The sequence below is a fragment of the Delphinus delphis genome, chromosome 13 (genome assembly GCF_949987515.2).
Source record: "Delphinus delphis chromosome 13, mDelDel1.2, whole genome shotgun sequence".
NCBI classification, from domain to species: Eukaryota; Metazoa; Chordata; class Mammalia; order Artiodactyla; family Delphinidae; genus Delphinus; species Delphinus delphis.
In genome coordinates this window covers 42,611,629-43,188,344 of record NC_082695.1, presented here as the reverse complement: position 1 = coordinate 43,188,344, position 576,716 = coordinate 42,611,629, and the positions used below count along the sequence as shown (strand labels likewise).

At 39.8% G+C, this 576,716-nt stretch overlaps 2 protein-coding genes across 7 annotated transcripts; both read left to right on the top strand.

Moving 5' to 3' along the window:
* Positions 1-200,722: 200,722 nt before the first annotated feature.
* Positions 200,723-436,006, top strand: CHST9 (carbohydrate sulfotransferase 9). The gene is made up of 5 exons (XM_060028831.1): positions 200,723-200,907; positions 236,334-236,541; positions 309,175-309,213; positions 416,126-416,163; positions 433,296-436,006. Exons 2-5 carry the CDS (start codon positions 236,421-236,423, stop codon positions 434,382-434,384), a joined length of 1,287 nt encoding a protein of 428 aa, XP_059884814.1. The 5' UTR covers positions 200,723-200,907; positions 236,334-236,420; the 3' UTR covers positions 434,385-436,006.
* On the top strand, positions 416,121-484,605 carry AQP4 (aquaporin 4). 6 transcript variants are annotated; one of them, XM_060028835.1, is made up of 7 exons: positions 471,087-471,124; positions 471,578-471,663; positions 472,075-472,136; positions 474,374-474,788; positions 475,685-475,849; positions 476,131-476,211; positions 480,160-484,605. In XM_060028835.1, exons 4-7 carry the CDS (start codon positions 474,408-474,410, stop codon positions 480,436-480,438), a joined length of 906 nt encoding a protein of 301 aa, XP_059884818.1. In that variant the 5' UTR covers positions 471,087-471,124; positions 471,578-471,663; positions 472,075-472,136; positions 474,374-474,407; the 3' UTR covers positions 480,439-484,605. The 6 variants fall into 6 exon arrangements, with proteins under 6 accessions (XP_059884817.1, XP_059884820.1, XP_059884815.1 ...); XM_060028834.2 differs by lacking the exons at positions 471,087-471,124; positions 471,578-471,663; positions 472,075-472,136 and adding an exon at positions 416,121-416,163; XM_060028837.1 differs by lacking the exons at positions 471,087-471,124; positions 471,578-471,663; positions 472,075-472,136 and adding an exon at positions 421,355-421,404.
* The last annotated feature ends 92,111 nt before the right edge of the window (positions 484,606-576,716 follow it).

Sequence of the window (576,716 nt, the reverse complement as noted above, 5' to 3'; positions counted from 1 at the left end):
GGAACATTTTTTTAAATTAATTTTTATTGGAGTATGGTTGCTTTACAATGTTGTGTTAGCCTGCACTGCACAACAAAATGAGTCAGCCATACACATACAGATATCCCCTCCCTTTTGGACTTCCCTCCCATTTAGGTTACCACAGTGCACTACATAGAGTTCCCTGTGCTATACAGTATGTTCCCATCAGTTGTCTATTTTATACATAGTATCAATAATGTGTGTGTGTCAATCCCAGTCTCCCACCCCACCCCTTTCCCCCTTGGTATCCATATATTTGTTCTCTACGTCTGTGTACCTATTTCTGCTTTGCAAATAAGATCATCTATACCACTTTTCTAGATTCCACGTATAATTCAAAAAAACACCTGCACCCCAATGTTCAGAGCAGCACTATTTACAATAGCTAGGACATGGAAGCAACCTAAATGTCCATCAACGGAGGAATGGAGAAAAGCAAATATTGCACATGGAGCATTTTTAACGGGACCCTAAATTTTCCTGACAGTCGGCCTTCTCCAAAGTCAGGATTCACTCACTCCGCAGGGGTTTGCATGGCTTTTGGCCATGGGTCCAGCTCCTAGGTGCATTTCCAATAGGATTCATGGTGTTTAGTTATGCACCTGTCATAACTGGGTGAGCCCCGTCTCTAGGGGCACATACAACACCTGTCAGCGTCAGTGGGGTTGAAGCTTGTGTTTCAGGGAGGTCTAAACTTGCCAACAGTGAGAGGACATTTTAGTTCTCCATGCTTTTGATTGGAATCACAAATCCTGTGGTGATTTTGATTCCTCTAACAGAATTCCTTTCTTTCCATTTGTTATTATGTTTACAGAAAATTAACTGTCTGAAGAACATAAGGCAAGCTGGAGTTTCTCTGTCTCTCCCGTGTCTTTCTTTCTCTGTCTCTGTTTCTCCCTGTCAGATCACTGCACTTTTATTTGAGATATTTTCCTTGTTTCCTTCTCATTGCTCTTTGCGTCAGTATTGCCACCTTTTCCTAGTTCTGTTACTCATTCCAGACTCTTACTCCTAGAGGAAATATCTCTAGGATCTTCATTTAATTCTTGCCAATTTATTTTGAAATGACTCTATTCTGTCTTTTGGTATAACACAGAATTCTTACCTACTTAGGGAGGTGATATATTTTATTATTTATTTTTTAAAATTAAAGTATAGTTGATGTACAATATTATATAAGTTTCAGGAGTACCACATAGTGATTCACAATTTTTAAAGGTTATACTCCTTTGTAGTTGGTATAAAATATTGGCTGTATTCCCCATGTTGTACAATATATTCTTATAGCTTATTTTATACCTAATAGTTTGTGCCTTTTAATAGGTACGCCTATATCTCCCTCCCCTTCTTCCCTCTCCCCACTGGTAACCACTAGTTTGTTCTCTATATCTGTGAGTCTACTTCTTTTTTGTTATATTCACTAGTTTGTTGTATTTTTAGATTTCACATATAAGTGATATCATACAGAATATTTCTTTCTCTGTCTGACTTATTTCACTTAGCATAATACCCTCCAAGTTCATCCATGTTGTTGCAAATGGCAAAATTTCATTCTTTTTTATGGCTGAGTAGTATTTTGTTGTATATATAGACATCTTTTCTTCATCTGTTGGACACTGAAGTTGTAGGGAGGCAATATAGTTTCATTATTTTGTTTACGTAAGTCTCAAAACTATTAGTTAAATGTTCAGAGAAAGTTTATCTCAATATTATAAAAAATAAACAAAAAATTTTTCCCTGAACTCAGAAGTTAAGTTCTATAATTTTGACATCATTACATTCTCATACTTGGGGACCTTCAAGATGGCAGAGGAGTAAGGTATGGAGATCACCTTCCTCCCCACAAATACATCAAAAATACATCTACATGTGGAACAACTCCTACAGAACACATACTGACGCTGGCAGAAGACCTCAGACTTCCCAAAAGGCAAGAAACTCCCCACACACCTGGGTAGGGCAAAAGAAAAAAGAAAAAACACAGACAAAAGTATAGGGATGGGACCTGCACCTCTGGGAGGGAGCTGTGAAGGAGGAAAAGTCTCCACACACTAGGAAGCCCCTTCACTGGGGAGACGGGGGTTGGGGTGGGGGGGTAGCTTTAGAGCCGCGGAGGAGAGCGCAGCTACAGGGGTGCAGAGGGCAAAGCAGAGAGGTTTCCGCACAGAGGATCACTGCCGACCAACACTCATCAGCCCGAGAGGCTTGTCTGCTCACCCTCCGGGGCAGGCAGGGGCTGGGAGCTGAGGCTTGGGCTTCGGAGGTCAGACCCCAGGGAAATCTGATGTTTGGCTGCGTGAACACAGCCTGAAGGGGGCCGGTGCGCCACAGCTAGCCGGCAGGGAGTATGGGAAAAAGTCTGTAACTGACTTAAAGGCAAGATACTATTGTTTCGGGGTGCGCGAAGAGAGGGGATTCAGAGCACCGCCTAAATGAGCTTCAGAGACGCGGTTATCAGCGGGGACACCAGAGACGGGTATGAAATGCTAACACTGCTGCTGCGGCCACCAAGAAGCCTCTGTGCAAGCACAGGTCACTATCCACACCTCCCCTCCTGGGAGCCTGTGCAGCCCGCCCCTGCCAGGGTCCCATGATCCAGGGACAACTTTCCCGGGAGAACACACGGCGCGCCTCAGGTTGGTGCAACGTCATGCTGGCTTCTGCCGCCGCAGGCTCGCCCCGCATCCGTACCCCTCCCTCCCTCCCCCGGGCCTGAGTGAGTGAGAGCCCCCAAATCAGCTGCTCCTTTAACCCCGTCCTGTCTGAGCAAAGAACAGATGCCCTCAGGTGACCTACATGCAGAGGCGGGGCCAAATCCAAAACTGAACCCCAGGAGCTGTGTGAACAAAGAAGAGAAAGGGAAATCTCTCCCAGCAGCCTCAGGAGCAGCGGATTAAATCTCCACAATCAACTTGATGTACCCTGCATCTGTGGAATACCTGAATAGACAACGAATCATCCCAAAATTGAGGCAGTGGATTTTGGGAGCAGCTGTAGACTTGGGGTTTGCTGTATGCAACTGACTTATTTCTGATTTTTATCTTTATCTTAGTATAGTTTTTAGTGCTTGATATGATTGGTAGATTTCTTTATTAGTTTGGCTGCTCTCTTCTATTTTATTACTCTTTTAAAAAATTTTTTTATTTTAATAATTTTTAAATTTTAATTATTTTATTTTATTTTATTTTATTTATTTATTTTTCTTTTTAACTCCCTCTTCTTCAGAGCCATGTGGCTGACAGGGTCTTGGTGTTCCAGCCTGGTGTCAGGCCTGAGACTCTGAGATGGGAGAGCTGAGTTCAGGACATTAGACCACCAGAGACCTCCTGCCACACATAATATCAATTGGCGAGACCTCTCCCAGAGATCTCCATCTCAACGCTAAGACCCAGCTCCACTCAATGGCCAGCAAGCGACAGTGCTGGACACCCCATGCCAAACAACTAGCAAGACAGGGACACAGCCTCACCCATTAGCAGAGAGGCTGCCTAAAATCATACTAAGTTCACAGACACCCCAAAACACACCACCGGATGTGGCCCTGCCCACCAGAAAGATGAGATCCAGCCCCAACCACCAGAACACAGGCACCAGTCTGCAATATCAGGAAGCCTACACAACCCACTGAACCAGCCTTACACACTGGGGGCAGACACAAAAAACAATGGCAATTAGGAACCTGCAGCCTGTGAAAAGGAGACCCCAAACACAGTAAGTTAAGCAAAACGAGAAGACAGAGAAATACGCAGCAGATGAAGGAGCAAGGTAAAAACCCACCAGACCAAACAAATGAAGAGGAAATAGGCAGTCTACCTGAAAAAGAATTCAGAATAATGATAGTAAAGATGATCCAAAATCTTGGAAATAGAATGGAGAAAATACAAGAAACGTTTAACAAGGACATAGAAGTACTAAAGAGCAAACAAACAATAATGACCAACACAATAAATAAATTAAAAATTCTCTAGAAGGAATCAGTAGCAGAATAACTGAGGCAGAAGAACAGGTAACTGACCTGGAAAATAAAATAGTGGAAATAACTACCACAGAGCAGAATAAAGAAAAAAGAATGAAAAGATTGAGGACAGTCTCAGAGAACTCTGGGACAATATTAAACACACCAACATTCGAATAATAGGGGGTGCAGAGGAAGAAGAGAAAAAGAAAGGGACTGAGAAAATATTTGAAGAGATTATAGCTGAAAACTTCCTTAACATGGGAAAGGAAATAGTCAATCAAGTCCAGGAAGTGTAGAGAGTCCCATACAGGATAAACCCAAGGCACATATTAATCAAATTATCAAAAATTAAATACAAAGAAAAAATATTAAAAGCAGCAAGGGAAAAGCAACAAAAAACATACAAGGGAATCCCCATAAGGTTAACAGCTGATCTTTCAGCAGAAACTCTGCAAGCCAGAAGGGAGTGGCAGGACATATTTAAAGTGATGAAAGGGGAAAACCTACAACCAAGATTACTCTACCCAGCAAGGATCTCATTCAGATTCGACAGAGAAATTAAAATCATGACAGACAAGCAAAAGCTAAGAGAATTCAGCACCACCAAACCAGCTTTACAACAAATGCAAAAGGAACTTCTGTAGGCAGGAAACACAACAGAATGAAAGAGCTACAAAAACAAACCCGTAACAATTAACAAAATGGTAATAGGAACATACATATTGATAATTACCTTAAAAGTAAATGGATTAAATGCTCCAACCAAAAGACAGAGACTGGCTGAATGAATACAAAAACAAGACCCATATATATGCTGTCTCTAAGAGACCCACTTCAGACCTAGGGACACATATAAACTGAAAGTGAGGGGATGGAAAAAAGATATTCCATGCAAATGGAAATCAAAAGAAAGCTGGAGTAGCAATTCTCATATCAGACAAAATAGACTTTAAAATAAAGACTATCACAAGAGACAAAGAAGGACACTACTTAATGAGCAAGGGATCAATCCAAGAAGAAGATATAACAATTGTAAATGTTTATGCACCCAACATATGAGCACCTCAATACATAAGGCAAATGCTAACAGCCATGAAAGGGGAAAATGACAGTAACACAGTCATAGTAGGGGACTTTAACACCCCACTTTCATCAATGGACAGATCATCTAAAATGAAAATAAATAAGGAAACACAAGCTTTAAATGACACATTAAACAAGATGGTCTTAATTCATAGTTGTAGGACATTCCATCCAAAAACAGCAGAATACAGTTTCTTCTCAAGTGCTCATGGAACATTCTCCAGGATAGATCATATCTTGCATAACAAATAAAGCCTTGATAAATTTAAGAAAATTGAAATTATATCAAGTATCCTTTCCTACCACAACATAATGAGACTAGATATCAATTACAGGAAAAAAACTGTAAAAAATACAAACACATGAGGCTAAACAATACTTTATTAAATAACCAAGCGATCACTGAAGAAATCAAAGAGGAAATCAAAAAATACCTCGAAACAAATGACCATGAAAACACGACAGCCCAAAACCTATGGGATGCAGCAAAAACAGTTCTAAGAGGGAGGTTTATAACTATACAATCCTACCACAAGAAACAAGCAAAATCTCAAATAAACAACCTAACCTTACACCTAAAGCAATTAGAGACAGAACAACAACAAAGAAGAAAGAAAAAACAAAGTTAGCATAAGGAAAGAAATCATATATATCAGATCAGAAATAAATGAAAAAGAAATGAAGGGAACAGTATCAAAGGTCAATAAAACTAAAAGCTGGTTCTTTGAGAAGATAAACAAAATTGATAAACCATTAGCCAGACTCATCAAGAAAAAAAGGGAGAAGACTCAGATCAACAGAATTAAAAATGAGAAAGGAGAAGTAACAACTAACACTGAGGAAATACAAAGGATTATGAGAGATTACTACAAGCATGGACAACCTAGAAAATCTGGACAAATTCTTAGAAAAACACAACCTTCTGAGAATGAACCAGGATGAAATAGAAAATATAAACAGATCAATCACAAGCACTGAAATTGAAACTGTGGTTAAAAATCTTACAACAAACAAAAGCCCAGGACCACAGGGCTTCACAGGCAAATTCTATCAAACATTTAGAGAAGAGATAGCACCTATCTTTCTCAAACCCTTCCAAAATATAGCAGAGGGAGGAACACTCCCAAGCTCAGTCTATGATGCCACCAGCACCCTGATACCAAAACCAGACAAAGATGTCACAAAAAAAGAAAACTACAGGCCAATATCACTGATGAACATAGATGGGAAAATCCTCAACAAAATACTAAAAACAGAATCCAGCACCACATTAAAACGATCATACACCATGATCAAGTTGGGTTTATCCCAGGAATGCAAGGATTCTTCAATATACACAAATCAATCAATGTGATACACCATATTAACAAATTGAAGGAGAAAAACCATATGATCATCTCAATAGATGCAGAAAAAGCTTTCGACAAAATTCAACACCCATTTATGATAAAAACCCTCCAGAAAGTAGGCATAGAGGAACTTACCTCAACATAATAAAGGCCATATATGACAAACCCACAGCCAACATCGTCCTCAATGGTGAAAAACTGAAACCATGTCCACTAAGGTTAGGAACAAGACAAGGTTTCCCACTCTCTCCAGTATTATTCAGCATACTTTTGGAAGTTTTAGCCACAGCAGTCAGAGACGAAAAAGAAATAAAAGGAATCCAAATTGGAAAAGAAGTAAAACTGTCACTGTTTGCAGATGACTTGATACTATGCATAGAGAATCCTAAAGATGCTACCAGAACTACTAGAGCTAATTAATGAATTTGGAAAAGTAGCAGGATACAAAATTAATGCACAGAAATCTCTTGTATTCCTATAAACTAACAATGAAGAATCTGTAAGAGGAATTAAGGAAACACTCCCATTTACCATTGCAACAAAAATAATAAAATACCTAGGAACAAACCTACCTAAGGAGGCAAAAGACCTGTATTCAGAAAACTATAAGACACTCATGAAATAAATTAAAGATGATACAAACAGATGGAGAGATATACCATGTTCTTTGATTGGAAGAATCAACATTTTGAAAATGACCATACTACCCAAAGCAATCTACAGATTCAATGCAATCCCTATCAAACTACCAATGGCATTTTTCACAGAACTAGAATAAAAAATTTCACAGCTTGGGGCTTCCCTGGTGGCGCAGTGGTTGAGAGTCCGCCTGCCAAGGCAGGGGACACGTGTTCGTGCCCCAGTCCGGAAAGATCCCACATGCCGCAGAGAGGCTAGGCCCGTGAGCCATGGCCGCTGAACCTGCACATCCGGAGCCTGTGCTCTGCAATGGGAGAGGCCATAACAGAGAGGCCTGTGTACTGAAAAAAAAAAAAAAAAATTCACAACTTGTATGGAATCATAAAAGACCCTGAATAGCCAAAGCAATTCTGAGAAAGAAAAACAGAGCTGGAGGAATCAGGCTCCCTGACTTCAGACTATACTGCAAAGCTACTGTCATCAAGACAGTATGGATTCTGGCACAAAAACAGAAATACAGATCAATGGAACAGGATAGAAAGCCCAGAGATAAACCCACGCACGTATGGTCACCTTATTTTTAATAAAGGAGGCAAGAATATACAATGGAGAAAAGATAAGTGGTGCTGGGAAAACTGGACAGCTACATGTAAAAGAATGAAATTAGAACACTCCCTAACACCATACATAAAAATAAACTCAGAATGGATTAAAGACATAAATGTAAGGCCAGACACTTTAAACTCTTAAGAGGAAAACATAGGCAGAACATTCTATGACATAAATCACAGCAAGATCGTTTTTGACCCACCTCCTAGAGAAATGGAAATAAAAACAAAAATAAACAAATGGGACCTAATGAAACTTAAACGTTTTTGCAAAGCAAAGGAAACTACAAACAAGACAAAAAGACAACCCTCAGAATGGGAGAAGATATTTGCAAACGAATCAACGGACAAAGGATTAATCTCCAAAATATACAAGCAGCTCATGCAGCTGAATATCCAAAAAACAACCCAATCCAAAAATGGGCAGAAGACCTAAATAGACATTTCTCCAGAGAAGATATACAGATTGCCAACAAACACATGAAAGGATGCTCAACGTCACTAATCATTAGAGAAAGGCAAATCAAAACTACAATGAAGTATCACCTCATACCAGTCACAATGGCCATCATCAAAAATCTACAAACAACAAATGCTGGAGAGGGTGTGGAGAAATGGGAACCCTCTTTCACTGTTTGTGGGAATGTAAATTGATACAGCCACTATGGAGAGCAGTATGGAGGTCTGCTAAAAAACTAAAAATAGACCCAGCAGTCCCACTACTGGGCATATACCCTGAGAAAACCATAATTCAAAAAGAGTCATGTACCACAATGTTCATTGCAGCACTATTTACAGTAGCCAGCACATGGAAGCAACCTAAGTGTCCATCGAGAGATAAATGGATAAAGAATTTGTAGCACAAATATGCAATTGAATATTACTCAGCCATAAAAAGAAACAAAATTGAGTTATTTATAGTGAGGTGGATGGAACTAGAGTTTGTCATACACAGTGAAGTAAGTCAGAAAGAGAAAAACAATTACCATATGCTAACAGATAGATATGGAATCTAAAAAAAAAAAAAAAGGTTCTGAAGAACCTGGGGGCAGAACAGGAATAAAGACACAGATGTAGAGAATGGACTTGAGTACAAGGGGAGGGAGAAGGGTAAGCTTGGAAGAAGTGAGAGAGTGGCAAGGACATACATACACTACCAAATGTAAAATAGATAGCTAGTGGGAAGCAGCCGCATAGCGCAGGGAGGTCAGCTCGGTGCTTTGTGTCCACCTAGAGGGGTGGGACAGGGAGGGTGGGAGGGAGACCCAAGAGGGAGGGGATATGGGGATATATGTATACATATAGCTGATTCACTTTGTTATGCAGCAGCAACTAACACAACAATGTTAAGCAATTCTACTCCAATATAGATGTTTAAAAAAAATAAAAATTCTCATATCTTAGGAAGTCACAACTTTTAATTTAAAACATAGCCCAAAATATAAATTCTTCCCTCTCTCAGGTCCATTAGCTTTTTACTTAAAACATAAAAGTAACTAGACCAAGCCTTCTTAACCTAAATTCTGTGGAATCTATATGCATTCATAGATGCCTTTCAGAGGACTTACAGAATCCTATGAAATTGTTTACTAATTTTTATATATGTATGTTTTTCTAGGGAGAGGGTTCAAATCTTTCTAAAGGATTTATTACTTAAAAAAATTATTAACCATCCATTAGAAATTCATTCCAAGTTTCTTATGGGTGTAGCCTTAATTCCTATTTTCCGGAAAAACGGGTAACATGTAACGAGTTTGATGAGTCTTTAAAAGTTCTCTCCCTCCCACATCATGCTTTTGCCTCTTAATAAACTACTTCTGCTCTCCTTAGCAAAGATCCACCAATTACTACTCCCCCACCTACTATTTCCTTATTAATAAGACTCATCCTAGAGCTACCTCATTTCAAGTTGTCAAGGCTATCACCCCTTGTTCTTCTCTGCTAGATGACTGGAGAGTCAGGTAAACTCAGGGCGGCATGGCCCTAAGTCCATCCCTGCCTAGTAACCACGTGGTCACTGGGTCCATCCAATTCACTTCGCCCTGAGATGTCTGATTAATATTCCAATATTATGCATTTTGGCAAAATGAGATTATCTGAATATAACTCACACTGTGAGTGAACATAAGCACACACAGACAGTCCCTGACTTACCATGGTTTGACTTACGATTTTTCGAACTTACGATGGTGCAAAAGCAATACACATTCAGTAGAAACTATATTTTGGATTTTGAATTTTGATTTTTTCCTGGGCTAGCCTTATGTTGCTCTCCCACGATGCTGGGCAGCGGCAGGTCTGTCAGCCACGCAATCACGAGGGTGAACAACTGATAAACTTACCGCCATTCTGTACCCAGACAACCATTCTGTTTTTCACTTTCAATACAGTATTCAACAAACTACATGAAATATTCAGTACTTTATCATAACATAGACTTTGTGTTAGATGATTTTACCCAACTCTAGGCTAATGTAAGTGTTCTGAGCACGTTTAAGTTAGGCTAGGCTAAGTTATGATCTTCAGTAATTTAGGTGTATTAAATGCATTTTGACTTACATTTTTAACTTACGATGGGTAGGTTGGGACATAGCACCATTGTAAGTGAGGAAAACCTGTATAGTTAAATTCATTATTACTAACCATAGCTTTATTTATTTTCCAAAAACGTACTGAAGCCATACTCTCTTTCAGCTACAGTTTGGTCATCAGTGAAATTTGGGTGTCCTAACTGAGGGTCAGTAATAGCTCATTAGACAGGGTTGACTAGTTTAGTATCTCCATACTGATTTTCTAAGTTTTGACTTGTTACTTTCATTTGCTCTATTATTTGTTGCAAAAAATTTTGCAAACTCTACTGTTTACTCAATTAATCCCTTATGAACTCAGTTTTTCTTATACGTTCTCTCTTCCACATACTTTTGTATGCTTTATCTTTCATGCCCCTCCCACACTCTGGTCATCGATTCCTCTAATCTCTGCTCTCTGCTTCTGGGCTCCAAGTCTTCAGAAAGATCCTCTGTTGTTGGCTGCCACTGTCTGTGTTCTTCTCATCTTCATATTCTTGAAGCTGTTATCATTCATACTAGGTGTTGCTCGCTTGAGTTCACTATTTTCCATTTTATTTAACTGTTGATTGGTTCTCTCTGACAGGAGAGGCTATTTCTCTCACCTAATGAAAGCTCCTACTATTGCAGGAAAAGTCTAGCTTCTGATCAGTGACATCACGAATAATCTCTTCAGAAAGGAAAAAATCTAAAGGATTGCCTGCTTCCTTTCTTTTGAGCACTCTGAGAGCAGCACAGCTATTATGTAATTCAAAGATATCTACTATCTCTCCTGATTCCTGTTTGTGTGTGTGTGTGTGTGTGTGTGTGTGTGTGTGTGTATATGTGTATTCTTTTATTCAACAGACACAAATGTGTCAGGCAACATACAAGCTCCTGGAGACCAAAAGTTGTATGTGTTATGGTCTCTGCCCTCAAAGGGCTTACAGTCTAAAATGAGAATAATTTTTACCTTTAACTTTGTTCACTGCACTTAGATTACATTTGGATCTTCCAGCACTAGTCAATCACCTTATTGTTGTTTGTCTGTTTCAGTTTGTGACACTGTTTATATTTAGTATGCCAAGAATTACCATCTATAAGAAGATGCTCTGGAAGAACTTTCTTTTTCTTCATTGTTACATTTTTATAGCTACAACCTTTGACACCCATTCCTACTTTCTCCCCAGAACCTTTTTCTTCCAAGCTGTCTTATTTTATGAGAGTACCGAAAGGCATTCCTCAGTCCTTTTCACCTTTTTACCTTTTCACCTTCTCTTCAGTCAGAGACACCAGCTTGCATTTGTAGCATGCAAAATTGATGTGCCTCGAAAGGCAAGCAGAAAGCCCAGACTGCGTGTACCTCCATCACCCTGTTCCCTTGTGCTATCTTCTGGGAAGAAAGGAGAGCTACAGTTTTTTGTAACTCCATCAGAAATTTTTTCCTATAAATGCCCATTGCAGACTGACTTTGGTGATGCCTGTTTATCTCTGGGCTCCTGGGACCACTCTCTCGAAAACAGCCTGGATACTAGTCTCCATTTCTTTTCGTTGAGACTTTATTATTCTGTTAAAGTGGTAGCCTGAATTACTAATTTATATTCTAGGTGTCTGTCTTCTTCAGATACCAAATAGACAAAAACCCTTTTCTCAAATATTCCAGAAACATTCATTCACCTACCTTTTCTGGTAATTTTTAAACTGGGAAAAGTCACCAAATACATTCAAACATGAAGCATGACATATGGTTATATCATGGTTATGTAACAGCCATGTGGCTGGTCATGTGTCAGACACCAGAATGTGAAGATGTGGAAGTCATGACCTTTGCCTTTCAAAGCCACTCAAGAAAAATGGGAAGACAAGTACATGAAGAGGAAGTTACAGTAAAATCATTAAATGTCACCCAGGACATAATCCTACAGGAAAATAAGAGAAGTCACTTTCCCTATCTTTCCCCTTACTACTACCCAACTATGGGAAGAAATATGATAAAATGAAGAGTTTTGATGTAATGGTAAGTGGTGAAGTACTTAGTCCCAGGTCTGTGGTTGTAACCAGGCTGTGCTGTTTACTCTCCATAGACCTTAGTAAGTCATACCGTCTCTTAGCTAATTTCTTGTCTGTAAAATGGGGATAATGACAAGAATTTCTCCTACCTGTCATAAGGGTTAAATGAGCTATAGGATAGAATGCAAAGCACTTTGCTTAATATACAGCAGATGCTCAATTAGATATTAGTGAAGTGAAGAGATGAATGTGTGTCATTGACAACATTCTCTGGTGAGCTTGTAGCTATTACATATGACATTGTGTTTTAGTGTCACAATAATTTCCTAGCTTTGTGATCATGGGTAAACAATTTTTCTGATCCTTAAGATTTCCAATGTAAACAAAACCTCATCTTTAAATATTTTTTAAGTGGAATTTACTTTTTATTTATATTCTTTATGCTTTTTACTTTATTTTCTTTCCTTATTTTACTGACTAGAACATATGCTATAATGTTGAATAAAAGTGGTGGGAATGAACTTCCTTCTCTTGTTTTTTTGGGAGAAAGAAAGTGTTAAATATTTCACCATTTAGTTTGGTGTTAGCTATATATATTTCATAGGTGGTCTTTATCAGATTGACAGATTCACCTCCACTCTTAGCTTGCTGTCTTTTCAGGAATAATCTTGAATTTTGTCAAATGCTTTTCCTTTATCTACTGAGGTAATTACAAGGTCTTTCTCCTTTTCCTGTTAGTATGAATAGTGAAAATGTAATGAATGTTTTTTTTAAAGAACAGACCAGTTTTACATTCCTGTGACAAGCCTCAGTTAGACATAATGAATTATCCTGTTTTCAGATACTTTAGTGTTCAATTTAAGAATATTTTGTTAATAATTTTTGCTTCTGTGCTTATGAGTAATATTGGCCTGTAGTTATGATGACCTCATAAAATAAGTTGGGATGTACTCCCATCACCTCTAATTTCTGAAAGATTTTTTGCAACCTGAGTATTATTTCTGCCTTAAATGCCTGAAAGAATTCACCAGTGAACCCATCAAGGAATAGAGTTTTCTTCTCAACAGGTTTTTTTTCTTTATTATTATAAATTAAATTTCTTTAAGATATAAAGAACTATTTTGCTTTCAATTTCTGTGTCAGATCTGAGAAGTTGTGTTTTTAAATAAATTTTTCCATTTCACCTAAATTCTGAATGTTTTGGCATAAATCTCACTTATTATTTTTAATGTCTATAGGATCTGTATTGATGTTTACATTGTTAATAAGTATCTCCCCTTTTTTGCTTATTAGTCTAGTAAAAGTTTTATCAATTTTATTAAGCTGCTCAAAGAATCAAATTTTGACTTAATTTTTTACTTCTACTCTTTATTTTTAACTTCCTTCAACTTACGTAGGATTTAGTTTGCTCTTCTTTTTTTCTAGATTCTCCATGTATAAACTTAGATTTTTGACTTCATAAATTTGTGTTATATGTTCATTATCATTCAGTGCAAAATATTTTCTAGTTTTTTACATTTTTTCTTTTGTTCATGAATTATTTAGAAGTTTCTTGTTTCATTTTCAAAAAATGTAGGGATTTTCTAGATAATTTATTATCTTTGTTAGCTAATGTTATTCTGCTTTTGTCAGATAAAATATTCTGTAGTATTTCATTCATTTGAACTTATTGATACTTATTTTATGGCCCATTGTAAGTTCTATCTTGAAAACTATAAGTGTGAACTCAGCAATTATTGGGTATACCTCTATAAATACCCAGTAGGTCAAGGTAGATTATTGTGTTTGCAAATGTTCTATGTTCTTACATTTTGGGGGGGTTCTGAATTTTCTATTAATTACTATAAAAAGGTTACAAAATTTCCAACAATAATTATGGATTTGTCTATTTCTCTTTTTAGTTCTGTCAGTATTATGTATTTTAGAGTGCTGTTAGTAGGTAATGCCCATTCGGATTGCAGTGTCTTTCTAACGAATTGACCATTTTATCAATAAAACATGACATTCTTTATCACTAGTAATACTCTTTATGTTGAAATCTGCTTTATCTGACATTAAACCAAGCACCAACTTTCTTGTGCTCACTATTTGTATTTACTAGTCACATTCTATACCTTTTCCTACCCTTTTATTTTCAACCTATCAGTATCATTAAAGTATATCTCTTGTAGCAAGCATAAAGTTAGGTAATGCTGTTTAAATTGGAGCTCTTATTCCATTTACATTAAATGTAATTGTTGCTGTGCTTCGATTAATTTTACCAAAGTTTTATTCACTTTCTATCAATATTTGTCCTATCTCTTTTCAGATCTTTTGTTCCCCTGCCCCTGCTTTCTTTTGTCTCAATATATATATTTTTAGTATTATACTTTGTTTCCTCCATTGTGTTTTTAGTTCGATTTCTTTATATACTTTTTAATGCTACTTAGGGATTATAAAGTGCATCCTGAACTTCTCATCGTCCACTTAATATTGTACTAGTTTATGCAAAATGTAAGAACCCCGTAACCACCAAATTTCATCTATCCCTTATCCTTTGTGCTTTCGTTGTCAATATTTTATTTCTGTATACACATAACAAATGCCATTATTCTTACTTGATATAATCTTTTAACTTTAAGAAATAAAGTAGTCCTTTTTATTTGCCCACATATTGACCATCTCTCTTAGTTTCTTACTTAATTATAACAATTAATTTAATTCTTCACAGTGATACGTTTCTATCTGATAATATCTGCCTTCAGCCTGAAAAATTTCCTTCAGCCTTTCCTATAGTGCAGGTTGGCTGGCAGCCAATTTTCTGAGAAATTATTTAACTGAATATCTTTTGATGACACCCTCATTATTGAAGGAGAGATTTCTGGCCTTACTTTTTTTTTTCCCCCAGCACTTTACATATGCTGTTTCACAGGCTTCTGGCTGCCATAACGTCGAATGGAAGTTAGCCATCACTTGTATCATTGTTCATCTGGAGATGGTGTGTGTTTTTTCTCTGACTACCTTTAAGATTTTCTGTTCAGCTCTGTTTTCAGCAGTTTGACTATGATGTACTTAGATGTGGTTTTCTTTGGATGCTGGGCATTCAGGTAAGCCCCAGAAAGGCCATGAGAGTAAGGGGCCTATGCTTTAGAGTAAGAACCATAATTTAGGACAGAGAAAAGAAAACACTGTAGACCTAGCTTAACCGATGATAAAACCAAACCTGACAAGTTCAGTGGGATACACGAGCAATCTAACCAGCGGCCAGAGCACAGTTCACCCCTTTCCCAGCCAGGCCAGCCCACTAACTTCTCTTGGCAGTGCCTGGCCTCCATGTTTCTGGGCAGCTCTTGCCCTGCAGCACCTGCTGTCTGCTGGGCCTGCCAGGCTCCCCCTGCACAGGCAGAGAGCAGCTTTCAGCTGGGGTCTGACAGGGAAACCCTGTGCCATCTTTTGGGACCACCACCTTCACAATCCCCTCCTCTCCTGTATCCTGCTCCACAAACCCCAGTTGCTTCAGCAGGTCCCAAACTGCCCTGTGCATCACCTCTTCTCATCTCAGAGAGAGAAAGATCTCTCTGCTTGGACTCTACTTCCCTGTTCTGAGACTGGGAAAGGAGTGCCAGGCAAAAACTAGAGTAAAATCGATCATGTCTCTTGTATTTTCATACTCTCAAATATATCACAATCCTCTGACTCTGTCCAATACATAAAAATGGTTCTTTCATATACTCTGTCCAGTTTTATACTTATTCACAACAGTAGAATAAATTCCATACCAATTATTCCATCATGGCCAGAAATGGAAGTCCTCTTTTGTTTTTGTTTTTTTGGAAAACTCCTCAGGTGATTTTTAATGTGTAGCCTAGAAAGAGAAGCAGCATGTTACAGCTCCTGGACTTTGGAGAAGCCGCCTATCCCTTCATCAGCCCGTCATCGCCAGGTACTGGGGACCAGGGCAGGAGGAAAGGTTACTGGAGTGGGGATTCCGAGGGAAGAGGATCCAGTCTGACTTTCCTGGCAGTCCCTTTTCAAGAGATGCATTTCTGAGAGAGAAAGAGATAGTGGATACTGTTTGCAGATAGTGGATACTGTTCGCAGAACTAAAATCCAAGAAGCTTGGATTTTAGTTCTGGCTCAGCCAACAGCTACTAGATGCCCATCGTTTACCTTGCCTTTCCTCATCTGCAGAGTCAGAGAATTGGATTTAGAATACTTATATTTTCCTCTATCATCTAGAGTCTGAGAACCACAAAATATTAGGCTATCTAAGTATTTCTATAACCAAATGACACATGGGAAGGCATAAAAAAATCAGGCTCCTATTACAAAAAAACAAAAACAAAACCCTTCATGGAATGTACCCATGTACCTCTAAGAAAATGACAAGATATAAGTTAAAACTGACTGTAAGAGGCTACAGGGGTTTCAATGTACTGTCAAGAACTCTTTGCTGAATTTCAGGGTTTTCCAAAGCAGGACACCAACTGAATCCCAAGTAATTAAGATGGTAGATACTTTAAAGCCTTGTTTTCTACTCCAAACATGCTCTGTTGTTAAGAGGGCAAGTGAATCCATTATTACCTGACGGTAGCCAAATGCAACCATGGCCAATGAAGAAAAGGGGCATGTTCAGAACTATTTTTAAACCTTAAACAAATTAATTATAATACTGTATAAAAGCACAACACAGGAGAAGACTTAACCACTTAGTCTGAGCTCATCACACTCACATGATTTTGTACCAAACATTATGTTGAAATAATACACTTTTTTTTTTTCCTCTTCAGATTCGTATTTCTCACATTACTGAAGGACCGATAAGTGAACCCCTTCTGTAGGCATTAGAACTGGTTCTTGGGCTCAGTGTTCTGAGACTTGTAACCTACTACTGAGGATAAAATTGTCTGGAAATCTACAGCTGGGTAAAAGTTTTGGCATATGCTGAGTTGGAAAAACAAGGCATATTTGTCTTTTCAGGCATATTTTTGATGACAAGACTAAGATTCTAACAAAGTTTAAACGTGGGGTTCTGTGCATCCTTGCCCCTTAAAAGTCTTGAGTTCCAGGCTTTCTTCTAACATACTTACATACTTCCCATATTATTCCAACCTTCTGAAACTCTAATTTTGCCTTTGCTCACATTATATTTCCTGTATCAGTAAGAAACTCATTCGGTGGTCCAAACAAATTCAGCTGGGCTTTCATGTCTTTCAAGAATTAAAGCAAGACAACACAGAGGGAAATATTTATCGAAATTTGTCTTGAGGCGCATCTTAGTCTGTCTTTAGAGAGTACTTTGTGTATAAGTTAGGTTTAATGTGGCATAAACTCAGTAAAGTCATACACTTTTTAAGAAAGGCGTAGGTGTTAGGGTTAATGACAATTCTAAACTGATATCTGGCGGCATGCTATTTACAATAATAATATATCATGAGAACTTGTAGTTTCATTATAAGAAGTGAAAATTGATGTCAGTAGCATATAGAAACAAATTATGCTCTAATGATTTCCTAATAAAGTAATTGGCTCATAGGTCACAAGGGATACAAGCCAAAAAATCTCCTTGGCCACTGAAGCCAAAGTAATTATTTTTCAGCCTTTAAATATTAAGCAGGTTGCCTAAGGCTTCTCATGGCATGCTACCTGATGATTCCCTGTCCCATCAAGTTCTTGGGGAGTTTGAAGAGGTCAAAGACAGAACTTCAGAGATAATTGAATGCACTTAAAATGAAAATGTTTATAAAAAGAGCAGGTTAGGTTTGTTTTTTCCCTGTGGCTAAGCCTTCTACCTTTGGTCCATGTGACAGATTGGGAGACGTGTGTAGATTCCTGTAATCCCATTGCTTAGCCAAAGGGCAAGGATCACTTGGCAGAATCTGTAGAACCTTTACCAAATATAATCCACTCACCACATCCTCAGCTACAACCTCATTTAATCCCAGGGTGGGTAAATATGAGGATTAAATCAAATGATACATATGAAAGTGCATTGAGAGGTACAAAGTAGTATATAAATTAAAGTTATTAAGACACATTTGACTGGAAAAGACAAACTGTTTTTGAAACCTTACTACATTTCCCTCTGGATTTCTAAAAGTAAGCCATCTTGCAATTGCGTATTAAGAAATAGTGACTAATTGTGTTTGCATCCAGTCAGTACCATAGAAATTATGTCCCTATTTAGTAGACTTTCAATCACGCAAACTGACCAATTAAAAACACTAGGAATGGACATTTGTAGCAGTAAAGCCTTTTGCACATGTTTTTCTTCATTATTATTTTTGCCTTACCTTGAGCTGCCTCTAGAGTTTATTTTAAAAGATAAAAAGAAAAAAATTTAGAAAGGAAGGGAAACGTACAAGACAGATGGTTTGTCAAATCAGAAACAGGAAGCCTTTCCAAAAACAGGATAAAGAACATGGTGAATTATGAGATCGAAATGTTTATTGTAGGTCTACTGCAATTCCTTTGGATGTAAAAATAGGATGTTGCTGTAGTTCAGCCTTTAATTGTTCTTCCTTTCCTAGAGGGCAAGTATGTTCACTGTACATCTTCTATACCCATAAGGAGTGCTGGGCTTTTGTTCATAGTATGTCTCCCATTTTTCCGGAAGATTCCTTGGCAGGTAGAACACAGCTCATGTGCTAACTCAGAGCGATGTCAAGGGCCTAAGACATGCCCCTGTATGAGCACTTCTCTGTAGAGCACTGCTGCAGGACAGTGGAAAGAGCATGAACTTGGAAGTCAGGTGGATCTGGGTTTGAAAACCACCAGTTCTGACACTAGGTTGGTATATTTGTGGGAAAATGAATTCACCTCTTTCAGTCTTGGTTTTCTAATCAATAAAAGATAATGACAATAACACGACCTTGCAAAGTTTTATTTGGAGTTTAAGATTATCAAGATATGTTAAATTGACACAATTTAATAGCTGTCTCTATGGAGCTTCCCCTTCCATGAAGTGTTTTGTATGTATTTCTCATTTAGTGCCCACAACAACCTTATCCCATAGGAAATACTGTCTCATTTTTTTTCACAAAATGGAAACACTGAGGCTCTGCTAAGTTTATGCTGAATCCATGTGGCTAGTAAGTAGACGTGCCAGTGGGAGGAGCTTGTGTGGTCCAGAGCTTGCCCTGATAACACCCACAGTAGGAGGTTAGTTCAGGACCACAGAAATGTTGCTGGAGAAGAGAAACCTTCTTTTTATAACTTCGGTGACTCTACCCACTTTATCTTTTGAATCAATGGACTCCCTTTTGGGGAGAGGGGGAGAGGGAAGTGAGCAAACTGTATAGGACTTTTCCTGCACTGAAGTGAAAAGGTGGTCTCCATGGTCTTTTTTATTTTTATTTATTTGTTTGTTTGTTTGTTTGTTTATTTATTTATTTAAGACTGTGTTGGGTCTTCATTGCTGCGTGTGGGCTTTCTCTCATTGCGGTGAGCAGGGGCTACTCTTCGTTGAGGTGCACGGGCTTCTCATTGTGGTGGCTTCTCCTGTTGCAGAGCACGGGCTCTAGGCATGGGGGCTTCAGTAGTTGTGGCACGTGGGTTCAGTAGTTGTGGCATGCAGGCTCCAGAGCACAGGCTCAGTAGTTGTGGTGCACAGGCTTAGCTGCTCTGCAGCATGTGGGATCTTCCCGGACCAGGGCTCGAACCCGTGTCCACTGCCTTGGCAGGTGGATTGCTAACCATTGAGCCAACAGGGAAGCCCTCCATTGTCTTTTGCAATACTAAAAATTTTGACAACTATAAAAGAAAAAATAATTCCCTTTAGCAGAAGTAAAGGAAAGGAAAAAAGATTAAATGAAAGAACTTCTTGGCTATGAAATATGAGAGTTTAGTGAAAGAAGTAGTGGCTTTAACGGATAGACATGTTCTACAGGTAAACAACCATTTCTCTCAAATCATCTGAATCAATCCTATCTAAGGCAAGGATATCACCTGCACTTAAATAATGTTAGTATGTATTATACTATGAGGGACAGTATCCCTTAATTTATCAGTCCTGCATTTTTAACAGGACCAGTATTCATATAAGTGGATATCCAAATCATGAAGTTTACCGGATGTTTGTAAGAACCGCCCTCCCCCAAAAGCTATAAGTTTTGCCCTTTTGAAATCTTAAATTGCAAGCACTGGTGCTTCTAGAGCAACTTTTTGATTCAGGATGAGAAGGCTGAACCACATGGAGAATGACTAGAGATAAAGGTTTGATGGTAGCTGGGGTATCCATTCTCTTCAGTTCCTCTCCCCCACCCCACCTCCTTGCTCACAGACCCTGGAAAAGCAGGAAGCTGGAAGCATGGCCAAGCGTGGGGGCACAGTGGGAGTCAGATTTTCGTTCCATCACATCCACCATCTGGTGCTTCTCTTCCTCACTGTCTGCCTACATCTCCTTTTGGGGGCCTCTGGCTTTCAGCTTTTTCCTTTCTCCTTTTTTTGATATTCTGTTTCCCTACCAGCCCTTTTCATTTTATCTTCTCTTTTCTATTTCCATTTATCTGCGATCCCTTAGTTTGTTCTTTCTCTGTAGAAATCATTTAAAACGTCACCTGTATCTCAAGAAACTTTTTCAAGAATAAAATATATCTAACTCTGTATTTGTGAGTCTTGGTCCTTTGAGGATCAGATATCAAAAACAAGGTATCAAGAATTAAATATGAAAAGAATGTATTAGGAAAAATGCCAGTGAGAGAAAGTGGAGAGGGAGCCAGGGGAGGCTAGGAAAGACCATGATGGAGACTGGATCCAGAGAATAGAGAGGGACTTAAGGAAAGTAGGTCAGGTGCAAGCGTCTAGTCAGTGCAGTTCTAAGGAAAGTTCAGCAGGGGGAGCTCATGAGTCAGTGTCACTCCCCAGAGGAGTCCTCTGTTTATCAGGAAAGGGCCTTAGCATCCCTGCTGTGCTCAGTCACTGGCTGGGAGCAGCCCCTGGGAAGCAGGGCCTCAGTCAGAGTGCGGAGATGGATTGCAGAGTACAGAAGCTTGAGGCCATCAGCAAATGACATTCTCTGCCTGTGGAGATTTGGGAGGTGCGTTCTCCTGGTCACCATACTACTGTTCTTAGAGCTATGGCCCTTGAGTGTGTGTGTCTGTGTGTGTGTACAGTAAATATCTATATTTATTAAACGTAGACCTTACTTTTTGACAAAAGGATTTGGAATATGTAACTAAAATAGCCCCGTGGGCTCTTTGCCAAACTGGAGACCTGCTCCAAGTAATTACCTTTAGATCTACATTGGCTAAGCTGGTGACAATGAGACATAGTTTTCAGCAGGAAAGTAAAGTTATTCAACAAGATAATGGTAAGAAGTATTGTGCATATTCCAAGAAATGTCAGCAGCCATCGTCACTGCTCCTGTCTTTTCATCTAAAGAGACATTTGTCTGATTATTAAATTTCTGTGACAGTGTGCCTCAGTACAATCGCCAGAAAACATAACAGCTGGTAAAAGTTGCCTTTTATGTGAACAATAGTTGTTGTAAAGCTGTATAAAAAATCACATAAGAGGTAAAAGTAAATACTGAGGATTGTGTTGAGTCTTGTGGATTTTGAACTAGACCAGTTAGAATTAAGTGTAAAATTGAATAGCTATTGCTGAATATAATACTTAACCAAATAAGGGTATTCTGTATTTCATAACTTCTAAAAACATTAGACCATGATAATTAGGAAGCCAGAATTCTATGTTCTGATCCTCAGCCACTGCTAAATTATTCTATATCTTGTCATATGTTCAGTAGAGGCAGCGTATCTAGCAAGAGAAAAATGAAGAATATACAACACGATACAGAAGTAATCAAGGAAAGATGAGAAGGAGACTAGTTTAAAGAAACTATTACAATATTTATTTCTAAACACATTTTTATGACATCCCAGATTTTGACTCTTCTCAGACCCCACTCACATGATAGTCTCAGCATATTAGCTTCATGATTTTATCTAAGCACACCTATTATTTCAGTTGAAAACCAAACATAAGGGGCTTCCCTGGTGGCACAGTGGTTGAGAGTCCGCCTGCCGTTGCAGGGGACACGGGTTCGTGCCCCGGTCCAGGAAGATGCCGCAGAGCGGCTGGGCCTGTGAGCCATGGCCGCTGAGCCTGTGCGTCCGGAGCCTGTGCTCCGCAACGGGAGAGGCCACAACAGTGAGAGGCCCGCATACCGCAAAAAAAAAAAAAAAAAAAAAAAAAAAAACATAAGTAGAAATGAGAAGAAAAAATAAACTTTGAGTAGGGTATAGTAAGGATTGAGAGTTGACAAGCTATCTGAGTCAGAGTTCTCCAGAAAAACAGAACACAATAGAATGTGTACATAGAGAGAAAGAAATTTATTATATGGAATTGGCTCCCATAATTATGGAGACTGGAAAGTCCAAAATCTGCCAGGTAGACCAGCAGGCTGGAGACCCAGGGGAGGTGATGTTCCAGTTGGAGGATGTCTGCTGTAGAACCAGATCAGACTTACTTTGCAGGTGAAGTCCGAAGACAGTCTGCCGTCAGATTTTCTCTTGCTCACAGGAGGCCTTTCTGTTCTATTCTGTCCTTCAACTGATTGTATGAGGCCCACCCACACTGTAAAGAGCAATCTGCTTTACTCACAGTCCCTTGATTTAAATGTTAATTCCATCCCCAAACATCTTCACAGATAACACAACATAACATTTGACCAAATATCTGGGCACCTCATGACCCAGCCAAGCTGACATCTAAAATGAACCATCGCAGGGCAGAAATTGAGACACAGATGTAGAGAACAAACCTATGGACACTGAGGGGGGAAAGTGGTGGTGGTGTGATGAATTGGGAGATTGGGATTGACATATATACACTAATATGTATAAAATGGATAACTAATAAGAATATGCTGTATAAAAAGATAAAATAAAATTCAAAAATAAAATAAAGTGAACCATCATACAAACCTTCCAGATTCCTTACCTCTGGTAGCAGGAATAGTAAACTAAGTGATGTCCAGCCCACTCTGATTCTATGTTAACAGTGAGAATAGTCTCTAGGAGTTGGGTCAGGTACCCCATTAAAAAATTTTTCAGAAATGTATGCCCTCTTCTTAGACTTAACTTCCTAAGTTGTTGAAATTCAGAGTGCAGTGTATTATTGGTCTTTCCTTTATGCAACATTTTACTGAGGTATAGCATATATTCAGTAAATTGCCCAAATCTGAGGTGACAATGAAATATCTGTATCTGTCTCTATATCTCCATGTAACCACCATCCAAAACAATATGTAGATCATTTTCAACATTCCAGAAGAGGCTCTCATTTTCCTTTTCAATTAATGGACCCCAGAGGAAAACACAGCTCTGACTTCTATCACTGAAGATTCTACTTTGCCTTTTCCTGAATGTCATATAAGTGACATCACAGAAAATTTCCTCTATTAATATCTGGCTTCCTTCATGTTAAGTCTGAAACTGTAAAAGGACTGTGATTACACCACTTGTGAGATAACGAATTAGCTTGCCATAGTTTTATATATATATATATATATATATATATATATATATATATGGTGTATATATATATTATATATATATATATATATATATACTTTTTTTATTTTTTTTTTTGCTGTACGTGGGCCTCTCACTGTTGTGGCCTCTCCCGTTGCGGAGCACAGGCTCCGGACGCGCAGGCTCAGCGGCCATGGCTCACGGGCCCAGCCGCTCCGTGGCATGTGGGATCTTCCCGGACTGGGGCAGGAACCCGTGTCCCCTGCATCGGCAGGCGGACTCCCAACCACTGCGCCACCAGGGAAGCCCTATATGATATATTTTTTAAACAAGACCTTGGGTCAGACACACAGATGGTTTATTACTCACAGCAAAAAGCAGCCAGAGCAGTATCTCAGCACACATTCTCCATGTCCCAGTCTTCACAGGGTGACAGAATGAGAGCCACATGTTTATCTGACCTGCATCAGGTTTACATCACAAGAGCAGAACCCTTAAAGGATGAGACTTGGAACTTCTTTGGGGTGGTTGGCATTATCTCCAGCACATGGCTGCCATTCTCCTGCCAAGAGAAAAAGGCTTTTACTCTACAATGTAAATCACCTTCTCCTGGGAAAGTGGGGGAGGGATATGATGACCATCCTGGAATGTAAGCCAGTGCCTCTGGAAGAGGGGAAGGAAACCTTACTAACTTGGAAGTGTCTGGAGATTTCTGTCTTTAGGGAGGTACTACCTCTAGCTTCTAAGGCATGTTCCCAAGGCCATCCCTGTACTCGGAATGCCCAGGCCATGCAGAAAGACTGAAAAATCCAGGGAAAATTATCTCCCAACGTCATCAACTTTTCCTTGAGATTAATTCACGTTTGCATAAAGCAGTAGTTTATTCTTCCCTTGCTGGTATACACAGTTCCTGCAGTTGATGTATTTAGAAATTGGCTGTTGAGCACGTACCATGTGCCCAGGTCTACCATAATAAAAGGACTGGCATGCCTACAACTATCTACCATAATAAAAGGACTGGCATGCCTACGACTATGAATTGTGGAGACAAGGGAGAGAGTTTAACGCGAGTTCTGTAGATCTGTTAGTAGTACATATTTGGTGTTCAGGTAGCTCATGATCCTTTCAAAATTCTACTTAAAACTTTGAGTCATGTTATATGCATATTTCTGGGGAGAAAAACCATTGCTTTTATCAGATATAGTAATATGTCTGTAATTCAAAAGATTAAGAGTTCCTAGCATGGTAATTCCATCTCTGCAAGATTCAAACAGACTCTCTGTGGTTTTGTTTCCTCCTGACAGATCTGGACCCTGAGCCTCTAGTTTCCTTAAACTGCTCCCATTGCCTTACCTTCTCACCAAAACAGTGGAAATTCCAAGACAAATATGGAAAGAATGATTGAAAAAGGTAGTAGGTGTAAGTGAAGTAAGACAGAGAAAGGCAAATATCATGTGATATCACTTACACGTGGAATCTAAAAGATGATACAAATGAACTTATTTACAAAACAGAGACAGACATAGAAAACAAAATTATGGTTACCAAAGGGGAAAGTGGGGGGAGGAATAAATTAGGACTTTGGCATTAACAGATACACACTAATATATATAAAATAGATAAACAGCAAGGACCTACTGTATAGCACAGGGAACTATATTCAACATCTTGTAATAACCTATAATGAAAAAGAATCTGAAAAAGAATATATATATATATATATATATACATGTATATATATGAATCACTTTGCTGTATACCTGAAACTAACACAACACTGTAAATCAACTATACTTCAATTTAAAAAAAGAAAGAGATGGTAGGTAATAGTGCTCAAATTAAGGACAAAACCACCTCAGGGGCTTCCCTGGTGGCGCAGTGGTTAAGAATCTGCCTGCCAATGCAGGGGACACGGGTTCGAGCCCTGGTCCAGGAAGATCCCACATGCCGCGGAGCAACTAAGCCCGTGCGCCACAACTACTGAGCCTGCGCGTCTGGAGCCTGTGCTCTGCAACAGGAGAGGCCGCAGCAGTGAGAGGCCCGTGCACCGCGATGAGGAAGTGGCCCCCGCTCGCTGCAACTGGAGAAAGCCCTCGCACAGAAACGAAGACCCAACACAGCCAAATAAATAAACAGATTAATTAATTTTTAAAAAACAATTCCTAAAAAAACAAAACAAACAAAAAATTTAAAAAAACCTCAGACAAGTCAGTTTACAATTTTTCTGGCTTCTTTTTGTTTTAGTATCTTTGTTAAGAACGCACCAGTAAAGCACTCAAGACCAAGATCTGAGACCCACCAGAGTGCTATACTCTCCCCAGGACTTAATCTGAAAAAAAAAACCCGTGCTATCCCCAAAGGCCCTAGCCTTCCCCCACTAGTATGACACGTTTATAGCAAATTTTTCTAAATTTGATACTCACCTGCATGTGTTCAATCTCTTCTCACCCAGCACTGAAAATAAATTTAACAAATGTTCTCTTTTCATCATTTGAATTTTTGCCTTTTTGGAATATTTGCATTTTAACAGGAGTATGCCTGAAAAATAAGTCTTTGCTCGAGGGAATGTATTACTAATGTGAAAATGTTAGGCATCTGTTACAGTCTAGTTGAAGAGGGATTTAAGATAAATAAGCTTTCCTGTCACACTGTCACACAGCAGTGCTCACATCACGTCGTCATCTCCTTAGATAAGCTTCATAAAATTCTCTACTTTTCTGATTGAAAAAGTTGCTCTTCAGAACAACATGACGGCACACACAATTGCCACATGGTGTGGTGACAAGGACACTTAGCCCGACCTTCCAAGACCAGAGTCCAAATCATGGGTCTGCATTCAGTCCGGCATGACCTTGGGCACACTGATTAATCTCCCAGAGATTCAGTTTGCTTATGGGTAATGCTGAGATCATGATGCTTGTGTTAACACGTTATCAAGTGAAAGATGTTTTACGAACTTAGGTAATATTATGTCACAATCACATCACAACCACCCCATGTGACCTCATCTGGACCTCATCTGCGGGTTACAAAAAAATTCCTTAAACATTCAAAATGACAGTGCTATCGAGATGACAGTTTTGAAACATAGTCCTGTTGGACTTCGGGTAACAGCTGCAGGATGGAGGGAAAGGGGGAGAGAAGGAGTTAAGGAAAAGAGATTCTGCTATTTTAAAAAAACTTTTATTGGAGTAGAGTTGATTCACAATGTGGCGTTAATTTCTGCTGTCCAGCAAAGTGAATCAGTTATACATATAGCCACTCTTTTTTAGATTCTTTTCCCATATAGGTCATTACAGAGTACTGAGTAAAGTTCCCTGTGCTATACAGTAAGTCCTTCTTAGTTATTTTATATATAGCAGCGTGTATATGTCAATCCCAATCTCCCAATGTATCCCGCCTTCTCCCCTGGTGACCATAAGTTTGGTTTCTACATCTGTGACTCTATTTCTGAGATTCTACTATCTTGTGAATGTGCGAGATTTGCTCTCCTTGGAGGAAGAGTGACAGTTAGCCGGTGACTTTGCAGCGTGGAACCCATAGCATAAAGGTTTAGGGCTCTGTTATTAACCAACAATGTGTTGCCAACCAGTGTTAGCGAGCATTTCAAGTGTCTCTTCATTAGTCAGGAGTGGGGAGAGATCAACAATTCAGTCGCAGAGATATAGGAAGCCTGTATCTTAATACTGTTAGGCTTGTAGGCAGGTTAGCGATAGCAGCTCTGTGGGCTCACAAGTGTGATTCAGGTAATCTATATCCTCATAAATTTGGGAGTGTTAGAAGCAAGCAACCACACTCACTGCTTATGGAAAACAGAACAAGTATCTCACAGCGAGCATTAAGATCGAACGATGCCTGAGCTGTTGGAGCCCTGTTGATTCCAAATTTATAATGTCTGTGGAAAGGTGGAGAACAATAAGGGAACATAATGACTTACTTTCCTTGGCTTAGACAATGCGAGGTAGGTCAATTGTTGTAGTCATATCTTCGTCCAGAGAAACTGCCATTTTAACTCCCTACTTCATAGCTTCTCATCTGAAGAGTTTTCTCAGTGGAGAAGACTTCCTGTGTTTCTGGATGAGGATGAGAATAGTAGCATAATGTCAGTTACTTTTTAGAAAGATAGAACAAATAAAGAGTCCAAAAGTGGGGGTGAGGGAGGGGTTGGGAAAGAGAGCATACTGGCATTTGGTCAGAAAGAAATTAAACTTAGGGATAAGGGGAGAACTTAACTCACTCATTATTTTCTTTACCCTCCCATTCCTACCAAATCTTGTGCAATTTTTTTTTTAATGTGAAAAAGAGATGTGCCATTTTTGATAGTTAATACTCCATCATAAATGAGCAGCAATTAGAGAATATAATGGATGTCTTTTGGTACTTGAGAAACACAAATGGAAGTAGAGAGTTTAGAGTTTTCAAATAGAATGAACTCTATAACTTCCAGTTTCTTTCTTTGTCTTACCATGGTCACATTATTATTATTATTATTTTTGTCCCTACAGGTGATCTAATTTATTTTCTCCAAAAGCTTACATCCTTACAGTAGGCTTGAAATTCTGACATATTGACATCATGAGGAAAGATCGGGAACCTTAGTGTCAAATCATGAAGTCTTTATTAGAAAGTACAAAGTCAACAGAAGACTGTTACTTGGAGATTTACTACTCTTAAAGGAAGTAATATATCAGTTTGCTCTTAAGACATGGCCCAAGAGATGCCTGCTTGGGAAGTTTGGAAAGCTCCAGCTGGGGGGGCTTTCTATCCTTCTCTTCATGCCTGCAACTCCAGAAGTTAATACACAGAGTTTTAAGTAATGATGATACACATCATTTTTCCTTGGCTTCTCAGAGTGAATTGTTCTAAGAGAAGAAAAGTACTATGCTTCATATAATGCTTTACTATAATTCCCTAAGAATGTAATGGTACTATTCTATTCTCTAGATGTTTGTGGGGGAATTGGAAAAAACTTAACCTGGTATTCAAATTGAGCTTAATCTTCTAGTCTCTATTGCTGTACCTAGAACTTGGAGAGTCAGAGAACATATCTACCAGCCCAGTGAATGTTTGTACCTTAGTGATTTTTGAGTCACTTTGTAGAACAAGTCAGGTTTCTGAGTGTTCTTGGTTGGGGGGAGTCTAATATGTAAAGTTTGTAAAACTTAAAGAACAAATCTTTATTTCCTGCCTTAATGGGTTAAGAAGTTTCCTTTCGGCCCATAATTTTATGGGGTGTTATTTCAAAAAATAATAATATTTAATGTAGGTTTTTTTTTTTTTTTTTTACTATTTTGGTCTTAAGAATCATTGAGGTAAAGAGCTTCTAGAGCATTTATTCTTAATCTCTGGATCCTCTCTTCAATAAATCATGTATATAGAAATGTGGAAATTTCACAGACCCTCTGAAACGTATTCATACACCAATAGATCCATGGGTGCCAAGTTTAAAACCACTGTTGTAGAGGAATTGGAATTGTATCCGCTTAAACAGATTAATATCACACCCTAGATAGTGCCAGGGACTCAGTAAGCACTTCATAAAACCTTTTGGAGAAAATAGCAGATGGAATATTTTTTCATTCTCTGCTCTGAAATTACATTTCCTAGGCCTCTCAGAGACCCTATAAGGTCATCAGTTGTCATTTCCAAGATCCCTGCTTTTCATTGCTCAACTGCAAGGGATGAGAGGCAGGAGAATAACGTCCATATTTCAGCATTTCATGAATCTGATTGTTACGTGATCTCAGAAGGTTACAGTTAGGCTCTTCTCCCTTGTCTTTCATTTGTGTGACACTGGATTTGTTAATGAAGGAACCTAAATGAGTTTTAAATGGTTTTGTAAAGGAGAGACAAATATTTGGTTTGTTTTCTTTTAAAATGTTTTTCAATTGCCCGCCTCTCTTTCTCTCTCCCTCTCTCTCTTTCTCTCTCTAGGCACACAAGAAGTTGTTGGGTATTGCTCAAATTCTATAATATGGTAATGAAATACTTTGATCATGAGAAGCAAATGAATGTTTAGTAATTCAACCAAAACAGATAGAATCATCTGAGTTTTATAATACAGTTTTAGCTTTAGATACCACTTCAAAATCCACCTGCTTACTTAAATTAAACTCAACCATCATAATTTTACATCCCTTGTTACTTTGTCATTGAACTATTCTGGTTTTAAGAAAATGAAAAGTAATTTTTTAAAGTGAGAACAATAAAGGAAGTTTGTGCAATTCATTTTTCTCTGATTAAAGAATACATACACAAATTTACCTCTGTAGTTGAAAAGCTGTACAAATAATAAATTTCATCCTTGATTGACCCTAATATTTTTGTCATTAATATGGGAAATGGTCAGTCAAGACAAGAGGAAAGGACATTTTATATTCATGGTGAAACTTCTGCAGAATATTACAGGGTTCTTGGACTATATTTGTAAGCTAAAAGTTTGACCTTTTAATAAATAATTTACAAACTGAGTCTTTTAAAAATTTGTGTTGAGGAAAATTTCAAATACATGCAAAAGTAGAGAAAATAGTATGACTTTGTGACCAATCTTTAAATTGATTTTGAAGTCACTGGTTGAATTATGGTATTCTAGAAAAAGTGTTAACAGTTATTGCCTTATTTCGGTCCCTTTCTTACTTCCTGTCACACCTTATTAGAATTGAAGCTAGGTAAATGCGTTTTTTGTTTTTTGGTTTTTTTTTAAAGAGAAAGAACAAGTTCTCTGCTGTTTCTCTCTATTTTTTAATTAATTAATTAATTTTTATTTTTGGCTGTGTTGGGTCTTCATTTCTGTGCGAGGGCTTTCTCTAGTTGCAGCGAGTGGGGGCCACTCTTCATCGCGGTGCGCGGGCCTCTCACTGTCGTGGCCTCTCTTGTTGCGGAGCACAGGCTCCAGACGCGCAGGCTCAGTAGTTGTGGCTCACGGGCCTAGTTGCTCCGCGGCATGTGGGATCCTCCCAGACCAGGGCTCGAACCCGTGTCCCCTGCATTGGCAGGCAGATTCTCAACCACTGCGCCACCAGGGAAGCCCCTGGTAAATGCCTTTTTATGTAAAATTAATAGATGCTCATTAAGAAAAATTCAAGCCATTAGGAAAAGTACAAAGAAAACATTTAAAACCATATCAATTTCCACCACCTCCAAATTACTCTAGTTACTATTTTGTGAACAGCATTTTATGCATCTTCTTATAAAGAGATAAATAGGTAATAGAGTAAAAAGTATTATCATGCTATATTCAGTATTTAAAATGAAAATTATGGGATTTAAAGAAAAAGAAACTGAAGCAAAACTAAAATAATTGTTTCTTCAAGAGATACTCAATTCTTAAAACGTCTTTACATTTTAATATAAAGAGTTTATTAAAAAGTACATAGTTCTACTTTAAATAGTATCTATTTGCATTTTGACTTGAAACCATAACTCCCATAATTCTGTATTTAAATGGATTCGCTATTTACCACCAGTTTTTTTTATCATGTTTTATCCGTATCCAAGTTTTTTATTATGCTTCATCTTTCGCCTGCCTGGCATTCATTCTGCTCAAGAATGTTTTGGTCCCTAAGCTGTTAACAGATTTGCTAACTTCAAGGAAATGTCTTTATCTGAAGACACTTTGGACAGTATGAACTATTGGGCCACTCTCGGAACGTTGTAGCTATCATTCACTATCTTCAGGAGTTGAACGTTGCCTTAGAGACATCCGCAGCTAACCCTATTTTTACCCTTTGTATACCATTTACTTTTCTTTTCACATGCTCAATTTTTTTTTGAATTGTTCTAGTACAGCCACTTTTACAAAACATGTCGAATGAATCTGTCTGAATTTTTTGAAAATGTAATGTTCCCTTTCAATTTGCAGATTTCAAGTTTTTTCTCAGTTCTGTGGTATTTTCACCTGTGATATATTACTTTATAATTTTAACTGCTCCATTTTTTCCATACTCTTCTTCAGCAATTATGGATATACTGGATCTCCTTTTCTTCCATATCTATCAACTTACAAACAGTAATTGTCTTTCCATTTATTATTATTATTATCCTAATGTGACTTTCATCTTTATCATGGTTTAGCTTTCTCTTGTATTTCCTCTATGAATTGTACTGGCTCAATTTTTTTCTCCATCCATTATCTTATAATTTCTTCTTTGAATCCTTACATCTACCCTATGAGATCTTTTCAGGAGTTATTATGCAATTTGCAATTTTTTTGAGACCTAACAGGTTGAATATTTTTGTAATATAAGCATAGCTGTTTCAGTATTTTGTAGGTGTTTCTTATAGTTTGGGGTTGTAAACTTCCTTGTTTCATTGGAGATGAAGAACTCTTCTATTTCTTCTATTTTTTCTTCATTGCTCACAAAGGGATTTAGGAAGGGAGAGGGGAATTCTAGAAAAGTCTTTGCTCAACCATCTTTGACATAAGGCTTACATAGAAGTTTAAGTCCAAAGTTTTACACTGCTTCAGTGCTATGAAGACTTCATAGATAGCCACCCAACTATCTGGGTGGAGTGTCTTCCTTTCCCTAGAAATGAGCAAGTTCTTAGAATGAACTGATTGCAAGAGCTAAGAACACAGGATTAGTTTTCCAATTCCTCCAACCACCTTCTCCCCAGAAACTTGGAGGATCACTTGCCTGATACCTGTGGTGTGGACACAGGGTGAGACACTGTAGGTAGGGTTGGAAAAAGCTTTCTTTTTTTTTGACCACATAGAAGAGAAATATAGAGTGTTAGAATCAGCAGCTTGACTGTGTATCCAAAAGACTGGGCTGATTTTGGCCATTTTGTACCTTGAATAAGTTTTTACTATACAGAAGGTTGAGATATGAATATTACACTTCGGAGGTTCCTTTCCTGTTCAAAGGCAAAAAAGTAACCAAAAGCTTTGCTGGGAGTTTTTATCAGCAATAGGAATAAAGTCTAGCTGGAAATACTAACTAGATTATAAGTTTCTCAAGCGACCATATTTTATTTATCTTTGCATTTTCAGTACCTTGCACAGTGTTTGGAAAATAATAGTTGCATAATATTAACATAATAACTGATAGCCAGATGCATATTGGTGATGGGCACTATGCCAATCACATTCAATTCTCACACAAAAAGAACAACTCATTACTCTTCTTGATTAGGGAAGTGAGGCTCAGAAAAGTAAATGCCCAAGATTACACTGCTATTAAATAGACGGAGTCAAGATTTGAACCCAGGCTAACTGACTACAGAGTACATCAGCTTAACTAAGTGTACGAACTTAACCACCAAGAAAGGGATGAGGGAGCCAGGGAAGGAAAGAAAGAAGAACAGGAGGCACAATGAGAAGAATGATTGACATAAGCAAGAATTTTAAGGTATTGAAGCATTGTTATACAAAAAGGAGAAGAGATGACCTTTGAGCAGCCAGTGGGAAGCATGATTTTGCTGTGGAGACTCAATACTAGAGGCCCAGGAAAAAAGCAATACACCTGAATGCACACACAAAAAGTCTGTTACAAACCAAAGCTGGCCTCCTGGTGGTGAGAAGACAATTGTGGACATGGGGAATGTAGAAACCAATATGGAGAGATCGTGGTTGCCTTTGCAAGGTTCCATGCTGTTCTTAATTTCTGCCTTCCTGACCACTATCATTTTCTTGAATATCTTGGGAAAGTGTAAACAACATGGGAACAACACTCTTCTACCCGATATGGACCATGTAACTCTTGAGAACACACTCATCTTGACTAGCCAAGAATAGCTAACTGTAGTGGGCCCCAACTCTATTAAGCAATAGTTGGTGGGTTGCAGGTTTGATGGGAGAGAATATCAAAGGACCTCTTAGGCCTTTCCTCAGTTGGTTTTCTTTATACCTTTGAGTTCGGTTACGTATGTGCAAATGTGTGTCTGTGTATGAATCTATAAGCTGTCAAAAATTCAGTCTAGACTAGGAAGACTTAAACCAACAATACTCAGTAATCTCCATCTAACCTGGGTGCTGATATTACTTGGAGGAAGGAGGTGTTCTGTGGGTCTAGACAGTGTGATCCCAGCTAAGGGAAAAGCAGTTTAGTGAGTCAAAGGTGTGTATTCTGGGCCTGGCTTTCCCTCTCTGTAGCTGAGTGACATGATCATGCTTGGCTTCAACTCCCCATAATTTGAGGACAATTCTCCTTGCCCAACCTACATTTGCTTCACTGGTTCCAAAACCTATATAAAAATAGACAAATTGCAGATACTCTTCATAAGCCAGAGGAGCTAGAGTATGCACTAAGCAGTTTAAGAGTCCTCTGAGTACCAGATGTCTTCTGTCTCCGGATGTGAGCCGGGCCCTGCTCAAACCTTACTCACTATGACTTCCCGCTACATTTTGTTTTTAACATCTTTATTGGAGTATAATTGCGTTACAATGGTGTGTTAGTTTCTGCTGTATAACAAAGTGAATCAGCTATACGTATACATATGTCCCATATCCTCACCCTCTTGCGTCTCCCTCCCACCCTCCCTATCCCACCCCTCTAGGTGTACACAAAGCACCGAGCTGATCTCCCTGTGCTGTGCAGTTGCTTCCCACTAGGATCTATTTTACATTTGGTAGTGTATGTATGTCCATGCCACTCTCTCACTTCGTCCCATCTTACCCTTCCCCCTCCCTGTGTCCTCAAGTCCATTCTCTACGTCTCTGTCCTTATTCCTGTCCTGCCCCTAGGTTCCTCAGAGCTATGTGTTTTTTTTAGATTCCATATACATGTGTTAGCATATGGTATTTGTTTTTCTCTTTCTGACTTACTTCACTCTGTACGACAAACTCTAGGTCCATCCACCTCACTACAAATAACTCAATTTCATTTCTTCTTATGGCTGAGTAATATTCCATTGTATATATGTGCCACATCTTCTTTATCCATTCATCTGTCGATGGACACTTAGGTTGTTGCTTCCATGTCCTGGCTACTGTAAATAGTGCTGCAGTGAACACTGTGGTACATGACTCTTTTTGAATTATGGTTTTCTCAGGGTATATGCCCAGTAGTGGGATTGCTGGATCATATGGTAATTCTATTTTTAATTTTTTAAGGAACCTCCATACTGTTCTCCATAGTAGCTGTATCAGTTTACATTCCCACAAACAGTGCAAGAGGGTTTCCTTTCTCCACACCCTCTCCAGAATTCATTGTTTGTTTGTTGTTGGTTTTTTGTGGTACACGGGCCTCTCACTGTTGTGGCCTCTCCCGTTGCGGAGCACAGGCTCCGGACGTGCAGGCTCAGCGGCCATGGCTCACAGGCCTAGCTGCTCCACGGCGTGCGGGATCTTCCCGGACCAGGGCACGAACCCGTATCCCCTGCATCGGCAGGCGGACTCTCAACCACTTAGCCACCACGGAAGCCCCAGAATTCATTGTTTGTAGATTTTTTGATGATGGCCATTCTGACCACTGTGAGGTGATATCCCATTGTAGCTTTGATTTGCATTTCTCTAATGATTAGTGATGCTGAGCATTCCTTCATGTGTTTCTTGGCAATCTGTATATCTTCTTTGGAGAAATGTCTGTTTAGGTCTTCTGCCCATTTTTGGATTGGGTTGTTTGTTTTTTTGATATTGAGCTTCATGAGCTGCTTGTATACTTTGGAGATTAATCCTTTGTCAGTTGCTTCATTTGCAAATATTTTCTCCCATTCTGAGGGTTGTCTTTTTGTCTTGTTTATGGTTTCCTTTGCTTTGCAAAAGCTTTTAAGTTTCATTAGGTCCCATTTGTTTATTTTTGTTTTTATTTCCATTTCTCTAGGAGGTGGGTCAAAAAGGATCTTGCTGTGATTTATATCATAGAGAGTTCTGCCTAGGTTTTCCTGTAACAGTTTGAGAGTGTCTGGCCTTACATTTAGGTCTTTAATCCATTTTGAGTTTATTTTGGTGTTAGGGAGTGTTCTAATTTCATTCTTTGACATGTAGCTCTTCAAATTTCCCAGCACCACTTATTGAAGAGGCAGTCTTTTCTCCATTGTATATTCTTGCCTCCTTTATCAAAGATAAGGTGACCATATGTGCATGGGTTTATCTCTGGGCTTTCTATCCTGTTCCATTGATCTATATTTCTATTCTTGTGCCAGTACCATACTGTCTTGATTACTGTAGTTTTATAGTATAGTCTGAAGTCAGGGAGCTGGATTCCTCCAGCTCCATTTTTCTTTCTCAAGATTGCTTTGGCTATTCAGGGTCTTTTTTGTTTCACAAGTTGTGAAATTTTTTGTTCTAGTTCTTTTTTTGTAACATCTTTGTCTGGTTTTGGTATCAGGGTGATGGTGGCCTTGTAGAAAGAGTTTGGGCGTGTTCCTCCCTCTGCTATGTTTTGGAAGAGTTTGAGAAGGATAGGTATTAGCTCTTCTTCAAATGTTTGATAGAATTCACCTGTGAAGCCATCTGGTCCTGGGCTTTTGTTTGTTGGAAGATTTTAAATCACAGTTTCAGTTTCAGTTTCAGTGCTTGTGGTTGGTCTGTTCATACTTTCTGTTTCTTCCTGGTTCAGCCTCGGAAGGTTGTGCTTTTCTAAAATTTGTCCATGTCTTCCAGGTTGTCCATTTTATTGGCATATAGTTGCTTGTAGTAATCTCTCATGATCCTTTGTATTTCTGCAGTGTCAGTTGTTACTTCTCCTTTTTCATTTCTAATTCCATTGATTTGAGTCTTCTCCCTTTTTTTCTTGATGAGTCTGGCTAATGGTTTATCAATTTAGTTTATCTTCTCAAAGAACCAGCTTTTAGTTTTATTGATCTTTGCTATCGTTTCCTTCATTTCTTTTTCATTTATTTCCGATCTGATCTTTATGATTTCTTTCCTTCTGCTAACTTTGGGGTATTTTGGTTCTTCTTTCTCTAATTGCCCTAGGTGTAAGTTTAGGTTGTTTATTTGAGATTTTGCTTGTTTCTTGAGGTAGGATTATACTGCTATAAACTTCCCTCTTAGAACTGCTTTTGCCATATCCCATTGTGTTTGGGCCATTGTGTTTTTTGTGTGTGTGTGTGGTACGTGGGCCTCTCACTGTTGTGGCCTCTCCCGCTGTGGAGCACAGGCTCCGGACGCGCAGGCTCAGCGGCCATGGCTCACAGGCCCAGCCGCTCCGCGGCATGTGGGATCCTCCCGGACCGGGGCACGAACCCCCGTCCCCTGCATCGGCAGGCGGACTCTCAACCACTGCGCCACCATGGAAGCCCAGAAATTGTCTCTTGACCAAAATATCAACACCAGGAACCTTCCCCCTACCTCATCTGCAAGCATCTGTATGTGTATTGAACTGACGTCTGATAGATTATGTTTGACAGTCAAAGCACAAGAGGCATATTCATCAAGTGATTTTTCAGTGTAAGGTATACAACCACTACTAATTATTCCTAAGTCTTAGAGATAGTGCTAACACTATCTGAGTTCTAGGTTTATGGTTAAAATTCTCTGCTCTCTTCACCGTATCTCATTTCCTCTCTCATAGACTATCAACAACTGTACATAACTCTTCATTGATTCCCAAATGCAGCCAGCCTGAGATGAAAGAATAAAAGACATGGTAGTCCCCTAAATAAATAAGCACTTTAGCCGTAAAGAGAAAAACATAGTATAGCTTATTGAAAGTACAAGGCAATCGAGGAAGTTTTGAAAATAAGTTATTCCAAAAGGTATTAGAGTAAAAATCCACAAAACCTTTGATCTATCAAGTCTGTCTTTAGACATAAACATTATAGAAATACTTGTACAAATAAGTACAGATAAGTAAGAGAATTAATTCCAGCTCTTTCTTAGTGACAATTGGAGGTAATAAATATCTATCCCTGTGGGAATAATTTTTAATACCAGGATATGCCTAAAGAAAAGTCTTAGCCCCTGAATAGTATGGAATAGATCTCCATGTAGGACAGTGAAAGAAGTCTATGAGGCAGAGCTGAAGTTTTTTAAAAAGCAAGTTGCAAACATTAAGTGGGAACATAATCGTAGTTTTTACAATTCATGCTTCGTGCCCAGGAAGGTGCCTATGGTTTTCAGTTATTCAAGAAGAGTGAAGATGTTTTATAAATGTAAGATTCTTAAAATTCATTGTAGGTTTAATGATTTGAGGATTTCTTCAGCTGTCTATGTACAGGCACAGATTCTGAAGATTACTCTTGAAAATACTAACGGTGGTTGTTCTAGGGAAGTGGGAGATTGGAAAAGGAAGGTGAGGAGACATCACTTTAGTCTGAAAACTCTAGCCATCAAATGCATATAATTAATAAACTATACGAAAAGCAATTATCTCCGAAAAGAGCTGCACTATCTCCTCCATCCATGACCCAGGCATAGTATTTTCCTTTATCTCTTCCCACCTCACAGACTCTTTTTCCTTCCCTGCCTTATGAGAACAATACATTATAAGACAAGTACAGAGAATGATTTAGGATAGATGTTACTGGACTGCAGTTTGACTTCTACAATTGGACTTATGCATTTGACAGATTATAGGCGGAATAATGATTCTGAGTTCTTTGCAGCTGCCTTCCATATAGCAGATGGAGATGTGCAGGACATGTGAGATAGCCATATTTATGGCAGCAATGACTTAGACGCAAGCTTTGATCCCAGAAGAGGTGATGTTATCCATATCAGTTAGAGTCTATCAACATGGTTTAACAACCCTGTGTTAAACCATTTCCATAAAGAGCAGCTGTTTCTTCCAATCTGTCTCTTGCTTGTTGTCCCTAAACACGTGTTCATACTCACATTTGTCCTTGTGCTTTGATAACATTTAAGATGGACAAAGGTGTTTTATAAATATAAAAGATGATTTTCAAAGGTGGTTTTAAGGCTTAATACTTCAAACATGATTTAAACTGTCGAGGCTTAGTGTTTTCAGTGGCTTAATGAAATAAAACCCACCTGTTATTTTTGGCTGCTTTATTTAGACCATCTGCATCACAAAGAACGAAAAGCTCAACGGTGGACAGAGAATTGTCTACTCTTCATGTGTCAGTAATTTATTTATTCTCTCTATCCAAGCCTTCAGGTCATTGCAAAAGGGGTTATGTATTCATTTTCCAGTGCAAGGGAAACCAATATTTGGTGTTTGGCTTTATTAAAAAGAATCACAGGGTGTTGTATTTTTTGTTACTTAATGGTTTTCTATTTCCCCTATGTTAAAATAGCTTGCTGGGTGCATGTATTTTAAGGAACCAGATTCTCTTTTCCTTCTATGGCAGGTGGAGTAGCTGCTGAAGAGGTGTTTTTGGTGATGATGAACAAATCACGTGGCATTCACAGTTCAGGTAGCAATGTGAGCATCACATTTTCTGTTCCTAAATTATGGAGTCCCAGCTAGAGATGAGAATTACAAAGGTCAGGCACTTTGGTCACCAACTATGTGCACTCGAATGGAAAGGTTTTGCAGCCCTTGTTCTCATCTTTTTGCAACATAGGATACTAGAGATCACCTTACTTTAACTTTTCTACTTTACTTGATGACTGCGAGTTTGTTCTCTCTTGGGTTCACTATCACATCTTTGACCAATCACATCTTTGACCACCTCTAATCATAATCATAGCAACAACAATAATAATAACAGCTTGTATTTATCGAATACTTACTAAGTTCTAAGTACTATGCTAAACACACCACACATCTCTCATGTTTATCCAGCTCCTCCTTTTTCTCATCTTAGGCTTTCCCACAAACTTGCTCATGGGTCTTTTCTTCTACTTACTTACTCATTTCTTGAATGAGAACATTTCACATATGGTTCAGAATACCACCTCTTACGTGGATGGGGTCTAACTGCATTTTCAACCTGTCTTAGTCCCTTCAAGCACCTATAACAAAATGTCATAAACCAGGTGGCTTATAAACAACCGAAATTGATTTCTCACAGTTCTGGATTCTGGAAAGGCCGAGGTCATGATTCAGACAGATTCAGTGCCTGGTGAGAGCCAGCTCCCTCGCTGACGGCCATCTTCTCATTGTACCCTCATATGGCAAAAGGGATGAGGGAGGTCTCTTTCATGCCTCTTATAAGGGCATGAATTCCACTCATGAGGACTTTGTTCTCATTACCTAATCAACTCTCAAAGACCTCACCTCAAAGTACCATCACATTGGAGATTAGGATTTCAACATACGAATTGTGGCAGGAATGGGGGTGTGGGGAACACACAGACATTCAGATCGTAACACAGCCATTGAACTTGAACCTGACTTCCAGTTTCTAGCTGCCTATGGGATGTTTTAGGATTATCTAAGCAGAATGAGAATCTACTATTTATTGAGTGCCTGCCAAGTGCTAGGCACTTGTTAGATATTTTATATATTATCTTAAATCTTCACATAAACAAAGTACATCTCGCTTTAGATTTGGGAAAATTTGGGTACGAATAATTTAATAATTTTCCTGAGACCACACTGTTGCTAAGAAGCAAGCTGGGATGTTCAAATGTAATTCTAAAACCCATGACTTTTAAAACATTTCATATGATAAATCTCAGATGTAACACTTTCTCCATATCACTGACTAAGCATCTGAGACTATCACCCATGTACTGCCAGAGCTCCCTTTCTATGTTTCTGTTAATCTCCCAGCCAGCCACCTGCTAGGACTTTCATCCAAGCCTTGGTAACCTCAGCCTTAGATCACCCCAGTTATCTCCCTCCCTACTCTTCATTTCTAACCCATCCTGTATGAAAACTATCCAGTTTATTTTCCTGTGGCACTGTTCTCCTACTGTCATTTCTGGGCTAAAGAACCTGTAACATCGCCCATGATCTATCCATCAAGGTCAAATTATAGATTCAGAGTTTTTCTTCAACTCCTCTAATCTACTTGTCTAAAATGATCATTATTTTATTAATTCATTTCACTCACAACAATCATTTTACTGGGTTCTTCACTTACTCTGTTCTTTGCCATTCCTTTTCCATTTCCCTGAATCTCTTTCCTCCTCTTCTTGGCCAGTGCAATCTTACCCTGATTCAAAGTTCCAAACCAAGTTCTTTTCTCCCAAGAAAGCCACCTTGCTTGTCTACAGCCCACTAACATCTTTCTTCTCTGAATTCCTGCAGTATTTGCAGTGTGCTCCATTCCCTTATCTACTGCCTTTTATTTGCCTTTCATCGTTTGGGTCTCCAGGCATTAGGCAGTAAACTTTTGAGGACAGAGGTCCTTTGTAGTACTTCTTGGACCTGGCATATGAACTTGGCACAGACTGTGTGATCAGTAACCACTTTTAGATTAGTTGACTGGCATAAATTGTGTACTTAGAAGTGACAATCATTCTGCCACACAGACTCCAGAGCCTCCCTGAAAACCTTTATCATAGCCTGTTTGTCCTACAAGTGTTTGGAATTCCCCATCTTTGACATCATATATGCCTAATAGGAAACAACAAACAATATTTATTTAGCTCCTTAAGTATGTTTCATATCCAACACAGTCTGTCATGCAAAAAGATAATTGTACTTATATGCTGCCATCCTTCAGACACTACCTGTGGTAACTTTGAAAATGTGAAGTCTATCATTGAAAGAGAGAGGGTAAGATAAGATACACCATAGTATGTTCATAGATTTCTTATCTACAGTCATGATTCTCTCTTCTTTCCCAAGGACGTGCTTACAAAGTATTAAATGAAGAATTTTGAAAGTCCCCTCCATCCCTGAAATGTAATCTCTTATGAAACAGGCTGGAAAGATTCTAAAGAGCAAAAACGTATGATGTACTTTAAGCTCTCTTGGGGTCAAAACTAACACTTGAACTAATTCCAAGATAGTGACCTCTGCAGAAATATTTATTGAGCTTTGTTGCAGATGGACAGTGTGACAACAGATAGGCTAAGTGGTTAGGAATTCAGAGCTCGGGTATTCTGATGGCTCTTGAGATGCAGGCGGATAACTCACTGTATAATACGAGAACAAAGGACAGGGCTTCTAATGAGATTTAGCTTCTCAGCAAGAGCATGCGTTGTGTATAGGAAGCACCGTTTTGACTTTCCAATATCTTAAAATGCATTGGCATCATTAGTGTAGGGCCATTTCAAGGTCGATTGAATTCCAATAGAGAAATCAATGACCAGTATAGGATAACACTACGGTCACATAAAAAAAGGGCATGAAATGGGCAGCTAATTCCCAGAGATTTGCCATGTGATTCCCAATGCGGCATCTAATAGAAGAATGATTCACTAGAATTTAAAACTACCAGCAATACCTCTGCTTTGCTTGTACATTAAACATGAATCTATATTTTTCGTATGCCAAAGACATTATCTAAATTGCATGATGATGTAGGAAAATAGTGATATAAATTACCTCCCAAAACAAATAGAACATATTACCGCTTTAGGTATTTTATCTTGTTTCATCCAATTCTGACCAATTCTGTGGTATGGGTATTTGTATCCTAAAGTTACAGATGAGTATATTAAACCTTGGAAAGGTTAAATAACTCTCTCAAGGTCAAAGTTAGTAAGAGGCAGAGTTAGGATTCAAATAAGTCTGAAAGCTAATTCACTTCCCTCACTCCTCTGTTTGGGGTTTTGAGAAATCCTGGAGTAAAGAAATCCACTCCACATTGTTTAGGACCAGATCTGCCACACTCATTTGACCGGTAAACCTGTTTTCCACAGAATACTTTCTACAACCTAAGATGGTAACATTCTGTAGCACATGCTTTGGGGAATGCTGCTTTGGGAAGATGAGTAGTTTGCCAGGGATAGCAGATCTCACTCAACTCAAAAGAACTACCAAGGGAGTTGATGGTAATCCAGTGTGTAGCCAGAGTGCATACCTTGATGCTCTAGGTTTGGAAGAGAGGCAGATCTCTCTGAGCTTCTAAAACAAGAAGTGCACAGAGCCATCACAGAGTCACCCTGAATTGATTGTCAATCAAGTCAACAAATCAGTTGCTGGTCTCACTCCGGATTCTGCTCAGATCAAGCAAGAGGAATCGTGGGTGATGCCTTGGCTTCTCCAAGGTGACTCCAGATTTCAAGTAGATTCTCCCATGAACCTTTCAACACTAAGTGCTCGCAAAAGGAGGCAGTGGTACTGCACCTCCACAGCTCTGAAGAATCTTTCCTGGATGATCCAGATGACCTAGCTGGGAGCTGCTGATTTCTGTTAAAACCTGTGAATCTTAGGAGACCAAGAGGTTTCCATTTGTTGCAGCCATTTAGATGTATTCAAAATGAAACAGCTATTTTTACATGAGCTTAAAAATCAGCTATTACATTTTAAGCTTTTGAAGTTGAAAATGAGAGTTTCTCCTCCCATCTTTGGCCCCATCCCGTTTCTGATTCATGAGTATGGAGGAGTGAGGAGTGGGGGGAGGGTCAGAGATTAGGTAAGGTTTTATGATGAATATTATTGCTGCTTTAAAATACTCACTTTGTATTTTGACATAACTACATGACAAGTAATATCCTTCAAGTCAAACTTTCCTTGTTAACAAAAGGTGAGTCAAATTAGCCAAGATAACTTGTTCTCTCTCGAAGCAATGACTATGTCTTACTTATTTTATGTTCCAAGGACCTAGTACAGTGTTTTACACTAAATAAGAGCAGCAAGAAAAACCACTGCCACATCTAGTAAAATCAAGCCCTAGCCTGGGAAGTTGACCCTGGATAAAGAGGGGAACTAGAACCTTGTCTTCCCAACTCTAACCCTCCAACTACACTTTGCCCTTGGGGACGTTTCACTTTTTCTGCTATCAACACTCCCCTGGCCTCTAGGACACTATTTCTTCCAGCATATCTTTTTCTGTAGCGAAACTGAAAAGAGGCTAGATATTTTAAAAAGACTTTTATTTAAAGTCTTATTGATAAGGAAATGGTAAAAGACCCAGAGATAAATGTATAAGTCAATATAAAATATGGCTTACTCATTTTTGTCTTGGGAAACCTTCAGAGAAACTTTCTGCCTAAGCTCCTGACCTGCGTCCATAATACAGATGCCATCTTCTCTAACCATGATACTAAAAACCTCAATGCCAAATTCCTTATGACCCAAGACAAAGAGATTGAAGTTCTCTTTCTCAACTAGAGCTGCTTTACCATGCTTTTGACAGCTGTGGGAAATATTCTTTCATTTCCCAAAGACCCTAGAAGAGCATACTGCACACGGCAAGCACTCACTTCAGGGGGGCTGGCTGACTCCCACATATTCTTGGGTTAAACCATGAAAACCTGAAGGCAGCAACTTAGCTGAAGACAGTGAATTCTACCTGGAGTTCAGTCTCTCAGGAAGCTGGGCTCCTGGCCTGCCTGCAGTGAGTGTGCCATCCTGACTCTTTCCAGCCCACTGCAATGTTCTCTAACACTCTCCTAGGAAGCTCAAGACCGCGGATTGGCAGAGGATTGGAGGATGCTTCAACAACATGCAAGATTCTTGGGGGGTTGTTTGTAAAGTTGACTTGGCAGGAAGTGTCAGTAAACAATTTACGGGAAGTTTTCTCTGTCTGCTTTACCAGATCATTTGGAGGAAATACTTTGCTTCAGGTTATAGTTTCCATAGATCTAGCCTACAGAGTATTGTGTTTTTACAAAAGGCCGTGTAATAAACAATAGCAGAGAGTATCTTAATTAACTCTTTCATACTGTTCATTCTTTCCTCGATTAAAAAGAATGTTTTAAAATAATTCTTATCCTTTGACCTAAGACTTTTCATTTCTTAATAAGAATTAATCTTCTGAAATGTACCTACATTTGGGGATTTTTTTTCTATGACGAGAGAGCATATTTTGCATGTATATAATTTATAGGAAGAACTTAAATTTATTCCATACCATCACTTCCTTTTTGGAATATTAATATGCTTGCTGTGTTTGATTAAAAATAGCTCTTTGAGGTTCAAAAATATCTTTTTGCTAGCTTCTGAGAAGGATTTGAGGGAACAAAGGGATCCAGTTTCCTCGGTGAAGAAGGGAGGTTTCTTCAAGGAGGAGGCTTATTGAACAAGGGTAGAGGACCGTTAAATAGTTCTGCCAAGGTCAGTGACAACTCCAGTTACTGGCTACATATTTTACGGTAAACACTGCTCACGTTAAAGTTGCCCATGATGGTTAAATGGAGGCACTAAATTATGTCCTCTCTGGATTCATTGGGTAGAGATAACAAGAGCGGAGGCTGTGTGAGCAATCTGGCTCGTTCCTCTTCCATCTGTCTCATGCCCTTTATTCCCTCTTTTAGCCTCATACTTGAAAACAAGAGTCCACCGAAATCATATTTGTGAGCAGTTGTAATGAAGCCCTAAACTGCACCTTTCTGCTCCCACCTCATTCATTCAGGCTTTGGGGTAGAGAAGTTCCTTCCCGGGCTACACCCTTGGGGCTATTCTCTCGTCCTTTACCATTCATTTATTGATTGAGCCTACATATAACACAAACCGTTTCAAGGTGAGGACATGTTCTCAGGCTACTAAAGGCCCACTCTCTGGCCCTGGGCAGGACTTGGGAAGCTTTGCCTGGCCAGTTCCCTTTCCAGGATCTGGTTCCCTGAGGCTAGACTAGCTAGGACGCCTCCCTGTTTATCTCGGTGTCCCACACCAAAGCGTTATAAGCCAGGTGTTCCTTCTGAAGTTACTTTTGGTTCCCTAGCAAAGTCTAGGATCACAGTGTTCCTGGTGGGTCAGGGGAGAGGGAGGCTGGCCACTGAATAGGAGGCTGATTGATGTGATAGGACAGTTAAGTGCCGGAGAAGGGAAATGGATATTGGCTACATTTCTCTCCCCTTTGGTAATTCCTAAAAAAATACGTGTTACCCAAGCAGCTTAGTATCCGGCCAGGTCTTATTTCAGGAATAACTGATGCATAATGGTCAGCCTACTTTGTGGACTTCTGTATTCGCAACCACTGGCTTAATATGCAACTCTTTTATTGCTGTGTTTCTCTAGTTTTCTAATCTCTCCTCTGAGTCAGGTAGCTGGGCTTATTTTTGCAGAGACTACAGGTCCCTGAAGTGACAGCCCTGCCCTTCACACTCACCTCCTTTCTTGTTTGCTCCCTTTGTCAAGTTAAGAAATCTTCATTGCCCTCTATGGATTTCCGGTTTCCAGGACATCGTTCTCAACGGTGTTATAAGGTAAAAAAGAGGTACTTTGACCACCATCCCAGTGGTTCTAGGGTTCTTTAGGTGACCACTAGTGATTCTGTTTGCAGACTGATCCCTACCAGTAAGGACCATCATGCCACAGTCTTACTAGAGTTAACTAACACTCTACCCTGACTGATGACAGGTGTTTTCTCAGCTTGAAAGTGTCACGGTGGCCACTGGAGTGATGATTGATAGAACTGTGGTCCCATAATTATAGATATGAGTTCAGGCCAAGTGCCTGAATATAGAATATAGGATCTTTGACTTTTCTAAGAGCAACATGGTCCAGGAAAGCAATGTCATGCATCCGTCTTAAGGCTGTATTGTCATTGTACTTCTTAATCTTGCATCACTCATCAAATGTTACTTTGTCTACGTGGATCACAGAAAGGATCGAAGTCTTATGAAAAGATTAACAGAAGGGAAAAATACAAATTCTTTGTATGTATGGATCACAGAAAGATCGATATTTTGTTTGAGGAATGCCATAGGAAACATACAGGAGGAGCTTTTCATCACACATGTGTAGAAAAATAGAGTGTGATCAATAAGGCTATGTAGTTATTGACCTGTGAACACTTGGCTAAAGAGAATGCTTCTCTGACAAATGGAGAAAAAGAGCCAAACACCACAAGTGACAGGTCTAACAAATAACCCCACTGAGCTCTGCGCGCGCGCGTGTGTGAGTGCCTCAGTGGGGAGCAGGGAGCGGGGGTGCAGGGGTGTATTGACTGCCTGTCCTCCCTCTGATGTCTGCCTGCCTGCTCATGCTTTCACTCAGTCAGTCTTCTGAGAGAATCAGTCCTCTGCTCCAAGAACCTGCCCTATTTTACAAAGAGCTGAGAAGTTGTGCTACTATCAGAAGTAGTGAAAACTGAGCTCTTAGGGAATCCAAAGTATTGGCCACGACCTGAACCCATTTATAGCTAGGAGCTCGCCCGCCCACCCCCTGAGCTCTCTTTCTCTCTCAGAGTGGACGACAAAGGCTTTTTTGCCCTGGTAACCAGAGACTTTCTCCTCCCCCACTTCCCCACAGAAACCTGTTCTGACCATCCAGGTCAGAATTGGCTTGAACTTGATGGAGGTCATGAGACATGTCTCAAATGTTTTCTCTTTAGGTTCTACAGTGGACTGTCCGTATAATTGAAGGGATATTTTTACGCAGAATGAAATTTCAGTCTGTTAAGTTGCCATGTTTATCTTAGCATTTGTCCCTTGGAGTTATTTGTGGTCGAATCCTCTGTGTATTTGCATTTGTCTGGTAGGAGAGGAGTTGGTCTTACAGATTGTTGACGAACTTGTGCTCTTAGTTGATGCTAACTAACAGGTGTGACTTAGGAAAGCACATAATGGCTAAGTTCTGAGGGGGCCCCTGAGTAGAACAAAAAACGCGATCCAAAAATCAATCCTTGAAGGTTTCCTAGAAGCAGTGAGTTCTGAATCAGATTTTAGGAAAAGATAATGTATTCTTTTGCTTCAAGGTATAGCCTGCTAGAATATGCAGGAGATCAATTCAAACACCATGAAGTAGAAATTGAATAGAAATAGATAAACAAGCCTTTTCAATTTGCTCTTCAAATATTTTTAAATCATTCTATTAGCATACAACTGAATGAGCTATTAGTAGGAGTGTGTAAGCTGCAAATTTAAAAACAAGAAAGATCTGAAATTGTCAATGGCTTCTTTTTTGATCAAATACCTGCTTTATGTTTTTGGAAGAGGAAGAATAAAGCAATATTTGATTTAGTGCAAACAATTTATTTGAAATGTAGCTAACATTTGATATGGAAGACACATTTGCAATGAGAAAGAAGATAACATAATGTGCGAATTCAGAACAAGTAAAAGTAGATTTTTATCAAATTATCTTGTAATTTAACGTAACAAAGCCATACAAAGTCTTTAACATAGGAGAAAAATGGAAAGGTCTTGGAACGCTATAAAATTCTTGTTTCAGATAATAATATACTGTGTAAATTTTAAAAATCGGACCCAGTCTACCAGAAACACCCTAAGAATGCAAACGAGGCATCGTTGAATAACTGATATGTGATGCAGTTTGTTTTAAATCAAGTCCCAAGGCTGGACTTACGCTACAATGCAAGGCCCTCACTGCACCTTTAAATCTCCCTATATAAGCGTGATCTAGGATTTGTTAGGAAAAATGTTCCAGTGACCATTCACTGCATTCAGAATAAAAATCCAAAGGCCTTATCCTGCCTTTCAAAAGTCTTTGAAAAGTATGCCTTGTATCAATGTTCAGCTTAATCTCCCATCAAAACCAGTAAGGCCCAATGCTCCAGTTAGAGAAGCTGGCTTCACATTCTAGAAGCTGAATTGTGTGCCCACATCCAGGTCTTGGTTTGGTTGGTTTGGGATGCTTGGCCAGCTTTGTCCTTGCTTTTCAATGTCTGCCTCTCAAAAGGTTCCCCTTTATTCTTGGCCAAATTCAAACTCCCTTTGATCTAAAAAGCCTTCGCAGAGCTTCTTAGAAGAAATGTCTCCTTTTCTTTTATTCCTCTAGCAAATTGTTAGCTACTCTGTTTGACAACTGATACATACAATCAAACTCCAAGTGCTGTGGACTTTACCTCCCAAAGCAGAAAAACACATAGTAGGCATTCACTTAATATTTGTTGCGTGGCTGCCTCAATATTTCTCAAGTGATGCTCTCTTCCCCAGAACTGCCGTCACCAACCCGGTCAGGTCCCAAACTCTGACCTAGTCACAAAACTAGTCCTCGAACATGTCACTCTGCCTCTGGTTCAGCCCTTTTCCACACTGCTGTCATAAAGATCTCTCAAAAACAGGAACTTAAAAATTGCTGTTTTGAAAACTGCAATCCCCTCTGTCTCTCACTCAGGTTGAATTCCACAGGCTTTGTATGACACACACAGCCCTGTGATTTGTCCCCGCTCCTTTCCAGTTACTTGTCTGAAACTCCCATTCATGTGCTTTATGCTCCAGCAACACTGGGTTGTTGCATCTTATGCAAGTGATAAATTCCTGAAGACCCGTGTAATTTACAACTTGCATTATTTAACACAGATGTTCTCATGTGAATGAATGTCAACTCTCATGTGAATGAATGTCAACCTGCTCAACTTGGAGCAGGTATATTCTAACCATTATAGGGTATGTTTCCTTTCATATTCTTCTGCCTGGCAATGCCTCTATTATTATTTCACAAAATGCTGTCTCTTAAATTTACAGAAGAACACATGGTAGTGGATTTTTGGAGTTCTTTGTGACTTTTTATTGCTTTTAAATCCTGTTTCAAAGTTATGGATTTTCAGGCATTATTTCAGGTCTGAATTTTAGCCTTAGCCCTAGCAGTACTATTTAATGAAGATTTTCATTATATTATTATAGGGTATAAGGAGATAATTTAAATTACAAGCAGTGAATGCTAAAATTACGGGATGAAAGTCACCAGAAGCATTCACAGAAGTTTGAATGTTGGTAAACAGCAGTGATCAGACATAGGACAGAAGTCATTTCTGTTCACTAGCAAAAGTGGCTACATGGTAGGAAAGGAAACTGGTCTCTTCGTATGTTGGCCATTTCTTCCTATTTTCCCTGGCTATCATTCAAAGCTGCATCCTAAAGTGTGCTCAAGGAATATTCCAAAACTGTATGGAATCCAGTTATAAGGGCACATCCCAGACACTGCCATTCTTTACAAGATTGATTATACCACTTTCTTTCTTGAACTGTGAGCACCTGCCTCTGAATCACTGATTTCATTTTCCTCTCCTAGAATCAAGTGTCAGTCTATGAACTTGCTCTTTGCTCTTTATCTGTTCTCTTCCTTTAAAGAAGTTCATATAAGTCTTTTCAATTATACACCATCATATCTCATTCAGTCCCATCCTATACACTGTCTTTATATTCCTTATAGCTGTCACCTATGAACCTCTTGTTGTGTTTTATAAAATCTAAGACACTGTCTCTCAAACTTAAGGATACATGAGAATCATCAGGGGGAATTTGCTAAAATGTACAGACCAGCAATATTTGGACTCAGTAGGTTTAGAGTAGGGTCCGGAAATTTTCATCTTCACAAGCATGGTGGGAGATTCTGATGCTGGTCTCTGTGGCGTGCAGACCTCATGCACTGCTTTGCAGTGCTTTTGTTGTTGAACCCAAGTTCGTGTGCCCAACGCACAGTGAGGCCAAACAAACTGGAATGTTGCAGTTTGGAGCAGAGAGATGTTTATTGCAAGGGCCAAGCAAGGAGAATTGGCTGGCTGGTGCTCAAAAAGCCCTAACTGCCTTATGGTTTTGGGGGAAGAGTTTTTATAGGCAAAATCTGGGGGGAATGCTGCAGGGTGTGTGCCCTTCCTCTGATTGGTTGGTGGGGAGGTAATAGGGTGGTGTTCCAGGAATCTCAATCATCAGCCTTCTGGTTCCAACAAGTCTGGGGTCCACGTGCTTGTGCTCAGCCTGAAGTAACTATCCACCTGGGTGGGGCCTTAGTTCCTGTAGAAGAACTCAAGAGATGTGTATCAGATTGTTATGTGTATCCCTTGAGGAGGAACCAGGACCCTGCCCCATCTTGCACTATTGTTTCTTTTCTTTTTTTTTTTTTGTTAGTTGCACTATTGTTTCTTGATTGCCTTTCCTTTATTTGTACATTTCCTCACTCTATTTAATACCCATTTGAATCTGCTCTTTGGGACTCAGGGAAGGTCTAGGAGACTGAAAACGTCTTCCTACAAACAAGAAATGGGGGCCGTGGAAAGGCTTTGTTACCTGAGAGGGCTCCACAGGGTCCTGCTTAGTTTCACTTTTGAACAGCTTCACCTGGTTCTCCTTTACTCTCGGAATACTCTACATAAAACTTCCTCCCTGTTTTGTGATGTTCATTATTTATCTTCAGATTTTTTCACATTTACTCTCAGTCCTGTCTGAAGTTGGAAATGTCTTTCAAAATATTCATTTTGTTCCTTTGCCTGAGGACTATCTCCATATTATTATTTGATGACCAACCACTGATATTTTGAAGGTGACTTGCTTAATATTTTTATTATATTTTGCATGTCACCCCATTCTGTAAAGAAATTGGTCATATCCCAGTCCAGGTTCCCTGCTTTCAAAAAATGAATTTGAGATAACTTCATGGTCAGAAAAGATGCTAACTTTCAAATTACATGTCACAGATTTCAGGTTTTCTTGTATGGAAATCTCCTGGTTTTGCAAGGTCCATTTCTCTTCATTAAATGTGTATTCAGAACTATTATCCTGTACTTACAAATCGGTGTCCTTCAATACTGATAATTCTGCATGCTGGTTATAAATATTTGTCCTCAGAGAGTGCATTGTCCCTGCCTATGCCTCTGTCATTCGAAATCCTGTGTCTACTGAGCACCTTTGTTGTTATACTAAGAAAAGTGATCAGATTCTTAAAGTGTCCTTCTTAGTTTATTGGCGGGAGTGGGGCAGAGAATAGGCAGGATATGAGATTGGGTTCTGAATCAATATCCCTGATCATACATCATCCAACACAGATCTCAATCTTGCTTTCCTTTTCTTCTACAGAAACTACTGGAATCTCAGCGTATTTGGGGACAGTTGTCATGATTTCCATAATATCTCTTCCTTCCAGTGTTTCTTCTATCCCAAGTTTTGTGACATTCTCCGAATTTTTTTTTGCACTTTTTCGTTCCAATGGTTGTGCATAATTCCAAGTGTACAGGAAGCATTTTTACACCCTTACTCTCTGAATTATAAACCCCACTTCTGAATTCATTTTGTTATTACCTGACACACCTTCATGTCTCTGACTACAACTGGAGAGGAGAACTTTGAGAGACAGACACATCCAGAAGTGTACGAGGCCCATTCTAGAGTTATCATTCAGTTTTTACATACAGATGCTCCATGTGCCTAGGAACTATGTTATTTAAATCAGAGATATTTAAGCCACCACTTATGGTGCTCCAAGTGATATCCACACTTTGAAAGGAATCCATCAAGTCTCAAAAAAATGTTTCACTGTCTTCATAGAGAACAGACTTGCAGTTGCCAAGGGGGAGGGCAGGTGGGGAGGGAAGTATTGGGAGTCTGGGATTAGCAGAGGCAAACTGTTACATAAAGGATGGATAAACAACAAGATCCTACTGTATAGCACAGGGAACAATACTCAATATCCTGTGATAAACCATAATGGAAAAGAATATGAAAAAGAGTATATATATATGTATAACGGAGTCATTTTGCTGTAAAGCAGAAATTAACACATTGAAAATCAACTATACTTCCATAAAAATTAAAAAAAATTACACTGTCTTAGAGGAAATGTTTATGTCTATGCTTTTGTATCCTTTTTTACAGTTGCAAATCCACTTGACCCTCACATCAGCCTTGCTTGTATACCTGAATAAGACTGCTAGCCAGAATTTCTTTAAATGTAAAAACTCTTGGATTAAGTATTATGCAGTAGGTTTCAAGATAAAAATAAAAAGCTACAGAGCTGGGCTTCCCTGGTGGCGCAGTGGTTGAGAGTCCGCCTGCCGATGCAGGGGACACGGGTTCGTGCCCCGGTTCGGGAAGATCCCACATGCCGCGGAGCGGCTGGGCCCGTGAGCCATGGCCGCCGAGCCTGCGCGTCCGGAGCCTGTGCTCCGCAGTGGGAGAGGCCACAACAGTGAGAGGCTCGCATACAGCAAAAAAAAAAAAAAAAAAGCTACAGAGCTTTTTTATTAAAGTTGACAAGTATCAAGTAATCCTAATCCAAGTTCAGGGAAGCATCTTTGTCATCATAATAATTAAAGTGGGAATCTAAAGTGTGACAGTTTGCATAAATACGTGAGTGGTATATGCATGTTCAGATTCTGTAACTTCAAAGTTCCTAGACGTATCTAGCCCTCAATTTCCTCTTCTATAAAAGAAGAGAATTAGACTGATTAGTGGTTCTCAAGGTTGTCTGCCACCAAATCACTTAAATGATTCCCACTCCAGTTCCTTTGTTATGAGTTGAATTGTGTCCCTCCCAAAAGGTATGTTAAAGTATTAAACCCTAGGACCTGAAAATGTGAACTTAGTTAGAAATAGGGTCATTGCAGGGGTAACTAGGTAAGACGAGGTCATCCTGAAGTAGGGTGGGCCCTAACCCAATATAACTGGTGTCACTATAAGACAAGAAGAAGAGGCCCAGAAGCACACACATAGAGGGGAAAAGGCCGTGTGATGATTGAGGCAGAAATTGGAGTGATGCTTCTGCAAGCCAAAGAAAGCCAGCAGACCACCAGAAGCTAGGAGGAGGCATGGAAGTGTTTCCCCTGCCGGTTTCAGAGGGAGCATGGCCCTGCCGACACCTTGATTTCAGATTTCTGGCCTCCACAACTGTGAGATAATAATTTTCTACTGTTTTAAACCACCCCATTTGTGGTACTTTGCTATGCCAGCCCAAAGAAACTAAGAAACTTTAGGAGTGAGACAAAGGAATCTGTATTTTGAAAGCTCCACCCTCCCTGGTGGTGATTCTGCTATGAGCAAGGTTTGGGACCACTAGACAGATGATCTCCAAGTTTCTGTCCAGGTCTCAGAGTCTATGATTCAAGGATATATAGGTATTGTTAACAGAAGGAAAAAAAAGAAGGATCTACTGCATATTCACTGATGAAATAATGTTGAGAACTACTGGCACTTGGAGACAATACCAAAAGTTTCTCTCCTACTTATGACAATGCAGCCCTAAATGATGCTATTCTATAGTTGCTACCCTAGAAGTGCAAGTCACTTGAAGGTCAATTTAATTTCATCTTGACAAACACATCTGTTTGAACTTACTTGCTCTTCGAGATACGATGCTTATTCAGGTTTCAGTCAGTAAGTGTTGGGGTACTGTTTGCGATAGACGCACCTCCTATGGGTAATACATCTTCTATGTATGAACGTCCAGTTCTTTTGCAGTTGTCTGTGATGTTGATATTAAGCTATCATTTCTTGGTCTGTGGCATCAAGTGCAAACTTATCTTTCATATTGCCAGCTCCAGACACTTCCCTCTCCTACCTGGGTTGGCCCTTGAGACACAATAAAGTGTGACACATGGCACTGCAGCAGCATCAGGAATCTGCAAAGTGCCTGGAGCTGCAGAGTGCCCTGAGTGATGGCTGCAGCCTTCCAGAACACACCAGTGGGGCCTCCATCCATAGCTATACCAGACTACAATGACCCCTCACTCCACAATACATCTTGTTCATCACTCATGGAAGCTGTTCTTCTACATTTTCCTCTTTATTTCGTGTCTTCACCAGGGACCACCAGTGGGAAACCTGTAGGATATGCAGTTCTTCAAGGGAAAAAATGCCGAGGAAGAGAAGAAACACTCGTTAGCATTTTTCTCTCCTATAGTGTATTCTTGAACAGAACAGGATTGGAAATTTAGTCAAAAATAATCAGGCACTTGGGAAACAGAAAGGGAAGCTGTCTTTCGAAGCCGTGTCTACTAAAGTGTTTTCAACACGTGGACGGGGGCTCCTGATGTCTGTCTGCATCATGTATATACATACTTGTGTTTGGGCTTTTTATCCCTAATCTTGCACGATCTCTGTCCACTCTAATAGGAATGTTAAGGTAAGAGAAAACCATCATGGTTTATAATAACTGTTCTTCTCCATCCTTTGCCTCACAAATGAAGAAGATTGTTTATTTTTAGATCACTGTAGCAAATACATTACCTTCTATCTCTTTTATTGGTACTGACAAGATTAGTGCATGGGAGGTATTATATAGTAGTAATATGGCCAATTTATGAGTAGATAACCTCTAGAATATTGAAGGTCTCTAAAATTAGGACCTATATTTGTACTCCTGATCCCTCGCCTTTGTACCTGGCACATACTAAGAACTCAATCTATTTTTTTAACCTGAATTGCTTCCTTATAGACATAGCTATCCTGACTTCTAACAACCAAGTGAGGGAGGAGCACACAAAATCCTGGACCATGAAGGTGCTCACTCCAAAATAGTTGAGAATCAAGTGTCAGGTTGGGATCAAGACATCAAATAATTTCTTGGGCTGGTTTATATGACTGGTAGATTATAGGTGTACTACAAACGTTCTGAAGAGCTGAGGCTAAGAATGGAGAAGGTCTAAAATTCACGTATGTACTTGAACTGAAGCAGTGATTTTGGAGTATGCTGATATTTCTGCTTTAAGAAAAATTAATGGACACAATTTAAAACAAATGTTAGTTGATAGTATACCTGTTCATATACATCAAAGCTCTTCATACTCAAAGGGTCAGTTAATGCAATCAACGAACGGGTTTGATATCAATGTGAAAAATCACCAATGTGGTGCCTTAAACATAAAAAACTCAGTCCTTACTGAGTGACAGCAGTCTCAGGATATGGGAATTAGCCCTGTGGCATATTTTAAGACACACAAAAATCAGATGGATTCAGCATTCATTTGACTAAGTACTTGCAAATGTTATGTAGAATAATTACTTAATCACAGAATATCTGATTACAAAAGCAAAAATGCTGTTAGAAGCAACATTAAGATGAATAATTATGATTTTTACTAGTGTTTTATGGGAGTATAATTTTTATACAATAAAATGTCAGATCCCAAGTGATCAGCTTAATGACTTTGTTCACATGTATACTTCCATGGAATCATCACTTATTTAAAAGTAAAGAACATTTCACCACCTCAAAAATAATTTTTGATTTTAAAATGGTGCTAAACTGTGAATATTGGGAAGAAGAGGTGGGATTACATGCCCCAAAATTTAAAAGAAATTAGTGGGAAAGCAGAATTCAGTTGATAAATATTTGTTTCACACATAAGGTTCAGGTATGTTTCTAGTATATATCACGATGGTCTCCCATGTATCTCAAAGTTACTCAACTACTATGTTCACTATAATCCATTAAAATATTTTTAAAACATTTGTATGGTTTTAAACAAATAAATATTATTTGCTGAAGGAAGAGTTTCCCATTGTTTCTCGGAATGCCTATATTTCTTTATGAGTCTCCCTCAAAGTTGATTCCTCTGAAGATATAGATAATTGCAGTTAAGAGGATACTAGTGACACCTAGTGCTTATACACTAAAAATGTCTGCATTGAAGAGAACATTTATTTTCTAATGGTTAGCTACTGTTAATCAAGTTCTTGCTTATGTGCAGAAAAGTGACAATGATAATCTCAGTGCTATTTCATGCTGTGAAAGACTAAATGGATAACCTTCCAACATAACCTCTTAACATAATTAAAGCAAACAGATTTGACATTAACACTACACATTAAGAGCCCGTGCGGAGGATGAGAGGATCACAGAATGAGGAAGCATGTGCTCGAATTGGAATTTTATTATTCATAAGCAGATAGGGATACTTAAAAGTTGTGGCTGATTAACTTGGTCCACTCATTAGCAACAAGTAAGTGACACGGCGGGGGACAGAGGTGGGACCTCTGACCACAATGAAAAAAGACATAAAAAAGTCTTCTTCCTTGTTATTAATGGGTTGGTTCTGAGATTTTTCCGTATCTTAGGTCAGATTCTGAAATACTATGAACCCAGTAGGCAAACATAGCAAGGCTTGGAGTGTGGGGCTGGTCACTGAAATCAGACGGATGAGTCACAGCATCCTCTCCCTCCCTCCAGTCTAGGAAGGAAATCTCAGCTCTCAGTCCCAATGTGTACAGACCATTAAAACTAAAATATTTTCCCATCTGCCTATCATTCCTGTTATGCCACTGTCAGACTCCATCCTCTTGATCTAGCAAAATCTTGGTTTAGTTTTATAAGCTAAACCAAATTGGGGGTGATTTCGCAGTTAATCTTTGGTTGATAGTGATGAAGCAAACGTGATCCTAGAGAAGGAAGGACCATACTGAAGGTGGAGAGAGAGACTGCTAAATTTTATAAAAATTGTACAATTTTTACTAAAGATAAGTCATCAAACAATGAAACAGTGTAGCTACTTTCACTCTTCTTAGAATTGCCATCATCAGCAAACATTATTATTAAGCCTCAAGGATATCTAAGGCACTGTGCTGGGCACTGAAATATTTTACATATAAATAATATATATATATAATGTTGACATATAATGTATGTGTATATATGTATATTTATATATCATATTCTAGGTTCTAAATTCTGGAGATAAAGTTATAAACAATATAGATAAGATGTCTTTCTCATGAAGCTTACATGCTCATACAATTCATAGATAATAACTGTAACAATAATAATAACAGATAATTTTGGATAGTGATAACTAGTGAGAAGGAGAAAAAGATGAGATACTGTGATAGAGAGTGATGATATAGGAATAAGGAAACAAATTTTTGCTAGGTATCCAGGAAACCTCTGAGGGGGTGATGCGTGAACAGAAAGCTGAAAGAGAAGGCATGTGAACACATGGGGAAAAATAAGATCCCAGCAAGTACAAAGGCCCAGACACAGGAATAATCATGGCTTATTTAGAGAACAGAAAGAAGCCAAATGTGGGAGGAGCTGTATGTGACAGGAGAGGAGGAGAAGATCAGGTCTGAGATAAAGACTAGAATGAAACTTTGCAGGTTGTTATGGGCTCAATGTTTGTGTTCCTCCAAAATTCATATGTTTAGGCCCTAGCCCCCAATTTGATGGTGTTTGGAAGTGGGGCCTTTGGGAGGTAATTAAGTTTAGATTAGGTATGAGGGTGGGACCCTCATGATGGGATTAGTGCCCTTATAAGAAGAGGAAGAGAGAGAAAGTCTCTCTGTCTCCACTAGCACACACCAAGGAAAGAGCATGTGAGGACACAGCAAGAAGTCGGCCATCTACAAAGCAGGAAGCAGGTTCTCACTAGACACTGAATCTGTCAGCAGCTTGATCTTGAACTTCCTAACCTGCAGAACTGTGAGAAATAAGTATCTATTGTTTAAGCTACCACTCTATGATAGGTTGTTATAGCAGTCCAAGCAGACTAAGCCCCAAGTGATGACATGGCATTTGGAATCTAAGGACAGTGGGAAAACCATCGGAAAATTTAAATTTTATGAATATATATATTCATTTCATTTAAGGACACTATGACTACCATGTACATAATAGATAAACAGGGTAAATATTGGGAGCAAGATGACCTCATGTAATTTACAATCTATTTAGGAAGGTAGGACACATACATAACAGAAGCTTAAATTCATAAAGAATACAGCCTACATTATGAACATACACTACTTCACACCTTTGATACTAATAAACATTTCTCCCTGTGGGAACATGTATTGCATGTGCAGAATGCCTTTAAGAAGTGAGCCCTGATAATTTAGTGGACTTGGAAAAGCTGTGTCCTGCCATTCTCCTGTCTTTTGGGACTTTACACTATTACACTCCCTCCAGTCTCATACATCAAGTCACTTGAGGTGTCACCTTACATGATTTAAGGCAGCAAAAGATAAACACACTCTGTCTCTGGACTCCGCATATTGGGTGTTTGAAGGGCAAGCCAATGATTGTTTATTTCCCTGAAAACTTCCACAGCTGGAGACATAATGAGAAATTCCTCCAGCAACTTTGCTGAAAAGCTAACAAAAACTCCCATGCAACATCAAAACTGTTTTGAATTTTTATGTTTTTTCTTGTACACCTCAAATTGAACTTTATTTAAGGACACAAAGTTTTTGTTTGGCTCTTGCTTTTGCATAATATATCATTTTGCAGTGTTTTGGAACACAACCATACCTTCCCCTCATTCTATTCTGTTTAAATTTAGCACTTCAATAATTGCTGCTGCTTTCTAAACACACACGCACACACATGCACACACAGACACAGTGACCCTTATGTAAGTTCCAATAGCACCTCATCATCCTGTCATTTATTAGCTGATTTTTCTTATTCTGCTGTCTAATTAAATGTGATCCCACTCTGTTATCAATGTTAGACTGTACACTCCTATTTGGAATTCTAGATGGCAAGAATGCTTTCTGACGAACGCTCTTGTTTATTGGTTTACTCAACATTGAGTGTTCAACAAGATATTTCAACTTGCATGGATGGCAGAACCTAATAGGACATGGTCCCTGTCCTCACGGATGGCACATTCTCATGGAGAAGCTTACCAGAGCTGAGACAAAGCTCAGCTACCCACTTCCCTCCACATAAACGGTGGAAGAGGGTGTTGTAGTGGTGGTGGGTGGTGATAGTGGACGGTGGTGATGGTTGTTGGTGGTGACGGATGGTAGTGATGGTTAGCAGTGGTGGAGTGTTTGATATTAAGTAGGAGTTGTTTGGGGTTTGGTCACATAATTTATTGCGTATTCCAGCCATTCTCATTTGTTCTTCTGACTCTTTATTCATATGTCCATTCACTTCAAGACTGTTCTAGACAAAAAATATACAGAATGGTAAGCATCATGGAGCTTACAGTCATGCTGCTTCCTGTGGCAGAATGCCTCCCAATCTCTTTAGCACCCACATCAAATGTCATTTCTTCTGCGAAGCATTTCTTGACCAACTCAAGAAGCCTCTGTGAGACTCTCTTCTATGCTTTCATAAAGCTCTTTGTACCTCCATTACAGCACTTTCCATAGCCTAACTTAGTAGGGTTTGTCATTGACTTTTCTCTGTATATTTCTGTCCCTTTATGAGATTTTAAAACCAGGAATATTGCTTTCCTCCCACCCCCACACCTCAAAACCAAAGAGTGTTTATAGTACATACTCAATCCACATAGTGTTTATAAAGTGAGATGTAAGTCTTCTCATAGGAATCAGTATCCAAGCAGATATTTGGATGGTGCCTCTCAATTATCTGATGTTTAATAGAAGATATCAAAATTATTTGCCCAAACAGTGACTTGATGTTTTTTTTCTTGAATTATTTGACAAATCTGTATAGCAAGCTTACCGTGTGCTACACACTGTTCCACAAGCTTTAGAATGTAAGATTATTTAAGGTTCACAACAACCCAATGGTACTGGACAGTCATCACTGTTACTGAACCAAAGTTGAGTCCAGTCAAGTTTACTGCATGCAGTAAGGCCAATCTACGGACATCGGGTTGTGGTGAAGGACAGTGCAGTGTTTATTGTAAGGCTCTAGACAAGGAGTTCAGGGCAGCTAATGCTCGAAAAACCAGAACTCCCCTATGTGTTTCAGGGAAACATTTTCAAGGTGAGGGTGGGGAGTCGCAGGGTGTGTGATCAGGTCACGCACAATTCTCTGACTGATTGATGCTGAGGTCACAGGGTGGTGTCTCAGGGGTTCACATTATCAATCCTCAAGCTCCAGCTGGTCTGGGGGCTACATGCTCATGGTCATCATGTAGTTAATTTCTTCCATTTTGTGGGAGCTTTGGTATCTGTAAAACAACTCAGAAATGTGCGTCAAATACTGTTATCTAGGTACTTCAGGGCGGAACTAAAGATTCTGTGACTGCCATATGGCTGATTTACCATTTAAATTGTTACCAGTTCTCCTGGCCCAACTTCTACTTTTGTCACTGCATGTTCACATCCTTTCAAACATTAATTCTTGAGCCAGGCTTTTGTGACTCAGGGGTGACCTGAGAAACTACAGCTTTGCCACAAACAAAAGGCAGGCAGAACATTGGGGGAGGCTCTGTCTGGGGAAGGCCCCATAGGGTCCTGCTCATTTAGATCACCTCCATCATGAAAATGAGGATCCTGGACAAAGAGATGCTTAGGTACTTTGTCCAAGGTCACAGAGCTGATCGGAGGCAGATCCCAGTTTTGATTCTCAGCAGCCTGGTTCCAGAGTCTACACTCTTGACCACTACACTCTGCTGTCCCTCCCCCCATGCTGGTCTGTTTCATAGTGTTGACCCTTGAGTCCACACGCTCATTCACTTATTCAGCAAGCATATTCCTTTCCACGGCCACCACTTCATCAAGCCCTCTCTTTCAAGTGCTCATGTTTATGGAGTAGCTTTTTTTCCCTTCCTCTTAGGCTTTAATTGTAGGAATCACCCCAGGCTGGTTTCTTGGCCCTCTGCCGTTATCTCTTCACATTCTCTTCTTTGGAGCTCCTCCTGCCTTTCTAATGCATATCACTTTCATGATACTATTTTGTGGTTCAGTTCCTCCCATTCAAAGTGCTCCATCTTCTGGATCCAAATTACCTTTGCCACCTTATATTTCCACTTTCCTTTTCAAATATTCTGCCTCAAATACAACTTGCAAACACAGCATAGAATTTGCTAGCCTGGACTCCGTGTTCTTGCTTCTGCTTTGCCCCGTCTCCACCAGCCTCACCTCTCACCTATGAAAATGCTAACTATGTCTCTAGGGAGATGAAACAATCTCCAAGAAGCCTTTGCTGTGCCTCCCAGCTCGCTGTGATCCTTCCACCTCTCCCTTCTGTGTTTCTGTAGTTGCCTGTTCCCTACGCCTCTTATCTAGGTAGGACTTTGTAGTGGTTGGGAACACAGGCTTTGCAATCAGGCTGCAAGACTCATAGCCCAGCTCTGCAACTTACTTGTTTGGGTAAATTCTTTTGTCTCATCAACAAAAATGGGTATAGTGTTAGCAAATTCATGCATTGGACACCAGGATGATAAAATTAACTCATACCGTAATAGCTTAAGATTAAAATTAAGATCAACAATTGCCTGGCACGTTGCCTTTAACACATGTTAGCAACTATCACTATAATTACATAGAGAACCTTGTAGCATCTCTAATAATGATATTCAACTCCTCAGGTATTCCCTATGTATTATTAGTCCCCATCTCACCTTCCATACCTTTGTCTCCTACAATCTGCTGTCTCCTTGTTCTTAGCCTTTCCCATTGTACTGTACTTTCTGACCCTAATGCCTGAATCAGATTTCAAATTGGACGCAACAGATTGGACTTTCTGTCGTTTCTGAGGCTTTAATTTGTCCTGTATTCAAACCAAGTTCTCACCTAGTTCTATTCCTCTGTACTTTCCCATTGATACAACTGATTTCTTCTCCCTCCATATCCTCCAATGTCTTGACCCACTGCCAGTCCCTCTTTATAGTCTCCTGGAGTCTATCCAAATAGATTTTAGGAACATTAAAAAGGAGAACTATAAATTTTCCTTCTTTGTATTCTCCACAGTGCTGAGTACATACTAGATGCTCCAAATATATTTATTAAATAAATTGATGACACAAAAATAAAGATGTTCATGGCTTATTATTATAAGAGAAGACAATTTATATCAGTGAAATTTGACACACATCTGTGATAGTCATATTTTAAGTAGGTTCAAAGAGATAATCAGAACATTTCATTTGGTTTGACAAATAACCGAGAATTTTCCCTCCTACCAGCAATAACACTTAAAAGAGACTTTATTTCATTAATGAGGAGAGGTTTATTTGCTTATGGCTCCTGGAAGACAGGAATTTGATATTTATTCTAAGGCAACTGGAAAATTGATTTGACCCATTTAGTAGTTTAACAATGGATTTATAATAACTCTTCTCAAAAAGTACAAAAGAACAAGTACATCAATTGATCAGTAGTACATTTAAGAAGAAAAAGAACTCAAGATCAAGGGAATTTAAAGAGGTGGCCAAAGAACACTATTCAGAGAATTAAATCATAAGGTATTACAGAGAGTATAAAATGAATACATTAGGAAATGTTTCCTTAACTTTGGGACACCAGTTTCAGGGAGGAGTCTCAAAACTCCTTCCTGTTAATGTAAAATCAAAATGATAATCCCACTCAAAATTTCTGGGTCATTGGAAACTTATCTAATTTAACCCTGTGGTCAGCCTCTGATGTCTTTTTACAGCAATTCTGGGTTCCCACCAGGTATATGCTCTCAGCTTTCTCTTGGGGCCAGCTAGGTTCACAGAATGGGAGAATAAATCCCAGGAAGACCCTGATGAAAAGGCTTGTGGGTGGAAAGGCTGAGTGGCTGTTACACAGTAAGTGCCACCCAGGGAAAAAGAAGAAGTTTGCCTCCTTTCTTGTTTCCTCCAGAAGAAACGCTAGCAATCTGGGAGGAATTCTTTCCCATCAGGCATTATCAGGCCTTAGCTCTGATCAGTGCCCAGGAAATTCCAGTTCTAACAGGTCCTTAGTTTGTCCAGCTACATCCCCTTTTTCTCTGGGTTCGATGGGAAACTTTAGTTTTCCAGTAGGGTAGTTTCCCTGAATAAGGCCTTAGGTAATTAATGGATAATTTTTAAAAATAAGTGAACAGGTTAGTTTCCTCTGGCACAGAAGAGTTGGGATAAAAGGAGAGAAAAGAAAAAAAACAAAATGTTAAATTTTCAAATCTATGTAGAGACTAAATTACCTGTCTAATGCTCACTTGGCAACAGAAACATAGGGTAAATACACAATTAAAGAGAGCTCTTTGAAAACACACATAAATTCTTTACTAGAGTTGTAGGTGCCTACTCCCTAAGAATTTAAGTTATATGTATAGAAGCTGAAATAGCTATTTTAGAAGCTTATGCAAATGAAATGATAATTACCAAACTGTAGAAATACAATATAGAAAAAAATACCTCCTCTCTTTTATTTTTTCCCTCCTCTCTTTTAAAATAAATTATTTAGATGTGAATCCAGTAAAGCTACACTTTATTAGAAACTAATTTTAAAAGATTTCTTTTCCCAAAGTTAATAAGATTATAATCGCTAACCCAGAAATAAGGATAATAGGATTATTAACTACAAAGTTCACTAAGTAAAAAAAAAAAATTCTAAATATAACTCCCTTGGAAAATTATTTCAACCTTCACATACTATCTTTCACCCTCTATTGTCGTTCATTCATTTACTCCCCAGTATTTGTTCCAGTCTCTTCCAGAGAAATGGGGCAGAGACTAATTAAGCCTTAACTTTTTTTTTTTTTTTTTTTTTTTTTTGCGGTAAGCGGGCCTCTCACTGTTGTGGCCTCTCCCGTTGCAGAGCACAGGCTCCGGACGCGCAGGCTCAGTGGCCATGGCTCACGGGCCCAGCCGTTCCGCGGCACGTGGGATCCTCGCGGACCGGGGCACGAACCCGCGCCTCCTGCATCGGCAGGTAGACTCCCGACCACTGCGCCACGAGGGAAGCCCGCCTTAACTTTTTAATCGGCTTTATTTTTTAGAATAGTTTTAGGTTTACAGCAACACCAAGCAGAATGCATAGAGGGTTCCCATATCTCCCTTCTTCCACAAATGCACAACCTCCCCCCACTGTAGACACCCCACACCACAGTGGCACTTCCGTTACAATCGATGGACCTCCACTGAAATAACATTATCACCTAAATTGTGTCTTTATTTCCATCTCTCCTTGTCCCAGAGTCATACATTTTTGGGGTATAAATTAGCTACCAGCTATAAAGATCGTATGTTTCGGCCTTTCTTGCAGCTCTGTGTGGCCAGGTGACGCAGCTAGCTCTGACCAACAAAATAAAAGCGAATGTGACTTGTAGTGGCTTCCAGGATCCTTCCTGAAGAGACAGAATGAGTGTACCCTTAGCCCTTTTATTCTTCAGCCCATCTTTCTTCTTGCTCAGCAGTGCAGAAACCATCTTGGTTCCCAAGGTCAAAGCCATGCATGGAAGAGCAACAACAGAGAAAGAACCTTTCTAGGTAGAGCAGAGCTACATCTCCAGCCCTAAATTCATTTAGACAAAACAAAGGTAAATGTTTTCTTGTTTAAACCACTATCATTGGAGGAATTCTAATACCCACAGCCATATCTAATACAAACTAATACAATAAGACAAAGTACTAGATCCCTTAGGTAATAAAATACATGTAAGATCCAGCCCTCTCAGGATACCTCCAATCTGCTAAGGGAAATAAGATACATAAGTGAATGAATGAGCTATAAAAGTCGTACAAACTGAGCCTTATAGAGTACAGAAGAGGAAAAAAAATTCTTGGGGGAAAAAGGAGAACTTGATGGACAAGATAGTGTGAAATTTGTGTCAATATGTGGCATTAGAAAGGGAAAGAATTTAACATTTCGGAACAGATTGAACTAACGTAAATCCTAAGAAGGGCCTCTCAGAGAACCAAAGGTGATCTAGTTGGCTAGAGAGACACAGGAGACAAAAGAAACCGATACAGGTACTCAATAGATTGGGGCTGTTTATGGAAAGTAATGTCAGGCAAACTATTGTGTTTTTAGAGAATAGGATTCATGTAAATCTAATGTTAGGGAAACTGACTTGGCTGTAGTATCAGAGGATGTCAGGGCAGGAAGCAGTGAAAAAAGTCAGGAATATAAGGGTTCCTCTCCCTGCAGTTAGTGTGATGGCATTAAAAGGGAAAAAGAGGGGGTGGGAGGGCAAAGTGTGGAAAAGGAGCGATCTTTCAGACTTGGCAACTAAATATGAAATGCGAAGAGGTGCAGAAGTATATTAAAAAGCCCAGACTTTAAGCCAAGTGACAGGTCAAGGTGTAGTCCATTGCCTATAGAAGGGCGGTTGGAAGTAGGAAGCTGTTTAATGGATTGGATGTATAAGTATTTTTGAAAGCATTGTGTGTTTGAGGTGCTGGAAGGAGGGCATGTCTATCAAACCATTGGAAATAGGGACCTTAAGACCAGAAAAAGTTCACCCTAAGGATAATGATTCCACACTCATTCCAAAAGAGGTAAGAGTCAACATATATTAAATAGAGTGAGATAAAATAAGAGAGAAAAGAAAAGAGACCACAGACGGAAATTTGGAGCATACCTCATAAATAGGTAGAAAGAGAAAAAAGAGGCTAGCAAGGGGGCCATCTCAGACGGGATTCCAGGAAGTGTGAAGGGAGAAGAAACTTGAATCAAAAGTGGTGGTGGTGACCTATGTAAAATGCTCCTGAGAGGTAAAGATGTGGGAGTGCTTAGAAAAGCTACTCAACTTGATGTTGAGAAGCTCATTAGTAAGTGGTCAGAGCATTTTTCATTGGTTATGAGAACAAAAGCAATATTTCTGGGGGTAGGTATCAAATGGTACAGAGGTACCACTAAGCTGTTATAGGCAACAAGGTTGTCATGCAAAGCACAGTGAAAAAGATTGATGACAGTGGGTCCCAGCTGGAGGTGACTTGGGCAGGCCTCAGTGTCTTGGGGACACTGCCACACCACTCTCTCCTCCATCACTGGTGAACAGCTGTAGTAGGTCAGCGCGCAGCCCTGACGCAGAGCCGAGAGAGAGAGAGAGAGAGAGAGAGAGAGAGAGAGAGAGGGAGAGAGAGAGAGAGAGAGAATGAATTTATAGCCACTGTGCTGATGGAGAGGTATCAAGAAGGACACCAATAATTGTTTACTTCAGTCAACTTTCTTGTTTCTATGGAATGAGAAAGCTATTCAAAAAGACCCACTCCTAAGGCAGTGATAAAAACAGGTGACAGCAAATAAGGAAGGAATGGAGAACTTATCTATTATCTACTGCAAAATCCTAGAACTGAGATTAGTTAGTTTAGATTGAAGTTAACAAAACACTGACAGTCTGTTCAGGCCACCCTTGAAGGTAGGATTGAACCTGTCTTTGTTTTTTGCTGAGCCATTTCTGCGACATCTTTTTGGCCTGAGAACTAGAGTCAACTTAGAAAGGAAAAGAGCAGTGGTTTTTGTGCCATCCCAGTGGTTCAGAAGGAGAGACGTGTGTGTGTGTGTGTGTGTGTGTGTGTGTGTGCGCGCGCGCGCGCGCGCGTGTGTGTGTGCGTGCACGCATATGTGGGCTAGCTATGAGTTTGAAATTGTCCTTGCTGTCTAATCTAATTCCTCCTCTTGAACCTACCCCCACCCAAGATTAGAATTGAACAGTAGCTCCCACCCACCCTAATGGAACTAAACTATCTTGAACTTATGTACAGTAGTTTCTCCCCCTTCTAGCCTCCTCTCTGAGGTCAAAATTTTTTTTTATTCTTCAGAATTCACTCCTAGGCCCTCTCTTTTCTTAGAAAATCACATCTGCACCCCACGGCTTCAGTTATCATTCAAGTACCAATAGCCTCAATTTTCTTTATCCAGTCCTGATCACTCATCTGTGCTTGAAGAGGTGGGATATAAATGACTACTCAGCATTCCACTTTGATTTCTCAAAGACCCATAAACGCAGCATGTCTAAACAATTCAACTCATGGATTCTTTGCTAAACCTACCATTTCTCCACTTCTCCCCAGTTTAATAAGTAACCCCAGACTAGGAGTGATTATTGATTACTCCTTCTCCTTGACTCCCCAAATCCTATGGGTTCTATCTCCTAAATCTCTCTCAAATCCATCAATTCTCTCCTCCCTCCAGCAGCCTATGGTTTCAGCCACCATCCTCTCCCATCAAGAAAACTCAAAAAGCTTCTTCAGGATAGAAAGCCCAGAGATAAACCTACGCACCTATGGTCACCTAATCTGTGACAAAGGAGGCGAGGATATACAATGGAGAAAAGACAGTCTCTTTAATAAGTGGTGCTGGGAAAACTGGACAGCTACATGTAAAAGAATGAAATTAGAACACTCCCTAACACCATACACAAAAATAAACTCAAAATGGATTAAAGACCTAAATGTAAGGCCAGACACTATGAAACTCTGAGAGGAAAACTTAGGCAGAACATTCTTTGACATAAATCGCAGCAAGATCTTTTTTGACCCACCTCCTAGAGCAATGAAAATAAAAACAAAAATAAGCAAATGGGACCTAATGAAACTTAAAAGCTTTAGCACATCAAGGGAAACTATAAACAAAACAAAAAGGTAACCCTCAGAATGGGAGAAAATATTTGCAAATGAAGCAACTGACAAGGAATTAATCTCCAAAATATACAAACACCTCATGCAGCTCAATATTAAAAAAAAAAATAACCCAATGAAAAACTGGGCAGAAGACCTAAATAGACATTTCTCCAAAGAAGACATACAGATTGCCAACCAACACATGAAAAGTTGCTCAACATCATTAATTATTAGAGAAATGCAAATCAAAACTACAATGAGGTATCACCTCACACTGGTCAGAATGGCCATCACCAAAAAATCTAGAAACAATAAATGCTGGAGAGGGTGTGGAGAAAAGGGAACCCTCTGGCACCTGGTGGGAATGTAAATTGATACAGCCACTATGGAGAACAGTATGGAGGTTCCTTAAAAAACTAATAATAGAACTACCACATGACCCAGCAATCCCACTCCTGGGCATATATCCAGAGAAAACCATAATTGAAAAAGATACATGCACCCCAATGTTTGCAGCACTATTTACAATAACCAGGACATGGAAGCAACCTAAATGTCCATCAACAGAGAAATGGATAAAGAAGATGTACACATATACAATGGAATATTACTCAGCCATAAAAAGGAATGAAATCGGGTCATTTGCAGAGACGTGGATAGACCTAGAGACTGTCATACAGAATGAAGTAAGTCAGAAAGACAAAAACAGATATTGTGTAGTATCACTTATATGTGGAATCTAGAAAAATGGTGCGGGTGAACTTAAATAGAAATAGAGATACAGATGTAGAGAACAAACTTATGGATACTAAGCGGGGGAAGGGGAAGGTGGGATGGATTGGGAGATTGGGATTGACATATATACACTACTATGTATAAAATAGATAACTAGTGAGAACCTACTGTATAGCACGGGGAACTCTCCTCAATGGTCTATGGTGACCCAAATGGGGAGGAAATCTAAAAAAGGGGGGATATATGTATACATATAGCTGATTCACTTTGCTGTACAGGAGAAACTAACACATTGTAAAGCAACTATACTCCAAAAAAAATTAAGAAATAAAAGAAAAATCAATAAGTTTCTTAAATGGTTTACTGCCTCCATTGTCACTGTCTTCCAGTTCATTCTCCATAATGTAGCCCAAGTATTCATTTTAGAAACAAGATCTTGTCCCTCTTCCCTGCTGAACACTTTTCAGTGGTTTCCTATTCCTCTTAGGAGAGAAAAGACATGGTCCGTGACCCTTCACATGTCCCTTGAGATTCTGCAGGATCAGGCTGCCTCCTGTCTTTGCCTGCTCTTCTCTACACACTCACATTATTGGTCTTAAAAAAAAAAATTTCTCTGATGGGCCATTCTCTTTCTTGCCCCAGGACCGATATATATGCTGTCATATAATTTCTGTCTCTCCCACTTAGTCTGCCTTTACTTCTCTAGTGCCTCCTTTATGGTCAACACAAATTTCATTTCCTTAGGGAAGTATTTTTGGACTCTCCAGTACAATTTCCTCTCATCGGCTTCCACGGAACATTTCTCGTACATAGAACTCAATAGAAGTGTTTGATGACTCTCTTCCCGACCAGGCTGCAATCTGTCTTGTTCAGTGCTGTGTATCTAGCAACCGGCGCATTTTCTGGAAAGGAAAGTGAATGAATGAATAAATGGTTTTAGAGACACTGTCGTAGGCTTGACTTACCATTCCAAATCCATTTGTTTTTCTTCTGGCAGAATAGAAATACCATCAAATAATAGCTCAGCTCAAATTTGGTTATCGGATCAGCAGAAAACAAGGCATTGGAGAAAAGTAACAGCAGATATGTGCGGTTTTCTGTGGCAGAGCTGAAGATAAATGTTAGAAATATAAGACTGTGCTGAAAGGGGGCCAGTGGATGGTAAATGCCGGAATAAGAAGGTGAAGCAAAAGAGAACATTTAAGGTGGGAGGAAGAGACACAGAAATCAACTTCATAACATCTTTGCAATATCTGGGGCTTTGAGTCGGAAAGACCTGGAGCTGAATCCCAGCTCTGCCATTCACAAGCCAATTAATTAAGCTGAGTCTCTGTTTCTTACTGTGACTTATTTCACACCCATAAAAAGGGTGTGAAGACTACTTTTTAATGGCAGGAAAATTCTTGGAGCATAGCAGGTGTCTGAATTGTCAGTTTCCTTCTTCTCTAACTCGAGGAGTTTCCACTTACATTTGTTTATTTTACATTCAGTTTATCAAGCAGTAAACTTCGTGGCATATAAACTTAATGCCAGTTGTGTTTCCCACAATACACAATTTTGTGTGAGTCACAGGAGAATACATAAACCATGCCATGTAATTCAAGAGACTATTCTGTGTATCATTGGACAGTATTGAGAGAAATATAAACAGAGAATGTCAGATGGCCAAAAGATTAGCAAAAACAGGAAGCAGCTAGAGCCCTTTAGGCTGGAGAATCAAAGAGAGAGAGTGGTCCTTTGAAATGTAGCTGCTGGGGAAGAAGAATGGGAGCTGCCATGGAGGATGAGACTGCCAGAGAGGCACCTCTCACCCAAGATGCCACTTAAAGCAGAGAGGAAGTGAGACATATTCTGACTTCCCTCCTTCCAACCTCCTGCCAGTATCTCCCACTGGCCAAACCTAACTAAAGCCATTGGACAGTGACTCCTGGGAAGTATCATTTGCAGAGTCAGATCTCTGAGATGGAAAGCAGAGAGGGGAAAACAGGGAATGGGTCCGAGTGAAAACAGGCAAATGGCTGGCATAAACAGCAAGGAAGGGCAATCAAAAGTGATTTAATAGAACTCAGTTACCAAAAAAGAACCCTTCTGTGATGGTGGAAGCCCATCAGACCGACACAGGAAAGATTACAGATAATAGTCATTTCGCTCTTTGTGCTTTACAAAGCATTTTCAAAGGCTAATATGGTGTAATGGAAAGAAAACGAGCTTGGAAGGGGATAGCTTTGGAATATAAACAACTCAAACATGAAGTAGATGTAAACAGAACAAGTCTTTCACACTCTTCTTCTACTCCTCTCTCCAAATAAATAACCACTGTTACTAAATTAGCATCTGCTTTAAAATATATCTTTGTCATCTTTCCGTATCACATATATAATGTTGTCTTACTATTTTTAGTAGCATCATATCCTACTCTATGCTCAGATCATAATTCATTCAATCAATTCCATACTGGGAGTCATTTGTAGTGTTTTGAATTGTTTTCTACTAAAAATCAGCTTGGGAATAATATATTTGTACAAATACCTGCAGGATACAATTCTAAAAGTGGAATTGCTATGTCAAAGGGTAAGATGTTATACATTTTAATATATACTACTACAAGGCGTTCCAAAATTTGTTTGAATTTACATTCTCTTTTGAGTTTTATAGCACTGTTTTCCAGTCAGCTCTTGATACTGCCTCAGACAAAAGCCCTGTCTGCATACAAACAAAAAGACAATTATTTATTGCGCGCAAATCTGTCCAACCAAACTTTATGCATCATATAACTCTAAGAAACAGGATATTTGAATACAAAGGAAAAAAGTTGTTTTCCAAAAGTATCATGTCTGAATATGCAATAGTACTTTCATAGCTTTTCATCTGCTATTCTGGGAAAGTTACCTGTGACATGAAAGAAAATTTAACAATGAAAGCTGATCATGTAGAAAAACTAATGTATAAATTAAAATGGAAATACCCAGCATATAGGCTAGATGAAAGTTTAAGCATTTCAAATATCCTAGGAACTTCAGTTGCTCTAACAAAATAGAAATGCTCCCAGACATACGTATTTAGAGAGATTATTGCAAGGTTTATACACATGTGAAGTGTTTTACTTTTAAAGGCAAGGATAGGAGCCTAAATCAGGTGAGACTAATAGCAAGTTCATCGTAAAGACACTAAAGATTTTTCACAATAATTTTAGAAGGAGGTCAGCCCTGTGGCTCACTGCTGAAAAGAGGCACAGCTGTCTAAGTATTTTGGGAGGTAGGGCGATATATGATACAAACCATTGAAAACAAGAGCCACGGCCAAGGTGCTATTATGGTTCTCAGGCTGTCTTTGGAGACAAGAGCACATCTCCATAATGGTTCATTGCCCTGGAAGACCACCCTGCTTGGTAGATTTTACAACTACTAGCTAGATACTTTTAAAAATTCAAAACGTTATTGAATTTACAGTATCCAATACACGGAAGCAACCTAAATGTCCATCGACGAATGGATAAAGAAGGTGTGGTATATACATATACAATGGAATATTACCCAGCCATAGAAAAGAATGAAATAATGCCATTTGCAGCAACAGGGATGGACCTAGAGATTATCATACTGAGAGAAGTAAGTCAGACAGAGAAAGACAAATAGTGTATGATATCACTTATATGTGGAAGCTTAAAAAATGATACAAATGAATTTATTTACAAAACAGAAACAGACTCACAGACATAGAAAATAAAGTTATGGTTACCAAATGGGAGGTATAAGTTAGGAGTTTGGGATTAACATACACATTACTGTATATAAAGTAGTTAAAAAACAAGACCTACTGTATAGCACAGGGAACTCTACTCAATATCTTGTAATAACCTATAATGGAGAAGAATCTGAAAAACAATGTATATATTCAGTTATACATATATATATGTATATACATTTGTATAACTGAGTCACTTTGCTGTACACCTGAAACTAACACAACATTGTAAATTAACTATACTTCATTTATAAAAAATGGTTTAAAAAATTCAAAACATTATCGGAAGTAGTTTTTTTTTTTTTTTTTTTGCGATATGCAGGCCTCTCACTGTTGTGGCCTCTCCCGTTGCAGAGCACAGGCTCCAGACGCGCAGGCTCAGCGGTATGGCTCACGGGCCCAGCCGCCCCTCGGTATGTGGGATCTTCCCGGACCGGGGCACGAACCCGTGTCCCCTGCATTGGCAGGCGGACTCTTAACCACTGCGCCACCAGGGAAGCCCTATCGGAAGTAGATTTTAAACAATAAACAGCTTGAGGCACTTTAGTCAAGGAATGTGTTAATATATTTTAAAAATACATTTCTTTGGCCAATCATCAGGCTGAGTTTGCCAAGGGGCAGGAATATCTGTAAGACGGGGTGAAGTGAGGTGTTTCAACATTTACCTGGTCCAGGGAGATCTTGAACTGGTTCCAGTCTGTGGACACAGTTACCCCAGCACTTTCCCTTCTATATCATTACTACCCCTCTAAGAAACCAGGGGCCTCTGGCTCTGGGGGATCGTTAGTGTCCTTAGCTGCTGAAAAGAGGGTGGTTTCCATAAGTCAAGTTTGAGGACAAAGTCTCTGGGCACAAATGGGACCCGCTCTTATTGGATGGCAAGCTGTCAAAGACTGGTGGGAGGTAGGTCCTTCTTTGATGCCAGTGGGAGCTATGCTTAACTTACCAGCTTGATACAAGCAAAGCACCAAGCTTCCTGGAATGGAAATATGATGATTTGTGGGTGATTTCTCGGCTTTCCACGTGGCTCTCAAAAATTGTTGACAAATATGATTATTCAGCTGGAGATGAGTTAGGTCCTGGATGCTGATGCCCCTCCTGTCATTGTATCACTCAGGTCTGGGTCACTAGTCTTGGTCCCACTGACTTCTGCTCAGAGCATTGTCTTCTGTCTTCTTCCGTCCTCCTCCAGACTCTTCATCTAGATGACTGTCAAGATAGCCAGGATCTTCAGCTGTTCTTCATGATCTAATCTTTGTGTCCTGACTTCAGTACTGGATCCAAAAGATGAGAATGTGATTGTTTGATTTTTTTATTTCTCCCATGTTCTTTTCCTTAAGGCAGTAGTTAGAGGACATGGAATTTATGGGTTGGAATGGGGGCAGGAACATCACAAGAAATAGAAAAATATAAGGACTGAAAAACACAGTGGCTAATATATAAAAATATCATCCTGCCCATTTTCAGAATTTGATAGTATTTTTGCAATTAAAATTTACAGAAAACAGTAAGCTATAGACCCTCCCAGTTTAGCTTTGAGCTTCTAACAGATTCTACTTCAGAAGTAGCATGTACTAATAGTCTTGCTTCAAATCTATAAGCATCCTCCTGTGGACATTATGTCAGAGAGAACTGGATGGAATGAGTTCTGTCACATGGTTCTTGTTACAATAAAGCTGTAAGAGAAGAGAGAGTTCTGTACTCTGGATGCATTGTGCTTTAGAAATGAAAAAGGAAGTTTCCCCATAACAGGCATTTCCACCTGAGAGCAATCACAATGCCCGTTGGTTCTCATGCTTTTGATAGTTCTTAACTGTGTCTAACTCTCCTGATGAGTTCCTGTCTCGGGCTCACAGATTCATATTAACTCAGGCCACAACAGTCAGATTCCTCTTGTTGAGAGGGAGTTATTTTGATCTGTACACTTTATCATTATAACATTTTCTAAAAGCCTATCTTGCAGCATTTTCCAAATCATGTTCCATGGAATCCTGGTATCCAGTGAGATGTAAAAAGGTTTGGCACAGATAAAAGGAATCTGTAGTCAAGCTACTAGCTGATATTCTGCAAACTTTACCTCTTATCATAAAGATACAGAATTAAATTAACATATAAAAGGCTCAGAGAAAAACTACATGAAAGAAACCTGCCTCACTTTGATAAACCCAGTATTTCCCAAACTTTGCAAATACAATCTTGGTTTTATTCATCTAGTTTCGATGAGTATTACATGATCCACTTTTTGAAAAAGGCTGCTCTATACAAATGACATAATTTACTCAGGTATTTGATTCCACACATCCCTTAATAAAGAGAGATTTTATTTCCATTTAGGACAAAAACCGTACAATATTCAGAAGCATGAAAATCTTTTTTAATAGGAGAAACTTTTTTACATACTAAACTCAAAGCTTCAAGTGCTCCTTGCACAAACTGGAGAACTAAAATTTGAAGACTGTGACACAGCTAAAATGTCCATTGTGTAGACATCACTGTCATTACATAAGCCTACATTACATCAACCTTCTTTAAGGTAAGAGACCCAGATATTAGATTCAGGTAAGTCAGGAGCAGAAGAGCCACATAGAATTGGGTTTCATGGTACTCTATGCTCAGAGCAAGACCGTGAGGGTGTGACCCACAAAGCCCAGGGGCAAGGCAAGCCAATGGACAAATCAATCAAGCAGTCAGGAGCCAGGGAAATTCAGTGGCTAGAAAGCAAGTTAAAGCATTAGAACAAATTCCAGAATACTGGAAGAGTACAAGTACTAGAAGTTTAGACACAGTGAGGGGGAAAGACATACAGAAGCAAAGGTACAGGAACTAGACAGACAAACTGGAGAGGAGGCATGACGGACTAACAAAAAAGACCTTGCAGCAACGTCTGCTGTAATAAATAACTTACAAAAGAAAACATTCCTCCTGGGACAGATGACCGGAAGGGGCTATTCTAAAGTCAAAGGGCGATAGCTGGTTAGTGGTTCATCTGAGCATAGAAGGAAAAAGAAACGAAGACAAGGACAACAATGATATGGTGAGGAAGGAATCATCCGAATGTTCAAATGAGTTTGCAGGAAGAAGGATTTGACCAACTTTTATGATTGAACCATCAATTTCATAGAAGTAGTCTCAGATCGTTTATGATAATAATTCCAATTTGACCTTTTTTTCATTTACAAGATACTAATGAGTTATATGGTAGAAATACCATATCAATGCCCAAACATACCTATCATATATGTCCTTTATAAGAGATGACAAGTTAAGTATTAACACATTAATAAATGCCAAATGCCAATCAATAGATGAATATTCCAATAAATATGAAGAGCCAAAATTTGAGTTAACATTATTGTGCACAAGAATTAAATATAAAATATAAAGAATTTATCATTTATTTATAAATGTAGTATAATTGATTTCAGTGGATTGAATAATGTTTTATCTTTTTTAAAAATTATTTTTATTTTAGTAAAGTTTATTTTTACTTTAATAAAGCCTTTGATTCTAACCCATGGGTCACTGTTAACACAAATTAAGAAAGTGTGGTACTCACCATGTTACTCTTTCCAGGGATTTGAAAGCTGCCCATGGCAGGTCATTGCAATGGCTTTGCATTAGCCAGAGCAAATATATTGAGTGGTATTTGGCAGAACTGATCCTAGGGTTCTCTTAATCAATAATTTTATTGATGACCTGATCAAAAAGTTTATAGTATGTTAACCATATTACCGAAGAGCTTGCGTTAGGTGGGTTTCTAAGATTTTGGAATTAAGTCCAATATGATTTTTACTAAAAGAATGTATCACATTTGCAAAAACACAGTGAAATTCGACAAAAACATATGCGGGTTAATTTAGGTAAGAAAAAGAACCTGAAAAGCAATATAGGGTGTGGAAATAGTAATTGATCATATATATAGAAAAATGATCCATGTCAGCATAATACAGATATATTAATATGATTAACTTATAAAAATAATTTCAGAGTATCTCATAAGAGGACTCTGAGAATTTGTTATGAGCAGACTTTGAAGAGAGAGTGGTCCTACATATGGATCTGTATAAAAGTGACAACCTTAAAGGGGTGGAGAGCGTCCTGATTGGCACATAGCATGTCCTCTATTGGTGTCTATTGACACTGCATCTGTCAGGATTTGGTCAGGAAGACAGAGGCCACGTCATGCATCCCAGGCATAAAGGATCTTAGTATAGGAAGCATGGGCTTAAATAACTATTGGAGCAGCAGGGAAAGTAAGGTCAGGGAAGCAACACTGCTGACCTCAGCACTGAGATGATCCTTCATACCAACGAAGCAGATGCAGTGAACGTCTCGTCTGCCCACCGCTTTGCTTGCAGCTGCCTTCAGAGGTTAATAGCCATTCCTTTTCTTCTACCTTTCACATCTTATAAGAGAACTTCTCACTGTTACACTTGGCCCCAGAGCCATGTGAGGAATGGGATTCTGGGGAAGATAATTCTTGCTCTAGAAAAAGGTGATAGTGTGATAATGTGATACAGCAATCCAGCACAACTATATAAATGAAGATCCTATGAAGAAAGGATAAAATAATTTGTATGTTTAGCCTGAGGAAGACGGACTATGACAGGTTTTCACAAAATTTTTGACATGTTGTGAAACCAGGTTAAAATTCTTAGCTGATTCTGTTTGTAAATGATTGAGTCAACTATAGCCACAATAGTAACTAACAACCTCAACATTTCAGCGGCTACAGTAACAAGCATTATGTCTGACCCGTATGCCTACGGGTCAGACAGGCAACTACTGATCTCACCTGGGCTGGAGAATTAATTCCAGGTCAAGGTTTAGATTCTGGTCTGCTCTACGTGGCCTTGTTTTTAAGAGCTACCTAGGAGAGGCAGATTAATGGTCCCCCAAAGATGTTCACATCTTACTCCCCGGAAACTGTGAATATGTTTTTTTCCACGGCCCAGGGCAATGAAGATTGCAGATGGAATTAAAGTTGTTAATCAGATGACCTAGAGAGGGAGATAATATCTTGAATTATCCTGGATTATCTGGGTGGACCCGTTGTAATCACAGGGTGCTTAGAAGTAGAAGGTGGAGGTAGGAGAGACAGAGAAGCAGAGGGAGAAGCAGAGAGAGGGCAGCACGAGGAGAACTTGGCTCAAAGACACTGGCTTTAAAGAGAGAAAAAGGAGCCATGAACCAAGGAAGGTGGGCACCTTCTAGAAATAAGAAAGAGCAAGGAAACAGGTTGTCCCCAGAGCCTCTGGAGGAATACAGCCTTACTGACACCTTGACTGTAGCTCAGTGTTATCCATTTTGATTGAGAAAATCAGATAGAAAGGAAAAAAACAGACTTTTAGAAAGAGATGATTACTCTGACTGATGACGACGATAGTAATTCATAAACTGAAAGGTGTTGGGTAAGTCTGCACACTTCATCCTCAGGAAGCAAGGAAGAGAGTGAGAGAGGAAAGAAGAGAGAGAAACTAAGGAAGCATAGAGGCTCCTGGGAGAGTAAAGGTGTTTGGTGGCAATCAGAGAAGAGCTTCATAAAGCAGCTGAATTTCTCTATCAGTCCTTTTTCCATTAAGTTTTGTAGTGGGGGAAGGAATAAAAGCTTTCTAGCCTCTCCTAATAGCCAACTAATTGTGTATGTCATGTATATTATATATATCCACTTTATACATATACATTGTATGGAATGATATGGTATATAGATTAAAATATAATGTATACTATAAATTATGCTATATATTATAATGTTATAGTATACATTATAAATACATATACATCTATATTTTGTATACACATATATGAGCGAGTCTTCTCAGTGAAATTTCTCTGTAGCTATATCATTTCCCTCTTAAACTGTTCTTCGTGAGCAAGGTTTCTGAGAGCTCTCTGACCTCAAGGGTTAATTTTTAAAGCTACATTTCAAGGTTTCCCTTTTAAAAATGTATCTTCCTTATGAATAAATATTGTAGAAAGAGGCAGATGAGGTGATCGGTTGCCTTGGGTATGTCCTCAGTCATAGGAACTTCTCTCTGAAGGATGGAAATTGCTTCCATCTTTCAAAGTGAAACAATGGAGAGAAGGCTGGATTAACTCACTGAGATGTTGGGGAAAATTCCAAACTTTCAATGAGAGGGATGGTTTAAGCCGTTTCCCAGGCGGCAGTGATTGTGATGGAAACCACCGTGTGGCCAGGAGGAAGTGGTCCTCGTGCTGCTGCCTGCCATGCTGAGTGCTCTGCTGTCCCCTTGGCACCTGCCTCTACATCATTAGTACTCACTGCAGCGTCTCTACTACATTAGTACTCATTTCTTCTGTTACTCTAGCTTCACATACATTTTTGTTCTTGCCAGAGACAGAGGATTTCTTGAGATTGAGGACTATGCTGTACCCACAGTGATTTCATGATCATCACATGAATTAATAATGAATGAACGGGCTTCCCTGGTGGCGCAGTGGTTGAGAGTCCGCCTGCCAATGCAGGGGACATGGGTTCGTGCCCCGGTCCGGGAAGATCCCACGTGCCACAGAGTGGCTGGGCCCATGAGCCATGGCCACTGAGCTTGCGCGTCCGGAGCCTGTGCTCCGCAACGGGAGAGGCCACAACAGTGAGAGGCCCGCGTACCGCAAAAAAAAAAAAAAAAAAAAAAAAAAAGTGAACAAATGGTTTTCCATTCCATTCGTTTCTATCTGTCTTTGTCCGTGTGTACACACACACACACACACGCATCATCATCATCATCATCACAATCACCATCCATATATTTCCACCTAGACTCCTATGCAGTCAGTTCCCTCGCTACCATCCACTCTTCATTTCTGCTGGGGTCGCCCTCTACCTCCCTGATTCTTGCATAGCTGCATCTCCTGTGGGTCTCAACCAGGTTCTCTCTTCAGCTTGCCCAAGAGCACAGTTTAGGAGCTGTAGTGTTTAGGTACATTACAGAGAAGGATAGGGTCTAATAGGAAACAGTAACAGAGGTTCTTCTCTCATAGAATCCCCTGCCTGGATGATCAGCCCCGTTTGGCATTTAGGCCCAAGCCCACATTTCAGGGCAAGGCATTGCATGAGTTAGGCTGGCTTCCTGCCCTGACCTCACCTCCCAGTCTTTCCAACTGTGCTCTCCTGTGCCCAGTCTGTTCAGCAGCTTTCTTGGAAAACACAAGTTCATTTCCATGGAGGTGCAGAGGACTCCTTCTGAGTACATTTCATTGTAAAAGAAAAGGGGAAATGCTTAAAAGAGGTAACTGTGCTGATGGTAGAATTCCAGGCTTTAGTGGAGAAGGTGTTTTAAACTATCAAGAGTGTTCCCCCTCATGAGAAAACAGACAGTACACATGTACCACCTCTATTTCAACCCATGTCAAATGTGAAGCAGGATTAGCTCTTTGCTGTAGTCTGTGCAGGATGCTGTATCAGAATGCCATAGACTGGGGGTCTTATAAACAACAGAAATTTGTTTCTCACAGTTCTGGTGGCTGGAGATCCAAGATCAAGGCACTGGCAGATTTGGTGTCTGGTGAGGGTACACTTCCTGCTTCATAAATGGCTGTCTTTTCACTGTCCTCACATGGTGGAAGGGGCAAGGAAACCTTCTAGGGTCTCTTTTATAAGGACACTAATCCTATTCATGAGCACTCCATCCTCATGACCTAATCACCTCCCAAAGACCCCCACCTCCAAATACCATCACATTGAAGGTTAGTTTTTAACATATGAATTTTGGCAGGATACAAATATTCCGTCTATAGTACACTTCTTCTTCAAATTCACTGTAAATAATCCACTCACCAAGGTCCCTAAACAATATGCAGGAAATGGAGAAAGGGTTTTACACTACCCAGTGGGCAGCATTTACATCAAAAACTCACATTCAGCATTCTCATCCTCAGTCCCCACAAATACACCTCTGTCTCTTCTCCACATCTCCAGACTTGCCCACCTGTACCCCTCTGTCCTGACAATAAGACTTTCCAAATACCCAGGATCCACTCTGCTCAGAATACGAGGAGCATTTTCTGTTACACATAAAATAGTTCAGACTCTGAGGTAAGAACTGGAAACCCGAGCTTTCTTCTTCATGTGTGTAAAATTCTTGGTCATATGTGCATTTATGTATGTATGTTACATCAAGGGAGGCTCTTCTTGGATATTTACTAGTTCAAATGGTTTCCCCAGATTGTTTTCCAGAATGAAAAAACTAACAATTGGAATTAAAAATTCAAATTCAAATTAAAAACGGTTATTGTTTTAAAGCCTGTGTGAAAGAGCTCTAGGTTACTGGGATTCTTTCATCATGACAACCTTAAAATATGCAATCTATTACAGCAATAGGGTTCTTATCAGTTAAAAGGTTAAATTGTAAGCGGCTGAAGAGGCTGACTCTTCCAGCTTAGCACAGAGTGAAGAATTTATTACGTCATCATGATCTCATTTAGTATGTGGGATAAATAGCCTCATTAAGAACATAATGTTAAGGAGATTCGTGAGGTTTCCAGCAGGGCAGAGAAGTCAACGGAGGGGGAGGGGAAGGCCAGCCGATGGAAATAGGCCTTGGATGAGACTGTGTTCTTGTTCTGTCTGCTGCCTGTAAACTGTCATTTTAAGAAGAATGCTGTCCATCAGAGAAGGAGAAAAGGCCCTATTAGAAGATTGAGGCCCCCAACCCCCCCCCAGAGTTTTTTTCCAGAGGTCATGTGGCTGCAATCCAGTAATAGACAGCCAGTTGAGGAAGTCTGAAAGCCAAGACTGAGAAAGTGTAGGAAAGGTAACAATCTCTTCAATTAGCAGCAGCATGTCTTTAACCCAGAGCTGGCCCCTTAGCACAGCTGGAAAGCAAGGGAAGGTCATTTTCATTGTCACCACTCTTCTTTATCTTGTATGAAATCTTTTCCTTAACTCCCAGCACAAATGACTTCTACTCTGAATGCCCCCAATCCAAACTTTGAGCGCAAGAATCTTTATTCAACTCCTCTGATGGTCTAGGGCCCCATGTGGCATGATCTTGACCTTTCCATCCTTCTGAAGGTCACATGCTGCCTCTAGAGCCCTCATGGCTTACCCTCTCTGGCTCACCCTCCAACTCATCCTGTTGAGATTTACCTGCCCTCCTCTCCTCATAGCTTTGCAGGATTAGCTTGACAAGGTGACATGAAAGAGAGACTAATGTCTGCAGATGGGCTAAATGGAGAAGTCCAAGGGGCCACAGCTCACAGGGCCATCAGTGATCCCTCCCCTCCAGGGCAGAAATGCATCCTAGCGGTGGGTTTTTGGAGGAAGCTCTTCCTCTGGGGCTTTCTCTCACAAAAGATTTTCATGAATATTTCTGAGCAGGTGGGTTCTATTTGGTAGGAGAGGAGAAAGACAATACTTTTGGGAAATAAGTAAAAAGAATAGATGGAGCAACAGTCCTTCTAGGCTAGGAACTATCTTTCTAAGGCATGAAGAAGACCCAGTTTTAAAGGTTCCATGGTATTAGTAAATATCAATGATAGTAATGCCTTCCCCCATGCTTATCATTGAGAAAATGGTCAAATTTCCCTGAGAAAGGGGTTTCTGATGATTTTTTAGGAGGTAAATCTCTAATGTTCCAATATTGTGAAATGATAGTATTAACTTTACTGGACAGTCATATAATATTGGCATTTAAGGATGGTGGGGAAACTTTCAGAAACTAGTTATTTTTGCTCAACTGTATCTGTGACTCTGGTTGTCACAACTCTGGGTGCTAATTTTAAAAAGAGATGTAAAAATGATCTCACATTTACATACCATTAACCACTGTAATAGGGTAGGAATGAACTTAGGTAGCTCATAGATTGCAGAGTTATTGCCTTGTGGATAGATAGGGAACCATAAAAATGTCACGGCCAAGTAAAAATGAGTGAAACTTTAGTGCTAACTCCTCTGTGGAGGCTTGTCATTGTACTTTCAGTGTCCTGATTTTTAAAAGAAAGTAAACTACAGCAGCTTAAGATCTAATTCATTGTGCTACTTTTGGGCTTCTAGTTATTTTATTCTATGACTTTTGGATCATACATTCCTGGCTTAGGATAAGAAAAATGGGTAAAATACACAGAAATAAACTGAGGCAAGTGTGGCTGGATTGAGGGGGAAAAAAAAATGAAAAACAATTAGGGAAGAATACAATAATATTATGAAGAGATAGAAAAGCTATTTCCCGAATCTGGAACTACACATCATAATTCCAACTATGAAGAGCCTAGTCAGTGGCTAATGTATCTTTTTTCTGCCACAGCAAATTTAACAGTCTTAAAGAAGATAGAAAGACAGAACCTCTACCCCACTATCTTCCTCCACCAACTGCCTACCCCTTCCCTCTTCAGAATTTGGACTAGAAATACAAGGATAGAAAACTTGGCAGTTTATAGTGTCCTGTTACAAATGCTGTATTTTAAAATCTGTTTAATTGAATTATAATTGATGTACAATATTATATAAGTTATAGGTGTACAACATAGTGATTCACAATTTTTGAATGTTATATTCCATTTATAGTTATTGTAAAATATTGTCTATATTCTCTGTGTTGTACAGTGTGTCCTTGTAGTTTTACACATAGCATTTTGTGCTTTGAAGTAGCCCAAACACTGCCCAATCCTATCACTTTCACCTCTCCGATGCCATACACAGCATTACTTCATTCTGTATCCACTCAGGCATCAAAATGCACAGAAACTTTAAGTTAGGAAGTAGAACAAAACAGGAAGTCACACATTAATTCCTGAGAGGTGCAGTTTGAACATGGAAAATGCCACAGTTAATTCTAAAATGTATAAAACTTCGAGTAGCAGTGAATGTTAGAGATTATAACAGTTTGTGTGTTTCATTATTTCAGATGACCAGAAAGATAATCCACAGATTTAGAAAAACCCTCCTCAATTTAGCTGAGCTGTATTATATGAAAACCGTTTAGACACTCATGCAAATCACTCCTGAACTGCCTCTTCCATGACCTCATTCATCTCCATTTCTGACACAAAGTCCCTAAGCATTTTCACATCATTTCCTCCTGTTCAATTAGAGTTAACATTCCAGGCAGGAACAAAAGCCTTAGGATCACTAGATTTATTATAACCAGTGGAATATTCATGCTCCTCTTTTAAGACATATTGCTAAACTCTCATCGTTTCCAAAATCCTGAATATATCATTATACTATGTTCCACCTGATCCTTGCAACAGGGAGGAAAACAAAGAGCTGATTATACACTGTGTTGACATGGGGAAAATGCAAACCTCTCTAAGTTCTGTGTTGTGTAAATGTGGATAATAATAATACTTTTACACAGCCATATGATAAGAATTAAGTGAGATAAAGCAATTAGTACACCACTTGATATAGAGTAAGATCTTAATGAAGTAACAGTTATTCTTATTAAAATAAAATAAGCTATGAAATAATAATTTGAGACTATATATATAGTCAAAGCAACAGTCAAAGGACAATACATAACTTTAAACATTTTAGCAATACAAAATGGGAATAAGTAAACTAAGCATTAAATAAAGTTAGAAAAAGAAAAATATGTTTAGCATAAAAAGTATAAAACTGGACAGAGAAAGGAGCTTCAAGATGGTGGAAGAGTAAGACGTGGAGATCACCTTCCTCCCCACAAATACATCAGAAACACATCTACATGTGGAACAACTCCTACGGAACACCTACTGAATGCTGGCAGAAGACCTCAGACTTCCCAAAAGGCAAGAAGCTCCCCCATGTACCTGGGTAGGGCAAAAGAAAAAAGAATAAACAGAGACAAAAGAATAGGGACGGGACCTGCACCAGTGGGAGGGAGCTGTGAAGGAGGAAAAGTTTCCACACACTAGGAGCCCCTTCACGAGCGGAGACTGCGGGTCGCGGATGGGGGGAGCTTCGGAGCCACGGAGGAGAGCACAGCCACAGGGGTGCGGAGGGCAAAGCGGAGAGATTCCCGCACACAGGAGCAGTGACGACCAGCACTCACCAGCCTGAGAGGCTTGTCTGCTCACCCAGCAGGGCGGGCGGGGGCTGGGAGCTGAGGCTCGGGCTCCGGAGGTCAGATCCCAGGGAGAGGACTGGTGTTGGCTGCGTAACACAGCCTGAAGGGGGCTAGTGCGCCACGGCTAGCCTGGAGGCAGTCCGGGAAAAAGTCTAGAGCTGCCAAAGAGGCAAGAGAGCCTCTTTGTTTCCTGGTGCTCAAGGAGAGGGGATTAAGAGTGTCACTTAAATGAGCTCCAGAGATGGGCCCGAGCCGCGGCTATCAGCGCGGACCCCAGAGACAGGCATGAGATGCTAAGGCTGCTGCTGCCGCCACCAAGAAACCTGTCTGCAAGCACAGGCCACTACCCACACCTCCCCTCCCGGGAGCCTGCACAACCTTCTGAGACTGAAGCAGGAAGAAGTAGAAAATATGAACAGACCAATCACAAGCACTGAAATTGAAACTGATTAAAAGTTTTCCAACAAACAAAAGCCCAGGACCAGATGGCTTCACAGGCGAATTCTATCAAACATTTAGAGAAGAGCTAACACCTATCCTTCTCAAACTCTTCCAAAATATTGCAGAGGGAGGAACACTCCCAAACTCATTCTACGGGGCCACCATCACCGTGATACCAAAACCAAAGATGTCACAAAGAAAACTACAGGCCAATATCACTGATGAACATAAATGCAAAAACTCTCAACAAAATACTAGCAAACAGAATCCAACAACACATTAAAAGTATCATAGACCATGATCAAGTGGGGTTTATCCCAGGAATGCAAGGATTCTTCAATATACACAAATCAATCAATGTGATACACCATATTAACAAATTGAAGGAGAAAAAACATATGATCATCTCAATAGATGCAGAGAAAGCTTTTGACAAAATTCAACACCCATTTATGATAAAAAACACTCCAGAAAGTAGGCATAGAGGAAACTTACCTCAACATAATAAAGGCCACATATGACAAACCCATAGCCAACATCGTCCTCAATGGTGAAAAACTGAAACCATTTCCACTAAGATCAGGAACAAGACAAGGTTGCCCAGTCTCACCACTATTATTTCAACATAGTTTTGGAAGTTTTAGCCAGAGCAATCAGAGAAGAAAAAAAATAAAATAAAAGGAATCCAAATCAGGAAAGAAGTAAAGCTGTCACTGTTTGCAGATGACATGATACTATACATAGAGAATCTTAAAGAAGCTACCAGAAAACTACTAGAGCTAATCAATGGATTGGTAAAGTAGCAGGATACAAAATTCATGCACAGAAATCTCTGGCATTCTTATACACTAATGATGAAAAATCTGAGATTGAAATTAAGAAAACACTCCCATTTACCATTGCAACAAAAAGAATAAAATACCTAGGAATAAACCTACCTAAGGAGACAAAAGACCTGTATGCAGAAAATTATAAGACACTGATGAAAGAAATTAAAGATGATACAAACAGATGGAGAGATATACCATGTTCTTGGATTGGAAGAATCAATATTGTGAAAATGACTATACTACCCAAAGCAATCTACAGATTCAATGCAATCCCTATCAAACTACCAATGGCATTTTTCATAGAACTAGAACAAAAAATTTCACAATTTGTATGGAAACACAAAAGACCCCAAATAGCCAAAGCAATCTTGAGAAAGATAAACAGAGCTGGAGGAATCAGGCTCCCTGACTTCAGACTATACTATAAAGCTATAGTAATCAAGACAGTATGGTACTGGCACAAAAACAGAAATATAGATCAATGGAACAGGATAGAAAGTCCAGAGATAAACCCACGCACATACGGTCACCTTATCTTTGATAAAGGAGGCAAGAATATACAATGGAGAAAAGACAACCTCTTCAATAAGTGGTGCTGGGAAAACTGGACAGCTACATTTAAAAGAATGAAATTAGAGCATTCCCTAACACCATACACAAAAATAAACTCGAAATGGATTAAAGACCTAAATGTATGGCCAGACACTCTCAAACTCTTAGAGGAAAACATAAGCAGAACACTCTATTACATAAATCACAGCAAGATCCTTTTTGACCCACCTCCTAGAGAAATGGAAATGAAAATACATAAATGGGACCTAATGAAACTTAAAAGCTTTTGCATAACAAAGGTAACCATAAACGAGACGAAAAGACAACCCTCAGAATGGGAGAAAGTATTTGCAAATGAAGCAACTGACAAAGGATTAATCTCCATAACTTACAAGCAACTCATGCAGCTCAATATCAAAAAAGCAAAAACCCAATCCAAAAATGGGCAGAAGACCTAAATAGACATTTCTCCAAAGAAGATATTACAGATTGCCAACAAACACATGAAAGAATGCTTAACATCATTAATCATTACAGAAACGCAAATCAAAACTACAATGAGATATCATCTCACACCGGTCAGAATGGCCATCATCAAAAAATCTACAAACAATAAATGCTGGAGAGGTGTGGAGAAAAGAGAACACTCTTGCAGTGTAGGTGGGAATGTAACTTGATACAGCCACTATGGAGAACAGTATGCAGGTTCCTTAAACGACTGAAAATAGAACTACCATACGGCCCAGCAATCCCACTACTGGGCATATACCCTGAGAAGACCATAATTCAAAAAGAGTCATGTACCAAAATGTTCATTGCAGCTCTATTTACAATAGCCAGGTCATGGAAGCAACTTAAGTGTCCATCAACAGATGAATGGATAAAGAAGATGTAGCACATATATACAATGGAATACTACTCAGCCATAAAAAGAAACGAAATTGAGTTATTTGTAGTGAGGTGGATGGACCTAGAGTCTGTCATACAGAGTGAAGTAAGTCAGAAAGAGAATAACAAATACCGTAGGCTAACACATAGATATGGAATCTTAAAAAAAAAAAAAACGACATGAAGAACCTAGGGGGCAAGACGGGAATAAAGACTCAGACATACTAGAGAATAGACTTGAGGACATGGAGAGGGGGAAGGGTTAGCTGGGACAAAGTGAGAGAGTGGCATGGACATATATACACTACCAAATGTAAAATAGATAGCTAGTGGGAAGCAGCCGCATAGCACAGGGAGATCAGCTCAGTGCTTTGTGACCACCTAGAGGGGTGGGATAGGGAGGGTGAGAGGGAGGGAGACACAATAGGGAAGAGATATGGAGATATATGTATATGTATAACTGATTTACTTTGTTAAAAAGCAGAAATTAGCATACCATTGTAAAGCAATTTTACTCCCAATAAGGATTTAAAACAAACAAACAAAAACTAGACAGAAATCACTGCATGAGAAAACAGAAAAGCTGGAACATTAATGTAGTTTCTATACTAATATTGTGAAGCATCTCATTAAGTGGAGAAAATATCTTCAAGTCCCATCAGCCAAACCCAGAAAACGCAAATGTACATTAGCATATAAAAGGTCATTCAAGCAGGTACTAGGGAAATTATAGCAATTATAAGAAAATAGAATAACATTTAACATTAAATTACAACATATCATTGATACAGATAATATTCTAGATAAACACTCACAACATCATAACTCTTATAAGAAGCCAAAACTTGACTCATCCAATAACCATCCCAAGTCCACCTGGTCTGTCAGTTTCCACCATTACCTGCCTAGTCCAGGGATTGGAAGAGTTTTCTGTAAAGGACCAAATAATCAACATTTCAGGCTATGCAAGCCATAAAGTCTTTACAGCAACTGCTCAATTTTGTTATTGCAACAGGAAAGCAGCCACAGATATTGTAAATTAATGTGCTTGGCTTGTTTCTACAAAACTTTATTGATAAAAACAAGTGTGGATCCAGATTTGGGCCAGTTTGTAGACTCTTGATCTAGTCCAAGTTACTAGCGTCACTGCCCAGATTGTATCAGTAGTTTCCCACAAATTAACTTGCACTTATTCTGCATACCAGCATCACCACACTGTTCTTCACACTGCAGAAAGGCAAATCTAATTAGGTAACAAACTTCTGATTTGCCCTTAGCATTTTTAATACATTTGCTCTTAGGATAAAGGCAGAAATTAGTAAGGAAGTCCACAATGCCCTGAATTGTCTGGCCCCCATCTGCTCCTCACGCAGGTTTCCTTTCAGTCCCTTCCATCACCCTGCTTCCTCTTATTACCACAGGACCCTTGAATATGCTTGTTTTCTTGACCTAGATGCTCCTACTCTTACTCTTCCCTAATCAACATCTGGTAACTTACACTCCAGCTCATGTTTCACCTCCTCAGCTAATCATTCTCTGATCTACCTGCCTATTACAAAACTCCTGGCTTTTCCTAGCACTATATTGTTTGAGCTGCAATTTTATATATATTCGTTGCAGTTGGATCTCTCTGTGTCTCCCCACTAGATTATATACCCCAAGAGGGCAGGAGATATTTCTGGTCTGTTGACCATTTTGTCCTTAGTACCTAGCATCATATTTGGTACATGACAGGAGCTCAATAATTATTTGTTGAATGAGCAAACAGACTAAAGAATACATAAACAAATAAATGAATTGTGGAGCAAATTTAAACACATCAAATAAATAAAGATGTTAAAGATTAACATCTTTAAAGATTCCAAGGCTAGTTATAAAATGATTTGTTTCAACTTTATTAGTTCCCAGGCTTATTAAAAAGTTCCAGAGCATAGGAAAAGTTCCACAACAAGGAAAAGAAAAGTTGGGGATCCTATTTTTGCAATATACTTTCTTGACAGATTTGACCCAATCATCAGTATGGTTTCAGCTTTCCAGTTGATTTCAATGTGCACCCAAGGATGAGATCCATACATCCAGGTAGCCTCACCTGGAGGAGGATGGTAGGAAGTGAGTGGCTCTTGTAAGAGCCTTGGGTCACTGATATCAGATTTAGATATTTCCAATGAAGTAAACCTCTAGTCATGTGTATTTTTATGATTAAACACCACATTTATAAGTGACACTGAGATGACAAGATTAGGATGCATTTTTATCTCTCCAATTACTTTGAGAACCAGGACATGTCAATCCAAGAATAGCTAGACAAAACAATAGAACAAAGAGCCTTGAACTCTATGCTGGCCTATATAAGAATTTATTTTAAGATAAAAGTGATTTAACATATCAGTAGCAAAATAAATGATTATTTCAATAAATGATCCTAGAAAATTGCTTAACTATTCAGAAGAAAGTAAAGATCTCTAGCTCATACAATAATCCAAGTAAATTCTAGTTAAATGTACAAGATGAAAGTATAAAACAACCTGAAGTTTAAAAAATGGTGAATATTTATTTCAAATCATGTAAGGACTTCCTAAAGCATAAAAGTACTGACAGAAATAGCAAATAAAAAATCAATGACCTGCCTATATAAAATATACATTCTTACATATAACATATATATATATATAATAGATTAAAAGACAAAAGTGAGACAATTTTTTTTTTTTCGGTATGCGGGCCTTTCACTGTTGTGGCCTCTCCCGTTGTGGAGCACAGGCTCCGGACGCGCAGGCTCAGCGGCCATGGCTCACGGGCCCAGCCGCTCTGCGGCATGTGGGATCTTCCTGGACTGGGGCACGAACCCGTGTCCCCTGCATCGGCAGGCGGACTCTCAACCACTGCGTCACCAGGGAAGCCCCGAGACAATTTTTAATAAATGTGGAAGAGTTAAATCTTAAAATTTGTTTTAAAAATTATTAAAACTTAGGGAGAAAATAGGCAAAGAGCATTATATGAATGAAAAAAGAAATTAAAAATTTGCTGACACATTAAAAACACATGTCCGATTTCACTAATGTTATAAAAATTGCCCATTTAAGCTATTATGAGAGATCATTTTTCAGGTATACAGTTGGTCTGTTTTTTCTTTCCTTAATGATAATTTTCAGTGTTAAAGAGGGCAAAGTGCAATGTTTACTTTCATGTATGGTTGGTGCCAGTGTAAATTGATAAACTTTGAAGAAAGCAAATTAGGAACCAAAAGCCCTTAGAAATTATAACTTTGGCCCAGTAATACCTCTTCTAGGAATTTATTATGTGCAATGATATTTATGGCAGTGTTATTTGCAGTAGGAAAACACTGAAACACTCTAAATAATAATAATATGAGAATGGTCAAAATAAAATAATATGTTCCTTATGACTTAATATTATGCATTCGTTTAAATTCATGCTACTGAAATCTCTGTCAGGGTCACTGGGAAATGCCCATGATTGAATCAGAGTATAACAAAGCATGAACTAATCAGGATATTAAAACTCTGTGGTGGTGGTGGTGGTGGTGGTGGTGGTGTGTGTGTGTGAGATTAACATGCCAACAGCAGATCTCTCTGGATCAAAAACTAAAATTAATTTTTATTTTATTCTCTACCATTGTCTTTATTTCCCAAATTTCATCAAGTAGTCATTTTTTCAATCAGAAAAAAAAATGTATTCTAAATTAAAGAAGAATATAAACTTATAATTCTCAGATACCACTTGCCTTTCCTCTTTTTATTCCCTTCTCTACTGGTATGAATTAGTCCCAAAAAGAGAGGAATTAACAACTGGTAAATTCAGATAACAGTCTGTTTTTGATGTTTGTATTATAGTCCTTTCTCTTTTTTTTTTAACATTAAGTTTAAGCTTTGCAGTCATGTTTGGAAAAGAGACTCCAGCATGAATCATGTGTGTGGGATACTGATCTTTATCAGAGAATAATATTTAATCATTATCTTTCCAGATCTAATTGACAGAATGTCACAGCTCCACAAAATACACATTTTGCTTAAGATGATAGAAAACCAAGCTAAAGCTATCAGGAAGAAGCAGCATATTGGGCGAGTAAATATACCGGTGACACTTATCTTATGAGGTTGTGTCATTTAACTGAATTCTCTCTATATTGGAAATTTTCTAACATACGCTGTCTTTGCAGCGTAGTATTAGACCTCAGCCTTGCCACTGCCTTTCAAGTTATATTTCTATTTGTTAACCATTAGCAGATTTGATTTTGGATTAAATGTCAAAAGAGAAATAGGACCTCTTCCCAGCTCCTGTGCCCACAGTTTTCAGCCTTCTCAGAAGATACATTTAACAAAAAATGCCTTATATACATGTGGCGATGCTGTTATCTTGCTTAGCACAGTGGTATTCATTCCTTGACATCTATAGCCCTTCAGAGAATAATTTAAATTTCTGGGTAGATCTGTGCAAAGGGGAAGAGAACCCTCTGCTTTGGAACCATCCATTCAATCCAGACCAGATAGGGACACAGCCTAAGAGAACTGCATTTTGGCTAAAGGATGTGACTTTAGCCACTCATTTAATCCTTTACAACAGCACTGAGGATTTAATGTTATCCCTATTTCATAGGTGAGGAAACTGAGGTATAGACTCAGAGACAGCAGTGAAAATTAATTGTATTTCTATATAGTAGGAAAAACAATTGAAAATAAAATAATACCATTTAAAATGGTATCATAAAAATATTAGGAATATTTTGACAAAAATGTGCAAGATCTCTATAGTGAAAGATATAAAATATAGCTGAGAAAAATTTAAAACCTGAATAAAGAGGGAAAGACACCCCATGTTCATGGATTGAAACACTCCATATTTTCAGATGTCAATTTAAAAGATTGATCTGTGAGTTAAAATTTATCATAATTCCAGCAGGCTATTTTGTAGCAATTAAAACAATGATTCTAAAATTTATGTCAAAATACAGAAGACCTAGGATAGCCAAATCTATAAGACCTGAGTTGGAAAACTAACACTCTCTGATTTCAAGGTTTAGTACAAACCCACAGTAATCATAACAATGTTGTATTAGCATAGGGATAGTAAAACAAAAATCAATGAAACAAAATAGAGATTTCAGATAGAAACCCACACATACACAGTCGATTAATTTTCTACAAGGTACCAAGGCAATTCAATGAACAAAGATAGAATCTGAGAGTAGGGTCTGGTCTTGTGATTGCAACTGTGACTAAAACAGGACTCACTACATCAGCATTTGAAGGGGAGAAGCACCAGTTAACTCCCTGGGCATAAGGCAGATTTAGCCCTGATTAGAACCCAGGTCTTCCTGATGCCATAGCTCATGCTTTTTCCACTGTGCTCTACTGCATCCGAAGATGGCCTTGCAATTTGGGGTTGTTACTGAATTATAATACTGCTCGCTGGAAACAAATAACTTTGTCATAGATTTCACTTACTAAAAATATTTAATAACTGCTCTCATTCCTTGTCACAAAACAAAGCCACAATATAGGCGTGAAAAAAATAGCAAAACACTATCTAGGATATGACACTGCCCAATATCCTCTCCATGTGATAAAAAATATGTGTGCCTGTGCTTTCTTTGGTATTTAATTCCATCCTATATATTCATACTGTAGATGGGGTCTCAAATGTAAGATTTTACAATGGGAGACATGCACAAACCAGAATTTTCCTATTTGTTCTTTTGGGGGGAGGGGTTCCATTTGTTTTGTTTATTGTAAAACAATGCAGTCAAAACCTGCATAATCAATGACATGTTTATAAGAACTAAAATGGGTACACAGACATCAACTTTATTCTTTGTCTGTATAAAACAAATTTCCCTGTCAGCACTAGGTAACTAACTGGTGATCTGGAACATGCTTTTGGTATGTGACGTATTTGAATATGAAGGTTGTTTGGTATCACTTTTTGTGTATGTTTGTTTTAAATTAAACTTTTTATTTTGAGATACTTGTAGATTTGTGTGCATTTGTAAGAAATAATACAAAGAGATCCTGTATACTCTTTACCCAGTTTCCTCCAATAATATCATCTCGCAAAATTGTACTACAAAATTATAGCACAACTAGGATAATGATATAGTCAAGATACAAAGTATTTTCTTCACCACAAGGATACCTCATAGTACCCTTTATAGACACACCCACTTATCCACTTCCCTCCCACCTCCATCCTCTCCAAAATCCCAGGCAAACACTAAGTTGTTCTCCATTTCCGTAACTTTGTCATTTCAAGAATGTTATATAAATGGAATCACAACATTGTATAGCCTTTCAAGATTGCCTTTTTTTTTTTTTTCCCACTAAGCAAAATTCTCTGGAGACTTATCCAAGTTGTTGGGTATATCAATATTTCGTCCTTTTTATTGATCAATAGTGTTCCATGGTACAGATGTTCCATGGTTTGTTTAACCATTCACCCATCAAAGGACATCTGGTTGTTCCTAGTTTTGGGTTATTGTGAATAATGTTGCTATGAACATTAGTGTACAGGTTTTGTGAGAACATAAATTATTTCTCTGTGCTAAATGCCCAAAAGTGTAGTTGCCGGGTTATATGGTAAGCACATTTTTTTGTGTGAGAAACTGTTGCATTCTTTTCCACAGTGGCTGTTTCACATTCCCATCAGTATTATCTGAGTGATCCAGGTTCCCCTCATCCTCACCAGTTTTTGGTGTAATCACAGTCATTCTGATAGGTGAGTAACGATACCTCATTGCGTCTACCCAAAGACTTGTACACAGAGGAGCCTGCATTTCCCTAATGGTTAATAGTGTTGAACTTTTTTTTAACATCTTTATTGGAGTATAATTGCTTTACAATGGTGTGTTAGTTTCTGCCTTATAACAAAGTGAATCAGTTACACATATATCCCCATATCTTTTCCATCTTGCGTCTCCTCCCTCCACATGCTCATTTGCCATCTGTATATCCTCAATGTCTCTTCATGTCTTTTGCCCATTTTCTAATTGGATTTTTGGTTTTTTACTGTTTAATTTTTTGAGTTCTTTATATATTTTAAATCCTAGTCCTTTGTTGGATATATGGTATGCAAATATTTTCCTCTCAATCTGTAGCTTGTGTTTTCATCCACTTAACAGAGTCTTTTGCACAGCAATTTTTTTTTGATAGGTTCAATTTATCATTTTCCCTTTTTTTTTTTTTTTTTTTGGCGGTATGCGGACCTCTCACTGTTGTGGCCTCTCCCGTTGCGGAGCACAGGCTCCAGACGCGCAGGCTCAGCGGCCATGGCTCACAGGCCCAGCCGCTCCACAGCATGTGGGATCCTCCCGGACTGGGGCACAAATCCGTGTCCCGTGTCCCCTGCATTGGCAGGTGGACTCTCAACCACTGCGCCTCCAGGGAAGTCCTATTGGAAGATTTTTAATCAGAGTTTCAATTTCATTACTTGTGATTGGTCTGTTCATATTTTCTATTTCTTCCTGGCTCAGTCTTGGAAGGTTATACCGTTCTAAGACTTTGTCCATTTCTTCCAGGTGGTCCATTTTATTGGCATATAGTTGTTTGTAGTAGTCTCTTACGATGCTTTGTATTTCTGCAGTGTCCATTGTAACTTCTTCTTTTTCATTTCTAACTTTATTGATTTAAGTCCTCTCCCTCTTTTTCTTGATGAGTCTGATGAAAGGTTTATCAGTTTTATTTATCTTCTCAAAGAACCAACTTTTAGTTTTATTGATGTTTGCTATTGTTTTCTTTGTTTCTATTTCATTTATTTCTGCTCTGATCTTTATGATTTCTTTCCTTCTACTAACTTTGGGTTTTGTTGCCTCTTCTTTCTCTAGTTCCTTTAAGTGTAAGGTTAGATTGTTTATTTGAGATTTTTCTTGTTTCTTGAGGTGGGATTGTATTGCTATAAACTTCCCTCTTAGAACTGCTTTAGCTGTGTCCCATAGGTTTTGGGTCATCGTGTTTTTGTTGTCTTTTGTTTCTGTGTATTTTTTTATTTCCTCTTTGATTTCTTCAGTGATCTCTTGGTTATTTAGTATCACACTGTTTAGGTTCCATGTGTGTGTGTTTTTTATGTGTTTTTCTCTGTAATTCTAACCTCATAGCATTGTGGTCGGAAAAGGTGCTTGATATAATTTCAATTTTCTTTAATTTACTGAGGCTTGATTTGTGACCCAAGATGTGATCTATCCTGGAGAATGTTCCCTGTGCACTTGAGAAGGAAGTGTAATCTGCAGTTTTCTGATGGAATGTCCTATAAATATCAATTAAATCTATCTGTTCTATTGTGTCATTTAAAGCTTGTGTTTCCTTATTTATTTTCTGTCTGGATGATCTGTCCATTGGTGTAAGTGAGGTATTAAAGTCCCCCACTATTATTGTGTTACTGTCAGTTTCTCCTTTCATGGTTGTTAGCATTTGCCTTATGCATTGAGGTGCTCCTATGTTTGGTGCATAAACATTTATAATTGTTATATCTTCTTCTTGGATTGATCCCTTGATCATTAGGTAGTGTCCTTCCTTGTCTCTTGTAACGTTCTTTATTTTAAAGCCTGTTTTATCTGATATGAATATTGCTACTCCAGCTTTCTTTTGATTTCCATTTGCATGGAATATCTTTTTCCATCCCCTCACTTTCAGTCTGAATGTGTCCCTAGGTCTAAAGTGGGTCTCTTGTAGACAGCATATATATGGGTCTTTTTTGGTATCCATTCAGGGAGACTGTGTCGTTTGGTTGGAACGTTTAATCCATTCACACTTAAGGTAATTATCAATTTGTATCTTCCTATTACCATTTTCTTAATTGTTTGGGGTTTATTTTTGTAGGTCCTTTTCTTCTCTTGTGTTTCCCAGTTAGAGAAGTTCCTTTAGCATTTGTTGTAGGGATGGTTTGGTGGTGCTGGATTGTCTTAGCTTTTGCTTGTCTGTAAAGCTTTTGATTTCTCCATTGAATCTGAATGAGATCCCTGCCGGGTAGAGTCATCCTGGTTGTAGGTTCTTCCCTTTCATCACTTTAAGTATATCATGCCACTCCCTTCTGGCTTGTAGAGTTTCTGCTGAGAAATCAGCTGTTAACCTTATGGGAGCTCCCTTGTATATTATTTGTCATTTTTCCCTTTTTGCTTTTAATGATTTTTCTTTGTGTTTAATTTTTGTCAGTTTGATTACTATATGTCTCAGCGTGTTTCTCCTTGGGTTTATCCTGCCTGGGACTCTCTGCACTTCCTGGACTTGGGTGGCTCTTTCCTTTCCCATTTAAGGAAGTTTTTGACTATAGTCTCTTCAAATAATTTCTCGGGTCCTTTCCCTCTCTCTTCTCTTTCTGGGACCCCTATAATGTCAATGTTGGTGGGTTTAATGTTTTCTCTTATGCTGTCTTCATTTCTTTCATTCTTCTTTCTTTATTCTGTTCCACAGCAGAGAATTCCACCATTCTGTCCTCCAGGTCACTTATCCATTTTTCTGCCTCAGTTATTCTGCTTTTGATTCCTTCTAGTGTATTTTTCATTTCAGTTATTGTATTGTTCATCTCTGTTTGTTTGTTCTTTAATTCTTCTAGGTCTTCATTAAACATTCCTTGCATCTTCTCGATCTTTGCCTCCATTCTCTTTCCACGGTCCTGGATCATCTTCACTATCATTATTCTGAATTCTTTTTCTGGAAGGTTGCCTATCTCTATTTCATTTACTTGTTTTTCTGGGGTTTTATTTTGTTCCTTCATCTGGTACATAATCCTCTGCCTTTTCTTTTTGTCTAATATTCTGTGAATGTTTTTCGTTCCATAGGCTGCAGGATTGTAATTCTTGCTTCTGCTGTCTGCCCTCTGCTGGATGAGGCTATCTAAGAGGCTTGTGCAAGCATCCTGATGGAAGGGACTGGTGGTGGGTAGAGCTGAGTGTTGCTCTGGTGTGCAGAGCTCAGTAAAACTTTAATCCACTTGTCTACTGATGGGTGGGGCTGAGTTCTCTCCTTGTTGGTTGTTTGGCCTGAGACAACCCAGCACTGGAGCCTACAGGCCCTTTGGTGGGGCTAATGGCAGACTCTGGGAGGGCTCACGCCAAGGAGTACTTCCCAGAACTTCTGCTGCCAGTGTACTTGTCCCCACATTGAGACACAGCTGCCCCCTGCCTCTGCAGGAGACCCTCCAACACTAGCAGGTAGGTCTGGTTCAGTCTCCTATGGGGTCACTGCTCCTTCCCCTGGGTCCCAGTGCGCACACTACTTTGTGTGTGCTCTCCAAGAGTGGAGTCTCTGTTTCCCCCAGTCCTGTCAAAGTCCTGCAGTCAAATCCCACTAGCCTTCAAAGTCTGATTCTCTAGGAATTCCTCCTCCCATTGCGGGACCCCCAGTTTGGGAAGCCTGACGTGGGGCTCAGAACCTTCACTCCAGTGGGTGGACTTTTGTGGTATAAGTGTTCTCCAGTTTGTGAGTCACCCACCCAGTGGTTATGGGATTTGATTTTATTGTCATTGTGCCCCTCGTACCATCTCATTGTGGCTTCTTTGTCTTTGAATGTGGGGTATCTTTTTTGGTGAGTTCCAGTGTCCTCCTGTCGATGATTGTTCAGCCGTTAGTTGTGATTCTGGTGTTCTCACAAGAGGGAGTGAGAGCACGTCCTTCTTCTCCACCATCTTGAACCAAACTCTGGAATTCAATTTTGACAATAACCAACTAATTTGAGAAAACCTCACAGTTGGCACTTAGTTTTGGATTTTGGGAAACTCACCCCATGAAATCTGTCTGTATCTAGGTGTAGTCCTTGTTCTCATCTCAGAAGCCCTATATGTTGAATCTGAGTTTGGGCACACTGCAATTTTTCTTTGGTGATCTTAAGTCCCTTTAAGATGAGAAACTTTAGCAAGTGTCTTCTTGTGCAGAGGCTTGAGAAGAAAAGCAAGAAGCAAATCCTCTACATATTGCAGTAAGTTAGAACCTCTAGGGAACTTTGTATCCTCCAGATCAGCCTTTAGAATTTGTGAGAAGTAAGGGCTCTTCAGTAAAACCCTGAGGCATTACTGTCCAGGTGAATTATTTTTCTTTGCAAGTAAAGGTGAAAAGGTGTTGGCTAGCTTCATCAGTAGGAATACTAAAGAAGACATGGCATAAATCAATTACAGTAAAGAATTTACTTTAGGTAGAAATGGATGTAAGTAGCATATGAGTTAGGAATAAACAACAGAGTGTCAAGGGATAACAGTGTTACTTATTGCTCCGTGGTCCTGAACAAATCTCTACCTTTACCCTTAGGTTTTCTCCCTGGTAAAGTGGGAATGTTACAGGGGTACTATCGGAATGACTAAACCTTTAAAAAGATCTTGAATAAAGCCTGGAGGGCTTCAAATGCAAAGATGATGCGAGCTTGGATCCAGGAGAAAGATGTACCTTCAAACCCTGGGGTTGGTGAGAAAGCAGTGAGCAACAGTGGGCTCAATTGTGGGTACCACACCTTTTTGCTCACCAGCCCCAAAGCTGTGGGGGGTCTTCTCTGGTTCCCATATAGGCCACCAAAATGTTGACCTGAAATAAATAGACTGCCAGATATTTCTCCTACAAAGATGGATTTATTCAGGGTCAGCAGAGAATTACAACTTGAAGTCTGCAGCCACTGTGAGCCACATGAAAGTTCCTGCACAAGGAAAGGAAAACACTTCTACAGGGAGGAAAAGGAAGTCCAGAGGGTATAGTCAAAAAAGAGTCTGTGGCTTTTCATTGGCTGAATCCTTGCCAGGAAAGAAGAGGACTGTTTCTTCTTCCTGTTGGGCTCTGCTGTGATCACAGGTCATGAGAGTGCCCCCTTCTGGTCTCTCAACTTTTGTTTAACTGAGGTTTCTGTTTATTAATTTTTATAATAGCATTTCCTTATTATTCTTTTGATGTCTGAAAAATGTCTAGTGAGATCTCCTGTTTCATTCTTGATATTATTAATCTGTGTCTTCTCTTATTTTTCTTTGTCAGTCTTGCTAGAGGTTTGTCAATTTTAGAGTCTTTTCAAAGAACCAGCTCTTTGCTTCATTGTTTTTATTTTTTTGCTGTTGTTTTCAATTTCATTGATCTCTAGTGTTGCCTTTATTATCTCCACCCCTTTGCTTGTTTTGAGTTTATTTTGCACTTTTTTTTTAGGTTCTTGAAGTAGAAGCTCAGATTATTTATTTGAGAACTTTCCTCTTGTCTTTCTAGTGTATATACTTGTGCTATAAATTTTCTTCTCAGCACTGCTTTTGCTGTGTCCCACAAATTTTGATATGTTGTATTTTCATTTTTATTCTCTCTAATGTATTTTTTACCTTCCCCTGAGACTTCCTCTTTGACCCATGGATTATTTACGTGTGCTCTCTTGTTTCCAAGTGTTGGAGATATTCCTGTTATCTTTTTGTTATTGATTTCTAGTTTGATTCCATTGTGATTACAGAACACGCTGTATGATTTCCATTTTTTTAAGTTTGTTCACGTTTGTTTATGGCTTAGGGTGCAGTCTGTGTTGGTACATGTTCTGTGGACAATTGAAAGAACGTGTAGTCTGCCGTTCTTGTGTGGAATATTCTATAAACGCCAGTCAGGTGCTGCAGGTTGATGGTGTTGTTGAGTTCATTTTTATTTTGCTGATTTTGTCTAGGTTTTTCCATCAAAACTCAAAGAGAGAAATTGAGGTCTCTAACTATAATTGTGGATTCGTCTGTCGCTCTTTTCAGTTCTATCAGTTTTTGCAGCACATATTTTGTGGCTCTGTTATTTGGTGCATACACGTTTAGGATTGCATGTTCTCTTGCAAACCTATAAACTATAGGTTTATATAATAAGGAAACTACAAGTTATCTTGTAGTACAAGTAACTACACTACTGTTAATGTGGAGACATATGTGTCCTTGTTCAGGCAGGTGCTCAGAGGTCAGTAATAAGACCTGGAAGATGACAGGGAAGTCTGACTTTCATTTCATGCTGCCAAAAGGAACACAAAGTGGAATTCAGTAGGATTTTTGTCAAACTCTACTCAGACTGTTCAGTTGGTGCTCCTCATGCACTTGACAAAGTGATTATCTCTGCAAGCACTGACGTTGAAGCACGGCGTCCTTTAACTGCTGTCTTTGTAAGGGCCATGGGGGAAAATCACATCCCCACGGCTAGAGCCTCCCATTTTCCTGAATGGACTTAATAATAGCACTTTCAGACACTCTGGAAAGACACTAAAAGTGGGGCCTTGAACTGGAGGGAGGGAGAATCCCCAGGAGCTGGACCTGAAATTTGAGCCAAAGGCAAACACAGAAGTTGCCCATTTGCAGAGGTGGCCCAGCCTCAGCCCTAGAAGTATGCCAGGAGGTGGGCACCGAGGGACACTATAGAGGAGCCTAAACATGGGGCAAGTATCTGACAGTAGCCACATCTAATAACAGAGGCAAGTTCTACTCATTTTCTCTATTACTACCAGTGTATGCATTGGGAAATTTCAACTACAGCTTTGATTGTACACTGTTGTAGAAAATCAGCATATATGTCTGACTGAAATTTGGGCAGAATGAAAAAGGGTATGAATCCCAGTCACCCAAGGTCAGAACGTCCCTTCACTTTTAGGGTTGATCTGGGACAACGTAAACCTAAAGGAAATGATCTAAGCGTAAATTGGATATTGTATATTTCTGACTACAGTAAGGAGGGAGGCAGTTATTGCAAAGGTAACATGGAAGGTGTTCTTGGGAAGCAATGCAAATAAGGAAAAAACTGGGTTAGCAGAAGTAGAAGGCATACTGCTCTCTTTGGGTGACACAACTTTTGTAAAAAAAAAAATCATCAAGTATCTTTCAAAGTTCATATAATGGTGGGAAATCATTTTCTCTCCTCTTTAAGATGAAAGCCATTTTATTGATTTACTTATCTGATACCTTAAATAGATCCCTAGACTCTGCAGAAAAATTTAAGAGTCACAAGAGTTTCAAAAGTAAAAGATTAACTAGCCATGGGAAGAAACCGAAGTGGAAATACCTCAAAATCTATAGCAAAAAAGCAGTGGCAAGTGTTAAACTCCAAATGATGAGCATTCTACCCTTTTAGAAGAATAAATAATTCTTCTAACCAGCATTTTTCGTGACTGTCCTTCATTGTAGAGAATGGCACATAATTTGGTATCAAATTTTGCTTTTGATAATGTACAATAGAACTGATTATTTTATGCCTAATTCCAAAAAGTAAAGCAGAGAGGCTCTTTCAGAATTTGACAGTTGAGCTAGCTTTGTCTGGACTAAATATCTCCTGTGTGGGGAGAGGAGTGAAGACTTTTATGAATGCAAATGAATGACAGTATTGTTAGAGTGTAAGAGTATCAACCATGTGTAGAGGGGATAAAAATAGAATGTAGAAGCCCCTGGCAGCAATCTCAGGATGAGGAAAATACAAAGAAAAATGTGCAAATATGGGTGCTTTATACTAATAAAATGTAGATTTGGTTAAAATTTTATAATGCATGTACTGCATAACGTCACCACTGCACCATTTATATAGTGTGTAGAACTTATAATTCTTCAAGACATAGACAGGATTCTGTTTTTGCATATGCTGTGCCTTATGCATAGAATATTCTTTCCCTGCACCTTCAGTTGTTTGAGAAGTATTCATATGTCCAGAGTATTTCCAGTGTCTTCTTCCAAGGATACCATCTGAGAGATTGAATATACACACGGACAGTGGCCAGACCATACATAACAATAGAACTCTAACTCACAACGTCTTCAGTAACCAGCCCAGGAAGCCAAACAATAATTTCTTAGCAATGGGTCCAAAACGATCAGGACATAGGCAGTGATTGCCAGCTTCCCTGGTTTTTTGCCCTGCTTCCAACTCAGGACCAACAAGAGAAAGCCAAACATGCTCCCCAAACCAATCACACAGGATGTTCAGTTTCTAGTTAGCCAACCTCTAGCTTTCCCATGACAACAGCCTCTAGTCAGAATGCACCTGAAACCTTCCCTTTTTTCACACCACTTCTCTCTCTGCCTTTGAGTCTCTGCCAAACGCAAATGATTGTGGTTGACGCCTTTGCTTTAACAAGCTCAGAATAAATAGCTTTTTTTGTCCTCATTCAATGATTTATTTATTTCCATATGTCCCTGCTTTTATCTTCCTAGCATCAGTGTCAAAGGATTTAATTTCGAGTTATCGATACTTTCACAAATATGTCTGGCTTATGTCATAGGACTATAACGTCTCTCAATTTAATAAAGATTCAGTAAAAATTCAACAGATTGTGGAGCTGGTCTGTATCATCATCAGAGATATTTTAGTTTTCAGCATAATATGCTGTACATATTTTGTTAGATACATAGGTAAGCATTTCAACTTTTGGTGCTATTGCATATAGTCCTGCCTGTTAAATTTACAATAACATTGTTCATTACTGGTATATAGAAATATAATTGATGTTTGTAATTTACTGATGTCCTGTGACCTTTCTAAACTCACTAAGTATTAACTCAAGAGGAGTGAAAACATATTCACACAAAAACCTGCATGTGATGCTTTGTTCGTAATTGCCCAAAACTGGAAACAACCCAATTTCGCTTCAGCTGGTAAATGGACAAAAACAACTATGATACATCCATACAATGGAATACTACTAAGCAATAAAGTAACAGACATTCAATAATGTGGATGAATCTCCCGTGTATTATGCTAAGTGAAAAAAACAGAATCAAAAGGCTTCAAATACATGATTTCATTTATGTGATACTCTAGAAAAGGCAAAACTATAGGTAGGGGGAACAGATCAATGGTTGCCATGGGTTACTGGCTGGGAAGAGATTGACTGCAAAGAAGCAGCCAGAGGACATGTTTTGGAATTGATGAAACCATTCTGTACCTTGATCATGATGTGATTATGGGACTGTATGCATTTGTCAATGCTCATAGAATTTTATAACAAAAACGTGAATTTTAGTGTATTAAATTTAAAAATCAATTAACTGTGTATTTTTTTCTTAATCTACTCATAGGAATGTAGGACAAAGAACGAGGGAGATATTTCACTATATTGGGTTCCACTCTTGGTCAGCTTAAATCATTTAGTCTAGATGCCATGTGTAAGAGCCATAGGCAGAATAAGAAGTTTCTGGTTAGCGTCTCCAGGATGTTGAAAATGGTCCCCATTTTGTGCTTCTTATGGAACATTTTCTAATAATCAACTTTGGGCAAAAGGAAGGATCTGTCCTGAGAGGTAGAGTTCTCTATCACTGACAATGATCAAATAGCTCAACCTGAACAACCACTCTGTGGGAATTCTGGAAAGAGGGGAATTGAAGACCTCCAAACCCGGAGATTCCAATATTCTATCAAAATAAGATAAGTGGGTTGTAAAGATAGATGTGAATCGCTGATACAGGTAAAGGAAATATTGGAAAAAAAGAGAGTGGTAGGCTTGCCTGAACCATTGAAAAATTGCATTTATTGAAGGTTTTTTTCGCATTTTGTTCTATTTTATTTATTTATTTTAACATCTTTATTGGAGTATAATTGCTTTACATCGTTGTGTTAGTTGCTGCTGTATAACAAAGTGAATCAGCTATACATATACATATATCCCCATATTCCTTCCCTCTTGCATCTCCCTCCCACCATCCCTATCCCACCCCTCTAGGTGGTCACAAAGCACCGAGCTGATCTCCCTGTGCTATGCGGCTGCTTCCCACTAGCTATCCATTTTCCATTTGGTAGTGTATATATGTCAGTGCTACTCTCTCACTTCTTCCCAGCTTACCCTTCCTCCTCCCCATGTCCTCAAATCTATTCTCTTCGTCTGTGTCTTTATTCCTGTCCTGCCCCTAGGTTCATGAGAACCGTTTGTTTTTAGATTCCGTGTATATGTGTTAGCATACGGTATTTGTTTTTCTGTTTCTGACTTACTTCACTCTGTATGACAGACTCTCGGTCCATCCACCTCAATACAAATAACTCAGTTTCATTTCTTTTTATGGCTGAGTATATATGTGCCACATCTTCTTTATCCATTCATCTGTCGATGGACACTTAGGTTGATTCCATGTCCTGGCTCTTGTAAATAGTGCTGCAATGAACATTGTGGTACATGACTCTTTTTGAATTATGGTTTTATAACTTTTATATATAAAACTTTTTGAAGTTTTTCTGATGTTTTTAAGCTCGCATATGTCTGCTTCATGTATTGTTATATCCGTAATCCTATTTAGTGTTATCATTCCATTAGCTATTCAGTGTGTGTGTGTGTGTGTGTGTGTGTGTGTGTGTGTGTGTGTGTGTATTATCATTTTTTGGGGGGCTGCACTGTGCGGCATGTGGAACTTCCCTGACCAGGGATTTGGTCTTAACCACTGGACCACCAGGGGAGTCCTGGATATTATTGAATTTAGTTTTAATTTATTCAAAATACATTCAAATAGTTTTATATTTCTGTATAGGAAAAAAACATTCCATTTTAAAGATGAAACTTAAGTCTTAGTGGCTAACTTAACTATTAAACTCAAGATAGCCAGTTGCCCACCTACACTGGATTAATATATCTGTCTCTCATGATATATACAGATGAATAGGTAAATAAAACCTGTATTTCCCATTATTCTTTACTTCCTTAAAAATTTTTATACAATTTTTAAAGTTATTTTCCATTTACAGTTATTACAAAATATTGGCTCTATTCCCCGTGATGTACAGTACACCCTTGAGCCCATCTTACACCCAAGAGTTTGTACCTCCCACTCCCTCATCCCTATATTTCTCCCCCTTCCCACTGGTAGCCACTAGTTTGTTCTCTTTATCTGTGAGTCTGCTTCTTTTTTGTTACATTCAGTAGTTTGTTGTATTTTTTAGATTCCACATATAAGTGATATCATACAGCATTTGTCTTTCTGTCTGATTTGTCACTTAGCATAATGTGCTCCAAGTCCATCCACATTGCTATAAATGGCAAAATTTCATTCTTTTTTATGGTTGAGTAATATTCTACTGTATATAAATACATATACCACATCTTCTTTATCCATTCATCTGTCAGTGGACACTTAGGTTGTTTCCATATCTTGGCAATTCTAAATAATGCTGCTATGAACATTGGGGTGCATGTAACTTTTCAAACTAGTGTTCTTTACTTCTTATTACGGGTAAATGGACCTATAAAGATCTATAAGGACAAAATAAATGGGCAGTCATCAATGTTTTAGGGACATGGAAATAAATTAACTTGTGGATGGAAGGTGTTTTAACAGAGATAGGCAGAAGTACCCATAATTCTGAAGAACTTCTTCCCACTGTCTTTTATATATGTAGGCACTTTGCTAGCTGGGATTGGGCTTGGCAGAGGTAAATTAAGAGAAGTTATCCAGAACATTCTTTAAGTAAAATTAAGATTTAGATTAGATTCAAGATTCATCATTGTTCTCTACATATGTCTCTCTGTTAGTGAACATGTGTACGTGCACTCTTAGATGCACTTATTTCCCCTTATGTTTCTCTGTGAACATCATACATGTAGACATTATATGAATAATTATGATGTAATGTACACTTTTCTCCAGATTCCCACAACTTTGAATATGTCAACCATCAACTGTAAATATTTCAGTAAAGGATTTCTTAATTATAGACTTACTGAATTCTACAACATAGCTTTGTGAGTTGTGTTACTTTCGCAAGTTAGATATTCCTTGAAGTTCCTATCAATAAAATATCCCTCCAAAATAAAAGTACATTCTGTGATCTAACATCTAATATTTTTCAGATCGTTACCCTTAAGAAAAAGTTAGAAACTTCTTCTTACAGGAAGTGGATTTAGTGCCTGACTCCTAAACCATTTGGGTTGCTTGTAGAAAGTATATGCAAAGTTTTGAAATGCCTTAGCTTTGCTGAAATGGATCAGAAAGGTCATGGGCAGTAAGACGATCCACCAGGGTAGCAGCACAGATAATAGCTCATGTGTGCAAAGCAGTCCTTTGCTGTGCAAGATGATAGTGTGCGACCACATACACTTCAGTTGAGTTTTTAACAACAACAAAAATCTCAAAGCAGTCTAGGCTATAGATTCAATAGCCAGTTGGAGTTATGCGAGCTTGAAGAAGAAGAAAATGGGTTTCCTCTCTCTCTAATTATTGTACTGGTTAGCTCAGAGAGCCATATGATTCATGAAAAACTGAAATACCATTGTGGTAGGTTGAATAGTGTCCCCCAAATAGTCATGTCTACCTAGGACTTCAGAATATGACCTTGGTTGGAAATAGGGTCTTTGCAGATGTGATTAAATTATGGATAGAGATGAGCTCTTGTTAAATTATGGTGGGCCCCTAACCCAATGAGATTTTCTTTACGAGAGGCAGGAAGGAACACACAGAAAAGAAGATCATTTGAAGCCAGGGGTAGGCAGACATTGGAGTAGCATACAAGCCAAGGAATGCCTGGGGCCACCAGAAGCTGGAAGAGGTAAAGAACAGACTTTTCCCTAGAGCCCTCAGAGGGAGCACAGCCCTACGGATGCCTTGATCTCAGATTTTCGCCTCCAGAATTGTGAGAGAATAAATCTCCATTGTTTTAAGACATCACATTTGCGATAATTTGTTATGGAAACACTAATAAACTAATGTAAGAAAAATTGGAAATCTGTTTGGGCTCATTTTCATCATTGTGCATATATCTTTAATTTTTTGAACATTTTCATTATTCTGTATGTATCTTTTTTATGTTGAATATCCAGATGCCAAACTTTATAAACAGTTTTCACGTTATTTCCATCCCTATTTTACTGAAAGGCTATTTTAGATTAACTTGAGTTTCCTTCAACAAATGCTTTTATTTTTAATTGGCCAGAATGACCCAGCCTACTTCTAAGGTAGAATAATCAAGATAAGTGGATGAATCAATATTTCAGAATGAGAAAAATGCTCCCTACAGGAAAGTTTCTTTTTTCCATACTTTTTATTCCTAGACTGGGTTGACAGATTTCATTTATTTAACATAAAACATGTGAACATAAACACGTTGTTATTCTCTAAATGTCTTACCCTTCACATTTAGGTTTTTTTTTTTAACTTGCTGATGGATGCTATCTGTTTAATTCAGTTAAATTAGCATGTTATACTTGATTGATTAATTAAATCTTGATTCAGCAATTTTGTTACCTTTTTTTCAAGGATACTTTTACTGTCACTCTTAAGAACAGAAAAGCTCTCAATGTGAGAAAACTCTCCAAGTACTTAAGCCCCACAAAAACCTTTGTTGACAATTGTAACCAACTCATGTTTTATGTGGAGAAACTGACACCCATCAAGATTGGCCTTTATTGTTCTAAACTCTCTCAGAAGAAAAATGCACAAAAACTTTTAAATCTACTCATGTGGGTCCACAGACACCTTGAAACTCTAGGTATAGTTCTTAAAAAAATATAAAGGATCTAGAGAAACGGATCCTTTCATTTCTGTGACTTTATGAGTAAAAATTTGAAACGGAATTGCCCAGAATAATTTCTCCCGAACCAAAGTTGAGAGTCAGTCAGGATACCAACAAAGAGATTAAATCACTCTGGTATTTTCTGGTAATAAATAGTTGAAAGACAGCTGGTTATAAAAAGACTTGTAAAGCAGAAACTTGAAGAATGATCATTTCAAACAAAGTTTCTTTTTGTCTGGGTGACGTGGAGTGGTCATGGCTTATGGGTCCACTGTGGTCAGTCATTTAGAATGAATTCTTCCTACTTAATTGCTCCTCTGATTGCTTGATTGTTCTTATTGTTTGCACTGCAGTTTCTTTACTCCAGCAAGTAAGATGTCATTTCCTTCTTCATTCGTGTTGGCATGGATCTTCTGGAGTGGAATGTCATCCTGGCTCGCAGTCGCTGCTGCCTAACAGAGATATGTGGCATTTATAAAGCCTTTCTAATACACAGGGTTACATATCCAAATTGTGCACCATCTGGGTTAATACAAATAAAGTTGTAATAAATCATTCATCACAATGTGAAATGTTATAGAAATTCACATGAATTCTTTTTTTTTTTTAACTTACCACATGGATGTTCCCCAGCAGATCTATGGCTCTATAAATCCAAGGAAGTTTATTTGCTAATAATCCCATGATTATAGCTTTGTTTGTTAGTCGCTTTATGCCTCACATAAAATTGTCATTTTTTTAGTGTTGGCAAGAGAGCCTTGATTCAGAACCGTTTAATATGGTGCCTTTTGTGCAGATGGGTTTCGTCCATCCACTGTGCTCCGTCATGTCTAAATTCCAGGCAATAGCATTTTGACAATATGCCTAATGATAAAAAAAACTATAATATATTTCAGGTGCATTTCACCTTTACACAAGTGTGATATATACATATTCCTGCTTCCTTCCCCCTAAAGTAAAAGACGTTTAAAAAACTTGAAAGCAAAGGATTTATTTTTGACTTTCCCAAATATCATCCAAGAAAAAGCCAATGGCAATACTTCATATACAAAGGAAGTAAACAAGAAAAGACACTGGAGGCTTGGAAAAAGGGGGCAACAAGTCCCTTCCAACTCTGCTGAATTGGGAGGGAATTAACAGGAGCCTTCTGTTTCGATGCCTTTCTCTTCCAACCAGCTGAGTTCACAGAGAGCCTCTCCTACGCCATTCAGGATCCCTGCTGAATACTGAGCTTGAATGGATCTGGAAGTAAAAGATGCTGAAAGACAAATGAACAAAGGCACCTTAACACAGGGTTCTTGGGTGGTTCCCCTACTCTTATACTTTGGAGAAATTACTTGTTTTATAGTCTTCCCCACTAGACTATAAACTTTAGTCTTTGGAACAGAGTATGTTGAGCACATGAAACAAAAACAACAAAAGCTATTTATCTAAAGTTGAAGAGAGTGAATTTGTTATTAAAGGAAACGGGAATCTCAGGTAACACAATTGCAAGGTGTTCCTTATGAGAATCTCAAAGTTGTCATTCGTGTACACACTCTTCTCTTACGGCCCATAAGATGTCTCATCCTTGTTTCATATTTCTGTGTCTGCTTCCTTCTCTCAACCATCAAGAGAAGTAGGGCAAATATTTCCACATCCATTTATAGATGTCAAAGGTCAGAAGATAGCTGCTGAAATTAGAACCTAAATTTTTTTAATTTCAGCTCTGTGCTCCTGCTTTGACCTTGTAGCGTCAAATTCTGCTGTGTACTCTTCAGCCGGTCAAGGGGTGAGTGATCTTAACCCAGTGATCCTCAAACATTTTGGCGCCAGGGACTGGTTTCCATTGAAAACACTGTCTCCAAGGAGGGAGGGGAGATGGTTCAGGCGGTAATGCAAGCAATGGCGAGCGGCAGATGAAGCTTCAATCCTCGCCTGCCGCTCACCTCCTGCGTGCGGCCCGTTCCTAACAGGCCACGGACAGGGGGTTGGGGACCCCTGTGTTAACCCCAACAAGCTGCACTTTTCTCTCTGTGAAATTATGGTAAATAATACCTGCCTTTTACATCTATAATGTTAGCATTATCAAAAATATATAGAGAGTATATATATATATAGATCTATATAGAGAGTATATATATATATATAGATATAGATAGATCTATATATAGAGTATATATATATATATAGATCTATAGATATTCTAAATCAAAATGTCTAGACAAATTCTTTGCTATTACATTTTTCAACAGATTTTTGAATTCCTTGCACCTTTCTCTATCCACCCTCCCACCTTTCCATCTCAAATCTGGAGAAAGTAAAGTTTTTCCACATCTGATTTCTATCTGATATATCGTTACTTAGCAGCAGACCTTAACTATGATATTCATTAAGAACAGATGATAAGATGTAAACTGTGTTTAAGTGAATTCCTTCCATTTAAAGTAGATGGAAGATTTACGCTATTTTCACAAGTCTGCAGTCTTTATAATGAATCCTTAAAATAGTGATTTGTACCTTGAAAGTCAACAGATATAGTTATAATGGCATGTTGATTATCTCCAGAATTTCAAAATGCCTACCTAAAATCATGCATGTATCCATGTATGTATAGCAAATCTATATAGGCTAAGTGTCAAGTTTCCTTGTTTATAGGACTTATATTAAATGATCTCTAATTAATTTCATGAGAAATTGAATTAATTAATAATTACAATTTCTTTGATAAACAAAATATTTTTTAAAACAGGGAGCCCATGAGGAAACAAAATGAAAGCATCTCTTGATAGTACAAAGTTGGAGAAATTCTGCATTCCAGCTTCCAAAATAAATTGGTTCTTAGCTGAAGTGGGTGTGTCCTGGGAGGAGGAAACTGACATTCAGCACCACGTCACTGGCAGGGTCCACACTGTGGAGCCACTTCAGAGTGAAATGCTACCCACGAACTGCTTCATGGGTAAAATGTATCAATACATTGTGTAGGGTGAAAAACTGGGAAGCTAAATGTGAATGTGCCCCCAGACAGGAGGGGAATATGTTCTGGTTGGATAGTGACCCCCCAAAATCCCTGTGTACCTAAAACCTCAGAATGTGATCTTATTTGGAAATAGGATCTTTGCAAATGTAATTAGTTAAGATGAGGTCATACTGGCGTAGGGTGGGCCCTAAATCCAGTGATTGGTGTTTTCATAAGAGATTTGGAGACACACAGACACACAAGGAAGAAGGCCCTGTGAAGATGGAAACAGATTTTGGAGTGATGTGTCCATAAGCCAAGGAATGCCTGGGTTGTTGGCAACGACTAGAAGCTAGAAAATGGCAATGAAGGATTTTTCCTTACAGTTTACAGAGAGAGCGTGACCCCACCAACACCTTGATTTCATACTTCTAGCCTTCAGAACTGTGAGAATAAGTTTCTGTTGTTTTAAGCTACCCAGTTTTTGTGGTATTTATTATGGAAGCCCTAGGAAATTGATGCAGAAGGTTGAAGGATTTTTGAAAATGATTGTGCTTACTGATTAACAAGCCCTACTCCTCTACTTGGACCCACGTGGCAAGGCAGGTGTTTTTCCCCGGATGTTTTTTTTTGCTTCCTGTCAGGCTTAAATTATCCAGAGTCAAGCAGTGAATCCTAATTCTGCACACAAATTAAAGTTAGTTGCCCAAACATTATAGTACAATTTTCCAAAGTAATTAATTTACTTAGCTCCTTGATTTGTTTACACTCAGAGCATCTGAGTCATTTTCTTATGTAAGTAAAATGACGTATTTATGTACGACTCTGTGTGTGTGTGCGTATATTTATGCATGTTGTACACAGGAACATGATTTACTTTTTTCCAGATTTGAACACTTCTTAATGTGTTAGAGTTTCCAATAAGACAACTGCCATCAGTTAAACAGCCATTATATTGAGAAAGACGAACTTTAGCAAAAATTTATTGATGTTCATTATCGAAGAACGATAAATGCCATAAATGTTCCATACATGCCACAATGCAGTTCACGATTTCTTTTTGTTATTGATGTGTTTCTTTTTATTCCAGCTTTATTGAGATATAATTGACATGTAATATTGTGTAGGTTTAAGGTGTACAATGAAATGATTTGTAATACGTATATATGCAAATGATTACCACAATAAAGTTAGTTAACACATCTATCACCTCACGTAGTTACAATTTTTTGTGGGTGGTGAGAACTTTTAGGGTGTGCTCTCTTAGCAACTTTGAAATATACAATACAGTATTCTTAACTATATCACTGTGCTATACATTACATTTTAAAGCTGGAACTTTGTAACCTTTGACTACCTTCATCCATTTCTCCTCCCACCCCTGGTAAATACCAATCGACTCTCTGTTTCTATGAGTTCAGTTATTTTAGATTCCACATATAAGTGATATCATGTAGTATTTGTCCTTCTCTGACTTATCTCACTTAGCTAATATCCTCAAGGTTCATCCACATTTTCGTACATGACAAGATTTCCTTCTTTTTTATGACAATAATATTGCACTGTATATAAATACATATAACAATTTCTATATCCATCCATCTGTCAGTGGACGCTTATGTTGTATCCATACCTTGGCTATTGTGAATAATGCTGAAATGAACGTGGGACTGCATATATCTCTTTAAGATACTGATTTTATTTCTTTGGGATATATAATCAGAAGTGGAACTGCTGGAATATGTGGTAGTTACAATTTTAAATTTTTGGATGAACTTCCATAATGTTTTCTATAAAGGCTAAACCAATTTATATTCCACCAACAGTGCACAAGAGTTCCCTTTTCTCTACACCCTCACCAATGCTTATTAATGCTTATCTTTTTGATTACAGCCATTCTAAAAAGAGTGAGGTGATTGTGGTTTTTCTGTGCATTTTCCTGATGACTAGTGATGTTGAGCACCTTTTTATGTACCTGTTGGCCATTTGGATGTCTTCTTTCCATGCTATGGCAGAAAGAATACAAGATGAGCTGGGAACATCTTGTTCTGACACAAATTAAGTGGTCAAGGAATTATGAAGATACATCAAAAGGACACAGTAGCCAAACTGAAGGGGCTCCCATTGATCAAATCTTCGAGAAGTTGAGCATCAAATTAAATAATAATAGTAAAGATTGTAACCCACTGACTGAAGTAAGAATGCATGAGTCCATACTAGTATAAATAAATTATAAATAAATAAATAAATGGTTTGGCGAAGGAGGGATATTTACCTATTCTCAAATTATTTACTCACAGAATAATTTCACAAAGGAGAAACCTGATAGGCATTACCATTATAAAGTGATCAAAGTTAGCATCACCAGAAATAGGACATAGAAAAGTCACATTCCATCTGACAGAACACACTGAGAGGAAGAAGCATCACTTGTACATTTTCAATATGCAAAACTGAATCACATCGTGAGGAAGACCCCATAAGGGACATCCCACAAAATAATTAGGCCTACAGCCTTCTAGAAAGTCAAGGTCATGAAAGTCAAGGGAAAATTAAAGAACTGATCTAGAATCATGGAGACTAAAAAGCCATGATAATGTAATGCTAAGCATGATTCTGGACTGGATCCTTTTTTGCTGTAACTGACATTATTGAGATAAAAGGATAAATGTGAATTTGGTCTGAGCATTCTATGGTGGTAATGTTACTTTCCTGATTATGATCATTTGATTGTTAATTGTGTTATATAAGAGAATGATCTAGAGTATTGGTGGTTAAACGCATCATGTTGACAATTTACCCTCAAAAGATTCAGAAAAAAACCTTCTTTGGACTGAACTTGAAACTTTTCTGTAGGTTTGTGATTATTTAAAACAAGCAAACACTACTGCATTATTTCTGAGAATAAAAATGATAAAGTAGAGATTTTGCTTAGATGCCAAAAATACCTTGGTCTAGGATATGGTCCTGAGTTCTATAGACCAAAAATGTCCATATGTAAATGTATTCAGAAGTGATCTTTGTATTGGAGGGGCAAACTCATATTAACCAAATTCACAAGAGGAGACAGTATAAATCACAATGCAAAATCTTTTTTTTTCCACATAAATGGCCAAGAATTCTTTTTTAATTTTTTTTATTTTGTATTATATTTTTAAATTTTTATTTTGTATTGGAGTATAGTTGATTTACAATGTTGTGTTAGTTTCAGGTGTACAGCAAAGTGATTTAGTTATACATATACATGTATCTATTCTTTTTTGGATTCTTTTCCCATATGGGTTACTACAGAGTATTGAATAAAGTTCCCAGTGCTATATAGTAGATCCTTGTTGATTATTTTACATATAGTAGTATGTATATGTTAATCCCAACCTCTTAATTTATCCCTTCCCTCCCCCACATTTCCCTTTGATAATCATAAGTTTGTTTTCTAAGTCTGTGAGTCTGTTTCTGTTTTGTAAATAAGTTCATTTGTATCACTTTTTAGATTCCACATATAAGTGGTATCATATGATATTTGTCTTTATCTGACTTAATTCACTTAGTATTATAATATCTAGTTCCATCCACGTTGCTGCAAATGGCATTATTTCATTATATTTTTATGGCTGAGTAATATTCCATTGTATATATGTACCACATCTTTATCCATTCATCTGTCAATAGACATTTAGGTTGATTCCATGTCTTGTCTATTGTAAATAGTGCTGCAATGAAAGTTGGGGTGCATGTATCTTTTTGAAGTATGGTTTTCCACAGATATATGCCCGAGAGTGGGATTGCTGGATCGTATGGTAGCTCTATTTTTAGTATTTTTAAGGAACCTCCATACTATTCTCCATAGTGGTTGTACCAATTTACATTCCCACCAACAGTGTTTCTCCACACCGTCTCCAGCATTTATTGTTTGTAGACTTTTTGATGATGGACATTCTGACTGGTGTGAGGTGATACCTCATTGTAGTTTTGACTTGCATTTTTCTAATAATTAACAACATTGAGCCTCTTTTCATGTGCTTTTTGACCATCCATATGACTTCTTTGGAGAAATGTCTATTTAGATCTTCTGTCCATTTTTTGATTGGGTGGCTTTTGTTTTGTTTTGTGTGTGTGTGTGTGTGTGAGAGAGAGAGAGAGTTTTTGTTTTGATATTGAGCTGCATGAGCTGTTTGTATATTTTGGAGATTAATCCCTTGTTGGTTGCTTCATTTGCAAATATTTTCTTCCATTCTGTGAGTTGTCTTTTCATTTTGTTTATGGTTTCTTTGCTGTGCAAAAGCTTTTAGGTTTCATTAGATCTCATTGTTTATTTTTGTTTTCATTACTCTAAAAGGTGGATCCAAAAAGATATTGCTACGATTTATGTCATAGAGTGTTCTGCCTATGTTTTCCTCTAAGAGTTTTATAGTGTCTGGCCTTACATTTAGGTCTTTACTCTTTTGAGTTTATTTTTGTGTATGGTGTTAGAGAATGTTCTAATTTCATTCTTTTACATGTAGCTCTCCAGTTTTCCCAGAACCACTTATTGAAGAGAATGTCTTTTCTCCATTGTATATTCTTGCCTCTGCTGTTGTAGATTAATTGACCAGGTGTGTTGGTTTATTTCTGGGCTTTCTATCCTGTCCCACTGGTCTATAAGTCTGCCTTTGTGCCAGTACCATACTGTTTTGATTACTGTAGCTTTATAGTGTAGTCTGAAGTCAGAGAGCCTGATTGCTCCAGCTCTGTTTTTCTTTCTCAAGATTGCTTTGGGGCTTCCCTGGTGGCGCAGTGGTTGAGAGTCCGCCTGCCGATGCAGGGGACACGGGTTCGTGCCCCGGTCCGGGAAGATTCCACATGCCGCAGAGCGGCTGGGCCCATGAGCCATGGCCGCTGAGCCTGTGCGTCCAGAGCCTGTGCTCCACAATGGGAGAGGCCACAATAGTGAGAGGCCCGTGTACCACAAAAAAAAAAAAAAAAAAAGATTGCTCTGGCTATTCAGGGTCTTTCAGTTTCCACACAAATTTTAAGATTTTTTTGTTCTAGATCTGCAAAAAATGCCATTGGTGATTTGATAGGGATTGCATTTAATCTGTAGATTACCTTGGGTAGTGTAATCATTTTGACAATATTGATTCTCCCAATCCAAGGATATGGTATATCTTTCCATCTGTTTGTGTCATCTTCAATTTCTTTCATCATCATCTTATAGTTTTCAGAGTACAGTTCTTTTGCCTCCTTAGGTAGGTTTGTTCTGCTGCAAAATCATTTGATCGCAATTTTTTAAATATATAATGTCCAAGGGGAATCAACCACTCAAAATCATTGGTGGACTATCATCTTCCTGCAAGGAAAATATTTAATGGAATTTCTAAGTAAATCAGAAGAAAATGTTGGGGAAACACGGAGCAAGAGTTAAAGGATGGTTAATGGCTAATATCATCAAACTATTATAAACACCTAGATATTTTTCCATTATGTATAGAAGTCCTGGGCTTTGAAGTCAAAAAGACTTGAATTGAAATTCTAGTTTCAGACTTTATTTGTGTGTTCTTGAGCAAATTAATTAACCTTTAGAAGTCTCAGTTTCCTCACTCAAAAAGTAAAGACTGTAACTTTGCAAGACTAATTTGAGGATTGAATAAACTAATGCACATAAAGCATTTAGCACACAGTTTATACTAAACAAGTGTTAACTTTTGGTTACTATTCTTATTTTGCCAGCTAAGTGTGCTGAATAACTGCATTGAAAGGCAGAGGCCCTTGTTCTTCTAAGAACCTTGGAAATATACTGGTAAATTCTTATTCATGTCTTACTATTTCCAACCAACCTGATAACTTTCCACCCTGGGTTAACTCAGCATTTCTGCAGACTGGGTGAAATGCTATTGATAAGCTAAAACTTTAGAAAAAAATACAGCCATTCTTTTATAAGATGCCTAATGAAATGCCTGGAACATGTTAGAGGCTTAATGAATATTTGATGAATGAATAACTCCATGAATAAAAGATAGCCATGAATAGAATCTGGATGTCTTCAAAAGTCCTCAGTACTCACATACAGATTGTCAATTAGGATAGATTATGTTTATAGTTGTCTAACCTTAGTCATTACACAGAGTGTTTTTCTTAATTTCATTCTCAAATTGTAATCTTAAAGTTTTAGGGTTACCTTGAAAGTGTGAGATAATTTTTGGAAATACAGTTGTAAAACTTAGCCAAAAGATTCTATTCTGGGCAACTCATTCTCTGGTAATTCCAATGCATGAGATGTTTCCCTACTAAAATGCAGGCCCAAGGTATACAACAGCATTGTTGATGCCTAATAATTTAATGCCGTTTCCAGTAATGCCCAAATTATTTCATATGTTGTTCATCGAATATACTCTATAGTATAACTTCCATTTGGGGTAAAGTATCATGTTTAATTGACATTTATAGTTTCTGTTGTGATTAACATTTGTCCATAATAACAAAAGAGAAAGAAAGCATTATGATTAAGAAATGCTCATATACAAATTTCTAGGTGTTAAGAAGAGTTAAAGGATTTCACTTTTAAATGCTTTAAAATATAACTGATATCTATAGTAAATATGGTTTTAAACTATAGTATTTTCCCCCCCAAAATAACCCCATTTTCCTTTTGAGAAATTGGTGTCAGATCCCTGAGCTTCTCTTCCTTTGTCTCAATCCTATTCTACTTTCTAAGCTAAAAGGAAAGAGGGCAGGAGAGGTAATGTCAGAGAGTCCGATGATGATAAGTCTTTATGAGTGATGGGACACAGCTAATTTGTACATCATTGTTCTTGGGGCCACACCTGAACAATGCAGTCTTTTAGAGCTCCCACTGAAATCTCCTCTTCAGCAAGATGAGCGGTTTAACTAGCTCTAAAGAGCTACACCTGGTAGCCTTAGTTCAGCCTCCCATCAAACCACCTTTCATTTCCTCAGAAATCCCCATAAGGCTCCTGGGCTTGAAAGTCATCCATCTTTTGCTTTTGGAAGGACTAAAGCTCTCAGGGTCTCTTACAAACAGGTTTTAAGAGGCAAGGAAAGAAATCCATTTTTTTCCTCCTACAAAGGGGAACATCTGGGAATAGACGCTGTGCATCTGACAAGAGAAATGACATCACAGAAGTGTTATTCTTTTGACTCATTTTTAGTCACTTGGCATAGCATAAGTAACAGTTGTTTATCATCTCATGGACACTCTTCAAAAGACGCTAATTTTGTGATGCTAATTAATATCACTACCAGTAACCCTAAGCTCTGTGCCTTGCAGCTGGTATTGGCTAGGGGCAGAAAAGCAACATCTGCATGCAAATATTTATTTATTCAATAGATTTTCTAGAACCCATCACCAGCACCCCTTCCCACAAAAGTGAAAACCTCCAATAGCATAAATCATTTGCAGGTTGTGACATTAAACTGAACAATTGCTCTGACTCCTAAAATAACAATTGCCTAAAATAACAATTGGAAGCAGCTTAAAGTAAAAAAGCAGAATGTGACTCCCACTTTCCCCCCTGCAGAGGCCTACCTCTTGCCAGAATGCACCAGAACCATGGAAGTCCGTATTGTTTCAAATCAGGCATCAAATAGAGTCTAAGTGTTCTGCTAACTAGCACACCCACCATTTGTCATTGGCGCAAAAGGAAAAGGTTCTTTTTTCAATTAATTATATAAATAAAGAAGGGAATTGCCATAAGCCGAATGATACCTTTTTCTTCAATTTTTAGATATATTCTCCCCTCCTGCAATCTCCTTTAATAATTTCCCACTATGAATATTGCATGCCCTTCAGTTAATTATTTATGTTGATGAAAGATGGCACGTACTGTGCCTTCTAGGATTCCAGTTGAACCTGATTCTGTGCTAGCTAGGCACAGAGAGGAATTAGAGCTCGCAGAGGACTTTGGTTTGTAGAAAATCTTGTAGCTATTTTTTCAAATTCAACATTCACAATCCATTTTTTTGTCTTACAAGATCATTCCATCTGTCACCACCATTGCCATCCTCTGAATGTCACTTCATATATTTCAAAAATCACTTGCAACTCTCATAATAGAGACCACCAGTCAAATTTCAAAAGTCCAGCCTCCTGTAGACCTCCTTACCAACTTACATTGATTCAAGACTACAGAGACTCAAAGTTTAAGAATCTTTTTTGTTTTTAGCATAAAACTCTTTTTCAGAAAGAATCTCTGGTTATCAGAAATACTTCGTTCCTTCTAGAAGGAGTCTTCCCCAAATCATGAACCAATTTTAGAAAAAAAGGAATCCTGGTTCTTTACTTATTGAGAGGGAAAATTTGGAGGGAACCTATTTGGAACACTATTGTCTCCACGACTTCTTTTCATAATGTATCTATTAACAAAAAGCTAGATTGATTTCTGGGGAGTTTGAAGTCTAGTTTTCTCATAAAATGCAATAAAGAATGAAATGGCTAAAGATAACCTTCATAAAAAAAGAGAAAATAAGATAGAAGCTATTTCACTCCTTGTAAACTGAATTTCTAGATACTGTAAGAATTATTGACAGGGATGGATGGGTTGGGTGCCCCTTTTAAGAAAACAAATACAAAGGCAGAAGAAACCTGGGTGTGTGTGTGTCTTTATATGCTTAAAAGAATATGAAGGGCAATAGTTTTTTTTTTTAATTAAAGTATAGTTGACGTACAATATTATATAAGTTATAGGCGTACAATATAGTGATTCACAATTTTTTTTTTTTTTTTTTTTTTTTTTTGCGGTACGCGGGCCTCTCACTGTTGCGGCCTCTCTCGTTACGGAGCACAGGCTCCGGACGCGCAGGCTCAGCGGCCATGGCTCACGGGCCCAGCCGCTCCGCGGCATGTGGGATCTTCCCGGACCAGGGCATGAACCCGTGTCCCCTGCATCGGCAGGCGGACTCTCAACCACTGCACCACCAGGGAAGCCCGATTCACAATTTTTAAAGGTTATACTCCCTTTATAGTTATAAAATTCCCTCTGTTATACAATATATCCTTGTAGCTTATCTTATACGTAAGAGTTTACCACTTAATCCCCTCCCCCTGTATTGCCTCTCCCCCTTCCCTCTCTCCACTGGTAACGACTAGTCTGTTCTCTATATCTGTGAGTGAAAAACAGTAGTTTTAAGGAGCTTTATAAAAATATAAGGAAAAATGAATATTGAGAAAGCATGCAATAAAAGGGGAAATTGCTCTCAACCTGCTGAAGCAATAGAGATAGTCTTAATTTTTAAAATTTTGCTTTTCATTGTTCAGATTTTTTTCTAAATTAAATGTTAACATTTATTTTTTTAAAAGGAAAAGGAATACAAAATTACATACAAAGCGAATAATATTTAGAGTGAGACAAAATCACAACAAAATATAAATTTTTAAAAGTTAAGAAATAATACCAAAATAACACATTTTATTAATTAATGACCTGATACACCCTATAGTATTTTTATTTCTTACATTTTGGGGGCTACATGCTCTTTGATTACCTCTTTATACAACAGTGCTTTTTTAATAGGTAACTTAGTTTTTCCTCTAGCATGAGTAATGGACATTTATTTATAATGATAATTTTAAAACATTTCTTTCAGTTCCAAACTTGTTTGGTAATGTCAATGTACGTTTTTATGATTGTCTCAAATTTGAAATTTGAGACAATCCCTGATAAATATCATATTTGTGAGCTGTACAATTTGGAAGAATTTGCCATGGACAAACTTCTGCTTCTGCTTCTTCTCCTCTATTATCCAAACGTTTCTGCTGCAGAGTATCAGCATATTGGAGGATAAGAATATTACTACACCAGCACAATTAATATTAGCTTAACTACAAACAAAAAAGACTGTGAACCAACTAAGTATATCCCACTAAAGCCAATGGAAATGTATCCTCAACTCTACTTTTATTTAGTAAGACTCTCTAAATGTCTATGGCCTTTCAATGACACTCCATAAGAGTGAGAGGTCCTGAAACGTGATGTCATGAGCTTAGTAGTAAATGATAAATCTCTGATTATTGCCTTGGGAAGAAAGGAAAAATGGATATTAATGTTAACAAAATACAAACATTTTATGAGTATGGCCTTCTGGTGGACAAATATGGGAGATGCTATGATACTCAGTATTTGAAACCCAGCCAATGCTGCATTAATAATGGAAGATAAAGATTTTTAACATATTGTGTTAAACAATAATTAAGAAACTGATGCCACATTTACTTTTTCGATATTTTCAGGTGACCTGAACAAATCTTCTAATGCATCTAGGGTACTGGCTGAATTATCAAAATGCTATATATGATTGGATTGATGAATTTGAGAAACAGAACAAGTTTGCAAGCAATTTCTAAAAATTGCTTAAGAAAGCAAACAATTCTGAGAATTCTAATTGATTCTAATACAATTAACAAAAGCAATTTCTGAGTTTACGAGCAATGGAAATAGTGTTTTATCTTTGTCCCATCTATTTCTCATAGGAAGCGTATTTCTGAAAAAGTCTTTCTAAAGGATCCCTTCCAGTTTTTTAAGCTTGGTTCCTTTGTACTCTAGATGGAGCACTTAGCCTTCTGCTTTCACTTTTGGTTTCATCAAGGCTGAATTACAGTCATGGAGGAGTCGGGAAAGGCTTTCTTTAGAAAGCTTTATCGATAGTCTTCAAAAATAAGGAAGGGATTTCAACTCTTCCATACAAAATGGCTCCTTCTATCCAAACAGCCATGTTTGTGTGTTTTAATGATTACATTTCCAAAGCTGATTGGTCTCCTGGTTTTCTGGTTCATAAGTAAAGAATGAGGATGTTGCTTAGTTCCTCATTATTTGAAGTAGTTCAAGGACATTTCTTAAAAAGGGTTAAAAAACAATCAAGAGTGAAGTTGGCAAGCCTCATCATCATCAGCCTATGCAGTTGTTTGTTGTGCTTGTGCCCATGGAAATGTCCTATCAGTCCTAAATTTAATGCCATGACTGAATGTGCCAGGAGCAATGATTTTCAGGGGTTTTGCAATGTTTCCATTCTTTCTTTCTTTCATTTAAATTGGATTTGTTACTGACTCACTGATACATTAAGTACCCTGTAAATTCCCAGTGATAAGATAATATGATTTCTTGTTTCTGGGGACATTGAATAAAAGAAAAATCAGAGCACAGGTGTCTAAACATTTTGCATTAGCAAGCAAACCCAACATGATAAAAACACACAGCTTTCTAAATTCAAAACTGTAAAGATTCTATATAACCAGTGACCCATTTTACTAGGTAAAAATAAAAGATCTGGAAAAAATAAAAGATTCCTATGGCCATACTATAAAATAATATAGGATTTAAAATAATTATTAATGCGTACTCAGAATTTTACGGCTTTGTACATGTTTTGTGCCAAAAGAATGATTTATTCCTGAAATATAAAAGTGGGATGAAAACTTTCCCTAGTGAAATTATTTTGTGATCGAGAGGACAAGTCAGCTTCACATGCAGTAAATGACAGTGGTAAGTACTGGGATTTATTCAACTCAGCTATATAAAATACACCAACACCTTTTTGGAAAACAGGACTGAGAGGCAGCAAATAGCCATAAACAGTGTGTTTCTGCTCCCAAAAGTAAAATAGCCATGAGATTAAAAAAGAAGTTTCTCTCTTCCAGCTTTGAACGAAGCCAGGTTTGCCCTAAGTGTTTTCTCTAAGGCTATGAATTCATTTATCTAAGGTAATTTCTGGCTAAGGTCAACTAAAAAACAATTCCTTTAAAATAAACTGATCATTATTAGGAAAACTGAATGCCTTCCCTGACCTTCAAGGCATTGAAACTCATCCTCTGTGCCCATTTTTATCACCCCAAGCATGGCCGTCTCATAGTACTTAACACTCAGGATTGTAATTGCCTGTCTATCTGTCTCTCCTGTCAGAGAAGGAGAGATCATTAAAGGCAGATGATGTGCGTTGTTTATCTTTATTTCACCAGCGCAGGGCCCGTGGAAGGCACTTGTCAAATATTTATTGGATGGATGGATGGATGGATAGATAAAAGACAGATGATAAATAAAAGTAAAATCATCCACAGATATTCTAGGTTTTGAAACCAAGTAATATTCATCTTTTTATAAACATAGCTGTACCTATATATAAACAGTGATAAATAATTCCCAAAGAGCTTACAAGACTACATCTAAAACAAATAAGAAATTTCTGAAGCTTCTACTGTCAAAAAAAATCACTTTTAGGAAAGGTGATATAAAACAATGGTTCTAAATTCTACGACTAATAGCAATAATAATCTATGGGCTTCCCTGGTGGCGCAGTGGTTGAGAGTCCGCCTGCCAATGCAGGGGACACGGGTTCGTGCCCCGGTCCGGGAAGATCCCACGTGCCGCGGAACGGCTGGGCCCGTGAGGCATGGCCGCTGAGCCTGTGCGTCCGGAGCCTGTGCTCCGCAGCGGGAGAGGCCACAACAGTGAGAGGCCCGCGTACCGCAAAAAAAAAAAAAAATAATAATAATAATAATAATCCTCAACTGTGTGGGCCTCCCATCCACTGACAGAGTAGTAATTGCTTCTCATGCATTTATTTCTCACAACTTTTATATACCTATTTGCTAATGGGTAAATCAAGGCAATAAAGAGGGTCTGTTACCTTCCTAAGGTCACAGAATAAGTGGAAGAATTACGGCTTGGATTCAGACACTCTGAATACAGACTTTCTGTGCTTAATCACCAAGCCACATTCTTCTCCTTAGGTAGTGAGACTGAAAGGGAAATACTGTCAAATATTATCAAATCTGACCCACAACATATTTTCTGGGTGTGAGCCTAAATTACTGACAATGAAAAGAGAATTATTTCCAGAAAATACAAAAGTGCAAAGTTCAGTTATTTCCATTAATTGAATAATGAACTTGTTGAAATACCATGATATCACTTGATCCTACTTTATAGCACAGAGAATAGATTTGTCTAAGAGTCTTTGTAGACTACAGTCCCTGTACAAGGATCAAGAATGTTTTAGACCAGGGAGGGCAAATGGGTTCCAACTTTTGTGCCAAAGTGTTCACTTCCTGGACATGAATGCTGAGGCTAGCCTGGAGAAGCTCCCACAGTCATTAGTACCACCTGCCCTGAGTACACAGGAGCCCTGCCACTGGACACGTGCCATTCATGTGCTGTCCTTCTCCTAGGAACACTGTTGGGATACGTGTCTAGCACAGTGGCTCTTCAATCAGGTTGTACATCAGAATCACCTGTGGAGCTTTTGCAACATACACATACCAAGGAAAGACACTCCTTGCCTTCCATAAACATACAGTTCTGGGAGGAAAAGTCATATAAGCAGGTTGTAAGGTACAACTGAAAACACAAAGTCTCTTCCCATGTCTTCGTGAATTAGGTAACCACCTCAGAATAAAGACTTGAAAACACTTCTAGTTGAATACAGACCTGCCTATGCATTTAAATATTTTAGCCGTTTCAGGTAGCAATGCAATATGTAATTTGATAGAAATATTGGGAGCACATATATGTATAGTCTTCATAAGAATTTAATTTTTAAAAGGTGTTGTTTTAAATATATAAATTATTAGCAAATAAAAAAATAAAATCAAGAAAGGAAAAAAGCAAAAATGGGTCCAAAATGGTGGTTGTGACTAACTAGTGATGTCTTCAAAATCTTTCTGGAATCTAGTTTGTTGGCTGCAAATAAAGAGATAAAAACAATGCAACTGAAGGAGTCAACTCTTTATACTGTATTTCCATTTCAAATGGCAAAAACTCAACCTTTTCCCTAGTGAAATATTTTAAATGAAAGTTCTTTCGGTAACTGCAGAAGCACTAAAAGAATTGTAGTTACATGAAAGATGTGTTTGAGAATAAGGAAAGGGAAAAATACTGAAGAATCTTGAAAGTTACTCTTCTTTTTTACCACCATGCCAAAATAATAGAGTTCTGAAATATTAACATGTGAAGGGTAATCTCTGAGACCTTTTGCCACTTCCTAAAATGAAGAAAGGTTGCATACATTTTTGTCTTGCTGCTATGAATAATAAGAAGCCATGGGATTCCTTGTAGCAGTCCTGGAATAATTATGAAACAGCTGATTAAGTTCAAAGTTAGCATGGAAATCTGTTCTTTTAAAAGTCTTTCATAATCTATCTCTAGAGGGAGATAATTCTATCAAATTTGAATTAATCCATAGATAATGGCAAGACTATTGTCCACTATTATGTGTCTATATGTGAGATATGAATATTGCATGGACTCTAAGATTTCACAGTAAAATAACTCAGGGCCAGATTATAGAAGGGATTAATTGTAAATAGTACAAGTTATGACAGTCACCCCCAGAAAGGGATTAATCAACTTCAAACACAAAACTTGACCTAACAATAACAGCCTAACCACAGATAATTCTTTGGAGAGTGGATTTTTAAAATGCAGGTCACACAATGATCCCTTTATAGATCCAATAAAACATTTTTAAAATTACCCTATCTGGTATCATTATAAAGTATAATCAGGTCCCAGTATTATCATTACTACTGAAGCCTATAGTAGAATTAATTGTTCTTCATTTCAAGTCAAAAATAGGCTTTTTATCAAGAAACCTAAATTAAAGCCTTCAAAAAGTTTCCATTTTGAATAGTTAAGCACATTATTAGTAATTGGGATGTAAGCACTCATTCATTTTATCTTTTGTTCATGCCTGGTTTCTATTCTTTCAGTTTTGAATCCATATTTGTTCTACACATACAGCCAAAGTACAGAAAATAATGGGGATTTCTGCATATGGGGTTACATTGTTCCTAAGGTGTGTGGACAAATGATAATAAAGTAAGTTTGTACTTTATATAAAAATAAAGGTTTAAAATTGTTTAAATTTTAGCAGCACTTACATACGTGTATATATGTATCTACACATATATATAATAAAAGTTACCAACTTAACAGTTTTTAGGTGTGCAATTCAATACTGTTAACTGTAGTCATTGTTGTGCAGCCGATAGCCAGAACTCTTTTCATCTTGCAAAACTAAAACTCTATGTCCATTAAATAACAACTTCCCCTTCTCCCCTCCCTCTAGCCTCAGGCAACAACAATTCTATTTTCTGTCTATGAATTTGAGTTCTCTAGCTGTCTCATGTAAGTGGAATATTACAGTATTTGTCTTTTTGTGACCAGCTTTTTTCACTTACCATAGTGCCCGAGTTTCATCCAGGCTGTAGCATGTGTCAGAATTTCCTTCCGTTTTAAGGCTGAATAATATTCCATTGTATATGTATACTACATTTGGTTTATCCATTCAGTCACTGATGGACACCTGGGTTGCTTCCTCCTTTGGGTTATTGTGAATACTGCTGTTATGAATATGGGTGTACAAATATTTCTTTGAGACCCTGCTTTCAATTCTTTTGGGTACATGCCCAGTAGTGGGCTTGCGGGATCACACGGTAATTCTAACTTTTAAGTTTTTTGAGGAACCGCCAAACTGTTTTCCATAGTGGCTACACCATTTACATCCCTACCAATAGTGCACAGGGTTCCAGTTCTTCTACATCCTCACCAATACTTGTTATTTTCTGGTTTTTTAAAAATATGAATTAGGCTTTACCTAGCAGCCTTAAGTGTATTTCAAATGATCTATCTGTTATACCTGCTGGGGATGAAAATCTGAGCTTTTTACTTTCTATAGGAAAAGATTGTTAAAGTTGAAGATGCAGAAAATGAAACTTTTCTAACAACTATGGATCAATGTTAAGCCCTGATCCCTCCCCCTCAAAATATCTGACATATTCTTTGTACAAAGTGTGCACTCAGGAAATAATTTTTTAAATAAATGAGATAAAATGTTTTAATTTCCCACAGAGTTTTAAAATCCAAGGTGAATTTCAAAATTCCTCAGGGTGAAGGACACATACTTTTAGGTTATTACTCTACCCTTATCTGTCTAATGGACATTGCCTCACTTGGTAAACTATTTCTTTTGGTTGTTATGAGGATTAAATGAATAATCCAAAGCACCCAGAACAGCCCATTATAAATTTAATAAATGTTAGCTGTGATCATTTTTATAATTATTTAAATACTGTAAAAAGTAGCAACAAATTAGCAATTAAATACAATTACATGTTTTTAGCAGTATATTAGGCACAGTGTTGAACATTGTCGAAGTACAAATAATAATTCATGCCTGAATAATATGGAAATGTAGTTTAATTTGAAAGAAAAAAGAAAAACACAAAACAATGTAAAGTCTAATGCAAGGCAGGATTAAATCACTTCCATTTGAAACTCCCTTTCTTTAGCATCATGACTTTGTATAATTCTTCTTCTCATAGTACATCTTCCTCATTTCTTTCCCCCCACCCATGTATGATTTTTACCTCAGTCTTCTAGTCTTCTCTTTTTACCTGTTTTCTCCCTTGATGATTTTATCTGCTCTCATTTCACCACCATGGAGATGATCACAGCCTGAATATCTCTCCTTCAATGGTGCTGATTCATCTACCTGATGAACAATGACATCCCAGTGCCATTTTGAAAGCAGATCTAAAACTCAAGTGCCTGTTTCAATTATTATTGTTACTGCTGCTCCTTGACGTAGTTCTGTCAAAATCCTGTAATTCTACTCCCTTATCTGCAGAACAAAATCTAGAAATCTTAGTCTGTGATTAAAAACCATTCACAATATGGCTTAAAATTAGTTTTTCTACTTTAACTTCCCAATAAATACTCTAAACTAAGCTACATATACTTGTCCTTGTAGAACTTACAGTTTTCTTTTTTATGCCTTGTGAATTGAGTTATCTTGTTGCTGAGTTGCCCTTTTCTTCATCTCCACCTTTTGAAATCCTATTCAGACACCAAGAGCCAGCTCAAACCCTGATTCCTGCACCCCAACCAAAAGGACAGTCTCTCCCCTCTGAAATTCACAGTTCACTGTACATAATGTACATCTATTCTGAGGTACCTGGTTTCTAGGTATATGTCAATATGCACTAGATTTCCAGTCCCTGACAATGACTTTATTGCCTAAGAGTCTCCCAAATGAATGAATGAATGAATGAATAGATAAATAAATAAGTGGCTGAGTGAATGAATGAATAAATGAATAAAAGTAAATGTAGATTTTTAAAGGAAAATTAACTTTGTAATTGTATAAAACATAGGAGAGTCCAGATTCAGGGAATCACCCTAAAGATGGTTGTATTGTTACAAATATAAAATCCAAGCTGGAACTACCTCAGCAAACTGGATAAGTAAGTGATTTAAACTACTAAAAAGATACTAATTTTTTAATTGTAGAATGTATGTCTCATGTGGTACACTTATTATACTCAGCTGTCTTTGCGTATTTCATTTCGGAAATTATCTATTGTCTTAGACTAAGACCAGTGTCTTAGTCTGCTCAGGCTGCCATAACAAAATACCATAGACTGGGTGGCTTAAACAAAAGAATTTTTTTCTCATGGTTCTGGAGGCTGGAAATCCAAGATCAAGGTCCTGCAGAGGTTGGTTCCTGGTGAGACTTTCTCCCTGGCTTGTAGATGCCACCTTCTCAGTACATCCTCACCTGGTGGAGAGCAAGCTCTCTGCCCTCTTCTTCTAAGGGCCTTAATCCCATCATAAGCACCTCACCCTCATCATCTCATCAGATCCTTATTACCTCCCAAAGGCCTTGTCTCCAAATACCATCACCTTGGAGGTTAGGGCTTCAACATACGAATTTGAGGGGATGCAATTCAGTCCACAGCAGCGGGGGGAGGTGAGAAGATGTTCTACCTTTTAAACACATCTTTTCAACATTGTATTAGTCATAGAGAAATTTGGCAAATTACCAGAAAAACCTCTGAGAATTCAAGAACAATTCACATTATTTTCCTCTTCAAACTTCCATGACTTCACCCACACATCAACAGGGAAAAAAAAAAAAAAAACATATGCATAGATATATACATATCCCATGACTTCCTTACTGATATAATTTGAGGTTCATAATATTTTGACCAAGGTATGAAATTCCCACTCTATCAGTCAATACTCTAGCTACTACATCTTAAAACTTCCTGTTAAAATTTACTTACCCAAATTCAGAAGCACTGTGACCATGAAGCTAACGGCACTAGCTAAGTGGCCTCTCACTTGCATGGGTTACTTGGAGGGACACTGGCAATGTGTTAATGTGGTCTTATGTTTCAGTGAATTTTATAAAAATGATACTTTAAAAATTCTTTTACTTAAAGATAACCCTAAAAGTCTATAAGCTTCAAGCCTCACAACACTTAGATAAGCCTCTGCATTAAGAGGTGTAAAATAACTACAGAAGATTGCATCAGATTAACTAGACATCAAAAAGCATTCTGAGATGGCAAGCTAGTTTGTGAGGAAAGCACAGCTGTAAGGGATCGTTACTATAACCAAAAGTGGGGTCTGGCTACTCCCGGCTCAAAAGCCAATAAAGAGGCAAGGTTGGTGGTAAGGAAAGTTTGCTTTATTCTGGATGCTGGCAACAGGGGTGGGGGGAGAGAGGGGAGGGTGGACCCCTGTCCAAAGGCCGACTCTCCCCCTCCTCACTGACAACCAGTGGGCAAGAGCTTTTATAGACGGAGGGAGGGGGCTACATGCAGAAACAGCAAGGTCAGGTCTGACAGTCACCTTGAAATTGGTCATCAGTGGTCTGATCAGTGTCATCTTGATTGTTCTAAGTACACTTAAGTCTTCAGTTCCAGGGTCAGTTTGTTCCCATTTCCTTGGGGCCAATTCTCAGAATTGTGGCACCTTATGTCATGGCTAGAGTCTGGCCATCATGTAGTTAACTTCTTCCACCTGATGGGGGGTTTCAGTACCTACAAGACAGATCAAAAGATATGGCTCAACACATTATCTATTGCCCTTGAGAAGGAACTAAAAGTCCTTGACTTTGTTTACTGAGTAAACTATTGTTTTGTCCTGTTCGTTTTCCTTTGCTTTTGTATTTTTTCACTTCTCTGATTAAACTTATTCTTTGCCTAAAGTTTTTTCACAGACAAAAGGCAGGCGGAGGATGTGGTAGGGGGGGATGGACCATAAGGTTCTGCTCCATTTCATTACCACATAGGCCCCACAGTGCTCCCACTTGTTTCATCTGACCCCAAACACTATGAATGACTCACTATAATACTTCATTTAGTCTTTCAAGATATTTTTTTCTTACTGACACTCACTTGGATCTGGTTTCCTAATCAGTGTCCTGCTTTGAGACCCCAATACTTGTATTTCTTGCTTGTAAAATGAGGGTGAAGAGAAAACCTATTTTCTAGTGTTATTGTAAACATAAAATGATATGATATACATAGAAATGCTTTGTAAGCTATTCTTTCTATATGAATTTGAGGCCTTCCATGACCTGGTCCCATATGAGTTTTCCAGCCCTGTATTCCACTAGAGCCCCTTGTTCTGGCCAAGTTAGATTACTCATACATCTCTGAACTAAGTTTGCAATTTTTGTTAGATCGATAACCCTATCAGAGATTGAAAAACAGCTGAGAATTATCTTAAACAAACAAGACCTCAGGGTCAGATCATTTTACCTATGAATTCTTTTCAATTCTTAAGTAACAAAAAATCTCATGCTATATGAACAGTTGACATCATAAAGAAAACCTTTTAAAAGACTCCAATTTATTTAATGAAGCTAGCAAAACCAGAGAACAAAAATACGTCAAAATCTTCTTAAAATAAAAACAAACACATAAATTGGGTTAATTTCACTTTTTACATTACTGCAACAATAACAAAAATACTAATAAATAAAACTCAATATTCATTTAAACCATGTTTCTCAAAAGTTGGTTTGTGCATCACGTGTTAGAATCATGGCGTGGAGGGGTTACTTCTAAAAATTCAAATTCTCAGCCTCACCCTACTGATTATGACCTACTGAATCAGGATCTCCAGGGGTGTCCATAGAATCTGCATTTTAGCATTTGTCCCAGGAGATTTTTATGCAAACTAAAGTAAAAAATACTACATTGACATAATCTGTCACAACCATGTAACATTTCTATCAATCAGAAAGGCGAGAACTGATTAACATCGACACTTAGTGATGTGAAGATTTATTTCAATAACCTCAAAAGAAAAAATCCACAGAATAGATGCTAAAAAGTTAGTCAGTAAAATTCATTACCTATTCCTGTTTAAAAAAGAAAGCGTAAAACCAAGAACAGAAGAATGGATATCCTCAAGATGATAGAGAATAACCACTTTAAAGCAGCGTTTTTAAACAGAAAAAAGAAACCAACATAAAAACATTAGTGGGCTTTTTTAAACAAAAAACGTTAGCAGCGTTATTATTAATGAACTAAATAAGGGTACCAGAAATCTCCTGTATCACTTCACATAGTTCTAAAGTTCTGGTGTAGACATTAAGACATCAGAGATAAAAAGAAGCTTCATTGTTGGAAAGAGGGAAACCCAATTATAATTATTTTCAGAAACCATTATTCCATCCACTGAAAATCCAAGAATACATACTGAAAAATATAAAGTGAGAATGTAGTGTAGCTTTGGACCACCAAAAATAAAAGAAGTCTATGTACCAAAAATAACCAGTTAGAATATTCATTGATTTATTTAATGAACAGTAACAGAATACCAAGAAAATCACCGAACAATTGAAGAGTCATTGAAGAATATATTGAATATAAAATTTATAGAAACAATAAAGGAAACAACAAGCTTTAAAAGAGAATGAAATAGATAAATCCCAGGGAAATCTATAGAAGGAGAAATAAAAATGATGACCAAGAGCCTGTGCTGAGGAGCACAGAGACGTCAGCTCACATCTTGCCTGGTGACCTTGAAATGATACTTAACCTTCCTCAATCAAAGGTCCCCCTGGCTCAGCAAATTCCCACCTACACAGCAAATGCTCTTATATTGTTTCAACCTGTCCTCTATCTGAGAACATTTGGGTTGTTTATGATGTTTTTGACAAATAAAGCTTTTAAATTTTTAATTAGTTGGATCTCAAATCTTTTTTATGTGTTTGCCTCTTGGCATTACTTTCCTTCACCCTCCTTGGAATCTTCTTTTTTTGGTTCCCTTCCTAGGTTATTTTGTCTGGGATGAGAAATCTTTATTTGTCTGTTCACTTTTCTCAAGAGAGGCTTTTCACCATCTCCTCTTCTAGTAAAGATATGTTTGCATTTTGTCAAATTAAAAGTCATATTTTTTTTAATTGTGATAACCTATGGAGGGAGGGTTTAGGCTGAATCAGAAACTAAATGACAAATAACTCCTGTTTTTAAAGTATTTATCAAACTCAAAGTATCTCTCTCTCTTTCTCACACACACACACACACACACACACATATTTACCCATAGGTTTATTTTCCTGAGCTTTTTTTTTCTCATCTATTTATGCTGCATAGACTATGAATTTTATAAGATAACTCAAATCATTTTCAGAACAAGACAAAATAAAAATAAATAACAATAGCAGAATATTCTGCCTGGAGAGAAGTGAGAAGCAGCTCTAGCTGTTATTATCAAGGGAATAACCTTGTAAAGTTTCATTACCACATAACTGTTTATCAAGAGATACAGATGAGCTCACTGGGAAGGTACTTCATCCAAATCGTGATGGGGCTGGTACTGCTGATGCTGCCTGCCCTGGTCCTTTCCATGCCTTTTTCCCGACCCTGCTATTATCTTTCAATCTTCTGAAGATTGACACGGGTCTGCATCAAGTTGCTTGCATGGAAGTCCTTTTTGAGACTAACTTTTATAGTCTTTTTAATATTCATTTTCTTCCCTTTTCTTATGCAAAGCTCTCCTTTATTCACAATTATCTAATTCTGCATCCTACTTGTTGACTTTTTGATAGAAGAGTATTAATTCCTGTCTGATGCTATGATCACTGGTATCATCCTTAGCTACTCCTTCTGTGGTCCTTGTTGTAGTCGGACATCACATGGGGGAAAGCTGGATCACCAGCTGCCCCATTGGGGCAGTTATACAGACATGTAAGCAAATTGGAAATAGACATTGGAAGTGGGTCTTGTTAGTTTCAGCGTGCATCTTGTTACCGGAAAGGTCTTGTTATACAGCCCCTGAGCCTGACGTACTGGGAAGGCGTATGTGACAGCATTTGGAAGGAAGGAACATTCAGAGCTTTTGGCCTGCTCACACCTGCTCAGACTGGCCGTGACAGCCACTGTGTCTCCATGGAGCTGAGGGAGGCGAGGAGAACTCTGAAAAGAACCGTGGTCTGTTCTCTCAAACTAAGCTGAATATGACTCTGAGATCTAAGTAAACTGCAAGTGTATGGTGCTTGGACGCTTGCATGCAATACAGTGAACCAGAGAATAGTTTGTGACACTGGCCAGTTCCTTTTTCTGTCCCCACAGCACAAGATTCTCCCAATGTCCCACTTGTCTGTCTAGGTGGGAAGCAGTCCGCTCCGGTTTCAAGTTCTAGCCCTGACACTTACTAGCTCTGTGGCCTTAGGCAAGTCACTTAACCTCTCTGGGCTGGTTTCCTCCCTCCTGGGATTTTGTGAGACTTAGAACTGAGAGCACAGGTACAGAGCCTAGTACAGGGTCTGGCACATGAGCACGTAACACCTACGGGCTAACGTATTCATCACCAGCAGCAGCATCTCTCCCTATAATCTGCCCCTCCCGACTCAGATAGCGAGATGCCTCTGGTGAAAGTTCTTCCCTCAGTGCCTCCCAGGAGCCCGTCCATCTCCTCTGAGACTCTCCATGGTCACTGAGCCCTTATGTTTCACGTCTCTTTCACATCCCTCTCTCCCTGACCCTCCCTTTCAGGCTTATAAACTTGTACTAGATTTTTCATCCTCAAACTAATATACAAAACAACAAAAATACTTCCTTGGCGCTTTCTCTGGTCACTGTCACCTTTCTCCCACCCTCCACAGCCAAGCCACTAAAAACAGGCAAATAGGCTTCACAGACTCCATGTTCTTAACTTTTATGTCCCTTCGATTGAGTCCGGCTTCCACTGCCACCGCGCCACCGAAATTGTCCTTTGCAAGGTCACTACTAACTGACAACTTACCAAATTCATATTTTTCAGTCCTTGTTTGACCCAACTTCTCTGTAGCCCTTGCACCACCCTTCTCCAAAACCATCTCTTCCTCTACTGTCTCTTCGGTCTGGTTTTCCTCCTCTCTCTCTGATGCTTTTGTTTTGACAGTTATTAGGTAACTCCTTTTCTCCACAGCCCTTAAATGTTAGGCTGCTCTAGCCCTTAGCTCTCATCTTTCCTGACTTTTCACACCCTCCGGGCAATGTCACCTACATCATCAAACCATGCCCCACCCCTGCCCTCTCTGAACTGGAAATGGCCTCAGATTTCATCCAGGTGTCTTTTCTCAACAGCAAAGCAATGTTTGCCGCTGTCCAATAAACATTTGCATGTGGATACCGCTGCTACCTCAACATCCCCTTGTCATCCTTCTTGAATGTGCTTCTCTTCAGGTCTCTCTTGCTGAACGATACACTGTCACTTACCACGAGCTCCACTCGAATTTAAACCCTTACTGTGGAGTCCTCAGATCTCAGCTCCAACATTGTTTCCTCAATGAAGCTTTCTCTGAACTCTAGCTTAGCTCATCGTCCTTACAGTCTCACTTTTTTTTAAAAAAAAAAGGGGGGGGGGAATAGTTTTCCTTCTTTTCAATAGCAGTTTACATTGAAAAGCGTGATTATTTAACTAACAAAAATCTTTCCAAACAGAGTTATAAAACTGAGGGCAAAATCCTGTCTTTTTTCACTAAACATTATAGTCTAATCCCTTAATATGGTGTCTGGAATAAAGTATCTGCTCAGATATATAAAGGAGAAATGATTCAACCAGCGTCTAAGAATCTTCCCGGACTCATGTGTTACACTGACTCTTGATATCCGCTTAGCTACCCAGTCCTACTGATTTTATTCCCTAAATATTACTCAAAGTCTGTCTTATCTTTCCTAGTTCCTTTTCAAATGCTTTTACTTAATGTTTAAATTACTTTTCATCAACTTGGCAGCAGCCTCTTTATTATATAAGTGTTGTATTTAATTAAACAGATTCTGCATCCAGGCTGCCTGGGTTTATATCCTGGTTCTGCTATTTTCAAGCTATGTGACCTGCAAGTTACTTCACTTTTCAGTGCCTTCATTTCCTCATCTATGAAACGGAATCAATAATAAAATTACCTCACATGGTTCTTGTGAGCATTAAATATTATATTATAAGTGATTCAAAGAGTCCCTAACCCATGGTAAACAATAAATTCCAGCTCTTATTTTTATTACTATTTCTTCTCTTGGTGCTGGCATTTCCACAGTAACCTCAACAAGTTACTAGAAACTCTAAAATGCAAATTCCAGAACATGTCAATACCTGACCATCCTTTAAAGGCTCCTCAGTAACTGAGGATGAGTTTATGTGTAGAAAGCTACATGAAATCTAATACCTAGATGATTTTGCTCAAAATATTACCTCTATCTGGCATTATTATCTCATTTCAGTCCATCTGGTGAAGTCCTACTTAAGTTTTAAAATTAGTTCAGGCATCTCCTCCTCCAAGAAGCCTGCTTCTTCTGTCCTACAAAACATTTGGTATCTTTCTCCCCACTCAAATGGCGCCATGGTCCTTCTTCCATACGACACTAAACACGATTGTTCTGTAATGATCTGCTGACTTGGATACACCTTTTACTATCTGTGAATTTCCTTGAGGTCAGGAATTGTGTATATTCAGATGTGTGCGTACAGATTTTGAATATGCCTGTCACAGAAACAGGGCTCAATAAATATCTGCTAATTGAATGAATAACTATTCACCATCAAAAAAAAAAAAAAACAAAGCACCACTTCTCTCCCTCTCACCGTATATTTCTATTTTGAATTTTCATTTACTCTGTCACTCCTTCCTGGTTCCTTAGTAAGTTCTTCCTATCTGCCCCACCCATCTCTTAGAAACAATGCAGCCTCCAGCCTTCCATTCTTCCACAGGGGCCTCCCTGAATCTGTTCACCTCCTTGGTCAAGAGACTAGTTGTGGATAACAAGAATGTGTCTTTTGATTATCTCCAGGTGAGTGCTCAGTATTGGAGTCTGAGAAGACAAGAAGCAACTTGAAAGCTCTGATCCCTCATATCAAATATCTTCATAAAACTTGATCCAGCTACATAGGCACGTGTGTCCCTCACATAGCATATTCAATTCTCATAAAATTTCCTCCAATTAAAATCAGAGTGGGGTGTGCTATTGCTTGTCTTTTGAGTAATTATGACTTTTTACATTTATAACAAATTTATAACATTTAATTACATTTTATAACAAATTTACAACATTTTGAAATGTCTTAACTGTGTCAACATCCTCTCTGTAAGAGCATTGTCATCAAATCAGATAAATAGCACAAAAGCTAAGGTGAGAAAACTTTAACTCTCTGCTTTACAACTCCCATCAGTTTTTTTTACCAGCACTATTTTAAAGGTTAGTCTGTACCAAGGGGTGTAGTTTCCAAGTTTGACAGTCTTGCGCATTGCATTGTTGCTAAAAATTTACAATGGAAAATACTGTTCTTGCAACAATAACAATATAAATATACCCAGAGTTGAGAAGACATTAAGCGTATGATAAGAGAAACAAATGGGTGGAAGAATAGGTAGTCGGTCACATAGGATGCTTGTTCTGATTCAAAAAGATCATCACAAGTTTCTCCTTGGCCGCTCCAAGGAGAATAATCTTCATGCTTAGTAAGAGATATTAGTGAAAACGAGGGAGATATTAAATTATACTATATTTATATTTTTATTTCTTTTATTTGGGGCTACTTATTTCACTGATGTTTACCCATCTAAATAGAGGCCTGCTATAAAAAATAATTTAATAGAAAGCAATATTCTGATTTAACCAGTAGGCTAAAACACAAACCTTCCATTTTATCATGTTGACAATAGCCAATATAACAAAAACACCATCTTCCCTGTCTAGTTGAGAGCTAACCCCAGTAAATACAAAGTAATAACAAGGAAATAAGAGGCCCCTTGAGTGCAAACTTAGAAACCTAACCTATAAAGTGATAACACTCAACATCATTTATGTCCCTGACTTTCATCAATTTCCCTGCTTTTTCTCTTTCTTGCCTGTTTTTCCAACAGTGCTTTGCAGATTGAAGCCGAACATTAATGATTTCATTTGTCAGCCCCTCTGGTTGCCAATCCTTTTGATCCATTTTCTTCTCTTCTGAGTTCTCTGTGTATTATTTTCATCTTTTTGTACTTTTGTATTTTATTGATGTGCTGCTTTAGAATTTCCACTAAGTGTTGCTTTTTATTTTATTCACTTAGTGTCTTTCTCCAGGAATTGGAGCTTCTACATTTTAGGGTATTTATAAAGTTTTTAGGGTTCTCACTTGCATACAATCCACAAACAGGATCCCCTTTAAAGAAATCTGGTGAAATAATAAATATGTGGTCTAGGGACTGAGGGAGACAGGGATTTGAATCCTTCCTCCATCTTTTACCGTCATGAGGGCAATAGGTACGTAACCACCCCAAGCTTCAATTCCCTTATCATTCAAATATAGGTAATACCTACTTTGTGGTTTTCTTTTGAGGATTAAAATTCCAGAACGTCTACTAGCCAGCACAGAACAAATGGCAACTACTGTTATTCTTATCCTTATGTCTACTATTTTATTGCAGTTGTGATGACAAGATTCTATGTGGATTTAAATGTCAGAGGTAAAACTTTAGGGCTTCTAGAGGAAAACAAAGAAGAAGAATTTTAGGACTGGGAGGAGGAAAAGACACAGAAGAGCTAACTTAAAGGAAGACACTGATGTCTTAGGCTTTATTAAAATGAAAACCTTCCATTCATAAAAAGTTAGGAAACTGAAAAAGTAGGGCTCACACCCATAGCATATTAGAAACTTTTAACACCATTTCAGAAAAAGACAAGCTAATAGCAAAACTGACAAAAGACTTCACAAAAGAGGGTATCCAAATAATCGGTAAGCATATAACAAAGTGGCCAACCTCATTAGTCACTAGAGAAATGCAAATTAAAGACACAATGGGATGCCACTACACAACCAGCAGAATGACTCAAACTGAAAGATTGACAGAAACAAATGTGAAGGATGAGGATAATGAACACTGCTGATAGGACTGTAAATGAGTCCAATCACTTTGGGAAACTGGCATATCTATCAAAATGGAACACACATCTCCAGTGATCCAGCAGTTACTCTCCTACATGGGCACTTGGGTAAAACCAAGTGTGGTATATTCATGCAGTGGAATGCTGTTCAGAAATAAAATTAATGGATCACTGCTACACACCACGACATGAGCTTGGATATAGGAATGAATATTTTATTAAGAAAAAGAAGCCAGGGGTGGGATAGGGAGGGTGGGAGGGAGGGAGATGCAAGAGGGAAGAGATATGGGAGCATATGTATATGTATAACTGATTCACTTTGTTATAAAGCAGAAACTAACACACCATTGTAAAGCAATTATACTCCAATAAAGATGTTAAAAAAAAAAAGAAAAAGGAGCCAGATGTAAAAGAATACAAACTGTATGATTCCTTTTATTAAAAGCTCAAAAATAGGCAAAGCTAAGCTATGCTATTTATTTATTTTTATTTTTTGGCTGTGCTGCCTGGCTTGCAGGATCTTATTTCCCTGACTAGGGATCGAACTTGGGCCCACGGCAGTGAAAGCACCGAGTCCTAAGTACTTGCCCACAAGGGAATTCCCTAAGCTATGGTATTTAAAGTCAAGGTGGTGATTGTCTTTGGGTAGGAGGGAATGGTGACTTGAGAGGCCAATGAGGGGGGCTTTTGGGAGACTGAGAATGTTCTATTGCTTGCTTGGGTCATGGTTACATAGTTATGTTTACTTTGTGATAGTTCTAATGAATATTCAGGAGGTGTGCATTTTTCTTTAACTTTGCTTTATTTCAATAAATAAGTTTAACACACACACACACACACAAAGTTCATTGCCTTATTTAAGAAAAACTTTGTTTCTTCAGTGATTTTTTTTTTGTCCAGTGGGTTGATTCATCAAGATTTCTTCCCAGAGATACATTGTGTTTTGAGAGGAATAAAAGCAAATGCAGTTTTGGAGCTGAAAATTGAAGTAATCTCAATCACTTTATTTTAAAAATCAACACTTCATTTGTTGGTTTTATGAAATTCCTCAAGTCTTTGAAGAAAGGAATAGACACCTAGATGGCAAAGCCACAGCCATGGGCAAGATGTGAAATTTTATCAAGTAATCATCTTTACGAGCAGCATCTTATTTTTTAAAAACATCAGTAAACACTTTGATACATTTTGTGGACATTGAATCAGCAGCACTGAGTCTCTTAATGATGTTTTTAACTGACTTGTGTTTTAGTGTTATAAAGTCTGGTTAATTAAGGGATTGTATAAGGAACACATAAGAAAAACCATTTTAAAACCTCTACTTAGTGTGCTGCAGTCTGTTGTTGAAAATATCGCTCATTAATTTGCTCAAGACACTTCTGTGATGGAAATTTATTTTAAAGTTTAGTGCCAGGAAGTAATTTGTTCCCCTTAAAAAGCTAATCTCTTTTTTTCAATGGAAATCAGGTGAATTACTAAATTTCCCTTTCCTTTGATCTTCAGATAAGTAGAACCAGAGGGACTTACCTCCTTTGCATTCTGCTTTCTCTGGACTGTTTACTACTTTTTATTCTGATTTGTATTTTTCTGTTCCTGATTTTATTTTTATTTTATTGTTTATATTTTGTGTAAGTTGCATCATAGATGGAAACGAGAGGACAAAAAACATTTTTCTTACGAATATATAAACAGTCCCGTTATTCACTTTTGGTGCAAAAGAGGAAAAAAAATGTTTTTAATAGAAAACTCTCTGTAAAGAATACCCACATACAAGACAATAATACAGTAAATATCAAATAAATGAAACAGACTATAAAAGCTGTCAGTTCAGAAAATGAAATCCTCACAAGCACACTGAATTTGGTAAAGAAGAGGAGAAATTTGACCTGGGATCTCAAGGGCTTCTACGAAACAGATAAACAAGAAAGATTTAATACGACTGAATTGATTGATAACATTTGCAAGAGACACTTGTACTTTAAACTTTGTCACTAATTATTGAATGAAAGATATGACATATTTTTCCATGTTAGCAAAACGTATGATGAACAATAAACATTTAGGAAACAGCTTAGCAATAGTAAAATTTAAATAAATGTTAGCTACTAATAAAACTGTGAAAATCATAACTATTAGTATTAATCAGTAATCCAACGGGAGAAATATTTTTCGTTAGGATAATGAAAGCAACTAAAATCTCTCTGAATGGACAATTGCCTGTTTCACCGATGGGTAAACACAGGCTGAAAATATGTTTTGTCTCTGTCTTTCCAAACTGCAGTAAATCAGAGTATGTAGCTGGAATATTGGTCAAGACAATGGAGCTAATGGAGAAAGAAAAACAATAGAACTGCCTTGAATCAAATCTGTGCCTCTTATAATCTAGTGATCTTGAATAAGGAAATCATCTAAAAGGAAACCATCAATTTCTATCTATAGGGTTTGTAGGGTAATTACATATGATCATATGGATGAAAGGTTTTTTGCATATATTAAAGGTGCCAGTGAGAGGATGTGAATGTATCATAGAAGCCAAACAGAGTTTTATAAATGACAAGACCAGAGAAATATAACTGCTGCACATGCGGGGAGGCTACTAAACTGTCCCAGGTGAGGCAAAACCTTTTCTGCCGAGTTTAATGATCCAAAACTTGAGGGCAATGTTCATGCTGCTTGAACTTTGATAATTTCTTACTTGATTTTCAGTCTTTTTTGACCCATTAATGGCCTTTGTCACCCACCTTCAGTTTTGCCTCTCAGATTATGGACTTTACCTGCCAACTGCTTATGGAAAGCTAACATAAGCCCTTTGGGTTTTATTCATTCAACAAATACTTCCCGAGTACCTAGTATATGTCCTGCAGTTTTCTGGGTATATAGCCAAGGACAAAACAAAATCCTTTGCATATAGAGTGCACATGCCAAGGAGCAGAATTTAATAATAAAAATATTTCACACAACACCAAGGCTGATTGCAATTATGAAGCAATTTAAGAGATGTGAAAAAATAGCACAATAATATCTAAGCACAATTAGATTTGAAACAGTGGATTCATTACAGTTGGATGTGGAGGAATGATTAAAGCCTATTTCAGTAGATGTGAAAATAAAATGCCATCATAATAAAGCCAGGTAGACTGTGTATTCCAAAGGTGACTGCGTCAATTTATATTTTATCCCTAATATACTTCTATTCGTGACATTGATTCTTAAATCTCAATGGACCTGTGTAACTGTCTTAATCAACAGAATGGGATGGAAAGGTTGCTGTGAGACTTCTGATAATAATAGGGGACAAAAGATGGGTCACAAAGCAACCCCTGTCCCCAGTGGAGAGTCATTCCATGGCCCATTCTCCCCACATACAAACAAATGAGTTGAAGAACCATGATTCAGTCACTCCAGTTCAGGATTTGTTGTTAAATTTGATTTGCCCTTGGCAAATGGATTCTTACAGTGAAAGGAGGGTCAAAATTCGTTTGCATTCACGTGGGATAAACAACAGCACACATTCATGGTCATGCCTCACAGATCTTTGTCTCTATTGCTGTTTGTCACAGTATAATTATGGCCTGGATTATCTGACACTTTCCAAGCAATATCACATTTGTCCACTATACTGATGACATCAAGTATAGCAAGTCCAATGAGAAAGAGGTGGCAAGTACTCTGGATTCATTAAAGAGATGCATGTGCTTCACAGTTTGGGGAAAAAAACCCTACAAAGATCAAGGTGCTTCTTGCATCAATAGAATTGTTGGGGATCTAGTTGTCTGAGGCACTCTTAGGACATGCCCTAGAACTACAAGTTATTGCACCTTACACCTCTTATCGCTAGGAAAGAAGCACAATGTTTAGAGGCTTCTTTGTTTTGGAGCAAAGATATCCCATATTGGCAACTACTGGTTCAACACTTGTGTCAGGTGACACTGAAGGTTGTTGTATATGAGTGGAGCTAGAGAAAGAAAGGGCTTGGTAACAGGACCAGTCTGTAATAGGTTCAACTCTGCCAGCTGGGCCATTTAACCCAGTAGATCTGAGGATACTTGAGGTATCTGTGGTAGAGGAAGATGACATATAGAGCTTCAGGCAAGCTCCAGTAGCAGAATTATAGCACAGACCCTACGGAATCACATCAGAGAAACTGTGAACCATTAAAAAGAGTTCCTAGAGGAAGAACTTCCATAATAATGGTTTCAGAAAATCTGCTCATCCATAAAGCCACAAGATCACTAGCAAAATTTTTTCAAAATCGGCTTTTGCAGAGCTTGGAAATTAACCAGAAGCTTGCAAAACTCCAGGAGTATTTATTCAAGAAAAATGACAGAATCTTGGTAACAGCAACAACAAATATCAGCTATGTGATATTTTAACTGGCCTATTCCCCATTCCAGTATCCCCAACACCACAGTAGCCTGGAAAATCAACAGCTTCAGAAGCACAATACTGTGAAAACCAGGCGCTCAGCAGCCGTTAGAGGGGACAAAATAGATTTGCAATCCCCCCCCCCCCCCAAAATACTCTATTTTCCGAAAATTGTCACTATTTGATCTGTCTGGAAGATTCCTAGAAAAGCCGTATTCTCAGAGCTTGGCTTTATTTGACTTGATTCAGAGCTCAGGAGCAGCCCTATACCTGAGGCATTTGTCAAAAACAATCAGTGGCAATTGTTTAACATCATATCTGCCTGAGGCAGTAATACCAGTTGGGACTAACAAGAGACTGCCTAAATAATTCGAAAGGAAAAGCTGATGACTGAGGTGCCTTTAGAGGGCTTTGAAAAGCTCTAGCATATTCCTGGGGATCTAAAAGACCATACACAGGTTCAAGGCTCTGCACCTGGCCAGGAAGTACTTAAGAAGACCATATTCTCTCACCTCTGGCAGACTTTGAGGCTCTTCACAAGCAGGTAATAAAGGCTAAGGCTTAATTGTAAACTGTCTGCTGTAGCATTGAAGCCATACCACCAAATTCAAAAGCCTTCAGCAAAGACTGGGGAACTTACTGGTTCAAGGCATTTAAGAAAATTTCTATCCAATCATTAGCTGACTACTCAGTTTACTAAGCTAACTAGATTGAGACTTCAGTGGCCACACATAATAAAGAATGCACACTTGTCAGTTTATCCAAGGAAAGTAACTAAAGAAATAAAAGTAACAACAAACCATGGGGAGATGAGTAATCTGGCTTCCAGAGCCATCACATTTTTTTTTCTTGGCTGCATTGTGCAGCATACGGAACTTCCCTGACCAGGGATCAAACCCATGCCCCCTGCAGTGGAAGCACAGAGTCTAAACCACTGGACCACCAGGGAAATCCTGTCACATTATATTATTTAAAATGTAGTTTTCAATAAAAAAGTATGAATCATGTAAAGAAATGAGAAATTTGGTCCCTATACAGGGAAAAAAGCAATTAATAGACACTGGCATGGAGGAAGTACAGATGTTGGCCTTAGTAGACAAAGACTTTAAACAGCTGTTATAAATATCCTTAAAGAACTAAATGAAACCATGACTGAACATTAAAGGGGAAGTACAAGAACATTATTGGACCAAATACAGAATATCAATGAAGATATAATAATTATTTTTTTAAAAAACAGAAATTTTGTAGTCGAAAAATAAAATAACTGAAATTATTTGACCTGAGGGGTTAAATAGCAGATTTGAACTGGCAGAAGTGAATCAGTGAACTTAAAGATAGGTCAATTGAGATTAGCCAATCTGAGGAACAGAAAGTAAAAGAACAGAGCCTCAGTAGTGTGTGAGATATCACCACGTAAGTCAATGTACAAATAAATCGAAGACTGCAATAATCTGAATGTGTCCTCTCAAAATTCTGTTGAAATCCTAATACCCAATGTGATGTTATTATGAAATGGGGCTTTTGGAAAGTGCTTATGTCATAAAGGTGGAGCCCTCATGAACGGAATTAGTGTTATTATAAAAGAGACCCTACATAGATCCCTTGCCCCTTCCACCCTTGAGGACACAGTGAAAAAGTGCCATCTATGAACCAGGAGCCATGCACTGTGGCTGGTGCCATGATCTTGGACTCCCCAGCCTCCAGAACTGTGAGAAATAAAATGCTCTTATTTATAAGGAACCCAATCTAGATATTTTGTTAGAGAAGCCCAACAGACTAAGACAAAGACCCAGAAAGAGAATAGAGAAAGGAAGGAGCAAGAAGAATATTTGAATAAATAATGACCAAAAACTTCTCAAATTTGATGAAAAATATTAATCTAAACATGAAGTTCAAGCAAATCCAAGTAAAATAGGCTCAAAAAGATTCATATCTGGAAGTATTATCAAACTGTTAAAAGACAAAGACAGAGATCTTGAAAGCAGCAAAAGAAAAGTGACTCATCACAGAGAGCTACAATAAGATCAACAGGTGACTTTTTATCAAAAACTATGGATGCCAGAAGGCAATGGGATGTCATATTTAAAGTGCTGAAAGAGATGGACGACCAAAAATTCTATGTCAAGCAAAACTGTTCTTCAAGAATGTAGAAGAAATGAAGACACAGCCAGAGAAAAACTGAGAATTTGTTGATAGCAGATCTACACCACAAGAAATGCTAGAGTCCTTCAGACTGAAATGAAAAGGCATTAAATAGTTACTCACATCCATTTGAAGAAATAAAGAACACCGAAAAAGGTTATTGACATAGGTAACTATAAAAGATGGTATGAGTGTTTTTGTTCATAATGCCTTCCTCTTCCTATCTGACTTAAAAGACAACTCCATAAAGCAAAAATTATAAACCTGTTGATGAACTTAAAACATTAAAAGATGTAATTTTTACGACAATAATAGATGAAGGAGGGAAAAGGAACAGAGAGACATTGGCTAAAAGTTTTTGTATGCTATTGAAATTAAGTTGGTATTAATTCAAAATACATTATTTTAAGATGTTAATATTAATTGTAATCTTCAGGGCCACAAGAAAATAACTCAAAAATATATTAAAAGAAAACATAAGGGAATTAAAATGGTACAGAAATGGAGAAATAGAGTAACATAGTGACATGAGACATAGAAAACAAATAGCAAAATAACAGATGTAAATCCCACTTTATCAGGTATTACATTAAACATAAGTAGACAAACACTTCAATCAAAAGGCAGAAATTGGCAGAATGGATTTTAAAAAATGATCCAACTGTATACTGTCTACAAGACATACTTCAGATTCAAAGACATAAATAGATTGAAGGTAAAGGGTGCAAAAGGTATACCATGCAAGCAGAAACCAAAAGAAAACTGTAGTGGCTATATTAACATAAGAAAAAATAGACTTGAAGATAAAAATTGTTACTAGAAACAAAGAAGAATGTTTTATAATGATAAAAGTGTCAATCATTCAAGCAGGCATAACAATTAAAAACATATATGCACCAAACAAGAAAAGTTCTAAAATACATAAAGCAAAAACAGAAGTGAAGGAAGAAAAAAACAAATCAATATTAACAGTTAAGAGACTTCAATACCCTACTTTCAATAACAGAAAAATCAACTAGGCAGAAGATAAATAAATACAAGACTTAACACTATAAACCAATTATACTTAACAGACATCTATAGAACACTCCACCCAACAACAGCAGAGTACACATTGTATATCATACAATAAAATATTGTTTGTACATAAAAAGGAATGAAGTACTAATACACACTACAGAATGGATAAACCTTGAAAAGTTTACACTTAGTGAAAGAAGGCAGACACATAGGCCACATATTATGTGGTTCCATTTATATGAAATTTCTAGAATAAGCAAATCCATGGAGACAAGAAAGAAAATTAGTGATTGTCTAGACCTAGGGGAATTGGAGGGAATGAGAGGTGACTGCTGATGGGTATAAGGTTCTATTTGGTGATGTTGAAAATATTCTAAAATCAGATAGTTGTGACGGTTGTCCAACTCTGTGAATGAACTAAAAAAACACTGAATTATACACTTCAAAAGGGTGGTTAGAGTTTGTGAGTTATAAAAACCAGCTCCTAAAATGCTACTAGGCCATGATAAAAACTAAGCTTCTGACCACCGGATAGCAGAGGACCATGTGGCTGGAAGTTACCATTATGACCCATCGAGTAAAAGGTCAGGTGAGCCCAGCAGCAATCCATTGGACTCTGTATGGGCCCTCCAGCATATGCTTCCTCTCACTCAGACAATTCTAGCTACTGCCACAGTTGAATAGCTGACTTGTCAGCAGTACAGAATAAGGCTGAACCCCAGAATCGTACCATCCCTCAAGGAGACCACTGAGCCTCTTGGTGGCAAGTTGAGGAATGTTTTGAACTCAAGTGTTTCACGGGAACGTCTCCTGGTACTTCCATATATGTTTTTAACCAAACGGGCTTATGCAGAAATCATAATCTGATAGAGCACGCTAAACAGAGCCTATACCCCTCAGGAATGAAAGTCTGTGTCAACCCACCAGACAAGCTACCTGGACCAGCACATGTGCACATTGAAGAGAGGAGAATCTAGACTGGATAGAGAAGCAATGAAATGATGCATGTCACTGACAGCAGGGTTTCTCAACCTCCGTACTGTTAACACTTTGTGATGGATAATTCTCTGCTATGGGGCTGTCCCGTGCATTGTAGGTTTATGCCAGTAGCAACCTCCAGCTATAGCAACCAAAAATGTCTCCAGACATTGCCAAATATCCCTGAGTCGGGGTGGGGGGGAGGGGGGGATCTTGTCATTGAGAACCAATGACTTACAGCCTAAGGAACAATGGCAGCTGCAGGGGTTCTATTTTGTCCTGCAAACCCTCCCCTTTTATAAGTTTCACCAGAAAATATGACCCACCAGAACCCTAGAGAAGCTGTGCCTGGATAGATGAACTTGGGGCGAGAAGCAAGCCGATCTAAGCAATGTCAGGGGTAAGCTGTAGTGGGTGCTGTGGGTGTACCAACCAGATCCCCTTTACCAACAGGTGCACCTCTCTTCCATTGCTGCTAGTGCTGTGATAACTCAAAGGTGCACCCTTCTCTGCAGAATCTCCCCCTGCCAAATGGGAGTTTGGGTGCCGCAGAGGCTTCACCTCTACACCCCTCTGAGTGGGACTGACATGCATTTTGAGCTTCAGAGCTTCCCGGGGATATCAGACTGAAGTCAGTCCCCAGCTGAGATCTCTTTCCCCTCCTGATTTTCTCACTCTTCTGCTGAGAGCATTCAACCAATAAACCTCTTGACCAAGAATTTCCAACTCAGGCTCTGCTTCTTAGGACAAAAAAAATCATTTATTTAATGCCTGTCATGTGCCAGCATTTAACTTAGATTTTTTTCATTCTTAACGTCATTTAATCTTCAAGATAAGAGCTAAACATCATTAATCCTATTATACAAATGAGGAAAGCTCCAGGGAGTATGAGTTGTTCAAAGTTACACCCTAAGAATGACAGAGCCACCATCTGAATCCATTCGAATTCATGACTTCTAAGACTATGTTCTTAACCAATAACTAGTCTATCTTTGAGGTTAAAAGGTACTGAAGATATTTATGGTCTTCTCCTAGGTGGACTGCTCCTTTCCTTGCTGGAGGGATTCCAAGGTGTGTAAAAGACTATGAGCTTCCATTTTATGACTCACTTCACGCAAGGTTCGTGTTGGAGATATTCATTAAATGTTGAACACCCCATTCCTCAGTATTGGATGATCTGTCGTCAGGCAAGAGGGTGTTTCTGAATTCCTATAAGAGAGTTCATATACTCTCTGGTTCTCTACGGAGGAAAGGGACTTGGACATTCAGAATTAGCTTCTACAACCCCATAGCACAGGGAGATCAGCTCGGTGCTTTGTGACCACCTAGAGGGGTGGGATAGGCAGGGTGGGAGGGAGGGAGACCAAGAGGGAAGAGATGTGGGAACATATGTATATGTATAACTGATTCACTTTGTTATAAAGCAGAAACCAACACACCATTGTAAAGCAATCATACTCCAATAAAGATGTTAAAAAAAAAAAAAGAATTAGCTTCTATTTTGAGGAGTAGGGGGAGGATAATACGAGAAATTGCTTTCAAAGGCCACTTGCAATGGAAAATAAAAGTAAAAAAGCAACAGTAAATTGTGTCAATATATAACTTTATAATCTATTTTCTTTAATTATTTTAATAAGAACTTGAAAGTAAGACACATTGTACATAAATCCCCTGGCAGTTGAGTGAGAGCCAAAGGAATTATAAGCTTTAAAAAATAAGTTCTCTGGGAATTAGCTCTAGGCTATATAAGTGTTTTGGTGTTGGAGAATGTATTCCTTTCATCTAAAGAGAATTGTAATACACTTTTGCTTTAGTGAGAATTTGTGTTTAATCTATGCATTTAAAACAAAGAGAGACCACTAAACATTACCATGCTACCTTGGGTAGCTTTTGTTTTAATTGAAATCCCACCAAGAGATATAAAGTCTTTAGCTAGCAGGGTATTTTGTTGTGTTGGTGGTGGTGTTCTGTTTTGTTTTGTTTACCCTTTATGATTTGTTGAATATTTTTAGCATTATATGTAATAGAATTGGTAAGGTATTGTGGAAGAGAAAATAACAATCAAGGTCAACACAGAGATTCCCCATTTCTAAGGCCAATTTATTTTGAGGAAAGTATTTTTCAGCAGTAGTGATTTTACAGATTTTTCTAGATTTTTCCGGATTTTCTTACTAGAAAACTGATACTTTTTCTATGGACCACATCATGGACCTATGAAAGCAAACACTGATGCAGTACATATAATCACAGTGGTGGGGGGAAGAACTTTAGTTTACAAGGCGAATCTCTCCATGACTGCAGATTTCCCAACTTTCTTCCTCTTTCCCTCCCTCCTTCCTTCAGTCTTACTACATATACTCCTCAGGGTCACTGCTGTTGGATGCCACAGCTCCTGCTATTAATGTCTTCCATTCTCCACTGGTTACAAGACTTTCCAAACTCCCATCAATGAAAAATTTTTTTAAAAAATCAACAGAAAATGAGACATGAAGATATCAAAGTGTGACCTTTTTTCTATTCAAAAGTCCTGATAATTTGAATGGAAAGGCAGAGAATCAAGTCAGAACTGTAAATAATTTGGAACTTTCAGATGAACGCATTGCAATGCATAATTGCATATAGAAGATGGAGGAGAATAAAATGGGAAACGAAATATACAAAACTAGTTTAACTAGGAGAAGTTGTTCCAGGAAGAATAGATACCTAAACAAAGCCACCTGCCCCAACTTATTTCTCCTCATAATTCTTGAATTTTTTTTTTTTAACCAGCACCTCCTTCCTTCTCCCAATGCCTGAATCTGAAACAACATTAGTTAACTGACACCAACAAGTATCTAAAAAATGGTACAGATGAACCGGTTTACAAGGCAGAAATAGAGACAGAGATGTAGAGAACAAATGTATGGATACCAAGGGGGGAAAGCGGGGTCAGTGGGGAGTGGTGGGATGAATTGGGAGATTGGGATTGACATATATACACTAATATGTATAAAATAGATAACTAATAAGACCCTCCTGTATAAAAATAAAATAAAATTCAAAAAAAATGGTTTTTTTTTTTTTTTTTGTCTTTCTTGGTGTCTTGAATCATGGCTCTATAATTTGCTGGCTATGCTCTTGGAACAAGTTCTTTAAACAATCTAACTCCAGCATCCTCTGTAATAAATTTTATAAAGATGGGAGTGAAATAATAGAGCTAAAAGCCTAGCACAGTTCTAGACAAACTGTGGCGTTTTAGTAACCTTTCTCTGTCTACCTGAAGTGCATATTTGCTTTCAGTCATTCACACTTTATTGTGAATTAGTTTAATCAGAATGATTTCTTCTCTGATGTTTACTCTTATTGAAGAAATATGAGTTGTGGTAGAAGCACCTGAGGGAAAGCTTAATGTCCCTGCGAACAGCTAGAAGGTGCTGGATACTTGGAGGAGACAGACAGGGACTCTTGGAGGTGGGGAGTAAGGCAGAAAGGAGTTACAGAATGGAAAGGGGCAATTTCATCTACTTTTGACTTTTTTGAGGCTAGAAATGGAGAGGAATTGCATCCCTTCTAATCCTTCCCTGCTAAAAGCCCTCCTACACTCAGAATCTAATATTTGGGCATTTCATTAATATCACTCTTTAGTTACACTTGCATTTTATAAGTTTCTCTGAGCAACCTGATAAGGAGTCATCATCTTGGTGGAAAGAAACATTCCTCTTTACAAATACCTGTTTTCCTAATAAAGTTCAGATGCATAACCTGTTCATAATTGGAAGCTGACTGTCATTAACATAGCATGTGATTAAAATCCATAACTCCAGCGCTGACACCATTAAATGATAACTTCTTCATTTCACAGGTTTGTTTAGATTAATTGTATCGAGATTAGTTTTAATTTGGATTCTGTATGACTCATTCATGAACCATGGATATATTTGGTTACACTGAACAGCTCCCCTCCTGTTTTTGAAATTATTAACTCTACCTTCAGAATCTAAGTGAAAAAGCATCTCACGTGTCTTTCAAATGTAACCACCAAATAGTATAGAAAATTGAAACAAATTATTCTACCACTCCTCACCATTCTAAGGCCAAAACTGAATTAAAAATAGTAAGCAGGCCCCATGTCCTCATAACTACTCTAATTCTGAGGGTAACATTTCCTCCTGACATCGTGCCCCAAGATGCTGAGAATAGAGTTCAGTGTTTCTGCCCCACTGCCCATCTTCTCCATCACAATCCCGTGGGAAGCAGGCAGATTCTCATATGGTAGGACATTATATAAAATAATCAGTAGTTGACAACCCATTTTCAATCTTTAAATGTCTTCTTCAGAATTCCTACCCTTTATAAGGTTTTTACTTTGTTCCTTCTCTGTTGCTGTCAAGAATCTAATTTTATGAAGAATCCTTGACAGTATTCATGTAATGTTGCAAATTCATTCAGTGATGGTACAAATTTCATGGAACAGGTGCTAGCAAAACAAGCAAAGTGCCATTATTTATTGTCATTACATTTATAATATACACGGAGCGTAAGGAGGAAAAAATCATTGCACCAAGTCCGGCAGAAGATTGAGACTCGTTGAGGTTCTGCAGAGTAAGAGTGCAACATCGGGTCACGGTCACAATCAATTGAAACGTTCTCTCCCTTTGGGAACAACTGCACATGACATAAATTGAGCACTCTATTTCTTTTTTCAGCTATTAAATGAACTTGAAGAAACCTGGATTATTTAATTGTTTTGTTCCAGCACCAAGGACTATGGAAAATAAGAACACTGGAGGATGGGATAGCAATTCAGATTTTTTTTTAAGGTTTTAAAAATATGACTCCGTGGAATATACCAAACAGAAAATGATCTTGGTGGCGTGGATTTATTTTTTGTTGGCAACAAGATTTTATTTTAAACAGGGTACCTAGTGGCTTGGCATGCTGCCAATATTTGACGAAGTGGCCAACCAAATGGCATTGATGGGAGGAAACCTCCCTCAGACTAGGGAAAATAGATGTCAAAAAAAATAAGGCCTTTGAGTACAAAAGGGGAACATGAGCAGAAAACTAGAGGGTCCACAGGGGGGAAAAGGTACTGAAAAATATAGGTGTAAATCTTGCCTGAGCCCAAGGTAAACAGAATGCCCCAAAATCAGTTCAAAACTTTACAGCAGCATCAATAGGAAACAGTCTGAAGTGAAGGAGAATATGAACACTCAGATTCTTTTTTGTTACATCTTAGTTCTGCTTTGGCTACCAACAAAACAGCTCTATTTATTCATTCATTGTCAGTCTGTCAGTCAGTCAGTCATTGTCGATTTACATGTCGAACTTTGTGCTAGGCATCAAGAATGCAGTAGTAAACAAGAAAAAATACAACAGTGAAAGAAACAGAGACAGGAAGATGCAAGACTGGTTGTCAATGACACGCTGAGAATAGAGGATGCTGTGAGGTAGAAGAAAGCATGCAAACACTAAGTCTGGGGTGTCTGGAAAGTTTTCTCAAAGGCAAGTTAGTGAAGAATGGTCCAAGCGTCTAGAGACACGTGTGTAAAGGTACAAGAGATAGAAGGAAAGAGAAAGAGAGAGATGAAAGAGTGTGTTATGGCCAGAGCTTTGAGTTTGGTGAGAAAAAGAGGCAGAAGAAAAAGCAAGAGATAGAGCAGTACCAGAGTAGCTTGGAATTCTTTAATTGTAAGTCTCAAAAGCCAAATTCGAAAAAAATTTTAGCAAGAAAAAAGAGGGGTTTCCCTGGTGGCGCAGTGGTTGAGAGTCCGCCTGCCGATGCAGGGGACGCGGGTTCGTGCCCGGGTCCTGGAAGATCCCACATGCGCGGAGCGGCTGGGCCTGTGAGCCATGGCCGCTGAGCCTGCGCGTCCGGAGCCTGTGCTCCGCAACGGGAGAGGCCGCAACAGAGAGGCCCGCGTACCGCAAAAAAAAAAAAAAAAAGGAATCCATTAAAATTACGTTGGCATATCTCATGCATAAGTTGAAGAGTCATACTAGAGAAAGGGAAGGAATACATCTGGGTCTCAAACAACTAGTAGGAGAGTTGAATACCAGTGAAACTGTCTTTAGCTCTTGTCTCTGCTTTTTCTATTGGCTTCTTATTCTCACTGACTTGTCCAAATAGCTTTTGAGTTTTATGTCTAGGATTCAACCTTTAGAGATTGAAATTGATTCTCTGTCTTAGCTTCAGCTTCAAAAATTGGGGGGAAATCCATTGATACATCCATTCTTTCCTTCTTTTAGTTCACTCTTCTATGTGTCTACCAAGTTCCAGGCACTGTTTGATGTGCTGGGTTCATGTGATGAGCCCGACAGATAAATCCACGCTCTTATGGAGCTCACATTCTAGTGGGAGAAAAGAGCAAACTAATACGTGAGCAATGCAACTTCAAGTAGTGCTGAGTGTCTGTAAAAAAATAAAACAGAAAGGTGATGAAGTGATGGTGTGAATGAGGGAGGGGGAGATGGGTGAGTATCACCAAGGAGGGGATGTTTGAATAGAGCCGAGTTGAACAAGTCAGCTTGTAACAACAAGAGGCAGAGATTTTACACAGAGGAAACAGTGAGGTCCAAAAGAGGAGACATTTGGCACATTCAAGGAGCAAAACGAAGGCCTGTGAAACCAGGGTAGTGAATGAAGAGAAGGATGGTAGGTGATTGGTCACAGACAAAATCAGGGGCCAGAAAATGTACGAGCTTATGAGGCTTTGCAAAATCAATTTTATTCTGAGTGAACTAGAAAAGCATCATAGGCAGCAGGATGGGGAGAAAAAGCAAAAGCAGGAATACCAACTATAAAGCTCTTGCAGTAATTCAAGTGAAAGGCGTTGGTGGCTTAAACTATGGTAATATTAGTAGAAATGGAGAGAAGTGGAGAGATTTGGAAAACATTTTGGAAATAGAGCCAAAAAGGCTTGATGATGTATTGGATGTAAAAGGGTAAGGGAGAGCGAAAACACCTAGGTCTGGAGTTTAAGTGAGCAATGGGATGGGTGGTGATACCCATTGAAACCAAGGGCAGTGATCAGTTAGCTTCCTTAAACTATAACTTGCTTAATAAATAATATCCTGTAACCCGCCTTCACTGACCAAGCTCGCTTTAATTATTCTTGCAAATTGCATACCCTCCAAGCTTCACGCAATTTAGACAATCTATCACCAGACTTTTTAACTGTCCCCTATAGATAACACCTCTGATGTATGGGTTGTTATAGTAACGGTTGCCTAATTGGTTTTTAAGGATCATGGAGCTACTCTTGCCCAAATCAGACTGGTCGAGACCACCCCCCATTCGACTGAAACTGCACAAGTGTCCAATGGATGACCTTTTGACATCAGAGGGCCAAAAACCCCACCCTCGTATCATGCTAACGTTGCCATTTGCTGAACGTGTCACATGAAGAAGCACATAACTCAGATATGCTGGTGCAGAGCAGCCATGGCCTCACCTTTTTCCTACCTCCAGTCATCTCCCCCTGCACCTCCAACCACCCTATAGTCTTTGCCCATCAATATTCTAAGCCCCTCACCTCCGGGGAGGCAGACCTGAGATTTGTTCTCCTATCTTCTCGCCTGACTGCCTTGTGAATAAACCTTTCTCTGCTGCAGACCTCAGTTTCTTAGTGTTTGGCTTGCTGTGCATTGGGCAACAAACCTGGTTCAGTAATACTATTTACTAAGATGGAAAATTCCAGAAGGTGAACAGGGTAGTTTTTAGGGGGTGGGCTGATAGATCTACCCCAGGAACCTAACAGCTGTGAGTGGATGTTCACATTTTCCTGTGAGTGCTAAATCTATATTGATAGTAAGTACATCAGTTGGGGTAAGGAGGGGCAACAATTTACAAAAGAAGGGTAAGGAGCTGGCAAGTACATATGCCAAATACAAATACACACACACTGTACATATGTATGCATGTATATATACACATATATTTGTTTATATACTCCATAGATACACACTTATATTATGGCTATCTACCTATCTATAAAGATGTATATGCACATGAATTCAGTTTGGACTATGGCAGGAGCATGGGTCATGTTAGAAGCAAAAGCAAAGGAGGTACAGACTCCTTTGAGTCCAGTGATGGAGCAATCCTACCCTCCCCCTCTGGCAGCTGTTAGAGTTGGCAATTCACCCTTAACTCAGAAATTGTTGGCAGTGAAGGGGGAAGGGGTGTTAGATGGAATAAATATATACTGAACACCTACTATGTGCTAAATTGTGTGCTTACCCTTTCCTACCTGATTACAGGTGACTGAACAGAAAAGTTCTGTCCTTCACAGTTTTTAAAACATCTCCTGTCATCTGAAAACAAAAACAAAAAAAGAACAACCTAGCCAAAAAGATGGTTACCATTTCAAATCCTGAGGACTTGTCAGGAATGTCCTCCACAGTCAAATCTTTCTGTCTCATTCACCAAGGACATTTATAATTCTGACAAGACGTCTCTGTCTTTCAGAACATTCCTGCAGGAGGTTTTCAACTTTAAAAAGTGGTGGCCTAAATAGAAGGGGGGAAAGTAGTTCATGTTCTTGTTTTCATAAACTAAAGTTCATGGAGAAACTCTGGACTCCTCCCCAAACACCACTGACAGACAGCTGGTGTGATATGTACTTCACACAGGCGCCTTTTATTCTCAGGAACATTTCTCTTCCTTAGAAATCGCTTTAACGAATACTCTCTGGATTGATAATTCTCTCTCCTTGCAATCCTTTTTGCATTGGTGTAATTCAATTAGATGACATAAGGATTTCTATTCCTGCTTAATACATAATAGATGTTCAACTGACGATAGCAAATTGTTAAACTTGTGTGGTTAGTGCCACCTACTAAGATTTAAATATTTTTAATTTTATAAAAGCTGATTCCCCAGTTTCATATTTTATGCTCTGTGCTATGTCATAAACACTGGAGATTTATAATTTCTGCCTATTTTGAGTCTATAGATGTTAATCATCATTGTTCTTTCGGAAACTTCCCTGAAGCAGCCCGTGGTGGTAACCGAAGTGCATCTGTTTTGCAGGCACTGATCTCCAGTGCTAGGTCAATGCCATCCCAGAGAGAGCGCTAAAATTATTTCTTTACCTGGAAGGAGCCAGGTAAGGATTAGTTCTTTCCTTAAATAATTTTGTAAACAGTTTTTTTCTTTCCTTATGACAAAAATATGATTCTGGTCATATTTTGGAATAGAATCCTGTCATTTCCAATGAAAGGAGCTTTTCTCAATATAAAAATAATAGATTATCACCATAAGAAACATGAAAAACATTAAATATGAAAATCTGTGAGTACAATTTGCACCTTGTCTCTTCTTTTTGAGGATTTAGCACAAGTCTTTCTGGCCCCTATACTTAGGCGCAAACACAGTGGAATACCACGGGATATATCACACCTGTCTTTTGACAGACGTACGACTGAGTGACTTGTACCTTTAAGTGTATTTACATTACAAAGCCATAACTCCTGTTTTGACAGCCAGGTTTTGTAGCAGTCCACTTCAGTTGTCATATTAGGAGTTCATTTGTGACCTGACAGTCGTGTCAGTGTTTAGTTTTTGTCAAGTTTGGATTGGCAAAGGGAAAGTATATCAAAACTCTATTAATAAAAGTGACAGCTGTTGACTAAGAATGATTCTAATTTGTGATACATTTTGCTTATATAAAAATGTATAAATTAAAACATCTTTTTTTAAAAAAGTAAGATCATAGTAAGACTATATACTTAGTAGTAAACCTATAGTTAGTAACACTGATTCGTGTATTTGAAAGTTGCTTAGAGTAGCTCTTTTTTTGTAAATTTATTTTATTTTATTTATTTTTGGCTGTGTTGAGTCTTCGTTGCTGTGCACGGGCTTTCTCTAGTTGCAGTGAGCGGGGGCTACTCTTCATTGTGGTGCGTGGGCTTCTCATTGCAGTGGCTTGTTGCGGGGCACGGGCTCTAGGCGCGTGTGCTTCAGTAGTTGTGGTTCATGGGCTCAGTAGTTGTGGCTCGCAGGCTCTAGAGCACAGGCTCAGTAGTTGTGGCGCACGGGGTTAGGAGATGTGGGATCTTCCCGGACCAGGGCTCAAACCTGTGTCCCCTGCATTGGCAGGCACCTTCTTAACCACTGCTCCACCAGGGAAGCCCAAGAGTAGATCTTAAAAGTTCTCATCACAAGAAAAAAATTTTGTAACTAGGTATAGTGAATCATGTTAACTAGACTTATTATGTTGATCATTTCACAATAGATACAAAAATGGAATCATTAGGTTTTACACCAGAAACTAATATAATGTTACATGTCAATTATATGTTAAAAAATAGTAAAACAATAATAAATAAAATGAGATCTTTTTTTCAGACATGGAAAGGGGTAACAGAATGCGTGATATACATAGTCCCAAAATAGCAATTCCTTGCAAATATTAAATGGCTAAATGATTTAAGCATATTTTAAAGCATTTTTCTGTTGGGATTTGTGCATATTTATAATAATAAACATGTAATTTGTGTGAATTGTATGCATCTAGACTTGTGGCAATTCTACATCAAGAGTTTTCATTCCACCATTTAAAAACAAACAACTGGGGAATCTATAACCATAGTTATAGAATCGTTGTAGCAAGGAAGCAGTAATAATACATTTAACTTTTTACTTTAATATACATGTTACTACTTAGTGACCCATCCGTGAATTTGCCAGCCTTGAAACTACAGGGCAAGTTTTGTTCTGCAGCATTTGAATTAGCCTCTTCTGCTGTAATTGGCTTCTCCTACAGGGGGTGAAAATGAACTGTGCTCTGGAATGATAACCCCTCTCATGGATAACAGTGGCAACAACAAAAATGCTTTCAGGATTAGGTCACTGGGTAGGACGGTGCTTGGGGATTAAGACTGATATCTCATTGAAGGTGAAGGCAGGGGCTGGGGGTGGAGGGCTCCTTCTCCAGCAGAATGCATTTGAATGAATATTTATCAAATACGTGAATGCTATGTAGATGTTGTTTTCCTTGTTTTTGTTTCCTCTAGGTAGTTTGTATTTTTAGGAGCAGCATAGATAACAGTCATCTCTTAAATTTTCTTTGACTGATCATTGCTGATCTTCACCAGGGACACGAAGTGGGAACAAAAGAATAGTCATTATATTTGGTCATTCAGAATTTATGCACTAAAAACAGACTACCAACATGCCCAAAGCAGGAACAGAATCACAAATTATCAGAGTGAAGCAGTTTGAAATTGGCATAACTGTAAGATAAGCTAATTATCAGCAGAAGCACCAAATACAAACACTGCAGAAGGAAACTTTTCCTGTAGCCTGACACATTCATGCATGGGTCACCGAGCAGTAACAATGCACTAAAGTACAGTAGAAACTAACACAACATTGTAAAACAGCTATACCCCAATAATTATAAAAAAGTTAACATATTATTACTGGTTCTGTAAAAAAACAGTGTTATAACTGTAGCTCTATGTAGTTCTATAGCTTGGCCATAAAAAAGAAAGAGAGCGTACTTTATGTGTTTCAGGAGGTAAGATTGGTAAAATAATTAAAAGTAAAAGAAGATGAGGAATAATGTGGAAGGATAATATCATTGTAGAATTCTATTCAGTTACATTACTTAGAATTATATTCTATTGTATGTAATACATATATTCTATTGTACATATCCTCTGAGAATCCCATTTTATAGAATTGGGTTTCAAAGCACATCTTAAGTTTTTCTCTTGTGTCATAGAACCAATCCATCTATTTTCCCCCTGTCTGGGATATAACTACTCCAACACACAGCCTCTAGGCACTGCATAAAACAGTGTTGTCACTGGATGTGCTAGCTTTGAAATGACACAGTTTGGGTCCAAATCCTGATTCTGCCACTTACTATGTATAACTTTGAACAATTTCCTTAAAATTCTACTCAAGTCTCCTCATCTGTAAAAATGGGAATATGTAATAATACCCATAATTATTATTACATATAATATGTGATTTGTATTACATATAAAATTATATGTGATTAATATTACATATAAAATGACATGTGATTAGTATTACATATAAAATTACATGTGATTAGTATTACATATAAAATTGCATGTAATTAGTGTTACAGATAAGTAATATATCTAATAATAACTATACCTCACAGCATTGTTGGGGAGATTAAATAATTAACATATCAAAAGGTTTAGAACCACTTAAACATATATTAAAAGCTCAGTGATTGTCCTTATTTTACAGAAATAATTGGGTGTTATTTTCATAGAATAAAAGAATGATTAAATTTTAAATTTATATATAATGCCTAGAAACACTGTTTATATTACAATACTTTTGGTAATACTTGGCCAACATTTTACGGTAGTTTTATACTGTAACTCCCTAATTTGACATTGTAGAATGCAGTATTTGACTTGTTACTTCTGTCTATAAAGCAATGTTCGATGCTAATTGCCATTGGTAAAATAAGGATCAAAACCCACTCTCCAAAAGTTAATTACACTTAATGTAAGAGGTAACAGATTTGCAAAATGATAGGTCACATGGTGGTTTCTATTGAATGAATAATTAAAAAAAAACAAAACAAAACCAAAGTCTAATAAGATGAAAGAGTAAAGCTTTTTCCTACCAGTTAGTCCTCTTGAGTGTTCTCCTCTTTTTGAATGATTTCTGTTTATTTATATATTTAACCTGCTTAATCCACCACAGACTCTTCCGAGTACCTTTTTTTGTTTGTTTGTTTTTCCAGAACAACTCGTTTTTTCTTTTAATTTTTTTTATTGGAGTAAAATTGCTTTACAATGTTGTGTTTGTTTCTGCTGTACAATGAAGTGAATCAGCTTTAGGTATACCTGTATCCCCTCCCTCTTGGACCTCCCTCCCACTGTCCCCCATCCCACCCATCTAGGTCCTCACAGAGCACCGAGGTGAGTTCCCTGTGCTACCTTTTGGAACATCTGAATCAATTTGCGTTCCCACGTACAAACAAGCCTGGAGTTACTTGTAGAGAAATGCCAAAGAGGGAAGCATGGTTCGTGGGCTCCTGGCTAAATATTTCACGGTATCACAATATGATGGTGCTACTGTCTTACACATTTTCACAAGGGTTATTTAAAATTAAGTCTTACAGCATTTACAAACTCATTACAATGGGGAAAAAAGTCTTCTGTGGTTTTTAGAATTCTAAGATTAAAAGGGTCCTGCAGAAATTCATCCACTGTTTAATAGAGGTATTAGTAAAAAGAAAAAAGTCCCCGTGTCAGAACACAGTTAATAATCCTTTAAGAGACACATGAATCATACTGGTCACAAAATAATTTTAGTGTCAGATGCAGAGATCAGATCTAACCCCTTAATTTTATAAAGGAGGAAACAGAATCAGAGAGATTCAATAACTTACCCAGAGTCACTCAGCTGGTTACTGAGAGACCAGCCGTGTGTCAGTTTATTAAGAACATTTTATCACCAACCGGGTGACCTCCAGCAAATTATTCAACTTTCCTGAGCCCCCTTGTCCTCACTGGTATATTGAGTAAAACTTATAAATATGATAATTGGAAAGATTAGAATAATAGATTGCATGGGTAATATACACAGGCAAGCTTTAGTGTAGCCTCGTGACCTCCCCAGTCGGGGGCGGGGCGGGGGGGGGGGGGCGTCGCGTGGGGCGGAAGGGGAACATCCCTTGTCAAATAGAGAAATAAATGAGTGAAGGTGATCATCATCACTGCAGAAAAGGAACGCTGCACTCTGTCAGCAGAAAACGGCAGGGGGTAACTGGGATGGGGGGGGCGTGGGGGAGGTGTATGGAGTGATTCTAAAGCTTTGTGTCCCCAGGAAACTAGACCCATTCACATTCTTTCAACAGACACTGATTGATCACTTACTACTAGATGCTGGCAATAGAGCAGTGAGCAAAACAAAAATCCTTCCCTAGAGAATTTGCATTTTGGTGAGCGGAGAGATAGACCAGAAGCAAATAACTAAGAAAATTAGATAACATGTTAAATTATGATAAGTGCTCTGGGGAAAACAAGGCAGAGAAAGGTAATAAGGACTTACTGTGTCTGGGGAGGAGGCTGAGATGGATTTTAAACCAGATGGTCAAGGATCAGAAGGTTCCTTGAGCAAAACACTTTAGAAGTCATTGTTTTATATCGTATATTAACGCATATATGTGGAATCTAGAAAAATGGTACAGATGAACCGCTTTGCAAGGCAGAAATAGAGACACAGATGTAGGGAACAAACGTATGGACACCAAGGGGGGAAAGTGGCAGGGTGGTGGTGGTGGTGTGATGAGTTGGGAGATTGGGATTGACAGGTATACACTAATATGTATAAAATAGATAACTAATAAGAACCTGCTGTATAAAAAAATAAATAAAATTCTAAAATTAAAAAAACAAACAGAAGTCATTGTTTTAGAAGGGAGTGAAAATCTCTCTCCGAAAGATGTAAAAATTCCTGACTTGCAATGTATTTAGAGTTTTATCTACAAAGATGTTTATCACAGCCTTATTTATAATAGCAAGAAAATAGAAATAACATAAAGTGCCAACTGAAGAGTTTGTTGCATAAAATACAGATGGAAAAAAAATGACACAATATTTTAAAATTGTGTTTTGGAAGAAAATTTAAAGGCATGGGTATGTGCTCTATAGTGGCAAAAACATATATGCCTTATGCTTCCTGATTTCTTCAGTATATTTTTCTCCAATTAGAAAAGAGGGCAATGGTATTCCATAAAATATTCATGATATCACTATCCCAGAGATGTGATAGAGATTTTCAATTTTTTAAAACTTTTCTTATCTTTTTACATTTTGTACTAGAAACAAGTATTACTGCTATAAAAAAATTAAAATAAACTGAAAAGCTCTAGAAACTAGAATGCTTACAAATGTCTTCATAAAACATAGAAAGGATGCTTATCCAATTGAAAGTGACCATCTGAAGAGTTGAAATGGTGTAAGAAGAATCAAAATCACAAATTATTTTGACAGACCGAAACAAGGGCCAAAGACATCAAGATGAACTTTATGAAAAATCATTTGAAATCTCCATTTGGGCTTTTAAAAACTCAGTTTAAGAGTTACAGAGCTGGGGGATCCATTTGACAGCAGCTCACGCAAAGAAGGACCTGAGGGTGTTAATGACCACAAGCTCTACAGGAGCTCATAGCGTGACATAGCTGCTTAGAAGCTAATGAATTTTTCCATTAATTAATATGCTTCTGGAGTCAGCACAGGAGGCATAATTGTCCCTCTTTAGTCTACACTGGTCAGACAAAATTGGGCCCCCAGACGGAGGGAAACATTCCCACTGCATCTTGTTTTTCTCCTTTAGAACCCTAGTCACACTTACGACTCACTAATTTAAGCAATGCTCACTTAATAATCTGTTGTCTCTGCTGTCCTGAAAGCTACCTGAGGACAGGGACTGTACTTTTATTATTTACTGCTTTATCTCCAACGTCTAATGTAGGCGCTCACAAAAAAAAAAAAAAAAAAAAAAATTGCCTGCTGTTTTGAGTATTGTTAGTTCCGGTAACTTCATTTATTTATTCTATTTAACAACACTTAATATCATGTCTACTTGTGCCAGGCATGAGTCTAAGACCTTTAGAGACAGATATTATTTCATTAATCTTCACTGCACCCAAGTGAAGCAGGTAGACAAGAACAATGAGTTACAGAGAGGTTAAGAAACATGCCCAGGCAGGTAAGGGGAAGAGCTGAAATCTGAACCCAGGCACCCTACACTCTGCTGACTTTCAAAAACAAAACTTTGAAAAAACTATGCCCTATCTGTATGAGGTCGACCAGGAAAAGGAGTCTAAAAAATATATCATCTTGAAAGGTTTGAAAGAGATGGACCAATTCAGGCTAAAAACAAACAAATAAAAAAGAGTTGATATGATCACTTGACTTTGAATTTAGAGCACTTCTATGCTTCTGTGCAAAACAGGAAGTAATGATGAAAATTAATGAACTCCCCTATGTTGAGTATGAACCTGCAGGTTCATGCTAGGGCAATCCCAGTTGATCCCTATGGTAGCAACACAATTATCGACAGCACCCTCTTTCACTCTCAAAAATGTTCCAATTTGGACAATCAGTTATTACACGGTCACCATGTTTATGGCTTAAAAGAAGGTTTCACATCATTTGCACATTTAATTTTTGCAAAAGTCCTGGGTAGTTGCTGTTAATATTCGTTTACTAGTCCTCATTCTTCAGCCTGAAAAACACAGACTTGTTCCAAAATACTTCACCAGTGAGCGGCAGAGATGTGACTTGAACCAGATTGTCTGATTCAAACTCTACATGTTCTTCTCCATCTACTCTGCTGAGTAATTCAACTTGCTCTGTATTGCTACGGAGCTCAGGACTAGGACAAATAGGTAGAGATCCCTAAGAAAAGATTTATCCCCAAATGAAGCACCACATGTATGTAACGTGCTTATATATTAGAAGAAAAAAACTGACTTAATGAATGAGCTGCCTGGTCAGTTGGAAATCTGACCACTAGAAACTGCCCAAACCCAGGACTGAATGGGCAAGGGGCAAGGTTTTTACCAAGGGGACCTCCTGCACCAATAGGGCCTTGAACCATTACACATGAGCATCTCAGAATGTGAGACATAGATTTTTGGAGGTAAATGAATCATCAGCGGGTCATGAAATGAATTTTGGCACTGCATGGACACAGCATTTCAAATCACCGACGTACCTAGTGAGACCTTCCGATTCCCTTTTTAAAAAATAATTAATTAATTAATTTAACATCTTTATTGGAGTATAATTGCCTTACAATGGTGTGTTAGTTTCTGCTCCCTTTTTAATTATAGTTTCAATCGTTCCACTGCTGCCAAGGGGAAAGCCTGAGATTGGTGCTAATACACTTTTAATGCTACTCAAACATGCTAACCCACCTTTCAACCAAGAGTGCAGTATATTTTGAGCCTTCAGGAGGCAGTAATATCCATTTAACTAGATCTGATACCATTGTTCTACCTTCACTGAACTTATTCTGATTTTGGATTTCCTTTTATGGTAATGATATACATTTTTCTTTAAAAAATAAATCTAAGTGAATATGTGAGTCAACCTAAATAAAAACATTAACTAATTTATATTAAAAGCTGTGGTAGGCAGGAGAACGGCCCCCTAAAGATGTCTATATCCTATTCACTAGAACCAATGGGTAGGTTACCTTACAGGGCAAAAGGGATCTTATTGATGGGATTAAGGTTAAGAACCTTGAGATGGGAATGTTACTCTGGAATATCTGAGTGGGTCCAATCTAATTCACGTGAGTCCTCAAAAGTAGACCACTTTTCTCAGCTGTGGATGGAAAGACACACGAGGACAGAAGTAGAGTCAAAGAGATGGAATATTGCTATTCAGAAAGTGGAGGAATAAATGGTGCAGATGAACCAGTTTGCAAAGCAGAAAGAGACACGCAGATGTAGAGAACAAACGTATGGACACCAAGGCGGGGAAGTGGCTGTGTGGGGAGGTGGTGGTGGGATGATTTGGGAGATTGGGATTGACACGTATACACTGATACGTATAAAATAGATAACTAATAAGAACCTGCTGTCTAAAAAATAAATAAAATCTGAAAAAGAAAAAGAAAGTGGAGGAAGGCAGGCCATGAGCTAAGGAATGCAGTGGTCTCTAGAAGTTGGAAAATGCGAGGAAATGGATTATCCCCTAGGGTCTCCAGAAAGTAATGCAGCCCTGCTAAGCCTTGATTTTAGCCATGAGGCCCAGGTCCACCTTTTGACTTACAGAATTAAGACAACAAACTGGCCCTTCCAGTTCTGAGAGCCTCTGATAATATTCCATCACCTGTCCGATTTCTGTCCTTCCCAATAGCTAATTGGCTGTTTCCTGACTTTTCATAGACATTCCAGGAAGACATTTAAAAACAGAATTATTGAAGAGAAACAGAATCTTGTTTAGGAAAAGTAGTTTGTTTTTCAGGGATGCAGTGCTGGAGATGTAGGTATGACATTCTTACTTACGATCACATCATTTTTAGGTGGATTCCCTTGATGTTGAGAGTAGTCTGCTTGTCCCAGATTCGTGAGTTTTACTATTCACACATTACAATATTTTTCTTAAAAAATATTGGATACACTCAACATATAGGTTAATTGAAGGAACTTTCTACACCAGTTGCTGTGAAAAGCAATCAAACAACGCGTCCCAATAAAACAGAAGTTGAATTTGATGGCATGTGGTTAGTCCATGTTATACTGAAGAAGAAAACAGTTACGATTAACCAAGTCTATTTGCTCCAAGTGTTTTATTTTGCCATTTTGAAAACTCACAGCCTACAGACTCCTGTTTGATTACAGTAACACCTAACCACTCCCCATTCATCATATTCTCCTTTGACTTGATTACACATGTTGAGATATATGAAAATGTCTTCAGGAGAAAAATAAGAGTTAATCAAAGACAGAGGGAAATGTGAGCACTCCACATCGCATGATTGATTATACATTACACATGTAATCTGTAGACTAATAAAGCAGGACATGAATATAGCCAGTGAATACATAATCAGAGTCATTAAAAGAGAGCTTGTCATCGCATAATGTTAGTCAAATGCTATTTGACCAACTTGCTTCCAGCAAGTAATGGGGCAAATTGATATCAGCTAATCTTAAATCTAAAGAACAGCATATTCTAGAACTAGAGGGTTTTTTTAAAAAAACTTCATCTTTCTTAGGTTGAACTCATTTATCTTGAAGAAATGTATTTTCATGCTAATGCCAAGGAAATAATACCCAAGAGCGGATTTGAAAATGGCAAGCTGTAATTTATCGTGGCAATGGAGGAGTGGAATGGCCACAAGATCTCCAAAAATGCCTGTTATCAAATGGTCAGAAAAGTGTTGCGTAGACACCCCTCTGATTCATCATCTTCAGGCTACTAAAGTACCATACTTCACTGACGTGCCACAAATTGAAATAAGAATGGAAAATTGGTCTTCTTCCCCTGAAAAAAAAAATCTTAATTTAATCGATTTCCAGCTTAGTTTTAAGAAGAAAATATCATACTCTTATCCAAGAGTGATTTGGTCATGTATTAGCCCTGACCCATGTTACAGGAAATATCTTTTTGGGTTCTCTAACGAGTGATGACTGTTCACGTGATACAAAGCTGATTTTGAATTACTGTGCTTTCACCACTGAGGAATGTAAAATACCCTTTTTCTTTTTTTAAAATACATTTTATTCCTGACATAGGTAGGAATTCCTTTGAAGCCATTTGGTATTTGTTTTAAAGCAAAACTAATATTACCAGAATCCTGGGTTCTAGCAAATTGTTAATTAGTTGGTAATTAATACGGATTAATTTTAGCAATTCTACAAATTAATTACTTCTGGACTCTTTTTAATAAATTGAACTTGGTAAAAGATATATTTTGTATCCATTGCTTCTTTCTAACATATCCCCAATTTCAAGTAGAACTGAAAGAAACCTGATAAAATCACATAGCACTGTCCCATCTTCACCCAGTTTAAGTTGTATTACAACATTAGACTTTTTGTTCCCTGGAAACAGGAGCTTAACGTCTAGAGTTAGAAGACAGGGACCACATTCCTTGTTTTACTGAAGCATCCTCAGTGAATAGTGTGCAAGAAACTGCTGCATACCGTCATATATACTGTATATGACTTTAATAACGCCAGAGAAAAGTGTTTATTTTATATTTAAAGAGAAGAATTGAGTTGACTCTCAAGTGAGCATGTAAACATCTTCTCAAGCCGTATAATAAAGTAGCTGATTTCGGCTCAAAGACTGAAACTCAGCTTCCCTAGATGGCCACTTCTGTCATCCCACTTCTGTCAAATATATTTAGTTCCAGGAACGAAGCAATACTAGCTGGCATGGGGAAAATCTGATCCAAGCATATTTTTCTCTATAAACATGAAATTGGGAAATATCTTAAATGTTGAGGTACTAATTAGAGTCAAGGGATCCTTTACACTAATTTCTAACTCTGATATCATAAGCCTGTCTCAATAACCAAGTTTTTTGAGCAGACAACACACAAATACTCAGACACACATTATTTGATGTTTCTATTGATATTAACCCATTTTGAAGCTCAATACTCAAAGCCTTTTCCAGAAAAAAAATCTCAAAGTACTAATATCTTTGATATGACCATAAAAACTCTTATAATAAGCCTTAGAGATAGGTACTTATGCACTTTTTTTAGTAGAAATCAATAATTCTGTTTTCAGTGAGGTTAATAGATATATGGTACATTTGTAAACTATTAGCACTGTTCTAAAAAGGAAATAAATAAACTCACAGTTTGTTCCAAGACAGTATATTATTAGATCTTAATATTTAACTTTGCTCACCAAAATCGATTTGCTGTTGCTGTTGTTATGACTGCTTCCAGGTGGTTGTCTGCCTTAAAGAAATACACAAATTAGTTCAGGAATGTTCTACACCTAAATTATATTTGCTGCTTTTATTTTTATTTTGAAGTGCATCGTTTCATGAGAGCTCTGAAAACAATTGCATGGCTTCTCCTTGCCATGTGTCTCATTTCTGAAAATATCAGTCAACAGGGAAAGGAGCGAGATGATTGGACCTTCTCGGTGGAGATGGCTCCTGCACCGATGTTCTCCCCACACACAGACTACTGAGCTGAAAGCTGGCTGCTTTTTTATTGAAAACAATATATTTCTTACCTTCTCCAGGGAGTCCTCCCCAGTTTTCATATTGAGAATTCCTCCTTTTGCCAGAAATGGTGTCCTGTGGCGCAAAAGAGCCGTGTTTTATCATCGGAGCAATTTAACATTATGCTTCTTACACTGATTTTTGACAGCTCTTTATTCAGACTTGAAGTGAACATTCCAAAACGCAGTATTTCCTCCAATATTTCTAAGGCTCATTCTATAATCCTTTACACTGGATACTTCTTAAATTCGGAATCTCTAAAACCAGATCGACTGAGAATCCTTGAATGATTTCCATTTAGTTCTGCTTTCTGCTTCCATGTGTAAAGCTGGGTGTCCTTTGGTAAAACACATTTCCAAGCTTCAGTGTGCCCTGTGGCTCTTCCTCCCTAGAAGGAAAAAATCTTACCACAATGAGCTAACATTACAACAGCTCAGTGATTGTGTGCACTGTGGCTTCTAAAAATTTTTAATTTGATTTGTTTTCCAGGTTTTGCTCAAAAACCACATGTTGGATTTACCACATACACCATCTTTACCAGCACCGGCCTGGTTCATAGTCTGAACAAGCAATAGCCTAAAAGGTGTGGCTTCAGGGACCCCAACATGACTGCCCTTCCATCATCCAAATATCCTTCTTTCTAGCACCTCACTGCCCAATTTCTTTATGACTGCCTGAAATACTTTTTCAGGAGAAGAGCTTGCCCTTAAAGATGAATAAGGTATATATTATAAAACTAGAGTAAAACAGCATGTGTGGTATTGGCAGAGCAACAGATAAATAAACCAATGGAAGCACATAGAGTCCATGTATGCAAGGAAACTTGAAATATGATGTAGATGGCATAAAAATTATTAGGGAAAAGGATGAACTCTTCAGTAAACATTGTTGGCACAATGAAAATAATAATGAAAAATAAAGTTAGATTTCTACCTCATATCATATGGAAAATGTATTTTTTTTAATTTATTAAAGCCCTAAATACGAAAAGCAAACTTTAAGCCTTCAACATTTAAAACAATAATAAAGGAGAATTTTTATCACTTCAGGCTAAGAAAGACTTCCTTAAAAATCAGAAAAAAATATCACAACCATAAAGGAAAAGATTGATAAATTTGACTAAATTAGAGGAAAACAAGACTATTCCAAAAGGTACCATAAATTAAGTGAAAACAAAACAGAAGGAAACAAACAAGTCATATACCTGAAGAAGATATTTGCAAAACATATAACCACCAAAGGATTTGTATCCAACATATATTAACCAAGCAAAACAGAACTCCTACACACTGCAAAATAATAATCAGTATTGAGGCTACTAAGTACAAAGAGCTTTATTTGGGTTCATAAGAATTGCAGTTTGGGAGACACAGATTCGGGTAAAACCAAAAGAGTGTTCTGGGGAAGAAAAAGAGTCAGGGGCTTCTAAGGGTGAGAGCCACAGGCTACTCAAGAATTACGATTGAACCTGATGCAACAAAGGAAATACTTGTCCTCAAGGGATAGGCTGTCACAAGTTATTTCAGGGTAAGGGTCTGATAAATATCTTGAGTTTCTGGAACATTAGACAGATGTTCTGGATGGGTAGGTTAAAACAAGAAGTGGTCAAGGACTTCCCTGGTGGTGCAGTGGTGAAGAATCCGCCTGCCAATGCAGGGGACATGGTTCCGAGCCGTGGTCCGGAAAGATCCCACATGCCCTGGAGCAACTAAGCCCATGCACCACAACTACTGAGCCTGCGCTCTAGAGCCCGTGTGCCACAACTACTGAAGCCCCTGTGCCTAGAGCCTGTGCTCCGCAACAAGAGAAGCCACTGCAATGAGAAGCCTGCACACCGCAGCAAAGAGTAGCCCCCTTCACCACAACTAGAGAAAGGACGCACACAGCAACGAAGACCCCACGCAGCCAAAAATAAATAAATAAAATAAATAAATTAAAAAAAAATAAGTGATCAAAGTTCAGATTCCATCTAGCCTGAGACATGCGTTAAGTCCTACTTCCTCGATGGCCTCCTGGCTCCATTTTAAGGAGCTCTCTTAGCAACACGGACTCCATTTTGATTTTCCTTTCATAACACCAATGAAAAAAAGTCCAACAACCTAGTAGAAAAGTGAGCATAGAATATGAACAGAAAACTTACAGACATGAAAATCTGAGTACCCAATGAATTTCTGAAAAGACGGTCAACCTAATTAGAAACTAGAAATCGGCAACTCAAAACAAGAGATTGTGTCATACCAATCACACTGGGAAAATTTTCAAAGTCTGATAGTACCAAGTGTTGGCGAGGCTTAACACAATGGAAATTCTTACACTGCTGGTAGGCACTTAAGTTGGAACCACTGCTTTGGAGAACAATTTGACAATATCCAATTAAAGAGAGAAAAGATTTATTTCCTTTGAATTGGACATTCAACTTCTAGAGTCCGGAGAAACTCAGGAACCAGTATACAAGGAGATTTATACAACAATGTTCAGAGTCCTTGTAAGAGCAAAAGAATTGGAAACTATCTAAACACCCCATCAACTAGAGAATAAATAGTGGTCTACTCACACAATGAAGTAGTTACTAGAGAAATTAATAAAGCATGTCTAAATCTTAATAATGTGTGGCGGGGGGAAGGTCACATAACAATATGTAAAGTGTATCACTAATATAAAGTTTGGAAAGTACAAAAACTGTAAATACCATTTATGAATGCTTGTTTTCATGAGCTTAGTAGTAACAACATAAAAGCATGCTTGGAAATGAAAAACGCATATTCAGAGCAACAGTTCTCATGGGGAGGTATGGAGCTGGGTAGGGGTACTCAGGTAGCTTCCACTGTATCTCAGATTTTTATCATTTTCAATCTTAAGAAAATTGTAATAACAAACATGTATTGAATAGCTATCATATGCCAGGTACTTCCCTAAGCTCTTGACATGTATTATTATAGTTAAAACTCATAAAAACTATATGAGATATTATTATACTAATTTTATATTTGAGAAACTGAAGCACAGAGATGTTAAGAAACTTACCCAAAGTTATACAGCAAGGAATTTATTTAGGTAATAGACCAGGGATGGCATCCAGTGAGTATTAGTTTGGCATCTGGACCCTTAATCACCATACTATACAGCCCTGCTGGCCTGCAAATATGGGAAAACACTGATATTTGATAAAGCTAGAGTATGTGTGGTTTTTAAAAATAATATTACACTGCAATAATTTTATGACTTAGTAAACATTTTAGTTTGAAAAAAGTATATAAGTACTTTAAAAGAATTGTATTTATAAGAATAAGGGATACCTGTCATTCAATCCAATTACAACCTTTTAAATATAATAATAATGTGACAATAAATGATTTTGAATTTTCACTTACTTTATAAGCGTTCTTTTTTTTAATTTATTTTATTTTAAATTTTTTTATTTTTGGTCTCCAAAATATTCCTAAGCAGAATTTCTTAAAAATAGGACTCAATAGGGCTTCCCTGGTGGCACAGTGGTTGAGAGTCCGCCTGCCGATGCAGAGGACATGGGTTCGTGCCCCGGTCTGGGAGGATCCCGCATGCCGCGGAGCGGCTGGGCCTGTGAGCCATGGCCGCAAAAAAAAAAAAAAAAAAAAATACATATATATATATATATATATATATATATATATATATATATGGGACTCAATAGTACCATTATGTGGAAACCAAACTTGGCTATTAATTCTTCTCGAAGGGAAGCCATTATGCTATTTATGTGTTTGTATTCTTCTTAATCACTACCGTGACATTCAGAATTCTCTGCAGGAATGTACAAGAGCAGCTGTGAGGGGACTTTTGTGCTTAGGGAATTATAAATACATTCAATAATAGAGAAAGAAAAACAAGGAAATTGCCCATATACCTTAGTTCGTAATACGTTGCTTTCCCAATACCAGAAGCTAATTCACAGTATTCATGGGCTCTTAAAAACAACTAAGAAATAAATTCTGTCCTGTTTACGTGAGATCTTTGTGAAGATAAACAGATAATCCTGATTTTGTTGGTGGGAGTCTGAGTCTTAAAGGGTGGAAATGACCTGGCCCAGATAGACATTTTAGATGACCAGCAGATCCTTACAGGCAAAAGGAAAGAGTCTGGGGTGAAAATCAGACAACTGCTGGAACTTACAAAAACTTGTGACTAAATCAAGCTTGCTTCCAGGTCTGCCATGGCTCGTCTCGCTGGAAGCCATTCTATTCTTAAATAACCTTTTTCTAGATTAGCCATCAGTGGATCTGCATCTGAGGAACATGGTTTTACTCTTGATCCAAAAACACAAAGTCCATAATCCTAAATTCTAGCCGCAAAACCCAAAGAATAAAGCAGCAGACAGTGACAAGAGAAGTGATCGTGCCAAGGTGGGGGTGGGGGAAGGAGGGGAGTTGGTGGGGCTCCAACCCTCCCACAGCCTATTTGTGGTCCCCTCCCTGCGATTGTGCCCACCGGTGTGATTTTGACCATGAATTCTGTCCTGTATGATTGGATAAAGACTTAATGGGGGAGATGAGTAATGATAGCAAAGCAAGTGATGTGCTTCTTTATCTGTAACTCCAGAGGAGGCAAGTATCCGAAGGTTAAATGTACTGTGCTTTGCTTCCTACCCAGCAGAAGAAAAGCACTTCCCTAACTTTTCAGTTCCTGAGCCTTATCTGTTTGTTTTGAGAGTAAATGTGATATGTTTTTGATTTATGTCGTTGAACTAATGCCAAATTGAACGTCATTATTGTGACAACTTACAGGTGGATGCTATTTCATGCTGTCATTATTATTTTTGGATATTAAAAAAATACTTGTTTCTCATTCCTAGGCAAAGTGTGAGTAAAGGCAACTCTAGAAGACATTATTATTTTATTGATATATTAAATATGATCCATCCGAAAATATGGGGACTGTTATGTATATGCCAATTAAAGGTAAAACCGGAAAGCCCTCTTCTCACCAGATTGCAATCCTTTATTCATCCCAGTGGCCTACGAAACATATCTGACACCCAAAGCGGGTCCTATTTTAATACCCTTTCCTCTGTACAACAAAGTGATTTTCAGTAACGATCATGAAATGATTGATTTCAAATACATTTGTCATATGGACCAAAAGTTTTACTTACTCAACTAAAATAATACATTTCACAGTTTACATTTATTCTTTCACTGTTTTACATTTTAAACATGAATGCTTTTGAGGAGGGGGAAGTTTCCTCCTCTATGCCTCTTGAGTTCTTGTGGCTGAACTAATACTAAAACTGACACAAGACAGATTAACAGGAGAAAAACACATTTTAATTTATGAGCACGGAAGTCTCATAGAAACAGGACCCAAGAAGTGGTCGAAGCAGGCAGCTCTTATACTTCTTAGACAAAGGAACAATACATTTGTGAGGAATTGACAGGACAAAGCAGTTTAGGCTTTGGGTGCTCAATGAGTGAAGAGTCTAAATAGAGTCTGGGCTTGGGGTGGTAAATTAAAGAAGTAACAAGGTTTGTTGATGGGCTTTTCGCCTCAAATTCCCGATCTCTGGTGAAAAGAGTCTCCTTCTACCTCCAAATGCAGGGAGTGTACTTTTCACACGAGAGATTTATATCCTGCTTTCAGGGAGAGGAGGGTCAGAGTATCCCTCTTGCATTGGCCATTTCTTGAGTAACTTTAATTCAAAAGAATCAGTGTACCATTGGGGCACATTTTGGGGAGGCCCACCCTGAGCCCCAACACTGGTCACACAGAATGACAGAACTGAAATAACTCTAGTTCCATTTCTTCTTTCTAATCTTCCCTGGGCTAGCATGTTTATTTCAGATCTACTGTTTAAATGCAGGAATATATAAAGAAATATGTAAAGTACCACGAGGATGGAGCCAGGATGCTAAACTGAATGCAGGAAGCTGAATCCCCACATGTGGCGGATGGGAGCAACGGCTCAACAAATCAACCTCCATGCAGAATGCAGTGTTCACTAAAGGATCAGTAATAAAAACACCGAGAGCACCACAGTAATTATGGAGTAGCCCAACAAAAGATTTTTTCAGAGAGGAGTTCTTAGCACTAGCATGATGTAGAATTGTTGCCATGTGATAATAAGAAAGAAAAAAGGGAGGACAACTTTTGATCCGTTTCATTAGTGCTTTTAAATTTCCTACAGCCAATTCACCTCGTTCTTGCCACCTCCACTGGGCCACCCTATGTTGACATTCTGGAGCCTGGACCACTCTTCTGAAAGCCAGAGCACTGGATGGCCATCACTGACCATAATTTGTCACGAGAGGCCACATTGTCGCTCTGGCTTTCATACCTGATCTCTTTATTCACACCCACCTTTCTAAGAGAAATGCATGAAAATGGAATTGCCTGGCTTGGGGGAAGTAACCTCCCAAAAGGATCCTTTACAGGTGAAGGGAGAGAAATGGTATTCATGGCACGGAGTCAGGTGACGAGGGCAACCTAGAATGAGGATGGAAGTGTCCTGTGCATGAATTGCTGCTCTAGAAACAAAATGGCTGGGACTGAGGTCTAATGGAGGAATACACTGTTCTTCTCTCCAGTAATGACTAGATAAAGTTGTTGTTTGAAAGTCTGACAATTTAATGCAGATAGAAATAATGCTGTGTGGGAAAGGGACTAACATTTCTTGAGCACCTACTGTGTGTATCAGTACTCTCCTCACTTATCTTCTTTAATCCTCCTAGACATTATTTCTATTCTATAGTATAAATATTTTGCAGGTTAGAAGAGGGAATTTACACACATCAGAAGTTATCACTTCACTGTCCAACTTCTAGTACCAGTTGTCTTAATTTGGACTCCTCCAGAAGCAAACCTTGAAATGAGGATGAGAGTGCATTTTAGAGTTTACTTAGGAAGTGATCTCAGGAAACTGGGAAAGGAGTGAAAGAGAAAAACGAAGGCAGAAAATGAAGGATGCTTTATCGAGGATGTCACCAACTTCAGCAATATAGCTGAATTCCAGCCTAGAATTCATGCCTTGGTGTTCTATCCGAGGGGCTAGGGAGCTGGGATATTGACTCTTAACCCTCTTCAGTGGTTGGCACAGGGCTGGTCCAGACACAGGGGAGGCATTTGTTCTCTAGCACTTCCAACCTGCCCCTTGATGAAACAGAGCAGTGATGCAGACAGATGCTGGTAGCTGGAAGTTGGTGGCTCTCACCGAAGCAGTGAAGCCTAAGGAGCTAGGAGTGGGCAGCAACAGCATCTTCCAAAGGTACCAGAATTTTCAAGGACCTGACTTAACCCAGCAAATCCTGGTCCCCTCGGAGGCTGCTGTGTATATATTTTTTTACTTTTTATTTTTGAAGTTACTTATTTACTTTTTAAATATTAAACCTATCTACATGGTTCAAATATAAACTTAAAAAATTTAAATGGGGACACAGAGAAATGATTCCTCCCATTTCTCTCTTCAGATACCTATTTTCTAGCTCACTCCTTACAGGGTACCACTATTACTCGTTTCACAGTTTCAAATATATTCTTTCAGAGATTATATTAAATATAAATATATATTCTACCTCCCTCCTATTTGTACAAAAATGATAAAAATATGTATTTATATGTATTATATTTTTAAATTATTATTGTTTATAAATATATATTTAGATAATGTTATTAAATATATATATAAATATATTATTCTCTATCAGGTTTTTTCTACCTAACAATATGGTGATTATCTTTCTGTATCAGTATATCAGCATATCAGCTGCATAGTAATCCAACAGCTAGTTGAAAAATAATGCATTTAAGTAGTTTACTAAGAATAAACAGTTAGTTTTCCATCATTTGTTATAACAAAGATTATTCTGGGAATAACTTTAAAGACAAGTCTTTTCACATAGATGAAAGTGTATCTACATGGGTAAGTGTATCTATAAAATGAATTTCTAGAGGTAGAATTGCTGTGTCAAAGACAGTAGGTATTTTCAATTTTGGTAACTATTGCCAAATTGTGCTTCTAAGAGTTTTAAGGAATTCAAGCTCTCTGAATATGTGAAGGAACTTTCTATTATCCCTCCTTTCAGTAAGGAAATCTTAACTTCTTTAAATTGGTGGGACAGGTGAGTTAACACTTCTAGAAAATATCCTTAGTCTGTAAAATACTCAATGACATTTTAAAGTCATCAGTGGCATTCTTTATGCTAAAGAACCATCCAAGGCAAAATTAAAATAATTTAGTTGCTACTGTGCATAAATATTTGACATGACCCTTGGGGAAATAAAAACATTCAATTTTTAGAGGATGAATATGGAAAAATTTGACAGCTTTTTGTTAAAAACAAAAGTCCATTTTGGCATGTCTGTTCTGACAGATCGTGTGTTAGTTTGGTGGGATAAAATCATCTGTGTGAATCCTCATGTTTTGAACGGCACCCATAATAAATACTGCAATTGGTAACAATTCTGAACAGACCCATTTCTTCATCAGGATTTGAGTTTAACAGCAACAATAACAAATCAGTTGCTATTTTGTTGCTGCCAAAGAATTATTTTCCATAAACTTAAGCATTCCAGAGACTTTTCTTTATGATACTGTTGACATCATTGTCAAAATCTATCAAAAGCAGGTGACAAAAGGAAACTTTTAATGCATTTTCTTTGATTTAGATGAGTCACCCTCACTAACCACTTCTTTCGGAAAAAGGAAATTAATTTTTTACACTCTCCTCAGGCTGAAAAGATAGTCTATAGCATGCACACCAAAATCTTTCTCTTTCCACCTGCAAGATTGATTAATCTACAGCATAAAAAATGTAAATCTCTGGGGATCTTGTCACTTTTATGGTCTGTAGAAGATGAATTCAAGCAGGATTTCAATATTGCTTGGGCCTCTGGCCCCAAAATAATATAGCCGTGTCACCAGGGGAAAGTCTGAGGGAACAGGCTGTGCTATAATAGTTTACAGATTCATAAAAAGTATTGATCAAGCTTTGTCTCCTGTAGTTCTAAATAGAGTATTAAAGGATTTTATCTTCTAGACTAGAGCAGCCCAATAATGCTAAGCATGGCATTGAACAAAAGCATGAAAATCAAATACAACCAACAAACACAAAAGCATCTGGCTTTATGTTTAACTCAACTACCATCAAGTTAATGGTTCAGTCATGTAAAGCTTTTCCTTTTAATTAAATAATTAGCCCTTTTCTCATGGGCAGCTTTATGCTTGGCCACACTGGCTCTTTGTAAAAGTAGAGCTGACAGCCACGCCACGGCAGAGTAATTTGTACAGCTTCAACAAGATTCCAAAAAGCCATCCACCCACTTCCTTTCTGGTTAGAATCTCCTGTCCATTTCCCTAAATTTCTACTGGTGGTTTGGGTAGTGAAGTACTTACTGACAACATCAACACGGCAATGGTGTTGACATTTCAACCCGGTTCCAATTCTCAAATTCAAAGATAAGACAATTCCGGACTCATATCTTCTGAAACAGTCTTTCAACAAAGCACAGTAACGTTTAATTTTTATTTAATTTTCTGGAATTGGAACTCTGGATTTTTTCCCCACAGGTAATGAATGCAATGTAACTTTTGCCATTGACCCAGAAGTTCACTGCTTTGCTAAGATTTTATTTCTCTTTGGTCCACTCTCCTTTTAGTCTTAGAGGTTTCTGTAGATATTTTCTTTGGGTGGGAAGAGATTCAGATCAGAATGCTAAAGATCTCTCACCATTCTGTGACAAGAAAATTTCAGATATACGAGGGAGATATTTCAGATCAAATCATATTTGTACTATTATAAATGGATATAAATTCTGTAAATAAATTTATAGTGTTAGTTATTGCAAAAACCCAGAAGTCTCTGATCCTCTTGATGTGGAAGAAAATAGAAAGACATCAGTCTACTTGCAAATATAACACCTAACACCTAATTTACAAAGATGCGTTTCCTCACATGAAGATAGTCTTGCAGAAGAGGGATGATAGTTTCTTCCTTCAGGAGGGATTGGTGAGTAGGGGAGGTCTGAGGTACTGGGAATTCTCTAGGAAAGGCACATCTTCTTATCGTTTTTGCAACACTTACTATTCAATAGTAGTTAATGGGTATTTAAATGTTTCTCTGATTAAATTGGGAAAACAATCTTCATTATAAATGAATTTCTGAAAGAGGCTTTCAACAGAGCATAGGGGCAGGTAGTGACAGCTTGTTTACCTCCAGAGGTGACAGAGATGTCATTTTTTTCAATAGTCATTTTATGGTAGATTCAGGTTATAGTTTTTATTTTATTGTTGATGAAACCAGGCTTCTTCCTGGGTCCACATGAAAGAATAATTTCTAACTACATTGAGCTCAGAGATTATCTTTTATCCTGAAGAAATAAATTTGCCATCAAATAATGTTTTTTTGTTTTGTTTTGTTTTTTTTGCCGTTCGCGGGCCTCTCACTGTTGTGGCCTCTCCCGTTGCGGAGCGCAGGCTCCGGACGCACAGGCTCATAGGCCATGGCTCATGGGCCCAGCCACTCCATGGCATGTGGGATCTTCCCGGACCGGGGCACGAACCTGTGTCCCCTGCATCGGCAGGCGGACTCTCAACCACTGCACCACCACGGAAGCCCAATGCATATATTTTTAATGGAAAAATCAATATCATTTCAAGAAATAAATCCTTCATTCTTAAAGACATATTCTGAACTTCAGGTGAACAGTGAATTAACAACATCCATAACTTTGCTAACATAAAAAATTACCATAAAGATGCTTAAACAGTGCAATAATGTGGTATACAGATTCCGTAGAAAAATTTTGCTGCTTTCAATAAAGTTTTTAATCATTTCTATGAAAGTAGCTACAGAAATGAATATTCTTGAAAAGATAGCTTTTGAGTTGTAGATTGTACACACACTATATAAGAAGACATATAACCTGGCTTAAGTTTCCTTTGCTGTAAAATGAGAAAGTTAAGCTAGAGCTTTTCCAGGATTCATCTAATTCTATGACTAGTCTCATCACAAGAACATTCGCTATTACACTTTATGGTCCAGGGACTTGTCTTGGATATCTCAGAGGAGAAGGCGTAGCTGTGTTCCTACTTGCCTCTTGGCCTTCGGAGGCAAAATTAATCAGGTCAATGTCAGGCCACTAGCTCCATAGGGGAATCCATGGTTCCACTGGAAATCTGCCTTGAGGAGGTTCTGTATTTTCTCATATTTCAGGAAGACATCTGTCCAACGCACAGACGTGTAGAAATCCAGAGCCCTGGGCACACATTCTCAAACCAGGCTTCTGACTTTCAATATCCCTCCCTTTACTGGCAGTGAACATTCCTGGAGGGGAAGGTAGGGAATTATGCACATAGTTTGTTGGCTGTCCATGGCTTCTTTTGAAATGTAATCACTAGCAGTGCACAGGGGGGAAAATTGCCCATCGATGGACATCAAGGGCTCCTAGAACATGTCCAAAACTAAAAGAAATGTGATCTCCTGCTTCCAGGAAATGCCATGAAGTGACAGCAGAAACTGCTAAAGGACTAGTAGTTCCAACAACTTCTTTCCATCTGCTGAGCATTTTGATATTTTAATTTATTCTACGTGCTTGGCTAAAATTTCTCTGGCTTAATAATTAGGAGTTGTTTAATTCCGTGGTTAGTTACTAATTCTATTACTCAAGTTCTGGAGAGCATAGACCCTTTAGCCTGAGTTAGAAGTCACAGTCTTTTCAACGGATTTGGATTTCTCTGAAGGTTGCTTATGGATGGAGAGTTCCTTTTGTTTCATCCAACATCCTGACTACTTATGCTAAGCCACTTATGGGAAATACATATCATTCTGTGTGATTGCCCTCTCAGTAGCTAAAGTGAAGGCAAAAAGGGAACTATTTGATATGGTATTCATGTGTCCTTTTTGGTAATTATTATGATTTAATAGTAATTTTGACAAAAAGATTAATTTACTACTTGTTTTTTCTGGAATACTTTCTTTTTATAATAGACTATCTCCGCACTGCTACAGATAACCTCTACCTGACCTGTAGCTTCTCCTTTTTACATATCCAAGTGAATCACTCTTCTACTGTTTAGACTGGAAAATGGAGGAAACACAAAGATTTTTACTTTTAATTTGTTTCTTTTGCATCAGAAAATTCGTATTTGGTAGATACAGCAAATAAATAACAACAAAACAAAAACAATACATATATGTGAATATTAAACCTTAACAATCTAAAGTTACAGAAAATTAGAATATAAAACCAAAACAATAATTTTAACAGAAGTTTGCAATTGTTTATTCTATTTAATAATTATAAAATATAACAATGCAAGACAAATAAATTTATTTAGAATGCAGAATATACCACAGTGAAAATAAGGTCTTTTTCTTTTAGCACATAAAATATTCCCTTCCAAAAGTGCAAACGTATTCTAACTTAGAAGAGTTGCATAGGGTAAATTGGAAGCTAAATAGTTTAAAATATTTCTGCTTATATGATCAGTAGGGAAAAGATCTATGGCTGAAGAATGATCAATACCATTCAATGGATTATCAAAATCCTGAGGCATTTGTTCTGATACTTTATATACATGCCAGCCTTTGTCAGTCAGCAAACTTTTGTCAATAAATAGATTGCAGGGAAAAACAGAAAGAGAGAATAACAAACCTTGGTTTACTTTATTCATTCTACTTTCTGGCTTTACTCAAACTTCACTTTCATTGTTTCATAAAGGAAAATCCTTCCTTATCTTTCACCTGCCCTCACCTGTTCCGTCTTTACATGACACATGGCACTCCTATGACTTGTCTTAAAATCCTGCAGTCCTGCTTTGAAGTTAAAGAGAGACAGAAAGAGTCAGGGAGAGAGATTGATTTTCTAAAAGACACTATATGGGGACTATATAGAGGAGTTTTAAGGATTTGATATAGGGATAAATTGTTTGAAGCAGTACGTAAAGTATTGAAATAGGTGTTTTGTGTTTTGTTTTTATCCCTCTATCTTCTTACCTTTGAAAAGTTTTTCTTTCTCTCTCCAAAACTAAAAGCTTAATTGCATTGAAGAAGCTTATGAGAAAAATAATAGGAGAAATAAGTTTTTCCTTGGAAATGGCCTCATGATTCCCATTTATTATGAATAGCATAAAAGAATTTAGCTCCTCAAGGGAACAAGCCCTGCACGCCTATGTTTTTAGGATGGGTGTGGGATTTTTTTATGCACCATTCAGAGAAACATATGTCACTTTTGTTAAGATGTAAAGGTGTTTTATGGTGTATGCCTGAGCTCTAATACTATCCAAAGAATTCAAGACAAGTAGAATGTCAAGACGATAGGTAACTAATTAATTACTTTAGGTATTTCTTAGATGTCTACTCTGTGCTATATTAATTTCTATCACAGCTCTCTCTGAGATAGTTAGCAAAGTTCTAATTTTCAGAGTAGAAAGATAAACTTTATCTAATTTCACTCTTTCCACGAAACCATGCTGCTTTCCTAAATAAGCAAAACCTCAGCCTATGCAGAGGGATAGGGCAAAGTATAGCCTGACCAGACCCAGACAGGGAAAAGGCCTCCTTCATATGGCATTTTGCCGTGAGGGCACTTCAATATCTGTCCTCCCTGAGGTGCTATGTCTCTAGTGTAAATGATGGTTAGGCTCCCTGAGGTCACATAGCATTACCTTGCAAGAGATACTTGCCGGAAATTTTATAAACGCATTAAAAGAAATCGCTGTTAGAAATTCAGTTCTCGCTATGGACCATATAATTTACTCTCCAACTAAACTATACGTAATATCAGAGCCAGATCTCAGAAGGCAATAGTAAGATGCCCCTGAAACATGGGAATAGGTTGTTAATATGTAGCTGAGGAGACAACTGATCCAGTATCCATAAGTGCATCTATCATTCATGACCAAGATTAATTGGTAAAAGAGGTTGCTGGAGCTTAATCAATGATATTAATCCATTTTAAAAAAGAGGATGAGTCAGTAGAAGAAGGTTGTGTGCCTAGAATTCAGGAGGAAATTATAGTGGTGATAGATGAGGGAAGGGGAAACGAGAAAGTCTGAGAATTTGTATCCCAGTCTTCAATAATGACCCAGGAAAGAGGGCATCGTGATAAACCTGAGTCCATGATTCAAGCTATTTGTCAGGTGGATGTCTTTTTGATAAATCAACTCTCACAGCATGGTCCTCCACTAGTCACAGGGAGAGTGGCTAAATAAACCGCTTGGCTTCTTTCCATAGTTACCAAACAACAGCCTGAAAATAATCTGAATCACTTTGTATGTTTTCCTAGCTTTCAGTCTTATTCTGTCTGGGCAGCTATATTTCTTGTTGAAAATAAATACAGTTACATTTGCGTTTTTACAGGCACACTCTCTTATCAACTGTGGATGCTTTAAAGAAAATAAAATTTCTGGGTGTAAGCTCAGGACTAGTATAACTATGATGGTCATTTCAAATAATGCCATTCTGAAAGGTGCAGTCTGACTTTATATGTCTCACCTATAGCTTATGTGTCTTTGAAGTTCAGCCATCAGTCTACACCACATACCATCAGTCTATACCTCCCTCTATCCCTTCTCGTCGTTGCCTCCTACCGATCTTCCAGAAATTTGGTGTTCAGCTGATAGCCTTCCTTTCAACCATACATTCTGCCGCAGCCTGACAAAGTGCTCTTTGGATAAGAACGAGGCAAAACTAATGATCCAGGCTCAGTTTAAGGTACAGAAGAACTTTGCTTAAAAGAAAAATGTAACCAAGCAGTACAACAATTGTAGGTCAGAGATATAGATGAGATGCTTTGGCTACCTGATGGAGAGGCAGGAACCTGCCTTAGGTTGGCTGGTTTGGGGGCTGCAAGGCTGGAGCAAAGAAGACACCAGCACTCACTCTACATCCATGGAAGACGTGGGGACTGTGTGTTCTTGTTCCCAATGTGTCAGCAGGACGGCCGTGGCGTGGCTTGCCACTTCATCCATCCAACAACCACTTCATTTCTAAATTGTGAGAAACAAAAGTACAGTCTGCGATTCCCCTATGGTTCCTGGTTTAGTCTTAGCCAGAGAGCATCCATTCAGGTGAGTGTAGGCTGAGCTCTTCTTACTGCAGTTGCAGCCTGAGTTGGGAAGAATGTAGCTCTATTGGCACCTCCAGGGTTGAACTGATGTAACACCAATGTGTCCCAATTTTCCCTTTTTCCAAAAGTTAATACAATACATAAGGACATTGATGTACCAACTAAACACCCTTAATATTGAGAATTAAATAGAAATTTACTCATCCAAAGCTGGAAAACGGCACATATTACCCACAATGCGATGGCCAATCATGCTGCCTGAAGAATGGGATCGCATAAGTAGTAAAAACAAACAAACAAACCTTCTCTGATTCACCTTATTAGAATGCCAGTTTTGATGGCCATTCAACTATTTCATATCTGGCCATTTGCTGTGCAAATTTTCAGTCCATCTGCTGTTTGTGGTAAGCAGAATTCTAAAACAGCTCACAAGATTCCTAGCCCCTGATACACACACACCATGTCCCAGTTATTTTTGAAACACTAATTGAGGTAATGCTGAGAAAGGGATTTTGCAGATATAATTAGTTCCAAAATGAGTTGACAATCAGATAAAAAGATTATCTAGGTGGGCCTGACCTAATTTCATGAGCTCTTTAAATGTGACTCCAGAGGTCAGATAGAGAGAAAGAGCAGTCACAGGGATTTGAAATGCAATAAGAAATCAACATGGAAGAGATTCTCTGTTGCTGGCTTTAGAGATTAAGGGGACCACATGTAAGAAATGTGTGTATCCTTTAGGAACCAACAGTGGCTCCCAGTTGAGAGCCAGCAAGGAAACAGGGATCTCATCCCACAGGGAACTGAATTCTGCCAATGGAAGTGGACCCTGAGCCCCAGATGAGAATGAAGCCAGGCCAACACCTTGATATCAGCCTAGGGGACACTGAGCCCGAGAACCCAATGAGCCAGGCTCAGACTTCTGACCTACAGAACTGTCAGCTAATAAATGGGGATAGTACCAAGCTGGTAAATTTGTGGTAATTTGTTACACAGCCATAGAATATGGTTGAACTATTTGTTGCCTACCAATTTATCATGCAGATTCTATAGTTTGCCTTTCAGTTTACTTTTTAAAGCTATTGCCAGGAATTGAGCTCAAAACTGAATTCTACACGTGGAAGACGGTGGTAGAGTGAGAATGTAAGTAGAGTAGCTTGAGTCCACAGTATTTCCATATAAGACCTTATAGGTCTTGTAATGATTCCTGAGGACTTCATTTTTAAAGGCAAGAGAAATCATGACCTAGTCTTTTCTACAAAAATAAAATACAAACCAAGTTTTTAATTTATTAAATATACAAAAACTTTCTCTGAAACTTTGGTAAAATGATTAGTTCATCATATAACTAGTCCATTGGTTCTAAATATTTGGGCTATTTATATTTAACAATTTTTTAAGCTGTGTATTTCCTTTTCTAAAATATATAATATATTAACTATAATTCTGTATTATATGTATATGTGGGGTTAAACTTAACCATGTAAGAAGTGGTCAGTGGAATGTTAATTTAGCACATAATATTATTTATTGTTGAAACTGTTCAATTCAGTGGGGAATATATATACATACTTTCTTTTTGGCCATGCTGCACAGCTTGCTTGATCTTAATTCCCCGACCAGGGATTGAACCTGGGCTCCCTTTGATGCAAGCATGGAGTCCTAACCACTGGACTACCAGGGAATTCTTTCTGGGGAATATTTTAGATACTAATGTAGATGAAGGCATATATGAGGAAAAACTGATATTACCAAGAATTAAGACAGTAATGAGCTAGTACTCCCAGGATATAACCATTGATGGCATAAATGTTCATGGATTAAAAAAAATGAAAAAAATAAAGTCAAGAAAAATAAATGGTTTCTTCTACTAGTATATGGAAAAAATAAATGTTAGTCACCAGTGTATTATGATAGTAAAAAATAGAAGGATAATGTCATCAAGGACACACACGTTATGCACTGATTAAACCCCTTTAGGGACAAATAAACACACAAAAATGACCAGAATAGACTCTGAGAGAGAAAAAAATGTGGATGAAAACATAGTAACTACCTGCAAACATTTGAACATTAAACCGGAAATGGAGCTGTTTATCACTCCATGCCAGCTACAGCTGAAAGATTATAGGAATTTACAAAGGAGCATTTTAATTTAATCTTATGTAAGTCCTCAGTAGATCAACTATTCTCTTTGGGATTTGAGGAACTTAATGATATAGATTTGCTTAGGCTGAATACCTTTATAATCCTAGTCAAATTCAGTGGTTTTTAGAAGTCTTTACTGCTGTCATATCTTAAACATCTCTAAAAATGTTATTTCCCTAAACACATTCTTTCCATTAAAAAATATTTTTGAGGCTCTTTTGTGTTTCTAATAACTCTTTTGGATATTTCTGGAACTAGGGCAATTTTTTTCAAGTCACCAAGGTGATAATCACTGCAAAAACTTAGAAATTTAGTAAATAATATCCTAAAAAAAAAACATAATATATTTCTTTGTACCAAGCACTGCTATCACTATGATTATCTAAAGAGAATGTAGTATCTTACTCATAGTTCAATGCATACTGCACTGCCTGAAAAATAGAAAAAGGAAAACATATTTATGTGCTAAGGATCATAAAGATAACATTTGCAAGAATGTTTCACTTGTATTACAAGTGTGAAGAACTGCTCAGTTCATTACTGGAGTACCATACCAACTATAAGGGGTTGTTGTGAATTATTAATTTTTTTACGTTGTTATATGATTTTAGTCTTGCTTAAGACTAGCATGATAAAGCAAAGTTGCAAACATATAACGGAAATCTATTATCACTAAAGGTAAATTATTTTTAAAAAGCAGATGATTAATTCACCCAGCAGATGTTTATTTGGGGCCAACTAATTGACAGGCCCCATTCAAATCACTATAAAAACTATGTGAATCTTCCATGAACTTTCTAACAATGGCGGTTTCAGCAATAACCAAAAGCTTGACTGAAATTCCTGAAAGGTTATGACAAATTTAAAGTTCAACTTTTGTTGACAAGCTGAGCTATGTATATTCTGAAGTTCAGTCTGATGTAGCACTACCTGCATCGCACTGGCAAGTTTCCTGTAGGTTACATGTCTCCCTTTTCCTACTTTCCCCCATTCCCACTGCTGAGGCATTTGTTCAGGCCACTCCTATCTCTTGCCTAGATTACTGCAATCGTCCCCTCCAGCCTTGAGCATTTTGCACCCTCTACCAGCGTGCGCTTTCTGAGGTGTTATTCCCTTGCTTATTACCTCATTCTCCCCATTGCTTTTGGAATAAAGTTCAGATTCTTTAAAACAACACACAAGACCCCTGCTAACATTTGCCACCTCATATTCCTCACTCCACTGAGCTGCTTTCTGTTCTGCAAACACACCATACTCTTTCTCAGCCCTGGACATCCTCCGATACATTTTCTTGTGACAAAAAAGGTCCCCCTTTTCTCATTCCCCCTCTTTGTTCCCAATCCCACTCTCCAAATATGAATTTAGTCACCACTTCTGGAACTTTCCTTGATGCTCCCTGACCACTCTCCCAAGGTTAGGTGACCCTCCAGTCTTCTTCTCTAGCATTTCTTACTAACACGGCTGCTTCCCTTTGCTCTCCCCCAGAAGACATTCAGTTCCTTGAGACCCTGTGCTGTCACATCCCCTACACCAAACATGGTGCCAGGACCACAGTAGACACCCAATAAAGATGTTTAATGTGAGAAATAAATGACTTAATCAAATCATCAGGGTGGACTCTGCTTTCTTATCTGCTAAATAATGCGGTCGAACTGGGAATAGATTTATCCTTTGGGAGGTAAGTCTGTCTAGGTACAGAGGAATCCAGGTAGGATGGCATACTAATGGGGAACATTGAGGAAAGTTTAATAAGCGATGATTTACAAAGGTGTGGACAGCTTTTAAGAAAATCATCCAGGAAAACAGTAGAACCCCAGGGCTAGTGAAGAGGATTGAAGAGGTATGGAAGTATCACCTTTAGGCCTAGAAAGGAGAAGGGACGAAATGGTCCTAGGATCCAAAGGGTAGAGGGTTGGGTTGTGACTTTTGGAAGAATATTATTAGTGCCCCCTTGACAACCTGGGAGGGGGGGATCTGAGGGTATAAGGCTCTTCTCTTCTCTTGCCTCTTCCTCTCTGACCTGCACCAGCATCTCACTGGCAGATCCCAGCCGGAAGCCAGAGGACAAGGAGATCTGAAGATGTGGTCCATACATGCCTGCCCTCTGACACTGGGCAGGATGGGGAGGTGACATTTGGATGTGGAGGGGCAAACAGAAAATACCCACCACAGTGATCTAATATTTCAAGAGTTGGCAAATAATAACAATGTTTAAACCGTGAATCGAGACAGTGAACTATTAGGTGGGAAAAATTCTGCCAGATGGGAATAATTAGTAAATTACTGTAATTAGAAAATTTCAAAGTAGTGATTAAATAAATAATAAAAATTATTTAATAATCTGACCTTATAATGTAAGGGTTAAAGTGACTTTGCTCCATATACTCCTTTTCCACGATGCGTGTTTCAAACCTTTTCATTCCTGGTCCAAACACCACATGGTAAGTTAATTCCATCACTCTCTTGAAGTCTTCCTTGAAACCATTGCTATGCCCTCGCATTATAGAAAAACAGGGGTCTCTGGGTATCGCAGAATTTATTTAAATTGGTACAAGAAACTAGGGATGTTGAATAGGGCAGTTCAAAGGGGCAGACTATGGGAATCTGCAAGTTTATATTGCATGAAAGTTGTGAGGTTCAAAGTTGAGTGGGGCTTAGTGAGGTTCAATCTGCATAAATAAAATTTTTATTATCTTTTCTTTTAATTTTCAGATTTCTTACCCTCCGTTACGGTCTGAATTATATCCTCCCCAAAACCTATAGGTTGAAGTCCTACCCTCAGGACTTAAGAATGTGACTATATTTGCAGGTAGGGTCTTTTTTTTTTTTTTTTTATAGATCAATTTGTAGAGAATTGATATCTTTTTATTTATTTATTTATTTTGGGCCGTGTTGGGTCTTCGTTTCTGTGCGAGGGCTTTCTCTAGTTGCGGCAAGCGGGGGCCACTCTTCATCGCGGTGCGCGGCCTTCTCTTGTTGTGGAGCATAGGCTCCAGACGCGCAGGCTCAGTAGCTGTGGCGCACGGGCTTAGTTGCTCCGTGGCATGTGGGATCTTCCCAGACCAGGGCTCGAACCCGTGTCCCCTGCACTGGCAGGCAGATTCTCAACCATTGGCAGGCAGATTCTCAGCCCTACAGGTAGGGTCTTTAAAGAGATAATTAAGTTAAAATGAGGTCATTAGGGTGAGCCTTAATCCAATAAGACTGGTGGTTCTTTTAAGAGACTCTCAGGACAGAGGTACGGAGGGAAGATGTTGGGAAGACTTATGCAGAAGACGGCCACCTACGAGCCAAGGAGAGAGGCCTTAGGAGCAACCAACCTTGCCAAACCTTGATCTTGGACTCCTAGCCTCCAGAATTGTGAGACACTACAGATCGGTTTAAGCCACCAGACTGTGGCACTTTGTTAAGGCAGCTCTAACAGCGCCCCCTCACCCCCTAGGCCACCATCACATCTCTTGCAACTTTAAGCTGACAAATTTCCTGCATAACTCTAGGATTCATTTTCTCCCATGAATTATGTCACCTCAGGGTCTTGGACAGCCCACAATTTTATAACATGATTAAAGCAACAGCAAAATGGTGAAAAAAGATCTCAAATACCAGGAACACAGCCAACGTTCTTCAGGCCATGAGCTAGGGCCTGCTGTTTCCTGTCATCAGAGGGTCTGTGGGATCCAGTTCGTGGGTGTGCAGCTCCAGCTGGGTACTTTTCTTTAACAAATAGTAAAACCAAGCAAGTCTCAGAGTTGCTCTTTTTCAAGGTGTAAAAGCCCAAAGAGGTCCACAATTTCAGTGGGAATGCCAATGATAACGGTTGAAAGAGACCTGGAGAAATCTTCCCTTTTCAGATCACTTTAGCCAAAGCAAAGATCCATTCATAATCATATGCAAAACCTCACCAGAATTAATTATAGGATTGATCCTAAATTTAACCATACACTTATATGGTGGTTTACGATTTTTGTTAAAGATGTAAGCTAGACACAAAAATAATTGACTTGCTGTATTGTGTGTGTGTGTATGTGTGTGTGTCTCTGACATAAGGGGTTCTCATCTTATGATTAATAAACTATTTCCACACACCTAAAGCTAGGCCCACATAGAGAACATTCTTCAAGGAGAAATTATTCTATTTTAAAAGATGTTTCAGTCCTTGAAACAATAATACAACCTCTGTGTTCATTCGAACTATTGTTTACTTACATCCACTATTAAGAAATACTAATCTGACTATTCTTAAAACCATTTGGCAGCTTCCCACCACACATAAAGAAAGTGTGAATGCCTTATCATGTCCACGAGCTCTCCATGAACTGAGCCCTTTGATTTTTAGCCCTCGCTTATGAGGACTCATCCTGCCACCCACAGCCCATTTGGCTTTCTTTCTGTTCCCTAAATACACCAAACTCTTTCCCCTCTCAGAGCTTTTGCACATTCTGATCCTTCTGCCCAGAAAACTGTTCCCAAGGGTTTTGACTTAATTTACTCCTTCTCATCTTTGAGGACTCAGCTCACACATCACCTTCTTTCTTGAACTTCTACCTCAGTGCCCTTTTCCCCCATTAACTATCATATAACCCTTGTTATTTCCTTCATAGAAACTTTCAGTCTTACATATCATGTTTATTTATTTTGTGTACTTACTTAGTATCCTCTTCTCACTAGAGTGTAACTGGCGTAAAGGCAGAGATCTTATTTTTCTTGTTTACATGCCTATCCAAAGAGGCAGCTGTGGACACAGGAGTTGCTCAATAAATATCTGATAAATAAACAGACAAAAGATATGGTTTCCAAATATACATGTGTGTAATATTATATGATCCTTGATGCTGTCAATCTCAGCCCATTTTCTTTAAAACATTTTTCAGTGTTTAAAATTTTGAAGACAGCTTAAATGGTGCTAGATTACTTGGTCTTTTCCATAAAGCTTATTTTAAGTTTAACTTGATTCTGTCAATAAATAAATCATACTTGCCTATAGTATGCCAGGCACTATACTTGGCACTTAATATGACGATGTAGTTTTCCTTCCAATTCTCTTTCCATTTTTCAGAATTCTCAGAGATTATGAAGCTATCAGAGATTATGAATTATCAGAACAACTTATAAGAATCTTCCCCAAATTTGCTGACCCTCAATACTTTTGCCTATAAATTGGAGATAGTCAATACCAAGCCTCCACACCTCTAATTCTGTTGGTATTGTAGTTCTGTTTTCATTAACTTATGCTCCTAGCACCTCTTTATATTTATACAGTGGATAAAAGTCATCAATGATGATGCCACATCCTATTTAGTTCTCTATTTTATTTTCCTGCAGACGAGAAATATACAGCAGGAAAGAGATGGTTTGAGGAAAAGCATTTTTTCTCATGCAGGTACAATTTACATTTTAAAACGAATGTTTAAAAGAGGCCAGTTTAATCTGCTGAAGAGACAGGCTACCTAAGGTAGGTAATGGTACCTATAAATATTTACTAGTTCTTTCCATCAATAGACATGTTTTCTAAATATTCAAGACAAGTAGGAAGGAATAACAAACACTGGGCTTCTCCTTTCCTCCCTAATGATGCTTTTTTCATTGCGTATAAGGTCATTTCTTGGCTGCTCTCTGCTCATCCCACAGGCTCTAGCTATTCTGTGTTCACCATCTATGATAAGTCATTTCAATTAAAAGTAATACCATTTTATTGCATTTAATCCAAAGGGTGATTTAAAACTTTATTCATAGCAAGGGAGTGCCTGTCAAACATTATTTTTACACATCAATTCCTGGTCTTTACCACATTTACAATAAAGTCGTCAAATTGAGCCATATTTCTTTCTATATCTTCCTGTAAAGTCTTTGCCCTCCTTCCTGCTTTTTTGTCACCTTGAAACACATTTCACTTTTCTCTCCCATGAAAGACTTCGGTCAGCTTGAAAAACAGATATGGGCGAATGCCTACATTGGGGAAGAAGATATTGGCACATCTAACCCAGAGGTAGAGACAGTGTTCCAAAGATAGTATACTGGTATTTTACTCCTTTGCTGTTAGTGGTGGTTGAAAAACAAATAATAGGAGAGTTTTATAGTTTCTGGACATGTGTATCATGTATAAGTGATTTAGTACTTCCAGAAGTGCAGTCAAATATGTCTGAAAAATGCAGATTGAACGTCTCTGTGCAGATTTGTTAAATAGTCCTTCCTATCAAAATGAAAAATAAACCATAAAGATGTATCAGATATGATGTTGTGAAAGCTTCTAAAAGGTGTCACTCGACACTGAAAAATTACACGGAATCAATAAGTATACTACAGACTCACTCTGTGCGTGGAGAATTTTTCAAAATATTATCGGTGTTTTGAAATTAAGAATTAAAGTGCTCAGCACAGTGACTAGCACATAGAATGTGGGCCAGGAGGAGAGAGAAAAGATGATGCAGGTAAGAGATTCTGAGGTAAGAGTGATATCATATCGCTCAGGTATTTTTAATATTCTAACAATTAACTCATCAGTGCTTAAATCTGTAATTCCCCATGAACTTAAATTTGATAACTTTTTGAGGGAGTTGCAAAAAGTCACATTCTTTCTTTGAAAGTTTATTCTTGGATGTTCCCATGTGTTAAGAAATATGTTGAAAGACGAATTTAAGCAAGAGACCATATCCAGAACTTGTTTACTTTTACCTTAGTACTAAGGTTCAAGTTACTTTCAAAATTATAAGCCAGAAATAGTGTCCTTTTTTCCACTAGAAAAGGCAGTCTTTCAAGTTTTAAATCCCACTGTCATTAGCTCTCTCAAAGACAAAAGCAAGCAAATAAATATCTAATCAATATTAACTTCTTTCTTCTCCTCTTTTCTAAGTACTATGAGAAAAAATTTAATTCCTTTTTTAACACAAGCAAAAATAAAGACTTTTAAATATACCAAATATCCAAATAGTGTTAACAATAATTATGTGCTGACATAAGGTGAGATGTAAATAACTAACTAAATCACATGAGTTTAATGATACTAAGCTGAGCTGCTTCTGTTTTCAGCTATTTTGAGTATCAACCTCAGAAAATAATATTTGCAATACATATGCTATATTTTATGAGGCTACCAGATATAAGATTTCTTGAATTTTACACTAATTTTTCATTATATATGTTAGTTTTCAAAAATCACTATTTATCTTCATTTTTACAAAAATCCTCTTGTTCACAGTATTCATTTTGAATGAACAGTCAACAAGAAGTACTCAAAAAAAGCTAGGACAGTCACCACAGCCTGTGTCCCTCAGGGATGAAATGATATTAGATTTGGTGAGGCGAACCGTATATCACAAATACTCCCAGCACTGGACAAGGAAATATTTCATTGCATGGGAGGGGTGGATTTAGAATTACTCTCTGCCCTCAAATGCCATATTTTATCTTAGGATACATCATTGACATACTCTCTTGATTTCATCAAATCTCTTAAGAGCTTGCTTTCTTCAAATACAAACTCATACACACATACGCATACACATCATTGAATAGATATCATTCAAAGCTATTTCAATTTTCCCTTTTTTTAAACTCTCAGCGAATTGTTCTTTTATTTTTTCCTATAGGCTTAGCATTTCTAAATTTAATGATACGTGATTTGAATTCATTAGTTATCACCTTATTAAAAGGGATCGTATCTCATTAATTTTTGTATCCAAAGCACCAACACAGAGTACCCACACTGAATAGACAGCCATGCTTGGTGAATTAGTTAGCAAAATGTTTGTCAAAGAAGGCTCCATCACTAACCCGCTTCTAGCCACTGTTGAAACTTACAGTTCAGAAGGCCCCTCATCAATTCAGGCCACTGCAAATGATGTTTTATTTTGACTTAGGGTCTTGAAGTCATCTTCAAGATCACTTCATATCTTAACCAACCATATAAAAAACTGAACCCATTTCAGGAAATAAAAATGTATGTGTCCAAATATTGGTTTAGAGGAAAGTATTGCATTTTTCCAGTAAGTTGTTCACATAACATTTTCCCTATTCCAACCACCTATCCAAAACCATCAAAGTGGAGAAACACGCCAACACACATACTAATCAAACTGTCAAAAATTAAATACAAAGAAAACATATTAAAAGCAGCAAGGGAAAAACAACAAATAACACACAAAGGAATCCCCATAAGGTTAACAGCTGATCTTTCAGCAGAAACTCTGCAAGCCAGAAGGGACTGGCAGGACATATTTAAAGTGATGAAGGAGAAAAACCTACAACCAAGATTACCCAGCAAGGATCTCATTCAGATTTGATGGAGAAATTAAAACTTTTACAGACAAGCAAAAGCTGAGAGAGTTCAGCACCACCAAACCAGCTTTACAACAAATGCTAAAGGACCTTCTCTAGGCAAGAAACACAAGAGAAGGAAAAGACCTACAATAACAAACCCAAAACAATTAAGAAAATGGGAATAGGAACATACATATCGATAATTACCTTAAATGTAAATGGATTAAATGCTCCTACCAAAAGACACAGACTGGCTGAATGGATACAAAAACAAGACCCATATATATGCTGTCTACAAGAGACCCACTTCAGACCTAGAGACACATACAGACTGAAAGTAAGGGGATGGAAAAAGATATTCCATGCAAATGGAAACCAAAAGAAAGCTGGAGTAGCAATTCTCATATCAGACAAAATGGACTTTAAAATAAAGACTATTAGAAGAGACAAAGAAGGACACTACATAATGATCAAGGGATCGATTCAAGAAGAAGATATAACAATTGTAAATATTTATGCACCCAACATAGGAACACCTCAATACATAAGGCAAATACTAGCAGCCATAAAAGGGGAAATCGACAGTAACACATTCATAGTAGGGGACTTTAATACCCCACTTTCACCAATGGACAGATCATCCAAAATGAAAATAAATAAGGAAACACAAGCTTTAAATGATACATTAAACAAGATGGACTTAATTGATATTTATAGGACATTCCATCCAAAATCAACAGAATACACATTTTTCTCAAGTGCTTATGGAACATTCTCCAGGATAGACCATACCTTGGGTCACAAATCAAGCCTTGGTAAATTTAAGAAAATTGAAATTGTATCAAGTATCTTTTCCGACAACAATGCTATGAGATTAGATATCAATTACAGGAAAAGATCTATAAAAAATACAAACACATGGAGGCTAAACAATACACTACTTAATAGCGAAGTGATCACTGAAGAAATCAAAGAGGAAATCAAAAAGTACCTAGAAACAAATGACAATGGAGACACGACGACCCAAAACCTATGGGATGCAGCAAAAGCAATTCTAGAGGGAAGTTTATAGCAATACAATCCTACCTTAAGAAACAGGAAACATCTCGAATAAACAACCTAACCTTGCACCTAAAGCAATTAGAGAAAGAAGAACAAAAAAAACCCCAAAGTTAGTAGAAGGAAAGAAATCAAAAAGATCAGATCAGAAATAAATGAAAAAGAAATGAAGGAAACGATAGCAAAGATCAATAAAACTAAAAGCTGGTTCTTTGAGAAGATAAACAAAATTGATAAACCATTAGCCAGACTCATCAAGAAAAAAAGGGAGAAGACTCAAATCAATAGAATTAGATATGAAAAAGGAGAAGTAACAACTGACACTGCAGAAATACAAAAGATCATGAGAGATTACTACAAGCAACTCTATGCCAATAAAATGGACAACCTGGAAGAAATGGACAAATTCTTAGAAATACACAACCAGCCAAGACTGAATCAGGAAGAAATAGAAAATATGAAGAGACCAATCACAAGCACTGAAATTGAAACTGTGATTAAAAATCTTCCAACAAACAAAAGCCCAGGACCAGATGGCTTCACAGGCGAATTCTATCAAACATTCAGAGAAGAGCTAACACCTATCCTTCTCAAACTCTTCCAAAATATACCAGAGGGAGGAACACTCCCAAACTCATTCTACGAGGCCACCATCACCCTGATACCAAAACCAGACAAGGATGTCACAAAGAAAGAAAACTACAGGCCAATATCACTGATGAACATAGGTGCAAAAATCCTCAACAAAATACTAGCAAACAGAATCCAACAGCACATTAAGAGGATCATACACCATGACCAAGGGGGGTTTATTCCAGGAATGCAAGGATTCTTCAATATATGCAAATCAATCAATGTGATACACCATATTAACAAACTGAAGGATAAAAGCCATATGGTCATCTCAATAGAGGCACAGAAAGCTTTCGACAAAATTCAACACCCATTTATGATAAAAACCCTCCATTAAGTAGACACAGAGGGAACTTACCTCAACATAATAAAGGCCATATATGACAAACCCACAGCCAACATCGTCCTCAATGGTGAAATACTGAAAGCATATCCACTAAGATCAGGAACAGACAAGGTGGTCCACTCTTACCACTGTTACTCAACATAGTTTTTGAAGTTTTAGCCACAGCAATCAGAGAAGAAAAGGAAATAAAAGGAATCCAAATCGGAAAAGAAGAAGTAAAGCTGTCACTGTTTGCAGATGACATGATAATATACATAGAGAATCCTAAAGATGCTACCAGAAAACTACTAGAGCTAATCAATGAATTTGGTAAAGTAGCAAGATACAAAATTAATGTACAGAAATCTCTGGCATTCCTATACACTAATGATAAAAAATCTGAAAGTGAAATCAAGAAAACACTCCCATTTACCATTGCAACAGAAAGAATAAAATATCTAGGAATAAACCTACCTAAGGAGACAAAAGACCTGTATGCAGAAAATTATAAGACACTGATGAAAGAAATTAAAGATGATACAAACAGATGGAGAGATATACCATGTTCTTGGATTGGAAGAATCAACATTGTGAAACTGACTGTACTACCCAAAGCAATCTACAGATTCAATGCAATCTCTATCAAACTACCAATGGCTTTTTTCACAGAACTAGAACAAAAAATTTCACAATTTGTGTGGAAACACAAAAGACCCTGAATAGCCAAACCAATCTTGAGAACGAAAAACGGAGCTGGAGGAATCAGGATCCCTGACTTCAGACTATACTACAAACCTACAGTAATCAAGACAGTATGGTACTGGCACAAAAATAGAAATATAGATCAATGGAACAGGATAGAAAGCCCAGAGATAAACCCACGCACATATGGTCACCTTATCTTTGATAAAGGAGGCAGGAATGTACAGTGGAGAAAGGACAGCCTCTTCAATAAGTGGTGCTGGGAAAACTGGACAGGTACATTTAAAAGTATGAGGTTAGAACACTCCCTAACACCATACACAAAAATAAGCTCAAAATGGATTAAAGACCTAAATGTAAGGCCAGAAACTATCGAACTCTTAGAGGAAAACATAGGCAGAACACTCTATGTCATAAACCACAGCAAGATCCTTTTTGTCCCACCTCCTAGAGAAATGGAAATAAAAACAAAAATAAACAAATGGGACCTAATGGAACTTCAAAGCTTTTGCACAGCAAAGGAAACCGTAAACAAGACGAAAAGACAGCCCTCAGAATGGGAGAAAATATTTGCAAATGAAGCAACTGAGAAAGGATTAACCTCCAAAATTTACAAGCAGCTCATGCAGCTCAATAACAAAAAAACAAACAACCCAATCCAAAAATGGGCAGAAGACCTAAAGAGACATTTCTCCAAAGAAGATATACAGAGTGCCAACAAACACATGAGAGAATGCTCAACATCATTAATCATTAGAGAAATGCAAATCAAAACTACAATGAGATATCATCTCACACTGGTCAGAATGGCCATCATTAAAAAGTCTAGAAACAATAAATGCTGGAGAGGGTGTGGAGAAAAGGGAACACTCTTGCACTGCTGGTGGGAATGTGAATTGGTTCAGCCACTATGGAGAACAGGATGGAGGTTCCTTAAAAAACTACAAATAGAGCTACCATATGACCCAGCGATCCCACTACTGGCATATACCCTGAGAAAACCATAATTCAAAAAGAGTCATGTACCAAAATGTTCATTGCAGCTCTATTTACTATAGCCAGGACATGGAAACAACCTAAGTGTCCATCATCGGATGAATGGATAAAGAAGATGTGGCATGTATATACAATGGAATATTACTCAGCCATAGAAAGAAATTGAGTTATTTGTAGTGAGGTGGGGGGACCTAGAGTCTGTCATACAGAGTGAAGTAAGTCAGAAAGAGAAAGACAAATACCGTATGCTAACACATATATATGGAATCTAAGAAAAAAAAATGTCATGAAGAACCTAGGGGTAAGACAGGAATAAAGACACAGACCTACTAGAGAATGGACTTGAGGATATGGGGAGGGGGAAGGGTAAGCTGTGACAAAGTGAGAGAGTTGCATGGACATATATACACTACCAAATGTAAAATAGATAGCTAGTGGGAAGCAGCCGCATAGCACAGGGAGATCAACTCGGTGCTTTGTGACCACCTAGAGGGGTGGGATAGGCAAGGTGGGAGGGAGGGAGATGCAAGAGGGAAGAGATATGGGGACATATGTATATGTATAACTGATTCACTTTGTTATAAAGCAGAAACTAACCCACCATTGTAAAGCAATTATACTCCAATAAAGATGTGAAAAAAAAGAAAATAAAAACCATCAAAGGTGTAAGATAGAATTTCTTTATACAGAGGCTCATTTATAGTTCTACATGTTGTATGTTTCCAATTTAGATTTTTCTCCATATAAACACTGTCTTATAAAATTTTTATAAAATTTCATTGCTTAAGACTTAAAAGTGACTATTTGGAAAGGTTTTGTTTTTGTTATTTTTTAAATGAAATTCATACTGTCTTAGTTTAAAAAATTATATACATAACTTCCCTAGTGACTTTGATTTTCCTAAAATAACTGTGAGCTGTTCTTATTCAACCAATCAATATATATTTATTGTCTTATTCTATTTACCAAGACTATTAGGTTCTGACTATTCTAATTTATTTGACCTTGAATCATTGCTTTACTTGGGCAGCAGAAAAATAATAATAATGGTAACACATCTTGTTTCATTTTTGTTTATAATTATATTTTAGTTTTTCTGTTTGACCAATACTATCTTGTTCTCTATTTTAAAGTTTTTAATTCTTTAGGGATTGTAGTCCTTCCTCATTTGCCATTAGTCCTGTGTTTTGTCCCATCATGCACTTTTTCCTTTTTCTTTTTCAATATTCTTCTGGACACTTAATTTGTGCTTTAGTTATATATATCTGGTCCTTGATAATTTTTCTTAATTTTTGAAGAAAATAATTTCTTCCCTAAAAAGTGTTAAAAGCAGAGCTCACAGAGCCAAATCTTTGTTATTTCCCCACCTCTCAATAATTTTGAGCAACCTCAAAGAGCAAACTTTGCTTTACAGTGCTGGGTATAGCGGGAAGTAAATAAATCATTATGCTTCCAGACCCCTCCTAGTCTGTAAAGTTTTAATGGTTTGTCTTTGTCCTGTTTATCCCTAATATTAAAATGATAAGATGTTTTCTTCTGAAATTTCAGAGAGTAAGTGCTACTTTGTACCATACCACATCCTGCATCCTGTAGATCAACGTTGGATAACCAGTACCACAGTCCTCTAGTGTGCTCTCATTTTTGTTTTGAATTTCTTCTACTGAAGAAAAGCCAACCCCAGGCTTTTATTTTCTGATTAGAGTTCACTTTGGATGTCACTGTGCAGATCCATTGATCTGTGAAGTTGAATAATCATCGGAATAGCTTGATCAAAATAAGTGATCTTGATCAGATATCAGGGAAGTTTTGAATTTGGAAGGATCATCAGGGACCATCCATTCCCATGACCTCATGCACTACAGGTGATAAAACTGAGCCCAGAGAGAACAGACTTGCCCAACTTCGTGGAAGCAAATCCAGTTGTCCAGTACTCTTTCCATTTCATCTCACTAGACTAAGCTTTTTAAAACTGTTTTCAACCTCTTTTTCCTTAAGAATTATTTTTATTCGCCTCCCCCAACCTGAAAAGTCTGGATAAAGTGGTTTCTCTCATCTATTACAAGAGTCCTGCCATTCTGTCCTCTGGTTCAGTGGGGTAGCTTGTGTTCTCTTGATCTTGAATCAACATAAATGATGTTCTTTGATTATTTTTCTTGTTTTACTCCTGCTCTGCAGAATAAGAGCAAGAAAAGTTAAAGGGAAATTACAATAGCTTCTGGCCTATCCTCTGTTGACTCATGTAAAAATACTTCTTTCCAGGTAAATATATCTCTGCTTTCTCTCAACAAAACAGCTGGAGCTATAAATAAGATGATTTAGAGGTATTTGTAACCCCCATATGGCCTTGTACATTGTGTTTAATACATTTCAGGTGAATTATTATTTTGGCTATTTATTAAGGCAAATCATCATTTGAAACTGCATGGCTAAAGAAAAGCACAAACTCAAAAATAGCAAGAACTATCCCATAGTAGTGTTGTACTTGTACCTTAAAGTAGCCTTTTTATGTGCATAGAGACACTGGAAAAATATCCTTCCCTACTCTTTTCCTACACCTCTACCCCATCCTCCTCACACACAGCTTTCATAAACTATGAGCCCCTCACTTGGCTCATTCTTTTTTTTTTTTTTTTTTTTTTTTGCGGTACGCGGGCCTCTCACTGTTGTGGCCTCTCCCGTTGCGGAGCACAGACTCCGGACGCGCAGGCTCAGCAGCCGTGGCTCACGGGCCCAGCCGCTCCGCGGCATGTGGGATCTTCCCGGACCAGGGCACGAACCCGTGTCCCCTGCATCAGCAGGCGGACTCTCAACCACTGCGCCACCAGGGAAGCCCTACTTGGCTCATTCTTTATATTACAAGTTACACTATTTTCAAAGCGAGGTTTGCATTTCTTATACTTAATCCAATGATATCTGCATTGTGTGTGTTTCACAAATAAACTTATGAATGATGAAGTCCTCTTTCTACAAAGGCACTCTTGTCAACGAACGTACCTTGGGATTTGATGCAGAAACTTCTTCTATGACTATAATTGTTACCAACCTACACATTAAAGGATCAGTGATCTGTACGCTTCATACTTGCCCAGAAACAATCAATAGTTCAGCACTTTAAGAAATTCAAAAAACTAAACAAAATTAATACACTGGAGAGTTTAGAAACATGCTGTGAACCAATGTTTTAGAAATAATGCACTATGTAAAAATTAAACTAGTTTAACTACAAAATTTAAGAAGGTGCTATTTTCACTTATCCGTGTAACTCTCATACCATGCCATAACCATGTCATCAAATGCCATGGGAATATACATCTTATACCGATGCTTTGTATGCTTTTTAAGGTGATTCTTTGATCCTTTATTCATCAGTGTTGAAAATTCACAAAATTCAATTTCCTTAGTCATTAAAATATTTTTAATGGGTTTGGACAAAGATTTAGGAATGGAAGACAGTTCACAGTTCAAAGTGTTTGATTTGCTATCATAGACAAATGAAATAGATTCTAAAGACTGGAAAATTCCACAATGGATGGAAATGTCTAGAAGCACATCAGTCAGGCAAATTCCATGAGAACTGACCTGACTGTGCCCAGTTTCCCCCATGAGCTACAAAAACTTTAAGGATTTAGAAACAACAGAGTTATAATGATATTCTTGCTTGACTCCTTTATTTTACAAATGAGAAGGTAGAGGCCACAAAAATTGTATGACTTGAAGTAGCCAAGAAGTAGAGTCCAGGTCTCCTGACCCCGGCTGGGATTTATTCACTGCTCAAGTGTAATAGATGGTTACAACCCCGAGAGCTCATAGACCGTGGAATGACACCCGTGGGACCAAAGCAAAAATGACTAAGTTAAATTGGTTAATTCATTCAATAAGCACTCATCAATTTCCAGTTAAATATAGTTCAGGGCCACTACCTTGTTTCTTTAAAACTCCAACAGCAGAAAAAGAGGTTCATTCTAGTGGTGAATAAGGCCTTCAGTGCAGTATCCGAGTTAAACGTTAATAACAAACCAGCAGACATACAAAATTAAGGTAAAACTTGTAACAAAAATCAGACTGTTTAAAAGAAACCAGAATCACGCAAACAAGTCCTATAATAGTATTTCTTCACAAACCAAAGTGTACTACAACCAGATGTGTTCTTCCTAACCCACTTGTAAGAATAAGACCTACTGGGGCTTCCCTGGTGGCGCAGTGGTTGAGAGTCTGCCTACCGATGCAAGGGACACGGGTTCGTGCCCCGGTCCGGGAGGATCCCACATGCCGCGGAGCGGCTGGGCCCGTGAGCCATGGCCGCTGAGCCTGCGCGTCCGGAGCCTGTGCTCCACAGCGGGAGAGGCCGCAACAGTGAGAGCCCCGCGTACCGCAAAAACAACAACAACAACAAAAGACCTACTGAAAACGTAGAAGGTTGATAACATCTCCGTTTGAAAAAATATGTACTCTAATATAGCAATGAGGTAGGTTTAGACACTACTTTTTAAAAAATTAGTTTTTCTCTGTTAACACATAGAAACTACCTGAATGCAAAGTAAGTAATCAAAGGTTATGCTAATTTTGTTTGCCCTAGTTTGGCCAAATCGTTGCTAGCATAATATTTGGAACTAATGTTTAGATTTCAACGAAGTTTCCTTTAACGATAAGGAAAAAAAATTCCGTCCTGACCTTGGTCTGCCAACTTCAGCTTGCTGGATTTTGAAATGTGTGGCCTGAGAGAGCTACAAGGTCTTGGATTATTGTACAGGGCTTTCTTAGGAAGTCTTTGCCTTACACAAACCTGCTGCCAAACTCGCCTGTGGCGTATATATCCTTACTGGAATTTACTGACCTATTATTTCATATACAGATAGAGATATAGGTATAGATATAGATCTATCTATATAATAATATATATAAATAATAGATAAATCTGTCTGTAAAGCAAAAGAAATTCTAAGACTTTGGAGTCAGTGCTTGCTTGTCACAACCTACTAACCTATAGATTTCTCCTTCAGGTGTTTCTAGAACACTTGGGGAAGAATCTGAGACAGGGCAGAGGTGAAGAAGAGAAGGTGACTTAGGAGACAAATGCCGGAGATCACCACTCCCTGGACCAGGAGTGGGTGGCACCAGAGCCCAAGGGCTGGGAGGGAGGGCGAGTGGCCAGCAGAGGTAAGGCCAGAGAGTGACAGCCAGAGAGCGACAAAGGCGGAGACGGGGAGGCCGGCAGGCGGGCGCGCGGCTGGGGGGAGTGAGGGGTTGGTGGGGGAACCGGGGGGCGGAGCCGCGGGGCGGGGCGGCGGCGGGAGCGGGAGCGGCCGGGAGCCCAGGCGGCGACGCAGCCCCAGTCGGACGGGCGAGGGCGAGGGCGAGCGCCGGGCTCAGCGCCGCTCCAGCTCCGGCACCGCGCTCCTGCCCACCGCGCGGCCCAAGGCGGGCGGAGTCCGCGAGAGTTTGTCCCGGAGCTCGGGGAAGTTTCCCGCCGAAGCTCCGCTCCCGTGAAAGCAGTCCCTGCCGGCACCCTCAGCTCCCCTAGCCGCTCGCCAGGTAACCGCCGGGGGTCGGGGCGTGGGGGAGGGGGTCCGGGATTGGAGGGGCCGAGATTGCGGGGGCGCAGCTTGCACCCACGGTAGGAGAGGGGTCTGGGTGGGCGGGGAAGCGCACCCTCACCTTTCCAGGTACTCCATCTCTGATGACTGCAGAAGGCATCTTCTCTTTCTACCCTAATCCCCTCCCCCCCCATTTGAACCCACGCCCGTTCACTTTATTGATTGTGCTGAGGGGAAAGGGGGTCCGGGAGATGGAGGGGGTGCGAAGACTTGGAGAGGGGAGGCGGAGGAGGACGGGTGCCTGAACTCGGGAGCTACCTGTGCTGGATTCCTGAGCCCCGGCGGGGCGGGTCACCCTGCACCCCAGGATTCTGGTGCCAGCCCCCACTCGGGGCAAGCCAGCCGAGGTTGGAAAGAAGACATCAGGAGGAACGGTCTTGAGTTTCTGATGGCGGTTTATCCGGTCCTCCAGCGTGTTTGGCAGAAAGATGAGCATCTCTGCTGTGATGCCCCTTTTTGCATCGGTCCCAAACTCCGAGACCTCGCAGAGGCTCTTGCTGAGGCTGCGGGCCACGTGGGAGGGAAGTGCGGAGACTCGGAGCCCAGGTTCCATCCGGGCCGGGCAAAGGGGTTGGGGGTGCCCTGGGGAGGGGCCCGAGGTGGGTGGGAGAGAGTAGGAACTGCGTGGTTGCTTTGTTGCCGCAGCTGTTACTTTCACACGGTTACCTGCTCCCGCTTCTGCCCCGTTTCAACATCCTGCCTATCAGCGTGTTTCTGTTAGGAGGCTAAAAGGTGTTATGTTTGATGTCTGTCAGCAGTTATTTCCAACTAAGTTCACAGGAGCGATGCTGGAGCGGCCGCTGGTTCTCCCTCCTCTTCCTGCAGGTCCACCCCCAACTCCCTCGCATCAGCAAACCTGTCCTGAACAGTTCCCAGGGTTTTCAAAGGGATAGGAAGTAAATCATACAGAGTGTGTGCTTGTGTGACTTTTCCCCCATTATGTTATCACGAGCAAATCAAAACACTGTGGATGTTTAATAGGACTCTCCTTTAGCAGTTTTTGTAGTAATTAAGAGTATTATTTACCAGTATTTATTTTTCTTTAGTTTAAGCCCAAACATTGCGTTAACCTCTCTGTATACAGTTTTATCTGTGTTTGTCACTATTCCATTGGGTTTAAAGGACGTGGGCTTATTTTAGACTGACATATGTATACACACCAAAATACAGTGTGACTGTAGTTAATATTTATCTGTCTTCCTAGTTCGGTGGCCTGGCACCTGCCAGTTCCAGTACATAATTATAGTACAATATGCCTGTCTACCAAATTGAGAATAAGGAGATTGTCATTGCCTTTCATGGGCGAGAGTACCCTGGACTACCAGATTTTATGATTGCTCAGAGGGTTTTTAAGGCTTCAATCAGCATGAATCTGATACACAGAACAAAATTACAGTTCTTCCCCATGTATCCAAAAAAGGATACAATACCCGGGCACTGGTAGTTGACTCATTATTGAGGAAAAATTTAAGTCCTCTCATCACACAGAAAACATTTTGATTGAATATAGTCAATAAGAAATAGCACACATTGAATGACTTGAGAAAACAAGAGGAATTTTCCTTTGGCCTCATTTGGGTTTTATCTCTTTTATTACAGTAGCATCCTCCAGAAAATGAGCCTTGCAGGTAGTTGTTGGTCTGTAGTGACTACAACACCATATTTTTTAATACAGAGGCTTGCTGACAGTCCAAAAACATAAATGTTTTAAACCGTTACCAACCATCTGTTCTCTCCCACTCAAAGCATAATGTTTTATTTTCACAGGTATCAAGACATACATCCTCACTTTAGACATTTCCATGAACATCCCAAAAGCTGTAATGGTATCTGATCTTGACCCAAGTTCAGCAACTGTTGTGTTTGGTTTATTACACTGTAAGCTCCTCTCCTTTTATTTTCAATGAAAGAAGAAATCAAAAAAGTTTTAAAGCCTTTGGCCAAGGCTGGTGTATACTCCATTGAAATCTGATTGCTCTTTTTTTCCCCCACCTTTTTGTTACCAGAGAGAAGCTGAGAGTTAGTGCAGCTGCAGGCTCCTCCTGATGGCATTCTTTCCCTTTCTTCCTGGTCACAAGGGTAGCATTTGGTGCTCTGATGCAGTGCATGAAACAGCCCCATGACTCCAGAAAATTAGTGTGGTTTGCAGAAGAATGTAACATCTTCCCAGGAAGAATTGACAAAATGGGAGACTAACAATATTCTAACCCCCAAATTAAGTAGACCTAAGACATACACATTCTTTCCCGCACAAATATTCTGTATGCGTAATATAGGGTATTATATAAGATACGAGTAAAATGTCTATCTACATAGTATCTTTATATTTGTGTTTGGGAATCTAGATGAATTTGTATATAATCGGCAGATAGACACACACCCTTCATTTTGTTCATGTTGTCATTAAAGCAAGATTTGAGGTTTTGAGTCCTCCCCCCATCCAGAATGCTTTCCCATTTGGGAATGTCTGCTTTATCTGGAACTGCAATGTTAGGATATTTTTATCACTTAAAATTAAGTCACCTAATAAAAATATTGTTCCTTCAGTGTGGCCAGAACGTTGGGAAATTCTTTTTACTCAAATCTGGGTGTCCCAAAGCACTTCCGTATTTTTAAGGAAAAAGATATTGGCAATCTTGCTCACACTTTGCAAATAATGGATATGTACTTGAAGATTATCACGAACCAAAGAAAGGTGGGGCTTCTGTCTTCTTACCTGTTACACTGCTCTATACTGCCCTTGCCTTGAAGGCACAAGGGTCTCCTTACTTGCTGCCAGGATAGCATTGAAAAGAATGAACCCAAGCTATAGATAATTTTGAAAGTAAAGTTGCATTTTAAAATATGGTCTAATTTAAACCTTTGGAAAAACATAAGGATGCGATTTTTCTGTGTACTAAAAACGAATTATTGAGGGGAGACAGTTTCATCAAGTATAGGAAGCACTCTGAATTATTCATGTTAATGAGAGGAATAGAGGCAAAGATAATCCAAAATCATGGTTATTTACGAAGTCATTTGTGTTTGTCTTTGGAATGTATTACACGTTTGATTTGAAAACGATTTTCATTGTTATTGTGGGCAAGTTGCCTTTCTAATTATTTTGTTTTGTTTAGGTTAATTTTTAAATGAGCTTGCATATCTCAAACACCAAAACTGATTTATGGGGAGATGGGGCATGTGGGCAGCCTGCCCAGAAACGAGCTGGGTGACAGAAATGAGCAAACCTGGTATGAAAACTTTGAAGTAAATTATATATAACTCCCAGAGAGGTAATCAAGACTGGATTCTATACCTACTTAATGAATTTGTGTTAAGGATTAGATGTGTTCCTGGAAAAATAAAAGTCCTTCGATCAAAATTGGAGAAATTCAGTCCCACTTTGCATATAACAGAGGTGATTAATATGTTTTTGAAAAGATGATAGTGCGGGGTGCTTCTGAAAACCAAATAGGAATATTCTAACTTTTAAGTCTTTTTTTGTTTGTTTGTTTTTGTCTTATTAAATGGAAGTTTTTAAGCATGAGGTTTTCCTAAAGCATACACGTGTGTATGTGTTAAGGTGATACTCCTAAGCCTTATTTCTATATGTATGTTTCTAAAACAAAAACAGCAAGTTGCCATCAGAATAAGGGGTTTGGTCCATTTGCTCTCCGCACCTAGGCTCCAAATCAAGTTTTATCAAAAAGAAGCTCTCAAGTATCTATTGTTACCAAGGACCTGGTTAGATAAAATAGCTGAAGTTCAGCAAGACTGCCAACTTAACAGATTTCTATTGTGTTTTTCAAAAGCTCCAGGGCAAAATTCGTTGTCGATGAAATAGTTACTTGGACAAGAAGTTGATTCACAGCATAGCACTTGTTCTTGAACACCTTGTCTGCGGTCAGTGTTCAGTTGTGTATGGATTTTGTTGAATTGTTATTTCTGTGGACTATTAGAATTTAGAAGACCTCTGTGGAGAAGGTTAGAGCTACCAAAAATATATGATTGGAAAGGCAGAGAGATAAAATCATTTTTATTTCAAGAATTCAAAGCAAAAAAGAAAACTGTGACTTTTACGACAGGGAGCAGAATGGTGCTAGAAAAGTAGATGTCCCCTTCAGATTGGTGACTGTTCTCATAATGAATGTGCTCACTCCATAGAGTGTAGGGGGACTTCTTTTTTGAGGAAACATTTTTGTAGTTTTATAAGACATGGCATTTTTAAAGACTGGACTAGACTGAGTACTTAAAAAATATATTGTGGTTGGAAATATAATTGCTACCCACAGGATATATTTTATATACATTTATTAAAGGAATCAGTTTCTTCTGATCAGCGCCTAAGTCTTAGAATCAAAATTATGCATTTTGTGATAGAGCTGGAAAGGACCTTAAAAGTAATTTATTCCAATGCCCTTATTTTACAGTTAAGGAAATGGGGGCCCACAGTGATCCCAGTGAGCTGCTAAAGGTCACACCGGTGGTTAGTGGCAGAGTAGATACTAGAAACCTGATCTGTGCGACTCCTTATGCAGCTCCCTTGACTTAAGTTGGGTAGCTGGATGGGGGAGTTAACTCCTTCTAGCCATGATGGAATCAGCTGTACACGATAGTCATGAAATGAAGTGGTACAGAGGTACACGCAGGAGGCTTGTGGTTTTCCTGTCTTCTGTCATTCGCTGTGGACCAAACTGTGGTTCTCAACCCTCTTAGACTCTGTCCTCTTCTTAATAACAAATATTTTGTGTCACCCCCTTAGTATCTTGAAATGTAATTAATCAATAATATTATCACTGAATATATCTGTCATGAAAAGGAACAATAGAATAAAATTAATTTTTAGTACAATGTGCATTTCACTATGCTAATGTTTGGGGGTGACTTCACTGGAACACATAGTAAAGAAGTCAGGGGCTTCCCTGGTGGCGCGGTGGTTGCGAGTCCGCCTGTCGATGCGGGGGACGCGGGTTCGTGCCCCGGTCCGGGAGGATCCCACATGCCGCGGAGTCGCTGGGCCCATGAGCCATGGCCGCTGAGCCTGCGCGTCCGGAGCCTGTGCTCCACAGCGGGAGGGGCCGTGACAGTGGGAGGCCCGCGTACCGCAAAAAAAAAAAAAAAAAAAAAGAAGTCAGAAGCTTGCTTGTGTGTACATACTCTATAACAAATAAAATTGGATTTAAGACAGGAATGTCAGAAGACATTCCATATAGGAAGTACAGGAAAATGAAAGGAGAATAGACTAAAAGTAGTATTAGGATAATTACAAACCAGACATTTGTATTTGGAAAGAAGGAAATGATGGTAATCATTGTAGGGAAGATATGCCAAAGTCAAGTTATAGAAAGGCGGAGTGGAGAGAACGTGGAAATATGATATTTTGCAAATGAGAGAGTAAATACTATTAATATAGTCTCACCAAAATCCCCAAACTGCTTTATGCAGCATTTTCCTGTTGTTACCAGTGTGAACTCTACTTCAAGGGACTCTGCAGGCTACCCACCATATCATCAATAATAACAAATAAAATATTTCCATGGTGGAACTTATTGACAGTGCTGATGCTGCCTTTTTCAGTTTATTTTCTATTAATGGTGTAGTCTATTAATTCTAGATTTAAGAGAAAGACTATACAAAATCGTTGACTTATTCGCCACAGCAACCTTGTTGTAAACCACTGGACTTTGTGGTGGAAATTCTTAGAAAATGCTTATATACCAGATTCTACAGGTTGATATTCATTATAGGTTTAGTTCAGGGGACACTGCACGTTGTTTGGGATATTTGGGAAAATTCTTCACCAAAAAAGCCACTAAAAACCAATAGAACTCCCCTCCCTTAATGATTGTGACAAAACTGAGCCTCCCCAATCCTTTGCAAAATATTCTCTAGGGGCTGTCTGGCCCTGGTGAGAGTCAGGGCTAGATAAACAAGATTTTTAAAAAAATTCTTATTTATTTATTTTTTATTAAAATATAGTCGATTTACTATGTTGTGGTAGTAATAACCTATAAGGGAAAAGAATCTGAAAAAGAATAGATATCGATAGATAAGATTTTTATGATGACGTGGGTTGTTTTTCATGCCCCTATGCAATCCTTACTTCTTTTAAGCGGGACCATCCCACTTGTCCGCTGGTCTCTGCATTCAGTGGACCAGTATTACAAATTTCACTGCCCATCAAACTCAAGCTCATGTTCTGATCTTTTTCTCTTTCTCACCTTTATAAAAATTTACTACTTCTTCCTTATTTCTCCTAGGAATCTATCTTTCATGGATGACTATGAGTGCTGACAAACGAATGTGCAAGCTGGATAATATTTCAGTTCTTGCAGGCCTTACTTAACCTTGTGCGTATCTCCAGAAAGCAATGAAGGCTTTTGTGTACAGAGACAGTGTATACATGCACACATATGTATGTATATGCATGTATATGTATAGATGTACATGTTTTCTGTGTCTACGTCCATATATACATACATAATCTCAGGCACCGAAAAAACAGGAAAAGGAGGCATCAATTGAGATTATATCATCAATGCCCTTGAAATAGGCTTATGCAAAGAACTGCACGGGTCCAATACTGAAAGTTGCACCATGAAACGTAATGCTGTGAAGTATGTTCTTAGCAGAGGCCAAATCTGTTACGCATGCCAATAAACTGTTGTATTAGAATGTTTTTGTGTTACTTGAATTAAGTGTGTCCTGTGCTGGCATATGGGAGTTGGAGGGGGAGAGGTATAGACAACTCTGTTGTCTGTCTCAGATGTATATAGTCTGTGCGCTGTTGCCACACTAAAAACACACCAACATGTCTTCTCTTTGCATAATATATAGTATTTGCAGAGGGATTAGAGGGTTTTGAAGATTGCCCATATACACAACCTATATATGGGCAAGAGAGTATATAGAGTATAGGATCCCAGAAGCAAGGAGGAAATTGAGAGCGAAACTCAAATTTTCTTACTTATAATGGTTTGTTTACTAGACCATAATGTGAGACCTGCTCTTGGGAACTGAGTTATTATAAAATGTCCGTTCAGTATTAGCTGCAGTAAGCATCTTGAATTTACTAAATTGTAAGGAAGATTTTTTTTCTTAGATTACTTTCCACAGTGGGTCCACCTAAGATGTCTTTTATAACATCATGTGACTTACTCTTTTTTCTTATTCTTTTTAAAGAAAGAAGCTTTTTAATGTAAAATCTTTTTAAAATTTTATTTATTTATTTATTTAATCTTTGACTGCGTTGGGTCTTCGTTGCTGCGCGTGGGCTCTCTCTAGTTGCAGCGAGCGGGGGCTGCCCTTCCTTGCGGTGCGTGGGCTTCTTATTGTGGCGGCTTCTCTTGTTGTGGAGCATAGGCTCTAGGCTCATGGGCTTCAGTAGTTGTGGTTTGCAATTAAGATTGAAGTCACAGTATGTCTGTGTGTGTGTGTGTGTGTGTGTGCGTGCGCGTGTATGGGAATAACCAATTGCTTTGACATAATCATAAGATTCTCTACATAGAAGAACATGTTTTACCCAATCAGGAGAGGCAGGTTTTCATACAAAAAGGATGCAGCAATTGTACAGAACACAATTTGATCTATGATTGTTTTGTTGTATATTGTTCATTCTTACTGGAAGCTTCTTGGTCAATTGAATGGCCCAGCATTCAACCTCAGGCTGACCCCAAACTTGATTTGGTCCACTTTTGTTACAATTTCTAATAAGAGTCTAGTGGAGCCATGGGAATTGAGGGAAGATAATATTGAGGGTGTTGGATTGTGGAGGTGATAAGGAAAATAAGGAGCTTCTTTCATTTGAGCAGCACAAAGATCTATATAGGCAGTGAAATTTTATTGGAATATCTGCCTTTTCTTGTTACGCTTTTTACTCTTGCATGGAATAGAGGCAAAGATTGTGAAAGTAAAGCCCTTCTTCCTCTTTGTACCGTTAACAATGCCACACAAGAGAAAACCTTCTTTGTCAGAATAAACAGATATGAGCCATTCCAGTCATAGTGCCTCCTTTTTCCATAGGACCTCAATACTCCCCTAAACTGAAATCAGAAACACTAAAGAATGTAGGTATGAAAGGGAAAAATACACCCAGTTAGTGTAGTAATGTAGTAAAAGAAATGTCAGAAGCTTCTATTGGATACACATGAAAATGGAGAACGGAATAAGACAACTTTGTCAGTTCAAATGAAGAACGTAAGTCTTACTACTGCATTAGTTTCAGGAGCGAGAAGCTCAAAGCTCACTTAGCTTTGTGATCATTTCTGTTGTCTTTTTTGTCACCAAGGGGGTTAGAGCTGTGATCCAAAGTTACAGGTTACTTTAAGCAAATACCGTCTGTGAAGACTTAGGTAAAATGATGACGTTGATCGTATACTTTCAAAAAGAAGTTTCAAAATTAAAATGTGGACACAAATTTTTAGAAACATATCTCTAAATAAATTTGATTTTTCCACAGCACCCTTGGACAGTAGATTAGAATGAGGGTAGTTTCCTCCCTCCCCCCCAAAATCAATTTTCTCAACGTATTAAAATATGCTCAGGTGTTAGTGACATTATTGGACTAAAAGTAGTAACTACCAACACTCTTTTACCTTCTAATATTTGCACTTTATTTTCAATTAGGAATTTTTACCATCAGAGGATGAGATTCTATCCCTGTGACAGGGTTGGCATTCAGCTGGGTGCACTGATGTGGTCTTACTGGTTATTTGTGGCTGGAGCCCAAGTTGTACAGATTATTAAATATTCTAAATATTAATTCTGTACTTACATGATCACTTTTGTGACTTCAATATGGATAGGTACATAGCTCTCACTTGCTAAATGTGTGTGTGTGTGTATATATATATATATATATATATATATATATATATGTATGTATATCTCACTTGCTAAAATGTCTAGCAAGACCATATTTTCAGATTTTGCAGATCAGGAAATTATAACAGCATTTAGAATAGAAATGGATTTGCAAATTACTGAACTCTCAATTAGCAGAGGTTGTTCTTCTAGTACCTTAGAACTTTGGTTCACTTTGACTTTTCCCAACATACGTACACCACATACTGTCCAATAAGATTCCTTGAAATTACTGGTGTATGTTTTATTCAGAGCACTCTACAAAACATGATTATGGCTCAGAAAGTCTCTCTAAATTCTCCACTTGTAGATCCAGCTCTGTGCTTGGTATTTGTTCTTGTCAGTCTTAAACATCAAATGAAACATGTCAAAATCAAACTTGTGATCTCTGCCCATCTCACCTCAACCTCCAGGATTCCCCAGCTCCCAATCCGGATTTTATCTTTGACATTCCCTCTCCATCCACCGCATATCAAAGCCCTCAGCCCGTCACTGATGTTACCCATCTACCTTAGGGCATCACCCGAGTCTCAACTTTCACCATCCATTGTATGAGGGCTACTACAGGGCTTTTATAACTCGTCCTCTGGCATCTGATTGTTGCTCCCCCTCCAAATCCATCCTCCAATAAGGTGAGAGGAGCCTTTTCAAAATGCAAATATGACAACTATCACCCCTTCAGCTACACATGCCACTTAAATGGATTACCGCTGCTTTAAGATAAAGACCAAAGCTGTGCACCTGATTTTTTGAAACCCAGCAAGGCTCCTCCAGTCCCATCTCTTTTGGTAGCTCCAGTCCTTCCTTCTACTTCAGCTGCCTGGCTTTCTTCCAGTTGCTCTGACTCTCCCGGCTCTCTCCCATCCTCACACCTGTAAATACAGGTACCCAAACATTGCCTAGTGAACTCTTAGTTAAACCTCAGATATCAACCCAAATGTCACTTCCTCAAATGAGCCATGTTGTCCCCCTAGACTGAGCCAAATTCCCTTATAATACACACACACACACATCTTTGTATGCATACATGTATCTGTACTTGTGTATCCATATCCCTCATCACAGCTAGTTGCAGATTCACATTTATTTGTGTAACTGTTTAATTAATCCTAAGGGATTAATTAAAACTACTATTAATTAAAACTACTGTGTAGTTTTCTTGGTCCTTATATTCCTGGAAGATACCATAGTGCCCACTCAGAGTGGGGGTGTAATAAGTATTTGTTGAATAAATGTTGATTTGGGCATCCTGTCTTTAACCCCGAATGTGCACATGCATACACATATACTACACACAAACACACACATCCACCCACACATTCTAAGATAAATAAATAAATAAATAAATGACTTGGAAGTTACAAGGCTCCATTTTTTACTTTCTCTGTGACCTCTCCAAATATCACACTCCTGTTTCTTCAGTTTCTCTTCCCTATCAGTGATTCATTCAGAGGTGACTTCAGCAGTGCTACATTTGCTTAGAGAGTGAGGTTGGTCTATTGAAATTTTTACCAAAAAAAAAAAAAAGTCCAGGCATTTCTTTACATTGTTTCCTCTGACATGTGAAATCACTTGATAAATTCAGGAATCTTAAAAGGCTTTACTATATCAGGGATTTATGCTCTGCTGTTTGTGCATATTTTGGCATTAGTCAGTGATCTAAGATTATACCACGTTGGAGAAAAAAAAAAGAAAATCCTTTAGAAGTTTTCTATTTGTATGATTTCCGTATAGAGATAAAAGAAATGAAGGAGAACAAATTAAAGTAAGAATAAATAGATGAATTTGAAAGAGTAACATAAAAATCTATGTTATAAATTAAAAGTCTATAGTTTTAAGAATTGCAGAAAGGCTTCAAACTATGGCTAAAAAAGTTAAGGAAGCAACCTATCATACTGACTGGCACTTACTATGTTCTAGGCACTATTCTAATTATTTGTTCCTAAATTCAAATTACTGCATTAAAATTGAGTTAGTCTCCTTTTTATTTAAAGCCTTCGTGGTTGAACTAGTGTAGGGGAGAATCCGCTAAGCCTGGCACATTTTGTGCCAGAAAACAAGGAATTGTTCAAAAGGTGGTGGAGACCCATCAGAAGGACCTAAGAGCCAGATTTCAGGAATACCCACTGACTCAACTTGGGATCATTTGAACATAAACAGTAAATGTATGTTATGGATTACAGCACATTAATAAGAAGAGCATCCATGAGCCCACAGTGTGTGTAGTATGCAAACGGGGGCAGGTAGAAGGAAAAGCTCTGTTTCACTGAAGAGTACAAGCCAATGAATAAAAGAAAGGATAGAATTATAAAGTTACTTTTTGTGACTACTATTACAAAGGATAATCCACCACTGGGTGAATGGTTGATGGGGACAGGATAGTCACACTAACTCTACCTGTCAGCCCACAGATTGCCTACTAGTTACAAAGAGGGGAAGTCCCTTTACAGGACAATATCTGGCACCAGCATGACCAAGTGACCACACTTGCCGTCACCAATAGTGGACAAACTGACATTGTGTACCTCTTGATACACACGTGAAGTAGGACAATCCCCTCTGAAGTTATTTTGCCAGAAATGATTCTCCTGAATCTAATCTTGAGGAAACAATCAGACAGATCCATATTGGTAGATATTCTTCAATATAACTCACCTGGACACTTCAAAAATGTCAGTGTCACTAAAAAAAATCCTGGAAAACTGTTCAGTATTAAAAGATTAGAAGGAATGGCAACTAACTGAAAGATATACTTCCTGATTAGATTCTGGATGAGAAAAAAAAAACTATAAGGGATAATATTGGGACAATTGGAAGGACTCTGGGCTATAGCATTACACCCACGTTAAATTTTCTAATCATATTGGAGTCATGTAGGAGAATGTGTTTTGGGAGAGACGATATACTTAAAAGTATTTAGAGATGAAGTCTCAGAATCTCTGCCATTTTCTTTCACGTGGTTTGGCAAAAAAAAATTTTTGTTAATATGGGAAAGAGAAAAAAGAAAATGTGGCAAAATGTTAACACTTGTTTAATCTAGATAAAGATTGTATAATATTACTGCTAATTTTCTGTAGATGTTTTCCAAAATAAAAATTGGGTAAAATATTCTGTGATTTCAAACTAACTATCCAACAGTTGCAATCATTGTCACATTGTATTGAAGTGAGCTTGTGCGCTTGAAAGTGGTTTCATTGGTCAATTAGTAAAGTGTCCTCTCCAGAGTATCTAAATATCTTCAGCCAGCATTCCATAATACTCACTAATTTATATTTAAACACTTAAGAAAAAGCCATCCTTAAAAATTATGTTGTAGGCAGTAGAGGAGACAATACCTAATAGGGTACTGTCAGTAAATATTAGATGAAGTAATATTTTCCCCATTGTTCAGTTATATATGAGAACTTCTCAACATGTGAAATTTTATAGGGAAATTAGGCAACTTGGCAATATGTTTTTTCTTCTTCCATGTCTTTGCTTAACATTTGGTGCTTGCCTATAAAACAAAGTGTAAGATTACTGATGATTTTCACGGAAAGATCCACAACATAGCAGAATGCAGTGTGCAGTGTAGAATAGATCTGGCCAAGGCTCCAATGAGATTTAGGATCCAGTGTGATTCTCAACTGTACATCATCTAGAAGGCAGGCAAGCAGTATCAGTACTTGTATATTAGAAACACGTACTTAAAAGCCTAATACCGTAGATTTACAAATATCAGAAAACAGAGCTCTCTGTTAGGTCAAAAGTGAGAGTCGATTCCATATGAAGCACAAAGTGAAAGAGATTAAATTTTTAAAAAGTTACAAAATTTGTAATAAAAAATTATCTCTTTGGAAAAATTTCAACTTCAAAATAAGTATTTAAAATATTCCTTCTACCATTTAAGTGTATGATGTAGTATTTGCAGTCAGGTCCCTGTAAGAATACTTTGCATGAATACTTTTCTGATAACATTTAGGGCTGCTTCGATATGTACCTTTCACTTATCCAGAACAAGGGGAGCAGTGCTTCTCGATATATGCTCGATATATGATAAAAAAAGAACTTCTAGATCTTCTTGTATCTTAAGATACAATAAACCAAAGGTAAGATTATTAATAGAACTCTTTCCCCTTATTTTCATATGTTAGTTCATAAATTGTTATAAATTATAATAAGAGAAGAGGTTTGAGTTTTTGAGAAATCTGAAGGAACCAGTTTCTTGATACTGCCAGGTTATACTGTCTTGAGGCTAAATTTCGCTATGTTCGGAAGTTAAACTTCATCTTCAGCTTATATTAAGACAGACAAGTAGTTTAAACTTGGAATTGTTTTTAATAAGGGAAAAATAGTAAATTATTATGGGGAGAGAGTTGGTTCTTTAAAAAGTTTTGATTATCTTCAGATAAAGGTAATAATAGCTTTAGTTCTTATACCCATTGTCCCACCACACACACCTCCACCCCAAGCTACTCATATACATGTCAGTACTTATACAATGGATACCCATACTACTGTAAGGGGGACAGAATTTTAAGACGTGAGAACTGGGTAAAATTGAATTTTGTGATCTCATTAATATATTTTAATATATTGTTAATATATTTTTATTTCATATTTTTAAAAAAATTTCTAAGACCATTAACAACGTAAGTTAAAAGTTTGAATATATAGCAATAGGAGAAGTGAACTTTCATATAGAATTTGGGTTTAAAAGTGAATAGCTATGTGAACAATTTGTGTAGGTAATTATTAGCTGGAAGCTGTTTGTACTCTAAGTTTATTGAATATACACATATGATAATAAGACTTTGCTCAAATAGAACCTTTTGATAATAAATACATGTGAAAGGTTGTGCCGTGGGGAATAATTCTCGATATTATAAGTATATTGAATTCCCTGCACACAGAATGCAGAACCCTCGACCAAGTATGTAACTATTTTTCATTCATGAAAAATAGGTCATTTTACCTAAACTCTCAGAAAGGATCAGTGTAACAAACAATGGAAAATGGTGTTGTTCTATTTATACATATATTCCAAACAGCAATCACAGAAGAAATAGCAAAGTGGAGCCCTATATCCTGTCACCAGTAGTGAGCTAAACTACGCTGAAAATCAGTTATCAGAAACAAATAAACACCTAATCATTACCTGAGAAGTCTTCCCTGTCATTGTGTATTGGAATCCCAGATTGTTTGCTTTTGTGGGATCTACTCACCTGCTTAGAAAAAGTACTTTAGCAGTAAAATAAAATATAGAAGAGCTGAGTTCTTTTTATGGACCTCGTACATTTATAACACTTCATGGAACTGTACACTCCCCCATCAGTTTTACTGTATGCTAACAAAAATAAAATGAAGTATCCTTCCAGTTCCCTTCCCTCATTAAGATTTTTTGTTACATTTTTATTATTATGCCCTATTACCTATTTCCATATTTAAATGAAATCAGTGCTCAGAATCAGTCCTTTCATGCCTGTTTCCTTTTCTGCGCTACCCTGACTTACTTCGTGGATTGCCAGATTTCACTATCAAGGAGTTTATTCTAGGAGGGCTCGTGTGCACTATACTTCCTGAATTTTTTCTTTCCTGATCCTCATTCCCCACCCCCTTTTCCCTTGCCCAGCACGGATGTCTTTCGTCCATAATCCATTTTCTGATTTGCTTTTCATTTTTCAAGGGGGCTGGCAATGTGGAATGGCAGGAGCTGGTGTAGTGGGCAGTCTGCAGCTCTAGTATGGGTCTTGTCTAGAATACCATCTCTCACCATGCTTGTTCTACTTACCCTCGAGTTTAAACAGTCAAGCCCCTAACTCAGTGTTGTGATTTAGCAATCATGGCTTTCCTCCCATTGTCTTCAGTGGTACACTCAGCTGGGAGACCAGTCCATAGCTAGTAAAATTAGAAGGTGGGTGTGTTATTTTCTCCAGCCTACCATCCCCAGTCATTCTGACTTTGAGTAGGGAAGTTTCACATTCCCTAGAACCTACTTGTACCCTCAATGTCACTGTGCCAATCTAAGGTTGGGGACAGCCTGTTGGGACTATGACATTATTTTTAGGAAAGTTTATAACCACCTCAAGGTTTGAGAGCATATGTGAATTCTCATCATCCTCTCGTTTCTCTCTAGATTTACAGAATTTAGCAGATATGCCGTGCAGTTAGTGGTTTGAAGTTGTGGTTCTTTCCTTGTTTAATTGAAGATGGAGTACTTTTTCACTAGTTTTTAATAGAGTTTATTTTTTAGAGCAGTTTTAGGTTCACAGAAATATTGAGTAGAAGATACAGAGATTTCTCATATACCCTCTGCCCTCCCACCCCCCAGCCTTCCTTGTTATCAACTTCCTCCACCAGAGTGGTACACTTGTTACAACTGATGAACCTACTTTGACACATCAACATCACCTAAAGTCCATAGTTTACATTATGGTTTACTCTTGTCCTGTGTATTCTGTGGGACAGATTTTAAATGACATGTATCCACCATTATAGTATCATACGGAGTGATTTCACTGCACTGGTGAAGGACATACCTCCCTCTCCTCCAACCCCTATCAACCATAGATCTTTTTACTTGTCTCGATACTTTTATCTTTCAACAATGTCACAAAATTGAAATATTACAGAATGTAGCTTTTTCACATTAGCTTCTTCCACTTAGTAACATGCATGTAAGTTTCCTCCATGTCTTTTCATGGCTTGATAGTTCATGTCTTTTCAGCCCTGAATAATGTTCCAGTGTCTGGGTGTACTACAGTTTATCCATTCACCTGCTGAAGAACATCTTGGTTGCTTCCAAATTTTGGCAGCTATGAATAAACCTGCTTTAAACATCCATGGGAACGTTTTTATGTAGACGTTAAGTTTTCAGTTCCTTTGGGTAAATGCCAAGGAGCATGATTGCTAGGTTGTATGTAAGGGTATATTTAGTTTTGTAAGAAACTATCAAACTGCCTTCTGAAGTGATGGTATCATTTTGCATTCCTGCCAGCAGTGAATGAGAATACCTGTTGCTCCACATTCTCACCAGCCTTTGGTGTTGTCAATGTTCTGCACTTTAGCCATTCTGATAGGTGTATAGTGGTACCTCATTTTTTTAATCTGCATTTCCCTGATGACATATGATGTGGAGCATCTTTTGGCCCTTTTTTATTTTTTTTTTTGGTACGCGGGCCTCTCACTGTTGTGGCCTCTCCCATTGCGGAGCACAGGCTCTGGACGCGCAGGCTCAGCGGCCATGGCTCACGGGCCCAGCCGCTCCGCGTCTTTGGCCCATTTTTTAATTGAGCTGTTTGCTCTCTTATTGTTGAGTTTTAAGAATTCTTTGTATATTTTAGATAATAGTCTTTTATCAGATATATATTTTTTGAAAATATTTTATCCCAGTCTGTGACTTGTCTTTTCAGTCTCATGACAGTGTCATTTGCAGAGGAAAATTTTGTAATTTTAATGAAATCCAGCTTATCGATTCTTTCTTTCATGAATCATACCTTTTGTGTTGGATCTAAAAGCCATCACCAAACTGAAGGTCACCTAGATTTTCTCAAGTTGTCTTCTAGGAGTTTTATAGTTTTACATTTTACATTTAAGTCTGTGGTCCATTTTGAGTTAACTTTTGTGAGGGGAGTAATTTCTGTGTCTAGATTAATTTTTTTGCATGTCGATGTTCAGTTTATTCCAGCACCATTTGTTGAAGAGACTGTCTTTGCTTCATTGTATTTCCTCTGCTTCTTTGTCAAAGAACAGTTGACTGTATTAATGGGGATCTACTTCTGGGCTTTCTATTTTATTCCATTCACCAATTAAAAAAATTTTTTTTCACCAATACCACAATGTCTTGATTACTGTATCTTTATATTATATTATGTCTTGAAGTTGGGTAATGTCACAGTTCTCCAACTTTGTTCTTCAATATTGTGTTAACTATTCTGGGTCTTTTGCCTCTCCATATAAACTTTAGAATGAGCTTGTTGATATCCGCAACAAAATAACTCGCTGGGATTTTAATTGGAATTGCATTAATCCATAGGCAAGTTGAGAAGAACTGACATCTTGGCAGTGTTGAGTCTTCCTATCCATGGACATGGACTAGCTCTCCATTTATTTAGTTCTTTATATTCTTTCATCAGAATTTTGCAGTTTTCTTCATATGCATCTTGCACATGTTTTGTTACCTAAGTATTTAATTGGGGGGTGCTAATGTAAATTGTATTCTGTTTTTAATTTCAAAGTCTACTTTTTCATTGCTGATATATAGTACAGCAATTGACTTTAGTATATTAACCTTGTATCCAACGACCTTACTATAATCACTTATTAATTCCAGGAGAGTTTTTTTGGCAGTTCTTTCAGATTTTCTACATACATAATCATGTCATCTGTGAATAATGATGATTTTACTTCTTCCTTCCTAATCTGTATACCTTTTATTTCCTTTCCTTGTCTTACTGCATTAACCAGGACTTCCAGTATGATGTTGAAAAGCAGTGGTGAAAGGAGACATCCTTGCCTTGTTCCTGATCTTACTGGGAAAGCTTCAAGTTTCTAACTTATGTTAGCCATAGGTCTTGTGTATATTTCTTTATCAAGTTGAGGAAGTTCTTTATTCCTAGTTTACTGAGAATTTTTCATCATGAATGAGTGTTGGAGTTTGCCAAATGCTTTTTCTGCATCTGTTGGTATGCTCTTGTGGTATTTCTTTTTCTGTCTGTTTATATGATAGGTTGCATTAATTGATTTTTGAATGTTGAATCAGCCTTACATACATGGGATGCATCCACTTGTCATGGAATATAATTCTTTTTATACATTGTTGGATATGATTTGCTAATATTTTTTGAATATTTTCACATCTATGTTCATGAGAGATATTGATCTGTAATTTTTTTGTAATGTCTTTGTTTAGTTTTGGTATTAGGTTAGTACTGACCTCAAAGACTGAGTAAGAGATTATTTCCTCTGCTTCTATCTTCTGAAAGATAATGTAGAGAACTGGTATAATTTTTTCCTTTAATGTTTCGTAGAATTCACCAGTGACCCCATCTGAACCTGGTACTTTCTGTTTTGTAAGGTTATTAATTATTAATGCAATTTCTTTCCTGGATATAGACCTATTCATATGTCTATTTCTTCTTGTGTGAATTTTGACAGATTCTGTCTTTCAAAGAATTGGTCCATTTCCTCTAAGTTATCAAATTTGTAGGCATATAGCTGTTCATAAGATTCCTTTATTATCCTTTGAATTTCCGTGGAATAGGTACTGTTGTCCCCTCTTTTATTTCCAGTAATAGCAATATGTGTCCTCTCTTTTTTTCTTGATTAGTCTGGCTAGGGACTTATTGCTTTTATTAGTTTTTTCAAAGAACCAGCTGTGGTTTTGTTGATTTTCTATCTTGATTTCTTGTTTTCAATTTCAATTCTAATTTTTATTATCTCTCTTCTGCTTACCCTGGAATTTATTTGTTCTTCTTTTTCTAGTTTCTTAAGGTAGGAGCTTAGACAATTGATTTTAGATAAAATATGCATTCAATGCTATAAATTCCCCTCATCTCACAAATATTGATATTATGATTTCATTTTCATTTAGTTCAAAATATTTTAAAATTACTTGAGATTTCTTCTTTGACACATGTGTTATTTACAGGTGTGTTGTTCAGTTTCCAAGTATTTCAGGATTTTCCAGATATCTTTCTGTTGTTGATTTCTGATTTGATTTCATTGTGATCGGAGAGCAGACATTTTATGATTTCTAGTCTTTTAAACTTTTTAATGCCTGTTTTATGGCATGGAATATTTTCTATCTTGGTAAATGTTTGTGTGAGTTTGAGAAGAGTGTGTATTTTTGCTGTTGTTGGATAAAGTAGTATAGAGGTCCATTATATCCAGTTGATGGATGGTATTGTTGAGTTCAACTATGTCTTACTAATTTTCTGCCTGCTGGATTTGTCCATTTCTGGTAGAGGGGTGTTGAGATCTCCAACTATAATAGCAGATTCATCTGTTTTTGTTACAGTTCTATCAATTTTTGCCTCCCATAGTTTGACACTCTCTTGTTAGACACGTACACATTAAGATTTATGTCTTCTTAGAGAACTAACCCCTTTATCATTATGTAATGTTCCTGTCTATCTCTGATAACTTTCCTTGCTGTAAAGTCAAAAACAACCTAATTGAATCCTCTGCTTAAGGTTCCACAAGGCTGCAATTAAGCAGTTGGCTGGGCCCCATTTTTCATCTGAAGCCCAGGGTCTTCTTTCAGGCCCGTTGAGTTTATGGGCAGAATTCTGTTCCTTTCAGCAATAGGTCTGAGAGCCTCAGCTCTTAGACACCATCCCTCTCCAAAGGAAGTTCACAGCTAGCTTTTTGCCTCTTCAAGGCCAGTAGGAGAGCATCTCTAACGTCAGGGAAGTCCTGGACCCTCTTTTAAGTCAGGCCCACCCAGGATGCTTTTATTTTACTTTATTTTATTTTGGTTATCTTTTTCTTTGTGTACAACATGATTTGATGTACATATACATTGTGAGATGATTACCACAATCACATTAATTAGCATATCCATGATCTCACATAGTTACCTGATGTGTGTGGTGAGAATACTAAGACATACTCTTTGCAAATTTCAAGTAAATAATACAATATTATTAATTATAGTCACCATGCTCTATGTTAGGTCTCTAGAACTTATTTATCTTATAATTGAAGGCTTTTACCCTTTGGCCAGCAACTCCTCATTTCCTCAACTCCCTAGCCCTTTGTAACCACCGTTCTATTCTCATTCTCTCTTAAATTCCACATATAAGTGAGATCATACAGTATTTGACTTTCTCTGTCTGGCTTATTTCACTTAGCATGGTATCCTCCAAGTTCATCTATACTATAGCAAATGGCAGGATTTCCTTCTTTCTCATGGCTAAAGTAATCTCTTGTTTAATTAACTCAAACACAATTGATTAAGGGCATTAATTAATTCTGAAGGGTTTTTTTTTTTTACCTTTTTCATATACTATTCATTAAAATCAAATTACAGGTCTTGTCCACACTCAAGAGGAGGGGATCATGTGGGGCCAGGCCTATTAGGGTTCATCTTAGAATTCTATCTGCCACAGAGATCTTGCATATTGACTTGCATATTTAATTTCTTCTCTGGTGCCTTGACTTGGTGTTGTCATAAATACCTAAAATTTAGTATGATCAAAACTGAGCTCTTGATCTTCTTCTTTGAAGACTTCCCCTATCTTGAGTATCATTTCAAAAGTTAAGTTCAAGTTTTTTCACTTCTTTCCATCTCTACAGCTGTTACTCTGATCCAAGTCATCATCATTATCCATATTTGTAGACTACAACAGCCCCCTTCCTGGTTGATTTCTTTATTTCTCAGATCATGACTCACATGGCAGCAAAAGTGATCTTAAGACGTAGATCTAATCCTTTCTCTCCTCTGATTATAAACACTCTATAGTTATCTGTTGCTTTTTAGAATTGCCCTTATGGACCTGATAGGACCTTGCCTATCTTTCCAAGCTCACCTTAGGCCACTTTCTTTTATTCATTGAGTTCCAACCATACTGTCTTCTTTCAGTTTCTAGAACATGTTAAGTTCTTTTCTCTTTCAGAGTATTTTCACATGTGATTCACTCTATGGGGAACTCTCTCCCTTTACCAGCACAATTTGGCATGAGACTAGATCCTTCCTGTCATTCAGATCTGCTTAAACATCACCTCCTCAAGGATGCATTCTCTGACCAACACGTCTAAAGAAGTTCTGCTGGTCCTTATACCAATATTCAATATGTTGACCCTTGCTTTTAGTATTTGTCACACTTCTTAATCATGTTTGTTTTTCTTGCTTTTTCTTGGCTCACTTTTGTGTCCTAGTATCTAAACAGTGCCTATCAAATAACAGATCATCAAAACATATTACATGAATGACTGAAGTGTTGCTATTATCAAAAAAACAGGCTAGAGTAATTCAAAGAAGGCTTTATGGGAGAAGCTGGCCTTTTTTTTTTAAATGAATATTCAAACCCAAACACTTACATGGATATATAACTTTTAAAAAATTTTTTATTTATTATTTTTGGCTTCGTTACTCCACGTGGGCTTTCTCTAGTTGCAGCGAGCGGGGGCTACTCTTTGTTGCCATCTGCAGGCTTCTCATTGCTGTGGCTTATCTTGTTGCAGATCATGGGCTCTAGGCACTCTGGCTGGACTCCAGGCGCTCTGGCTTCAGTAGTTGTGGCTCGCAGGCTCTAGAGCGCAGGCTCAGCAGTTGTGCAAGGGCTTAGTTGCTCCATGGTATGTAGGATCTTCCCGGCCAGGGATCGAACCCTTGTCCCCTGCATTGGCAGATGGATTCTTAACCACTGCGCCACCAAGGAAGTAGGATGGAGAGTCAGAAAGGAAGAAAGTCCCAGACAGATGGAGTAAAGAGCAAAAACAAATTGATGGATGTAGAGATTAGCATGGAATGCTCAGGAATCAGTAGACAGAGAGGAGGCTTCACATTGGGGAACAGCAGGAAATTAGGTTGCAAAGGTATAGTTACCACCTTATGAAGAGCCTAGTGGACAGACCTTCCAGTATAGGTTATTACATGATATTGAATATAGTTTCCTGTGCTATATAGTAGGTCCTTGTTGGTCATCTATTTTATATATACTAATGTGTATATTTTAAGGAAAGGAAAAACATTGAATAAGCAATATTTAAGGAAGATTAGTGAGGCAGCATTATTTGTATTGAATTGAAGAGATTATCTGGAGATAAGTTGTTTATCCATAAGTCTTTTTGTTCATTTACGCAGTACATATTGATATCCCATTCACTATGTCTAAGGCGGTGTGTTTGGCATGAGGGTACCATGGGTATCACTTCAAAGTTGAGTCTTAAAAAACAAAGACCAACTTGAGGTTGGTGGAGGGTCTGAAAAAAAGAAGAAAATATTCATGTGCCCAGGGACAAAAGAGAATGCAGTTAGTTCTTAGGAATTTATATAGTTCAGCCTGCCTTGGGAGTAGAGTTTGAGTAGAGGTATGAGTGATAAAACTAAAAAAGTGGTCTAGAGCTAGATAAGGATGGGCCTTTTTAGTCATTGCACTTGACCCTTGAACAATAGGAGGGTTAGGGGTGCCAACCCCCGCACAGTCAAAAATCTGCATACTGCTATCTCTGACTCAAAAGTAAAGGAATTGATGAATGATTCACCCAATGGCAGGAAGCTGAAACCATTTGGATAAAATCAGGACTGAAACTCTACTTCTTTTGATTCCACATATTGGCATCTCTAATCAAACAAACTTTCCCACACACTTTGTTAATTAAGATCTGTAAAATGAAAATACACGTACTACATTTATTGACAAAAATCTGCTTGTAAATGGACCTGTGCAGTTCAAACCTTTGTTGTTCAAGGGTCAATTGTATAAGAAACTTGGGCCTGTTAAAAAGTGTGAGGAGTCTTAGAATATGCAGTCAGCATTTAGAAAAAAGGGACCAGAACAGGTGAATTATTAGAACTGGAAGCATGGATTAAGCTTTCATCTTTGCAGAAATTAGATCATTTCATGGGGGATGGAGCAGAGAAAAGAGAGTAGAACTCCAAGGAAAGAAAAAGAGAAGTCGGTGAGATCATTAAAGCTTGAAAAAAGATCACAGTAGGGGCCAAAGATGTGAGACGTTTCACAATGGTCAACAGATCATGGCATGAAGAGGTCAGGAACTCAGAGGATATATTTTACAGTGGCAAGAAGGCAATAACTTATAACCCTAAAAAAGGCATTTTCTCTGTGATTGCTTGAATGCCCAGTTAACAGTTAATCAGAATATTTCAGTGTCGATGTACACTTTTGTGAGTTCCTAAGATATGTGTGTAAATAATGTAAAAGTATTTGTCAGTGCTGGAAAATGGAATGTTTTCATAAGACAAGTAGTCCCTTATAGCTTCCTTAGGTTTTCAGTTTATTTAGTCAGCTCTGAGTTTTGGTAACTAACTAATAAAAAAGTAAATTAGCTTATTTTGAGCAAATTTTAATAAATTTCATAATTTTGGTATCACTCTATTTAAGTTTTATTTGAAGTGTACACTTAAGTTTAGTGGAAATCATGCAATTTAAAGACAGCTAAACCTGAGTTTGGATAATGACTCTACCTGTTATGAGTCACGTGAACTTTCATATTTTGGTGTTTACTTCCCTAAATTGTCTCTAGACAGTATCCACATTTTAGAGCTTGATATTTTAGTGTTAGGCTTTACCTATCGACTTTCCGCCATGATAGAAGAGAATTTAGTCCTTTTTCCTTCATCTTACCACACGTATTCATACTTGTCCTTCCCAATCCTTCTGTCCTCCCAATAGGGATAGTATTTTGTTTAGACACATATTCAGTGTCTTTGTCGTCAGGACTATGTAAATGTTAGCCACAGCTTAGCCATGCAGTTTAATGTGTTTTTTTTTTTCCTTTCCTACATTTTCTGTTTTTCTGAAGTGAATAGTATCTTGCTCTTTCATTTGTCTAATGTTCTAAATTTTTGTCACTGATTCAGGCAAACTCTTCATCATTGTCTAAATATTCTGTCAGGATGTTCAGACAGATCAGCTAGACTACAAGTTTTAGCTTTCTGAAAAGTTTCTCCCATGCCTCTGTCCTGCTCCAGTTTGAACTGCTCACCCTCTAAACCTGTATACAGCTTTCATCTTTTCATTACTGACCAGAAATTTCTCTTATGTCATCCCTTTCCTTTTCTGGGCCTACTGTTTCCTGTATCCTATTTCTTCCTCTTATTTTATACCCTTGGTTTGTGCTTTTTGGGAGGTGAATTTTTTGAAAATTTATCTGAAAAGTTTTTTTTTACCCACACCTTTGATTGACACTTTGATAGAATTTGGTAGAATTTAATAATATTTTAAGTGAAAATAATTTTCCTTGAGAATTTTGAAGTCATTCTAGCTCCATTGCCTTATTCTAGATTCCACTGTTGCTACTGACAAGTCTGATGTTATTCTGATTCTTGATACTCTGGATGTATCTGGTTGTGATCCATTTGTTTCTCTCTGGCAACACATGGAATCTTTTATTTATTCCTAGTGTTCTGAAATGTCTATGCAATGTCCCTTGGTGTGTTTATTTCATACCCATTGTGCTAAATACTCAGTAATCCCTTTATATCTGGAAACTCATGTCCTTCAGTTCCCTGAGATTTTCTTGAATTATATCACCAATGATCTCCTTCCTTTTCTCTTCTCAGTTCTTGCTGCCTGGAATTCCTCTATTATTCAGATTTTGAATCTCTTAGATTAATCCTATTTCCTGGATTTTTTTTCTTGTCCAGTTTTCCATCTTTTTGTTCTTTTGCTTTACCTTCTGAGAAGTCATCTTAATGTATCTTCTGACCTGTATGTTGAGTTTTCAGTTTGGTTATGTTTTTCATTTGCAAGAGCTTTCTTTTTTTTTTTTTTTGCTCTCTGATTTCCTTTTTTTAAATTAAATATAGGGTCCTGTGCCATTTGATGGAATCAATTTTTCTGTCTCTCTAAAGATGTAAATTATAGTTCTTTTGAATTTTTTTTGTTTGTTTAGTTTAGTTAGTTATTTTCCTATTCTTTGCCCTGCTTCTTTTCAGGTTATCTATTGCTTTCTCTCTTGCCTTCCCTCTTCTGGGAAACCTAGTGTACCTTTCCTGGGTTTTATAACACAGAGCATCTTGCTTCTTATTAGTATCTATGGAAACTCTTTGATTTCAGCATTCATGATCTTTTAAGTTGGTTACCACTCCTATGCCTGCATTTATCTTCTAAAACTTCATTATTCTTTCTTTCTCTCTCTCTAGTAATCATCTCTTCCCTTATATCTTTGCAAGTTTTTTTTCCTGTAGTGTCCTTCCTCTAGATGAGGAAGGAATACAGTAAGTCCCCTACATATGAACAAGTTCCATTCCAAGAACGTGCTCATAAGTCCAATTTGTTCATAAGTCCAACAAAGTACCTAGGTACCCAACTTACACAATTGGCTATATAGTACTGTACTGTAATAGGTTTATAATACTTTTCACACAAATAATACATAAAAAACAAACAAAAAATAAAGAAAACATTTTTAATCTTACAGTCCAGTACCTTGAAAAGTACAGTAATACAGCACAACAGCTGGCATACAGAGGCTGCCATCGAGTGAACAGGCAAGAAGAGTTACTAAGTGGAAGAGGGAGAGGAGGTGGGAGATGGTACAGCTGAAGGATTGTTAGCAATAGGAGATGGAGGGCAAGCTGCAACTTCACTCACGCCTGACGCTGATGGCACAGGTTCTGGTTCCTTGCTGGATTCAATTCTATCTACATGCTTGAAAAAGCGATCCAGTGATGTCTGGGTAGTAGCACTTTTTTTCTCATCATAGATGACATGGTAGCGCTGGATTGCATTCTGAGTGGCTGCTGCAACCTTCGTATATCATTCTACATTTGGGTCCTGTCCTCAAAAACTAACAGTGCCTGCTCAAAGAAAATCCCATTGCCATTTCCTGCGTTGTGAATCTCTTTGGGTTTTCAGTTACTTCTTCCTCCTTCCTCTCGTCTCTCTCTGTCCTTTCTCTGGGCCTCCAATTCCATCAGATCTTCATTGGTAAGCTCCTCATGTTGCACAGCAACAGTACTGTACGATAAAGCACACAAAAGCACAACCACTTGTAGAGGATGGACGCACATGACAATGTACACCAGACACGTGAACTAACTTACACAATTGGACATGCAAATGCATGTTTGCATCTTTCAAAGTTCGCACCTTGAGGGCTTGTATGTAGGGGACTTACATAAGTTCATGAGTTCAGTCTGTCCCTTTACTAGATTTAACTAGACATACTCTTCATTGATTAGTTAACTAAATTAATTTAGATTAACCAGTACAATAATAGCATTAAAAGCATCACTAGGGCTTCCCTGGTGGCGCAGTGGTTGAGAGTCCGCCTGCCGATGCAGGGGACGCGGGTTTGTGCCCCGGTCCGGGAAGATCCCACAGGCCGCGGAGCAGCTGGGCCCATGAGCCATGGCCGCTGAGCCTGCACGTCCAGAGCCTGTGCTCCGCAACGGGAGAGGCCACAAGGGTGAGAGACCTGCGTACCGCAAATAAAAAAAAAAACCATCACTAATTATTCATAATTTTGTAGTATCCTTCAGGCTCACTATTCTTTTTTTATATATTTTGTTGTATTTTCTGCCTTTTTTATGGGATGTTAATCTTCAGAGTTATATATTATTCCTACTTTGCTTTGTTGGCGTCATTTCAGGCTTCTCAATATAACTATACTTATTTCAATGACTACCTTCTGGCAGTTACTTTGATGTTTTAATATGAGCACTGTTTTGCGGTATGTTCTTTGAAAATGCCTTAAGAGCTTACTCTGTGATTTTTGTCAGTAGATATTTTTGCAAGTTTAATTTATTTTTCGTTTTTAAACCAAGATTTGTAGATTAGCACCTTTTCTGTTTTACTTCATGTTGTTTCTCTATTAAATGGTTGCAGGCGAAGCACAGATGGACTAGAATGTGAAACAAGAGCAAAGAGATGGGGCATGTAGTAAAATTTAATAAATATTTGCATGAGATCGCTTGAAGCCAGCTTTGAGTGCTGCTCACAAACTTTGCTATCCCTAAGAAACAAATCATATTTATCTTAGAATATACACATACTTCTAGTGTTTTATAGAGGTTTAGGTTAGCCTTAGAATTTTGCTATTTTATGGAAAGTAGTGTTATCCTTTCTACAAGAGACATTATACAATGGCAGCATACCAGATGTCTAGATAATATATAATGATGGGGAAAAATCAATCTTCCAAATAGTTATTGACTGTCTAGCTAATCATTAATAGAAATAACTAACCAACATATCTGGCATAAGAAAGCAAGATACTCTATAAGTATTACACCCTTACAAGGGTTTTATTGTTACTGTGATGAGCAGAAAAGGGAATATAGAAGTAATGTAATATATAGGTGACAACATAGAAAAGATATTTTATCCAGGTAACAGCAAGTAACATAGTAATAATAAAACAGTCTATGTTTTATTGTCTCATCATAAAAATACTAATTTGAAAATATATCAGGACAGTTTGTTGAATATAAAGCAATGCCAAACTTTTTGTCTAAGTTATTTGTCACAGGAGTTTGTCATTCTAGAAGTTGTCTTAACTATTGGACATTAATTAAGTACAGATACTGCTATTTTATTGTAAAAAGTAACATTGCAAAACCACTTTGATCCATTCTGTTTTATGTTGTAGCTAACATTCTAATTTGAACTACTGCTTACTCAGAAGAAGTGCAAAGATCAAAATGACTTCCTAACATTCTGTTGCCTCTTTTTTTTTTGAGGGTGTGGGGGGCGGCTGCTCCGTGCGGCTTGTAGGATCTTAGTTCCTTGACCAGGGATCGAACCCAGGCCCCAGGCAGTGAGAGCGTGGAGTCCTAACCACTGGACCGCCAGGGAGGTCCCCGCCTGTTGCCTCTGCAGTGCTGCCAGCTTGTTCTTGTTCGTTTGTTGTTGGTTTGTTTTGGATTTTTTACTAGTGACACAACCTCCACCAATCATAAGGAGGGACAGAACACAATTCTACCCGTGACTGGGGGGGCGGTGAACTGCAATGTTTAGCAAACTGCATGTTCCAGCAGTTTTATAGCCTGCCCTTTTCACTTAAGAAGGTATTGTGAACATTTTTCTGTGATCTTAATGATTCATCTTCAATGTCAATGTTATATCTACATAATAGTTCATTACATGCTGGATTTTGTTTATTTTTTGAGGTCTTTTGGAAGTAAATATATTGCTATGAAGCTTTTAAAATTCTCTGGCTTTCTCTCTGTCTCTCTTACTCACTCACTCCTACATTATCCTATTTTTGAATCATGTCACTTTTTTCAGCTATAATGCCCCACCAAACTCACTAGATTTTGTAATTCCTTTATATATTGGTCTACCTCCCTGAAAAGCAACTTCTTCCTTTAGTTGATATGAAAAACTCATATCCTGCTATCACTGAAACCGAAAACAAAAATTTAAATAAGCATATATTACTTGCTTACATAGTACTCAAAGTACTACATTATTATTTAAGATTCAAGAGTGTGTGAATGACATTTGTATATGTTAGAACTATTTTGACCTACTGTGCACTACAGTAAAACACATATCCTTTTTCTCTTCTGACACTTCAAACTCATGGTTAGAATAAAAAAATTTTCATCTTCCGGTTCCTCTCCCCAAAATCCTTTAGTCCTTTTTGATCTTCTCTCAATAATTTCACTTTGGTGTAGTCATCTTTTCTGGTCTCTTCTTTTTCCACTTTTGGGGGGGACCATATTTCATAGTTAACCTTCATGCCTGCTGTTTCTTAAGTCCTTGCCCTATGTTTACTTATTAAACAAACTGTTCATTTACAGTCTCCCATGTAATAAGATCCTGTCTTAGTTTCTTAATTGCATGTTCTTTATGACAAGTTTCCTACTTCATAATCCTTTCTTTCAAAGTTTTATAAAGAAGATATTTCTACTACCCTGCTGTTCGAACTGAAGGAAATCCCTCAGGCTCTAACCTGTAACCTGTTTTATTCTCCCACTTTATCTGTGAATTCCCTCACATTTAGCTATTATTTTTATGGTGCTGATGCTTAGAACATTACCCGTCCGTTCAATAACACTCTACTTCTGAGCCCTGCATTTAAAGCAAAGCATTAACAAACACAAATATATCTAGAGGAGGATGGTTCAATTGACTGAAGACTCCTAAACCATGTTCCGTCAGGAATGGCTGAAGGAATTGTGCATATTTATTGTTTATCTGGGAGTCAAAAGATTAAGGATAGACAGGATAATTGTTTTCAATAATTGGAAAGTCTGTCATGTAAAGGGGAGAACAGATTTGTTATGAGTTGTTCTAGAAGACTCTACTAAAACCAACTTGTGCAAATTGTGAAGAGCTAGGTTCAGCTGTTCTCTGATGAAGATCAAAGATTAAACCTTACTCCCTTTGGCTTTGCTTACAGGGTCTGGCACTGAGCCTTAGTCATATTCCAGCCTAATGGATGTTTATTGATTGGGTTGAATTGGCTTGAATTGAAAGAATAAACCTTTCTAACAGGAAAAACAGACTGCCTTTTGAAGTAAAAATACCCTATCTTTCAACAAATATTTATTGATTAATTACAGTGTAGCTGCCCCCGTGCTGGACATCTGGAATGTAAAGATATTAACATTTTAATATTATAGACAACCTCTATAGGCCAGGTATTCTTCTAAATATCTTTTATGTATCAACATTTCACAACGCTGACCTCACATGGTAAACACTTTTATTCTCCCCAATTTAGATGTGAGGAAACCGAGGCACATAGCAGTTACATAATAAGCCGTGTGACTAAAGTAGTAAGTCATCAAGCTGTGACTTGAACCTGGCAGTCGGGCTCCAGAATCTTCATACTTAACCACTATGATAAACTGCGTCCAGTAATGAAAGACAAGAGGATGTGCGTGAATGGAAGGACAGAAGGATTTTTGGATTGGGATAGAATCCAGTCCAATCCCTGCCCTGGGCATTCCTGGCCAGCAGCTGTCCTCTTCCCAATCGCCTGTGGTCTCCTTTACCTTCCGTCCCGTCTCCACATTGCCTCTGAGTGATCCTCCCACAATGCAAACCTGATCCTTCCACTCCCTTCAAACCTGCCGTCGGTCCCCTGGTGTCCACAGGACAAATGTAGTCACCCTATGTTGATGCTTGAGGCCCTCTGTGGTCTGTGTCCACCTCCACCTCTCGCCTCACCTCCCAATGAACCCTGCATCAGACCGTGTGGTTATGTGAGCCAGTCCTGCAGATTTCTTGACTGGGGAGATAGAGTTATTGTGAGAATTAAATTAAAGAATCAATATAAAATGCTCAGAACAGAGCCTACAATGTATAACTGCTCAATAAATGTTAGCACTGTTCTTTTCATTTATTTCTGATTATCTTGCTGAAATTGCTTCACCCAAAATATAGCTTATTCCTAAGTTCGCTCACTGTACTTACAATTGCTTTGTAATACACTGAAAAATAAAGGAACTTTATTAGGAACTCCTAATTTACAAATTCAGAGGCAGAGTGAGTACCTTCAGGGCCTAGTCAGAGCTGTTCCTCTGTTTCTCTGCAGGTTTCTCAGCTTTGCTTTCCTCTGTGCTGCCTTGTTTTTTAGGCTGGCTTCCATCAGGGCTGCCAGAAGACTTCCAGCAACAGCGGGAACTATGTGCTTCCTTATTCACAGTCACTGAGAAAGAAAATATCACATCTCATGACCATCCATCCAGAGCGCTAAGCTTGGTTCTGATTAAGTGGCCTCCAAAACAGTCACCGTGGCCAGACAAAGCCTGGTTCAGTGGGTTGAATGGTGACCCCATTAGTTTGTGCCCCCCACCCTCACCCCTGTATTGCCCCTCCCCCCTCCCCACTGGTAACCACTAGTTTGTTCTCTGTATCTGTGAGCCTGCTTCTTTTTTTTTATAGTCACTAGTTTGCTGTATTTTTTAGACTCCGCATATAAGTGATATTATATAGTATTTGTCTTTCTCTGTCTGACTTATTTCACTTAACATAATACCCTCCAAGTCCATCCATGTTGCTGCAAAAATATTTCATTTTTTTAATGGCTGAGTAGTATTCCATTGTGTGTATGTACACACACACACACACACACACACACACACACACACACACCCCGCATCTTCTTTATCTATCTGTTGATGGACTCTTAGGTTGTGGAAGCCATCTTTTATTTAACACTTCTTGGGTTATATTATTAACTAGTATGGTAACTAAAACTCAGTCATTTCATTTGACTTGCTGACCGCCCTCCCCCTTATCCAATCTGTAGTTATCACTTATCTCATTTGACATAATCCCTCACATAACTCCTTCAAGTCATCTTAGAAATGATCACTCAGATTGCCATTTCCTTGTTTCAGGACTCCAGAAAACTTTTTAAGGACTCCCTCTATCTTCACAGGACCCTTTAATGAAATAGAATTTGATGCTGAATTTACCTCATGTTTTCCTGAATGTGATCCTGGTGATTCCTGACTGACATATAAATACATGCTACAAATTCTAGTGACTGTGCTTAAACAAATGTAAAAATAACACTATTTCTGTCTCATCCATATTTAACACTTGGACATCTTTAGAGTGGGGAACAAGTAAAAATGAGAAATGAGATGAACAATCCATTCAACAATAATCTGTATGGGTATTTTTATTTTTCCCCTCTTTAATACAAACAAATATTTGCAAGGGCCTTTGGTTTTAGTCATGTGCAGTCTTTAAAGACAGACTGTTGTTGCAAAAACCAAACTAAAACAAAAAACTCTACACTGAACCGTAGAATGTAAAATATGAGTTTAAAACTTTTTCTTCTAAAACAGAGAATGAAAGGGCAAAGCTTTGTCTTGTTAAAAACCTTAATTATAATTAAAGTTTAATTACAACAGCTAAAAGTAGAAGGTACCTGTTAAACAAATTACACAGGAAATCAAAGCAACAAGATTCATAAGGAAGCACCTACAAATTAGTGTCTAGTGAAGGAATATGTTTCTATGTTCTGCATGACAAAACACGTTGAACAATGGAGCTATTACAGGAATAGACCATGAAACACTAGGCCTGAGAAACCATGTGAAAACTATTTGAAAAGATCAGTATTATTATACCCATTCACAGTAATTTCGTAAACTGTCTTCCTTTAAAATTACTTTGTAATAGTAATGTACTATATTAGTTTTCTTTGCTGCTATAACAAATCATAGCAAATTTAGTAGCTTAAATAGCACAAATGCATTGTCTTACAGTTCTGTGGGTGGGAAGTCTGACACAGGCTAATTAATACTGAACACAGAAATTGATAAAATACCAATAAGTTTAATTAATTATTTAACAATTAATAATAAATATATTTTTTAAATGATTGAAATTAAATAGAAAATCTCAAACATGACCAGGGTGAGGAAACCCTGTTCCATGAGTATTTAAAGCATGCTAAAGTTCTTGTGAAAACTGTAAACTTTACTAGAAAAATGTATTGTTAAGAAGGTAATTATTTTTATATTTTCGTATTTATTAGGGACAAGTCCATAGGATATGCAAAGAAAATAAATATGTACTTTTAAAAAAAGTCATATAGACCCTTTCAGTATTTTAATAGTCTATATTTCTCCATTCAAAATTTAGGACTAAGGATTTACAAATACAACTAGAAAATTAATTACCTGTATTTTGTTATTGGAGCTCCAAATTCAATTCAGTGCAACCCATTGTTGGGTACCTGTTAGGTACAAGGTACTGCGCGTATGAGCGGGCAGAGGAAGGATTGAACAAAATACAGGAAGCCTTTGACCGTGGAAATGTTGTATAATGCTGGTACCTAAAATAGCATTATTCCAAGTAATTTCCATCTCCAGTAGTCTGCACTTTTTCCGCAGGCATGGAGGTAGATGTATGATCTCCAAATAGGTGTGTTTCCCCATCACAGCTGACCTTCACGTTTGCTTAAAGCAATACTGCCGCTCCTAGTACCTCACCTCTGTTTAATGAGAGCCATTTCGGAATGCCAACGTTGGGTTAATGGACTGAGATGGGAGAAAATCAAACGTATCTCTCCGTTTTACACGAGATTGCCTTTCTGCCTTGTGGCTTTAATCGTTCAGTTCTACTCACATCTGCCATAATAACAATTACGAGTTTTCTACCAACTTCTTACCCAGGAGGGTATGTCAGAGTATAGCAGCATCTCCTGAAGAAAGAAAGGGCAAATTCTTAATCTTTTTCCAGCGTCGTAGGTAATAATTTTCCTCTGCAAACCCCCAAGGAGTACTTCTTTTGCCTTTCACACCCACCATTCCCACAGGTCTTTGGCTCTGTTCTGATTTACGAGTTTTCTTCTATCCTCTTTCATCTGGGTTAAGTTTTAATTATGTAGACAGATTGTAAAAGTCTCTTTTTTCTTGTAAACAACTATTTCTTTGTTAGTAGTAGATTTTGTTTAACTGGTTTTCTCCTATCTGAATCTTCTTGTGGACTCAGGAATTGTGTCTGTTCATTGTTTAACTGCAGCATCAACAAAAGAGAAAGCTGGCTTCCCTTCGGAGTTTTCCTTGAGGGATTCAATCTTGGAACACCTCAAATTGCAAATCTCCCTCGGGAACTGTTCTTTGTTGCATATGTTTGGAAAGCCCATAATATTTCAGTTTTGAAGCAACATAAGAGCAGAGTATCACCCACCTAGTAAGCAGTATGATAATACTCTCAGTTCTTCTACTTATTTAAAAACTTCCTCTACTACCCAAATCAAGAAAGTGCTTGAAATCCTCAAAAGCACTTGTGAAAACATTAACCGTTTTCTCTTCATCAGGGGACTCAGAGAAGTGGATTCGAGAAAGCTCCTCAGGCAGTGCTGACAATCACTGCTCTTACTCTGGGACCTTCCGTGTATAATTAAAATATGAAGGAAAAAATGTATTTATAATAGGTCTTTTCATTGTTGTTTTGCATAAACACTTTTACCCATTTGGTGGATTTCTTTTTTCTAATCACGAGATCATTCTGCCACATCCACATCTAATTCTGACCTCACAGGTTACCTTTGAAGCCCGACATCTGCGTGAACATTGATTTTGCCAAGTATAGCTAAATATTATCCTCTCACCAGCCTAGCAATCTCCCACAGCATTTTTAAACTTTTACCTGGCACCTCACCAAACGCCTCTTAAAAAGGCTAAATCCGTATTCTTTCAGAAGTTTTTGAGGCATTTTTGAAGAGAAAGGAGAGAGAATTTTTAGACACAGCAGTGTATGTAATGTCCTCGCAGTGAGAAACCATTTATTCAGCTCATCCCAAGAGCGGGGGCGGTGTGGTCCGTGGCCAAGGAACAGAGCTAAGGTCTTTGACCAGCCTTAGACACAAAGCCATGACCTTGGCCTCATTAGCTGGGCTGCTAACTATGTGAGCTCACCATGCAAGCTACTGCATATTTGCACGGCTGTTCATAGGGAGCAGGGTTTCTTAACTTGGGTTGCAGTAAGGGTCTGTAAGCATACTGATTTTTTTTTTTTTTTTTTGCGGTACGCGGGCCTCTCACTGCTGTGGCCTCTCCCGTTGCGGAGCACAGGCTCCGAACGCGCAGGCTCAGCGTCTATGGCTCACGGGCCGAGCCGCTCCGCGGCATGTGGGATCTTCCCGGACCTGGGCACGAACCCGCGTCCCCTGCATCGGCAGGCGGACTCTCAACCACTGCACCACCAGGGAAGCCCAACATACTGATCTTTGACGCTAGATTTTGTGTGTGTTTATATTTTTCTAAGGAGAGGGTTTATATTTTCATCAAATTCTCAAAAGTGGATGGAACTTAAAAAAAGGAAGGTTAGGATTACACTAAATGAGATCATTCTAAAACAATGTCATTTCAATATTTCTTTAAGTAAAGTAACATTGTGTTACTGAGGTAGATTTCTGTAATCCAAGGTAGATTTCTCTACTCCCATGTTATTGTGGGAGAGGCCCTTGAACTCTGACCTTTTCATTATTTATCCTTTTATGCCTTTGAGGGAATTTAAGTGGTTGTTTTTGTTTGTTTGTTTGCACGGGCCTCTCACTGTTGTGGCCTCTCCCGTTGCGGAGCACAGGCTCCGGACGCGCAGGCTCAGCGGCCATGGTTCACGGGCTCAGCCGCTCCGCGGCATGTGGGAGCTTCCCGGACCGGGGCACGAACCCGTGTCCCCTGCAACGGCAGGCGGACTCTCAACCACTGCGCCACCAGGGAACCCCAAGTGTACTCTTTTTTTTTTTCTTTTGCGGTACTGGGCCTCTCACTGCTGTGGCCTCTCACATTGCGGAGCACAGGCTCCGGACGCGCAGGCCCAGCGGCCATGGCTCACGGGCCCAGCCACTCCGCGGCACGTGGGATCTTCCCGGACCGGGGCACGAACCCGTGTCCCCTGCATCGGCAGGCGGACTCCCAACCACTGCACCACCAGGGAAGCCCCAAGTGTACTCTTTAAGTTGGAGAAACCTACTACTTTTCAAGGAGAGGGAAATGAGAGATTGAACCCTTCATTTTTGAATTTTTATATATTTTTAAGACATGAAGTGGTGTTTTCCCCCTTTATCTACAAACATGTTTTTCAAAATCCCTTCCTCAACAGTCTATTCTGAGGGTCTTCTTTCCCCTCAAAGCCATTCTAAGATAACTTGAACCTGACTTTACGATATAGGAGAGCTGAAGTCTGGGATGCTTCCCCTAATTAAATGTTAGGCTGTTACTTATTAACTGTAGGATAGCACATTCCTTAGATAAGATAAAGGCAACAATAGAAAATTGCCATTCTAGGGCCATCAACTACAGTCTCTTCTGTCTTCAGAGTGTTAAAGTTCATGGATATCCTCAGTATTGTTGATATACTGTATATCTGTACCATATTCGGGAAGAAATGTTATCAGCAAGGTACAATGTGGATTTTTTAAAAATTCTAGGTTGCTTCACGGAACGAGCACTTAAGAGGAAAAGAAAGGATCGAAACTCTGTGGAAAACCAAACTATGTGGTCTTCAGAAATAAGAGATGCAGCCATCTGAAATGGTCATGAACCCCAAACAAGTCTTCCTCTCAGTGCTGATATTTGGAGTAGCAGGGCTACTCCTCTTCATGTATTTGCAAGTCTGGATTGAAGAACAACACACAGGTAACACCTCAACTTTTTTTTCCTATTTTTAATGACAATGGTCATTTTCACTTAAATGAGCTATGGTGTTTATAGATATATACAAAGTCACAATATTTCCAATAACACAGAGCATTAGATAGAAAATAAAACCTCCAGCTCTCCAGAGAAAGGATATTTATACATTTCTGGGGAGCATTTGCTTGGTCCCTTGGGACCGCTCTTGGAATTTTTGTTATCCTGGGCAAGTGGCTCATCAGCCCTTTGGCTCAGCAAAGACTGCTTGTAGAGAATCTGTCTACTCATTTATCCTACCTTTGATGTGTCTACTAAGCACTGAGCCCAAGCCTAAAGGGAGCTGAATATATAGCAAACTCTTTTAATTCCTTTTTAATTTTTGTGTGGATACTCCAGTTGGTGTAGAAATTCTTTCATATCTTTAATATAAAGCAAGAGTTAGCAAACCTTTTCAGTAAAAAAAATAGAAAATATTTTAGGCTTTGCAGGCCATGTCGTCTCTATCACAACTATTCAACTCTGCCAACGGATCACAGAAGCAGCCAAAGATTATTATGTAAACAAACGAATCAGGGTGTGTTCCAATAAAACTGTTATTTACAAAAACAGCTGGTAGGCCAGCTTTGGTCCACTGGTTGCCGCCTACTCTACTTATCTTGTATACTCATCATTCAGTTTGTAATTGCTGTATGTTGGAGTCACTCAATTACTGTTAAAATGGATTATGTTTATAATGATGCAAGGACATGTTTTAGAACATCATAGAAATAGATACACATAGGTGTTGTGAAATTTGGTTGTTTTCCGTTAGTAGAAATAGCCTATGGCTTATGACTGTTAAGAAAAATAAAAATAGAACTATTCCTTAATTGTTTCCAACTGTGGCCCATTTTTAAATTATTCTAGATATAAAGCACTTAAGAATCTACCCTGAAGGGACTTGAGGACACGGGGAGGGGGAAGGGTAAGCTGGGACGAAGTGAGAGAGTGGCATGGACATATATACACTACCAAATGTAAAATAGATAGCTAGTGGGAAGCAGCTGCATAGCACAGGGAGATCATCTCGGTGCTTTGTGACCACCTAGAGGTGTGGAATAGGGAGGGTGGGAGGGAGACGCAAGAGGGAAGAGATATGGGGATATATGTGTATGTATAGCTGATTCACTTTATTATAGAGCAGAAACTAGCACACCATTGCGAAGCAATTATACTCCAATAAAGATGTTTAAAAAAAAAAAAAGGAATCTACCCTGAAAGATAATTTCATACTAAGTCTTAAATAATGATGATTTTAAAAGTTGTTCCATTTTTAAATTCCTATCGTTGCTTTAGCCTCATAGACACTTTGGAATTATTTAATTTATATGGTAACTCTTGTGAAAAGAATTTGCATATAATTATTTTCTAGAGAATATGTAACATATTGTCCAAACTTATTTTTAATTCCCATTACAGTTTATAGAAACTATAATATTTTCTGTTTTCTATATTACTGCAATATTTTATCATACTAACTGATAATACTGAATGAAACCATCTGTGATAAAATAAATAGGCTGATTCCTTTTGCAGTATAATTCCTAGCATAGATCTTGTCACATAGTAAGCCTTCAGGAGGTGTTTGTTGAACGAGTGAATAGATGAAAACCTCACTGTAGACTATAGACTGGAACGCAGCAAAGAAGGAAGAATCAAAGAGATCTCATTATTGGGAGGTTTGTTAACATCATAGTCTCATAATAGATTTCCCAAGAAAAGTATCACAACAAAACTCCAATACGTAAAAGAAAATATATTCCTATGTACAGACTCATGGAGAAATGTTGTGATTTAGTCTGCCGGTAAGAAACTACATGACTTCTGAGGAAACAGCCAAGTCATATGATAGCCTGACATATACAATGCAATTTACAAAATGTGTCCACAAACATCAGTAGCTACAATTGATGGAAAGCTTACTAAGTGCCAGATGTTTACATGTATTTTCTCTTACCCTGTAGACATCTCACTGGATGTGCTATTCTAAGTTTGTAGATGAGGAAACTAAGGCTCAGGTGGGTGAGGAAGTTAGCCAAGGCCCCACATGAGTGGGGTGAGGTACGGAGGGAAAGCTAGGATTCAAACCCAGGTTGTATCTCTCTGAAGTCCATGCCTCTACCCTATGTATTGCTTCTATGAGGGGGAGAAGGTGAATATTATTATCCCCTAGAGCACACATGAATCAACTGATTAAACTGAAACTTTAAGTGACTTGCCAAAAGATACAAAGCTAAGCATTTTCAAAGTATGATCCATGCCCAGGTTCTCCTACGCCTCGTGAGCCCTGAAAGAGCCTCCTAACCAAAAAAGGCAGATAAGATAAACATATGATACATGCCGTAGCATCAGTACAGGCGTTTTAAAATCACTGACTTGGTAAACCTAAGCTATGTTTACAAGTTCATAAATGTATAATCTCTTCTGCAAGTTGGATTCTTTTTTTTCTAATTTTTATTTTTCTTAATTGAGTTCATAAGTTTTCCAAGTTGGGGAATTATTTTCCTCAGTGAATATGGGCTGGTAAGACATTTACCATTTATTCTCTTAATTTTTGTGATTTGCTAGAAGTACTTTCTCTGATTCTCAATGTATCCTAAATGAATTATGTAATTTTTCACAATCTACTCATGACCGTGAGTATAAACGTTAGAACTAGGATTCCTTTAGATAACTATTTTACTGAAGAAACATTTTATTATTCTTCAATAAGACTTCATCTGGAGTTTTGTCTTATACTAGGCTGGTGTCCTAGGTTGTAATTCTGTAGTTTTCTAGGTAGACAGGTCCCTATGTATTTTATATGTGTTTCACATAACATCAGGCATTTTTAAAGGCAGTCTCTTTAAATCAGAAAATATCTGAATGTATGCTTTGATGTTAAGTTAAAAATTGGAAAATCTGAGTTTTGGACGCTTTCAAACTGTCACTCACAGAACTTTGGAAGATGTTTTGGTTCCAGAGATCCTCTGTAAGTAGAGCAGATTTTAAAGCTTTGGGTGGTTTGATCTCATATACATTTCAGTTGTATGTAAGAACCCTTAGGTTCTTTTCATACCTTTTTTCTTTTGAGGCTTTTAAAATTCAGTAAGATACAGACTGTTTTCTATACCTCCCTAGTTTTCCTGGGCTGCTTCTTATTAAAATAAAATGCTTCAGGATTACAAAAAAAAGTCTTAAGTATGCTACGATGTGCTAGTAAAAGATTATGAATAGATAAGATCTTTTTGGAGGCAAAGAGGAAAAATGTGTCACGGAGAAATGAAATTCTATCCAATTATACAACAGTTTCATATGGGCATCCGTTTCAATACCATCATCAATTAAATTATGCCTTTCTCTGCTAATTTTCAGTATGTGGTTGCATTATTATGAACTTTATTTTGTACATTTCTTTTCCCTGGTTGTTAGGAGTGCAAATTTTACATTCAGAGGAAACTTGAAAACCTCAGATCTCCTTGTTAACTCTGGACAAATCTCTTAGCCTCTCTAAGCCTCGATTTTCTCATCTGTAAAATGGGGATAATAATGTTTTCCATATAGGATTGCAGTGAGGATCAAAGGAGACAGTGCCTGCAAAGCACTTAGCAGGGTGCCTGGCAAGCAGTAGTGCCCAATAAGTGTGAGCTGTTATTATGGTCCTGGAAATGATGCAGAGCGTCTGCAGACTTGCTTTTTCTGAGTTATCCCAGTTAAGACTCAGCCGCGATTCAGGAAAACAACCCCAAGCTTGTGCCTTGACTGATTAAGAGGAAAAAAGAAAAAAATGAAGGCTCAGTTCCAGCTCTGGTTAAAATAGTTGGGAGACTCTAACTGGCACAGAGCCATTGTGTTTCACAATGTAGACACTGGACAGGGAGAGATGGGATTGAGTGGCAGAGAGGAGAGTTCGGGCCCAGGACGATCTCAGGTCTGTACAGGCTGCCCAAGGTTAGGGTACTCATTCATTCAACAGCGTTTATTGAAGACCTAACAATCGGAGGCGCCAAGAGAGAACCAGATATAACCCCTGTTCTCAAGGAGACTATAGTCTCATGGATTGTAAGGGAGAAAATGGTCTTGAGTCCAGGCCAAGGCTTTGGTACAAAAGGACGGTCCATTGTGACAGGAAGGAGATAGGCCCTTCTTTATGAGGTAAAGTAATGAGTTAAGACCAGGAGAAAGAGCCCAATCAGTTGTCAGTAATGGGACTGCTGACCAGATAAAATGTTAAAAGGAGCAGTGTAGGGGTGGGAGCAGGGTCAGCAGAGGCAGAGGACCAGATCCAAGCAGAACAGGTACCTGTCTGGGGAAGATGCAGTAATGAGGAGGGCCATCTCAGGATAAATCACAACAGTGGCTCATTTTTTTTCCCCAGCTCCTGTTGAAATTTGTAATTCAGTGCTCTTTCTCTAGGTAGACTGCTACTGCTAAACAGAACAAATACCAGAAGGTGTGGTACATAATTGTTCTGTATATGCAATAAGACAGGGTGAAGACCCCATCATAACAGAGTCAGAATCTCAGCTTTAGAAAAAAATTTAAAGATTATCTTGTACACCACCTTTTTTAAAAAAAAATATAAATCCAATGACATCACTCCCCTGTTTAAAACTTTTCTGTGATAGCTAATTCCCTTTAGCAAAATCTTCTCCCTGGGCCCACGAAGCTGTGGGTGGGAGCCACCTCCTGCCCCAGAGCCTCCCCTTCATTCCCTTGCCAGTGTTCCCAGCTTTACATCGATCTTTCTACCAAACTAAGCCCTGGGCTAACTCAGCGCTCTCACAGTCTCAGAAGCTGGGATGCTTTTCCAGCTGTCACCTGTCAGCGCTTAGCTCAAATGTCACCTAGTTTGATCACCCCACGATCCATCCGTCAGCCTCTCCCACCATCTTATTTATTTCTGTCGGAGAAATGGTCATAATTAGCAACTGCCTCGTTGAATTATCCGTTGACTTACTTATTGTCTGTATCCGTTAACTGTTTTGCAACCTCCACGAGGACAGAGATCTTGTCTGTTTCACTTATCGCAGTGTCCTCGTTCCACAGCGTGGAACATGTATTTGGTAGGTGCTCAATAGTATTGTCGGGCAGGTGCATAAAGAATGCCTCCGTAGGTTTTCCAGCATCCAGCCAAAGGATTACATAGACTATGTTTGAGTATTTATGGGGACAATGAATCCACTACTTCCCAAGGCATCCACTCAGCTGTACAGCCACCTCCTTAGAAAGCGCCATGTATTAAGGCAGAATTCGCCTCCTTAACTTCTCATCGTCCTCACTGGATCCTGGCCAGCACTGCATGAGGCTTATCCTTCCTCCATGGGCCGGCCTCATCATTTCCATGGCAAATGAAATCCCAGATTTTTTAACCATTTTATGAGGAGACAATCCTGGCCAACTCTCCTCTGAACCACTTACTTTATATTTATTTTAAAATATGATGTATTCTATTATCGTATGAAACCTGTGTTAGAAATACATATATCTAATAAAATCCCCTGTCAAGTAGTGAAAAGTTATTTACACATATTTTCAAATATATAAAGTAGTGAAAATTAAACATCCCACTGAATAGCTTATTTCTTCTTTTGAGATATTCCAGAATCAAGTTTAGTCTCGGAGACACTGCTTTGGGAAAGATCCCCAGTATCCTCCTTACTTGCTGCAAGTAATAATAAATCATTTTTTCTACTGAAAAAAAAAATGTTTAGTCTTAACTATTACAAACTAAAATTGTTCCCTGGATTTATATACATTGTAAAAATCTATCTGACAACTTCTGAACATTATTATTCAGGACCAGTATTTTTTAGTTTTTAAATTTTTTAAAAGGAAACAAATTTATTTAAACAAGAACTAAAATACAGTTCACCCATTTCTCCCACCCTTCCACCCCCCCCCCCACCTCTGGCAACCACCAATCTGTTCTCTGTCTCTGTGAGCTTGTTCTGTTTATTGTTTTTAGATTCCATGTATAAGAGAAATAATACAGTATTTGTCTTTCTCTGTCTTATTTCACTTTATGTAATGCCTTCAAGGTCCATCCACATTGTCACAAATGACAAGATTTCATTTTTTTATCTGAATAATATTCCTTTGTATATATATATATATATATATATATATATATATATATATATATACAAATCTTCTTTATCCATTCATCTGTCAGTAAACGCTTAAGTTGTTTCCATATCTTGGGTATTGTACATAAAGCTGCAGTGAACTTAAGAGTTTCCTATATCTTTTTCGAGTTAGTGTTTTCATTTCCTTCAGATAAAAACCTAGAAGTAGAATTGTGAGATCGTATGGTAGTTCTCTTTTTAAGTTTTTGAGGAACCTTCATACTGTTTTCCATAGTGGCTGCACCAATTTACATTCCCACCAACAGTGCATGAGGGTTCCCTTTTCACCACATCCTCACCAATGCTTATTTCTAGTCTTTTTGATGGTAACCATTCTAACAAGTGTGAAGTGATAGCTCATTGTGGTGTTGATTTGCATTTCTCTGATGATGAATGATGTAGAGCATCTTTTCATGTACCTTTGACCAACCGTATGTCTTCTTTGGAAAAACATCTATTCAGATCTTCTGCCCATTTTTTAATCAGATTGTTTGGTCTTTGCTATTGAGTTGTATGAGTTCCTTATATATTTTGGGTATTAACCCCTTATCAGATATATGATTTGCAAATGTTTTCTTGCATTCAGTAGGTTGCCTTTTTCATTTTGTTGACAGTGTCCTTTGTCATGCAGAAGCTTTTTAGTTTGATGTAGTCCCACCTGTTTAGTTTTGCTTTTGTTGTTTTTGCTCTTGGAGTCAGATGCAAAAAATTATCTCCAAGATCTATGTCAGGGAGCTTACAGCCTATGTTTTCTTCTAAGAGTTTTATGGTTTCAGGTGTTACATTCAAGTCTTTCATCCATTTTGAGTTAATTTTTGTGTATGGTGTAAAATAGTGGTCCAGTTTCATTTTTTTGCATGTGGCTGTCCAGTTTCCCCAACACCATTTATTGAAGAGACTGTCTTGTCCCCATTATATATTCTTGGCTTCTTTGTTGTAAATTAATATGTAGGGGTTTATTTCTGGGCTCTCTATTCTATTCTATTGATTTATGTGTCTATTTTTAATGCCGGTACCATACTGTTTTAGTCACTGTAGCTTTGTAATATAGCTTTGTTCCAGCTTTTTTCTTTTTTCAAGAATGCATTGGCAGGACCAATAACGTTTTAGATATTAATTGATAGTGTTTTTACATCTTTACCTTAAACGGAAACTTATTTGACTTTTCATACCTCTAATGACATTTTTTCTGATTCCTACTAGTTTATTTCTGATTTACACTAAATAAGTACTGATATCTGAGTTTAGTTTAGCATTCAACATTAGCATCTAAAGTCAATTGTTTAGCTATAAATTATCATACCTAGCATATGAAAGAATCACATAGCTATAATCCCACCTTTTCAAAACTCATTGTCACCAATCCAGGCTCTATAGGACTCTGATTCCAAAAATAGTTGGCCTGAAAAGTATGTTCATTTTGGTCAATGATGTGAACTTTCTGTAAGCCAGGGCTTTATTCAGATCTTCAATGCTGTCATCAATGGCAAGATTGCCAAAACAGATGGCTACTTTTAATTTTTTTCTTTTGCAAAAGTACAATAAACATCAATAGGCTCAGGTTATATTTTAACCTTCTTGTGTTTGTATGAAAATGATAAGTAGTAGCTACAAGCTTCTGATTTTAGGCAAAGTAAAGCCACCTTATTGTTCTCTTGGACAGTTAATTGATTCAGGACCTCACAGACAAACTGGCCTCCATGCTTTGGTATAATATTTCTAACAAGATTCCATCTTGCTTTTTTCCAAACTAAATATATTTGTGGCCTATACATAAGTCTTGCTTTTAGACTGGTTTGGCATAATTCTTTTCTCTTGAGCCTCTCTGATGAGAAAGTGTATTCTTCTCCTCTGAAATCAGGCTGTTTTTCCTGATTTTGATGTTGCTGTATTGAAATTCTATTTTCCCCCAGGGGATCTTTGTATAACCTGACCTGGAGCAAAGGCACGTATATCATGAGGACTTTATGCTTACTGTCAATCATATCCTCAGGAAAATAAAATTGCTTTTAAAAGTCACTTGTTTGAGTTACTTCCTCTGGTTTTGATGAAGGTTGCAACCATTTTTTAATCAAATAAACACCTACTCCCTCTGCCTACCTCTGGACACCGCCATCTCCCATCTTCCTTTTACCTGATTTTTCCCATCTCAGTTGACTTAGCTGTTCTCTCCTCCTGGAACATGTTTTCCTTCACTGTTTCCATTGCTGGCTTTTCCTTATCCTTCAGGGTATAGCTTAAATATCACCTTCTCTCAACTTCTTATGTAAAGTTGATATCCTCTGATGGTTTATCTCCCAGCCCCTGTTATTTATTACTTCTTAAAATTTATTTCATGGCACTTATTCTATCTGTAATCATTCTTTTTGTTTATTTACATATGCTCTACCTCTCACAATACAAGTTCCCAACGACAGGGAACTTGTATGTTGGTCACCAATGTCCATTCAGACCCTGTCACCCACTTTCAGATCCTGATGTCAATTCTCACTTCATTATGTACTCCCAGTGCCCTCCCAATTCCATGTGTATTCTTATCCACTCAGCTACTTATAACTTTCCCCTCCCAGTGGACTCTGTTTTAACTCTCTACCCTGCCTTCTAAGTCTCCTATCTTCCTGGGAGCTGCCCCCTGCGTGTGCCCCGCACCCCAGAAGCCACACAACTAGAAATGAAGGAGTAATGGTCAAAGTTGCTTAAAATCTTCTGAATTTGAATAACGTTCAGTGGCCAAGCTTTGCTACAGAGTCGATCCAATCAATGTAGATTTTTTAAAAATCTAGTCATCAATTGGATGCATTTGTTCTCCAAATATGTTCTGAGTACAGGTAAACAACAGTGCTGTTGCTTCAGCCCAGCACTCACCCTTCTTCTGGGTGCCACCCCTGCCTCTGATTCTTTTGTTCCTCCTCTCCCACACCACCTACAGAGTGTAGCAGAAACTGCCATTTGACGATGGGACCCTTCGTTTGGTCCGTTGGCAGCTGGCCAACGCTAGGCCCGTCATCCATAGGACACCACACATCACTGGTCACCATGAATTGCTAGTCTAGGGAATGGGTGGCTGATTCAAGCTCGGCTGATGATTCCCTTTCTTGAAATTTTGGGAGAATGGCTCTGAGTGCCTGGACGATAAGATGCAAAACTCAGAAGCTCGAGTGGCTGTTTCCTACCACGTGGGCCAGAGCAGCTGAAGAGACCAGGCTGGAGAGAGAGCAGAAGGGCAGTTGGGAGGAGAGGAGCTGAGCTGAGGGGAGAGCCTCAGAGAGTGTTTGGGTTCCTGTATCAGCTTCTCCCAAGATTCAGGACTGTTCCTGCCTGGGGTGGAAAAATTTCCCCTCTGCCTTTCCTGTTTCTTTGGCTGTTCTAATACATTGACATGAGATGGATTAATAGGAGAAAAACGAAGGTAATTTCATACATATTGGAGCCCCATAAAAATATGAGACTCTAAAAGAAATAGCCAAGGCAGGAAGCTTTTACACCTTTTAGACAAAGTAACAATACATTTAGAATTGAGGACATGAATTGAACATGAAGAATTGACATGACAGAAGTCTTTGGGGTTGGGGTAGTAGACGGGTAAAGAAGTAACAAGGTTTGTTTATACAGCCTTCTCTGCACTGAGTTCCCTGTCTCTGGTGATAAGGATGCCTTCTGCACCTCCTGGGACAGGGAAGGTACCTTTCACAGGGGAGATTTATTTCCTGCTTCAGGGGGACAAAGGAGGGTCAGAGGGTCCTTCTCGCACCAGCTGTTTCTCAAGTACCTTTAATTCAAAATAATCAACATGCCAAAGTGACATATTTGGGGGTGACATATTCTGAACCCCTACAGGCTCAACTTGGGCTTCTGTCACCTGCAGCCCAAAGAGTCCTAATAAATCCACACCAGCTCTCATACCTTCCTTCCCACCCTCGGTGAGCAGCCATCTTTCTCAAAGTGGGGTTACTGGAGCTTAGAGGGGCCTCATAAAGAGCCCCATTAGCTTTATTCATCTCTTAGAGTAGGGTAAGGGGCAAAGGGCACAGACCAGTCCTCCTTCACTGTTATTGATTTATCTCACACCATGGACCACAGGATGCTGCCTTGCTTACTGCTCTGCCCCAAGCACGGTGCCTGGCAAGCAGTAGACACTCACTAGATCTCTGCTGAATGGGTCAATCCACACGAAAAGCTGGACTCAGCTAAGCTAAAGAAGGCGCGTGAGGCTGGGGCCCAACGCTGGGTTTTCCAGAGGTTACAGTGTTTGGTTTGCAGGGCATTTTCTCCAGGGATATGCTGAAGTGTCTTCCTTGAGGTTAGGGGTGTGTTACCTGGAGAGGTTTAGTTTTTCCTTTTGCTGTGTTTTGTTTCTAATAAAGGCTGGATCTTCCTTTAGCAGACATGTTGTTAGGAAAAGTCGAAAACTGAGGGAGGAGTTGTATAGGATGTCTTTTTAAGGTCTCTTATAATGTTAAATTCCCTGTGGCTATCATTTTGTGTCTGAAAGAGGTATTAACAGATAAATTTGGGCTCAGAAGTGCTCCCTTTTGGAGCTGGTATTCTGTAGTGGAAAGCGCTGGGCTGTAGTTTCTAGCCTGTTTTGTGTCCTTGAGCAAGTTGATGAATCTCTCCAGATTCTGGTATCTTTTCTCCTCTGATCAACCTCCATACCTTCTTCCTTGGTCTCCTCAGGTAACCACCATCCTAAATGTGATCTTTACCACCACATTCCTGTGCATGTCTCTGTAATTTTTTAACACTTACGTATATTCCTTTTTCATGTTTTTAGCCTTACATAAAAGGTGTCTATCTGTATATACCCTTTTGCAAACTTACTTTTTCACTTAACATTAGGTTTTTGAGATTTATTTATATTGCTACATATAGCTTGATTTCATTCACCTAAGTGCCGTGTAATATTTCATTATGTGAATCTGCTGCAGTTCATTTGTCCATTCTTCAACTGATGTACATTAAAGTTGCTTCTAATTTTTTGCTATCACTCACAACCCTGTTGAGAACATTCCTGTATAATACCATTGTTCACATATTTGAGAATTTCTATACGGTCAAATTTCATGTTTTCCAAAATCACATCATCTTCAAGATCATGCCTTTGTATTATATCTTCTCCTCTGCTTTCACAAATCAAAATGAGGACTTCTTAAAACACTGCAAATGTTTAATGATAATCCTTATAAAATGGATACAGAAATATTTATTTGGACACACAGGTTTCCATTCAGAATTATGAATGGAAGGATACAAGTATAAGGCACAGAACCGGCACTCACAGTGCTGCCTGCGTTATTGGTATGCCATCAGAGTGGTTAACAGTTCATTGAGAATCAATTAAAATAACTACCGGTCATTAGTGTGGACTTGGAGTATGAGTGCAAAGATCTCACTCACTAAATCATTCACGGTGACAGGAAAGTTTTAGCTCCTGTTAAGGAGTGCTGGTTCAGAATGTAATACCACCTAGTCCAAACTCTCTAATTTTCCTCATAAAAATAAACTTCAGATACCAAAGCATCATTTAGTCCTAGCCTCCTTCTTTTACAGAGAAGCAACCAAAAGGCTTAAATTTGCATAGCCAGGAAGTAACAAAACGGGCACTAAAACACGATTCCTGATAACTGCCTATTTCCCCCTCAATACTCTTCTCCTGCCCCTTGAGGTACAAGAGGATTGAAGACACTTTGCATTTTTGGTTTGTTTCCTAAAGCGGTTTGAACATAGCCATTCTCAAACCCGGTCTAGAAGTCTAGCAACCAGATGCATCACGAGGAGCAAGGATATAGTTTCTGTTCTCCAGTTGAAAAATCTGCACGAAGGAGAGCTTACTGTTGTAACAGCCCCAGACTTCAAAAGAAAGTTCAACAGTACAGAACCAATGTCTTTGGGAACATACCTTTCAAGAAGAAATCAAGCCACTAAGAGGGTTGGTGGGAAATTTCATGGTATCCAGGTCATTACAGATTAAAGGGGAGTAAAATATGAAAAGAAAACATGGATTGTTTTCAAATAAAAGAGGAACCTTATTTTTCACCAAGTGTTCTCTCTGTTATGTTTCCCTGAGTCACAGATTGCCAAAAGTTATATTGAGTTTTATGTAGAGGATTGAAAGTAAATGTTTTTGTGCTAATCCAACAGGCAGAATTCACCACTAGTCCCCCCTTACTATTCTCAAGCTTTTATCTCCATCTCCCGTGGCGTAACTCAGCCTGGGTTGTAAACATTGGCTTTCATGCCTGTCTCCCCAGCTGGCAGCCCACTGAGGGTCAGGACCACCTTGCCTGGAACACAGGAGAACCCCCAGTAAAGAGCTCGATGGGAAGAAATGGGAAAGAGATTCCGGAGACAGAGAGCAGTTCATCGTTTCTGCAGGGCTCACAATGTATCAGCCAATCTTCAGTGTGGTCACAACCTTCTGTTTGTGAGCTTGGTAGCTCTAGATATGCCATTGGGCCTCTTGTGAAGAATTAAACAACTGTTGTCTAACTTTTGTTACACAGTCACATTGGTATATATGTATAACCCAGAAATGGTTTAATTAATGATTATCATATGAATGGAGCTGTACCTTCCCAATAGTTAGAGTGACTATAGCCACTGGCCAGTCTCCCCCACTTTCCTAGGCTCAAGGTGTTGGGAAAAAACTGTACTCTTCTTGGCGTGGTTTAATCAATTTGGAATATTCTTGTGGGGATGTTTTGTTCAAGTCATGAAGCCTCGTGAACTAACTGTTTAGCAAAATATTACATTTTATGATGTCATCCCTTCAAGATCAGCCTGGCTGTCTGTTTTTATATCTGGCAACTGTAGACTGTGATAGAAAATTCCAGGAGACAGATTGGTAGAGGATAAACTGACGGCTCTTCATGTTGCCTGGCAATCCCGTGTTCCCTAGCGAGCTGTTTCTCTCCTGTTTTCCAGAGAAGCAGTTTCTGACATGTTACTTTCTCCTCAGCACTCCAGGCACATGTGCTCCCCCGGTGTCTCTCTGCAGATCCCCTCTCCTCCTACTTCACAGAAAAGAGATGAACATCAGAGAAAACTCTCGGGACTTCCTTCTAACAACATACAGACGGATCAACTTCCACCCCGTCTCCAGCTCTCCTCTCAGCTTCTTCCACCTCCCCCTCTCCTCCCATTCATGTTCTGTCTCCCGAAGGGTCTATTTCCTCAGTGATCTTGCCCATTTCTTCTCTTCTCCTATATTTTCATCTTTTCTCTGTCACTTCCTTGTATCTGTATCTATGCATGATCTATACATGGTCCCCACAGACCTCACTGATCTAAAAATAACCTAACTCACATATCCAGTTCTTTCGACCACATTTTTCCTCCTCCCCCAATTTATCCCTTTCCTCCCCTTGCTCTTCTTAAAAGACTTTTGTGTAATCACTGTCTCCACGTTGTTATTCTCTACTCACCCTGCCCTTATATCGTGCAGTCTGCCCCCGTCAACCACTAGTCCTGTTTCCCCCAGCATCCTGCCTGCCCTCAAATCTAGCAAGTCCTTCCCAGCCCCCATCTTAGATCGGTGCAGTTTTAGATACTAGTGGCCCTTCAATGCCACCTTCCCTTGGTGTCCCTGATGGCAGACTCTTCCACTTCTCCTACCCTTCTCTGGCTGTATTCTCAGTTCCTTCTTCAGACTACTGTGTTGCTTTTTCCATGCGTTAGATGTTGGTATTCTTCCGAGTTCTACCTTTGGGTTTCTTTTCTTCTCATCCTCATGCTCTCCCAGTGTAATGCCATCTGTAGAGCCCTGATGCCTCACACCATCTGCTTCCAGGGCATCTGTCCTTGAATGCCCCACAGATCCCTTCAACTCAGGAAGTACAATGCTAATCTCATTGTTTTTCTCCAAAGCCTGTCCCGTTTTGCTGTGGAGGCAGTGGCCCCACCTAAAGACCTTGCTGCCATCTGTGATGCCTCCATTTTCCTTTTCCCTCCTGCATAAATCTCTTCTTGGCCTCCAGTGGCTCTTGGGACAAACCTAAACTCCATAATTTGACTGTCAAGTCCCTTCATTATAAGACCTCTACTTAACTCTCCAGGCTCGTTTCTGTCCACACTGGTCATGTTGCCCTTACCCTTCAGCTGTGCTAAATTTCGCCTGGTTCCTTGAACCAGTCATCGGGCCTCTCAACCCTAGGCCTCCGCAGGTGCCTCTAGAAGCATTTCCTGTGTTGCCCCCCCCCCGTCATGTGCTCCCTGTACTCCCTATGGAAGCATTTCCTGTGTTGCCCCCCGCCCCCGTCATGTGCTCCCTGTACTCCCTATGGAAGCATTTCCTGTGTTGCCCCCCCCCCGGTCATGTGCTCCCTGTACTCCCTATGAAAGCACTGATGATGGTGAATTTGGAGTGTTTGTTAAAATCACGCCCATCACCTTCAACCCACCAGGTCACCAGATTTGTGAGGGTGGCACTAAACAGGCCATTTCACGGTCGTGTCCCCTGCACCTGGCACATGCTTCCCTTGGCCGTGACAGGTAGGATTTTGCCATATTTTTTGCAAATACTGAGTTAGAAATCTTTGGAAAAAATACAGGTATATGCCTTCTTGCTTAGGTACATATATGTCAGCCACCCAACTTGCATAACCATGAAAGTGATGTTTTCTCGCTCTGTGAGAATCCGTCATCTGACTGCATGGAAAGAACAGTGTTCTCTATCATGGAGACATACTTCTGTAAAACTTCTTTTTTATCATGCAGTATTTTAGTGATAATCTAGTTAAATTTTAGTGTATTGTAATTTTTTGGTTTTTCTCAATGATAAAAAAATTTACTTTATAGGTTAGTTATTAAATTTCTATCCTTTTACTCAGAACTCTTACTTCTCTTATTTTCTCAATCTTACCCTTCTGAAATTTCTTTGTTTTCCAGAACATTTTAAACTCACTTGGGGGGTACTTCCCTGGTGGTCCAGTGGTTAAGACTTAACCTTCCAATGCAGGGGCTGTGTGTTCGATCCCTGGTTGGGGAGCTAAGATCCCACATGCCTTGCGGCCAAAAAACCAAAACATAAAACAGAAGCAATATTGTAACAAATTCAATAAAGATTTTAAAAATGGTCCACATCAAAAACATAAATAAATAAATAAAGTCACTTAGGTAGTCCATATGTGTGTGGCCCTCAGTGCAAAATTATTGTCCAGTGTTAGTGTGATTTTTAAAAGCCAATAAAGAAGAATGCAGGGGCAGAGTTGACACCAGTGACATTGACAGCCATCATCTTGGGAAGTTTCCCATTTGTTTGGACCCATCTCAGAGAAAAAACAAAATACATCCTGCCCAGATGCCATTTTCTTCTTTGCAGATGACATTTAACTGTTATGTGGGTGGCAGCTGGCTACATATTTAGTAAAGATTCTTGATGGAGAGAGAATTTTCCTCATTATTTTTTTTAAAACTGAGAAGGCCCGAAATTGACATCAAAAATGGTTCAGATCTAATCAGAGTAGAAACAATAACAGAGGTGAAAGGTCCAGCTTTCCGTGCTGTGCCCGAGCACTGAACACAGTACTTGTGGAAATGTCTTAACATACTCTTAATAAAAACATCACAGTGATAAATGTAGAATTCCAGAATGCTTACCATGTGCTGTATGGGTAGAGTAACAATTAATAGTTGTTTGCAAATGAAAAGCAATTAGACATGAATATTTATCTATTTCATGGTCCTAGGAACAGCTTTCAAATTACTTTTATAACCAATTTATTACAAATTATTAGCTCATATAAACCAGGCTCACACAACTTTGCATTTCTTGTAATATGAAATACTGCTTTAAGATATGAATGATTTTTATCGTAAGATAGTCTCTATGGTTTCTACATGACTCATCACAAAATAATTAGCCAAGGAAGGTATATTTATTAATATTAAGAAACTCTACTTTTAAACTTTCAAAATTCAGTTTTTAAATGCTCTTCAGATGCATAAAGCCAAAGGATATCTAGTAGAAGGAGAAAAGAAGAGGGGCAGCCAGCTCTCACACACTCAATAAACCAATGGAGGTTTTACTAAGCCTTCTTTTAAGTTTGCTCAGGAGAGAGATAAATCCATAAAGCAGTCAGGCTGCTCGTGATCATGTTGCCAGAAATACACTATAAACAATGGAACTGCCGTCGAAATTTGGACTCAGAATTTTATGATCGACATTAAGGGTCAGTGCCTGCATTTTAGATCCATTCCCAGAAGCAATTTAATAATCAGCAGAAATCAGAAGTCCATTCACTGAACCACTGGCAGAAAATTAGGTAGAGACTCCCAGTCTCCTTTGAATCAAAGGTATGTCCGATAACCCAAAGCTAGGGAAAAAGACGTAACTGCAACCTGAAATCCCATATCCAAAAAGCGAGATGCTCTGTTTTTGGTAGTGCTGTGAAGAGCTATGAGTAATCTAGAATAGATGGGAAAAATCACAAAATGCCCTTCAATGGAAAACTGGGAGTAAAGGAAAAAAATTAATAGGTTTTAATGCTGTTTCTCATTCTTCTGAAATATTTTTTACATCAACTAGATTGAGCTTGTAATGGCAGGTGTCCGTTTGAAAAACTCTGAACAAATTCAAATCCTACTAAGGCAATACCCAGTGAAATTTAAATAGCATAAGTCTTGTTTATTTCACAGGAACAGGCAGGCAGCTTTTCTTCCTCTGTATCTCCTACATTTAAATTCCATGCTCTCTGTTTACAATTGGCAAGAGTCAGGGGTTATCCTCGATTTCTGCCAAGATGCCAAGTAACTTGGCTGATGTTGGATTCCAGGAGGCAAAGAGCCTTCTTCCCCGAAGCAATTTCTGATTAAGAAGAAAATGAGATCTCAGGTGTAGTTTTAGCATCTGGAATTCTTAAATATTCATTTATTCAGTTTTGACTTTGGGATTTGGGTTGTTACATTTTTGGTGTGTCCCGTGAATAGCACTACTACGTGAATCATTATATCAACTTCAAACAATTGTGTTGCTGTTCCTTCCAGAAGGCTCCCTCGTAAGGTTCATATAACTTCATAAGGGCATCCGTCTGTGTCTGTATTCTCTGAATATTCATGAAAGTCATTGAAGGCCAAGGACTGCAGGGAGGAGGGAGGGTTACTGAGGGAGGGGGTTTGTGCAAACATGACAGGATGAGATTTCAGCTTCCTGGTCCAGTGTGAAATGCACAGACCGAACGTTTCCTGGGGGGGGTGGTGATGATTTGCAAAGAACAGCCTTGTGGCAAGGCTTTGGCTGTCTTGTCGGATCCCAGCAGACCACATGCTTGATGTCAGTGCATAAACATGGCCTCTTCTCTTGCCACAATATTTATGTCTGCTTTGGAGCAAGCTGCTCCCCAGCAATTCTGAGAACTAATAGGGTGTCCTGGAGAAATGAGTAAATCTTCCCTTGTTTTTGACATTTCTCCGCATTACCTCGTTGCCCTCCCCGGACTTCTCACCTCTTTCTTTCTGATTCTGTAGGATTTAACTAAACCGAGGACACGATACTCTATCTTTATGGCATGAAGGACTATCTTTTTTTACAAATGTAAATTTCTATTTAAAAAAAACCACATAATTCCAAAAGATTCATTAAGATGCCACTGAATACTACGGCCTTTTACCAGGTGACTATGCATTAGGGAAAAGGAAATGATCAGTCTTTTCGGGAATTACTGGACACTGGCCCTGAATTGACACTAATTTCAGGAGACCCAAAACATCATTGTCAGACTAGGGACTTATGGGGGTGGTGATCAGCTCAGATGCGTCTCACGGTGCGTGGGTCATCCCCAAACCCATCCTGTGGTCATTTCCCGAATTGTAAGATGCATAGGTGGAATAGACATACTCAGTACCTGGCAGAATTGCGTTAGAGATCCTGAGAAATATGTCTATTGGAAGAACACTATCTGATCTGTGTGTTATTTCCTAATAGATGTATATTTTAGGGAAGGAAATAATCACTGATTAGCACCGAGGGAACTCCTGCTGAGTAGCTGTGTGGCCTTGACTGAGGCCCTCAGCCCACCCAAATATGTCTCCTGACCTAAAACACAAGGAAGTGATAATAGTCGTTTTCAGCTCTAAAATGCTGATATTTTTATTTGCTTACAACTCACTTCTTCCAGCATTTTTTCCTTTGAGTAGTCACACTGGAGATGTATTGGGTTCATATCTATTTCTTTTGTATTATGACCAAATAAAGATAGCTTGGCACTCCTGCACATTTTTAGTGGTAGATCGTGCAATAAACGCTATTTTCCTACATTCTTTTGCTTCCACGTGCGTCAAATTTGCCTTTTTCCTCTTCTCTCTTGCAGCCCCACCTCCTCATTTTGGAGTTCTGGCTAGTTTGACATGAAAAATGTGCATTACGAAGCCTAATGGATAATTACATCAAGGAGGGAGGGAATGATCTAAATTTCAAAATCAGAATAATCACCTAAGTCTTAACTGTAACTAGCATAATATAATTACTTTTTCTCTTCAACTTTTTTTATTGTTCTGCATATACAAGGATGATATTTCATTAACTTTTAATGTTGTTTGTAACTCCATTCCAGTGTATTCGATGTAGCTTTGAATAGAAGAGTTCTACTCAAAATAGAACACAGTGTTGCTAAGCTTTACCGTAAGACACAGACTGCTAAGGAAGCTGTAGGAACAGCATTTTTATTGAGGTTGTTTTGTTCAAGGGAAGGGACAAGCCCACTCATATCTGAGATCATATCTCAGCAATAGCAAAATTTTTGAGCAGTGCAGGGTAGTAAATACAGTTTTAAACTTTTAAATTTACCTGAATCACTCATTGCAAGTGTGTTTGCTCTTCAGTAATTGTAAAACCTGGAGAGCTTGAAAAGTGACAATCCTGCCTTCACGTCCTATCTACGCTTCTGCTCTTACTTCTCTGGGTTGTTAGCTGGAGATAACCTTAGCTTTTCTCATCAAACACAACTTCACAGGACTTTGGAATAAGCCATATTGACTACAAATACGGCAGAAAAACACCCAAAGGTATTATGCAGAACGCTGGGTTTTAAGTGACAGAAATCCATCTCCATGTAGGTTAAATCAATAGATAAATAGGTAGATATATTCCACGGGAGACTTCCTTAGTCTCTGCCCAGGCCCTGGGAAGTCCACAGTGGTGTCAGAACTATAGCAGGATCCAGAGTTCCAGCAGTTTCATCATGAGGACTCCCTCCATCTCTGGCTTCCTCTCTTGGTTTTGCTTTCTTCGGGACAGTGGCTTCCTCAGCGGGTGCCTGCATTTGATGGCAAAGATGCCCATGGGAAATTCCAGACTTTTATCATCTTGATTGATAGCAATTACAAAGAAGAGGCCCCTTCCTCCCCTGGTGCTTATGTCAGTTACTGAAAATGGACCCTGATCCACCCTGCAGGAGTCTTCTGCTACAGTTACTGTCCTCGTGGAAATAAATATTCTGACCAGCCAACCTGACCTTCCCCTGTCTCACAGAACGTATGGTCTGACAATTGACAGCTTTGTGCCAATCAAGGAGGTGGGGTGGTGCAGGTAATACTGCAGAAGAAGCCATGAAGACAGGTTTTAAAACTGTAGCTGATATTCATGCTACCACATTCAACTGTGCAGCAGTGGAGTTACCCAGCTCCTAAAGGGGCTCACAAAGTGACCTCTAGAGATGACTCAATGGAAGTCCTCTTGTCTATGGGACAAACCTGAGTTGTGAAAGTCCATAGAACTGGCATTTCCTTCAGTGATTGTCTTTCTTATCCAAATATGTTACATGAAGTCAGGATTCTCTACCTCTTTTTATACTCACAACAACCCCATAAGATAGGTACCATTATGATTCTCAGTTTGCAGTTGAGGAAACAGTCACAGAGAGGGTAGGTAACACACAGCTAGTAGTGTAACAGGGTTGCTCAAGCCTTTTTTCAATCATAATCACCTGAGAAGCTTTTTTTTTTTAATGTGGATTACCTGGGTCTCATCCTAGGACATCCCAGTTCAGTAGTTCTGGAATTGGGTGGTGAGCCTTACAGTTTATAATGGCCAAAGTGATTCTGGTGAGTGACCAGACTCAAGAGCCACTGATCCTGAGAGCAAGAAGGAAGCAGAATGGCAAAGGGCTGGAGGATTTTAGTTATGAGATAAGCAGTAGTAAAGAACACAGGAAAAATAAATAATGTACTTGAAATCATTTGTGGCAACCTGGTCATGAAACTGTGGTCCTGTTATATCAGGAAAAGAGCATCTAGGAGGAGGCTGAGTGGTAGTGACTCTAATCTCTCCTTCAGCCACTGCTTTCTCTACCCATTTCCAGAATTTACTCTTAATATAGGCATCTGTTTCCTCTCTATCTGTTTCAGCCATAGTGGAAAAACATGTTTTTTCTTTGGCTAACAAACGTTCTTACTAATGTGAAATGAACAACTTAAAACCTCACAGTGATTCTAGAGGCTGTTTCTTCCGTTTGGAGTAGTCCTGCCCATCTCCTCCCTTCACTACCACTTACACTTCAGTTCTCAGGTTTAATATCACCACCTCCATGAGGCCTTCCCTGATCTACCCATCTCTGCTAGGTTCCCTGGATACACTCTCTATCAGCACCTTGTACCTTTCCTTCAGAGCAGTTACCATAATTGGCAACTGTTAATTTACTAGTGTGACTGATAGTCTGGTACTGATCGCCCCCCGTAAACTATAAATGAGTGACCGCATTTGATTTTTTACTGCTGTATTCTCAGCATGCTGTACTGTGCCTGGTGACACATACTAAATATTTGATAATTCTCTGTTGAATGAGAATAAGGATAGTCTCCTTTAAAAAGCCAGTGATGCCTGGAATAAGTCCTTAAGGAGACATTTCCCCAAATGGAATTTCTCAAGAGAAAGAAGTAGAGAAAGGCTAGGAGAAACTAAGGAAATGCTTTGAGAGCAAGTAGCAAAAAACTGATAAGGAGGCAATTATCACCTGCAATCTAAGTACAGACTTAAGCAAACGGAGCCTTAAGCTGTGCAAATAGCTGGCGAGCCACAGGAAAGGGGCAAGTAATCAGGCCATTAGCTAGAGAAACAAGAGCTAGGTACAGGGAAGAGGATATAATGTTCTTGGAAGTATTTTGTTGTTGTTTGTTTTTTCACAAAATGTTACAACTGTAAAAGACTTTTAATAACACCTACCCAGCAGTCCCCAAGCTGGGGTCGCCATATTCCAGAATCTTAGATTACTGAGAGCTCTTAAACTATGTTCAAAGTTTCTGACAGTCCAGTGAATGGCATATCTTTCTCTATAATGTGGCTGAATGACTTAACAGAAAGCAAAAGTCCTTTGCATTTGCTCCCAGGCTTATCAACTCCATGAAGTTATGGGTGTACCTTGTTAATTAAAACAAGAAGGTAGATGTAGTTGGTTGGGTGGGTCAATCATTCAGAAATACTGGGTCCAAGAGGAGATATAATACAGTCTGACGACTTTATCCAAAGGCAGCTCTCATCAGCCCCACACCCAGAGTCTATGATCTTTTCAAGAACTCATGAAAATGTTTGAGTGATTGACAGACATAGTTTTTGGCTCCCAAATTAAAAAATAAAATGAAACTGCTAAATCAAGATCAATGCACATTCACCTAAATGCATATAAAACATAACTCTTAATCAACTTCATTAATTCTCTAACAGAAATCATTAACATTTTCATTAAGCTTGAAAAGTATATAATGGTTAGCCAGGAGATTTTGATGTGGGTAGGGGGGATGGTGGGGGAAGGAGAGGTCAAGAGGAATAGCCACCATTCTGACAAGACTGAGGGCTCCTTGGGAAGAACTAAGGGCCTCCTCCGTGGTTAAGCGAAAGGAGTCCCGTGGTGGAGGTGGTCCACGGCAGTGGTGACTGGGGACAGCAGTGCATAGGTGAGCAGGGGCTCTAGGGTACATTGCGAGCTGCTTTCTCCACAGCCAACTTTAGATCTACAGGTGTTGCTATTATTTTGTTTCCTGTTTATTAAATCTCTTTCTAAGGTATTTTGCTAGTACTCTTACTTGGAAAGAGTTTTTGAGTCTGGCCTTGAAGTCAGACAGCCCAGGCTCAGATTCCCCACTCTGTCTGCAGATTTCAAATTCCCTCATGTTGAGCTCTCCCAGCCTCTGTTTTCTCATCCATCAAATGGATTATTAATACTTGCTTCCAAGGCTGGTGTAAACATATTAAGTAATGTGGGAGCACTTAGCATAAGGCCTGACGTAGAGTAGATAAAATTTTTCCTATCCTAAATACCCAAGTCATTAAAAATAGCATGCATTTTACACATATTGCTTGAGTATGTTCCTCATCCTTTGGTCATTTAAGAAAAGAGTCTTCAAAACTGGGTGTGAAAGTGGAAAGTGAAGTCTGGTATCCACATTTAAAACAGGAAAAGGTATCTATTTACAGATGATATGATATTAAATATGGAAAGCCACAAAAAATTAAGTGAGTTTGGCAAGGTTGAAGGATACAGTCTTATACAAAAATAATTTGTATTTCTATACGTGCAGTGAACAATCCGAAGTGAAATTAAGAATCCCACTTACAGTAGCATGTGGTGACCTAAATGGGAAGGAAATCCAAAAAAGAGTGGATATATGTATACGTACAATTCACTTTGCTGTACAGCAGAAACTAACACAACATTGTAAAGCAACTGTACTCCAACAAAAATTAATAAAAAGAGGAAAAAAGAATAGAATATATCATTAGGGATATATCATTAGGGATAAATTTTGCATTTCTTCTGTTACAACAGAAGAAATGCAAAATGTATGCTCTAACTACAAACCAGTATTTAAAGAACTAATGACTTCAGGAACACAGCCCTCTTCCACGAAAGAGATTGGAGAGGGCATAGCAGTAGACTCCTAAATCCACTCTACCCCAGGTGAGTGGTGGAAATCAGACTTGAACTTGAGTCAGAATCACTGAAGTGTTTGTTAAAGCACAGATTGCCGGGTCCCACCCCCAGAGTTTCAGATCCTGTATGTTTCCGGTGGGGCTTGAGAACTGGCATTTCTAACAAATCCCCAGTTGATGCTGATGCTACTGGCCTGTAACCACACTTTGAGAACCACTGGTCTATGGTCGCCATTGCCCTGATGTTCATGGGTGATGGAATGGGCATCTGCTCTAAATTTAGCCCCAGAAACCTGAAGGGATGTGTGCTGCAAGACGTGACATACCTCACTGGAAAATGAACAGTGCCTCCCCTCCATCCTTTTCCCCAGAGACATTCTGTTTCTAGATATGCAGCCTAGAAACAGCAGAGGCCATCCTGTGACCATCTGTGACCATGAGGGCACACACCTCATCAGGACACCAAGGCTGAGATGACCAGAGCAGGGAACTGGAAGAAATTTGGGTCTGTGATGACATATGGCCCAGATGGTACCTGGCCTGGGGCCTGAGCTTCCAGTTATGTGAGAAAATAAATATCTTCATTGTTTTAGCCAGTTTGAGTTGGACATTTCTGCTCATTATAGCCCAAAATATCCTAATTAATATAGAAATGCCAGAGGGCATGAAACCTATAAAGGGAACAGAAATATTTTAGGTAGAAAAAAAACCCATCACATGCAAACAAGAGGACATGTTAGACCTGTGTGAAGCAAGAGGATACAGTAAAGCCCAGATCTAACTAAGTGGGAGAAAGCAAGGACGCAAAGGCCAGTAGCAAATTAGAAAAACAAAACTTTTTTCAAGTGGCAGAAACGAAACAATCCAAACCAAAAACTGGACCATAAAACTCTACATTGAACGTTTACACTTTTGCAATTCCATCTGTTTTAATGTGTTTTAAACCCTCAGGCAGAAGCTCTGTCTTCCCCCCTCTGCCTTCCCAGACCACCCTGGTAATAAATTACTCAACTCTGCTTCCACCTTAATAAAGAAAATTAGACTTCCCCATTTCTCTCCTCAGCCAGGAGCTTCCCCTCCCGATAATGGGTAAGACATGGAGCCCTAACTTCTCTTAAATGTGCCAAGGTCCTGAACCTTCCCTGATTATGAAGAGAAACATCAAATTGTCAAACTCACCTAGGTAACCGGGGCACAGCCTTGAGGTTAAAAACAGTAGTTGTCAGAATCAATTTTAAAATTCACTAGGAGCCGCTGTCAGACAAACGAAGTGGTGATGATGAACTGATTCAGATAAGAAGTGATGGAAGTCAAGGAGCTGGTCTCAGCACCGATTGGACTCTGGCACTGGAGCAGCCAGCCACACACATGGCCACGTGCTCCCTGGGAATCAGCAAGCCGTCAGGGCTGCGTTGGGATCGAACAATTAGATAAGCTCCAGATCTCGGTTGGATTAGTCAAAGGCTTTGCAGAGTCTTCAGCTGTGGCCACACGCCCCTTCTTCCCTAGGTCCAAGACAGGAGATCTATCACTCAGTATTTTGCTGTCTAAATCCAAGGCAAAAATGAGCAACTTCTCAGCAAAATTTAAAATAATCCAGCTCCTTCACACTATGAACAAATGACACTTGCCAGGGTAAATAGGGACATCGAATCCCAGGAACCAGTAGGCTCTGTCCCATGCGCTTGTAAGAGAAAAAAAAAAAGGTAGTTGTGCCTTGATTAAGGACTGACTTAATGAGATCCAGCTTTCAGGTGACCAGAGGCCATCCCAGGTGTGGGCACAAATTCATGATACTGTAATATTATCGGCTTTCACATGCTCTGTTTATTTGCTACATAAATCTTGCTGTGTAGTGGGATTTGCTAGAAACACTATTGGCATCGTATTATGAATACAACTCAACACTTCTGACCTCCTATTCCTATAATTATTCCATAACTGCCTTGAGAATTATCATATGATATTTTGGCATATCTATGAATGTAAAACAACATTGTCCTATGCGGTGAGGATATAAAATAAAGATACTTATTTTTAAAATGTCTGGGAAAAATTAAGTTTCTGCCCGCTTGGACCTGATAAAGACCAGAATTGAAAAAGAAGAATAATTTATATATCCCAATATGAAATGCATTAATAAGTATACTATCTTTATGTTACATCGTATATATAATTAATAGTGATTTTTCTATTTGGTAGGATAAGAGGTGATAATAGGGGATAAATTTTTCTATACTTTCCGTGACTCCTTCCTCTCCTTTCAACTTTTCCGAAATGATTCAGATATTTCTTGGTAAAAAAAAAAAAAAAATGAAATAGCATTATCTTGAAAAAGAAAAGTGTTCTTTGGAACAGAAAATTTCATATTTCTATTTAGATCCATTTTTTCTTTTCATTTTTTGTTTCCCTCATCTATCTTCCAGCATCTGTAAATACGTAAATGTGTAATCCAAACTCTCAGTCTTTTAAAGGGATTGTCCGTATTTATCATACAAAACTATCTATCAAAATGAAACATCATTTAATATTTTTCACATATAATTTAAATACCCACACTAGAAAAAGCTCATTTGCTTATTTCTATAAAATAATACATTTTTCTATCACTTTATATTCAAAGTTGTAAAGAACTATAATTTAACTGATGATAAAAAGCCAAAACCAGGGAGTTTTGAGTCTTAGCACTCAACACACCCCCTAAGTGGGAACCTGCGTTTGGAAGTAGCTCCAGCCACAGCTATTAGGGGAAATCTCAAAAGACAGGTGGAACGTGATTACTAGAGAATGATACAGGTCTAGTAAAAATAATCAGTGGATTTTCCAGGAAACAGAATAGATTAACAGGGGACTCTGGGAAGAGGCAATGGGTAGTTGTCTGATGGGTGGATGGTTGACATTCAGGACATCTCAGAGAGAACTTCCAAGAAGAGAGAAAGACTTCAGTCTCTGAGGAACTAGAGAAGTTGACAGGGGACCAAGAGAGACGATCCCTGAGTGATGACATGGACATGAAATTTGAATGTACTGCAACATAAAGCAGAAACGCAAGTGGTAGGGAATCTGCACAGTATGCTTCATTCTTGCTCACAATCACCCTTCATCCAGACTCCTATCCCTCAAACGCAGCACATTTGGAAGGAGAGACATACCATTAGAATTGAGCCCTGGAGATATTTATCAATTCAAGAGAAGTCTCTACTGAAATGACAGCAGGAAAACTATGACTGTCTCCGTGGAATTTCCATTTTTCCTCTTCACCAGTACTATGAGGATTGGGGGCTGAACACCGTCTACACTCCAGAGCAGCAACAGACACTTGGTTAAGAAGCACACAATAAATCTGAAATTTTCAGCCTTTTTATCCCAGCTCCAGCTCGTTACTGAAAGCTGCATGTCCACTATAGACTTACAGCATCTGTTATAGCTCCATTCTTGTGTAACTTTAGAGAGCATTTGACTGACAAAATTGACTCATAAACAATGAGACCTTAGGAAATTCTCAACACTAGTCTCTGTGCTATTTATAAATAAAAACTGGGGGACAAGGTGGTACCCATGCAGCAGTACTATACGATGAATTGAAACTGGGCAACCCATAGCCTGAGGGGCTCTGAGCAGATCTGCTTCCTTAGACTAATTTTGATACTGTTGCAAAGGTTATCTTCCTAAAATAAGTCCCCATCATACCACTGCCCCAAACTCCAGTAACTGTCCATTGCTTATAGACTAGAACTGAAACTCTGTAGGCAAGTTTTAATACAATTCAAGGTGTAGCCACTATCTACCTTTGGAGACCAGTCCACTATTCTTCTAATCATCACACACTACATCCCCCCAGGGACCTTCTGCCTTTCCTTATCAAAGGCTTTTGTCACTCATGGAAATCCTCTTCATCTTTTAATGTCAGCTCTAAGCCGTACCAGTCACCAGTTATTTCGCTTTATCTTCAAATACATACCCACCCACTCAGGCACGTACATAACCTACTGTGATATTTAAGTGTAACCAAAGCCCCAGGATTATTTTTTCCTTTCGAATTATGAGAAAGATCTATGTAAGTAAAAAGGTTATTTAATGGAAATAGGGTATTGAATAGTTAGACAAATTTGTCAACTGCTTTAGATAGTTGATAAATTGTCAATCGTGGAATTTATCAAAATTAAAAAAAATTTTAGTATATCATTTCAGTTTTTTGAAATAGAATTTGCATGGCAAAAGGATGTGTTACATTATGTAAATAAGCAACGCTTTAATTTAAACTTTATTCCCACATTTTTTACCATTAGCCAGAAACCAAGCTATAAATATTAAATGTCTCGTTCATCATAGTTGAAAATATATGATCATATATGCAAAATGTAGAAGGAGAGAAGTTTTATTATACAAGTTTTCAGTGTGTTTTCCTAAGGTTATATGCAAAGTCTCAGGGAATAAGAAGCTGTTATAAGACAGCAATTACAAGCAAATGGGAACAAATTGGTTAAGCTGGTAGGTGAATTTATCCATCTCCAATAATAGCATTAACAAAATTAGAGGGCTAGTTTTCAAATGGAGCTAATCATTAAGAGGGAAAACTAAGAATAATGATCCTTAGTTAATGATTTTGTTCAAAGTTTAGACTCAGCGAATTTTATACTTAGTGTGGGACTGTCTCTGCTTCCCCAGAGACAAACAAAACTGCTGGAAAAATACACAGTTCAGTCAATCAATACTTTGGGTGATGATACCAACCAGTGACTAAGAACAATTGTGTGACTGAGTTTCCTGGATATTTATGCATTGATTAATCTTTCAAAAGTTTGAGTTTCTAGCTACGTAAATTGGATTGTTCTTCTAGACATTCAATTTTCTTTTTTAGTTTTATGAGCAAAATAGCCTGCTTCTATTGAAGTAAAATCTAAAATTTACAAAGTGAGTTGGAATGCTAAACTTTGGAGATATATTTTTGACACTTGTATCCATTAATGTTTTGCAATTTTCCTACATTTGAAAAATGTTTTATCCTTATACCTTAAAATCTCATTCTAACTTTTAGTTGTCTACTCTGAGTAGCGCATTGAATTTGGAATTAAAGATTTTTATATGTATGAGGGTAGAGGGCTAAAGAACATTTCTCGTCCAAATAATCAGACTTTAAAAGTTACCGTAGGGTTTCCCTGGTGGCGCAGTGGTTGAGAGTCCGCCTGCCGATGCAGGGGACACGGGTTCGTGCCCCGGTCCGGGAAGATCCCACATGCCGCGGAACGGCCGCGCCCGTGAGCCATGGCCGCTGAGCATGTGCGTACGGAGCCTGTTGCTCCGCAACGGGAGAAGCCACAACAGTGAGAGGCCCTCGTACGGCAAAAAAAAAAAAAAAAAGTTACTGTAACTGCACTTGTAATGACACATGGACCCGGTTTTGCATAACATAATATTCAAAAGAGTAGCGCAAGAAATTAAAATAGAACTGAATTGAGTCTTGAATTGAGTCTCTTACATGAAAGAGGTGCTGATTCATTATACATAGTGGTACTTCTCAAAAGTTTCTGTCCTGTCTCTCCTCCCTTCTCTTCTCTTGTACCTTGTGGCTGCTTGAGAGTTTCTCATACACCAAACCTCCAAAACTTTCTCCCCATAAACACTACATAACCCTTCTGTCTGTCCCTTCGTTTCTCTTGGTTCTTTATTTAATGAGCTCTCCATCTCTTCTCCAGATTCAAAATCACAAAGAGCGTTCACATTGTTCTGACAAAGACAGAACTCTTCTGAGAGAGAAAGCAAAGGGAAGAAACTAACTGATCAAAGAAAGATTTTCGGTCCAGTGGCTAAGGCTCCGTGCTGCCAATGCAGGGAGGCCCGGGTTCGATCCCTGGTCAGGGAACTAGATCCCACAAGCCGCAACTAAGAGTTTGCATGCCGCAGCTAAAAGATCCCACATGCACAAACAAAGACCTGGTGCACCCAAATAAATTAATTAATTAAATTCTGTCTTTGTTTTACAAACTTCAATGATTCAAGGGAAATGGAAGTCCATGTTTATTTTCATGGTCATAATTTATTTTTTTCCTTAAAATATTCGTTTATGTTACTAAGACCCCAAATGATGTCTCCATTTCAGATATGATTAGTAAAAGAAAAAAAAAGAAAGAAAGAAGAAAGAGAAAGGAGGGAAGTGAAGAGAAGAGAAACCTTGAGGTAGTTAAACCTCATCCCCATGTGTTACTGGAACATGACAGTTCCTTTGCTAAAATGACTAGCAATTGCTTCTTTTATTCACTTAACTATTTCTTGAGTTCTTGGCTGCCTACAGAGTAGGCATCCTGCTGCCTGAGATTCAAATGCTGGACGAATTCCATTTTTCTTCAAGGGAAGCAAGATGAAAGCACAGAATAGAAGGACGACATATTCTAGATAATCTATGGATATAATTATTTGTCCTAATATGGTTCCTCTGCCCCTTGCTTCACCTTAGTTGACAAAATCAGATTTGAGAGATTATGGAAAGTACATGTCTCAAAGCACAATCAATCATTTTTCGAAGTTTAAATAAACAGTCAAAATCAGTAGCTTCGCCAAAGATGCTGCTTATTCTGTAGAGATAATCCACCCAAGTCAGTAACCAGTACAGTTTTGAGACCAGCTTAATGACATATTCCAAGAATCACCCTTTATATGCTGAGTTAATGCTTCTCAGTAGCATCTCTGGCCTGAACGAAATTTGACTTTAACAATAGCCTAAGGAGAAGGTCGTCATTAAAGCTGATTTGTTACCACACAGGACACTAAAGTAACAACTTCTGATATAAATTTCTACCTGTGAAAAGAGGTCAAAGAGCCTGTACCAATGAGGTTAGCAGAAGGCAGGAAGTTTTGCCTCTGTACGCCTATCAGACGCACAACCCCTTTCTCAGACACCATGAAGAATCACAGCAATGCCATGACTACATATTCCAGTATATTCAGTCCTGCTGCCGTGATTTAAAAGACCACTTTGGAGGGGTGTGGAATTTAATTACAGTACATGTAATGAAACATTTTTGTTGGGTACTCAGCGCAGTGCCTGGCTCTTAATAGGTGCGCTGTACATAGTCGTTGTGATGGTGGATGTAGGGGTGGGGCAGTAGTTATTAGCTTTTAAAATGATAATAGTTATTCAAAGTCTGATAGAAAGGAAAATTTAAATGTCACGTTATATTGTTCAAGGAGCATTTCACAAAGTATGCCCTCAAGGTTTATTAAAATAAATTTTATTCTCATTCCCTTGCATCAGGTAGTGTTGACAAGGGATCAGTAAAACCTAGAAATCATGTAATAGTCAGAGTTCAGGGTAATGAGCCTCTGGCTTCTTTGTACTTGTTAAAGGAGTGCTTATAAACAGCCATGTGAGAGCAAGAAGAACACTAATCCTAATGATTACAGTAATTTATTGCCTTGAAGTCTGTTAGTGACCAGCAGTTGATGATTTAAAGAAATCTGTAACATAAAAGGCCACCTGGCTTAATTCACCAAAGGCATCTATATACTCCCATGTAAGGAGTCCAGGATTTTTCAACAAGTCTTATTGATTGTAAATGATCATGTGAAAGGATGAACTTGAATTGGGTCAACCCCACTTCATGGGCTCTTTGTTTGGTCTTACACCTTTGTGGAAACCATCTCAGCCCCATGCAGATTATTTGCAACATGGATTACCACCACCATTGTTTTTCTGACAGTGGGTTTCCAATGATCTCGGTTGGGTTGTAAGAGTTTGTAAAGAGGGACCTGACTGAGCCCTTAACCTTGTGATTCAGCATCTTGAAGGGAGCAGTGAGGCTGAACCAGTGGTGCCACCTGTCCCCGAAGAAGGAGTTTAGCAGAGACTGATCAGTGAACACGGGGAATCATAGCCGAGAGGCAGCCGAGAGCAGAGGGACCGAGCACCGTGAGATACTGGGACCACAATTAGGCACTGGCTGTTCCCACTGTCTTGTTATATGAACTTGAGAGAATCACTTCCTCTTTTCTATACCTCAGTTTACTCATCTTTACAATAAAGGGAAAGGGCTAGAGAAGGTGTCTCTAAGGGGCATTCAAGACAAAGAATTCCGAGCTTCTCTTCATCATTCATATGGCCATTTTCCAATTATTTTTCCACTGTCTGTGTATGCACTCAGTTGCAGAATTGGCCAACAACAGAACACGTTTGACTTCTATCACATTAGCAGGACTAATGATTCCGCTTTTCAAAGAGAGACGAATACCCTTTATACAGACTGATAACTGCTATACTTCACCTCATCACGTTCAAGATAATCAGCAACAGTACCTTACAATCCAGTACGTTAAAAAAAAAAAGTGTGGAGTCCCAGCTATGCATCAGGCATTGTGTTAAGCACTGGGGCATAGCTTTGGCTAAAACAGACACAGTTCCTGTCCTTATTGAAGCTTTGAGTGGGGGGAGGGCGGGATGGCAGACATTAAACAACTAATCACACAAATGAATATTACAGTTGAGACCACTTCTGTGAGGGAACAGTCCAGGGTGCTATGTGAGTATATCCAAGGGGAATCTAATCTCACCCAAAGGGACAGGAGTACTTTAACGTGAATAAACTTATCTAAAGCTTAACATCAAATATTGATGTGATAGTATGATTGTCCAAGAAGTTGTTAATTATTATCTGAACAATATTCTATATTTTATCACCAAAGAATGCTACATACTTACAGAAAATATCCACTGTTCAGGATCGAGTAAAAATAATCTTATGCTTGAGGGTAGTCATTTCCAAAAATTAGTGCCACTGGACAAAAGTAGACTGAATCCCCAAAGAGGGCAAAATCATAGCCATTGTTTCTCAAGCAGTAATCATCACAAACTTTGCTCTAGCAAATAAATGTATGATCTGTACTATAAATTACTAACACTTTTCCTCAAATTCACTTATAAGATGCTTACTTAGGGTCATCCTAAACAGAGATATCTATAAATTAGTACAAAAGTTTTACTATGCTAATTAGATTGTTTAATTGACTTTTAAAATGAGTACATATCGGGGGAGGGATAAATTGGGAGATTGGGATTGACAGAGACACACTACTATATATAAAATAGATAACTAATAAGAATCTGCTGTATAGCACAGGGAACTCTACTCAATACTCTGTAATGGCCTATATGGGAAAAGAATCTAAAAAAAAAAGAGTGGATATGTACATGTATAACTGATTCACTTTGTTGTACACCTGAAACTAACACAACACTGTTAATCAACTATACTCCAATAAAAAAATTTTTAAAAATGAATACATATCTATGCAGGTAAAACTTGGTCATCTATCTCCTAACATTGTCTTGAGTACCAGACTTTAAGAAACACTGATCATAACCTGTGGCTCCACATACAGACACAAACTGTAATGTTGGAAAACGTTTTCAATGAATGTGAAGGATGCACAAGCCCGGTTACAACTCAACATCTGTGCCTTTCAGCAGAGGTTTCTTAAATGTCCCTCCTGAAGCTATCTGTGATTTCTAATAGATTCTAATTTAATCAATAAGTAATTATGAAGAACCAACTGTGTAGTATGATTTCTAAATCCAGTGATATCCTCACTAAATATTTGGAAATTTAGAGCTATTTTGATTTGACATGAAGACTAAGAGCATTTTATACCTTCAGTCTAAGAATGTCTACACCTAATATAATTTTGCAGTAGTACGCCGGAATATAGAGTTTCTCAGAAAGGTGATTCAAAGCAATGGCAGTGAAAGACCTTGGGAATTCTGAGAGCAGAAATGTCATTTATCATGGTTATCACCTGTGCGATGAACGCATAGGTATTTAAGAAGAGGGTGTTTAAAGCCAGAACAAGAATTTATTTTTTTACCTCTGTGGAAGTGTTAGTTTCACTCTATGATATTCAAAAATAATTATTCATGTAAAGTAAGATAATTTCTTGAACTTTCAGTAGCATTTCCCCATTTCTCTGAAAAACTTAATTACACTTTAGCTCTATCTCCCAAATACTGTAACTAGAAATAATTTTTTTTGAGTCACAAATTTTGTGGGATATTTTATATCTTACACAGTGATGTACTTGGGGTTTAACAATATTTTAGAGATTAGTGTTTTCTAGTTACTTGAAAGCAAGGAAAATCAATTATATTTGTCTCTTCAGGGTTTTGGGTTCCTGCATTAATAAATCACCAGAGATTAGGGCATGTAGAACAAGCGTTTATCTGTGTCTGGGAACCAAGTTTTCCCCTAGTTCTCTTGACAAGTGTGTGAACGATTCTTAAAAGAGGTGAACTAAAGCAAGCAGTGTGCCTCACAGATAGAAAAATATACCTGACTTGGCTGCTAAAGGTTACCTACAGCAGTCTCCTTTGTACCAACCAACGGGAGATGCTAAAATCAATTAGGATGAATCCTGGACTATGGCAAGGGATTGGGTGTATTTGTTGCTGTTAAACCTCCATAACTTGGGTCTGAATGATGTACCCTGGTTTCTTCCTGTTCATTTTAGCTGAAATGATTTAAAATCTAAAATCGTGGGAAAGATATTTGAGGCTGCCATATTGATTTCCTTAACATGTTTTGATTTCACATTTATTGCCTGTAGGATATAAACACCAGGAATTTCACTCATGAATGAATTCCGTTCAGCTTAATTTTAGTTAAAAGATTGTTCTATTGGCATTTATGTCAGACTTGAGAATCATGAAAAATATTATAACAGGCATTGCTTTTCCTTCAGAGTAGCTCTTGTTTCTTAAGTGTAAATACGTGGTACATATTTGAAAGCTCCTGGTCCCACTATTTATCCAATGCTTATTCAGTGCTGGAACACCAAGAATTGCTAATTTCATATGGCCCTTAAAGTTGTGAATTAGTAACCTTTATGTTAAAGGAAATCCACCCCCAAAATTTATTTTATAATGTAAATTAACCTCTATATTTACTGTAGTAGATAGATTGCAGATCTTAGAAATAGAAAACCTGGGTTTTAGTTGTGCTGTAAAAATTGTACAAATCACTTCATCTTACCAGGATGCAATTATCCTGTCAGGCACCATGGTATATGGAGACAATCATGGGCTTTATATCAGAAAACAGAGGTGTGAGTCCTGTCTTAGATACTTGCTAGCTGTGTGACCTTTGGTGAGCCACCTAACCTCTCTTAGCCTCATTTTACTCATTTGTAAATTTGCAGTTGTAGCTCGGATTTCATTGCGTTGTCATGAAGGTTAACTGAAATTTCAAAATTTCAAGCATTGTGTCTGGCCCATAGTATAGATGTATGACTTGGTAGGTCCCTTCTGCCTATTCCTTTATCTCTAACTTCCTGAAATGCATATCTGGCATAGTTAAAATGAAGTGTCATCTGTAATGTCCACTGCTTACATTCTGTATAAATACACATCGAGTTTGGTAATTGCAATCATTGTTGCTTTTGTTGTGGTCATCCATTTACAATGCTTGGTGTCCATCTGTTTATCTCTTGTAAAAATAAAATACAGTGTGTGTGTGTGAAAAAAAAAAAAGAAGAAGAAATAAATAAATACACATCGATACCAAGATAAACGTACCCGTAAGAGGAGATTGCTAAACCTACTTAACAATTTCATAGTGGAAACTGAGAACTCAGTCATAGGCATTTTGGGGCTGTCACTTTAATGTCACCACCTGGCAGATAAGGCTTCTAAATTTTTCTCATGTCAGTATTTATTATGAATCTTGGAATATAAGAAGGGTCTTGTTTGACATATATATATTAAAGTGATAATAGCTGGAAATGGAGTACAGATGGTTATAACTCAGTATATTAACAACATGCGAAATGAAACAAACTAAAAATAAATGAGAGTAAAGATTTTCTTTGAATAAGATTTTCTGTTTTCTTTACCGAGTGTTCAGGAATTTTGTCCCCTGCTCCACACCCCACAGTGGATGTGACGAGATGGCCCAGCTCTGTCAAGGGGCCTCAGTTTTTGATGATTGTGTCTGTCCCCACCACCACTTCATTCTATCTTCTAGAGCAAATAAGACTTTTTCACTATGTATATATAGTGCCCTATAAAAATGGGAATAAAAAGTATTTTCCATAGCATCCCTTAATTCTCCCAGTGTGAAAATAAATTCCATTATGTGCTTAACCTAAAACCTACATGCTTCCATATAAGCTTCTTTACCTTTGATTCTGACTTAGCATGAAGAGAAAGAGTAAAGGCATTAGTCTTTTCATGTTTGAAGAGCATTATTTAATCATGTCACAATCTCTTTGATCAAAGAAACACAAAAGAGAGAAAAGAGGAAGAAGGTCTTCTTTAACAATTATATGGAACATTGATGTGTTGCAAATAGCATGAAGTTGGAAACTGGAAAATGAACCAGACTATTAACTGATATATTTTAATATCAAGTAAAATAATGACACTTTATTGCAAACAGTGACTAAAGAGTAGCCTCTTCTCATCTTCGTGTACAGAGGTTCTCAAGGGCTTACTGGTACAGCCATCAGCCCACTGTCCAAGGCATTAGAATTCAGGAGGATCCTGAACCACAGTGCCAGGTCTGGGAGACCCTGCCTGGCAGTTCCTCCCTGTAGCAGCTTTGGAAACCTATGCATCTCAAAGATGGCATTCAGTTTAGGAGCAGCTTGCAGAGGTAGCTCCCTTCTATTCCTAATGGAAGTTTCCCAGCCTATAGGCATTTAAAAAAGTGATAAAAGCTGGAAATGGAGTACAGATGGTCGTAACTCAGTGTATTAGCCACATGGGAAGTCAAATGGGTGAGGGACAAAAGTGTAAATTATGGGTAAATGTCACTCAGATGGAAAGAAGACATTTCTCAGGAGCTTGTGTCCTTTAGCTTTGCCCAGTAGACCTTCCTTTTCAACCTCTTCATTGCTAATATGGTTCTCCTGTCTCCATATATAAATTCTTCCCTGCTTTCATTTACTGTGGAGTCCAAAACTTTGTACACAGTAGTCTGCAAGATCCTGGGTATCACATATTCTGAGATGATGGGGGAATCATCACTATTATAAAGTGGGAGCCTATAGTGTAATATTATACTTAAAGGACACAAGTAAGTTTCCAAAAGCTTCCCAGTCTTTGAAAATGAGCATTTGTCCTTTGAAGAGTCACCACGTGGGAGGAATTGAAGAGCTGAAGAATCTCTAACATGATTGTCCTGTGATACCTGAAATTGTCAGGAGATTGCCCAGTAACACAAAGATCGCTTTGGGCTCTATCTGGGACCAACCAAGGCGTTGATAGGCTGCCATCCCCTCCCCCACAGAGTCTTTTTTCACAAATGCCATTCCCTAGGGACTGCTGTGTACATTAGATTCCTTGGGAAAATAGTTGCTAGTAAAGTTATCTGGTTAGTAATTATTAGCTAATAATATTATTAGATACTCATGGTTTTTCCCAAAAGTCATTGTGGGATAATGTCCCTAGCAATTTAGTGGAGTCTTGGGAGCAGGGGAGAGGGGGAGGGCAGGCACATATGAGGATATATTCACTATAAGTCATGGTTCTGCACATTTCAAATTCTTATACATTTGCAAAGCAGCATCTATTAAGAATATTGAAGTGAAATATTCCTAGTACACTTTCCTTATAAAAAGGAGGCACTCAGTAAATATTAAGAATGAATGATTGCATGACTTGCCCCATTCTGCTATTGGAGAAACCAACCAAAAGGGCAAGGCCGCTCAACAGAAAGGCAAAGAAGCTCATTTAGAAAGGTGATTTTGCCAGTGTTTCTGCGAACGTTGGGTCCAGATGAGAAGTGAAAGTGACAGATACTGACAGCGGCGGATGACAAGATGGAAAAAAAGCTTCCTGACACCTTCTTGAAGCATTTTTTTCTCCTTTTCCTACTAGCTCCATGCTGACATTTCTGATGTCAATGAACATAAATTTTTAGAATAGCCTCTGGGGAAGAGAATAGAGGCCTATCCAAGAAAGCTGACTTTCAGATATCCCAGTAACTGTTCTGCAGTTTTATTATGGCAGGAGTAGAAAGTGTGGAGGGCTCCCACCCTCTTTATAGACTTACTTTCAAGACAGTGTAACACACACTTCAATTCCTGCTTCATATAATAGACATGCTCTCCATGAATCACTTTTTGAGGGTCTGTTCCTATTCCATTTAAACCTTTACAGAAACTTTAAGAGACTGACCAGCTCATTTTAAGAGCCCTTACATTCTGGTTAAGCAAGACTCCAACTCTCATATTCTTGCACCTTCCCTTTCTTTACAGAGATCCTTGCAGAAACTCATTAGAACTTTATCTTCCTCACCTGAGTATTGATTAAGACTTTGAATCTCTGCAATTGTATAAAGTATACACCCTTTATCCAATTTTAGGCTTCTTCAGAGCTTCCCATCAGGAAACAAGTCAGAAATTACTTTACTTTTTTTTAAAGTAATTGTCCCATGTATTAAAAACACTGTTTCAGGATGTGGTTCAGTTTAATATAAGGCACACTAGCTTTAGAGTCTGACAGGCTGGATTCAGATCCTAGTTTTGCTGCTTCATAGCTCTGTGACCTTGGGCAAATTATGTAATCATTTTAACCCTCGGTTTTCTTATGTGTTAGAAAGCTCTTTCAGTTACTGTGAGAATTCAATGAGGTGATACTTATGAAGGGCCAGGCATAAAGAAAGGACTCAATAAGGGATACTATTATTCTTAGATTTTCTTGGGTAGTTTTAGGGAATTCCAAATCAATTTGCTAAAAACCATTTCTCCCAAGTTAATTGGTAAGGGCCAGTTCACCAAATTTTCAGTCCAAGAAAAATTTGCTTTAAAGCGTTATACAGGTATTTCAAACCAGGTCCGGGACGGGTTGATACAGCCAGAGGCAGGAGTTGAAGCAAATGTAAGAGCTGCTAAAAGAACACAGGTGCGGTGGGGACACGTGAGACCAGAGGCAGAAGTTCCAGAAATTCTAGACATCTGAATTTTGAAACATGCCAAATGGATAGTAGCTAAACCCAGCTGATAAGCCAGTGGGAAAAGAGGTTAAAGAGACGTGATGAAATTAATGTTTGGAAAAATACTGGCAAATTAGTTATTCAACAGGTTGATTTTTGGTGAATTGGCTTTGTGTAAATTAGTCATTTAGCGAATTGGCCTGCTTTTCTTTGAGGCCCAGTTTTCTAACAAATAGAGCGGAATGCACATTTTCAGTCTAATGTGTCTTTAAAAAACTTATTTATCCTGGAAATAAAAAATAATTTATCTCAGAAAAATGCATCTCCAGAGACAATGGAATCGTGAGTTAGTGTATGTATGTATATCAACCGTGTGATATAAAAATAAATGTTTCACCCCACCCGGAGTTTGCCTGTGCCTGGTCTCTCTCAGGATGTGCCTTGAACAATTCATGACAAATAAGTTATAACTGATGTCAAATTCTAATCATGCATCACAAGTTCGTCACAATTCTGCGTGTGAGGGTGAGCGGTAAATAGAAAGAATACCGCATTACTTCTTTTCCAGTATCTATTTAAATAAGCTTAACGCTGACCTAAGCGGGAGCTGATGAGTATATAGAGCTATCGTTCTTCAGATTCAATTTAACACCTCTCCTTGAAGCTATCTCTTCATACCGGTTCTACATTTCTCTCAGAAGCCTTCATCACCATTTGGGTTGCAAATGAGCAATACCATATGATTTAACAACCTTTTTAACATTTGATCCAATATACCTACCAAAGAAGCATGATATTGTTTCACCCTGAAAAATATCTATTCCCTAAAAGGTATGTGAAAACCTCCTGGTTCCTAGAGGGATTTAAGGAACAAATTGCACACAGCACACAAAATAAGCATTTAGAGAAAATTCTCTAGAGCTTGAGTGCCCTTTCGACTGGACATATCAAAGCCTAAATGTGTTCCTCTTACACTGTCATCTTGCTCCCTCAAGCAGAAAGACTCCTGAGGTTGTCTTTTCTCTGTAAATTGCTAAAAACTTCAAGTAAATGACAGTAGGAGCCAGCTGGGAAAAGCTTTTGAAATTTTTGCCCAAAAGTTTTTCTTAGAAACTGGCTTGCTTTGAAAAATTAATCCCAGTTCCTGAATAGTGTAATTCACCCATTAATTGTATTTTTCAGTTTTATTGTCATTCACAGGATTGAGGCAGGGTAAGTGCCACACTGAGGACAGGGGAATCAGCTAAAAGGGTTAATGGGCCAGTTGGATGGTTATTGCCACAGAACATGCTTGGAAAGATAGAGGCATGGCTGGAAAGCAGATTGCACTTACCCGGGTGCGGTAGGAACACAATCTGCGCATTGTATGTTTTTCCATCCAATATTTTCCTTAATGTAAATCGATGCTAGATCTGAGAATTATCTGCTAGTAGGACAACTTACTGAAGTTAATAAATCGTCATTTCTTTCATGCTGAACCGTAAAATATAAACATTTTGATGAGTTTTTCAAGTATCTATTATTATGACTATACCCAGAAGCAAATTTTCATTATCTACATATTCAAATATGTGAACGTCCTTTGTCTGAAGTCTTTTTGAAATCCTGGTCTATGAGATGTGTTAGTATTTAACATATTTTTTGAGATCCACTTTTAAGGGAAACTTGGTAGATCTTTTGTTAGAGCTACATTTCTAGTAACTTAAGAACTGATTACCCCCGGGAGGGAGCATTCGGACTGGCTGATAAACACGTTGCAGGTGACTTTCGGATTAAATCTCATTCTGGGACAGAAAGCTCCTGTTTATATTTTTAATTAAGTGCAGGCTTCTGTCCTTTATATGAACCTGAGCGGTATCATGTAGCAGGAAGTTTCAGCTGAGCAGCGTCCAGAGTATTTTTCACACAGTTCCACTCTGCAGACAAGACAGAGAATTAACACAAGGTGTGATTTAGCCTGTGGCCTGTGCATAGTGTCTTTAAACTCCTTTGTGGCATTTTTTTTCATTCCAGGACCTTAGGCAAACAGGAGAAACTAGATAAAATATTAAGAAAAGCAATACCACCATGCCCGAATCTCATTCATTTATTACTCTCTTGATGAACATACTAAGTGTGAGCAGCCGAATCCAGCACCTGGGAGACATAGAGATGCAAAGATAAAGCCCCCGCCCTCGAAAGTGTATCATCCAGGAGGGTGGGCAAGTCCAATACCCTCCTCACAGAAGTACACACACTGCTTTGTGCCGTCTAGCGGCTCAGAGATGGAAGGAATCACTCTCCTACCATCAGAGGATCAGTCCTCTGAGAAAAATTGCTCTGTCCTTCATCTGCTGTTGATTTCTTTTAAAAGAGCCCTTTTAGCTGAATCCCTCAGAATACACTCACTGTCTGGCTCTGATTCCTTTCTCTTCCCTTTTTTTCTTTTTGACAGTCTTTCTCTTCCAGCCACCCTTCTGGCTCATACTTAACTCCTAAGGAGGCTAATTCCAAACACTACCCCGATTTTTCTCCTAAATTCCACCTCGTCATTTCCTGGTTATCTCAGTCAGCTGTTGCCTTAAACTCTTCAGTTCATGGAGCTGAGAAAAAAGTCATGATCACTGCACACCGAACCTCCACCTCCCCGCCTTTGTGTATTATTTCTGTTATGGCCATGACTGTCTTTCTGCTCATCCAGGCTTCCGAGTGGAGCTTCATCCTAGACTCTTTTTCTCCCAACTTCCCTCCCCTCCCGCTGCTCCATCAGTCAGTTGAAAAGGCCCTCTTTACCCAGCTCCAGTATGTAGCTGACCTTCCCACTGCACGAGACATCCTCACTGCCCAAAAGGATGTAGTCAGTCATCATGCCCTCCGTGCGCAGTGCCCGCCCCCACTAATTCATTTATCAAATATTTCCTGGGTGTCTATTATATGCGAATCATCACGATGCGTTGAGGATACAAAAATGAAAAAAGAAACTGGAAGAGTTTCTTAGAAGACAAGAATTCTTTCTAGTGAGAGAGGCAATTAATTAAACTTTTTTTTTTAATCTTCCCGGACCGGGGCACAAACCCGTGTCCCCTGCATCGGCAGGCGGACTCTCAACCACTGCGCCACCAGGGAAGCCCTAGATTACAGGTTTTAAGGGTAGAGAACATGGCCTCGGTGTCTTTGAACTCACTCTAACACTTGTACCCAGGTTAATTTTGTGGTAGGCTAAACAATGGCCCCAAAGATGTCCAGAACCAGTGAATATGCTACCTTACATGGCAAAAAAGACTTTACGGATGTGACCTTGAGATGGGGAGATCATTCTGGATTATCCAGTTAATTTGTGATTACTCTGATAATCACAAAGCTCTTCATAAGAGGGAGGCAGGAGGGTCAGAGTCAGAGGAGATGTAGGGACAGGAGCAGAAGTCAGAGCAATGTGACTTTTAACTGTGAAGATGAAGGCGGGTCCACGAGCCAAGGAATGTAGGCAGGCACTGGAAGCTTCAAAAGGCCAGGATTCTCCCTGAGAACGTTTAGAAGCCATGCAACTCTGCCTGCACATTTTAGATCTCAGAACCGTAAGATAATAAATTTGTGTTGTTTTAAGCTACCGAGTTTGTGATAGGTTGTTACAGGAGCGATAGGAAACTAATACAAGGTTTAATATTCGTCCATGTTGTGTAGGTCATGACATGATTTTTAGTATTTTCTTCTATATTAGCATGACAGTTGTAGAAGCATTTTAAAGAATTTTTGTATAGGGAATTCTAAGTGTAACAACCACTAGATCATGCTGGCTTGAAAAAGTAAAGCAAATGCAAAATTTTCATCATACAAATTTTAGTCATCAAAGAGGATTAGAAAAGAAGACTGATGAGAAGTTCCAGATGTTGTGATAAAGCTACTTTCTTCAACTAATGATATCCTTTACTTTGGAAGATAATTTCAAGAAAAATTTCTCTGGGTGCAATTGTCAGAAAACGTGAAATTTTACTAAAGTTCCCACAAAATACCATCCTACATTTATCTGTAACTAGCTCTGTAATTTAGAGTGTGAAGATAATATTTCATGTGCATTGAAAATCTTTTAATGTTTTCTGAGAAGAGAGTCCATAATCCATTTTGATAAGTTTTGGTAGACAGTGAGGGTAAACATGGTATCGAATGCAAACATTGGTGGCAGAGGTCAGGACGGTCCCCAGAGCACACCCAGAGGCTTTGCCACTAGCAGGTGGTGGAACAAATACTTGGGGAAACTCAAGCCTGTATCGGACATCGGTCTAGGAACTGAGCTACGCTGAATTTAGTCCTAACTTTAAATGACCTGTACTGATGCAAGGTTCACAAATACAGTCCATCCTCATTATTTTGAGATTCTAAATAATGTAAATTTGCCTACTTGCTAAAATTTATTTGTAATCCCCAAATCAATACTTGTGGCACTTTGACAGTCACACGCGGACGAGAACAGAGTGGCAAAACTTTGTGTCACGCAATGCATACATTCTCAGCTGAGGTCAAAGAAGGCCATACTCTGCCTTCTTGTTGCAGCTCTCCGACAGAGGTGACCAGAGGATGGAGACTGTAGCGGGCGGCGCACTGCAGTGCCGGATGCTCTGGCTCTGGGGCCAGTTGGATGAGGACTGAATCCCCACTTTGGCACCTGTTCTGGGGTGGCCTCAAGCAAGCCACTGAACACCTCCAGAGGACCAGACTCTGGTCCAGCTGGCCTGTGTACCACACTCTAGTACCCTGTTTCTCACTTGTACCAACAATAGTGAACAAAATAATGAATGCCTTCTACCACGTTGTACTGTTTTCTGTCTTCATATGAGCAAGATACATTATTTACTTATTTGTTTTTAGCAAGTTACAAATTTTTCTACGGTATTACATTTTAGACACGTGGACTTAAAAATATACAGAATTCATAGAGATGTAATGACCTTATCACTCCCCACTTTCCCCAAAGAAGTTTATTTCTTTGTTGCGATAAGAATCTCCAAACCAAGGCTCCCTCCTCTCCTATCCACAGCATTGTCTATTATGAAACAGAATTTTTGTTCCCAAGACTCACTCAACAGGATTGATTAGGCACTGTGCTGAGTGCTGTGGAAGATCCAGATAAGGAAGGTATCTCTCCTTCTTACCAAAACATGGGAGGAAATTAAGTGAACATAGAGAAAAGAAAAAGAAAATGATATGATCAAATAAATACAATTATATTGAAGTCTATGTGTTTAGTCTCTAACTTAAAGCATTCCAAGAGTCTGTCAATCAGAATTTTAGCCATTTGGAATTTTCCTTATTTCCATCCATTTTGTAATTAAAATTACCATAACGCCTCTCATTTCTGTCAATGTGATGGGTTCTGAACATTAGTAAAGATGAAGAAAAAAACCACCACTGGCACCACCAACAACTATTAAAAAATTTGTTCCAAAGTTTCCATACAAGTGAGTCAATAAACTCTAGCTTGGTAGGTTAAATGAACCATGTGAAGCTATAAATTCAGAATTTTATGCACCTCCTAAGAACATGGTATAAACATAGATGGACTGCCTCTTCCAGTACAGTGAGAACTCCTTGATCAATGTCTGCAGTTATGCTCTGTATTAAGGCCACTAGAGTCTGTTTGATGAATCACTGCTCCTAAGGGCTAAATGTATGGATGGCTAAATGATTGGCTCCCCTTTCTGTTCACCTCCTTCCCCCTCATTGGCGTGTAGTTCTCGTCTCCTTTTCCCATTCTGTGCAGAAAATATGGAACAACCTCTGTACTAAGTTTCCTGTCAGACACCTTATTGGCCTGATTGTGGGTGAAAGAGCGATTGGTGCCTAGGACTCAAAGCTTACACATAGGATTCACATCCTCAGTGGAATCACATTCGCAAGACCCCAAGGTCATGTGCAGGGAAGCATGGAGTCCCTTGTGTTAACTGCAAACAGGATGTCTATTCTGGGTTTGCTCTGCTAAACACAGACAAAAACCTCACTGGCTTTAAACAGGAGTCAGCACAGGACTGCAGGCCTGGGGACAGCGTCTGTTCATTCTGATGTCCTTGGCATTCGGCTCTTGGTTGCCACACCGACCGACCCACACCTATCCCCAGGTTCACCTATTGGTCAGGTACCAAAACATTCCAAGCATTCTTGAGACTTCCTCTTTTGAAAATAATTTTAAAATGGAACCTTCGAGGCCTATGAAAGCTGAGCCTACTAAAGTGAACCAGTATTACACACACACGCCTTCATTAAAAACAAGCTGGCCCCTTAAATTAAATAGGGCAGTTACTGCTACTGCTTCTGAATTGTCCCATATCAGAAAGAGCCTAAAATGTCTAATTATGTCATTTGACTAAACTCTCAGGAATTTAATCCTTTTCAAATAGAGCCTATTGTCTTGAAATTGCACATTTAGTTAAGGGACCTGAGTCCTTTTACCAGAGTACTTCATGAATATTGAGAAATGTCAGATTCAATAATTTATCACCCGGATACCGCGTGCGTTGAAGTTGAGGACACGGTAACAGTGGTAATGACACGGTGAATTATGTTACCATGGCAGGACAGCCTCCAGCAGCTACTCGGGTTTCAGCTCTGTAGACTTCACATCTTTATCAAGACCTGGGTCAGAGGGGCGTGGTGTTGGCACACGTGTTAAAATTGTTTGCTCTCATGGAATTTTATAATTGGCTCCTTGGATACAGACATCCATGACGATCTTTTAGGTACCATAAGAAATCCCTGAATATGACAGATCTTTAAATATTTAGGTGTTTTGTAATTAATTTTAGTCATCCTCACACTGTACATTTGAAAAGAGTGTTTTCCAACTCTGATAGGACACAAAAGAAGTTTTGTACTTGTGAGAGTAGGTAAGTATGTGGAAGAGCTACTTCATCATTAGTAATTGATGCCTAGTAAATGAGATGTTTCAGGTTTGTTAGAAACAAAAAAATCACCCCTGGTATGGTCTAATTTTACATGTTATCGTGGTCCAATAATCTATGTTCCCATGAATTCTACCTAAAAAAGCATAAGTGAAGTAAATTTGTAAGAATGTCAGACCATTTGGTCAGATAGGATGTATTTTCTCAATATTGAATCAGGGGCTGAGAATGAATGATTAGATACGATCAGTTGGCAGCCTGGAGTTTGTTTTCTCCTTGCTTCTTTGGTGTCCTTCTGGAAATAAGGATTTCTCTGTGTGTGTGTGTGTGTGTGTGTGTGTGTGTTCTTTGCATCTGTAAAGTTTTGGAAATTTAGTACGCTTGCTATCTATTGGGACAAGTTTGTATGACAAATATGAATCACCCAATGAAGATTCTTGCAACTAATGAAATGTATCAGCAAAAAAAAAAAAAAAAAGAAAGCACCTCTTACAAGAGCTGCAATATATGCTAGTCAGAGAGGCAGTTGCTGCACCAATTTGGGGACACTTCATTTTTATTTATCAGTGATCCACAGTCTATACTGCCCAGCTTTTAAAAATTAAAAAAAACATGGTGGGTGAACATTTTCTTTAAAGCATTGTTTTTATTACTTATATTCAATGACTAAGTTATAGCTATCAAATCATGTATTGCTGTACTCTCAGTATATAAATATATAAAATTTACTTAGATATTAGATAGTATTATATATGACTATATTATACTATGCATACTATATAATATAGGTATATAATTATATATAAATTATGTATTATTATACATTAATGTTATTTATCTTATATTAGGATTTACTAAATCTTATATATTGGTATACTCTCTTCTAACCTTAGCAATATGTTAAAAAGCAGAGTGTAATAATTGTTGCTTATGCAAAGCTAGGAACAGAAAATAGCGTCTGTGTTTTGTACAAGTACCAACATCAGGACACAAACCACCCAATCCTATTACTCAGAGGAAGGCCGATAGCACTATTTGAATGTCAAGGTTGGGGGTGTAGAGGTGGAGGTCAGGAAGGTGGGAACGTCTTGTACTCATCATATCCCAGAGAAAGTCACAATTTGTCAGATGGAGAAAAGATAACATTAGTTGATTCCATTTTATTCATTTCTACAAAAGAACACACAAAAACTCATACCCCGCAGGCTTTTTTTAAAATGCCAATTTGTTACAAGTCAGTCGGATTAACTTGAAAGCATTTTTATAGTTTTGTCTTGTTTAAAAATTAGTACCAGTCATTAAAGACTCCATTGTTTACTGAATAGATAGTATACACGTGGATTCAGATATTTGGGGTAAATAATAAAGAAGAAAATGAGATGAATTTTAGAAAGCATCCTTCAAGCTAAGCTGGCCAAAATAAATTACAGTTTTCAAAATAACATACCTCTTGAGAGAAAGTTGCTTCCATGCTTCATAACTTAAGGATGTTAATCTCATAAACTTTCACACATTTGAAGGGAATGGTAAACAGCTAGGTGTCATATTCAAAAGTGCTAGGATAAAATATGAATATCTGTGTTCTATTCTTAACTTTGTTTCCAAATATGCTACCTTAGGTGAGACAAGTGGTTCTGTGTCGCAGTTATAACTCAGTTTCGACTTATCAAGGCTGAATTATACCTGCACCTCCTCATAGAGTTGTGGACACAACTGAGATTAGAAAAAATAAGACAAGATGAGATAATAAATGCGAACCCAGAGAAATAGAAAATATGATGGACTGCCCTGTATACAGGGGAAAAAAATAGATTTAGTCATGAAAAGTAAGTAAAACAGTGTCGAAAGATATACGAAGGTAGAAGCCACAAATAGCTTCCTGGGGAGGAGGAGGGAGCAGAAGTGGTGACTGAATTCCGGTCAGACCAGCAGTGGCTGCCCGTTCTCCTTCCTGCAGCGCCCTCTCTGCATCAACCCTAGTCACCCCCTCTAAGTCGCCCCTAAGAACTTTTCTGTTTGGGCTCCTTCTTCCCTTTAGTCCCAGTGCTAGTTTTCCTGACTACCTGTCTCTAATGATGTCACCTCAGTGTGCCGTATAGTATAGTTGTTGACACTCTGGGCTACTCAGTCTGAGGGGGTCCGCTTCCCCACTGAGACCCTGTACCTGCCCTGCCCCTCGGCCGGGTGCTCCCCTTGTTCTCACCTAACTTGTTAACCCAGCAAGGGCATCATTCTCGGGGTGTGCTCATCTCCCGAGGAGATCGTGGAAAACCTGTGAACCTGGTCTCCACTCCACCTGGCTAGCCCTGTGCCTCCAATACTGGAGCCTCGAGTGTCCCCTGCTGATTGGAATACTCAGAACATTGTGAATTCCAGCTTCCTCACCCAGCTAGGTATTTACCTCCAAGTGCAAAGTTCCCGTTGCCAGTGAGGAGGCCAGGTGCTCTTTCTGAGCTAGTCACCTGGTGATTCAAGGCAGTGCTTTTCAAACTTCACTGTGCTTATGGATTACTTAAATCTTGCTAAAATGTAGCTTCCGATTCAGTAGATCCTGGAGTGTGGCCTGAGATTCTTCATGTCTAATGAGTTCCCAGGTAACGACAATGAACTTGTCCCCTACACTTTGAATCTAGGCAGAGTTGGGTTGAACCTCTCAAACAGAAAGGGAGTCCCCTGCAGGAGCAGTAATTATGCTTCTCTTGGAAAGCTGCCAGCCACTCATGCCATCAGTTGCTTTAGCAGGGTGTCGAGGCTGTATCTTAGTTACAGGTCACATGTAGGGACACCCAAGTCTGCAGCTTCAGCCTCTGCATCTCAGATGTCCCCTTACCGACTTAAACCATTTCATCAGCTATGGTAAATATTGCCACAAAGTTGCTAAGAAGAAGCCCTCTGGCATTTAGAGGCTCTGCCTTCAGTGCTTATCCTAAGTCCAACAGGAACGAGCAGATCATGAAATTGTTGTTGACAACCCTGGTCGTACAGCATCGCAAAGTGAGGGAACTGCCGACAGTTATGCCAGAAGGAAGGCTTGAAGGATGTTCTGCATCCAGGATTCAAACAACAAAGCTTCACTGCCGATTGCCAGAAGGCGGCAGGGACAGGGAGGTGAGGCTGGCACATTGCAACCCACAATGGAAGAGCTTTTCTTCTGAACAGAGACTTCACAAACTTTAGGAGCAAGAATTGCAAATAGCCTCTCAAAAGCCCAGCTGTAGCCCAATCAAAGAACAATCTTCACACTGGGCAATATGGAAATAGCTACTGAGCCGCCCTGTATCCTGACAGCCACACTCATACGTGATGGTGAGCAGGAAAAGCATCATCTTCAAATAGAGGAGCTCTATTACCATGCAAATATGTAGATGCCCCACTGATAATCAAATCTGCCATATATAAATGTATGTCCGGCAGGAAGAAGGCAAGTTGAGAGACTGTTTCCACTAATTGTGAAGATGTCTATAATTGACAGAGTTTTAGAATCATGAAAATATGGACCCCCCAGTACTTCTATTATTATATTAATGCTGTCCATTATTTGTATGTCTTCAAGCAATGATGTCACTTTCATCTGAATAATACACAGTCCATTTTGTCCTGGTAGTTGATTTCTCAGCACTGTACGCATATGAGAAATGCAGATATTTCCATGGAAATACTGGTTTCTACACAGAGAACTATGAATTAAATTTTTGGATTGAAAAAAATGCAATATCTAAAATTCACCGCTATATTTAGAGAATTACAACAATGAATTTCTTGAGCACCTGGTATGGGAGCGGCATTGTCTTAGGATAAATCTCACATTGCAAGTGTGATTCCTCACTTACCCTAGACTGTGTTCCTGTGCTCAAGGACAGTAAACACATCTGCATAAGCGTTTATCAAATAAGTTCGAATGTTTTAAGTATTACAAAAGAACTATAAAACGTGGATTGGACTTGTGCCCCAAAGGGTGAATGAAATATTGACATGTGTCAGTAAATGGAAAGCTAGGTAGAAAGGAGGCACAATTTTAGAAAAAAAAGAACAGGATCCAATTAGAAAAAGAGAAACTACTATGGTGACACAGGTGCTGGAAGAGCCGGGTAGCCCAGCAGTGGAGAGTGGGGCTCCAAGATCAGCGAGAGAGGAAGGGCACTGCCACCACCAGGGCTGAGAGGACAGTAATGTTACTGGAGCCCAGAAGCCAGGACCAGTCAGCAGATGCTGACCAGCAGAGGCTGGGACTGTGGGCGGGAGGAAGTGTGGGCGCACGGGAATGGCCCCATGGAGCTGGCACAGGAGCCTGCAGGGCGGTGGGGATGGGCGGTGGAGTAGAGCTTGCCTACTCTGCTCTTTTATTCTACAAACTTTCATCAGTACCTACCACTGGCCCAGCCTACCAAGGAGTACAAGAAAATCTGGGAAATTGTGTTTCTGGTTAACAGGGAACAAAGCAGGATAAGGATGGGGAATGAATCTGAGAGCAAGCAGGCATAGCTGGCAAATGCAAGGATTGCAGAAAACAAGGGCTAGTTGGGAATTTAATGCAATTCCAAGTTAAAAGTAATGCGATTTACCTGTAACACACGATGAGTTAGAACAAGTTCATGCTTTTCTTCACAGTTACTGGAGGACTAGAAATGAATCTTCATTAAACAAATGCATGAATGAAGGAATGGATGAGGTCAGGTAAATTGAATATGGAATCATATATTGGAACCACTTCTTGGAAAGTATTGAATGACAGGCTAAGGAGTTTGATGTTTACCTGGTAGGCAATAGGCCATTTAAGACTTCTATGCCTGGAAACATGATCAAAATTTTATGCCTCTTACTGAACAAATATAGAAGTAGGCTTATCATATTTAACCCAGTCAGGACTCGCTACATAATTTATGGATCTCGGTGCAAAATAAAAATGTGAGACCCCTTGTTGACACATTATTAAGACTTTTTAATAAAGATATAAAGCTTTTAAGACAGCAACAGCAGGGGATATGAAGCCCTTAAGGCTGATCTGAGCCCAGTGCGTTATATCAGATGCTTCTGAGAAATAAATTTACTGGGATTGATGTTAATTGTCAAACTTTTGGTAGATCATAGCTATAAGAGAGTTCTAAATATAATTTAAGATAACTATCATTATTTGATTTATTCTCAAAGAGACATTATCTTTTCTGGTATCAACTCTTTATGTGCCCAGTTAAAGTCACTAACATGTGAAAGGCGCTGTTGCTTAAGTTCCAGCCTGTGTTCTCATGCTTTATTGAATTCATCATTCTTGAAATAATTTATTTCGAACTTCTTCCTAGGCTGAAATAGAAAATATACTCTGCTATTTGGTATATCCGAGCTAGAATAGTATTCATTTTGTTGCAATTTTTGTCTGTCGGTGATCTCTTCAATCCCGGAAGTGGTTTTTCATGTATCTGCTTAATCTTTATTTCCTGTCTTACTTCTACTTGTTTTGCATTGTAACAATCTAAGACAGGTCTACCTAAAAGATCACAATGAATTAATATAGCAGGAATTTAGAAATCGGAGTCTAACTGCATATAGCTCCTAGGATCTCAACAGATGTTCTAGAGCAGCTGTCCCCAACCTTTTGGGCACCAGGGACTGGTTTCCTGGGAGACAATTTTTCCACGGACGGGGAGGGGGCGTGGTTCCGGCGGTAATTTGAGCGATGGCGAGCGGCAGATGAAGCTTCGGTCCTCGCCTGCCACTCACCTCCTGCTGTGCGGCCCGGTTCTTAACAGGCAGCAGACCAGGATCAGGGGTTGGGGACACCCTGTTCTAGAGTACATTCACTACCTTACAGCAGATTTATTGTCCTACTATCTGTATAATAGTTGGCATCTATAATCTATCATGACTTCATGCTTGGTGAAGAAGGAATGTTGATTTTGAATTTAGTATGAGAGTGGGAAGACTGGTCTTTTGGAAAAAAATTTTCTTTCATTCTGTTTTTTTTTTTTTAATTTTTTTACTGAAGTATAGTTCATTTACATGTTGTGTTAGTTTCAAGTGTACAGCAAAGTGGTTCAGTTATACATATATATATATTCTTTTTCAGATTCTTTTCCATTATTGGTTATTACAAGATAATGAGTATCTTGTGTGATACAGTGGGTCCTTATTGTTTATCTATTTTATATATAGTAGTGTATATATGTTAACCCCAAACTCTTTAAAAAGTTACATATTTTCTTATTTTTCCATGTGAAGGACTTATAAAAGAAATGCTTAGAAGTGCTTGCAATTGTCTCACAAACATATCGAGCCAGCTAAATGGAGACAAGACTCTGTGGAATCATTGCTTCTTCGAACTATAAAGATATTTTAGGGGACTGCAAGGCATATTAGAGGGCATAACTGAGCCTGTGCTCTAGAGCCTGTGAGCCACAGCTCCTGAAGCCCACGCGCCTAGAGCCCATGCTCTACAACAAGAGAAGCCACTGCAATGAGAAGCCCACGCACCGCAACGAAGAGTAGCCCCCACTCGCTGCAACTAGAGAAAGCCCGTGCGCAGCAACGAAGACCCAAGGCAGCCAAAAATAAATAAGTAAGAAAATAAATTAAAAAAAAAAAGAGCCCTCACTTATATTATGATGAGAAGACCGGTGGTGAAAGAGTTCACAATAAATAAAGGTCCCAATTCCACAAATTAGTTAACTCCTATTCATTCATTTGCTCACTTGGCAAATATTCACTTAGCCCTTACAGAACTATAGAATTAGGCTGTCCTGACATCAAGAGCTTACAGTCTACTGGAGGATAAAAGTAAGTAATAAAAGTAAGCAAGGATTCCTGGTCATTATGGCAACTGACCTGATGTAAAAAAAAATTTTCTCTCCAACTCCAAACACAAAAAATATCAAATAAAATACAAGAAAAGCTTTCAAGCTTAGCATGAAACAATGGAAAACCTTTATATGCTAGAATCAAGGAGTAATTAAAAGTAAGAAATGTGAACAGGAGCTAAAGCTGATATCATTCTCATGTCCACATTTGAAGAACAATCCAGGCTATGAGGCCCCATGCAAACAAAAATATGGAATTACGGCCACGTTTGTGAAAGGGACCTGGAGGAACCTGGAAACTGCCCCAGAGTTGCAGCCTTAGCAAGTAAGCCAGGAGCCTCAAGAATAAAATTAGTCATGAAAAAAGAGAAAGGAATGTTATTTAAACTGACAGTATCCATCTTCAGCAGCAATGGGTGTTAGAAGACAATGAATTAGTCTCTTCAAAGTGTTGTGAAAATATAACTTTTATCCTAGAACTCTATCCTCAGCTAAACTATCATTTTAGATAGTTTAAATATATATAAAATAATAATATATAATAAATTTAAAATGAATATAAAATTTAAAAAATAAATATATTTTCAGGCATACAAAGACAGAGAGAATTTACTCCACAAAGGCCTTCAATGGAAGACTGAGATAACTTCTCTTTTTCTGGCCCAGGCAGCTGGGTGAATATTGTTTCCATCTACTGAGATACAGAATACAATAACTGTATGTTGACTTTTAGAGGTTTTAGAACATCTAAATGGAGATGTTCAGTAGATAAATGGAGCTGACAATTTTGCTAAGGATATAGATTTGAGATTCAGTGACATTTAAAAGATATTAAAAGATATGGGAACGGATGTGGTTGTCCAGGGAAAGAATTTAAAATGAGAATAAAAGAGGTAAGAACCCTAAGAACCCACCATTTAGAGGATGAGCAAAATAAGAACATGACAAAAGACTGAGAAGGATTTATCAGAGAAAAGGAAAACCAAAAGAAAATGATACCATGTGAACAAAAGGAAACAGAAGTGGACACGAGTAATAAATGTTGGAGATGTCAGAAATGTCAGAGATGAAATAAAATCAAGACTGAAAATCTTTCCACTGGATTTACCTAAAAGGAGATTTTTGATGATTTCGGCAAGAAAAGTCTTTGGAGTGGTGGAAACAGAAGACAGTTATAGTGAGTTGAGGACTGAATGGGGAGTGAGCAAATGAAGGCAAAGAAGGGTAGAGGGAATTTGATTTGTTTTGTTATAAAGTGGAGACTTCATCACATTAAAATACTGACAGCAAGGATCTAATGGGAGACAAATAAGAGAGAACGAAAATAATCTGGGGACCCTGGAGGGTATGGGATCAAGAACAGCCTTGAAGAGTGAAGGGCTACTTCGTCCATCATGACAAAGAGAATGAGAATTGCATGGTTGCAGGTGTGTTGCAGAACTTTGGGAAACCCATGTAATGATGACGATGTTAATCTGCAAAGTAAGAAATAGGGTGATGCTTTTTATCTTTGGATGAAGGAGCAGGTATGAAATGCCCATAATGAAGGATAAGAAAAGAACTGACGAAAGAAACCAAGAAGAATTTCCAGGCCCCCTGACAGCCGATTTGGGTTGGATACCATGAATTTGTGGTTGTGTGCTTGTGAAAGTAGGTATCTTACTTGTGCAATGTGCCTATTTGATGCATCTTCAGTTATCAGTCAAATGAAAAGGTAGAGAGTTGGATTGATCCTAGAATGTGGTTTTTACCAGATAGTTAAACAGAAAGGCAAGAGAACAGAGGTGTTAAGGCCATGATAAGAGAGGGTTTAAAGTGACAGACTATAGGGAAGTGGCACTAATTTACACACAGTATTCATTTGGAGATCTAAAAGGAGCAGAATATCTTTAGACTACGTTTTTAAACAATTTTTCACTTCTAATAAGAGAAAATAATGTTTCGTATGGTGTGACTTGGCATAAGTTTGTTCAGTGGTCAAAAACCACTTTTAGGAGTAAATGATTGAAAATGTATTTCATAAAGAAATTATCCTTGCCTCTTTTTATTCCTCTTATTTTCTCCAGATTAATTTCCACAAAATATTTGTATTGTCTTTTTTTTTTTGTCTATGGGATCTTATCATCACTCGATTATGTTCCTTACAGGGGCATGATTGAAGTTGAGGGAGAGAGAGGAACAGGCAGGAAAAGTTGGAGAAGAAATCATTTATGAGAGTCTTCTTTGCATGGAAGAGAGGGAAAATGGATCATTTTTAGAGTCCCCAAAGTAATATAATATGCAATAGTTATAACTTGCTTGTTTTCTCACAGATTATAAAAAAATCTGCTTTGAGTTTCAGATCATGCCCTAATGTTGCTGCAATAAAATGCTTGAGGGGAGGGCTTCCCTGGTGGCGCAGTGGTTAGGAATCCGCCTGCCAACGCGGGGGACACGGGATCGAGCCCTGGTCTGGGAGGATCCCACATGCCGTGGAGCAGCTGAGCCCGTGCACCGCAGCTACTGAGCCTGCGCTCTAGTGCCCGTGCTCAGCAACAGGAGAAGCCACTGCAGTGAGAAGCCCGCACACCACAACAAATAAAAATAAATAATTTTTTTAAAAAATGCTTGAGGGGCAGCGGGGCTTAATAAACTAAAAACTGGGTAGATATTCCCAACATAATCAAGTGACCTGTCAACCTACATGTATTAGGTCTAACACTCTAAAGCTCACTGTAACTACTCCTTTTTAAATTCTACTTTTACAGAGGGGTGCATAGGGCCTATAGAAAAATGGAGATAGGGTGTAGGACTAGAAACACTCAAAACAGTCCACTTTTTCATAAAAATAGATAAATGGAAAAGAAATATGTTGGGTACTAGCCCTGCTTTGAAATTGACAGAATTTAGTAGTTGAGTTCCTTGACCCTGTTACAAGAAGGCTTTTTTTATTTTTCTTTTATTTTTCTTTCTTTCTTTCTTCCTTTTTAAATTTCTAAAGAGGAGGAAAATGTCAGGTAGTGGTATGTTGTTACTGCCACAAAATATTATTAAAGCATAACTACCAAACCAGAAAGCATCACCCTGTAAATTTAATGCAGTGTCAGTTTTGATCTAGGTATTTTGCGCTCCAAAGAGATGCTTAATCTCCTAAACAAAAATGAACTGAATGGATTTCAAAAACAAAGTCTGTAGTGGTAAGATGTCAGTACAGTTTGCCAGCCAAATAAGCAACTAGAGACGTTCCCATAGGTGAGTATATGAATTTGTAACTTTGGTTGAACAATGAAAATATTGATTGGGTGGTGCAGTGATAAATGGTACCACTTTACCTTCAAGAGGCAATTAGAAAATTGGATCATGCTACTTGAATTTAAAGTTTCGAACATAGAAAATTTGGTCTTGACAATAGCAGCAAAAATCAGAGGCATCAAGATCAAATGAGATCATACACATGAAAGAGAAACCACTACAGAAATGTAAGGCTTCATTAGAGTAATCATTAGCAAGACTTGAAGATATTTATTGAACATGGTGATTTCCTGGAAGTCATGATATTTACAAAGTCTAATGAGACCTATTTAGTTAATCCTTTTAGAAATGACTTTAACTGTTTTTAATAACCAAATAAATATACATATGAAATTCAAATAATTTGGAATATATAATGAGACATCATTAATGAAAAAAAGACAACTAGATTTGCATGAAATTGTATGTAAAATATCACCAACTAGTTAAGACACTTCATTAAATAATGAATGTAGGAGATATGTAAATAATTTAGGCTTTTGGGGGCTAGTGGGATCCTGCCAGGTTTATGGAATCATATTGATTTTTATTTTACTGTGGTTTGAAAGTTGTTAATTTAGAGCCCTCATTTATTGAGAACATGATATTCAGTATTTCTTCTCATTTTTATAATAACCCTAATATTCAGTAGTTTAGTATTATTGCTTCTATCTTGAACGTGAGGAGCTGGAAATACATAGGGGAAAGCAATTGGCCTAGATCTTGTAACTTTTAAGTAGAAGAATGAGGATCCAAAGGCAGTCCCTCCCTTTACTTGTTAATGCCTAACAATTAATATTCAAAACATGCAATCAGTAAAAGCAGTCTTACACGGTGCTCTTTTCCTTTATTTTTAAATTCTATTGAAGTGTAGTTGATTTACAATTTGTGTTAATTTCTGCTGTACAACAAGATGACTCACTTATACATACATATATTCTTTTTCATATTCTTTTCCCTTATGGTTTATCACAGGATATTGAATATACTTCCCTGTGCTATACAGTGTTATCCATTCTGTATATGCTGGGGGGGGGGGGACGGTTCTTATAGTTTTTAACCTTTTTGATTTTCTTGCCCAGATTCAAAATTCTTCCACCCTTCCTGAGTCGACCATTCTTTTGATAACCAAATAAACCGACTCTTCCCCCATCCCCTGTAAAGTCCAGTGTCCTCTGTCTGCCCCAGTGGGCTTATCATTTCTTCTGCTCATCAGCTATTCCATTTTCTGCTTATGTTCCTTCTCCATGTTTTATCTCCTAGAACCAAATGCTCTGCAGTGTATCAGTCCGAAACCTTTGGCCACACTATCATGCCTAACCAACTTTCGTTGATTTGGGAGGTTCAGAGAATAGTGTTCAGCACATTATAGAATTGGAAACAACTTACATTGAAAGTAGTTATTGTGGTTGCAAACGTTTGTTGGCCATTTCCTAAAAAGGGAATTTCTTATTGGTTGTATCTTTCCTTTGGTTCTAACTGACTACCATATTCATATATAAACCTGAACCCAGCCCCTCCCTGTTTAGACCATTTTTCCCCTTACTTTTTTCAGAGTTATTTAACCTCTCAAAAAAATTAATGAATAGCTCCACAATTCCTCTTATTTTATTATACAGAAAAATCCACCCTTCCTTTTCTGCACACTCTCTCAACTGAACTATCCCAGGAATCTCACTTTCATAACCAAAGTGGCTTTTTAAGGCACCAGGGAATTTTCCTAAAGAACAGTTTCCCTAGCGATGGCATTCTGCCACCCCCAGAAGGCAGAAAGTGGCTGCCATTTGTTTTGTTTTTAATACCAAACCCTCTTTCTTGTTAACATTAGTATTTTCAACGCATATTTATTTTCACACAATGGTTATGAAAGATACCAGAATGACAAAAATAAAATTCTTGGTTTTCCAGAATTGGGAGAATATATCCCAAAGGCCCTTGTATTCCTTTGAAAGCAGACTAAAGTCCGACCAAATGTAGCTGGCTGTGAGGTATACTTCACTCAGCAAATTTCCTTAAAATGCATGTATTTTAATTCTGTTCCATGGAATTATTCAACCTTAAGGTTGAAATATTAAGATGCTTATTGAAGACTTTTCTGTCGCTTAAACACAGAAAGAAAAGCTCCAGGTGGTGGATCTCCTTTCTCTCCCCTTGGGTTAATATATTACAGCCCTTATTGTGTGCACCAAAACTAAACATCTTGCCAGGGGACACATACCCCATGTGTCCTGCTAAGGAGGCGGTGTGCGATGCTTGAAATGTTTGAGATGACAAATAGCCCAGCAGGTCTGGCCTCTTCTCCTCCTGCCCTGCGCTTCTGGCAATCTATTTCAAATTGTGTGTGCATTGTCGGGTGAACATGTACCCATGAGTGCCAACTTCACCCCAAGCAGTGTCCTATTGAATACGGGATTAAGTGTAAGTCTCTGGCGACCAGCCAGAGAATGAAAGTGCACTTGATCACCAGAGGCACCATCAGCTGAACAGAAGAAACCTCTATGTTCCATGCTTCTTTCAAATGTTGGTGGTGTCATATGCAATTCTGTGAAATATTTCTGAAAAGGCAAAAAATAAAAATATGCACCAACCGCATTCTTTAGATGACCAGTTCACCCATCCATGGGGCCATCATTTGGACACCAAGGACAAAATCTAGGTTTTGAACAATATTGAGTTGAAGCCAGCCTTGCCATTTTGCTTAAAGCCCAAATAGTACTTTCCAGCACAAAAATGTCCCCTCTCTGAATCTCAGGAAACAGAGTGCGGTGACTGTGTTAATAATCCTGGTGACATCCGGATGGGTAGATATTGTTGGAAGCAAGACACAGCAACCTGGCTACATCAGGCTGAATCCATGGAAATGATGGCAGAGTTCACAGCCTGCTTTTTTTTTTTCACTTTAAGGCTGAGCTATTGCAAGTGTGTGATCCGGATTTTCTAACATCTTCCTCATCTTTTTGAAATGACTCTTTTCTATATGGATATGTAGTATCACTTTTCCAGGATTTCCTACCAGTTTCTCAAGAGCTGATGTCAGCCTGCCTATTAACGCTCAGGCTTGATGTTTTTCCCCCAAATATTTGGCAGTGTCAAAACACGGTGAAAAAAAATTATCAAAGTGTTTTCTATAGATATTCAGTATTCTGAGAGAAATCTCTTATGTGTTTGAGAGTATAAGTGAGCTGTACACATGTGGAAATGACGTCTCCCCTTCCAGAGCTACCCCAGGAAAGATGAAAGGATGAAAGTAATATTACAAAGGTCTACAACCCTCCAGGCCTCCCCTCCACTGCCCTCAGCCAGATTTAAATACGGTTGGTTTAACTGGAAGATAAAAAGCTGAAATTTACCAAAAAAAAAAAAAATGCAAATCACCTTGTAACTTTTTTCAAAAGTCTGTAGCAAATAGTGAATTGGGGAATTTAAAATCAAAGTGACAGATTGGGGCTATGTAAGCAACCAGTTCAGATAATTTTATGGAAAATAAAACTTACATATTTCACACAACAAAGGGAAAAGAATAGATTTGACCCATTTCCTAAAAACTTCAGAGAACATTTTATACAAATGAAAGTGGATCATCTCTATCTTTTAATACCATGTGAGAAGGAAAGGCTTACCCTGTCCCACTTTATTTACTTTATACCAGTATAATGTTTTCACTTTTTTAATGGATAAATTTAACAATGATTCATTTATAAAGAAATTTGATAGAATTTCATTTATTTGTATTTTACCCACTTAGAGTAAACATTGCTAAGAGTTTTTGAGATAGGAAACTGGAGACTGCACAAATAAAAATGGTAATTTAAAACAATCTGTGTCTTTCAGTTTTGTATAGAAATTAAACCAACCTCAGAAAAATCTGAGAGAGCATGTGCCGTAACCAGTATGATCTTCGAAAGTCCTGGATTCAGATCCAGATTCTAACACTTACTGGGTAATCTTCAGCGAGTTCACCCTCTGAGACTTTGTTGTTTTTTCATTTATCATCTGTGGATAAAATACCTCCCCCTTCCTTCCCTTGGAGTGTTATGAGAATTCACTGAGACACTGTTTATGACCCCATCATTTCCATGCATTCTTACAGGAGCTACCCTCAGTGTTTGTGTCACGACAGACCTGCCCTGTAATTGCTGGGTCTGGGGCAGGAGAACCAATATAACCCCGTTTTCTTTCTACCTTCATCACAGCCCTCCATCACAGCCCTTCCAGCATCATGAGGGGCCTCACTCACATGCACTGGGACCAGTCTGCACACACACATCCAAGCCCCAGGCATCCTTTGAACACCCCTCTACAAGCCTTGTACCAGTGGGGCAATATGGTCCCCCCTTCTAGAGTTCTGATCTGGGGAGAAAGCTCATACAACCCGGCAGGGCCTTGGGGATGTTTGGCCAGGGAAGTCTGGCATCCCAGGTACCCAGTGCATGGTCCAGGTAAGGCATGGACTCCGTGAGCAAACATTTTGGTCCTTCTCACCCTCTGTGAAGTGACATGTCTGGAAGAGCTCAAGACCGGACCCTCAAAAGTGTAGCCCCGATAGCCCGGGAGTAGTCTCACCCCCACAATTCCTGAGGCTCTCTGAAAGGCAGTCCTCTTTCCTTTCCTTCAGGTTTTATTTCTACTTCTTTTAGCATAGAAGATGTAGTGAAATAATTATTTTGCATTCCCAGTTTATTTTGCATAGAATACTACTGTTTTGTTGTTGACCTGTGTACAAGATACACAATGCTTTCAGCTGCAAGTAACTAAAAACTGTCCCTTAAACATTAAAAGGTTAAATAACCCATAACAAGAAATCTCAGGGTGGGGTGGTTCCGTGGCACATGAATTCAGAGCCTTAGGGACATCCTCCTGGGGTCTGTTCCCTTCAGTCATCCTTGCAGTGCGTGCTGTTCTTCTCCTGTTTCAGGCATCATACCTAGATGTGACAACATCCACCGAAAGAAAAGAAGGTACATAAACTCAAAATGGATTAAAGACCTAAATGTGATGCCAGACACCATCAAACTCTTAGAGGAAAACGTAGGCAGAACACTCCATGACAAATCATAGCAATATCCTTTTTGACCCACCTCCTAGAGAACTGGAAATAAAAAAAAAAAAAAAAAAACACAAATAGGACCTAATGAAGCTTAAAAGCTTTTGCACAGCAAAGGAAACCATAAACAAGATGAAAAGACAACCCTCAGAATGGGAGAAGATATTTGCACATGAAGCAACTGACAAAGGATTAATCTCCAAAACTTATAAGCAGCTCATGCAGCTCAATATGAAAAAAACAAATGACCCAATCCAAAAATGGGCAGAAGACCTAAATAGACATTTCTCCAAAGAAGATATACAGATTGCCAACAAACACATGAAAGAATGCTCAATATCATTAATCATTAAAGAAATGCAAATCAAAACCACAGTGAGATATCTCACACCGGTCAGAATGGCCATCATCAAAAAATCTAGAAACATTGGAGAGGGTGTGGAGAAAAGGGAACACTCTTGCAGTGTTGGTGGGAACGTAAATTGATACAGCCACTATGGAGAACAGTATGGAGGTTCCTTAAAAAACTAAAAATAGAACTACCATACGGCCCAGCAATCCCACTACTGGGCATATACCCTGAGAAAACCATAATTCAAAAAGAGTCATGTACCAAAATGTTCATTGCAGCTCTATTTACAATAGCCAGGACATGGAAGCAACTTAAGTGTCCATTGACAGATGAATGGATAAAGAAGATGTGGCACATATATACGATGGAATATTACTCAGCCATAAAAAGAAACAAAATTGAGTTATTTGTAGTGAGGTGGATGGACCTAGAGTCTGTCATACAGAGTGAAGTAAGTCATAAAGAGAAAAACAAATACCGTATGCTAACACATATATATGGAATCTAAGGGGAAAAAAATGGTCACGAAGAACCTGGGGGCAAGACGGGAATAATGACACAGACCTACTAGAGAATGGACTTGAAGACACAGGGAGGGGGAAAGGTAAGCTGGGACGAAGTGAGAGAGTGGCATGGACATATGTACACTACCAAATATAAAATAGATAGCTAGCGGGAAGCAGCCGTGTAGCACAGGGAGATCAGCTCGGTGCTTTGTGACCCCCTAGAGGGGTGGGATAGGGAGGGTGGGAGGGAGACGCAAGAGGGAAGAGATATGGAGATATATGTATATGTATAGCTGATTCACTTTGTTATAAAGCAGAAACTAACACACCATTGTAAAGCAATTATACTCCAATAAAGGTGCTAAAAAAGAAAGAAAAATTTAAAAAAAGAAAAGAAAAGAAAGGAAAAGAAAAGAAGATGTTTTCTCCCATCTCTTGTTTTTTATTGGCATGGGAAACCTTTCAATGAAATTCTTCAACAGAATTCATCTGACATGTCATTGGCCAGAAATGTCAAATGACCATCGAAAGAAAGGGGAGTGGGACCACGATGATGAGTTTATGTCAGTCATGTTTCATCCACGTCATCCATGTGACTGGAGGGGAGGCACTCAGCTGTGTCTGCCACGGTACACACGGCTAGAAAGTCACTCCCCTCCCCTGGGAATGCCAGCTTCTCAATCTTGTGCAGATCTAAGCTTGCAGTGGCTGAAGTCGGGGAGAAGACTCTCCTCCACGCTCCCACTCCCTTCCTGTGTTCACCTGCACCCTCTTCGGGGTGGGGGAGTGGGGGTGCTCTACTCCCTGTCTTTCTGGGTAAGCTGCATCAGAAGGAGCTCCCCTCTGCACTGTGTCAGCCTTGGCTTGCTTTTTCCCAAAATCAGCATCTCACACCGAACACCAATAAAAGATTTCGCCAGAAGATAACTTGTTGCCTTAGGTGTTCAGATGATATTTATTTCCCTTCCCTCCTGGAGCGTCTCCTCTTCTGTCTCTATTATTAGGTAAAGGCCCACTTCCAGCCCCTGCTGGAGGCCGCATCCATTGAGCCAGTCAACAGACTCTGCTTTCCACAGCCCTTCCCTTGGCCGTGAGTTTCTTGTCTACTCTTTTTTGTTTTTTGCGGTACGCGGGCCTCTCACTGTTGTGGCCTCTCCCATTGCGGAGCACAGGCTCCGGACGCGCAGGCTCAGCGGCCTTGGCTCACGGGCCCAGCCGCTCCGCGGCATGTGGGATCTTCCCGGACCGGGGCACGAACCCATGTCCCCTGCATCGGCAGGAGGACTGTCAACCACCACGCCACCAGGGAAGCCCTCTTGTCTACTCTTTACAGAGTGTTGCAGACATAAAATACTGAGCCTTCTGCCCGTCATGTCATAGGGGCTTGACAGCATTTCTCTCTTGTTGCTTTCTCTGAAGGACCCAAGTGTTGGTGAGCCTCTTCCCCTATACATCAAATGGACTAGATCATTAACAACTTTTCTAGTAAACTCGGGTAGTCAATCAGGTTTACAGAGGATAGTTTTACAAGATCACAAAGTACACTGCAAAGCCTGAAAGCAGTAAATCCATGGCCACTAATCTACGTACGCTTTCTTCATCGTCTTCCTTCAGTCTGTGAAATAAGAGCTTCCCTGCATGTTTAAGGCCCAAACCTTTGATGCAGGTCAATGTGAAGGAAAGGATAAGTATGATGAGGATTTTTTAAAGATAAAAAAGGAAAAACTTGGGGCTACTGGGAATGTAAATGGTGCTGACATCTCAAAGAATAAATGAAGCTCACCTCTGGCCCCTAGCAGCTTTCTTCACAGGCTAATGAGGAGATGATTAAGAACACAGGAGAGAGCAGTGAAATGCGCTCATTTCCTTCAGATGAAAAGCTGGGCTGGATTGTGTGTCCGTGAGCCAAATAAATTGTATTTGAAGTGAACAAACTCCAACTTCACAAGCATAGCGTCTGACTGGACCCAAATCATTACCTTTCTTAATGAAATGTTTCCCCTTGTCACCTTCATACAGAAAATGAACCCTAAATAATATCAAAGCTCTTAATTCAATATAGATTCTACTAATTTATCATTTAAAAGTAAATCTACCCAGGGAAAGTAGGATAATTTTAAATTATTTAGCAGAAATGGCTGTTGAATCTTTTCAGTGTTTCAGTTCAGCAGGTTTCTGTATAATTTCCAACCATCAGCGATAAAGTTTTTGAAGCCTGGATGAATATTTAAATGTTGTTTCAAACGGGTGCCTCATTTGATGGTTGACAAGTTCTGAAATTCTACATAATTGGCAAGTCTCCACTTTACTTTTGATCAATAACCTGGACATAGGCTAATACTGTAATACTTTTATTAAACCAAAGTACATATTAATCTATATAGATTATACATAAATTAACCATACTCAATAATAACATGTTTCGTTCTGTGTCATGAAGAGGAATAAATTTAAATGCTAAAATGCTGGATAATAGAACATATTTATAGGTATAGTTGAGCGAGCCATCTTAGGAAAGAAGGAACCTAGGTGAGCCCTGCTTTAAGGGAAAAAAAAATCAATATATACTGGTATATATTGATAGGTTTATCAATAAATATTCTTACTATGAAAACAGAAAAAGGAAATGTCCTTATTATCTTTTGATTATAACAAAGTATGCCAAAACTTAATGGTATAAAACAAACATTTATTTTGCTTTCAGTTTTGTAGGTTAGAAATTTTGAAAAGGTTCAGGTGGGCAGTTTGTCTAATCCATATGGTGTTCGCTGAAGCAACTGGAGCTGGAAAATCCACTTCCAGGATTGCCTCATCATCCACATAACGTTTGGCACCTGGGTTGGTGTGGCTGGAACAGCTAGTTGTCAGTCCTGTATGGTTCAGGCAGCTCAGGGTCCACGGGGCCTCCAGGTGTGGCTTGCTTGAGCTTCCTTACAGCATGGTGGTCTCAGGGTAGTCTTTCTTACATTATGGCCAGACTTCTCTCAGAGCAAGTATTAAAAGACTCGGGAAGTGGGAGCTGCCTGATTTTCAAGGCCTAGAAACTGGCATTTCCAGCATATTCTACTCGTTAAGCAATTTACGAAGGCCTGGACAGTTCAGCAGGAAGGAAACTGACTCCGCCTCTTAAAACATGGTCATTGTTATTCTAGCACAGGACTGAATAATTATATTATGAAAAGATTCTTTATTTTGCAAAATAATTCATTCCTATTTCTTTTATATAATGAAGATTCCAAGGGCACCTAGAATATTATGTCACTTAAGAATAATTATTCACGGGGCTTCCCTGGTGGCGCAGTGGTTAAGAATCTGCCTGCCAGTGCAGGGGACACGGGTTCAAGCCCTGATCCGGGAAGATCCCACATGCCGCAGAGCAACTAAGCCTGTGCGCTACAACTACTGAGCCTGTGCTCTAGGGCCCATGAGCCACAACTACTGAGCCCACGTGCCACAACTACTGAAGCCCGTGCGCCTAGAGTCCGTGCTCCACAACAAGAGAAGCCACCATAACGAGAAGCCTGCGCACTGCAACAAAGAGTGGCCCCCGCTCGCCGCAACTAGAGAAAAGCTTGTGTGCAGCAGCGCAGACCCAACGCAGCCAAAAAGTAAATAAATAAAATAAAATAAAATAATTTATTTAAAAAAAGAATAATTATTCACACCTAACGTACAAGGAACATGTTATTGTACAAAGGAAAGTACAAATGCATGCATCCCTGCTTTGGTCAGTAGCTGAAACATATATTAGTAAAACTAGCATTCCCATTTTGCAGAGATATTTAAGACCTGGGTTTGGGTTGATTGGATTTTTTTTCCAGTCTGACTTCAACATCTAAAGGTCTTCCAAAAAACTTCTCTGCCAACAAATGACTGCTTCAGAATGAGGTTCTGAATATCAAAAGGTTTACTTTAAGATTTAATTCACCCAGGCCAATGTTGGGAATCTGAAAGGAACTGTTGCTTGTCACATTAATTATGTGCTTGTCAGGTGGATCTAAGTCGGAAGAAATTCTATACTTGAGAATTTCCAAGAGAACATAAAACTGTTGTTTCTCCTACTGATTTTCCTATTTCTCTGTAGAGGGGTCAGCCCAGGAAAAATCTTTGAGCATTCAGTTCTTCTCAGGCTTTTTACACACGATGACGGATGGCAGACCCCAGGGCTGGGGGGGCGCAGATGGAGTATCAGCTCTGCCAGGGCAGATGGCCAAGCTCAGAGGCCAGATCTATCGGTATCGATACGTTTCTGAAGGGCCGTTTTCTGTGGCTCAGTATACACTGTCTGGAGCTCACAGCATGCAGTGTGCTCATAATGGCTCTGACTGCCTAAGCATCCTAGTGACATATCAACTCAGCAAATAGAAACGGACAAAAGAGCAAGTGGAGTTTATCTAAACGTGCAGGAGGGTAGTGAGGGTCCACAGCCATAGAGGCTCATCACAGTGTCTGCTGAGGCCAGTGCTGTTTCAGCATCAGCATAAATCCAGGTATCAATAATAAAATAAACTCCTCTGCCTTTTTGTACAATTGACCAAAGAGAAACTATGCAGTTTCTACAGTCTATTTTGTTTAACTTTTTATTTTATATTGGAGTATAGTTGATTAACAATGTTGTGTTAGTTTCAGGTGTACAACAGAGTGATTCAGTTATACATATACGTGTATCTATTCTTTTTCAACTTCTTCTCCCATTTAGGTCATTATATAATATCGATCAGAGTTCCTTGTGCTATATAATAGGTCCTTTTTGGTTTTAGACTAGCTGGTCTTTACAGTGGCTTAGTTATGTGTCTCTGTTCCTGCCCTATAGTACGGTACTTAAAATCTTCTCAAATCCCTGTTTGTACAACTTCTTTTGGTATTATTGAAAGATAGTATTTACCTATCTAACTAAAGAGACCTGTGAATCTTGGAAATGTCAAGTTGTTCAAGGTCTTACCATTTGTTTCAAGGACTAAGTTCTGGTAATGAGGTCCTCTAGTTTCTAGAAAAGCTCTCCCTTTCTATTTAGACTGTATCAGACTGTTGACAGTTCCATAGCTGCTGGTCAGTACAAAATATGGGTAGGGATTTGGACCACACATGCTGGGTTCTAAAATCGTGTCATCTGAGCTCATAATTGGGGAGAGTTTTGCCATATCAATGTGTTTTATCAAACCAATTTGTATTTGGAAAGAGTTACGAGGAGAGGAAAGGAATTCACTAAAGTGAAAAGCTAGTTCTCAATTAGAAATTCTAAGGGAAAGCAAGAAAGAGATGTGATGGTAAAAATCCGAAGAAACTCTCAAAATAAACTTTATAATATTTGTGTAAACAAAGCCATTGACCTTGAGAATATGTAGAAGTATCATATGTTACCAGGGACCACCTGACATGGAACATTCATAAAGAGAAGCACCTGGCAATACGCTATGTTGCTATTTTCCAGGCACTGAAGTGAGAACGTTATAAACGTGATTGCATTATGCACTCAAAATATTTAGGATTATTATCAAACACATTATTTTGTTTAACCCTCACAATGACCCTGTGAAGTAGGAACTAGTATTATCCCTATTTCCAGATAAATACAATTTAGAGAGGTTAAATGATAGTGTCCCACATTGATTAAGTGGAAGAGCTCTTTACCACTCTACAGACCTGCCTGTAATCACCGCAGCCAGTAAGCTCAGAAAGGGTACAAATCTCAGCTTCAAAGTCTAATCCTGCTAATCACTAACTGGAACCTTGTGCCATTTCAGAGAATTTCCTGAGCCTCCTTTCTCCACTGGAAAATGCAAGTAATTTTCATCTACTCCATGAATTGGCGACTGAGAAATTGGTGTGCAGTGAGGAAAGCCTGATAAGATTCCATGACAGACTTTATTACACAATGATGGAAGCAGGTAGAAGAGCGTATATTTTGGAGATTAGACTATATCTGATTGTAAAATCACAGGACACACGCCACATGTACATACATGTAATGCATTATGTATATGTAGATATATGAATATATATACACATATATGTGTATACCCACTATTTGTATATGTGAATACACATAAATACGTATATATGTGTGCACAGAATTTTCTTTTCATTAGAAGTGGCATAAGATACTGACTTGTGATACAAGCACCCTGCTCATTATTGGTGAGACATCGTTGGGTTGCCATGTATGTGTCTGTGGTTTTCAAAGATCAGAAACAATCACTTCAATGAAGGGACTACTTCCGTACTGAAGTACTGAAATGTGCTTTAAGTGGATATATATTTAATGTTTCTCCATGAAACCATATCGACCCCAAGTCTAAAATAGCTTTGAAAAATATCGACTAAGTTAGTTGTGAAAATTAAAGTAAATAATTTTTAAGTGTTATTAGGGTGCCGACTCATAGTAGGTACTGAATAAATACCAAACTACTAAAAAAGTTCAAAATCTGAAGGTCTTTTTGGCATTCTACTCCTGAAACATTATTATTAGGTATTTAGCAGCTAAAATAAGCAGTTCATTTATTCAGACAGATAATTTGATAAATAATGAAGAGCTAGTTTTTAAAAAGTCTATGGAAATATTTTAACAAAATAATTTATTCAGGCAACCCTCCAAACCTAGGGACTGATTACATACGGCTTATGGATAGATATCCAAATGCTTACTCCTCCCTGCCTTTCACCCCAACTATTTTTTATCCTCTCGTTATTTATTTGCCACTAAGTAGTTCAGTGATTTGGCAAAGTTATTTACCAAATTTCTACCAAGTTTTCTTACCTGAAAATCGGTAGAATGTTTGTAAAGTCTCATAATACTGTGAAGATAAAATGAATGAACACATAATATGTTGATTACAGTGATGAGCGCATAGATATTGTTTAATAAACATTAGCTACTATTATTAGCATGATTATAAAAATAGCACTCTGCTAATACACTTGGAAACGATACTGGAAGTAAAACTCAAATTGTTTATGTTTTCAGTTGAAATACAAGACTTAGGTAGAGATAGATACAATAGATAAATATAGATAAACAGATACTATGTATATGTATGTCTTGTGTACACACACACACACACACACACACACACGCGCGCGCGCACAAGCACTAGAGAGAGAAGAGGAGACAACAGAAAGGAACATGTATTGAGGAGATACTCTATGCCTTGTTCCCAGGGTTACATAGCTCCTAAGAACCAGTGGTTAAGACAGGAAGTCACTCCATCTAACTCCAAAGCCCATGTTTATTTCACTATATCATGCTATTTCCTGTGGGAAGAGATTGGCTGAGAAAAACCTTGCATGTAGGTGAATTTTATTTGCATTTAGATGAATATATAAAATATATAAAATTCATATCCTCTCTGATTACAATCAATAAGCAGAAATCTTTGGTATACTAATACCCAAAACAACAGTAATTTTTTAAGCTATTGATAAAGGCATTTTTTCCCCCATTACTCAAATGCTCATTCTGAAGATTACTTTTCTCTTAGGTCTTGCATTAAAATAGCTAAACATGCAATAGTGGTGATCTGTGTATTAGGCTGGCTCTACAAATCAGCTAGCACTGTAACCTAGTAACCCCGTCTGTAACTGAGGCATTTGAAGTGAGTGAATCTTAAAGCCCCGCCCTCTCTAAGTCCCTATAAAGGAAACAGAATTAAAACCCTACCTCCTTCTATTTTTCCTAGTTAACTCAGAAGTAGAGAAGTACTACAGATTCTCATTATCCAGAAATATTGCCAGCACTTTTCCATTAAAGTCTAGGTGAAACAAACGGTATTAAAAAAAAATTCATGGGAGTTCACATTATATTATCTGGTAGTTACGATACTCTCCCCCGCTGCCTTTTTAAAAATAAGTAGCGTGTGCACAGTAATTTTCCTTGTCATGATTCTATGCCATCTTCATAGTGCATTTTGCCAAAGAAACATCGGACATAAATGAACATTCTCAGGTATCCTAGCAACAGGATGTGATTAATAATACCTCTCAGAGCAGGGCAGATAAAATGCCTGTGACTGAACGCACACTCAGAACCGGCACTGAGAAATTGGTAGCGCAGTGAGGGAAGCTTGATAAGATTCCATGACACACTTTATTACACATGATGGAAGCAGGTAGAAGAGAGAGTATATTTTGGAGATTAGACTATGTCAGATTGTAAAATTACAAGATATATATCACATGTACATATATGTAGTGCATTATATGTATGTATATATGCATATATGTACACGCATATGTGTATACCCACTATTTGTATATATGTATAGACATAAATATATATATATGTGTGCACAAAATTTTCCTTTCATTAGAAGTGACATAAGATACTGAGTTGTGGTACAAACACCCTGCTCATTATTGGTGAGACATCTTGGATTGCCGTTTAGGTGCCTGTGGTTTTAAAAGATCAGAAACAATCACTTCGATTAAGGAGCTATTTCCGTACTGAAGTACTGAAATGTGCTATAAGTGGATATATATTTAATGTTTCTCCATGAAACCCTATCAACCCCAACTCTAAAATAGCTTTTAAAAATATCAGAACTCAGTTTATATAAATAAATAGCCATGAGATGTGGAATTTTAATGTTCAACTAAATACATTTTCTCAGAAGAAAAGTTGGTAAAACTTCTATTAAGTGGTAAATGAACCCAAACTTTCATAATAAAATTATCCCATAAGTATTAGTTATGTAATACTGTATAACAGTTTACCCAAAACTTAGCAGCTGAAAACAACAGTAAACATTTATCATGTGACACGGTTTCTGTGGGGAACTCTGGAGTGGCTGGTTGGGTTGTTCTGGGTCAGGGTCTCGCAGGAAGTTGCAGTCAAGGAGACAGCCAGAGCTGCGGCCATGTGAAGGTTTGAGTGAGGCTAGAGAACGCGCTGTTCATGTGTGGGCAAGTTGATGCTGACTGCTGGCAGGAGGCCTCAGTTCCTCATTGGTTGTTGACTGGAGCCCTTGGTTCCTCACTGGCTATGGACAGGAGGTCTCAGTTCCTCTTTGGCTGTTGACGGTGGCCTCAATTCCCCATTGGCTCTTGACTAGAGGCCTCAGTTCCTCATTGGCTGTTGACAGGAGGCCTCAGTTCCTCATTGGCTGTTGACAGGAGACCTCAGTTCCTTGCCACATGGGTCTCTCCTTTGGGCTGCTTGGGTGTCCTTGTAACATATTATCTAGCTTTCCTCAGAGGAAGTACTCTGAGAGACTACAAAATGTAAGCCACAATGCTTTTCGAGGCCCAACCTTGGAAATCACACTTGATTATTTCTGCAAAACCCTACTGGTTACAAGTCAGTCTAATTCAGTGTGGGAGCAGACAACACAAGGATACAAATGCCAGGAGGTGGGAAGACGAGGATCATTGGGGTCACCTTGGAGGCTGGCTACCACACCCTGTTATTAATCTTCAATACATTCATTGTCAACTTTAAGGATTTATGATGCATTCTTAGACAAGTTAAATACTCTCCAAAAAGATAGGGTTTTTGAAACATCTTTTTTATAATTTTTTTTAATGATTCAGGACTTGAATAGCATTTTTGAAAATTCATGAAAGTGTTTGAGGCCCCTAGTATATAAAAATTTATAATCAAAGGTACATAGTGGCTTGCCCAATAAAAATCTTTAATGAGGAGGTACCCCATCATACTTGGTAATGAATGAAACCTTTAAATGGGCCATTCATGCCATTTATCTGTTTGTATCATTGAAATAAATTGCATCAAACAAGTCCTCTGGAAATCACCCAAATGAATAGAATGTGAGATTAATCAAGATGCCAGTTAAATGAATTCTACACTTCGGGCAGCTGCACAGGGGAAGGATTATACGTTTTCCACCTTACAGTCTAGGATTTTAAAAGACACGAAGGGCTGATAGAAAAACTTAAAGTTTACATGAGCTTCCATAAACTCTCAGTAACTAGCTCCAAGTTGATAAACGACAAGAAGGTGATGGCTGGAAGGGTGGCCCTCACTTACTCATCGCAAAACCAAGGCTCTCACCTCAACTGTGGTGTTTACACACACCACTGCCCTGGTGCAATGTTTCCTATCTAAGCCTGTAAACATGCTGAAGGGTCCCAGAAACCCTGGCTGAACTCCTGCCCAAACTGTTACCTCATCTCATTCATGTTTGTGCTGGCAAATGTCGTGAACAAGTCATTTCCTCCTCAGCCTCATCTTCCTCGTCGCCCACTGCTCTTCAGACCCTTACAGCCTCTTACTATCCCCTCTCTGCTAAAACTTCTCACTCATAGTCTAGCAACAACCACGTGAACTCAGCGGTATCGGACGCTGTTTGTACCCCTGATACTTCTTAAAACTTTATTTATGGTACATGACTTTGTGCTCTTTTGATCTCCATGGAGGTCTGCTTCTCCTTCTGTCTTCTCATCGTCCTTCATCACAATACAAGAGTAGAATTTTTGTTTTCTTGGTCACTGTCTTCAGCCCAGCCCTCTGTTCTGTCTGTCTTTATGTTTCCATTTCCCCCCCTCAGCTCCAGCCATCTTCTCAAGATGCGCATTTTCTGCATCTATAATTTCAGTTTTGATCTCTCTCCCAAACTCCATCTCCTGGTAGCACTTCAAACTCATGAAGTCCAAAACTGAACTCATCATTCCCATGCTCCCACCCTATTTTACCATTTCCCCAAATTGCATCACCACACCCAAAGTCAACTAGCAGCCATTCATCTTGAACTTTCCTTTTCCCTTGCACTTCATATTTTGTAAACTCCTGGACCCTATAGGTTCTGCCTTCCTACCGTCTCCTACACCCCTCACTTCCCTCCTCTCTGCTCCCACTGTCATACGCAACCAATTACCTCTTGCCCAACCTCTGGGACGGGGTCCCCCACTCCCCGGCTGCAGACCTTTGGAACCAGGCTGCAGGAGGTGAGCGGCGAGCGAGTGAGCAAGGCTTCATCTGCTGCTCTCCATCGCTCCCCATTGCTCCCCACCGCTCCCCACCACTCCCCACCACTCCCCATCGCTCCCCATTGCTCCCCACCACTCCCCACTGCTCCCTACTGCTCCCCACTGCTCCCCATAACTCCCCACCACTCCCCACCGCTCCCCATCGCTCCCCACCACTCCCCATCACTTGCATTACCACGTGAACCATCCCTCCCCTCCCTCGTCCATGGAAAAATTGTCTTCCACGAAACCGGTCCCTGGTGCCAAAAAGGTTGGGGACCGCTGCTCTAGGATACTTCCTCCTATGGAAAGCTACTCTCATTCAGGTTTTTAAAGCAAGCCCTAAACATGACCGTTCTTGCTCAAATAGCCTTGTCCTACATAGCCCATTACTGTTTCTTTTGCCAACAATCAATCCTTTCCCCTTTTCAAATTCCCCAAATCACATGTATCTCTTAAGGTCCAAATCTAATACTACTTTCTCCGTAACTTCATGGCACCCTTTTATTTCTTAAAATAATCATTTCATTCTCTCATGTCTTTAAACATTTATACCCTTTGGGGGCACATCTCATTTCATGTTATGTTGTCTGTCCTTTACCTTCCCAAGTAGGTTGTAAGAGGCCATGGTCTTATCTTAGTCAGGTGTCTACCCCCATGTAGAACAGTTTGTTCTATGGGGATTTGCACCTTGTAGGTTTATTGTTGAGTAAATGGCTCTTACTAACAAGATTTTTTAAACCCAGAAGCATGTTTAATGCATACTCATTAATTTTTGACTTTCGTAAATTGATTTGAGAATATTTTTCACCCCTTTCCTCTGTGCCCAGTCATCTCTAGAAGAATGTTGGACACGGCTGACCTAGTGACTGTGTCTGGAAATTACCATAAACTGGGCTTTCATCTTAGTTGCATCATATTCTCATGGCTGCACATTGTAACTGACCTGCCACTTCTTATTTCAGGGAGAGTGGAGCAGAAAAGAGAACAAAGAGCAGCTTCAGGTAAGATGTTGACTAATTGGCCTCAGCTTTATGTCGTGTTTTTACTTCCACCTTGGAAAAAAAGTCTATTTGCAATGTAGTATTCAAAAACCTACCTAAAACTGTAATAGTTTATAATCCTAGACTTGACTGATTTTAAATTAATTAATATAAATGAATGCATTTAGCTTTTTCATTTCCACATCAGTCATGTCCTTTTCATCCTATCTTTCTATTCAAACAAAAATGAGATGGCCTGTTATTTAATTTTTCCATGATTATCCATTTAAAAGGTAAGTGTTGCAAGCGCCGATTTCAAAATATGAAGGTTGTAATCGTTGACAACTATTTCATCTTCCCAAATACGTATGAATCTCGATTATTTTTCTTAAACCCATTTATGTAGCTAATGTTTTTCAGGACAGTGTCAACTACTTAACCAAGAAGAATCTTTACATTTTGGAGAAATTTTAAAAAACATTCCACTTCTAAATCCTAATATATATTCAGAAGTGAGTGACGCTTTGTCGCAATGCCATTGCACATAGTAGGGGGTCAATATTTGCTATCTAATACAAAAAAGTCTTTACATTTCCATATTTTATCACTTGGCTTTTGGCTTAAAGTCATAAGGTAAGATAAATTTACCAATTAGATCTTTGCATGAGGGCAATCTTCCAGCTCCCAATGCCCTAAACTTGTCAATATTTGTAGAGAATTCTAAGGGTGCCCACCACCCTTCCGAAGTCTTCACCAACCCACTATTTTATGATATGTGGGAGCGCCCAACATAAGGACACATTACTCCCAAACACCATCTTTTTTCATTTTTTTAGTCTGGTAACAATGCATTATGTGTGTTTCCAAACAGTGACGTCAACAGAAGACCAAAATCTGTGTTAATCAAAAAATGTGTAAACAGCCTAAACCCCTGTCTCTTTTCTGCTTCCCAACCTTAGCATTCATCTCAGACAACTGGGCAACTCACTACCTGCATGATTTCCCTCTTAGATGTTATTGTTTGCATTCTCCTTGTGGCTCTTTTAAAACCTGATCACGAATACCAGAAAAAATGTAAAGGCAAGCAAGTATCTGGTGTCCTCACAGATGTACTTTCCTCTATTATTGCTCCTTGGGGGAAAATTATTTATACTGTTTCTGAAATGCTATTGCTATGATCCTGTAGGTATGGGCTTAAATAAACTTTATAGTTGGGAAGAAAGCTAAATTGGCCAAAGTGTTAAACCAAATGCCTCTTTCAGTTCCCTCCATGCTCATAGATTCTGATATGCTGTGTGACCAAGGTGACACAAAGGACTAGAGAGAGAGGCAGGAAATGAACTCAGATTTCTTCATTCCTTATTCTTCCCAGTGTCCCCCATTCCTAAGCTTTCTTTTTAAATCAGATTGCTAGTCAGTTTGACACTGTATTAGGCTTCTTGCTTAATAAAATATTTTTCAACAGTTGGAAAATCTTTTTAAGGCAACAGGAGACACTAATCACCAGGGTTCTGAGGAAACTCCCTTTATTAACAGAGCTAATTTTCCCCAGCTGATTCACAGCTTGTCACTGTGTCCCATTTCTATGAGAAAGTGAAAGAAACTTTCTATGAGAAAGTGAAGTCAAGGAGAACTAATGGACAGAGCTCAAATTATTGGGGACATTTTTTTGACTCCTCATTTCAAAGAACACAAATCCTGCCTTGGGGAAATCGACATTTGTAAAGATAGTCTGAGTTTTCAAAATTGAGACATAACCTTTGCCAGTGTGGTCCTAAGTATCACCATGTTCAATTTGTGGTGCTAGAATGAATGTCTGCCTCTTTATAAAGCATTGCCTGAGATACCAAGAACACCATGGGCATCCCTGCTTCTCACTTCCTGCCTGGACTTCTTTATATCATTCGTTGTTCATTCTGCTCAGATTCTATGTCCTGCTTGCTGTATTAGACAATACACCCCACACCCTTTTGCTTATATTGGGTCTATCTCCCAGTATGGGAGAAAGAATTTAGAAGAAAAATATTGTAGACAAAAAAAAAAATTCCCCATTAAAATAGGGACTTCCAGGACCCTCACTTTTTGGGTAGGTAAAGTTGCACTAAGAATCTTGCACTAAGATGAAAGTTACAGAGGTAAGTTTTTACTCAGAAAAATAAATAACTTTCTAACAAGGAAACCTCTCCAGGACTGGAAAGAATGAGATTGTGTGAGTAAAACTGTACAAAGGTTGGGCCATCACCTGCAAGGGATGTTGATAAGAGATTCATGAAGAGTTTGGTTGGATCATTCCTAAAGTTCTTTCCAATTTTATGTCTATGATTCTACTTACCATTATTACTTTATTGAAATGGTTCTACTGTGTGTGTACGGATCAACACAAAATAAAGCCTTCTAGGGCTTCCCTGGTGGCGCTGTGGTTGAGAGTCCACCTGCCGATGCAGGGGACACGGGTTCGTGCCCCGGTCCGGGAAGATCCCACATGCCGCGGAGGGGCTGGGCCCGTGAGCCATGGCCGCTGGGCCTGCGCGTCCGGAGCCTGTGCTTCGCAATGGGAGAGGCCACAGCAGTGAGAGGCCCGCGTACCACAAAAAAATTAAAAAATAAAGCTTTCTAAATGGCTCACATTATATAACTGGATGAATCATGTTCCAAAACTTAGCTAAATCAGTTTAGACTGAGTTGCTTAGTGGAGCATATAACTAATAGGACTAAGACTATGAAATAAAATTCTTCTATAGGATATTTAGCTTCTTTGGGGGAAAAGTTGTTGTTTGCAACCCCAGCTGTCATTTCAAGTATGATGCTGTTTTCGATAATCCAGGAATGAGTCACAAGAGAATATGTATAACCTGGTATCATTTTTGAAAAGCTATGGTAAGCTTAGTCACTTTTGAAAAATAATTCAAAACATATGCCTCCTGACATTGGATTTGGAAACCCGTGTCAAATTCATAAAACATGGCCAGCAACATCAAAGCTAAATTTGGCTATTTGGGTTGGTAAAGAATATTTAAAATATGTGGTGGTGTAATGGTAAACAGACAAATATTAGGAGTCGTGTTACTAATATCGTCAATTACCTATTCGCCCTTGATTATTTTAAGGACCCAATGTCCTCACCAGAAAAATAGAAAAAAAAAAGAAAAAAAAACAGCTATATTCCATAGATATCTGCCTAAAACCTTTATTGAGTTTGAAGTGTTTTTATCTTATTAGAAAAATCCCTTTTGAGGTCAAGGAATTCTTGCTCTTTAAAAAGCAACACAGGGCTTCCCTGGTGGTGCGGTGGTTGAGAGTCCGCCTGCCGATGCAGGGGACGCGGGTTCGTGCCCCGGTCCGGGAAGATCCCACATGCCGCGGAGCGGCTGGGGCCGTGAGCCATGGCCGCTTGGCCTGCGCGTCTGGAGCCTGTGCTCCGCAAAGGGAGAGGCCACAACAGTGAGAGGCCCGCGTACCACACACACACAAAAAAAGCAACACAGCAAAAAATACAAAAAATTCTCGCAGAGAAAGGTGCTCCATAAATTATTATTTAGAAAAAGATAAATTAGAAGGCTTACTAGGGTAGGCTATACAGACGCCATCTGTTAAATATATATTGTTCCAATTTTTCCAAAAAGGAGAACACTTTCAAGTCCAGTTAAGTATTAAGTAAAGAATAGCCCTAGTGGACCAGAGAATGGAGTCATCAGTATAGATGATAGTGAGGGTTTCAAAATGAATTTGCCTTCTTTTCATTTATGACATTAGAACATCCCTAAAGTTTAAGTTGTTTTTTTCACTTGCATAATTTGCAAAAACTAACCGGTAAAGAACAATGCTATTTTTTTCTCAACTGAAAAGGTGGAATTTATTATTGGAAATTCAGCAAATGGTAGAACATCTGCTTTGCAAGTTTAGATCTTGCTACTTACTCTTTGACTGGGCTTTTCGCTTCTGTGAAATGTTCTAAAACAGAAATAGTACCTCCATTTTAAAACTTTTAAACACACATTGAACATGCAGTCATTCAGGTTTTTAAAAAGTTAGATGCTGAATAAATCCTTCCATCTGTGCGGGAATAGCATGTTCATTTTCTTACACGTTACTCATTTATTGAACGCAAATTTTCACGTGGATGCATATCTAGCGTGATTTTCATCTGTGCTATTACTATTTTGTAATGCTTTTTGCCACAGTTCTGATACCTCAGAAAACCCTCAAAAATAAACATGAGAAGACCTAATTTGTCATTGTCTTCATTACTGGTGACCAACAGGAAACATGAAGTTAGCAGGCCGGTTGTGTTGCAACAAGTACGCTTAAGTAAACTATCATTCTTGAAAAGTCTATCATTTCTTGGATTTTTTAACATTCTACATGTTTTATTCTCACTTTGAAAATCATTATTCCAGTTAGAATCAAGGTTGAAAATGCATACCATCCTAACTTGTTCATAGCTTACAAATCGCTTGTCACTTACTAATACTATATAACGTATTTGAAGGTTGCTAAGAAAGTAGATCTTAAAAGTTCTCATCACAAGAAAAAAAGAAAGCTTGTAACCATGTGCAGTGACAAATGTTAACTAGACTTACTGTGATGATCATTTTGTGATATATACAAATATTGAATCATGTTGTACACTTAAAATTAATATAATGTTACATGTCAATTATATCTCAATTAAAAAAAAAAAAACTCTTGTCTTGATTCCATCTCATTTAGCACCACCAAGAGGACAGAGAAGGAATCTGAGGAGGCGTTTAGAAGTTGATGCATTCAATTTGCTAAACACTTTTGCAGTCCAGGCTTTGTGCTTGATACCGGAGATGCAGTGGTGAATAAGATATGGCATGAACGTTCATTCGCTTTCTGGGGGAGAAAAACAAATGCATACAGATTATAATCCAGTGTGAAGAGTGCCTTCTAGAGAACCATATACTAGGTGTCCTGAGGATTTCAAAGAAGGGTTCATGGAAGAGGGGAGACTTGAGCTGATCCTTGAAGAAAGAATTGGAATTCACTAGATGGAAAAGGGGAAGGGCTGGCTTTCCAGAGAGGTAAAGACAAGAAGAAGCATGGCCTATTGAGGGAAAGATTTGTGGTTAAGTAAGACTGGATGGAGTATAGTCATAAATAAGCAAGAGGCAAGAGATGTGGCCAGAAAAATAAGCATGAGGCAGAATTCACAAGGGCCATTTTGCCCTTCCGTGGAGTTTGACCTTTATGCCGTAGGTGTGGGGAGCTAATGAAGGGCAAGGAATTACATGATCTATTTGCATTTTATAAAATTCCTCCAGAGGAAGTGTGGCTTGGAAGGGGAATTGACTGGAGGCAGGGAAATCAGGTGGTATATCACTTTAATTATCAAAGAATGATAGGATGAAGGTCTCGGGGGTCTTTACTAAGACAGTGTCATTATCGAGGAAGCTAAGGAAATGAATGCAGATATATTTACAAGATAGAATTGGCCTGTCTGATTGGCTATGAGAGGTAGAGAAGGATGACTCCTAGGTTTCCAGCCTAAGATATAAGATGAATAGTGCATCCTGTGTAGAGAACACAGGAGGAGGGACAGGTCTGGTGGGGAAAATGATAAATTGAGTTATATCTTTGTTGATTGTAGTGTGACCTATGAGCTATAAAGGCAGAAATGTCAAGAATGTTAAATAAGCAGCAGGCATTACAAGCCTGGAGCTCCAGAGAGAGGTCTGAGATGCAGGCTTGCCTTTCAAGTTGGTACCTGGATAAGAGTTGAAGCCCTGGTTATGAACGAGCTGCCCAAAGGGACATGGGGGTGTGAGAAAAGAGGCAGGGATGAGTCCTTGGAAAAATCCCTAATGTGAACAAAGAACACAGTAAGAGGAACCAGAGGCTACAGCCTAGGAAAGATCTAGGTTGTCTTGTGAGAGTAGCAGGATTCTCTGTCTCTGAATCCAAGAGAAGAAAAAAGACAGAAAGAAGAAGGAATTGGTCGAGTATGTCAAATGCCACAGGACAATCAAATAAAATAAGCACCTAAGAAACGTCCACTGGAGTTGGGGGAAAAAATCTGCTGGTCGCCACAAAGAAATTACTTTTTAAGAGTTCTACTAGTGAAATCCAGATAGCAATGGGTTGAGTGAGGGAGTAGAGAACAAATAAGAACAAATACGAACTGGTTCTTTGTTTGCCTGTGAAAAGGAGGAAGGAGAGAGACAGAATCATTATGTCCGGGAATCGATGTGTACTGAGACCTGCTATTTCAGGCTCTGTGCTCAGTGCCTTCCATTTTACCCTCAAAATGGCCTTGCAAACTTTGTTTATGGTCAACATTTTAAAAATTAGAAAACCGAGATGTAGAGAAGTTAAATAACTTGCCTTTGACCCCTTGTGTTAACTGGTGGAGCCAGAAATGGCACTGGGGCAGTGGCATTGAGCCTGTGTTGTCTGGGGAGACATCTGGAGTGAACTGTTTGTGCTTTTCTCTTCCCAGCTCTGTGCTCAGTGAGGTCATGTAGGTAACTTCAACTGGCCATGGTGGGAGCATTTACACCACAGAAATTGACAAACGTTAACAAACCAGAGTTGGTTGATTTGTTTGCTTGTTCCTGGAGAGCCAGTTATTAAACACTGACAAGCACAGCACTGGGTGCTGTGTGACAGCAAAGCCTCAGCATTTCCCACTGCCTAGTATATGTGACTTCGCCAAGGTCACTTGGTTAGGTTAAAACAACAGAGTTGAGACTGGAACCCGGACCTGTGATTCACATCCAGTCCTACACGGGCCCCAGGGCTTTGATGAAAAAATAAGTAAAATGTTCATTCCTCACATTCTATACCCAAATGGTCCATGTTGGTATAAACGATGTCTCGTCTTTATCCATGCTCTGGTTCTAAACTACCAGTCTTCTGCTTCAGCCTCCCAGGCAATCCATCTCTGGGGTGTTTTTGTTTTTGTTTTTGTTTTTGTTTTTTTGCGGTACGCGGGCCTCTCACTGTTGTGGCCTCTCCCGTTGCGGAGCACAGGCTCCAGACGCGCAGGCCCAGCGGCCATGGCTCACGGGCCCAGCCGTTCCGCGGCATGTGGGATCTTCCCGGACCGGGGCACAAACCCGTGTCTCCTGCATCGGCAGGCGGACTCTCAACCACTGCGCAACCAGGGAAGCCCCAGGTGTTTGCTTTTTTAAACAGCTTTCCTGAAGCATTGACTCTCTGAACTATGTTAATGAAATCTATTTTAAAAAATAACCAATCTTCTCCGGGTTTGTGGTTTCAGAACAGTATTCGTCAGCGAGTGAAATAAGTTATCTTAGATGCATTTTTCCATCCACAAAATGGAAGACAGACACACTGGCTGTTCATTAAAAGGAGTCCTGAAGAGTTTATTTTTAAACAAACTTCATTTTCCAGCTAGTCGAATTTATGATAGAGAACGAATAAGCAGCCCAGCTGTGCCACATGATTCAAAACTCCCTTAAATTTCATTGTGTAACACTGCATTTAAAACAGTATGTGTATGCAAAGTAAACAAATCTAAAATGATAAATAGCTAATGTGGGAGAAATTGCCAGGTCACCCCACATGGTCCAAGTGCAGGTATGAAAACGTCTCCTGGAATTCCCTCCGCATGTTTAATTTGGATTGCTGTTATGGTGCACAGAATAGGATTTATCTGCACAGAAGTGAGGCCTGAAACATTCTTTAGGTGGTAGAGGAGAAATATTCTTTTTAGCTGCATCACAATAGACTTTACCTTAAAGCAGCGTGGCTCATCGTAAAACTGAAAAAGAAGAACTTTTATCTGGGTTGATTCTTGAACAACATATATGTGTTCCTTTTATCCACAAGATAAAATAAGGTTTTGTAATTTTGTTAGCCAAAAATTACTTCAGTCTTTCATCTTAAATATTCTATAAGAAAGCCACAAGGAATTCCCAATTAAAATGGAAAATAACTCAAATAAAAATGGACTTTCAGGAGGTATATGATAGACCTTATTAAGGCAGTATAAGCGAAAGCAGTTCTCAACAAAATTAGGCTCACACTAGTTTGAATTTATTTTGGAAGTTGCACCAAAGGGCATCCGAGGTGTGTATATCAGTCAATATAATAGTAACTACACTTTTGTCTGACCTGATTTGCTCCATTCCCGAGCATTCTAGGTCAATGCATATTTTGATTAGTTAAAAGTTGTACTTCTACTAACAAAGGATTAAAAATGCCCACAGAAATAGAATATAGGTGATCCTGTGGCTTTCTTGTGAAAGGAGTCTTAAGTCATACCTGATTTTCCCACAGAGAAAACAATGAACTTGTATTTCTAACCAAAGGAACAGACGCCCAACTTTTTTTTTTTTTCATAGAAATGATCACAGACATTTTAATCAACTGTAAATGATATACTTGTACACTGTGTCACTGAAAACCTTCTAAAGGGAACGTAGTCATTTGAGCTGAGCAATACAGTAATCAATTGTATAAATTATCCTATTATCTCACTGAAAATCCCCGATAAGATGATTTGTACGGCAGGAGAGAAGCCAGGAGACTAGGAGGAAATAAGAAACACCTGCAGACTGCTCACCCCAGAAATGAGGTTATGACTTGAGTGGCAGTTGGAGGAACTCTCAACGGGGCAGAGCCTTGGTTGAAGTAGAGAGAGCCAGGAAGGGGAAGACCAGAGCCTTCAGAAACAGCTGAGTAAACTGATCACACATTCATACTGAGGGATTACTACACGAATGACTACATTACTGATTCGAGAAAGCATATTTAATCTGTGTGCCACGTGACCATCAGTGTCTTGGCTTCTTGAACCACTTATAGACGATGATCCTGACCACAGCCCATGCCTTTGTTTGAACATCTTTACCTCGTTTGAGTCCTTACAGAATGTCTCTTGAATCTATCTTTGTTTGCCTGTCTTTGCTTATACATCTTCACCATGGAGTTATTAGCATGACTGTAAATCTGTAACACATTTCTTACTGCACAGAAACAATCTGTATTTCTCTGTCAAATGTGGTCCTTTCCTCCTCAAAGATATCCCTGAAATGCAATTCCACCCAAGCCTTCTCTGAAAACACAGCTTTCTATTTCATTGATAATTTGAGACAAAACGCCACATTCAAACCTGACTTTATCTAATGCATTTTTCTCTTGTTTTCTTTGTCTATTTTTGCACCTAATCTGCTGACTTCCCTGCCATTTAAAAATATTCATGTGGGAATAGATAGATAAGCAAATATGAACTATGTTAAATTTGATGTTTTTCATTGACCCCGTAATACCTAGAAATACACTCAATCTTACTGGAGTAATATAGCTACTTTCCCTATAAGGTTTTAAAAAAATTTTTAATTGCAATAAGTACACATAACAAATGTTACCATCTTAACCATTTTTAAGTGTGCAGTTCAGTGGCATTGAGGACATTCACCTTGTTGTACCAGCATCGCCACCATCTATCCACACAGCTCTTTCCATGTTGCAAAACCCAAACTCTGTACCTGTTAAACAACTCCCCTTTATTCCCTTCCCCCAACCTCTGGCAACCACCCTTCTACTTTCTGTCTGTACAAACTTGACTACTCTAGGTACCTCATATAAATGGAATTATGCAGTATTTGTCTTTTTGTGACTGGTTTATTTCACTCAGTATAATGCCCTCAAGGTTCATCTATGCTGTAGCATGTGTCAGGATTTTCTTGCCTTTTAAGGCTGAATAATATTCAGTTGTATGTGTATACTGAAATTTGTTTATCCGTTCATCCATCAGTAGGCACTTGGGTTGCTTCCACCTTTTGGCTATTATGAATAATAATGCTGCTGTGAACACGGGGGTGCAAATATCTCTTTGAGACTCTGCTGTCAATTCTTTTGAGTATATACCCAAAAGTTAAATTGCTGGATCATATGGTATCCTGTAAGGTTTTAACTTAGGCAGAAAGAATCATTATATTTGTAAGATTCTCTAGATTTTATAGTTGCTTGCTTATAGTTGTTTGCTTGCTTTGGTTTTGTTCCCTCTCTCTTGCTTTCTTCTAGATTAACCATATCCCATAGAAATACAATACAAACCCCAGAGGTAAATTTAAAATTTTGAGTAGCCACAGTTTAAAAAGTAAAAAGAAATAGATGAGATTAATTTAATGATATGCTCTTTAACCCAGTATATTAAAAATATTATCATTTCAACCTGTAATCAGTATAAAAGATGATAAATGAGATACTACAGATTATGCATTTGCCAGACATGCAATGAAGATTAATAGAGTACGTGGTACGACAGTTAAAGAAAAACGTAGTCCCACCAAAACAACAAGGTGTGTTTAATAGAAAAGTGTTTTATACTGGTTTGGTTTTAAATGAAAATTTAAATGAATTAAAATTTAAAATTCAGTTCCTAAGTTGTCCTAGCTGCATAGCAGGTGTTCAGTAGCTACATGTGGCCAGGGGCTACTGCAGTGGACAGTGCAGAGCTGAGCATTTTCATCATCACTGGAAGTTTTATTGGACAGAGATGCTCTAGGCTCTGATATCCCTGAGGGCCAGGAACTTGGATGTCTCTTTTATCAGCAAAGCTTTATCATCTGGTGCCTGGTAAGTGTTGAATATGTATTTGTTGGATGATCTACTAAATGTATTTAACAAGCTCTACATTATCGAATGCTCTGCATCTACCTGGCACTGTCATGGCACTGGGGCCTTACTGAGTGAGTTTATATCAGCAACATGTCCCGTCCTGGAATGTGTGTCCAGAGATTGAGGTCTTTGCAGGTTCTACGTTCTGTTTGCTTGGTTTCTGAGCTAGGTTTTGAATGAAATGGGAAAGTGTATTGAAAACAAATACAGAAGTTGATTGTATGGTTCTGTTTTGTTCCTGGGGTCTCTCGCAGGGCCTGAAATAATTAAATATTGGTTCAACAAATGAAGGAACAAGTGGCCTTGTGAACTCATCACACACAGAAAATGGCCCTGTGAGTTTCCTGAGGAAAGAAGTCCCTGAGAATGGTGGGAAGGAATTGTAAGGGGAGGACAAGAGAAAACCAGAGAAATGGGAACACACAGGAGAAAGGTATGAGCATCCTAGACGGTACATTTGAAGTGAGGAGAATTATCTGTAACCAACTCAGAGCCGTGAGCACTTCCTTATCCATAAATTAAAAGGCAAACTTTATTAGTTCTGCATATAAATGTCTGCAACCTAATTCCATTTGGAAGCGAAGTCGTTCATTTATTCATTCATTTGTTGAACAAGCGTGTGCTTGCCTTCCCAGTGTCTGCTGTACCCAGGCCTTCTCAGCAGCGACAAACAGTAGTGCTCATTGTGTGCTAGGGGGACAGCTGTGCGTTGACTTCCTAGCAATTATAAGGGCATTTGTGGAAAGTCAAGCAATAGCATTCGAAATATCCTTAATCACCGTGTTTATAGAATCATCATTATAAACTAAAAAAAAAAAAAAAACTGCCTCATATTCAAAATACGTAACTCATACTTAATTCATATGTAACTATGGTTCTTTTTTGATATTAAATGACAATGTTAAAAAATCATTACAGTGGTTTATCTAAAAATAATTTTGGGCCTAAAATACCCAACACATAAAGTGTTATGACTGTATCATTTAGGATGATGTTTTTGATTGTTGAATATATTAGAATGTTAGCATCTTCTTTCTTTATTTAACCTGATGCAAATGTACGGAATGTTTTTGAAGGTAAAATGTAAATTCATTCCTAGAATTTAATTTACCTTTCTTGTGTTTATCAAGAAAACAAGAAAAAATCATTTTCCTCCTCCACATGAGGAAGAAAATCAAGAGAGATAATCAAATGAATACTTTTTAACTCCATAGCAGAAGTCTTTAAATAACAACTTCCTAACACATCTGGATTAGATCCTGGTTTCACACTGAGGAACCAATAATGTCCTATTCTTAGTATCCTAATTATAGTCACAATGTCTGAATTTCACTGAATTTTTCAGGAAGCATTTAAACTTGGCAGTAGTCAAAGTCATTGAGATTGTAAAAATCGATCAAACAAAAGGCCTGAAAGATGGATTTCGTTATCTCCTCTTTTTAAGTAACATGCAGTGATTGTTGGCAGAAATAGATAAAGCAAACAGATGCCTCTGATCCGCTTGCATTTTTCATCTTTTCACTCCAAAGACCACCCTGTTGTGTCCAGTATCATCACAGTAGGATCTAGTGCAGCGTTAACTCAGGGATCAAACTCTTTTTCTGCTCGTAAGTTATCCGATTTAGCATTGTCACTCATGAGATAGTGTCAAAGGAATATCTTTGTTGGTGAAAAATGAAAGATTTGCATATAAGATGGCAGATATGATTAAACTTTTAGTTCATATTTGCCGATAGAAATGGAAACACCAAGGCTAAGATGTGACTAATTTCGATTATTTTTTTTTAACCATTTGACTTCAGAACTTGTATAAGTAATGTAACACAGGCAGACCTCAGAGATATCAAGTGTTTGGTTCCAGACCACCAGAAGAAAGTGACTGTCATGATAAAGTGAGGAACTGAGGATAAAAGATCCTTATTTTGAATATCTTAAGTTCGAGATCACTATTACCTACCCAGCTAAAATACTTCTTGACCATCTATTGCAGAGACAGCGGGGCTGGAGGAAGTGGGTGGATTTGAGAAAAGTTTGAAGAAAGAATAAACAGCACTTGGTTATTAATGGCAAGTGAGCGTGAGGGAATTTGAGAGGAATTCCAAGGCCCCTGAGGGTGCCAGTCCCTGAGCGCGAGCTCTGGGGTGGGTGCATGGTTAGAAGAGGAGGACTTCATACTGAAGTAGGCACGGTTTTAGTGCTTTGGGAAGATCTACAGCCATGTGCTCTGAACACGTTCGTATTTCAGTCTGGAGCTCAGGTGAGAGACACAGTTTAGAAATTTGGGAGTCAGTGGTGTAAACATAGTCGTCCTCAATGCCAACAAAGTAGATGAGATTACTCCAAAAAGGCCTGTAGGGGGAAAACACAAAGAGACTGTATTTCAGATGAAAAGAAAAAGCTTGGCATGGATCTTGCTGCTTAGCAAAACAATCCCGAAAATGCAGAGAAGGGAAAGAAGGATGTGAACACCCTTCCAAAGCAGGTGCGTAATTTTATGGGCATAGCTCCTCTTCAGCTAGAACTTACAACGAGGGAATATTGGACCTGCGTACAAGTCTCACAGTCAAAGAGCAAAACCTACAGCCGTAGAACAGGGCAATAAAGAATTCAGAAATGGAGACTTTTTTTTTTTTTTTGCGATACGCAGGCTTCTCACTGTTGTGGCCTCTCCCATTGCGGAGCACAGGCTCCAGACGCGCAGGCTCAGCGGCCATGGCTCACGGGCCCAGCCGCTCCGCGGCATGTGGGATCTTCCCGGACCGGGGCACGAACCCGTGTCCCCTGCATCGGCAGGCAGACTCTCAACCTCTGCGCCCCCAGGGAAGCCCCAGAAATTGAGCCTTTGATCTTGAATTCTTAGGTAGTTACATACACAGTGTTGGTGAGAATGCAAAATGGTGCAATCACTATGGAAAAGCAGTATGGAGATTCCTCAAAAAACTGAACCACCATGTACTCCAGCAATCCCTCTTCTGGGTATTTACCCAAAAGAATTGAAATCAGGATCTCAAAAGATATTTGCACTCCCATGTTCATGGCAGCATTATTCACAATAGCCAAGATGTGGAAACAACCTAAATAGCCATTGACAGATGAACGAATAAAGAAAATGTGGCACATACATACAATGGAATACTATTCAGCCTTTGAAAAGAAGGATATTCTGCAACACACAACAACATGGATGAAGCTTGAGGACATTACGCTAAGTGAAAAAACCAGACCCAGAAAGACAAATATTATAAATATCCACTTATATGAGGTGCCTAAGATAGTCCCAGTCACAGAATCAAAGAGTGAAATGGTGGTCACCAGGGTCTGATGAGAAGGGGAAATAGGAAGTTACTAATCTACGGGCATAAACTTTCAGTCAAGCAAGATGCTGTCCAGTCCTGCAGTACAACATTGTACCTATAATCAACAATAACGTACTGTGCACTTAAAACTCTGCTAAGAGGGCAGATTTTCAGAGAACATCTGGGCTGGCCGATTATCTTCCAGGCAGCTAAGGTCAACAGGAGACAAGCCAGAAGTGATGGATGCAGGGCCCTGTGACAGGGGCTGCGATGAGGGTGCCAGTTAATAAAACAAACCTACTTCTTCTGACTCCAAAACCGGAGAACTCTCTCTGCCCCACAGCTGCCTCTTTAGAATAATGGAAGATCTGTGTCTGGGAGGAAGTCTGGAGATGATCTGGTGCTAAGTTTTTATTTTACAAATGGATTAAATAAAGCCCTGAGAGAGTAACTTGTTCAAAGTCACACACCTGCTTTGGGGTGAAGTCTGTGCTGACATTGGGAGCATCCCTATTGGACTCTGATACTATTCGTGGGACTCTTTTCAAAGGAAATGAAACCAATTTTGCATAAGCCCACTGCATGCCATGTGGCTAAATCTACTCCTGGAAGAAGTCCAGGGTTAAGGTTAATAGTATAAGCTCTACGGCTTCCCTGGTGACTCAGTGGTTAAGAATCCGCCTGCCAATGCAGGGGACACGGGTTCGAGCCCTGGTCGGGGAAGATCCCACATGCCGCAGAGTAACTAAGCCCGTGCGCCGCAACTACTGAGCCTGCACTCTGGAGCCCATGAGCCACAACTACTGAGCCAGCAAGCCACAACTACTGTGAAGCCCATGCACCTAGAGCCCATGCTCTGTAACAAGAGAAGCCACTGCAATAAGTAGCCCATGCACCGCAACGAAGAGTAGCCCCCGCTCACCACAACTAGAGAAAGCCTGTGCGCAGCAACAAAGACCCAACACAGACAAAAATTAATTAATTAATTAAAAAAAAAGAGAGTATAAGCTCTAGTCTCAAATGACCAGGGCTGGAATCCCACCTCTGTCCCTTGGGAGTCATATGACCTTAACCTCTCTTGACTTACTCCCCTTATATGCAAAATGGATGTAATAATAGTATTATCTTGTAGAGTTATTATGAGGATTAAGGGGGAAAATACCTCTCAAGGCCCTGATGTCTATCTAGCTCATGGTATGTTCACAATAAATTTTAGCAGTCATTTTATTGCTTTTGATATTACTTTATATTACTCACCTCCATCTTTCAGCATCTGGGATGGAAATGTTAATAACACACACAGAGGTTTGTTTTTCTGGCATGTAGTGTGCATAAAATAAATATTTGTTGAGAGAGTGACAAAGGAAGGAAGAAAAGAAAAAAGAAAATGAGGGAGGAAGGATATGACATTAGAAGACCTTTCTTCATTGTCTGGCCCACATTCTGAAACGTGGAAATGTACAAGGTATTTTTATTATGAATAGTACCCCTTTTCTGATCTGCACAAAATGTAGCCATGCTTTTAAGATAATATAGGAAAGCTCAAGAAGGAAGGTGTGTGTCTCCACGTGTTTTAGCGAGCTTCCTGCATCTCTTAGCATCTCTGTTCGCTAGTCAGAGGTTCAGAGAGAACAGAGACAAAGTGCTTTCCCTTAACGAGCTTGCATGTGGGACAGACACTTGACACAATGATTTCTTTTTTAAAATATTTATTTATTTATTTGGCTGCATCGGGTCTTAGTTGCGGCACACAGGATCTTCCTTGCAGCATGCAGGATCTCTCACTGCGGTGCATGGGCTCTTCGTTGTGGCATGCAGGCTCTCTCTAGTTGTGGTGTGGGGCTCAGTAGTTGTGGCACACGGGCTTAGTTGCCCCACGGCATGTGGGATCTTGGTTCCCCCACCAGGGATCGAACCCACGTCCCCTGCATTGGAAGACGGATTCTTAACCACTGGACCACCAGGGAAGTCCTGACAGAATGATTTCTATAACAAAAGATGCTTCTGTAGATGGTGGTGTGAGGGTTAGGAGCCTGCACTCTATGGCTGGACTGCCCGGGTTTGGATCCAGCACTTGGCAACTTTGTGACCTAGACAAGTTAAATAACCTCTCTGAGCCATGCTCTGACCTGTAAAGTAGGAATAGGCATTGTACTTACCAGATAAGGTCAAGGAACAAGTGAGTTTTTATACGTAAGTGCCTAGCCTGGCATGCTGTTTATTCCTGGGCTTTGCCTGCCTCTCAAATGAGTGATAACTACTAAAGTTCAGAAGACGACCACCCAGAACATGGAGAGATGAGGTCATCAAGGTTAGATCTTGAAGAAGGAATGGACTTTGTCAAACAGAAGGAAGAGAGTTGGCTATTTCAGGCTTGGGAATAGAAATAGACTTGGCCTTGTATAGGCAAGTTCTGAGTTGCTCAGTGATCATATTTTAATGAGCACTGAATGCAGAGTTAGATAGGATCTGGTAACAGTGAGAAGCAAATAGAGATCTTGAGGAGGAGATTAGCACAGGCAAAGTGGTTTTTTTAATGATTAATTTGGCATATTAACATTAGGATGGAGATTGAAATCAGGACGTCAGTTTGGAGACCATTGCAGTAGTCTAGACTTTGATGTGCTCAGGATCTTGGAGGGATTGATGGGAGGTTAATATAAAAAAGAAGAATGAGTATGAGACATAGAAAGAAAAGATCAGAAGGTGACTGGAAACAGGTGTGAGGAGGAGATGAGGGGAATGTCAAAGTCGCAAGCCTACTGGCGGAGAAGTCTGTGTAATAGACACACATGTGCAAGTTCAGAGGGATGGGTGGTTTGTGGAAAAGGATTACGAGTTTCTTTCAAGTCTAGTCGCATTTGATCCAACAATAGGACACCCATGTGGAAGCTAGAATTTGGAGAAGCAGAACTGAAGTTCAGGAGAGGTCAGAGCTAAACGTCTGTATATACGTGGGACTGAATCAAGTATAGGTGAAAGTGAGAGACAGGAGAGAGGGTGAAATTTCTGCGGAGATGGTAGGGCGAGAGTGAGGCAGGATAACATGCCAGCAAGTAATAGCAGTGAGGATCAGAGGAGGTGACATATATGACAGCACATATGGGAGTGGGGGTGATGAAATACAACATAAATTAGAAAAACTTGGTGACTGCCCCCTTTCCTAGAATCTCAAAGCCAAAATGGACATTAAGACATTTTGTACATGAGGGAATTAGGGCTCAAGGAAGCTGAGTTCATTGGTTTCCCCTGAGATAGCTGCAGAATCGGACCTGTCCCTTTTCAGTGCTGTTCTCACTTTACAGGCTCCCGCCTGGCTCGTCCTGTCTCTCAGTGCCCAGCTGCATATGGTTCAATCTGTACTCTGTTTTACATAAAGCATACTGTAGAATGTTGGGTCCCCCTGAGTGGGCAGCGTGCACCTGGCCAAGGGCAGAGCACAGAAGCTGCATCAACTAAGCAGGATTCCATGAAAGGGCATGTTCAGTATACACACTGATGCTGGATCTCACCCTGTTTCTCTTTCTCATGTGTACTTCCTTTAGTTAATTAACTAATTTTGCAATCTTTAGAAAATGAAATAAGCAGTTTACCCATACACTCCTTACCTTTGCATGCATGTTAATTAAATAATTATTCCACTGCTTATAATATTGCTTCCCAAAAGATATTGAACTGTTTTTTATATGAAGGAGGCTCTAAATCTCAACCGCGTTTATAGCTCAATGATCGCAATAATTATTTTTTAAACCACATCAGTTAGAAATCGAAATAGCTGCTTCTGAAAATGCATAAAAGTGATGTCCCATGTTCAAACCATTTGTACAACTTAACATAATTTTATTGAAGGGATAGCCATTTGAGATCTTAACCTTTTTATGAATTTATTATGAAGTCATAGAAATCTTAATGCCTTTCTAATTTTCTTCTTGAAGGAAACAATTTGGAAAATGCCAAGGACAAAAACATAGGAAGCATTTAACATAAACTGAAACCATTAATACTTAATGGAAAAGCATAATCCATTCCGAGGCATTTTAAAACAGCTACTGTAAAATCATTGCTTCTAGGAGGTGTTAAAAAACAAAATTCATCCAAGTAAATTTGAAGATCTAATTGGCCTTAATAAATGCTTCATGAATCGGTCAGCATCACATCTAGCAAGTTGAGAGGAGCTCTGAGGAGGCTGTACAAGATGGAAGGCTTTTATAGGCAGAAAGAGGAAGGGATAAGGAAAGATCAGATTACAGCATCTTCCTTTGTTGGATAAAAAGGGTCTCTGTGGCAGATTACCTCATCGGTGCTACCAAAAAAATTCCAAACTGACCAGTTAAGACTACATTCCTGGAGGAGATTCAAACTGCAGTTAGGTTAGGTATTAAGTTTCTGTCTGGTGACATGGGCTTAGCACAAGTGACTCCATTTTGGACCTGTTGTTTCTTTTTTAACAAGAGGCTAGGTGGTTCTTCAAAACTGGTGCTTCAATAGTCTTACTCAAAGAAAGACTTGATGGAAATAGAAGCTGTAAAACCCAAGGGTTAGAAGGAAGTGGGGGTGAGATTCAAATGACTTCATATTAAATGCTGTTTGTCATCACAGATTTCCACTAAGCTTGCTCCCACACCTGGCTTCCCATGGGACCCTTGGGTCAGAGGTTCTTCTGTGTTGTTTTTTGTTTGCTGGAAGGGAGGGATGCCCTTTCAGGGTTTCTTCAATTTCAGAGTTGCAAAAACTGGTTCTGAAAATAGTTGGCAGTATCCGTTGGCCAAATTTATTTGCTGAAAACCCTTTTGTTTTGAACCAGTGAGGCCCAAGGTCAAGAAATACTTGGGTTAACTTAAGGTTAACACAATAACAAGGTTCTTCTTTTGCAAACTTCCAAGACTATTTCATTACTTTCTGGCTTCTTCTCTCTTCCGTTACTGTGTTCTCTTGCTGACCACTGTTGAGCTGTCTCAAGCCCCCTTCCGTGGTGGCAGCAGCCCACCCAACCCTCCAGAGTTCTCTCTGTGCTGAGGCTCCTGGGATGGAGGGAAAGAGCACTGAAATGCTAGACTTGGATGCTGAATTCTGGAGCCAAATCCAGTTCAATCTCTAGTTTTGTGATCCTGGGCAAGCTACCTAAACTCACTCTCCTTCTTCTTCTGCTTCCATTCTTTAAAAAATTATCTTTTACAGTAATTTTATCAAAGTAGTGCCTATGCAGTTAAAGTATCAAATACAACAAAAGTTCTTTTAACTAGCCTTCTCTTAAGTGATTTCCCTGACTAAGCAACTCTCTCCCTTCCCTAGATATAACCTGCTGACTGATGCTCCCAGCCAGCTCACCCCCAGGGCCTCACCTGCTGTCTCTTGAGCCCTCCTATAACTTCTGACCCCACCTGTGGGGATGAATATGGCCCAAGAATTAGTTGTGTTTGTTCCCATTGTACTTGTTAATATAATTATTCAATTATAAATTATATAAAACCAATGACATATGAATGCATAAAAGAATTTCTATAAAAATGTTTTGGAAAGACTCAAAGTTGAGTTACTAAAAGTAAAAAGCTACAGAATCAGGTATGAAAATAAAATGATAAAATATTAGGAAAAAACTCAAATCTAAAAGGATTCCGCTTTGTGTCTTTAAGTTCTCAATCCACTTTAATGGAATAGAAACTAGGAAATATAGATGATGATGACGGGTGTGGTTTATGTAAAAAAGTGAAACATGTAGTTATATTCCATAAGCAGAAATCCAGGTCATATTCCCACGGGATTCTTCTGGTATTAGATTAGATGAGGTTCACATAAAGTGCTCAGCATCATGTCTGATATTTAATAAGGATTCAGTACATGTTAGCTGTTACTGTGGTTACTATTGATTTAATAACTGTATATCCAGGTGATGTTAAAAGGAAACAGGAAAGAAGGTAAGGGGAGACCAAACCAATATTACAAAATAAAATATCGGGATAAACTTAAACCCAGCAACCAAACGTTATACAACAAAGAACCTAAACTTCACGGTGAAAACCTTTTTTTGTATCAAAATATCTTTATGTTAAACTAAGAGGGTATTGATAATCACATTTATGACAGGTATAGCTGGAGAAAACAAAACATTCATTCATGAAATGTAACCCTGTTTCAATTTTAACCACGATTTGCTGCATGGCCTTAGGAAACTGCCCAACCTTTTCCTGTCTTTTATTCTCTGTTAGGCAAGGATGATGATAACCAACTGAATAAATTTATCATGCTGCCAGAAGAATTACTTTCAGAAAAGTACATTATGGGCATATTTGTGTTTCGTCACTTGAGTGTGAGCTCTGCTTGGCTGTGCTACTCGTGCTGCATAGAGCTCTCGAACCCTCGGAAGAAGGACCAGTGAAATGCCTTTTTTAAAAAATTGATTTCCGGCGGCATGTACTGTATGTGGAGCAGTATATGGTGAAGCGGAGGCAGAGCGGCTCCGTGAGCTCCTCTCCACTTTCCCATAGAGATCCCTTGACTGCCAGCTGAGGGCGAGCCACACACATGCCCTCAGCTCAGCGAGCCCACAAGGTCACTATCATATGACAAAGGCTTTGCTGCAGTTCATCTTCCTCCCTGTGTACTTTCCATTTGCTTTCTTGGAATCCTGCTGCATCACAGAAGCTGGAAGTTCTGATTATCCATTGAAGTCAAAATGGAAAGTCTTGACATGCCACCGTGTGGCAGACAGGCTCTTGATGCTCCAGCTGGACGTCAGGCCTGAGCCTCTGAGGGGGGAGAGCCGAGTTCAGTACATTGGTCCACCAGAGACCTCCTGGCTCCACGTAATATCAAACAGTGAAAATCTCCCGGAGATCTCCATCTCAACGCTAAGACCCAGCTCCACTCAATGACCAGCAAGCTACAGTGCTGGACACCCTATGCCAAACAACTAGCAAGACAGGAACACAACCGCTCCCATTAGCAGAGAGGCTGCCTAAAATCATAGTTCACAGACACCTCAAAACACACCACCAGACGCGGTCCTGTCCACCAGAAAGACAAGATCCAGCCTCATCCACCAGAACACAGGCACCAGTCCCCTCCACCAGGAAGCCTACACGACCCACTGAAACAACCTTACCCACTGGGGGCAGACACCAAAAACAACGGGAAGTACGAACTGGAAGGCTGCAAAAAGGAGACCTTAAACACAGTAAGTTAAGCAAAATGAGAAGACAGAGGGCTTCCCTGGTGGCGCAGTGGTTGAGAGTCTGCCTACTGATGCAGGGGACACGGGTTCATACCCCATTCCAGGAAGATCCCACATGCCGCGGAGCGGCTAGGCCCGTGAGCCATGGCCCCTGAACCTGCGCGTCCGGAGCCTATGCTCCACAATGGGAGAGGCCACAACAGTGAGAGGCCCGCGTACCGCAAAAAAAAATTTTAAAAAAAGAGAGGACAGAGAAACACACAGCAGATGACAGAGCAAGGTAAAAACCCACCAGACCTAGCAAATGAAGAGGAAATAGGCAGTCTACCTGAAAAAGAATTCAGAATAGTGATAGTAAAGATGATCCAAAATCTTGGAAATAGAATGGAGAAAATACAAGAAACGTTTAACAAGAACCTAGAAGAACTAAAGAGCAAACAAACAGTGATGAACAACACAATAAATGAAACTAAAGACTCTCTAGAAGGGATAAATAGCAGAATAACTGAGGCAGAAGAACAGATAAGTGACCTGGAAGATAAAAGAGTGGAAATAACTACTGCAGAGCAGAATAAAGAAAAAAGAATGAAAAGAATTGAGGACAGTCTCAGAGACCTCTGGGACAACATTAAATGCACCAACATTCGAGTTATAGGGGTTGAAGAAGAAAAAGAGAAAAAGAAAGGGACTGAGAAAATATTTGAAGAGATTATAGTTGAAAACTTCCCTAATATGGCAAAGGAAATAGTCAATCAAGTCCAGGAAGACCAGAGAGTCCCATACAGGATAAATCCAAGGAGAAACATGCCAAGACACATATTAATCAAACTATCAAAAATTAAATACAAAGAAAAAATATTAAAAGTAGTAAGGGAAAAACAACAAAAAAATACATGGGAATCCCTATAAGATTAACAGCTGATCTATCAGCAGAAACTCTGCAAGCCAGAAGGGAGTGGCAGGACATATTTAAAGTGATGAAAGGGGAAAACCGACAACCAAGATTACTTTACCCAGCAAGGATCTCATTCAGATTTGACAGAGAAATTAAAACCTTTACAGACAAGCAAAAGCTAAGAGAATTCAGCACCACCAAACCAGCTTGACAACAAATGCTAAAAGAACTTCTCTAGGCAGGAAACACAGAAGGAAAAGACCTGAAATAACAAACTGAAAACAATTTAAAAAATGGTAATAGGAACATACATATTGATAATTACTTTAAAGTTAAATGGATTAAATGCTCCAACCAAAAGACATAGACTGGCTGAATGGATACAAAGCAAGACCCATATATATGCTGTCTACAAGAGACTCAGTTCAGACCTAGGGACACATACAGATTGAAGGTGAGGGGATGGAAAAAGATATTCCACGCAAATGGAAATCGAAAGAAAGCCGGAGTAGCAATTCTCATATCAGACAAAATAGACTTTAAAACAAAGACTACTACAAGAAACAAAGAAAGACACTACATAATGATCAAGGGATCAATCCAAGAAGAAGATATAACAATTGTAAATATTTATGCACCCAACATAGGAACACCTCAATACATAAGGCAAATACAAACAGTCCTAAAAGGGGAAATTGACAGTAACACAATCATAGTAGGGGACTTTCACACCCCACCTTCACCAATGGACATATCATGCAAAATGAAAATATATAAGGAAACACAAGCTTTAAATGATACATTCAACAAGATGGACTTAATTGATATTTATAGGATATTCCATCCCAAAACAACAGAATACACTTTCTTCTCAGGTGCTCATGGAACATTCTCCAGGATAGATAACATCTTGGATCACAAATCAAGCCTTGGTAAATTTAAGAAAATTGAAATCATATCAAGTATCATTTCTGACCACAATCCTATGACACTAGATATCAATTACAGGGAAAAATCTGTAAAAAATACAAACACATGGAAGCTAAACAATACACTACTAAATAACCAAGACATCACTGAAGATATCAAAGAGGAAATCAAAAAATACCAAGAAACAAATGACAATTAAAACACAATGACCCAAAACCTATGGGATGCAGCAAAAGTAGTTCTAAGAGGGAAATTTATAGCAATACAATCCTACCTTAAGAAACAAGACACATCTCAAATAAACAACCTAACCTTACACCTAAAGCAATTAGAGAAAGAAAAACAAAAACTTCCAAAGTTAGCAGAAGGAAAGAAATCATAAAGATCAGATCAGAAATAAATGAAAAAGAAATGAAGGAAATGATAGCAAAGATCAATAAAACTAAAAGCTGGTTCTTTGAGAAGATAAACAAAATTGATAAACCATTTGCCAGACTCATCAAGAAAAAAAGGGAGAAGACTCATATCAGTAGAATTAGAAATGAAAAAGAAGAATTAAAAACTGACACTGCAGAAATACAAAGGATCATGAGAGATTACTACAAGCAACTATATGCCAATAAAATGGACAACCTGGAAGAAATGGACAAATTCTTAGAAAAGCACAACCTTCCAAGACTGAACCAGGAAGAAATAGAAAATATAAACAGAGTAATCACAAGCACTGAAATTGAAACTGTGATTAAAAATCTTCCAACAAAGAAAAGCCCAGGACCAGATGGCTTCACAGGCGAATTCTATCAAACATGTAGAGAAGAGTTAACACCTATCCTTCTCAAACTCTTCCAAAATATAGCAGAGGGAAGAACACTCCCAAACTCATTCTACAAGGCCACCATCACCCTGATACCAAAACCAGACAAAGATGTCACAAAGAAAGAAACCTACAGGCCAATATCACTGATGAACATAGATGCGAAAATCCTCAACAAAATACTAGCAAACAGAATCCAACAGCATATTAAAAGGATCATACACCATGATCAAGTGGGGTTTATTCCAGGAATGCAAGGATTCTTCAATATATGCAAATCATTCAATGTGATACACCATGTTAACAAATTGAAGGAAAAAAACATGATCATCTCAATAGATGCAGAAAAAGCTTTTGACAAAATACAACACCCATTTATGATAAAAAACCCTCCAGAAAATAGGCATACAGGGATCTTACCTCAATATAATAAAGACCATAAATGACAAACCCACAGCCAACATCGTTCTCAATGGTGAAAAACTGAAGCCATTTCCACTAAGATCAGGAACAATACAAGGTTGCCCACTCTCACCACTATTATTCAACATAGTTTTGGAAGTTTTAGCCACAGCAATCAGAGATGGGAAATAAGTAAAAGGAATCCAAATTGGAAAAGAAGAAGTAAAGCTGTCACTGTTTGCAGATGACGTGATACTATACATAGAGAATTCTAAAGATGCTACCAGAAAACTACTAGAGCTAATCAATGATTTGGGTAGAGTAGCAGGATACAAAATTAATGCACAGAAATCTCTGGCATTCCTATGCACTAATGATGAAAAATCTGAAAGACAAATTAAGGAAGCACTCCCATTTACCACTGCAACAAAATGAATAAAATACCTAGGAATAAGCCTACCTAAGGAGACAAAAGACCTGTATGCAGAAAACTATAAGACACTGATGAAAGAAATTAAAGATGATACAAACAGATGCAGAGATATACCATTTCAACATTGTTAAAATGACTATACTACCCAAAGCAATCTACAGATTCAGTGTAATCCCTATCAAACTACCAATGCATTTTTCTAGAACTAGAACAAAAAATTTCACAATTTGTATGGAAACACAAAAGACCCCAAATAGCTAAAGCAATCTTGAGAAAGATAAACAGAGCTGGTGGAATCAGGCTCCTGGACTTCAGACTATACTACAAAGCTACAGTAATCAAGACAGTATGGTACTGGCACAAAAACAGAAATATAGATCAATGGAACAGGATAGAAAGCCCAGAGATAAACCCATGCACATATTGGCACCTTATCTTTGATAAAGGAGGCAAGAATATACAGTGGAGAAAAGACAGCCTCTTGAATAAGTGGTGCTGGGAATATTCGACAGCTACATGTAAAAGAATGAAATTAGAACACTCCCTAACACCATACACAAAAATAAACTCAAAATGGGTTAAAGACTTAAATGTAAGGCCAGACACCATCAAACTCTTAGAGGAAAACATAGGCAGAACACACTATGACATAAATCACAGCAAGATCCTTTTTGACCCACCTCCTAGACAAATGGAAATAAAAACAAAAATAAACAAATGGGACCTAATGAAACTTCAAAGCTTTTGCACAGCAAAGGAAACCATAAACAAGACGAAAAGACAGCCCTCAGAATGGGAGAAAATATTCGCAAATGAAGCAAGTGACAAAAGATTAATCTCCAAAATATACAAGGAGCTCATGCAGCTCAATATCAAAAACACAAACAACCCAATCCAAAAATGGGCAGAAGATCTAAATAGACATTTCTCCAAAGAAGATATACAGATTGCCAACAAACACATGAAAGGATGCTCAACATCACTAATTATTAGAGAAATGCAAATCAAAACTACAATGAGATATCATCTCACACCAGTCAGAATGGCCATCATCAAAAAAATCTACAAACAATAAATGCTGGAGAGGGTGTGGAGAAAAGGGAACCCTCTTGCAATCTTGATGGGAATGTAAATTGATACAGCCACTATGCAGAACAGTATGGAGATTCCTTAAAAAACTAAAAATAGAACTACCATACGACCCAGCAATCCCACTACTGGGCATATACCTTGAGAATACCATAATTCAAAAAGAGTCATGTACCACAATGTTCATTGCAGCTCTATTTACAATAGCCAGGACATGGAAGCAACCTAAGTGTCCATCGAGAGATGAATGGATAAAGAAGATGTGGCACATATATACAATGGAATATTACTCAGCCATAAAAAGAAACGAAACTGAGTTATTTGTAGTGAGGTGGATGGACCTAGAGTCTGTCATACAGAGTGAAGTAAATCAGAAAGAGGAAAACAAATACCATATGCTAACACACATATATGGAATTTAAAAAAATCATCCTGAAGAACCTAGGGGCAGGACAGGGATAAAGATGCAGACACAGGGAATGGAGTTGAGGACACGGGGAAGGGGAAGAGTAAGCTGGGATGAAGTGAGAGAGTGGCATGGACATATATACACTACCAAATGTAAAATAGAAAGATAGTAGGAAGGAGCCACATAGCACAGGGAGATAAGCTGGGTGCTTTGTGTCCACCTAGAGGGATGGGATAGGGAGGGTGGGAGGGAGATGCAAGAGGGAGGGGATATTGGGATATATGTATACATATAGCTGATTCACTTTGTTATACAGCAGCAACTAACACAGCATTGTAAAGCAATTATACTACAATAAAGATGTTTAAAAAAATTGATTTCCCATCAAAGTTCTAGACCTATTACTTAGTATGGTGCTTACACCAAGTTTCAACAGGTGAAACGTGCTTTCCCACCAAAAACAAAAATGACTCAGAATAAAGTAATATGATGATGGGGAAAGATCTTGTTTCATTAGATTGTCTATGCCACTCAATTAAGCCTTTAATATTGTAATCAATCTTGTAAGTGCAATATAAGAACAGGTTCACTGGATGTGAGGTTTGAATTCTTATTAACTTTAGTGGCTCTGGCCAAACCCAGTTAATTTCCGCTGTGTGAAGCAAGCCCGTATGCTGACATTTAAAACCATTTCCACAGCTGACCATGGGAAAACATTTATCGTTATTTAATACATGATCATGTAGCAAGAAAGTCAGCCTATATAGATTATACGGACTGAGCTCAACATCCTAGTGAGTCATTACATTAAAAAAATATATAGGATAGCAATGATTTAAAAGATATAGTCAAACCCTCTAAATGGCTATGCATGCTATTACTATTATTGGGAGGTGAGAGAGGAGGCTTTTTCTTTTAGGAGACAGTTCATAAATTCAAAAATAAATGGCATTTACTTTCCTGTCTTTTTATCAGATCCTTAAAATTAACATTAATTAATATTAACCTTTGAAAAGAAATATTACAGTTTAATTCATTACCTATTTATATACAACACTAAACTAGATTTGGGGAAATTATAAAGAGAAGTACGACTGAATCATCTAACTAACTTGTTTTCATCTAACTTGTTTTCAACAAGTTTACCATATAGTGTAGGACACGCATTCAACTAACTACATACTTCAGTCTGTGACAAGTGGAAAGCCAAACTAGACCATCAAAGTGTATCCAGTCTGGGAGTATAATCTTATTATTATGCCCCAGTGTCAGGTTTCCTGAGACCCTTGAAAAAATTGACAGATGGTAGTTTTCTGGGGATGGGGAGAGCAGCATGGAGAATTGCTTTTCCATAGGTAGAGTTTCAGTTATGCAGGATGAAAAATTCTAGAGATCTGCTGTACGACATCGTGCTTACAGTTCACATACTGTCCTGTACATTTTAAAATTTTTAAAAATCTAATGTGTTTTTTACTACAATAAATTAAAAAAAGAAGAAATTGGCAGAAGTCCTTGCACAGCCTTTATAGTTGAGCCTTTGTGGAGATGGGGAAAAAGCCTGTCATATCCACGTTTTTAAAGGAAATGACTTGATCATTATAAACCTGAGAGCTTAGAGGCAATACCTGATGAGAAAAATTTCTCATGCAATCTGTAAGCAATTTAGCAGAATATCATAAGAGATAAGGAAGCAGCTGCATTTGACTCTTTGAATAGCCGTTTTTTTCTACATCGATTTAATTTCCTTCCATGGTTACAGGACAGATTACATAAACAATGAGATGTGCCAGATAAAATCAGTTTTGTATAGAGAAAGATTTGGGGTCATAGCCTAAACAATATTGTTATCACCAAGTCACAAAAGTGTGACCTTAATCATGCTATTGTTACATGGGTGACCAGTGAATATAAAGTTGCAATTACATCAAAATGAATTGAAGCAGTGGATTAAATATCAAGTTCTAACCCGTGAGGGTCAGTTGTACTGTAGGACCTATAACTTATTGATGAGCTGTACAAATGACTTACAAGTGCCTCATCCAAAATGCAGAAATTACTAAATCAAGGGGAGCTGTTGATACCTTATCCCAGGAAACTCATGACAATACGACGCAAAATGCCCTTGGATATATTTTTTAAATCATTCTAAAAATAGAATAGCATTTAAAAAAAAAAACCCTTTTTTTAGTTTTATTTTTTATAGTTTTTTTTAATTGAAATATAGCTGATTTACAATGTTGTGTTAGTTTCAGGTGTACAGCAAAGTGATTCAGTTTATATATATATATATATATATATTCTTTTTCAGATTCTTTTGCCTTATAAGTTATTACTAGAATAGCATTTAATTGACATAAGTATCAACTGGTATATTCTAGCACAAATGAAATTTGGTGATAGATTCATTAAGAAGGCAAGTGCCAATAGGATCTTTGTTTCAATTAAGGCTAGGAAAACAATATTATATATGAATCACGCTGATAGTGGGTTTTTTAAATGGAGCAGAATAGCAGGACAGAGAATTAATCCTACCATTGTTTAAGCCTCATCATTCTTAAGTAATTGTTCAAATTTTTATCAACATACTTTGAAAGGGATATTTTGAAAAACAAGACAATACAAAAAAGAGGAAAACATTACATATACATATGTATAAGATATATATTAATATATAGTTTCACATGTAGTATATAATATATATTAAAATTATACAATATATAAAATATATTGTATAGTGTTCTGTATATAATATGTATTATATATTATATAGTTATATAGTTATAATATGTTTTTTTGAAAGAAGAATTGGGCCAGTGTAATCTAGAAAGCAAAAGTCTGAATAGCCGTCTTGTGGTTCCCTAGAATTGTTCTCAGAATGAGCTGAGACTCACCTCTCCCCAGAGATGACTAAACCAGAAGAAATATTCTGTTACATTTAGTAATTTCATCTGGCAGAAAGAGGTCGTCTTTCTTGATTATCAGGATGGAAAATCGTTGGCTCAAGGGAAACCCCCAAAATTAGAGCTCTTCACTATAAAGTAAACCACCAGTAGTTCTGGATGATTTAAATATCCATGGGATCGCTTCCCTCAATGAGCTTTTGTCCTTTTATCCTAGATTTCAGTTCATTTACTCTTCCAAGCTTCACAAACCAATTTATCCAACAGTGGGTCACTGCATGTTCCACACCAGGAGATGTACCTGACGTATCTATCCCAAGTATCAATTTTACCTAAAGAGATCTACCCTAAGTACTCAAAAGTTTTCAGCAGAAACTATAATTGTGTATCAACACCTTGAAAGATTATGGAGTAGAATGCAAAGAATGCAAGGAAATTTTCTTCCTTGTGATGGATGTTTTCCAGCTCCGCCTACCCCAGTAGTCCCCAGATCTGTTTCTCTGATGTAGACGGGATAGGCATAAAGCTGTCTTTTCTGTGGCAAAATTTGAAGGTAATGCCAGGTTTCCTAATAAGTGACATGAAGCCTGTCACCACTTGAGTAGCCCAGAAACACAGGGATGACATATTCTGTTTCACGATCCTCTCCCTTCCCATGATTTTCTTGGCTAGCAATAAATATCAGAGACTTTGAGGTATATCAATGTAGATTGTTTCTTAAATGTCTTTGCATGTGATGGTAATATATGAATTTCCTCTCTCTTCTTTTCCGGGATGGGGGCCTGTAAATTACTTGTAGCCTATAGCCAGAATCAGAGAGTAAACTCTCCGTGATGTTTGGGTCTCAGGTAGTTTTAGATAAGCAGAACAAAAACCCGCAATATCTGAAAACCCTGTAATGTTGCTTTTATACACCTGTCCTTATGAAGATAACCATCATCAGAAAGCACAGCCTAGGTGACGTTGTTGGGGTGTATAAAGGCTTGGAGGGTGGGGGAGAGAAGCCAGCAAACCATGATCCTTGCCCTCAAGAAATTTACAAAGGAAGCCAAAGACTTTGAAGATGGATTTCACTTATATCTAGCTTAATGAATAATTAACGTTCATCTTATTTGAAAAACTTCACATTTTACCTGTTTTTATTTTAAAAGTATTTAACACTTCCTTGGGACATTGGACTCTATTCATTATTTTCCAGAAATGTCTTCCTCTAAGAATTCAGTAAAACCTTATTAGTTCCGATATCACTGTTACACAATTTTTGACAATTTGACCAAGACCAAGATGAAATTTACCTTTGAATTCTCTGCAAGGAATGGATTTGTTAAGAGAAATAGAGGGAACACCGGTAACTTACTTTAAAAGAATAATTGTTTTCATGGCTTTAGCATATACGGTGGTCTTTAGGCAAAAAGATTTGGCTATAAAATAAGGATCCATGTCATTAGCCAGACTTTATTGGCAGATCATAGTATTAAAAGTAATAAAACTGTATTGCTTTCAATAATTCTGACTTCCATAATTCAGGCTAGCATCCCCCTGTTCCTCCTATCTCCCCAAACTCATTATTCCAATCTAATGAAAAGTACTATCGTATTGTATGTGAACATAAGCATTTGTTAATAGAAGAGGATAAATTCTTATTATCTTATTTTTTTAATTTACAAATTTTAATTTTTATGCTTAGCTGTAACATTGATCACCTGGATGGCAGTCGTGTGTTTATTTTTACAAGAAAAATGATGTATCATTTCCTTTCCTTTTCTGTGATTTTTATACTGCAGGTAATTTTTTAAAATTTAAAACTCAATATTTTCACAAAGCAGGCTAGAAAACTTCCCAGGTTGATAGTGAAGATTTAAGGTGAGAAAAAAATAACCCCCAAATCAGAACATGCCCTCCTTGGGGCATGTTGAAAAATCAGAGCAGTAACTAAATCACCATTCATTCATTCAACAAACACTTAGCCAAGGGCTGTGCTTATTGCTTCAAGGTGTGTAGAGATAAATAAAACTGTCTTCTTGTCTACATTGTGCCGGCAGCCCATAAGTTGAAACAGAGATGAAGACAGTTTTCTCATGCGATAAGTGATGTGTTATTCATCCTTGTAAGCAAAGTACTTTGGGAACACAGAAAGTATACCATTAAATCTGACTAAAAAGTTGGGGAACTAGCAGGTATAACATTGGAGCTCATTCTTAAAAAAATAAAAAGAATTTCTACAAGTAGAGAAAAGGATAACGTTTCAAATCAGTATGAGCAAACGTATGGAGATAGGGAATACATGGATTGCTTAAGAAACACAGAGCAGACGTGTTAGATGTGGAGAGCTGAGGAGGTGGGGGAACAGTATATGGTCTATAAAAAGGTATATTACTAAAAAATATGCCCTTCCTTAGTGATTGGAAACAACAGTTGGAGCTCACAGAAGGATTTGAGAGTCATGTGCAGAGACCTGAAATGTGAAGAAATGGGAATAGATAAGACTATTTGTGAATAACTGAGAGAACTTTTAGGAACACAGGACAGAATCAGCTTCTCCCTGCTGGAGGAGAGAAAGGGAAATTAATTAATTAATTGATTGATTAAAATTTGTAGGTGCATATAAAGAAATTTGAGGGAGTTTATATCTAAGAGCTTCAATTTTCTTTCCGTTATACTGTTGGATGAGCATGGGATGTAGACTAGGAGGATACAAGTTTGAATCCCAGCTCAGGTGCCTGTGAGTGATATAACGTGGGCAGGTCATGGAACCCATGTACATTTCAGTGTTGTCTTAACCTCACTGAGCTCTCGTCTATAAAATGAGGATAACAGTACATAGCTTATATGGGTGGTTGATATTATTAAAGACAAGCTATGTACAATGTATTCCCATGAAAGTGCTCTACAGATGAGAGCTGCGAGGTGACTATCATCTGTGAATAGGAGCTTATCCCCGGGGAGAGAGAAAAAAAATTGGAATGAGGAATGAAAATTGGAAGGGGACATGGAAAACTGTTTTTAGGCAGCATTAAGAATCCTTGTGAAAACATGGCTTTGCATGTACAGTCACACTTAAGAGCTCCAGAGCAGCCAGTAGAGATGATCTGATGGCCTGGGGTTGGGGAAGGTCAAAGCAGGCACTGTGTCATTAAGGGAACAATTGAGAATGTTGATCAGTGCAGGTCCCAGGACCTTGGTGGCTGGTACTCCAAGACCTGTACTCCAGCCTCTACACTGGGTTGGCAGAAGGCAGTGTTTTCTCTTCAGGGTCAGCTGCCTGTGATCCTAAGGCTCTTGTCATTATCAAGTAAGAGAGTTGAGTTGCCAAAGTCCCCAAGGTTGTCTGCTCTCCTACCAGCTGAGCTCCAGACGCAGGCTGCTGCTTAGAGACCCGCCAGACCCTCTGCCCCCTCCTCCCCTCTCACTGACCACCCTTGGCTCACAGCACCTACCCCAGCCTTTCCTCCACTCGAGTTTTAGTTCTTCCCTAGCACACAAGGCAGTGAAAGAGGTTTCTGCCTCCTCTGGGATAGAAAATTGGCATATGAACCAAATAAAAAGGAGCCCAAGTGCATGCTGCTGGTCCCTCATGTCACCAGCATCCTTTCTAGACCTCAGTACAGAATTCACTGCGTGCAGCAGGCAGGACCACACTTCCTCTCCCACACCTGGACATGGGTTATCTCACCAGCCACTAGGATGATGTCCAGTGTTCTCTTAAATGCTTAGTGAGCGCTGGGGACCCCAAGAGAGAGCTGCCAAGATCTATCTTGATAGTCAACTTAACTTCCCTCAGGGGGAGATTTGAAAGGCTGGAGAGCATCCTTCATAAGCCAAACGGCAGTAATAAAGAAAATATAGGCTATAGTTTACCCATTATTGACTCCTATTTTAATTAATGGGAGACACACTCCTCTTTTGGGAACTGGGTTGATTCATTCAGTGAGTAATTATTCATGAAGGATATACTAACTCAAGGGGCTAGCTACTATCCAAGATCTTTGAAGATAATGAATATAAGCACCTTAGGAAAACTTCGTCAAATTCAGACGAAACTCTAGGTTTCTGTGAAAATACAACTGCAGAGACTCATTAGGGGTTGGGAAACCCCAGAGCTCTTTCTTCTCTTTCCTCAGACTTGGTTCCCAAAGCCCACTCTTCTGTGAATGCCAACAGGGGGTCACACAGAATTCACCTCTAAGCACCTTGCTTCCTGTACATTCCGTTCAGTCATTTGCGGTCACCTGAGGATGTATAGATTGTTCCAGATCATACAGCATCTTCACTCCCCACGTGTGGTCCTTCCCTACATGGCAGGAGCCATGCTGAAGTGCATCCCATCTTTGCCTCCCCCAGGGTAGGAAACACCATGTCTCCTGATTGGGTCTCAGGCTGGGGATTCTCCCACATGCCATAAATGTACATCAGCCCTTTCTGGAATGTTCTTTAATCACCTGGTGCCATACCAGCCAGACGAGCACTCCCTCTACAACTGCCATTCATTCCTACCTGGTTTGTATGCCGCTCGATCCAATATGGTGAGCAACTCACCCCTCATTAAAAACTAACACAACGATTTGCAAATATTTTTTTCCCAGTTGGTAGGTTGCCTTTCCATTTTGTTGATGGTTTCCTTTGCTGTTCAGAGGCTTTTTAGTTTGAAGTAATCTCACTTGTTTATTTTACTTTTGCCTTTGGTGTCAGTTTCAAGAAATGATCACCAAGACCAATGTCACATGGCTTACTGCCTATGTTTCCTTCTAGGCGCTTTACAGTTGCAAATCGTATATCTGGTAATGAAATAAAATGTATATTTTAAGGTAGGACAAGAACATTTAAACATAAGATTCTTCTCTCTGTCTGTCTGGGCTTCCTCCTTCCCTCCCTAATGTGCAGTGTGCATCTGCCTTACACATTAAACAGATCTCCTCAAAGGGAGAAATGTTTCTCAATCAAAAATAACCACAACAAGCTACCAATTATAAGATAAATAAGTCATAGGGAATACAGTCAATAATATTATAATAATTATATATGGTGCACAATCTATAAAAGTATTGTATCACCCTGTTGTGCACCTGAAACTAATATTGTTAAGTCAGCTATACATCAATTAAAAATTAAATTTTTAAAAACACACCAACATCTCTATCTTTTTCCTTTCTTTAGCTCTAACTACACCTTCCTTCTATTTCCTCCTCTAATCAGTATTTTTCCCATTTCTGGGTTCCATGTATATTTTCCCCTTTATACTTCATCTCTACCCTTTGTACCTCTCCCAGGTTTTAGTTAACTCTTGGGAGTTACTTTTGGTTTATTTTCTGCTTAGTTGGAAGAACACAAGACCATTAGGTGGCAAACTCAAAATTAGGACCACGTGTGCCACAGCACTTCATTTCTATATTTTTCTCATTCTTTAAAAATCCTTTGCTGCATAGTGAAATGATGTTCAGTGTGGGACAACCCAGTGAATCCTTGCCAGCAAAAATACGGTCCAGATTGTAACAGCACAGACTTGGGGGTCTGGAGAAAATGTTCAAGGCAGAGTTTAAACTTGTATCTTCTTACTCTGGATCCTATATTTCCTTGGACATCCATGTATAGAAACTGAAAAAAATAACTGATTTCCTTTTATTTCATGAGCGGAAGTAATTCCAAATCGTTTCTTAGGGATGTTGAACTGAGAAGTGTTCCGTGGCTTTCCATGAGGAGAATCTTCTGGCAGGGTTTATGTCCCAGCCAAAGGTACCCACATTCATGGGTGATGCCTTTTTGCATGTTACTGGCATCCGCTCTCCCAGAGCAGAGGGATGCCTTTGTGGAAGGGCTGCAGTGGTGTGTGATTTTAAAGGAAGGGTTGCTCCTGGCTGCAACTCAGAGTTAGCCTACACACTTGCTCACGATCTAAAGCTTTTGCATTCCGTTCTACACAGTTCCAGAGGGGACTCTTGCTTCTGTGTACCAAGTGTCCTCGGGCTCAGCCGGCTCCAGGGGAGGAAAGTACATCTCAGATTCATGAGCACTACAGAATGTAGAGATGTGGCTTCCCTACAAGTGGGGATTCCAGCCCCGCCGCTGGGCATGGCTCAGGGCATTTTCCAGGGCACACAATGCTGGTTCCTCATCTTCTCTGGGGAATGAGGAGAATTGAGAAGGTGCTATGGTGTTAGAATTGAGGTCAGGGTTATCACGAGGTTAGCGTGTAAAGGGGGCAGTTACCCGTACTCTAAGTGTCCCTGCTGGGAGCTCTGCATTTGCATGTGACTGGGGACACGCTTGCCATCGTCAGCCAGAACATTCTTTTCTGTAACTCCAGGATCACCGAACCTGGCAGGAAGGGATAGTTAGAGATTTTTCTACAGCCTTCCTGAGCTTATGTGAGAATTAAGCCTTACAAATCTTACAAGAATTGATGAACATGATGATATATATAAAAAATGCAACACAAACCTTCAGATTCACGGCCTAACCATCTCCACTGAAAAGCCCTTATGGTTCAAGATTTTTAAAAATTACCATTTGCCGGTCTTACCTACACTCAGACAGACTCCAATATTCGAACAGCTTGCGAATTCTGTACAAACAGATGCTGTTATTCCCGCATCCATCAAAATAGTGGAGTTGTTGAGGTCTTCTTTTTGTGGAAGAAGGGGAGGTATGTACATTATTATTCTCGTATGGGAATAATTAACCGAGCAAAAGTGGCATCCCACAGTTAATTTAGCTCTTCTTTTGTTTTCCAGGTATCTGAATTACGTGAACATATTCTTTTAATAAGCTGATCTGTTTTTTCCCTTCTCACTGAGGTGCAAAGTAATCTAGAGGGTCAAGGTTTCCAGTCTTTTTCTCGTGCATTAAAATGATCTGTCATTTCTATTGTGGCTACACCCAAAAGTCAATTTTTGGTCTCGTTAAAGTGCCTATAGAATAATTCAGTCGTGATGAGGATGAAATTCTTCTCAAAGTGTAAGTGCTCCCCTTGCTGGTATACTGCAGCAATGACATTCATCTTTGAAAACTTAATCCTGATTCAGAGCAGGGTTTTTTTGTTTGTTTTGGGGGGTGAGTTGTTTTTTTTTTTTTCTTTTTTGGTACTTCTTTATCTTTATGGTGTTGAACTTCACAGTAAATTGAGGCTTAATCTAGTGAAACTGGATAAATTACTGTACTCATCATATATTGTAAACCAGGCATGTAAAATTCAGTAGAACAAGAATTTTTTAAAATGCTTCCCTAGAAAGTAGAGAAATATTCCGAATGATTTTTAGTGTTAAAGTTTTTTTAAATAATAGAATATTTTAATTTTTTAAATTAATGTGCAATTTATATGCAATAAAACGCACAGATAATTTGTTTGTTTGATCCAATGAGTTTTGACTCAATCCAAACATTGTTTGATCCAATGAGTTTTGACAATTGTATATGCCCTGTATAATGGCCACGCAAAGTACGACACTGAATCTCATACCCTAAATATTTCCCTCATGGCCCTTTCCAGTCAATTCCAGTTCAAGAGCCCACCATTTCCCTCCCACCCCCTCACCTCCTCTCTACTGCCCAAGCAACAACTTTCTTATTTCTATCACCATAGGTTAGTTCAGTCTATTCTTGGTCTTCAAATGAATGGAATTGCACAGCATAAACATTGTAAATGCTCTATTCACTTACCATGGTATTTTTGAGATTGTTGCATGTATCTGTAGTTCATTCCTTTTTTATTGTTGAGTAATATTCCATTGTATGACTAAACTACAAGTTATTTATCCTATTTTTGACATTTGAGTTGTTTCTAGTTTGGGACTCTTGTGAAAAAGACTGCTCTGAAAATTCCTGTACAAGTCTGTGAATAACTTGTTTCATTCCCATTGGATATAGACCAAGAAATGGGATTGCTAGATCATAAGGTAAATGTTTAGCTTTGTAAGAAACTGCCCCACACTTCACCAGCAATGTTCAAAGTTCCAGCTGCTCCTTACCCTCACCAACAGTGGGTAGGAAATGGTATCTCTCGTGGCTTGCATTTGCAGATCTCTGATGGCTATTAATCTGCACCATCTTTTTGCTTTTTTGCGGTACGTGAGCCTCTCACTGTTGTGGCCTCTCCCGTTGCGGAGCACAGGCACCAGACGCGCAGGCTCAGCGGCCATGGCTCACAGGCTTAGTTGCTCTGCGGCATGTGGGATCTTCCTGGACCAGGGCACGAACCCGTGTCCCCTGCATCGGCAGGCGGACTCTCAACCACTGCGCCACCAGGGAAGCCCCTGCACCATCTTTTTATGCACTATTACCCATTTGTATATCTTCCTTGGTGAGATGTCTATTCAAGTTTTTTCTCAGTTTGACCAGATCACTTGTCTACTGTTGATGGTAGGAGCTCTTCCTATATTCCGGGAAGTCCTTTGTCAGATACACGTATGGTAAATATTTTCCCAGTTTGTGATTTGTCCGTTCACTTTATTTAAAGTGCCTTTTGATGAGTTGAAATTTTTTAATTTGATAAAGAACAATAAATTACTTTTCTCCTTCATGGTTAATGCTTTTTAGTGTCCTAAGAAATCTTTGCTTACCCTGAGGTTGTAAAAAGATTCTGCTATTACTCAAAAAAGTAGTGATAGCAACTTTTAAAATTGAGAATAATAATAAGGACAGTTTGCAGGCAGATAAGGAGGCGTGTTTCTAATGACTGAAACACAGGGCTCTCTCTGCACTTTTATAAATTTGTGATTATTTGTTAAATTTCAAGTGTCTCCTTGATTTATCCTCCTTTTCTCTGAGAAATAGAAAGTAAATCTGGGTGTTTTGAGAATTGTCAGGATTGAAGTACGAGGAAAGAAAGCTCAGTGTGAGGTTTGAATGTCCTGTGTATGATAATGACTTTAGATAATGATCTTTATAGTACAAGTGATTTTATAGCATTATTCACTGTCCTTGAGCAATGACTTCAGCTCTAGGGAGCCCAACCAGGCTATTTCTCTTCTTTATCGTCATCTCTGCAGTAAGAGTATGATTGCAAATCATCAGACTTTCCTAAAAATATCATTTGTTGCATACATTGATTAAAATATACCAAATTTGTAACATCTTCAATATATGAGCAATATATTATTCTCATCACCTTTACTAAGGTGAGGCTTTAATTATCTAGAGCTAAGGAAAGCTCTGATAATATTTATCCCTTTGATTAATATATATTGACCCATACTGTGTGCCGTGGTGAAGAAACAGACCAGGTTCCCACTTCTAGGGGCTTCCCATCTAAATGAGGAGAGTTAGCCAAGTAAACAAAGGTACTCTTTAGTTTTTGTTAGATGCTCTGCAAGATATTACAGGGCATCAAGAACGACAGTAACAGGGAGGACGTCATGTAGGAAGGCCTGCCTGAGCAGGTGACAAATAACCAGAGACTTGGGTTGACAGGGACCCAGCCAAGTGGGGGAACAGCAGTCTTGCAAGAGAAGCAGCACAGGTGACAGCCTTAGGCAGGTAAGAGCTGTGTGATCCAGGTGAGGGTAGGGGGCAGTGAGCAGAGGAGAGAGACAGGGTAAGGCGGCAGCAAGGTCATCGAAGAACCTCACTGACCGTCATTAGGAGTTAAGTTGATGAAGACTGTCCTACCTTATATGCAGAGCCCACATTCATCACAAAATGAGCACGGAGTGTTCATAGATGGAATAAGGGATATTAATTAATGCTACTTTTGTTTAGAATCCCTGAAGAGTAGCTTATATATATAAGCAGTGACTGATGACATGTGGCCTGGGATGAACACTTGCTGGTGTTCGTTGAACAGAATTCTCAAGACAAGAGATCCATGGACACGTGGAGCAGAGAGGGGGATGCTGACCTAGGGGATCTGGATTTAGAACCCACGTCAGGGCCACTAGGTGCTGTGCACAGACACAGTGAACAAGTAGGGAGAAGGCCAGCAGTCCCAGTACTAGGTTGAGGCAAAGTTTTGAAATAATGTCCAGAAGTTAGGATGAGACCATATGAGGGACAGCACATCTCATGTGCACGAACCAGTTATAGATCATTCTCGAGCAGGAAATGTGGACTGAACAGAGAGAAACTGGAAGCAAGAAATTCCACTAAAAAGAGTTTCAAAGAATTCATGTAAATTGCGCAGAGTGGTAGGAAGGAAGACGAAACCAAGAATTCTTGTGCAGAGACCTCTATCAATTGTCAGGTTTGCTATGGGGTATCGGAGCCCCTATGGGACTCTCTCTGTGATTTGAAGTTATTTCCAGCCTCTAGGAAGTATAGCCAAAATATGCCAACATATATCCTTCCCCACAGAGTCTTCTAGAGAGGCAGGGCTGTGGCTGGAAGCTACCAGCACGGCTCTGGGCAGGCAGATGAATGAGCTGGGTGTAGGGTCAAGCCCAGCATCCTCTCCCTGCCTCTGTGCCCCAACACCAGTCGGGCAGCGTTACCCTCTCCGCTTCTCAGATAAGCATTCCCCTCACCCTCTCCCAAGGGTGCACAGTGCCTGCACAGGCAAACATACAACTCCTTCTCTGGTGGTTGTTGAAACTTGGAAAAATAAAAGGTAATGTTCTCTCACACTGAGGAGACTGGAACCCTTAGAAAGAAAGGTGTCAGATTGACCAAACCTGGGACAGATGTGGAAGGTCGACTGTACTATGCCTTTTTATATAACAGACTTGAGCATCCTCGGATTTTGGTATCCCTGGGGGCCCTGGAACCAATCCCCCCTCGGGTACCGAGGGATGACCGTACCAGGATGGTGAGCTTGCCCAAGAGCCGTAATGTAACAGTTACAAAAGTGCTTTAGCAGGAAAGTAAGGAATTTTAATACCTCTTTTGTTGTTATTGAGCTTGAGGGTCAAGTTGGATATCTGAAAACGACAATAAATAAAACCTAGGTTTGGGGGAGAAGCTCAGATGGAAATAGATTTTCAGGAACAATTAGCTTCATAGATTGGAGACAAAAGGCTTGATGTAAAAACTTGATGGAGAGATAAACAAGTAAGGGGTGAAGGAAACAGTCCTTGGTGACATGCACAGTGGGGATTGATAAAGAAATAAACCAAAAAATGGAAAAGAATGATGACAACTGGAAAATCAGGGCTTCCCTGGTGGCGCGGTGGTTGGGAATCTGCCTGCCAATGCAGGGGACACGGGTCAAGCCCTGGCCCGGGAAGATCCCGCATGCCGTGGAGCAACTAAGCCCATGAGCCACAACTACTGAGCCCATGTGCCACAACGACTGAGCCCGTGCGCCTAGAGCCCGTGCTCCGCAACAAGAGAAGCCACCGCAATGAGAAGCCCATGTGCTACAGTGGAGAGTAGCCCCGCTTGCCTCAGCTAGAAAAAGCCCGTGCACAGCAACAAAGACCCAGTGCAGCCAAAAATGAATAAATTAAATAAATAAAAATTTTTTAACTATTAAAAATAACTGGAAAAGCAAATAAGAGTACGGTAGAAATAAAGATTTAAAACAGGAGAAGATCCCCTCTGGTCTTTATAATGTGTATGCAGAAAATAGTTTTCAATCAATCACTGTTCAATTTAGTTTTTGGGTTTTTTTTAGGAAATGAACTGTATTTCTTACATAAATCCTCTAGTTCTTGTTTCACTGCTTTTGAAATCTAGAAGTAAATCTATAGATAAGCTCAGTCGTTTTGTAATAGAATTGTCTGAGGGCTCTTTTACAACACTAAATATATTTTTGTTGAGCTGGTTGCAAAAACATTAGTTTCAACAGATCTGTGATTCTTTAAAAGGTTTTCCATTCATTGTATTAGATATTTTTTCATACCTCCTAAGGCTAAATTTGGCTGGTTGATATCACTATGGAATTGGAACATGGGAGTGTAGAACTAATCTCCCCATTTGACTTTTAAATTAGTTTTGTGTGTGTGTTAACTAAAATTGAAATGTTTCGATTATGAATAATGCTAAGATGAATGGGTACACTCCATTGACTTTAATGAAGTATACATGTTCTTGCAGACTTGTGAATGATGGCATGGTAGCACAGTTCTCGAATCCTAGTGTTTAATATTTGCTGCACTTACATATTTTATTTATGATACTACTTACCACAATCACAGCTTTTTACTTCCATGAACGCAATTGAACTTAAAATTTTTGTTTCATCAACTTTTCCAAGGGATTCATATTACCAAGGGCGTCCTTTTTTTTTTAATTACCAAGGGTGTGCTAATAATTGACAACCAATTTATTAAATTTAAATTAGCTAACATTTACTACATGATTATTGAAGGCCCTGTACCAAGAGATTAATTTTCAAGGAATAAACAAGTCACCTAAATAATTGAAACTTTAAAATGAGGGACTTCCCCGTTGGTCCAGTGGTTAGGACTCTGCGCTTCTACTGCAGGGGGCATGGGTTCGATCCCTTGTTGGGAACTAAGATCCTGCATGCCTCGTGGCCAAAAAAATAAATTAATAAAATAAATTAAAAGTAAAATAAATTTAAAAAATGAAATTTTTAGTCTTCAGTGATCATAACAAAATGTACATAATAAGTTAAATATCAGACAACACTTGCTGCTAATATATGCAAAAGAGAGGAACAACTAAGGAAATTCTGAATAATGAAGTTAATTGCATGGTTCCTTGAATAAGGGTCTTTGCTAATTTTTTTTAAACCAAGGAATCCTTACTTGAGTTAAATCTTTAGTGGCTGTTAGAAGAGTAAAATATGCTCAGATACTTATAAGTGCATTTAAATTTCATGTCATATATCCAGGGCTTCAAGCTCGAGCTATGGTTTTCTTGTTTGAATACTTTGCTAATTTATTCATGCCAAACAAGAAATCAAATTATAAAAATATATTTAAATCAACAACTGTTCACTCACTATTAGAAGGGTAAACACCTTAATAATTTATGAATGTACTAATGTTGTGTGTGAAAATGCTTTGAGATGAACAGTGGATTCAGCATGTGTAACATTCTCTGAAAATGAGCTATTGCACAGACTTGGCAATTATTATATGCTGCACAGATTCATGAAATGAGAAATTATGAACGCCATTTTACTTGTTGTTATTAGATACTTCACGTGTGTCTTACAAGTCCTTACTAGTTGAATCATACAGTGCTGTCTTTCACAAACAGCAGCGATTAAATGGCCGTGCCCAAGCTGGTACACTAAATGAAAGAGTTCGATCTAGAAGCCAGGACTCCCCTGTCCTAGCTTGATGGAGGTGTATTACAGGGGTAACATCTTACATATTACAAGGGTGACCTACATCTTGCACGCTGCAGTTTCCATGGGCACATGATCTAGTTTAATATCCAGTTCATAATTTGCAGTTCTTTGACAGATAGTCACGAGCTACAGTTTTCAGCCCCATATCCAAAACTATTGAGGGTAAAATTTACCTATATCATTGCACCTTTTTGTTTTATTTTGGGTTCTCAACTTGGAAAATATATGCCCTGGACTAGGGTTCTAAGTCTGTTATTACATCCTGTCTGTGTGATCTGGGGAAACTTGCTTTACCTTCCTGAGTTTCCAGCTTTTGTTTTTTGTTTGTTTGCTTGTTGTTTCCATTTCCATGCCAAAGAGCTCTGCAAAGGGTAAAAAACTATGTAAGTTACAAATATGAATTTATAAATATATTTGTTGATTTGAGGGCTTGGGTGCCTACTGGAGGCATCACAGTCTGGGCAGGTGTGCCGGCTTCCACCAGAAACCTGTAGAAAGGCGTGAGCCAAGGCACAGCCGGAAACACGTGGGTCTGTGCACCAAGAGAGAGGAGCACCTCTCCTTTTTACAATTTTGTTCTTCTAAAGGGCAAAGGCAAGAGTGGCCTTGCCAGTAGAATGCAAGCAATCTAAACTTAAAAGTTAGTGTGCAGTAAATTGTCAGGAAATGCCAGCTGCTAACACCTGCCAGCCTTGTGGGAATTTGGACCTCTCCTGATGAGGCGGAGTTGGGAGCAGAAATCTTGAGTCTGGCTGGTCACCTGGCAACACAGAGAGACCTTCTGGATCCTTACTGGACAAGTCTGTTTGTCTCCCTAAGACTGAAAGTTTGGAAGCATTTAAATAAGAGAAATAGAATCAATAGACAGTGATTTCAGTCACTCAAGTGCAAATGCACCCTAAGCTTTCTTCTTTGTCTTTCCGCTTAAAGGCTCTCCCTTGTTGGTTTGCACCCTCCGCTGTACTGTCTCTCCTCTTCTCCCCTGGATGCCTGTTCTCATCTTCTGGCTGAATTTCCTAATTCTGGCCGCCTCCAATCCGCTAACCCCTGGCTCTTCCCTCTTAGATGGAGTGTCACACAGAGCTGCCTTGCCGTATTAGTTCTCTGCCTGAGAATGGCTCTGAGAGTTTTCGCAATCGGCGCTGGCTTTCCAAGTCTACCTGGGTTCCATCCTCTCCCTTGTGCTCATACCGGGCTTCTCATGACCCCGTATTCTTGACCCTCTGAACCTTTTAAGCGTGTCTGTGCTACACCAGTAAAGCACTCTCTGCCCTGTGTGTTCTCTGAGATAAGACACAAGTCCTACCACTTTGGTGGTGGGTTCCCGTGCAGCTTTCCTGATGACTGCAGTATACAATGGCCTCTCATTTATCCATGCTCATGCCACATTAGTTATTAAATGATGTATGGTTTGGAATTTAATTGCCCGACAATTGTTCAGCTTCCTGTCTTCCTGGATGAGTCAAAAGAATGTACCATGAACTTTTGTTGTGTCATTCCCTGCCCCTACCACATCAGATGCCTGAAAACCACCTGTTTCTGGATTAATCGGTGACCATGAATGAATACATGTAGGTGAAAGATGGGCAATGTTTAGGTCTATTTCATTTTTCCCACCATCAACCTTCCTCCTTTGGCTTTGAGACTGATTCTGTTTCCTGTTCCCTCCCTCAGGTGTTACAAGCCTTTGGACTCTGGAATCTGATAGAATGGGGCTCAAGCCCCAGCCCGTTGTAGGACCTTGGGCAGGTTGTTTCACCTCTCTAAGCCTCAGTTTCTCTATAAAATAATGATGTATTAAGAGTTGTAGGCAGTTTATTTTGGAGCAGGGGAAATGTTTTGTTTTGTTTCATGGATGTTTTGACCATTCTAAATTCTTGTAGGGAAGTGTTTAAAGATATGTAAAACATGTTTCTAAGAGTGTCACTTGGGCACCACATTGAGAACAGGGCTATTTCAGTGAACGATGTGCTCTAGATGAGGAATTACATTTCCTGTCTTCAGGTAATAGGTGTGGGTTTGGGGTACACACCTGAGGCTTTGGGATCCCAAACCCCACACTTCTCCCGTTCCACATTCCCTGTCTCTGTGCCCGCGGAACATAAGAGAATGTCTGTCTTGAATGACACTTACAATTACAGCAAGTCGTGTCCCATTCATACACGTTCAATAACTGACATTAGTCAACTGCACAAGGAGAGAGGGACTTCTTTCTCCATATGCCGCTAAAACAATAGTAGTCTGAAAGAGGACAGATGAAATGAGAAAAAACATTATAGACCATGAGAGGTGACATCACTGAAATCCCTGGGCTAAAAGCCAAGGATACAAGGTCCTGCTTTCAGCTGTCAAGTATCATTTTGTGATCATAGATAAATTTACTTCATATGAAAAGAAAGTAAGTAATGTATGTTCAGACATGTTATAGATGAAATTAATTACCGAGTATGATATAATTAGGTGTAAGTAAAGACGCTAGCGGCCATAGAAATATCTGCAACATCTAAGACATATAAGCCTGCACAGAAATCTAAGGTTAAAGGGTGATATAAACGAAAACAATAAAAGTATTACCTTGTTACTTTTTCTGGTTTAATGCAGAGCCTAAGCTTTCAGGTTTCACCTTGAAGCCTTCTGGTGCTAAGTGTGTATTTCTGAAGCAACCCAAAGTAAGTTACCATGGATTTGATTCTACCAAAGGCAAAAAGAAAGGAAGAGGAAAACATAAGAGAGATGAGAAAATACTTTTTCACAATTCAATAATGTGAAAGAACTTCAGAAGTTGCTTTCGGAAAATATGTTTCTAAAAGTATTTGATGGTACCCTTTGCAAAAGAGCCACAGAATAATAAAAGCTTATTTAATTTAATTTTCTACTTCATTACTCCCCAAAGTATGGGACCAAGTGAAGGAATGCCCTCACAGATTGCATGCCACATGTCAGAAATTTATTACCATGCTCAGTGGTGTTATTTCACCCATTTTTCTGTAATACTTTCATTCTAAACTGAAGGAAGGGAATTACATTAAAACCTAGATCTTAGTCTGATGATGACTTGGCAACCTCCATTAATCCAAAGATCTGTGCTCCTTTTGTTACTCAAGGATCCTGAACAACAAATTCAAATTACCCAGCGTTCATTAAGCAATAACGCATGAGAAGCGCCGTGCTGGAGTCTGTGGGCAAAGAAAAAGATGAACCCATCTCAGAAGGGTTTAAATGAACTAACATCCTAGGAGTTAATTCTAGACCCTGTTCACAGACGACTGAGGCCATCGATTCAAGGAATGGCCTCCTGGGACCACAAGCTAAACCACTGTAAGTTTCTCCACAACATGGAGTGCAGTCCAGGCCAGCGGGTAGATAAAATGGTCTCTAAGATCCTTTTCAGCATTAAAGTCTTAAGATTTCATAACTGGATCAGAGTTACACACCCACACAAGTTGCAGCAGAATGTTAAGTAGAACCCAACAGAGCGTTCTTTCTTCTCCTGGTGTTTAGAGCAAAAACCTATCTCAAATGTAGGAGTATGTTTCTCTACGTGTGAGAGAGGAGCACAGGAAGAGAGGGAGAGAATGCTTGCAAGTGATTCCCTGGGTTTCCAATCTGGAGTTTCAGTATTTTTGACAAAGGGGAAAAGAAAACAAAACAAAAAAGCCCAGAGCCTGCCATAACCCTGTGTCTCAAGATTGAAGAGCCATTGAAGATTGACTCTTCATGGTGGCACGAGAGATACGGTTAGAAGTACCGATGTTATGGATTCCTTCCTGCAAGTTCAGCACCACGCTGGGTGCTAAAGAAGTAAGAGAGGAAGGAAGGAAGGGAGGGAAGGAAATAGATACAGGAGAACAGGTCTGGCGGGGTGGGGAAAGGGGGGCCGTGGAATGAAGGCATGGCCCCTGGCCAAGCAAGGAGCTTGTTTCACAGATGCTTTTTTTGCAATTAATCTTCACTTTTTGCAATTCAGTGTTTTCCATCTAAAGAAACTTCTGCTCAAAACACACCTTTTCAAAACCAAAGTGTTTATTAAGTCGTGGAGAATCACAAATCGCGCAAAGAACTAATGATTGGTCTTAATATAGCATGTTTAAGAGGGACAAGTATAAGTGGGGAGAAGGATACTTTTGGAATTTCTCCCTGTTATCCTCCAATTTCCGACTGATTGATTGTTGTTGCAACTACTTAAAAGGACCGCGTGACCATTCCAAATTCTTTCTCTAGTTAGGTCAGTCTCTGAAATAACCTCCTCTGCTTTGAAATTTCATCCCCCAAGCCCCATCTTCCACATCACTCCTTGTCAGTGCAGGACCTGGCTTTATGTTTCAGAGAAGTTCACAGAAGCTACCCGCTGAGAACTGTCTCAAATACCTACGCCAAATCCATCAGCCAGTTTGCTTTTGTTCCCATCCGCTTCTCCTCTTGCTACAGTGGAGGAAGTGGACCCACCTGCCATCCAGGTGAGCTCCACCTGTACTCTGGGTCCCCTCTATTCTGTCCTCCTGTAAACCTCCCTGAATGGGTGACTCCCTTTTTCTCCTGGATCTTCAGCCTTTTCCTCTCTGTGGCTGCCCAGTATCAGTATTCACAATGCTCTAGGTTCTCCTTTAAAAAGAAAAATAAAAGAAAGTTTTTCCTGAAGCCTGTATCCTCTTCCAGCTACAGCTCTTTCTGCATCTCAAAACAGTGATCTGCATCTTTCCCCACGCCTCTGTCCACACCAGTCTGGCTTCTGCCCTAGCCACTCTACTGGCTTGCTCCGGCTAATGACCTCTGAGTTGTGAAATTCAAAGGACACTGGGGTCCATCAGACTTGACCTGTCTTCACCTTATTACTTTCTCCTTGAAAAATGGCTTTTCCTCCTTCCTCTCTGTTCCTCTTCCATCCCTTTGAGAGGCTATTTTCTTCTGAATTTCACACACTAGACTCTTCTTAGCTTGGCCCTGGGTCCACTTGGCCTTTTAATCTACAGTCTTTCCCTCGTGATTTCATCCACTCCTGTAAACCAGGCTCTCTTCTCCACTTGTCTTCAGAATCTCAGAGCCATCTAACCATCTGCCTAGCAGGGTGCCATTGTTCCATCCGCCTCAAACCTGTCCCTCCTCCAGCATCCCCCGTCTCAGTAGTCTCAGTAAGTGTCACCTAATTGCTCCTGCTGGAAACGTGGGACTTGACACTTTGCCTCTTCTTTAGCTCTCATATTCAATTATCATGTGGTATCAATTTTACCTCCAGAATACATATTGTACTGTCTCTTTCTGTGCTTCTCCACTGGCCACCTCACTGGCTATGGAAACAGCCCCCTAACTGCCCCCCGCAACGTCCACTCGGGCTCCTCTCTATCCCATTGTCCCTATCACAGCCAGAATGAATTTTACCAAATGCAGAGCTGAGTGTGTTGCTCCATAGCGTTAAATGCTTCAGAGGCTTCCCACTGTCCTTAGAAGAAAATGCAAAGTCCTTTACGTGATCTTATGCAATCCTCCCTTTCCCTTCCGACCTCTTTCTCCCTACTTCCTGTTACCCTCCTCTGACCCATCCCTCTGTTGTACTGAGCTTCTCTCAGCAGCTTCATCGCAAAAGCTCCTTCCTGGCCATGTGCTGTTCTTAATCCCTGAAATTCTCTCCCCACCTCCACCCAAGAATCCCTCCCCACCTCCACGCTTTGCCTTGGGCTTCAGATGAAATCCCGTTTCCTCCAGGAAGTTCTCTCATCTCCCCAAGTCCTCTTGACTAGATTTGCTCTCCCTGCTCTTTCCTATTTCCTCTACGCCATTATGTCAGCTACCACAATTGTAATTATGTAATTATCTGGATAATTTTGTGACGTATCTTCCCCACCAGACTGTATTCATCCCTGAACCTCCATCAGCTAGCATATATTCTAATACATAGAAGGTCTCAAAAATGTTTGTTGAATGAATGAATGAGGTACCTTCTTTTTTTCTTGCTCTCTTCTAAAATCTACTTCCCAGCCACTCAAAATTTACCTTAGGCAGGTTTCCCGTCTTGTTAGGAAAAATCTGAATAAAATGTAGAAAAACTTTTGATTCTATTTTGATTCTAGTCTTAACCCATCCTCTTTGAGTCTGTATGCTCTCTGCTTTTTTCCTTTTTTTTTTTACGTTATTTTTATTGTAGTCCATGATGAATTTTTAAAAATTTTTATTGGAGTATAGTTGATTTACAATGTTGTGTTAGTTTCTGCTATACAGCAAAGTGAATCAGTTATATATACACTCTTTTTTTTTTTTTTTTTTTTTTTTGCGGTACGCGGGCCTCTCACTGTTGTGGCCTCTCCCGTTGCGGAGCTCCGGATGCATAGGCTCAGCGGCCATGGCTCACGGCCATGGCTCATCATAACTTTGCAGTAATGATGGATTTTTTCACATGACCTCAGCTTTTTGTATTTAATAGTTTGTACGTACAGCAACATGATCAGAAGTACAGCCAATCATCATAGAACAAAGCAAAGCAAACTGGCCTACGTGGAAATAGAGTCTGAACTGTGGCTTCTGGAATACTGTGTTTCGAGCAAATCAGCTAACCACAAAAACATGTAGACGTAATTGATAGGAGGAAGCCAAAGAACCATTCATTCATTCATTTGTTCATCTAGCCATATTTATGGAACTATAAGGCGGGAATTGTGTATTTAATAAATTAAAAATTTATATAAGTAGTTTTCTTTTGTAAATTAGCACCCTATTGGGGGCAAATCAAGTATGGAATCAATGTATGATTAAATCAAAGGAATAGTCAGCTATTGAGGAGTGTCCAAGAAGAGCAGTTTGAATCCACCAAGGTTTCGTCACCTCTCAAAGGCAAGGTCAGACTTAGATGAAAGAGCTTCTTTTTGAGAGACACGTACATTCACAAAAATATTTCCCCCGCCTTTTCTCCAATGCCCAAGCTATTCTTTAACAAGAAGGAGCCGTTTTCTGACATGCTTGAAGGGACTACTTAAGCCCAGAGGTAACATATCATCAACAATTCACATTTTGGTGCAAGAGACTAAAGTCAGAGTTTCTCCACCGAGAAGACTTTGATACCAGAATGGGGGGTGTACACATTGGACCTGGAATTTGAATAAGAGGTTGAGGTGAGCTCCATGGAATAAATGGAAACACACACACACACACACACACACACACAACACAGAGTAAGGCCTGGAGTGTTGAAAACATACCATGCCTTCTTGCCTACTTTGAGGCCAGGCTTGGTATTGTCATGATAAGTTTACCAACTCAGGAGTCCTGCTGTTTCACCAGTGTCCTGTTTACCAGCACTGAAGCTACTCAGACACCTTGGCCTTGCTAGTCTGACTTGCTCCAGACCAATGAGATCAGACCGTTCCATGCACTTTTGAGGTGACAGTTTGAGCCGAAGTCACTTCTAAAATTGCAGCAATCCCAGGAAGGCTTAGAAGCTATCATATAAATCATTTGAATCTGGAAAGGGGATGGGGATGACAAATTTTAGTCCAAAAGATTTGCAACAGGGGATGGGAAAGAGTTTTTAGAAACAATTGTTACAGCTATATATGTGACACACTAGAATGCTATGAGGATAAAGAACTGGGCATATCTCAGCCGTACCTGAAATCAGGTGAATGGAAATTAAATGATAAAATAGGCCACACAGAACTACAATAAACATTTGTATGGCAGGGAATGCTATTTTAAACTCAGTTCATGCTCCATGCATTGCTAGAGGTTTTCAGATCAGTGAAAATACCTACTTGCCCCAAATTCATTGAAATTGGTTGACTTCTATGAATATAATATACCCTCCCCAGGCCTGGGGTGTGAATTTTAGACATCTCTGAAAATAGGTTCATCAATGAGCATTTGATCTTGGGCAAATAAATAAATACTAAAAATTAATAAAACCTAGAACAGCTAACCTCTTTCCCTTCAGGGCACTGGCTTAAGTCTATTCTGATTACATCAGAGAGAAAATTCCAATTGCTTACTGATTCTTTTAACTTCATGCTAATCAGTTTTCCTTCTAACTAGGTCTGTAAATAGGTGATGGAAAAGGACTAGGGCAAGTATAGAGAGTGCAAGTGAGGAAAACCAGAAATATTTGAAGCTAAAATTTCTGAATACGAGAAATAGAAGCAATTCCCCTTATGTGGCTACAGAAATTCTATAGCGTAATTGACCTAGGTTCTCACGCAAGATCAGTTACTAACCCAGTGGTCCCTAACCTCGTTTTCACCCCAGAAGTGACTAAGGAATTCAACACACTTCCATCAATAAAAGTGGCTCAGGGGTTACAAGGGCAGAACTGTTCTATTCTTAAGGGTCTCTTGCCCCTGGAGGATCGTGGGGTGCGTACATGGGAAAATCATTCCCTCCAGGGGATTTTGATTCCTCCGCTGGAGGGGCTGTCCCTTCCCCATTTTTTCCCCAATAATGTAACGTTTGTGCCTTAGTTTCTTCATCCATAAAATGAGAATGACATGTTCAGGTATCTGTAAATGTGTAAAGGGATATACAGAGAAAAGTTTTAATATCTTCCATTTGCCATTTTTATTTAATTTGTTAAATATGATACAACAGAGCTAGGTATGTTGACTGTTCTGGTTAAGCTCTTGAGCACTTAGTTTCTAAAGAGAATCTAAAAGTAGCATTGATTAGAAGTAAATACGGTCTATTTAAAGGTCATCGTGACTCTGCTTCAGAGTATTGAGATTGTTTCTACCAAATATCTTTTTTTTTTTTTTTTTTGCGGTACGCGGGCCTCTCACTGTTGTGGCCTCTCCCGTTGCGGAGCACAGGCTCCGGACGCGCAGGCTCAGCGGCCACGGCTCACGGGCCCAGCCGCTCCGCGGCATGTGGGATCTTCCCGGACCGCGGCATGAACCCGTGTCCCCTGCATCGGCAGGCGGACTCTCAACCACTGCGCCACCAGGGAAGCCCCTCTACCAAATATCTTTAAAGAGAGAAGAAAAGACGCAGGAATGGTCTATATCAGTTGATGGGCTGCACATCGTAATGTGTCATTTATTAAGCCCTAAGTATATGCAGGTATGCTGCTAAGAGCTTAACTTATTTAATCCCCCGTAACAGTCATTTATTATTATTCCCATTTTGCAGAGATAAGACTGACATTTAAAGAAATTACATAGCATGCTCCATATTCCACAAAAAGTTAGTAAATTAGTATTTAAGCCTAAATTTTTATGATTGCAACGTTTTTCCTCTTAGCTACCATGCTAAGTTTATAGGGTTATCGGAAGTGATCAGAAGTCACAACTGGAAGAGAGTTGTAGAGAAGCATGTCATTCTTCTTAGCTGTGCTGCTTTTTTATTGTTTCACAAGATGAATGAAAAGAAACTATGTCAGGAATCTGAGTCTTAATAAAAAACTTAACAGAGGAGGGGGATGTGACAGATCACATTCCCAAATCGTTTGTTTAGTAATAATATAACTGAGGGAAACCTGCTCTTCTAATAGGGGACGATCACTTTTTCCAATTATAAGTTAAGTTATAAATAAAAACAGTAACTCACTGTTATGGTGTCCTACAGCTACTCAAGAAACTTTCCCCTCTGCCTAATTAAAATAAATTGATTATAAGTCACATGCTTTGTCCCTGAGACGGCCACATTTGTACTGGGAAAAGGAACTGTTTAGAACAGAATTACAGTGAAAGCAATTTTGAAATTGGACCTTGTCACTAGGGGGCACTTAGGGATATGAAATCAGCATCACCAAAAGTACTTTCTGAAATAGAACAATTACTGACATACGCCTTTTCAAGGGAGGAAAAAATACCTGATTAGAGACGTAAGAATTCAGGACATCTTCTGATGGACTATTTTCAGGTACCCCATTGGTTAGAGAAGGACCCTTTAAAGTGGGCACCGTTTTGAAGTCAGGAGTCCAATCTTCTCTCTCCCTCTCTGTTTCACCACTGGAAGTATGAATGTGATGTGAAAGGGGAAAAGAATAAGAAGAAGAAAGAAAGAAAAACCAGTGGCGACAAAATCTTTGTCTTCCTCAGCTCCTTTCATGGCTTCCTCTTGGTCTCTTTCCCACTGTCCGCATCCCTTTCTTTAACCTGCCCCTGAGGGCATTTGTCCCCCTCCCTCTGTGGCTCAGTTACTTGGTCTTCATTTTCACAGGCCTCCCTCTTTCATTTCACTTTTCCTCCCATTACGTCTGCCTTTGTTCTTCCGCTTTATTTTTCCTCTTTGTTTTCATTAGCTGTTAGACTAAGTTCCAGTTTTAGTTTTGTTCCTGTTATGTGGCTTATTTTATTTTTTCTCCTTTTTAAACACTCACATCCCGATTTCCTTAAGAAATCCATAAAATGTGTTTCCAGGATCTGTTTTAGCTAAATGTGATGGTAATAGAGAACATGTTATCTGGTGCCAAAGGAGAATCATTTCTCAAACTGATCAAGTAAATGGGGAGAAACGTAAGAGTGAAAAAACACATTCTTACATGCTAGTCTCTCACAGGACAAAAACGAGCAGAAAAACCTTTTCATGGTGTGTGTACAAGTTTAAAACGACAGATGGAAGAATGAAAGTGTGACCGAAAAAAAGCTTGGTTTGGGCCACGTGTCACCGAACAACCAGTTTAATTGATTTTCTTTTCCAAACTCACCATTTCTTTGGCTTGGCATGTGAGGAAGTTGTAAACTATACTAAATCATGGAGTCTGTATTGAGAGGATTTGGATATCTCAGCAGCATCTTAGAGCAAAGATGGGAGACCTTCAATTGCCCTTAATGTGAAGGGAAGAAAAATCTTTCTATTTTATGCACCCTATCTGTGGAAATTACCCTGCAGTTATAATTAAGAAAATAATTGCAAGTACAGTTTACCAGGTCCATGCCCGTCATTTCGTCCTGTAAATTGAAACACTTCACCCACCGACCTAGTTTGTGAGCTATGGGCTAACCTCCCATGAGCGGTAGATCTAGTTCTTCTTGAATAATGAAATGGTGGTCTGGGACTGGGAATCACGAATTTCGTTCCTTGCTCCCCTGACTCACCATGTGGTCACAGGAAAGGCTACACATCATCAGTTTTTCTGGTAGGAAAATGATTAGTGTAATTGTTGCGCAGATTACTCTGGAGCTTTGACTTCAACCAGCCACTTGTGGCACCCAGCCCTGCCCTCAACCTTTAAATAAACTTTTAATTCAGATCAACAAAAACTGTTGCTTCCGATGCCAGTATTCATAAGATTATTATTTCAAAATTCTTTTAAGATACGTTCATGTTTTCACGTATTTCAAGCCAAATCAAATCATAAGACATCCATCCAGTTAGTCAACCCCCATGATTGAGTTATAATAAATAGATAAATTAATTTTAATTTCAGTTTTTGACTTAGGAAAAGATGTTTATTTTTCTACATTTTTGCCATTTGTCTTCTCCTACACAGCCCTACTCCACTGACTTCACTTCACATTTTATATATTTATTTACACAGTCGTAAATGTTGTGTAATTCCTTAACACTTCTCCTTAGGAAGATAGAACATTTGCTTTTCTTAATCACCGTAATCTGTTGCATTTCTATATTACATACACTTCCTGGCTTCTAAAAAGACCAAGATCTTCCATGAGTTCAAAGGGCTCAGTGTTTGTAGCAGGGGCCTATAAACAGATGATCCTAGCGTAGGACACTGTAACGTGCTATAATATATACCGCAGCAGGAGCCAACACTGTATTCAGTGGAGTGGTGATTTCCTCAGGGGATAGATGACCTCCAAGGAAGATTTTTTGAAAGTCTGTGAGGACAGTTTTTTGTTGTCACAGAAATTGGAGGTCACTGGCATTTAGTTGCTAGGAGCCGGTACTGCTAGACACCCATTCTACGCCCAGGTCAGTTCTGCCCAGCAAGAAACTGACCCCAGTTATGCATGGCTTTCTGAAATCCCAGTGGACATCCTTGCAGTTAAAAAACATGTTTATCGGCCTTCCCTGGTGGCACAGTGGTTGGGAGTCCGCCTGCCGATGCAGGGGACACGGGTTCGTGCCCCGGTCCAGGAAGATCCCACGTGCCGCGGAGCAGCTGGGCCCGTGAGCTATGGCCGCTGAGCCTGCGCGTCTGGAGCCTGTGCTCCGCAACGGGAGAGGCCACAGCAGTGAGAGGCCCACGTACCGCAAAAAAACCCTCCAAAAAACCATGTTTATCATTAGGTGGTCCTAGACCCTTTCTGTCTCTGAGATATAAACACAAAGAAATTATTGCTATCTTAAGAGACACTACATTTTCCGGGGAAGTCAGTACCTCATAAACCAAGGGAAAACTCTTTTTTATTTTGTTCAGAACTTGACCAAAAATTATTCCTCTGAAAAATTATGTCACCAACTGCTGATTTGGACACCAGGAATACTAACACATAGTCTGTGTAAAAATAGGATTTACACAACATTCGACAGAAAGGGGTTAATAATCCTAATAGAAAGAGCTTTTTAAATCAATGAGAGTTGAAAATGAACTGGTTTATGGGATGGGTAACATTAAATGTTGATACCCAGTTTTATATAAAACACAGCAAAAATGTTCAATAATAATGTATGTATAAAGGTATAATATATAACAATATACAGTATACAAGGGAGTACATATGTAAAGTGTAATTTCATAGTGAGTTGTAGTATTATTATTTGACAATCACACATTAATTTTCGTATGTGTATGTTTGTATGTCACTCTACTATATTTAACTGCCTACTTCCTTCCACCGGATCATGAGTTTCAAATGTATTCGCAGGAACCAACACAGGTGCCTGGCAGAAAGCAGGCGTTCAATAAATGTTTGTTGAATGAATAGATTCTTATGAAATATAATTACTACTCTGTTTACTCTTATCCCTTTGAACTAGAGAGGGAAAATATTTTACCAAATCAGATGCATGTCTAAATTGTAAATCTCTACTTTCAGTATATTTTTCTCTATTTAGAAACTTCTAATGGAAGGTGACAGACAAACTGGAAACTTGGCATTTATACTGGTATCTTGTGTGCCATAAGTAAGTAAACAAAAAAGCAAATACAATCAAAGGAAATAAATTGATTAAATTTAACTTTCCCAAAATTTACATCAAAATTATACTCGCCAACACTTTAAAAAATATAGTAGAGAAACTCATTATTTAAGGAACTCTCTTGTCTAAAATAGTGGCTTTTCACAGTAGTTTGGAGTCTTGAGTTCCACGGAGCCTTCTCGGCATTGAGTGGCGTTCTCTCTGGACTCCACCTCTTGTTTCAACCAGAGCAATTCTGCTTTTATTTATATTATGTTCTGGGCTTCCGCATAGACTCTTAATGGAATAAAAAGTTCAATGACATTAAATAAATAATCAAACAAATATGAAAAACATAGGTGTCAAAAACAATCCACTAGTCACGTGCACACACACATCATCACCTCCTGTATTATCTGTTCTGTATCCTACTCATTCTTCAAAAAGCCAATTTATAAATCTACTTCCTCTGTAAAGTCTTGCCAGTTCCCCCAGTGGGTTAGTTACTTCCGTCTCAATGTCTTCTTATATTATCTCTTCACATGACTTTTTATCCTTTCCAGGCAGTGATATCCAAAGTGAGTTGCTAGTACCTCAAGGGGTGTGCACCATAATATATTAGGGAAGAAAATATTAGAACTTCCATTTATACTTTTTTTAATCTTTTTAATTCTCTGTTTTGGGGTGGAGTAAATTTTATGAAATGAAAATATTCTACCACAGTGGTAGATGATAGATAGGTGATAGATGATGATGATAGAGATAGATAGAACAAATAACTGAATAAATGATGGGGAAAGTTTAGTGCTACACAATGAAAAAGGTTTTAAGACCACTTCTCTAGGCTTTGGACTCCTATGATAGGGTTTCTTCATCCTGGTGTCTTCAGGTTAAATATCGCTTGCTCAATAAATTAACTTTGAAAGAATAGATGAATTAGTTTGGATATACTACATTTGAGTTCTCTGAAAGCAAAACATGCCTGGACTAAAATTTTGAAAAGTCCCTTCATAAATGAACACCTCTGCCACAAAACACATCATGTTTTTCTCAAAAGACTCCCCCATGACTACAGTGTTTTCTGCTGAAGTTGCCAAAGCCCCAAAGTGCCCAACAAATCCACACTTCCATGTGCGGAAACTGAGAGCGTAGCAGGTGTGGTTAGACAATTTAGAAGTCTGGATGAATCTAGAGAGTACGGCTAGATCGATACATGACTTTGGAAATGGGGTGGGAGGTGAAGATGGGAAAGGGGGTGTCAGTAGTGTGATCCATTAAGCATGGGGGTTAGGAGGGAGGTGGAAGGTGTCATTCTGAATTTGCTTCCCAAAATCAACAAAGACAGCCTGGATCTCTGTGTTTGCAAGCATATTATTACCAAGTTACATGAGTCCATCCTCATTTCATTATGCCATTCTCTTTGTATGGGGTTCTTGTCTCCCCTATTTTAACTGATGTATTTTGTAACCTGCCACTAAATAATTAGCTTTACGGCATTACACACTGTTCTTACTTAACATCTGAGTATCCAATTAATTATATGTATTTGAATTTCTATTTTAATTTTATCAGTAGACTTCCCAAATATTTAGATAACAATAACTATACTACTACTAACTCTGTGATATTTTATAAATGATAATACTTATAAAAACCCTGAAAGGCAGGTAATTTTTATCCCTTTGGTTAAAATGTAGGATGTTAAAGAGAAAAATACAGCTTTCTCAAGATACAGAAAATGATATACTATAATGAAATCCTTTCATTTTCTCTAACTTCCAATGTTTTCTTTACATAAACCCTTAAAATTTTTGTTGTTTAAATTTAAATATTGAATTTGATCTTATAAAACATTTAATTACTTTTGGAAATGTACTTTATGAGACCCAGAAAACTCAGTTTCAATGACATGGAATAAAAATCTAATATCATGCTTGGAACACAATTTTTGAGGGCGCAATGCATCACTGGTGGTATTTCCTTTGGAAAATGAATTATTGTATTATGGGCTAAATCCTGCCAGAATTGATTTTGAAAATCCAAAGTAGAATATTTTGGATACTATAGTTTCATATGAAGTGAGCAAGCAAATAGTATTTTTATCTTTTTGAAAAACAAATAAAATGGTTTCAATAAAGTGTGATACTCATATTTATTACCTACTCTGCGTCTCTGAACCATAAATCTGATGGCTATATCTGAAGTGTAAGCAAATCCTGTCCTGCAGAAATGAAGTCTAAGCATTTTCAAAGCTTGTCGCACAATCTCATTACTGGGATCAGTTATTGCTTTTCTTCCCAAGAAAAGGGTTGTCCATCCTAATTTAGTAGTGAAGAACTGATTTTTATTATGTTCTCCCAGGTGAAAAGTAGCTCCAATTCTTTCAAATGGAATGACAGCCAGATTGATTTATGGAGGGGATGGGGTTGGGGAGTAACCAGAACCTGCAGCTACCCAGAGAAAACCCCACTGGTGCTGTGGGCAGTGCACCCCATCCCCTTAGGGAAAGAGCATGGCCTAAAAAGTCCTCCCTGTACATTCCCACATGATAATCAGGAATTTCCAGCAGTTACAGGAAATGCTTTCCCATTTGATATGAATGAAGAAGACTAATACCTAATCGTCTCTGGATTTCTTTATTCAGACCTATCTTGTTTTATTGTGCTTCACTTTGCTTCGCTTCACAGATCTTTTGCTTCTTACACATTGAAGGTTTGCGGCAACCCTGTGGTCAAGCAAGTCTGTGGGGCATCATTTTTCCAAACAACATTGCTCACTTCGTGTGTCTGATTCACATTTTTGGAATTCCAGCAATATTTCAAACTTCTTCATTATTATTACATTTCTTCTGGTGATCGTGGTCAGTGATCTTTGATGTTACTATTTTAATTGTTATGGGGTGCCGTGAACTGCACCCATATAAGACAGTGAACTTAATGGGTAAAATGTGTGTGTTCTGATTGCTCCACTGACCGTCCGTTCCCCTGCCTCTCTTCCTCCCCTTGGGCCTCTCTGTTCTCTGAAACACAACAATATTGAAATTAGGCCCACTACTAAACCTACAGTGGCCTCTGAGTGTTCAAGTGAACAGAAGAGTCGCACTTTAAATCAAATCTCTCACTTGAAATCAAAAGCTAGAAATGATTAAACTTAGCGAGGAAGGCATTTCAAACACCGAGACGGGCTGAAAGCTAGGCCTCTTGCACCAGTTAGCCAAGTTGCTATCGCAAAGGAGAAGTTCTTGAAGGAAATTAAAAGTACGACTCCCATGAACTCACAAATGATAAGACATCAGAATAGTCCTACTGCTGATGTGAAGGCTGAGGGAGGTGAGGAAGCTGCTGAAAAAGTCTGAAAGAAAAGTTGGAAGCTAGCAGAGGTTAGTTTATGAGATTTAAGAAGAAAATAGCCATCTCCATCACATCAAAGTGCACGGTAAAGCAGCAAATGCTGATGTAGAAGCTGCCGCAAGTTACCTAGTTTACAGCATGGTTTACTGAATATTTTAAGCACACTGCTGAGACCTAATAACTCAGGAAAAAAGATTCCTTACTGCTCATTGACAGTGCACTTGGTCACCCAAGAGCTCTGGTAGAGACAAACGAGATTAATGTTCTTTTCACGCCTGCTAACACAATATCCATTCTGCAGCCAGTAGTTCAAGGAATCATTTTGACTTTCAAGTCTTATTATTTAAGAAATACATTTTGTAAGGGTATAGCTGCCGTAGATAGTGATTCCTCTGGTGGATCTGGGCAAAGTCAATTGAAAACCTCCTGGAAAGGATTCACCATTCTAGATGCCATCAAGAACATTTGTGATTCATGGGAAAAGGACAAAAGAGCAGCATGAACGGGAATTTGGAAAAAGTTGATTCCAACTCTCATGGGTGACGTTGAGGAGTTCAGGACTTCAGCGGAGGAAGTAACTGCAGATACGGTAGAAATAGCAAGAGAACTAGAATTAGAAGTGGAGCCTGAAGATGTGACTGAATTGCTGCAATCTCAGGCTAAAGCCTTAATGGATGAGGAGTTACTTCTTAGGTATGAGCAAAGAAAGTGGCTTCTGGAGATGGAGTCTACTGGTGAAGACGCTGTTGAAATGACAACCAAAGCTTTAGAATGTTACACGAACGTAGCCAATAAAGCAGTGGCAGAGTTTGAGAGGGTTGACTCCAATTTTGATAGAAGTTCTGACGTGGGTAAAATGCTTTCATGTAGCACTACTTGCTACAGAGAAATCATTCGTGAAAGGAAGAGCCAATCAATCCATCAAACTTCACTGTTATCTTAAGAAATCGCAGCATCCACCCCAGCCTTTAGCAACCACCACCTGACCAGTCAGCATCCAAGCAAGACCCTCTACCAGCAAATACATTACAACTCACTGAAGGCTCAGATGATGGTGGGCATATTTTTTTAGCAATACACAATTTTTTAAATTAAGGTATGTACGTTGTTTTGTTAGACATGATGATATTACACTTAGTAGACTACAGTCTAGTATCAATAGAAATTTTATATGCACTGGGAAACCAAAAAAAATTGGGTGACTGATTTTACTGTGATATTCACTTTATTACCATGGTCTGGAACTGAACCCACAATATCTCCAAGGTATGCTTGTACTCTCATTTCTTTACTTTCATCTTTTATTTTCTTTTTTCCCCTTGTCCGTTGGTTAGTTATCCAAATATTTTTTTTTTTGGCGGTACGTGGGCCTCTCACTGTTGTGGCCTCTCCGGTTGCGGAGCACAGGCTCCGGACGCGCAGGCTCAGAGGCCATGGCTCACGGGCCCAGCCACTCCGCGGCATGTGGGATCCTCCTGGACCGGGGCACGAACCCGCGTCCCCTGCATCGGCAGACAGACTCTCAACCACTGCGCCACCAGGGAAGCCCCCAATTTTTTTTTTTTTTAGATCCTTTTTGTGCTAGCTTAGTGTTAGAGCCTGAGGTTGCAGAGACAGGGAATCTATGCTCTCAGAAGGAAGACAGATATGGAGACCAGTAAGTGGGACCCAGTGGTACAGGTGACACAATAAAGGTCTGAGCAGGGTGCCATAAGGGAAGGATGGAGGGAGAGGCAAGGCACATTTTGGAGATCTGGGCCAGCTTCCCTTCCTGCAGGTCACCCTCACGCTGCACCTTGAAAGATAAGAAGCTGCTCTTCACGTGAGACTCAGGTTCGGCCCTGAAGCAACAACCGCTCTGGCCGTGGCTACTAGTGCTGGTGATACAGCTGCTTCTGACGATGACAGAATTAAACATATAGTTATGAAATAACCAGCCACCTAGGATGGAAATTTAAAATAAAAATAATGCCTTTTTATTTCCATAATTCAAGACTGTATTCGATAGTATGTACCCACGTGCTTTGTGGGAAAATTAATGGCAGAAAGTGTGTGTACTGGACCTTTCCAGGCCTTGACCAGAGGCCTGTGGCACAAATTCGTATCAGGTCAGAAAAATGATGCTTGGGCCTTGTCTTACGGATAGTAACGTAGTAAAGTGGTAATGTGCTAATATAAAGGGAAAAAAATAATTAGCAGTTGGAGATTACTTTTCAGTGCTGTTGTATGGCTGAGTGCTGGAATGGCCTGCGGGCTACAGGACGACAGCCATCGTAATCTTTTCCTCATCAAAAGTTTCCAACTCGGTTTGCAGGAGCCATTTCCCACAGAATCACGGCTACACTCTAATGGTACAAGTCAATGGGACAATCCCTTACATGTAGCTTAGCTGGAAACCTTCCCTCGTGTAGACACCTATCTCTATTATATAGTGATTCCCCCTCTAACCTGGTGCCATGGGATCAATTTAAATGAGATTATTGTCATAATAAGTAACCAAACCCTCACAGATGGTTTAGAAAGATGGAAGGCATTATAACTACTGTGCTTTGTAGTAGATGACATTGGAACATTTTGGTTTTATAGCTGAAGACTAGACTTTCTCAACTTAGAATTTTGTTTGTAGTTATATTGTGGAGAACTACTTACTTTAGGAAAATTTCTTCGACCCCTCTGTGTTGATTACTAAGATTTATTGAGCAACGGCTGTGTGGTTGGGTCCTAAGTACCCTACAACCCTGCCAGTAAAGTCTGCTATTACTCCCTTTTAGAGACAAAAAATGTGACGTTCACAGAATGAAACAACTTGCCCACTTAGCAAACAAGCGGTAAAGCAAAATTGGAACTCAGGTGGTCAGAATTCAAGACCCATGCAATGACATCATTTTGCTAAGATGTTTAAAATACTTATAAAAAATACTGTATATTTCTCTGACAGTTGGGGGACACTTGTTTAATGATACAAAGGATTATTTTTGACAACAGAAAAATCTGGCCCGAATCAACTGATTTCCTATTGTTTTTCTCTAGTAAGCAGCATAAAGTCAAATTAAGAGATTAGGTATAGTTTATACACCTATATGTACACATAGATATAACATCTGACATTAGATTGTACACACGTATGCACATAGGTATGTACTCACACACTACACACACACACACACTGTAAAGGAACAAGAGACACTTAGACAGAAATCCAAGGCTGTCCTTTGACTTGAGTTGATATCCTTGAGTCTGTCTAGGACATTATTGGACTGCCCAGTCTCTAACATCTTTGGGGGCAGTAATTAAACCTCCTCCCTTTCAGCTTCTCTAGCCCATGGAGTTTGGTCCTGTCCTTTTTCCAATATTGCTTCCATAACTCTAACCAATAATTATAAAAGCATTGATGAAGAACAGACCTTTCCTCTCTTTCACTTCCTGTGTCCAGAGCCCTCCGATAAAAGGATGTTGCTGGCTAAGAGTCACGTTTACAGCGTATAAGTGATGAGAGCATAAGTACAAAGTACGAGGGTGTATGGACTGTGCAGCATGAACTTTCTCTTAGGGCTGCCACCCAGGCCTGCCCACAGAATCCTGCATGGACAGGGCTTGTAAGCATCACAGGATGCGGTGCTGCACAAAGCATGCTGGGACTCAAGTTGGGTCAGACCCAGTCCTTGCTGACAAAATGTGTAAGCAGAGCCCAGAGAATCTGGCTTTATCCCCAGATGGGCATTGCGTATTAACTATATAATTTCTTATTATTAAAACTATTAAAAACTAGGTCTTTGATAATCCTTGGATGGTTTTAAGTTCTTTCTTTAAAAGGAAACTGAAATTTCAACTGAAATAAAGGAAACACAACCTCAACTAAATAATTATAGAACTAAAATTAAATGCAGTTAAGATACACACTAGACTGTTTTCATTTAATAATAGGAAGACAGAGCGAAGCAGGGTCTTCCTTATGGTAAAAACTGTAGCATAGACCCAGCTTAGACTTTTAATCTCAATTTAAAGTTTTTGATAAAAATGGTCTGAAGTAGATTTTTTTTAAACACTTGCTCATTTTTCATGTATCTATGAGCTACAGCTTCAGAAGGGAATTCTTGTCTGATGTTTGTAGGCTGAACTTGTATTAGTTATCTATTCCTAATTACCAAATTATTAATTAGCTGTTAATAATTATGAACAAATTACCCTAACATTTAGCAGCTGATAACAACAGACATTTATTGTTTCACAGTTTCTGTGGGTCAGGAATCAAGTCAGAGCTTAGCTAGAGAGTTTTAGCTTGGGGTTTCCCATAAGGCTACGTCATCCGAAGGCTTGCTACTTCCAAACTCACTCATGTGAACAGGCCTCACAAGATACAAGATCTGCTTCCAAGCTCTGCCACAAGGGCCTCTCCACAGGACTGCCTCAGGACATGGCAACTGACTCCCCCCAGAAGTGAGCAATCCAAGAGAGAGTGCCCAGGATGCAAGCCACAGCCTTTTTATAACCTAAAATTTAAAGTGGTATTCCAACACTTCTGCCATAAATCCATAAATCCAGTCCACATTTGAGGGGAGTGAGATTACACAAGGGCATGAGTACCAAGAGGAAGGGACCATGGAGAGCCATTTTGGAGACTGCCTGGTATAGTTGTTTATCAGAAACCAGAAGAGAAAAGGGATTGAGAAAAGGAGATTAAGAAAAGGGATTGAGAAAATATCTCTCAACTCTCTCTCTCTCTCTCTCTCTCTCTCTCTCTCTGTCTCTCTCTCATCTCTCTCTCTCTCTCTCTCTCTCTCTCTCTCTCTCACACACACACACACACACATGCACACATACACACAGAGTAAGCATTTGACTGATCACAGCTGTTATAAATTAGGATATTTTAGTGCTCAGAAAAATTGTAAGAGAAAAAAATTTTCTAGCATTATTTTTTTAATTATGCATTAATACATAATTTTTTTTCTGAAGACTAGTGGCTGTGGACTGAATTGTGGCCTCCCAAAATTCATATGTTGAAGTCCTAACATCCAGTCCTTCAGAATGTGACTGTCTTTGGAGATAGGGTCTTTAAATTTAGGTGATTAGGTTGAAATGAAGTCATAGGGTGGGCCTTAATCCACTCTGACTGGTGTCCTTATAAGAAGAGGAAATTTGGACACAGAGAGACACCAGATATACACGGACATAGAAGAAAGACTCCCTGAAGACAAACAGAGAAGACGACCATCCACAAGACAATAAGAGATACCTCAAATGAAATCAACCCTGTGACACCTTGCTCTCAGACTTGTAGCCCCCAGAACCGTGAGGAAATAAATTTCTGTTGTTTAAGCCACCCAGTCTGTGGCATTTTGTCATGGCAGCCCTAACAAACTAAAACATCTAGTTGTTTTACAACCAGAATCCCTCCATGCACTCTGGATTTCACAGTTTCTCATTGGCCTTGCATGAACAATGTGAACAAAGTGAATATTCTATTTTATTTTCTTTCAGTTTCCCCTAGACATAGTTCTAACCCTTATATTTTTAGGAGTATTGGTAATTTTCCAAAGAACACAGTTAAATTAACTTTATCTTTCTATTTCTCTTTCTTTAGTTTTTCTCCTTTTACTCATTTATCGTATTGTTTCCTCATTTGTCTTTGCCTCATCTTTACTAAGACAATATTAAACTGCCTCTATCGTGGCTTGGTAGTAATACTTATGGCTTGATAGGAATCTTGGCACTGTGGTGATGGCATAAAAATTCAGAGATGATGAACATTTTTTGGATCCTTTTGCTATTTTTTATTGGACAGCCATTGGCACAAGGATACTAACACCATTCGTTATCCACCTTTATTTCTAGACTTAAAAGTTACGACTTTTCCCAAGAGAATAAAATTTAAAGTTTACATTCTCTTTAATGTCTATGATTTTTCTATTAAGTGGGAAAGGCATATTCTCAGCTTTGTTCAATACTAACTACCATAGAGTTTTCCAAGGTGGTTATACAAATTACACTCCTCCCTTAGTGTATGAGATTCCATTTGTCCAATATCTCATCAACACTTGACATTTTCTGCTTTTTTATTTTAGCCATACTGGTGAGCGTGTATAGAGAATTTTTATTTCCCTGATGACTGATGAAGTTGAGTAGCTTTTCGTGTTTTGGGTCATTTGATAATCCTCGTTTATGAAGTGCCTTTTCGAGTCCTTTCCCATTTTTCTGAGTGGTTGACTTTTATCTTACTGATTTGTAGGAGTTCTATATAAATTTGTTTGTCAGATACATGTATTGCAAATGTCTCCTTATTAGTGGATTTTCTTTTTACTTTATTAATGATGTCATTGGATAATCAGAAGTTCTTAATTTTAATATAGCTGAGTTTATCCTATTTTTCTTTTATGGTTGGTTCTTTTGTGCCCCGTTTCAGAAACTGTTGCTTGCTCCAAGTTCATGAAGATATTACCCAATGTTTTGTTCTAAAAGCCTTATTGTTTCCCATTCTTGTCAGTTCCACGATCTGTCCGGAGTTAATTTTTTATTGATATGAAGCAGGGGTCAAGATAGGAGTGACCAGTTGCTGCAGCATAATTAATTGAAAGGACCATTTTTTCTTAGCGGGCACTTTCTGAGCATTGATTATGCTATGAGAACTATGCAAGTTGATACTTCATTTTATCCTCACAAAATCCCTATAAGATAGATGTTGCCTTACTTTATAGATGAGTAAATGTGCAATTAGATGAATTAAATAAATTTCCCAAATGTTCATGGCTAGTAAGGTATGAATCGGGGTTTGATCTCAGGTCTTTTGACTTCAAAGCCTTGCTTAAGTCATTGTCATCAGAAGGAATAATTATATTTTGTTAGTGAAAACCAAAACAGTGAATGGATTGGGAACCTCTGTGAAAGAAGAAGCGTTGACCCTAGAACAATGGGCCCTTGAATAACACCTTGCACATAGCAGGACTTAGTAACTATTCACTGCATTGCAAAAGACATCCACTTTGGCATAACTATGAAGCTTTGTAATTCTATGCATATATGTATGCATATATACACGTGCATATGCATGTACATGTATACATGTGTGTATATGCATGTGGACGCATACATGTATGTATATAGGTATGCATGTTTATATATGTATTATATATATACATAGGTATATATATAGTTTTTTTTATATAGGGCACATATGATTTTTATATACAAAACTTTTTGTGATTTGTTCCTTAATTTTCTGTGGCAGTGGTTTTCAAACTATGATTTCCCCAATCCAATATCATCAGCATCACCTGGGAACTAGTTAGAAATACAAATTCTTGGGCCCCATGTAAGACCTAATAAATCAGAAATTCTGAGGGTGGAACCCAGAAAACAACAGTGTGGTAACAGGTTCTTTGGGTCACAAAATTTGAAACACACCACTAGTCTAGGGCCTATACTTTCTCCAGTCACACTCCACTACAGAAGTTTCCTCTAACCTGCCATGCTTGGCCGTACCTCCAGGTGGGTGCCTCTGCCTGGATGCCCATCATGATTGGTAGCCTGGCTGATACCTCCTCCGGACTCAGCTCCTCTCTCCTTACACATGCGCACACACGCAGGGGCCCAGATTCAGTCTATCAGTCACTCTTCTCGTCACACTGCTTTGTCACTGTCTGTCTGCTTGCCTGTATCTGCCACTCAGCTGGGAAGAGCTTAAGGCCAGAGACTTTGAATTCCCAGAGTGTGTCATATAGTAGGAGTTCAATATAATTTTTTGAGTAAATTAATAGCATTGAATTTTACTCTTGAAGGACTATGATGTGGAAGGGAATTCTATAATTTTTGAGTAAATCAAGGTATATTTGAAGGACTCTCTTGTGGAAAAGGAATCATAAAACAAGGTACAGGGAATAGAGACTTCAAGGAGAAAAGGATCACTGAGGGACCTGTCACAGAGGTGTTCAAGAAAAGACTGGAAAATCTCAAGGACTCTGCAACCCCTCTCCCCTTTGCCCTTCTAAACTGTGAGCTCCTTAAAGCCAATGACAGCATCCCATCCCCTGTCCATCCCCAGTCCCCAGCAGGGTCTGGTACAGTGCCTGGAACACAACGAATTCACCATAAGTGAATGAATGAATGAATGGATGAATGAATGAATGAATGAACGAACAAGTTACTTAATGGCATGTGTGGGGTTTTCTTGTCGCTACTGTTTTGTGTGCTTGAATGTTTTTTGCTGGAGAGACATCTATAGTTCTAGATCATCCAGTTGGCTAAGTATGCAAAATTTTAGGAGCACCAGTAAAGCACAGGGGGAAAAAAGTGACAGATATTTAGCTTTGATAAATTTATCCAACTTTTTGTAACCAGAAATGTTTTAAGAAAGCATTTTAACTACAGCATCCATATGTGTTTGGTGTTTTTTGGCTTCTTCCTCTCTTTTTCTTAATTATATATGGATGAAGAAACCAGGAAATGAGGCACTATAATCTTTTCAATGCTTAGAGGCTCTGAATCTAGCCCCTGGGCAGAGGCCAGACCATGAAAAGCCTTGTGGGTCTTGTTTACTCTGTGTAGGAGTTTGTACTTTATCTTGAAGGCAGCTGTAAGCCATTGAATGATGTTAAGGAGGGAAAATAACATAATAGATTTGTTTTTCTAAAGGTCACTCTGACTGCTGTGTGGAGGATTGATTGGGAAGCAGGAAGGGGAGGATGGAGACTGCAGTACAGAAGACCAGTTAAAAGAAATGTTGAAACCAATCAAGAGAGAGTTGATGAGAAGTTGCATTAGGGCTGTGACAGGATGGAGGGGAAAGGGACTGGCTTCAACAGATATTGAGAACATGAGCTCAGCCCACTGAATTTGCTGACAAAGATAAGGGGCTTGTCAAAAATTATTAGAGTTAGCTTTCAATGTAATAGTAATAATTAAATTGTCAGACCTCCGCTTCTACTGGATCTTCGAGGTTAGGTCATGGAAGCCTTTGTTAATTACAAAGCACTGAACACATACAATGTGGGATAATTACCCACAGAAATCATACCTTCAAATCCATGTGCCAGAGGCAAGCACTGAGCGTCTGAACATGAGTTCATGTTTACTGGTGTTCACCAGCAGGATTGTACATGTATTCCTGAACAATGAGCTTACTGTTCATTCTCAAGTGCTCATTACAATGGAAATTAGTAACACTTGAAAGATTGATGTCGCTCTACTCTAAACATGCCACTTAGCAAATACTTGGCTACAGCCCAGTAAGTCAGCAATTCACATGCTGATTAATGCCAGACGTGAGTGGCTATTTTTTTGTGAATGGAGTGAAGATGGGTGCCTCACCATGAAGAATATACATCATATCTGCCTGAGTCACGAGCAAGATTTTGTTTATAAATCAGCATTTAGACATGAAGGATTTGGCCTAGTTTTGCATATTTATGTTTGTAGCCCTGTAAAAAGGAGCATTTAGCTTCTTCTCACCAATACTTTTTTTTTCAAAACCAAAACCTTTTATTTATTTTTTCAGCTTGGTCTTGAGGAAAACTATTCTTTCTTTTTCTAATTTTATTGTATAGTTGATTTACAATATCATATATTTCTGCTGTACAGCAAAGTGACTGTTATACGTATATAAATTCTTTTTTATATTCTTTTTCATTATGGTTTATCACAGGATATTGACTATAGTTCCCTGTGCCATACAGTAGGACCTTGTTGTTTATCCATCGTATATATCATAGTTTGCATCTGCTAATTCCACACTCAATCCTTCCCTCCCCCAAACCAAAAGCTTTTATTTAACATATAAAATTCAATCTGCAACCAATTCTCATTTCCCAATCCACTTCTTAATTTGGCAAACTAGAAAAAAATGCAGTATTCCAACTCAGCTCTGAGAGTACGTGTAAAAATGAAGGAAAAAGGGGTCTCCTGACCTTAATCTGTTTCCATCAACAGCACAGAATTCTCCTTACATATTTAAGAATCATTTTTATATAGATGACGATTGATCAACATTTTTTTTGTGTGTGCTGTACGCGGGCCTCTCACTGCTGTGGCCTCTCCCGTTGCAGAGCACAGGCTCTGGACATGCAGGCTCAGCGGCCATGGCTCACGGGCCTAGCCGCTCCGTGGCATGTGGGATCCTCCCGGACCGGGGCACGAACCCGTGTCCCCTGCATCGGCAGGCGGACTCTCAACCACTGCGCCACCAGAGAAGCCCTGATCAACATTTTAAAGAAAGACAAAAAAAAAGTGAAAGGCACTCCCTATATTCTTTAAGATCCCTTCATTTTATGTATCCTTTCTGCGCTGGGACTTAGGACATAGAATATTCTGGCTTCTGTGTGGGCCGATGGGTCGCTACAAGACAATGCTATAGCTTCTTTCATACCACTTTGCTCATTTTCTGCCCTTGGTAGAATATCCATTATTAACTGTTATAAATTATAAGATCTTTTTTTCTTCTCAAGAAAAGTGTGGACTTTCTTTTTTTTAACAGATTTGGAACTGATAAGGCTGCCTGTCTGCCTTAGGCAATTCTACCAGTAATTGAATCTGCATGCTGAAGTAGTAAACCCCCGGAATGTTTAGGGAAGGAAGTCTGATGTATGAAACGGAGTAAAGGCAGGTTGATGGAGAAGGGAAAATTCACTATTGTGAAACTTCCTGACTCCACCGTGTGAATTGTTGAATAACCAGACATTATAGTCTGTATTGAACATTAGTTCTGTCAAGATTTCCCAAGTGAAGAATTCCATTAATTCTATATCTCTCTGGCCTCCACCTTATGTTTGGTATGTAATAATGATTGCCATTATTAACTTTATTCATGGATTGATTTTATTATATAGTTGGATTAAACACTAGCTACTTGCAGTCAACAAGAATGTATTGAGAACTGAGGATTATAAAAATTAGTAAAACTTGCCTTTTTCCCTCAAAAAGCTTATAGTCTTGTCTGGAAGAAAGAGGAGTAAGTACATAACTGCAATAAAGCATCATAAATCTATGGTGGAGGGTTATATAGAAGTACAGAGGAGGCATACCTAAACTTGACAGGTCAAAGCGGTAGGGAAACAGAGGTTTCCTGGAGGAAGAAACATCTGTGCTGTCTTAATGGAGTCTTAGTGGATGCTAGGATAGAGGCTGGACATGGTAAAAACAGATGCAACCTCTTCAAAAGTAATTGGACGATACATGTCGAGTCAAAAAAATGTTTATACCTAAAATTTACATTCTTTGAGTCTTTAGTTTTAAAAAAATCTGAAATAGAAAAACAATTATATTTAAGAATGTCAATTACTTAGTTATTTGTAGTAACAGTATTGAAACCAGCAACAGAGGAACTTTAAAGGAAATTATAGTTTATCCACTAAAGGACTAGAGAGCAGACATTCATGATTTTTGCCGAGAATTTATTTCGACATTCGGCCATTTATTCTACAAATATTTATGGAACAGCCTATGCCAGGCACTGATCTAGGCTCTGTGTATACAAAGTCAAATAGACATGTTTTCTACTTGAAGAAGCTCATGGTAAACTGGGGAATACAGATGACTGAATTAACTTACAGGAAGGAGATGGTCTGGTCTCCATTGGTGGCCTAAACATGTTATTAGAATGTAACTGAGACCCATGTAAATCAAACTAGCTGGACATGTTAACAACAGTGTCCTACTGTATAGCACAGGAAACTATATTCAATATCCAGTGATAAACCATAATGAAAAGAATATGAAAAAGAATGTATATATATGTATAACTGAATCACTTTGCTGTACAGCAGAAATTAACACAACATTGTAAATCAACTATACTTCAATAAAATAAATTAAAAGCAAACAAACTAGCCAGCCATGTTAAGCTGCCTAAAGGGGACAGTGCAGGGCTTGAGTTTTGAATGACAAGAGGGGAGAAAGGAAATGGAAACATAGAAAATTTCTTCTTTTATAATGTTAGGTGGGAAATAAAAGCAGACTATAAGATTGGATGTGCAGTTTGACCACAACTCTATAAAACCAACCAACCAAAATAATTATATGCAGGAAAAGAGAACAAGAGAGACAGCAAAGAAATAGAGTGTTAGTCATGGTTGTCTAAGGACAGTGGTACTATGGGTGATATTTTTCTCACTTCCCCTTTTTTGTCTTTCTCAAGTATCCTATTACGAACATATTGCTTTTATAATGAAAGAAAAAGATGCAAGAGGTTGTCAGCAGAAGGATAAAGGGCACAAAGTGTTCATATTTTACAGGAGAACTATTCATGGTCAAACTCTCACAACAAAACAGGATGGCCACATGTCCAGGACACAATTTCACAGGATGACATTCTCAAGAATAAAAGACCCTTCTGTTCCCTGACGTACCGGCCCATTCTTAAAAAAATCAAAATACAAAAAAAAAATACACAAGCATAGGGTGTGTTACATAAGCCACCAAGAAAATTCTTACCCTCTCTTGAATTCCCTTCTTTTTATAGAGAACCCACATTGCTTAGCACTGAGCCAGGAACTGAATCTGCCATTTACTAAATGCATTAGTACCTTACAATTGCATAACACTGTAAAATTTATGAGGCATTTTCATATTTTTTTCATTTTATTTCTCCACAGCCCTGTGAGGTAGATAGGACCGGTATTATCTTTCTCATTTTACAGCTGAAGAAAGTAAGACTTAGATGAAGTTTCTTGCTTCCGGTTACAAGGCTGGTAACTGTTGGAAGCAACACTGGAGCCCAGATTTCTTTCTGAACATTGTGTTTGTTCCTGGGTCACAAATACCAAATGGTAGGCAACACTCTCTTCAACTAACAAAAGCAAACCAACATTCGTGAGGGCAGACAAGGTGGTTTATTTTTAACTTATGTGTGTGCTAGTTCTAGAAGGGTTCTAGCATACGATAGATGTTCCATACATTTTTGTTGGGGCAAAGAACAAAAGGATTATTAATACTCTGATTTAATACTTAATAAACATACAGATCCTAAATAAATCATCTGAATAGATATTGCCATTGTCCTTAAAGAATCTACTCTGAAGTGCAAGGAAGCAAAAAAAAAAAAAAAGAAATTATATTAACACAAAAAAATCAGAAAAAGGGGAATGGAAGAGGGGTTGGTTAGAAAGAGTGAAAAGGAAATATTTGAGACAAAGAGATTCCTAATTAAATAAAGCAGAATAATTTATTATTAATTTCTGCTTTAAATCTGAGAAAAATAAATTGATATTCCACATTAAGCATCAATTTTTATTGAAAAGAAAAAGCATGGGAGAAGAGAGTGTCTTTCAGAATCATCAAAGTATGTCTTATTTCTAACGCAAGCACATACCTGCTCTCCTTCTGCTGTGTTTGAAAAGGGGGCTCATTTAGCATCACCGATGAACAGGAGAGTATTTCTGAGCTCCTGCTGCGCTAGTGAAGAATTTCTTTACACTTATTAAGGTAGCACATGTAATCATGCCCTAGTGACTTCAGTTATGTATGCCCTTTGAAAAATTTCTAATGACGTGTTGGACACCCTGCATATAAATGTCACCCTTTGGAATGAGAGTGAGAGTTTTACTCATTGGAATGTTCTCTGCTTGGCTTCAGTGTAAGATTATCCCTGATCTGATGAAAGCAAATAGTTCTCAGTAACTCCCTCCCAGATAATACTACATATTCTTTTTCTGCCATCCATAAAGTAGTGGTAAATAGCTTAGCACTACACACAGGAGCAATTCTACTGATGGATAAGAAAATTAAATTGCGATCTGTGTGGCCCTAGACCTTTTAGATTGTTTTCAAAACTCATCACTGCAACAATGCTTTCCCCTATATTACTTTTGACCAGCATTGCAGACCTGGTTTTCTATGTATATGCGACGCATCTTTAAATCTATATTACTTTTTTTTTTTACAAATGACCTTTGGAAATGATTTCCGATAACTGCAGCCGACTTGAAGCTCAAGGCTTGGTAGTGAAAGGTCACTCTACATTTAGACTAAGTGTGGGTAGATTTTTACTCCCTACAGCAGGCTATTGCTTTAGGACCTGCTATCGTATTTGACCCAATCTTCTCTCTAACCCAAGCATTTTTCCAGCTGGGTTTTTTTAAACTTCTTTTTTTTAACTTCAGTAAAAATTAAATGCCTTTATATATTAGCACGTAATATATTTTCTTTAGAGATGCACATTTTCCTTAGAAATTTACAAAAATAGAACGGGGTATGCTTGTTGGACTTCTCCTCAAACAATTCTGTGACTTCACACAGGATACTTGTGGTCTAGGCCAGCCCTGCACACATTGATGGGAAGGGCATGGAGAACACACTCCAAGGCACAGGGCTCGCCAGATCTCTCATCTCCCTCTCATTCGCCTCTTCAAATAAGACTATTCCCTTATAAGGAGGGCAGGGGGTGCGTGCAATAAAGCCTCTGACCCAGGCAGCTATGCAGTAACACTTTGTAGGGCTGCGTGGTGGAGAATGCAAGGAGATGGATATTTTTTTTCCTCTTCTAGACTCAGGAGCAATGCCCACTCCTCCTGCCTACAGCTTCCTTTTCTCACCAGCTCTGGGGGTTTCCCATTTGAGCTCTATGTGGATTCTGTACCTGTGACTGTCACGCCATGCAGCCTCTGCTGACGAGTCCCAGAGGTGCTTCTCTTCTTGTCCTACGAGACTCCGTCTGTGGTAGAGGACTCAAGGAACATGCGAGAGAGTCAATCTCCTCCCTGTGTCTGGACAGGCTCTAGGACTGCTGGCGGCCAGAGTCCAGGGAGGAAACACCCCCCTACCCCTCGCCCCCCACCCCTGGGCCCTTGCCTCAGCTCTGCCCAGCTGGAAAGCAAAGTTGCTTCTGATCACTTGCCTTGTAGGGACCCAGAAAGGACTCTGGACTCGGTGTCAGGAGACCTGGGTTCCCATTCAGGATCTGCCATTCACCAGTTTTATGACTTGGAGCTAAATCGCTTGATCTTCTGTCTGAACAGGATGAGTTAATAAAATTAATTTCTGTACGTTCGGTGAAACAACATCCAGGCTTGACACCCCTCTTTTCTAAATGAGTGTCTTTGTATCAGACTCCTCAGGGAGAAAGTAGGATTACTGCAGCTCTAATTCTGATTTCAAAGAAAGTGCCCAGATAATTCAGTCTGCCGTAGGAATGCACCGGAATAAAATGATTTCTTACATTCGTACAGCATTTTTTAAATTCTAAGTTGCTTTCATCGATCCCACTTACAGTAGCTCATTTAACCCTCCTGATTAGCATAGGTTTGGGGTACAATGTTGGAGCCCCTTTAGCATGCTTGACTGCTAACAGCCCCCTGCAGAGGGCTGTTCCCAAGCACCGGGTGCTTACCTAAGGCGGTGGATGCATCCCCTTCTTACGGCCAACATGGAAGTGTGTGGGAATACAGAAGGCCAGCTCCTTTGCCTCCAGGTGAAATAAATTCGGAGATGTGACTTATGCTCTTTGGCACCCCTCCCTCAAAAATCAGCCAGAGTCTAGCCCTTCTGGAATCACCCTTCCCCATCTTGCTTCCCCACCCCTTACTGGCTTCTCCTGGAAGCCCACCCTTACTACCTCACTTGCACCTGAAACCTTGGCTTGGGAGAACCTGATCTCATAAAGCAGTGGATTTAAACAGAAAAGTCAGGCTGACGGCACACAGTAGGTGCGCTATCAGGAGACCCATGTTGACACCTCTGCCACTTTACAGTTCTGTGGCCTGGAGCAAGTTGTCTGAAGCTCAGAGCCTCTCTCTCCTTGTTTGTAAAAGGAAAATAATCATCCCCACTCTGCCTACTGATAGGTTGTTGGGAGGATCAGACGAGATGGAGGATTGTGGAAGTGTTTGAGAGCCGCCAGACAGCGTACAAGCATAAGGACATTAATTTTTAAGCTAAAACAAAAATTCAACCCAGTACTAAAATCATTAACACGTGTTCAGAAGAAAGCAACTCAACAGCAGTTTGAAGAATCGGAAAACATGCTTCCCACCTTGGTGTCCTCCCAACCTTCTTCCTGCCTCTCTCATCTAAATGTTCGCTCTTCTTTTAAGCAGTCCAGAAAGTCACTGGAGAAAGTGGAAATTAACTGTGTCTCAGTTATTAACCATCCTCCACTGGTTGGAGGAATTTCCCCTGCCTACTAATGTGTCCACTACCTACTCCTGAACCCCGATTTTCATTTTATTAGTTCCTTATTTCTTTCATTTCAAAATATATTGGCTTTACAACTTCGAAAAGGAAATAGACATCTCAGGGAGATCCAGATCATAGACCGTAGTTCAAATCCTCTACTTCAGATTTGGTGGTGTTGTCATGAATTGATGGAACGCAACAAAACAGGGTTAATAAAACATACGGCCCAGAGAGTGGCTGGATTAGGAAGATCTCAATGTATTCCAAAGATCATGGCATGTGTGCAAAGTTTTTTTTTTTCCACAAAGGCCCAATGAGATTCATGATAAGATTTTAGTTTTAATAAGGATCTAATTAGAGAGCTCAGCATGAGAGAGTTAGAAGACATGAGTAGTCAGTACAGTTTGTTATAAAAAGTATTTGTCGAGCACTTAGGCACTGGGGATAAAAGAAAGAATAGTACATAACCCCTGGTAGAGGAAACAGATGTAAAAACAGATCATTTAAATAGAATATGTTAAGTGCCCAGTAAGCTCAGAGCCAGTCTGAGGTTCCAAAAACAGTTCACTATCTAAAGAATCACCTCCTCAAGTTTTTACGAGTTACTTGAAAGATCTCTTTAAATTCCCCTGGGACCATTTATCCTTTGACCTGCATCCTTGCCTCACTGACTCCAGCTTACCCTTTGGGACTCTTCATTCATTCGTCTGTTCATACACACATTTGTCAGGTAGCTAACTCTGCCAGATACTATTGTAGACACTGCTTAGAGCCAGGACAGACCCCCTCCCAGCTGTCTGGTCTCGGAGCTTACATTCCAGTGGTCAGCAGCAGACAGTGAGCAAGGAATTCAATAAGCAATAGAATTGTGGATTGTAATGAGGCCCATGAAGGAAATAGAGGGATGGGGTACCAGGAAAAACTAGGAGAGGCCTCCTTAAGCTACCTGGTCAGGGAAGGCCTCTCTAACATGAGACATTTGAGCTGAGACATGAAAAAGGAGAGACTGTTCTGGGTGAAGGGGGTGTCCAGCGAGGCTGGGAAGAACTTGGGGTCATCAAGCGAGCAGAAGGAAGTAGCTGGAGTTCATGAATAAGGGTCAGGTGGCAAAGGATGCTACTGGAGCAAGGCAGACGCCATCACGGGGGCTGTGGGAAGAGACCACATTTCACTCTCAGTACCTGTGCAACCTTTGAAACTAAAACTGCATTTGAAAGCACATACATCGGAAAGGAAATCTGAAATCAGAGACCGGGGAAAGAAAAAGTGTCATCAGCCCATGTGAGCTGCCATCGGCTGTCACCTGGATGACAATGGCAGCCTTCTCACCCCTCAAGAGTTCGTTCTTAACACAGATCCTTCTTAAGGTTAAGTGAAATCATGTCACTTTTCCGCTCAAAACCCCGCCACGGCTCCCTGGGTCATTCAGAGTAAAAGCCAGAATGCTTACGGTGGTCTCCAGGGTGCTACATGGCCTGGCCTCAGTTCCAAGGTTCCTGCCCATCCTCACCTGCCCTGGCCACACTAGCTTCCTTGCTGCTCCTCAAACACCCAGAGATGCTCTCAGTTTTGGGCTCCCGCTGGTCCCTCTGCCTAGAACCCTCTTTCCTGCATAGCCCCAACTAACTCCTTCACCTCCTTCAAGTCCTAGTTCAATGCCATGGCCTCCTGGACACCCCAGTTTACACTGCAGCCCTGCCGCCGTCTCCACCACAGCCTGACACTCCATCCCCCTGGCCCCACTCTACTTTCTCCTTTTCCGTAATGCTTATCATTGTCTAATATGTTCTACAGTTTACTTACCTATTGTCCCCGTAACTCATTTTCCGCCTCCCCCTCTAGAGTCTAGAAGAAGCCCCAGAGCCATGAGAGGTACCCACTGCCATGCAGGTCTGTCTCCTTCCAGATCTAGTGTAGGTGTCACTGTTTTCCTGACTCCTTGGATTTAGATGAGACTCTGTGACTTCTTTGGCCAGTAGAAGGTGAGCAGAAAGGATGAGTGCCACGTCTGGCAGAGCCCTTCATGGCAGACCACTCTTTCACGTCCCCTCCTCCCTCTGACCCGGCAGCCCACACCTTTCAAGGTGGAGGTTGCTCCATCAGGCTCGGTCCCTGGGTAAGTTGAGCAAAATCCCCCTGGCAGCCATTGAAGAACATACAGTGAGATCAAGGAATCAACCTTTCTTTAGAAACCACTGTGACTTGATGACCTTTGTTATTGCAGCGTCACCTGGCCTAATCTGACCCTACTCATTTGTTCAGTGATGCACCACAGGGACTTAGAACAATGCCTAGTGTACGGCATGTGCCCAGTACGTGTTTGTAGAGTGAATTTCTGTCTTTACTTGTAAGTTGTTTTTTTTTTTTTGTGGTACGCGGGCCTCTCACTGTCTTGGCCTCTCCCGTTGTGGAGCACAGGCTCTGGACGTGCAGGCTCAGCGGCCATGGCTCACGGGCCCAGCTGCTCCGCGGCATGTGGGATCTTCCCAGACCAGGGCACGAACCCGCGTCCCCTGCATCGGCAGGCGGACTCTCAACAACTGCTCCACCAGGGAAGCCCTACTTATAAGTTTTTATGTGGCATGTTTTCAATTTAAATATACTAAAGGTATCAATAATATCTGGAAACAGGCTTTATTCCAGACCTGGGCACCAATCAACAGGAAGCACCTACTGTGTGAGCTAGGATTTTCTCAGGGCTCCAGAGGAATAAGCCACTGTATCTGACGTAGTTGATGAGTCTGCAATCTAGTGGCAGAAACGCACACTTATCCACATATACAGAGTCATGTGCAGTAGTAGGTGATACATCCTAGAATTATCTCAATTAAAATTATCCTGAGAATTCAGAGATGGAGGCAACCACTGAGAGGGAGACTGGTTAGCGAAGAGATGGGAGGCTACCTGAGCTGGGCCTTGAGGACTTGGACAAGCAGAAAGAGAAGCAGGGAGTGAGTACTCCTGCCTGGAGGAACAGTATCCACCACACACAAGCAGGAACCAGTTTTGAAATATTAGACAGTAGCATAGACTACCGTGGTTAGAGGCCAGACTGTAAGGCTAGCCTTCCTCGATTGAAATCCTGGCTGTCGATGTGACTCTGTGACCCTGTGGCTCTGTGACTCTGATAAGTCTGTTAACTTCTCTGTGCCTCGACTTCCTCATTTGTAAAATGACAGTCATACGAGTCCCTACCTCAGAGGGTTGTTGTGAGGATTAAATGAGTCAATACATGCAGGGTTTAGGATAGTTCCTTGCAGAGAGGGAGTGTTGGTTTGGAAAGAAGAGTTGAGAATTGTGCAGACCTCAGATTTTGCAGGATCTTGAGTCTGAGGTGAAGATGTGTCTTGTTCCATTCTGTAGGCAGAAATACTTTCCACTAGCAGATCAAAGGTTTTTATCAGAAAGCGATAGACAGTGAATATTATAGCCGGGTGAATAGGAGCTGAAAAGCGGAGGCCGAGAGCCTGGTTTGAAGGCAGATGCGACCATCGTGTTGGCGGGAAACTGGAAGTACATGCCCCAGTCATGGCCGTGGCAAGGAAGAGACCAACGCTGAAGACATTCTGGAGAAGATGCTCTTGTACCACCAACAGACAGGCTAGGAAAGAGAAGAAAAGCAAAAAGGATCCAAAGGTTTCAGGGTCTGGTGACTTAAAGATATAATGATAACACTGGCCAAAATGGTCAAGAGCAAAGGGGAGCAGATTTTAAGGGAAAGATGACAAATTCTATTTTCAACACTGCAGTATCAAGGTCAAGCTATTTAGAAGGAAATTGGATACAATAAACTGAAGCTTAACTAACTTGGGGCTATGCTCAAATGTCACTCTGAAAACCTTCCCCAAATAGCCTATCTCAAATATCTCTCTCCTCCCCTCACTGTCTATCTTATCACCTAATTTATTTTCTTCATTCCACTTCATGGCACAATATTACATATTTGTTGATTTGCTTATTGTTTGTTTCCTTCCACTTTCTATAACGTAAGCTCAGTAAGAACAGGGACCTGTTCATTCTTCTCCATTGCTCTATTCTCAGAGCCTAGGACAGTACCTGGCCCTGTAGTCTTTCAGAAACTCTCTTGGGGAATAAAATTATTTTTGTCTGTGAGCCCAGCTGCCAAATATATACTAACAGCCAGAGGTCACCTTCAGCCTGTGCAGAGGCTTTCATCCTCATATTATTTAGGAATTAACAGGAAAAAAAAAAAGAGGAATAAAGAAGGAAGGCTAGGGCTTCCCTGGTGGCGCAGTGGTTGAGAGTCCGCCTGCCAATGCAGGCGACACAGGTTCGTGCCCCGGTCCGGGAGGATCCCGCGTGCCACGGAGCGGCTGGGCCCGTGAGCCATGGCCGCTGAGCCTGCGCGTCCGGTGCCTGTGCTCCGCAACAGGAGAGGCCACAACAGCGAGAGGCCCACATACCAAAAAAAAAAAAAAAAAAAAAAAAGGAAGGCTAAATAGTAAAGCATTAAAAAATAAAGATGTGTGAATTCAAACAAGAATAGACAAAGAAATCAACAGAGCGTATTTGAGAGGAGATCTGAACTCATGTGGATATTTTGCGTACGTAAAGCTGGCATTTCAAATCAGTGGAGGAAAGATGTGTTCTTCTAACAATAGTTTGGGCAAAACTGGTTAGCCATCTAGAAGGAAAACTGTATTTGGGTCTTTTCCTAAAGCATTGCACTAAAATAAATTTTAAGCATATCAAAATTTTAAATATAAGATAAGGAATCATCAAAAAATAATAAATCATAAAAGTACTGGAAGAAAATAGCTGATTTTTTAAAACAGCCATGAATTAGGAAAAGCCTTTCTAAGAATGGCAGGAAATGCATGCAGCATAGCAGAACGTTTAATAAATTGACTTCAAAAATAGTAAAAATGTGTACACAAAAAAATATTTCCCATGATCCAAGTTAAAAGACAGCAAAAAGTTACAAGTCCTTCAGAATTTGGTACACAAATATCTGATTTCTTTAATGTGCAATGAACTATTATAGGATATGATTTTTTTTTTTTTTGCGGTACGCGGGCCTCTCACTGTCGTGGTCTCTCCATTGCGTAGCACAGGCACCGGATGCGCAGGCTCAGCGGCCATGGCTCACGGGCCAGCCGCTCCGCGGCATGTGGGGTCTTCCCAGACTGGGGCACGAACCGGTGTCCCCTGCACTGGCAGGCGGACTCTCAACCACTGCGCCACCAGGGAAGTCCTCACTCCTTATTTTTTTAATGCCAATTAAAGCCACGAAATAGCAATGGCAAGGATTTCAAAGCTTGATAACACTCAAGACTAAAGGATATGGGAAAGACACACTCTCATACATTGCTGGTGGGAGTGTAAATTTGTTAATCTTTTTTATGGTCATTTGGCAATAGCAACCAAAATTTTTAATTTACGTACCCTTTGTCCAAGCAATTCTCATTCTAAGAATTTAACCTACAGAATATACTTGTATGAGTACATGAAGATAAAAGAAAGTTCATTGACAAATTGCTTGTAATTAAAAAATTTCTAAACACATACCATAGTTACCTGCTAAAAAGTGACAGGACTTCTATTCAGTAGAATACAAAGCAATTATTAAAAACAATGGGGTATGCCTGTGTGGATTGACAGAGAGATTTTACAATATACTATTAAATAAAAGAAAAAAAAAGAAGTTGCTTAACCGCACATATAGCATGGCCCCATTTGTTAAAAGCAAAAAGACAAATGTAAAAATCCTTGTATGTACAACAGAAACTTTCAGAATACTATACAAAAAGCTATTAACTGTGGCTGCCCAGTTAATAGCTTTGGGGAGAGAGTAATACTGGGGGTGAAGTGACGCTTTGAATTTTCACTTTATTTTTTTCTCAATATTGGAAACTTTTTCACAAAGAATAAGCCTACCTTTAGAATTTCATAAGAGAAAAGGTAAAACCTTCAATACTTAGGTCACACTATTCTTATGACCCATCCCTCGAAAACGTGTACCTGTAGAGTTTGCTTGATTATTCCTGAGATTATGTGAATCCTCGGGCTAGTCCAAGACATCTGCCAACTAGAACATTAGAAGATTGTGTAGATTTCCAGAATCTTTCAAACTTCTGCAAAAACTTCTGTGAATCTTTTTCAGAGAGCAAAAATTAAAGTCTTGTTTTTATATCACCGGCGATCACCAAAAATCAGCCAGGGAGAACCTAAAATACTAAAATAATTCATATGCCTCAGAATAGCTAACTGGCCTTCACTTGTCCAGTTGATACCTAGGCAGGATCATTTCCAGCATTGCCGAGGGAACTAGGAAACTGATGGGACAGCTGAGAAGACATAACAGGAAGATTTGTGATTAATTCATTGGAAAGCCAAACAGTTATAAACAACTATATAAATGTATGTGTGTATGCACGTATATGTGTGTGCAAGTGAACATACTTGTGTGCAAGAGAGTGAGATTCTAAACCAGTATTAGCATTTTATCAAGGATTTGATTTCAATCAAAAAGTACTGTATGCAATATTTATATTCCTGCCTTGTTGTTTCAAAGAATTTAACACAGGGAAATGAATTGTTTTAAATCCCCAAAGTACTAGATTACTATTCTTACAATTTAAAACGAATGTATATTTCTGGTTTAGAGTGCACCACAAGAAGAACATACTTTTTTCAAGGTTTGACTCACTTTTGCTGTGCCTGATCTTTTCCAAGGACTTAAAGAGATTTCTTTAGAAAAAATGAAAGTATCCTATCAATTATAGTTATTCCTTGATTTTTTTTTGCAATAGCTGTCGTAGCAATAGTTTTCATAAAGCATTTCACCTTTTCAACTCACCAACAAAATTCTTATTCAAAATGATTAACAACATTGAATTTTTTTAACTTACGTTTCCCACCCTAAATGATCAGTTGGGATTATCAATTGGGAATGCTGGAGACTTTAGAAAGAAACAAGACAATTAGTTGAGAAGAATGAAAGCATCATTATGAATATACTAGAATATATTTTTGTGTGTTTGTTTGTTTGTTTGTTTGCGGTACGCGGGCCTCTCACTGCTGTGGCCTCTCCCGTTGCGGAGCACGGGCTCCGGACGCGCAGGCTCAGCGGCCATGGCTCACGGGCCCAGCTGCTCCGCGGCATGTGGGATCTTGCCGGACCGGGGCACGAACCCGTGTCCCCTGCATCGGCAGGCGGACTCTCACCCACTGCGCACCAGGGAAGCCCTAGAATATATTTTTGCTAAGCATGTAGCATTAGGCGTACAGACGAAGATAGACCATCCACAGGTCTGTTGAGTTTTAATTGCCAGTGTCATTACACTGGGTGGTAGAGTCAGGATTCCAGAGGGCTTTTGTTCTTTGCCCACTTCTTCAATGCCATTTGCTTTCTACTGAGAGGTGTTTCTTTCCTGGGTCCCTCAACAGGCCAGCCACTTGATCACAAGACCCTCGGATCCCTGTGAATTTATTCATCATCTGCTGATACTCATAGAAGAGTTTGTTACCATTACTGTTGCTGCAGGACTGAAGAGTGAACCTATTTTAAGCTCCCCCAGGCACTTGATACACTTTATTCCTTTAATCTTCACAACAGTGTCTTGAAATCAGTTCTATTATTATCCACATCTCTCTGATTTGCAGTCCTTCGCTTAGAGACGTTAAATAACCTGCCCAAGTTTGCACAGCTAATCCATGGCAGTGCTCGAACTTGAACTCAGGTCTGTGGATGCCAAAGCCCATGCCACCGGCCAAGGGCAAGCCATGGCCCTCTGCCTGGGGATGCTGGTCTATAAAATGCACAGAACATCACTGAAGTAAACGGGTCATGTGTCATCAGTTCACTCATGTTTCCACACACAAATCTTCACGTAATTATAAGCTGGTGGCCCTCCCACCAAAACAGACTGCGTTTGCAAGTATAAATAACACTCCCTGGGAACCAGGACGTGTTACCTGAGATGAGGATTTTTGTGAAACCCAAGGCAAGTTGCCCAGTGCCGCTTCAGGCTGTGAACCACCAACAAGGTGACATTACCTGAGGGCCATAGTCTAGCCACAGTGAAAATTCTAAACCCAAGTAATGCCTGGCCTGTGCTGTTAACTGGGAGTGAGTCCTTGTATTAAGTTTTACATTGTTTAATAAGTTTCCCAAGACGGTGCTGACTTTGGCCAATTACGGGTAATGAAGGGAGACAACAGATCACTATTCTGAACAGACAGAAGGAGATGTGTCTCTTATTTTCTAGACCAAAGAGCCTGCCGTCTTGACCTGACCTTACCTCTGACCATGAAGGAAAAAGACCTCCTATGTTACACCTCTTCTTGCACATCTGTTTGCTGCATCATTTCTTTCCCATGATGGTACCTTGTGCACCACTGTGAAATACAGGATCAACCCTGCACAATTCCTTTGCCCTAAAAGGGCACTGCTCAAAGGTTCCCCTTCTCCAAGACAGGACTTTCCATCATTTTCCTATCGCCACACACCTGCTATCGGCGGTACTGGTGTGGAATGCACATGCACTTGGGTGGTGAGCAGATAGATGGGGATACTGGAGGGGGCGGGCAAAGGGCCCTGAGACCTGGGAGCGGGGGTGGGTCAGCATCCTGGCACAGATGTTTCCTCTTCACGGCGCCCTGCCTGAGAGGCTCTGCCATCAGAAACACTAGATTTTCCATTACTATACTCTGGGCCTGGCTTTGACTTTCTCACTTACTGCAAATGCATCAAGAAAAATAAAACACCTATAATTAATGTGCACTAAGTGGGAAAAAGAAATTTGAAATCTAAAATGATCATACTTGTTTCTGGAGGAGAAAAAAAGTGCCTTCTCCCCGCCCCCTGCCGGGGACTGGCGCAAACAGACCAAAACACACCAAAGCAGAGATAGCCTGTCCTTCCTAAAGTACCAGTCCAGTAACCAGATGGGCGGTTGAGAAAGAATGGATACTTTATGTAACAATATCTTGTTAGGGGCTTAACTGAAACATAAGAAAAGAGCTGCCTCTGAGTATATCCATAAATTATTGCACTAATTTCTGAGTGACTAAATTAAATGTGAGTGATGGAGTAAAGTACACGATATGGATTTAGATTTCGTCTCCAGTTTTTATAGAGCTTTGCAACTTTAGTAAATGTCAGACTGTGTTAGTTGCATCAAGATCTCAGTTCTGCTTCTCTGATATTAATGTAATTTGTGGTTTCTCTCTCAATTTACCTAAAATTTTCTTCTTATAAAACTAGGACTTTGCTGCACTGGCTACAGGTACTTGGATCGTGTAAGCATTTCCCCCTTCCCTCCCTCATGTTGCAGAAAGTCAAAGAGATAATGCACATAGGAATAGTGAGTACATTTATTGAGGAATTACTATGTGCCAGGCACTGTGCTAATTATGAGACATGCGTTATATCATTCAGTCCTCAGGAAAACCTCATGAGGGAGGTATTATTCTGATAACCTCATTTTAGAGGAAGAAATCAAGGTTTAGAGATGCTAGGTAAATTGTCTTAGGTCACACAGCTGGTAAATAGAAGCATGGGTACTGAACCCCAGGTCTGTCTGACACCCTGTCTGTGCCCCTAATCATTGCATTCTGGGCTACAGGACATTCCTTAAGTTGTAATAGGTGCTTACATATGAGGAGACGCATAAAGAGTTGTTTCACTTATTATTATTATTTTTTAATCCTCTTTAAAACTACAAGCTTGAATCTGTGCCGCCCGGCACCCTAGGGCTCTGTGAAGTTTTTCCATTTGAACAGCTGGGGGAGCTTGTAGGCAGGTCACCTTTTCATTCTCTCTGTTCTTACAAACAGACCCAGTGGCTCAGTAATAGGCAGGAGCATCAGCTTTTAGGTCTAGTCCCAGTAATGACTTACCAGGCTGCAGGGTTCTAGAAGCTTTGAGGCTGAACTAAAAGTGTGCGTCTAGAGGAAGACAAGGTGCAGAAGCAGCTCCTCGGTCTGTGGTGTCCCTGGAAGCGGCAGAGGAGTGGGTCTTTGAAGTAACGTTTTGGCGAAGTGAGACTTTGTCAAATACTTTAAAAGGAGGCAGCCCGAGGCCACGACAGGCACACTGTGTATAAAGATAGGCCAGCCTGGGTTCGAACCTGGCTCCGTCACGGAAGGGGTTTGGGTTCACTGTGCTCACTCTTTATCCTCAACAAAGTGTCTGGTACTTAATATGCCCTCAGTGTTTGCTGAATGAATGAATGAGTAAATCAACTTATTGAAGCCTTGATTTCCTCATCTAAGTGATGGGTGTTTCCCTAAAAACATCAGCCCTTGAGTTTAAAACAAACAGACAAACAAAAACCCTTATCATTGTAAGACTAATTATGTTTCTCCAGCTCCATCCCATCTCAATAAAGATTTCTAGAAGTCTTCAGAGTTTGTCCTACCTGACGCCAACACAGTACCATCTACCACTTGCCAGTTTTCTCCTCGTTTTATCAGACACCTGTACAGGTATTTGCTGCAGTGGCCTTGATCCCGGTGCCCAGGTGATATGCCAGCCACCCCAAGGGATGCTGCCATCCTTCAGCCCCATCCATGCCCAGCTGGATTGCAGATGCCCTCAGGCAAAAGCCACCAAGTATCAGTAATGTCCCAAAGGAAACAGAGGCCACACTCAGGTTGAGATAAGTTAAAGAGGAACTATTTAGAAAGGAACTGCTTCCAAAATGTGGGGTGGGGGAAGGAGCGGACCACAAGAAGTAAAGGAGTAACCGCAGCTTAGTGATGGGAGAGTTGTTACCACCCCAGGTTGGAGAGATAGGAGGAGAAAGGGAGAGTTCTGTTAAGAGTACATCTATCTCCATTTAAATGCTTCCTCCGAGAAGTTTTTCCTGCCACCCCCTGGCCAACATTGGCCCTCCTTCCCCACTGTCCTGACTGTACTCTGCCTTACAGAGTACAAGTATGACAAGTATCACACTGGAATTCTCCTGTGTTTGTCTCCCTGCCGGACTATGGGGAGAGATGGATCAATCCTCAATTTTTGTTTCACCGTATCCAGCCCAAGATCAACGCAAAGTAGACTTTCAAACACAAGTGTGTCTTGAATGGGTAAGGAAACAGATGAACGGATAAAGGAATGAACGCTTGTCCTAATGTGCAAAAAAAAGGTATGTCAAAGCCTCAGCTATGCCTTCTTATCCAAACAGAAATATCGTTCTCTTGAGATCGATGAAGAACATTTCTAGTAAAACGCTTTTTTTAAAAAAACCAGATGTGTCTAAATTAATAGTGAATATCACCCTTCTCCTAGCAAGCCCCACATGTAACGAAGTGTTCAAGTGTATCTCTTCTGACTTCTGTATTTGTATATAAATACATGTCCTTTTTAAGGCAGATTAGTTATATGCACTGTTCTGAGAACACAGTGAAGATGTTGTTCTATATCATTACGTACAGATTTGACTTTATTATTTTTAATAGCTACACAGAGGTATGTCTTTCCAAGAACGACACTGATGGCAGAAACCAGGAAAGGAATGATGGCAGCCTCAGAAGCCAGGAGGCTGGGCTCACCACTACCCAGCTCTGTGGTCTTAGCCACATTAACTTTTTTTTTTTTTAATAAAATTTTTTTAATATTTTTTTTATTTTTTTGGCTGAGTCAGGTCTTAGTTGCGGCACGTGGGGTCTTCACTGAGGCATGCGGGATCTTTTGTTGCGGCACGTGAGCTGCTCTGTAGTTGTGGTGTGCGGGTTTTCTCTCTAGTTGAGGCGCGAGCTCAGTAGTTGTAGCACGCAGGCTTAGTTGCCCCGCAGCATGTAGGATCTTAGTTCCCCAACCAGGGATCTAACCCGCTTCCCTTGCTTTGGAAGGCGGACTCTTTACCACTGGACCACCAGGGAAGTCCCCACATTAACTTCTATAAGCCTCAGTCTGCATCATCAGCACAGCTGGAGATACCAATAGCCTTTTCTCAGTCAGAGTGTGGACAAGGCATGGGATGTGCCTGGCATGGTACTAGGATATTGTAAGGGCTCCCTAAATACTAGCCATTGCAATCACTACCTCATCCTTTTATTGCCTTAACATCGTAAACAAGTAAAGGCAAATGACAAATTAGGAAAAATATTCACAAAATGTATGATAGGCAAAAATTAATATTAACAAGAGAAATGCTCTATTAGAAAAGGGAGCTAGGGAAATGAGTAGAAGAAGAAATATCAGTGCCCTTTAAACATATAAAAATGTTCATCCTCACTAGTAAAAAATGAACCAAAGTCAAAACAATTGGATTGCGTAAACAGCATGCTTCCTAAAAAGTTGTTACCATTTTTCAAAATTCAGAGTTGGCAGAAGTGCTGGGAAATAGGCTTATAGGAAGATTCTTAGTATTAGACCCTTAGTAAAGCTATAATCTGTCAACTCCACTTCTAGGAATTGTGCTGGGGAAAAGACATAGATGTGCTCAAAAGTACATTCATATGAGCACCCCTCACAGCATTTCATATAATAGGGTTCTCTCCCCACCCAAAATAAGATAGTAGAATAAACATTTCAAGAGGGGGACTAAAGAAGCTTTGGTATATTAAAAAACATACAAGTAGCCATTCAAAATGATATAGATTGAGAATGTTTAGCAGCAGGCAAAGATTATTCATAAGATACTCTGTAAGTGAACAAAAATGTTTCTGTAATGTATATTTAGATGAGGTGGGTTTTTTTGGTCTATTTTTGCTTCTTTCCAATAGAATACATTTGATCACATTTTTTTTATATACAGCAGGTTCTTATTAGTCATCAATTTTACACACATCAGTGTATACATGTCAATTCCAATTGCCCAATTCATCACACCACGATCCCCACGCCCCCGCGGCTTCCCCCACTTGGTGTCCACACATTTGTTCTCTACATATGTGTCTCAACTTCTGCCCTGCAAACCGGTTCATCTGTACCATTTTTCTAGGTTCCACATACATGCGTTAATATACGATATTTGTTTTTCTCTTTCTGAGTTACTTCACTCTGTATGACAGTCTCTAGATCCATCCACATCTCAACAAATGACCCAATTTCGTTGCTTTTTATGGCTGAGTAATATTCCATTGTATCTATGTACCACATCTTCTTTATCCATTCATCTGTCGATGGGCATTTAGGTTGCTTCCATGACCTGGCTATTGTAAATAGTGCTGCAATGAACATTGGGGTGCATGTGTCTTTTTGAATTGTGGTTTTCTCTGGGCATATGCCCAGTAGTGGGATTGCTGGATCATATGGTAATTCTATTTTTAGTTTTTTAAGGAACCTCCATAGTGGCTGTATCAGTTTACATTCCCACCAACAGTGCAAGAGGGTTCCCTTTTCTCCACACCCTCTCCAGCATTTGTTGTTTGTAGATTTTCTGATGATGCCCATTCTAACTGGTGTGAGGTGATACCTCATTGTAGTTTTGATTTGCATTTCTCTAATAATTAGTGATGTTGAGCATCTTTTCATGTGTTTGTTGGCAATCTGTATGTCTTCTTTGGAGAAATGTCTATTTAGGTCTTCTGCCCATTTTTGGATTGGGTTGTTTGTTTTTTTAATATTGAGCTGCATGAGCTGTTTATATATTTTGGAGATTAATCCTTTGTCCGTTGATTCGTTTGCAAATATTTTCTCCCATTCTAAGGGTTGTCTTTTCGTCTTGTTTATGGTTTCCTTTGCTGTGCAAAAGCTTTTAAGTTTCATTAGGTCCCATTTGTTTATTTTTATTTCCATTACTCTAGGAGGTGGATCAAAAAAAATCTTGCTGTGATTTATGTCAAAGAGTGTTCTTCCTGTGTTTTCCTCTAAGAGTTTTATAGTGTCCGGTCTTACATTTAGGTCTCTAATCCATTTTGAGTTTATTTTTGTGTATGGTGTTAGGGAGTGTTCTAATTTCATTCTTTTACATGTAGCTGTCCACTTTTCCCAGCACCACTTATTGAAGAGACTATCTTTTCTCCATTGTATATCCTTGCCTCCCTTGTCATAGATTAGTTGGCCATAGGTGTGTGGGTTTATCTCTGGGCTTTCTATCTTGTTCCATTGATCTATGTTTCTGTTTTTGTGCCAGTACCATATTGTCTTGATTACTGTAGCTTTATAGTATAGTCTGAAGTCAGGGAGTCTGATTCTTCCAGCTCCATTTTTTTCCCTCAAGACTGCTTTGGCTATTCAGGGTCTTTTGTGTCTCCATACAGATTTTAAGATTTTTTGTTCTAGTTCTGTAAAAAATGCCATTGGTAATTTGATAGGGATTGCATTGAATCTGTAGATTGCTTTGGGTAGTAGAGTCATTTTCACAATATTGATTCTTCCAATCCAAGAACATGAGAGAATAAAAATAAAATACCTGGAAGGGTGCACCACAAAGGTTAACAGGTCTTATCTACAGGTGGTAGGATCACAAGTAATTATTGTTACTTCTTTTATCTGGATTGTCTAAATTTTTCACAACAAACATTGATTTAGGAATAATAAATAAGACAATAAAGTTGTCTTTTGGCCACACCGGGCAGCATGCAGGATCTTAGTTCCCCCACCAGGGATCAAACCCGTGCGCCCTGCAGTGGAAGCGAGGAGTCCTAACCAGTGGACTGCCAGGGAGTTCCCGACAATAAAGTTTTTAACACAGTCATGTGATAGGCTACTTATGTTTCATTCTCAATGTATTTGAAACTCAATCTTCTTTATTACACAAGAAAGGCAAGTAGAGAATTAGAATGTACAGAGAAACGAAAAGAGAAAAGAATCCATGAATCCGTCACTCAGGGATTCATAATGTTTTTCATAAAAATATAAACATTTTAACAGAAATAAGTTCATGATATAAATACTGCCTTGTAACTCACTTTTTTCATTAGATATATTCATATTTCGTTAACTACATCCATTTCATCGTTTTTGACTGGCTACCTAAGAATCCCACTGAAAGATTTTGCCAGAACTTCTTTCACTAATTCTGCCTGAGGTTCTCAAAAGTTGTTCTCAAGTTCGTTCCTGCCGATCCTGGAACACACAGGCTGACCCAGTTTCATACACTGCCCTGAGGATTTCCTTAGAACAAACCCTAGAAGGGGGATTCATGCTTCAGTTTGACTCTTTCCCAATCCTCTTACTTGGATAAAAATAAATTAAGGAAAACAATTAAAATTTGAGTAAAGCACACTTTTTTAAATGGCAGGAAACCAAAATTGGATCCCTCACTGACAAAAGTGCCTTCAAACTTCTTCTGATGGAAGTTGGAATAAAGGCTGTGCTCATCTAACTCTCACACTCTGTGGTTCTGGGGACACTTCATTGCAACCATGAGCTGAATCTCTGCTCAACTTCAGCCACCAGCTCCCGTGGCCACAACTTGACCTTGACCTATGACTGCTCTACTTCAAAAACTAGAAACTTAAAGATCTTGGACTGCATCTTGCTGTTATTATCTCAGGGCACTTCTTGCCCCCCTAACTGTTCTTTGACCTCATAGATATCTCTGCCATTTAAGCTGCCATTCTCTGCACTTTTTTGAGCCCCCTTCTTTCTTAATCTATCCCAAGCCTTCATGTCCATCTTCAGATCTCCCCTTCTTCAGGACCGTGGAGCCCTCGGCCAGAGCCATTTTTAAGTCCTTTGGTTCCATTAATATTTCTACATTAACTCAATCTTTTGCCTTTCATTTTCATTCAGATTTCTCATATGCGGAGTCCTTGCTTCCTGTTTCCATTTTCTCACCTCCAAAGTAACTGACATTTAGCCTCAGCTCCCACCATTCTCCCACTCACTGCTGGTCAAAAAATGAACTTTTCAGATCTTATCTCTGCCATCCTTAGCACTGAATTCAATTGCTGCCTTCTTCTTTTTTACCTCAACTATGTATTATGAAAATTTTCAAACCTTTCAGAAAAGCTGAAAGTATAGTACAATGAGCACGTAAATAGCCGTCATCAAAATTCACCAGTTGTCTACATTTTGCCATTTTGCCTCATTTACTGCCCCCACTCTGTGTATATGTACGTACACATTTAAGAGGAAGTTACAGACATCATAACACCTCACCCTAAATACTTCAGCACATATTGCCTAAGAATGAGGGCATTCTCCTGCATAACAATACCATCTTCATACCTAAGAAAATTAACAATAATTCTGTAATGTCTTCTGATATCAAGTTCATATTCAAATGTCTCCAATTATCCCAAGAATGTCTTCTACAACTACTTCCTTCCGGAACAAGGAGCTGATCAATGTTCAGACATTGGTTTCTATGTTTCTTTATTCTTTTGTAATCTAGAATAGTATCCTAGCCTTTTTTCCCCCATGACATTAAATTGTTTAGGAGTCCAGGTCAGTTGTCTCTAGGATGGCCTACATTCTGAGCATTCCTCATAGCTTAGTTTAAATTGTTCCTTTCCTCAGTAAACTGACAGTCCAGAAACCAGGTTGGACATTTTTGGCACTGATACCTCATATTGTGTTGTCACTTTTCCACTAGTAGTGCTGCCAAGTTTGATCACTTTGTTCAAAGTGTGGACAACAGATTTCTCTATATTAAAAGTACATTTTTCCTTCTCAATTACTGAGAGATCCATGGAATAATATTTTGCATGGGAGTAATATTCTGCTTGAGAATCTGTTAACAATTCCCACCTGAATCAGTTATGACATTGGAGATTTTTAATATTTTTTCTTAATTCTATCACTTCCTCTACATTTATTAGACGATGTTATTTAATAAAGAAACTTTCCCTTTTTTCGCTTTCTCTCCCTTTTCCTTGGGCTGGAAGATCACTAGGAACTCGCTGATTTTTATCTATGAAATCTATTACAATCAATTCTAATCATTCTTCTTTTTGGTGTGCATTTTTCCTAATGTGGACAGCGAAAAACTGTTTAAGCTAGTTCCTGAGTCTCTTTGGCATGACCTCATTAGTTTTGAGTATTTCTTTGGATTGCTAGCAAAGAGATATTTTTTCTCTGCCCTAGCCCTGGAATCAGCTTCTCTAAGGAGCACTGGTTCCTTTAATGAGGAATAGCACATAGAAACTAAGACCTGGGTATTGGGTGTGTTCATTACTGCGAAAAAGTGAGTTTTTCTTGGGGCTTCCCTGGTGGCGCAGTGGTTGAGAGTCCGCCTGCCGATGCAGGGGACACACATACGTGCCGCGGTCCGGGAAGATCCCGCATGCCACGGAGCGGCTGGGCCCGTGAGCCATGGCCGCTGAGCCTGCGCGTCTGGAGTCTGTGCTCTGCAACGGGAGAGGCCACAACAGTGAGAGGCCCGCGTACGGCAAAAAAAAGGTAGTTTTTCCTAAATGATTCCTTTATGTTTTCCATTGAAATTTAGATTCCTCTGCCTTTGTCCCTTCTCTTTTTTCTTACACTGAAAACTTGAGTTCCTAATACTATTAATATACTTACTTATTTTCTTTTTCTTACAATATACTTTAAAAAGTTTCCAAATATAATGCCAATATTACTACTAACAATTAATCTGCTGGATGTTAGGCTTATAATTCCTCTGTGATGCTTTTTGTTCTTGGAATATAAACCATAAAGATAAATAATGAAATGGACCCTTCCCAGAGTCAGGGTTGTTACAGAAGAAACATATCCTAATCCAGCTATTGGAGCCAAGAACCAGCATCATGTTATTATGCAAATATTTTCTAATGGAAGAAAAAAAAATTTACTATAAGTAGTGAATTTAATCAAAGTCAAGGAGAAAGGATTTTCTAGTTGTATAAGATTGTGATTCAAACTACCAAAATATTATTGACCTTAACTTCGTTAACAGAGAAGGATGGAATGCACAAAACAGTAAGAGAGATAAATCAGCATCTTAAATTCTTATTTATGCCACTTGGGTGTGCTTAAATGTAAGAAGAATTATAGTAATGTTAGCACTCAGTATAGCACTCTAGTAGAATTAGTATTATTTGCCTTTACCATAAAACTCTAAAGGTTTATGCTCTCTATTCTTTCAAGGAAAAAAATAAGAATGGGAGATTTTAAAATTTAAAAAAATTGTATAGCAATTAGTGTATAAAATGGTTTAGGGATTCATGAGTTTAAGTTACTTACTTAAATTATTACTTTTATGGGGACTACCAAAGTTAATCAGAGATATACATTTTCCAAATGGAAGGGGAAAAATAAACCAAAACAAAATGATTCTGTCACCACTGTGAAACAGAATAAGCAACACATTTGCCTGCTAAGTGAAAAAATGGTGAGCTTTAAAAACCAAAAATCTTTTTTTACAAAAAGTAAGAAGCTAGGAATCAATTATAATTCAAGTGACTCGTCAATGATTTCCTCCTAATTAATTTTAATGATGTAAAATAAATAAGTATCTGAGTAAAGAAGAATTTGATATGATACAACCATAGATCGTGTTCATCTTCATCTCTACCTTTTCCCACCACAGAACTGATTTTATGAGACCTCCCTTTGCTACTCTACCACCCTCCCCACTCCCCTTCACCCCTCACCCCCTACCTTGGGCAGGGAGGAGTGATTAGAATATACTTAGAACCTCTGAAATGTATAAGCAAACATGGCAAAATTCCCCCAAATGCCAAAAAATATACCAAAATGTAAGGGAGATGAAATAAAAGCATAAAAATCACCAGTCTGTCCTCTCCTGTGGGTATTGTCCAGGAAAATGTCTGGTGCATTGATACTGGGAAAAATGATGTTACATGGAGCTACCAAGAGCTGTCTGTTTACATTCGGTCTCTGCCGCCTGAACCACAGGCTGTCCCCATGCCACGGCGTGACCCACTGATCATACAGAGGGACCACTGACAAAGGCACAGCCTTCACTTCTCTCCACAGAACTGTAACCTACTCAATCCAAACAACCTCTCTGGAGGTATGTTTACATCATGTACAAAGAGCTGGGAGATTGACTAACCGTTACAGCCCGTTAGCAATCCTTTTAGCTAGTTCTAGCCTTGAGTGGGTAAGCGTTAATGTATGGAAAAGAGGTAATTGAAAAAACATCCATATATACTGTCTGTAGTCTCTAATACTCTAAAAATTACCCTTAAAAAATCAGCTATCCCAATTCAGTGTTTTTTAAAAATATCTTGCTTGAATTTGAAAGGAAAAGGGGAATCCATTTCAAAAATAATTTGATTTTTCAAAAATAAGCTAGTATTTCCTGCTACTTCCAAAGGTGGGCGGGGCAGAGGACTTTACTTTTAATAAGACTGTGGACCCTACTGTAAATGACATCGTGAAGTCCAGGGTCTGGAACTGAGCGATTGTGTCATTTACAGTTTCCCTGATTGAATACTAAGGCTTTAAGACATCACCAGGAATAATTAGAAGTTGAGGGTACATGGGATCTGCAAACTTAATAAAGAATTAATAAAACTCAGTCATTTTTCACAGCATAATGGATATAAAAGAAAGAAATGAATTTAATGATAAAATGTTAGGTGTGTTAAAGAAAAAATTTCCAACACGTTAAAATGGTAAAGAAGACTTTTTTCAGGACTGTCACAATAGGGGTATGTAACAGAGGAGAGAGATGGGCTCAAATACAAGGACAAGTGGGGACTTACAGCCAATGAGCAGTGTGGAGTCAGTGGATGGAAAATGACTAAGAGGGGACCTTAAAGGGTAGGAGGATCTTGCTAAACTGACCTAACAGAATTCTTGCTAAAGGCTGACCAAAGACTTACACAGCAAAGGTGGGGGATGAGGAACTTGATCACAGATCAAGTGTGAAGGGACTCTTACTCATAGCAGGATTCTTGCTAAGACTGGGCAAGGCTGGCAGAAGACTGGACAGGGGTCAAAGTCAAGGTCAAAGGAGCCTGACTAAAGTCTGATCAAGGAGAGAGTCTTTGTCAGGTGCCGTATTGTAGTTCACCCTAAAAAGCAGCAAAAGGTGACCAGACCAGGAAATTGCACACATTCTTCTTCTCAAAGCATGTGTTACAGGAGAATGAGAATTAGTTCACTAGAGGCACTGACTCCCCCAGTTCTCGAGGGAAGTCCTTTGTGTCAGCTGGTCCCTCTACCCCTCTGGCACTGGAGGGGAAGCTGCAGGCTTCGTTGTCCTGTGCCTCCGTGTGGCAGGCTGGGGACTGGAAGCCCAGAGCAGGACTTGGATATATGCCTGTGCGTTTATGCCTTAAGGTGAAAATAGGATTCCAAGCATTTTCATTTTTATTAATTGGCTAAGCTAAAGTTCTTAAATGTTTGACTACTTGTTAATCATTTAAATTGGACTAAATTTCTTTTTCATTTTTCTGACACTGAAAATACATATTATCCCTAGTTTTCTCCCACACTCCCTGGTTATTCCAGAATAGGATACTTGGCTGTCTTGAAAGTTGTTGTTACTCTTCTTAACCACATTGAAGAACAGCTTCCATCTGGGTTGCAAACAATCTGGTTTTATTACCCTTAGCTGGAGTCTCCTGTCATACGAGTCATTACAGATGCCAGGTATCGTGCTAACTCGTTGAATTACCAAAAATGATCCTATAATACATTTGTTATCCTTATTTTACAGATGAGAAAACTCACAGAGGTTGTTATTTGCCCAAGGCCACCCAGACAGAAAGGAGAGAAGCTGAGAATCAAGCCCAGACATTCTGAACGCTTAGCCTCCACTCGTGACCATTGCTAAAATCTGTGTGGTTGGTGTCCTTAGGAAAGTCCCACACTTTCATAAGCTTCAGTTTATAAATAAGGAAATCGGCCTAAGTTTCTTTTACTAGAACTTGTGATTTGCCTTGATGATATTGTGATTTACAATAAGAAATGGATCTATAATATTTGGTCTTTGTCCCAGTTTCTGGCACAGAGCTACCAAAACCCTTGGAATTTCCTAAATGATGAGCGTGACAAAGGTGTCTTTGGTTATCTTAATAAGGTGACTTTTGGACCCCACCTAAGGGTGGAGGCTGGTTGCCAAGAGAACCAACCCTGTGATTAGAGGATTGGAACTTTCAATCCCACCCCTGACCTCCAGGGAGGGGAGAGGGGCTGGAGATTGACGTCAGTCACCAATGACCAATGATTAAATCAACCATGCCTGTGTACTGAAACCTCCAGAAAACCCCAAAGGGTTGGGGTTCAGAAAGCTTCCCGCTTGGTGAAGGAGTGGAGGTTTAGGGAGAATGGTACCCCGAGAGAGGGCATGGAAGCTCTACGTGCCTCCCCCATACCTCGCCCTATGCATCTCTTCCACTGGCTGTTCCTGAGTTATATCCTTCTGTAACAAACCGGTGATCTAGTAAGTAAAATGTTTCTTTGAGTTGTGAGCCCCACTCTAGCAAATTAATCAAACGCAAGGAAAGGGTCATGAGGACCTTTGATCTATAGCCAGTAGGTCAGAAGCCCAGGGGACAAGCTGGACTTGCAGCTGGCATCTGAAGTGTGGTGTGTGTGTGTGCACGTGCGCGTGTGTGTCGAGGGGCAGGGCATTGTGTGCAGGCATCTAGGACTGACCCTTAGCCTGTAGGATCTGACTCTATCTCAAGGCAGGTAGGTGTCAGAAGTGAGTTAAATTTGTGGACAGCCAGTCCGTATCTGTGAAGAATTCAGTTAATTATTTAGTGTGTTAAAGGAAAAACACACCAACGGAACTGGTGTCAGAATCAAAGCCTTTGACTCAAATCCAGGACCAGAGAGGACTTAAGCTCTGAAACCAAACTTCTAACTTGCTAGTTCCTGATAGTAAATCCTTGTAATAGCTTAGAGACAGCATCTCTTGTTCACCACAGACGATGTAAAATCTGCATTCCATTACCTAAAGAGGCATCATTGAACATAAATTAAAAAAACCTGTTTCCCAAAGTTCTAATTTGGTCATTATTTCTCTGTATATACTTTAAAAAGAGTCTTGCATTCTGTAGCTTCCCTGGGCATCTCTCTGCAGAAGGTTGCCTGATATAGACCTCTTTCCTGATCTCACTTACTGCCCTCCTCCAGGATGTCCTTCTGGTATTTTAAACCTAACAAATGTTGAAAGGAGCTAATCATTCCAGCTCCATCATTACTCGCCAAATTTACTTCTTTAAACTGGCCCTATTTCCTTGTTTCCATCTTTGCATTAAGAGCGTCTTCTCCCAAACAACCACGCTCAAGATCTTGATCATCTTTAGTTCCCTTCTTTCCACCACCTGCCCTGCCACCCCAGCCCCCATCTGAATGAAGTCATATTCTACTCACACAGTGTATCTCTCATTCACCCACATTATGCCATCTCCGTACCAGCACCTCTCACGCTCAAGCCATAGCACTGTTCGATTCATCTTCTTCAAACAGTTTCCATCAGTCTCTGGCTCAAAAATGTTTTAGAGCTCCCTTACCAAATAAATGTCAAAATCTCTCCTCAAGTATTTAGGACTCTCCAAGATACTGGTCCGTGACACACCTCGCTAATATACAGACTTCACTGAAGTCAAGCAGAATTATTTACTACTCCTCGTACACACCCCATGCATTTCCTGGTTCTGCACTTTCGCTCATGCTTTTCCTTTCAGGTGAAATACCTTTTCTCCAACCTATTTTTATTAATATAACTACCCAGATCAGATGCTATCTCTTCCATGAAGCAACCTTGGGATCCTCCACCAAACACGACCTCTTTTTTATTTGTGCCACTTCTACGGAAAATTTCAATCTCCCTGATTCTTTTCATGGCCAAAGAACTTAAACTATAAACAAACTTAGAGACCATCTGTATTTGCAACATTGTCATTATGTACTGAGGATGAAGCAAGGACTACAGGAGTGAAGGTATTTGCTAAATGTCATACAGCTTAATAGTGGCAAAGCCAAGACTAGAAAAGTCTGAAAGTGAACCCATCACCATTTCTACTACATCAAGATTTAAACACCTTTTGATCTGACTACCTACGCAGTTTACTAGTAAATCTCTTACAGCTCCATGACTTCATGTTGTTATTTTTGGGGGGTGCTCATCTTGCTTCCTTTACTTCTGTACTTCCAGAACACCAAGCATAAGGTCCAGAATAGATGCTCATTAAAATATTGCTGTAGGATTAGATGAGTGAGTTTTGCTTGGGGATAATCTGAAAATCCTTTAACATGAAGACTGTGGCTGTTGAGAGCTCATCGCTCTTTTCTTTACTTAACCAATATCTTTTGAGTGGTTCAAGTTACATATGTAAGCTCATAAACTTTGAAAATGTAATTGAATCCCCAAATATGTTTATTGACAAGGAAAAGAAGTCAACATTATTGCATCTATCAACGAGCTGAATAAAACCCCTTTTGACTCTAGATTAACTCAAAATCAGATTATTTAACTGTTATTGAGCCATCCCTCAAACACTTTGTAAAATGAGCTAAGAAATTAAAAATCAGCAATTTTAATTTTTCAGCTCATAACCATAAAATGTATCCAGGTACTTTTCTGCCTCATTTTTGCCCAGGTGTGTGTGTATACACACATACACGTACACTCACATGATGCAACCCACACATACACACGCACTCCACTTGCACCACAGTTACCTTTGAAAAATGGATACTGCACCACCAGAGGCAAAGTCTCTGATGGTGGTGAAGGATTAAGTCATTCGTTATTACGACAATGATAGTTGCTATTAGTATGGTCATTATTACTTGAAGTCCACATTTTGTGCCTGACTTTTTCTGCAGTAGAGTTATAAACAATGAATGCCAATTTCAGAAATATCAAGGAATCAAGATAGTAGCTACAAATGACACTTAAAGATCCCTCTTTCTAACTCACTCTCAGCGGGAGATAAAAAACTATTGAGAGCACTCTTTGAGACAAAGTCGTGAGATAACATGTCTCCACTATATTTATTAGTACATTGTCTTATTAGCCATCTGTCACAGAAATGGACTGACTTCAACCAACAGTTTACATCAAACTCATTTTCTAGACAAAGAAACTGAGGCTTGACAGAGAGTGAAGCATCAGCCCAGAGAGGGGATCACGAGCTCCCATAATTCACTTAGTCCCTAGGTTCCTACCCCCCTCATCCTTTTCCTCCTTAGTGTTGCAGGGCATTGTTCCTTCACTTTGCACTCAGTTGGTTGAAGGTAGGCACCATAGGTTTGATTGATACATCAATTTGCATCTCAAGGCATCACTTGATAAAGACAGTGCCATGAAAGGCTACTCTCTCACAAGCCAATTTCCCCCTCTGGGCTGACTTTAGAAGCTCATTGATGTCACTTCCTTCCTCAGTCAGCAAGTGAATCTTCTTTAATTCTCAAGACCAGCTGTCCATGCTGTCAACAGAAAGTTATTAAAATTCCTTTAAAGTGAATAAAAATAGCCTAAAAGCAAATGTACTTGGAAACAGGAAAGAATCAGTATGCAAAGTCCACAAACCTCTGAGCAAAATAATGTTGATCCAACCAGAGATTTCAAACATTGTATATTCAAGAGGCTAGAAAAAATAATTAAAAGATGCTAAACCACATACTTCTTAATCTTTTATTAGCAATGGCTTATGCAGTTACAATTTATCCCCTAAATTCCATTCCTCTTTCTCCAATATGATTTGAATAAATTGAGGAATGACTTAGGTTTTCCTTAAGTGGGATTCCCTCCTTTTTTCTTGTCTCAGCCAGGGAACATTTACATCTCCACCAGGCTGAGACTATCTGTGAGCAAGAGAAAAAATTATCATTAGCTGCAATCAGAACCACCAGAGCCACAAAATAATTATATAATTATATATTTTAATTTATTAGGGTTTTAATAGCTCAAGGGAGGAGACCATTTTTCTCATATTTAAGTTGCTGTATCTCACAGAAGTGGTCCATCTGGCTCGACTCCCCATGATCCTCACCAGACTTTCTGACCTTAGGAACTGGAATCCAACCCTGTTACCTTCTAAATCAGCCCTTGCCTTACCCTTCAGTCCCCAACATGGCTTCTACCTTGTTACCTGAGTTGTTCATGAACTGGTCCCTAAGTCCCTTTAAAACATGGCTATGTTCCCTGCCACTTACATCACCTAAAATCACCTACCTCTTCCTTATTTGGACAGAAACCACAAATCCTGGACTCACTGTGACCTTTTGCCAGGGAAACTGTATCCGACGTGTCTGTCTTATCATCCCAAGACACAGCCCAAGTTTGTGTGTTGGGTTCCTACCTGTAACTGGGGCACTCAGGTCAAGTCTACCCCAATACTGCACCACCCAAGGCCCCTAATTCTGCAAACCCCATAATTCAATTAAACAGAAGCTTGAATCTTCACTGTAACTATGCTAAGAAGCCCTATTTTAGTAAATAGCAGTTTAGTGAAAGAAAATGGTGGCAATTTGGGTAAATTCAAACTAAAAGGACAATTAAAATATTGTTAACCTTCAGGAAAAGTATAAAAATGGTGTTTTGTAAGTTATCTAGAATTAACTCTCAGTCTTTCACTTCAATTTCCACAATTTTGAACACTTATTATGTTTGTAATACAGAACTAGGCTACTACAGATGTTGTATAAAATAGGAGGGGAAAAGGACATTAGACATAATCACTATTACTAGGATACTTTAAAATCCTTGAAAATCCATTGGGAACTAATACAAAAATGGCCACCATCACAAAACAAAGTATTTGGTATGGGTCAGAATTTATCAGTAGTCACCTTCAGGCCTTCATGTGATCCATCTAGTGAGTTTTAACCACTGAACCTTTCCTTTCACTAGGGAGCAAGAGCCAGAAGCAGCTGCCCTTAAAATATGGGAACTGGTACAAGCTGCCCCCGACCAAAAATACTGTCAGTCATTCTGTAAATTTGTACTGAACACCTAGAGTGTGCCAGCACTGGGCCCTGGATACAACAATAAAAAAGATGGATCAACTATACTCCAAAAAAAATCAATTTAATAGAACTACCATATGACCCAGCAATCCCACTACTGGGCATAAACTCTGAGAAAACCATAATTCAAAAAGCGTCATGGACCACAGTGTTCATCGCAGCTCTATTTACAATAGCCAGGACATGGAAGCAACCTAAGTGTCCATCGACAGATGAATGGATGAAGAAGATGTGGCATATATATACAATGGAATATTACTCAGCCATAAAAAGAAACAAAATTGAGTTATTTGTAGTGAGGTGGATGGACCTAGAGTCTGTCTTACAGAGTGAAGTAAGTCAGAAAGAGAAAAACAAATACCATTTTTAACACATACATATGGAATCTAAAGCAAAAAAAAAAAGATTCTGAAGACCCTAGGGGCAGGATAGGAATAAAGATGCAGACATAAAGAATGGACTTGAGGACACAGGGAGGGGGAAGGGTAAGCTGGGACGAAGTGAGAGAGTAGCATGGACATATATACACTACCAAATGTAAAATAGATAGCTAGAGGGAAGCAGCTGCATCGCACGGGGAGATCAGCTCCGTGCTTTGTGACCACCTAGAGGGGTGGGATAGGGAGGGTGGGAGGGAGACGCAAGAGGGAGGGGATATGGGGATATACGTATATACGTATAGCTGATCCACTTTGTTATACAGCAGAAACTAACACAACATTGTAAAGCAATTATACTCCAATAAAGTTGTTAAAAAAATCAATTAAAAAAAATAAATAAAACATAGAAGAAGAAAATAGATTTTTAAAAAAGGTACAGATTCCTTTTTTGTACAGTGTTGAATTTATAGACACTTTATAAAACATCTTTAATAAATAACAAAAGTATAAGCAATTGTCATATTTTAATTTTTATTGATATTTTAAAGAGACCCACATTCTTTAAGTGTTAGTAACCACTGCTATAAGATATAGAAAATTAAACCTTTTCTTTAGTGCTCTTACACTTATATTAAAATCAGCCGCCTCATAAAAATGGTTATTACTTTTTCTATTTTTAAACGTGGTTTCCTCATAAGAGATCTTGCCTTGTTAATAAAATGTTATTGCCAGAATTTTTACTTGAAAACTTTAAGGATTATGTACTGTAGTCTCAAATCAGAAAATAGCAAAATTTTAAAAAGACAAAATTAAAAAAAAAACAGAAACAAGATAGGCAGGGTCCCTGACCTCAGGGAGCTCACACTATAGAAGAAGAAACGAGCAAAGAAGCAAGCGAACATACAAACGAGAAAACAATCGCAAGTTGTGGTAGGTGCTGGGAAAGAAATAAACGAAGGGCTGAGATCAAGAATCACAGGAGAAGATGGGGTGACCAGAGAAGAGCCCCTACGGTCTTAGTATTAAACTGAAACCTGGAAATTTGAAAGAGCTAGCCCTGTCAAATCGGAAAGACAGCAGCTTGCACAAAGAACCAGAGGTCAAAAGGACCAGAAATTCCCATAAGACCAAAGTGATTGGAGAGTGGAAAGGGAGAGGGAATGGAAATCAAGGCGAGGTTGGAAAGATGGGCAAGAAGCAGATGGGGCAAGGCAAATAGGATGTAGTAAGGAGTTTAGGGAGAGCAAGTGTGGAAGCAGGGACCAGCAAAAGGCTGATGTCACCATCCAGGGGAGAGCTGTTGATGGGCTGCAACAAGGCAGTGGCTCTAAAAAGACGGGCATAACTTGTGGATAGATTCTGAAGACACTGAGTCCCTCCTGCCCATGGACTGCTCTGAAACCGCTCCCCTGCTCCCATCTTTGGCTCCCTTGGACTATTCCTGGTCCCTGAGCCTTTGCATAAGCAATGTTTACAGTTCTGTCCTCTTTTGCAAGATAAAGACAGGGCCCTAGTTCACCAAATTGCCTGGTCTGCCCTGTTACAGATCACCATGTTGGTCCTCTTCCCCAGATTGTCATGTTCCTTCCTAAAATACCCTTTAATGGAGAGGAGGGGGGATGCGATATTCCAGAATCTGGCAGCTGTAGAATATCCAATTACCGTACGAAATACACAGAAATACAATGGGCGTATTTGCACTCCAAGAAAGAGGAAGAGATTCGTAACCTCACCTTCGTTTCCTTGTCTTAAGCTTTCACATGTGGTACTTTCAAAACAGCTTGAGCATCGCTACAGAATGGATAAGGCTAAAAGTAGACTATAGTCCAGAAGTAGACAATGTCAGAAAAGCAGGGAACCAAGCCAGCAAGCTCTTTGGGTGCAGCCAGGGACCAGGCCTGTGTTGGTCACAGTTGAATCCCCAGAGCTTAGTATCCACATGTGACATATGGTAGCTGATCAGATATTTGTTGATTAAGTGACTAAATAAGCCCGATATGACTCTTTCCAATCTTTATTCCCCTTATCCATTTGTTACCAATTTCTCTCAAACATTTCTTCCATGCACTCCTTTGATTTTCCTCGTTCTCTCTCTCTCTTCCTTCCCGTTTCGACCTCCCTGGTCTAGACCCCAATCCATCACCTAGTTTACCCACCCTCCAGAGCCCCCTATGTATTCTCCAATTGCTCTCCCTACTCTGTCCAATGTATTCACCAGTTTAATTTTCCTTCATATTCCACCTCTGCTGAAGAAACCATCATTGCCCGCAGATTGTCTACTGTTGCAAACATAAGGCAATTGACTTGTTTCCTGGTCACCCTGGGCAACAGTATTTCTCCCAAGACCCTCTCCTCTAGTCAGAGCTGTCATTCTCATGATGCCTTCCAAATTCCAGCCATTTCTGAAGATCTGATTCAAGTTCCACCTGCTCATTATTCCGATTCCTACATCCCAAGGATAGGTCCTATCTCATCTTTTTTTTTTAAGCTCTTGTATTCATCCTCTCTCTAAGAATTTGTTCAAACATGCCTATATCCAGAAGATATTCTTAAACTCCATTGAGCAAAAGGCCAATAAAAAATCAATAAGAAGTGTGGTCCTTGGGACTTCCCTGGTGGTCCAGTGGTTAAGAATCCACCTTCCAATGCAGGGGACGCAGGTTCAATCCCTGGTCGGGGAACTAAGATCCCTCATGCCGCAACTACTGAGCCCACGTGCTCTAGAGCCCACAGACCACAACTAGAGTGAAGCCCATGTGCCGCAACTAGAGAAGCCCGTGTGCCACAACAAAGAGCCCGCCTGCCACAATGAAAGATCCCACATGCCACAAAGAAGATCCCGCGTGCTGCAACTAAGACCCAAAGCAGCCAAATAAATCAATCAATAAATATTTTTTAAAAATAGGTGGTCCTTGGTTGTTCATGAGATATTTCTGCATAAGCCAAAAGGGAGGATAAGAGTGGTTGTTGGCAATATTTCTCCCGGAAACCTATTTGTTCCCCAAGATCAGCCACACCGGTTGCTCTTCATTTGTGTTCTCACACGGTGTCATTCACAAAACTCTGTTAAAACACTTAAAATGCAGTGTTGCCACTTATCTCTACTTACATCTCTCTCCCACTTGACCTTGACCTTGAGGGTGGGTGCCCTGCTGTGTGTGTCTTTGCACACCCAGCATTCAGGTGGTATCTGCCATCTTGAAGGGATCATATTTTTTTAGAATAAATATATTAGACATTGAACTCATACTTTCAATTCATTAAGTTAGGGAAATGCCTGAACAGCTGATGAGTCTAGTTGTGAGGGACGAAAAATGGTCCAGAGGAGCTGGAATCTGAGAAATTTTTATTTCATGTGTTGGGGCCTGCTGTTCAAAACAGACTTGAAACTGCAGATTCTTGCAAATCTGTGCATGGCTGCAGAGGTCTCCTAGCCTCCTGCATTGTCCCATTTTGCTGTGTGTTGGCATTTTTCTGAGGAGCAGATTCGTAGCTGCTCTTGGGTCCTCTTCTTCCCCATCAATCCATCCTCCACCCCACCTCTCAAGTCATCTTTCCCAAAGCTGGTGTCTCACCTTCTTCCCACACCCCTTCCTTCCCACCTGCTGTGCCATGTATGCTTATACTATATAAGCCACTCAGAATGTCTCACAATTTACCCAAACACACCCTCTCCTTGCCTCTGAGACTTTACCCTTCCCGTCCCAACTCCCTGGAATGCCCTTCTCTCACCCTTTGCCTGCAAAATTCATACTTATTTAATCTTCACAAATCTTGAGAGGGGTAAATACTGTTAACTCTTCGTTATACATGGCCAAACAGGACCAGAACGTTGAGTAGCTGGCCCTGAATCGAGCATCTAGTAAATGACAGAGCTGTAAATTAGATGCCAGATTGTCACCTACTCCGTTTTCTAGACTCCAGTGGGCTGCTGCGTGATTAGGTTATGATTATTTGATTGTTCGGGCTCTTATTTTTCACTTGAATTCCTTCTGATTTCCCTTGGTTCCTAAGGAAACAGAACTAAGATTTTGTGCTGCTGCTGCCCCTGACGTCACTTCCAGCCTATTCCCCAGGTAGCAACCAGCCCTGAGTGGTCCTCTGAAAATGCACGTCTGACCAAGGCATTCCAGTGCCCCTACTCACATCCTGGGCTACACCCCCTTAATAACTGACTTCCCTCTACTTTGGGGAAGATCATAAATCTCCCCCAAACGGTCTACATGACCATGGCTGTATGTTTCTTGCCTCATTTCACACTACTCTGGCCTCCCCTTACTTTCCTCCGGCCATGCTGGCTTCCTTTCTGTGCTTTGGACCCACTGGCTCTCTCCTTCCTGAATGTTCTTCCCCCTCTTCTTGGACATACTGGTGATTTAATTCAAAAGGCAAGTTTTTTTCCCCACAAACCATTAAACAGTCTTCTTTAAACAGTCTGCATATTATCTGACAAGGGAAATCTAAATATTAAAATGTATCAAGAGAGTCCGATTGGGCAGTACCATTAAAAAAAAGTGAAGAAAATTGGTTCTTATTATCTAGAAACTCCAAGATTGGCCCCTGGTATTTCGTGACAGTGACTAGATTTAAGATCCCACTCAACAGAGCCATTCCATTCTCTGGACTCCTTATTCTTCTACTGCATCCCATGTAACACTTAACCTAGTACTGAACACTTAGTAAAATTTCCAGATATACTTATTATCAGTTGCTCAACTGACTGGTAAATATCACTTATTCATTACAAATCTTTTTTGAAAACAGTTTTGACAGTTTCTTAAACAACTAAACATGCAACTACCATACAACCCAGCAACTGCACTCCTGGGTATTTATCCCAGAGAAGTGAAGACTTATGTTCACATAAAAACCTGTACATACATATTGATAACAGCTTATTCACAATAGCTAGAAACTAGCCAGATGTCCTTCAGCAGGTGAATGACTAAACAAACTTTGGTATATCCTTACCATGGAATACTACTCAGCAATAAAAAGGTAGAAACGCACAGGAATGCACATAGCAACCTGGATGACTCTCCAGAGAATTATGGTGAGTGAGCAAATCCTATCCCAAAAGGTTATAAAATGTATGATTCCATTTACATAACATTCTTGAAATGACAAAATGATAGCAATGGAGAACAGATTAGTGGTTGCCAGGAGTTAAGAAGAGGGTGGAGGCGGGAAGACAATGGATGTGACTATAAAAGAGCAACGTGAGGGACCCCTGTGGTGATGGAAATGTTCTGTATCTCAACTATGTCAATGTCAATATCCTGGTTGTGATATTATTGTACTAGAGATCTTCCAGATGTTACCGGTGTAAAGGGTACAGGGGATCTGTCTGTATTATTTCTTATAAATGCATGTCACTACACAATCATCCTAATTAAAATTTTAAAAGGACACATTTAATAAAGTGTACGTATCACACCAAGATGTTCACAAGCACGAAATAACTGCAGGGCCACAAAATGTCTTCTTTCCTCTCTTTCCTGATGGTTTGTTGGTTGTTGATTATTCCTAAGGACTTTTTTCCTTATATGTAAGACACATGACATTGATCACTTTTAGGCTGTTTTCGCAATGACTGAGGTTTATTATTTTAGACTTTTTATTATTTATACCCCTGTGCTGCTTTTCATATGTTATGTTACTCTGATTTGTTTCTGTCCTGACCAAGATACCATTCATAGGACTGTTGGTTTGTACTTTAGTCTCTGCCAGTACCAAAACATAAGAACGTCTTTATCATCTTCATAGGTCAGAGAAAAGTAGCACCTCTGCCATCCACCACTTTAAATCTCCTCGCCTGGTCCTCAAGGTTCATTGAGTTCAGTGTTAATATTATGCTTGAACAGGTTGTCATTGTTTGTAAACCTTTGAGTTTACTGGCTGTGGTTCAAATTTTTCTTTGGTCCTTTCATCTCTTTATTTCTCTGCCAAAGTTTACTACATTCTCTGGTATCACCCTTCCCGGATTTCCACTCCATTTTCTGTTATCTTTGCCTAATGTGGTTTATTTCGGTTTTGACTTTTTTCTTCATCCCAATTATTGGAGTGATTATAAATGTCCCTATTGTGATACACATTCTTGCTTGGAGAGTTCTTTTGGAGTTTTGAGTGAGAACAGAGTGAGACCAGTACAGTATTTTATTCCTTTTCATACTTTCATGTTGAATTTCTTTTTTGCTCTCTCTTTCAGTGACCAGAGAAAAACTCCAGGACCATATCACCAACCAGGTATTTCCTCACTTCTCATAAACCGTAATGTAGAATTTTGCTTTAAAGATTAATAATTATTTGTAAATATTTAGAAGGGAGGGCATTGCTAGTTCTTGGGTATGAGCAATACGCGTGTTATTGGTTCTGAGAACAGATAAACCGATCCTCTGTAAATGATCGTACACTTTCCTTGTCTCCCTCACCTCATTCCTTCCCTCCTCACCATCCTCCCCAAGGGTGGGAAACAGTGAGAAGTGGGCTCTGCCAGTTCTGACATAAGCATCCCTCGGAGCGTATCATGATCTCTCTTTGATTCTATCATGGCTGCAAATAGATACTTTTATCTGCTTCTCCCTTAACTAAGGTGACTCTCCTCTGTGATTTTCCCAAGTTCTAATTCGCCCAGTCACTCCCTCCCAGACAAGCTAAGAGCTGAACCCTTAGCAGTGGAAACGTACAAGTGGATTTTCCATTCTGGTCTCTGATTTCTACCCACATTTAGCCAGTGTCTTCCTGCCTGCCTCGCTATTTCTTATCCATTCTTTTTTGATTAATTTTTTATATTTACCAGTAGATGGAGTCATTCTGTACAACGGTTTAAGGGGTTTGAGACATGTAGCCACACATCCAAACCAAGTCTGGCCTGTCTTGCACCATCCCACCCTCTTCCCACGGGCCAGCTGAGCTGCAGTTTCTCCCAGTGCTGCCTGTGTCACTAGACCCAGGGAAGGCAGACACTGGCCTATGGCAAAATACGCACAGCTTTCATTCATAGACCAGAATCTCCAAGCCTTTTGTTGTCGTTGTTCTCCTCTGGCCTAAATTATAACTCACCCTTGCCAAGGGGAAGAATGGTGCGTCTGCATGTATACCAGTCAAGGGTACATTTTTCAACATCTTCTCCTAATGGGCTTCAAAATAAATTCCAATTCTGGTCCTCATTGTCATTCCAACCGAAGTAAGTTCTAGCTCTACCTAATCTGTGCCAGATGCCCTGTAATTCATCGAGCTTAAAAAATGGTTCATTCATTTGGTTGATATACTATATTGCAAATTCAGTAGGCAAAATTTAAGGCTTGTCGGGTACCATTTTTCTTTTGAATAGAATTGTAAATACTGTATTGACTCTTTGCAGCAGCCATCTTAATACTTGAAAATGCCACCCCTGTGCAATGTTGAAGTCAATTAGTCGTTTCAAAGAGTTTATTTGCCTTTTGAACTTGGTCTGTTTAACATTGTATTTCAACTATTTGTATATACTCAAGTAGCTTGGTAAGGCTGAGCAACAGTTAACCAGTAATGTTTATTGCTACCATTTTTATTTATTTAAGTCACAGAGGGAATACCTTTCCTTAGAGAACTGTTTTCTTTATTAACTTAACAAGGTAAAGCAGTTGGTCAAGAAATACAGACCACTTCTCTGGGGCAGATTTTCATTTCCTGTACTTTCCTTCTTTTTACCCTTGGCTAAACTAATAGAGTAGGTAGACACCAAAATAGAAAACCAAATATTTACTTATAATCTTAAACATTGATCTGGTGCCAGATAAAATCATAATGGTTTCCAGTCCCAGTAAGACAGTGAAATTCTTTGGACTTTAGCTTAAGAGGTAAGGGTCTTAAGTATATTAGTTATACAGTCATTCTCAGAACAGATAGTTGTATTGTTCAATCAGTGTCTGCCAGCTGTATTTCTAATTCTACAGTAGAATTTCTATCTTTTCTTCTTCCATGTAGGAAGGCACTCCCCACTCTCAAAAATGTGCCGGGGATACAACTCTACGAGGCATCTTACACTTCTAATTTATCTAAAGTCTGCCAAAGAGCTACAAGATGAAGTCCCTTCCTTTTTAATTTCTTTTTTAAATTGAGGTATAATTGACATATAACATTATATTAGAATCAACATAATGATTCCATATTTCTGTACACTGTGAAATGATCTCCATAGTAAGTCTAGTTACCGTCTGTCACCATCCAAAGTTACAAAACATTTGTTTTCCTCGTGATGAGGACCTTTAAGATTTACCCTCTTAGTAACTTGCAAATATGCAATATGCTAAGATTGACTATAGTCACCATGCTGTCCATTACAGCCCCAGGACTTATTTGCTTTATCACTGGAAGTTTGTACCTCTTGATCTGCCCTCCCCTTCTGCCACCCAAAGAATCTGGCTCTGGAAAACATTTCTGTACACTCACTTTGGATAATCAATAGTGTTCTTTATCAGAAAGGCATGTAAAATAGAGCACTGGTGAGCGTTAATCTTGCCCCGAAATCCTTCCCACTAGGCACTATAGATTGTGTAATTAAATTGAAATTGAAAATCAAGTCCTTTTTTCTTCTTCCATGAAGCAAGCTACGAGTTGCACGCCAACGTGAGAAATCAGAGCTGGAGCGGAGGGAGGGTTCTAGCCTGTTGGCCGATAGCCAGCGTGCATTTTTAGCCCACAGCTACTTTACCACACCTGAGCTCTGAGAACAAACAACTATTTGAGTTCTCTGGAGCGCACGCCGAATTCTTTCCTGTGTAACTCACTGGGGAGATTAGTATGCTATTTTAAAGTAACCTGTTAACGCAGTCTGTTTACGGGAAGAGGACAAAAATGAGCAGTGAACCGCTAGGCAGCTCACGTCCCAGAATGAGATGAATGCATGACCCATTTTTTTCAGCTGTCCCTTTGGCAGTTCATTGCTGCAACGATTTCCTCTCCGAAGAATGTGCCTTGTAGAGATGAAGTCTCCTGTAGGTTTTTCTGAATAATTTTGACTACGATAGATTAAAGGTAATACCTTAAAATACTACCAAACATACCTTCAAAATCAAATCAGCATAGTGTCAGTACGAGAATGGAAATACTGAATATAAAAACTTTCGACTTCAGTTTTGGAAACTGCCTTCTTACATGGTAGGCAATTTAAACCTGTAGTAAATGAATACCTTCTGTTTATGCCTTTTGGGATAGTAGATCACTGGAACCCATAGCGAATTAATAGTTTGTTTTTAAACAGCTAGTTGCTGAAGAGGGATACCGAACCTGGGGCTCGGTTTCTCGCGGGCGGGATGTGCGTGTTGCGGGGGGACGTCCCCAGTTCTGGTGCTGGTCGTGAGAAAGGCTCGCCTTCGCTGATTGGCCGGTTCAGAGAGAGCCAACGCCATTGGCGGCTGTTACAGCTTCTGGAGCTGTTTCCTGAGACTGCTGCAACAAACTCTCACCGACTGGATGCTCTCAAACACACTAATGTGTTGTCTCTTGGTTCCGGAGGCTAGAAGTTCAAAACCAAGGCGTCGACAGGGCCAAGTTCTCCCTGAAACCTATGGAGGCGGGTCCTTCCTTGCCTCTTTGCTGGCTTCTGGTGACGCCGGCAATCCTTGGGGTCCCATGGCTTGTAGCTGTGTCTCTTCAGTCTCTGCCACTGTCATCGCGTGGCTGTCCTCCCTGCGTGCCTCTTCTCTTCTAATAAGGACACCAGCCATATTGGCTTAGGGCCCACCCCCATGACCTCATCTTGATTACCTCTGCAAAGACCCCCTTTCCAAACAAGGTCACACTCACAGGTACCAGGAATGAGGACTTCAGTGTATCTGTTTGGGGGACACAATTCATGTCATACCAGGCTGGAAACTTTAGAGTCATCCACCACTCCATGCCTCCCTCTGACCAGCCAGCACTCGATGTGCTCTCCATAGCCCTGTCCAATCCAGCTCCTCCGCCACCGCCCAGCCCTTGGCCTCTGCTCCCCCCAGGCCCTCATCTCGTTTGCTCTCTATGGTGACTCCATACGGCTCTCCCACTGCTTCACCGCCATCCCATTCATCTTGGATTCTGTTCCACTTTACTTTCTGAAATACCAGTCACCTGGCACCTCTGCTGAAGAACAATAACTAAACAGAAATGCCTCCCCCATTCTTAGCAGTGATTATTAACACTGCATGTGCACATAATCACCCTGGAGCTTTGTTAGCACAGATCCTGAGACCCGCCCCCCCCAATGTCACATGCACCCCCAAGAAATTCTGGGCCAGGGGTTGGGTTCAGACAGGGCCTCACTATTAGACCAGGCCAAGAGGGCTCATGTGCTTTCGAAGGCCTCGAGTACCACAGGCACAGAGAGACAAACACTTATTTTTAAAAAATATTTATTTATTTATTTATCCATTTATTTTTGGCTGTGTTGGGTCTTCGTTTCTGTGCGAGGGCTTTCTCTAGTTGTGGCAAGCGGGGGCCACTCTTCATCGCGGTGCACGGGCCTCTCACTGTTGCGGCCTCTCTTGCTGCGGATCACAGGCTCCAGATGCGCAGGCTCAGCAGTTGTGGCTCACAGGCCTAGCTGCTCGGCGGCATGTGGGATCCTCCCAGACCAGGGCTCGAACCCGCGTCCCCTGCATTGGCAGGCAGATTCTCAACCACTGCGCCACCAGGGAAGCCCGACAAACCCTTTTTTTTTTCTCTCCAGCCTCATGTTTTAAAGTTTGATGACCAATTGAGCACACACAAAATGTTGGAGAGGGATAGAGCAGCTGAATTGGACACTCTGGTCCTTTGGGGTGAGGTTGGGCTGGGGGATAAAAGACCAGCCTGTGCCCTTTGAAACCAGAGAAAGAAAAGCTTTAGTTTCAACATAGCCACGCCCCATGCCCCATCCCCCATAGCTGGAGGATGTGTAGGCAGACGGCGTTCCTCAGCAACAGTACTTCCACCCTCCCTCTGCTTGGGAGATGGATGCAGTGGGCAGGTGTAATTCTGGGCAGTACTTAGAGCTGCCTGGCAATCCCAGGTCAGAAAAGTGAGGCATGAGGTGAGGGAACCTGCCCTTCCCCGGAATCCTGTGAGCTTTACTGAATCATCCCATCCTTGACAGGGGCAGGTCCAGACACTGCCCAGGAGTCCCCAGCTGTGTCTAGTTTCTGGCCTGTCCTCCTCCTGAAGGTCCATTGGGCCACTCAGGCCTCTGTGGCAGGGTGGCCCTCAGGCGACAGGGCTTCTTTAGCTTCTAGGCCCAGAGCAGTCCTTTGGGACAGGCTGCAGACCGCGGGTGGAAACAAGGACGGGGTCTTGTGTATCGCTTACTTTAAAACTTCTGAATATTTAGACATACAGAGTGTGGGCTTCCATTCATCCTCTTGCTCTAGGCCCTGTAAATGTTGAGGATGATCCTGACCAGACATCTACAACTTAAAAACTCAACATGTGATTCCAATAAGAAGCCAAGATGGAACCCACTCACCTCTTGTCTATAGGATAAAATTCAAACCTGTGAGTACAGAATCCAAAGTCCTATGATCTCCATTGGAGAGCGTGCACCCTGCCTCCCTAGACTTATTTCCCATTCTGCTCCTTTATGTAAAACTATTGTGTCCTATTTAAAACTGTTCTACCAACATACTCACACCTTTCTCTGCAGGTACAAAATGTACTCATATTCCAAGACCTCACTCCAATATCACCTCTTCCATGAAGCTTTCCTCATCACAGAGCTAAGAGTAATCTCTCCTTCTTCTGTGCACCTATATTATTTTTTCTGCCCCTTTGCTATAGACCCTTGCATTTTCTACTCTATATTCTAATTATTGATATTCCTATGTGATTTTGTAACTAGATAGTATTGTCCCAAAGGGAAGATGTAATGTTTGACTCATTTGTGTTCACTGTTAGACCTTGCACATCGTAGGCATCCAACCCATTCCTGGTCCATTGTAAATTCTTCCACTCACTAAATTATTATCCTAGAAACCAGAGGAACTGCTGGTTGCGGGCAGGCTGCTCCCTGGACCCTGGACCGCTCACACCTGGTGTGCCATTGACTCTTGTAAGGCAGGAACTAGGTGTTGTCCTTTGCCCTCCCAAGTGAGGAGTCTAAACCAGAAACAGAAGACACAGCTAAGGCTGCACGTGGTCTCTACGAATAATGGTCACACAGCTGGGGAATGAAAGAATCAAAGGGCAGGGGGACCCACACCTTTATTTCACCCTTATGTCCACATGCCATAACTGCCTGTAGAACGCTGAACCATTTGCTTGGTCAAGACTTGGCACCTGGTTTTTTTTTCTCGAATGTAAACATGGAAATGTCATTCACCGCTGCCTTTTCAGTGTAGCGTGAACTTTACAACTTCTAAATTTAAAGTGGGATTGCATTACCTTGCACTATTCTTATCAAAATGACCATGCACTCAAGGAGACAACTTTGACCTAAAGAGAGTTTCTCTCGGCAGGTTCAGCATGAATAGAGCTAGTAAAGATCCCATCCCCCTCATTCTCTTTTAAGATTACCTTCTAGAATTGGGAGTTGTGCTTTTAAAAAGCTACCCAATTTATGAGTCTTTTTAAAATGCTTGAGAGCAAGACTGAAATGATCCAGAAGTGGGGGCACTAACGGTGGTTAACAAAGAAGGATTTGTAAAAGATGGGCCTTATTAAAGGTCAGAAGGCTTCATAACTAGAAGATACTCAGGTCTAAGTGTCAAAGGGCTGGCACTCGCCTCTTTATTCGGAAGCCAAGAAAGTTAAAACGTTGTATAAGGATGTCTATGGAAAAAGACAATAGACAGTAGTCTCTGGAAATATATTGTTATGACAAAGGGAGGGAGGAGAAGACAGCCCTAGGGTGTTTTAAAAGCGTGAACACCAAGAGGAAAATAATGGTCTATTAGCCTCACTGCGAGAGCTGTTAGCAGTCAAATATGCAGATAATTCTCACTTAAGCATTCCCACTCAAGATCATTCCCACTCAGAATGCTTCTGAATAATCGTGACCGAGAGTTTTGCTAGTCATGTAATGCGCCATCTCATTTATTTGTCACAGCAACCCCAAGAGGATGCGTATTTTAATCTCCTTTTTATACAGGTGGAAACTCAAGCTTGAAAGGTTTAGTAATTTTTCAGGTCCTGCCATGCTTAGCACTAAATTAATAATAATAATAGCATTATTATTGTTTAATAAACTTTCTGTGTGTAGGCATTATGATAAGTTTTACATAAAATTATCTCATTTAAACCTCACAGCCGTAACCTTGGGAGGCAGGTACAAATCAAGGGAGTCAACGTTAGTGAGGTTAAATGCCTTGCCCCAGATCACACACCAGGATGGAAGCAGGCAATCCAACCCTACCGTGTAAGCGCCAGCCACCGTTCCCTGCTGCTTTAAATATCCTTATTTAAAGGCACACACATGATGAGTGGCAGAGCTGGAATCTGAATCCAGGTGGATGGATCTCATTGTGAAATCCTTTCTCTTCGCTATTGTGCTGTCCTACTACTTGTTCTGGAAGTTCTTCTGTTAATTAAATGATCCCACTTATGACCACCCTAACCAGTACTCCAATCTTAACACCAGCACTGAAGCAATTGGTTGTGAGAGTCTAGAATACAGATATTTATGATGTGGTAGGTCCTTTTTAAAAAACATTTTAACTATCAAGATAGCATGTATTGGGCTTCCCTGGTGGCGCAGTGGTTGAGAGTCCGCCTGCAGGGGACACAGGTTCGCGCCCCGGTCCAGGAAGATCCCACATGCCGCGGAGTGGCTGGGCCCGTGAGCCATGGCCGCTGAGCCTGCACGTCCGGAGCCTGTGCTCCGCAACGGGAGAGGCCACAACAGTGAGAGGCCTGCGTACGCAAAAAAAAAAAAAGAAAGAAAAAAAATAACAAGTAGTGGTCATTAATACAAGGCCAATTCTGTAGAATCCGTGCTATATAAATGGTTTTGGCCTCTCAGGGCAGATCCCATGGGCATCCCTGATACTGTGTGTAGACTTTTGTGTGTATCTGAATTTGGCTGAGAAAACAGTCCTCATCAGAACTTCAAGAGTGAAAGAAAGTGTCCCGGAGAGTTTTTCTACCTCTCACTAGAGAAAGAAAGTGATCAAACCTATCTCTTTGATTAGGCATAAATTAAAACCAATTTTATTGAAACTTGCTTTTGTACAGTTTTTTAGCACTTATCAGAGAACAAATTTCTGGGAAGGAAAAGATGCACAGACAAGTAGTGAAAATTCAGAGCACCAGTAAGGATCCCACTGAAAGCTACCTTGCTTCATTTTCCTTAATGTGGAAAAAGTTATTATCCATAGAAGTCTTATGTTATATTCTGTGGTCGATCATCAAACAAGGGTGGAATAAACAAGATTATTCACTGTTTCATCACTGGTATGTGCCTTTGCTCAAAATGTATTAAAAGGAAATATTTCTGTCATACCATTACTAGATAATTCAATTAGGCCAATGTTCTGTGGATGCGGAATAATGTAATTTACTATGTTGACTAATTAGCCAATCAGATTTCTCTCATTTTCTAAGGCAATGGATTGACTAAAATGTGACCATAAACAAAATAGATTTTATTAGGCATAATCTGCTTTGTAAACAAATGAAATTAATTCTTTGCCTGACCTAAAGCTTTGAAAATGAAAGACCAAAATTGAACACATGCTTCCAATTTTGGTTCTGTTACTAAGATGACACAGAATATAAAAGTTACAATTTAACTTCCCCTCAAGTATTTCATACTTGAGACTAAATGACTCTTAGAAATATGTTCATCAACAGATGGGAGCCACTTATGGCCTCATAAACTCCAAAGCAAGTGAAATTATCTCAGCGAAATAGAAAGATTACAAGAAAGCCTCATCTGCTTATCTCAGAGATGATTCATGCATTGCATATCGGCTCAATGGTGCAATGAATATTGACAGATAATCACCCTTCTTCATGCAAGAGAAATCCTGAAAAAACGAATGCTCGGGTTGCATGTTTGTCATCAGTCAGTAAGCAATTTCCACACATACCCTGTGTTTTTCCTTTTTACTGCTTCTCCACTGATACCAGCCACCAGCCTCTCTCTGGGCTACTCTGTTTCCACTCTTAATGGCCCCCAGTCCATTCTCCACTTGGCCAGCAGAGTGAGCTTTATAAAATGTGCTTCACATCATGTTATCCACCGTATAAAACTTCCAGTGGCTCATATTACACCTCTGATAAAACCCTGCATCTTTCCCATGACCTAAATCCTAAATCTTAAATTCTCCGTGGCCTGGTATTCCTACAGCATGTGGTCCTGCCCTTCTCTTTGATTTCTTCTTGAGTCCCCAGGCCCTTTGCACTGACACGACAACCATCTGCCCTCTGTCCCTCCGCTTGACCAGGCTCATTCCCCTTTGAGGGCCCTTTGCCCTCGTTGCCCCAGCCTGCAACACTCTGCTCCCAGAACTGGGGTTTCTCCTTGTCATTCAGATCTCTGCTCAACTAGCTTCTCCCAAATAGATCTTCCCTAGACACCTGGTTCATGCGCTCTTCCCACTCTCCACCTGCCACCCATGCTCTGCCACATCGCTGTGTTTTAGTGTTTGCATCACACGTATCATCATCAAGATTTTTGTTCATGTATCTGTTCATTATCTATCTTCACCCACAGGAATGTAAGTACCATGAGAACAGGACCCTTGTCAGAGTCGTTTGCCCCTCTGGCCCCAATGCCATTAAACAGGGCACATATTAGATGCTCAGAATATATACCCATCAAATGAAGGCATCGCTTGATCCTGCTAGCAGGCTATGACAATAGTCTGGGTGTGAAAAAACAATGTGTCTAAGTGATACATTGATAGTGGGAATGAACAGTTTAGAGAAAAAATGAATAGAGTTTGGTGTCTGAGTATGAGAAGTGAATTAACAATCTGAGGCAAAGATTAATGCAAGGTCCCCAGGGTTACTGCAGGAAGGTGATACTCTTGACAGAAATGTAAAAGTTGTGGTTAAAAGCCACACTTAATGAGTATATGCTACATGGCAGGCATTGTGTATTTGTTCCATTCATTTTTCACAACTCCATAAAGTCGGCATCATTATCTCTCTTTTATACATGGGAGGCTGAGTCAACTACCCCAAGCTGATTGGTTAGATATCTTATTCCAGTGAGTGAGGTTGATTTGGTAGAAAGTACTAAGTTAAGGTCAGTTGAAAGTTGCAAGTAAAGCATGAATAAGAGTAAAAATTTACTAAGTCTGGTCTCCTTCCCATTTCACAAGTTGTTGGGCTGAAATAGGTGTGAAATGTGTGTCTCACAACCTACCTTGGCACTCAGGGGTTCTTTTGCAAATTGGTCTGAGCACCTGTAGACCACCACGATTGTCTTCCTCGTTCTGTAACCATGCGGGGCTGGGGGCTGGAAATACCTTGAAGAAGACACCCAACAGGAAACTGACTGGATGGAGGTAAGAGATGAGATCAGTATGATACCAGTTACCTTGGAGACAACCACCTGGAGGGTGATAGGACCCCAGAGAAAGTAACCAGGATGCAATACACAAAACTTTCTGGTTTCTGTCTTTTGGGCCAACCATCTGATAAGGTACTAACCTAGAACATGGAAACTAGACTTTGCTGAAAATTAGTTCTATACGAGGGTCCTGAGGAGACGCGGTCCTGCTGATGAATCTGGGCGGTAGAAGATGCTTGCGACTCAGCACTCAGGGGTCCTATTACTCACAGCAAGAAACGGACATTTTTTCCTCAGCGTATAAATCCCCATGGAGACGGAGTCATAGAGCTAGTGTCTTGTTGATAAAAAGCCATGGGGACCAGATGCACCGGTCACTGGGAGTTCATCAGGGATTGAAAGATACCTTCAACTTCCCTCCTTTCATCCCTGATCCAGACACACATCTCAGAAGTACCCATAAATTATGTGTTTTCCCAGATTTGCAGCCACTGAAATACCGAGATGTAAAATAAGTTCTCTTGAAAAGGCCACCGGGGATGGAGTGAAGACATCATCACTCCATAAGCACCAAGTCTGGCTAGATGTTTCTAACAGGAGTGTAGAAGCAGGAGAGGAAATAAAGATACCATGAAAACAAGGAGCTTTGTTCTGAGGCATAAAAGCTGAGCTGATGATCACAATTTCTGTATGGTTTATGCAGCATCACAGGAAACCCAAAGTCCAGGCAACACTGGCTCAAATCATGTTTTTCTAGAAACAAGAGCCCAGTCCCCCCTTGGCCATGCTGATTATTTGGGACTGTCCAATAGAGCATCTGTTCTTGGTACCCAACATATGTAGTTTAAATTGCAGAAGAGAAGCAACCAAAGGTTTGGCAATGTCCACTGCACACTCTAGAGTTGACTGCAGCACATGCGGCCATCTCAGTGTAGCTCGGTACAAAGGATAGTATTCACGCGGACCAAAGGGCGAGGAAACAGATTACAGATGTGATGGCACTGAGAGCCCTGTAGAGTAAACATGTGCCGTATGGTAAGAAACACAAGGTTTGGAGCCAGACAAGCCTGAATTTTAATCCCAGCTCTAGGAGTTGCCAGTCGTAAGACACCAAGTAAGTTTAATGGAAACGTGATCGTAACCACATGACAGAGGTGGGGTGAGGATTAACTCGTTGAAGCAGCGCCTGGCACACGTGAAGCGCTCTGTCGCTATTCATCCCAAACCCACCCTCACCACTCATCCTCTCCCTACGGCCTTGGTCCAACAGCTGTGCTTTAACTAAAGGAGGCCGGAGCCCTGACAGGGGCCAAGACATGAAAACCAACCCTCCCAGCCAAATGGTATAAATACATCCTTCCCTGCCCAGGAGGGAGCGTGCTCTGGACCTGGGAATCTCAGTATATAGGCCATGAGTTGCAGGTGAGGCAAGAGTCTTCCCATCGGTCAGAGAACTGATCCAGAAGTGCGCACCTTTTCTTTGGTTTCCACAAGTGCGTGGTGCCTCAAATTCACGCACTTTCATCTTGTTACAGTATAGGCTGTAGTCTAGTTGCTAGTGGCTGCAGTTATGGGCGACCCTAAGAAAATCCCCTGTGTGAAGCCTGAGACGTCCTTCCCCCTACTGTGGGCAGTTTTCTCTTGTGTGGGGAGTAGATGGAGTTAATAGACTGTGATTGTATTTCTGAGCAAGGTACGTCAAGATATGTTTGCTCCTTACAAGAAACAGATTATAGAATCATAGTGAGGAAAGGAGGTTGATGACACAGTGTCTGCAGGACCTTTAGAGAATTATGCTTGCCTGCTTGCTTGATGATAGCTGTGTCTCTGTAAATAGATTAGGCAGGATCCTGTCCATCAGTGTCTCGATATAAGAGAATTGTGGTCGGTCAACACGAGCCCTGCCATTGTCACTACCACTCTCCCAGTTGGCGTTGCGTTCCCAGGGCTCAAGTAACCTTGGACCAGTAAGTAATGGGTGGGGAAGAAACAGTTCCCCAGGTAAATGCTGCTTCCTGGGACTGGAGCTCTGCTTAAAGAAAAGAACAGGAAGGATTGGACTGTCCCTGGCTCCTCCCTCCCCCCTTCTTACCCCACTTCTCCATTCGCACAGTTGCACTTACTGAGGCTGGGCTGCAGGGGGCAGGCAGCCCTCTGTGATCTTCCCATGTGCAGCATGGGTTCATTCTGTACCAGCTCTGGGAAATGAGGTTGTACAGACCCTGAAGGCTCCCAGCCTCAGGCTAAGGGATCAGGACCAGTGGCACTCATACCTGGCCTTGAGAAGAAAGGGAGACCAAAAGGAGTTGGCTGTGGCCACTGATACTTCTCAGTATCCATTTCAACGACATCTTGAAACAAACTGTCATCTTCAGGAGAAACTATCTATCTTGGAAACCCTCAAAAAACTTCAAAATTTATTATTGATAAAATAATATTCTTAAAATGAAAGTGATAAAATGTATCTTAATGCATGAAGAGATAAGACTTTGCAAATATATGCTGGATCATCACTTTGTTTTGTCAGTCATCTATTCCCTCTGACCCCCTCTGACCTGCCCCCCCACTCTACTCCTCCCTGCCGCTCTGTCTTGCTTTGCTGGGAGTTTATGTCATACATTCTTCCTTTGCATTCTTTCTCAGCCTGAAATCCTGAAAAGAAATCCCTCTCAGCGTGACCCCAGGTTCCCCAGGGCACAATCTGGTGCCCCAGGCCACCCTCCCATCCTAGCGCAGGCCCATGATAGCACCAAAGAGTGAGTCGCCTGCTCTACACTGAGAGGGTTGGGCCGACACTGAAGAGGCAGCCCTGAGTAAAGCCGTGTTGTCAAATATTGCAGGCGACGTAAGCCAGAGGGGTGTGTGTGTCACTCAAAGGTGCTGACACAGGCGAATCTGATCTGGGACTGGAAGATGCTTAACCAAATAAGACAAATGGAGTGTATCCTGCCAGTGTCGCTGCTGCTCTCACAGTTGGCATGGCTGTCTCAGGGCTCAAGTCGCTCAAGTAGTGGATGGTGAGGAAACAGGTCCTTGAGTGTATGCTGCTTCCTGGGACTGGGTTCTCACCTGTGCTGAAGCCCCGTGTGCCTTAAACAAGTTAAATGAAGAGACTGAAGTCAAATGTATGAGCAATGAATTTTTCCCTTGTGTAGTGATCTCCCCAGTCAAACCAGTGACTGGGAAGTAGCTTGGGGAGCAGGGACCTCCAGCAAAGGGAAGTGGGTGAAGGTGAAGGGCATTTCATCTGGTCCGTGTGAGGCCTGATGTGACACCCTGCCTACAATAGAGCATTTGTCTCTGCTTACTGAAATATTCATGTCCACCATATTTGTAGCCTTTCTCTCCTGGATGGTATGAGATGAACTCTTACTTTTTACTTTCCTTTGCTATGCTCCGGTTCAGTGGACCCCAAATGCCATTATTGCCTGTGGAGTACCTGGGGAGCTTGTCTAAATTAGAGTCAGGACCCCATCCCCAGATTCTTTTTGGGGTGTCCACAGTGATGTCTAGGAGTCCAGATAGCTGGCAAGCCTCCAGGAGTTACCAGGCCGCACTGAGTGACTTTGAACCAATCTGACTTCACAGGCAGGTAAGGCTCCCACCTGCATGCCTACTTTAGCATGAGCAGTTCTACCTGTGCCTGTTTTATTTGTCTTCTCTTCTGCCAAAGATTTGTTTGAATACAGATTTTCGGCACCTTAAAAGAATCGGTCAATTATTTACCTAAGTTAACCTTGATCTTCTGATTAGCACTGTTTTTCTTCGACAAGGTCATAAAACAACTGCTTAGAGGCCCATCATTAAATTGTAATCACATTCACTCAATTATTTATTGGTCATCTTCTATGTGTCAGGCAACGTGCTAGGTACCAGAGATCCAACAAAGAACAAGAAAGATTAGACTTCTGCAGTCATATTCTAGTGCAAGAGGATGTGGATGGGGTGAAAATAGACAACTTAGAAGTAAAACAATCATTTCATATTGTGATAAATGCTATGAGCAAACTAAGCAGGTTCAGTGAGAGAAAATCTCAGAGGGGAGCATAATTTAGACAAAGTAGACAGGGAACAAATCCCTACAGAGGTGACTTCTGAGCGCCACCAGGCATGCTGGCTGCTAAGAGCTTGAATAACATAGTGACAAGTGGTCATAGAATTGCAAAACTGGAAGCAATGATGTACTGGAAGGTTAGACAATGAGGGTCAGAGAGATGATGGAGGGGGCGCAGCCTCTGTCAGTGGCAAGGTCCATGTGAAATGGAGAGACTTCTACGAAAGGCAAGGTGGTCAAGAGAGCAGAGAGTTTATTGGGTGTCGGAGTCACTACACGTGATGACAATAGTGGAGATGAAGAAGCAGAGTCTGAGCCGGAAGCTAAACTCTTCAGTGCATGAAGATGAAAGGTCAGTGAGAAAAGCAGATGACAGCATGGGGACAGGAAAAGGGAGGTTGAGCAGGACACACGTGCTTCACAGAAGCAGGAGGGTTTTGCTGGGGGGTGTCCTGGAAGCCACAGGGAAGGACAAGGAAATAGCTCCCTATCTTCTGGCCTGAGGGACAAGCTGCCCAAAGAATTGAAGTTTCATCTACTTGAAAAAGTGCAAGGGAAGCAGAGGTTTGGGGGCCATCCAGGTTTCATTAGAAAAAGTCATGGAAAACAAACATTCCAGAAGTCTCCGGAGATTAAAGAGGAATTTGATGACCACAAGCTGAAGATCCAGAGAGCACAGTGGAAGGCTGATTTCGTTTTCCTTTTTGTTAATGGGGCAGGGAGAGAATTAACTGGGGCATGTGTAGAGACACGCAAATAACATTCTGGATAATGATGGACAACCAGCGAACCTTGAAATTCACTAGGTCGCTGGGATAGAATACTATTATGATGAAGACTGCTATTAAAACCATAATAGCAATTATTATCTATAGTTGGAGTTGTTGAAGAAGTAGCAGCAGAAGTGTGGTGGCGGTTTGATTTCAGGGCTGTGCTAAGCACTTCCCATGCTGTCTACCAATAACCCCATGATCTTTCGAACCTCAAGTCAAATTTTACATTATATGTGAAAGTTTTACAGACTACAAGTTGTTGATCAGGGGTAAAGAGGGATTCAAGGCTTTCAAGTCACCCTGGCAGTCTCTGAGAAGACCGCAGACAGATGCTTTTAGAGTTGAAACCCCAAGTAGTTGGCTCAGTGGTGTGGAGGAGCTTGGTGGCTGTTTTATGGGGCTACGCAAGTTGGTGTAAGGTGATCAGGGGTTACGTAGTCAATATTCTTCCACTAGAAAGAAGCATCTCTCCTTAAAGCTCAGCTAGTGGAAGGACTGTGATGCCTAGAGGTGGTTCCATACACAGTGCTTCGTTCCTCTGCTCTTTTGCTCAATTTGCTAGAAAATTCCTAATCATCCTTGAAGACCTAATTTGACGGATACATTCATTCCTTCATGTAACAAATATTTGAGAGCAACAACTAGAGACTACAGACCGTTCTTGACCCTGAGAACATAATAGTAAATAGGTCTATATCTATAGCTATCTACCTCTGTCTCTCTATATATACACATCTCCTCTAGGAAACGTTCCCCAGCACTCCCTCCACACCTAGGCTGGTGGCCCTATGCTTTACTCCCCCAGAACATCATTTATTCATTCATTTTTCCAATACCATGCTGACAACCCTACATGTATAGCCTCAGTCCAGTCTTCTCAACCATCTCTTTCTAGTCTAAGTGAGATCATATTACTTCACTGCTCAGAACACTCCAAAGCCTCTGTAGTTTATCCAGAGTAAAAGTCAAGGTTCTTACAAGTTTTGTCACTATCAGAGGATGCCACCTTGTAAACCCCATCTCCCATGTCTTCCTTTATCCAGTCACTTCCAAGAGTTGTAGGAAGGATATAGTCAGATGAAGAGCAGACAGTAAATGGGTTGATTCATCCCACTGACAAGAGAAGTAAATTCTCATTCCACTTTTGATACAATTTTATGCAGCAGGACATCAAGTAGACTTTCGGTTTCCCTAGTCTTTCTTCACTTGGGAAAGAGGGAAGGGCTCATACATGAATGAAATTGTATGATAACATGATTATAGTTATGAAATTATTGTGAGAAATGAATTTAGAAAAATAAAACATTTTCCAAGGGAAAATAATATATATCACTTTTTGCAAGTGCTTGGAAAACTGAAGTGGTCACCAGAATTTTATAATTGGCCTTGCTACAATTTTAAGTTGTAATTTATTACTTTGAACTGTTCTGTGCATTACAGAATGTCCCCCAAAACAACAAAAATTTCAATCCAAATACAGCTACATTTTGTATCTACATTCACATGCATTAAATCAATGCTTGAAGGTAACACACTCCTTAATAGCTCAAGAATCGTTGACCTACAAAATGATGGAGTTATATTTTATTGCATTACAGGCAGAGCTTAGATAGGAAATTCAGGGCCTTTTTCCTTTCTTTCTTGTGTATACCTTTTTTCTTTTTTTTTTTTTGCGTTTTGTAAGATTATATAATTGATACCCACAGATGCACAGTACAAAAACAATAACAAACTTACTATGATCATAGATTCAAATCAATAACTAGTAGTTTTATCCCAATAATATTCAGATAGTTTAGTATGAGAGTATTAATGTAATGCAGCACATGGACATTAAATGAATATCATAGTAGCCCAAATATATATACTATAAAATGTGAAGCTTTGGTTCAAAGTGATGCATGGATACCACTTTCATCGTTCCGTTTTCTATGAAGAAGCTTATTACAAAATGTATATTCCACATGCTTTGCTAAATTGTTCTGGCGGCTTACACGAAACGTGTGCCCCTTGATAGCATTTTAAAATAAATATTTTAAGTTCCTTATCAAATACCCACATTTGTGAATGTGCTTTCAACATTTCCCCTTCTCTATTTTAACAGAACCCCAAGTCCCACATGTCCGAGGATCCCAAGAATAAAGAGGAAAATCTACTCAACTCTGAGAGGCCGATCAGGGTCTTCACAGAGAACAACCACTCCCAAGGAGAGGCTCAAGTTTTGAGTAGGATCACAGGGTCACCAACAATTCAGTTGATTGAAAAACATCAAGGGACTAAGACCCTTTTCAGGAAGTTCAGCGAAATGAATTGGCCAGTGGACATTCGCCCTTTAAACAAAAGCTTAGTCACAGATAGCAAATGGAGGAGAATTGATGCAACTCAAGAAAAACGCAGGTCTTTCCTTCAGGAATTCTGCAAGAAGTACGGTGGGGTGAGTCGTCCTCAATCCCATCTTTTTCACATGGTCTCCAGGATCTATGTAGAAGATAAACACAAAATTTTATACTGCGAAGTACCAAAGGCTGGCTGTTCCAACTGGAAGAGAATTCTGATGGTACTCAACGGATTGGCCCCCTCTGCGTACAACATCTCCCATGATGCTGTTCACTACGGGAAGCATTTGAAAAAGCTCGACAGCTTTGACTTAAAAGGGATTTATGCTCGTTTAAATACCTACACCAAAGCTGTGTTTGTTCGTGATCCCATGGAAAGGTTAGTGTCTGCATTTAGGGACAAATTTGAACACCCCAATAGTTATTACCATCCGGTATTTGGAAAGGCAATTATAAAGAAATATCGGCCGAATGCCTGTGAAGAAGAATTAAATAATGGATCTGGCGTCAAATTCAAAGAGTTCATCCACTATTTGCTGGATTCCCACCGTCCAGTAGGAATGGACATTCACTGGGAAAAGATTAGCAAACTCTGCTACCCATGTTTGATCCACTATGATTTTGTAGGAAAATTTGAAACTTTGGAAGAAGATGCCAATTACTTTTTACAGCTGATTGGGGCTCCAAAAAGGCTGAAATTTCCCAACTTTAAGGATAGGCACTCTTCTGATAAAAGAACCAATGCTCAGGTGGTGAGACAGTATTTAAAGGATCTGACTAGAACTGAGAGACAATTAATCTATGACTTTTATTACTTGGATTATTTGATGTTTAATTATACAACTCCATTTTTGTAGTGTGCGTTCATTTTCTAAAACCCTGGATGTACTTCATGATGATGGCCTCAAATCAGCTAGCTGTAATTTTCCTATAATTCTCTCTATGAGAAAAATTTAACTAAGTGCAGTTGTCTTGGTTTAATGAAGGTTTTTTACCAAAGAGTATGAAACCAATTGGCACAAAGTTATAGGAAAATTACCACAGAGACATGTAAACAACTTCAGTTGCTCTAAAATGTTTGGAAAAGAGCTGCTTTTGCATTATGGATTATATTATAGAAGCAATAACCTAGCCAGCTGCTACATTAGGTACAACTGCCTTTTGCAAGGGCAGGAAAAGCGATCTAAAATGGCATGAGCGTATGTCTCCATCCTGGGATCTGTTGTCTAAAGTGCATGGAGGTATTTTTAGCAGTCTGTGGCATATGAATCAACTGTTGCCTAGTCTTCTTACAGCCCTGGAAAGCTTTCCATCAACTGTAATGATAAATCCATTTTGAAATGGTGTTTTGGACCTGAACATTTTACTTTAGATTGGAAGGCATTATGTGATTTACAAGATGAGAATAGAGCAGAAAAACCAGATGAAGCTATGGCTTTTTATATTCAACAGCCAATAAAAAATGCACAGCATGCGAAGATCAAAGCAACAAAAGTAACCTTCCTCTTCCAGAAAAAACTTAAGGGAATTGATTCTGTTTCCTTCTGAGCCCTTTTTGCAGAGACAAAATGAACGTAACCACTAAAGGTCTTCACTTTTGAAGCAGGCGACTGAGAAATTTAAGCCTCATCAGATATAAATGTGCTCCTCATTCTGGTTTAATTGGGCAGGGGGGAAATTGTTTCAGGATGGAATAATCATCAAAAACAAAAGTTGCCACTCTGAATATAGACCTCAAATAATAACAAAGTTTTATAAGAATATTATTTGAATCAAAGCACCATGTGCATAGCTTTATATGTGGAATGTACTCTAAGAATAGCTTTTGTCTAATTATTCAGCTTGAGAATGACTTTTTAAAAACGAATAAACCACTTCAAAGGTAGGTTATGTTCTAGAGAATAAACATAGAGCCCCTAGAAACTTTTTTTAATAGGCTTATGCATAAACAAAATAAGGTATTTTCTTTTCAAGTTTAAAATATTCTATACTAACAGAATCAAATACTATTGTATTCGAGCAGTCAATCAGAGTCTTTAGAAAATAGGACCATGTGTCACCCCTATGGAAAGTTGTAATGCATTCTGGAAATTTTTTCCAAGGAGCTCTAAACCTGTAGACGCGTCTGGATGGGAAATCTATTTTAATTGGTCGACGGTTACTCTGAGTTAAGCAAACCACACATTCAAACCCTGTTTAAACACATTTCTTGAATATGTTCCTCTTCTCAAACGGTTTTTTGTGTTTTGTTTTGTTTTGTTTTTTTGGCTGTGTTGGGTCTTCGTGGCTGCATGTGGGCTTTCTCCAGTTGCGGCGAGCGGGGCCTACTCTTCGTTGCGGTGCGCGGGCTTCTCATTGCGGTGGCCTCTCTTGTTGCGGAGCACGGGCTCTAGGCGCACGGGCTTCAGTAGTTGCAGCACGTGGGCTCAGAAGTTGTGGCCTGCAGGCACTAGAGTGTGTGGGCTCAGTAGCTGCGGCACACGGGCTTAGTTGCTCCACGGCATGTGGGATCGTCCTGGACCAGGGATCAAACCCGTGTCCCCTGCATTGGCAGTTGGATTCTCAACCACTGTGCCACCAGGGAAGTCCTATCATTTTTTCTTGTCAGTAAATATTCAGTAATGCCTCTCAAAGAAAAGTAGGTATTAATATATGAATATTAATAGACCAAGATAGTTACAACTGTGCTTATTTCATTTTGACTTCCCATTTCATGGCTGAGTTTTCATGAATCGCTTCATTCTTTACACCCGCCTGCCGCATCCCATCTGTCTCCTGAGGAGAGGGGAACTGGAGCAGGCCGCCAGATCATAAGTATTAACGCTTCTAAACCAAACTTTTACTACTTTTCCACTCTATTCACTCTTGCCTCTAAACCATACACTTAAGCTGTGCTCTCCGTTTTTAAGTAGTTTCACTCTAGAGTAATCTAAATTGTATAATTTAAATTTTGCTATACCGTGTAGAGTGGATTCCTAGTCAGTTAGAGACATTGAACTTATCTTTTTATGGAGAAAGAGAGAGAAAGAATAGAAAATATGCCCAGCAGCCTGACGTTTTATTCCGAAACTACACAAAACTAGTTTTAGATGGGATCTGCTCTAAAGGATAGGGGAAGTTTTATCAAAGCTATTCCTAAAACCATATAAAGAACAAACAAAAAACCTTTCTTTTCATAACTTTGGGGGAAAAAATGGAAATGAGCGTCCTCTCTTATTAACATTTCTAATGCACTTAAGAGGATGGAGTATATCTATATATATAAACAATCATATATATGTATATATATGATTGGCATCGGTGGTAGAGAAGAAGGGTGAGAGGAAGTCAACGATACACAGTGCTCTCTATCAAAGCCGTTCTATATCTTACACTGTAAAAACTCCTTTCCCGACTCTTTCCTCAGACCCTATGTAACCATAGTTAGCCCTTCCGTCATTCTTTTCCTCAGTGGACTCTCATGCCAGCTGGCATCCTGTGTGGTTGATTTCCAGGGGCCATATGTGTTTTTAGGTAGGAAGAACATTTTTAATGTACCTGCTCTCCCTTTTAAATGATGTCTTTTCACATTAGGACCAAAGAAGCCATCATCATCCTGGATTCCTTGGGATTTCAAATACATTTCCCATTTATCTCCCCTGAATTACTCTATTTCTTAGACCAGCTCACGTTCGCCTTTGTCACTTTTGCCTGAGTGTAAATGCCAAGTGTGAGCATCACTGTTCCATTGGACACTCACCATTTCCTGGATTTAGTTTCCTAAAGGCAAGTGACCAAATCTGGACTCATCTTCCAGATGTCCAGTGTTCCCATTTTAACATTAGCATGCTTTAGGTATAATTGTTAGTCCTCTAATTAAACCCTAAGGATCTTATTTATTTTTATAGACAGCAGTAGCACAGGCCCCTTCACTCTGTTATTCTCCTGTCTGGAATTACTATTAGGGTAACAAGTTGGCAATTAAGCCCAAAACCACAGTTACTTAACCTGGTAAACTACCCATGGGTATGCATTATTGAAGTGATTGCGTCCAGAAACTGCCGTAAACTTCAACAGAGACGTTTTTGCACGGGACACCCAACTTTCTGATTTTCTCATGTATTTGGAAATATCCATTGTCCATGGGAACATGGGGCCACTCGCTAAATTCTCTAACTTCAAGGTCTATAAATATTATCTAGCAATTCAAGAACTACTTGGACACCATTTATGATGACAAAGAGGAAAAAAGCCTGTTAATTACACTTTTTTCATGAATAATTACTCTTCAGAAAGGTGTTATCTCCTAAACACTGTATATTAGTGCTTAGCTGAAGGGAATATATAAGCAGATACAGAGAATTTTTGAATATTAAAGCTCTCTTTGAAAACATCACTTGCTGAATTAGTATAAGTTGGAATTACTAAGCTGGGGCTGCAATAAACATCTCCCTACTCTGAATTCTCATTTGGCCCCTTGGGGCACCTTTAAAACTCTAGGCCTTTGTGGAATATGGTGAAGCAGAAACTTTGCCCCTGGCTGACATCCCCCGTGTGTCCTGATATTTGAAGAATGGTTGACCAAGGTGTTTCATAGTAGCTCAACCACCTGAGGACCTTAGACCAGGGCTAACATAATTTAGTTCTACCATTAGGGTCACACCGTCTCAATCTTAATCATAATCATTATAGTAATATTCATAATCATAGCTAACAGCTATTCAGTACTTAAGTGCTTTTCATGCATTAATTTATTTAATCTCCATAGTCAATCTAAGTTAGGGGTTGTTATATGCACCCCCATTTCCCATGTATAATAAAGGAAACTAAAGCAGGGTGTGCTTTAGTTAAATTACCAGCTAAAGAGGCATAGCTGGTAATTACGTGGGGAGGCAGAATGAACCCAAGCAGCAAATACCACTACCAAACACTCTTCTTCTTTTTAAAAAAAAATTTATTTGTTTTTATTTTTGGTTGTGTTGGGTCTTCGTTGCTGTGCACGGGTTTTCTTTAGTTGTGGCAAGCAGGGGTTACTCTTCATTGCAGTGCGCGGGCTTCTCATTGTCATGGCTTCTCTTGCCGTGGAGCACAGGCTCTAGGCACTCAGGCTTCAGTAGTTGTGGCATGTGGGCTCAGTAGTTGTGGTGCACGGGCTTAGTTGCTCCGCGGCATGTGGGATCTTCCCGGACCAGGGTTCGAACCCGTGTCCCCTGCACTGGCAGGCTGATTCTTAACCACTGAACCACCAGGAAAGCCTCAAACACTCTTCTTAGAATAGTATAAACTTAACTACTTACTTTTGGTTTCTCTTACCTATATTCAGAACAACCAAAGGAAAGAAATATATATTGGCAGCTGAAAACTTTTTTGACATTTCAAATCAGCTTATTTCTTTATTCCTGTTGAGTTAAATTGACAAATTCAAAGATTTGATAAAAAATTACACTTCCTCTCCCTCCTCCTTTTTTTGTTTTCCTAGTTGATCATGAGACACAAAGTTTTCAAAAAGAGAAAAAAAGTCCTTGGAACAAATTTAGTCTAACAGAAACACAATGTCATTTTGACAAGAAAGTCCAGACAGATACAGCAGTGGGCAAGGTCACCGGGGATATAGTTCAAGAGGAAGGGAGTTCGGCCTGTTTTCCACACATCAGCACTTGATGGCCATTGTAGATACTCATGACTCAGCAAGTCAGCCGAAGGGAAAGCTCCATGACTACTGCTAGAAACTAAGCAATTGTGCTCGTATCTTTTTCCTGAGTTCCCACCCCCAGTACTAGTTTAGTAGTTAGATAACCCTTAACTAACTCAGGAAGACTGTAGAAAAGAATAGAGGAGCAGCTTGACTTAAACCAACTGAAAACCACCATGAAAAAGTCAGATTAAATAAGTGCTCAGCTAGAAGGCGGCAGACTTTTCCTAGGCCTGCGGACGCTCTACCTGAGGAAGGCCAACTCTGAGTCCAACAAAAGAGTACTGCCCTGCATCATTTAATTCTCAGGATTGCCTAGTCCCTCCCGTCTTGGTTTTTCACCAGGATCTTATTCTTCCAGGTGAATTTCTTCAAATCCACTTAAGCGATCATTTTTTCTCATCTCTAAGCCTCTGCTCTAAGCCTCTTGTATTGAAATACTTTCTCTCTGGACATTCATTTCATGTTAACTCACCAAGAAGTCTTTTTAGACTAGCCAATTTTCAAATCTTATTTCTTCATGAGCGCTCTCATCAATGGAAAAAGGCAGAATGATCTCCTCCTGATACGACATTCATCCGATTCTTCTTCTCCTGCCAATGAATGCAGACATTCCTTCCCTTACTTTTTTTTTTTCTTCATTAATTTATTTGTTCATTTGCTATATCCCTCTTTATATGCATACAAAATCTCTGTTGTCATTGGAATGTGTCTTAGGTCTTCCAAGAGTGTTGTTTATTTCACTTTGCACAGTTTCTAGCAAAGCATTGCATGGAAAGAATTCCTTTAATAAATGTTTTTGTGATGTTGTGTAAAGGTTCCCCTACTGTTTCTCTTAGTGTATAATGTGCATATTTCTGCCTATGACTTTCAGGCATCTATAGGCCCAGTGGATCTAAAGAGGAGGTTCCAGAGCAGGGCAACTGGGGGAAGTGAACCCAAGCCACATGCCTTTTCTATACTAACAGTCACACCTTAACCTAAAGGATAGCTGTGGACACAGCAATCTTGTATTGATACATTTCTAAGGTGACATATTTGTTTATGAAGTTTTCAGAGGAAATGTTGAAAAAATGCATAATTCTGGTCAATATAAGAGCCATTTACTGAGCACCTACTGGGTAGCAGACACTGGAAAAATACATACATTCACTTGACATGAACAGTATGTTTCATACATTCCCCAAAATATGGAAGTTACATATTATTCCACCCATCATTCTATAAATAAGAAAACTGAGGATCAGAGAGGTTTAATGACTAGCTCCAAAGCCAGCTTCCCACCAAGGTCTCTCTGGCTCCAAAGCTAAGACCACACTAGCCACCTACAGGCCAGATCTGGCCACAGATACGTTTGGTTTGACCTACAACGCATTTTATTTACTATTTGGATTAGTTGGCAACATTTTAAATTGGGACTCTTTGGTCAGTGATAGGGAATTTCTGTTACCCTGCGTCCTACCTGTCTGCCTGAAAACATGCAGAATCAAGGTCAGCCCCTTCAGATGAGGCCAGAGATCTCTCTTGTTCATGCTCTCCACCTAGCCATCATCACTCATTTACCTTACCTGGCTGACTCCTAAGTGTCCCACTTTTCAACACCTGCTCTGAAGAGTATGTTCTTCCATCCAACAAGCTTCCAAAGGAAAAGCGATTTCTGAATATTTTCTTTGTCTGTATTTGTATTGTGCAATCCCTGAGGTCATCACGTTTTGTGTTTCCTTATCCTCACTCGAAATGCTGCTTGTCCTTTGGTCTTCTATCCAGTGTGATGGCCAAACAATATTTCATCGTTTAAAGAAATCTCTTTTGACCAACAAAAGAGATGTTGGGAGAAATCCAATACCTTTCTTTGGCATCCTTCTGTCTTAGCCACTGGGTACCCCTGGAAATAACCGTCCTTCCCATCCCCTTCAGCAGAGATGAGTCATTCTCTCATGCCCTCAGAACCTTGGCATCTAGGGACGAAAACTGGTTCACATTGATGTATCCAGACTCTTATTCGATAACCTTCCTGCAAAAACTCCTGTTTTGAAGGGGTACCTACTCTTCCTCAACTCTGAAAATTGACTGTTTACCAGATTTCTCTGAGGATTTCCCTATCTGGCTCATAATACTCCTCTCCATCCCCTTCCTGCAATTATCCTGGGTGACGTTAGCATTCCCGATGACTTTCCACCAGCTCTGTTTCTCAGTGCTTTAAACTCTCTTTCTCCCACTTCAACGCTTGGACAGCTGGAGAAAACAGAAACACTGCCATGAAAATCAATAGCTACAACTTTTGTCCCCAAAGAGCAAAAAAAATCCTGTGGTAACCTATACAGTACTTCATTTTATCCATTCATTTCCTCAAAATATATCCAAGGCTTAGAAAAATGTTCTTCAGAAATATTTTGAATTGAAATGTACTTGGCACGCTAGAGTAATTACCGAATTAAAATGACAATATTACTAGGGTGACTGTAATTATCCTTAGGAAAAAATAAATCCTGATTTAGTTTATCAGTTCTTCAAAAAAATAATGTATGGACCACCTGGACCAAATTTTTGTTAGAAACAGATTTCTGTAGCCCACCCAGGATGCACTGAATCAGAATCTCTTGAAACCCACTTGGGAATTTTTTTTTAACAATCTGCTGGGATGAGTCTTACGTACAGCAAAATTTGAGCACCACTTATATGTGTGTGATTTTTTAAAAATCCTGGTCGATTGTAAGCCTGCTCCTTTCATTCCATTGCTCTGTTGAAAAGTTAAAAGCTCTCAGCTGAGAGATGGGTCAGCAGGTGTTGGTACCAAAGCCCGGCATGGGATTTTGACCAGTGCTGAAGCAGAAACTTGGCATGTGAGGCTGCCAACTGCAAGAACTAGAGCTGGAATGAAGTGAGTTATGGGGACAGCGCTGGGCACTGCCCAGGCTTTTTGAAATCTTTCAGGATGAAATGGGGAGATGGAAACTTTCCCCTTTTGAAACACAAAAGACAAATGTGTACTGAGGGCAATTCTGGCAACTCAACTTCACACTAAAAACCAAGTGAAGACAGGATGAGTTTCTCCAATAAAAAATATAAAACCTTTCTCAAATTGAACGAAGATGATTGAAAATGGAAAATATTTGCTATTTGGGTTATTAGTTTGAAAGCAAGTGCCCCAGGAAATATTTTGCAATTAACTTAAATCATAAGAATGTACATTTCTTGGGCTTCATTGAAGAATTTGTCTCTCCTTTCCTTTCTGTGAGGTGGAACCACATAATATTGTCAACATCTGAGCACTTCTGACATACAATCACAGCATTTTTAATGTTTCCACTATGAGTTCTACTGCTCCCTACCAAATTCTAGCTACACTAGCATTCGCCTAGACTATCAGAAATCGCCTCTGGAAAACGCCCTACCCCTCACCACTCTTCCCTTTCCTTTTCTCTTTTTTCCTTTTTAAATTTTTGATTGCGGTTAACTACACATAACCTAAAATTTACCATCTTAACCATTCTTAATTCATTATGCAACCATCACCACCATCCGTCTCCAGAATTCTTTTCATCCTCAAAACTGAAGTGTCACACCCATTATTATTTAAATAACTCCCTCTTCCCTTCCTCCAGCCCCAGTAACCGCATTCTACTTTGCATCTCTATGAATTTGACTACTCTAGGTACACCATATAAGTGGAATCATACAGTTTCTGATCTCTTGTGACTAGTTTCTTTCACTCAGCAAAATGTCCTCAAGGTTCACCCATGCTGGGACATGTCAGAATTACCCTCCTTTTAAAACTGAATAATGTTCCCTTGTACATATAACTTTTCCCTTTAATCCACTCTGCACACTTCGAAAATAAACTTCCTACAGCATCATTCTGCTCCCAGCTTCTCATTGCCTGGCTTTAAGACCCTCAGCAATCTAACTTTTATCCAGTATTACCTGATAATGGCATCAGACCCATTATTATCCAGCCAAATTGAACTATCACATTCCCTGAAAATATCCTTGCTCTTCTCTCTATTTTGTTCCTATTATTTGCACTGCCTGTAGTGTCCATGTTTCTCTCTCTTAAATGGCCTCCTCACAGGCCCCCTCCAACATGATGCTGCCTCCCATCCCCCCATTCTAACCCCATCCCTCCCTCCCCACCCGCACCATCCCTCACTCAGCTGCTTCACCCACTCTGCCTGGGGAATCTCTTCCGTTCCCCTTGCTGTAACTCCACCCATAGACTGATGGCTCCCAAATCCCTGTCTCTAGCCCACATGTCTGTAGTGGATCTTGACTCAGATTTCCAACTTCCTAGATGGCCCATGGGCACTCCCAGCTCCACATGATGGAAGCTGAACTCATTACCTAACCCCCAAACCTGTTTTTTCCTTATTTGATGCCATCACCATTCATCTCCTCTGTCTCCCATGACAGGAGCCGAGGATTCAAGCCAGACCTCTCCCTGTGCTGACCCCCCATAGCCAGAGGCAAGCCCCCTAACTTCACCACCTACATCTTCCTCAAGCTTCTCCTCTCCTCCCATCCATTCTGCTACTTTCCTAGTTCAAACCCTCACCCTGTCTGGCCTGCAACACTGCAATACTTTCTAACCGTCCTCCCACCCTTGTGCTCAACGCCATCCTCCATACTGCCATATTCACTCTCAGATGTAAACCCAAGCCTGGCATTTCTCCACTTAAAGCTCCTTAGTAGTGACAGTCATCCAGTTTTGTCTCCTAACACACGTGCAGTGTCCTCCATGATCCTAATTCTTCTCCAGCCACATTTTCTGCCAGTTCCTACCTCCCTGCTTCCTCTCCAATGACCTAGAATGGCCGTGATCACCGGACCGTGGGTGCTTTCCTGCCCCCTGCCTTTGCTCATCCCGTTCCCTCTGCTGGAGTATCATCTACCCTCCATTCACCTTCCGAGGCCTCCTAATCCCTAAGCTCAGCTCGGACAGGCATCCCTTGCCTCTGCTTTGGCTCACATGAGATGCCCTGCTCCTGTGTTACTGGGAAGCAAAATCCTATGGTGGTTAAGAGCTGGGGCTTGTCATACATAAGAATTGGGTTTGAATCCCATGTCTTCAACTTTCAAACTTTGGGACTTCTCCAATTTATTTAACTTCTCTGAGTGCTAGTTTTCTCATATCAAAAATGAGGATAGCAATGCCTACCTTGTAAGGTTATTGTGAGAAATCAGTGGGAAACTTGTGTAAAGTGTTTAATAAGTGCTCAATGAATTATAACTACTGTTATTATCCCATTAGACCCTTGTGTATCTCTATCTTTGCACTTATAGAATTCTCATTATTTCTGTATGTGTCTGGCTCCCCCAGTACGCTGAATTCCTGTAACCCCAGAGAAGGCACTCGCTAAATATTTGTTGAAGAAATGAATGCAGGAACGAATCTTGCACACCTACCCCTATGTTGGCATTGCACTGCGTCCTTCCCTTATGGCATTATGACTTGTATTATGACAATATGAAAATGTGTCTTAACTTTTCTGTTAGATTCTAAGTTACCTGAGGGCAGAAACCATGTCTCGCTCAATAAATGTACGTGGAATTGAATTTCGAACTTTCAAGTGTTGATTCTTTTTAATAAGATAATCGTTTAAAATAGCGGGCTTTCTAACTACAACATAGAAACAAATAAGAAAAACCTGTCACACCTGCTATCTTCAGCCCCTTTCTTTCTGTTACCTCTACATCCTGACTGGGCTGAGCCTCAATCTCCTCAGATAAGCACACTGTTCCCCATCTTAGGGCCTTTCTGAGCATCTGGTGCCAATGCACATGCAACCTGTAGGTAGAGGAGAGTTAATACCTGATGGGGAGAGCTTTTGATCAATGGGAAGTGGGACCAAGTGGACATATTACTCTCCCTTTATTTCCTCAACAGACAGTACAGAGACTTTTTCCCCAGTGGTTCTACTGGCAGCCAGCTAGACATTGCATCCTCACAGTGGCCAGCCTCCCATCCCTGATTCACTCCACTGACCCTCACTTCAGCTCCCTGGGGTTGTACTGATTGTACTGATTCAGGACGAGCATGTAAGACCTCTGCCTCAGATGCTGCCTTCTTGGGAACCGGGGTGTAGTAGTTTCCTACAGCTGCTGTAACAAAGTACCTAAAACTGGGGGCCTTAAAACAACAGAGATTTAGCTTCTCACAATTCAGGAGGACAGAAGTCTGAAATCAAGCTTTCTTCTTGGTTGGCTCCTTATGGAGACTCTGAGGGAGGATTTGTCCCATGTCTTTCTCTTAGCTTCTGGTGATTGCCAGCAAACCTTGGCTTTTCTCATCTTGTAGCTTCATCCCTCCAATCTCGGCCTCCATCATCAAATGGCATTCTTCCCGGGGTGCTTGTGGGTCTCTTCAGGTGGCCTTCTTGTAAGGACACCACTCACTGAATTTAGGGCTCACCCTAATCCACTATGACTTCATCTTAACAACTGATTTCATCTGCAAAGACCCTATTTCCCAATACGGTTACCTTCCAAGGTTCCAAGTGGACATGAGTATTCAGAATGCTCGTCCAGTGTACTGGGTAATCCCTAACAAGCAGGGGCATCACAGTTACTAAGGCTTTTACCTGTGGTCAGTGAGTGGTTAGATGAGGTTCAAGTGGAAGGTGGAAGGTGAGTCATTGAAATATGCAGTGTCTGGACCATGATACTTATAAGGGCTGTGGAGTAGGCTGGCTTCTTCTAACAGCATTTGAAACCTTGCAGAAGGACGATATAGGCTCAGGGTGGACTACTGCCAACTCAGGGTATTCTTTCAAAGCCAGAGAGCCTATGACAGCTTTGAAGAAGACTTTCAACTCCTGAAGCATCAGGGCAGATTCTACTGCGAAATCAGGACCAGGACCAAACTGTGATGGGGGCTAATTTGAACACTAAGATCTGGGATGGGAGTTCTTTAGATAGAAGAGTCTTGAACATCCAGCCGAGCAGCAGCAACCCCCTTCCCCTTGCCTGACAACAACCTCACCTTCCATGAAGGTCACACAAAAACACACCGAAGGCAGGGATAAGATGATGCTTATTTTCCTCAAGATCTTCCATTACCCCCCTCATTACCTCCAGGCTGATACTAAGATCAGCACAGCCCAACAGGGGACATTCTGGTATAAAATAGCTTGCATGCCGAATGCATCACCAATATCAATCAGCAGGAATCAGAGGAACACATGTGAGAGTGAAATTTGAGGGTGTTGGTCAGGTGGGGACAAGATGAAATACAAAGTTGGAAAGGGCACAATTTATGGACATGGTGGAACTACCCATGTTGTTCTTGCAAAGATTCCTGGAGGTAATCCTAATAGTTGGTTGGTATGGTTCCTTGAATGTTGGGTATGATTATGGCCTACAGAAAATAAATGGAGATGCCAGAACTTTGGGCACAGTACCAAGGAAGGGATCAGACGCCTCCGGATGGGAAATTGTCAAAATGGACTTAATGTGTAAAACGGTGGAACTCACCACTGGACCATAATAACCAGGACAGATCACAAAAAACACTCCTTTCTCTAAGGCAATACAGAATGCACTAGCTAGTACAAGCTCATTTTTGAGAAGCTCAACAAATTTTTCTGTAGGGCAGGATTGACAGTTGATAATGCTGTAAGAGAACTGGACACTATAACATGACTGGGGATGATGGTGTGGGGATGGTAGAAGCCAGGTGTACACTGGGCTTTCTGAGACAAGGTAGATGTGGTTCCCATAATGGGTGAGAAGACTGGGGTGGTAATCAGGGGGCTGGATCTGCAGTGATCTGTGGCAATGGTTAATAGATCATTTGAATCTGGAGGCAAGATGGGTGGCCAGCTGGTCACGATGTTGCTCAATTTATGTAATAAAAACACTTGAGAGGAGAGAGAAGATGGTGAAATCCTCTGCTTCAGTGAAAAAGCATGGATGTTCGTGCAGTTTCCAGACCTATGCTGGTCTACAGACAGAGATCCTTGGTTGAAATGAAGATCTTATCCCCTTGAGAAAGGGCCTTGCAAAACTATGACAAGAGGACATGGTAAGAATTCCCCCAGTCTTTTCAAAGAGGAACTTGCCACCATTTGTTATGATAACTACGCTTTGGGAAGATACCCAGACTTTTTCAGTTCTGTAAGATATAGGGTCTGAAATAACATTGATACCTAAGGACGCAAAACACCATCACGATCCCCCAGTTAGAGTAGAGGCTTATGGAGACCTAGTGATAAATGGAATTTCAACCTGTATCTATTTTTCAGTGAGTCCAATGGGTTCACAGACCTACCCTGTGTTTGTTTTCTCTGTCTCTGAGTTTGTAATTGGGATAGATATACTTAGAAGTGGCATAATTCTCACATTGGTCCCCTTAGCTGTGTGGTCCTGGCCATTACGATAGGAAAAGATGAGTGGAATCCCCTAAAACTGCTTCCACCCCTGGCCAAGATGCTAAATCAGAAACGCCACATCCCAGGAGTACTTTCAGATTTTAAGTCCTCAAAGACTTAAAAGATGCAAGGGCGATACTCTCTATCACCTCCCTATTCAAGGGCTACTGTAATCTAAACCAAAGGATAGCTGGCCAGACATGGTGTCTTTGCTGCATCAGATCAGCTCCGGCTCTGACATCTGCTTTGTGGATTTTGATCTAGGGAAAGCATTCTTCTCTTTCAGTAGAAAAGATCAAACACAGATCACCTTCACACAGAAGAGAGAATATTCACCTTCTTGCTCCAAGGCTATGTTAATTCTGTTGCCTTTTGTTGAAATATGCTCCCCAGAGACCTTGATTACCTTGACATTCTGCAAATCATCACATTGACTCACTCTACTGATAACATCAGGTTAATTTGCCCTGTAGAACAGGAAATGGCAAGTTCCCCAGATGTCCTAGAAAGATACATGTGTGCCACAGAGTGGGAGGTAAACCCCTTGAAATTTTAAGAGTCTCCCACATCATTAAAGGTTTTGGAGGTATAACACTTTGGGAGTGTGGGGCATTGCCTCTATGCAAATGACAAGTTGTTGTACCTTGCATCTCCCACCACTAAGAAGGAGGCTGAGTTCATGGTGCACCTCCTTGGATTTTAGAGGCAGCAAATACTGTACTTGGGGATACTGGTCCGATCCATGTTGGGAGACACCAAGGGGACTGCCAGTTCAGGGGCGGCTCAGACCAAGAGAGGACCCAGAAGGAAGCCCAGGCTAGGGTGAAAGTTGCTCTGTCACTTGGCAACATGACCCAGCATGTCTGATAGTACCAGATGTGCCTAAGATGGATAAAGATGCTATAGAGAATTTCTGGCAAGTCCCAACAGAAGAGCTGCAACACATGCCTCTTGGATTGTGGAGCAGATCCATGCCTTCAGCAGTTTAAGACTACTCTCCTTTTGGAAAATAGTTGTTGGCACCTAAGCTTATATTCCCATGCCACCTACCTCTATTGCATCGATGTCTGTCCATCAACTCACACCTGTGGTCTGAAGGTGACCAACTGATGGAAGAAATAACCTGGGCCTGGCTCACAGCTGGCTTAATGTGATATGTTGTTTTCACAAAAATAGACAGCAGCCCCATTATAGCCCCTCGGGGTGGTTCTTAAGGACAGTGGCAAAAGTAATTTCCTGCAGATGAGAAAGCTATAAGAAAATATATTTGGTCAACCACTTTCCATGGAAGGAGGAGCCTGAGAGGTAGACATGCAAGGGTCTCTAGGTAGAGACCTTCCTAATGTAGGTTTGCCCTTCATGTCAGGACACTCAGAAAGATTGATCTACCAACAGGTGTCCCACCCAACACTGCCTCCAATCAAGAGGTTCAGTTTTTGGCAAATGAGGTATGACGGTGGGTACACAACCATGGAATCCACTAGACTGACCATGTATTGCTTTCCCCAGAAATAGTCAACAAAAGATGGAATGGCCTGTTAGAGACTCAGCTAAAGCACCGGCTTGAGAAATACACCTGTCTAAGTTGGGTCCTCGTCCTTCAGGATACAACATATATACTGAGAGATAGAGCTGTGTTCCAATACCTGGAATACGAGGCTGTTTCTCTCTTCATTACTCACAGCGAATGACTTGCAGAATTTGTGCTTCCCCCTGGAAACTTAGACCGCTGGGTTTGATTTACTGGTTCCCGGAGAGGAAATTTTTAGCAAGGAGAAATTATAAAGTCCCGTTAAGTTTCTGAACACTTTGGACTCCTCTGCCACTGGGGGTGGAGGAGGGGGGCACAGGGGGAAGGCAGAGAAAGGAGTCACTCTACTGGCAAGGGGATTTGACTCTGATTCCATAAGAAACTAGAGATGCTACTGCCCAATAGGGACAGGAAGGAGGAAATCTAGAACCCAGTGGACTCTTGGAAGGTCTCTTAGTGCTTTCACACCCAGGGAGAACAGAAAATAAGCAATGGCAGCAATCACAGTCCTCCTGGCAAAAAGCAACTAAATGTCTCACATCCCTGAAGGATGCCAATCTGGGTGGTGACACCAGACAAGTAACCCAAACAAGGAACAGTGCTGGCTGAGGATCAGGAAATTTAGAATGGGGAATTGAGGAGGGAGGTGATGAATATCTACTGTGATTTTGGAAAAAAGCTGTTCCAGAAGGGAGCCTTCTTTTTTATTCTCTTAGAAATTTTGGTTTTGTAGGAGACGTTCTGTGTGATTAAATTTATAACTCCTCTCTTGGGGAGAAAGTGAGGACAATAGATTTCTGACAGGTTCCCCTGGGTCTCTCAGTATGGTCATTAGAGTTACCTTCTTAGAACGTAAACACCATTCTCTTGTCTAAACCTTGCTGATGGCAGGAGACACAACAAATGAACTGGGCTTATAGTAAAATACTATGCAAGCTCCACAAATCACACTTTTGAGTAATATTCATGAAATGAAAATATGCTTATGACAAAGGAGAGGGGCAAATCATAAATGAGTCTGTACGGTAGGGTTTCACTTGTTAAATACTGTATGTATGTTTTCAAATGTGTATTTCTGGGGCAATGTTTTTTTTTTGTTTTTTTTTGCGGTACGCGGGCCTCTCACTGCTGTGGCCTCTCCCGTTGCGGAGCACAGGATCCGGACGCGCAGACTCAGCGGCCATGGCTCACGGGCCCAGCCGCTCCGCGGCATGCGGGATCTTCCCAGACCGGGGCACGAACCTGTGTCCCCTGCATCAGCAGGCGGACTCTCAACCACTGCGCCACCAGGGAAGCCCTGGGGTAATGTTTTTGAAATAGAGTCCGATCCTTTTTCCTTGCATTTCTGTGTCTGGGACCCGTCCGCATTCCAGGGCTGGGGCTGGGCATGTAGGATGAGACCTGTTCTCGCAGAAAGAAGAAATGCAAAGAGGAGGAGAAATACAAAGGCAATATTCAGCTTTTGGTTATTGAAGCAGAATTTTTGAAATAGTCTTGCAATCTACTCTTTACCAAGACAAGAACTGACTTTTAGAAGTTCTTTTAGCTCCCAGCCAAGCTCTAAATATAAGACACCATACTGAGGACCAGATCACAGAATTGCATCGCTATGAACAAAAACTCAGGGTCAAAGAGAGAGCAGTGGTTCTCGAACTACTTTGTGAACTCGAACCCTTTCACAATTCTTTAAAATTATTGAGGACCCTAATCATTTCTATTTTAACTACTGATATATATTTGTTTATGTGGGTTATATCTACTGACAGTTACCACATGCCATAGACTGAATGCTTGTGTTCCCCCCAAATTCATATGCTAAGACCTAATTTCCAATGTGATGGCATTTGGAATAAAGTCATTGAGAGGTAATTAGGGTTAGATTAGGTTATGAGGGTAGAGCTCTCATGATGAGATTAACGCCCTTATAAAAAGGGAATAAGACATGAGAACTTTCTCTCTGTCATGTAAGTATACAGCAAGAAGATGGCCATCTGCAAACCAGGAAGAGAGTTCTCACCAGACACTGCCACCTTGATCTTGGACTTCCAGACTCTAGAACTGTGGGAAATCTATGTCTATTGTTCAAGCCTCTGATAATGTGTTATAGTAACCCAAGCTTAGATACCATATTAGAAATTAAAACTGAGAAAATTGTAAAATATTTATTAATGCACCTGAGATAAAAATAACTCCACCGCATTAAGTCAACTACGTAGTTTTGTGAAAAAAACCTTTTCCAACTTCAAAAGAATGAGTAAGAAGAGTGGCATTATTTATATTTGGGCAAATCTATTTAATGTTTGGCTTAATGGAAGACAGCTGGATTCTCCTGTTTCCAATCTGTTGTGGGATTATTGTTTGGGTTAAAATATAGGAAAACACATCCAGCCTCACACAGATATGTACCTGGCAGAAGAAGTATTTTAATAGCCTTTTCAGATAATTGTGGGTATTCTTTGATACTATGCCAAAACTCGACAATTAATACTTTCTTAAATGCTAGTTACAACTTGGAATCTGAAACTATATCAGTGAACATTCATCCTGCTACATTAGAGTTCATTCATTTATCTTGAACTCCAAGTGAATCTTTAACCCATGCATGATTTTTAAACATTATGCATGGATCATTTGGAGAATATTAGTTCACGGAGTTATGTAGATTTTCCTGATGTTTATAGACTTCATTATACAATATCAAAAATCACCATCATCACAAATCTCATCAGAAAAATGTTGAAGTATTGGGAAGCTGTCAACTTCATATGGTGGTGGGTACATATTTTCTAAGCTTCTACTTTTGGGTTGAAAGCTCAAATTTTGTTCTTGGCAACAAATACTTCCAGTTGTTTTCCTTGAAATGACAGGCTCATTTCATTCATTTTTGAGAAAATGTCCACCAAAAATGCAAGTCTGACTACTCAGAGTTTGTCTATCAGTTGTTCTTTCAAGTAAAAATGGTGTTCCATGAAAAAAAATTGCTAATTCAGCTCACAACTCAAATAATTACATAAGTGCATTTCCTCAAAATACCCATTGTGTTTCAGCATAAATTAGAAGTACTTTATTTGTACTTCCTAGTTAGCCACACAGAAAATTCAAAAGATGTGTAATCAAAAGTTGAGATTTTATATATATATTGCTTTACCAAGGACTTTCCTGAATGAAATTAGCAGGTTACTTTTGTTTTAATTTCTTCTTTGTCTCTTGAGGTTGTGTGTGTGTGTGTGTGTGTGTGTGTGATGGATACTGTATAGCACAAGGAACTATATTCAATATCCTGTGATAAACCACAATAGAAAAGAATATATATATGAATAAGAGTCACTTCACTGTACAGCAGAAATTAACATTGTAAATCAACTATACTTCAATCAATTTTTTTAGAGAAAAAGGAGTAAATGAAGGTAAGGTTAAAAAAAAGAGAAAGAAAGAAAGAAAGAAAAGAAACCAGATGAATCAGGGGCATCTTGCAGTCACTGGTAAGGAGTAAATCAAAACAGTCCCTCTGCCCCTGAGGTCAGGGTCACTGCCAGATGGGTACAAGGACTTGCTTCATACACTCAGTTGTGACCTTGGAAAGGGGAAGGGAAAGGAGCAGAAATCTGGAAGACTGAGCATTTAACTAGAGTCTTGCTCATCCGAATGAAACTATTTAAACTAGCCTTGATAGAGGCTGAAACTCAGAAAAGGTTGAATATTGAAACAGAAAGTAAGTATTTTTAAGACTGAGATATAACTCATGATTGAGCAAAGTCCCCCTACTAGCCATCAGGATAGGACCTCCAAAGGGACTATAGAATCCCCTATAGAAAGCAATCATTGTCTGAATAAATCAAAAAACTAAAAAGAAGTATGTTCATTGTTACCAGGGGTTAACTCTGGGTGGTGGAATTATGGATGGCTTTATTGTCTTTTCAGGCTTATCTGAATGCTGTTAGTTTTTTATAATAAAGAATCATTTTTTAATAATCAGAAAATAGGAGGTGATGTCATATTACCTGAAAGATATTGTTCACATTTCTGAGCCTGGTGGAAAAACACCCTCCTTCTACCCTGCTTTACCTCCTCATCTTCCTCTCCACCCACTGCACCTCATTGCCAAGCGACTCCCTGGGCCCCACTGGCCAAGTTTGCTCAGGGTTCTGAAAATTTCTAGCAATATATGCATACTTAATCTTAAATGGAGAAACAGACCTCTAGAGCAAAAGGTAGGTCAAAGCTCATACAACATTTGTATTACCGCCCCAAATATCTTTACATAAAAGAACATCAGTGGGGCTTCTGTGGTGGCGCAGTGGTTGAGAGTACACCTGCCGATGCAGGGGACACGGGTTCGTGCCCCGGTCCAGGAAGATCCCACATGCAGCGGAGCGGCTGGGCCCGTGAACCATGGCCGCTGAGCCTGCGCGTCCGGAGCCTGTGCTCCGCAAAGGGAGAGGCCACAACAGTGAGAGGCCCGCATACCGGAAAAAAAAAAAAAAAGAATATCAGTAGTCACTTTAAAAAATTCATGAGGTTAGCTAATCGAAACAACAAAATTACAGCATAATAATTTTTTAAAATTTAGCAACTTCTTACAGCTGCATCATTCAATAAGTAGCCACTTAGCCACATGTTGGCTGCTGGGTACCTGAAATGGGGCTGGTAAAGCTGAGAAATTGATTTTTCAATTTTATTTCATTTTAATTAGTTTAAAATAAAAACTGTTAATTCAGTTATTGGAAATTTTTAAAGTATGTTTGTGAATCTACTCTTTCGAATGTAAATATGATGATATCTGAACACCAGTCAAGTACAGTCCTCCCTCAGTATCTGCTGGGGATTGGTTCCAGGTCCCTCTGTGGACACCCAAATCCATGGATGGTCAAGTACCATAGCTAGACCTCCACATCCATGGTTTCACATCTGGGAATTCAACCAACCCAGGATCGTGCAGTACTGTATGTTTTTATTGAAAAACCTTCATGTATAAGTGGACTTGGGCAGTTCAAACCTGTGCTGTTCAAGGGTCAACTGTATTTCCAATGAAAATTTAGCTTCCAAATGGAAAGAGACTGTAATTGTACAATACTTAAAAAAGTTAAACACTTAGTAAGAAAAAATGTAAAGTGTGTCATTACTAATTTTTTATACTGATTTCTTATTGCAGTGATAGTATGTTACATATATTGGATTAAATAAAATACAGTATTATAATTAAGTTTACCTGTTGGTTTTTACTTTTTTTATTGTAGTTACTAGAAATGTTTAATTATATATGGCTGACATTATATTTCTAGTGGACAGTGCCAACTTCAAGCTTGTTGAGGTATAATTAGACATAAAATAATTTTGTTTACTTTTGACTGTTACTATAAGTCTATTTAAAAATCCTTCTGTATCTCAACTGGAAATATTATTCTTTTTCTCAAAAGTTACCTCTTTTAAATGCTATAATCTCCAAGCTACCTAACCAGGTACCTGTAGTGTGTGAGAAGATTAATATTTATGATGAGTATGTACTTATGAGGAGTATGATTCTGTTATTGCAGTGTTGTTGCTAGGACATTTCTTTAAACCTAGAAAGTTCTGCCTTTCTTTCCAAGCCAGGCTAGTGGAAAATGGCTCCAGACATTGGGTACTTTTGTATAAAGCTAAGAGTAGTTTTGTTTTCTATTTGTCATTATGACTCAATCCTCTTTGTCTTGGCTTTGTGTTGAAGGGTTGAACAATTAAAATTTCCCAGAGGTCCCCTTTTTAACTCTCAACAAAGCCCTAGCAAATGCTTCTGTGTCTTATTCACAGCAATGGTTTTTGCCTTTCAATGAAAAAGTAAAACTGGGAATAGTTTTCAGAGCTTTCAGAACTTTTTCCATTGAAATGCAAACACTCCTCTGGTGCCTCTGAAAATTCTGAGAAATTGTTGGGTTTTGGCGATGTTTCCAGAAAACCTGGCATTCTTCTCCTGTTCATGGCTGGTTTAAGTCCTTCTCTTTCCAAGTACATTCAAGCAAAGTCAGCAGTTGAGATTGTCTCTTGCAGGGCAAACTCCCAACTTGAACACTGAACAAAAGGGTATCTTTTTCATTCCAAATTTGGGATTGTGACCAGTAAACCTCACAACCTTACCTTGGTACTTCTCTCCAAATGCAACTTAGCTTCTCACATGCACCTCCTCCTTAATCCTGTCCGTGAACTGCCTTGTAGGCAGCGTTTGCAATGACGAGACACACACCCCAACAAGTCACTCGTATGTTATAAAGATAATGACAGATATTGGCTTGGATTTCTTGGATTCTCTAATGCAGCCATCTTAACTTGCCTAAAAATTCTTCATCCATAATTTTCAGCATGCCACCCAGCCCATGCTCTCTATTCCAAAGCATCAGTGTAAAATGAAGCCACCCATCTTTTCTGTCTTCATTTCCTCAATAGCAGTAGTCTGAATAGGTAAACCAAGAAAGGGATTGCCAAGCATTCGATTAACACATCACCAGACTCTGATCTGATATAGAATCAATGCAGATATGTCCTCCTTATTTACTGTCTGTAATATACAACCTTGCTTCTGTTATGCCATCATATAATAATAATTTGAAAGGTGATGTTATTCACTGTTCTGCATGTATTTATCTCAACTCAAGGGCAGGAATCATGTCCGGTTTTCCTTTCATGAATCATAGTTTAAGTCCAGTGGATACTTATTTAATGATTGTCGCTTAAGAAACAGTTAACCTAACAGCTCCTAGCATGTTGGGGAAACAAACAGGGCCAATTCGTGCTCAGGTAGAAAATAAGAAGATCTCATCTGGGGTGGAGCTAAAAGTGGCTAATGCATATGGAAGAAAAGCAAGAAAAAACTAAGGAGGGATAAGCTCTCTTCTATTAGATGCCCTGCAACCTTTTGATTTAGTAAATCATCTTCAATCTCTATATTCACCCAGTGTCAGATACTTAAACATCATAACAAAACCCTAACTAAAATGTTGAAGAACAATTCTGTTATAACATATAGTTAAAAACACAACTCTCTCCATTCATCAACAAATCTCTCTGGGACTCTATTTCACCTTCTGAAAAGTGAGCGAATTCGACTAGATATCAAGATTCCAGTGGTTCTATAAATCTGAGCCATGGACCTTTAATTACTGCAGTCCTAAAGAAAGCTTTGCAAGCCTGTGACCCAACATAAAATGAAAAGAACAGCCCTGTACTAATTCTTAACAACAAAACTGGCGTATATGGGTAATAATGATTTGCTGGAAAATGCAAACATTTTTTTAAAAAGCAAATGGCAGAAAAGATCAAAATACAAGACAACTTTTAGCCCTTAGGGTATGGCTATGGTTCACACTCAGACACTGAGGGCTCAGTCACAGTACCGGGCACAAACTATGTGTTCAAGAAATTTTTTCTCTATGATTGTGTAAATATACCCCAGAGCACTCTCTGAAAGCCAAGGTAGCAGCTCTGGAAAACTGCCGACCAATTAGCACATCTTCTGGGTATTATGTGAACAAGGAGAAAGTGGCATCACCTACATGAGCCTGGTTGACCTTTGCCTGTGTTCAGGGAAAGCTCTCCTCCCGGACCCTTCCTCCTTACCATCCCGTCCTCCCCAGCTCTCCATTCCATGCCATGCCGGCCAAGAAATATTTTTCAGAGCATCTTTCATATACGTTTATAGGCTCCGGGATATGGCTTTACTAGGGGTTCAAACTTGAGGCTGTAACTAAATTTCCAGTATTAACAGCAATGTTCCTGGATACAGATTTTAAATTGTAGTAAATTTAAGAGTTCAAAGTATTTAAAAACTATCACTTGCAAGACAAAACTTATTATCTGGAAACTAACCATACAGCACAGTGGATTTCCCTTTTATTTCACTCACATTCACACACACACACACACACACACACACACAGCTTTCCATATTAAGTTAATCTTTCCAGACAGGAGGACTAGAGAGATGAGCAGAGGCTACCAATGATCAGTGTTGTGTTCTGTGAAACGCAGTGAACTTAGTATTTATCACTAGGAGAGAAAAACGTTTTTCTTACAGTTGTGAGATTATCCATGGACATATAACACATTAGTTAGAAAACAATTTAAATTGGGAAATAAGATTTTGAGCCGGTGACCTACATATGTAAAAAATGAAAATTCTTTAAAAGCGATTTGCTGAATTCTTACAATCTTCCAAGCAATAAAATTGACCAAGGAATCAGTGCAATCACATAAGTACCAATACGGGGGAAAGAATCTCCTTAGTTCAATCATAAATTCACTTAATTTTTCATCTGCCACACATCTCCTATTTAGAAAGCCATCTTGGGGTTGTTTCTACCACATGGCACAGAACAGTCTAGAGGGTCAGGGGATCCTGGGTAGAAGAGGCAGAGAGAGCTAGCCATAGCAGCAAACTGCTTTAAATTGGCTCTTCTGTTACAAAGCAAATGGAGTGATGTGTCAGTTTGCAAAGAAATAAAATGAAAAATTGCTTTCAAAGGCCTCAGAATGGACCCTGCTTTGAGGCATTGGAAAAACTTGATTTCAGTAATTGAAAGCAAGTTTTGCGGTGCATGAACAATCAGCTTCACAGACGATTCTGCCTACGCAGCCCGCTGACTTTCATGATATCTGAATTAAGATTGTTCCGTATCCACAAACAAGCAAACAAGCCAGGTGGGCTCAAATCTGTGTCTTTTTTTCTACATGCCTCTAAACATAAGTCTAAAAGTTAGTTACGACAAATGTCAGTTAAGATCTTCCACACACGATAGCAAATTTAAATTTCTTCCCTGATGTGGCCACGTTACCAGATCTTAACCAAATGAAAGGTGAACCCGATCCAGATTGGATTTTTTTTTTTTCACCTCGTCACAGACAGCCACAGCTCTCAACCACAGCACAGGTAACCAAATTATTTGTTTGAAAATCTATCTTCTCAATTCTAAATAATGAGATTAAATCCTCATTATTCTTCTATCAGTCAGAGCCTAAATCCAAACGAAACAAAAAAAATACCAAGCTTAATTTCACATCCCTAAAGAGAGGAGGGGGCTTCCCTGGTGGCACAGTGGTTGAGAGTCCGCCTGCCAATGCAGGGGACACGGGTTCGTGCCCCGGTCCGGGAAGATCCCACGTGCTGCGGGGCGTCTGGGCCCGTGAGCCATGGCTGCTGAGCCTGCGCGTCTGGAGCCTGTGCTCCGCAACGGGAGAGGCCACAACAGTGAGAGGCCCGTGTACCGCAAAAAAAAAAAAAAAAAAAAAAAAAAGATAGGAAGGGTTTGGGGTGATTATCTTGATTATAACCCACTTCCAAACAAAACCGCATCTAAAATATTCCAAAACAGCTAAAATGATACATTCAATTTTTTAATGACCTTCAGAGAAGCTCACTGGACTCTATTTCAGGTGTTCGTTCTGGAATTGTCAAATCATCAAATCCCTCATACTGCAATTCCATTCATCTTCAGTGTAAGTTGAAGCAATTGGACACAAATTTCTGGAATCTTCCTGAAGCCCCGGAATCACCTTGCCCTTCCACTCTCCCCAGCTTGCTAACCTTCTTGTGGTCACAGGACTCTTGCCAAGTTCAGAAATGATGCATTTAGAGTTAAGAACAGAAAATGTTATGTAGTAAGAACTAAAAAAAAAAAAAGTTAGTGATTATGATGATGACAGTTGGCCCAGGTGGCAGGCAGCCACTGTGGTGCTGCTCTCACCAAACACTGGATTTTGTTTTTAAGTAGTCACTGTGCGAGGCTTGATATAACCCCCTCCATTCCCTTTTCCTGTTCTTTCCCTTGCCTGTGATCATGGCTAAAGAAATGTATAGAACTTTACTGACCTTTCTATAAATTCATGCTAACTTCTATGGCACGCCTAGCTAACCAAAACCTTATTGTTTATCTCATGGGCCTTCCCTAGCACACTTCCTAAACAAACATCCAAATCTTTGCTATCTTCGATCTTTTCCACCTGAAGTCTCTTCTCCCACATGATTGATTTTCCTACTATTGATTGACTTTCCTACTATTGATATTCAGGAATTGATTTTCCTACTATTTTATGTACACCAGCACCTTGCAAAACACCTGAAAGATAGAGGCTATTCAATATATATGTATCTGATTGAAACCAAAAACAATATTTAGTGTAGTTTCTTCACAAACTTCTACTTCCCTTTTTCTAAAGAATTAGGGAAAACCTTAGCCAAATGCAGGTAAGGGACAATTTTCTGTGTTCATCCCATTCAGGCCCCTTTCTGTCATCCTGTTTCCATGACTGTTGCTGTTGTTCTGTGTCCTACATTACCCTGTTCCAACTGGATCTGTATCAAAATGGTCACAGTCGTGACTTCTGTGACTCTTGTCTTGGTGCTAATCGCACATAACGCTCCATGTCTTGGTCTTAAATTGACAAGTTCCCAACTTGATGGTGGAATTTGCAGTACACATTCCCTTTGAACTGAGGCTCCTGTTTCCTGGGGATCGCTTCTCTCTCCTTGGCTCAGTTCTCTGACTCGGGGGTAATCAAGTCTACTCTTGATAGTGGCATGACTGGGTCCCCCTTATTCTTCCCAGTCACAGTGCCACACTACCCCATGGGGAGTGTCACATGCACAAGTGTGGACACCCCAGTCCAAGCTCCATACACATGCACCTGTAACAGCTGTTCGTTGGCCACAGCTGGGACCAAGGTTGTGCACATCAGCTGTGGGATCGGGGGGGTGGGGGAGGGATACCAAAGAAGAGGCCGGTCCAGGCCCCGAGAGCAGAGAATTCCAGAGTCCCAGTCATGGGGCGTGTGGTCTACAGGGGCTCTAAGTACCGGAGGAGGACGATGCACTCAGAGTTGAGGCAGAGTCTTCTAAAGCAGGGGTCCAGGGCAGGGCCCCACTGCCAGGGTCTGAGGACAGCACTGCTGCCACTTCAGTCGTCCTCTGATCTGCATAACAGTTTCCGAAGGACAGTAGAGCCCGAGCTTTTCACTTGAAAAACACCATCCTTTATCCCGAAGTAATTAATTCTGTAATGATTTCTGTGCTGCTCTATCAAACATTCCTTAATCTCTGTGGCCTGAAGGGCCAACCATTTTTTACCACCATCAATTGAGATGAACACAAATCTTCATTTTCCTCCTCTTTTCATTTCATCTTGACAGAAGGCATTTCCTCCTTAAGTCCTCTCTTCCTTGCCTCCTTTCTCAAAAAGAGGGTCATTCCTCACGATGGAAACAGCATATACACACTGATGGTGTGCAAGATGGCTTGAGGTGGTACATGGAATAGACTTTTCTGAAAATTATATACTGAATTTAATATGCATTATAAAAATCTAACCAGCATATCAGACTGATGGTATTTTGCATAGATTGACGCTGAGTAAAAATCCGAGTTGACTTTAAATACAGTTGACCCTTGAACAACTCGGGGATTAGGGGTGACCACCCTCCGAGTAGTCGAAAATCAATGGGCGTATAACTTATAGTTGGCCCTCAGGACCCGCGGTTCCGCATCTGTGGATTCAAGCAACCTCGGATCGTGTAGTGTTATAGTATTTACTATGGAAAAAAGTCCGTGTATGGGGAGCTATGCAGTTCAAGCCCACATTGTTCAAGGGTCAACTGTATACATATATATTTATATAATTTATAAAATTGTAAAGAGTTGACTTAGATATGGAAAAAATGGTGAAGGTGGAACAGAAGTGATAGAAGTTTGAGAAACTGATAACAACAAACCTGGAGAATGATGTCATGGGAAAGGGAAGGGGGTGTTTCTAGAAGGGGGTATATTGTGGTGCTCATGACCTGTGGCTTTGGCGTCATGGAGACCTGAGTTTGAGACTCTGCACTTCTACCTGTGAGCTGTATGACCTTGGGCACTTTTCTTATTTTTTTTTAATTGTGAGATGGAATAATAATTGGAGCTTCATCATCAGGATGCCACACAGATTAAATGAGCTGTGTCGTGCCAAGCACTTAGCACAAACCCTGGCACATATGATGATGGACGAGTGGTCAGCGGGGCCAGGTGCTGCAGAGGAAGGTAAAGGCTGGGGCATTGCCTCTAGAGTCACACAACAGAGAAGGCCTGAGTACGTGAAGAAAGCATTTACAGGAAGTGATAGGGACAGAAACTAGGCTATAACCGGTACCGAAGGGTAAAACATGAGAAAAGAGACAATAAATGGAGATAATTTTTTAAGGGTATTTGGCTCTACAGGGGAAAGTAGATTTACTGGTAGGTCATTGGGGTCGAGGGGCGATTTATTTTGGTGAGCTCTTTTCCCAATAGAAAGAGGTAATATTAAGTAGAGAATTAAGATACAGAACATGAGGATAATCGGTTAGAGCTATGAGTCTCAAAGAGTGGTCTCCATACCCCTAGGGGGTCCCTGAGATGTTTCAGGGGGTCTGGGCAATCATGGCTGTTTTCCTAATCCTAATGAGATGTTACTTGCCTTTTTTTTTTTTTTTTTTGCGGTACGCGGGCCTCTCTCTGTTGTGGCCTCTCCCGTTGCGGAGCACAGGCTCCGGACGCGCAGGCTCAGTGGCCATGGCTCACGGGCCCAGCCGCTCCGCGGCATGTGGGATCTTCCCGGACCGGGGCACGAACCCGTGTCCCCTGCATCGGCAGGCGGACTCTCAACCACTGTGCCACCAGGGAAGCCCCTAGCTGTTCTTTTGTTTTTTTGTTACTTGCCTTTCTTACTGTATGACATTTGTATCGTCAGCACAAAAGCCATGGTGGGTAAAATTGCTGACACCTTGTCAGGAATCAAGGCATCAAAACCGTCTTAGCAGGGGTGTCCTCACCATCACATGCAGTACAGTAAGTGTCAGTTCTACTTAAGAATGTCTTTGATGTAGCAAAAAATTACTAATTTTATTAAATCTTGACACTGAGTGGAGGTCTTTGTGATGTTCTCTGTGACAAAATGAGCAGTATACATAAAGTACTTCTGCTACAGACGGAGTGTGCTGGCTATCTTCAGGACTGATGGATTCGTGAGCTGAACCAGCCCCTTTGTTCATGGAATACCATTCTTCCTTTAAAGAATGGCTGACAAACTATGGCTATTCAAATTGAGTGACTGGCTGACATTTTCTTGGAAATGAGCAAATGAGCCCATCACTTCCAGAAAAACTGACAATATTTGTTGCCAATAATAATATTTGAGCTTTCAAAAAGCTTATCCTTTTGGAAAATTTGTGTCTGCCACTGTGAGGTTGACAGCTCTCAAAACTTTAATACTTTTCTGATGTGATTGGTGGTGACACTGATGAATATGATATTTTTGATATTATAAAATAAAGTATGCCAACATTTGGAAGATCCACATAAGTCAATGAATGAACAGATTCCAAATGACCAAACATAATGTTCAAAATGATGCCTTATTAGAAGACTAGTTCAAAGTAAAAAATAGATGAATAGATTTTAAAGTAACAAGGTATGAAAATTCATTAAGATGCCTTCAGCATCTACAGTGACACTAACCTTTAAAAAAACAACCACTTATTGAGTTTTGGTGTACTATCAAAGAAAATTATCTACAATTATCTGAAAAAGTTATTAAAATAGACCTCTCTTTTCCGGCTCCATATATGCGTGTGGCAGGATTCTCTTCCCATACTTCAACCAGACAATCATTTCACAACAGATCGTACGGAGAAGCAGAAAGGGGAATCAGCTGTCTTCTATTAAACCAGACATTAAAGAGAATTGCAAAAACATAAAACAATGCTACTCTTCTCACTAATCTTTTTGCTTTGAAGAATATAAATATATTTCTTTTTCTTTGAAAATTCGATTTAGTTGACATATGCTGGGTTTATTATTGTTATTTTTAAGTAAATTAAAACAATTTTTAAATTCTCTGTTTCAGTTCCTCATACGGTAAGGGTCAATACCCACAGTTCACATAAACAAAATGTTCATTGGAGGGTTCAGTAATTTTTCAACTGTAAAGTCTGATCGACAAGATCGGATTAGAGAATGGTACTAGGAGGCAGAAATGGGTGGGATGCAGAACGGGACTGAAGGAATCCCTCCAAGGCACTGCAGGGATACTTCTCCCATAGGAAACAGGTAAGGAGGAGAGCATTACCAGATGCAAGGCATTTTTAGGTTTGTTCAAGGGAATTCAAAGGATTTCCCATCTGAAGGCTGTTTTCACTGTGATGCAAGGGTTGAGGTCATACCTGGAAAGAGAGGGGAAAGAGCAGGAAGGTGAGGAGTTCAAGGGACCCATGGAACAGCCCTGGGGCGCCAGAGAACACCTGGCCAGAGCATGAGGAGGGAAGACTGAGCAGTACAGGGCCCCAGGGTGGGTTTGCACTGCTGAACCAGGGAAAGCCCTGTGCTCAATACCCTGCCAAAGCCACTCCACAAGGGCAGTCACATACTACCAGCGAGCTGGATTCATGGTAGTTAGTTAATTTCTTATCAATTTAATATTACAACCATACAGAAATAGAACAGAATCTCAAAACGCTGTAGGCCCACCACCACCGTTTTAACAGTTATACTGTTTTGCCATAGGAAACGTAGACTGACTGTTTAAGCTAACTTATTTCTAGATACCTCAAAATGTCCTAAAATATTTGATTAGTTGCTTAGTTCACTCTTGACATTCTGATTTTATAAACACACAGTTTTTAAATTCTGCTTCCAATGTTGATTTTGAAATGTAACTCTAGAAGATTGGACAGTTGATAATCTTGCTGTCTTATTTTAGCTTTATACAGACAGCAGCAATTTTACTGGGGAAAAATTGTTAAATGGATTCATTTTTCACTTTCTCTTTTAAAAGGTATGATATGGCCTGTTGACTCAGTGTGTTACATAGTGAGGCTCTGATGCAACTAAAAAAATCAAAGCTCAGCTTTCTTGTAGAAGTGAACAAATTCCAAGGGTTAAAGTGAAATCTTCAGGACCCAAATTCTAGGACTGGATCATGTCCTCAACTATGTAATTTTTTATGCTATTCAGTGATTATATTTATTAGAACATTTAATGCAAAATTATAAAACAGGACAGTAATGACAAAAGAAATTAATAAAAAGTATAAATGATACATAAGACTATCACTACTATAAATTAGAAAACCACAAGTATATTTGAAGCACCTATGAGTGTTTGCAGAGCACTAGTCAATACAACACACGCTAATTACACAGATGTGAAGATCACTTATTTCACAAGTAGAACACCACTTCATGCATAATCTGGTGTAAATCATTTGGTCTCTGGTGCTCTAGGCACCAAGAGTCTTATTTTACTAGCAACTATTGAGCACCTGCCAAGATTCTGTACCGTGGATGCTACAGGAGTACAAGTAACTATGACATGGTCTGAGTCCTGAAAAAGCAAGTATTGTAAGATAACCATTGGCTGACAACCAGCCCCAAAGTTCAGAGCCTTTGACTGTGTAATTTTGACAGGTAACTAATCTTTAGGACTTCAGTCTCACTAACTATGAAGACACTTGTTCTCCTTTCACCAAAACTAAAGGTTCAGAGGATTACACAATACTCTGGGGCATTTGAGGAGCTATATACCCATGTTGGGCTGCAGGCGGGCCCAGCGATCGCAGCTGAGGTCAAGGTATTGAGAACATCACAAGTTCTGACACGAACAATCTCTTTCTCTGACGTCCCATGAGCCATATGGTACCACAATTTTTCTACTCAAAATGTTGTGCAGAATGAGAAGGGTAGTATGAAGTTTGCATATTTATTCTGTGAGGTCTTCAATGTGATCCGCTATTGAAGGGTATAATAATGTTGGTATTACCAGGACATTATAGAGCTCTTCCATCTACTCAACAAGCTCTCATTTTTTTTAATGGAATTATTAGCAATAACAGTGAAGAATTGTATTGCTCTTGAAAGTTTATAAAGTGATTTTTGTATGTCCCCTTGGGTGATTATAAAGACTTGTACACAGAAAAGTATCACAAGAAAACTATGAACTATACATTGAGTATGTCTGTAAAACTGTTTAGACCTTGTTACAATGCTCTGTTGTACTAATCCCTCTCAGATAGCAGTGGGAAGCATAGTTCATTATGTCAGTGTGTTCCTGGTTCACTAAACTGTTCTTTTAAAAGTCCCTCCAATTAGAAATGAAAATGTTATTTTAAAAAAATGTTGGGCTGGCCAGAAAGTGCCTTTGGTTTTTAAGTAAAAATAAAAGACACATTTTTCATTTTCACTAAGAACCTTATGGAACAATGTATTCACCCTTTTGTTCCACTACCTTCTGCCATTTTTCAGGCAGCTTTGTAATTCCATCTTTCCAAAACATTTTATCTTTTTGAGCAAAGAACTGTTCCAAGTGCCTTTTATAGTCTTCCAGGGAATGAGAGACAGATGATTCTGGACGAATAGGATTTCTGGGTGGCATTGAGGAGTAAGTTTACTTTGGAAATTATAAATTTGTAAAATTATCCATCCTCAATGGTATTATTTTTTCCAGCCGTACTCAGTGGCCTGAGTGGACATGTGGAGCCATGAATGTCGTTTATTATCTTCCCCAAAGAGCTAATGAGGAGATGACATAAAGGCAGTTTCTTTTTTTTTTTTTTTTTTTTGCGGTACGCGGGCCTCTCACAGTTGTGGTCTCTCCTGTTGCGGAGCACAGGCTCCGGACGCGCAGGCTCAGCGGCTATGGCCACCAGGGAAGCCCAGTTTCTTATTTTTTAAATAAAATTTGCTGAGACATTTTGGATTAATCCATAAGACAGAGGTTTTTTTAAAAATGTTACTTCTGGGCTTCCCTGGTGGCGCAGTGGTTGAGGGTCCGCCTGCCGATGCAGGGGACGCGGGTTCGTGCCCCGATCCGGGAGGATCCCACATGCCGCGGAGCGGCTGGGCCCGTGAGCCATGGCTGCTGAGCCTGCGCGTCCGGAGCCTGTGCTCCGCAACGGGAGAGGCCACACAGTGAGAGGCCCGCGTACCGTAAAAAAAAAAAAAAAAAAAAAAAAAAAAGAATATTCAAGTATGGTGAAATCATCAGTGAGGTTTGACACTTCTAAGAGGTCCTGTGAATTTCTTCACGCGTAGATTTCTTCTGATTGTACACGAAAAGGAAATACAGAGGTTAAAGAGAAGGATGTATGATCATTTAGGAAAGAAGCAAGAGAAAGTTTAGTCTGAATTATGGGAAGGGTCATCTGAGAAAATTCTTAAAGAACTAGGCCGTTGAGAGTCTATCACTTTTTTTTATGGTCACAGATTATGACCCTTTCTTCTCCTTTCTTAGAAAATGTTCATTTTCTAAGAAAAGGCAACATTTCTTTTAACTGCCTAGTTTTTCGGTCTACTCCTATCTACTCCCCCTTTTTACACACAGAATTTTAAGCATTTTGCTCTTTCCTTGAAACTGGGACTATTTTCCTTAGTCTATTAAAAACATAAGGATTCCAAACCTTTTTGTATAAGTGATAATAATTGCCAAAACATTGATTTGGCTTTTAATATGTTCAAATTTAATTTAAATTTTGGAACAATGACTACTACAGACTACACTTTACAGATTATTGACCATTCCAAACATTTCAGTCCAACCCATTAGATCCCAAAGTCCTTTGCTTCCCAGAAAACAGATTTTTAACTGTGGATGTCTGAGCAGCCTTTAAAACGCCCAACCAAACTCTGAACTGTCATAGTAGCTGGGTAGGCGATAAGGGGTAAGAAAAGTATCCAGTCATCCAACCACATTTCTGCTCTTTTGTACAAGCTTCGGATGAAATACAGTCACTCAATACAGTCCTTCTGTTTCTCTTTCCCTCCCTCCTTTTCTCTCTGCCCATTGGCCTAGAGAGGGGAACCCTAAACCTTTTGGAACCCTGCCAGCAGGACCAAAAGAATCTCTTGACTATTTTCCCAGGGAATTCCTGCCTTAAATGTCAGCAGAGTACAACTTGCCAGCCAAAGCAGAATCCACCTGGACCTGAATCAAGAAAACTGCGCCTGCTATAACCAAACGGGAAAACCTGGCCCCATGGGGCAAGGGGACAGGGGCAGCAATAGAGTGAAAGGGTCCACGTCCATTACCAAGACCCATGTTTTGTCAGATTCACCTCACTGAGGAAAGGAAGCTAAGTCAAACTATTTTTGGTTCCTTGCTGTTTTTTGATTGTTATTTTTATTTTTCTCTTTCGGTGGTGAACCGTATCTCCAGCAACTGCTCTGAATTACTATAACAGTGAGGTAACCCCTCTTTGAAAAGGGAATAAATGTCCACGGAAGCCCTTTGTTGTGGTGCTGGGGGTTGCCTGCTGCTGCTTTTGCTGATTTGTTTATCTGTTTGTTTTTAATGAACATAATGATATATAAGTGCTCTGGGGGAGAATTCATATCACTGAGATTCATGAAAAGCAAGATAAGATTTGTGAGATGCGACTGAGTCTGTCCCTGCCAGCCTAGAGACACTTCCTGTCTGGTCCTGAGGTACTGCTGGCATTTTTAGTGCGTTTGAATTAGTCTTCAATCTCCAAACACATGAAGGAATACTAAAAGTTCTGAGGGCCAGGATGGGAAAAGGGGTCTACAAATCCCACAGATATACATCAGCTCCCAAGGATAACAATGTGATATAGTAGATTAAAAATTAGGAGCAAAGTGCATCAATCGCTAGTTTTTGCCGAGTACTGGTAATTTTCATTCACCCTTCTTTCATTTTTCTCATATGTTACTGACCTACAACTTCACAAAGCTCTTCAACTAAAAACTCACAAGCTTGCCTGACACACAAGATTGATTTTAAATCAATGTACCATGTCACTATCCTTTTCCTAAAGATCAGAGCACTATATAGTAAGAAAGTCAAGAAAATTTCATCAATAAATTGTTATTCCATCTTTAAATGAATTCAGGCCCTTGCAAGGTTACCAATGGGAAAAAAAACAATTTAGATCCCGCATCTCATTTGGCTCTAGGCCTAGGCCAGTTCAAAAACAGGTCAACTTGGGCTTCCCTGGTGGCACAGTGGTTGAGAGTCTGCCTGCCGATGCAGGGGACACGGGTTCGTGCCCCGGTCCGGGAAGATCCCACACGCCGCGGAACGGCTGGGCCCGTGAGCCATGGCCGCTGAGCCTGCACGTCCGGAGCCTGTGCTCCGCAACGGGAGAGGCCACGACAGTGAGAGGCCCGCGTACCGCAAAAAAATAAAACCAAAAAAAACAGGTCAACTTAGAAGCTATCACTTATATTCGCCAGGGCTCCCTGCCTCATACTTTTTCTACCATCACAAGTGCATTATAGCTGATATCTTCCATTATCATATGCTGCATGCATTGTCACAGACAATCCTATTGGCAGTTTCTGTCCCTAGTTTAAAGAAAAGCCAGGGAAGTAGGTGGTTATTGCACAAGACTGAACGTGTCTCCGGAAGACCAATAAGACCATCTCAAATATAAAAAGGATAATAAGGAAGACCTAATAAGAAAAACTACCGCCAGTAGGTGAAGGGTTAATCCCTGGTCAGTTTTGAACCTCTCTGCCGAGAGTACTAATAAGTTTGAATTTGTGCCAGTTAGGGTGGCCCTTCGCTGGATGGGAACAGCCATCCCTTAGGAACTGGACTGGCAGTGATCAGCCAGCCAGAAGAAAGGGAAAGGGTCTGAGAAACTGTGGTAACCAAGTTCTGCTGGCCCTTTGCAAAATGGTGCCGGGAACTGCCAAGGCCATGGAGTGAATGCTAATGAGCTGAGCGCAACTTACAAAGCGTGGGCCTGAAAAATGTCCCCCCAGTGACCAGCAGCTGTAGGGAGTGCCACTTTTGTAGGTTCCTGTGGATAGGACCACAGGCCTCATTCTTGAGGACAGACCTAAGCCTTGCAACATTGTTCCTTGGGTTCAAAGACCTCGCAAACACTTCTGACTCAATGTCAAAATTTTCAGAATAAAAACAATTGTTTTGCACCTTTACAAAAAATCTCATTCTAAAATCTGAATGGTAAACAGCTTTAAGAATCGACATGAAATATTTTGAAATATTTTAAGTGTTCTTTGTGGATTCCCAGAAATTCCTCCCTTCCCCTCTCACCAGAGTTTGTTGGGACTTTCAGGGAGCATATTTTTAAAAGCCTGAAACCCCTGATGGACAGCCATCAGTGTGCAGCCACATTCTTAAGGATGTAAATTCAATCTTTGTTATCTGAGAATGCTTGAAACAGGATTAAAGGGCTCCTCTGCAATTCTCACTCAAAATTGTAATTCCTCTTTCTCGTGAGCGCTTTTCAACCATTCCCAAGTCTCAAGGACCCAAAGGAGACAAGAAAACAAAAAACTGTAACTATGATGTGAAAACATAACCGTTTTCTTCTTCTCTCTCCTGTATTTCTTTCTTGCCACACCTCATTCTGAGTAAAACTCCTACGTGAAATGCGATGGTAGGTGGAGAGGCAGGGCAGGGAGAGGGAGGGTCCCGTAGGTAGATGTGAGTTATTATCACAGGTCTAGTTGTTGGATTGAGTGGTGGTTCACGGATGTTCATTATGTACCTTAAAAGTAATCAATTAATGAATTAATTAACCCCTGGTGGGGCAGTGGATGAGACTCCGTGGCACTCCCAATGCAGGAGGCCCGGGGTCCGATCCCTGGTCAGGGAACTAGATCCCACATGCATACCGCAACTAAGAGTTCGCATGCCACAACTAAGGAGGCTGTGAGCCGCAACTAAGGCTCACACGTGCCACAACTAAGGAGCCCGCCTGCCACAACTAAGACCTGGTGCAACCAAATAAATTTTTTAAAGTAATTAATTACCTATTATAAAATAAAAGAGGGCCATACATGTATTAGTGATGACAGAGTGTCATACACCAAGGATTAGGATTATTCCAATTCTAGGTACCTGAGGTCCATTTAAAGAAAAAAAAATGAATGAGATGGTGACACAGGCACTAATTCTTAGACCTTCCAGATATCAGACCTTCAGTTGAGGATGCCTTCATGGGCACACAGCTATGCACTTAGAAGGGTCCCACACTTTGTTTCATGTCCTGCTGTTGTGAACTTGAAATTCTTATAGTTCCTCAACAAGGAGTCTTGCATTCATTTGGCACTGGCTCCCACAAAAAATGTAGTCAGTCCTGTCCCAAGGTTTCTAGATATTAAATTTACCTAGAGTTCCCAATAATTTTGTGCCCACCCAGCCTCTATATATTTAAAATTTGCCACTTCTCACCCAACAATCGTTAACATAACAGTCAGGTGAGACTCTACAGCAGCCTTATTTCCTGTTATCCAAATCAGTGCTGCACAGGCTACAAGAGACCTGCAGTTATCTGCTGTGCTTCAAAAGCTGCTTCTCGCCGCATGGCACAGGGATATGGCTCGGTGCTCTGTGACCTCCTGGCGGGGTGGGATAGGGAGGGTGGGAGGGAGGGAGACGCAAGAGGGAAGAGAGATGGGAACATATGTATATGTATAACTGATTCACTTTGTTATAAAGCAGAAACTAACACACCATTGTAAAGCAATTAGACCCCAGTAAAGATGTTAAAAAAAAGCGGCTTCTCGGAACAAAAACTTCACATAGAACCCACTGGATATTTTGCCGCTCAAAAACAAATGCACCTCGGCCGAAATCTCAATTCATCTCAACTGCTGGATAAAGCAAATCCATGCTGTAGTAGTTGCCCAATTTCAACTATACATGTAACCAAAAAAAAAAGACAAATTGTCAGCAATTCTCTGTGGTGGGAGGAACTCAAATAAAGATTTAGGGAAATCCTCATTTTCAAGGGTCACCAGCTAAAGAAACATTAACACGAGCCAGCGTTTCGTGTTCCTGAAATGCCCTGTGTCTATAGCGATCAGGTAGAAAAAGTCATTTCAAGTTCAAATATAACTTAGCCATTGCCACATGGTGCAGAATCTTTCCACCCCTAAGAATCCACAAGCCCAATCAGACAAGTGGCCGTAATCTGACTCCCAGTGCACTGGGAGCCCAGACGCAGGCAATGAGCGCTGCCCTCTAGCCAAAGGAGGCATGAGTGACAGACCCGCAGGCAGGCAGTGGGGGTAAGTCCTTCTTTGCCTTAAGGGAACAATGCTCTGACGAAAGATGAAACTCAGACTGACTCTTTCATTACAGATACGTGTACCTTCTCAGGCAGAATCTAGAAGGAAACTCTCGGGCAGGTGGGTGGTTCTTTCAGGGCTGGGTACCGGGCATATTCATAAGAGAGGAGAGGCAGAGAGAGGGCAGAAGAAAAGGGATGCTTTGGAGCAAAATCCTCCAGATACTGGAGACCTGTGAAAGCACAAGAAAATGACCCTATGGAGGTAAATCTATCTGTAGTATTTTTCATCAGAAAAATTACTCACCCATGGCCTCAGCTGTCCAGAAGTGGCTCAGGCTGGGCGTTCAGCTAGAAAGTAATGTGTCCGGCTCTGTACAACCCGGTCACATCAACAAATCCCCTTTGTTCTGGGGCGAAAGAAGCAAAACAAATGGTGATGATGCATTTCCAGGGAGTGTGAACAGGGAAGAGAACATTGACGACAGCTAATTAAGAGGGGCCGTGAGAGAGCTGGGGTGAGCGCATGTCAAGCCAGAGGTATGTATGTGCTGCCAGGGGACTTTGTGGTTCACAGCTGACTGAGGTTGGTCACTCTGCCCTGGAAAGAGATCAGCGTTTTGCACGTTTTCAAAGAAAGCTAAAGGCTTGCTTAAGGAGTCTACTTGTTTGGGGGTTTGGGGAGTTGGGTTTTTATTTCTCTGGCTGATAAAAGCTTGAAGTTGAAAGAGCAACTGGGCTTCTCAGATTAGGTCTCTGGAGAGGGAGGCAAGTGCACAGAGAATGCTCAGGGAAGGTGAGGGAGAGGGTGCAGCAGGAAGGCGTCTTGTACACGGGGCCTGCCTCTCCCAGATCCCTGTGCTGGGAATGGGACCTGCCGCATCCTGCCCACCTGGCTGCCTTAGCTTCCTGCCTTGTCCTCTTCCTTTTTCCCACTAAATCCGGCCACAGAGGACCATCGCCTGACATAGCATCTTGCCCTTTGCCATCTCGGCTACAGCCGTGGGTCACTGGTGAGTTCAGAAGCCAGGCTTTTTCAATTTGTGAGTTTCTCCCCCTTTGGGATACTTGTCATTTCTCCCCCAGGGCACCTTGGCTGCCCTGCTCCAAGTGCTGTTTTTGTCCCTTTTTTTTTTTTTAATCTTTATTGGAGTATAATTGCTTTACAATGGTGTGTTAGTTTCTGCTTTATAACAAAGTGCATCAGTTATACATATACATATGTTCCCATATCTCTTCCCTCTTGCATCTCCCTCCCTCCCACCCTCCCTATCTTGTCTCTTTATTTTCTCTTCCTCTAGGGAGTGTGATGTCACTGTCCTCCCAGCTGGGGTTTTTCGTAATTACATGATTCACTTAGAGGAGTTCACTGGGGCAAGGGACCGCTGGCGACAGGGCTGGCTGGTCCCCTTCTGGAGCCACCTAGGCTTGGGCAGAAAATGGGTTTTTCTTTCCAACTCTGAAGCAAATCCCCACGTCAGACCAGGGGCTGAGCCGAGATCCTAAAGGTCAGGGCGGCATTCCTCTGGTCTTTGTTGGTGCAGCATGTCTCCACTGCCCAACCAGCCGGACCCGGGCTCCTGGGGACTGTAAGTGACTGGGGGTGGGGTGGGGGTGGGGGTAGTGCGGAGAAGGGCCCGTGCTCCGTAGCCCGTCAGAGGGAAAGCTGCAATAATTCTAATCTGTTAAAATACCTGGCTTTCTTGTCTAACCCTTTTCACAGTCCCCTGGGATGAGAGTCTCCGCTAAATGTTCTCCACGCTTCTCCCCTCCCGCACTATCACAGACGAAGGATAAGGGCAAATGTCTTGAATAATGGGGTAACTGGGCCCACTGCCTCCCAAGGGGAATCCTAGCCATTTCTTGCCATTAATATCCTCAACCCCCACCCCTTATCAGCTCTAAAGATCCAAAGACATTAAGAGGAAGAAAGGGTCTTCCATCCCAAAGGCTGCCTCGCTGCCCTACCCATCCTCCCCCCTCCCCCCAGCCCACAGGCGCGCAAGCTCTCCCCCGCCCCACGCCCCCTCCCCGCCCCAGGAAGAGGCACCAGCAGAATTTAGAGAAGGCCGTCAGGAAGACACTAGAGAAAAACTGCTCTCCGGAGCCTCCTGCTTTGAGGACCATTGTCTCCCTGGCCCCACTCTTCTTGCCCACCTGCCTGCCGCAGCTCTGCCCAAGTCGCTGTCCCCCGCACTTGGCGGGCAGGGTGCCTGGGGCGCCGCTGGTACACACTGGCCTCCAGGATCCCCTTTGGGAGGTTTTATCTGAGAGGTAAACTTCAAGGGGTGGAGAGACAGGCCCAAGAGGGGATGGTCCCTCAACCCTGCAAAAGTGCGCAGAGGCCAGGTTGCACTTTCCCGGGTGAGGTGCCTGCGCCTGGTACCCAGCGGGCGGGGCCGCTGCGTCTGTGCACTGGCGCTGCCTGGAGCCCGCCCCGCCCAGGTGGCCGGTCCCCGCCCTCGGACAGGCGCTCCGGCTCCCCTGGGGCCTGCGGTTGAAACGGCTCTGAGCCGCCTCCGGACCTGGGCGGGCTCCCGGACTCCTCCCGCTGGCCGGGGAGAGCATGGCAGCGTCCCCTTCCCAGTCCCGGGTCCCAGCTCCGGCCCTGCAGACACCACGAGTGGCCCTCCCACCAAACAAGATTCACCTTCTCCAAAGACAACCTTCCAGCCTTCCAGCCCTCCTGGCTTCCTAGCAGGACTCGCCTTCATCCAGAGTCTCCAATGGGGGAGAGGAGGGACAGTCAGCTCTACAAATCCATTTCCAGAATGCCATTTGAACCATAAAGGACAGAACTGGAAAAGACCTCCCTTTTTTATGGCTGTAGGTTCCAAATAGAAATGACATGTAAAAAGTACCTTGAAACGTAAAAACTTGCTCTGAGGGAATTGACTACAAGGTAAATATACTTTATTCTTAATTCTTTAAGGAACTTGATTTAGACATTTTCTTTTCTAGGGACAATTCAGATAATTTTCCAGTGAAACTGGATGATCTTTGGATATTAACTCAAAGGAGATTAGAATAACAATCTCAATAGAATAACATAACAATAGTTACTTATCTCCTTAAGAGATAATTAAGTAATTAAGGAGATTTTTCCAGAAGCATTCTTTCTCTGTATGCAAATAACTTTTGGCTGGGTGGCCTCCCTACTGCGGGGCAAGACTGCTGGCCTGGACATCCTCACCTAAAGGCATAAACCTTGGACTGGTAGCTTCTGATGCCGATTTGTTTTTCCTTTCAGTAAGTGTGGACCTTTGTGTAGAAGAGAGAGTATCATGGTGGCCTTCAAAGGGGTCTGGACTCAAGCTTTCTGGAAGGCAGTCACAGCGGAATTTCTGGCTATGCTTATTTTTGTCCTGCTCAGCCTGGGATCCACCATCAACTGGGGTGGAGCAGAAAAGCCCTTACCGGTCGACATGGTTCTCATCTCCCTCTGCTTTGGACTCAGCATTGCAACTATGGTCCAGTGCTTTGGCCACATCAGCGGTGGCCACATCAACCCCGCCGTGACGGTGGCCATGGTGTGCACGAGGAAGATTAGCATTGCCAAGTCTGTCTTCTACATCGCAGCCCAGTGCCTGGGTGCTATCATCGGAGCCGGGATTCTCTATCTGGTCACGCCTCCCAGTGTGGTGGGAGGCCTGGGAGTCACAACGGTACCATCTTTAGCTCTTGTTTTCACACTCGGACTCTAGGCTTCTTATAGACTACTAAGTGACAACTGGTGGCTTAAGAGACCTTCCTAAAACTGCTAATTTATTCCCAGGGAACGTCTGATGACTCTTGATAGGGGTGAAAACTGATTCCAGCCACGCTGACTACATCATATGAAATCATTATGTGCTATTGAGTAACTTGAATAGCACTAAATCTGGGTAGCACAAAAATTGTGTTGGTTTTTTTCCTCTCTCTCTCTCTCTCCCAGTGACTATATTGACTATATATTTAACTTAAGGCATTTTTGTTACAATTATTTGTTGGTTCATTAGCAAAAGGAACAATTTTGTTTCTTGTCATGTGCCTGAGGTTTAAAGTGATCTGCATCGAGGGTCACACTTAAAAAAATAAATTGGCGTTTGATCCTAGTTTTGTTCTTAGCTGATTAGGAATATCCTTTGTTAGGTCAGCACCAGGGTTGATGAAAAAACCACACACGGTTTAAATTTTAATTGAAATATATATTAATTAATTTAAACCTAATTAATGGATTTAATCATTGCCTTATAAAATTACAAGACTCTTAAGAAACTCTTTTATAAGTTAAGTGCAGCAGTGGCATATTTCGCTTCCTTTGTAGAAAAGGACATTCAGCACAAACTCCCCCTTGGTCATTGTAAGAGTAATTAATTATCTGTGATGGCCCCAAATGAATAGAAATTTATTTCCTCTTTTTTGAGGGGGCAGGGGTGCAAGTGTCTCAACTAGGGGTGGGATAGAAGACTCAAACCAATCATCAGTTTTTGCAGGGATAAAATGTGCCTTTCACAATGATATGTTATCATAGAAAATGTTCCCTTGCCTTAATTCAGATGGAGCGTTTTTCTCTCTCCAGGTTCATGGAAATCTTAGCGCTGGTCATGGTCTCCTGGTGGAGTTAATAATCACATTTCAGTTGGTGTTTACTATTTTTGCCAGCTGTGATTCCAAACGGACTGATGTCACTGGTTCCATAGCTTTAGCAATTGGATTCTCTGTTGCAATTGGACATTTATTTGCAGTAAGTTTCCAAGCCCATTTAAGTAATTGATCCATGTTGTTTATCCTCACCCTAGAGCTGGATGAAGATGTTATGTTTCACAGCTGTAGTTCTTTAGTATCCAGTTACGTCTGTCCATTTTAGGTGATTTTTTTGCTAACTTTGTGATGAGAACATTGATATGGCTGCTAACATCTGGACATCTCTAACTGACTTGGCAAATGGTAGCACATTGCAATGAAGTCTACCTGTGAATAGCCCTGTTTCAGCAATGCCTGAAGTTGTATTCTTTTTCCCTATAGATCAATTACACTGGTGCCAGCATGAACCCCGCCCGATCCTTTGGACCTGCAGTTATCATGGGAAATTGGGAAAACCACTGGGTAACCACCATGTTCATTGTGCCTGTTTTCCTACAGTTGAGGACAATTACCCAGAGAGCTCTTTTTTTCCCCATTATTTTGCTCACTAGTTTCCCTTCCTCCCAACTCTGAACCCCTAATTTATTACATCTTTCATAAAGACTAGGGAGAGACTAGGACAGATCTGCTACAAAACATCTCATATCAGTTCTGGACCTTCAGTGACAGTCTTTTTTTTTTTTTTTTTTTTTTAAAGCACTGCTCTGGGCACTGTATCTGACAGACTTCAGCAGAATATATTGAACATGGAGGTTGCCTATATGGAACAAGTTAAAATCAGGGTGGTGAAATGAATATGGTGTTTAAATAGTTGAAAGTAAATCCTTCCCAGCAATAACGAAAAATATGCTTGCAAAAAAAAAAATAAGAAGAAGAAGAGGAGAAAGAGAAATGCTTAAAAGTATAGCCCATTGCAAAAATATTTACCTTTTTTGTTTACAAAAGCATGAACCCAGTTAATAGTATGGGAGTGGGAAGCATTTTGAACTGCAGATGGTGAGAAATAATTAGTGCAAATATTTATGCTATTATCACCATAACCATAACTGGAAAAAGAAAGGACTTTCAGAAAAGACACACTTCTCAGCCCCATGCCTACCCTACTTATTAATGTGGGGACAGTGCTTCCAGAGAGCAGTGGTATCCATTGTTAAATACCACAGTCAATTTCTTTTCAATTGTTTCTTACCAAAAAGAAATTTCAATCCGTTAAATGAATAATGTGGCAGTTTTGAAGACCTCTTACACACTAATTTACAATAACCAATAAAAATAGGTGTATGTCAGCCAGCTTCAAATGGAGCTAACTTTTATTTTCATGTATATATGCCGTGAATGCTCTTTTACATCTTTTATTTTTAAGTCATGAATGTAAGAATATGTCACTTATGTTTTTAATGTTCTTATTGTACTGTAGTAGATTTACAATGTTGTGTTAGTTTCAGGTGTACAGCAAAGTGATTCAGTTATACATACTCAGATTCTTTTCCACTGTAGGTGTCGCTTATGTTTTAATCTCACGCATACGGTGGTTATTGACACAGTCACACGCACTCAACCTTGATGTACGTTGCAAATGAGAAGAAATTGCCCCACTGCTATATGCATTCACTTCTAAGAAAAGTGTACCTATCTATCCCATTAAAGTAATCTATCCCATTAAATAACAGCATGAGTGTCAGTGATCAAAAGCAAGGTTTTGGACCCAGACATGAAAAACTTAGTCAACAATACCACCCATGAGATTGGTTACTTTGACACTGATATTTCCATGTATGTCTCTAAAGATTTGCCACATTAATGGGAATACAAATTTGTAACGGGCAGTATATAGATCTTATGATAAAAGTACAACTTTTAGGTCATCTTATTCAAACAATTTTTGTAAATAAAATTTAGAAAAATGACAACTTTTAATCCATGAGGACTTTAATATGTGAATGAAAATATATGGTTTTATTAATTACTTGAGTTGTGGTACACTAGTTAAAATTTAAGTAGCAAGAAAATCCTTAGCTGTTGATTGAATCCAAGGTTTCCCGTTGTTGCTATTTTATAACAAACTTAATCCTACAGAAAATGAATGTCCATTTTGTAGCAAAGCTTGTGTGAAATTAACAACTAATTTTAAGTATGTCTGTAGATAGATGGATAGACAATAAATAACAAGATATTAATGATGAATTTTGTGTGTAGTGTAATAACATTTTTTAGTCTTCTTTTCTGGATTTTCTATATTTTTAGCAGTAGAACTTCTTTACCTTTATGAAGTTTAAAAGTTACTTTAAAGGGCATTATGAGTTTGGGAATAGCAACTTGAAACTGAGATTTGTTTATTTTTGAGAGCATGTGGCTAGACATCTTCTTCGTAGGTGTTTTGGGGGAAGTGTCATAATGATTTAGCAGTCCCTTTTCTCCCTTGCGGGATTTGTAGCTTGTGGAATAGAACATATCAAATGAGATCTTACCAAAGGAACAAAGCGCAAAGACATTTTGAGGAGGGTTCTCATTTCTCCTTTGAAAGGGCATAGAGAAGGTAAACTCTGACATGGTTTCTTTCATGTTCAAGATAAGGAACTTGAACATAAGGTTCTTGCAGCCACTTTGTCAACAATTTCCCTGTACAGTATATGTGTTCAATTTCAGCTTAAAGTTTGAATTTCTTCTTTAGATTTTGCAATGAGGTTGCTAAGTGAGCTTCATTTCCAGAGAGTGTTTTAAGCCAGAAGGATTCATCAGATTTTTTTCAAATGGGAGAAGTGTAGTATCGTAGAAAACAGTATAATGGTTCAAAAGAGAGGTCTGAAACCAGACAGACCTGAAATCCCAGCTCAATCACTTGCTAAGCGTGAAGTCTTAAGCAAGCTTCTCACCCTCTCTGCGTGTCCATTTTCTTACCCATAAAATGGGATAATAATAATATCTATCTCAAAGGTCATCATTAGAATTAAATGAGTTAATACAAGAAAAGCACTGAGTGTAGCCAGCTGAGAAAGAGTGCTCAATAAACAGGGTTTCTGTTGCTCAAGTCTATCTGTTGAATGAATGTCTAATATTCTACAGCCTACGTGTGCTCTAAAGCAAGTGTTGAAGTTTATCCAAACTCAAAACTTGTTTTATTCTAGACACATAACTAATATGATAGAAACTTCCAGTTATTGAAATAAATTCCTATGGAATGGCTAATCCTCAACTAACCATTATCCATAAATGCAGTACAGATTTTTCCACCAAGTCATCAGTGCAAGAACCATGAGGATGAAAACACTCTGCAAGAAGATTAATGGGCAAACCATGAGGTTTTCTCTTAAATCAAATCACCAAACTTGAGAGAGAAAATCATGTAACATGAGGAAAGTGACTTATAGCCAGCCTATTCCCATACATCTTTAAATTGTCTAGGAAACAATGGAATGGAGCAAGTTACAATGCAATTGGAACTATGAAGTACTTTACAAGTATTATTTCAATTTAATCCTGACAACCCGTGAGGTATGTATTATTATTATCCCTGTTTTGCAGATGAGGAAATTAAGGTTTAGGAAGTTATGTAACAGATTCAAGCAGTAACAAGATTGCTAAGTGGTCGAGCTCATATTCCATTTATCATGCTGTACTGAATAATTAAAGCCCCAAGTGATACAATCTGTACTATGGTTGTGATTATGCAAAAGACCAATGTAAGATGGCAATATTAAGAAAAAAGTACTCTCCAGAAAATTTTTCCTCTATTTCAGCTGAAGAAGTCGTACCCCCAAAGAGGACCTATCTTTACTGTAAGGATTATCAGAAAATGGAAAGAACATAATTAATGAAAGCAGGAAAAGAGAAGAGGAAACAGTCTTTTCTTATTTTCTGTTCAAATGTTATTTAGCAATATATGGATCTCTGATGTAGATTTAATGTATTCTCTTATTTTCTTTCCAATTCTCTCTCTCCTTTTTTTTAATGCATGACTCATTTGCTCTCTCTCTTTTTTAAAAAATAACCACTTATGTCTTTTTTTTTTTTTTTTTTTTTGGCTGTGTTGTGTCTTCATTGCTGCGCACGGGCTTTTCTCTTGTTGCGGCGAATGGGGCTACTCTTTGTTGCAGTGCAGTGGCTTCTCTTGTTGCCGAGCATGGGCTCTAGGCACGTGGGCTTCAGTCGTTGTGGCTCGTGGGCTCTAGAGCTCAGGCTCAGTAGTTGTGGCACACGGGTTTAGTTGCTCTGTGGCATGTGGGATCTTCCCGGACCAGGGCTTGAACCCATGTCCCCTGCATTGGCAGGCAGATTCTTAACCACTGTGCCACCAGGGAAGCCCCACATTTGCTCTCTTAATTTAAACCACCTAAGTTCTATATCCGTGCCTTGTTCGAAGGAATAGTTTTACTCTACTTACACTCTATAACTCTTCCATCTTTCCCCCAGATATATTGGGCTGGACCAATAATAGGAGCTGTCCTTGCTGGTGGCCTTTATGAGTATGTCTTCTGTCCAGATGTTGAACTCAAACGTCGTTTTAAAGAAGCCTTCAACAAAGCTGCCCAGCAAACAAAAGGGAGCTACATGGAGGTGGAGGACAACAGGAGCCAGGTAGAGACCGACGACTTGATTCTAAAACCTGGAGTGGTGCATGTGATCGACATTGACCGGGGTGAGGAAAAGAAGGGGAAAGACCCATCCGGAGAGGTGCTATCTTCAGTATGACTAGAAGATAGCACTGAAAGCAGACAAGAGCCCTTAGAACTGTCCTCAGATTTTCTTCCGCCCATTAAGGAAACAGATTTGTTATAAATTAGACATGTGCAGTTTGTTGTTTCATGTCATATTACTCAGTCTAGACAGTAAATATTTCATTATTTACCAAGGAGGAATGAAAGAAACCTATCATGAATTTCAAATCTAAAAAAAAAAAAATCTTTTTGAAGTATCCCCAAAGCCAATGTGTATCTAGTTTATCTATTTGCTATTCATTAATAATCAATTTAAAATGTGTATCAAGATTTTGTTAAGGCTTGCCTGACAACTTACAGGCATACCTATCAGCTTACTCCTCCTCTCCCACGAAACCAGTATTGTCAATCCTCATTTGAATATTTATTCTGTTAAATCAAGTTAATCAATGGCAAAATACAGAGTATGTCATAGAGTCATGCACATTCAAGAGAGCAAATACAACAAGCTCTTTTATAACCAGCTCCCCTAGGTTCAACTACCTCGGCAAAAGAATCTTAACAAGAGTCATTGCTAGTGAATTGTTTGCATTTATATTTCAAATATCCAACTTTCAACCCAAACTCCAATTCATAATATTCCTTCCTCCTCCTCACTGCCCAAGGTAATATGGAACTAAAGCCCAGAAATTCAAAGCATGTTCAGAAATCCTATATGTGTTCCACCTAATAAAACCTCCACATCATAAGGCACCTACTGAGATTCAGGACATACAGACTTGTAAGATCTTATGGGGGTGGGTGGAAATTTACCATCGTACAAAAATCATAAGGAAAAAGAAAATCTGCATGCTGGTTTCAAATAGTTGATCTGTTTTCAGTGCACATCCTCAAATACACCACATGAGGTTAACAATCTAAGCTTTTAACTACTTAACCATTTTGCTTTTTTTTTTAATTTATTGGCAAAACTGGGGGTTTTGTTTGTTTGTAATTTTGGTTAACTATATTTAAACATTAGCTGAGACATATTTTTGATAGTAAGAACATAACTAGTTGAGTCCTGACTTTTTGTTAATTATTAAGCTCTGCTCATTCTAGAAGGTGTAAACTAGTCCTGCCAGTCCCAATCACTGATACTCTCCCACTTTTCAAGACATTTGTTGATAATCTTCATTGTGCGCATCAATATTTTAATGAATTAAAATGCATGAGAGACAAGGAACAACATGACCACGAAATAAAAGGGCGGGGGCATCAAAACGCTCTGTATTCAAAGCTGACTAGATGACCAATCTTTCCTTTGTAGAGATACTATAGGTTTTTTTAAGCATTTTCATTACTGACTCATTTATTTTTCAAAATAACTTGTTCTTTCCCATACTGCTTTGCCTTATGTCAGTAAAATGGTCTCTGGAAACCCCAGTTTCTATTATCTTAACTGTCTAGTCTAGCCTTTATCTTAAAGAGCTGAAAAAGTCCATTTCACTGAACAAAAGCTAATAGTAAAGCAAAAATCTATCACTGCAAAGAGTGGCTTGAATAGCTGATAATCAAGGGCTGTCTTCTCCTACTCACAGTTCCAACTGTGTGCCACTTTTTGGTGTTAATGGCAGCTGTGTGTGTGTGGCAGTGAGATAAAGGACCACTATTAAATCTGATTCTCTTCGGTGCTAAGAAAGTAATGAACGAGGTTCCCAGAGAGACACCACACCAGTGGAGTCCCTGGGAGTCCCCCTGACATCTTTTTGGCAGATGCCTAAATCCCAGGCCTCTTTGGTGGCTGGCCACACCCTCCACCACTGAGGCACATTGCTTCCTGTTTGGGGCACCATCTATAGGAACTAGGGTGTATTTCTAACGATGGATCTTTTCAAATGTTTGCACAATATACCCTTAAAGGCTTAAAACTGGGGGTGGTTCAGCTCAAAAGATAATGCTATCAACCATCAGCAAACATGTCAGTTCAAAAATAAGTTAGCAAGGAAAAAAATGAAACATTTTCCAAATACGCTTACAATTTACTAGTTTATGATCATTTTTATTCAGCCATATGGTTTACTTCTAATACCCTCACTTTTATACTCACTTCAGTTAGAGCATTCAATAAGTTAGTGCTGGGAAAAAAAAAAAAAAAACCCTCATGAATGATGTTTTTGCCATTTGTTTTCCAGCAGCGAGCAGAGTGCCTGACACATAGTAGGTATTCAAAGCAAGTGTGTTAGTTAAGAAAAAAAAAAAAAAAATATATATATACATTTCATTTGTGATTTAAGGATATAAAAAATTTTCTTTTAATCTTTATTTTGCTCCATATTTAATAAGAGCATGAGTTCAAGGACTACTAAGGAAGGCCATAGAAATGTAAAATCCATAAAGTATATTTTTACATCCTACTATTTTAGGGGCATGCAGACAATGAAAGCTTTTGCACTTTGCTTTCCCTGCGTATGTTTCACTCAAGGCTCTACCAGTAAAAAGTAACGAAATTGTACCTTTCTAATGGCATCTATGCAGCAGGGGTCTTTTGCCTTGTGGATGGCGTCAAATTATCCAAGTGTGTTAGGAGACTGGGGCTTTTTCCTTTAATCCCTTCTTATTAATGAAGTGCAACGCGCTGCTCCCAGGAGAGTACTGCTGACAGATATACAGAAAAGAGATCAGAGAGAAAAAACTGGAAGGACATAAATGAATTATACCCAGCCAGGAAACAATGCCAGCCGTCTCTTCCCTAAGGAAAAGTACAACAAGCATCCCCCAAATTGTAAGGTGGTCCCTACACTGCAAATGTGTATAGTTTGTCAAAAGAGTACAAAGGGTAAACGCCATTTTTAAGTTTGCAGGGCTTCCTTTAAAATTGGGAGCCCAGAATTTGAATGTATGTTTTCATGATAGAAGAGGACATTTTCTTCAAAGAGTCCTCAACTTTCACACTGGAAGGAAGTATTTTCTGGTATCTAAATAGTTGCTTAAATGTAAGATTCTTACACTTTGTCTCTGCCACTTGATGTTTTCATAAATTCTTATACTTTCTATCGTCTGACCCTTTTCCTAATGCAGTTGGTAGGTGCTGGCTTAAACTGTGGCTCAGTCTTGAAGGTTTTACAAGATAAGAAATATGTCGCTAACATGTATGATGGAATTAAGCTGTCTAATTATTAGAGGTCTGATTCCAAACAGCACAGAATATTCTTCTTAGGTCGTGAAACCAAGCAACTCACTTACCGGTTTAAACTCCATAATGAACCAGGAAATTCCAAAATAGAATAGCAAATTCAAATGCTAGAATCAATCCCAGTGATCTGTTGTAGCCTGTTGACACTGTTCCCGCATGTTGTGAACATTTGAAAAAGAAATTGCCTTTGTGACAGCTGAGGATGACAGTGCAAGCCCAGCAGACAAACTTATCAGACAAAAGAAAGCCAATGTAAATTCTCGTCATAAGCATTACAGAATAGGCAAACAGAATATTTTATACCTGAAAGTAATATTGTCTTTCCTAATATGTTTATGGCATCAAAATTATTAGAAAGATGTATTTACTATCTGGAAAGTGTAACATAACAAAACTCACTCTCTTTACCCCAAATCATGTACATTGCATTGGTGTTGTAATACTTTACAGATCACCCCGAAATAGCAGTAACTTTTGAAACCCTCTCTAAAGTACATGGAAGACATTTAATTCAGGGCTTAAAAACTGTGGCCACTCACTTTGGCAAATGACAATAACCTATGAAAATAGATATCAAATAAATGCTATACGACCTGTACAGTAAACATTAAACTTAAGAACAATTATAGTGTTACCTATGCATGTTAAAATCCAAGAGCTAAAAAATACACTGAATTTATATAACCCATCAGAATGTATTTCTAGATTCTCTTCAGGATTAATTAAATAAACATGCAATTATGAAACTATATAAACAATTATTTATCACTTTTATGACCCAAATCACAATAAAATTGTAATTCATGATAAACTAGTGAGAATAAACTGAACATATGGTCATATTCACCATTCTTTATTAACTGAAATGTTATTCCAACGTTAGAGCTAATGTTAAGGAGATTGAAACTGTAATGTTTAATATTTGGGATAATCTATTAAAGTCTTAGCATTGTGGTTGATTTCCGTGAATTATGTTGTATCTCATATTACTAAGCTTGTGCAAATAAACTGTTTAATGTTTTAAAATGTGTTTGATGATTTTGAAAATTCATCCAGAGCTTTTGCACGTCCCATCCTAGAAGCATCATTTAGAAGGACCAGAGGTTTAGATATTCGAGTACAATCAACACCAAAGGAAATGGTGGTGGAATCCATATACTAAAACAAGTTTTGAGAGCCTGCAGAGTACACAGTGTGGTAGATCGTCATATCGACAGTGAAAATTGTGTATTCGTGGGCTTAATTCTAAATGTTCACATCTATGCAAAATAGACCATTGAATATCGACTGTCATTGTAGAGTCAAAAAGTGAAGACTGAAACAACTGTGACTCAAATGAGGCTGGTGTTACTAAATAGATGATCCATCCTTAGGGCCTTTGGCAAATTCTGCCTACCCAGATGGATAATGTAGGTTCAATGAGCACTGGTTTACTCCCTTGGGCTCTCGGTTTGAACCTCTCAATTTTGAGAGGTTACAGCCCCACAGGGAAGGATTGAGGACAATCGTTTATGTACCATGCAACCCATTGGAAGAGTGGAGAACGCTGCCTTAGGAGCCAGGTGGATGTGTACGTCTCTTATCACCTTTGTCACATGGTAGTGAAATCATTTGTGTAGGTTTCTGTCTCCCCCTAGTAGGTTTAAAACTCCTTAAGGGCTAAGACTGTGTCTTATTTATTCTGTATCCTCCACCCTCGGCACTGAGAACTAGGCTTGACATTTCTCTCAATAAATGCTTGTTGCATAAATGAATAAACAACTTATGGAATATCTCACAATCATTAGGAAATACCACAAAGCAATATACCTTAATCAAGTTGGTTTTTACTGTATAGGTGTGTGCAAAATATTTGAATGCGTGTAGTTCCAGTTAGGAGCCCAAAATTAGCTCAAGCACTAAAGAAAATAAAAGGGGAAATGCACAGAAAGAATGAAACACAAATTGGCTTTCTAAAATTTATACCTAACGTGTAAGCAACAAGACACGTTTTCATTGCTATATTTATACGATGGCCAGATGTTAGATGAAATTTAGCTCAATAACTATTTCAGCAGGATAAGTATTTTAACAAGCATGGGAAGCTAGTGAATAAATGTCAGCCTGATTTTATAGTTATCCTGCTGGAAAATGTCCAAAACAATATGTCACCTGAATTAAATCTTACTACTTTCTAGTTTTTTTCTAGCTCTTCCTTGGGTTTAAGGAAGACATAAAATACCCTAAAACGGCCAGGTTGAGTTCTGCTACCTCCACATATTCAGAAGTCTCTGAGAAACCATGACCATGATGTTCGCAACCTTTGTGCATAGCACAATGACAGCACGTAGCTAGTGCTCAATAAATGCAAGATGGTTGGGTGGATGGATGATGGATGGATGGATGGATGGAAGAAACTCTCCAGTCTGGAAGAAATAAGTTAATCTGTGAACAGATGGAGATCATAGCCTGTATTCCTTCTTCCCTTATAAAAGTATTGGCCAAGGGTCAGAATGCTAGAGGAGGAATGTGTAGATTAGAATAATTACCAATTATGAGTATATATGGGGTTTTAGAATTTATAAATATTAGTCTTAATCAGTTAATTTTCAAAGCTCATTGTGGGGCATGCATTGCTATCATTCTCATTTCCAAAGATGAGGAAAGCAAGTGTCAAAGAGATTAAGTAAATTACCCAGAATCATACCTAGTGCTAAAGCAAAAACTGGAAACCACATCCCAATTAATCCCAATCCCTTACGTTATTTCCCTAAATCACACGAAGTTCTCCCATTCATCCATCAGCCTAATTTCCCATCAGCCACGTTTCCTTAAGTGGCAAGAAATGTATTCTATCCATACTAAGGGAAATCTTTATATGCAACACCAACAAAGGGCAATAAATTAAGTACTACAGATCAGGAGCAGGTATTGCAAAACTTAGAAAAGATCCCAAGTAAGAGAATAGGGTTGAATGCTACAATGGGTTTACTTTAGGATACTTTGGATAATTTAGGAAATTTTTAATGGACTTTTCTTTAGGAAAACATTATAAAGACCACTATTGGAGATAATTTTCATTTGATCTATAAGAGAGAGTTGAAGATTAATTGCAAAGGTACTGATAAGGTTTTCCACATTTCAGTAATAATAATAACTTTAGCCCTCAATTATTCAACATGCACTGTGCACCAGACATATACTTTACACGATATAAAGAAACCTTATGAAGTAGATACTGCTATTTATTCCCATTTTACAGGTGAGAAAACTGAGGTCTAAGACGAGTAAGTAAATAGTTCAGAGTCAGCTACTAAGTGGGAGAAGTGAGATTTGAACCCAGGCAGTCTGTCCACAGACTCTACTCTTAGCCACTGTCCTGTGTTGTCTCTTACCTGGGGTGCTTTAGTTCCCCAGTCATTCCAATGTTCATATCTGCTTTTTCCAAGCCTTTGATTCTTTCATACCTGATACAGATTGCAGCGTGTTTGAACCTCTCTGTTGTTCACGACTTGACCTCTGGTTATCATTTTGACCACCTCCAAAGGAAGATTTAAACTCTCAAGTGCAAATGCCACAAAGATAAATCAACTAAACTTAAAGTATTTTTGAAAGGGACTTTGAATGGCCAAGAAAACACTTTCTTTTCTTGAGCAGGGTTACGGCAGAAACTTGTTACACAATATACCTTCCACTTTTTAACTCAAATTCTTAGCTGGTCTTTAAGTTACCTAATTTGACAATTTCTCTCTGCCCTACATTGAGACAAGTAATATGTATTTTAATTCTTCTTTACCTATTAATCACCCAATCAATATATATGCTTAAGTACCTATTTTATTCAAGGCTCTATAGAAAATTTCAATAAATTACATTTATTTATTAATTTTATTTAAATAAAATAAAATTTTAATAAGGGAAGCAATAAAACGGTGTTTGGCAATAAATTGAACTAGTGTATGATAACTTATCCTAGCTCAGCCTATAAAGTTGACAGAATGTATTTGTAAAAAAATAAAATAAAGGTGGGAATTCCCTGGCAGTCCAGCGGCTAGGACTCGGTGCTTTCACTGCTGGGGTGACAGGTTCAATCCTTGGTTGGGGACCTACGATCCTGCAAACAAACAAATAAATGAATACATGTAATAATGAGTGGACCAAGTACTAACATTGTTACAATGGCAACAGCTTTGGGAAATGATTGAATGGAATGATAGTTGCCAGTACTTACCTCCTTGTGTCCAAACTATAGCTTCAGTCCCCAAGTATTTTGACTCAGACTCTCAGAAGACAAAAATCTTTTAAAATACAGTATAGAGATGAACAACCAATGACTGGGGAACTATTTGTTTAAATATGGGGCTCCCAGAGGGGAAAGAAAAAAAAATGAAGAGGATGGATGAAGGAGGGGAGGCAGAAGTCCCTCGGTAACAGCAAAGTAAGAGGACAGGGGCTCCTAGCTTTCCTACTCCCACCCAATACAGGAGCTGCCAGGACAGCCTCTGCCCCTTTGCAGAGAAGAGTCCCTGTGCTGAGTTAGTGTGTTCTTATCATCCTATATGGTAATCAGTGCCCCAAAGAGAACTGGGCTGTGCATTGTACAAACTTAAGCTTTCATCTCAATTTTAATTGTCCAAACCTCACACTAAAGGGAAATAGACTCTTCCCATGGAATAAAAGGACTCACTGAATCTTGACTTTCAGCAACAAATGCCGGATGGAAGCAGGATCTCCCCCATCTCGTCAAGAAACCGTGCCTTTAAAATGTATTTCTTTCAAAAGGAAAAACGATGAGTCTCATCTTAGCACAGGGCTCTTGGAGACGATTCACCATATTAAAGCTACTCTAGGATTTCAGTGTCAAAACTTATCACAAAGGACGTAAGTTTGATCTTGCTGTTTCAAAAGCCGATCTTATGGAAATGGTGGCAGGAGAATAGAAGAAGGAGAACCGCTGGGATTTCTCTAGTGATCTGCAAGAAAGAGTTGAGAAAAACTGGTACAGAGTATTCAGCTCTGTGGTGTTGGTACACTGTAGTTAAATCATTCATATTCTTTGAACTCTAATAAAAAATTCTCATCAAACAATGATGACATTTTCATCTCATCCAAGTTTAATCACAAGAGTATTGTAATTCTGATTTTCTTCACCTCAGTTCAAATTGAAAGTAATTGTCAGACGTCATTTTAATTCTAACCACTACATCCCTTCTTACATGTTCTCCCTTACATTATTATGGCCCATTTTGTTCTCTAAGAGGCATAACATTTTTTTTTCTATTATTCAAGCAGTTTTAAAAGAGCTTTGTCACCCACCTACAAATAGGACATTTAAGGCTTATTTTAAAAAGAATTTGCGATAACAAATTAACATAAATGGAAAACTTTTCCTTGAAACACTGAGGGACACGAGGGGTAATAAATTCTGACTATTGAAATTCCTGAGGTTGGTAAAACACTAAACTGCCTGAATTGTTGTGTTTTTTAAAATAATTATTTATTTATTTATTTTTGGCTGTGTTGGGTCTTTGTTGCTGCACGCGGGCTTTCTCTAGTTGCGGCGAGAGGGTTTCCTCATTGCGGTGGCTTCTCTTGTTGTGGAGCACGGGCTCTAGGTGCATGGATTTCAGTAGTTGTGGCTCACAGGCTCTAGAGCACAGGCTCAGTAGTTGTGGTGCATGGGCTTAGTTGCTCCGCGGCATGTGGGATCTTCCCAGACCAGAGATCGAATCTGTGTCCCCTGCATTGGCAGGCGGATTCTTAACCACTGCTTGACAATGTCTGGAAGTATATTTGGTTGTGAAAACTGTTACATCTAATGAGTAGACGCCAGGGATACTTCTAAACATCCTACAGTGCAAAGGACAGTCCTCCACACCCTAACAAAGAATTATATGGCTCAATATCTCAATAGTGCTAAGATTGAGAAACCCTATAACTGGCCTACCTGTCTTCAGTCTTGTTTCCCTCCAAGCAAAAAGAATAACTTGCTTTTAAAAACTGAATCATATTTCAAGGTTATCTTTTAAAAATGAAATCATATCTTTTCATCTTTTAAAGGTTATCGTCTAAATTAAATCATTATTTTTTAAAGTTATCTTGTAAAAATGAAATTATATTTCTTTAGTAAAATCTGGGAGATACTGTTTATTTTTCTATCCAAATCCCACACACGTATTTCTTTGCAGTAAGACTCCTTTTGCTCCAGAGAAGGATGGGTCTTCAGTTTCAGGGAGTCAACCTTTATTAGGCTTACCCAGTCAGGGTAATGTAATTGCCTTCTTCAGTGACTGGTTTAGGAAAGAACCTGAGAACAATTGGTTTAACCCCATCTGAGAAAATATTCTCTACTCTTAAAAGGAGGCTGTGATAGATATATTTGCAAAGATAGACATAATAATACCATTCCTATTCCTGTGGACATTCACGGTATGACTTTGCTGTTCTTCCTGTCATGGGGTGAAATCTTTTTCTCATGCTTTGAATTTGAGCTGTTCCTATAACTTGCTTTACCAATAGAATGCAGCGGAGTGGTACTTGGGACTCTCGAGACTAGGCCTCGAGGTTCCTTGAGCTTCAACTCTCATTTCCTTGGGACATTGCCTGGAGACTGCCATGTAAAGCCCAGTCTAGTCAACTGGGAGCTGAAAGACCACTTGCAGCAGGAGGTCAGCTGTTCCCGCCATCCTGGCTGAGGCCCCAGACATGTAAGTGAGGTCAGCCTAGACTATCCACCTCCAGTTCAGCCACCAGTTGACTGACTACAGGTGAATGTGTGAGGCCAGGAGAGAGCAAGCAGCAGAGCTGCCCAGCTAAGCCCAGCCCAAATCCCTGACTCACGGTCATGAGCTCACGGTGACTGTTTTAGGACAAGCGTGATGTGGTTAGTTATGCAGTAATAAGTAACTGATGCAGAGACAGAAGGCGGAACATGGCCTTTCCCTTCTGTCTATCCTTCACATGCTATTGGAGGAAGAAGAAATATCCAGCTTTTGCAGCTACTCTGAGAGACATACCCAGCACACTGAGAAGGGCAGAATAGAAAGAAGAAAAGAGCCTGGTCCCTCAAGATGTCACCGAGCTGCTTAATGACGACCCTACCTCTAGGCTTCTTGTTATGTGATACAACATAGCAAAACTCCCTTAATGTTTAGACTACTTTTATTTGATCATTCTCTTTCGTGCAGATAAAAGTGGCGTTCATTGGATTTCCTTTGTCTTGAGGATAGAACTGAAATCCATTCATGCACTGGTCCCTGTTAATCCTCTGGCTTTTTTTTTTTTTTTTTAATGCTTGGCTTTTAATTTATTTATTTGTTTGTTTATTTATTCATTTCTGGCTGTGTTGGGTCTTCATTTCTGCGCGAGGGCCTTCTCCAGTTGTGGCAAGCAGGGGCCACTCTTCATCGCGGTGCGCGGGCCTCTCACTATCGTGAACTCTCTTGCTGCGGAGCACGGGCTCCAGACGCGCAGGCTCAGTAGTTGTGGCTCACGGGCCCAGTCGCTCCGCGGCATGTAGGATTCCCCCAGACCAGGACTCGAACCCACGTCCCCTGCATTAGCAGGCAGACTCTCAACCACTGCGCCACCAGGGAAGCCCCAATCCTCTGGCTTTTTATCTCAGCACTGCCCACCTTGCCCCTCTCACTCCTCTGCTCAACACACTTACCTGGACCTTCTTTCAGCCCCTCAAATGAGCCATGTTCTCTCTATGTCTTGCTCAGGACCTTCACATGGCCTTTTGTTCCGCCTGGAGCTCTCTATTCACCCAACCACCACAGTGCCATCACTCCACCTTTCACCTGAAAGTAATGTAGTAGTTTTTCATAACCTCGTAGCTTCTCTCTCTGTAGGAAATATAACTTCTCCTCCTCTTGCCAGTGTTGCTCAGTGAGCTGTCAAGGTGATCTGGGAGTCTGACTCCTTCAAAAACTAACTTTCGGGCTTCCCTCGTGGCGCAGTGGTTGAGAGTCCGCCTGCCGATGCAGGGGACACGGGTTCGTGCCCTGGTCCGGGAGGATCCCACGTGCCGCGGAGCGGCTGGGCCCGTGAGCCATGGCCACTGAGCCTGCGCGTCCGGAGCCTGTGCTCCGCAACGGAAGAGGCCACGACAATGAGAGGCCCGCATACCAGTAAAAAGAACAACAAAAAACTAACTTTCAATCCATCCTCCTCATTTTAGTTTTTCTAACCACCCCACTTTTGGAAGTTACTAGAAAGGGGACCCATTTCTAAGCTATGGATTCTGGGTAGTGAAGCTGGATTTCTGCTTTGGAACTTAGCTTTCAGTTCTCTCTGGTCCTTTATCACTCCCCATCTGCTTTCCAGTTTACAAAATTTTGCAGTTATTCCCTCCTTTTCTGTTCTTCTTATGCTTGGGGGCTTAATACTTTGATAAAAAAAATAAAATCACTTTAGAATTGTTTCACGGGGATCTTTCATCTGCCATTTAATCTGCACAGAAATCCTCTACTCTCTTCTGCTCTCTGTTTAATGTTACTTCCTTGGAGACCCCCCGCCACCTCGAGCCTACATGATGTACCTCTGCTATGTCTCCCCTGTTACCGCTCTGTGCTCCTCCCATCAGACACGTGGATGGGCGTGTGGATGGGACCAAAACACAAATTTATTTTTGTCTCTTTCTGTCCCTTTAAATTTTCATTTAGTGGAGATATTCATCCCCTGTTCCTGGAAGCAAATCTGGCACATGCCCCTGATTTCCTGCTTACTTACATGAAAAAGACAGTCGTGTGAACACTTTAATTCACAAAACCAGATTCACTAACGTAGAAAGTGTCCTGCCCCAAATATGAAGCAGTCCCTCAATTTTTCTCCCCAGTTAGGAGTGCTTCCCCTCCCCTTTGCTAAGGTCTGTAGTTGGCAGCAGCCTGACTTCCAGGAAGGGGGTGCAACTAGCTTCTGCTCTGTCCTTCCCTGCTCCCCTCTTTCCCTTCGGATACTGGCTCATTCAGCTGTGGGCAGAGGGTGAAGTAAGCAAACAGAGTTGCCAAATTTAACAAATAAAAAGCCTTGTTAGGTAGCTTTGAGCTCTCTGAACCTGGCAAATGATTACTGCTGACTCTCTCATAGGTTGTGTTTTGGTTTTATTCTGTTCTGTTTTTTAATTCTTTGGGATTCCCATCCCTAGGAACTCCTCATCTGTAATTGAGCTCAAGGGGGTGTATTCCAGCTTCCAGGCCTGCAGTCAGCCCTCTGTCCTCGGCACAGTAAGAATTAAGATGGTGCAGCCTGGCCCTTTCTCCCAGGGGAAATACTCGCTGTGCGGCATCAAAGCAGCTACCAGGCTTTCTGTCGGCCTCCAGATTGCCCAAGGAAATCTGGCACCCACGTGTCACCCAGACAGCAACCTGTAAATATTTATTGGCTGATGACCAAATGAATGAATGAACGAATTGGCCATTACTCGTTTTCTGCATTGGGCTGTTACACAACAAATTGTCACCAATTCTTTCCCCTCTCTCTACCCAGTAGAGGTACGAGTTTTAGCTTCAATTTGCAGAAAGAACAGAAATGCTAAGTCTTGACAGAAATTACCGGTGAAGATCTTAAAATGTCTTTTTTGAAAGATTTTAAAGTGGGATCACTATTCTTCTCTTTCAAGTGGTTGAGTGTTGACCTTGATAGGGAGTCAAATGAAATACGCAACTGGAGAGATGCTCCAACATCATAATTCTATGAAAATACAGTAGCTTTGTCTCGTTTCTAAGAAGAAATTGAAACTTAGATTAACAGAAAATTAAGTTGGTCGGTTTGGTCAAGCCAAGTGAAACATGAAAAGTAAACAATATCCTGTTCTAAAATTCTATGATTCTAGGATATGAATAGTGGAAAACAATTTGTACTTTTCAAATATTTCCAGCCATCATTTTGCAATTTCTAGTTATAAGCATTTGGAACATATTATACTAGAATATCTGTAGTGAATCAGTCCCAAAATAATACTGAATTTGCTTTTAGTTATTCACAAAGGCGCGGAGCCCTTTATGCAGGGTTATAGAGAAATTTCAAATCACACAAAATTTATCTGACATAAATATCACCTAAAATGTGTTTCTTTCTAACCTCTTATTATGAAATTCATGAATTTATCATTTGTAGCCCCATCTGCTTCCCAAAAGGATTTGAGGTGGATTTCAACTTTTAAAGAAGATATCCAGGGACACAGGATAAATACAAGAAATAACAAAGGCTATAGACAGAATGGTGCTTATTACATCGAGTCAGAGATGAGATATTTGCTACACTTAAGCACTAAATTTAGCTCTAAAGTTTCTGATTTCAAGGCAGAAGAGGAAATGTAATGGCCTGTATTAAATCTGCCATGACGTAGAAAGAAAAATACCAACTCTTTAAGGGTTACTATTTTAGTTTTTGTACTAAATTCCAGGAATAATTTATCCTATGAGTCCTTATAAAATAATAGCTAACATGTATTGAATGTCTATTATGTGCCAGGCATTCTCCTAAGCTCTTTATGTATCAATAATTTAATCGTCATAACTGCCCTGTGAGATAGCCAGCTCTCCCTGTTGTACAGGTTAGAAGATAAAGGCACAGAGAGATAAGTTGCCCATGGTCACAGCTAGAAAGAAAAAGCCGTGCTCTGGACCCCCAAAGCTCCTGTTCTTGACAGCCACACTGCATAAAACCTTCATCAGTGGCTCCACAAATGACCTCCAAAGTCTCCATTTCTTAAATCAATGCTCAGTCAAAGCCAGGGGCATAATATTGAACTTAACGAAAGTATCTGTACTGTTAAAACTTAGCGAACAGAACCATTGGAACTTAGCTGAAGACATGCAGAATTCTTCATTACTCAGTTTAGGAGTAAAGAACAGGACACTACAGGAATAAGAATAATTATGATAGCCCGTACATATTAAGTGCATACCATATACCAGGCACTGTGCCAAATCGCTTAAATGCATTATATAATGTAGTCCTTAGCCTTACCAAGGAGGTACTTATTTACCTATTTGCTCAAAAATGTTGATCGTATATCTTTTATGTGACAGACACTATGCTAAACAATGGGCCACAACGGTGAACAAAAGAGTATAGGGCTGGAGGCTTATGTGAATTAAATCATGAGAAATAAACACGTAACTACAAACAGAAATGTGGTGAAGAAAAGATACAGCATGTTGTGACATTGTTTACAAGGAGATTGAACCTAATCTGGGAGGACTCCCCTGTGGAAGTGGCATTTGAAATGAGATCAGAAGATTGTGTCAGAATTAATTAAGTGAAAGGGGAGGAGGAAAGGGCTCTGGGACATGAGGAAGCATGAGAAAACAAGAGAATGAGAGAGAGAGTGAGAGAGATTAACTTGCTCAACATTAAGAATTATTAAGAGAGAGAGCCTGGATTCATATCCAAGTGTCTGTCACACCTGAGCTCACGTTATTAACCCCTACATTACAATGCCTCTCACCCTGAAGGTGTTTCTCTTAGACATTCTTTGAGAGCTAAAATAGTAGTCAGCCCAAAACTTAGTTCTTAGAGAGCACCGGAAGTACAAATTGTAGGTGTTCTGCAGGTATTTGGAAAAGGTCTTTCCATTGGAGCTGCATCATCCTTTCATTTAATTTTCACAAATTCAACCATAAACACTGGCACTAAAATAAAAAATAGAACAAACATATATTTAATGGCAATCACAGTTTCAGCCAGCATTCCCCACAATGAATGTATGTCCAAGGACGAGGATGTCTCAAGTCCTAGGACGAGTCCATGTGAATCAGCTTGTCCAGGCAGCTTTCCTCCGTGAGCCTCTCCCATGACAGCCAGGGCCCTGCGGTTTCCGGATACATGTTCTGCAACCTCTTCCCTAGTCATAAGCCTCATTTCCTGAACACACATGTCCTTCCCACCTCCATGCCCAAGTGCAGTCGTTTGTGTCCTCTACCTGGGCTGCCCCCTCCCACCCTTCAGATTCCTTGAGCTTCTGCTATGAAGCCCTCTTCTCTGCGCTGTCCACTCTATGCCCTCATCAGGCTGCATGAAGTCGCTGGGTTTCACATTTGTTCCCCACTGTACCTTGAGTTCCTCAAGGACGCTGACAGTGCTTTAGTGACAGGATGTGTGTCTCCCTGATGCCCAGCATATAGTAGGTCTTCAAGAAATTTTTGTGAATTGATGAATAAAAATGTATTTAAACCGATGAACTGTTTATCCAGGGGATTCACTGTCTTCACATGGGCCAGAGAGAGAAGCTTTGACAGTGCCAGGCGCATTGACAATGAGCTTCCTTTTCCCAGCCAGGAAGGATCCCAGTGTTTTAAGGAATTGTCTGTCCATTAACGAGACTCTGGTCAGAAGGTTCATAGTCCAAACTCCAGTCTCTGATCAGAGCCTGACAGGGCACACCCACCAGGGTGCTCCCCCCGCACGTCGGCATTGGGCACACCCAAGACCCTGTCCCCACCCCATCCTTGCAGTGGGTGAAGGGCAGGCATTAGAAATGACAAAGAACTGCCTGGGAGCTGGGGGTGGACATTTTGGAGTTTGTGATAAGAATGGATACTTTGTGATGAATTTTACACCTAAGAGTTCCCCATCCCAGTCCTCCAGAGGTTGAGGTTGAGATTTTTAAGAAACACCAAGGGTTGAGCTATCCAGTTGCCAAGAGAGAGAAAAAAGAGAAACAACAGTAGTAAGGGTCTCATTCCTTCCCCTGACAGTTGACCAAAACCTGGAGGAAAGGATGCACTCTCTCCTCTCCTAGCAACTGGAAGACCAAGACGGTGAGAGGTGGACCCTGAAGGTAGAGAATGTGCGGCAGAAAATCTAGGCTGGGAATGATGTTTGCTTTCGATTTACCCTCAAACCCTGATGCCGATGTTAGACTCAAAGAGGTGCCTAGTCCCCAAACTACAAGATCCCTTGAAATTGATCCTAATGCGGATGATCATCCGACCTGGCTGGGCTAGAGTGGGGATGGAATCACGGAGGGGAGGGGCAAGATTGTCCTGCAATGTCCGAGACAGAAGAAGCAACCAGAGAGCGACGGGCGAGGTCTGCCCCTCCCATGTGACGTATTGACCAACAAAATATTGTCTTTCATTTTTTTAAAATAGCTGCCAGGAACTTCCCTGGTGGCGCAGTGGTTAAGAATCCGCCTGCCAATGCAGGGGACACGGGTTCAATCCCTGGTCCGGGAAGATCCCACATGCTGCGGGGCAACTAAGTCCGTGCGCCACAACTACTGAGCCCACATGCCACAACTACTGAAGCCCGAGCACCTAGAGCCCATGCTCCACAACAAGAGAAGCCACAGAGCAGTGAGAAGCTCGCGCACCACAACAAAGAGTATCCCCTGCTCGCCGAAACTACAGAAAGCCTGCATGCGGCAACGAAGACCCAACGCAGCCAAAAATAAACTAAATTGAAAAAATACATTAAAATAGCTACGAACATTGAAGTTGGGGGAGGGGGGATTTTATAAGCTTCTTAAAAATTGGAAAAGGAGTCATCCCTGGACCTCCATCCTCAACGGCAGCCATAGGCTAGAGCGAAGTAGCTTCTGCTCCCTTGGGATGAACTGTCTCTGGACAGGTGCCCTCCCCACTCGTACTGTCGCTTCCTCCAGATCCCCTAGACTCATGTATGTCAGTCACCTCCCAGGTTCCCGGAAGCTGTGAGAGTGCATTCCCCATGACTAGAAGGCAGACAGGCAAGACTTCGTGCAGTGAGTTAGAGCAAGCTCTAGTGTACAAAAAAATTAACCAGTGTCAGGTTTTGTCTTTGTCCCTTATGCGGGAGAAAGTTTGTGTACAGATGGCCCCCAACTTACAACGGTTCCACTTAAGATTTTTGACTTTAAGATGGTGTGAAAGTGATACACGTTCAGTAGAAATCGTACTTCGCATTTTGACTTTTGAACTTTCCCCGCGCTAGCAAAAGGCCCTACAATGCTCTCTGGTGTCACTGGGCAGCCACAGCTCCCAGTCGGCCACATGATCATGAGGGTAAACAACAGATACGCTTGCAACCAATCTGTACCCAGACAACCATTCTGGTTTTCACTTTCAGTCCAGTATTCAATCAATTACCCGAGATAGTCAACACTTTAGCATAAAACAGGCTTTGTGTTAGATGATTTTATTCACCTGTAGGCTAATGGAAGTGTTCTGAGCACGTTTAACATAGGTTAGGCTAAGCTGCGATGTTTGGTAGGTTAGGTGGATAAAATGCATTTTCGACTTAACAGTATTTTCGATATCAGGGCGTAACCTCATCACAAGTTGAAAAAGATCTATAATTGATTTGCACGTGCTGCAAATTTTTCTATGGGCAAAATGAAACCAAGTGGAGAGACCTGAATTCCTTCAGGGACTGCTGCCTTACGGGAGACAAGGGAAAGAAATTCTTAAGTGTGCTGGTGGAGAGGAAACAGGAAGACAGGAAGGAAGGAGGTGACAGAGTGGGGCTGGTAGCCAGGTGATGGAAGGCTGTTCCCCTAGCAGGTGACTCCCCCTAGTGACTTACCAAATCCTCGAAGCCCATCCCACCCCCCATCGAAAGAGCTAGGAAAGGGGGAGTGAAGGAGGGGGGAAGCCAGCAGGAAGAATGAGTGAAGGAAGGGAGGGAAGGAGGGCAGGAGGGTAAGCTAGCTCGATAGCAGTTTCTTCTAGAGACTGGTGAAGACACTGAATCCTGCATCCAGTGTTTCCCTAAACCTGGCAGGAGGAGCCAGCATCCACACAGGGGCCCAGAGATGCAATGCACAAAAAAGACATCTATGGGGACTTTCCGAAATTGAAATGAGGGTTCTGGACTCTCATGACTTGGGAGGTAAGGTTTCAAGCCAAGTTTAAGCAGATTTCAAAGGTACAGGGTGTCCCAGCTGACCTGGGGTCTAGCTGACATGTCACCCAAAGGAAGCCTGGTCCCCACTCAGCCTCGAGGAGGGTCACAGGGTTGATGGCAGCTATAATAAAATCAGTAGATAATTGTCTGTTAAAACTAGGTCCCAAAGTAACTAGTTTCCAACATCTAATGAAAGTTTCCTTTAATAATATTAGAAAGCTTTGGATGTATAATCTCCCCAACGCACACACACACACGTGAACGCATGTACATTCTTCCTCTAGAAACAAAAAGTGGTAGCAACAACCACATACATCTTGGTATTATGACAAACTTATACACATATATTCTGGAAGGATTAGATTGACTTTGTGGGACAATTAAAAAGGAAAGGAAAAAACTAAACCCGATGTGGGATAATTGCCCTTCTGGTAATCTCTTGGAATTTACATTCTGATTTTTTTTTCACTTTTCAACTGTTTTGAAAAGATGCTCCCTAGAGGCCAGGTGTTAAGGATCAGAATGTGACAAACTGACAGTCAAAATGATGTTGATGACAAGAAGCAACAATAGTAATCACAAGAAATAACTGTGATGGTGGCAATAATCCTGGAGGTATCATCAGAGCAAAATGTTGCCATGGCAACTGTGAAAATGGGGTGGAGGGGGTAGAAAATCTCTTACAACGGAATGCTGTGTTCCAGCAACTTCTGAGAATGAGCTTGTATATTGTATCCTAAAGAAGATTCCAATATGTAGCTATCTTTTGTGATTATGCACAGCAGAGTTAAGGATAAAATGACTTGCCGAGATGGGAAAGGATGTGTGGGGTGATGGGTTGATACTTGCCCTCAGGTTCTGCCTCAGAGAAACAGCTGCACAACATCTTTTCAGAAAGAATTCAGACCAGCTGCACAACAAGCAATACACACAACAAAATGAAAATGTTCCAAGCGTGGTATTTCATTTCCATCTTCACAGCTGTCCAGACAGTTCAAGTTTAATAGTGGCATGCATTGCTCTTTAAGGCACAGGAGAGAAACTTTCCAAGTCCCAGTATTGAAAGTGAATGGATATAAAACTCTCTCCAGCCATTTCCAAGAACATAAAGGAAATGTTGGTGCAGAAAGAGGTCAGAAAATCCATCTGGATTGCTTTTGAGCTTGGCAGTTCTGTTTTCGGGGTATATTTTTGTGTAAAAACATTCATCACAATGTTATAAAATTATATAGATCATTCTTCATGTTAGGCCACACCCTGGCAAATACTTGCAAAGAAAATTGTTCTCATTTCTCGGGATAGCCAGCCTGTCCGAATATGGGCTGTGAGAGTGCTTCAGAAAGAAGCCCAAGGAGAAGCTGGACCACAGAAGCCGTGCCAGCCCCTGCCGGCCATGGAACCCACTTCCAAGGGGACCAAAGGAAACCTCACTGGGGCCGGGGGTCTCACCAAGCATTGTTTGCCATTAGGACCCAACAATTGATGTTTGCAATGACCAGGGGGTTGCCAGTTATTGCACAAGCAAGAACAGTCTTCTTTCACTTGAATTTATATTATTCTAGAATGTTCTCCCTTCTCCACTCTCTTTCCTCTCTGTGAGACAATAGCTACTAAATTCTCTTCCTTGTCCTTACACTGAATACATGGTGATGATAGAGGTATGACATCTGTTCTGCAGCATGGAAGTCGCTCTAAGAATACAATAATAAAAAGTATTCACCTTTTCATTTTGCTCTCCTTCCCAAGAATTGAAGACGTTAGATGGAATATTGTTGCGCTTTCATTTCTCTAACTTGAAATGAATAATACTGAATAAATCTTCCCAGCAACACTCTGAGAGAGCCCCAAAATGAATCCTAGTTAAAACCACCATTCCTGAAACCAAACAGAACTGCATTTAAGTCCCAGCTTCACCACTTACCAGCTGTGGAACCTTTATCTTTCTAAATCTCATTTTCTTCATTTGTAGAAAGAGGATGATAAAATCACTAAAGGTATTGGGGAAATTCACAGAAATACACATGTGCCATGCCTTGTCCACAGGAAGTCCTCAGTATTTTTATTAGAGGTGACAAATGGACACCTGGTAACTTTTGCTGCTGTGAGTCACTGTAAGACCTTTGTTCACTCTGACGGAAAGAATGAAAAGGCTACATCATTCTGTAGTTTTATGCTGAAGATTCCTTTTCTAACCAAGAGAAGGTACAGCCATCAGAGCTGGACCAGCTCCAGACGGCTTGCAGATGGAGGAAGTAGGTCCTGCATTCCTGGTACCAGCCCAGCTTGGAGGGGAAGGGTAGACTCTTCCTACATAACCCCTAGTAAACTCCCCGAAGTCACCACCACTTCAAGAATAGCCCCAAAAGTAAATAAGGAAAAAAACCCTCTAATGACAAGAAGCACTGTTATTGCTGCAGCCCGAGGCATCTGACAACAAAGAATATACATCGCCCCAAATGGAAAATATCCTAGAATCACGGATATGACTCCAGGTTGCTTCTGAAGTCTCACAAAACAGCCACTTCCTCTGGCCTTCCTGGTGCTCATTTAGAATTCTGCAAACAATCTAGGACACAGGCCTCAGCCCTCTTCACCCGTAACGATTCAGTTTTCACATTTATCCATCAAGTTGCAAGAGGAACCCCTGAACTAGTATAAAACACATATTCCATTGTTGAAGTTTTGCTCCTTGAGTCACTTTAATTTCACTAAAAGCAGTCATTCAAAGGACATCTTGTAAGCAGAGTCCTAAACAAACAGACTAGCATGAAGCAGGAGTGATTTGAATTCTAAGTGATTTTCCCTTGAAATAAGCTTTGTAGTAAAGGTTGTGAGGCCAAGAAAAGATAAAAGGGAGCAGAGTTGCAGATAAAGTTCAGAATGACTTAAAAATCAAATATAATCATCAGATGTTAGGAGTTTAGCTAGATGAGCACACGGCAGCATCTCGGTCCTCTTTCTGTCCCTAAGATTTCTGTATCGTGTACTCTGAAGGTGGATGTCAAGGGATGAACAAGCATGAGGGGCCCTGGGGGAAGGTTCAGAGGGCTCCCAGTCAAGGTGGCCCTATCATTAGGCAGAACAGGCAGTGGCCTAGAGCTGTGAAATATTAGAGCTGTGAAAACACATAGTAACTGAATATTCTGTGACCGACTCACTGCAGGCTTGCAGGCACCAACATTTTCCAGTCCACCCAGGGCCATAAACGTCTTCATCTCCACCTCTCAATTCAATCAGGGACATACAGTATTGATTTCCAACCTTAAATTACACTCATGTTTTCTTTTTTACTTTTATTGTTGGCTACAGAGATTTCCCATTGTTTATAACACATATGTCTTTTCGGAAAAAAGAAAGAAAAGGAAACCTAAAAGGAGTTTGAGATATCCTGCACTCAGAAGTGTTTTAATGCACAGACTCCATTCACTTATACATTTCTATTGCCTGAATAAAGACACCCTGACTCCCAAAGGCAAGACCAGATTTTGAAAGATGCTACATTGCAACTATTTAATGATAAGAGGCATTAGCTAAGAGCAACCATTCTGTATGTTGATGCAATAAAAGAATATGGAAGAGTTGATCATTGATCTACAGGGACCTACATACTTGATGATACTATTTCAAAAACCCTCTCTTCATGAGACTCCATCTCACCAGGAAAAACTAACTGAGGCTCTCATTGCCCTCAGTTAAACCTACTGTTTGGTGTCCATGGAACACCAAACTCTCACAACTAGTAGACCACTCATCAGCGTACCTGTACAAGTCTGTCCAGGCCCCTGCATGGGAGGCTTAGCAAGAGGCTGTTCCTAAATCCAGTGTTGCCAGTTGTACTTGTTACTGTAATTATGTTATTTCCTTGAGGATTCATAAAAGGAATTAATATGAACACAAAGAGCAAAAGATCTCTTTCTACAAAACCACGTCAAACGTGTTGGAAAGAAACAATAAAAACGGGTCACATAAAAAAAAATGCTGTTGTGTTAAAGGTGAGCAAAACAACTATAAAGGATTGAGGGGAGTAGTCATAAAAATCTAGAAGAATCCTGATCTCAGATTGCCTTGTGACTTTCTGTAAGTTCTCCCTTCACTTAAGAAACTGAAGCTGAGCATTGTAAATGATGCTGTGTGGGTGTCACTTGTACACGAGATCCAAGGAAGAACATTCATCAGCAGGACCCAACTCAATGACAAGGTCTTCACCTACTTCACAAGGTTGGTGAATTAGTGTATAATTATGGGTTTCAAGTTGAAATAAAGCCTATAAGATTTGTGAAGCTATTGTTTTATTTTTTTGAATTTTATTTTATTTTTTTATATAGAAGGTTCTCATTAGTCATCAATTTTATAACATCAGTGTATACACGTCAATCTCAATCACCCAAATTCATTGATTATCTCTAGTAGTTTTCTGGTGGCATCTTTACGATTCTCTATGTATAGTATCATGTCATCTGCAAACAGTGACAGTTTTACTTCTTCTTTTCCAATTTGGATTCCTTTTATTTCTTTTTCTTCTCTGATTGCCGTGGCTAGGACTTCCAACACTATGTTGAATAATAGTGGTGACAGTGGAAAACCTTGTCTCATTCCTGATCTTAGAGGAAATGCTATCAGTTTTTCACCATTGAGAATGATGTTTGCTGTGGGTTTGTTGTATATGGCCTTTATTATGTTGAGGCAGGTTTCCTCTATGCCCACTTTCTGGAGAGTTTTTATCATAAATAGGTGTTGAATTTTGTCAAAATTCATAAAAGAGGAAATCGACAGTAACACAATAATAACACCTCATTATTTCCGAAAATAATAACACCTGGCTTGTAGAGTTTCTGCTGAGAAATCAGCTGTTAACCTTATGGGAGTTCCATTGTATGTTATTTGTCGTTTTTCCCTCACTGCTTTCAATAATTTTTCTTTGCCTTTAATTTTTGCCAATTTGATTACTATGTGTCACAGCATGTTTCTCCTTGGGTTTATCCTGTATGGGACTGTCTGCACTTCCTGGACTTGGGTGGCTATTTCCTTTCCCATGTTAGGGAAGTTTTTGACTATAATCTCTTCAAATATTTTCTTGGGCCCTTTCTCTCTCTCTTCTCCTTCTGGGACCCCTATAATGTGAATGTTGTTGCATTTAATGTTGTCCCAGAGGTTTCTTAGGCTGTCTTCATTCCTTTTCATTCTTTCTTGTTTATTATGTTCCGTAGCAGTGAATTCCACCATTCTGTCTTCCAGGTCACTTATCCGTTCTTCTGCCTCAGTTATTCTGCTATTGATTCCTTCTAGTGTAGTTTTCATTTCAGTTATTGTATTGTTCATCTCTGTTTGTTTGTTCTTTAATTCTTCTAGGTCTTTGTTAAACATTTCTTGCATCTTCTGGATCTTTGCCTTCATTCTTTTTCTGAGGTCCTGGACCATCTTCACTATCATTATTCTGAATTCTTTTTCTGGAAGGTTGCCTATCTCCACTTGATTTAGTTGTTTCTCTGGGGTTTTATCTTGTTCCTTCATCTGGTACATAGTCGTCTGCCTTTTCATCTTGTCTATCTTTCTGTGAATGTGGTTTTTTTCCACAGGCTGCAGGATTGTAGTTCTTGCTTCTGCTGTCTGCCCTCTGGTGGTTGAGGCTATCTAAGAGGCTTGTGCAAGTTTCCTGATGGGAGGGACTGGTGATGGGTAGAGCTGGGTCTTGCTCTGGTGGGCAGAGCTCAGTAAAACTTTAATCCACTTGACTGCTGATGGGTGGGGCTGGATTCCCTCCCTGTTGGTTGTTTGGTCTGAGGCAACCCAACAGTGGAGCCTACCTGGGCTCTTTGGTGGGGTTAATGGCAGACTCTGGGAGGGCTCATGCCAAGGAGCACCCCCCAGAAACTCTGCTGCCAGTGTCCCTGTCCCCACGGTGAGCCACAACCACTGCCCGCCTCTGCAGGAGACCCTCCAATACTAGCAGGTAGGTCTGTTTCAGTCTCCCCTGGGGTCACTGCTCCTTCCCCTGGGTACCGATGTGCACACTACTTTGTGTGTGCCCTCCAAGAGTGGAGTCTCTGTTTCCCCCAGTCCTGTCAATCAAGTCCTACAATCAAATCCCACTAGCTTTCAAAGTCTGATTCTCTAGGAATTCCTCCTCCTGTTGCTGGACCCCCAGGTTGGGAAGCCTGACGTGGGGCTCAGACCCTTCACTCCAGTGGGTGGACTTCTGTGGTATAGGCGTTCTCCAGTCTGTGAGTCACCCACCCAGCAGTTATGGGATTTGATTTTACTGTGATTGCACCCCTCCTACCATCTCATTGGGGCTTCTCCTTTGTCTTTGGATATGGGGTATCTTTTTTGGTGAGTTTCAGTGTCCTCCTGTCGATGATTGTTCAGCAGTTAGTTGTGATTCTGGTGCTCTCGCAAGAGGGAGTGAAAGCACATCCTTCTACTCTGCCATCTTGGTCACTTTTTTTTTTTTCAGCTGTTGTTTTATGATCCCCTACTTTAACTGGCTTTTTTCGATTGAGTGACCAACTGAAGTTTCAATTTTCGTCAAAGAAGAGTAATGTTATGATATTACATATGAATATGGTATTTGGGGGGTTATATTGAGGTAATTTTTCCTTTCTTTTATTGTCAGAGGTACCCTCACTTTGAAAGATGCAGAAATACTGTGTATATTCTTGCCAGTGATCTTACCAAGAGGTGAACATTTGTATCTGTTTCCAGCTCAGATGGCATACAACTCCCTCCTCTGCTAAGAGTTATCATTTCTGTGTCTCTCTCAAAATATACAATAAAATAAGATGGAATGTGGCCTTTTAATCTTGGAGTCATAAAAAAAATGTTGAGGGATGGGGGCTCAAACCACGCCCAGACAAGCTATTGCAAGTTGAGAAGTGATAGAGCATATGGTTTTCCATGTGTGAGGCTTCCTCTTGCAGAACAATAAAGGCAAACCACAGACAAGATCAGGAACACCGATTATTGCTTTGGTTTAATCTACTATATCTTAGACGCTCTTTACACGAAACAAAACATGGCGACATGCTTCACTCTCCATCTTCATTCAGAGAAGCCGTGACTATTTCTATGTAGAAGATCAGAGACTGTCAGCATATGGTTGTGAGGTTGTCTGGCTGCCACAATGAAAAATGCCCCCACTGCGAATTGATTTCCAAGTAGCCAGTCCTAATGGGCCAGCTTCAATGATTAAACAACTGAACCAAACATTGTTCTGTTGTAGTAATGGTGACTGGAGCATGTCAGCCATGTATGATCTGATCACTTACTCATCAAAGAGAAAGTTGATTTGTTTGTTCTAATATCTGTTGCCTGTGTCATGTATATGTTCTAGTGACACATCAGGAAAAAATTATGTTAAATAATTTTATAATAATATATAATATATATTATAATATATAATAATATATAATATATAAATATATTATATATATAATATATTTATATATAATATATTATATATAAATATATATATAATATATATAATAATATATAAAATAATCATTTTATAACTTTTCCCAATAAATAGAATAAATTGCTATTATGATGTGTTTAGGAATAGCCAGGTTAAACCACGTTCCCTGAAAACACCTGCTAATTGTGAGTTCTGTAATACGATCTTACTTTTCCTTGCCTCTGTCTCAGGCTTCATCCTCTCTTTTCATACCGATGATCCCTCTGGTTCTATTTAATCAACAATGATTACTGCATCCGTGTTTCTTAACTTTATGGTCTTGGTCAAACTACTGTCCCTGTCAATTCTAAGAAAGATCCACCCTGAAAAGATGAGCCACCTTGAAACCACACCATTAAGGGGATCACTTCCGGGATCCCCATAGCTTCCTGCCATGAGACACGGTCATCGTTGTCTCAGCAGAGTTCTCCAAGGCAATCTTAGTACATGCTTGTACTACAGCTCACTGCTGAGAGCTGACAGCCACTGGAACTCCACTGATCCTTACCTACTAAAAAGGGGATGGTAGAGAACTAGCATATTGGCCACCTGCTTATTTTCATTTTACACTCAGAATTTCCCTGGGAAAACAATGTAATTCCGATGGGAGCTTTCCAAATAGGAATGCTGTCTGATAAAGTTGTGCTCTCAAAGTGGAGGAAAGAAAAAGGATGGAGGGAGGAGAGAAAAAAAGAAAGGGAAGACATGGAAATAAAAGAAAAACATTGGCATGTTTTCTACAAACAAATTACTGTTAAAAAGGGAAATATGAAGAAAAGAGGTAGGGGGTCGCTGACCGAACAGCTATAGCTTTCTTGAGGTGACGATTATGTAACACTCTCAGAGAAAACTGTAACAGTTCAGAAGAATGTAAAATAGTGGGGAGTTATGGACTATCTCCCCCCATCACCACACTCCATTGACAGGAGGTTTTAAAATATGTATTAGTCATCCTCTGATTCCTGCTCAAAACCACAAAGGGTGATCCACAGTGTAATCCCGATAAAGGTTTAAATAAATGTTAGGTACTATGCCACACACTTTTCCTCATGTACAGCAACACCAATATAAAACAATCCATAGAATGCAAAGATATCTGCATTTGGATGTTAGTTGCAGCAGCACTTATAACAGCAATAAAAAAAGGGAATATTACAAAAATGATCATCGATGGAAAAATGGTGAAATAAATTGTGACACATCTGGGCAACAGAATAGTCTACAATTTTGCGTATAGCCAAAAATGGGTATAGCCAAAATGGGTATAGCCAAAATGGTATAGCCATTTTGGGTATTAAAAAAAAGAAAGAAAAGGGACTTCCCTGGGGGTCCAGTGGTTGAGACTCCACGCTTCCACCGCAGGGGCCACAGGTTCGATCCCTGGTCCAGGAACAAAGATCCCCACATGCCCCTTGGTACAGCAAGGAAGGAAGGAAGGAAAGAAGGAAGGAAAGGAGGGAGGGAGGGAGGGAGGGAAAATGTGTGTGTTACAAAGGCAGAGAAAACAAGACAAAGATTTATAGAACTACAGGAAATGTAACAGTATAGGAAAAGACTTGGAAAGGATACACACCAAACTTAGCAATGTCTACTTCTGATAGAGAATGAAATCAGAAGAATGGACAAGGGATACTTTCTAATTTTCATCGACATAATTCAAAATTTGTAAAATTGTATACTTTCTTTTTTTGTGACATATGAGGGTTTTTTTTAATTTAAAAATGTAGATATTTTGCAACCATAATCCCAGGCCCACTCTGTGTAGAAACCTCAACTTCCAGCATCCCATGGGGTTTTAGTCTAGAGCCCTAGACACAAAAGGGGGTCCCTTTATAGATCAGCAAGCCCTAGCAGAAGGTGAGATAAGAATTTGTAAGCACACCTAATCTCTCGGGGTCTTCAAGAGGGTAAGCTGCCTAAGACAATTCCTGGAGTTGTGACCATGTCAGGCTAAAATGCCTAGCATGTGAAGGTCAGAATTGAAAGGCAGAGTACCAAAGATTGCACTTCCTTCCCAAGAATATATCACATGGAGGAGTTTTTAGAAGCTAGTCACAAAATACGTCAGAAAGTTGCATTGCTTATTTAAATCAAAATTTGTGGATTTCATGGGGTAAATAAGGCTGCTCTCCAAAATGGTAAGAGAAATTTCACAAAGTGCCTTTAGTAACATTTTTACGCTGCCCGCTCTCTAAAGCATTTGGGAGGATTGCAAAGTAGTATATCCTATGCAGCAATATGTAATGGAGAACAAAATCTTTAATCTTCCGTTAAGGAGTCATTTGAAAACAAGGGGAGATTGAGAGTATGTTCTTAATACAAACTTGCTGTGGTTGTTTCTACCGTTTCTGTTTTGTGCTAACAAGGTAACTTCTATAACACCTGCCCCTGCAACAGACTGTCTGATTATGTGTCATATTTGTCAATACTCGTGTATTGACAAATACATGTCGTATCACAGAAACACCCGCCTCTTTTCATAAACTAACTTTGATGTGCTTTCTCTACATTATCAAAAGTCAATGTCTATTAGTCAATTTTCTCTCCGTACAGTACTTCATTTATTCATTCAGCAACTTTTTTTGAGTGCTGATTGACTAGATTCCAGGAACTCTGTTATGTGAAAATTCTTTGGGTTTTCTTTTTGTTTGTCTTTAATTTATCTTTTTTTTTTGAAGTTTGGTTGATCTACAATGTCAGGTTAATTTCTATTAAAAGTGATTCAGTTACACACATATAAACATTCTTTTTTTATATAGATTTTTTTTCCATGATGGTTTCTCACAGGCTATTGAATATAGTTCCCTGTGCGACACAGTAAGATCTTGGTGTTACCTGATATGTGAAAATTCTTTGTAATGTGGAAAGTGTATTCAAATATCAATGGTGGTTTTCGGTCCAATCAGACACTCCCAGTCTGCCGCTTCCTCAGAGCAGTTATTGGTTACTCTAGAGAAAGAAAAAAAAGAGAGAGAGAGAGAGAAAATCTGATAAGTTTCAGAGAGGTGATAGAGATATCTCAGCCACTTCCCCCTTTAAAAAGATTATTATATAATATTGTACCACATTAAGGGCAAAAGGACTCATGTCGGCGTCCTAATAGAGTGGGCAGTGTTGATTGGGCGGCATCACCTAATGGCTGCTGGACAGAGCTTGTGTCCTCTACCTGGGGAACACGGGCTGCTGTCACTTTCTCCTGGATGGGTTTTAGATATGGGTGATGTAAGTGGCAACCCTTTTATTTGTGCCAAGGTCAAAAGAGACCTACTACCTGGACCACCTCCTTAAATGCTGCTAGAAAGATAGGTAGACACTTTCCGGCTTATTTAGAATCAATGGTACCACTCAGCCTACCCAAAGCCCATAAACTCAGGGCACCACAACTCATACGACAGCAACTTATGTTCTGTTTAAAGGTATCTCTTTTGATTCCTGCTATAGCCAAGAAAAGAAGAAATAAAAACTTAAGGGGAAAAAGATCCTGTTATAACTCACCATATGTCTAAAAAAGAACTTCAGGGAAAATTCACACTGAGATTCTATTTCCCAAGATTAAATTCAAAGAACATCATGATTGAGATGAAGGATAATGTCCCCTCCCTTCTCACTGTTACACGTAGATCCAGACGAGATGCTTTCTTCATTGCTTTCTGCTCTGTGAGTTATTATCACCAGGAAACAGTAATGTACTGAAGAACACACCAAACTTTCCACCTCTCCTATCCTCCCTCACCTCTGCTGAATCTGGTCTTTGTCTTTGAGGCTTTCAATTCCTTCATCTTTACAGTGTCACTCAATCCCTTACTTCTCTTGCTCCATTTTTTCAGACGTACTTTCAAGATGCGGGTTTTCAGGAAGCCATTCATCCTTCATCTTTTCTACACCCTCCCTTCCAATTTGTAATCTCACACGATTCCAGTGACCATTTTGCTTTTGATCCCCATTTTGATCATTGAGCATTTTGGGGGGGAAGGGGAGAGGGAGTCACATAACGGAATAGGTCGGATCTTGACACACGTCCCTGCCTACTAATTCCACCTCATCTGCGTCCACTGAGCAACCCTGTCAATGTCTCTACTGACCCCTAGTGAGGTTCTGGTTCTTTTCCACCTTTCTCCGGCCCCCACCAATCCACCACCAGGTTGCTTGTTACCTATATCACTGAGAGGATAGGTGACCCCCGTTTGAACTCCCCCAGCTGTCTCCCTTAAACCTCAAATTTCCCTGCTTTTCATGGTTTTCCCTTTTTTGTCCTCATTCGACCAGAAGTGTCCTCTAAGGCTAATTTTCCCCCCAGGATTTTATCCCCCTTCTTCCCTTTCAGGTACTTAATCTATGGATCATCGCCTCTGTTCACATCTTCCAGTTCTCCTTCGCCTTGGGCATCTTCCTTCCTTGGTTTAAAAACACAACTTCTCCCTTGAACATTTTTTGCCCTCGAGATCAAGTCCCATCCTGTCTCTCTTCTTTGCCAAACTTCTGCAAACAGTAAGCATAACTCGTCACCACGTTCTAACTTCTCTTTAACTTCTAATCACTGACTATCAGGTTTTTCTGCCACTTTCCAATGACATTCGGGCTCTCTGAGGCAGCAATATCCTCCTAATTACCAAAATCCAATGCTTTTTCCTTGGGTCTCACCTCTTTCTATCTTTCCTCAGAATCCAGCCTTGTTCACCATCCCTTTCATGAAACCCCTTCCTACATTGTCTTCCAGGACCATCCCCCAACTTATTCTCCTTCTACTTTTCCAATCATTCCTGCCCACCGTCTCTGCTTGCTTTACCTTGGAGATCCCTCCAACGTAACTATGTGCCCAATACATGGGATACATCAGGGAACAGTGCAAATAAAAATCTCTGTCCCCGTGAAGCTCACACTCTAGGGGGAGACAGAAATGAACACGGTCATCAGGCAGATTATTTCAGACGTTAGAAGATGAAGCAGATATGATTATTATCTCTAGCTTAAGATGAGGAGGTAGAAACCTGAAGAGAGTAAATAATTTGCACAAGTACACATGACCTGTACTGGGATTGCTCCAGCCCAAGACTCTGACTCCCAAACCCCTACTCTTATCCACTGTGCTACACAAAACCTCTGACGCCGAAGCAAAGGCCTTTGGAAGAGGAACCCCAGGTAGAAAAGGATTCTGTGCAGCAGATGCTGACTTCTCCCCCAGGCTTTGCTTCCCATAGTGCTAGTTTCCTTTCTGGACCCCGCTTACCACCCTGCTTAGCCCCTGCAGTATGATGCTCTCCATATAAACTTGCAACCCAAGAAAGAAAAGAATCTAAAGGTGGTCTTCTTTTCCCTGTCTTACCTAACAAAGACAGACTGGAATTTGAAAAATGTCAACACCTAAGGAAAAAGGTAACTTGAAAGTACAAAGAAAATACAAGAAGTATAAATACATTTAATCTTATAAATTACAGACTCCTGACTTAGGCATAAATACCTAAGTGACTCATTCAGCTCCCATTCCATCCCTCCCCCTGCTCTTGGAAAATGTCTGTATATAAGATCTCTGCTGCTTTTGTGTTCATCATCCACTTCCAGGCTGAGAGACCCAACAGAGGGCAGGTGGACACCCTCGGCACCTCCATGAGTGGCCCTTACAGATCGAGGCTATGAGCTCCACCCTCCCATGGAAGAGGTATTCTGTCTCCACCCCTACATCCCATCCCCGTGAAACTAGTAGTCTTACTAAAGTCTACCAGTTAGAGTCCTCAATATAATGACAGCTCAGCTGTGTCAGAATCCATAAAAGTCTGTTTAGTTCAGCTTAACAAACAGTTGTTGAGCTTCTACAACATGCCAGGCTCTGAGCCTGGTGCAGAGTGGGCATTTAGTCAATATTGGGTGAATGAATGAATGAGCAAATAAATGCTTTGCTTTGTGCTGAGGCTGAGGTGAATGAGACATATTCCAGTCTTCAAGGAGCAAGTTTAGTTCTCTTGCTGAACATGTACACATACCAAATTCAGCATATTCAAAAACAAGTTCTTCCTCTTCTTATGAAATTAGATCATGTCCCCTTTCCTTACTTCCTGTAGGTTCCTCATTGCTTTTTTTTTTTTTTTGCCGCGTGGTATGTGGGATGCTAGTCTCCAACCAGGGATCAGACCCGCGCCCCCTGCATTGGAAGCACAGAGTCTTAACCACTGGACCGCCAGGGAAATGTCCGTTCCTCATTGCCTTTAACCTCAGAGTTACTTGTACCTCCCTCTCCCTGGGCCTCTACACATCCTGAGTCCACAACTTCCTCGTCCTTTCCACGATCACTTTCCTAGGTCATGGTCTTACCAGCTCTCATCTGAATGATTGCAGTAGCTTCCAGACAGGGCCCTCCAGCTCCAGTCCGTCTTGACCCCCGCCTCCCACCCACGTCACCCATTCTCCACTCTGCCTCCAGAATTCTCTTCCTAAAATCAGTATAACCACATCAACTGTGTTTTTCAAAGATGTTGATTGGCTTCCCACCTTCCTCTGATCTGGTAGTCATAGCCATCCATGGCCAAGCCCAGCCTCCAGCTCCAATCTCCGCTGAGCCACACCCTCTCATCTTACCTGACCTCCACACCCCGATACCTGGTCTCATTGGATGATTCTCTGCTCTGGAGCAGGCCTCGCTCTCTCCAGCCTCTGTGTCTATGTTCAGGCTGTTCTCTCCTCCTGAAACGCCCTTTCCCTGTTACAAGTCTACATCTCCTCTGAGGCCTGACTGATCCCTTTCTCTTCCAGATGCTTCCCAAGTTGGAGGTCTCCTTTCTCTCCCTTGTTTCTCGTAATGAAATCCATTCATCCTTTTATTATAGCACATTTCATAGTCTTTCCCATGTTAGAATCACTCCTTTCTGTCTCCCCTGTGGGATTTTGAGATTGCCAACTCTATCTAACTCATCTTTATAATTCCCATAGTACTCAGCTCAGTGGTGGCTGATTGACTTGGGAGTGAAACGTTTCGTCTCTAACTAAAATGAGCATAGCATGGTACTATTGAGGAGTGACTGAGGTTAAACCTGATCTAAAAAAAAAAAAAAAAAGAAGAAGAAAAGAAGCAGCTTTGCATGAAGAGAAGTTAGTCCCCCAATTATAGACCGTGTCTCAATCTTATCAGTCCTCCAGCAAATATATACTCTTCCAGGAAACCTCTGTAATTTCTCCACAAGTGCAAAGCCATACTCACAGGGGAGACTGGTGAGAGGATTTCATTAACTCAAGCTTAATTCATCATACTACTATAAATAAAACTCAACGTACATGCCCTGCAGACGGTAGGTCAATAACATCAACTCACATGAAGGATGACCCTAGCAAAGGACAGACTAGGCTGGAAAAAAATACGAAAACAAACTTTTAACTGGTCCAATGCCAGTTTCTGAACCATACCAGAATATGGCCTCTTGATGACTGGAAGAAATTGGAAGGGGAGTAGAAAGAGGGGAATTTCAACTTCAAGGGGATTGAGACAGAGGGGAGGACACACTGCCACCTGCTGGTCGCCAGCCAGGGATTGACCATGTTCGGACTTCGCATGTTCTGCAACCAGATATTTGCTTCCTGGATGCTTCACTAGGCCCCTTCACATCCTCCTGTCTTGACCTGTAATTTCTCCATCCCATCCTTGGCTACACACACTGACGCTTGGCCTCTTCCTTTCCTGGATAACTATGTGTTAGTTTGCTAAAGCTGCCATAACAAAGTGCTACAGACTGAATGACTTAAACAACAGAAATGTATTTTCTCATAGTCTGGAGACTAAAAAGTCTAAGACCAAAGTGTCTACAAGGTTGCTTCTTCTGAGATCTCTTTCCTCGGCTTACAGACAGCTGTCTTCCTTCTTGGTCTTCACATCATCTTCCCTCTGCACTTGTCTGTCCTAATTTCCTTTTCTTATAAGGACCCAATTCATATTGGATTAAGGCCCACCCCAATGACCTCATTTTTATTTAACTACTTCTTTAAAGAACCTGTTTTCAAGTCCAGTCACATTCTGAGGTGCTGGCAGTAAGAACGTCAACATATGAATTTGAAGGGAGACACAGTCCCGCCCATAACACTCCGTGAGATGTTATGTTGCCCTCTGATCTCTGACTCTGGCTAGCAATCGTATCTCTGATGGGAATAAAGGAACTACTGGCCTTGATCCCAAATCCCTATAAAGGACTGTTAAGTCCTCTACAGCTTATCAGTCTAGTAGTGAAAAGGAACTAGAAAGGATGAACCTAGAGAAAAATACTGCCAAGAACAGTATGTATTTGTTGGATGTGTTCCCTCCATGTCAAACTCTCTACATAACTAACCAGAGTTGGCTGCAGCCACAGGATATGTGAAGATCTGCAAATGCTGGGCCACCATTCTACAAAGAAACATGACAAGAATGGACCACGGCTCCTACTTGCTGGAGGCCCTGCCATCAACATCCAGCTCATTCCTTGAATTCACTGCCACTGGTCAGCTTGTGTCATTTCTGAGGCTTTATACAATCAAACTTAACCTCCAATATAACCTCATCATTGCCAAGGCCAGGTCCCTTTTGTCCCATATTTTCCCTAACGTCCATTTTGAATCTTGTCCCACGTTAGTCATTTTACTGTGCAGTTACAGATGTCGGTGTTTAAATGGCTTATAAAAACATTTTTTTCCTTAAGAAGAGTCCAGTTATCCAAAATCGTTATTAAACTTTTTGCACACATTATTTTTTAAAGAAGAAGTCCAAGGACAATGAAAGCTAGTAAATACTGGAGTTTTTGAAAAATAAACTTCTAGAAAATATCCCAGGATCGATCCATATTTAGCCCAATTTCCTTAATTTCTCTATGTAAAGTATTGTACAATGAGAATTTATACTCTGATGACCCTGAGGCACTGTAAAATTCTTAATCATCAAAAATGCAATTATGCTCACTATACTGTAATTACTAAGGAAAGAAAGTGCATTTATATATTTTACAAAGATTTTCTACAGAGAGAAACTAGTAGGCTATGTGTGTTGAAGGGCAGAGTTTTAATTAACTTTCAGTTAATCAGAAATTCAAGTAGCCAGAAAACCTCATTTCTTAGACATTCCATGAGCTCGAGCTATGTGCCACACATTGAATTACTTTACTTTAGAAAAGTGCAAGAAAGGTCATTTCCCAATTGATAGACGGAACATCTTTCTGGAAGTACAATTTAACAAATGACTCCACTCTAGATTTGCATATCAAGAGAGGTCATATGTAAATATACAAAGCTTTGAAACGTTTAGATATTTTAGGCATCTAAATACAAATGAAATAGCAATAATAGTTTTCGAATTTGATTGTAGGAAACCATGAAGTGTTTCTCCCTGCCGTAGGAATGTTTTAACTAAGAGTTTCAGTAGGGACAGACCTTTTATGGTGCAAGTGACCAAAAGCTCAACTCAGATTGATTCAATAAAGGAAATTTGTATGGGACTTCCCTGGCGATTAAGACTTCGCCTTCCAATGCAGGGGGTGCAGGTTGGACCCCTGGTCAGGGAGCTAAGATCACACGTGCCTCAGGGCCTAAAAACCAAAACATAAAACAGCAATATTGTAACAAATTCAATAAAGACTTCAAAAATGGTCCACATTAAAAAAAAAAAAATCTTTAAAGGAAATTTGTTGAGTTGCAGCTGAAAAAGCCAGAGGAAACTGTGGTAAACCTAGATCCACAGCTGGAAAGATACTGCCAAGCGTCGAGTTCTATCTGTCTTTCTCTGGCGCTGACTTCCTCCAAAAGTTGCCAAATTCCTGATCTCACATCTTCCTGCCTCATCATCCAGAGGAAGAGAGAAGGTCTTTTCCTACAGCATTTGGGAAGAAGTGTTACATTTTTCTTTCCCAGAAACCCCAGCAAATGTCTCTCCGCCCTCATTGGTTTAAAAGTCCTTCCCTGAACCAATCACAGTGGTCAGAGGAGATGGAGTAATCTGATGCCTTAGGCCAATCAGGGCTACCCTGGAACCAGAGGTGGTTTTTTTTTTTAATACAATTTTTAAAGGTTACTTTCCATTTACAGTTATTATGAAATATTGGCTCTCTTCCTCATGTTGTACAGTACATCCTTGAGCCAATACACAGTAGTCTGTGGCTCCCACTTCCCACTTCTATATTGTCCCTCCCCCCTCCCCACTGGTAACCACTAGTTTGTTCTCTGTATCTGTGAGCCTGCTTCTTTTTTGTTTCATTCACTAGTTTGTTGTATTTTTTAGATTCCTCATATAAGTGATGTCATACAGTATTTGTCTTTCTCTGTCTGACTCATTTCACTTAGCATGATGCCCTCCAAGTCCATCCATATTGCTGCAAATGGTAAAATTTTGTTCTTTTTTATGGCTGAGTAGTATTCCATTGTATATATGTACCACATGTTCTTTATCCATTCACCTGTTGATGGACACTTAGGTTGCTTCCATATCTTGGCAATTATAAATAATGCTGCTATGAACATTGGGGTGAGTGTGTCTTTTAGTGTTTTTAGGGTTTTTTTGGATGTATACCCAGGAGTAGGATTGCTGGGTCACATGTTAGTTCTATTTTTAGTTGTTAGAGAAAACTCCATCCTGTTTTCCACAGTGGCTGTACCAATTTACATTCCCACCAACAGTGTACAAGGGTTCCCTTTTCTCCACATCGTCGCCAACATTTGTTATTTATGTTCTTTTTGATGATAGCCATTCTGACAGGTGTGAGATGATATATCACTGTGGTTTTGATTTGCATTTCCCAGAGGTAGTTTTAATCCTACCCAACCCCACGTGACTGAGAATGAGAGAAAGTGGTTTCTCAAAGGAAATTCAGGGTACTCTTAGGAAGGAGAAAGGGGGACTGGTGGCTAAAACATAAATAGATGTCTAACTAGATCCACAAATACAAAGCAAACTCTGAGGGTTTTGTTCTTGCAGTCTTGGCCCCAGATCAACAGTAACTTTCCTATGAGTCGTTTTGAAGCATGTTTATTTCAAGGTAATTTCATGAGTGAGAAGTGGGAGGGTAGAGATAGCAACTTAGAGCTGCCCACACTCCTCTAAAATTCTGATTTATGAATCAGAACATCAGACATCCTGAGCATACGTCTCAACCGGCTTTTTGGAAAAATAGGAACTATTGGTCGGTACCTGTAATATAAAGATCAAAACTTTCTAATAATAATAAAAGTTGAGTGTGCGCTTACTGTGAGCCAGGCCCTGTTCTCAGCCCATCACACGCATTGAATCATTTAATCCTCACAACAACTCTGGAAAGTTGATCCTGTGATTACCCCCCATACTGTAAATGAGGAAACTGAGGCAGAGAGAGGTTAAGTAACTTACCCAAGATCCTTGAACTTGGGCCATAGAGCTACAGGAAGAAGTCGTGACTCAAGGGGCAATGGCTTTATTCTTGCCTGTTGGTGGCAAGGGACACTTTTGAGTTTGATAACTGGTGCTGCCACTTAAATCTGCTCCAATCCCTAGAATGAGAGGGGTATAAGATCCTGAAAGTCCAGGGTCCCCCTCCCAGGAACCCAGCAAGAATACTACCTTCAATAGTAGGAGTGATGGATCACAGGATCAGCAGGCTTATTATGGGCAGCAGAGAAGTCTCTTCTTTGAGTGAGAAACTGGAGTAAAGGATGCCAGGTGGAGAGAAACCATACTGGCCTCCAAGGAAAGGAGCCAGTGCGGCCAGAAACTGCCAGGAGTAGGGCAGGCAACTCAAAGACGATGCTTGCCACCCTGATTATTGTCAACTGCACTTTGGAATTTGTCCCTCTAGCCAGGGTGACCCGGGAAAGTAAAGGTTACACATTATAGAACATGATTAAAGGAAAAGTGTTACCTTAGCAGATGCTGAGAATCCTAGTAATTACCATGATTTCATCTTTTAACTATTCTTTTCTACTTTTGCCCAACGTTGAGAGGCAGGGATAGGATTCTAGTACAGCACTTGCTCACAAAACACAGCCTCCCGGTTAGACTCATTCTCTTGACCCACTGCAAATGTTGCAAATACAAAAAAAAAAAAAAATAGAGACTTCAGTCTAAATTGAGTGCAGGTTTTGACATGTATGGTGCAGCTGCCAATGCAAATCCGAGGCTGAAAGGAAAGCTAAGGCAGCAGGGGGCCGCCGGCTCAGAAACCGCAGGGGGCCAAGAGAAGCAGTCCGTGCAGCTAAAAACCAAATGTTAAAACAAAGAGTGTCAGAGGCGCATAAAAACTCCTGCTGCTGGTTTCTACACAGACTGTCTCCTACCATCTTAAATGGTTAAAAGAAAGGTGGAAGAAAGGGTCCAGGAGTTTCTGCCTTGGTGACATTGCTCGCTTCCGTCCAGCCTAAGTGATCGGTGGCTGCAGTGCGCCACCTAATGGTGACACCAGTTGCTTCTGATTTAAAGAGCATGATTGCACTTTTTAAAACATCTCGTTTCCCTTCTCTAATTTAAATGCAATGATAAAAGCATAAACACCCTTATCACAGTTACAAAGACTAGCCTTGCTTTCATTTTTTCATGGCTCTAGTGAAGATCTTGAGTATGCTTCTAAATATTAAAATCCCGATTAAATATCAACTAGATGGGATGACAGCTAAAAAGTGTCTAAGTACACAGCTATGCTTAATGAATAAAAACCGAAAAAGGCTGGGCTTACTTGACTGCGTCCCTTCAAATCCAGGAATTTTAGGCTAAATTTCCTGACACCTTTCTTTTCTCCATCAATCCTGTATTTTTAACTAAGGACCGCACAAAGTTTTAAAACCAAACTTGTTAAAGTGAACAATCCTCCCCTAAGAAACACAATTTCTGCAACATCATTTTCTCTGACCACTTAGTTCTCGACATTTCATGCACATGTCTTGTCAAGATAGGTTCTTTGAGGCCTGAGTCTTTAAGCATCTGTCCCCACCAAGATCTTATATCACAGGGTGAATTGTGAAGGAATTTACACCCATTTATAATCAGGGTACATTTACCAGGAAGGAAAAGGTCTAAGAACCTAATACTAAATAAAGAAAAGTGAGAAAAGGTCGTACAATCCATGCATAGATCATGGATAAATGCAGTAATTATGGGATGGGAAAAGATATATCTCTTATGTATAAAATAGATAACCAACAAGGACCTACGATATAGCACAAGGAATTTTACTCATTATTTTGCAATAACCTATAAGGGAAAAAAATCTGAAAAAGAATATATATGTGTGTGTGTGTTTGTAACTGAATCACTGTGCTATACACCTAAAACTAACACAACATTGTAAATCAACTATACTTCCATTTAAAAAAAAAAAAAAGTGGATCTGCCTAGATCCTGGATAAATGCAGTCCTGATGGGATGGAAAAACACAGTACCACCCGTGGTCTGTGGTTCTGCAGCTCCACCCCTTGGCAGGTGTTGAAAGTAAGTGATTTCTGCATCAACAACCCTGATTTTTCTTTTTTTTTTTAACATTATATGTGTCTACAGGTGTGTGTGTGTGTGTGTGTGTGTAAAATTTTAAGTTTCGAGGGGTGGAGGGTGAATAAAAAGGTGGTGAATCTGTTTTTCTGGCAAAGGGATCACCACAGCAACACTGTGAAAGGAGACACCCTGATGTGTTCCTTCCACAGTGTGATTTCCTGTACAGTTGTTTTCACAGCAACTGCAATGACACTAAATTAGATGCCTCAAAATAGTGAGATGATGAGGTCAAGAGATGGTAAATCAAGCAACTTAACCACAAGCTGGCTTTTCATCCTTGCACTTCCCGGGATCTTTCTGCCACTCTGGCAAACGCTAAATGCTCACATCCCTGCCAGGCACTTTTTAGCATCTGGGTGTCTGATAAACTGAGCAAATCACCCAACACGTGCAGGATCCGCAGTGACGTCACACAAGAGTCTCATTAGTAAGTTTGTATGCAACATCCCTAGAGGCGGGAGAAATGATATTTAAGGAAAATAATGCCTTGATTGAAAATAATGATTGGTGTTTCCAATAAATAAAGGAAGTAAGGACAATGGGGGGAGGGGAATAGCAGAGGGAGAGGAGGGGTGGGAGCTGTGTGCCCACGTCTCCCTGCAGCTACAGGCAGCCTTGGTCGAATCTGTTCCCCACCTTCCGGAAGCAAAGAAGGCTAGGCTGCTGTGCCCATCCTGAAATCCAGAGGCTGGGGAGGGAGGTGCGGTCAACCAGCCACCCCATCTCTATGTGCTTCTTCAAGTCACCACTTATTTTCCTGCCCTTCCAGTTGTGAAAAGTAGACTGTTGGAGCCTACGATGTGTCTTCCATGAGCTTAAGAAGGCTTTGTATGTGGATGGCACTGGGCTTAAGGGTGATGAGACTTGCCATCTGGACTTACTTGCGACATTATTTCATAAAGACATTTTTGAGAATTTTAATTGTCAATTGCTTCAAAGGCTGTTCTTGTGGTCCACCTTGGAAATATTTGTCTTTTCAACCCTTAATTGTTTGAAGTTTAGATTTCAGACCTTTTTGGTTCTTGGGAAATTCATTGTTATATTATATATTATTCATTGTTATATTGAGTCAATTGAAGGGCTTTTTGTAATGCAGGTTATGAATGGCAACTCAAGGGAAAGAGTCTAATGGAATGTCTAAAGCCCAGATAAGGAGGTTAGCAGTTTGGAGGGGGCCTGTCCCCCTCCAAAGTCCCCTACAGATCTTCAACAGGGAGATTCACACCGTCCTCTTGATATAAGAGATTGCCCTTTGATTGCAAGTGCTAGGGGTGTTTTAACACTTTAATTTTAAAATATGTAAATTCCATAGTCCCCAGTAATTCAGGGAAACCCTTCAGGAACTGCCTTCTACCATTCACCTCCCATCTGCCCACCTGTTGGATCCTCTCCTACATCCGCCTCTTCCGGTGGGAAGATGCTCACGAAGTTTAAATAACTAGGCCCCAACCCTAGCTGCACGTGAAAATCACGTGGGAGTTTTTACAAACTATTGACACTTGCTCCCACCCTAAGAGATTCTGATTTTAATTTTCAAGGGTGGAGCCAGACATCCGGATTTTTTTTCTAATGTCCTCAGATGTATCTACTGTGCAGCCAGTGTTGTGACACCTAATTTTAAACACCTCATTCACACACTCACATGACCTCTTTCAAGCCTAACCTGAGGGTTCAATAAAGTGTTACCAATGAGTCCAAGAGGGGCCTGTTACTCCCTCAACTGAATCTGTGAGTGGTCACGGATTCCCTTGTGCCCACAAGTCTCCCCTGAGGTTTACACGTGGCTGGCAGAGGAAGGCTACGTTTCTTAAGGCAGTGGAGACCTCCCTTATGCTAACTTGCCTCCGTAATAGTTTTGTAAAATTGGGTTCTATTTTCTATTAAGACAAAGCTTTAAAAGGACTTCTGCACAGTTTGCTATATTCCTGTTCCTCTCTCATCCTGAGAGCAAGGGGAAACCAGGTGTCACAGTCATTTCCTGGAGGGTTTTGAGGATAAACACTAAAAAAGCTGCAACTTCTACTGACACAATAAAAACCTTACTATGTTAATAATAATAATAGCAAGTCCCTCAAGACTCCTAATAATAAGAAATGGACCACACAACTAACAGATCAACCTTCCAGGTTCCTCCAATTTGTTTTTGAAGGACTGTCTTGAGAAACAGGAGACAATGTAAGAGGGTCTTGGGTCTTTGTCGTGTGTTCTGGAAACAAACAGGCCAGACAAAGCTTCACATCCTTGGATTGAATTTTAACTCACAAACTGAGTCTCCTTTCCTTTGTTGTAAAATGGGGGACAAAAGATTGGCCTACTGGCCTTCCAGGGGACCAAACTCATCGAATGAGTGTAAGAGGGTGTCGTCAAATTTGAAGTCACAAAAGGCTTTCGTGTGGAGCAATAAGAAAAGACACCAAATACCAGCAGACGCCAATGACTGATCAGAGGCTGCACCAGGGATGGTTCCTGCTCCCTCACATGTTTCACAAACTATTACTTGTACATCACATAAGATAGTCTACAAGACATGTATTAGAAGCCAAGTTTATTCCAAATACTCAAAATGAAGCTTCATAAATCTTCTAGATAATTCATACTAATTCATTTTTAGGAACATAATATCAATAATCAGAGATGTGCAGAAAGACTTGTATCTTGTAATTTATTCATCAGACACTTATCCAGCACCCACTATGTGATAAATATTGCTTACACCCACAGTGCTGGTTATAAAATTATTTATGATACCAAAAGTATGGGGAACAATCAAGATGTCAAATATTATAGGAATAATTAAAGTTATGATATATCTAAGTTATCAAATATTATGCAGTAACTCTAAATAATGTTTTAAAAAATATTAGAGAAATGGGAAAATGTTTATGAGATAATGTAAGCAAAAATCAATACACTAAATGAAAATACATAAGCCATCTCAAGTTTTTTAATAACATATGATTGAAGGAAGATATATAGATATATATAAATGTTTTTAAATTACTTTACTGGGAGGGATAGGATTATTTTTTCATTCTCTTTATTATATTTTCTGCATTTTTCAATTTTTCTACACTAAGCGTGCATCACCACTGTAATTCCCAAACGAGCAGTATCTTATTTTTTCAGTAAGTAAATAAATAGTGTTTTAAATTATTGTTCTTATTAAACATGATGGTGAAGCCTCACTAATGCTCTTATTTGACATTTTCCCACATTATATCATTTCCAATTTATATTCACTCAGAAAAGTTTAAAGAGATTCTCCTGTATTTAAATGACATCTTTATAAAGTTAGCCATTTCTTTGTGTGTATATTTAAGCCCTTAGAACTACCTTTTAAGTTGAAGTACAGTCATTCCAACTGAGGTCTTCTGGTTGCTATGACAATTTATTTCTTATCTCTGCTACCCTGTGATCCCATCACTTCAGCATTTGGCATCTTACTTGAATTGTTTGTGTAGTGATGCAGAGAAGCTTTGAACATTCTTGCCTTTATATAATATTCTTTAGTAAAGAACTAGTCCTTTGCAATGTACCCTTTGAAGAAAGTTCAGAGGGGGGAAGATAAATAATTCATAAGAAGTAACAAGAGAACCATCATGCCTAGATAGTTCTGTCTATATATGCCACAGCTAAGCTGTAATTAGGATTTGAGTAGCAGAGTTGGTGTGGATTCTAAGAAGCAGCAAGCCTAGGTTTATCTTTTGAAATATAGAGAAAAATAATGCTACCACTCCATCCTTCATGTATTCATTTGTTCATGAGATATTTAAAGACCACCTCTTCTGCGCAAGGCCTGTGCGATATGTATAATGAGGGACACAAAGGACAAGACAGACCCTGCCTGGAAGAAGCCAACACTTGGGGCAGGGTGGAGGGTACAGAGTGATGTCACTGGGAAATGTCCGCCCAGCCCAGATGACATTTTCAAGCCAACCTTGAATCCAGAGGTGGCCATGTGCTACTCACCACTGAAATGAGAATGGCCGTCATATGTCACTTTCAGATCAGTGTTTTTAAGAAGCTGGTGTGCCTTCTCCATGCTTTCATCTTCCATCTGCTGGATGCTAAAGAATCTAGGTCCCAGCAGACGGCAGAGCCCCACAAAATTGAAGGAGCGTGGGTCCCATGCTCTGGTGGTTTTAAAATAGGTCCACAGGGAATTACCTGGTGGTCCAGTGGTTATGATTCTGCACTTTCACCGTCAAGGGCCTGGGTTCAATCCCTGGTTGGGGAACTAAGATCCCACAAGCCCACAGCCAAAAAAAAGAAAACTAGGTCCACAGACTCTTTGATACCCCTCCCTTGAAAATTGGAGCTTAATCCTCACCCCCTTGAGAGTGAGCTGGACTTAGTGACTCACTTCTGGAATGGAATCAAACAGGCTCTATCTTGCTCTCTCTTTGGTTTCTCCTTCTGGAGGAAGCCAGCTATTATGCCCTAAGGACACTCAATGGGCAGGTGGTAGGGACTGTGAATGAGTCATCTTGGAAGTGGATCCATCCGCCACAGTCAAGCCTTCAGGTGACTGCAGCCCCAGCCAACAGCTTGACTACAACGTCACGCAAAACCCGAAGATCAGAACCTCTCAGTGAAACCGCTCCCAAATCCCTGCCCCGCAGCATTTGTGAAATAATCAACGTTTTCCTAAGACAACAGGTATGGGCTAATTTCTAATGCAGCTAACTTGTTATCTATATTATAGGCAACTAATAGGGAAAATAGATAAACCGAAAGTTGACAGATAAAACTAACAAAGTCCTGAATCACCAAGGAGAGAAGAGCTTCCAGCCAACCAGTAACACCAGGCTGGCCTGTCATGTTAAATCACTGAACTTTGTGGGTTTGTTTCCTAGAGTAGCTAGCATATCCTTAACTAACACGAGGAGGTTACATATGTTCACATTCAACCTCCCATGTACTACAATGTTTAGCACTTTTAGGTATTCAATTAATATTTATTGAAGGAATAAATGATTATATTTTAAAAATCACACATGACCTAAAAGAGCTACAAACCAATCACAAGAGATGCTCAGAGGATAGAGCATCTTCATTTGTCTTCATTTGTGAGAAGAGAAAGTTTTTCATGAAACTGGTGACATTTGAACAGTGCCTTGAAATGGAAGAATGTTGAGAGACAGAATTGGGAATAGGTGCTCCTATCAGGGGTCTCACATCGGAGGAACAGATGCATAGGTAAGAAAAAAACTGGAAACAATTTGAGGCCTAATGGATCATCCAATTTGATTGAAACATTGAGTAATAAGGAGGCTTAGGAGTCAAAGTTAGAAGGAAAACCCAGGATCAAACCCTGAAGATGTTAAATACAAAGAACTGGGTTTTCATCTCAGGGCCACTGATCAAATTGACCTGAGAAGAGCTACAACTGGTCATCTTGTGTGAAATGATTAGAGTGAGAAGAGTCTAAAAACTGCGAGCATAGGAGACTAGTGAAATGAGAAGTGAAAGGTCACAGGGTCTCTCCTCCCAGAACGGAAAGAAGGAACAGGTGTAAAGAAAGCAAGACTGGCTTAGGCTCTGTCCATGGTTTCCCACTGGTGTTGGTGGCTCTGCCTTGGGCAGTCCATCATACACTATTTCTCTTTGCGAGTGGATCCTCTGAACATGAAAGAGATTTTCTTCTGCATAAAGTTAAACCACCAGATTTCAAAAACATTTACTTTGGTCTCATTAGCATCAGGTTCTAACCAACTAACTAGTCTCTGAGAAAGACCACACCTGCATCTTGGGCTGGTCTAATAAAGGGAAGCCAAATACCCATTAGCTAATGCTGTTCACTGCTGAGCCCCAAAGCGTCAGCTGTTCTGTTGAAACAATGGACCCCGGGAAGTGGGAACTGGATTGGTACACTACACTGGATTGTCCTGAGAAATTCAAGCTTCCATTTGGCCCAGGTAACAGAGGTAATCTGGTCTCCTCAAACAAGGGAACTGTGAATTCCTATAGGAAAATGGGAGAGTGGCAGGCAAGACGGGGGGGAAAGTCATCTCAGGGTATAAGGCATCCTGGTGCATCTTTAAACAAAGTCCTTTCCTCGGATATTCTCTTATCTGCCTCAGCCTTTCCTTTCCAGGTCCTTCTCTCACCTGTGTGCCTTTGTTTACTCTCTGATTGACACGTGGGGCCGTTCCCTGTGCTGAAACTCTTCCTAAAGCTTTGGTCTTCCTGGAAGATGGACTAATTTCGTCCAGCAAAGCTTCCTTCCCTCTCTGTTTTGGTCCTAAGGAATTCCTCCCCATGCCTCTTCCATTTTTCTTCTGGGGGCAGGAGGCACCCAAGTCCACACTCCGGGATCCTGCAGCACACAGAAGGAGATGAGAAAGTTGCTGGTGTATTTCAGCTTGCTTCGTTAAAAAACAACTCTAGGCACTAAAAAGCATGTGTTATTAATATGCATATGTGATATCTTTGAGGCAGAGCTGCCTTCAAGGTGTATTTTCAGCAGGACATTTTCCCACGTGAGGCAGAGAACAACAGGGAATCATATGCGTGGGAGGGAAAAGCCTGTGGGCTGTGTACAATGCTTATTCCCTTTGTGTCTCGCTTCCCTCTCCCCCTCGCCCCCTCCCACCCATTTTATTAATGGTTTCTGCAATTACTGGTAACAGTGCATTGCCAGGAAAGAAAAATCGGTGACTGTGTGACAGATTGGTGGAAGGAGGGGCAAGAGAGATATTGTCTGTGAAGAGAAACAAGGGGATTGCCACTGCAAAATGGAGTTTCTCAAGCGAAGGAACTCTAGGATACGTGGAGGTCAGAGTTAGGTATAGGATTCTCTGTGTTACAGCACCTGACATTTTATAATGAAAAGGGAGATTTCAGAACAGGAGTGGTCACCCTGAGAGCACATCTAACCTTATCTGAGATGATGCTTCTCAAGGGATTCCAAATGGGAAGCCCCAAGAAACTTAGTGGCACATATTTTTATACCTCTATTATAGGTTAAAAGAGACATGTACTAAGTGAATGCAGTGGTTTAAACATCCAAGGAACAGATTTTTTTCTCTTTTATTTATTACTCAGTGTACAAAAGGAGGATTTCCTATTACAGCCAGAAATGGAAAAAGTAGCCACTAAAAGAAATGTCACATTAAATAAGTAAACAAATAGATATATAGTCCCTAAGAGGAGTATCAAGAAATGTTGTTACAACTTGGTTTGGGTTAGCAGATTTACAAGGGAAATGTCAGCCCAGCTAAATACAATGGATTCTTATTCAACATGGTCTAGCAGAATTCCAAAATGCACAGAAGTTAAAATAAATTCAAATGGTTTTGCCCATCAGAATGACTCTATTACACCTGAAACCAAAAGCTAATATTGAGATTCGGCAGAAGAAGGATATTTCTACTTATTTGTCTTTTATTAGTTGACATCCATCAAGTGTTCAGCAGATACTACCTTTTTATATTTTTTTAAAATGTTTTCAAAGGGTGTTGGTCATAGGAGATATTTGTACTTGAAAAGGCAGATCTCCATCATAGTTTGTGCATGCAGCAATTATATTTTATTTTTTGTTTAAGTGAGAACACGGTAATCATTATCATGATAACAAGTTGATATTTTTTCAACCTACTATGCTTAGAGTTTTTAGGATATGTGTGAATACAGTACTGAAATTTGACGGACTCCATTTGGTTCCATCACAAAGTTTTGCCAGGTTCAGGAAAACACGTCGACGTCTCCAACAGGACTTCAGAAATGACTCAAATCCTTTATTCTATTTCTCAGTGAACCATAAAAGAATGCATGGGTCATGACAATATTACTAGAATCTTCTTTCCTCTTCAATTCTCTTGCTTCCCAAATCTGTGATTACTGACTAACTCCAAAAATTTCTCTCATCTGTACTCTTCCTTCACAGATACCTCTTCCTCATACACACACAAGTGTACACACAGGCACATATACACATACACACATAGGTGCACACACATGGGTCCTCTTGCATGATGTTCTCCAACTGGTGATGATCCCCACAGCCCACAATCCCTTTAGCAGAGCAAATACTTTCACTATTTCTCTCGGAAGAATAAATCTGTAAGCCTGCACCACTTCATCCTTTCCTTTCCTTTCCTGCTCCCCTACATGGGAACTGTAATAATATTAACAGGTCAATATGTTTGTTCTTCATAACACACAACATACACAAACAATTGTGAGATATAGATAGATATAGATGATATATAGATTAAATATATAGACATAGGTGAAAAGATATAGATAATATAGATACAGACAGAAGGATCTATATACACATACAGAGAGACAGAGAGAGAGAGAGAAAGCACACAAGCCTCCCGCACTCTGGTCCCTGGCTCTCTCAGACGATCCATTCTATAAAATCCAATCTAGCTCTAAAATTCTGTTGCTCTAACTTCTATGGAGTTTCTGGTAAATGCAATTCAACAAGCAATGTTGCAAAACCCACCCTGAGTCCCATCCCCATGATAAGACAAAGAAATGGAAAGTCACATATCATCTTATACCCGCTAGATTGTTTAAGGGAAAAAAAGCTAAGTCTGCCAATAGCAAGGGCTGTAGAGAGAGCAGACCCTCGGGGAATCGCGTAGCTGGCTAGTGGGAGAACAAGTGCTAATCCACTTTGGAAAACAGTTTGGCATCGTCTGGCCAAGTGAAACACTTGCAAACCCTATTCCTAAGTGGATACACCCCCAAATAACTGTTTTTGGTTCATACCAGTAAAGTATCATAACAAAAACAATAAACAAGCCAAATGCCCATCAACAAGAAAATGAAAAAAACAGTTGCAGTATTTCACACCATAGAATATTATGTAGCAATGAACATTAATGAATTACAACTGCATGCAACAACATGAATACATTTTGGAAAGCTAACTTTAAGTAGAGAAAAGAAACTTCCAGAAACATAAATTCAAGATGATAGGATTTTTAAAATAAAACTTAAAAACAAATACAACGAAATAGTACATTGTGTAAGCATATACACATTGAGATAAAACTGTACTTAAGATGAAATGCAATGGACTAATAAACATGAACGTTAAGAGAACTGTTATCTGTGGGACATAAGCAGTGTTTGGCGGAGGAGAAAAATATACAGCAAAATGGAAGTTTTTAATAACATTATAGCTCTTGGATTAGGTGGTTCATGACTTTTAAACTGTCATTTTTTACGTAGTAACGTTTTACAAATATCAAATAGTAGGATAAAATTAAGTAAAATAATGCTAAAAATTAAATGTTCTTGATTTTTTAATTAGTATATAAAATTAAAGCACTTATGAAACAATAGTTTTATTTAAAATGTACTATTATTGTTTTTTTAAAAAAACCTAATCAGCATAAGGCATTGTGCTAGGCATTTTAGAAATTCAAAAACAAGGGCTGTCTTTGAAGAGTCAACTGTCTGTTGACAGGATGGCAACATCAAAGCAGAGGCAGGAACATGGACATCACTGTAGTAACAGGGGTGCATGGATTTGTTCATTCCACTCATACGGTGTCAGGCACCCAGGGATGAATGAGATAAAACCCCTCTGTTGGAGGACTCCGCAGATCAGTGTGGTTGAAAGGGTTTGGGAAATAAAGGAGGAGAGACACGACACCCATTCAATCTGGGAAACTTTACGCAGAGAAGGATGTCACAGTCTTTCAACGTGCAAGATGCCACTCAAAATTCTGACCTATTTTCCTGGTACCCTGAGCTGGCCTCATCCTCCAGGCTTTCTCCTTTCACACCTTCAGCACGTGGGGGTTAAATGTTTGCTAACAACCCTACAGAGTCACCTTCTTCCTCAGAGCCTAGCTGTGCCCAAGAGCACTAGGATTCTGAGAAGACATCCACTTAAAAATGCCTTGGCAGGGCTCCACAGCCAACTCCTCCACCAGAAAGGCACCCTCCACACAACATGACATGGCCAGTTCCTTCCCCGGGGTGGCGTCGGGAGTGATCTTCAGCTCTTGAAAATGCAAGAGGTTTTCAAAGTTGACCTGCTTTCTCTCCCATCCTTTCAATCCCAGTCTACACAACTCAACTCTAGCATCTGGAGAGCGCCTTCTGCCCTAAGTACAGCAGGAGACACACAGATGATGTGAGGTCAGCCCCACCCTCACGGAGTGTGAATTTCAGCAAAGGAGATGAAGAATAATGAGGAAGAATATCTAAGGCAAAAGGAGGCGCTGAGCCCTCTAGGAGATCCAAGGAGAGAGAGTCCAACTTCAGGATAATCGGAGAAAGCTTTGTGGAAAAAAAATGACATTGGAGAGCTTCCCTGGTGGCGCAGTGGTTGAGAATCTGCCTGCTAATGCAGGGGACACGGGTTCGAGCCCTGGTCTGGGAGGATCCCACATGCCGCGGAGCAACTAGGCCCGTGAGCCACAATTACTGAGCCTGCCTGTCTGGAGCCTGTGCTCTGCAACAAGAGAGGCCGCGATAGTGAGAGGCCCGCGCGCCGCGATGAAGAGTGGCCCCCGCTTGCCACAACTAGAGAAATCCCTCGCACAGAAACGAAGACCCAACGCAGCAAAAATAAATAAATAAATAAACTCCTACCCTCAACATCTTCTTAAAAAAAAAAAAATGACATTGGAAATAGGCCTTGAAAAAAGGCCTTTTGCTCTCCCCAAACCCATCTAAATCTACATGTGACGATTCAAGAACATCTGTATTCAAGCCACACTCCATAGGTAAGAAGTCTTCACCACAACATTTGCCAGAGAGAGGATGTTTTGTTAATTTTTCTAAAAACCTCAGATGTCTGCTTTCCAAACCTACCTCTCCTCTCTTTTATAGTCACAGACTCCACAGTCTTCTGTTGAAACGACGCTTTCATTCGTTTTCACACTCTTTCCTTCTGCTCATCCCTCCAGTACCCAACATCCAGATGACGGTCATCTACCGAGCTGCCCTTTCTTTGAAATGGTAGGAAAAGTTGTATCTCCACAGAAGGGTTAAGGGGGCCGGGAGAGGAACTTTGCCATTGGCTTTGTTTCCAAGGACTGGCCTTCCAGTAAAATTAACAGCCCCACGATTACAGAGGAAGCACAAAAGTATCCACGAAATGCCAACCCAACACTTGAAAATCAGGTCAAATTTTATTTGTCCATAAAACTTCTACCATTAATGTACATCAATGCCTACTAAAAAGGCCAAGAGGAGCAATCATTCAGTAGATTGACAGAGTCGCTGCCAACAATGGACAGAGAGGGAGTTACAGATACATCCGGTACCCAGGAACCCAAGTGCCACGCACGGACGCACACCAGCCAAGCGCTACTAGCAAGAACTGCCTATCAGGGGTGAACGTAATTGAGCTGGATATGATCAGGACACTTGTTAGAACGAAAAGAGCCGTGTCTAATTTAAACTGATCCCACATCAAGTCACACGACATTTAAACCTATGTACGAGGAATCGGGAAACATACCCTGAAAAACTGTGTATGGAAAAAAGTCATTTGCAACTTATTTGCATATCTCTTAGTCCTTGTGGAAAAACAACAACAACAACATTAATTCTCTGATGAATGAACGTAGCCGAAAACAGTCAGCCAGATATCCCAAAGACTCTGAAGAACCCAGATAAACAAGGTAAGCATTCTGGTATTTGAGATACTGAACTGTGGGAATTTCTGCTGCCCTGTGGAACATGGCAACACAGATTCCTGATCCAATTTGTCTGCTCATTAGCTGCATATTCCATCTTTTCTCCCTTTTGTATTATCAATTCCCAAAAAATAATGTTTTCCAATAACATCTATCAGAATTCTTGACCTAGTCTTGCAAAGAAGTGCTACAGAATCCAAATACACTTCACATAATTAGAAATTATCAAAAGATGGCTCTCTTGTTTTGTGGAGAGGAACCTCACCAGTACCCCTACAGGAAACTGTGAGTTCAGGGGAAAAGGGGAAACCTACTGAAGCAGATTCCATTCAAGTCAACTCAGCAGGAATTTGCCAAATACTCACTTGTGACTGCCTTAGTGCTTTGCTACCCAGAAAAAATAATTAGGATGGTCCCTTCTCGCTCTGAGATGATGACGAAAAAGAGTTCTGAGATTTGGGTGCAAATGGACCTCCATAAGTGACAACTGTTAAATTTTCTGAGCACTCAGACATTGCCCAAGCTCACTGCTGAAAAAAGGGATGCCCTTGCTTCATGTCATAGACTGGCTCCACTCAGTAGGTCCAGCACAAGAATGGAAATCCCTACACAGAAAGACATGTGTCAAAGACACTAGATTCAGAAAAACTACTAAGAGTAGCCTAGCCTGTTTAAGCTTAATGAGGAAACAAAATTACCAACGTTGTGTTGACTTCAAGCTTTCTTTTAAAGGGATGGAGGGCCCCAAATGGATCTAGACATCATACCAAAGAATTTTAGTTTTAGTACATAAGCTACGATTTGGGGTTTTGTTTATTTTTTAATTTCATAAAGCAAATGAAAATGACTCCAGTCGTAGAATACAAATTCAATAATTAATAGAGAAAGAGCTTGAGGGGAATGATAGAATCTAAAAGAGATAAGACCTAGGACCAGGAGTAAGATGGATGCTATAGAAAGGAAAAATTCAACACATGGGAAAATGTCCTAAAGATATAAAATCACTTAAAAACAGAATGGGCTGCAATATTAGGTGATGAACTCCTCATGGTTAGAAACATGCAAGGCGAGACAGCCCTTGTCAGGGACCCATGAGGTGATTCCTACATTGAGGTGGGAGGCGGTACCAGATGACCTCTAAGGGCTGGGTAGGTAGTGGCGGGGTGGGCTCTGTTTTATGTCTCCTTCCTGGCCCTCGGAAAGATGCTGCATGTGCGTGGATAAGCACAGCCACATCAAACCAGGAGGTGCTAAACCATTATTCCAGAGAGCATGTTAATTCTGAATGGCACAGGGACCTTGGAGATTAGTGAATAATAAATAAAGCATTTCTTCTTTTGTTGGTAGCGTCTGTCCCTGTTCATTAACTCTCTCTTTCCGGGTAGCCAAGGGGGTTCTGGGAGGCTTGATGCCTTTGGACATTCTTACTGCTGAGCAGAACCCCTAAACAGCTTGGAGTAGGCTGCCTCCACTCCCCAAGGGGAAGATCCAGAGTCTTTGTCTTTTTCCCACCCCCCCATTCCTCACTCGTCCTCTCTCTCGATCAACCATGATATCAACTATGATACCCATAATCTATCTACACGCTCACAGCCCCCCATCCGTTGGCTTTCATTTGTAAATGACTTTAAACACTGGAAAGGTAGCTAATTATGGCCTCATTTGTAAGTTATTCGTTTTCTTTTTCAAGCTTGTATTGTAGAACGTCATTTTTTCATGGGTCTGACTTGAAATTTCAGAATCAGAGGCTCTTTTTCTCCTCAGAAAGCAAATGAGTCTATCTGGTTTTCACTGCAACCATTTTGTGTTTTGATAGATGAGAAAGGACTCAGGTGAGCGCAGGAGAAGAGCTGCAGTGCCATTCATTCACGACCCACCACTAAACCACCACCCGGGTTACAGACAAGCCACGCCCCCGAGAGTTCCTTCTCAGCCCCGAGGCTCCAGCCTCTGCACCCGCAGCATTTTGCATGCAGACCCCTCCTCCGGGAAACTCTCTTTCTTGGCTTTTCTGTACCACTGAGTTCTGAATCTCTTCTTATTTCTCTGATGCTAATTCTATGCCTCTTTCGTAGGTTTCAAATTCTCTTTTAATCTGAATATCACTCTCCCTTTTCTTTCCATATGCCTCGCTCGCCCTCAAGTCCTCCTTGAAAATTATTCTCAAAATTGTGCTTCTCTCCCTGACCTCTCTCCTCAGCCTCAGACCTGCTTGTAAACTGCCCCCTGGACATCTCCACCTGGACACCCCGCTGACCTCAGAATCACGACAGCTCACTAACTAGTCAGGTGGTTGTCACAGGTCGGTTCCTTTAGGGCCTCCTCTACTGGAAAACAAACATAACCGAATTATCTTCAGCGTTCCTCCTGAATCTATAAGATGGCGATTGTATCAGATATTGAATTCATCCTTTCTCCCATAATTAGCTCTTTTTCTTGTCTTCTGCTAGACTCCTCCCCCCATCGCAAGTAAACTCAGAACCCCAAAGACCTGTAGGCACGGCTAAAAACAGAAAAACCAAAGTTGAACCAGGTCCCGCCTCCAGCTCAGGGTCCTTCACGTCTTACTTGCCCCACCTCCGGTTTCCTCCATCTGCCTCTTAAGCTCTGCACTCTCCCGGACACGTGATGCTCCAGCGCACGCTCCGGTGGTGCGCTCGCGGCTCCTACGTACCTGCTCCCCAGTTGCGCGCCTCTGTGGCTGTTCTCATGCTTCTCTTCGACCTCAGACACCACCTTTCACTCCCAAATTCCTCTGCCTACTGGAATCACACCCACTTTTCAGGGTTCTTCTCAAACGCCATCTAAGCCTCTTCCGCTCCCAACTAAGCCAAAGTGTCTCTTGGACATCTCTTGGTCGCTCTTTGCCAGTGGTTCTTAACCTTGGCTGTGCCTTTGAATCACCTGGAAAGCTCTTCTGAAGTCTGAGTCCCCTGGCTGCGCCGCCGACCAATTAAATCAGGACCTCCGGGGAGGAACCTCTGGTGTTTTTCTAGCTCCCCGGGTAATTCCCATCTGCAGTCAAGGTCGATAACCACTGCATTGCACCATTTATCACGTTCTTCCTTGTAGTTGTAATTACGCTGTATTTGTCTTATTCCCACTACTAAATTCGAAACTCCCTGAGGGCACAGACCATCTTACCACATCTGCTTATCCCCTGCAGGTCTTAGTGAATGAGAGAGGCAATAAATATTGTTGAATTGAATTTGGAAACTTAAAATTAACCATAAACTTCAGTTTTAGATCTTGCATATAATTTTAGAAGAGGAATCAATTAATGAAGGACTAATCTGAATTTTTTTTTAAAAAAAAGGTGCAGTTTGCCATTACCAAAAATATTCTGATATGACTTTGAAATCAGAATAGCTCTCGTTCAAGGCTGATGACCTGCAAATGTGTGTATGTCTGATGCACCCTTTGCTTTTTACACTTTCTTTTCTGAACTCTTCACAAATGGAATGCATATTCTATGATTCTTTGAGAAGTGGCTGCAAAATGTGACTCTGTGTGTGTGTGTGTGTGTGTGTGTGTGTGTGTGTGTGTATACTCATGTCTCATTGAAATAAACAAAAGCAGTCAGTGACTTGCACAACAATCTGCCTTCCCCAGCTTTGAGACAGAAGGTACCACAAAGCAAAACTGCAATGTGAACTTAACACAGAGCATCTGACCTCCTTTCGGGAGCCGCAGAAAATGAAATGAAAAATGAGACAAGAAATGCTTGCCAGCCTTTCATACGCTACAGTTGCTAAGGAAACGGCTTTCTTAGCTTCAGCCTGTCCAGTCCAGCCCGTTTCACATATTCTTCTGGGCTTTTGAAAATAAGGAAATCAAAGAGGGAAAAGATGATAGAGAATAAAATTCAGGGTGGTGCTGGTCCATACAGAGCCTCATGCCGTTTCTCCCTGCTACACTCTTTCCCACTCACCTAGAATATTTGCCACCTGGCAAAACTCTCCTGGACCTAAAATCACAGAATTAGCCGATGAGGTAAACAAAACAATAGGAAGCCCTATTTGACATGCAACAGTGGCTAAAAAACCACTTCCTCACCCCAACCAGGCTGTCTTTCCTGCTGGGAAAGTAGAAGGCAACTCTCAACACAGCAGGAGAAGCGCCTCAGCCCTCACCTGCCCCGCATCTTGGGAGAAAGTGCCGCCATGAGTACGACCCCGGAGCGGAGGCAGCATCCGAATTGCATACGTGGGAAGACGCAGGAAGGGAACTCCAAACTCTCCAAGTCAAGGGAGTGTAGGTTATCCGCTGTTCAGGGAGCAGGGAAATCAAAGGTCAGGAGGCCCAGCTTGCCTAATTCTACATCTCACAGAGGATGTAGAAACAGGAGACAGCACATGGGGACATGTGATACATAAGAAAGACCGCATCCCATCCACAGCCAATTAAATGAGCAACTGTTTCTTCAGCATCTCCTGATGACGCACTAAGCTGGAGAAGCCATTGATAGAGATTTCAGAAAGTCATTTGGCTGGACTTGCCTGGCAGTCCAGCAGTTAAGACTCCGTGCTCCCCATGCAGCGGGTACAGGCCTGATCCCTGGTCGGGGAACTAAGATCCAACATGCTGCACAGCACGGCAGAAAAAAAAGCCATTTGGCAATAAATATTGCTGTACTCATATTCACAGATGATGTCCCTGAGGGGTGGGAGAGGGGGAATTGGAGGAAGGTCAAAAGCTTATAACAAACTTCCAGTTATGAGTAAGTACCAGTGTACAACATAATAAATGTTAACACTGCTGTATGTTACATATAAAAGTTGTTAAGAGAATAAATCCTAAGAGTTCTCACCACAAAGAATAACTTTTTCTTCTATTTCTTTAATTTTGTATCTATATGAGATGATAGATGTTCACTAAATTTGTGATAATCACATCATGATATATGTAAATCAAATCATTATGCTGTATACCTTAAACTTATACAGTGCTGTATGTCAATTGTATCTCAATAGAACTAGAAGAAAAAACCCAAAGATTATGCCATTTTCTTCCTCCATTTGCCACCAAACACTTTTTTTTTTTTTTTTTTTTTGCTTTTAGTGAGAATGAGTTTCTTCATCCTCCAATTCTACCTAAATACACTATAAATAAAAGTTCTCTTTCCAAAAGACTAGTAGCACTGTTCAAACCAAGGAGGGGGAAGTAGGCAGCTGGGAGAGGAGAGGAAAGAAAGCTTATTACTATTAACCATTTGCATCTTTTGAATTTTGAACCATGTGCATATTTGAAAATAAGTAAATAATGTTTTAAAATCAAATTAAATGCTGCTTACTTAAAATGTCCAGACTATACTATGGATAATTTTTAGGATGTCATAGGGGAAATATGTATTGATTTTTCTCAAATTTATAGGATCCAGATAATATGTGCAATGTTATCATCTAGTCACTAATCCTATGAAAGGCGATTATAAATATTTTTATTCTATTTTCTATAATATGTATTATATGTCACACATGTAACTTTTAAAATGTGGGCATCTAGGGCTTCCCTGGTGGCGCAGTGTTTGAGGGTCCGCCTGCCGATGCAGGGGACATGGGTTCGTGACCTGGTCTGGGAGGATCCCACATGCCACGGAGCGGCTGGGCCTGTGAGCCATGGCTGCTGAGCCTGTGCGTCCGGAGCCTGTGCTCCGCAACGGGAGAGGCCACAACAGTGAGAGGCCCACGTACCACCAAAAAAAAAAAAAATGTGGGAGTCTACTATATTATGCAACATAGCTTAATAAATTCTTTTTATTCAGACTCCTGGGATAATACAAATGAGCCAGAAATAATGACCTAAGATCTGAAGACACTTTGGGTTTTCTCAGTCCTTATGGCAGAAAGCCTTTTTCCTGAGGCTTGGGCAGAGAGCCGTGTGATACTAAGGAAACAGACTGTGATCTAAAACTACAAACAGGCTGGTCCAATCATAACCAGATAACTCTGACCAAGTTACCCAAGGACTTCCACTCCCTCCGCTAAAAATAAGAAAAAAGGAGAAAAAACAAGAAGCACAACATCATCATGGTCATTTGAAAGGATAGTCAATGGCCAGTGGGATTCTCTCAGTTGGAGAGTGAAACTCATCCAAACATTGATTATATTTGGTTTTCTCTTCATTTTACAGGTGAAAGAAAAGATGCCAACATGTTTTCTCAGGTGTGTGTCTCCTGACAGGGGAGTTGGTGCGGATGTTACATCACCCACTAAACCCGAAGATTTCCACGTGGCCACGTCAGACGGTACAAGCGTTTCTAACATGTCTGGAGACCTGCTCCACAAAATCAATAGGTGGAACGGATTTCCTGTATCTAAAAAGCACGACGGTAAAATACACCGTAAAATGTCAAGAAATCCTCTTGAAATACTGTATTAAGAGCATATTATAATCTGGCTTGGACTCAGAATTCTGCCCCTCATGTTCACCTCTAGGCCCAGCAGGAATGATGCATGAGGCAGGTGAGGACAGCCTGTAGATGTCAGGGCTTCTTAGCCCTGCCTGAATGTTAGAGCCGCTCAAGGTGCAAGTACAGAACGACCCAAGCCCCGGACCCGCTTCTGAACAATTAAACCAAAGTCTCTAAGTGTGAGGTCCTGGGTGCCTCCCAGTCTGACAGTCACCGGCTTATATGAATTTCAAAACGTGATTAGTCAAAGGTAAAAATCTTTCTGAATGCAAGTACCGTCTTAAGAAGGTATGAAGGTACTAGTCATTGGGATATTAGCTGTGGTCCCAAGGTAGGCAGGTGTGTGCGTGCGCATGTGTGTTTTATACAGTAATGTATTCCCTAATGTTACTGTTCTTTTGTCTGTTTGCTTGTGTTCACAAAACTTCCTTAGCTGATAAAAACCTGGGGCAACCTGAACCCAGAAAAGCATCCATCAGAGAAGTAAAGATGCAGCTTCCCACTAGGGAATGCTTTTGTTGCCTAGGTGCCAACGACTTTGCCTGCCTAAAGAATGCACACTCCCATATAAAACCTTGGCCAACCCTTCCCGAGTTGGCTGAAAGATTCTACTGTGGGCCAGGAAGCATTTTCTGTTCCCCGCAGCGACCAGTTGGCAAAGACTTTGCTCACACACGCAGATTCTCCCTCTCAGGTCCCGTGGCCAGGAGCTTTTTGGGCACTCCAAGCAAAACTTCTCCTCGCAGGCTTCTTTGTCTCCAGAATGCGCATCTATGTTCTCTACACACATATGTGTCTTGGCAGGGGAGAGACTTCCTTTAGGATTTCCTTTGAGGATGCATTTAAAGCGCTGGCTTCAGGCCAAGCCGAAGTGACCTGTGGACAGAGGCATCTGCAGGGAGCCTGTGTGTTCTTTCCACCTCACGTGAAATGTGATAGAGCATCTTTGGGTCTGGGAGAAAGAAGGTGGGTGGAGAGCTGAGGAATGTCTTCATTTCCTTTCCTGTCATGAAGCCCCTCTATAGCCGGGGCTTTGTCAGCTCCAGGCAGACTCCCATCTCCAACGTGAGGCCAGCCTGCTTCGATTTCACTTTGTTTGGGATCTAACTCAACCTTGTTATATGCCAGATACCCTCCAGGGTGTCCTACTTTTGTGGATCTTCTCTTGTGTCAGAGCTCCCGGTAGCTTCTCTTTCTGTCCTTTAGGAGAAAAGCACCCCTGCCGTCACCCCAACCCTTCCCAGAGAGAGGACCCCAGGCTGCTGTTGAAACACCTGGCAAATGCATTTGGCGATTTTAAGTGAAGACTATGAAAACGTGAATTACTGTGACGAAATTACACCAGCCAGGTTTGAAAATAAATGGAGCATGATCTGAATTTGATTGAAAGAAAAAAAAAAAAGATTCAAAAATCATTTGAAAATTGGGCTGCGGAAAAGAAATCCCCTTTCTCTGTTCCCTGCCCAGAGTTTTCTTGGTTCTTTTCGTCCCTCCCTGTCCAAATGCAGCTTATTTCCACTTCCAGTGATTTCTTCTTCTTCTTTTTTTTTCTGTTTTTGCGGTACGCAGGCCTCTCTCTGTTGTGGCCTCTCCTGTTGCGGAGCACAGGCTCCGGACGCGCAGGCCCAGCGGCCATGGCTCACGGGCCCAGCCGCTCCGCGGCATGTGGGATCTTCCCGGACCGGGGCACAAACCCGTGTCCCCTGCATCGGCAGGCGGACTGTCAACCACTGCGCCACCAGGGAGGCCCCCCCATCCCCCCAGTGATTTCTTTAGTTTGAGAAACTAACGGAGGTGGAAGTAGGTTTGTTTTGAGAAACCAAAAATATTCCAAACCATACAGGCGCCAGAAGAAATTGCAGTGCACTGGATTTTCATGGCCTCTACATTCAGACTGAGAATTAGATTCTCTTTTTTTTTTTAACCTTTCTCCTTTAACACTGTTATTTCTTTCAGTTTTCCAGGAAATATTGCTGTGGCAGCATGATCTACTAAAGCAGATTTAGTTGTTGTCATAGACACTGTACTTACTTTTTAAAAAATTGAAATATAGTTGATGTACCATATTATATAAGTTACAAGCATACAACATAGTGATTCACAATTTTTAAAGGTTATACTCCATTTAAAGTTATTATAAAATATTGGCATATTCCTTGTGATGTACAACATATCCTTGTAGCTTATTTATTTTATACATAATTTACTCCCTTACCCCTATCTTGCCCTTCCCCCTTCCCTATCCCCACTGGTAACCACTAATTTGTTCTCTATATCTGTGACTCTGTTTCCTTTTTGTTATATTTGCTCATTTGTCTTATTTTTTAGATTCCACATGTAAGTGATATCACACAGTGTTTGTATTTCTCTGTCTGATCTATTTCACTTAGCGTAATACCCTCCAGGTGCTTCCATGTTGCTGCAAATGGCAAATTTTCATTCTTTTTTATGGCTGAGTAGTGTTCCATTTTTTGTATATATATATATACCACATCTTCTTTATCCTTTCATCTGTTGATGAACACTTAGGTTGCTTCCATACCTTTGGCAATTGTAAATAATGCTGCTATGAATATTGGGGTGCATGTATCTTTTCAAATCAGTGTTTTTGTTTTTTTCAGATAAATAAGGGTTAGGTTCTTGCAGCGACACAATAACCATGTACCAAATGAAATTACATGACATATTGGTGTTCATGAAATATTACCTTTAAAAGATGCAAATTGGTTAAGAGTGAGATCTTTAGAGTTCATCTGGCGATATAACCTGGGGCAAATTATTTAACCTCTCTAAGCCCCAGATTTTTCAAATATATTAAATAGAAGTTTAAAGTTTAGCTCACAGTATAAGGCAAATTCTAACTACTCAAAAAGGCATAATTTTAGAAAACATTATTTTAAACCACTTTCAGATTTATAAAGATAATTATCATATTTTTCTATTAACAAATATATAGCTCTACCTCAAAGTATTTGTTTTACTGGTTTACGGGGAATTTGTTAAAAAAAAACAAAAAAAAATGTGTTTATGTTTAGTTATCCGGTTCGTTTTAGCTGGAGTGTTTGTTTGGAGCAATTGAATTAAGGATAACATTGTACTGGTCAATAAGACACGACCACAAAAATATTTCTGTCCCCAAATGTAACTAAACCATGTCACCCTACACAAGAAAAGCAGCTGCTCCACAGGTCCTTGGTGAGGCTTCTCAAAGTCAACAAGAGAGAGGTCTCAGTGCAATTAGGATTTTGGTGAGCCAGTGGGAAGCTTGCCTGGTTCTGGTAGGAGCCTGGGGGTGGGTGTGGAGGTGAGGGGGAAGTGAGCGCGTAGGAGACCAAAACCAGACAGCCATGGCGGGGGCAGCCTGCCCCATCAGCCAGCGCCTGGAGACCCAGTCCGCCCCATGGCTTTCTGTTAGCAAAGACACAGTAATGACAGGCCGTGAGCCGATGTTGCCTGTACCTCAGCCACATTCACCCCAAGATGGAGCATGCTCAAGAGGTAAGAGAGTCTGGTCCTGGGAACAGAAGCAGGAGACTGGGAGACAGCTAGTGGCAATCCCTCTTCTTTTCTTTTATTTACTTGTCTGGTGTCAAGAGTTTGCATTTTGCTTGATACCCACGGATAAATGAGATAAAAGTGTGCAACATTAGGCAACATCTATAAAGAATGAATTTCATGTGATGTTAAAGAAACTCTGGATTCTGCAAAGTAGGAATTTTATGTTATTATTTTCAGGGAGGAACTGAAAATTGAAGCACTCAACTCATCCAAACCTCTTTCTCTGTACCGTGTGCCCTTGGCCACCCGTGAAACTGTGTGCACTCGCACACACATACACTCACACACGTGCACACAGACACACCCTTTCAGCAACTCTCCTAAACCACCTCAGGTCAACAGTGGCCTATTTCACCTTTCCTACGAGGCTAATAATTCCAGGTAGCCACCATCTCTATTCTCTTACTGTCATCCACCGGGCACATGGTGGCCCCCGCCCTCTGTGACATGTTTATTAGAGCAGAAACTAGCACTTGCTTACTGTTATTCCATGGGCTTGTACTCTGCCTGACACACAGTAGGCATTGTTTAAAGCAGGGAGGGAAGGAGGAAAAGGGAGGGAGGGAGGGGAGGAAGGAAACGTTTTACAGTTTAATTAACATGAACTGCCTCAACATCAGTCATTATCTTGTTTCTTTTCTCATTTTTGTTCTAATTCCAATTTCCCAAGGGGAACAAGAGAGTCAAAAGTAAGATCAAATACTTTATTGCTCAAAATAAATGTATTTCTAAAAGAAAGTCTACAGACATAAAAATAGATGCTATATTATCCATATTCATATGAACTATAAAAGTCAGAATTCTGTTTCAATTACACCACAAAATACTGGCTGAGTAAATATGTACAGTAGACAACTGCACCATTTTAAAATAAAAACTGTTTTAATAGAATATTCAATTGCATGGAAAAATTCTCACAATATATCTTTACGTGAAAAAAAGCAGATTGTACAACAAAATGTATAGTAGATCCCAATTTTAAATACATATATGAAATATATATATGAAAGAATGGAAGGGTGTATCCCAGAATGTTAATAATAATTATTAATGATAAGTGATTTTTATTTTAACTTTATCCTTTATACATCATCCCCAAATTCTTGCAAAATTTGCAAGTATTAAATTTATAATCAAAAAGGAAACTATTTCAAGAAAATAAAAGCCATATGAATACTAAAATGAGAAAGAAATTATTTAAGAAAATCTCTGCCTGCTAGTCAAGATTCCTCGAATGTGATGGTTAGTACCAGATGCTGTAAAGGCAAGAAGGGTTGTTACAATTATTGTTTTCCAGACCAAGATTCCCAGAAACTTCCATTCCTGGCTGAGTGATTTCTGATGCCTCTCTACAACAAACCAAGCTCTTCATTTTACTGCTCATTTTCCAAGCAAAGCTGACCACGATCTAGGGAAAGAAGAGGACTTTATACTTCTGCAAACTGCAATGCCACCACAGCTAGTTTTGTTGCTTCTGTCGTTGTTGTTGTCGTTATTGTCTGCTTATTTGTATGTTTGTGAGCCTCACACAGGGACAGGAAGCCATTAAAATAGAGACCTCACTGTTCGGAACCGCAGGAAGACACGTCTCTGGGTATACCATGATAACATCTGCTTCTAATTGAGATGATTTATCAAAGTGGCTATCAGCAGGACGGGTCAGCAAGAGCATAAATCTAATACAAACACTTTCGGCTCTGAGCCTGGAAACAAACGTCTGGTCTTGTTCCTGAGGTTAAGTCACTGGCTGGCTGAGCCCACGTAAATCAATTAATCTCTTCATAACTCAGTCTCTCCATCTGCAAAGTGGAATTCATATTAGACGTTGATTACCAGTTTGTATCTCTGGTCACAGAGACACTTCTCTTCCACTCATTTATTCTTCCAATAACTGTGGATTGAGGGCTTCCAATGTGCCACGAATTCATCCTCCAAGCCCCCTGTATCCAACATTCTTCTCTCCCCACAGACAGGCTGCCTGAGGACTCCTGGGCCCCCACTAACCCTGTGCTCACACTGCCTGTCCCTTAGGCCACCAAGGTGGAAATAGAGGAAGAAAGGGAACACGGGAGAAAAGCGCAGGAGGTGCCTGATACTTGCTGGGTGTGTAATAACTCAACAGATGACCGTAGTTAGGTAGAACAGGGTTGGTTTTTCACACAACATCACCAAATAAGCTGAGAGTCATGCTACCATCAGGGTGGTCGTACCTGGAAATGATTAAAGTCTTTCTTTTGTTTTCTTTTGCATCCGTTTGTTTGTTTAATTTCCTTGTCTTTGTTTTGGCTGTGTCACTAGGACCAACTGAAGGTCAAAAGCAAATACACGATAAACATAAAGATGACCCCACAAGCTGCAGCAGGGTCAAAAGAGGGATGACTTGGCTTCTTTTCAAAAATGTTAGAAATACTTCCCTGGTCTCACCAGCAGGAGACGAGAAGTTTCGCTCTCTTCGGGAGGTTCAGCTGCACAAGGAGATGCTGACATTCCCCAAGCAATGAGGCATCTGCAAATACTGGTACCCATGGCTTAATAGCGCAAAAGAACCCTGGTCTTCAGATTTTTAAAAAAAAATCAATTCTGAGATCTCTGAATTCTTTATAACAGAGCTGGGGCTGCCACATACGCTCTGAGTCATAGCATCAGAGCAGCGAGAGCCCTCTCCTTGTAAACGACGTGGAAGTTTGATACCAGTTCAAATGGCGGCACATAGCCTGGCCCAGGGTGGAGCAAGCCGCATTTCCAGGATGTGTCTGAAGCAAGTAGGACTGTGGCCTGTTTGAAGTTTGTCTCATTTTTCACATTTTTCTTTTTTGGGCAAATCCACCCCAAGCAGGCAATTCCCAAGCTTTAATTATAAGCAGTAAGGACTCTTCCCAAATATTTCCCTGAATAAGGGGAAATATTCACATGTGTTGTGTACACCAGTTCCTATAAGCAGGAAAGACTTCATGTAGTGATGCAGGCCGAGCAATGGGAAACAAAAATGGATCACTACAGGATGGTGGCCAGCACTGATCTTTACATGAAAAGAACTGAGCTAAGAGTTACACCAGCATATAATAACAGTCTACACTACTAGAAAGCAAAATGTGTGCATCTGTGTTCAAACAGCTTTGTTCACAATAGCCAAAAGGTAGAGGCAACCCAAATGTCCACCACCAAATAGATAAAGAAAATGTGGTATAGACATTCCAATACAATGGAATGCTATGCAGCCCTAAACAGGCAGGAAATTGTAACACATGCCACACTATGGATGAAACTTGAGGACATTACGTTAAGTAAAATAAGTCAGTCACAAAAAAACAAATGCTGTATAATTCCACTTATAAAGATGCCTATTTAAATTCATAGAGACAGAAAGTAGATTGGTGGTTGCCAGGGAAGGGGAGAATGCAGAGTTATTGTTTAATGGGAACAGAGTTTCAGTTGGTACAGAAAAGTTCTGGGAATGGATGTTAGTGATTGTTGTACAACAACGTGAATGCACTTAATGCCACAGAATTGTACACTTAAAATAGTTAAAATGGTAAATTTTACCTTATGTACATTAACCACAATAAAAAACCTTGATATTCATAGAATGTCTTTACCCAAAGTCAGAGTAATAAATTCTTTTGACCGTGAAGATTTCTGTAAACAAAGACAGTCCTCAATGATGATCATGTGTTGCCTGTAGCAATGATGTATTTGTATCTGTTCATCTGCATGCTTTCATACAATCAGGGTGAGAAGGTGTGAAATGACCAACCAGGACGAAGGGTGATGTCTCTGGCCATAAAGGAAAAGGAATTCTTTGCTCCTAAAAACTTGAAGCCATCCCATGCCCATGAAGACTGAATCTCTGATCTTCGTTGGTTTCTTTGCACCACATACTACTATTCAACCACCATTAACATCAAGCAGCATTGAATGAGCACCTACAGAATACAAGCCACTGGTTTAACCACAGTGGAAATTATAAACAGACATGAAATACAGTCCCTGCCTTCTAAGACATAACAGAGTACTTGAGACAATGAAAGACATATGAGATGATAAATACCAATAAAGGATAGCATTTAATAAGCCCGAATCAACTAAGCAACTCTGAGAAATAATAAGAATTTATAAAATGGGAGGGGGGAGCTAAATATCTTCTCCAAGGTCATATAGCAAGACTATATGCACTACATTTATTTTTGCACTAATAATATCTAATATGTATTGAATCTGTCCTGTGCCAGGGACTGTGGCAATTACGAGATTATCTCATTTATTCCACATTAGAACCTGTCCAGGTAGTTGTTATCATTATTCAATACTACAGATGAGGAAAAAATGTTCAGTGAGGTTAAATAACTGAGGCACACAGCATAAATGGGAAAACTGGGTTCTCATCCAAGTCTCACTGCATGTCCTGTGCCCTTAACTTCCACTCCCTACTGAACTTGTAGTATCATGCTGTAGGTCTGATTTCCTTTTTTACACCCTTTAAATGTGACTTTGAAAAAAAAAAATATATGACTTTGAATTGCCATTTGGCTACACAAAATATAAAATATTTGGCAGTTATAATTGCCAAGTGTGTAAACTATGTTAGTCGTCTAGAGCAAATGATGTTTGGATTTGGATACCCAGTTACATACGGAGGAAAAAAAGAAACAAAAATCCCTACGTTGTGATTTTGTACCATAGAATGGCAATTAGCATTCCAGGAATCACCCCTGCTAATTAATCATGGATGTCACTGATTGCTTTAGGACACATGGATAAGAAACTGCTTTTAATATCCAATTCCATATTAAGGGTAGTCCTCTTCGTGATTCTAGGAGAAAAGATAGGTATTAATATCTTTATAATGACATCCATTTATAATAGTGTATAGAGAGAGCCTACCACTCGGAAGTTGGAATGCTGACTTTAAAAGGTCTCTGGAGACTGGCCTCTTGCTTTCAAAAGATTCAGTCCAAGGTTTCTGGATTCCTACATCTCACCACCAAGGAGAGTGAGCATTCTTTCACAGCAGCTTTTTACTCCTAACATGATACCATCAGCAGTGATCACTAGAATATGCAATTTTGGTCATTTTTGTAACAGTGAGCATCGACTTGTGCTGATTCATCCACAGATTTTCCGGCCAGATGCCCCATTGGCAAAGCCCTGGAGCCTTCCCCTCATTAGTCCTCTGCTCCAGCCATCCGAGGTAATTCCTTCCTCTCCTCTCTCCTGAGCTGCTGGTTGCAAACAGAAGCTACCCAAGGAATAAACAAACCTTTGGGAATGAATTAACCAGGCTGCTCTGAGGTACATGTGGGAAGGGTCTGCAAAGGTCAGAGCTTGACCTTGGGAGGGGGCTGCCTTCTTCGGCCCCTGATGCCTTCCCTTGGGCAGGGTTGAGAGCAGGAAGGACAAGGTCACCAACGAAAGGAAGAAAATAAGGGAAACACTTGCTACTGTGGAGAAAAAACCATCTATGTGTCACAAAATCTATTTCTGTTCCAATTTGGTTTAAGTACTTTGTTTAGTTTTTTATTGTAGTAGGATTCAGAGACAAGTTTTTAAGTGAGCTAGACTTTTGAGTCTCACTGCTAAGTGAACAAAGGGAGAAATAATGCAATGTGTGTGTGTGTGTGTGTGTGTGTGTGCAGCCATGCGTGAACATTTTTTTTAATCAGTAAAATCATGTTTTAGCCCCAAAGGTTTCAAAGGTCATCAGTGATTGCGGGGTGATAGTGAAGTGAGGACTGTTGAAAATATGCTACCATGCCTTGCATTGTTGTCTTGCAACTTTGCCATGAAAGATACTACGGGGTCGGAGCCTGGAGAAGAGAAAGGAAACCAACCTGCAGTGAGTACTTACCGTGTGCCCAGGTGATTCACTTAAGGTAACGTATTACATCCCCCAAAACACCTTCCAAGTAAGTATTGTTATCTCCATTTTCTGGTTGTGGAAATGGAATCCCAGGAAGGTTAACTTATCCAATGATCCATGGAAAGTAAGTGGTTCAGAAGGAATTTAGACCAGGTGTTTCCACCTTTACCCAGTAGGGGGAGGCTAATTAAACAGGAAGAGCGAGAGAGCCAAAAAAGATGTCCGCTTCTCTGGGCCCGTGAGCCATGGCCGCTGAGCCTGCATGTCCGGAGCCTGTGCTCTGCAACGGCAGAGGCCACAGCAGTGAGAGGCCCGCGTACCGCAAAAAAAAAAAAAAAAAAAAAAAAAAAAAAAAGATAGAAACGTAAAATGACAGCTTGTGAAGATCAAAGATGGCCACTTTAATTTTTTTCTTTTACATTCCTCCCATCTAGAGTTGGGCTTATGACCACTCTTGGACTAGATTCCCTTGAATCTAGGTGAACTTGACTGCTTGACCAATAGAATATGGCAGAAGTGGCTCTGTATACATTCCTCAGCCCAGACCTTAAAAAGACTGACAGTTTCTTGGAACCTAGCCACCATGCTGTGAGGAAGCCCAAGCAGCCCCGTGCAGAGGCTCAAGTAGAGAGAAGATGAGACCCTCAGCCACAACCCCAGCCGAGCTCCCAAAGGACAACTCATGTCAAGTATGTGTCAGTCACCTTAGAAGTGGATTCGTCGACCCCATCAAGCCACCTCAGCTGATGCTATGTTCAGCAGAGATAAGCCATTCCCACTGAGTCCTACCCAAATGGCAGCTTTGTGAGAAAAATAAATGACTGTGGTTGTTTGAAGCCACTAAATTTCTGTGTGAATTATAATTCAGCAATAGATAACAAAAACACATTTCATTGCATCCTTAGCATTTAATAAAATTTGAAATTACATAGATAATTGTTTTTATCTTGTTTATCGTCTGTCTCTCCCACTAGAGCATCAGCAGCATAAGGACAGGAACTGTGTCTATTTGGTTCATCTCTCTATACACAGCAACAAGCACGGTGTCTTACCCAGAAGAGCTGTTCAGTAAAGTCGTTGTTAACTGAATGAATGAATAAAGCCTCTCTTCAGGGTATCTTCTGGTATGTCAATGATCCTTGCGGAATGTGTTGGCCAGTACTGGGTCAGTTCACTAGGTGATAGCAGAGCATGATTTTCTGCAAATACTTTCCCCATCTATCAATGCAGCCCGAGATCAAATGAGCTGTTTTGGCAACCACATTCTAAGCTTGACTCTCGTCATGCTTTCAACTCAAATCCCTGAGGCTTTTTTTCTATATGCTACTCCTAGATGTAGTTTCCCCTTTCTGTATTTATGCTAGTCCACACCTGGCAGGTGCCTTTAACTGTTCCCTCCCCACCCTTGCCTAAGGTCATTGCAACAGATTAAAAACCGTGCAGCAACCATCAGTACGGGAACTGCCCTGGGCTCTGCCTGCAACCTGCCTCCTGCACCCTCTTTAAGGATTCTCTGTCACAGATCTCTATCTGGCTGGCTTTGTAGTCAGATGCTCCCTCTCTCCCTAACCTCTTTGCATATTACTCTGTGGAATGGCTTGGCCAACGTTTGATTCATTATCTCCCTGAGACAAGGTCACCCTGCCCTCTATACCCCCATCCCCCATGCCTGAATACCACCCTCAAGTCCTGGCTTCAGAACCCAACCCTTCCTCTTCTAGGAGACAAGAACTACCAATAGTACAGGGATGTGTGTGTGTGTGTGTGTGTGTGTGTGTGTGTGTGTTTATTGGACTCAAGTGTGAGACTTTGCATTTACCCTTTTTGCAATCTGTCTTGTTAGATTTCACCCACTGTTCCAATATTTCTGGATTTTTATTGTCATTCAATGTATTTGCTAAACTCATCCTGCTTCCCATAATCCACTAAGGTGATCAGTGTGCCATGAATGATCTCATCCAAATCACTGATAACAGATACTGAACAGTACAGATTAAAGACAGATCCTCTTCAAACATCTTCCAGGATGAGGAAGATCCTTTAACCAGCAATCTCCAGGAACTAGTGGTTCCAACTACACTGCCGAAACACAGGATCATCCCATCCACACGATCCGTCAAATTCACAAAAGAATGTGCCAGCTGTCTTACTGAAATTTAGCAGTTTGATTGCTCATGTATTTCTTGCACCATGCGTACAGGCAGCACAGAGTTAGGAATTGGAAATACTCCTGTGAGAATTGGGACCACCATTAACTTTACCCCATCTACCCACTAGGAAAGAATGTGGCCAGAGACCAAGGTTCAGAATAGTGTGTCCTGAGCTGTCTAGACTAAAGAGGGGTCTCTGGTGACACCTGGAAACAATCACTGCCTGCTCGATCCTAACAAGCTCTCGCCCACCTCTCAGAGAGCCACAGAGCATCCAGATGGTTTCCCCTGCCTGCTCTGGTTGGATTTCTTGAGGACGACAGATTGATCACATACTCATATGGCTGTAGTTCAAAGCAGTGAGTGAAGCAGCAAGGTGCCTGAGGGAGAGGATGCCTTTCTGCCAGGGCAAGAACACAGGCAGCTACAAACTTCGAAGTATGAACCCCAAAACGCTACTATAATGGAGTAGAAATGGGGAAAACCATTCAGGGAAGTCAGTAGTAGCATTTGAAAGCATCTTGCACTATAAAGGAAGGAAAGATAAAGGAAAAGATTACTTCCTCTAGAGAAGAGTGGGAAAGCCACCTTTAATCTGACCTTCCTGGGCCTCTGTCTGTAAAAGAGATGCCTCTAAAAGCTGAGAAATGAGAAAGAAAAAAAAAAAGCAAGCTATTAATTACATTATGGCTTATTGGTTTTATACCGACATTTTTATTGATTTTTCCCCATTGACTAGGTCATACTGGTTAATGATTGATACATGTTTTCCTTAACAAAGATATCAACAGCCAAAGGAAAAGACCAGAACATTCTTCTACTGTTTGAGGAGTTAAAGACTTAACATACTACAAATGCATCTTCTTCTTAGGTGACCAGCTATGATGACCATTTGGGGTGAATAGTATGAAAAGTGTGGGCAAAGACAGTCAGAAAATGATCAGGACCCAGAATCTGTAGCCCAAATATATTTTATCTCACTTTCTATGGTACATCCAATTTGACTCGTAATTAAACCCACAAAAAGTAGGACCATTCATTCTCCAAATTCCTAGAAAAAATAACTGCAATGTTTTGTGGAAAAAAATCAATTTTTCTTTATTAACTGAGAAGAAATAAGCATGAATCTTTTAACTACACAAACATGGAAGAATTATAGATACCAAATATCAGAAGGCATGAATCCAAACCACTTTCTGAAAATATCAAGGACGAACATACCTCTGTTCATTCATTCAATAAGTACTTAGTGGGCATTTATATGTGAAAAATCCATTACTAAATGCTTTGAGGGAGATGCCAAGGCATACAAGAAATCATCCTTCTTTTCCAGAATTGTAAAATATTTGTATAGAGGTAAGATAAACCCAAACATCTATAACAATAGAAGTATTGTAAAGGATAGCACAATGTTATCAAATAATGTTTGTATTATTTATCTGCTACTCTACAAAAAATTGCCACTAACTTAGCCCCTAAACAACACACATTTATTATCTCATAGTTTTTGTGGGTCAGGAATCTGGGCATCACTTAACTGGGCCCTCTAATCTAGGGTCTCTGACAAGGCTGCAATCATGGCTGGGTTCTCATCTGAAAGCTCATTTGGGGAGGAATCTGCTTCTCAGTTTACCTATGTGGTAGATGGCAGGATTCAATTCCTTTTGGGCTGTTGGACTGAGGGGCTCAGTTTCTAGCTGGCTGTTGACTGGAGGCCACCCTCAAGTCCTTGCCATATGGGCTTCCCAAACTGGGAGACTTGTTTCATTGAGCCTGCAAGGAAGCATGTCTTCTAGCAAGATAGAAGTCACAAGCTCTTTTAATCTGATCATGGAACTGACAACCCCTCAAGATTGAGATATCCTATTTTTTAGAAGCAAGTTACTCCAGGAGAGGAGATTACACAGGACAGTGAATATCAGGAGACAGGCATCATGAAATGCCACCTTTGAAACTACCTACTGCAATGAAAAATTGCAAATGTAAGTACTAAAAAAAAAAAAAAAATCTGCCATTCAAGTTTGGTCAACAATTTTTCCATATTACATAAGGTGTTTAAATACAGGAGAAAAAGAGGAAAATCTTAGTAATCTTTGTTGCCCGCTGGAATTGGAAAGACAAGGATCACAGTTGTCCTACTGGTGGCCTCACAAGGGGGAAAAAACAGAAAAGAAAGGACTGGGGGGTGGGGAGGAACAAGCCTTTACTGGTGCTGCTCAGACCAAGTACTATAGAAGCACAGAAGCCACCACCTATCCACACAGCTCAGCATCCCCATGGCCTTGACCCCGTAAAGCATCTACTAGTTGTAAGAAAATGAAAGCACTTCACTGCATTGTTAGAAAAGTAAACATTTGGATCGAAAATGAGAGGCCAAGACACTTTCCAAAGCCATCAGAGGATAAAAACCATCTACCCTCTTCAACCTAGAGCAGTCATTTCCACCTAAAAAGACATATGTTGCATAGACTTTTCACGACAATTCCTTGGTGTTATTGTCAACAACTGAGTCCTGTGAAAATACAAAATTCAGAGGAATACTTATATTTTCATTTCATCTTGCTATGTCTACTATTTAAATGAATAACACTTGGTCCCCTATACACTGCTTCTTTGAAATCTGTATTTTAAAAGCTAACCTCTCCAACTCACTTGCTGCTTTCAGGAGTTCTAGCATGTATGCAATGAATAAGGGGTGGAGTTGGATGGATATGACAAGCCAGGTCCACAAGTAACAAGTTGAAAGCAGCTACTCCTCTATTACCTTTAGAGGAGAGTGTAAGGGGAAGCCTTTGTTCCCCTTCCTTCTCTTCTGCTCCAAGGGGAACATGCTAACAGAGAATAATGCCTCACTGCACTAGCTATACCAATGAATTACTAGTGTCAGGTTGCCACTTGAGCATCTTATCCAGGTCTGAAAGGAGAACTCCTTCTGTTGGCTCCCCCTTCTCTACCAGATTCCCCGAAGGATGAAGATTTTTATCTGCATAGAGTAGTCAGTCTTGACTGTCCCTTCACATCGTGACAATTATTATCAAATGCAAGCGTCAGTGAAACATGCAGTGAAAGCAATTTCCCACAACTTATTTTAGTGTCATGAAATGGAACCTAAATCCATTATTGGTAATATTCCCATTAAGGGTCATATGTAATTTTGTTTCTCCTTCTGTTTCCCCTCTTTCTGTTCTCCCAGTCTCTCTCCTTCCTTCTCTCCTGACAATCTTTAAGACAAAGTATCATGTTCCCCAAAGAGTGATGATGGCTCGTGGAGGCTGCCATGCAGAGAAGTCGATGTGTCCTTTAAGTACTAGAGTATAGGTCCAGGAATCAGTATTTTTTTCTTTATTTATTTTTTTCTTTCTTTTTGGGAAATCGGTATTTTTTAAGTTTCCTGAGTAACGATTCTACTGTGTGGCCAGGGTCAAGAGCATCTTCCATACTTGGTCTGACTCTCTGTGTTTGGTCTCTATACTTGAAGGAGTAGAAAGAGGAAAAAGTTATGAATGTCAGAAAGACACCAACTATACCGATTTATCCTTAATACGGCTCAGTGAGAGCTGTGGATGTCAAACTGGTACATATTAGCATCACCTAAGGAAGTGTTTTAAACCCTATGTCCTGCCCCACCCCAGCCCCATTAGGTGGGAACCTTAGGAAACGGGACCCAGGTTATTCTCCCAGGACGGCTCCCAAACAGACCTGTTCCTCTTCCTCTTTCTCTAAGACCAACTTCCCTTCAGTACTTTGTAAAGATCTCCAGGTGACTGTGGAGTGCAGCAAGGCTGAGAACTACTAACTGAGGACCATTTCACTTTATAATCTAACCAAGCATGACCATTTTGAATCAAGTCTATCTACTTGAACATAAATGCTAACAACTGCCTAGCCTTCAGTTCTGTGCACTTCCACAACTTCTACAGGACTCAGTACCAGTGTGTCAGGAGATGGGGATGCAAAAATGATTATGACAGCCTCTGCCTTCTAGAAACTCAGAGTCTAGGAAAGGAGACAGACATAAATACATTGTGGTAAATGCTTTGATAGACAATAAACAGGGACTTAGGAAATACAGAGAGGGGTATTCAGTTCAAGGTGGTGGTGACAGGGGAGAGGACAAAAAGAATGGCAGTAAAAGAACAACTTTAAAAAAACTTTTATACAATCTTTAAAGGTTACTTTCCATTCACAGTTATTACAAAATATTGACTATATTCCCTATGTTGTACAATGCATTCTTGGGTCTAACTTATACCCAATAGTTTGTGGCTCCCATTCCCCCACCCCTATATTGCCCCCCCAAGTGGTAACCACTGGTGTGTTCTCTGTATCTGTGAACCTTCTTTTCTGTTTCATTCACTAGTTTGTTGTATTTTTTAGATATATATATAAGTGATATCATATATAAGTGATATATATAAGTGATATCATACAGTATTTGTCTTTCTCTGTCTGACTTATTTCACTTAACATAGTGCCCTCCAAGTCCATCCATGTTTCTGCCAAGTGGCAAAATTTCGTTCTTTTTTTATGGCTGAGTAGTATTCCATTGTATATATATATATATATATATATATATATATATATATATATATATATATATATATATATATATACACCACATCTTCTTTATCCAGTCATCTGTTGATGGACACTTAGGTTGCTTTCATATCTTGGCAATTGTAAGTAATGCCGCTATGAACATTGGGGTGCACGTATCTTTTCGAATGAGTCTTTTTGTTTTTTCTGGATATATACGAGGGAGTGGAATTAGCTTCTTCAGGACAGCTACATGGAGTTTTCAAGCTGGCCACACACAGAGCGTGTCCTAGGTAGAGGGAACAGCTTGAAGGAGCCAGGAGGTGTGGAAGTCCATGATGCATAAACCTCCAGAATGTGGTGTAAGGCTGTAGAGAATAGAAATGGGGCCAGAATGGGAGGCAAAGCCCTAGTTAGAAAGCAAATAACAGGCCATATGCAAGGGCTGGGCTTTATCCATTGGAACAGGGTGCACAGAACGTGCAGGGGAGGGCTGGGATCAAGTCTTGATTTTAAAGAGGAGACTCTAGCGGCATCTTGTTGGAATTTGAGGATCATAACAACTAGCAAGAGATAAATTACAAGGGCTGAACTATGCCCATGGCAGCAGTAAGAGGAGGAGAGCGTACCTGGAGATCTTAGGATTTGTAGTCGACTCAATGTGTCCTGACTTTCCAGACTGAGCAACAAGGTGAATCAGTGGTGAATCGTGTATTAAGTGAAGAAGGGCACCTCTCAGGGGTGCTGGTCCCAGGAAGAGATGAAGCCTGTGCGCCTTCTTAGAAGACCTTCATGATTATCCCAGATAACATGTGACTGATTTTCAGAGACACCCCAAGGCCTGAGTTGCAGCTGCTACTGCAGAGAGCTTGGCTGAGTGCCTCTTTATCTCCTTGACTCTGAAACAAAACCGTAGAGCCATGTTGGGTGGCTACTGGAATTCTTGATGATGTTTTAGGATGACCACCCTTTTTTCAACCAGAACTCAGAGGAGCCAAAAAACAATGGATGCTTCGATGATGCTGGAATTTTGCTTTACATCCTGTCCCTAATCTCAGAGTTCTAGGACCCAGGGCTCCTGTGATTCTCATCCAAAGAGAGGTTTTAGACTTTATGACCCCCAGCCCAGGGGAAAAGCAGGAGGCCTATTGGGCTCTGGACCACAGCTGGGTCCACATTATTTCTAGAGTAGAACTTGGTGGCTTTGGCAGAGCAGAGAGAGAACGCGGAGCCTGAGAGTGGTACACCTACATCTTCAGATCCTTCTCCAAAGACTTGTCTCTGGAGACAAGTTACCTTGAGCTGGATCAGACAGCCCCAGACCAGTCAGTAACCTGGAGAGTACCAACCACCCTCTCCTCCAGGAAAACAATGAGAATGGTGATTTAAAATGCTAGAAAGTGAATGAACTGCTCCCCAAATTCCGTGCAACTTTCACATTCTGTGGTCACGTTGTATGTCTATGGTTGCTTTTTTTTTTCCTGACAAATGCTAAAAATTTTGTCAAGGCAGAGAGAACTACAATTATGCCTTGTTACACTGACATTATTCACACTAGCTAATGATTAACTCCCTTTGACACTGTAATGTTGTAGACAGCAGAGTTGAACAAACAGCTTCAGGGGGCCCAGAAATGAGTTCCACTACACTGGGCCAACTGACTTGGAAGAGCTCCAGTGCTATTTCCCTAGTTTAGACTTGTCCTAAGGGGCATTTCCATTTGGGGACCTGAAGTTCTGGAATTTCTTCCTCTTCCCGGTTCAACAAAACTCTAATTTATTGACCTTCAGGGCACAGTATAAGACATCTGTTAAGTCTGGCATTTCCTTGACCTACACAGAGAATTCTACTGGATAAAATAGTTCGCCTTTTTAAATTCCATGTTTTGTATTTACCATGTACATGCATCTAGGCTCTGATCCAAAGGGGGTGCCTTTTTATAAATCCAGGAAACAAAAACATGTTGCTTCTTTGTGTCAAAGCTGCACCCTTTGAAGTAGCACCTCAATGCAGTCCTCTCTTTCAGTGTGACGAAACTTTGGACAAATAACCAAGAATCCTTCTTGTACTGTACTTGGGGAAGAGATGAAAATTTACTGAACAGCAAATATTTTGTACTTTGCATGCAAAAAAAATCAGTCCTGCAAGAACCTGAGAAAATTCCTGTATACAAGCCAAACAGTTGTTTCCTGAACACTGCCTAAGAGCTCATGCTCACCCTGGATGAAAAAGATAATGAAATGTAAACAAGGAAAGGAAATAGAAAGGCTTACAAAGCTCCCACCCTGCACATGCTCCAGCCTGAAACTGACAGCTGGGCAATGTCAGTCTCAGACACAGAGGAAAGACAGGCTAAAGGTAATATTCCACTGTACGTACCACATCTTCTTTATCCATTCCTCTGTTGATGGACATTTAGGTTGCTTCCATGTCCTGGCTACTGTAAATAGTGCTGTAATGAACATTGGGGTGCATGTATCTTTTTGAACTATGGTTTTCTCTGGGTATATGTCCAGTAGTGGGATTGCTGGGTCATATGGTAGTTCTATTTTTAGTCTTTTGATGAACCTCAATACTGTTTTCCATAGTGGCTGTATCAATTGACATTCCCACCAATAGTGCAAGAGGGTTCCCTTTTCTCCACACCCTGTCCAGAATTTATTGTTTGTAGATTTTTTGATGATGGCCATTCTGACCAGTGTGAGGTGATACCTCATTTTAATTTTGATTTGCATTTCTCTAATAATTAACTCCAAATGAGGGGTCACCTGTGTAACACAATATTGTTTCTGGTTCCCTATCACGGGCCTTTGCCAGAGTGGGGGATGTCCATTGGATTTAAGTTAAGAGAGGCCTGGGGTTAGATTTCTACAGTCCTTCCTTCAGCTAAAGAAAGAAGTGGGAAACTTGCAGGGCTGGTGGACTCCCAATCCCACTGTTTTATCAGGAACAAGCTTCACTAACTTCAAAAAAAAACCAAAAAGCCAAGCTTTTATCTTAAAACGAGAGATTTATTTTTTAGTATATCCAGATCAAAAGGGGAAATAATTCCAATTTGTTTATAGAAAATGCAGATATGCCTGGGGGTAATGATAAACTGAGATCTAGGTTTCATGTGGGATTTGAGCCTGCACAGCTTACAATAATGCCAGACTGTTTGCAATGTCTTTAACACAGACAATGTCCTCAGACCTTTCAAAGCCAGTATAACTGAAAATCACAGGCAGGAGAAGATTAAGCTGTTTGATCAAGGATAGAAAGAGATACATTTTCATTAACATTTAAAGGAGCCAGGAAGTTGAAAAAGATGGCAAAAAGTAGACTTATGACTACATATAAGAATTTCAGGAGTGAACACATAACCCTCTTCATGCAACGTGTTCATTATCTAATCATCTAAACTATGGATTGCATCAATGTTTGAAGAAAGAAGGAAGATATCTTGAGATAGTTTGATTTTTTCTATATGTCAGTATTGAAAAAAACCAAAATTATATACTCTTTTTTTTCAAAATTATATATTCTTAAATAAAACGTGATTATATATTTTTTGCATGTTTTCTAAAGTACAAGATAGAACCCATGGAGAAAGAAGAAAGGGAGCCTGTTGTGGTTCACATTAAATCACTAACAATAATAAAAAGTATTAAACTTAGTAAAGGGTCAAAGATACTGTCCCAGTGGGCCATTTTCGTTTAGATTTCCAACAGCGGCAATGAAACTGCATTGACCTGCCCGTGCTATTTTTTTCTAAGAGCAACTGCAAAGATTGGCTACAATCTACAGAGAGAAGCAGCGGCTAACTGGCCCCTGCCCAGATCCGGACCATCAGATTGGTTTTCACGGGCATCCTTAATTACACCAGAGTCATCCACCAAAACAGAGCAGGGCACCTCCTCGCTCTCTCTCTCTCTCTCTCTCTCTCTCTCTCTCTCTCTCTCTCTCTCTCTTTCATGTGCTTTTTGCTGATCAAATGCAAAGCAGTGCAGGGTCCTTCTTAAATAGTTTAGCCTAAACCTTGTAACCATTTACAGTGGAAAGAATAGATTTGAAGCCAAGATTCATCTCACTTTCAGAGTTGTTTCAACTTTGTATGTTCTGCTCCAAATAGCAAGTTTTGGGTGGGATCAAGTTTTGGCTGCAAAAGGAATGAAAACAAGGAGGAATCTGATTGTGAAAGAAAAGATTTCCGTGAAAAATCCACAGATGTCTCGTTGGCTACAGCTGCCATAGCACAGACCTGTGGCTTAAACAACAGAAATGGATTTTCTCACATTTCTGGAAGCTGGAAGTTCAAGATCAAGGTGTCTGCAGGGTTGGTTCCTTCTGAGTCATATTTCCTTGGCTTGTAGATGACAGTCTTCTCCCTGGGTCTTCACATGGTCTTCTCTCTGAGTGTGTCTGTGTCCTAACCTTCTCTTCTTGTAAGGACCCCAGGCATACTGGATCAAGTCCACCCTAATGAGCTCCTTTTAACTGAACTACCTCTTTAAAGACCCTAACTCCAAACACAGTCACATTCTGAAGTACTGGGGTCTAAGACTTCAACACATACATTTGGAGGGGATGCATTTCAGGCTAGAACAACAGTTAAATAACTCTAATATCTCCACCAGGGACTACTGCAAGCAAGAAAGAGAATCACAGGCACAAAAACTTGGAAAACTGCATGTGATTTCTTTGAAACAATTCAATATGCCATGCATGTAGCTAAAAGTTACCTGCACTTGAAGTGGAAAAATTCAAGAGCACGGCTTCCCGCACTCCACCCCCGCCCCAGAAAGCCTTAAATAAATCCCTGAAATTATATTAGAGATTTTCAGAATGAGACAGCGCCACAAAGAATCATGTTCCATCCTTTCTCCAGGTAAAGGAGGTAAGAATTTGTTGATCTACACAGATCCCTTCTTATGGCCCTTGAGAAACATGAATGACACCTAGCCTAGTACCCGGCATGTAGAGGCCCCTCAGTAAAATTTAATGGTATCATAAGTATCTGGTTTGAAACAAACATGGGCTTTGTAATCACAAATATTACAAATAAATTGTTTCTAAGAACTCAGAAAATCTGTGCCTCCCTAAGGTCAGATGACTGAAACCCGTTTCAATTTCCTTCCCTACTTCCCCTTTTACTATTAATTTACTAAATAAACATGTATCCAGCATCTACTAAATTCCAGAAACCACCCTAGACACTGGAGCTGGTCCCAGCCTAGGAGACAAGGCAGACAGAAAAACACAGGGGAAACCCAGCCACAGACAAAAGCTATAAGACAGGTGTGATAGTTACTTTTGTGTGTCAGCTTGGCTGGGCCACAGTTTCCAGATATTGAGTCAAACATTATTCTAAATCTTTCTGGGAGGGTATTTTGGGGATGGAACTAACATTTAAATCAATTGACTTTAAGTAACACCGATTACTCTCCATCATGTGGGTGGGCCTCGTCCAATCAGTTGAAGGCCTTAATAGAACAAAGACGACCTCCCCCTGAGCGACAAGAAGGAGTTCTTCCAGCAGATGGCCTTTGATTCAAAGTGCTCTTTTCTGAGTCTCCAACCTGCAGGCCTATCCATCAGATTTGGGGCTCATCACCCTCCACAATGGTGCGAGCCAATCGCTTACAATTAATCTCTCTCTCTCTCTCTGGAGAATCCTGACTAATTAGGTGGATTTAATTTTCTTTACCCCTTCCCCCAAAATTACACGAGGTTTCACAGAGAAACTAAGATCTGAGTTGGATCTGTAGAAGAGAATACTTTCTAAAACCAGCCAGTTATAAATGTGATTGCAGACGAAGCCAAGTAGTAGTATTTCTAAAACCAGTTTCTATCAACCAGACAAATATTCTGGAATCCAGAGATCTCCATAAGGATTGTTTCTAGTTCTATGTTTCCATTTTGTAATCTTTATAAATATTAATGTGAACATACTTGGTATCACCCAGATAACTGCATAATAATAGAGCACTTTCATGTAATTTAGCATCTCCAGTCGCATTTATGTCTATGAAAACTTTGCAAGAAATGACATTAAAACGGTATCTATAAAGGATGTGATAGGAGAATTTAGACACCACATGGCACACCCTGTACTGCTTTGCTCAGTAGTTAGATTAAGGAAAGCAGAGGTACATGCATATAAACACACACACACACACACACACACACACACACACAGATTCATTCACATGGGTTTTTTTAAAATTACTTTGATATTTCAATGTCTAGAAAATAGTAGATTAAACTAAAACAGAAATCCTTCACCTGCAGAACCTAGAAATGCTGCATAAAAATTGCATAGTTGAGCTTTGAAAGAAGAAAAAGAGAAACAAAAATGAGAGAGGGAAGAAGAAGGAAGGAAGGAAAGAAAGGAAGGATTTTAAAGAAAATGGTAAAGATGTCGATTATTTGTAGATTTTGTCTCATCAAATGGTCATTTTAAAAATTTAAGGATAGCCACTAAACAAATAGAAATCATATATGTAACAGAGGATAAAGTGAGGAATTTAAAAAAGTAGGAAAGCTAGTAAAAAATAAAGAAAAAGCAGGCAGAAAGCATAAAAGGAGACAGAAGAAATAAATTTTAATTATCAGTAATCTCACCCACATAGTAAATATCACCTACTAATCAATGTAAATGGATCAAACTCACCAGTTAAAAGACAGAAACTCTCAGGGACTTCCTTGGTTGCGCAGTGGTTAAGAATCTACCTGCCAATTCAGGGGACATGGGTTGGTCCAGGAAGATCCCACATGTCGCGGAGCAACTAAGCCTGTGCACCACAACTACTGAGCCTGCGCTCTAGAGCCCGTGAGCCACAACTACTGAGCCAGTATGCCACAACTACTGAAGCCCGTGTGCCTAGAGCCAGTGCTCCGCAACAAGAGAAGCCACCACAATGAGAAGCCCGCACACCACAACAAAGAGTAGCCCCACTCGCCACAACTAGAGAAAGCCCGCGTGCAGCAACGAAGACCCAACACAGCCAAAAATTAATTAATTAATTTTTTAAAAAGACAGAAACTCTCAAATGGATAAATTTCACTCAAAGGAAATACAGGGGATTGTAGAACAAGATAAATGATATCACAAAAGAAAACACAGACTTCAAAAGTGCAGAATACGAGGCATTCTACAGGAAACTAACTTATTTCTGAAATAAATCAAGAGCATGAAAGAAAAGCAAACTGCTCTATATTAAAAGAGACCGGGTTTCCATGGTGGTGCAGTGGTTGAGAATCTGCCTGCTAATGCAGGGGACACAGGTTCGAGCCCTGGTCTGGGAGGATCCCACATGCCGCGGAGCAACTAGGCCCGTGAGCCACAACTACTGAGCCTGCGCTCCGCAACAACAGAGGCCACGATAGGGAGAGGCCCATGCACCGCGATGAAGAGTGGCCCCCGCTTGCCACAACTAGAGAAAGCCCTCGCACAGAAACGAAGACCCAACACAGCAAAAATTAATTAATTAATTAATTAACTCCTACCCCCAACATCTTGTTAAAAAAAAAAAAAAGAGAGACCTAAGAGACACAATAACCAAGCTAAATACATCGACCTTGTTTAGATCCTGATTAAAACTGCCAACTGTAAGAAAGCATGAGAAAATTGGAGGAATTAAATTGTATATTGGGTATATATGATAGTAAAGGATTATTATTAGTTTCCTTGAATTTGTTAATGGTATTTTGTTATGTAAGAAAGAAAATGTTCATGTTATTTAGAGACATGTGAAATACATAGGGTTAAATGACATGATACCTGGCAAGTGCTTTAAAATATTTCTGCAAAGAAAAGAAACATTTTTAAAGGGTTAGGGGAAGTAAATGTGATATAATCTTGATAATTAATGGATCTGGTTAATGGATGCATGGGTGTTCATTGTACTGTATTCTCTACTTCTGAATAAGTTTTTATAAAGTTTTAGTTCAACTATAAACTGTTCTCAAAAAACACTTCTAAAAGTAAATAAAACACAAAAATTTTAAATAAACTGATAGAAAGTGATATAACATATTTATTAGCACACACCCATAGGAAGCTAGAAAAACTGTATTCATATCAGACAACTAGATCTTAAAGCAAAAAACAAAAAATAGGGGGGAGAGTATAAAGAAGGTCTTTTATAATAATAAAAAGAACAATTAATGGGGGAGGTGCTGAACCTGCAAGTACCTAATAACATCACCCCAAAAGTACATGAAAGAAATATTGGCAGAGGCATGAGAAGTTGACAATTGATAGGCAGAGTAGGAAACTTTAATACACTGCAGTGGGTTAAATCAAGACCTCCAAAAGACATGTCCCCATCCTGCCCCCCAAAATTTGTAAATGTGACCTTATTTGGAAAAAGAGTCTGTGCAGATGTAATTAAGTTAAGGATGAGATCATTCCGGATTATCTGGGTGGGTCCTAAGTTCAGTGAGAGGTGTTCTTGTAAAATACAAGGGAGAAGACACAGACACAGACGAAAAGGCCATGTGAAGATGGAGTCCGTGGTCAAAGTGATGGCAGCCGCAAGCCAAGTCAGGAGTCACCAGAAGTTGGAAGAGGCAAGGAAGGATTCTTCCCTACAGGCTTTGGAGGAAGCAGAGCCCTGCCCTCACCTTGATTTGGGATTTCTGGCCTCCAGAACTATAAAAGAATAAACTTCTGTTGTTTTAAGCCACCAGATTAATGGGTATTTGTTATGGTAGCCCTAGAAAACCAATACCTCTATCAATAGTTGGCAGATTAAGCAGACCAAAAGTAATGAAAATATATAAGATATTTGAACACTATAATTAGCAATTTTTGTCTAATGGGCATCTGTGCAATCCTGCACACAATTATCCTTAAAAACACACATTCTTCTTAATTGCACAGGAACTGTCTATATGAATTTGAGCAATATTGTAACAGAAAATAATTTAAGTCAATATTGTAGAGCTGAAGTCATTTTTGCCCTCAAAAAGAGCAGGTGCATTGCCCAAGTGTGAGAAAAATTGGCTTAGAACTTTCTGACCCTTTAATCTGCTGGAGACAGCTTGAATTCTTTGTGCTTAGAAGAGAATATAGTTCACTAATTAGCTACAAAGAAACAACTACACCCAGGCTCTTAGTTTTATCTATTTTGAAAGACTCTTACAGGAATTAAAATGTTCAAGGACACATAGATTCCATTGTTATTTCAAAGTAAGCACTCATGCTGGATTCATTGTCATCATTACTAGCAGGATAATTACTCTTAAAGTAACAGTCCCCAGAAGCAAGAAGGTTTTTTTTCTTTTTTCCTTCCTGGTGTCGCTGATCAACCCTGAGGTTTCATAAGTAAATACATACAAAGTTAACATGCTTAAATAAATTTTGCATGAATCAGATCATATATTTTATATGCCTCTCACAAAACGAGGTAGGGTAACAAGTGTAACACATCGGATATCTGGGGGTGGGGAAATAAAGATAATTTTCAGAAAATCGCCATATCTATCTTTCTTACCTACTATACCAACGTGAAGCAAGAATCAAAACAGAGGGCTTCCCTGGTGGCGCAGTGGTTGAGAGTCCACCTGCCGATGCAGGAAACATGGGTTCGTGCCCCGGTCCGCGAGGATCCCACATGCCGTGGAGCGGCTAGGCCCGTGAGCCATGGCCACTGAGCCTGCGCGTCCGGAGCCTGTGCTCCGCGGCGGGAAAAGCCACAGCAGTTGAGGGGCCCGCGTACCGCAAAAAAACAAAAAAAGAATCAAAACAGAGCAGCATGATGTGAGGGTACCGAATGCGACTGCCTTTTCCTTTCTTCTTGCATTGCATCATTTATACTGTTACCTCCTCGGGGCAAGGACTAGGTTGTTATTTTTTAGGGCACAATTCTTTTTAACCATGCAATACTTGTATACTTTCAGCTTGTAGAAATATTAGATGATAATTTTATTAAAGGAAAAAAACTCTTCGCCACTTCTGCAACCTATTGTGTCTCCTGGCCCCCAGTAAGGGAAGACATCTTTAGAGCTGAGTCCATTTGGAAGGAGGGATGTTTGCCCAGTGAAGCATGAAGTGTGTCCTAGGATATCTAGGAGAAAGGTCACTGTGCCAGGGTTTCCATTTCATCAGCTGTACACTGTCACGGCATTTCCTGGAGGGATTATGTAATGGTTTTGGACGAAGACCTCTCTGGTTGCCCACTGTTCGTGAATAGTGAGCTTTGGAAGGGACAGGGAAAGCAGGAAAAGACAATTCCTTAGGGCAGCTTTGCAGACAGAGCCACGAAGTCTGACGACCCATAAAATACTTTAAGTCCTAACCAGCTCTTGCACAGAGCAGTGTCAGAATCACATCTAACAGCGTGAGCCACATCTGCCAACAGACGACACATGATGGGTTCCAAACTTCTCTTTAATTCTCACTCTTCCTCACGTTGTGGTTTCTTTTCAAACTAGATTGATTGCTTTTGAATCCTGAGCCTAGAGACTTATGCTAATGTGCGTGGCTGCCTTAAAGGAGTGGGATGACACCTGCCGAGAAGCCACCTCAAATGTTAGGGAAAATCAAACATCTTGTGCCAAACGTTCAGAACAGAAGTGCGGTGCTCTAACTGCCCTTTCTGAAAACAGCCAATTGGTAAAAAATCGTTTTTCCTTTTTTAAGAGATTGTCCCGGGCAATGGCTAAACAGCTGATTACAAACTGATATGTAAATGCTCTTCCTTGATTTTTCAAGGAATGGAGCAGTTAGAACCAAAATCTTGAATTAATTACAGCATGTAAATGTTTCATGGATACACAGAAGCACATCCCTTTAGAGGCAGACATTATAGCCAGGTGATGTTGATAGGTAAAGAGAGATGCCTAGAGCTTGTGCTGGGAGGAACAAGTGTAAAGGGCTGGCCCACCCCTCGAATGTTCTATAGACCCGTGGCTGCAGGGGTTACCCCTGCCCACCCCTTATCTGGACCTTCCTACAATGTTCTTCTCCAGTAGATTCTCAATATCACTGCCAAAGGCTGTCTTCCCCCATTGTTTTCAACTATCCTCACCTTTCCAAAAGCCTTACATTCATTTCCCATGGCCCTACGCATCAAGGCTTCCATCTCTCCTTCAAGAAACTGGGCCCTCCCCTTCTACAGAGATTTACAACCAAAATACCCTACACTTCAAAGCCCCTCAAGGGCCTTTCAGTGGGTTTCCTCCCCTTGTCTCCTCCCTTTCTTTGCCTGTTCTGTGCTCCTGCTAGCCTTCCCACCCAAAAAAAGGGAGACAAAAGAAAGATGTGCAGCGTCCATCAGACATGTTTAAGCCACAGTAACCTTGAACCACCAACTTATAGGCTAGCCCAGCCCTCTCCAAAGGTAAATCGTTTCTGAATCCTCTCTCTCCTCTTCGCTTCCTTTGTCAACTCCCTGAGAGCTTCTGCAGCCCCACCACACAATTTCTAGTCCCGTTATATTCCCATCTCACTCCCACCCCACTGGCTTTCCCTATTCTTCAGCTGTTCAGAGGGGGCCTAGCGGAGTGCCGGGGGGCGGGGGTGGTCTCCACATTCATAAGATAAACATGGCGTATCTCCCAAGGGGGACAATGTGTCTTCAACCAAAGACGGGTGGAATGAGGGGGAGGAATTCAGTAATTTATCTAAGTAATTTGAAACATTATTTCTGTATTAAAACAAACACGGATGTGTTATGGATTAGAATGCAAAAGCCACATGAATTTTTAAAATGAAAATGAGACTTCAAAGAAGTTTAGCATCTGTGGAAGGTGGCTCCTGCCGACACCGGTAGATCTCTCTGCTCATCCATTCTCACTTTCTTCTACCTGCCGTGTGAGCAAAGACACTGGAAAACATCTGCCCAAATCCCAGGCTGCTCTCAATTTATGAGCAATTTCTTCATTCATCACATTGAGCACCTACTATGTGCCAGACCTTGTGAATATAAATATGGTTTAAACACAGCCCCTACCTTCAAGCAGCTCATAATTTAGAGAGACCAACATAAATAAGTAGCTATGAGAGAATGTAGTAAATTTTATAATAAAAGTATGGCCAAAAAGTTACAGTATCACACATAAGGTAGCAATTCACCACTTTGGACAGAACCAAAGAAGAGTTCAAAGTCTGGCAATCTGGCTATATTCTTTAAATTGTGCATATATTTCTACCATATCTTCTACCATCAGCAAAGCGTGCCTTAGGCATTACATTCCTGTGTCTAGCTAATTTACTTTGCATAGTACGAAATGCATATGGACCCTAACGTATTATTTTGATGCTGGGAAATGGTATTGGTTAAACACATTATGTGTTGAACTGCATTTCTCCCCAGAAAGATATGTTATAATCCTAAACCCCAGTGCCTCAGAATATGACTTTATCTGGAAATAGGGTCTTCACAGAGGTAATCAAGTTAAAAATGAGGTCCTTAGAGTGACCCTAACCTAATATGACTGGTGTCCCTATAAAAGGGAGAATTGTGGACGCAGACACGCAAAGAGGAAAGATAACAGGAAGAGAACCTGGGAGGAGACTGTGATGGGACTTGAGTGATGCAACTACAAGGCAAGTAACACCAAGTATTGCAGGCAAACACTGGAAACTAGAAGAGGCGAGGAAGGATTCCTTCCTAGAGCCGTCAGACAGAGCACAGCCCTGCTGACACCTTGATCTCAGACCTCCAGCCTCCAGAACTGTGAGACAGTCAGTTTCTGTGGTTTTAAGCTGCCCAGTTTTTGCTTCCTGCTACAGCAGCCCTAGGAAACTAACACACACATGTTCTCCATTTCAGAGTAAGTTTATAACCTCTTTTCTGAAAGTAAACCTCAGCTTTGTCTTCCTCGGCAAACTTCTCTGCTTGAAGCTCGCCTCCAAGTAAATGTCTCTATGGCAGTGGTTCTCGAAGTGCTGTCTCTGGACCAGCAGCAAGAGCATCAGCAGGGAACCTGTTAAGAAAAGCAAACATGTCCTTCCCACCCCAGATCTACTAAAATCAGAAACAGTTTGAGCAAGCCATCTGGGTGAATCTGGTTTGAGAACCACTGCTCCACTGCATGTGCCAGTCAATTTCACTTTGCCCCTGAATCCTATTCTGTTCCAGGTATTAAGGATTATGAGGTATTAGTTCTCGTCCTCTGAAATATCGTAAGAATAAAAAATGGCTACAGCTGTCATATGATTTTCTCCCAACTGAACCTGCAAAGACCCAGCAGAGTTTCTTTGGAAGGCCCTTTAATTCTGTGATAGACAAAACTGCCAAGTGCATGATGTGGAGAGATTTTTGTGATTTTTCCCACACTTGGAACTGGCCTCCCAGGTGCCCTTGTACCCAGCATCCTCACCTACAGCACAGGTATCCAAATTCACCAGACCTCCCCACCCAACCCTCTCTTTTCCCATGATATCCAGGATCCAAAATCCCCTTCTCTCTCTCCCTCTATAAAGTGTCCATTCACTCAGAAAACTGCTCTCAATGATGTGGAGGAAACTATTGATGAATTTATAATTAAAATATGAATGACTAACAGCCTTTCCTCTTTAATTAGCCCAGGTTGTCTGATTTTATTTTAAAGGTGATGTTTCAGCCAAAAGAACTCTACTTGGGCGGAGCTCTATTTGAAAAAGCACAATGTAGAAACAAAATAAAAATCTGTTTGTTGTATTTATTTTTAAGGGTGGGTTTGAGGAGTGGATGGCCAGATGCCCTTTAAATTACAACACGTTCATGAACAAACACTCGGCTCACATGAGGCCAGTCCTGTTTGGCAGCTCCTACCCATTCCTGGTCACCAGCCTGCCAGCTCGTTGACCTTGAAGAAATGGCACCAGGCCTGTCCTTCTACTTTTGCTACATTCCGTATTGGGTTTTGGTTTTGGGGGGTTTTTTCTTTTGTTTTTTTTTTGATATTTCAATTTCTTTCTTTTTTTTAATTTATTGATTTTCTTTTCTTTTTTTTGGCTGCGTTGGGTCTTCGTTGCTGCTTGTGGGCTTCCTCTAGTTGCGGCAAGTGGGGGCTGCTCTTCATTGCAGTACACGGGCTTCTCATTGGGGTGGCTTCTCTTGTTGTGGAGCACGGGCTCTAGGTGCGTGGGCTTCAGTAGTTGTGGCACGCGGGCTCAGTAGTTGCGGTTCATGGGCTTTAGAGCCCACGGTCAGTAGTTGTGGCGCACTGGCTTAGTTGCTCCATGGCATGTAGGATCTTCCCGGACCAGGGCTCGAACCTGTGTCCCCTGCACCGGCAGGTGGATTCTTAACCACTGAGCCACCAGGGAAGCCCTGATATTTCAGTTTCTTAACAGGAAATTTTAGCTGCTGGTTTGAACCTAATTGAAGCATTTTGTATGCATACCCTGAGACCCTGAGGCTAGGGTGTATTTGTTAATAAATCAAACAAATAAATTCCAAGCTTTGTACTAACTGAAATGTCCTCCTGCCTTTAATGGTGGCCCCTGAAATGGAAATACTAAGAAAGACAAGAATAATGTCTCTTTAGTGGCAAACAAACCTAATGAAGTAGGGGGCGGGAAGTGGTCCAAGTGTGAAAGGAGAATGAAATTCATGGCATAAACTGTCCTGGAAATTGGCCTCCAGTTCTCAGCTAGCAGAGATCACTCTGAACCTAAGGAAACGGATGCGGGAAAGGGAAATTAATGTGTAATGAACATTGCACCAGGGGTTTTACTTCTATTATGGGATGGTTGGGTTAAGAGACTTCAACCAATCGATATAGTCCCCTGAAAAGCAACTCCAGTTCTTGGTCAAACTTTAGAACTGATTTAGGTTTGCCTATATAAGGGATAAGCCAAGGTTAAATCATGACTAGATTCGCTCCCAAACTAGCTCCTTATTCTCAAACCTGAATGGAAAGCAAACCAGCCAACAGAGGGAGGGAATCCAAGCCATTGTATCAGTTAGACTATTGTTTTAAATTGTAAGAGCCCAAGTTTGTGGGCTCCTATAGTTAGAATGTCAGTGGGCAGATAGGTTTCAGGGTCTGTTTGATTGAGCAAAAAGAGGGAGGAGATTTTTCCCCAGAATGCCCCAGAAAAACTTTTTTTCTTTATTCATTCAATATTTATTGAGGAACTACCACGTGGCAGGCACTTGGGGTTCATCAGAAAACAAAACAAAACTTTCTGCCCTCATAAAGCTTAGGTTCTAGCAAAAGCTTACATTTTAGTGTCCCTTGATCTCATTGGAACTGTTCCATGAGCTCTTAGGTTCTAGTAACCTCCCTCACTTCTTTACTTCTGTCCCTCAGCCTAAGGTGTGGTAGCTGCTTCCGATACTTCCTGGCCTCTGGTTAGCTGAATGTCCCCCTTTTGCTCTTTCAGCCTTGGAACATCTGTGTAACCAATCCCCCTTATTAAGCCCCCCTCTGTTTGAAGTAACAAGTATGCATCCCCTTTCTGGATGGGACCCTGACTGATAGAGAATGAAAACCTACACAAAGACTTGGTTACCACCGGGAAAACTGTGAAGGTGAGAGCAAATTCTACGTAGGCACCCAGTTGCTGTCTATTATCACATTATTTTTCACCAACTGAAAGACTTCTGAGCGAAAAGCCATGAGTCAACACATTGAAGAGGAATTTCTGATTTCTGTAAAGGCAGCACATGTCTGGGCATAACTGGTGAATTGACCTCCAGGCGTCGATCTGCACAAATTGATTTGAGTTCAACAGAAGGAAACATTCTAGAAAACAGTTTCTGAGTAGGTACCTAGAGGCAGAGAAGGTACCAGAAGAGGGAGAGAATTGTGGGAAGACAGCATGGTGACGCGTTCTCTGTCCAGACACATGGTCTAGTTCAGTGTCCCATGGAGAGACAGGATGCAAGCCACCACCGGGGTCAAACAGAGCTACTCGAAGCTCAGGTGACAGTTGACTGGAATATTCTCTGACTCTGTATAGAGCTCAGTGAGCTCTGGCTCTTTCTCTCTTGGGTCACCCTCTGACCAGACTTGCATCCCCATCATTCCACCAAAACTGCTCTTGTGAAGGTCACAAGTGACCTCTGTGTTGCCAAATGTCAGTTCTCATCCTACTTCAATATCAACATCACTAACCTTTTGTGTTCTTTTCCAAAAGCTTTCGTTTTACAGACATTCAGCTGCTCTGAATGAATGCCAGCCAGCTAAAGGAAAACTAATCCATCTAATAATTCGACTACTAAGAATGACGACAATAATGACTCAGCTGAGCATTTCCCATGGGCCTGACACTAGTCCGAGCACCATATGTGGATTTCATCCTCAGTGCCATCCTGTGAGATGAATACTGTTATCTTCTTTTCTTTTTTTTTTTTTTTTTGCGGTACACGGGCCTCACTGTTGTGGCCTCTCCCGCCGCGGAGCACAGGCTCCGGACGCGCAGGCTCAGCGGCCATGGCTCACGGGCCCAGCCGCTCCGCGGCGTGTGGGATCTTCCCGGACCGGGGCACGAACCCACGTCCCCTGCATCGGCAGGCGGACTCTCAACCACTGCGCCACCAGGGAAGCCCCTGTTACCTTCATTTTTACAGATGAGGCCTCTCAGGCACAGAAAGGTTGGGTATGTGCCTAAGGTCGCACTGTCCACGGGCAGACTCAGTGGGAGAGTCAGGCAGTCTTTCTGTTTCCATGATTTGACCTCCAGCAGATCAAATTCTAAATCAGAATTTGTAAAGTGTCACCCAGATTTGGTCATATCTATAACAGAAAGCTAGAGAACTGAGCTTAAGGAGGTCAGGTTCTTGGAAAGGTCTCCGCGCTACTTTGCTTCCACATGTTACCAGCATAGCTCAGGCCACGGTGTCCTCCCTCACCTGCAGACCAGGGGACAGGGGACAGAGCACCAGGCACAGGAGCCGGGAGGGGCATGCAGTCCAGCAGGGAGGAAGGAGGTCTGTGGATGGCCATCAACGGTCAAGATGCCCAGGGTTCCCAGAGCGCGGCCGAAGGAAACCTCAGCAGTGACTGATGTTCTGATCAAAGGCCAAGGGAGAAATCGCTGGAGGGTCACAGGGACCCAGACATGAGGTTGGGGTTCAGTGGTAGAGATCTTATTCCTGAAGAAGGAACTGGGAAAACAATACAAGACAGCAGCACTAAAAAAGAATTTTCAGCAGGTTACAAAAATTGAGAATCAGGAGCAGTGAACGAAACACAAAACTATGGGCTCCTGGGGGCGGGGGGAGAGATAAATTAGAAATTTGGGGTTAACAGGTACATACTACTATATATAAATAGATAACCAATAAGGACAATAGCACAGTATCAGTATCTTGTAATAACCTATAATGGAAAAGAAACTGAAAAAGAATATATATATATACGTATATAACTGAATCACTTTGCTGTACACCTGAAACATTGTAAATCAACTATACTTCAATAAAATATGTTTTTTAATTTTAAAAAAATCGGCATGAAAAATGTGAGGTTTTTTTCCTTTTTAAGCTTGATTTGATTTGAATATATTTGTGGTAAGTACATTATGAAAATGAACACATATTTTCCAAATAAGGAAATGTATTTTTTAATTAAAAAAAAAAAAAACATAGGCTCCTGAAAGGCAGGAAACCCCTTTGTCCTGCACCATCATGACCCACACCCCAAACTGTTCAGTGGGTTCCGGTTATCTAATCTCAAGCCAAAGATCTGACATTTACGGTATGTTCAAGTTCATGGTCAGTGGGCACGGAGCATATATATACACAGGTTCCCTCATACTGAATCATACTGAGTGTTGGGCTCCAATTTCCTGACCCTCTCCAGCCTAAGGATATATGAGTACTAATGAGTAACAACTCATATAGTACTAATATGAGTACTGTGTGAGTACTAAAGACCAGGTTGAGGCTAGGTCTGCAGTTTGGGGGTTTAGCAGACAAGAGTGAAGGAATGTGAAGGACCGAAAGTAGATAGGATGAACAATTCTCCTTTCTCCTTTATCATGAATATTCCTCGTATCTCTAAATTTCCATGTAATTGTTCATTCAAGTCATACTACTAATGGAAAGCTAAATGTATTACCAAGAGCTCCCGAAGTCTGATAAAAACTGATGGGATAATCTGATAATTTTTGAATAACCGTAGCAATGGAATCAATTAAGATCAGAAGCAGATTATTTCCAAAAATCCATTTTTCCCCTGTAAATACCCTTTATTTATTGATTTCAACCAGTTAAAATGTTACTTAGACATTTCTGACTCATTGGAATTCTCTATACAAATGACTAAATACTAAAACCAAATGGTATCAGTGCTCAAAACCAAATCAAGCAAATGAAAAGGGGCTCATTCCCATGAGTACAGAGGTAACCTTTATTTTTATTAACATATTGATCTGTTATCCAAAAATGCGGAATTGTGCAAAACTATGAATTCGTTACAACACAACTTTCCAGGGCTCCTAAAATATATTTTGTTTCCTTCTGACAATGGTGTATCTCCCTTTCTTATAGTTTTGTCATCCCATGAACCATAAAGTCTCTGTCTCAATTATCAAAACTTTAATTCCATCAAGGCCCTGCATCATCAGAAACCTCATGTCACTCAAAAGATGGCATTTAGAGCAAACTGTTCTTCCTCATATTCCATTTTATCATTTCTCTCTTACCAAGAAAACTTCTATCGTAAAGAATGACAAAAGAAAGGAATAGATCAAAAAGGTGGAGTAAAAATCCTGCAGTCCTAAATTTGAATTGGAACTAACAGTATAAATTCAGTATAAAAAAAAGACTATAAAGAAAATTATGAGACAAATAGAAATACAAATGCTGACTGGATAGTTGACAACATTAAGGAATTAATGCTAAACTTCTTGGTGTGATATGATATTCCGGTCACATTTTTTAAAATAGCCTTTATCTTTCAGAAAACTATACAAAAGATTTTCCCATAAAATGATATGATGTCTGAGATTTTCTTAAAAGCACTGCACAAGTGGAGGAAGCAGGTGTTGAATTTGGACGATGAGTATATGAGATGTTAATGGTACTAATCGTTCTAGCTTTGTCTGTTTGAAGTATTCAGTGTAAATTACTGGAGGGTCAGACCTAAATTGCCTTGTAACTCAACAACGTTTTTCTTGAGAAAATGCTCTTTGCATTTCTTTGCAAATTAAGATACTAAATTCTCTTGCTTTTAAGTGACTTATCATAGGGTTTCCTGTCACAGATTTATATCCACCTCTTCCACTCATGGGGAGAAGAATACAACTGAATTCGAATAAAAAGGGTCAAATTAGAGAGCAATCCAAAAGGAAGTCAATTAGACATGTTGTTTTGGGGATGGAGCAGTAGTAAAACACAGGATTATTTTTTTTACTTTCTAAGGAACTTACTGTTTATTACTGGTCTTCAATACTGGAAAAAAACCTTGACCACCATATAGCCTAAGAGAGCCCTAAGTCTTCTTTGCACCTGGGAAAATGTTAGTTCTACAAACTCTATGGGTCAAAAGGCTAAGGAACATTACCATGCCTTTTGCTGCACTTCCAGAACTTTCCTCCCAATTCCCTTGACGTACCAACAGTTAGCATTCATTAAGAAAAATAAATGCCAGAAGCAAGTTTCAGAGGACTAACCTCCGTCACTCTGGAAGGAAATAATAATAATGATAGAAATTATTTCCGGTTTGTATATATAAGGAAACTAATGCTGCAGAAGGTTAAGTAATTTTTCCAAAAAATCCAATAACTAGTGAGAAACAGAGTCAGGATTTGAACCCGGGTCTCATTCGGGCTATTCCAGGCCTGTTCCCAGCTGCTGAATGCCACCAGGAAGAGCTAACATTCCTGGTTCCTCTTTAAATTCATGACCACAAATCCTCAATGGGTGCTCAACTCTTCTGGGAAATCCTGCTATACTCCTTTATTTAGTTCACTTTCCCATGTTCCAAAAAGACGACTTCACTCCTTTTCCTTGCTGCTCTAATGTCCAGCAACCCCTTCCCATCCCTTCTCTCATAACAGGTGACTTTGCCTCACGATTCTTTGGGAAAATAAAAGCCATCAGAAAGAATTCCATTGTCTCCCCCAAACAAATATGGCAGCCTGCCCACATCTGTGCCATTGATCCCTGCCCTCTCTCCTGTTACCAAAGGAAACTCCTATTGTCCGTGAACAAACCCTCCTTCACCATCTCCACTTCTGGAGGTGATTGTCCTTAATAATCACTTCCCCCTGCCTCTCAAAGACTCTCTGCTAAACCAGTCCATCAGCACAGAAACATGCTCTATTATCCATCATCTATAGCAAATAAATTAACAACACTGCTCTTTCCCACACATCCCCCTTCACTACTGCCCCATTTCTCCGCTCTCCTTCATAACAAAATGAATGGAAAGCGTTGCCTCTCCTCCTTTTCTCTCCTCCACCCACTACAATGAAGCTTCCACTCCCACCAGGAAAATTGCTATTGTCAGAGGCTCCAATGACCTGAAGTTAGCGTGTGAGTCTCTTAACCAACATACTCACACCCTCAATAACTCTCGGCACAGCTGGCCGTGTCCTCCTTCTTGAAACACTCTTCTCTTAACCTCCATGATTCCAAACCCTTGCGTACCCAGGCAGGGATGAGGTAGGCATATTCAAGGAGGAGACAGAAAACCAGTGTGGCTGGAGCGTACTGAGTTACAACAGAGGAGGATGATATGAGGTTGGAATGCCAAGGGGACATGGCACCATGTAAGATTTTTTAGAGGGGAAGGAGTTTGGGAGATTTTTAGGGGATTTTAAACAGGCGATCAACATGCTCGTAACTTAAGTTTTTACAGGTCACTCTGGCTGTCGGTGGAAAGTGGACTGCGTAGGCGTGAGAGTAGGATTTGGGACAACAATTAGAAGTCTCCTCATAAATTCCAAATAAGTGTCTGTTGGCTCGAATTAAATTGGAAAGAAGAAAGGAAGGCTCCAATGGGCAGACACGTCTGGAGGACAGAAACAGAACCAAAGAACAAGACTCCAGGGAACAGATAAAGAGTGCTTACAATTAGTGAGGAGACGATTTGGCCCGTGGGATTTGGCCCAGTTCCCAGCAAACGCAAGAAATTATCAAATCAGGCCCCCCATCCAGACGTGCCCATTGAGCACATCCATGGCGCCCCCAAGTGGTGAACCCGCAGCCTTCTTCGGCACCTCCCATTCCTATCAGGCGATGGATGTTCTGCACCAGGGAGACTCATTCTCTTCCGCTCTGTCACATCATGTTACTTTTCAGGTCCTGAGAGAACACCCTAGACGCGTGATGCACTATGCTTGACACCAGTTACCTAGTGCCCTGGTTCATTAAAGGGAGCGGGAAAGGCACGAGCCAGGGGTAACTCACTTGGTACCACCCCGACTCTCTCCACGACTTCATTAGCCTCTTGATCTCTTTGTGGTTGTCATTAGAGGCTCAGAGTTTTATGTGCTGGTCAATTTCCAAATGACAGCTTTTAGTGTCAAAGTGATCAAGGAGAGCTGATTTCCCCTCCCTGCAGTGACAGCGGCAGACAATCACAGGAAACTGATCATGTTGGATAAACTCACCTGATCCTAAAAATGATATTGGCTTCATGCTCCAGGGCAGGACAAAAACAACTGAAAAATAATTGCCTATACCCCAGAGGGAAATTCTTTCCTTTCCCCAAATTTGACAATCAATCTAACCCGGTGCACCGTGACTAAAAATCATTGCTATAAAGAATGTAATTCCATTTACACACCAAAACACCGCGGCAATTTGGTTTGAATTGGGGGTCATTCTGCCTGGGTTTTTATTTTTTTCTTATGAAAGACTGTATTTATAAGAGCAGCAGGACTTATAATACAAAAAACGACAACCATATCTAGAACAAATAAACACGTCCTGCTGGTTAGATTATCAACAGATTATCTAACCAGATATCAATCCTGGTTAGATTAACTAGTCTCTAGCCATCTTTTGATTATTCCCTCTCAATTTTTAAAATATGTTTTAAAACGTGGCACACTGTAATGTTCTTTTCAACCTAGTCTCTGAGTTAAATGTGCAAGCTCTCTTCAGAAAACACACGACATTTTGTATTAATTTAGTCTTTCTCGTATGGGAAGTCTCTAGAATGGGTTTATTAATCTCTCTAGAAGTGAGGGGTCCAGCCTGACCAGTATGATTCAGAGAGGCTCTCAGTCACCAGAAAAAAATAGTTTGCATTCCTTTACATTTAATTTTCAAATGCAACCTGGGCTCTTAATCTTTGCATCCTTTGAATTTTGAGGGAAGTGCTGGGGAAGGCACTTTGGGTAAAGTCACTCTCTGAATTAGTAAAAGAGCCTGCAGGGTTAGGTTGTGGCTCTGTAGAGTGTGCTGTCCTTTGAAGATCGTGAACTAATTAGGGCATGTCTGCTCACCACTTAACAGTACCTGACCTTCCATGGCAAAATGACCTGGCACTCATTTGCATGTTATTTTGAATATGCTCCATTTGTAGTTTTCTCTCTGTAGGCTCTGCTCTCTCCCCAAGCCTTTCAAAGACCAGAGATCCGCAGTCACCATGCTTTCTTCTAAGGAGCCACGGCCGGCCGTGCCAATTCGCCTTTACGCGTCTTACCTGGGTATTTCCAACTAGGAAAATGACACACGGTATGTGGGATCTTAGTTCCCCCATCAGGGATGGAACCCAAGCCCCCTGCAGTGGAAGCACGGAGTCTTACCCACTGCACCGCTAGGGAATTCCCTTGAAAAAAAAAGCCAGGTTCAGAGTCCTAGCAAACGAACCCGGACCAAATGTCAGAACTATGTTTTCTAGACTCTGTGTTATTTTAATAGTTGGAAGGAGATTCAGAAGCCAATAAACATACAAGAATCTCTAAAATTGCTCAATAAGAAGATTAATTGATAAAGGACAGGGAGACACCAGAAGACAAATGACAAGCTTACTCCATGTCTTCAAGGACAGCAACTGGCTGTGAGCCCTTGTGTCAACAGTATTTCCCATCCACTAAGTGTGTTCTCTTTATTTATCTATATATCTATCTACTTATCTAGTTATTTACAAGATGGTATCTCTGGTTTTCTTCACATCTTTTCCTGAATGTATAACAAAGGCCATAAAACTTAGAAAATAAGAACTACAATTGAAACTTGTGTGATGTATGTGGTTTATTGATTTGTATTAGAGGGCTTTGTGGTTAAGTATTTTGGACAAATCTGAGGTTAAATCTACCTGTCTACAGGATGATCTAAGATCTCAGGATGAATGAAGTTATGTCAACTAGTTGGACAGCATGGCTCAGGTAGAATCCCAGCTCCACTACTGATTTATCACTGTGCTTACTTTGGACGGGCTTCCTAATCCCCCTGCATCTCAGTTTCATTAACT

What these genes read in the sequence shown, in the direction of transcription:
- CHST9 (XM_060028831.1), top strand. Translation starts at nt 236,421, where the DNA reads ATGCAGCCATCTGAAATGGTCATGAACCCCAAACAAGTCTTCCTCTCA. An exon ending in AGAACAAAGAGCAGCTTCAG is followed by an intron (nt 309,214 to 416,125) that starts GTAAGATGTTGA and finishes TCTCTCTTTCAG; the next exon opens with TGACCAGAGAAAAACTCCAG. An exon ending in AGGACCATATCACCAACCAG is followed by an intron (nt 416,164 to 433,295) that starts GTATTTCCTCAC and finishes CTATTTTAACAG; the next exon opens with AACCCCAAGTCCCACATGTC.
- AQP4 (XM_060028832.1), top strand. Translation starts at nt 471,093, where the DNA reads ATGAGTGACAGACCCGCAGGCAGGCAGTGGGG. An exon ending in CCCGCAGGCAGGCAGTGGGG is followed by an intron (nt 471,125 to 474,373) that starts GTAAGTCCTTCT and finishes TTTTCCTTTCAG; the next exon opens with TAAGTGTGGACCTTTGTGTA. An exon ending in GAAATTGGGAAAACCACTGG is followed by an intron (nt 476,212 to 480,159) that starts GTAACCACCATG and finishes TCTTTCCCCCAG; the next exon opens with ATATATTGGGCTGGACCAAT.